This window comes from Panthera leo, chromosome D2 (assembly GCF_018350215.1).
Source record: "Panthera leo isolate Ple1 chromosome D2, P.leo_Ple1_pat1.1, whole genome shotgun sequence".
NCBI classification, from domain to species: domain Eukaryota; kingdom Metazoa; phylum Chordata; class Mammalia; order Carnivora; family Felidae; genus Panthera; species Panthera leo.
This window is the reverse complement of record NC_056689.1, coordinates 16150588-16727303: the sequence shown is the minus strand read 5'-3', so window position 1 is coordinate 16727303 and position 576716 is coordinate 16150588. Positions and strand designations below refer to the sequence as shown.

At 43.1% G+C, this 576716-nt stretch overlaps 2 protein-coding genes, 2 long non-coding RNA genes and 1 pseudogene across 6 annotated transcripts; 2 read left to right on the top strand and 3 right to left on the bottom strand.

Moving 5' to 3' along the window:
- Window positions 1-57799: 57799 nt before the first annotated feature.
- Window positions 57800-60387, bottom strand: LOC122202273. The gene is made up of 3 exons (XR_006194561.1): window positions 60302-60387; window positions 59957-60208; window positions 57800-58374 (listed from the first exon to the last, which is right to left on the bottom strand). It is a non-coding gene; the product is annotated as an uncharacterized LOC122202273 (long non-coding RNA).
- A 77-nt stretch (window positions 60388-60464) lies between these two features.
- TSNAX (translin associated factor X) lies at window positions 60465-92588 on the top strand. Of its 2 annotated transcripts, XM_042907766.1 has the most exons (7): window positions 60465-60633; window positions 60840-60899; window positions 61082-61186; window positions 64552-64666; window positions 67895-68025; window positions 87567-87694; window positions 90734-92588. In XM_042907766.1, exons 3-7 carry the CDS (start codon window positions 61171-61173, stop codon window positions 91109-91111), a joined length of 768 nt encoding a protein of 255 aa, XP_042763700.1. In that variant the 5' UTR covers window positions 60465-60633; window positions 60840-60899; window positions 61082-61170; the 3' UTR covers window positions 91112-92588. The 2 variants fall into 2 exon arrangements, with proteins under 2 accessions (XP_042763700.1, XP_042763699.1); XM_042907765.1 differs by lacking the exon at window positions 60840-60899.
- Window positions 92589-151737: 59149 nt separating this feature from the next.
- Window positions 151738-509856, top strand: DISC1 (DISC1 scaffold protein). Of its 2 annotated transcripts, XM_042907612.1 has the most exons (13): window positions 151738-152097; window positions 200278-201269; window positions 208343-208412; window positions 247649-247799; window positions 263676-263805; window positions 268684-268919; window positions 289302-289356; window positions 294063-294165; window positions 307257-307445; window positions 432221-432281; window positions 481398-481674; window positions 498996-499113; window positions 508395-509856. In XM_042907612.1, exons 1-13 carry the CDS (start codon window positions 152040-152042, stop codon window positions 508532-508534), a joined length of 2580 nt encoding a protein of 859 aa, XP_042763546.1. In that variant the 5' UTR covers window positions 151738-152039; the 3' UTR covers window positions 508535-509856. The 2 variants fall into 2 exon arrangements, with proteins under 2 accessions (XP_042763546.1, XP_042763547.1); XM_042907613.1 differs by lacking the exons at window positions 208343-208412; window positions 289302-289356; window positions 294063-294165; ... (3 more) ...; window positions 498996-499113; window positions 508395-509856 and having other exon boundaries at window positions 268684-268824.
- LOC122201713 lies at window positions 190280-192567 on the bottom strand. Its single transcript, XR_006194312.1, has 3 exons — window positions 192405-192567; window positions 192025-192200; window positions 190280-190486 (listed from the first exon to the last, which is right to left on the bottom strand). It is a non-coding gene; the product is annotated as an uncharacterized LOC122201713 (long non-coding RNA).
- Window positions 375372-375934, bottom strand: LOC122202636 (annotated as a pseudogene).
- Window positions 509857-576716: the final 66860 nt, after the last annotated feature.

The window sequence follows — 576716 nt, the reverse complement described above, 5'->3', positions numbered from 1 at the left end:
TGGGGCTTTGCCAAATCTGGTTCCTGAAATAGCTCTTGGAAGGTGATGATGGAGTCATGAGTATAAATTAACATCCTGGGGATTTCCAGTGAAGTTGTTAGGAGACACTGTTTATATGTGATGACTAAACATTAACTTTCTGAATTTTAAACATTGTAGACATGCTGATGTGAGGATTAACTAAAATTTTAAATATCCATTTTCTCTGATTACACTAAAGAATGTACTCAAAGACAAGCCAAAGTAAAAGAAAGAAATCCAGTTGTAAATGATGGAACCAGTGGCTGCCCCCATCTGCTGCGATCTGTCTTTTTCTGAATGATCATTTAACTCTCCCTGGAGCTCACAAATTTCTAGAGGGCAGCCCAAGCATAGGACTGTGCCAGGCAGCCTGGCTTCCTGGAGGAGAGGCAGTGGGAGAGGAAGTTCTGAACATCTATCTGGCTTTGTTTCCCCAGTGGTGCATTCCTGAGTCAGCAGAGGTGCTGTAACAAAATGCTGAATTTTTAAAAAAAAATTTTTCTTGACATTTATTTATTATTGAGAGACAGAGAGAGACAGAGCATGAGCATGGGAGGGGCAGAGAGAGGAGGAGACCCAGAATCTGAAGCAGGCTCCAGGCTCTGAGCTGTCAGCACAGAGCCGGTGCCGGGCTCGAACTCACGAACCGCGAGATCATGATCTGAGCCGAAATTGGACACTCAGACTGAGCCACCCAGGTGCCCCAAAATGCTGAATTTTTAAGTAATATAACATTGTCCTGCATTTTATTCTTCACTGTCTTGCAAACTGAGGCATATAGGTAAGGGGAAGTGGGAAATGTGGGTGACAATTCCCAACAGTTTGCTATTAACTTTCTTTTCCACCCAGAAAAGCAGTGGTTACACAACCATTTAAGGCGATGTAAGGTCAAGGCCCTTCCTTTGAATATAGACCTCACTGATGGGTGGTTCCTGTCACCTTTCTTGCACAAACTACATACTTTTTGTTTCCAGTTTTAGTTCTTGAAACTACAGCAAGAGACAAACAAACACTGTGAAGCATTTTGAACAGAATTTATCCAGATTTTCATTTTTTCCAAATCTCTTATAGTTATCCTACTTATACTTAGTTCTACAGAATTAAAATTTTTTATTAAAATATTTTTAGGGGCACCTGGCTGGCTCAGCCTGTAGAGCATGCAACTCTTGATCTCGGTGTTGTGAGTTTGAGCCCCATGTTAGGCATAAAGATTACTTAAAAAATTAAATCTTAATTTTTTTTTGGCATTTGTCATTGTTGAAGATATCTAAAACTTTCAAAGAAATGGGTCTTACTTTAAATGAGTATTAATCAGTTTTTCTAATGTTCACTTGAATGTTAGAATTATGGAACTGACATAATAAGTTTGGGAATAAATTCAGCTAAGTGATTTACAAGTCTTGGTATATTTACAAAACTCACAATATTTCCAAGAATATCTCTGCTCTGGTGGGAGGAGAAATTTGTGGCTATACCAAAGTTGCCTGCTAGCCCAGCAGCAAGTAGCCAGCCCACCCATTTCTTCTGTACCTGCACTCGTTGCCTAGATGACCTCTTCTCCTCTCATGGCTTTAAATGCCATCTACATACACTGATGCCTTCCAGAAATGTATCTTTAGCCTTGGTCTCTCCCTTGAACTTCAGTCTCCTGTAGCCAATGCTCCACTCTACATCTCTACTTAGAGACCCATTTAGTAGGCATTTCTTCTTGAATGTGTTCAAAGTGAAACTCTTCATTCCACATCCCTCAGGCTTGCCCCTTTCCCCTTCTTTCCCGTCTTATAAAAGGTTATTCCATTCTAGTTACTTAGGCTAATAACCTGGCTGTCACACCATACCCTCAACCTGCAAATATATTCTGTCAATTTTACTTTGGAATTATATCTCAAAGCTAACACTTCTCTCCACTGCTGAGAGATTAGTGCAAAGCATCTTTACCTCTTGCTGAGACCATTGCAATAGCATCCTAATTGGTCTTCCTGCTTCTGCCCTCACCCCCTGTTGTGTATTCTCCCTAGAGCAGCCGGAAAGATCCATTCTAAAATGTTGTTAGATCTTGCTGCTCCTTTACTTGAAAGCTTTCCATGAACTCCTTGTCATTACAAAAAAAAGAAAAAATCCAAACAACTTATTGTGGTCTCTAAGGCTCACTGTGGTTTACCTCCCAACTCCCTTGTCTAGACTGCATTTCCTAATGCTTTACTCTCCTTAGTATCACTGGGCCACACAGACTTCTTGCTGGCCCTTGAATGCACTAAGCATATCCTCCCAACTCCAAACTGCATCCCACCCCCTTGGTCCCAGGATATTTTTACTTTAGGATCTTTCCAGAATGGTCTTCCCTAGATATCCCCATGGCTCCCTCGTTCATCTCCTTTAGGTCTTTGCTCAAACATCACCCTCTCATCAGCCTGTGGATTTGTCTGAGATGATAATGATAATGATATTAATATCCACATATGCTGATTCATTAGCTCCCTACTTCTAGAGGCTGAGTCCCCAGGTATGTCCGAGTGTGTTCAAGGGCAAGCCTAATTGTTCCTCTCCACTCCAGTTGCCTCTTGGAGGTTTAATTTCAGCAATGCCCTTGAGAATACTGCTCAGCCCTGCCACAAGTCTACTCTACTCTCAAGGTACCCGAGCCACACTCTCCCGTACCCTGTCTTGGCTTCGTGTTTCCACCTAGGAGCCTAAGCACAAAAAATACTTGCTACCTCCATCATTCCAAAAGGAAAAACCCATCTCTGGAGCACCTTTCAAAAACATCAGGCATGGAGGCTGGGGAGTGTGGCTGAACACTGCCCACAAATTATTTTCAATGTAAGAGAGCCACAGAATGATTGAATTTGGGGCTGGAAAAGAATGTAAGGACCATCTAAAAATAGACTAAAACCATCATTGTGAATATTTTCAATGAAGTTGTATCAGATTGTCAATGAACTTACTCTAAAATATCAACTCACTTGCATGCACAATAAATGCCAATGTCTCCCTGTTGTATCTGGGACAGATGGAAAATCCTCAGCTAATCAGTAAAGCCATCCGTCAAGTGACTCTCTCTATGTGTGCCTGTACCAACCACTATCTCCTTCTCTCATCTTCTCTTTCTTTGCTCATCTTTCAGGTGTTTCTTCTGCATTCCACAGCCTTGGGTGAAGTTTAAGCTCATTCATTTTTGAAGAATGCCTTGCGCATTGTCTTATTTTACTTAGCTAGCATGTTTTTAAGAGTGTAGACCATGCTTATTTCTTCTGTTGGCTCCCCTAACAGTTCTATGTTCACAGTAGATTGTTAATATATATATATATATATATATTTTTTTAAGTATGCTTCATGCCCAGCATGGAGCCCAACACAGGGCTTGAACTCACAACCCCAAGATCAAGACCTGAGCGGAGATCGAGTTGGCTACTTCACCGACTGAGCCACCCAGGCACCCCTAAATAAATTTTTTACATGAATAAATTATCAAAAAGTTCACATCATATTTCACCATTAAACCCACCTATGAAGTGTGTTCCTTTGCAATAAATCATGCATTAGTTCATTTCATTCCTTCATCAGCAAATGTTTGCTGTTGTGGGAGATGGAATAAGGGAGTGAAAAGAAAACTTAAGAATACTCTCTTGGCTTCTGTGTGAGCAACTGTGTGGACTCTTGCACCATGTCTTGAGAGGGGATGACTAGGAGAGGGAGAAGCTTGAGGGTGTTTAGGAATTCAGATTCCTTAGAGATAATTCAAGCATCCCAAGACGCTAAGTTGCCAGGTCTTCCTTTGGACCTTCATACATGTATGGTGCTCAGAGGGCACGTTCAATCCAGACAATTTTGAGAAACAGCAGGAGATAGATGACTTCCAAGAAAATTCATGCGAGGGATGCAGTCTTTAGACTGTTGGTGTTAGGGAACAAAGATAAAAGAGGGATTTATAAGAGGGGAGGAAAAGAAAATGATTTTTTTTTAATGTACACAGTCTGAATACAGTGAAACTTGTTTGCACATTTTTTTTTTTTTTTTTGGTAAAATGATTATGTGGCAGCTAGAAAAGAGTTGGTCTGAGCATTCTGTTGTAGAGCATCCTATGGAGTATCAGAGAAAACAATTTCAGTTGTTTATGGATTCTCTAGAATCCCCTGAGAGCTTTGCTATGGAGCAGAGCTGGCTTGCTGTCCCAGTAACATCCACAAATATCCTTCCATTTTCCCATCACATCCATACCATTTCCCTCTCAGGACTTCTCAGTGGAACTCAAAGCCACGGAATGGATGCAGTCATCTAGGGAGGGAGTACATACAGAGAGGAACAGAAGCCCATGGTGGAGTCTAAATTTACCAGAAATGTTAGAGATTAAGTAGAGGAGGAAGACCAGCAAAGATAAAAAATAATTGTCACTAAAGTAGAAGGAAAAGCAAAATACTGTCAGAGCTTGGAAATTGAGAGTGGAGCGTTTTTCCGGAAGAGTGATCAACTGTGACTAAAGTTGCTAAGATGTCTGGGATTTAATTAATTCTCTTGTGCAGTGTATTTAGTAGAACTGAGAGTTTCAACCCAAGGCCACAATACACAGAAGGAAGAAATAGGTTTATTTTCAAAAGGGTTTGGATTAATTAGATGCGGAGTTCATTGCAGTTAACATTCATGAACTGGTATGCATTATATATTATATACTATATATATCATATATTCCTTTATTTTTTTAATCGTGGTAAAATAACATTACCATCTTAACCATTTTTAAGTATACAATTCAGTGGTATTAGGTACATTCCCATTGTTGTGCAACCATTATCACTATCCATCTCCAGAACTCTTTATATTTGGCCAAATTGGAACTCTGGCCCATTAACCAATAACTCTCTCATTCCCTCTCCCCTACTTCCAGCTTCACTCTAGGTACCTTTTTACAAGTGGAGCCATACAATATTTGTCATTTTGTGACTGGCATATTTCACTTCGCATGATGCCCTCAAGGTTCATCTATGTTGCAGCACGTCTGACTTTCTTTTTTAAGGCTGAATAATTTTCCATTTTATGTGTAAAACATGTATTTTTGAATTTTTTTTAACGTTTATTTATTTTTGAGACAGAGACAGAGCATGAACGGAGGAGGGTCAGAGAGAGAGGGAGACACAGAATCTGAAACAGGCTCCAGGCTCTGAGCAGTCAGCACAGAGCCTGATGCGGGGCTCGAACTCACGGACTGCGAGATCGTGACCTGAGCCGAAGTCGGACGCCCAAGCGACTGAGCCACCCAGGCGCCCCAAAACATGTATTTTTGAATCCATTCATCAGTCAACAGAATTTGGGTTCCTTCCACCTTTTGTGAGTAATGGTGTCATGGACATGAATGTACAAATATTTCTTTGAGATTTTGCTTTTATTTCTTTTGGGTATATGCCCAGGAGTGGATTGCTGGATCATATATTCTACTTTTTTATTTTTTTGAGCAACTGACATACTGTTTTCTACAGTGGCTGCCCAATTTTACATTTCTACCAACAGTACACAAAGTTTTAAATTTCCCCACATCCTTGCCAATACTTATTGTTTTCCACTTTTTTACAAAAAAAATTTTAATGTTTATTTATTTTTGAGAAGGAGGCAGAGCATGAGTGGAGGAGGGGCAGAGAGAGAGGGAGACACAGAATCCAAAGCAGGCTCCAAGCTCTGAGCTGTCAGCACAGAGCCCTATGTGCAGCTTGAACCCATGAACTGTGACATCATGACCTGAGCCAAAGTCAGATGCTTAACCAACTGAGCCACCCAGGTTGGTGGCTCATTTTTTTTTGATAGTAGCCATCCTAATGTCTATGAAGGATATCTCATTGTGGTTTTGATTTGCACATCCCCAATGATTAGTGATATTAAGCATCTTTTAATGTACTTATTGGTCATTTTTATATCTTATTTGGAGAAATGTCTATTCAAATCTTTTGCCTACTTTTTAATTGGCTGGTTGTTTTTTTATTGGTGAGTTATAGAAGTTTGTATATATTTTTGATATTAACCCCTTATTAGTTATAGGATTTGCAAATATTTCCTCCTATGTCACAGGTTGCCTTTTCACTCTGTTGGTTATGTCATTTGATACACAGAAGTTTTTTGGGTTTTTTTTAACCTGTATGAGGTGGAACTCTCCATTCCCCCTAACCAGTTTTATTGAGAAATAATGTAGAAGTTTTTAAATTTTGATATAGAGAAGTCATATATTCTTATAATTGATTAATTCCATCTCAGTTCAGTGTGGCTTATGAATTATGAATCAAACATCCAAAAAAAGAATATTGGTTTCTTTTCATGTTTTACTCAGAACAAATTTGACAATAACTTTGAACATATTGTTGACCACCCCGTGATTCTTTTCCTACCAGTAAAATTTATGATGTTTCTATGGAAAATAAATCATACAACCTTTTCAGTACATTTTAGGAGAAAAGAACTTCAGAATAAAGTTTACCTTATTTTCCTCTGTTTTCTAAGCAGGTTGATTTCACACTTAGAAAAGTGGTCAGGTAGTAAAAAATCTAACGTTCTGAATGTATTTTCAAAACTGTCTTTTTAAAAAAATTTTTTTTCTAAGTTTATTTATTTTGAGAGAGAGAGAGAGAGAGAGAGAGCAAGCAGAGGAGAGGGAGAGGAGAGAGAGAGAGGATCTTAAGCAGGCTCTGCACAGTGCAGAGCCTGACACAGGGCTCGAACTCACAAACCTTGAGATCATAACCTGAGCTGAAACCAAGAGTTGGACGCTTAACTGACTGAGCCACCCAGATACCCCTAGTTTCAAAACTTTCTGAAGGTGGTAATGAGGACTGTGAATCACATGCTACCTTATCATATAAGAGATGGATTCACTTTGATAGCTGAAAGAGATATCAAAGTGTCAATACTGTCCACACTGTTTTGATAAGAAAAGCTATTAACAACATCTCTCCCCCAAACCTGCAACCCCCTATGAGAATTTACTGGCTTGCGGATGACTACAATGTCAGGTTTTCCATGAAAACTAGTCCTACACAGGACTTCTGGGGAAGATGGCAGAGTAGGAGGATTGTAAATTCACCTCGTCTCCCAGAGACACCTAGATTAACATCCACATAAGTGTAAATAACCAAGAAAATTACCCAACGACTGGCAGAACAGACTCTCCATAGCTAAACATTGATAAGAGGCCACACTGAAAATAGAAGGAGGCGTGGAGATATGGATAGAAACAAAACTGACCTACAAGACTGTCTGTGGGAGGGAGGGACACTACAAACAGGGAGAAGGGAGAGGAGCGGACCCCACACGGGGCACCTGAGGCACAGGAGACCCGCACTGGGAAGATAAATCCCCATAACACTTGGCTTTGAAAAGCAGAGGAGCTTAGCATCATGAGTTTTTGCAGATCAATGGGGTTTAACACCTGGAAATTTAAAAATCAGTGGCTGGGCTTTAGGATAGGTGGAGGGTGATGGAAATGGGGTCCCTGCCCTTAAAGAGACAGCACAACAAACAGCCCCGCTGAGATACAGCATAGAAGCAGCAGTTAGAAAAATGCCTGGGGTATACAGGAAGGAGATTTATCTACTAATCTCAGAACATGTGCTGGAGGGTTAGAGATTTTTAAGAGATTTCTTCAAGAACAAAGAGCTGGGGAGCGCCATTTCCCTCCACTTCCCCTGAGGCTAGATACAGACAAGCATCAACACTCTCCACTTAGCTTGCTAACACCGTGCACCCAGCCCCCTCCAGCCTTCCCTTAGCAGGAATCCACCCCAGGCTGGCACTGTGCAAGCAGCCCTGACAGGGGCAAGCACCATCCCAAAGTCACTCCTGCCCTGAGGAAGGAAGTTCCACTGTGGCCCAAGCAGTGGGCTGGGGGCAGACATCTGGTCTGACTGCAGGCCTTATGCACCAACAAAGCTCCTCAGGGGACAACACAGGGATAGCACCCTGCATTTTGGTACTACCATAGCTCCAGCAAAACCTAGTCTGACTCAACTCAAGCCCAAGGCAGCCCCAGACTGGCCTACTAGCAACACAAGGACAAAACCCTGCCCACAACAGGCAAAGAGAGCCTCTGCAAACAACTGGACTGAAGGCACATGCAGCTCAGGCACTATGGTGGGACATGCAACACACATAGGAGATACCCTTGAAGTGCCAGGTTCTGTTGAACAGGGGACACTGCATTGCATGGTACCACAGGACCTCTATTCATAAAGCTTTTCTTTCTTTCTTTCTTTCTTTCTTTCTTTCTTTCTTTCTTGCTTTCTTCCTTTCTTTCTTTTTTTCAGGCCACTACTTTCGAGATCAGGAGATGTAGCTGACTTTCCTAACACATAGGAACAGAGAGTTAGACAAAATGAGGAGACAGAGGAATATGTCACAAATGAAAGAACAGGATAAAATCACAGCAAGAGAGCTCAATGAAATGGAGATAACTAATGTCTGATAGAGAATTTATAGTAATGATCATATACAAAACAGATGAACATAAGGGAAGGGAAGCAAAAATAATATAAAAACAGGGAGGGGGACAAAAACATAAGAGACTCTTAAATATGGAGAACAAATAGAGGGTTACTGGAGGAGTTGTGGGAGAGGGGATGGGCTAAATGGGTAAGGGGCATGAAGGAATCTACCCCTGAAATCATTGTTGCACTATATGCTAACTAAGTTGGATGTAAATTAAAAAAATAAATTAAATTAAAAAAAATAAAGTAATGATCATAAAGTTACTTACTGGACTTGAGGAAAGAGTGGAAGATCTCAGTAAGTCCCTCAACAAAGAGAGAAAACCTAACAAAGAACCAATCAGAGATGAGGAACTCAATAACTGATATTAACAATACACTAGAGGGAATAAATAGTAAACTAGATAAAGCAGAAGAATGGATCAGTGACGATAGAAAGCAGTGGCTAATAGAAAGCAATGACGTGGAACAGAAGAAAGAAAAAAGATTAATAAAAAATGAGAATAGATTAAGGGAACTCAGTGACGCCATTAAGCATAACAACATTCACATTATAGAGATCCCAGAAGAAGGGAGAGAAAACGGGGCAGAAAACTTACTTAAAGAAATAATAGCTGAAAATTTCCCTAATCTGAGGAAAGAAACAGAAATTGAGATCTACACCAAGTAGGTCCACACCAAGACACATCGTAATTAAAATGGCAGAAAGTAGTGATAAAGAGGGAATTTTAAAAGCAGCAAGAGAAAATAAAGGAGTTACATATAAGGGAAACCCCATAAGGTTATCAGCTAATCTTTCAGCAGAATCTTTGCAGGCCAGAAGGGAATGTCATGATATATTCAAAGTGCTGTAAGAACAAAAGCCTGCAGGCAAGAATATTCTATCCAGGAAGGCTATCATTCAGAATAGAAGGAGAGATAAAGAGTTTCCCACACAAACAAAAGTTACAGGAATTCATCACTGCTAAACCAGACTTACAAGAAATGTGAAAGGAGATTCTTTGAGTGGAAAGGAAAGAACATAAGCAGGAGTACAAAAAGTAGGAAGCACAAAAGCAGTAAAATTAAGTGTATCTATACAAATCAGTCAACGGAGTCACAAAATAAAAGGATGTAAAGTATGACAATATACCTAAAACATGATGGGGTTGCAGAGAAAAGTAAAAATCTAGTGTTTTTAGGATGGGTTCAAACTTAAGCAAACATCAATTTAATATAGACTGTTATATGCATAAGATATTATAGAGACACCTAATGGTAACTGCAAATCAAAACACTGGTAATAGATATGCAAAACATAAAGAAAAGGAATCCAAGACATCACTAAAGAAAACCAGAAAACCACAAGACAGTAAGAGAAGAAACGAACAGAGAAGAACTACAAAAAGAGCCATAAAACAAGTAATTAAAATGGCAATATGCACATTCCTATCAGTACTTTGAATGTAAACCGATAAAAGCTGCAATCAAAAGACATAGGCTGACAGAATGGATTAAAAAGCAAGACCCATCTTGCTGCCTACAAGAGACTCATTTCAAACCTAAAGACAAATGCAGATTGAAAATGAAGGGATAGAAAAACAAATGGAAATGTAAAAGAAGCTGGGGTAGCAATATTTATGTTAGAGAAAACAGACTTGAAAACAAAGACCATAACAAGAGACAAAGAAGAACACTACATAATCATAAACGGAACAATCCAACAAGAAGATACAACAATTTTAAATATTTATGCATCCAACATGAAAGCACCCAAATACATAAGCAATTAATAACAAACATAAGTAATCAATACTAATACAATAATAGTAGGGGATTTTAACACCCCAGTTACAAAAAAGGATAGATCATCCAAACAGAAAATCAACAAAGAAACAGTGGCTTTGAGTGACACATTGGATCATATGGATCATATGGATCAGTTTCAAATCAGAAACTTCCATCCTAAAACGGCAGAATACACATTCTTTTAAAGTGAACATGAAACAGTCTCCAAAATAGATCACATATCAGGTCACATAATAAGTCTCAACAGATTAAAAAAGACTGAAATCATACCACACATCTTTTCTGATCACAATGCTATGAAACTAGAAATCGACCACAAGAAAAAATCTGAAAAGGCCACAAATACATGGAAGTTAAATAACATGCTACTAAACAATGAATGAGTCAACCAAGAAATCAAAGAGAAAATGAAAACTACATGGGGACAATTGAAAATGAAAACAATGGTCTAAAATCTTTGGGATGCAGCAAAAGTGGTCCTAAGAGGTAAGTTTATAGCAATACAGACCTACCCCAAACAAGAAAAATCTCAAATGAACAACCTAACCTTATACCTAAAGGATCTAGAAAATTAAGGTCAAAACCCTAAACCAGTAAAAAGAAGGAATTAAAGAGTAGAAATAAACAAAACAAAATAGAAACTAAAAAATATATATATAGAGAGAAAGATTAATGGAACCATAAGCTGCTTCTTTGAAAAGATCAACAAAATTGATAAACCTTAGGCAAAACTCATAAAAAAGGGGAGAGAGGGAGAGACAGAAAGAGAGAGAGAGAGAGAGAGAGAGGAGATACATTAAAGTCAGAAATGAAAGAGGGGAAATAACAACAAACACCACAGAAATACAAACAATTTTTAAGAGAATATTATGAAAAATTATATGCCAACAAATTGGACAACCTAGAAGAAATGGATAAATTCCTAGAAATATATAAACTACCAAAACTGAAGAAGGAAGTAACAGATAATTTGAACAGACCTATTATCAGCAAAGAAATGGAATCAGTAATTTAAAAAACTCCCAACAAACAAAACTCTAGGACCAGATGTTTTCACAGGTGAATTCTACCAAACATTTAAAGAAGAGTTAATACCTATTCTTCTCAATATTCCAAAAAATAGAAAAAGAAGGAAAATTTCCTAATTCATTTTATGAGGTCAGCATTACCCTGTATACCGAAAACAGATAAAGACAGTACAAAGAAGGAAAACTACAGGTCAATATCTCTAATGAAATAGATGCAAAAAAACCTCAACAAAATATCATCAAACCAGATCCAACAATACATTAAAAATATCATTCAGCAAGATCAAGTGGGATTTATTCCTGGGATTCAAGGGTGATTCAATATTTGCAAATCAATACATAATACATCACATAAGTGAGAGAAATGATAAAAACCACATGATCTTTTCCTTTCAATGGATGCAGAAAAAGCATCTGACAAAGTACAACATCTGTTCGTGGTAAAAACTCTCAATGAAGTAGGTTTAGAGGGAACATACCTCAACATAATAAAGGCCTAATGTGAAAAACCCACAGCTAACATCATACCCAAAGATCAGGCGCAAGACAAGAATGTCCACTCACACTACTTTTATTTAACATAGTACTGGAAGTATTGGCCACAGTAATCAGATAAGAAAAAGAAATAAAAGACACTCAAATTGATAAGGAAGAAGTAAAATGTTCACTATTTGCAGATCACCTGATACTCTATATGGATAACCTTAAAGACTCCACCAAAAAGCTACTGGAACTCATAAATGAATTCAGTAAGGACACAAGATTCAAAATCAATGTACAGAAATCTCTTGCATTTTTATACACCAATAATGAAGCAGCAGAAAGAGAAATTAAGAAAACAATCAATGTATAGAAATCTCTTGCATTTCTATACATCAATAATGAAGCAGCAGAAAGAGAAATTAAGAAAACAATCCCATTTACAATTGCACCCAAAATACTAATATACCCAGGAATAAACTTAACCAAGGAGGTGAAAGACCTGTACTTTGAAAACTATTAAAGCATTGATGAAAGAAATTGAAGACAAACAACCAAATGGGAAGACATTCCCTGCTTATTAATTGGGAGAACAAATATTGTTAAAATGTCTGTATTATGCAAAGAAATCTAGAGATTTAATGCAATCCCAATGGAAATACCAACAGCATTTTTCACAGAACTAGGACAAATGATCCTAAAATTTATATGCAACCACAAAAGACCCCAAATCGACAAAGCATGTTCTTTTTCTTGAAAAAAAACAGAACTGGAAGTGTTACAATTCTAGACCTCAGGTTATATTACAAAGCTGTAGTAATCAAAACAGTACGGTAGTGGCACAAAAATAGACACATACATCAATGGAATTGAATAGAAAGCCCAGAAATAAACCTATGATTATATGGTCAATTAATCTTTGACAAAGGAGGCAAGAATATGTAATGGGGGGGGGGGTGCCTGGGTGGCTCAGTCGGTTGAGCATCCGACTTCGGCTCAGGTCATGATCTCATAGCTCAAGCTGTGAGTTCGAGCCCTGCGTCGGGCTCTGTGCTGACAGCTTGGAGCCTGGAGCCTGCTTCAGATTCTGTGTCTCCCTCTCTCTCTGCCCCTAACCCACTCACATTCTGTCTCTGTCTCTCTCAAAAATAAATAAACATTAAAAAATATTTTAAAAAAAGAGTATGTAATGGGAAAAAGTTTCTTCAACAAATGATGTTGGGAAAAATGGACAGCTACATGCAAACGAATGAAACCAGACCACTTTCTTACACCATACATAAAAATAAATTCAAAATGCATTAAAGACCAAGGGTGAGGCCTAAAACCCTAAAGCTCCTGAGAGCAAAGGTGGTAATTTTTCTGACATTGGCTGCAGCAACATTTTTCTGAGAAAAGGGAAACAAAGGCAAAGATAAACAATTGGGACTACATCAAAATAAAATCTTCTGGGGCGCCTGGGTGGCTCAGTCGGTTGAGCGTCTGACTTCAGCTCAGGTCACGATCTCGCGGTCCGTGAGTTCGAGCCCCGCATCAGGCTCTGGGCTGATGGCTCAGAGCCTGGAGCCTGCTTCCGATTCTGTGTCTCCCTCTCTCTCTGCCCCTCCCCCATTCATGCTCTGTCTCTCTCTGTCTCAAAAATAAATAAATGTTAAATAAAAATAAAAATAAATAAAATAAAATCTTCTGCACAACAAAAGAGACAATCAACAAAACAAAATGACAATCTACTGAATGTGAGAAAATATTTGCAAATGATACATCTAATAGGGAGTTAGTATCCAAAACATATAAAGAACTCATACAACTCAACACCAAAACCAACAAATAATCTAATTAAAAAATGGACAGAAGTCACAAACACACATTTCTCCAGAGAAGACATCAGGATGGCCAACAGACAGATGAAAAGATGCTCAACATCGTTAATCATCAGGAAAATGCAAATCAAAACCACAATGAGATACCACCTCACACCTGTCAGAACGGCTAAAATCAAAAACACAAGAAACAAGTGTTGGCACGGATGTGCAAAAAAAGGAATCCTCGCGCACTGTTGGCCCGAATGCAAACTGAAGCAGCTACTGTGGAAAACAGATGGAGCTTCCTCAAAAAATTAAAAATAAAATGTTGTATTATCCAGTAATTCTGGATTTACCCAAAGAATATGAAAACACGAATTCAAAAAGCTGTGTGCACCCCTATGTTTATTGCAGCATTATCTCCAATAGCCAAATTATGGAAACAGCTCAAGTGTCCATCTATAGATGAATGGATAAGGAAGTGGCATATGCATAAAATGCACTATTACTCAGCCATAAAAAAGAATGAGATCCTGCCATTTGCAGTAACATGGATGGGTCTAGAGAGTATACCGCTAAGCAAAGTTAAGTCAGTCAGAGAAAGACAATACAGTATGATTTCACTCATGTGGAATTTAAGAAAGGAAACAAACAGGGACAACAAAGAGACAAAACAAAAAACCCAGACTTCTTTAACTATAGAGAACAAACTGGTGGTCACCAGAGGGGAGGTGGGTGGGGGGATGGGTGAAATAGGTGAAAGGCATTAACAGTACCCTTATCACGATGAGCACCAAATAATGTACAGAATTGCTGAATCACTATACCATACAGCTAAAACTAGTATAACACTGTACGTTAACTATACTGGAATTAAGAAAAAAAAATTTTTTTTTTGAAAAGCAGTACAACACAAAATAAAGTTAGAACTAATTTTAAAATCCTGTCAAATTTTATCAGACTGGTAAAACCAAGAATAGACACATACTGATATTCTAATTATAAAACTAGTGAAGGGCGCCTGGGTGACTCAGATCAGTTCAGGTCATGATCTCACGGTTTGTGGGTTTGAGCCCCTCGACGGGCTTTGCACTGGCAGCACGGAGTCTGCTCTGGTTTCTTGGTCTTCCTCTCTCTCTGCCCTTCCCTCACTCATGCTCTCTCTCTCTCTCAAAAATAAATAAACATTAAAAAAAAAACCACTAAAGGGTGCCTGGGTGGCTTAGATGGTTAAGCCTCCGACTCTTGATTTCGGCTCAGGTCATGATCCAATGGTTTGTGAGTCTAAGCCCCACATTGGGCTCTGTACTGACAGCGTGGAGCCTGCTTGGGATTCTGTGTCTCCCTCTCTCTTTGCTCCTCCCCTGCTCTCTCTCTCTCTTTCTCTCTCTCAAAAGTAAATAAATAAACATTTAAGGGGTACCTAGGTGGCTTAGTTGGTTAAGCGTCTGACTTCTTTCTGCTCAGGTCATGATCTTCCGGTCCTTTGGTTCGAGGCCCTGAGCCCAGCTCTGTGCTGACAGCTCAGAGCCTGGAGCCTGTTTCAGATTCTGCATCTCCCTCTCTCTTTCTGCCCCTCCCCCACTCGCGCTCTGTCTCTCTCTCTCTCAAAAAAAAAAAAAAACCAAAAATTAAAGAAACACTAAAGATTTAAAACATAAATAACAAAACTGGTGAGAAGTGTCACAGCAGAATTCAAACTTTATAAATATCATGTAGCTATTATTATGCTAGACTGGTAATTTCATGGACAAGCTATGAGAGCTGCAATATCTGTTACAGGGTCAGAGAAGTTTCCAGAACATGAACTCTATAAATAAAGGGGAAACAGATCTTTTCCAATGGAAAATTCCACCGGGATCGTGACTTACACACATTGTGCTGCCCCTTGCCAAAACTGATTTGATTCTTCATCAAGGTGGCTAGTTTAAAATGGTTAAATATTTGTATCAAATAGATTCAATTACTCCAACAATTGAGCTCTTCAAACAAGAACAAGTAATAAGTGTCCTTTCTTTATTTTTTAAACGTTTATTTTTTGAGAGAGAGCGAGAGAGAGAGAGAGAGAGAGAGAGCCCATGTGCGAGGAGGAGGGGAGGGGCAGAGAGAGGGAGACCGAATCCCAAGCGGGCTCTGTGCTTACTACACCAAGCCTGACCAGGGGCTCGATCTCATGAACTGTGAGATCATGATGTGAGCCGAAATCAAGTCAGACGCTTAACCGACTCAGCTACCCAGGTGCCCCAAGCGTTCTTTATTTTTTTAACCACGTTCCAAAATTAGTACCTACATTCCATGTCTGCTGATAGTCTGATGGAACTAAATGTGGTGGAGGTGGGAAAGAGACAGGCTACAAACTGGACGTATCTCCATGCCCTAAACTACGCTTTTGCTACTGCTCAACAAGCCCCCAGCCTGGAAAAGCATATAGCCTACGTTTGGGAGGCTGTATCGTAGAGTAGAAAGATTTTAAACCCTGAGATATCCAAATTCAAATCCTGGCTTGACCAATGACTTGGTATGTGAACTCAGGCAAGTTACTGAACCTTTCTAAACTTAGTTTCCTCATAAATAAAATGAGGATTCATTGTTTACTTAACTACTATGGGCGAGGGTTTACCGTGAACGGGAAGATCTTGGGGGAAGTCACTTTTCCTCAGGCAAACTGAAGTGTCTAGAGTCCCACTTCCAGGATGGATCCCTGGTCAACCTGCACTTTAAGTCTTCCTGGGACAGTATATTTGAATTAAATGTGAAACCCATTGCTGTACAATCTTGTTTAAGTGATAAACATAAAAACCTTTTACTGCAGGTTTTTAATGTTGGAGAGAGTATATAGCATATTAATTTAGAGAATGGACTTCTGAGTCCATCTGGCACAGCTTCAAGTACCAACACTATGTGTTAAAGTAAAGTGAGTTTCCTTTACCTTACTTGAGGTCAAACTCAGTTTTCCATGGTCCAACACAGTAAAAGGACCAGCATCTTTGCTAGGCCCTGGGTACATATTAGTACACAAGATACATATGGTTCCTAGTCTCCAGTGGAATAATAATAACACCTATCTCATAGGGCTCGGTATAAAAATAAAAATAATGGTAATAATTCTTACCAGGAATTCAGTGCTCTCTGAGTGCCAATTTTAATCATTTTATGAAAATAATTTATTTAACCTCCCAATAACTTTATGAGATGGGTATTCTAATTATATTCCATTTTATTTCAAGTTTTTAAATTTTAAAAAATTCTAGTTAGTTAACCTATATGGTAAAAGTGGCTTCAGGTATAGAATTTAGTGATTCATCACTTACATACAACACCCAGTGCTCATCACAAGTGCCCTCCATAATACCCATTACCCACTTGACCCATCCTCTGCCCTCCTCCCTCGATCAACCCTCAGTCTGTCCTCTATGGTTAAGAGTTTCTTATGGTTTGCTTCCCTCTCTCTCTAATTTTAAAGTTTTCCCTTCCCTATGTTCATTTGTTTTGTTTCTTAAATTCCACATATAAAAGTGAAATCTTATGGTATTTGTCTTTCTCTGAATGACTTATTTTGCTTAGCATAACACACTCTAGCTCATACATGTCCTTGCAAATGGCAAGATTTCATTGTTTTGCTTTTTGATAGCTGAGTAATATTCAAACCCCCCTCCCCCCATCTTCTTTATCCATTCATCAGTTGATGGATATTTTGTGTTCCTTCCATAGTTTGGCTATTGTTGATAATGCTGTTATAAACATTGGGGTGCCTGTGCCCCTCCAAAATCAGTAATTTTGTATCCTTTGGGTAAATAGGGCAACTGCTGGGTCATAGGGTAGTTCTATTTTTAATTTTTGAGGAATCTCCATTCTGTTTTCCAGAGTGGCTGCACCAGTTTGCATTCCCACCAATAGTGCAAGAGGGTTCCCTTTTCTCCACATCCTCGCCAACACCTGTTGTTTCCTGTGTTGTTAATTTTAGCCATTCAGACAGGTGTGAAGTGGTATCACATTGTGGTTTTGACTTGTATTTCCCTGATTAAGAGTGATGTTGAGCATCTTTTCATGTGTCTGTTAGCCATCTGTATGTCTTCTTTGTAAAATGCCTATTCATGTTTTCTGCCCATTTCTTAATTGAATTATTTATTTTTTGGGTGTTAAGTTTTTTACAGATTTTGGATACTGATCTTTTATCAGATATGTCATTTGCAAATATCTTCACCCATTCCATAGGTTGTCTTTTAGGGTTTTTTGTTGTTGTTGTTGTTGTTGTTGTCTTTTAGTTTTGTTGATTGTTTCCTTCACTATGCATAAGTTTTTAATGAAGCTTCCAATGATGAAGTCCCAATAGTTCATTTTTGCTTTTGTTTCCCTTGTCTCCGGAGACATGTCTAGTAAGAAGTTGCTGTGGCTGAGGTTAAAGAGGTTACTTCCTGTTTCCTCCTCTAGGGTTTTGATGGTTTCTTGTCTCACATTTAGATCTTTCATCTATTTTGAATTTATTTTGGTGAAAAAATAAATGGTGTAAAAAAGTGGTCCAGTTTCATTCTTCTGCATGTTACTGTCCAGTTTTCCCAACACCATTTGTTGAAGAGATTTTTTCCATTGGATATTCTTTCTTGCTTTGTCAAATATTAGTTGACCATATAGTTGTGGGTCCGATTTTGGGTTTCCTTCCTTCTTCTTTCCTTCCTTCCTTCCTTCCTTCCTTCCTTCCTTCCTTCCTTCCTTCCTTCCTTCCTCTCTATCGGCTTCATGCCCAGCATGGAGCCCAATGCAGGGCTTAAATTCACAACCCTGAAATCAAGACCTAAGCTGAGATCAAAAGTCGGATGCTTAACCAACTGAGCCAGCCAGCCACCCCCCACCCCATTTCTGGGTTTTCTATTCTGTTCTATTGATCTATATGTTGATTTCTGTGCCAGTACCATACTGTCTTGATCACTACAGCTTTGTAATATAATATAAAGTCCAAAACTGTGATCCAGCTTTGCTTTTCTTTTTAAATATTGCTTTGGCTATTTTGGGTCTTTTCTGGTTCCATACAAATTTTAGGATTGCTTGTTCTAGCTCTGTGAAAAATGCGTTGGTATTTTGATGGGGATTACATTAAATGTGTAGATTGCTTAGAGTAATACAGACATTTTAACAATATTTGTTCTTCTAATTGATGAGCATGGAATGTGTTTCCATTTCTTTATGTCATCTTCAATTTCTCTCATCAGTGTTTTATAGCTTTCAGAGTACAGAACTTTTACCCCTTTGGTTAGGTTTATTCCTAGGCATCTTATGGTTTTTGGTGTGATTGTAAATGGGATTGATTCCTTGATTTCTCTTTCTACTGTTCATTATTGGTATATAAAAAAATGCAACATATTTCTGCACGTTGATTTTGTATCCTGCGACTTTACAGAATTCATGTATCAGTTCTAGCAATTGTTTTTTGGGGAACGTTTTGGGTTTTCTATATAGAGTATAATGTCATCTGCAAATAGTCAAAGATGGACTTCTTCTTCGCCAATTTGGATGCCTTTTTTTTTTCTGTTTTGTCTGATTGTTGAGGCTAGGACTTCCAGTACTATGTTAAATAAGAGTGGTGAAAGTAGACATCGCTGTCATGTTCCTTATTGTAGAGGAAAAGCTCTCAGTTTTTCCCTATTGAGGATGATATTAGCTGTGGTTTTTTCATATGGCCCTTATTTATGCCGAGGTATGTTTCCTTTAACCCTACTTTGTTGAGGGTTTTAATCATGAATGAATGTACTTTGTCAAATGCTTTTTCTGCATCTATTGAAAGGATTATATGGTTCTTATCCTTTCCTTTATTAATGTGGTGTATAACATTGATTGATTTATGAATATTGAACCACCCTTTCAGACCAGGAATAAATTCCACTTGATCATGGTGAATGCTCTTTTAATGTACTGTAGGTTTCGATTTGCTAGTATTTTATTGAGAATTTTTGCATGGATGTTCATCAGGAATATTGGCCTGTAGGTCTCTTTTTTAGTGGAGTCTTTGTCTGGTCTAGGTATCAGGGTAATGCTGACCTCATAGAATGAATTTGGAAGTTTTCCTTCCATTTATATTTTTTGGAATAGTTTGAGAAAACTAGGCATTAACTCTTGTTTAAATATATTGTAGAATTCATCTGTGAAGTCATCTGGCCCTGGACTTTTGTTTGTTGGGAGATTGTTGATTATCAATTCAATTTCTTTGCTGGTTATCAGTCTGTTCAAATGTTCTACTTCTTCCTGTTTCAGATTTGGTCTTTTATATGTTTCTAGGAATTTATCCATTTCTTCTAGGTTCTCCAATTTGTTGGCATATAATTTTTCATAATATTCTCTTATAATTGTTTGTATTTCTGTGGTATTGGTTATTCCTCCTCTCTCACTTGATTTTATTTATTTGGGTCCTTTCTCATTTCTTCTTGGTAAATCTGGCTAGGGGTTTCAATTTTATCAATTTTTTCAAAGAACCAGCTTGTGGTTTCATTGATTTGTTCTATTTTTTTGTTTTAATTTTTATATCATTTATTTCTGCTCTAATCTTTATTATGTTCCTTCTGCTGACTTTGGGTTTTGTTTGTTGTTCTTTTTCTAGCTTCTTTAGGTATAAATTTAGGTTGTTTATTTGAGATTTTTCTTGCTTCTTGAGGTAGGCCTGCATTGCTATACACCTCTCTTTTATGAGTGCTTTTGCTGAATCTCAAAGGTTTTGAACTGTTGTGTTTTGATTTTCATTTGTTTCCATATATTTTAAAATATCTTCTATGATTTCCTGGTTAACCCATTTATTGTTTAGTTGCATGTTCTTTAACCTCCAGGTATTTGTGGTCCTTCCAATTTTTTTTCAAATTTCATAGCATTGTGGTCTGAAAATATGCATGGCAAGATCTCATTCTTTTTGTACTTTTTGACGGCTGATTTGTGACCCAAAATGTGATCTATTCTGGAGAATGTCCCATATGCACTTGAAAAGAATGTGTATTCTGCTGCTTTAGGATGAACTGTTCTGAATATATTTATTAAATCCATCTGATCCAGTGTGTAATTCAAAGCCATTGTTTCCTTGTCGATTTTCTGCTTAGATGATCCATCCAGTGCTGTAAGTGCAGTATTAAAGTCCCCTACCAATATTCTATTATTTCCTATTAGTTCCTTTATGTTTGTTATTGTTTTATATATTTGGGTTTTCCATGTTGGGGGCATAAATATTTATAATTGTTATATCTTCTTGTTGGATAGTCTCCTTTAGTATGATATAATGCCTTTCTTCATCTCTCATATACAGTCTTTGGTTTAAAATCTAGTTTGTCTGATATAAGTATTGCTACTCTAGCTTCTGTTGATGTCCATTTGCATGATAAATATTTCTCCATTGTCTCACATTCAATCTGCAGGTGTCTTTACATTTAAAATTAGTCTGCAAGTGTCTTTACATTTAAAATTAGTTTAAAATTAGTCTCTTGTAATGGGCGATGGGCATTGAGGAGGGTACTTGTTGGGATGAGCACTGGGTGTTGTATGTAAGCGATGAATCATGGGAATCTATTCCCGAGACCAAGAGCACACTGTATACACTGATGTTAGCTAACTTGACAATAAATTATATTCTAAAAAAATAAAATAAATGAAGTCTCTTATCTCTTATAGAGATGGGTCTTGTTTTTTTAACCCATTCTGACATAATTTTTCTTTTGATTGGAGCATTTAGTTCATTTACATTCAGAATAATTATTCATAGATATGTAGTTAGTGCCATTTTATTACCTGTTTTGTCATTGTTTCTGGAGATTTTCTCTCTTCCTTTCTTGTCTTTGTCACTTTTGGTCTTTTCTTTCCACTTAAAGAGTCCCCTTTAATATTTCTTGCAGGGCTGGTATATAGTGGTCACAAACTCCTTTAGTTTTTATCTGGGCTACTCTTTCTCTCTCCTTCTATTCTGAATTACACAGCCTTGCTGGATAGAGTATTACTGGCTGCAGATTTTCCCCATTCAGCACATTGAATATATATCATGCCATTCCCTTTTAGCCTGCCAAGTTTCTGTGGAGAGAACTGCAGCTAGCTTTATGGGTCTTCCCTTGTAAGTCAGGGACTTCTTTTGTCTTGCTGCTTTTAAGATTTTTTCTTTATCACTATATTTTTCAAATTTAATTACGATATGTCTTGGTGTTGGCCTGCTTTTGTTGATTTTGATGGGAGTTCTCTGTACCTCCTGAATCTGAATATCTGTTTCCTTCACCAGATTAGGGAAGTTTTCAGCTATTATTTACTTAAATAATTTTTTTTTTTTTTGGCCCACTTTTCCCTCCCTTCGTCTGGGACTCCTATAATACGAATGGTATTATGTCTCATGGAGTCACTGATTTCCCTAAGTCTATATACTTAAGACACACTTCTTAGATACAAGAAGTCTTGTATACTTCTTTCTCTCTTTTGTTCAGTTTCATTATTTTCTATTACTTTGTCTTCTAGGTCACTGATTTGTTCCTCTGCTTCTTCCAGCCTGCTGTTATTGCATCAAGCCTGTTTCCAATCTCAGTTATTGTATTTTGCATTTCTGACTGATTCTGACTTTTATCCCTGTGTCTTCCATTCAGGGCCTCCCTGAAGTCTTCCATTCTTTTCTCAAGCCCAATGAGTATCCTTATGATTGTTACTTTAAAGTCTCCATCAGGCATAATATGTATATCTATTTTGATTATGATACTGAATCTAAAGTTCTTATTCAAATTCAACAAATTGTCTCAGTCATATCCTTTAGAGCAAAGGGGAAAAAACAGGTTTTCCTGGTTCAGGATCATGTGTTTCAGTTTGCTGCCATGTCTTTTCTTTCTTTTTTTTTTTAATAGGCTTTATTTTTTTAGAGCAGTTTTAGGTTTAGTGGGAGGTGCACAGTTCCCATAGATCTTGTCTTTCCTCCTCTTGTCCAGATTCCCCTATTATTAGCATCTTGGGTTGATGTGGTACTTTTGCTACAATTGATGACCCAATGTTGTTGACATGTTATTATTAATTAAAATCCATAGTTTCCATTAAGGTTTACTCTTTGTGTTGTACATTCTATGGGTTTTGACAAATGTACAATGATAGGTATCTTCAACTACAGTATCATATAGGAGAGTTCCACTCCCAAAAAATCCTCTGTTCTCCACTATTCATCACTTTCTCCCACAGAGCATATAGCCTTTGCAGACTGGTTTATACCTAGCATATGCATTAAAGGTTCACCCACTTCTTTTGTTATTTCTTTTATCATGTCTTTTTTGTCTCCCTTAATCTGAATCAGTTCCTCAGCCTTCCTTTGTCTTCTATTACCCAGGTATTTTTGAAGACTAGAAGCCAGTGATTTCATAAAATGTCACTATCTCCCTATCTTCACTCTCTTTGTTTAAGATAATGCCCATGTTTATTGTATTATTTATTTTTAGGAACTTAAAATGTTTTTTAAATTGTGCTAATATTTTTATTACATTTTTTTACAGTTGTTAGTCTTCTAGTTGATAAAGTTGCATTGGTTTCAAGTGATTTTACTTAATCCAATTTTCCTGTAAATCTATTATTTTTAGTGTGCAATTTTGCCAAAGGCAAATTTTTCTGTAAAAAAAAATCAAAGGAAAATAGAGAACTAGAACTGGAAGACAGGCAGAAAAGTAATAATATCCTGTTAGCACAGTCCCTGAAGAAGAAACAAAATAATGGAAAAGAGCTAGTACTTAATTCCATTAATTCAAGAAAACTTTCTGGAAATGCAAGCAGGACTGGCTCTATACACTGAAAGGGCTCACTGGGCTCTTGAGAAAATGAACCCAGAATCATCGACTCTAAGATGTATCCTAATAAAGTCATTAGATTCAAAGATAAAGTAAAATTCTCACTGTCTCTAGGTAAAACTGTAATATGAAAAGGCAAAGGAATCAGACTAGCATCAGATTTTTCAAAACCAAATACAAAGTATGATAACAATTGAGGAGAAATTTCAAAGCATTTAGTCAAAGAAAGTGTGAATCAAGGATTTTATATTCAGCCAAGTTACCCAAATATCAAAGCTATAGAAAATGAGTTTCAACACACAAAAAAGTATGGAATTCTACATCAATAAGCCCTTAGTGAGAAATTTACTAGAGAATGAACTTCATCCAACCAAGTGATGACCAGAATAACCATGGCAAAAGGGCTGAGGGTAAGCATTTAATAATCTATAAATATACATGCAAGACAAAAACAAAGTAGGGTATGAGGGTGGACCACTAACATGCAAGTATTATATATTATGACACAGTAGAAATAATGCATTTTAAAAATGGGGAAGATAGGAGAAGGGAAAAAGGAAAATAGAAAAAGTTCATTGTTAGATAGGTATTAAGTGGGTATTAAAAGATACTGAGAAATTTGGGGTGCTTGGCTGGCTTAGTAGATGGAGCATGTGAGTCTTAACCTTGGGGTTGTGAGTTTGAGCCCCACGTTGGGTGTAGAGATTCCTTAAAAATAAAATCAAAAAATAAATAAATAAGGGGTGCCTGGGTGGCTCAGTTGGTTAAGCGTCTGACTTTGGCTCAGGTCATGATCTCTTAGTTCCTGAGTTTGAGCCCCCCGTCAGGTTCTGTGATGATAGCTCAGAGCCTGGCGCCTGCTTCAGATTCTGTGTCTCCCTCTCTCTCTGCCCCTCCCCCTCTAATGCTCTGTCTCTCTCTGTCTCTGGAAAGTAAATAAACATTAAGAAAAGTTTCTTAAATAAATAAATAAAAGATAGTAAAAAAATTAAAAACTGTGGTAAACCAGATAATAAAAGGTTAATTAACAAAACAGGGGACCGAGAGCATTAAAAAAGGCATAAGTACAAGAGTAACCACTAAAACAAAAATATAAACCTTTCTAAAAATTATAAATAAAAGAGCAAAGAATGCACAGCTCATAAATTAAGAAACAGAAAATAAAACAAAACATAATAAAATGTTTTGATAGAATTAATATCAAATATTTCAGCCATAATAATAAATGTGAATGGGCTTAATTTATTTATTAATACAAAGAGATTTTCAATTTGGCTCACAAAACTAAACTCAACTATATGCTGTATACAGAGATAATACCTAAAACAAAGAGATTCAGAGAGGTTAAATATAAAGGGATGAACAAAAGTGTATCAGGCAAATGGAAACAAAAAGAAAACAGAGGTAGCAATCCTGATATCAGACAAAGTAGACCTGAAAATATAAAAACAAAACCTCATATTAACTCTTGGCTAAAAGGGGAATTCAAGCTCAAAGTATATCATTTTTTTTTATTTTTTATTTTTTTTAAGATTTTATTTACTTATTTCAAGAGAGAGAGAGAGAGAGAGCACATGTGAGTGAGCTGGGGAGGGGCAGAGAAAGAGGGAGAGAGAGAATTCCAAGTAGGCTCTGCACTGTCAGCACAGAGCCGGACTCAGGGCTCCATCCCACTGAACCACAAGATCATGAGCTGAGCAGAAATCAAGAGTCAGACGTATAACTGACTGAGCCACCCAGGTGCCCCTGTAAGCATATCATTTTAGACAAACAATAGACAGTGAAAACACTACATATCAGAATCTATGAAATGCATTTAAAGCAATGATTAGAGAAAATTAATAGCACTGGATACTTTTTCAATAAAAATGAAAGACCAAAAATAACAAGTTAATTTGTAGTTTAAACACCTAGAGAAAGAACAGTATAAAGCAAAAGAAAGCACTAGGAAGAAAATATTAAAAGATAAAAGCAGAAATTAATGAAGTAGAGAATAAAAAAACAGTACCTCTAATTAATATATCAAAATCTTGTTGGCTTTTTTTTTTTTAACATTTATTTGTTTTGAGCGGGGGGAGGGACAGAGAGAGAGGGAGAGAGAGAATCCCAAACAGGCTCTGTCTTGTCAGCTCAGAGCTTGAGGCAGGGCTCTAACCTTCGAACCGTGAGATCATGACCTGAGCTGAAATCAAGAGTCCGATGCTTAACCAGAATGAGCCACCCAGGCGCCTTCCCGTTCACTTTTCTTGTGGAAAAATTAACGAAACAGGCAAATCACTAGCTAGGTTGGTCAAGAAAAAAGAATGTACAAATATATAGAATGAGAAATGATGAGGCAAAAGCCTTTCGAACAAATATTTTTAGAAGTCTTAAGATACTACTTTCCTGACCTCTATGTAAATAGATTGCAAAATCTAGATGAAATGCACAACTTCTTGGGGAAATATATCTTACCTAAGCTGACCCCTTTAGAGTTAGAAGACCTAATCAGATTCCACAGAAGAAAATGGAGACAATTATTAAGAAACCATCCAACAAAAATGCACAAAGCCCAGATGGTTCCAGAGATGAATTCTACCAATTCTACTATTCTTCCCGTTATAGTACTTCTCATGCTGTATTGTGATTGACTATTTGTTTGTCTTAATCCTCCTGTACAATGTAAGTTCCAGAGGGTCCATCCAAATCATGTCCAACTTGCTCACCACATTATTCTAATAGCTTTGTTGATATAAACTTTGTAAAATGGTCCTTACGATCTACATAACAAATATTTCCCTACAATCAAGAGGTCAATTATTCATTCGTTTATTCATTATGCTACAGGAAGTCCTCACTCTGTACAAAGACTCTTCAGGTACAGACTCTAAAGCTTGTAGTTGTGTTGCCTCCTGTCTCCCAGTGATTCAACCCACATGATCCATTAGAAAAATGGATAATTGAAAGAGGAATTGGCCAACAAAGGTAAAAGTGGAACAAAGGAAGCAAAGTGATAACCAGGAGTGTAATGCAGATCACATGTAAACGGGATTAATAAGAAATAGCTCATCATGGGAATGTTAGCACTACTGCCATTTGAGGAACTCTAAATATGCAGCTGTAGCTAATCAGTGAAGGCAATCTTAACAACATAAATGAAGAAAGGGATTGTGACTGAAAAAGATGAAGATGCCCAGAGGAATTGAGGCTGGCAAAAAAATTCATGTTAAAGGAACTCTCAGCGGTATTTCCCCACATTGAATGTTCAAAGAATAAAATGTAGAAAGTTGATCCAAACTTTGACAATGTGCCAAGGCATAGAGAAGATACCCATTCCAGGTGAAAAGTTGCACAGTGAGAAGGCAAGCACTGTGCAACCTGAGAAATAAAACATTTTATTTTTCCATGTTTCTCATTTTTATTTATTTTTTTATTTAAAAATATTTGTTGTAAGTTTATTTGTTTTGAGAGACAGCGATCACAGGAGGGGCAGAGAGAGAGGGAGAGAGAGAATCCCAAGCAGGCTTCACACTGTCATAGTGTGGAGCCCAATGTGGGGCTCGAACTCACGAACCATGAGATCATGACCTGAGCCGAAATCAAGAGCTAGTTGCTTAACTGACTGAGCCATCTAGGCACCCCCATGTTTCTAATTTTTAAGGTACGGTAAATTAAATATTAGTTTTACTGCCTTTTCACTTTATCATGCACTTGTAACTGACATTAGAGCATTTTTAATGTTTTGACAAAAAACTTGATGGTCACAGAACAACTGTAACTTTTTCTATTGCTTATTAAGAATGCTTTGCCAGGGCTAATGTGTAACTAAATATGGAAGCATCCAGGTTTTTGCTTGCTTTTGGTAATTATCTGCAATGTATTCATATTTTCAACCATCTACTTGCATATCATAAATCTAACTTAGGATTTTGAGTTTTATAGCATTTGATTGAAGAAAAGCTATGAATCACATTAAAAACCATCTTCGTAAATATTCCTGGATGAATTTAAGATAAGATTTCTGTGTTTTCAACATTGACCCATCGATGCTTCCTGAAAAATAGTTGTTATTTACCAGGAAAGACTCAAGAATCAGATTGCCTGAATTCAAATCTCAACTTAATTTCTTGCTGTTCTGCCACCTTGGGCAAGTTACTTAACTTCTCCCAGCCTCACTCTCCTCATCAGAAAACTTAGGGAAAATAAAAGTACCAACCTCATGGATTGTTATAACTTATACATATTAAATGAGATAGCAGGACACTTGGAACATAGTAAATTCTCCATAAACTAGAATTGATATTGGAGTGGTCATGAATATCACATCCTCCTGGAGATTAATTTTCACATGTGTGTTGTCCTGATTTGTAGAAGCAAGATCCATTGAATTCTGCTATAATTTGAAAATGAGACTGTTGGGCCTTTGTACAAAATCATAAATGATTTCTTTTTTTGTTTTTGTTTTATTTTCAAAGAAAATAAATGATTGTTAGAAAAAAAAAAAAAGATGCTGGGGCGCCTGGGTGGCTCAGTCGGTTGAGCGTCTGACTTCGGCTCAGGTCATGATCTCGCGGTCCGTGAGTTCGAGCCCCGCGTCAGGCTCTGTGCTGACTGCTCAGAGCCTGGAGCCTGTTTCAGATTTTGTGTCTCCCTCTCTCTCTGACCCTCTCCCATTCATGCTCTGTCTCTCTCTGTCTCAAAAATAAATAAACGTTAAAAAAATTAAAAAAAAAAAAGATGTTTTGCCCGTTTACTATAGCCAAGATATGGAAGCAACCCAAGTGTCCATTGATAGATGAACACACATATATATACACATATATATATGTGTATTTTTTATGGCTGAGTAGTATTTCATTAAATGTAATTATACATATATATTATAGATTTTCCATATATATAATGGAATATTATTCACTATAAAAAAGAATGAGATATTGGGGCACCTGGGTGGCTCAGTCGGTTGGGCATCCAGCTCTTGATTTCAGCTTGGGTCATGATCTCATAGTCATGGGATTGAGCCCTGCATCAGGCTCCACACCCAGTTTGGGATTCTCTCTCTCCCTCTCTCTCTGCCCCTCCCCTGCTCCTGCTCTCTCCCAAAGAAAAGGAAAAAAGAAAGAAAAAAAGAAAGAAAAAGAAAGAAGAAAGAAAAATAGACAAAGAAAGAAATCTTCCTATTTGCAACACAGAGGAACCTAAAATGTCATGCTAAGTGAAATAAGTCAGAGAAACACAAATACCATATGATTTCATTCATGTGGAATCTCAAAAACATATGAACAAAAACAAATACTCTTAAGTAAAGGGAACTGGTGGTTGCCAGAGGGGAGGTGGGTTGGAGGGGGTGAGAAAAATTGATAAAAGGGGTGGGTTGAAGGGGGTGAGCAAAACTGATAAAAAGGATTAGGAGGAACAAACTTCCAGCTATAAAATAGGTCATGAAGATGAAAAGTACAGCCTAAAAAATATAGTCATAATACTGTAATAACACGGTATGGTGACAGATGGTGACTATGCTTCTCATGGTGAGCACTGAGTAATATATAGAGTTGCTGAATCATGATCTTATACAACTGAAACTAATATAACATTATGTGTCAGTTATACTTCAATTACAATTTTTTCAAAAAGATATTTAAAAAAGAATGCTTTGCTTAGTTTCATCACATTTTATGGCCCCACACTACTGTGCAAAGCAAGGACTGCCTATAATGTATTGCCTGGCATTAATATATATGCTTGGTACTATTCTAGGCCCTGGGTTCCAGTGGTGAATAAAACAAACAAAGCCTCTGCTCTCATTTACCTTATTCCAGTGGGTGTAACATAATAAAAAAATGTGCACCATATATACAAATATGTAAGGATTCAAAGAACATAATTAATGGGGAGATAAGGAAATCATTTGGACTCATTTGTACTGAACCAAGGGGGTAACACAGCACACAGACTTAGAATACTCCCATGATGACTTTATAGCAATTATGTATTGAATTATGTATTGAATGCATATATAAAATATGAATGATGAAAGCACAGAATATGACAAGAAGGGAGCCATCAAAGAAAGGCCAACTGAAGTCCCATAATGGTGATGTGACTGGTGAAATCATTATATTATGTGCTGTAGTTTGTCCTCAGAAATGCAGGCACAGGCACTTGATTTTGTTAATACATCAAGAATGGCTCAGTCCTCACTTTCTGGCACCATACACAAAAATAAATTCAAAATGGATTAAAGACCTAAATGTGAGGCCTGAAAACATAAAAATCCTAGAAGAGGCAGTAATTTCTTTGACATCAACTGTAACAACATTTTTCTAGATGAGTCTTCTAGGCAAGGGAAACAAAGGCAAATATAAACTATTGGGACTACATCAAAACAAAAAGCTTCTGCACAGCAAAGGAAACAATCAACAAAACTGAAAGACCACCTGCTGAATGGGAGAAGATATTTGCAACTGGTATATCTGATAAGGGGTTAGTATCCAAAATATATATATATATATATATATATATATATATATATATATATATATATATATATTTTATACAACTCAACTCCCAAAAAACAAAAAATCCAATTAAAAAATGGGCTGAAGAGAGGACCAGATATTACTTCAAAGAAGACAAACAGATGGCCAACAGACATGTGAAAAGCAGCTCCACATTATTAGTCATCAGGGAAATGCAAATCAAAACCACAATGAGATATCACCCACACCTGTCAGAATGGCTAAAATTAAAAACACAAGAAACAACAAATGTTGGCAAGAATGTGGAGAAAGTGGAATCCTTGTGCATTGTTGGTGGGAATGCAAACTGGTACAGCCACTATGGAAAACAGTATGGAGGCTCCTCAAAAAATAAAAAATGGAATTGCCATATGATCCAATAATTCCACTACTGGTATTTACCCAAAGAATACAAAAACACTAATTCAAAAAGATATGTACACCTCTATGTTTATTGCAGTGCTATTATAATAGCCAAATTATGGAAGCAACCCAGTGTCCACTGATAGATAAGTGGATAAAGAAGAAATGGTATGTGAACACACACACACACACACACACACACACACACACACACACTGGAATATTACTTAGCCTTAAAAAAGAATGAAATCTTGCCATTTGCAGCAACATAGATGGATCTAGAGAGTATAATGCTAAGCAAAACAAGTTAGAGAAAGATAAATGCCACATGATTTCACTCATACGTGGAATTTAAGAAACAAAACAAAGAAAAAAAGAGGGAACGCAGAAAAACAGACTCCCAGACAGAGAACAAATTGGTGGTCACTGGAGCGGAGCTGGGTGGGGGAAGGGATGAAACAGGTGAAGGGGATTAAGGACACACTTATCTTGATGAGCACTGAGGAATGTATAGAATTGCTGAATGACTATATTGTGCACCTGAAACTAGAATAACACTGTTTTCATTATACTGGAATTCAAAAAAAAAAAAATTATAAAACTTAAAAAAAAAAGAATGGTTCAGTTTTACAGAGATCTTGAGAGATAAAAGTATAAACCCAGATACCAATACCAATATATTAACTTGTGGAAAGTATGATTGGCAAAGTGATCAGACCTTGTGCCCTATAGACAGTGAATTTTTAAATTTTGATTTCTGGTTAGAAGGTTGCTTAAGAAGTATAAGAAGCATAATCTACTAGCCATGTACCTGGCATCTCTTCTCCACTAGACCCTATCATATCCTTCCTAACAGAGTGCCAATTTTGTTCATTTGCAGCTTGTGTGATCACAGGGAATCTGACTCCATCCTCAAACTGGGAGAAAGGTTCTATCTGGTCTAAGCCTGTAACATTAATTTTATCCTCTGGTCAAATAATTGACTGAGGGATGAAGTAAGCTAGTCAGTGCATGACATTTCCATATTTTTAAAAATTTATTCATTAAGAGAGAGAGGGAGAGAGGGAGAGAGGCGGGGAGAGAGAGAGAAAGCAGGGGAGGGGCAGAGAGAGAGAGAGAGAGAGAGAGAGAGAGAATCTCAAGCAGGCTCCACACTGCCAGCATGGAGCCTGATGCAGAGCTTGAACCCATGAACCATGAGATCATGACCTGAGTCAAGACCAAGAATCAGATGCTTAACCAACTGAGCCACCCAGGTAACCCTGACATTTCCTTATTAATAAGTGATGCAATAGTGGGCACCTGACCTCTACCAGCCTAATCAGACTGATGAGAAAGTTCTCTCTCCACTCCCCCTCTTCTCTTCTCTCTCCTTCTTCCCCCTCCGTCCCCCTCCTCTTATAGTAACAGTGGAAGATAGCCTGAGGACAAAGCAAATTCACAAGAAGCAGAACAGTAAAAATAAATAGAGCCAGAGCCTTTCTTATGAGGCAGCTGGAGTCTGTCCCACACTTAGACTTCCTGTTTGGTGAAATAATACCTTTCCTTCACACATTTAGGACAGTTTGAGAGTTCTGTTACTTGCAGCCAAGAGCATCTTCCAGAGAGAGCATACAGTCAGTACAGAAGATGTTTGTGGTTCTTCAATTTACTCTAGACAGTGCTGGATGTGCCCCTGCCTCACGCCTCATTCTCTGATGCTCACCATCTCCTTCTGACTCATGCCTTCTCCATTTAGATATATTAATACCAATTTTTCCAGAGCAGATTATGTTCTATTAACTCAGCAATAATTAACTTTCTCTTTAGGCCTGAGGCCTAGAAGATGTTCTATAGTTAAGATGACTTCATACAATTAGCACAATACACGTGTCTATAACTTAGCTCTCACTGACCCCTGTAATAGGACAAATCACATATCAGTTGACATGAGCACATTCCAGAGTAAACGTCACTTCGTGTTCAACCACTTGGTTCAAATTAAGGTCTTTATACAGTCCATTCAAATCTCTACTCTTGGGTGCCTGGGTGGGTCAGTCGGTTGAGCGGCTGACTGCAGCTCAGCTCATGATCTTACAATTTGTGAGTTCGAGCCCCCCATCAGGCTTACTGCTTTTAGTGCAGAGCCAGCTTCCGATTCTCGGTCTCCCCTTCTCTGCCCCGCCCCTGCTTGTGCAGTCTCTCTCTCAAAAATAAACAAACAGGGGCGCCTGGGTGGCTCAGTCGGTTAAGCAGCCGACTTCAGCTCAGGTCATGATCTCGCAGTCCGTGAGTTCGAGCCCCGCGTTGGGCTCTGTGCTGACAGCTCAGAGCCTGGAGCCTGTTTCAGATTCTGTGTCTCCCTCTCTCTGACCCTCCCCCGTTCATGTTCTGTCTCTCTCTGTCTCAAAAATAAATAAACGTTAAAAAAAAATTTTTTTTTAAAAATAAACAAACAAACATTAAAAAAAATCTCTACTCTTTATACCAGGCTTTAGTATGTCAGATTCTCTTATTTCAAAGCAAGATACAACTATATTGTGAATCAATAAAAAACTTCACTGATTTTGACCTGGAGTTTTTTCAGTTCCAAAAAATAGTAAGTGGCTTTTTCTCAGATAATCTCCCAAACACAAATGTAATGTCACCCATGGGACTGCTATGAATAGATGCTACTAGAGTTCCAACTACAGATTTCAACACCAGCACATTGCAACATTCTTTGGGATTAGCTGTCCCTTGTGTTCACTTGGCTTCTACAAAGATGTTGAACCATCATGAAATGCAGGACAGTTTTGTATATGGCTGTACTGACCTAACGTCATCGTAGAGCAAGAGAGGCCAGGAACAGTACTTGCGTGTTGACTAAAGATATGAGGTGAGAACTTTATGGCAAACCTAACACAAAAGCAACGAACAACAAATTGTCACATGGTGACAATAAGAAAGGCATTACAGATGAATTACTGAATTCAAATAGCTTCATTTTATCCAGGATCCTACAAAATTAAGCACAAGAAGAACACAAAATTATTGTGAGCTAATAATACTATTTATTGAGAACATACTATGTATCAGGTGACATCACAGAAGGCTTAGATAGGTTATCTCATTCTGACCTCACCACAACTCTGTGAAGTATTGTTCTACCTATTTTCCAATCTTTTTAAAAAAAATGGTGTTTTGTTTTTTTTTTTTACTTCTTTATAACTTTGTTTATTTTGAGAGAGAGAGAGAGAGAGTGCAAGCAGGGGAGTGGCAGAGAGAGAGAATCCCAAGTAGGCTCTGCACTGTCAGCACAGAGCCCGATGCAGGGCTTGATCTCAATCATGATCTGAGCAGAAATCAAGAGTTGGATGCTTAACTGACTGAGCCACCCAGGAGCCCCTAAATATTTATTTATTCCTGAGAGAGAGACAGAGACAGAGACAGAGAGAGGGAGACAGAGGATCCAAAGCAGGCTCCGTACTGACAGCAGAGAGCCCGACGCGGGGCTCGAGCCCACAAACTGCAAAATCATGACCTGAGCCAAAGTTGGATGCTTAACCAACTGAGCCCTCTATTTTCCAAATCTTAATGAAAATGTCTTACCCAAGTCCCAAAGCAAGTAAGTGCTAGAAATGAGAGGCACTGCGGTGCTTGGGTGGCTCAGTCGGTTAAGCGGCCGACTTCGGCTCAGGTCATGATCTCACGGTCAGCGAGCTCAAGCCCCGCATCGGGCTCTGTGCTGACAGCTCAGAGCCTGGAGCCTGTTTCGGATTCTGTGTCTCCCTCTCTCTGACCCTCCCCTGTTCATGCTCTGTCTCTCTCTGTCTCAAAAATAAATAAACGTTAAAAAAAAAATTAAAAAAAAAAAAAAGAAATGAGAGGCACTGACAGGTCTGCCTGGCTCCAAGCTCTGTGGTATCTCCACATTTCCAAGCAGCATTTACAGGCATTTTGTTTTCTCATAACTGTACAAAACCATCTATGTAAGTACTTACATGGAGTTATGAAAGGATATTAAAAAACTATGACATATATAGATTTATGGTTACCTGCAGCCCCAGCTTTTTAACTTCTCTACAACAAATCCCAAGGCCTAGAGTTTGTCTAGATTAATTTCATTACAGAAACACAATTGACAAATTTGAATTCAAATGCTCTATTATTGAGGACTTTATAAATCATCGCCATCAGTTAATTTCTGTAAGGTTGGGAACACATTTTAAAATTTGATTTACCATAACATGGAGCACCCAGTTGGCTCAGTTGGTTGAGTGTCCAACTTCAGCTCAGGTCATGGCCTCACAGTTGTGAGTTTAAGCCCTGCATTGGGCTCTGTGTGGACAGTGTGGAGCCTGCTTGGGATTCTCTCTCTCCCTCTCTCTGCCCTTCCCTCGTTTGTGCTCTCCCTCTCAAACACAAACATTAAAAAAAATAAATAAAAATAAAATAAAATTTAATATACCATTACAATTCGTCTCAAAAAGGATGTGCCATTTATAATTCCACCAATAATAATGTATGAATATGTTTGTTTTCCCCTTACTTTTAGCTATCCTGGATGTTATTACACTTTAAAATTTTTGTCAATCTGGTAAGTGTAAATAGTATTTTCTTTTAATTTGCATTTCTATTTACATTTATTTATTTTTGAGAGACAGAATGAGACAGAGCATGAGTGGAGGAGGGGCAGAGAGAGGAGACACAGAATCTGAAGCAGGCTCCAGACTCTGAGCAAGCATTCAGCACAGAGGTCAATGCGGGGCTCGAACCCACAAACCCACAAACCGGGAGATCATGACCTGAGCCGAAGTCGGACACTTAACCGACTGAGCCACCCAGGTGCCCCTAATTTGCATTTCTATAATTAAGGGTGAAGTTGAGCACATTGTCACTGATTTATTGTCCATTTATATCTGTTTTGCAGAGATCTGTCTGTTGTCTTTTGCTCATTTTCCTAAGTATTGAACATTTTCTTGTTAATTATATGAACTCTTTTTTCTAAAGTTTATTTATTTACTTTGAGAAAGAGAGAGAGAGAGAGAGAACATGAGCAAGCAGGGGAGGGACAGGAAGAGAGAGAGAATCCAGTCAGCACAGAACCCAATACAGGGCTTGATGCAGGGCTTGAACTCATGAACCCTGAGATGATGACCTGAGCTGAAACCAAGAGTCAGACACTTAACTGATTGAACCACCTAGGGGCCTCTACATGAATTATTTTTATAGTAAAGTAATGGACCCTTTTTAATGTTTTCCCTTTTGTCATGTTTTAAAAACAAATGTTCTAAAAAAAAAAACTGTTCTAAATTGTCATTTGTCTTACATTGTATATTTTTGTCAAAGAGAAATGTTTTAGCACTATAAAATATATTAATTGTAATGAATAATCCCATCTTTCCCTCAACAATTTGAAATGTCATATGTGATATTTCATTATTTATTAGATGCACATCTTTTTGACATTTTAAAACCTTTTAAATCAGAATATGTTTTGGAATCGGTAACCTTTCATTCCTGTTGCCGCTCAGGCGAAGGAGTCGTCATTGTGTATGCACGAATTGTTCATGGTTGTTAATATTTCCATAACATCAACTGACTTATTCTTTAATTTTTTTAAGTTTATTGATTTATTTTGAGAGAGAGACAGAGCATGAGCGAGGGAGGGGCAGAGAGAGAGGGAGACAGGGAATCCCAAATAAGCTCTACTCTATCAGTGCAGAGCCGGACAAGGGGCTCGATCTCCCACGCTGTGAGATCATGACCTGAGCTGAAATCAAGAGTTGGGCGCTTAACCGACTGAGCCAGCCAGGCGCCCCTCATCTGACTTATTCTATAATTAAGGAAAGAGAATTCAGTGGTGCTCCGGTCAGCCTAGCCAAGTCGACACATTAACAAAGCCACCACAAGATTGTACATTGTTTTTCACACATTAATACAGTGAGCTACATGTATAGAATTAATATTGTGCCGTTTTTATGTTCCTAGAATAAGTGCTACCTGATTTTTATGTATTATTTGACTGGGTCCCGTTGAACATAATTTTCTTTACAATTTTTGCAGTGATATGTATTAGCGAGATTGGGCTATAAGATTTTTTTTCTTTTTGGTGTTATCTTTATAAAGTTCTGATGTAATAATATTGTGCTAATTTTATGAAATACTGGAAGTATTCCTTCTTATGCAAAGATTTAAAAACCTGGTCTAAAATAATTTATTTGATATATCTCTAAAATTTGAAATAAAAAGTGCTAAAACTCAGATCATGAATAAAAGTGATGGAATGTTACAGCATTCACTGCATTTCCAAACAAGTGAGTGTGATAAATCAGGAGCTATATAATACTTCCATTAAATTTTTTTAAATAAAGTGATTATTTTATTCTTTTTTTAATTTTTATTAAAAATTTTTTTTAATGTTTATTTTTGAGAGGGAGAGACAGAACGTGAGTGGGGGAGGAGCAGAGAGAGGGGGAGACAGTGAATCTGAAGCAGGCTCCAGGCTCTGAGCTGTCAGCACAGAGACTGACGCAGGGCTTGAACTCACAAGCCATGAGATTACAACCTGAGCTGAAGTCAGATGCTTAACTGACTGAGCCACCCAGGCGCTCCTTTATTATTTATTTTATGTTTATTTTATTTTTGAGGGGGTGGAGGGGCAGAGAGAGAGGGAGATACAGAATCCGAAGCTGGATCCAGGCTCTGAGCTGCCTAGTACAGTGCCTGATGCGGGGCTTAAACTCACAAACCGTGAGACCATGACCTGAGCCAAGGTCAGATGCTTAACCTACTGAGCCACCCAGGTGCCCTTATATATAATACTTCATTTTATATTCAGTTGGTATTATGGTTATTTCAAAGATCTGGGACAATTTAAACTCTGATAAAAAGAAGTGGAAATTCTCCAATTTCTAATTTTCAGAGTTATATGGAAGATATGCAACATTTATTTATATGTATGAAGCTAATATGCATATATGTAACAAACGTTCTATATATTGTGAAATCCACGTTTGAAAAACAAAGAACATCTGTGTTTTATCTTTTCCTGGCAATCAGCTCACGATATTAATAAATAAGTGAAGGTTGTAACTGTAGTGGCTCCTTAATGCTTGAGTATCTCTTATGTATCACTTTCTATACATCATCTCACTTAATTACCGTCATATACAGATGAGGAAACTGAGGCTCAGAGAGATGAAGTTACAAGCCTGAAAGTGTGAAGCTTTAGCCTGGTGAGAGAGCCGATACTCAAACCAACATTCACCTAGTACTTCAAATTATGTTCTTTTTCTCCACTGTGCTGCTTCTCCATAGGAGACCTACTGCAATCCAAGAACATACTTAGCCCGCCAGTTCTTATCTCGAATATCTATAAACGAGTAGGGAATTTCTATGTGTGAACTGTCAAGGGCCACAAATTTTCTTGTTCTACAGGTACCTACTCATCACTGAGAACTGAGATAATCCATTAGGAAATACCAAGTGTGAGAAACTATATTTTTAGTAGACTTGAAAGCAACATGCATATGGCAGAAAGTTCTACTTGCATGGGCTCGTTCATGCACTTGAAAGGGTGCTGTAAAAAAATGGAATGTACACGGTTCATTTCTCTCTCACATGCCAGATAAGAGAGCATTTCTGCTTTCTTTCTCAGAGCTCTGAACAGCCTCACCAAAACCAGAGGCAGATTTGAGATTAAGATTGGATACTCTCCAGGTGACATTAATCTGTCCATCACTGAGTTCTGAGTCAAAGCAACAGCATGACCCGCACTCGTAAACTTGTGTAAACCTCGACGTGCTCTGAGGCAGGTACGGCTCGGCTTCCTGCAGTGGTGGGTGAAACCTTAGGCACCAAACATGTGTCATATTCATAGGAAAATTGCAGGGGAAGTTTCTGCTTGGCTCATGTCATAATAGATTTGCTTCTTTTGCCCAAACAAGTTGATTTATTTAGGGATTTACTAATTTACTCTTGCTAAACATGTTGATCAAACTTGATCTGAGCCAGGCAGAAGTAGGCCAAGCAGTTTACCAGTAATACAGACAAAAATAAAACTTGTTTGAAGTCAGGTAGCTTGACTAATCACATAAGGAACTTGTTTTACACTTGTACACACCCTTCACCAGAATTTTCAGCTACTCAGACTTAAGAACGAAAGGCAGATGCATTCCATTGTACATGGCTTAATTCATTTGAAAACATCTCATGGCAAGAGTTGGATATCGATCCAAATCAAGTCAACATATCTTTATTAAGTGGCCATGGTATGCAAGGTCCTGTGCTTGAAGAAGAAGAAGAGGAGGAGGAGGGGTGAAGGAAAGCGAAGGAGGAGAAAAAGAAAAAAAGCAAAAAAGGAGGGCAAAAAAGTATCTCCTTTGGTGTTGGGAGTGGGGAGTGTTTGATCTTTCCTTGAAGCTCCGTTTCAAAGAGCCCAAGTCAGTGGTGTCCTTCTAAGAGTGAGTAAAGTCAGACCGAGCTTCCGAATGACTGCATCTTTCAAAGTACCGTTCATCCAAGAAACTCACAATGTTGACCATCAGGTTTTAGCTTTGAAGAGGAAAAGGCCTAGACGTTTTCTGGGAAGAGGAGGCTCCTGGCTCCTGATAAGAAGGCCATCAGCATAGGCTTCTGGCTCCGTCTCCCCAAAGCAGACCTGAGAGTAAAGCAAGACTCTGAGGACCCAACCTAAAAATTGCGGACAAACGCTGGTAGAGATGGGAGGATTCCTAAACCGGCGAGAGTGAGGGCATGGCGAGCGGGAGCCTCAGCCTGGGGGAGGAGGATGGCCTGGCCCCAGAGAGCCAGGCCAGAACTTTTCCATTCTCCGCTAGCTTCTCCCCTACACTGCCTTGGGAGAATCACATGGAAGTGATAGCCGGGCCAGCTGGTGTCTCAGGTTTCCAACAGGGCGGCCCAGAAGCCTGCTGGGGTTAGGTGAGGCACTGATGAAGACGGGTGCCGACCCACCAGGCTCTCCTAAGCACCCACACCTGCACCCACTCCTACCCTAGACACCGGGACTGGTACGACACATTCCAAGAAAGTTGTTCCTTACCAGCACAGCAGCATGTTGCCGTGACTGAAGAGCAAATCCCTGACCCAACCATGAGTTTCCAAGTGTGGTGGCAGGAAACAGGGTTGTAGACTGTCGCTTTGTGGTACCTGGGGGTTCTCTGCCCTGAGGCTCATCTCCTCTATTATCTTAAAGTCACCGAGGCGAAGACAGACTGGGCCTGGGCATTGGCTCTTCGCTAACACGTAGAGTTAGCCAGAAACATGACAAAACTGAATAGCGTACATCACATGAATTCAGAGAGCAGAATTATTCGTACAGATGGATCATGAATTTCAAATAAGCAACAAATATTCTCACAGAAGTTATTAGTAATATGAAGCTGGTACAGGAGATAAAAAAAAGAACGAGTGGAAATAAGTTATGAAAAATATAATACAGCACACAATAATGATAATAATGATAGTAACGGCTAGAAAGTATATATTATTTACTTTGTACCAGGCAGTGCTCTGCGTGCATTTCTTACAGTTACAGATTCAACAACAACTCTATGAGGTGGGTACTACTATTATTTCTACTTTACAGGTGGAGAAACTGAGGCACAAAGAGGTTAAAAGAATTGTTCAGGTTGGGACTAGGATTCAAACACAGATCTTCTGGCTCCAGAAAACAAACAGCAAATGGATACGGCCAAAGCAAGAATTAGTGAACAAGATCAAAGTGAAGGGAGGAGAACAGGATAAACGTAAGTGAAATGAAGGACGGAAGTACCAATATCTGGCTAAAAGAGTCTGAGGAAAAAAAACAAAGGGAAGGGAGGAAATATTTGGAGTGAATGGTGGTAAGACGTCTAGATTTAAAGCGCTCAGAGAGTGCCAAAGAGGACGGATAAGGAAAAACCCACACTTAAACCCACTATAATGGCATTTAAGACTAGCAAAGACAGTAATATTAGAAAGCTGACACAAAGAGCCAATCCTTCTCAAAGAGGCAAGACTTAGAATCCATGTTACAGACCACAGAATTAAAGTTGTGTGACCAAGTAAGAGAGCCTGATCAGGTGCAGATCAAAGTCTTTCACTTCTGGGAGTTACATTTTCTGGATGTGGTAAAGTTTCCTTCTTGCTCCGACAAAATTTAAAAGTGGAGAATGAGGGGCGCCTGGGTGGCTCCGTCGGTTAAGCATCCGACTTCGTCTCAGGTCATGATCTCACCGTTCGCAAGTTCGAGCCCCATGTCAGGCTCTGTGCTGACAGCTCGGAGCCTGGAGCCTGCTTCAGGTGCTGTGTCTCCTTCTCTCTGCCCCTCCCCCCATTCGCACTCCGTCTCTCTCTCTCTAAATAAAATGAAGACACACAAAAATGTTTTTTAAAGAATGGAGAATGAGGGGTGCCTGGGTGTCTCAGTGGGTTGAGCATCCGACTCCTGATTTCAGCCTGTGGGATTGAGCTCCGCATTGGGCTCTGTGCTCAGCGTGGAGCTCGCTTGGGATTCTCTTTCTCCCTCTCACTGAGCCCCTCCCCAACTCTGCGCATGCTCTCTCTCTCAAAAACAAGCATTAAAAAGAAAAGAGTGGAGAATGAGAGGGATGCGTGGCTCGAATGATAGAAAGGCCGCTGTGCCGTGCGGTGCCTCCCATCTGTGCTGTTTTCCTCTGCGCAGACACTCTTCTAGCGAGGAGTGCACTCCACTAGCCACTGCTGAGATCCCACATAAAAGTTCTAGGAGACATGTGAGACGAGGAGAAATAAAATTAAAGTTAGGCTGAAGTTAATCCAAGGCTAGTGGAAAACTGTTTTAGGACTAAGAAAAGAACAGAACGTGAAGAGAGAGCTATACAAGGCAAAGTTGGGACAATTTGAGAACTCAGATGACTGGAAGAGATTGAAACACATTGAATATATTTAAATCCACAAGTTCATAGTTACACTCTCCTCTCCCCCAAATAAGTTCCTCATAGGTCACTGTTAGAGGACGCCAGTAAAGCAATTCATCATTTAGAAAACTAGTAAATAAAGGGAAAGAATCAGGCATTTATTCTGCCTTTTCTATACTCACTACTGAGTAAACTTAATGGATTAGAGGAAGCTGTTTTTCTGAGAAGTATAATAAAGAGGAAATAATCGAATTGAATATTATTCATTTGCCATAAATTAATGGAACTTACCAATGCTCACCATACCTGCTGACATTACACAAAAAGAAACAAACATGATGTGCTCCCTCACGGAAGAACATAGCAGCACGTTTGAAGCAGCTTTGCCAAAAACTTTAACCTGAATCTGAGAAACTACCAACACTGCATATGAAGAAAGAGGAACATGTTAAGCCACACCATGGAAGTGCCATCGGCAAAATACAGACCATAGAAAACTCAGTCGCATATGTAATCCAGTTTTCCAACAGATAAAGAATCCTACAGTGTATTTTGTGGTTAAAAAATAATGAAGATGCACAAATAAAGAAAACCTCTTAGATCTCTTCAAATATGACCAGGAGAGACATTTCTGCTTGACTAGTTTTATTGATTGTATGTAATTTGAAGATGATTTCCAGTAACAAGAAATAAGCAGTAGATTAAAAAACCAGCTCTTAACATTAAAAAAAATGTGTTTTCCTTGCCTCCTTTTCTAAAAGCCTATTATTTGCACTGACCAGTGGCTTACATAGGGACTGGTAAATAAATAATCATTTTTCTTCTATTTTTCTACCATCTGTTCCAAAAGAACAAAACAAAAATAAAAGACTCTAGAAATATTTATTAATAAAAATAATAAAGAGCCACAATTTGATTGACACCTAGCCTGAAACCAATGCAAGTCAGAATACAATGCGATGCCATTTTATTTTTTTATTTTTTATTTTTTTAAAAAAATTTTTTAACATTTATTTATTTTTGAGACAGAGAGAGACATAGCATGAACGGGGGAGGGTCAGAGAGAGGGAGACACAGAATCCGAAACAGACTCCAGGCTCTGAGCTGTCAGCACAGAGCCCGACGCGGGGCTTGAACTCACGGACCGCGAGATCATGACCTGAGCTGAAGTCGGCCGCTTAACCGACTGAGCCACCCAGGCGCCCCTGTGCGATGCCATTTTAAATAGCTGAAAGAAAATAACTACTGGCTTATAATTCTATGCCCAGGGAAAGAGCAAGTAAAGAGCAAATATATATATGTATATGTATATGTATATGTATATGTATATGTATATGTATATACATTTACATTTTTTAAAAAGGAATTTTAAAAAATGAAGTAAATCCATGTATATGTATATACAAATATATATATGTATATGTATATATGTATATGTATATGTATATATGTATACATATATATGTATATATACACACATATATATATACATATATATGTATACATATGTATATATGTGTATACACACACACACACACATATATATATAAACATATATATATGTTTTTAGACCAACAAAAATTCATAGACTTGGCCATTGAACAGATCTGCACTCAACACCAAAAAATAAATAATCTGATTAAAAGATGGGCAGAGGACCTGAATAGACACTTCTCCAAAGAAGACATATAGGTGGCCAAGAAACACATGAAAAGATGCTCAATAGCATCCATCATCAGGGAAATGTAAATGAAAACCACAATATCATTTTACAAATGTCAAAATGGCTAGAATCAAAAAGACAAAATACAGCAAGTGTTGGCAAAGATGTAGACCCACACTAAAGGAAATTCTAAATGGTTTCATTCAGGCAAGAGAAAATAGAATCCCAGATGTAAGACTGGAAATGCAAGAAGAAACAAGAGCAATGAAAATGGTAAAAATGTGAGCTAATCCAGTCAACACATTACCTAAACTAATAATAATAATGATGATGGCTTGTAGAATTTAAAATATATAAAATACTTTATTTAATTTTTATTTATTTATTTTGAGAGAGAAAGTGCTCTGGATTGCCAGCCCCGGGCCTGGCATGGGGCTGGAACCATGAGACCATGACCTGAGCCAAAATCAAGAGTCAGTCACCCAACCAACTAAGCCACCCAGGCACACCTAAAACATTTTAAAACATGACAACAATAGCATATAAATTAAAACAAGGGAAGTGGTACTTGCGCTGTTCAAGAGGAGGGTAAAAGAAATAAATAACAATAGGTTTTTTAAAATAAGTCTTGGGTATATGCTGCAATCTTTAAGGAACCACTAACAAATAGTAAAACATATAAGTACAAGACTAAGAAATGGAAGGGGGGGAAAGGAATTTAAAAAAATGAAGTAAATCCAAAAGAAAGCAAGTAAGGAGTAAAGTGACACAGAGCAGGTGAAACAAATCAAAAGCAAATGGGGGTAGATTAAAAGTGAATATGTCAGAGATGCACAGCTGGCTCAGTGGGTAGAGCATGCAACTCTTGATCTTGGGGTCATGAACTTGAACCCCACGTTGGGCACAAAGATTATTCTTAAAAAAATGAAATTCAAAGTGAATATGTCTGTAATTACAGTAAATGTAATTCTATTAATTGGTCTAATTAAAATACAAGGACAGGGCACCTGGCTGGCTCAGCTGGAAGAGCATGTGACTCTTGATTTCTGGGTCATGAGTTCAAGCCCCACTTTTGGCTGTAGAGATTACTTTAAATAAATAAAATTTTAAAAATAAAACAAAATACAAGGATAGGTGCATTAAATAAAAGAAGAAAACCCAGCTATATGCTGTTTAGAAGTAACATATCTAACATATTAGGATACAGAAGAGCTAAAAGATGAAAAACAATTGTGCAAACCTGATCTGAAGAAAGCTGGTCACTGCCATATTAATATATAAAAAGTTGATCTTAAAGCAAATACTGCTACTGAATTAAAGAAGTTCACTTCTTAATGAAAAATAGTTCAATTTAACAGGAATATAATCTGCATATAAATATATATACTTTGTATGGAGCTAACTTGAATATATATGTGTATACACATATAGATATACATATATAGATATACATACACATATATACATATGCTTACTGCTCACTGGGTAACCAGGCTGTGCCTCAATAACCAATCCAAGGAATGCAAGAGGAGACATCACTAAATATCCTTAAAAAAGATAATCATGAAGAATTTTGTGCTACGTGGTTGGAAATTTGGATAAATGGGCAAGCTCCTGGCAAAATACAAGTTACAAAAACAGACACAAGATGAAGCACAGATATAAACAGTCTTATAATTATTAAAGAAATTCATAATATAAAAACTGTCACATACACATATACAAACACACAACTCATGGACTAATTATTTCAGTGATAAATTCCAACAACATTAAAGGAATAAATAATGCCAATATTACAAAACTTCTTCCAGAGAAATGGAATAAAAGAACCACTTCCCCATTTTGTTTTAGGAGGACAACATCATTTTGATACCAAAATCTGATCAGGAAGATTAAGGGACAGTAAGGACAACCTGTCTCAGAAAGATAGATGCAAAAATCCTAAACAAAACAATAGCAATGCTAATTCAGCTTCTCTAAAAGGATAATGGATCTCAACAAATTTGTGTTTATTTATTGTGCTTATTCCTGTAGTGAAAGCTTGGTTCAACATTTGCTACACTGAATACCAAGATTTACTACAAAATTATGGTAAGTTTGACAGTGTAGTATATGGACACATAATTTAGGACAAAGGTGACACTACAGAGCAGTGGGTAAAGAATGGATTTGTAATAAATTATGCATAATTGGACATCTAAGTTGGAAGAAAATGAAGTTTGGCTCTTAAACTGCATACAATAATCAATTCCAAGTGGATTGGAGCTTTGGGTGTGAAAGGCAAAATAACAAAGCTTCTAGGAATTGATATAGGAAAGTATCTTCATTACTTTGGCATAGGGAAACACTTTTTGAAAGAGAAGCAAAAAACCCTAGCCATAAAGGTAATATATTGTTAAATTTAACTGGAATAAAAATAAAGACTTCTATCCTTCAAAAGACACCATTGAAAGAGTAAAACTGTAATTCAAAGATTGAAGAAGATACTTTCAATACATATAAATGGCAAAGAACTTGTGTGCAGAATATACCCCCAAAAATCTACAGAGCAATTTTTAAAAACATCAAAAATATGATTTATTTATTTATTTATTTTTTTTTTAGTATTTTATTTTATTTATTTATTTTTATTTTTTTTATTTTATTTTTTTTATTTTTTTATTTTTTAATATATGAAATTTACTGTCAAATTGGTTTCCATACAACACCCAGTGCTCATCCCAAAAGGTGCCCTCCTCAATACCCATCACCCACCCTGTCCTCCCTCCCACCCTGCCCTCCCTCCCACCCCCCATAAAAATATGATTTAAAAATGGGCAAGAGACTTCAAGAGGCCCTTCACATGAGAAAATATCCAAATGACCACTGAACATAGGAACACATATTTCATCAGTAGTCCTCAGAAAAATGTAGATTAAAATCACAAGGAGGTGGAATATGTATGAAATTTAAAATGAATCTCAATAAATTTTAGAATTGGTCTCATGAAGACCACCTTTTCTAATCGGAATGTGATTAAATATATAACATAATAATAAAAGATAGGCAAAACAAAAAAATAGCACATGTTTGGAAATTTAAAGCCACATTTAAAATAACTAACAGGTCAAAGAAGAAATTATATTGGAAAGTTGAAAATGCTTGAACAGAAAGAAATGAAAAAAATACAGTACCTGAAAATCTGGTGGAACACAACTAAAATGGTGCTAAGTAAGATATTTGTGTCATTGACTTCAAACATTACAAGAGAAGGGAGGTTGAATTTTTGGGAGCTAAGCAGGTGGGTTCTTTAAAGAAAAAAAGTCACTTGCTAAAAGAGGTTTGATCTTGTTTCAAAATCTTCGGGCTCTATACTGTGATTTTCCTGTTGTGACTTGCAACACGCTTCTCAGAGCATCCAAATTAGTGCAGGTTCTTTGAGAAGCATTGGATCTGCTGAGGCACAAGGACCAGAGCTGTTTGTACTGCAGTCTGAACTGGCTAGACACAAATCAAATCTGGCAGCTTTCTCAGTCACTTGGCAAATGTATTGGAGCAGGAAAATAGGAAATTAAAAATGCTGCCTCCAGAATTCAAACACCCAGCAAGTATTGTATCACCTTTTCTGGGGTTGTGGACAAAAGATGAAAGATCTTTTCTGTGATATGGGTGAAAATATCTCGACAGTGTCTAACCCACTAAAGGCATAACTTCTGGAATGTGGCAGGATCTTATATTTTCACAGATTCCCCCCCACCAAGAGATGCTGTAAATATATGGCATACCTAGCATCTGGGGCCTATTTCCAGCTCTCTGGATCCTACTGGCATGCTATCATCAATGGAGCAAATTAGGGTGTTGCCCTAAAGTATAACAAGCCAGTCCATCATGTGTGGTGGCAAAGAACAAGAGTTAACTATCCTGAGCCAGGAGAGTAAATGTGTACTGCTGTCCCTATCAAATGCAAGCAAATGCTTCTACTATTTCTTAAATTATTTAAATCTATTAAAAACAACCACATTACCCTTCACAATTCACATTTTCTATGTTTCCTTTAAAATGGTTTGTGTAGGGTGCCTGGCTGGCTCAGTTGGTAGAGTATGCCACTCTTGATCTTGGGGTCATGAGTCTGAGCCCCACGTTGGGTGTAGAAATTATTTAGAAAATAAAAAATAAAGTGGCTTGTTGCACTACCTCCTTGTTCCCCTAGAACAACTCTGAACGCTCATGGTTCCAGGTGGCCACAAGTAAGAACATTTTGCCATTATGTACTATGAGCTACTACCTTCCCATTCTGGAGTATAAAATGATTCTCTTTTGCTTCTTATTCTTATAACCAACACTACGTTCTCGACAAATCCTTCAATCCGCTCTGGTTATGATTTCTGAGTCAAAGATGTTATGTGGCAAGCAATAGAAACGAATTTAAGCAATATTAAAGAATTTGTGGGGTGCCTGGGTGGCTCAGTCGGTTGAGTGTCCGACGTCAGCTCAGGTCATGATCTCACAGCTCGTGAGTTCGAGCCCCACGTCGGGTTCTGTGTTGACAGCTCAGAGCCTGGAGCCTGCTTCTGCTTCTGTATCTCCCTCTCTCTCTCTGCCCTTAACCCACTCACATTCTGTCTCTGTCTCTCTCAAAAATAAATAAAAACATTAAAAAAAAAAAAAAGAATTTGCATGAGATTCTGGAGAGCAGCCAGCATCAAAATAAAAGATGAACAATGGGGTGCCTGGCTGGCTCAGTCAGTAGAGCATGTGATCCTTGATCTGGCAGTCGAGAGTTTGAGCCCCATGTTGGGCATAGAGTTTAAATAAAATAAATAAAGGATGAACAATGAATCCTTGGGGAGGATAGGAACCAGTGTGGTTTCAGGGAAGTCATGGACCTGCAAATGACTCATCGAAAACCACCTTTCCTCCCAGGGCGTGTCTGTTTCAGAGTTAAATTCTAGGAGACAGAATAGATTGATTTAGGATTAATATAGCACAAGAAGAACAAGAGATTAAAGGAAGTGATAGTAGGCAGGGCAAAACAATATATTACATAACACAATAATACCATACACTCAAATATGAGCCCATTTTTGGAAATGAAAAAATTAGGAAATGGAGGAATGGGAACATACCAGGATCCACTAAACAAACATATTCACTGTTATTAGTTTTCTAAGTAATATTTTCCTTGATAGATTAGGAAAAATACCACAGATATTCGGAATGATTCAAATGTGTATCACTCATAAAAATTGCCAATAAATATGCAAGCAGACACAAACAACTTTACATTTTGGTGGTATTCGTGCTTTCATTAAAACTTTTAAAGTTGAAAGTTTTTCCTCATAACAAACATAGGCATGCGGGTTACACTGCAGAAATATATGCAACATAAAGCAAAGTGTTTCCTATAATTCTGACTAGCATCTGAGTATGGATATTCGAGGGAAGCTTCTATTTGCTAGTAATTTAGTGGGCAGTTTGGTGCTGGGGTCTACAGGATCTTGAACCATTCTGATTATTACTCCTATCGTACTATTATAATAATGACTATAATATTTTGTTTTTTAGGTGTATCTTCTGGCTATTGCCTAGGATGCTATTAACCTCATTGAAACATGGAGCCCATTTCATTGGTACCTACCTTCATCCCCTGACTACTGAAAACAGTCACTACAGCACTTTGAAAATTTGGATCCCTCTCTAACCATTGTACTTTTCAACGTCATAATGGGGAAAATGTATTTAGAGTTCTCCTATTAAAGGATGAGTGAGTAGATGGATTTGATAAATCCAATCTAGCATTCCTAGCTCCCTTTCTTTATTTGATAAAAAGGAATTATTGCAACTTCATTCCATTTAGTGTTGGTCACCACCGAGGCCAGGTTTCAGATAACTGAGTAAGCAAACTATTAAAATCACTCTCATCTGCCTGAGCAACTATCAGCAAATTTGGTTCTATCTGAAATTCTTCCTCATTCCCTAGCCTGACACTCTCACAATGCTTTCCATGGCTGTTCTTTTGGGTTCTGGCATGAACAGAAGTCTTTTGTTGTGTGAGCTTTCTCCTGTAGGGAGCCTTCTCCCATTTAGGGTTTCACTTTGTAACTGACTCCAGGTGCCTGCTGGGATGTGGCCTCACCGTAGACACAGAAGCAAATGAGAAGTGATGGAAATGAGGCATGAGGCAATTTGGCTACCTCTTACCTGGCAACCATTCGAGGCGAGGTCATTCATTATAAGATCTCTAGGCAGAGCGGGAACATCTTCATCAGATGCGTGGAGTGAGACATTCCACTTCTGCCTGTGAGGAATGCTCAGTGGAATGTGAAGTGGTCTACATCATTCAAATTCTCCTCTATTTCAATTCTTGGGATCTTCCACTCTATTCCAATTGGTGTCCTAATTTTGCATGAGGTCTGGTGATGCTGTCAAAAGCAACTTAACCTTGCAATTTTGCAACCCACAGGATGGAAATTTGAGTTTGATTTTCTGTGACATCAGTATTGAGGCGAGTAACCTAAAAGGTCCTTAGCACAGTTCAAGGCAGCTCTTAATTCTCTATGCTGAGCCAAGAACTTTGATCTTAAGTCTGTTATTAGCTTTCTTTAAAGTTCTTCAGCACACGAAGACACTTGTCGCCCAGTCTTCCTTCAGCAGGCACTTCATTACAGTTGGCCTAGGTAATAATGGAAGCAACTCTTGACTCTGCGTGCCGTAGTCCATCCAAGAGACACTCTCACTAATCCCCAGGCCCTCAGAACCAACTACGCTCAATAACCATTTCCTTGAGGATCTGTGCCCTGTAACTGTTCCCCACAACAATTCCTGTATCAATCAGAGTTCTTTGTAACTATATAATCCATTCCAACTAGTTATCAGAAAAGGAATTTGGTAAGGGATTTTGGACTGATCTCCAAATTGAAGGAGTAGTTTAAATATGAGGAAGATACCTTTTTAAATCAAAATATATATTTTTTTCAGGAATAGAATTTAGTGATTCATCACTTACATATAACACCCAGTGCTCATCCCAACCAGTGTCCTCCTTAATGCCTTAATGCCCGTCACCCCTGTAGCCATTCCCCCCACCCAACACCCCACCAGCAACCCTCAGTTTGTTCTCTGTATTTAAGAGACTCTTATGGCTTGTCTCCCTCTGTTTTTATATTATTTTTGTTCCCCTTCCCTTATGTTCATCCGTTTTGTATCTTAAATTCCACATGTGTGAAATCATATGATATTTGTTGTTCTCTGACTTGTTTTGCTTAGCATAATACACTCTAGTTCCATCCATGTTTTGCAAATAGCAAGACTTCATTCTTTTTCATTGCCAAATAATATTCCATTATATATAATATATAATATATTATTATCATATATTATATTATTAGTATATAATATATAATACACACACACACCACATCTTCTTTATCCATTCATCAGTTGATGGACATTTGGGTTCTTTCCATACTTTGGCTATTGTCAATGGTGCTGCTATAAACATTGGGGTGCACATCCCCTTAAAATCAGCATTTTTGTATCCTTTGGATAAATACTTAGTAGTGCAATTGCTGGGCCATAGGGTAGTTCTATTTTTAATTTTTTGAGGAACCTGCGTACTGTTTTCAAGAGTGGCTGTACCAGTTTGCATTCCCAAGAGGAATATACTTTTAACTCAAGCACAACCCTTGAAGTCTATTCATATGATTTCGTACTTAGAGATTATCCTGAAAATGCAACTGTTAGTTCCTCCCCACTTCCTCAAACACTGACAAACATGTCTAAGAAATAAACTCTGATCTGGGGCGCCTGGGTGGCTCAGTCGGTTAAGTGTCCGACTTTGGCTCAGGTCATGTTCTCACGGTTAGTGAGTTCAGGCCCCACATTGGGCTCTGTGCTGATAGCTCGGAGCCTGGAGCCTGCTTCAGATTCTGTGTCTCTTCTCTCTGCCCCTTTCCTACTGGTGCTCTCTCTCTCTCTCTCTCAAAAAGTAAATACACACTAAAAAAAAATTAAATAAGTAAATAAACTCTGATATTCACTGATAATTTCCTGAAAGGGTAGCATACTCCCACCTGACTTAGATTACATTCACATTTGTATATATATGCATACACACACACACACACGTATGCATATATGTGTATATACACACTTATTTGAGTACAGTTGACTTACAATGTTACATAAGTTTCAAGTGTACAACATAGTGATTCAACAAGTTTATACATTATGTTGTGCTCACCATAGGTGTAGCTACCATCTATCACCATACAAGACTATTACAATATCACTGACTATATTCCTTATGCTGTGCCTTTTATTCCCATGATTTATTCATTCCATAAGTGGAAGTCTGTATCACCCACTCCCCTTCACCCATTTTGGTTACCTTAACATTAAAACATTTTTTTCAGGGCGCTTGGGTGGTTAAGCATCCAACTCTTGATTTTGGCTCAGGTCATGATCTCAGCTCAAGTCATAATCCCAAGGTTGTGGGATCGAGATCAGGACTCTATGCTAAGAATAGAGCCTGCTTGGGATAGTCTCTCTCTCTCCCCCTCTCCCCTGCTCTCTCTCTCTCTAAAATAAAAAAAAAAAATTGCCTATGATAGCCATCAGTGAGATTCTTAATTTTCTGTGTCTATTAGTTATCTACATGCAGATACATTTTTTTGGAGACTTCTGTGCTATCCAAAGTTTGTGATTTCTATTCTTAGGCATTCAGAGAGGTTCAGTTTTTCAGGAAATTCTTATTTTGAATTTAATCTTTGTGCTGCCTGATGGAATTGGAAGACAAATATTCCAAGGGATATTTTGCGCCACTGTTCCCTGAGTTCAAGATCCTCTTAGTTCATTTCTATCCTAGTTTATGGTCCATACCATCACCATACAAACAATAAATGTAACAATTATTATTACACCATAGGTTGATACAATAGCATGGGTAAAGAAAAGGAAAGAAAGAAATTTTATGTAAGATACACCAGCAAGGAAACGGAGGTAGAGCCTACGTTCTTGTTTCTATAGATGCTCTTGAGGCTATAACTTGCATTATCCTCCCCTACGATGTATTCCATATTTTGCATATCTTTGGCTAACACTGTGGCTGGTTGAAGTTTTTTGCTTAATGGGGCAACCTACATCTTTCTTTCTGTGGGGCGTAAATCCTTAAATCCTTAGCGGTGCTACTTGTAAAGGACTACAATAATCTGCTGATAATTTTGATCACTGCACACAGTGTACAACAAAGGACTGCTGGGGATCACTGTTCTAGCTGGACTTCTCCCAGCATCTACTGTGAAGCAGCAATCCTATTTCCTTCTGATGGTCAAGGGTGATTAGTAGATTTGCTCCTACCCAGTACCTCCTACCCTCTACCGGTTTAGTGCTAGATTGCTCAATCTCTGTGCTATTGACATTTTGGATAATTCTTCGAAGAGCCCCAAAGGGACAGGTGAGAGTCTCTGTCCAGTTTTCCCCAGTGAATGTTCTTTTCTTGTTACTATCACTTTTTTATTAAGTTTATTTATTTTGAGAGAGAGAGAGAGCATGAACCAGCAGGGGAGGGGCAGAGAGAGAGGAAAAGAGAGAGGAAAACCTCCAGCAGGCTCTGCACCAGCAGCACAAAGCCTGACTTGGGGCTTGAACTCACAAACTGGGAGTCGGGTTTGGCTCAAGTCATAATCGACTCAGCCACCCAGGTGCCCCATCATTACTATCAATGCTTGACTAGTAAAACCTATGCTTGGAATATTGAACATCCTCCAAATAGCAGCCACATCAGAAATGTTGAAAGGCAATTTAAAACTAGAGTGTGAAGGGGTAATTTATGCAAAGAGGGAATGCGGGGCAGAACAAAGGAATAAAAGTTCACTCCATCCATTTTGGAGTAAGCAATAAACTTGTGATAGCAACTTTGAATTATACAGAGAGAAGAGGAAAAAAAGTCCCCATATCCAGACATTCAAAGACAAACACTGTTAATATTTTTCCAAATGACATTTTCTCCCTTGTTATAAATATAATGCACACTTAAAAACAATTTGGGAAATGAAAATAAAACTTCCCATAATTGCATCATTTAGAAAAAAACACTTTTAACACTGAGACATATTTGCTTTCATCTTTACAACAAAATTTAAAACCTGTATTTTCTTTTATAAAAGGAATACGTGGGGGTGCCTGGGTGGCTCAGTCAGTTGAGCTTCCGACTCTTGATTTCAGCTCAGATTACGATACCGGGAATCACATACACATGTGTCCTAAATTACATTTTTAAAAATTTATGAAATAAAATATCACTCTAAATACTGGTTTGCAACTTGCCTTTTTCTTCTGATGATGTATCTTGGGTATCTTTTAACATAAATGCATTAATCTATCTTATTCTTTTAAAAGTCAACATAGTATTTCATTCTATGAGTACATCCAAATTTAACTAAATATGGCAGACATTACAATAATTTAAGTAATTTCCAATTAAAAAATTTTTTTAATGTTCATTTATTTTTGAGAGAGAGAGACAGAGACAGAGCACGAGCGGGAAACGGCAAAGAGAAAGGGAGACACAGAATTTGAAGCAGGCTCCAGGCTCTGAGCAGTCAGCACAGAGCCCGATGTGGGGCTTGAACTCACGGACCGCGAGATCGTGACCTGAGCCGAAGTCGGACGCTTAACCGACTGAGCCACCCAGGCGCCCCAATTTTTAAGTTTTATAACAATGATCACAGGCATATAGTGTTTGCATATACATACATTTGCACAAATCCGGTATATAAATCATTCATTCATTCATTCAACAAGTATGCATTTAATGTGCATTATGTGTCCGACGCTATACTAAACAATGTGGATGTTGCAAAGCACAAAACAGATATAAATCCCTATCCACATGGATGTTACATTTTTAGTGAAAGAGATCAGACAATAAATAATAAAATGTATTATATATTTGTATATATATACATATAAATGTATGCATGCATACATACATATAAATGTATATAGAAGGGATAGAGGAAGGGATATAGGGACATAAAGGGGACATTTCACATGGATTACTAGGAATCTATGTCTGTAGATAGATTCTATTGCTGCCATAACAAATGATCACAAACTCGTGGCTTCAAGCAACACAAATTTATTATCTCATAGTTCTAGAGGTCAGAAGTCAGAAATGGGTCAAAATTTTATTGGGTTAAAATCTAGAGTTGGTAATGCTGTATTCTTTCCTACAGCTCTAGGGAAGAATCTGCTTCCTTGTGATTTCCAGCTTCTTGAAGCTTTTTGCATTCCTTGGCTCATGGCCTCCAGCCAGTAACCTCATCATTGTACTTCTTTCATGGTCTTATCTCCTTTTCTGACTCTCCTGCTTCCCCCATTCACTTATAAGTATGCTTGTGATTACACTGGGCCCACTCAGATAATCCGGGATAACTTTCCTATCTCAAGATCCTTCATTTAATTACATTTGCAAAATCACTTTTGCCATTAAGGTAACGTATTTACAAGTTCTGGTGATTAGGATCTGGACATCTTTGGAAGGCCATTATTTGGTCTACCACAGAAGGCATCCTCTATTTTCAGTGAGAATATGTAGGAGGAAAAGAACAAGTCTTGGAGAAATCCGTGGAAAGAGCAATCCATGCCAAAAGAACAGTAGGTGCTAAGCTTTGAGGCAGGACTATGTCTACCCTGTTTGAAACAGAAGGCCAAAGAGGATGGAGTAGAGTTAGCGAACAGTGGATAAGAACAAGGTACTGAGGTGGTGGTTGGTGCCAATTATGTAGGGTCTTGTAATAACTTTGACTTTTACTCTGAGGGACGTGAGTATCCTTGCAGTTTTAAGTAGAGGAGTAACACCATTTATGTATATTTTAACAGAATCACTAAGTGCTGTGTGGAAAAATGACTGAAAGTTGGCAAAATTGAAAACGGGACACCAGTGTGTATCAGTTATCTATTGCTGCATAACAAATTACCCTAAAACTTAAAGACTTTAACATGACTTATTATTTTTCATGATTCTTGTGGGTTAGTTGGATGGTTCTTTTGCTCCATGGTGGTGATTGCTGGTGTTCTCATTCTGTTGCATTGAGAAGGGAGTTCAGCTGGGACTAGAATGTCCAAGATGGCTTCACTCACATGTCTGGCACCTCAGCTGGTTTGGTTTTAAGGAAGGGGGGCTGCTCAGGCCTCTCTCATAGAATAGTCAGACATCTTACGTGGCTTAAGGTTCCAAGAGAGCTAAAAGGGAAGCTGTTGGGTCTCTTAAGGTCTAGGCTTAGGTACTGACCCGGTACCACTTCCCCCACATTGTATTAGTCAAAACAAATCAAAAGGCCAACTCAGTTTTAGGGGGTGAGAAAACTGACTCCACCTCTTGATGAGGAGGATTGACATGTACATTCAGTTAGGAGGGTACTACAGTATTTGAGGTAAGAGATAATGGTAGCTTGGGGAAGGGGATAATAGTAGAATTGGTTCTACTATTGTATAATAGAATAGGAGACTGGTTGTAAGCTGAATATATGTTGAAGGTAGAGCCAATAGGATTTAGTAATGAATAGTGGCTTAGTCTGCTTGGGCTGCTGTAACGAAATACCATCAACTGGGCTGCTTAAACAATGGATAAACAAGTGTTTATTTTCTCACACTCGGAGGCTGGAAGTCTGAGATCAGGGTTCCAGGATGGTCAGGTTCTGGTGAGATCTCTCTTCCTGGCTTGCGGACGGCCACCTTCTTGCTGTGTCCTCAAATGGCCTTTCCTTGGTGTATGCTCGTGGAGAGAGATCTCCCCCACCCCGTCTTGGTGTAAGGCCATCAGTCCTATCAGATTAGGACCCCACCCCATGACCTTATTTAACCTTAATTACCTCCTTTTAAAAGCCCTATCTCCAAAGATAGTCACATTGAGGGTTAGGGCTTCCACATAGCAATTTTGGGGAATGCAATTCAGTCCATAGCAAACATGATGTAGAATGTGAAAGAAAGAGGAGTCAAGGATGACTATAGTTTTTTAGTCTGGTCAATTGGAAAAAGAGATTCACATTAACTGAAATAGGGAATAATGCTGAAGAGCTGGGTTTTGGGGGATTGATATGTTCAGATATGTGAATAAGGTACTGGGATATGGGTTTGAGCTGGATATGAATTTTCTGCCGTAGGGACATAAAGTGGGGTTATTAGGTTATAGGTGGCATTTAAAATCATCAGAATGAGAGCAATACGAAAACAAGTGTATCAGAAAGGAAGTCTTTTGAACAATTGATTGTTCAGTTTGGGGAGATGAGAAGGAACGACAAAGGACTGAGAACTGGCTAATTAAACTGGCTAACCAGATTTATCAATGTGGAAGTCCTTAGTGATATTGGCAACAGCAATTTCTGAGCAGTGACAGCCTGATTACGGACAGACCCAGGAAGAATGGGAATAGAGGTATTGTAGAGGTTTTACTGCAAAGAGGAGAGAAATGGCGGGTAAGTTGGAGATAGAAGTGAGGTCAGCAGACTCTTTTAAGATGGATGATAGGGCAGCAAGTTTGTACGGTGATGGGAATGACGCTGTAGAGGACAGGAGAAAGAAGAATAATATAGGAGAGAAAGGGAAGAATTACTAGCACACAAGGAAGGAAAAATACTCCAGCTCTTTGCAAGGCATGGCCCCTTCTCAGTGAGGTACTTCCCAACTACCCTCTGTCAATTGCAACTCTCACCCTCACCGCTGGCAACCCTATCCTTCATCTCTTTTTCTTGCCTTCACTTTATTTTTCTTTATAGCAACGATCACTTTCTGATACTATATGCTTAATGTGTCCTCATCTGTCTCATCTCATTAGAAAATAAACTTCATGTGCCTCGGAATCAGCAATCCTTAGAACAGTACCTGTGCATGGTTCTGTTCATGCAAAGATTTGTTGAAGGAGTTGAAAATGGTTGTGCCCTCTATGGCACAAATCACATTGCCAGGCACAAATTAGGCATGGAAATGTCGGTTGAACATTATCAAATCTGTAAGGTTAAAGTACTTTGCATCTTCTTCATTATAGATTTAAAAAAAAATTTTTTTTTAATGTTTATTTATTTTTGAGAGAGACAGAGACAGAATGCGAGTGGGTTGGGGCAGAGAGAGAGGGAGACACAGAATCGGAAGCAGGCTCCAGGCTCTGAGCTGTCAGCACAGAGCCCGACGCAGGGCTTGAACTCACGAGCTGTGAGATCATGACCTGAGCCGAAGTCAGACGCTCAACCGGCTGAGCCACCCAGGCGTCCCAATTATAGATTTTTAAAAATAAATTGAAGCTGTACTGTTTAAGGCTCTTCCTCAGCAACACTGAAGTATGTCTATATATCTACCAGGATATAGTTACAGGATTTGAAATGAATGTTTCCTATCATTCTTTCAAAAAAATTTTTTTTCATAGCTTTATTGATATAATTCATTTATCTACAATTCCATTGATTTAAAGTGACAAATACAAGTTTTCAATATATCCATAGATATGTGCAACCATCGTCACAATTTTAGAACATCTTTATCACCTCAGAAAGAAACCCCATACACTTTAGCGATCCTTCTCCTATCCCCGTCTCCCAAGCCTCTCAACCCCAATCTGCTTTGTATAGATTTGCATATTCTAAACATTTCAAAGAAATGGAATCCTATACTACGTGCTCTTTTTGGAATGGGATTATTTCACTTAGCATGTTTTTAAGGTTCACTCATATTATAGCATGGATAGTATTTCATTCTTTTTCGTTGCTAAATATTACTCTATTACAAAGATGTTCCATATTTTGTTCATCTATCCGTTTGTTGCTGGCCATTGGCTGGTTTCCATCTTTTCATTGCTGTGAATAGTGCTGCTATGAACATCCGTGTCCAAGGCATACATTTGGCAGTGGAATTATTAGGTCATGTGATAATTCTGTGCTTAACTTTTTGAGACTATCAGTCTTCTTACAACTGCTGCACCATTTTACATTCCTACCAGCAATGATGAGAGTTCCAATTTCTTTGTATCTCCACTAACACTTGTGTTTATTTATTTTTATTATAGCCATCCTTGTGGTTGTGAAGTGGTATCTCATTGTGGTTTTGCCCATCCCTTTTTATTCCCTCCAATACCAGCTTCCCTCTCCAGTAAAGAACTAGAAGGAAAATCCTTTTCTCCTACCATGTCCTACCATTGCTTGAAAAATAAATCTGTGAACTGGTATGTATACACTTCACAATACCCCTTCAGACCCTATAGGTATCTTTTAGATATTATGGTTATTGCTTTAAAACTGGTCCCTGAAGGTTCTGGCAATTTCCCATGATCCCCCCCGCCTCCACTGGAATTTACTTAATAACTACATAACCAGGCAAAAGCTAAAACAGAAAATATCCTGAGAGCCTGCATTTCTCCTCTTAGTTGATTATGTGATTTTTTTTTTAATACCTCAAACCAATTTTGATATCAGATGTTTTTCCTTACAAAGGTGACAAATGTGAAGATTTATAAACACAGGTGTGCTAGAGGTCTAGAGCTTTACTCGGAGTCAAATGTGGGCAAATGGAATGCAACAGTAAGAGGGGGACGGAAATCCGTTCCGAAAACCACACCAACATTTCTTGCTGAAAATGTTTTACCTTCTGCTTCCCAACTTGGGGTGGTAGTTCTTCTTTAAACGCAAACAAAAATATGTTTTGCCAAATACCCAAACTGTGTGCACGCATCTGAAGCAACAGAGCAAGGAGACAAGGTGGAGTTACCTTCTGCAGGTTACCCAAGGTTGAGAAGTATTTCCTCCCCAAAGGGCAGCTACAGATGGGATACCTGGAGCAATGCCTATGCAAATAAGTGCTGGCAAAGAGTCCCTGAAGTACTTTGAGAAGTCATCGCGGGTCATGAAACTTTGTGTTCTAATCGCTATGGGAAGCAGTGAAAAGCAGTTTGAGTAACACAGCTGTCAACAGCTGAACAGTAGTGGTGGCTGGAGAAAGAGAATGAATATGGCTGATCTATGTTTTTTGGACAGTTGAGGTCTTCAGAGGGGCCAGTCCAGCAGAATTAGGAAAAAAAAAAAAACCCTTTCTCAGACTGTGGTATAATAAATACTGACTTTAAAAGTGTTTGTAAGTTATGGGCTTCTCTGGATCTAGAGGGAGACATATTAAAATGATTATATTTCTATCAGAGGGGTTTCCCCTCCCCCCCCCCCATGGTCAAGTCATCTCTAATCAGGGAAGGAGGATATTGGTGGATGTTAGCAGGGTCAGACCTCCCACAAACTCAGAATTATTCGTCCCAAATCTACAAAGCAAGAGTCTTCAGAGCCTATTTAATCCACAAGGAATTTGGTTAATCAATTCACATATTCAGAGAGCAGTAGGTATGCAGAAAGGTATGGATGGATGGTCGTTACTTTCTAGCTTCGGAGTTGGGAGAGGCCCTAAAGCTTACCCAGGGCAGAAAACCTTCCTATGACACACTCCGGCCTGCGGCTCGAAAATACCGCCATGTTCTAGCCAAATTGTTTCATTTACTGTTTCTTTGCTCCTAAATTAACGAGGAAAGACCGTGTGTACAACACGTGCCCACAAGCATCACCAAATATACTTGTGTTTTCCCCACTAGGCCTAGGCCATCCAATTTACCAAGTCTTACCCTGAGTTTTATCTAGAAGATGCTGGATTGCCACTCAGTTACCCATCTTGATGACACGAACCTCATTCTTCAAAAAACACTTACAGAGACTTACAAGCGCTATGGGTTCTGGGTGGTGGTACCTCATAGTAGTAAGTCTAGTAAGATATGGCAGTACCTGTCCCAAATAAAAAGCTCACAACTTAGTGGTGCACACCTATTATTATTATTATCAACCTTTCTCTCTCCCCCTTTTTGGAGGGCGACGTTGGGAGAAGGGTATCAAAGCTAACATTTAATTGAGCACTTACTATGCGAAAAGATACTCTTCTAAGAGCCTTAGCATGAACTCACTTTGTCCTCAAATAACCCTAGGACGCAGGTACCATTCTATCCCTATTTTACAGATAAAGAAGCTGAAGAACAGAAGTTAACTACCCTCAGGGTCGCACAGCCACTCAGTGGCGGAGCCAGCAGGCCGTCTAGCTATAGAGACACAAGGAAAAAGGAGTAAAGCGAGACCGGGCGGAGGAGGGGGCAGAAACTGGGAGACAGGCGGGGAGCAAGGGGGAGGAGCGCAGAAGGCGGGTTTTGCCCTCGTCAGACAGAACGCTTACTGATTTTCATATCTCCATCATTTGACCTCCAGGTGTCACGCCCAGGAATGGAAAGTGTAAACTCCCAACTCCCCAAGGTTCGGCCTCGAGGCTGAAAAGACCTTCCCATTGGTGATCGAGGGCTCGCTCTTCCGCATAGCCTGGTCGGGAGAGCCGCAGGGCCAGCAGCTGCGGGCGAACTACAATTCCCACTACTCATCGCGCGGAAGGCTGGGTCCACACGGAGGAAACGCGGGGGTGTTCCAAGGCAGCCTGGAGGAAAAAAAAAAAAAAAATCACGTACATATTCCGCCTCTTTCCACTTTCACACACGCCTCGCTTCCGTCGTCTCTTTTATTAACGGACCATGCAGTGAAGTGTGTGAAGGCGTTCTGTCTCCAGGCACAGCAGAGGGCAGGCACAACAACAGAGCGCGGGCGCGAGGTCCCCGGGCCGTGCGCGGGGCGGAGCCAGGGGCGGGGGGAGGGGGCCGGCGTGCAGGCCGGAAGTGTGCGAGGGCGGAGGGAGAGGCGTGAGTGGTTGCAGCCGCGCGCTTCCGGCCAGTGCGTAGACGTCGGCCGGCTGCAAAGGGCTCCTCGGCAGGTCTCCGGCCGGCACCTGGCGCACTCGTCTCGCTCCAAGGCCCTCAGTCTCCGCTCATCTCGCCGTAGGCCGTGACGACATGAGCAGCAAAGAAGGTGGCGTCCTCGGCGGCACTGGGCGTTATTTATTCAAAGGGGGAGGATCTCCATCCTTTTTGTCGGATTTTCCACCTCTCTTCACCCTTGAGGGATGCCCTCTCCCCTTGCAGTCTCGGGGAGGCGGCGGCCCCGGTGATTTCCCGGCCACATTGGTCCTGTTGACACCTCTCGTTTTCTTAAAGACCTGTTATTTTTAATCTTAGTTCGGTAATTGCTCCACCTTGTGCCAGATCAGGGAAGCCATTGGTGGAAGCCTGAGTGAGGTGAGCTGAAGGTTTGGGGAGAAAAGGCAAGGCTGCTTTTCTGCGAGTCCGCTGGGAAAGCCTGTAAGGCGAGAGCCCCGTGGACGCTGGTTTAAGAGGAAGGAAGGGGTTAGCTAACGTTACGTTGTAAGTCTTGTTGGTGGAAGAGCCCTGTCCAACTTTTTTCTCCTTCTCTACATAAGGATCAGGAGGGTTCAGGAAAAGGAAGCATGACAATTTCCCACATAACCAGAGAAGAGAAGGGAAGGATGTTAATTCATCTTCACCTGTGATGTTGGCCTTCAAATGTAAGTTCTCTGTAATGTAAGTTGACGAAGGGAAGAGAACTAAAGAGGTTGTAACAAGGATAATTTAGACATGTTGTGCACGCAAAAAAAAAAAAAACCAAAAAACAAAAAACCAGCCCATCAGAATTTAAGATGTGGGTGTGTGAATCTTTTACTGTTCCTGGAGGTTGGCTATGGTGCTATGTCTGCCATTAAAGTCGAGATTACTGAAGTCTTCACTTTTTTTTTTTTTTTTCATTACAGGTAAACAGTTAACATCAGACATGCCATAGAACTAAAAATTATTGTGTACTTGATATATAAATAAACGTCAGATGTGTATATATATGTATATATGTGTGTGTATGTGTATATGTGTGTATATATGTTTATATATATATATGTAGTTAATAACTTTTAAGCATGTGATGGTTTTGTTTTCTCAGCCAGACTTTTTTTTTTTTTTTTTAATTTTTTTTTCAACGTTTTTTATTTATTTTTGGGACAGAGAGAGACAGAGCATGAACGGGGGAGGGGCAGAGAGAGAGGGAGACACAGAATCGGAAACAGGCTCCAGGCTCCGAGCCATCAGCCCAGAGCCTGACGCGGGGCTCGAACTCAGGGACCGCGAGATCGTGACCTGGCTGAAGTCGGACGCTTAACCGACTGCGCCACCCAGGCGCCCCATCTCAGCCAGACTTTTGAAGACGGGGACCACACTTTTGTTTTGACTCTTAACATTTTGCACAGAGTGGGAACTCTGTTAGTAAATCATATATATACGTGTTATGTATATACTATTCGTATATATAATGTTTATGTGTATGTATGTACTTTTCCACAGTTGTCCTTTTAACTGGGTCAGGTTGCTCTTTGTTTCAAAACAAGCCCTAAAACAAAATTCTCCTTCCCTGTATCCTCCAGCCACCCTCCTATACCTTACAGTTTTTGTGGCTCAGGAACCTGAGAGGGCTTGAGCTGTCCATTCCAACTTGCAGTCATCTGAAGGCTAGATTGGGGCTGCAGGATCCACAGCAATTGGCAAGTTAGGCCTTCTGCCAACAGCCAGCTCTCACTTCCTCACATGGTCTCCTCCATGGGACTACTTGAGTGTCCTGATGTTACGGCATCTAGCTTCCCCCAGTCAGAGCAAGGAGGAAGCCATAGTGTCCTTATGCCCTGATCTCAGACATGATACATAGTCACTTTTGCTACCCTCTCTTAGAGATGAAGCAGCTTAAAAACTTCATATTTAAAGGGAAGGGAATTAGTTTCCCCCTACTGAAGGTGGAATAATTTGTGGGCATATTTTATTTTATTCATTCATTCGTTCTCGAGTTAGTTAATGTACAGTATAGTCTTAGGTTTAGGAGTAGAACCCAATAATTTCATCTCTTATATATGACACCCAGTGCTCATCCCAAAAAGTGCCCTTTGTTATTAATGCCCATCACCCATTTAACCTTACACTGTCCCCCCATCAACCCTCAGTTTGTTCTCTGTATTTAAGAGTCTCTTACGGTTTGCCTTCCTTTCTCTTTTTATCTTATTTTTCCTTTCCTTCCCCTATGTTCATCTGTTAAGTTTCTCAAATTCTGCATATGAGTGAAATCATATGATATGTCTTTCTGTGACTAATTTCACTTATCATAATGCCCTCCAATTCCATCCACATTGTTGCACACGGCACGATTTCATTACTTTTCATCGCTGAGTAGTATTCCATTGAGAGAGAGAGAGAGAGAGAGAGAGAGAGAGTGTGTGTGTGTATACATACACCACATCTTTATTATTATTATTATTATTTATTTATTTATTTTTTATTCTCAAAAAATACACTGTCTTGGCTTCAGGACTAGAACCCAGTGATTGATCACTTATATATAACACCCAGTGCTCATCCCAACAAGTGCCCTCCTTAATGTGCAGGCATGTTTTAAAACCACCACAGCACTTACAGTGATCTTCAGAGGTATAAGACCGCTGTGATTGATTAGAGAGTGTATTGATATGACTGTATACACAGTGGAAAAACTGCAATGGGCCACCTGTTCCCCAGCCTGATACTCTGTGGCACATCTGACACAGAGCTGCTTGTTTCCAAGCACATGTTGCTGTTGTATGTTTCTGTGCCTTTTCACATGTAATTCTTTAAGCTCGGGGTTGCTTCTCATTTGGTACCCCCATTGTCCATCTGGTGAACTGTGGTTTTCCTCAAGACCCTGCTCAAGTAGCTTCTTCCTTTGAAGCCTTTGTGATTTTTCTCTCAAGCAAATTTATTGACAGATATTGCATTTATTAATGATCCATTCATCCATTCAGTCATGAAATACTGATCATCTATCATGTTCTAGTATGTGTTAGGAGTGAACAAGAAGAATGTGGACCCTGCTTTCCCAAACCTTTACATAGATTTATTGTGTATTTTATTTACTTATTTACAATTCTGTCTTATACTGGACTAAGCTCGAGGATAGGAGCTATGTGTTCATAGTATTTAATTCACAGTAGTCATTAATGTTCATAATAAGTAAAAACTTTTGATTGTCTTGAAATAGTAGACAAAATCCGAACTTAATTATTATCTCAATAATAAAAGGGCAGATGTCTTTGGTTCTTGTCAGCCTGTTATTTGGTTAATAGTTTATTCAAGTTTTGGGTTTTTTAAATTCATGCAAAATACATCTGGGTGCTCCCTATAGGGCAGGCAGTTTGCTGGGTCTTTGGGGTAACAATGCTTCTGAAATAAAGTGGTTATTAATTAAGAGTTAAGTGGTTTGTGGGTATTTTAGTGACTAGGGCTTGGAAATTCAGAAAATTGATGTCATTAAAAGTTATAAACTTTAATTTTTTATTTTTTTATTTTTTAATATATGAAATTTACTGTCAAATTGGTTTTAAACTTTAATTTTTTAATGAAATCAATTTTTTTGAAGGGGAGATAATATTGCATATGATTAAAATAAGGTGATTAAAAATGTTATGTAACTTAGGTAGTTGGAAGGAATTTTTTAAAGTCCTGTGTGATAGTTCTGTGATAACAATCTCATGTTTACTAGATGGGGTATTTTTTTTACAGTATATACATCTTATTGTGAGGCTGTGAGTGGCAAAACCCAGTTAAAGCATACCTGTGTTCAAAGAACACAGTCGGTAATTTCCAAATACTTTAAAAGTAAATGAGATGATTTGCTCTTTATTTTTATATTTTATATCTTATATATAGAGTAAATAATAGTTAAATAAGAGTAAATAAATAGTTTAAGAGTAAATAGATAAGAGTTAAATAGAGTAAATAATAGTTGCTCTGTTGTGCCTATCAACAATGTTTGATAGGCTCAAAGTATAGAATATGCATGCTTATGGTTGTAATAATGTGTTCTTAGCATTTCAGCAGGAACTTGATGCAAGACATGACAAATACGAGAGACTTGTGAAACTTAGTCGGGATATAACTGTGGAAAGTAAAAGGACAATTTTTCTCCTCCATAGAATTACAAGGTGAGTAAATATCTCTAAAATTTGTTCCAGTGGCATACCCTTTGATATATGTTATATACGTACTTTGTAATGCTTTATACTTCAGTGGACAGTACCTAGCTGTTAGAAGATTCTGTGATTTATTCTATGAATACTGGGATTGGAGGATGTTAGCAGCAAGAAGATTTTAAGAATAAATATTTTAATCAGAATAGGGAGGAAAGTTTTTTTTTAAGTATTAGTTTTGAGAGTCAGTGAGTGTGAGTGGGGGAGGAGCAGAGAGAGAGAATCTTTTTTTTTTTTTTTTTGGGTTTTCTGATTTTTAAGGAAATAGGTATTTCTTTTTTCTTTTTGTTAAATTTACATCCAAGTTAGTTAGCATATAGTGCAACAATATGCTAAAAGAATTTCAGGGGTAGATTCCTTAATGGCCCTTACCTGTTTAGCCCATCCCCCCCGCCCCCCACAACCTCTCCAGTAACCCTTTGTCTGTTCTCCATATTTAAGATTCTCTTATGTTTTGTCCCCCTCCCTGTTTTTATATTATTTTTGCTTGAGAGAGAATCCTAAGTAGGCTCTACACTGTCAATACAGAGCCCAATGTGGGGCTCAAACCCACAAACCATGAGATCATGACCTGACCCAAAGTTGGACACTTAACTGACTAAGCCACCCAGGCTCCCCAAAAGGGAAAGTTCTTATTTTCAGAGCAACTAGGAATTTTGTGTTGTTAAGAGCACTCAGTGATACAGGTATTGTTTGTGAAAATATTAAATTTCTAGTGATTTACCAGAGCTTATTACGTTAAAGCTTTACTTAGGTGATATATGCAAAATTTCAGTATTAGATAAATGTGGAAATCTGCTTTATTTATGTTCCCATTCGTTTTCCAACTCATTGCAATCCGCTTTTCTGCCTCACAACTATTGAGATTGCCCTTGTTACCCTCATATTGCTAAATCTAGTACATACTCTTAGTTTACATTTTTGCAGCATATGATACTACTGACTAATTTTTTGAAAGTTCCTTTTCCTACAGCTCTGAGACATCTTTTCTTTGAAATTCCTTTCTGTAGGATTTTGTTATTTTTCTACGTAGGCTCTGTATCTATCCTAGATTCCTTGGTTGTATGTATGTAAAAGAAAACAGCTTAAACTAGCCTAAGCAGAGGAGGAAAATAAATTTTAAAGATTCAGGAATTTCTTATGAATGCAGCTGAGTATCATCGTCTTTCATCTTTGCTTCTTTGTTTGCATCCTTTTTCATTTAATCAGCTTTCTTTGCTTCTCTGTTTTACGTGAGGTTAGAAAGTGCCCACCCTGGGGCACCTGGGTGGCTCAGTCAGTGTAGCATCCATGCTTTCAGGCCCTGTGTCGGGCTCTGTGCTGACATCAGGCTCTATGCTGACAGTTCAGAGCCTGGAGCCTGCTTTGGATTCTGTGTCTCCCTGTCTCTCTCCCTCTCCCAGCTTGTGCTCTGTCTTTCTCTCAAAAATAAAATAAGACATTAAAAAAAATAAAAAAAATAAAAAAAAAAGAAATTGCCTTTCCTACCAACGCCCAGGGAGAGATTGTTACAAATTACAAATGCCCCTAGAAGGATTTGCACTATGTATCTTATAAAGCATTTAGGGAAATCCAAATATAATTCACCATTTTTTATTATTAAAAATATTACTGAAGTGTTCTATTCACTCATTTGCAACTTTTAAGATAACTCTCTAATAGTTTAGTTTTTATTCTATTAAGTGGATGTGAATTTGCCATACATAGATTTCTTGGAATTAGGCACTGTTAACCTTTTCTTCATCTTAACCTGACTAAAATTTTTGCTTGTTTTTTTTAATGAGTTCTCAGTTTATATTATGAAAGGAAATTAAACTGTTTTTGAACTTGAGCTTATGGAAAGAAGCAACACTGTTTTGATTAATTATGAACAGTTTTTCAATACATATTGCAATTTAAAAACAATTGACATCAATATTCATCGGTTTAAAGAAATAATAGAACTGTGGCAGAGTGTCTTAATATTTTAGAAAAAGCCATGTTATTTTGTAAAGTCATCTTGTAAGGATTTCTCTACCAAAAATAATAAATTCTTATTATAGTAAACTTAGAAAATAGTAATCTTCAGAATAAATTGTAGAAAAATAAAGATACCGAATGAAAGCAGTCATAATACCAAAGATAGCTACTGTCAGTGAGCAGATTTCATATTTTATGCACTTTTTTTTTAAAGTTCTGTGCCTAATGTGGGGCTTGAACTCATGACCCTGAGATCAAGAGTCGTATGCTCTACTGACTGAGCCAGCCAGACACCCCTGATTTTACTTTTTTTTTTTATTTTACATATTTTGATTTGATTTTTTTAATTTTTTTTCTTTTTTTAAATTTAAATTTTAGTTAACAAACAGTGGAATATTGGTTTTAGGAATAGAATTCAATGATTCATCACTTACATAAGCAGCCAGTGCTCATCACAAGTGCCCTCCTTAGTACCCACCACCCATTTAGTCCCATCTCCCACCCACCTCCTTCCATCAACCCATAGTTTGTTCTCTATCATTAAGTCTCTTGTTTATTTCCCTCTCTTCTCTCCCCCTCCCTCCACTTCCCACATGTTCATCTGTTTTGTTTCTTAAATTGATTTTACATATGTTTTTTTTTAATGTTTATTTAATTTTGAGAGACAGACGGAGCATGATCAGGGGAGGGGCAGAGAGAGGGGGAGACACAGAATCCAAAGCAGGCTCTAGGCTCTGAGCTGTCAGCACAGAGCCCAACACGGGGCTCGAATCCAGGAACCATGAGATCATGACCTGAGCTGAAGTCAGACACTTAACTAACTGAGGCACCGAGGTGCCCCTGATTTTACGTATTTTTAATAAATATAATAAATAAAATAAAATTATGGTTTTGAGTTAGAAGCATCCAGATACAATATTAATTCAGTCCTATGTTTGTTGATACTTATTATTTTTATAGATTTTTTTAAATGTTTATTTATTTTTGAGAGAGAGAGGGAGGGAGGAACAGAGAGAGGGAGACACAGAATCCGAAGCAGGCTCTGGGCTCCGAGCTGTCGGCACAGAGCCCGACGCAGGCCTGGAACTCACAAGCTGTAAGATCATGACCTGAGCCGAAGTCGGATGCTTAACCGACTGGGCCATCCAGGTGCCCCTGTTTATTGATATTTAGATGATTTCAGTTTTTCACTAACAAAGCATCTGGCTGGTATATTGATTATAGTGCTCCTGATATGGAAGAGATTTTGACAGAATCAGAAGTGAAATTGGATGGTGTTAGACAAAAGATCTTGCAAGTAGCCCAGGAGCTCTCAGGAGAAGACATGCATCAATTTCATAGAGCCATTACCACAGGTAAGTCCAGGTTCACGTCAATGGTAACTTTTTTTTTTTTTTTTAAACCAGTGTGTTACATGATTTCTGTGTGGGTTGCATTAATTTTAATTGACACTTGGTGAAATATTAGCTTTGAAAAATTGGGACTTCTGCATAATAATGTAAAGGTAATCCAAAAACATTAAATTGGCTTTATTTTTCTGAGTAGAATAGTCATCGATAGCTCTTAATAAAGTAATTGAAAAAAGACCCAACAGAGTGAACTTTAGCCTTGAGGACATAGGGTGTATTCAGACAAGGCATGTCGCATTTCCCACTATGGGGATATCTTACTGGTGGCTCTAAGTTTCAGTTTCAGGGAATGTATCACCTAGCCAGATGGACCCAAACATCTCGCAGGGCGACTCCATAGTAGAATTTTAAGATAGTACTGGGTTTTATATAAACACAAATCACTTCAAATATATACAGATGAATCGCATAAATAGTGAAGTGCTTGGTTCTTTTCTCTTCAACCTTTTTTTTAATGTGAGTTCACTGACAGGAGAGGTACTGTATAATTAAGAAAGACAAATTCAAAGGTTGATTTATAGAAGTATGTGAAATTATATGTTCTTTCTATCAAATAGCAGATTCCACTGAACTCCAGGCATTTCATCATGAGAAATGAGTTTATGTGGTATCTGCTCAGTGTATGTCCAATTTTAGGGTGAACATTTATAATTTCACTTGTTTTCAGAAATGTCAATCTGTATTATGTTCAGATGTCTTTTGTTGTTGTTGCCCAATGATTACATGTACAGTTGACCCTTGAACAATGCTGGGATTAGGGGCGCTGACCCCTTGCACTGCCAGAAATCTACATAAAACTTTTGACACTCCCCAAACTTAACTACCAATAGCCAACCATTGACTGGAAGCTGTACCAATAATGTAAACGGTTTATTAACATGCATTTTGTATATTATGTGTATTTATTGTGTTCTTACAATAAAGTAGGAGAAAAGAAAATGTTATTAAGAAAAACACAAGGAAAATACATTTATAGTTCTGTACTAATTTATTGAGAAATCCACATATGTATGGACTATTGCAGTTGAAACCCATGTGTTCAAGGGTCACCTGTTGTGTGTGTGTGTGTGTGTGTGTGTGTGTGTGTGTGTGTGTGTGTGTATTTTCTATTGAGGTATAACTGACATATAACATTATATTAGTTTTAGGTGTACATTGTATATATTATGAAATGACCACCAAAATGAGTTAACATCCATCACTGTACATACGTAATTATTTTTCCTTATGATGAACTTTCAGGATCTATTAGCACATTTTAAGTAGGCAATACAATATTATTAGCTACAGTTGCCATGCTGTGCATTGCATCCCTAGGACTTTAGACGTTTGTACCTCTTGAGTCCCTTCACCCATTTTGCCCATCTCCCGCCTCTGGCAACCACTTGAAATGTCTTTTGATATTAGTGAAAGAAAGTACCTGCTCACCTCAGTTAAAGCTGGGGTGTATTACTAGAAACTGAAGTGATAACTCAAACAGTTAATGAAGAGTCATTATAGTACATTTCTGTCATTGTTATTTACTACCAGGGATTTGTTTTTTTTAAGTAATAGTGCATATAATGGAAAAGGTTTAATGAACTCAGTCTGTACTGTCATGTGGCACGACCTTGACCATGACAGATTCGTCAGGGCTGGGAGAGAAGATCTGAGTATCGGTGAGATGGGTGAAGCAAAAGCTGAGACAATCCTCGTGAAGAAAACGTGATAATATCTTCATGATCTTGTAGCAGAAAAGATGTTTTAAAAATGACACAATCATTGCAGTGCCTGGGTGGCTCAGTCACTGGTTAAGCATCCTACTCTTGGTTTTGGCTCAGGTTATGATCTCACAGTTTGTGAGTTTGAGCCCTGTACCGGGCTCTGTGCTGACAGTGCAGAGCCTGCTTGGGGTTCTCTCTCTCTCTTTCTGCCCCTCTCTCACTTGCCCATGGGTGCACACGTACGCTCTCTCTGTTTCTCAAAATAAATTTTTTTTTTTTAATGTTTATTTATTTTTGAGACAGAGAGACAGAGCATGAACGAGGGAGGGTCAGAGAGAGAGGGAGACACAGAATCTGAAGCAGGCTCCAGGCTCTGAGCTATCAGCACAGAGCCCGACACGGGGCTCGAACTCATGGAGATCATGACCTGATCTGAAGTCAGTCGCTTAACCGACTGATCCACCCAGGCACCCCATCTCTTTCTCAAAATAAATAAATAAACTTTAAAAAAAATTGGGGCACCATGGTGGCTTAGCCCATTGAGTATCTGGTCTTGGTCTTGGCTCAGGTCATGGTCTCACAGTTTGCGGATCGAGCCGCGTCGAGCCCGTGTCAAGCCCTGTGTCGGGCTCTACACTGACCGTGCAGAGCCTCCTTGGGATTCTCTCCCTCCTTCTCTGTCTCTGCCCCTCCCAGGCTCATGCTCTCTCTCTCAAAATAAATTGTAAAGAATGACACAAGCATTAACTGCTGAAGGAAAAATGGATCAATTGAATTTCATCAAAATTAAGACATCATTTATCAGACCTCCTTTTCTTAAGTTGAAAAGGCAAGCTGAAGTCTGAGAGAAGACATTTACATTTATGTGTTGGGTAAAAGACACATATACAGAATTCCTACAAATCAATGAAAAGACAAGCAATTTTAAAAATGGACAGGGGCTCCTGGCTGGCTAGTTGGTGGAGCTTGTGATTCTTAATCTCTGGGTTATGAGTTTGAGTCCCATGTTAGGTGTAGAGATTCCATTTTAAAAAAATGGACAAAAAACTTGAACAGGGGCCTTATAAAAGTGAATATTCATATGGCTAAGAAGCCTATGAAAAGGTGCTGAGCATTATTGCCTAGAGTGATGCAAAGTAAAGTCAAATGAGATACTGTTCACTCACCGGCATGATTAATTATAAAGACTGATGATGCCACTTTTTTTTTTAAGTTTATTTTTATTTAGTTTGAAAGAAATAGCAGGCGGGGAGGGGCAGAGAGAACAGGAGATAGAATCCCAGGCAGACTCTGCAGTGTCAGTGCAAAGCCAGATGTAGGGCTCGAACTTAAGAATTGTGAGATCATGACCTGAGCCAAAGTCAAGAGTCAGATGCTTAACTGACTGAGCCCCCTGGGCGCCCCTGATGATACCATTTTATTATTATTATTAGAGAGAGAGAGCATGAGTGGGGGAGAGAGGCAAAGGGCGGGGGGGGGGGGGGGAGAGAGAGAGAGAGAGAGAGAGAGAGAATGAAAGAGAATGAATATATCCCAAGCAGGCTTGATCCCATCACCCTGGGATCATGACCTAGGCTGAAATCAAGAGTCAGGTGTTCAACCGACTGAACCACCCAGATGCACTAAGACTGACAATATACTTTAAAAAACTTTGGCAGTATCTAGCTAAAAACATGCTCCTACTGTATGATTCCTTTTGGATATGTACCCTTAATAAAAGTGAGGCTTGTGTCACCAAAAGACAAAGGCAAGAAAGCTTGTAACAGCTGTAGTCATAATATTCTAAAACTGAAAAATGACCCAGACAGGAGTGTCGATAAGTACATGATGGTATATTTGTACAGTGTAATACTACATAGCAATAAAGAATGATAAACATGCATCCCAGCAAGTATGAATCTCACATACATTCTGTTGGGCAAAATAAACAAACACAAAGGAGTATCTATACTGTATAATTCCACTTATGTGAAGTTCAAAACGGCAACATTAATCTAGGGAGTTAGAAGTCAGGATAGTGGTTATCTAGGGGTAGAGGTTAGGGGCAGGCGTTTCTGACTGGAGGCATGAGGGAACCTTCTGGAGTGATAGAAATGTTTTCTGTTTCTAGCTGGGTGGTGTTACATAGTTGTACACGTATGTAAAAATTCATTAAGTTAAACATTTGAGATTTATATTTAAGATTTATGCAGCTTATATATAAATTATAACTCTTTTTCTTTCTTTTTTTTTTTTTTTTTTTTTTTTTTTTTTTTACAAAGTCACTGTTGACATTTTCTTAGTTCTTTTTCCAGAGCCTATCTTTGTATTGGGAAATCACATCAATAATCTCTTCACGGCAGGGGCACCTGGCTGGCTTAGTCAAGAGTGTGTGACTCTTGATGTCAGGGTTGTGAGTTCGAGCCCCACTTTGGGTGTAGAGATTACTTAAATAAATAAAACTTTAAAAAAAACCCTTCATGGGAGTCTTGTGGTGAAAATATGTGCCGTGTTTAGTGAAACAGCCATACCATTCATATTAATGATGTCCTTTGTCAGAATCCCTTTGGTGAGGTTTCTCTTGGGCACCCTGACATTTCTAGTTGTTAGGCTGGGCAGATAATGTTTGCGGCAACGTTTGCCTTGTTCTCTTTGATCTCCTGAAATTTTTATCTGCCTCTTCCAGTGGAAGTGGATTGGGGAGGAGGTAAGCTTAAACATCCAGCACGTTGACCTTTGTCAGTTCTCAGGGTTGACTGGAATCCAAAAGTGGCATTTCCAGGCCACAGACATGTTGTAGGTCTTTTCGTGGCTAGAGATCGGGAGGAGTGGTATTTATCATTTGTTGATACGTGAGTAGTATGCTGCCGTGAGGAGTGCCAGTGACTTAGCGCTCTTGTTCCCTCCCCTAGAGCTGGAGTAGTAGCTTTGACCACACTAGAAAGATCCATGGCAGGCAGATTTCAGTCACGGTGGTCCTGCTGTGTGTAAGTAGGTATGCGTGTATAATCTCAAGGACTGTACTAGGTGGTGGAGTTGGTACTGGGGAGCAAGTTGGATCTCTCTCAGTTTCTAGAAAGTCCTTGATCTGAGGAAGCAGTATGGTCTAATGTCTTACTGCATCAGAGTAACCAAATCCCATTCTACACCTTCTAAACATTCGATTAACTTGGGTAACTAGAGGCAAGAGTTGGAATAACTTCCATAAGCTTGATCATTTTTCTGTCACATCGTGCAGTAAGCCTATCTCATAAAATTTCATGGCAACATAATACATACACTAAAAGCTAACTACAGTGGTCTTCACTTTGATTTCAATCCGTGCTTAAAACTTTTACACTTCGGTAAAAACTTGCATATTTTCCTCACAGTGTTGGTGCGTTGTCATGTGATGATGTATTTACATCTGAATTTCAAGTTAGTTCGAGGTTAAGCCCTACGAACCCAGGCAACTTAAAGTTCTGGCGGGACATTGTAGATCTGCTTGATTTGGCCCAGTAATGTGTTTGGTATGTTCTTCATTCATCACTGAGTAAAGTGTAAGGAGAGACTTTAAACCAGGGCGAGGACCATATGGATAGTGATATGAAAAGAAACTAGAAAGTCGCACTTGGCTCATAGAACAAAACAGAAATGCAGAAAAAAAGGCCAGAGGAGTATTAGTCGTGTTTCTTAGGAAGGAAACACTGCACTCTTGGAAAGAGCTTAGGTAGGGCATTAATAAAATGGGAGCGATCTTTAGATTTTCCCACTTCAGTGTATCATCGAGGATTATTTTAAGCACCATATTTCATTTTAGGTCCCTGTCTTTTCTTTGTCAGTTTATTTAAAAAATTTTTTTAATGTTTTTTTTTTTTTTTTTTCTTTTTTTTTTTTTTTTGAGAGAGGGCGAGCGGTGCAAGTGCAGAGTGAGGGGGGAACAGAGGATCTGAAACCGGCTTGGGGCCGATGGCAGAAAACCCTATGCGGGGCTTGAACTCAAAAACTGTGAGATCATGACCTGAGCTGAAGTCAGACACCCAACCGACCCAGGGGCCCCTTTGTCATTTTTTTGGAAGATTAGCTACGTATGGATTAAAATTTTAAGGGTTCCCTGCATCTCACTTTTCTGTAGTAAGTCCTTAAAATGAGGTTCTTTAAGTGGAAACAAAGGTGTTTTTTTTTTTTTTTTCTTTTAAAGTTAAGGAATAAAGCAGTTCAATAAAAAGGTATCTGGGACTTAAATTTTTGCTGACAGATATTTTATTTGATACCATAAGGTTATTTACAACTAGAGAAGCATTAACAATATGATGCTTCTGAATAGCTTGCTGCTTGTAATTGTTAAATGCTTGTTTTGGTGTTACTCCAAATAGTTGTTCTTTTGACTCGAAGATAAAACAATTCTGGCATTGAACTAAAGGAGTTCTGTGCTTTTCCTCATTAAGAATAGTGCTAATGGCACGCAGAGCATTTCCCTGAGGGATACTTGTGTGAGCTCAAATGTCGAGTATCCTCCTAATAATTGAACAACAACAAAAAGTTAGGTCTGTTTTCTACACATTTCTTATCAGAGGAGATTACAGATTGTCCCAAGGGATGGTTAAACAAATGAACAAATAATTAGTTGCTTGAAATAAGTCACTTAAAAAAATGTTGGGCTCTGTCATGTTTTTGTTTTGTGTTTTTCTCCTGTGGAGGAATTAACAGTTGGGGGAAAATGTTCTCCATCTCAAAGAAAAAAATTGTTTATACCACTCTGATAATAATGAAATTATTTAATTTTGAGACATTTTGGTGCACATAACTAAGTTCAGACCCTAACTAATATTTTAATTCTCTTATTCAGGAATGTGAATGATGTGTTAAGTGGATGTTTTGTGTCAGAGATTTTTTTTAAGCCATTGTTCTTTGTGACCTTTGCAGTATTCCTAAGTTAGAGATATTATGTTGTGACCTTTGCAATATTCCTAAATTACAGATATTATATTTACTGCTAAGTAAGTGGGGAGTCTCACAGTGTTTAAGCAACTTGCCCAAGATAAGTTACTATAAGATATGGTTGGTTTCTTACCACATGGATTTAATTTACCTGTTGACTTTAATTTTTTTATGTTTATTTTTGAAAGAGAGAGAGAGAGAGAGAGAGAGAGAGAGAGACAGAGTGAGAGCGGGGGAGGGGCAGAGAGGGAGGCACAGAATCCGAAGCAGGATCCAGGCTCTGAGCTGTCAGCACAGAGCCCGACGTGGGGCTTGAACTCACCAGCTGCAAGGTCGTGACCTGAGCCAAAGTCTGATGTTTAATTGACTGAGCCACCCAGGTGCGCTGAGATTTATTATGTCTTAAAAAAAAATTTTTTTTTAATGTTTATTTAGTTTTGAGAGAGAGAGAGAGAGAGAGTATGAACAGAGGAGGGACAGAGAGAGAGGGAGACACAGAATCCAAAGCAGGCTCCAGGCTCGGAGCTGTCAGCACAGAGCCCGATGTGGGGCTCGAACTCATGAACCGTGAGATCATGACCTGAGCCACAGTCGGATGCTTAACCAACTGAGCCACCCAGGTGCCACTGTTATTTCTTAAAATAAGTCCAGAGGTGGGGAGAATTTCAGGAAGGACATCTCTTCACGCTTCAACATACTTTCTGATTTTGTGCAGTGCAGCTAGGGGGCAAGCTGCAAAATTATGTTATTTGAGGGGTGGGGAGACTGGGGAGTTGCTTTAAGTCCAGAGATGCAGCTGTGAGGATTTGTGTTGTGCAGCTGAGTTGTGGCCCCCATCTGTGAACCTCCAAAGAAATGTGCTAAGGGGACAAGCAGATAGCATTTGGGAGGTTTGTCAGGAACCAGTGATATAAACAGGTGTTTCATGCAAAGCATATGTGCTCAGATTGCGTAATAGTCTTTGAGGTTGGTTCAGCAGAGCTTTTCTTTGTTTGAGACATACCCCATGATGGTGAGGGTAGCAACTGTCTTTGCACATAGGGGATAGGTCTGGGGGAAGGCAATCTGTCCTGGGCACACCCTTCCCCCCAGCCTCCCCAAAAAGTGACGTCCAAACTTTTCTTCTCTTCCACTCCCTTTATATATATCCCAGGGGTTAGAGAGAGGATGATGAGAGAGGAACAGAGATTTGATGAGTGTGGAGAGAGTTGGAAGCTGAGATGGAGGCAGGCTCCCCACACAGTCAGGGTCCCTGGTCACCAAATGACTGTCATTTTAATGGAGACAGTCACGGGAAGAGTTTGATGATGTTCCCGATATCAAATCATGCCTCTGACAGTGGCTTCATTTAGATAAAGAAGGACAAATGCAGCAAACGATCTTTCCGTCAGCATCTAAAAATCAAGATATAATTTGAGAGTTATCAGAATGATTTGCTAAATAACTTATGCTGTATCTTATAGCACTTGATAAGCAGTTTTATAATAAACGGAGTTTAGCATAGTACGATAGTACAAGAATGTATTTGAAATTTGCGGTTTATATTGCCTTACGTAACAATTATGTTGCTGTTAAAAGAGTTGGAATATTACTGCAAGGGACAAGGGAGTTGACGATGCTGACCGCAGACGTTTAAGGGATTGCTATCACGAGTAAGTGAGATAGGAAGAGAATGTGATCCTCTGGTATTAGCAGAGTCATCTTGGAAGGATTTAAAAGATCCCCAGATCACTATTAACTTTTCTACTCATTCATGTTTGCTTTTTGAACAGGTAAAATCAACTGACGGAGGTGAAGTAGAACGAGAGCTTTTGCTGTCAGACAGGCTTGGGCTTACGTGTTTTCTCTGATGTTCCTTAGATCCGTAACCTTGGAGCCCAGTATGCAACTTGTTTAAATTTCAGCTTTCTCACCTGTTATGGGAGAACAATAGTAGCTGCCTCACAGGTTGTTTTGAAAACTAAATGAAACATGTGTATGGGAGGCATTTCTTACTTTGTTTGGCACATCACTGTTAATGTGTTTGTGTTCCCTTCTGGAATTTAGCAGAATTAATCTGTAATAGTGTGCTAAATTAAATTTATTTTCATTTTGGATTAAAAACTCAGTAATACTTATTTTCTGAACACATACTCTTCAGTGCTGAAGAAAAAGCCCTGTTCAAATAGACAGTATCCAATTAGGCAAAATCCAAATTAGTGAACTTGTGTTTAAGTTTTACTGTTGATAGTATAATTGGATATACTCTACAAAGCTAAGGCTTATGGATATATTTTCGGTGTATAATTTATATATTTGAGAGTAGATTTTTTTTTTTTAGCAGAGTGGCATGTGAATCAAACCTACATCTGATTTTACTTAAACATTTCAGGGATCTGAAAAAGATAACTTTTGAAAAAAAATCTGATGGTATTCTTAAAAATAGCTGGGTGGCTCAGTCAGTTAAGCATCTGACTTTGGCTTGGGTCATGATGTTGTGGTTCGTGGGTTCTGTGCTGACAGAGCCTGGAGCCTGCTTTGGATTCTGTGTCTCCCTCTCTCTGCCCCTCCCCTGCTCACGCTCGGTCTTTCTTGCTCTCAAAAAATGAATAAACAGTAAAAAAATAGTTATAAATGTAATTTTTAAAAATTGAGATACAATTTATACACCATAAAATTAACCCCTTTAAATTATGTAATTCATTGGGTTTTTTTTGGTTTTTTTTTTTTTTGGTTTTTTTTTTTTTAGTGTTTATTTATTTTTGAAGGAGAGAGATAGAGTGTGAGCAGGGAGGGGCAGAGAGAGAGGGAGACACAGAATCGGAAGCAGGCTCCAGGCTCCGAGCTGTCAGCACAGAGCCCAACGCGGGGCTCGAACCCACAAACCATGAGATCATGACCTGAGCTGATGTTGGACACTTAACCAACTGAGCCACCCAGGCGCCCCTGTAATTCGTTGCTTTTTACTGTGATTATAAGGTTGTGTAGCTTTCACCACTGATTCCAGAATGTTTTCATCACCCTGTAAGGACACCCCCTACCCATTAGCAGCCACTCCCCATCTTCCTTCCCCCATGCCAAGCCTAGGCAGTCACTATTTGACTTTACATCTCCATGGATTTGCCTATTCTGGATATTTCATATAAATAGAATAATACAGAATGTGGCCTTTTGTGTCTGGCTTTTGTCACTTACGATAATGTTTTCAAGACTCTCGTATATGTCCTAGCACATGTCAGAACTTTATTCCTTTTTAAGGCTGAATAATATTCTCTTGTACATATATACCACATTCTGTTTATCCATCAGTCGATGGACATTTGGGTTGTTTCTGCTCCTTGGTTTTTGTGAACGATACTGCTATAAACATGTGTCCACAAGCCTTTGTGAACCTGTGCTTTCAGGTTCTTGGGTATATATATACCTAGGAGTGGAATTGCTGGGTCATATGGCAGGCAATTTTTTTAAAACACTGAAACCCTAGGGGTGCCTGAGTGGCTCAGTCGGTTAAGCGTCTGATATCAGCTCGGGTCATGATCTCGCGGTCTGTGAGTTCGAGCCCCGTGTTGGGCTCTGATCTGCCAGCTCAGAGCCTGGAGCCTGCTTCGGATTCTGTGTCTCCCTCTCTATCTGCCCCTCCTCCACTTACACTTTCTCTCTTTCTCTCCCTCTCTCTCTACCTCTCTCTCTCTCAAAAATAAATAAACATTAAAAAAAAAATTTTAAAACACCGAAAGCCTGGAAAAAAAAGGCTAGTTTAGAATGAAACCTCTGCCTGGTCTGTTTGCCTTTCTTTATATATGTTTTTTTTTTTTTTTTTTTAATTTTTTTTAATCTTTATTTTTGAGAGAGAGAGAGACAGTGTGAGCGGGGGAGGGGGCAGAGAGAGAGAGAGAGAGAGAGAGAGACAAAGAATCCGAAGCAGGTTCCAGGCTCTGAGCTGTCAGCACGGAGCCCGACACGGGGCTTGAACCCATGGACCACAAGATCATGACCTGAGCCGAAGTCGGGCGCTTAACTGACTGAGCCACCCAGGCGCCCCCTTTATATATGGTTTTTGATGGAGATTTGGACTGGGTATATACTGCTTAAATATTATAAGAATAAGTGAAAATAATCAGAAGCGTTTAATTGGGTTTCCTTGTATATGTTCTAATAGGAGAACATGGAGAAAAATAACAAATTACATAAAAACAACCTACAGACTTCTCTCTTACTGGCAGCTGATTCTGTAAATAATTCTAATTGGATTTCATCCAAGGCAAAAGCAGAAGGGGAAGGCATTGTTTGATGGAATATGGCAGTAGGTTGAGATTTTTCACCTTGGGGATTATTCACTGAAAATAGCGGATGTCCTTTTTATCAAGTTGAAACATAACTTGTTTAAACATCCTTTTACCTAGATGTGCCCAAAAATGCTTTTCAGTGTTTGGGGCCAGATGTCCTTGAACTCTCTGTGTGGTATATCATGAAACCTAATAACCATGGAGCAAAAATGGCCACCTCATCCATGAAGTAACTTTAAACAAACACATCCCAGGGACAACTTAGATGGTGACTTTAGATACACTTGAAAATGTAATGTTTGACAGCCATGCACATTAATATAGACTGACACCACAGATGGATTTTGAGGGCTGTTGTTCTGTATCTCTGCCCCCATGAGAAATAAATCCGATACCTTGAAGACCTCGAATTCTGAACTTTATCAGTTTGAACTTTATCTTATAAGAATATTTCTTTCTTAGTGGACTTAAATCCAAAGTACTATATATTAAGTAAAATTGGAGAATTCTGAACATTTGAATAGCAGATCTTAAAATAGTTTTGCCAGAGCACTTAAAGTTTCCTAAAACCAGTAAGAGTAGGGAGAGATTATTTTGAAGAATTTACTAAACATTTGAGTCTCTTTCTCAAGGTGCTTTGGGGTGGGGAGAGGAGAAAGTTGTGAAGACATCATTCATTCCCTCAAAACTCTGGGGTGCAAAAAAACAGGCATTCATAACTTGGAGCTGGCTGGCTAAGTTTTATGTAGTGGGTATGAAGAAATGCCTTGACTGGGTGTATCAGAACATGTCAACTTTTTTTTACAGGTAGAAGAAGATTTGAGAGAAGGCAACATAGGCACAGAATAGCACAGAATCATGAAAGTATATGGTGTGAGAGCCTAGAGAATAAAGTTAAGGCCTGGAGAAGAGCTGAACTGGGGATTTAGTGGGGGAAAAGTTTGAGAAAAAGTGAAAATGTTTTCTATGGACTTGAATGTAAGGAGGCAGGTAAAGCGGGAAGGGCACGAGCTTCTGGGTTGTAGGAATGTTTTTTTACTATGTGACCTGGGTGAATTTCTGAATTTCTTCTGAGCCTCGGTTCATCTATAAAGGAAGGATAGTGATACAGTCATGTAAGGTTATAATGAACATTAAAAAGATGGATGTAAAGTACCAGATACATTATCTTCTGTATAACTGACACTCAAGACTTAGTAAGCCGCTACTAATATTTTATTTATATTTTTAAAAAGTTTTGTTGGAGGCTTCAGGGACTGGGAGATGTTTGTATACTTCTGTTCATAGCAGCATTATTCACAATACCCAAAAGGTGGAGGCACCCTCAGTACCCATTGATGGATGAATGGATAAACAAAATTTCACATGTCCATACAATGCAGTATTATTCAGCCCTAAAAAGGAAGAGAATTCTGACACAGGCTAGAGCGTGGATGAACCCTGAGGACCTTGTGCTAAGTGAGATAAGCCGGCCACAAAAGGATAAGTTCCATACCATTCCACTTCCACGAGGTAAGTAGAATAGTCAGATTCAGAGATGGAGAAAAGAATGCTGGTTGTTAGGGGCTTGAGGGAAAGGAGAAGGAGGAGTTATCTAACAGGTACAGAGTTTTAGTTTTGTAAGATCAAATAGATGGTGGTGATGGTTGCACCACAGTGTGAATGAATGCCACGAAACTACACACTTAAAAATAGTTAAAATGGTTAGTTTTATGTCGTCTGCTCTATTTGGTGAGTTTAATACTACTGCATATGCATTCATTTGTAAGAATGCAAACATTTTAGCAACAGCTTACTACTGATTTTTACGTCATTCGACAGTGCTTTGTTGCAGAAGCAAATGACGTTTCTGTGTTGTTGCCATATAATCTAGTTTCACTAAATGGATTTTTTTTTTTTTGACATGTCATTAGGAAGATTAGTTCCTACCATTCTGAATTTGAAAAGTACCGTAGAGATCATTGTATCTAGTACTTCTGTTTTACAAATGAGGGACAGGCCTGGGAGTTGGTTGGACTTAGTTGATTTTATTAACTACAAATCATTTTAAGAATGTATTCGTTGGAACGGTTTTCCATGCTTTGAGTGGGCTCATGTGGATAAAACAACTGTACAACTGACGAATTTTGCCAAATATATTTTTCCAGTCACAGAGGAGTGTGGTTTTACCACTATAGATAGCATCTTGGTTAAAGAAAGTCCATTAAGAATCAGGAATAGTTTTTTCTGTTAAATTTTTTTCTGTTTCTTATTTATTATTGAGAGAGAGAGAGAGAGAGACAGAGCACAAGCAGGGGAGGGTTAGAGAGAGAGGGAGACGGAGAATATGAAGCAGATTCCAGGCTCTGAGCTGTCAGCATAGAGCCCGATGTGGGGCTCGAACTCACGAACTGTGAGATCATGACCCAAGCCGAAGTTGGATGCTTAACTGACTGAGCCACCCAGGTGCCCCAGGAATAGTTTTTAAAATACTGGTTTGCTATTTCACTGCTTGTCCCCCCCTCCCATTGTTGAGCGATAAAACTTAAAATTATTTCTCTTTGACTATTCAAGGCATTTCATCTGTATGGTCCCTGTACTAAATTTAGCTCCATTTCTACCCTTTCCATTTCATTTCCCACCACTCCTTAAAGGACTTCTAAACAAAGGGACATCTACTCTGGGATGCTATCCTTAAGCATCATGAAGAAGGTCCTAGAATTTCAGTTTTGAACAGGATCAAGTTCTTTCACATGATTTGACATGATTTGCCCTTGCTGATCTTTGTAAGCAAATAATATAGTGGTATTTGTTCTAGAATCACTAGAATGATTTAAGCCACCTTGTTTAGAGAGCTGAGGTGGTCAGAATCCTTCTGATGTTGTTTTAACTTTAAATATTTTTGTTTTTGAGAGAGAGGGAGAGTGTGAGCCGGGGGTGGGGGGGGGGGTGTGGGGGAAGAGAGAGAGAGAGAGAGAGAGAGAGAGAGGGAAAATATCTTAAGTAGCTCCATGTTGAATGGGGCTTAATCCCACACAGCTGGGATCATGACCTGAGCCCAAATCAGGAATTGGATGCTCAACCAACTGAGCCACCTAAGTGCCCCCAGATGTTGTTTTATTTACTTATTTTATTTATTTTAATTTTTTTAATATTTATTTTTGAGGGAGAGAGAGACAGAGCATGAGCTGGGGGAGGGGGCAGAGAGGGAGGGAGACACAGAATCTGAAGCAGGCTCCAAGCTCTGAGCTGTCAGCACAGAGCCTGATGCGGGGCTCGAACTCATGAACTTGGTCTCAAGTGAGACCATGACTTGAGCCAAAGTCAGACGCTTAACCGACTAAGCCACCCAGGTGCCACCCCTCCAGATGTTGTTTCAAGTAGCAGGTTTCCTGTTTCCCACTGTTTGTAATCACTGCATGTGTATTACATTTTAATTTTTTATTTATTTCTCTATGATTTTATGGGGTTTTCCCCCAGAATGGGCACTTCCTTGTTAATTGAATGTTCTTATAAAACATAATCAAAAATTATTAAATAGTTTTTCAGAAATGGATCTACCTCATTTAATCATGTTTTTTGGTGTCTGTTTGTGCAAGACGGGCTAAGCACTAGGGATAGAACTGTGCTCAAGGTAGTTGTGGTATTGCCCTCCTAGCAGGGGATACTGCTAGGTATTAGATAAGGAATTTTACATTATTGAAATACAACTTTGATTAGTGCTAGAAGGGAAAGGCACACGGTACTAGGAGAACATCTAATAGGGGTTTGGCTTAGAATGGGGGTTGTCTGAGGCAGTTTCTTCAGAAGTTGATACTTCCTGGAACCCTACAGAATTAGTAACAGTTTATTAGGTGAAAGAGTGAGAAGACCGTGTTATGATGCTGAGGGAAGAGCATATAAAATCCCTTGAGGCAAGGGAGGGCACAGGATAGGTGAGGAACTGAAAACCGTAGGCACAGAAAGTGAAGGAGGTTACAAAAGTTTTGCATTATAGACACATTCATGTTCTCTGAATTCAGCTTAAGCATTTTGCCTACTAGCATTTCACAGTCAGGATTCTCCAGAGAAGCTGGAGAGAGAGCAAGTGAGGGATTGATAACATGTGTTTAAAAAAATTGACTCGTGATTGTGGGGGCTAGCAGGTATGAAATTTGCAGACTAGACTGGAAGGCTGGAATTTTAATACAGAGTTGATGCTGCAGTCTGGAGTCTGAAATCCACAGACTGGAAATGCAGGCAAGTTTTCTCTGTTGCAGTTTTGGGAAACCGTGTTCTTTGTTCATAAGGCCTTCAGCTGACTAGATGAACAACCTCCGCCCACCCCCATTATGGAGGGTAATCTGCTCTACTCGGGAGTTCTACTGATTTAAATATTAATCACATCTAAAAGTAGCCGTTGCACACAGTATTGCTGTAAGAGAATAGAAAATAGGCTGGTTTAGTTTAAGCGATAACCTCACTTCTGGTATCTTCTACCTTGACTTGCACATTGGAACTCGTACCTTGACCATCAGATCAGCTTGAGATTATAGGTGTATAGATGTGATTATCCTCCTTCAGGCTTACACTATTAAGCTGAGACAATGACTGCTTAGTGGTGTCACTGAGCCATAGCTTGAAGGTTCAGAGAAATTTATGTTACCACCTTCAGCTGGTACATGACATAGTCCTGGTTCCTGTGCTCTCCCATCCCTGTCGATTAACATGTGTAGAACAAGAGCCTTGCTACTTGTGTTTGATTCTAACATTTAAAGCACTGCTATTTTTGTGTAACCTGGCCCTGAAATGTAAGCCAGCTGCAAGAATTTGGGGACAGGGTTATGCCTAGAAATACTGAAGTAGTGAATTCTATTAACTGTAGGGAGAATTTGTATTGTAGAATATATACAAGTCTTACTGATTTTAAGGATTTTAAGAACAATTCTGACATTATACAAATATGGGCTTATGTACCCATCTTTGAAATTTAACCTTTTGTGTGTTATAACTTGACTGTAGTATAAGTTGAGGCTGATGTAGGTGGAGGGTGAAATTAAGCAGGGTCTCACAAGCCATGTTAATGATTTTGCTGTCTATTCTGAGAACCATGGAGAGCTATTTGGGCTTTAAGCAGGAGAGTGATGTGATAATTCTTTATTAAAAAGGCAAATATTCAGTAGTGTGAGAATGGATGAGAAAAGGTCAGAAGTGGATGGGGTGGGGAGATCAGGAGACTCTTAGAATTGGCAAAACAAAGAGGAGGACTGCATGTGGAAGGAAGATTGTGAATTCATTGTTGGGCGTATTGATTTTAAGGTCCTTCTGATGGAATTGTCAAGTATGTATTTAGATATATGTGACTCTGAACCAGAGATGTGAAGTTGGGGGATGGCAGGGTTCACTGAAGCCAAGTGTAAGTGAATTTGAGAGAGCCTGGGGCTGATAGAGGCAGAGACTAAGAAGACCTGGCCAGAGAAGTAGAAAAAAAGGGAAATCGGAAGATGATGCATTCAAAGGGACCAAATGAAAACTTGTTTAAAGAATTCCTCCTTTCAAGTGGTCAGACTACTGACTGCTGCTAAGATTGAAACTGAAAACGTGTCCATTCAGCTTACGAAATAGTATAATCTTAGTGAGAGCTGTTGTGGTCTAGAGATGGGCTCAAACTAGGATGAAGTAGGTTGAGAAGTATGAGGTGCGGTTATCGAGGAATGTGGCAGAAAGTAGCTCTGAAGAGGAGAAGAGAGATAGGACCAATAGATGGAGAGATCTGAGCATGTTTTACTGACCATTAACATCCGACAGAGAACATAAATAATGTGGAGCATCGAAGGGAGAATCTGCCTTCAGCTTCCCACTGGGACCGCATCTTTATCCTGATCCTGGGGACAGTACAGCCTCAAAAGATAAAGTACTTCCTCTATTATGATAGGGGTAAAGGGGAAATAATACCATTTTTTATTTTCCTAATTCCCTATTATATTCATCAGGGTCTGAACAGGAAACGAGCCGCACAGTAATTTGAACAGGGCAAGTTTAACACAAAGAATTAACTGTGTATGAGGGGAAAAAAAGAATTAACTGTGTTGGAGATTATCTGATGAGAGGAAAATTGTACTCTAAAGAGTATAGGAATATCAGAGGGACAGCCACTACCCCAGGGCTAAGGCCAGGGCATCCAAGAGAGGAACAAATCTGGAAGAGTGTACCCCTCAGCCCCTTGAGGGCGTGGCCCATTGGGTGGCAGGGGAGTTTGCTGAGGTGTGGAGCAGATAACATTCTCTGGGAAGCTGTCTATGGGGAGGTGCTGTGCCATCAGGCTCCTTGCGCACAGTGGTGGCTCCCTGGGGAAGCTGCTCCCGAGGAAATGCCACGTGCTACTGGCCACCTCAAGCACCAGGTTGCCCCACTGGGGCTGCTGGGGGGGGGACACACTAGAACGAGGAAGAGCGCCTTCTCCTCCTCTGCTTTCCTTCCAGTGCTGTCTACCAACAAAGTTCAATATCGTGCCAGCTGGCAAAGGAGAAACGTTTTAGAGTCCGCCTCCATTATCCGAAATAGTGGAGCTGAGAGACGGTAAATTGGCAAGTGATGTCTATTATTGATCTTTAAAACTTTTTCCACTGTTTTGCTATAATGATTATAATGATGAATATCCTTGCGCACGTGTCTTCTGTGTGGCTCATTCATAAGAGCTGACCGAAGGAGAGCCTATTGACAGATACAGCGAGTGGTCCTTAGGTTTTGCTTTTTCTTTTTGTGTGCACGAAGTTCTTTCTAGAAGGAAATGTGAAGTACAGATTGTCTTTGGGAAAGAGAAGTGGGTGGTCACCTATTCTTAAAACTAAAATTTTACAAAAATATTTTTTATTGTAAACGTAGAAGATGTTATCTGTTCTGTCAACCTGAAGTTTATTGTTTCATTTCTCAGCATGTTATAGTTTATTAAACAGTGACCTATTCTATCATGTCCTGTTCTGTCAGCTAAAGGCACCGATTTCTGACCTTGCTTCAACATCACTCGTGGCCCCAAATGAGTCAGGATATTTTCATTCAGTTGTTTCCTCTTACTGCTATCAGAACCAAGTCATCCACTTCCTTTTGTGTCTTTGACCCTGCTGCGGCATTTGATGCGACGATACCACAGTGGGGTGAGCCTCAGCGCTGCGGCCGCCACGCCTGACTGTCGGTGTCAGGGCTGGGAGTGTTCTTCCCAGGTGCCAGGGAGACAGCTTGGGCTCTGGGGATTCCACTCAGTCCTGAGTTTTCTTTCTGGAGTCAGAATTCCTTCTTCTCTTGTTTCTGCAATAAAGCCTTTACAAAGAATACTGTTTCTTAACCCAGCAGTAATGATAATCATCTTAAGAAATACTTTTTCCCTGAATCATCTTATAGATTATGCCAGAATAAACTAATATTGAAAATTGTGGCCATAGAACTTTGGTTTTTATACATGTATATATTTTTAATGTTTGTTTTTTTATTTTTATTGTTGAGAGAGAGAGAGAGAAAGCGCGTGCAGGCAGGGGAGGGGCAGAGAGAGAGGGAGACTAAGGATCCGAAGCAGGCTCCATGCTGACTGCCAGCAGAGAGCCAGATGTGGGGCTCGAACTCATGAACCATGAGATCATGACCTGAGCTGAAGTCGGATGCTTACCTGACTGAGCCACCCAGGTGTCCTAGAACTTAGTTGTTTTAAAACACTTGAAAAAGTATAGTACTACTTTCGACCTTTACCAAAATTTGTTTTAATTCAGTGTTAATTTTGTAGAACTTACATCTGATACAAGATTGTATTGCTCATTTGTTTTTGTTTTTTTTTTTTAATGTTTTTATTTTGAGAGAGAGAGAGAGAGAGCGAGAGAGAGAACGCACACGGGGGAGGGGCAGAGAGAGAGATTTCCAGGCAGGCTCTGTGCTGTCAGTGAGTCCGTGCAGAGCACTACACGGGCTTAATCTCGTGAACCATGAGATCATAACCTGAGCCCACATCAAGGTCGGACGCTTAACTGACTGAGCCACCTAGGCTCCCTGTTTCTTTTTTTTAATTTAAATTATCAAAGTGGAAAGGAGTTATCTGTTCTTAGATCCATTTTGGAGTAGGAGGAGAAAAATAGTATTTTGTATTTTGACACTTTATTCTGCATTATTTAAAGTGTTTTCTACCTATTAAAATTTCAAGAAAGATCCAAATGGTGTTTAATTTTATGCTTCATTTGATTAAGTCATTATCTGTTTTGTTGCTTCAGAGAGCAAAAATTAATTGTATAGTTTCTGTTAAAGCCTTAATAATTTTTATAATAGGCTTTCCTTAAATCAATTTTTTTTCTAAAAATCTTTGACATTTCCCCATAGCAGAGAGAGTAGATTTCTAAGACTAATGCCGCATGAAGTAGAAAGAAGAACTTGAATCCATTTGTATTTGAGCTGTTCATAAAGTTCAGTGACAGAAATGTTTGCTGTGTTCAGTACTGATCCCCACCATCTATCCCCAGGTAATTCTTAGTAGTCTAAGTATTGAATCCAGTGCCACCATTATAGTTAGGCATCCATTAAGCTTTTTGATGAGCTAGGTGTGCAATTTGAAGTTTTTTTTATTAATGACAGTCTGACTAATGTAATGGTTGTTCCTTAGCAATTTTCTTGGTTGGTATTTCAGGACTGCAGGAGTATGTGGAGGCAGTCTCTTTTCAACACTTCATCAAAACACGATCACTTATCAGTATGGATGAAATTAATAAACAATTGATATTTACAACAGAAGAATATGGAAAAGAAAATAAGACCGTAAGAATTTAAAATCACTTCACATTTTTATATAATTTATGTAACCGTATAATGGTTATAGGAGGTTTGCTGGCTTATAATGCTAAGAATATTGAGACGGTAGTGTTCTTTTCTAGAGTGTGGTTTCCAAGATTCCCAACTAAGGAAACGGTCTTTTAAAATAGTTTTGTTAGTGGATGGAACAAGAACAGCTATGGGTATGTTGGGGGGAAAACAATGCTGTTCACCTAAAGCACTGTTAAGTGATTCCTGTTAAGTCCACTTTTGATTTTATTGTGCATTTACAGTGGGCCTTTCGTAAGCACTATCTCATTTAATTCTTTTATTAACTGTATGAGGTAAGAATTTTTACTCTCATTTTGCAAAGAAGTGGGCGTTAGAGAATTTAAATAACTTCTCAAAAGCCACACAACTAATTAAGTGTGGCAGAGCTAAACTTTGAAACCAGGTGTTTTGAAATGTAAGCCAGGTGCCCTTGTCCACCCTGCCACTGTTTCTCAGAGTGTGCTGCAGGAACCCTTGCACCAAGTATCTACCTCAAAGGAGTGTTTTACAGGATTTGATTGAAAGGTTTTCAATTAGGCAGTGTATATAGCATATGACCCATACGTGCTCAATAGTCAGTTAATATAAAATTGTTATTATATTAAGTGAGAGCTCTTAATCGCTTACTAAGTCCCTAAAACTTGTATCTGAAAATTCTATAGCTATTCCGAATTAAGAAAAGAGAAACTTTTGCAGTTTGACTTTCAAGTGAATACTATTTTTACGCTGGGTTTCAATATATAGTGTTCAGGCAATGAAAGAGGAGATTTTGAATATTTGGTACTTCCTGAGATACCAATACACTTAAGGATAAAATTAGTTTTTTCCTGTCTTTATTTTTCATAATTTTTTCTTTATTGTTTTTTTGTTTTTTTTTTTTAACATTACTCAGAGCCGGAATGGGCAGGCAGAAGATGGAGGAAGCTGTAGAAATACTGTTTTCTTGAATATTAACTAAAATGTTAGCATCAAAAGGTCAGAGTTAATTTGGCATGACAGATACAACTTACTTTAAGGAAGCCACGTATATATTTTCTCAGTTTTTAAAATTATAGGAAGTTTATGAAGGAGGATATTCATTTTTGAGAAGTAAAATTCCTGTATGTCTTTTATGTGTTTAGTGAGGATTGCATTGCAGAAAGAAGTAAAGAGCCTATTTGATCCTGTATCCGAAGTTACCACACCCTTCTTTCAAGTTCTTTCTAATCGAGAATGAAAATATCAGGGCAAGAGTGTCAAGAGAAACTGAGAGTAAATGCGCTGTTTTCAGGATTTAGGTAGTAAGTTATTTGAAGATTATGGTGTCATCATATTCACATATGCTTTTCAAAACCAGACCACATTCATAAATAGTTTTTCCTTTTAGTGCTAAAGATTCTTGGCGCTAAAACTTCTGGGATTTGATAGGGGAAGGTATTTTGTTCTGACTTGCCTGTTGAGAATATTGTCAAAACCATTTAAATTTCTCAGTGATTAAAGTTCACGTTCCTTAATGTGACTTTCTACCCCTGACTGTCCTTTTGGAGTCATCCTGTACCATTTCTTACTTTAAACTTGACTCAAGGAGATACCTCACTGGTTCCTCAAACATACGACACAGTTCTCACCTGCATGCCTTTGCGGTTCTCTCTGCCTAAAATGGCCTCCAGTATAATTGCAACTTCACCTAGCTGAGTCTCATATGGACTTCGAATAACAATTTAGGCATCTCCTCTTCCAGAAAGGCTCCAGTAGAGCAAGGAAAAAATTGTTGTGGAAAGAGGAGATTGACATGATGGTAATGGTGATAGCAGCTAACATTTATTGAGTATTTACTTTGTGTTGGGCATTATGCCAAGAACTTGGTAAATGTTATCTCATCCTTAAAATAAACCTCTGAGGTAGGTACTGTTATCCCATTTTACAGATGAGGAAACTGAGGTTTAGAGAGATGAAATAACTTGCCCAAGGGCATACACCTTATGAAGCAAGGTCCTGGAAGAGGTGGGAGGAGATGGGTCAAGGTCATTTGGAAGAGTTAACCTCAAACAAGAGGAGGGACAACTCATCATCTGAGACTGGAGGATAGAAGGTAAAGATGGATATGGACGTAAATAAGTTTTTTTTGGTTTTGTTTTGTTTTGTAGGAATAAGGTAATTGAGAGAGCTTGTGCCAGGTGATCTGGCACATGGCCAGCTCAGTGACAGTAGACAAGATTGTCTACTCAGAGTGGAGAGGTTTGGGATTGAGTAGGGGGCTAAGGAGAGTTCTGGTAAAGGTTTGGAACAGTGTCTGAAGAGTCAGGAGAGAGAACTAGAGGAATAAGTAAAAAGGATTGGTGAGTAATTTGTATAAATTCTGTATAGCTGTGACTATCATTACTGTTTTTTGGGGTTTTTTTTTTAGCTCTGTGGTACTCAGCCACTTGAATAAAGCACTAGTGCGAGTAGATTTTAATATTGATGCAGGGTTGTGTTTTTGTTGGGCAGGTGCAGTAAAAAAACAAACCCACAAAGGAATCTAAGGGCACTGAGGAGGACGTAACAAGAGAGTAATGAATCATGATGGTCAGTGCTGAGTGGGGATGGAAGAGAGGCCAGAAAGGGACTGTAAGGGACTTAGGAAAATGTGAGTGTATCACCAACCTAGAGGGCTTTATGACTTGTCATTTAGATAACTAAGTGACCGTCATGCAGTAAAGTCATCAGACTTTGTTTTCAGAATGTTTTAATTTTATTTTGTATGTCAAGTGACGTTGGGAATAGTTGATTTTAAAGTGCTACAGTATTAGATTATGAAATTATCTTGAAGTCATTTAGTTCAGCTTTCTACCCAGGGCATGAGTTCTTCTTGTAGCGTCCCAAATGGTCATTAAGCAAAAAAGATCATTTTATTTAGAGATTAGCATGACTGATCTGCTCTTGATTTTATACTTTATAATGAATGTGATACATGCATATTCACTCTTTTTCACGTTGTATTTTCTTTGTGTGTGTGTGTGTTTTCTTTACCAGCCCTGCTCTGATGCACAGGATAAGCAGTTTGGTACTTGGAGACTGAAAATCACACCTGTTGATTACCTTCTGGGAGTGGCTGATTTAACTGGAGAGTTGATGCGGATGTGTATTAACAGTGTGGGGAATGGGGACATTGACACCCCCTTTGAAGTGAGCCAGTTTTTACGTCAGGTTTATGATGGGTTTTCATTCATTGGCAATACTGGACCTTACGAGGTTTCTAAGAAGTTGTATACTTTGAAACAAAGTCTGGCCAAAGTGGAGAATGCTTGTTACGCCTTGAGAGTCAGAGGCTCAGAAATTCCAAAACATATGCTGGCAGATGTCTTTTCGGTTAAAACAGAAATGATCGATCAAGAAGAGGGCATTTCTTAGAATACCGTCCTCAGTTGTTATTCTCTTGAGAGACCAGTTTGTAAGACTGTTATTTAGTATCTCGTGGGGCTTTATTGTGGCTTTTAAATAGAAATGTTTTCAGTCGTACTTGTTTTAAATTGTAAACAAGCTGTACATAAAATTATCGAAACGAATCATTTCTTACATCTTACTCATGAAAGTTTGCATACAAAGGTTTGCATATATGCCTATCTGTATTTTTGCTGGCTGTAGTTGATCGTTTATCTTTGTAACGTGAACATGCTTCGGAGCGCACTTTTTGCCATACCTATTTTAATTTACGTTGTGTGAAGTGTGGAGTGGTAGTATTTAGCGGAAGCCATTTATAATTTAAGTTGGTGATTTTGTTATATATAGAAAAGATTTCCTAGCTACACATCTGGACTTGAGCTTCCTGTTAAAATTTCTTGGTAATATTTTGTGAAGCCTCCAAAATAGGCTTATTCCGTAGAATAAGAATTAAAAATTATTAAGTTATCAATATACTTAATTTTATGAAGTATTATAGTGAGAATTCATACTATATTCTGGCCAGTTTTTAGGCCATTTTGAACCCATTTGAAAGAGCCTTCCAGAAAAATTAACAGGTAACCTAGATTTTAGTTTCTACATTTAATTTTTTTATCCTTTAGCACATAAAGTCTGGTAGTGAATTGGAGCTAACATCGTAATATTTTCCCTGGTGTTTGAGTTCAATTATATACTTGTACATACATCTGAAAAGCTTTGAGGAGTGATTATTTAGCAGTTCTTTTGTTGTCGTTCTATTACATTAGGCATGTTTCTTATAGATGCATCTATAAGAAATTACATTTAAATAATTACAGTGAAGTTTGAAATTTTTGAAATACTGAGTTAATTCAAGCCTTTATAGTTGTCCAGTTGTGTTACTTAATAGTATAAAAAGTTGCCAAAGAAAATTTACAATGTACAATTCAGCAATAAGACAATTGTCAACACAGTTGGGAATAACAGTGGTAGTCTTTAGTAATATTTAGAATTGGAACTTGCCTACTGAAATTAGTTCTAGATTATTCCCTGTGATGTGAAACTGATGTGAGCATGACACTATTGGCTGACAACCAGACATTTCCATTTGGTTTTGTGAGTTCTGAGAATCTAGATACTGGATTTTATTTTTGGAAAGATTAGCTGCTCTGTTTGCAAGGCCTGGTTCTTTGAAAGTGAAATTTTCCAAAAAAAATAATCATGTAAAGGAAAATAAAACATAGACATGCCTAATAAATTAGGTTGGTTGGTTTGTTTTGGTGGTAGCATTTCTTTTGGTTTCCCTATTTGAAGACACACTGCTAAAATATAGTCTCATTACGTATTTCTGTTTCTTCTGCCACTTGAAGTTAAATTTATAATGTTAAAGGTAACATAAATAAATGGATTGATGAATGTCTTAAAGATGTTTAAAACTGAAGTCTTTAAATAAAATATTAAAAGAAAAGTTAAAGCTTATTTTTTGATCATATTGAGAAATATTTAATCAAAAGGTTGTAGAATTTTGGGCCTAAATAGGAAGCCTAGTATAGACTAACTTAATATGGAGATTTATTACTTAAAAAAAAAAATTTTTTTTTAATGTTTATTTTTGAGAGAAATAGAGTATAAGTTGGGGGGAGGGGGGGTGTCAGAGAGAGAGAGAGAGACAGAGACAGAATCTGGAGCAGGCTCCAGGTTCTGAGCTGTCAGCACAGAGCTGAACATGGGGCTCGAACTCACAAGCCGTGAGATCATGACCTGAGCTGAAGTTGGACACTTAACCGACTGAGCCACCCAGGTCCCCAAGATTTATTATTTCTCAAAATAAGTCCAGAGGTAGGGAGGGCTTCAGGAAGGACATCTCTGTACATCCCATTGACCCAAACTGGGTGACATTCTTATCTTTCTAAATTATTTAGTGGAGAGGAGAACGATATCACCTAATAGACCAAAATACCGTTTTTCTGAGAGGAGAAGGGCAAATAAAAGAAACTGAATTAGGGCATTATCATCATACGAGAAGGGGAAAATAGCCTTGGGGTAGGCAGTCAACAGTATTTACTACCCATGGATTGGTGCCATCGCTGTTGGCGGTGCATATTGCATATTAATATGCAATATTAATTGCATATTATAATTACATATTGCATATTAATAGAGTAGGTGTTAGGATAGTAGAGGATCTCTAAATATATCCTGAATGTTTTTCAGTTTTAAAATAGTTGCTCTGATAGCATCAAATGTCATGTTTTTCATTTTTCATCTTTATTATATATTTTTTTTTCAACGTTTTTTATTTATTTTTGGGACAGAGAGAGACAGAGCATGAACGGGGGAGGGGCAGAGAGAGACCGGGAGACACAGAATCGGAAACAGGCTCCAGGCTCCGAGCCATCAGCCCAGAGCCTGACGCGGGGCTCGAACTCAACGGACCGCGAGATCGTGACCTGGCTGAAGTCGGACGCTTAACCGACTGCGCCACCCAGGCGCCCCTCATCTTTATTATAAAAAGAAAGTGGTTCTAGGTTACATGGCAAGTTACTGACAATTCTGGAATAAAATTGGGTTATTTCCTTCATAAGTAATTCCTGCATGTATTAAATCAGTGGTTTTCAGAATCCACATTGCATAGCCATAGGGCTTTTTGAGGGTGCCTCAAAGAAAGGTGCTACGTAAATGGGTGATTGGCAGAATGGATTTAAAAACTTGATTCAAAGTCTTTGCTCTCTATAAGGATTCACCTTAGATTCAGACACAAATAGATTAAAAGAATAGAAAGAGATATTCCATGCAAAGAGTAACCAAGAGAGAACCACACACACCATAGACTTTAAGGCTAATATTTTTGTTTTTGTTGGAGACAAGAACAATATGTAATGGTAAATGGCTCATTCCATTGAGAATATATGGCGATTATACACACACACACACACACACACACACACACACACACACACACACGTTAACCACAGATCCTCAAAATACACGAAGCCCGATCTGACAGAACTGAAAGGAGAAATAGACAATTCAACAATAACAGTTGGCAACTTCCATTCCTCACTTTGAATAATGGATAGAAGAACAAGACATGAGTAAGGGACTCGAGGAGTTGCACAACGTGATAGGCCTGAGAGACCTACACAGAGCACTCCACCCACCAACAACAGCAGATACGGTTTTTCTCAAGTGCGTGTGGAACAGAATCCATAAAATGTCAGGTTACAAAACAAGTCTCAATACTTTTAAAAAGCTAGAAATACAAAGCATGTTCTATGACCACAAATGGAACGGAATTAGAAATTAATAACGGGCGCCTGGGTGGCTCAGTCGGTTGAGCGTCCGACTTCGGCTCAGGTCATGATCTCGCGGTCTGTGAGTTCGAGCCCCGTGTCGGGCTCTGTGCTAACATCTCAGAGACTGGAGCCTGCTTCAGATTCTGTGTCTCCCTCTCTCTGTGCCACTCCCCTGCTCATGCTCTGTCTTTCTCTCTGTCAAAACTAAATAAACATTAAAAAAAAAATTAAAAAAATTAATAACAATTAAATTGGGAAAATTCACGAATCTGTGGAAATCAAGCAACATATTCCTGAATAACCAGTGGGTCAAAGATGAAATCACAGGGAAATTAGAAAATCTTTCAAGAGGGATGAAAACCACAAAACACAATGTATGGGATGCAACGAAAGCAGGATTCAGAGGGAATTTCTTTATATCTTTAAATCCCTACATTTAAAAAGAATGGGGTCAAGTCACTAACCTAAACATCTATCTGCCTTTAAGAAACTGGAGAAAGATGGGGCGCCTGGGTGGCGCAGTTGGTTGAGCGTCCGACTTCAGCCAGGTCACGATCTCGCGGTCCGTGAGTTCGAGCCCCACGTCGGGCTCTGGGCTGATGGCTCGGAGCCTGGAGCCTGTTTCCGATTCTGTGTCTCCCTCTCTCTCTGCCCCTCCCCCATTCATGCTCTGTCTCTCTCTGTCCCAAAAATAAATAAAAAACGTTGAAAAAAAAAATCTAAAAAAAAAAAAAAAGAAACTGGAGAAAGAATAGCAAACTACAAAACAATTAAAAGAAAGGAAATGGTAAATATTAGAGTGGAAATAAATGAAACAGAAAATAGCATCAGACCAAAAGATGGTTTAGAAACAATCAACCAAATTTACAGAATGGGCGTGGGGATTGCAGGTGACTGCTAACAAGCACGGGGTTTATTGCTGAGATGATAGAAATGTTCTAGAATTAGTGGGAATGGTTGCACAACTGTGAATATACTAATACCCACTGAATTGTACACTTTGAGATGGTGAAATTAATGTTTTGTGAATTGTATCTTTGTAATCATTTTTAAATGCTTTTTAAAAAGTGGATTGATTGCTTCGTTGAAATTTTGCTAGTATTGCCTGTGAAACTGGGTGTGATATTTTGCTTGTGGGAAGATTTTAAGAAAAAAACTATTTGTTCAGTTTCTTTTATTGTTTAGGACCATTCGAGCTTTTCATCATTTCTTAATGGTAAGTTTCAATGAGTTATATTTTTCTCAGGTTTTTTGATACAAAGTGTTATTAGTATTACTGCATTTTTATATCTTGGCTATATCTGTAGCCATAATATCTATTTGTGTTATCTCTCTGTATATACTTTTTTTCCTTCTACTCAGTTTTGCCAGACGTATTTCCATTATGTTAGTCTTCAAAGAGTTACCTTTTGCTTTATTTGGCTTTTTTCTTTTAATTTTTCTTTTTCTTTCTTCTTCTTTTTTATAAATTCCAGTATGGTTAGCATACAGTGTTATATTAGTTTCAGGTATACTGAATTCAACAGTTCTATACATTACTCACTGCTCATCATGATAAGCGTACTCTTTTTTTTGTTTGTTTGAGAGAGAGAGAGAGAGGGGGAGGGGCAGAGAGAGAGCGGGAGAGAGAGAATCTCAAGCAGGCTCTGCACTGTCAGCGCAGAGCCTGCTGTGGGGCTCCAGCTGACGAACCAGGAGATCATGACCTGAGCTGAAGCCAGATGCTTAATTGACAGAGCCTCCACGTGCCCCAGTTAAGTGTACTCTTAATCCCCTTCACCTATTTCACCCATCCCCTCCACCCATCTCCCCTCTGGTAGCCATCAATTTGTTGTCTATAGGTGAGAGTCTGTGTTTTTTTGGTTTGTCTCTTTTTTCTTTGTTCATTCGTTTCTTAAATTCCATATATGAGTAAAATCATACGGTATTCTTCTTTGACTTATTTGACTTCGCATTATACTCTAAGTCCATCCATGTTATTGCAAATGGTAAGATTTCATTCTTTTTAGTGGCTGAATAATATTCCATCGTGAGTGTGTGTGTGTGTGTGTGTGTGTGTGTGTGTGTACATATATACACCACTTCTTTATTCATTCACCTATATTGCTAGACATTTGGGCTGCTTCCATACTTTGGCTGTTGTAAATAATGCTGCAATGAGCATAGGGGTGCATAAAACTTCTCAAATTAGTGTTTTCGTATGCTTTTGGCAATACCCAGTAGTGGAATTACTGGATCGTCTGGTAATTCTATTTTTAATTTTTTGAGGAACCTCCATGCTGTTTTCCACAGTGGCTGTTAACAGTTTGTATTTCCACCAACAGTGCATGAGGATTCTTTCTTCTGCACATCCTTGTCAACAACGTGTTGTTTCTTGTGGTTTTGATTTTAAGCCATTCTGACAGGTGTGAGGTGATATCTCATTGTGGTTTTGATTTGCATTTCCCTGATGATGAGTGATGTTAAGCATCTTTTCATGTGTCTGTTGGCCGTCTGGATGTCTTAGGAGAAGTGTTTGTTCATGCCTTCTGCCCATTTTTTAACTGGGATGTTTTTTGGGATTGAGTTGTATGAATTCTTTGTATATTTTTGGATACTAATCCTTTAGCAGATCCGTCATTAGCAAATATCTTCTCCCATTCAGTAGGTTGTCTTTTAGTTTTGTTGATTGTTTCCTTTGCTGTGCATTAGCTTTTTATTTTGCTATAGTCCCAATAATGTATTTTTGCCTTGTTTCCCTTGCCTTAGAGAAATCATTGCCTTTGCTCTCTTCTAGGGTTGTTACAGTTTCAGGCTTCATATTTTGGCCCTTAATCAATTTTGAGTTTATTTATGTGTATGGTGTAAGAAAGTGGTCCAGTTTCATTCTTCTGCATGTGGCTGTCCAGTTGTCTCAGCACTGTTTGTTGAAGACCGGCTTTATTTTTGGTAGTCTGTTTTCTGTTTCATTGATTTATACTTTTATTCTTTACTTTCTTCTACTTTTCTTTGGGTTGTGTTCTAGTATCTTTAATGATTATATTTTTTACATTTTTAAAAAGTGTTTATTTTTGAGAGAGAGAGAGAGAGAACACGAGAGCAAGCGAGGGCGGAGAGAGTGGGAGAGACAATCCCAAGCACGCTCCGCACTGTCAGCGCAGAGCCCAACGTGGGGCTCAAACCCACGAACCGTGAAATCATGACCTCAGCCAAATTTGGAAGCTCAACTGAAAATCATGACCTCAGCCAAATTTGGAAGCTCAACTGACTGAGCCACCCAGGTGCCCCAATATTTTTTACATTTCTAATTTTTTTTGAGATTTTTTTTTTTCTCCAGGTCTTGAACACTGATTTTATGATTTGTTTCAATAAATGCTTCTGGAATACATAGTAGTAAGGTATGGTGCTGACTAGTCTCCTTTCTGTATAGCCCTGGATTGACCCACCCTGATTTCCTGTTTTTAGAGGTCTAAGGGTTCCCCCCCCCTCCCCAGTTGGGGAATTAGTGCGTGCCTGATTAGCTTCTATTGGCTAACTTTTATTGTTTTCCTCCCCATTCAGCCCTTAACTCTGTGGCTTCTCTTAGTATCCTCTATCTTGTCTGTTCAGAAAAAGTACCTTTGGATTGTTACGGAAGTTACAATTGTTAGTTTGTTTTTGAAGAAGTGCTTTGGTTCTCTCTTCAAGTGCAGTTTGTTGCATCCAGAATTACAAAGGTGTTTTTGGCAACTGTTGCTGCCCAGGGCAGTATTCATTGCTGCTAAGCCAGAGATCAGTTGGTCTTCCAGATGGTTCAGTAAGCCTCTGTCAGTTCCCAATTTGGGATGGCTCTCCAAACAATGAACAGGGTCCTGATTTCATTGGCATTCGTGAGGTTTTCAGTATCACTGTTCAGCACCCTCTTATTCTGTGCTCTGGGGATCCCAGAGGGATTATGGACAGGATCAGTGTCCTTGGACCCATTGTACTTAGAGCCACCCAGAAGTCTAGGAAGTATCTCATGGTCAACAATTTGTTCAGTATGATAAGTGTCACATTTGCAACTCATAGCTTTTTATTTATTTATTTATTTATTTACTTATTTATTTATTTTAGGCAAGACTTGAAAAGTTTTTAGGTGATTTGTACATCAAATTCTAACCCACAGGTTAATAGCAGCATTGCTGTTTGTCTAAAAGTGCATTTATACAAATTCAGTTGATTCTTACAGCTCTGAGGTAGGCAGGGAATGATCATATCCCCTCCCCATGCGTATGCTTTCCTTCAGATCCTTTTGTAAATAATGTAACTAAGACCTAGAGAGGTTGGTTAAGTAACTTGCTGAACGTTATCTACCACATGTTAGACAAAAATTTGGGTTAGAAGCCACATCTAATGAAGTTTAGATTACAGCTTTTCTGCATAGCACACTACTTTTTGTGGTTCTAATATTACATGTGACCTTGAGCGGGTTTACCTTCTGCCTTAATCTTTCTGAAACTTCATTTTCTCATGTGTTGAATAATACCTACCTTACTTTTCTCAGATGTTTTTTATGAGTGGACAATATAATCTGGGTGAAAATGCATTACAGAGTATGAAGAACCCAGGAATATAACTTACTGACTAGACTATACCTGCAAAATTTTGCATGTAATTTTAAGGAGATTCATCAACCCTCAGAAATCTCTATGAATGCTCTCAAACTAACTCCCTGAATCCCAGATTTAAAACATTTTTCATAAGAACAGTCTGAAAATGTCTTTTACCCCCACACCCTTGTATAAACATGTTTCCTCCATTGTGATCTGTTGACAAGGGCAAAACTCGATTTTGTTCTGTAAGTGAAATTCTGATGTTACGTTAGAATGTTTTTCTAGTGAGAAATGTCCCTGACTTTCATGTCCTTCTCAAATGGGTCTTCAACCTTAAAAAGCTAAGAATCACTTGTCTAGATGGTGTTTCAAGGTCCCATGCATCCTCAAAGGCTTGTAAGTCAATGGATCCTAAGTGGATGAAGCAATTCTTAGGGTTTATGAAGTAGTAGGATTTTCTTTTGGTCATTTGTTTTTTAATAATAAATGAATTTTTGTTGAATGGATGTCCCAAAGTTGTGCCCTAATAAAAGTTTTAATTTGTAGAATCACACTGATATTTTAATTCAGACATTCACCTATCATGACTGTTCTTATGTTTATATAATTTGTGTGTCTCAAGAGAAAGGTTTTTGCTTTTGTGGAATAAAGTATACATAATTTTCAGTCATGCCATTTTCAAATTTAGGGTTCCTTTTTTTAACCTTTATGATCATTTGATTCCCCCCCCCCCCCCCCCCCCCCCCCCCCCGCTTGAGATATACTTGACAGGCAACACTGTACCTTTAAGGTATGCAAAGTTGATTCGATACATTTATAAATTGCAAAATTATTACCACAATAGTATTAACACACCGCCTCCATCCCATCACAGTTACTTTTTTTTTTTTTTACACCCATTACCATACATAGTTACCCACCATTTCTTTTTTGTGGCAACAAACATTTAAGATCTCTTTTAGAGACATCTAAGTATATGAAACAATACTATTACCTATGTACATTAGATCCCCAAACTTGTTAGTCTTTGTGTACTCTTTGAGCAATACCTCCCTGTTTCCCCACTTCCCAAACCCTGGCAATCACCACTTTTTGTTTTTTTTATAGACTCTGTGTAAAGGTGATATCATATAGTATTTGTCTTTCTCTGTCTGACTTACTTTACTTAGCATAATGCCCCTCAAGGTCTTTCCAACTTGTCGCAAATGGCAGGATTTCCTTTTTTCTCATGGCTGAATAATACTACATTGTGTGTGTGTGTGTGTGTGTGTGTGTGTGTGTGTGTGTGTGTGTATTGCATCTATATCCATATACCCATGGACGGACACTTAGGTTGTTTCCATATTTTGGCTATTGTGAGTGCTGCAGTCAACATGAGAGTGCATATATCTTCAGTATCCAGTTTTCACTTCCTTTGGATATATACCTTGAAGTGGGATTGCTAGATCATACGGCAGCTCTTTGTTTAATACTGTTAAGGACGCTCCACATTGTTTTTGATAGTGGCTGCACCAATTTATATTCCCACCAGTAATGCACTGGGAGTCCCGTTTCTCCACACCCCTGTTAACACTGATTATCTCATGTCTTTTTGGTGGTAGCCACTCTAACAGGTGTGAGGTGATCTCTCATTGTGGTTTTGATTTGTACATCCCTGATGATAAGTGATGCTGAGCGCCTTTCCACGTACCTGTTGGCCATTCATATGTCTTCTTTAGAAAACAGTTCCTCTGCCCATCTTAAAAGTTGTTAGTGTTTTTGCTTTTGAGTTGTATGAGTCCTTTATATATTTTGGATATTAATCCCTTATCGGATGTGTGATTTGCAAATATTTTCTCCCATTTGGTAGGTTGCCTTTTCATTTTGTTGATTGTTCCTTTTCCTGTACAGAAGCACTTTAGTTTGATGTCATCCCACTTATTTATTTTTGCTTTTGTTGCTTGTGCTTTTGCTGCCAAAGTGTTTATTTCTTACTGGTCTGCTTTTCCTGGAAAAATCCTATTTGTAACCCCTCTCAATGATCTTTTGAATAGTATATGCAGTTGGATATGCCAAATCACAAGTGTTGCTTTAAGAACCATGACCGAACAGAATCCAGGCAACAGAAGAACACAGGACTCAAAGTCCAGAACTTATTTCCCCATTCATAATGCAAATAAAAGCCTCCCAAACTTCCTGTCTGATAGAATGCACACACGCTAACATGTTCCCATAGCCGTTCCTAGAACACTTCTTAGTACTTGTATGTGGAGGTAAAATGGATAGAAGGCTACAGCAACATCAAGTGGGCAGAACCCTAATGCCACTGATTCTTTAGGAGTGAAGATTTGGGTCATCCACCAGGTAGAGAATCTCAATTAACTGAGGTTTTGGCTAAAGACAAAGGGAACAGAGGATGAGTAGTACAAGAAAGTTGTAAGTATCAATGATCCCGTCAAGAGCAGTTGCAGAAACAAGGACTTGAGTGACGATGCCTATTTTCTCCTTGCTTTTCAAAATGTGGGTTTTATATATTAATCAGTTGTGTCCCTTTTTCTTCCTCTCCTTTTACTTTGTTATTTTATATAGAGCGTGTCATCGGTGGCCACCCTTTTTAGTTTAGCGTTCAAGCTACAGGATGGCCAAGGCAGGTGGTATTAAACTAGAAGAGGCATAAGCCTCAGAGATGGAGAGTGAGTGATAGAACTTCACTGGGGAGATGAAGGAATGTGGGGGAGACGCCTTGATGGCATGGAGGATGGTTGCTGCACTTTAGGTGGAGGCATGATGTTTGGAAGTTTCAACCCTGCTGGCGGGATGTGTGTGAGCTCCGGGTACAATGTGGTGGAGTCTGCCGGGCATTACCTGTTGGTTCTAAACCTGCCTTCTAAACTCTCCCTCTGTGTCTAGGGGCTGGAGGCCTGGAAACCACATTTCCTTGATCCTCTTGCTAAGAGGATTTTACTTTCAGTCTACCAATGAGAGGCACACGTACCGCTTGAAAAACAAAAGAGAAATAGAAGCCGTTATCGTTCCCTCAGCATCAGAGGGCAGGCCTCGCGGCTCGTTCCGAAGGCATACGTGAGGTTTCGCAGGGGCTTTTGCATTCTGTTAATCATCTGCTTCTGTGCGACAGGCAGCTGAGATCATCCGCTGTGGTTTCCTGTAATTCCTGTGACTTGTGGATTTCCTGAATTTGCTGGCAGCTTTCCCTGACCTCCCTTTCACCCAGCTCTTCCAAGGTTTTGGAAGCACCTGTATTAAATCCTTTCCTGAGTGTAATACCTAGAGTGCTTTCTGTTCTCCTGGCCAGAACGCTGACTAATAGAGACAGTTTTCGGATACGAAATACAGATGGTTCTTAATCATAGGAAGAGATGCCTAATCTCTCTCATAAGAGAAATGCAAATTAAAATGAGTTTATCACATTTCATTTCTCAGATGGGCTAAGATTTGAGATTGAGAACACCGTTGGTATGGGGAAAATAGGCACTCATGCTGCTGTGAAAAATGGAAATTGATATTGGCCTATGAAATTGATACTGTTCTCCATGGGGATGTTGAGCAGTGTCTATCAAGTTCATTCATACATTTATGAAATTACACGTTCAAAAAATACTCATACAGCATTGTTTAGAATACAAAAATGTTTGAAATATGAGTGTTGTCTTATAGAGGACAAATTAAATAAATTATGGTACAACCAAGGGCGCCTAGGTGGCTCAGTCGGTTGAACGTCTGACTTCGGTTCAGGTCGTGATCTCTCGGGTTGGAAGTTCGAGCCCAACATCGGGCTTGCTGCTGTCAGCCTGCCAGTGCAGAACCCGCTTCAGATCCTCTCTCACTGTCTCCCTCTCTCCCTCTGTCTCTCTCTCAAAAAAGAAGTCATTAAAAAAAAATTATGGTACAACCATACGATTAAATGCTATAAAGCCGTTAAGAATGAGACAGTTTTGGGGCGCCTGGGTGGCTCAGTCGGTGAAGTGTCTGACTCTTGATTTCGGTTCAGGTCGTGATCTCACAGTTTCGTGGGTTCGAGCTCCGTGTCAGGCTCCGTGCCAACAGTGCAGAGCCTGCTTGGGATTCTCTGCCTGCCTCTCCGTGCCTCCCCGATTCGTGCTGTCTCTGTCTCTCTCAGAATAAATAAATAACCTTAAAAAAATTTAAAAATAAGAATGAGACAGTTTTCGCATGTACTGTTATGGGAAGACTTCCAAGTTATTTTAGCTGATAATAGCAAAATGTAAATATGCTAGTATTGTGGGAAAAAGTTAAAAGAATATGTGTATATGTTTTTGTTAATGCACAGGATACCTCTTATTCAGGCATGAATCCGTACACAGGGCAGAAAAAGCCAGGTGACACATTTATAGGCTTTCTATCATGTAAAGAGCTCAAAACCAAGGACAATATTGGTGGTATTATTTTTATCAGTTTTGGTTCAGTCTTGTCCAAGGAAGATTTGAGATGTAAAACGATGTGCGTTTGTGGAAGGTAGACCAGAGAAGACAGAAGCTTTTGTTTGTAGTAAACTGAGAACAGCTGCTAAAATCACATTTTGATCCTGAGTTTGATAGAATACACGCGAAGCCTTGTTTCCTTAGTGTCTGCAGCTAAGTTGGGGTACACTTTTTAAAGTGTACATATCATTTTGTGTACATATCATTTTGCAAAACAGTGTACACAAAACAGTGTACATATCATTTTGCAACTAGTTTTTTTTCACTTAATATTAGGGTTTTGAAAGTCACCTTCAGCAATATGAGTAATTCTAGTTAATTCATTGTAGCTGCTACCTGGTGTTTTACTTTTCAGGATAAACCAGTTCTCCATTTCCCTTCTGCTGTTAAGCTGCTGTACCCCAGACCACTCCTTCTCATTTCTTAATGAGCTTAGCTCCTGATTTACTCTCATTCTCTCCAACAGTTAGGCCCATTTTAATCCAATGGCAGGTTCAAGATACATGAAGATAGGTGCACCTGGGTGGCTCAGTTGGTTGAGCTTCCGAGGTCGGCTCAGGTCACGATCTCACGGTTCTTGAGTTCAAGCCCCACGTCAGGCTCTGTCCTGACAGCTCGGAGCCTGGAGCCTGCTTTGGATTCTGTGTCTCCCTCTCTCTCTCTCTGCCCCTCCCCCACTCACACTGTCTCTCAAAAATGAATGAATGTTAAAAATAAATGAAAAAAAAAAGATGCATGAAGAGAACTCTTTTAATATACTGGCTTCTCACATATTTAAGCCTCTTTCTTCCAGTTGTATTTCCTCCACTGTACCTCTGCTGTCCACTCCCATGGTTATGCCCAGGACCTTACCATCACTCTATACTTATTAACTCGTGTTCTCAATTGTCTGCATCCCATTCTCTGCTTCACGCCTTTTTTTTTTTTTTTAATTGGTTTATCGGTTTCTAGTGTCCCAACTTCAACAATTCTTAGAACCCTGCCCTGGGACCTTCAACCTGTCAATCCAGTTAACTTTCCACTGCTCATTAACCCCTTTGTAGCCTCTTTTCCTTTATCTCCCACCTTCAATTTCATTGCTATTTATTACTGCTCCCTTGCATACGATGTCAACTCTCTGGCTCCTCTCTTACTTCATCATACTTGTTGGCAAGACTAAAGTCCAGATCGAATCCATCTCTAACTACTTCACACCTGCCTTTATGACACGGAGCTAGGACAGGAAAAATAGCCACACCCACGGGGCTCATCTCAAGCTTAAGACCATGAATTTCATGTGGGTCTGTCTGATTATTGCCTGGCAATCCTACTGTGTTTCCTTATTCCATTTCTTCTTCCTCTCTCATAGATGACTGTTTCGCCTTGCCCCCTCTTTTAGTTACCTCCCATATCACCTCCCTATCCTTCCACTTGGCCAATGGCTATGAAAATTGAAGTAAACAAAGGCGCCTGGCTGGCTCAATTGGTAGAGCGTGCATGCGACTCTTGATCTCAGGGTCATGAGTTCAAGCCCGACGTTGTGCGTGGGGCCTGCTTAAAAAAAAAAAAAAAATGTTGATAGTGTTAAAAAAAAGTTTTGAAGTAAACAGAGGAGAATTTTCACAAGCTCATCACATTTCACAGCCGGCACACGCAGTCACACACTCGATACCTTCCTGCCTCCTGCTACTTGTGCTTTTCTCTAGGGTCAACCTCTCCACTCGTGCACTGGCTCCTCTCTCGTCTATTCAAGGACTAGTCCAGCAGTTCTCATCTCTATCCTGAAAGACTGATTTTTGTCTTCCTACTGGAACGTCCCATCAGCATACAAATGTACTTTTATTGTGCATATCTTTGCTTTTTTTTGAGAGAGAGAGAGAGAGTGCACGAGATCCGGAGAGGGACAGAGGAAGAAGGAGAGAGGCAGGCTCCACGCTGAGTGTGGGGCTCCGTCTCATGACCGTGAGATCAAGACGTGAGCCAAAATCAAGAGTCAGGTGCTTAACCAATTGAGCCACCCAGGTGCCCCTTATTGTGCATATCTTAAAAAAAAAGAACAAAAAAAACCCCAACTCTTTATTGCCACTTTCTGAAAGACACGTGTATACTTTCTGAATCCAAATCCTCTCTTCCCATCCTCTCTTGAACCTACTTAGACTTTTATCCCTAACATTTTTTTCCAGAACTGCTCTTCTCCAGGTGTCCGTTATGTTATTTAGTTCAGTATCTAACCTTCTGTCCTTATCTGACTCCACCTGTCAGCACTATTTGACAGAAGTGATCATTCTCTCCTCCTTGATACACTTTTCTCCACTCGCTTCCAGCCATCACACTCTTGTCTTCTTCCTGTTTCCCTAGCTGCTCCTCAGTCTCCTTCGCTGGGTCCTTCCCATCTCCTTCACCTTCTAACATTGGACTCACTGCCTAAAGCTTAGTCTTGAACCTCTTCTCTAACTACATCCATCCCCTTAGGTGTCTTATGCAATCTCCTGGATTTAAATAAATACCATGTATATGCTGACAATGGCAGCCCAGACCTCTCTTCTGAACTCCCGATGCATATGTCCAATTCCTAATTCAACATTTCCCTATGAATGTCTGATACACAGGCGCAAGTTAACATGTCCAGAGCTCAGCTGGTCTTCTCCGTTCACACCTGCTCTACATGTTACCTGCTGCTTCTCAGTTGGTGATGATTTTATCCGTCTGGTTGTTGAGGCATACTGTGATAATTAATAGTCATCCTTGACTCCTCGCTCTGACTCACATTCCACATCCAATCTGTCAGAAATTCTGTAGGCTCTATGTTTAAAATACAGCCAGAATCCCAACATTTTTTATTGTCCTGGTCCAAGCCATCACCATCTCTTACTTGGGAGTGTGCAATAGCTTTTGGCTTCTGCCCTTTGCTGCCGAGAAGCCAAAGTGATTTTTTTAGCAGGCAGTCAGATCACTTTGCTTCTCTAAGTCCCAGCAGGGGCTACGGATTCATCCAGACTAAAACAGGCAAACCCTTGCAATGGCCGACAAGACTCTACACGAAATCTGCCCGCACCGCCCCCTCCCCGCCCCCGCCATCCCTTCATTTTAATCTAATATTCTCCCTTTGACTCACCGGCTTCCAGTTTATGGATGTTTACAAGGTCTGTTTCTTCTGCCTGGTTGCTCATTTTCCCCAGGCATCTGCTTGTTAATTCCCTCCTCACTTTTAAGTTTGTGCTAAGATGCCACCTTCCCAACGACGCTTACCTTGACCTAATAATTTCACTTGCCATGTGCCACTTAACTCCCAACTCAATCCTGCTGCTTTATACATTTTCAGAGGGTGGCATTTCATAAACTATACCATGAATGGAGTCTTATTTGGTATTCCAGCATATGGTGTGTGATGTGTAGTATGGAGAAGAGAAGTTATCGTAGTTTTTCATATGGATTGAAAACCCTATCTTTCCCCATGATTTACCATGCCATCTATTATCTCAAGTTCTCATAAGAAACATGGGTTTCTTTTCTAGGCTCCCTTTTTTCTGTATCATTGGTCTATTGCTTATCCCTATACTGTGAAGACATTTGTTAGTTGCTGTAAATTTATAATGAGTTTTGAGAAATTACAATGACGCCCACCTTGTTTTTCTTCCAAATTGTCTTGATATTCTTGTATTATTTCTTCTTTCAATATTTGATAGAATTCCACATTGTGTTTTAATCTGCTAGTGACTGTTTTCACTTGAAATATGTCTTTTCATAAGGAGAAGAATATCTGTAGCTTTGTTCCTCTTATGCATGGTTGAGTTGTCAGGGTGAGCTATGTGGAATCATAGTGAATTAATAATCGCTGAAGTTGGCAGGGAAACACCAACCGTCCATGCAAGTAAAGATTGCAACTTTAAGTGATCCACTTTGTATAGCAGACATTGTGACTTTCCTACAACTAGCATGTTCCAGTAACAGACTTATAAATCAACAGTTTCTGAAACAATTAAAATAAATGTTAATATTACAGGAAAACTCAGGATGACTTTATGATAGATTTAACTTAAATTTTACAATCACAGGCCTGTAAGTTTTTATTAACCTTTTCTTTATCTACTTAACAAGAAGTCAGAGCTAATTAAGAGCCTGTTTTCTCAAAACACCTTTGTCAACAGACTTCCCGACTCCTTTATGCCCACTCTGCCCAAGATCATCATTAACAATTGCAAACAATTGCAGGGCTGACTTGACTTTGATTCAAGTACCCTTTGCTATCCAAGGGTAGAACAATGAATTTAGGACACAAACATTTTTTTTCTTCATATCTTTTATTTTTCTTGTTCTGGATAGGACCTCCCTGACAGAAGCATAATGCATAAGGATCTTATTTATGATTGAGTGGAACACTTCTATAATTGTACATTTACTGTGATGTTTGCTGTAGGGTTTTTGAATTTTTTTAGGATTTTACTTTTAAGTAATCTCTACACCAAACATGGGCTCGAACTCACAACCCTGAGATCAAGAGTCACATGTCCCACCAACTGAGCCACTAAGGCACCCCTGCTGTAGGTTTTTGATACACACTTTGAAGAAGTTCTCAGGTTGCCTGGCTGGCTCAGTTGGTGGAGCATGCGACTCTTGATCTCAGGGTCGTGAGTTCAAGCCCCACATTGGGCATAGAGACTACTTTGAAAAAAATGTAAAAATAAAATAAAGAAGCTTTTGTCCTAGTTTGCTAAGGCTTTTTCTTTTTAAATTTATGATTATGCTAATTCTATCAAATATTTTTTCTTGCATCTATTAAAAATATCAGATAGTTTCTGTACCTTAATCTGTTTATATGGTGAATTACATGAATAGATTTTTCTTGTTAACTAATAGATTCTTGTATTCTTGTAATAATGCAGGATTTTTTTTTCTTATTTAAAAATCTTCACTCAGGTTTGGTTTTGCCAATATTTTATTTAGTATTTTTCATCCTGTTTACAAATGAGATTGGCCTATACTTTTTCATTTTTGTGTTGTTATTCTCTGGTTTTATTATTAGCATTAAGTGAGATCTACTCAGTGGGATGGGAAGCTTTTCCATTATTATTTATAATAATTTTGGGGGCGGGGTTGTGCCTATGAGTCTTCTTTGTCTGGAATTAATTTATCTATGATACTGTATTGTGTTTGCTGTTAGATTTTGGATTTTTCCCTCTTCTTACTTTAGGTTTTCTATTAACCAAGTCTTCTCCTGTAGTTGTTTTTCTCATTGCTTCTTTCCTGTCTTCTATTGGGATAATGAAGTTTTCTTTATCTTCCTTTTCCTTCTACTGGGTTAGAAGTTCTATATTACTTTTTTGGTAACTCTTGTATTTACCATGCATCCTTGACTTAAAATCTAAGGTTAATCTGTGTTTCTGTCCTCCTCCTGAATTATGTAAGACCCTAGAATTGCTTTGACTCTAATAATCCCTCGTCTGATATGTTGTTATTGTTGTCCAGTCTTTTAGGTGCACTTTGTTCCTTCCCACCCTTGCCATCTCCTCTGTGTTGTTGTCTTAGTTTTAGTTAGAGCTTATTTAGATCTACACACAGGCAACCAGATTCTCTGAGTACCATTGTCCTTGCTCCTGTTTCTTTCTTCTAGGATCAGTTTGTTTCTTACCAAGTTCTGGAGATGCTAAGCTGTTTCAGTCTCTTTGTCTTGAAATGCTTTGATTTTGTTCTTACTCTTGAATGACAGCTTCCCTGGGTAGAGAACTTTAACCTGACAGTAATTTTCCTGAAGCACTTTGAGAATAATATTCCATTATCTCCTGGTGTCAACTGTGCTATTTTTGTTTTTCCTTTGTAGAAATTCTCCACCCCCCCGCCCCCTCCCAAGCTGTTTTTAAGATTTTTTTTTTTCCTTAGTGTCCACAGTGTCATTACAATGGGTTTAGAAATACGTGTGTGGGAGGTGTGTATGTGTATGTGTACAGTACTGTCTGGAACTCACTGAGATTCATTGGATATGTGGATTCATGTCTGTCATCAATTCAGGAAACCCTTGAGCATATTCTCTTTAAATACTGCTTTTACCTCATCATCTATATTCTTTTCTTTCCCTTTTTGTATGTCTCTTGGACATTTTCCTTTTATCCAACATATCTCTTAGCCTCTTTTTCACATTTTTTCATACACTTCTTTATCTTTTTGGACTCTATCTGGCTAATTTTCCAGTGCTATTTTGCAGATTTCTAACAATCTCTTCATTGCAAGTTAATTTATTTAATTCATTGACTTAACTTTTTTTGAGGAAAGAATCTATCTATGGAGGTTTTTGTTTCAGTAACTTTAAATTTCTGTATATTTTATTTTTCAAATCCTCCTATTCTTTTTTCATAATGTTCTATTCTTTCCTTTTAGAAATCTCTTTAATAATTTTAAACATACTTGTTTCAAAATCTCTTTCAGACTCTTCCAAAAGAACAAGTTCTTGAGGGGCCAATCCTGTTGCGTGAATGGGGTTCATTTGCTCAAGTATATTATATTTTCTTTATTTTGAATTTACCACCTAACCTGAACTTTCATCTCCTGTCCTTGTGTGGTATTAAAAATCCAAGCTTCTGGTGTTTAGTACCTGTTGCTAGGTCCTATTTCTACTGTGCTCACAACCTTGAGCATCATCAATTCATGTACGACCCAGTCAGGATTTTGGATCCCTCTGTGTTTCTGAAGGATTTGCTTTCCCTTCGCCTATTTTCCTTTCATGTGTTATTTCTCTGGATGGCATGGCATTTTACTGTAGGTCATTTTTCCATGTTGCCAGATCAATAGTCAAATTTTTAAAAGAAAAAAAAACTTTTTTACACAATTTTATGTCTCTAGAAAAATCTAGAGACAAAACATTTTTGTGTTCTACTTAAAGAAATAATTACTATTAGCATTATGTTAACCCTCTGTCTAATCTTGTTTCTCTGAGTGTGTGTGTATGTATGTGAGTACATATACACATATCCAATTATAATTAAAGAGAAATTCCACTCGTTTTTCTATTTTTTTTAAACATTTTTTAAAAGTTGACTTATTTTGAGAGACAGAATGCATGAGCAGGGGAGGGGCAGAGAGAGAGAGGGAGAGAGAGAACTGCAAGCAGGCTCCACATGGTAAGCACAGAGCCCGATGCAGGGCCTGAACTCATGAACCATGAGATCATGACCTTAGCCCAAGTCAGGCACTTAACTGACTGAGCCACCCAGGCACCCCTAAAAGATTTTTTAATTTTAAGTAATCTTTACACCCAAAGCAGGGCTCGAACTCACAACCCTGAGATCACGAGTCACATGCTCCACGGACTGAGCCAGCCAGGTGCCCTGGTACTGTTTTATAACATTTTGCACTAAAGATAATGTCAAAACATTAACATGTCAGTCCATGTATTCCTACCAGGGACTTGTAAATGCTACGAAGTATATCATGATGGTGCTATAATGGAAGTCAGTCAACCAGTTTATTGTTGAATATTTAAAGGTTATTTTAAAATGCTTGTCATTACAAACAATACCAATACAAATGACCTTATAAACGCATCTTTGCCTATATCTATGTTTCTTCCTTTAGGATAAATTGCTGAAAGCAGAATAGGTGGGTAATATGAATGTTTTTGCTATTTACTGACAACTTGAATTTTTTTTTTTTTTTCTGGAATAATTATCAATCAACCCGACTCCCTCTTCTAAATCCTTGTTCCCCAGAAATCTAAGATCTAAATGACATGGACATGTATTTATATGTCTCTTCCCAGAGCCGTAGGCATCTTCCCAGGGTTACTTAGAGGTAGTTTCTGGCATGACTTTCCTACCTAAGTCCACCCTATCCTGCTTAATAGGATTTCCATGTGTCACACGTGCTCTGAAGTATCAGTACGTGCGCCGAAGGAGACAAGGTTCTCTGTGATTACTTTTCAACATTGAAAAAAAAAAAGTGTATATGCCTCACATTTATTTATCTGCTCCATTTACCAGCACCCAGCCTCATCCTGCCTCAATGGACTTAATGAGATTAACAGATGCTATTTCTTTAATCTTCAGCAGAGCCCTTTCAGGTAACAGCATCGTTCTGGGGTTATGGGAACTGAAGCATAGAACAGTGTTGAGATGGAATAAAATCCATGGGAAGACAGTCCTCAGGCCTTCCAACTTCTAATTGCAATGTATACTTTTCTAAAGCCATTTTTATAGCAATGCTATATCAGAAACCTCTGGTTTATTATTCAAGTATCATTTCTTGTTAAATTGTAAGTTATGTAAAATATTGCCATTATTCTTGCTTCAAAACATTGAAAAGAGACATGATCTGACTCCCAAGAAATTAATTTTAAGTTTCATAATGGCATTCTGATTATGTAAGAATAAGCATATATTTTTTAGATGGGTACATCTAAGTGTAAGGAGTGAAACTACACGATGTCTGGGGTTTGCTTTAAAATTCATTGGAAAGGGAGACAGGAAGAGAGAAAGATGGGGGGATGGTTGAAGGAAGTATGAAAAATCTTGCTGAACTTGTGTGTGATGGGTTTGTGAACATTTGACATATTCCATAATTTAATGAAAAGGTGGTCTTTAAGTTAGGGGAGAGGGAGAGAGGGAGATTGAGAACCCTGTGGAGACTACGTTAAAAAGAAAAAGTCAGGGGCACCAGGGTGGCTCAGTCAGCTAAGCATCTGACCCTTGATTTCGGCTCAGGTCACAATCTTACGGTTTGTGGGTTTAAAGCCCACATTGGGCTCTGTGCTGATGGTGTGGAGCCTGCTCGGGATTCTCTCTCTCTCTCTCTCTCTCTCTCTCTCTCTGCCCCTCCCACTCTCTCTCTCTCTCCAAATAAATAAATAAACATTAAAAAAAGAAAAAGAAAAAGCCAAGGGAAATTTTTCTGACAGCAGAAACAGCTGAAGACAACTTTGCTATGACTTAGCTTCCTGCTGCCATCTAATGGCACAAATATAGATATGGACGTGTATGTGTATATACATACCCCCTCCCTCCCCCAACACACACACACACACCATTTCTACTGCTGTAAGCTTGTGTCTGGGTTTCAATTCTTCACTTTTGCTGGTTAGGATGTTAATACTGGAAGGGATATTAGAGATTATATAGTCTATCCTTTTCATTCTACTGCAAGGAAATTGAGCAAAACGTATATATATCCCTGTTTGAACATCTCTTTATGTCATCTCATTTTTGAGAGGTAAAAAAAAAAAATGGAAATGTTGCTCTATTTTTAGAAATGAAATGGAGGCACTGGGGGAAGTGGCTTTGCCACTTTTAAAAAGCTAGATTGAAATGATCTCTTTCCTTGAATCCGGGCCCTTTGACATCCATCCCAGAACTGATCCTAGTGTTGTGTTTCCAAGTGTTAACCCTTAAAATGGAATTAGAAGCTGTAAATATCATTGATATGTGAGTAGGGAAACTGTTCTGAAATTATCTCCTTTTTACACGTAAGGCCTAAATTTTAATTCTGATACCACAACTTCCATTCAGTGGCTGTAAATTGTGAATGTTCAAGTCTGAAATTCAGTAGTAAAATGTTTAAAGCTGGGTTCAGCAACTATATTCTATTCTGTATAAGAAATAAGATTTTATTTACAGGGCATACATAGCTGGGAACCTTATATATAGAATTACAGGAAAATTTTTCATAATTCAATATATATCTTTTCAAACTTTGTATACTCATATCGACAAATGGCTCTCCTCCTCTTTCTCTAATGTTCTCTGCCTGTTCTCCTTGACCCTCTGTAGGTTCTAAGCTAATCTCAAGTTCCCAAGTACGCTCAATGTTTTTCTACCTTCTATTTTTCTGAATGCTCTTTCCTTCTCTTTGAATGCCCTTTCTTTGAGGCTGAGCTTAAATTTTATCATCTTCATTAAAAAAAAAAAAAACTTTCTAGAGAGAGAGAGTGCAAGCAGGGAAGAGGGCAGAAGGAGAGAGAGACAGAAAGCGAGAGAGAAGGAATCTGATTTGGGGCTTGATCCCACGACCCTAAGATCATGACCTGAGCCAAAGTCAAGAGTCTGATGCTTAACTGACTGAGCCACCCAGGTGCCCCTTATCATCTTCATTTCTAATGAAATCTTCCTTAATAGCCTGTGACAAGAAATCTTGTTTCCTTGGTTTGCCATCAAGTACCAGAAGACAAGAAGCTTCAACAACTGGAATTCATTGTCTTCCAGATCTGGAGGCTACAAACCCAAGATCAAGCTGTCAGCAGTGTTGATTCTTTCTGAGGGCTGTGAGGAAGAATCTGTTCCATGCCTTTCTCCTGGCCCTGATGGCATCCTGGCAAGCTTTGGTGTTTCTTGGGAAGTAGAAGCATCATCCCCAATCTCTGTCTTCATCTTCTCATGGCCTTCTTCTTCCATGCATGTCTGTCTTCAAATTTCCCCCTTTCTAAGGATACTAGTCATATTGGATAGAGTCCAGCTTACTCCAGTAGGACCTCGTCTTAACTAATTACATCTGCAAAGACCCTATTTCTAAATAAGATGACACTCTTCGGTATTAGGGTGTAGAATTTCAACATATCAATCTTGTTGGGGATGGAGTTGGGGAGGAACCACAATTCCATCCGTAAAATTTCTTCTTTTGAATTTTTTTCACTGCCTGGTTTGTATTTTGTTCATGGAATGTATCGCATTCTTTGTGGTTATCTGTCTTGCCTCTCCTTCTAAATTATAAGGTCTTTGAAGGCTGGTTTATTCTTTATATAACCTGTAGCGTCAAGCACGGAGGATGCGGTGTTGCGTAGTTTTCACTCTAGCTACCTCTGGCACCCAGAGGTACCTCCAAGTGGCAAGAGGCAGAATTTTATTAAAATGGAGGGAAATCCAGACTTTTCTAGGTAATTGCATGTGGTTAAGTTTGTGTACATTGTAGGAATCAGGACAAAGTGATTGGGATTTGAAAGTCAGGCTGAGAACCACGTCTGTGTTAGTCTGTCTCCTGGAGTCAGCTAGGAGTGAGGAATGGATGGGAGTGGGGGTGGGGAGTGAGAGAGAGCTAGAGAGAGACAGAGAGAGAGAGAGAGAGAGAGAGAGAGTGAGAATGAATGAATGAATGAATGAATGAATGAGGATGAACAAATACAGCTATCAGAAAGCCAGGGAAAATTCTGAGTTAATGACCGAATATGTGGCATGATGTCAGAACATGAGAAAGATGCCACAAAAGACGTGAATACAAGGGTTAGGATTACAAGAACATTCCAAAAGCTAACGCCAGTGTTCAGAGGACAGAGATCCTGCAGGAGCTCAAGGGAGGAAGTAAGTAGAAGAGCAAGCACGAGGGTCCAGGATATATGGCAAAGGCGCAAAATACCTGTGCAAGGGTCTGGGCAACACAGATACAGGTGTCCAAAGCAAGAAACTAATTTGATGGTGGACCAGGCTGTTGCCTTTTCCCAGGGAGCTCGCATCACTGTGAAGGCCAGGAATAGATGCATGAATCCAGCCAATCGAGGCCCCGGTTGGAGAGAGAAGGGGGCAGTTGTCTGCAGCAGGGGGTTATGGACTCACACAGCCCCTGACAACCACTACAGACAGCCTCAGTGCCCAAGTGCGTGTCTCACAGGAGGCCAACCTTCATTTGTGGTTCGTGGTCAACAATACTGGACTAGTCAATACTGAACAATAGCCAAAATACTGAACTAGACAACTAGAAAAAAAAAGAACAAGTCATTGTTCCTTCTGCCAAGATCCTTACGGATTCGTGGGGAAATAAAACACATTCGAGAAAAAGTCGACTACCATCCGGGGCCTGGTAAGTATTTAAAAATTCCAAGGCGAGTGGGAAAGGAGGCCTTTCTGCAGAGGGAGATTCTATCTCTAAGGCCATGCTCCTCAAAGTGAGGTCGTTGGGCAGGCAGTATCAGTGTCACCTGGGAGCTTGTTAGAAGTGCAACTTACTAAATCAGAGTGTCTGGATGTGGGGCCAAGGAATCTGTATTTAACAAGGGGGGATTCTCACGCATACTGGAGTTTAAGACTAACTGCATTGTGGGGTGGAGGGGAGGATGGGGAGTCATACTGGGAGGCAGGAAGGGAAAGGGGGAAATGCAGGCGGGGACGAGTGATGTAGGAAAGACCATGGGGACTGATTATAGAATTTACAATTTTCCAAGCCTTTAGTTAGGAGCTGGGAGCCTGGAGGAGTGGAGAACAGGACAAGCAGGAAAGCAGCACACACACCTGGAATGCCAGAACGTGACTTTATCGCGTGGGCCAACGTTTCTAAAAATGTGTTCCTCTGAGATGTTCCATGAAAACAAGATTCCAAGAGCAAATTTGTTTGGGAAACACTAGATTCTGTGTACTCCTCTTGGGAATTTACAGGTCATGTGAACACATTAGAGACATTAAAGTTCTTAAAAAAGCACTTGTGTGGAACTCTCTTCGGAAATGCTGCTTTAGGCAATGGGAAGCCAATGATTTTGAGCAAGAAAGCACCATAATGAAAGTAGACTTCTCCTGGTTTCCCTCAGTACACAAAGCCTTCGCTCAGAAACCCCAGGAAAGAATCTTTTCCTGACTCTTCCTCGTACTTACTCCCAGGGAAAACTTCCAGTCGTTCTCTTCCACCGCAGGAGATCTCGGTCAGGACGGTCAGCACACTACTCTGCTCAGAGCCACTGTGGCAACCTGTCAACCACTGCCCCGCTGGTTCTTTGGTCTCGTAGAAACTTAAATACCTGTTCATTAACATGGAGGGCGGCCATCATTCATATTGATGGTCACATTCGAGCGCTTCATCCAAGTGATCGTGGCATCTTTGGAGCCCTGTTAACTGAAGACCCAATCAGTTAATGGTCTATATCTCTGGGCAGTTTTTAGCTAAGATATACCACAGTAGTCTTTTCAAACATGGTTGTTTAATTACAACTTATCATATATATATGACACATATCTAGAAAATGATATATATGGGCAAATATATCACATATCTTATATATGTATATTTTATACATGTATATTTTAAAATATACATTATCATATATGTACATCTTATATATGTATATTTAAAATATACATGTATATTTTAGCATTTCTTTGAAGGAATCGTTCTTTTTTTTAATGTTCTTTTAATGTTCTTTTTTAATGTTCTTTTTTTTAATTTGAGAGAGAGAGTGAGAGTGAGCATGAGTGGGGGAGGGGCAGAGAAAGGGGGACAGAGGATCTGAAGCGGGCTCTGTGCTGACAGCAGAGAGCCCGACGTGGGGCTTGAACTCAACTAACCATGAGACCATGACCTGAGCCGAAATCAGACGCTTAACTGGACCACCCAGGTGCCCCCATGCTTGTCTTTTTGAAAGCTAGTCTTGTTCTGAATTCCCCAACAGGAACATAGGGGTTTACTGACTAACAGCAGATGGTGGGATCTCCTGGAGCCATTATGATGTCGAGAGTTGGTGGGGACACTCAAAAGAAGCCCGATTGTTTCAATTATTATGTCCCAAAGGTGGTGTGATGTTCAAGGGGGTTAACTGAAATGGTGACAGTTGAACTGTCAAAAGATTCTGTGGGAACAGTCATGGTGGGCACCAGTAGCCCACGGGACAGTCTCTGGAAGATGACTGAGGAGGAGGCATGACCAAGACCGGGGACACTGCAGTGAGGGACCCACATCAGAGAAGAGCAAGCATCGGGTCAAAAGACGAGCACAGGAGGTCGTTGGACAAATCCTGATAAAGGCTTGGAGAGTTCATCCTGGAACCAGGAAGTGAAAGGCCTCAGTACGGACCCTCCAACGTCTGCCAGCACTGCCTGCCTTTGTGTTAAAAGGAGGCCGGAACGGGGAGCAAGCTAAAGAATGGGGACCAGCTTCCTCTCTTTGTGCCCCAGTTTCCCCCCTCCTCCTTTGTATACAGCCTCCATCCTGAATAAACTCTGGTTCTCAGAGCTGAAATGGAGAGAATTCATCCTGTACAGAGGCAAATACTGCTCAGAAGCACACAGCCAAACCAAGAGAGTCACGAGGCGAGACCCCCGCCCTGGACAACACCTGGGGGAATCCAGTGGATCTCAAAGAACCCGTGCATTAGTCGTCCAATGAGGCCCAAATGGAAATTAACAAAGAGTGTATGTGTGTCTGTGTGTGTGTTTCCTTCCTATCCTGAGTCAGCACTTCAGTAGAAGAGCAACTGGGTGATAGGGTTTGAGACACTTAAGCCACAGGGGCCACACTCATGTGGACGTTTCCCTCCGTTGGCAGTTTGCGAAGTGAGGCTGTGACTGCAAAGATTTCCTGCCAACTTCTGCCATCTAGTGCCTGGCACGAGAGGTAGTGTCACCGCACCTATTCTGGCTTCCTGTGTGAATGTACGCATATTGATACAGTGTGAGAAAATTCTAAAATCAGCAGGATGGAGAGGACAGCTGATACATGGCAAATTCTATAAAGATTAAAGGCAAGACTGGGAGAATATAGTTTAGACCTCAAAGCATGCACACAGCAGCTGTTCTCCTTTGTTGCCTTCCCTTCCCCGAAGCTGCCTGCTGCCCCTCCTTTCTGTCCCTCTGCCCCAACCCTGCCACCCAAGAAAGGTGGGGCCAGGCCTTCAAGAGTCCCTCACCTGTCACCGCTTTGTGTTTCCCCCCTTCTCTGTTCCGTGCACGGAGAGAAGGTCAGTTACCCTGACGGGAAATTCTCTAGAATCCAGTAGACATCATGCCTTCACACAGGCCTATATCCGTGGTTTATCGATCGTTTTCAACAGATTTTTATGATCACAAAAGTGACACGTGCTCATTTGGAGACACAGACAAAATAAAAAGGCCCCATCATCTCCGCACCTGTTTATTATATTAGGGGCGTATCCGTTGGGGAGTGGGTGTAGGTAGGTAAGGCATTCTGGCGTGGGAAGGGAAATCCCTGGAAGAATGGCTAAAGAAGCTTCTATTTTTTTTTTTAATTTTTTTTTTAATGTTTATTTATTTTTGAGACAGAGAGAGACACAGCATGAGCAGGGAGGGGGCAGAGAGAGGGAGACACAGAATGTGAAGCAGGCTCCAGGCTCCGGGCTGTCGGCACAGAGCCCGATGCGGGGCTCGGACTCACGGACTGTGAGATCATGACCCCTGCTGAAGTCGGACGCTTAACCGACTGAGCCACCCAAGCGCCCCTAAAGAAGCTTCTAAATGAGCTTGGTGAGGGAATCGCTAGCGGCCTCGCGGGCTCCTCCAACGCGGTGCTCCCCTGCCATCGGGGGTCCCAGGCGGGTCCCCCCCACCTCCCCGCCGCCGCGCGCCCCTCCCTCGCGCGTGCGCACAGCCTGTCCACGTCCGACCTCGGGCGGGGGAGGTTAGTGGCTGGGGACCCGGGGGCGGCAGAAGGGACACTCAGGACGGCTCCCACGTACGTGCTGCGGCTGCACCCTGGCTGCATCTGGTATCCTCTTTGATTGCATCTGGCACGTCTGCGACGGGAGGTGCAGCCGGAAATAATAACCTGTTCAAATAACAAAAGCCCTTAAAGTTATTTGTAATATGGAAAAGTAAAAAAGAAAGCAAAAATGGCTCATAACCCCATCGTCTAGCTAACCTCTCTGGGCATTAAAAAAAAAAATGCAGGCACAGATTTGAAATACGCAAAACAACATGGAAAGTTAGAAATGAAAAGTACATAGCCTTCCTTCCCAGCAGTACCTTCGTCCCTCTTTTCCAAAGATAAGCATTTTTATGTTCCCCCAAATATATATGTGTGTGTGTTTTAACATTTACACAATATGTATTTTTACTCTTCTCTTTTTCACCTCATCTTCCTTAGGGATATTTCCCTACTGGCACATCTAGGTCTCATACTTTATTTATTTATTTTTTAATGTTTATTTTTTGAGAGACAGAGAGAGACAGAGCATGAGTGGGGGAGGACCAGAGAGAGAGAGAGAGAGAGGGAGACACAGAATCTGAAGTAGGCTCCAGGCTCCAAGCTGTCAGTATAGAGCCCAATGCAGGGCTTGAACCCACCAACTGCAAGATCATGACCTGAGTTGAAGTCGGATGCTTAACCAACTGAGCCACCCAGGCGCCCCTGAACATCTTTTTATATAAAGAAATGGCAGTTATTTGTTTTTCTGTGAATTGCTTGTTCATATTCTTTGCTTATTTTTCCACTGGGTTCAACTTTTTTATTATTAATTTGGCTAGGCTTTGTAAATAAAGGAAATTATCTTTTGTCAGTCATTGTATTTGCAAATGCTTTCCACAATTTGTCCTCTGTGTTTTAACTTTGTGTTTAGTTATTGGTTTTGTTTGGGTTTGGTTTTTGTGACACAGAAAAATGTTAACATTTTATATGGCAAATTTGGTAGAGTGCCTTTAGTGTTGTGGGTTTTTGTCTAATTTGAAAAGCACCCCCCCCCCACTGCAATAAGTAAAAAAGTAAATAAATTCACCCATGCTCTTAATGAGTTAATAAATTATTAATTTAAAGTTTACTTATTTATTTAGAGAGAGACACAGAGACAGTGAAAAAGGAGAAGGGGCAGAGAGAGAGAATTCCACGCAGGCTCTGCACTGCCAGCACAGAGCCTGACGTGGGGCTCGACCCCACAAAGAAACCGAGAGATGATGACCTGAGCCGAAACCAAGAGTTGGACGCTTAACTGACTGAGCCACCCAGGTGCCCCACCCCTGCTTTTAATTTAAAACAGACACACAGCTTTTGTTGTTAGGAAAGTCATATGGTCAATGAAGAACGTTTATAAAATACACATAAGCAAAAGCAAAGAATCCTATAGTCTAAATGTCAGAGAGCCACTATGAGCAACTTGCCATAGAAATTTTCAGCCATTAATTCTGTGCAATAATTAAGATTGTGTTTTAATTATGTCAGGAACTATACTTGTTAAATATTTGCATTCTATTTTTAAGAAAGAGCTTCATTGAGGTGTAATTGATATATCACAAAATTCACCCATTTTAAGTAAATGATTTTTAGTGACATTACAGAGTTGTGCAATCATCACCACAATCTAATTTTAGAACATTTTCATCACACCAGAAAGAAGCCTTCTGTCTCATTTGTGGTCACTCCCTGTTGCTACTGCCAAGCCCTGGCAACCACTAATTTACTTTCTGTCTCCATCGATTTGCCGTTTCTAGACATTTTGTATAAATGGAATCCTAGAATATGTCAGCATTTTCATTTGTCTTCTTTCACTTAGTATAATGTTTTGGATGCCTGTCTGTGTCATAGCTTAGATCACTACTTCATCGTTTTTATTGCTGAGTAATATTTCATTGACTGGATATACCACATTTTGTCCATCTACCGATCAGTTAGTTGGTGGACATTTGGGTTGTTTCCAATTTTCGACTATTCTGAATACTGCTATGAACATTTGTCTACAAGTTTTTGTGTGGACACATTTTCTTTTCTCTCAGGTATATACTTAAGAGTAGAATCGTGGAGTCACATGTTCACATTTGGATTACATTTTGAAGTGCTTACTGAGACCAGTCTGTATCCAAACCTTCACTAGAAAATGAAATCAGGAGCATCTGAGGGAAAACCACCACTGAGAGACAAGACCTGTCTGGTAAAATTAAAGTTACAGGAATTTCAATAGCGGCTAAGATTACCGTTGGGTCTCATGCTAGCAGAATGTTAAAATGGGTTTCTTCCTGTCTCAATTTTGACTGAGGCACTGATGTAATGGACATCAAATACCAAAATAAATGTGAGACTGAATCGACATGGGCAAAATTTAGAAAAGATCAAGGATATAAAAGGAGAATCAGAAGAAATATCTATATACCTACGTTCATCGCAACATTATTCGTAACAGACAAAAGGGGGGAAGCAACCCAAGTGTCCATCAATATTCGAATGGATAAAAAAATGTGGTATGCCGGTACAATGAAGTATTATTCAGCCTTAAAAAGGAAGGAAATTCTGACACATGTTACAACATGGATGAACCTGAAGGCATTATGCTAAGTGAAATAAGCCAGTGACCAAGGACAGATATTGTATGACACCACTTATAAGTGGTATCTAGAGTTGTCAAATTGATAGAAAATAGAATGGTGGTTGCTAGGGGTTGAGGGGCAAGGGGGTAGGGAGTTATCGTTTCATGGGTACAGAGTTTCAGTTTGGGAAGATAAAACAGTTCTGGAGATGGACGGTGGTGACGATTGTACAACAATGTGAATGTAATTTAACTGTATGCCTAAAAATGGCATATTTTATATTATATATATATTACAGTAATTTTAAAAAAACCCGCAGAAAAGGGGTATGAGTGTAGGGAGAAGAGGGGAATTCACACCATTGCCCTTTCTCCACATCTGCCCCTCGCCTGCCCAAAGTTAGAGAAAGGAGCTTCAATGTGGTCACTCTGAGAGCTCAGGTGTCTGCTGAAGTTGGGGAGTATTTGGAATGGGGTCTGAACCTTCCTGGGAAATGCAGAGGGTGAGAAGTAGGTTCACTAACCAGGAGTCAGGCACCTGCTGCTGCCTTGGGAACCTCAAGGCCAAGGATTCCTGAATATTTCCTGTTGATCACAGGGGGCCGACACAGGCATGGCGCCATCTGGAGCCTTATATAAGTCCTGCCCAAGAGAGCCACCTGGGAAAGCAGGAGGCTGCAACAAGAAGATTATGTGGATTGGATGGTGATGAGGGTGGGGGGTGGGGTGCCTCAGGAGGGCGCGTGGGAGAAAGAAGGTCATCAAGGTCATCGTGCGCTGGATTGACTCTAAAGGAACGCCCGCTACTTAGCTGCTTGGAACTGAGGCTCCAGGAAAAGCATTCCACCAACCCCCTATACGTGATCTTTGTGAATAAACTTCAGTAACAGCAAAAGCAGTCCAAAAGAAAGGTATTACAATTTCTCCCTCCTGCCTCTGAGTTTAGAACAATAGGCTAGAATAGCGGCCTCCCTCTACCTGCAGTTTCGCTTCTGCGGTTTCGGTATGGCGCGGTCAACGGCCCCTTGAAGCAGCCCATCCTCCTTCTGTCGAATCTGCCGGAAGCCAATAGCAGCAGAAATCTGCATCACATGCTACGTCAGGATGCACGTCACTGGCCTCACTCCAGCGCCTCAGGAGGCATTTCGTCATCGCACGTCACCTCCAGAGGGGTGAGTACGAAGCAACACGGTGTTTTGAGAGCGAGAGAGACACTACGTTCACAGAACTTTTGTTACAGTGTATTGTTTTAATTGTTCGATTTGTTCGGAGTTATTGCTGTTTAATCTCTTACTGCGCCTAATTAAAAAAAAATTTTTTTTTTAATGTTTATTTTTGAGAGAGAGAGAGATTGAGCACAAGCAGGGGAGGGACAGGGAGAGAGGGAGACGCAGAATCCGAAGCAGGCTCCAGGCTCTGAGCTGTCAGCCCAGAACCCAAGGCTGGGCGCGAACCCAGGAACCGTGAGATCATGACCTGAGCCACCCAGGGGCCCCTATACTGCGCCAAATTTCTAAGTTAGACTTTATCATACATTTGTATAGGAGTGAACTTAGTATACACAGGGTTGGGTACTACCCCGGGCTTCAGGCATCCGCTGGGGGTTTTGGAACGCATCCTCCGTGGATAAGGGGAACGACTGTAGGGGGGGTGAGTTACAGTCCAAAGCCTTATATGTACGCTCACGAATGCATTCCAGCCGGTGCTCTGCAACATGCAGAGAAACTACAGAAGGAAATCAGAGATGCTTCTCTCCTAAAGACCAGAGGAGAATGGATGCCAGCCGAGCAGACCAAATTTAAATTTGACCGACCTTGTAAATTTTGGAACTCTAGATAGATTCCTATGAGAAGACAGAGAACTGGACAAGAAAATAAAAGTTACGGACATTTCTCTGTTCTAGAACGACTCCATGACGTGCAGGTCAAATTCTGTGGGGATCCCATGTTTTCCTCAGAAACACCCAGAAGCCTGATTGTTTTTTGTTTTTGTTTTTTTGGTTTTTGTATGTATGCATGTGTGTATTTATTTACTTATTTTTGAGCGAGGGAGGGAGGGGCAGAGGGACAGAGAGAGAATCTTAAGCCCAACGAGGGGCTTGATCTCACGACCTGAGCCTAAATCAAGAGGCAGAGGCTTATCCAGTTAACCGATTGAGCCACCCGAGCCCCGCACCCCAACAGATTTTAAAGGGAAGAACTCTTTATATATAAACTTGGTGTACAAATTTAGTTGCACCTCATTTAAAATTTTGAGTAAGGGCAGTTCTAGACCCTATAATGAATATCTTTATTCAAATGCAAATTCATTTATTCAGGTACGTTTTATCTAGAAATACTCTATTTCTGTCCTTTCCTTCCAGTCCCCAACTCCTCAAGGACCTCTCGTATTTTGAAATCTTACAACCAGCTACTGACCAGGGCTCTTAGTTGCACAGAGACCTTATATTTTCATACATTTTGTTTGTTGTCACGGAGTATAAACTTTACGATTTAGCAACCAAAGGTAAAAATGCGGGTTCAGGATCCTAAAGAAATTGTACAGAGGTCCCTAAAAAACTTAGGTGTATTCTGCTTATCTTTTTATTTCTGGTTTGGCTCGGTTTTCTCTGATATCTGTGTCGGGAAATTACCGCTGCATTGTCGTCTTCCGGTATTCTCGAAGCCGGGTATTGAGGAACCAAAATTTATGATTTGACAAGAAGGAGATGGTGTTGATGAATGTGGGTAGGCCCAACACCAATGTAAGAGACGGTGAGTTGTCCGGTCCCTGTGATTTTTGGAAATCTGTACACGACACTCAAAGGCAGCTGCAGTAAGGAACATCGAACACAGAAGGGAAACGTATCTCAGCCCAGGTAGAGTCCAGCCATGCGAGGCTGTGGCATCTTGCACACGGAGTAAGATCCATACTGTCCATGTCACCTAATACATTTGGACCTTGGCCAAACTACAGCTCTCACAGTGGCGTGTAAATATATAATGTACACGGACAAATGACCAGTAAACTTCAACATCTGTTTTTTATCTTGAGTGTGTTTCTTTGTCTTGTCTCTGTGGAAAAAAATCCCGGAAAAGTCTTGAAAGCTAATTAGCTCCAAATTTACTTTAGGGAAGAAGGGCCAAAGAGTTTTGATGACAAATTTGTCTTTGTTCCAGCTGCCAAGCTGGTCTTTGACCCCTTGATTTAGCATGGGTGATTATTTATTTATTTGCACATAGTTCCTTTGTTTTTGTTTTTTTTTTTTTTTTTTGTTTTTTTGTTCTTATTTTCAATACAGAAATCTCTTTCCTGGAATAGGCACCTGGCTTCTGATTCCCATTGCAAAGTATTTGCCATCTCAAATAAGCTTTAAAGTACTGTACTAAGTATCTCTTTTATAGTAAATTTGTAGGTATTACAAGAGGAAATGTGTTATGTGTTCTGTTTTGAACTTAACTTTCTCCAAATTAATGCATTTTCTTTAAAAACTCTGATTTTCTACCCAGTTTACATATTTTTACTATACCTATGCATACTTTTCTATACTCTTGTCTTTTTCATTGTATTTTGAAATATCTTCTTTTGAAACAGGTGGAGATGAAAAATTAATACTTTAAAATGAGTTTTTAAGATGATCAGTGATGGTGTATTATCTTGGAAGACCAAAATTTGACCAATTCCATCTCATTCTATTGTCACAAAGCTTCTGATGGGCAATCTCATTAAAATAATAGCTTTTTACAAATACATACACACATATTTGAGAAGTGTATATTTACATATATATATATAACATATGATATATATATGAAGGAATCCACTGATCCACACACATTAATATCTCTTTCTCTGCATTTAAAAAATTTTTTTAATGTGTATTCATTTTTGAGAGAGAGAGAGAGAGAGAGCACGCAAGCAGGGGAGGGGCAGAGAGAGGGAGATGCAGAATTTGAAGCAGGCTCCACGCTCTGAGCTGTCAGCACAGAGCCCAACGCAGGGCTTGAACTCGTCAGCGCGAGATCATGACCTGAGTCAAAACCAAGAATGGGACGCTTAACCAATCAAGCCACCCAGGCACCCCTCTTTCTCTATGTTTTAGAGCAAAACGTTTTTAGGGTGAAATGAACAGACCCTAGTGAAAGATTTGCCCTTTTCAGTTCCTGATCTAATGATGATCCACGGGAAAGGCACAGAGGACCCCTTAAGGTTGTTGGCTCATTTCTTGTAAACTGCAAAACTTATCTACTCCTCCCACTCTGAACACTGTGAAAGTTTGTAGCGTCAGAAACTGTGTCTGTGCGCCAGCCAGGAAATAGTTCTTTCTGTTGGGGTCAATCAACCTCTGCTGCCCTTTGGTCTTTGTGGAGGTCCTGGGATTGCAGGTTCTGGACCCAGTCCAAGGAAGCTCAGTTTCCTTGCCAAAATCCATGCAACTAACTAGAAGAGTATCGTTTTCCCCTTTTTTTAAAGTATGAATTTGAGGGTCACTCATTGTCTCATCTAAGCATTGGCATAAATAGCTTATTTTGTCCTTGGGGAGCATGCTCTATCCTACGACTGCCAAGAGAACCTGGAACCTTCCGTGGGTAGAGCAGCTCCTTATCTTGCATGGGAAGGACATTTATATGTTTATAGGCATTTTGTTAACAGACTGAAAATTTGAAGCAAAATGTGAACATGGTGGTAACGTAGTTGAGAGTAAATTTATATCACTATGGTTTCAAAATGAATAAAATATACTTTAATTAGTAAAGGAAAGTTTAATAATTTTATTAAAATAAATTTTACCGCTATGACAACTCTAAAACACAAAGGCAATAAATAGATAACCGCAGTGTGACATTACATCACATTTGTAGGTGACATGAGATTGGGATTGAGGAATCGAATTCTTGGTAATTGTTAGGAAAACAGAGTGCTTTGGTCAACTTCTGGGTCTTACTATTGGTATATTGTTATGGAAAAACATTTTCTTGCTTAGTCTGCTTTGCCTTTAATAGTCTCCATTTCATCTCCATGTCTAAAAAAACCTGTAAACCTATAATGCATGACTTTATCATTTTTCATTGTCTTCAAAATGATTTTCATTATAGATAATGATCTAGTAAATTAATATGTTATAATTAATTATTATGCAAACATTGGATATATAAGTTTGTATTTCCACTTTTTCCTTTTCTTTTTGTAGGGTTTTTTTTTTTTTTTTGCCTCTTTTGAAATATTTTCTTAGAATAAAATTCTGGGAGTAAAATTTTTGGATTAAAGCATTGTTCATATTTATTTATTTTTCTTTTTTAAACATTTTTTTTCTCCTTTTACTTACTCGACTACTTTTGTTCTCAGTTTCTTAGCATCCTGAAATATTTTGGTCATGAAGAAAAGTATAAAGAATGTTCTCAAATCTGTAAGACCTGTTCTGCTGCTGCTTAAGCACTTGTGTTGACTTAAGGAACAGCTAATGAATGGGAAGTTACTCCTTCAGTGCTTTAGGAGGGTGGTTTTGAGATCAAGTCAAAACAATAGGTCTTTATTGAGCATTTACTGTGTGTAGTGAACCCAGACCAAAGCACAAAAAAGATTCGGGGAAATTTTAACATGAGCCAACTCACTCTTTCTACTAGTCCAGGAAGGTTCAGAGGTTTCCCCGTTCCTGGGCCACAGGTGGGCCTGCACCAAGAGATAATCTTTCACCGGTGGCACTTTTACCTCGGTAGGATCGGAGGGTGGAATGTGGTATCGGAAGCAGAGTGGAAGGCCGCCATTTGTACAGGGGCACAGAGACATCTGGACATGCTGCATGTGACAGAGTGTGCCTGTCTTGTGCTTTCGCTTTGAAAGAACTGCCTTTAGAGACTTGTCCTGCTCTCAGGGGAGGTGAGATGTTGGTCCTCACATCTCCTCTCACTCACAGTCCGAAATGGCCCCAGGCAGCGGAAGCAAGAGGTATGGGGGAGCTGATGTTGGATATATGAGGCTGGGACCTTGGAAGAATCCCGTCTTTCTTACATGAACTTCTTTCTAAAGGGAGAAAAGTTACCCAGATCAAGTGAGATGGCGGTCCTTCATGTTTGCATGTTTTAGTTGACTTCTACCACCTAGTGGCCATTTTTGAGAAGCTCTTTTCCCCTTTATTTTTAAGAGTATTTTGATACATGGAGACATTTGTATCTGTCAATCCATGTTTTCTTTAAAAATATTAAGAGCAGGGGCGCCTGGGTGGCTCAGTGGGTTGAGCGTCTGACTGCAGCTCGGGTCATGAACTTGTGGTTAGTGGGTTCAGGCCCCTCGTCTGGAGCCCCACGATGGGCTCTGTGCTGACAGCTTGGAGCCTGGAACCTGCTTCGGATTCTGTGTGTGTGTGTCTCTCTCTCTCTGCCCCTCCCCTGTTTACACACCATCTCTAATATGAAAAAACAAAAAGGCTACTAAGAGCAAGATACTATAGTGTGACAAAGGGAAGTAACCGCTGCAGGTGCCAAAAATGAGAGATGCTCATTTCTTTTTTTTTTTTTTTTTATTTTTTTTTAATTTTTTATTTTTTTATTTTTATTTTTTTTTTATTTTTTAATATATGAAATTTACTGTCAAATTGGTTTCCATACAACACCCAGTGCTCATCCCAAAAGGTGCCCTCCTCAATACCCATCACCCACCCTGCCCTCCCTCCCACCCTGCCCTCCCTCCCACCCCCCATCAACCCTCAGTTTGTTCTCAGTTTTTAACAGTCTCTAATGCTTTGGCTCTCTCCCACTCTAACCTCTTTTTTTTTTTTTTTTTCCTTCCCCTCCCCCATGGGTTTCTGTTATGTTTCTCAGGATCCACATAAGAGTGAAACCATATGGTATCTGTCTTTCTCTGTATGGCTTATTTCACTTAGCATCACACTCTCCAGTTCCATCCATGTTGCTACAAAAGGCCATATTTCATTTTTTCTCATTGCCACGTAGTATTCCATTGTGTATATAAACCACAATTTCTTTATCCATTCATCAGTTGATGGACATTTAGGCTCTTTCCATAATTTGGCTATTGTTGAGAGTGCCGCTATAAACATTGGGGTACAGGTGCCCCTATGGAGATGCTCATTTCTATTTCAGTTTGTTCTCTTCCATACTGTTCGGATTTTTATGGTCATGTGTAAGATACTTTTATAATATGCGTTTTAAGTCTTTAAATAGAAAAAAAGTCTTATTAAAAATACAAATGGGAAAACTTAACAATAAAAAAAAAAAACGATTAAAAAATAGACCAAAGACCTTAAAAGACACCTACCAAAGAAGATATTCATATGCAAACAAGCATTTGAAAGATGCTTTAAGTAATATGTCACCAGGGAAATGCAAAGTAAAACAACAAGAGACCACTACAACATCTATCTGAATGGTCAAAATTCAAAATTTCCACCACATGGCAGAGGGGCTCCTGGGTGCCTCAGTCGTTTAAACGCCTGACTCTCTTTTTCCGCTCAGGTCCCGATCTCATGGTTCGTACACGGGAGCCCTGCGTGGGGCTTTGCCCTGAGGGCTCAGAGCCTACTTGTGATTCTCTGCCTCCCTTTCTCTCTCTCTCCCCCCCTCCCCGACTTGTTCTCTCTCTCTCAAAATAAACATTAAAAAAAAAAAAAAACAACCCAAATTCTAGCAGAGATGTGGAGCTATGAGAACTCTTCATTGCTTGAGGGAATGCAAAATGGTACAGCCATTTTGGAATATAGTTTGGTGGTTTTTTACAAAACCACTTCTGTATACTTTTACCACATGATGCAGCAGTTGTATTCCTTCGTATTTACCCAAAGTAGGTGAAAACTGTGTTCACACAAAAACGGCACATGGCTGTTTATAGCAGCTTTATTCATAATTGCCTAAACTCGGAAGGAACCAAGATATCTTTCAGTAGAAGAATAGGTTAACAGACTGTGGGACATCCAGACAGCGGAATACCAAAAAAAACAAAAAACAAAAAACAAAAAAAACTAAAAAACAAGAAAAGAGCTACAAGTCATGAAAAGACATGGAAGAAACTTCAACGCATATTACTAAATGAAAGAAATGAATCTGAAAATGCTACATACTGAACGATTCCAACTGTATGACCTTCTGGAAAAGGCAAACTCTGGAGATAGTAAAAAGACCAGTGGTTGCCAGGGGTTGGGTGCAGGGGGAGGTGTGATGAATAGGCGGAGGATTTTGAAGGCAATCAAACTGGGGCGCCTGGGTGGCGCAGTCGGTTAAGCGTCCGACTTCAGCCAGGTCACGATCTCACGGTCCGTGAGTTCGAGCCCCGCGTCAGGCTCTGGGCTGATGGCTCAGAGCCTGGAGCCTGTTTCCGATTCTGTGTCTCCCTCTCTCTCTGTCCCTCCCCCGTTCATGCTCTGTCTCTCTCTGTCCCAAAAATAAAATAAACGTTGAAAAAAAAAAATTTGAAGGCAATCAAACTATTCTGTATGATGTTGTAATGATGGATACACATCATTACGTATTTGTCCAAACTGATAGCAGGTACAGCACCAAGAGTGAACCCTGATGTAAACTGTGGACCCTGCATGATTATGGTGCACCACTGTCGGTTCATCCATTGTAACAAATGTTGATAATGGGGGAGGCTGTGCATATGTGGGGGCAGAGGGCCTATGGGAATCTCTGTACCTTTATCTTAATTTTTTGTGAACCTAAAACTGCTCTGTGGCATTTAAGAAAAAAAACCAGATGAACATAGGAGGGAAAAAAAAGAGAGGCAACCAAGAAACAGACTCTTGGTGAAAGAGAACAAACTGAGGGTTGATGGAGGAAGGTGGGTGGGGGATGGTCTAGATGGGAGATGGGTATTGAGGAGGGCTCTTGTGATGAGCACCGGGTGTTGTATGTAATTCATGAGTCACTAAATTCTACACCTGAAATTAATATTACACTATGTTAACTATCTGGAATTTAAATAAAAACTTGAAAAAAAATAAAACTGCTCTAATAAAAAAAGTTAAAAAATATAATATACATATAATATATAATGATCTTTACATTAATATATAATATTAAAAAATATATAGGAGACATTTTGAGGGGGAATAATTTCTTTTTCTTTCTTTCTTTTTTTTTAGAATGGCTGCTTTTATTTTAAATGTATTTCTCAAATTCCGGCATCTTTTTTTTTTTAATTTAATTTTTAATTTTTAAAAATTCACATCCAAATTAGTTAGCATATAGTGAAACAGTGATTTCAGGAGTAGATTCCTTAATGCCCCTTACCCATTTAGCCCATTCCCTCTCCCACAACCCCTCCATCAACCCTCAGTTTGTTCTCCATATTTATGAGTCTCTTCTGTTTTGTCACCCTCCCTGTTTTTATATTATTTTTGTTTCCCTTCCCTTATGTTCATCTGTTTTGTCTCTTAAAGTCCTCATATGAGTGAAGTCATATGATTTTTGTCTTTCTCTGACTGACTAATTTCACTTAGCATAATACCCTCCAGTTCCATCCACGTAGTTGCAAATGGCAAGATTTCATTCTTTCTGATTGCCGACTAATACTCCACTGTATATGTATACCACATTTTCTTTATCCATTCATCCATCGATAGACATTTAGGCTCTTTCCATACTTTAGCTATTGTTGATAGTGCTGCTATAGACATGGGGGTGCACGTGTCCCTTCAAAACAGTACACCTGTATCCTGTGGATAAATGCCTAGTTTTGCAATTGCTGGGCCGTAGGGTAGTTCTATTTTTAGTTTTTGAGGAACCTCCATACTGTTTTCCAGAGTGGCTGCCCCAGTTTGCATTGCCACCAACAATGCAAAAGAGATCCTCTTTCTCCGCATCCTCGCCAACATCTGTTGTTGCCTGAGTTGTGAATGTTAGCCATTCTGACAGGTGTAAGGTGGTATCTCACTGTGGTTTTGATTTGTATTTCCCAGATGATGAGTGATGTTGAGCATTTTTTCATGTGTCGGTTGGTCATCTGGATGTCTTCCTTGGAGAAGTGTCTGTTCATGTCTTTTGCCCATTTCTTCACTGGATTATTTGTTTTTTGGGTGTTGGGTTTGATAAGATCTTTATAGATTGTGGATACTAACCCTTTATCTGATATGTCATTTGCAAATATCTTCTCCCATTCTGTCAGTTGCCTTTTAGTTTTGCTGATTGTTTCCTTCGCTGTGCAGAAGATTTTTATTTTGATGAGGTCCCAGTAGTTCATTTTTGCTTTTGTTTCCCTTGCCTCCAGAGACGTGTTGAGTAAGAAGTTGCTGTAGCCAAGATCAAAGAGGTTTTTGCCTGCTTTCCCCTCGAGGATTTTGATGGCTTCCTGTCTTACATTTAGGTCTTCCATCCATTTTGAGTTTATTTTTGTGTAGGGTGTAAGAAAGTGGTCCAGGTTCATTCTTCTGCATGTCGCTGTCCAGTTTTCCCAGCACCACTTGCTGAAGAGACTGTCTTTATTCCATTGGATATTCTTTCCTGCTTTGTCAAAGGTCAGTTGGCCATACGTTTGTGGGTCCATTTCTGGGTTCTCTATTCTGTTCCATTGATCTGAGTGTCTGTTCTTGTACAACTTTCTGTGTTGATGATTACAGCTTTGTAGTATAGCTTGAAGTCTGGGATTGTGATGCCTCCTGCTTTGGTTTTCTTTTTCAAGATCGCTTTGGCTATTTGGAGTCTTTTCTGGTTCCATACAAATTTTAGGATTATTTGTTCTAGCTCTGTGAAGAATGCTGGTGTTACTTTGATAGGAATTGCATTGAATGCGTAGATTGCTTTAGGTAATATTGACATTTTAACAATATTGTTCTTCCTATCCAGGAGCATGGAATCTTTTTCCATTTTTTTGTGTCTTCTTCAATTTCTTTCGTAAGCTTTCTATAGTTTTCAGTGTATAGATATTTCACCTCTTTGGTTATATTTATTCCTAGGTATTTTATGGTTTTTTGTGCAACTGTAAATGGGATCACTTCCTTGATTATTCTTTCTATTGCTTCATTGTTGGTGTATAGGAATGCAACCGATTTCTGTGCATTGATTTTATATCCTGCAACTTTGCTGAATTCATGAATCAATTCTAGCAGTTTTTTGGTGGAATCTTTTAGGTTTTCCGAGGGGGAATAATTTCTGGCAGTTAGGGCAAAAGGAGTATTAAATATGAATGTGAAAAAAGGTTAAGAAGGAAAATATTTAAAATGATTATTTTTCAAATGACCTATATAGCATGGAAAATAGACATTACTTTAAAATTCAATTCACTTCCCCCACTTCGGTAAATCAAATTAGTTTACATTTTCCATCCATTTTCAGTAGTTTATCCATATGCACAGATGAATGTGGATATTCAGAATTGCCCAACTAATTATGGAAACATCACCATCTACAAAGGAACACGAACAAAATCAGTAGAATTTTCTTTGCTTGAAATACTAGTTGCCAGAAGGGCAATTTGCTTTTGTAAAATGAATTGTATTGTAATTAGCGTAGCTGACACTCAGAGGCCTGGAGCAAACCTTACTGTACAAGGGCCTTTCTGTTGCATAGGTTCTTGTGTCTCATTGGCTGAGCTCTCATCTCAGCTCTCACTAGATTTGTGATCATGGACAAGAGCTAGGCTCCCCAGCTTGACTCCCTGGTGGAGGTCTGTCAGTGCTGTCATAAGTACCACTGAGTGGCGTATTTCTACTTACAGGTTTATTTCCTCATGGTTGTGGAGTCTGGAGATGCAATATCAGGGTGTGGGCAGGTTTGGTTTCTTCTGAGGGCATCTCTCCTTATCTTGTAGATGGCCATCTTCCTTCTGTGTGTGTCCCTGTCCTGATCTCCTCTTCTTACAAGGACACCAGTCATATTGGATTAGGGCCCACCCTAATGAGCTCATTTTACCTTAATTACCTCCTTAAAGGCCCTGTCTCCAATTACAGTCACATGTCCTGAGGACTTCAACATACAAATGTTGGGGGGACACATTTCACCTGTGATGCCTGACTTGGGAGCATGGCTAATAACCTCTGCCGTGAGAAATTGTGTGGTTTTGAGGTCATGTTTTGAAAGCTCCTGGTGCAAAGCAGGCACACAGTTAGGCACTCACTGGGCAAGTGATTATCTCTACTTGTTAAGTTTGGATTTTGAATGTCAGATTTTCTTAGAGTGTGAGGCACTTACAACAGAATCTAGGGGTTTTCTGTATTGGATCAAAGTGCCATCCAGCCAGTAAGGGGCTTGCATGCTCATATTGTGTCACCTCCAGCCTCAACACCATTGTACATAACTCCCCTTTAATGAGATACCCTGTCTCTTCACTGAAATCCATCCTTCTTCTCCTTTTGAACGGAAACACTGCATGTACTAAACACACCACTTTCAGGAATGCTTCCAGACTGACTTGTCTGGTTCCAATCTCTCCAGTCACTGCAGCTCACCTGGGAGGCAGTAAGCCATCTCAAGCATAGCAGGTAGGATCATGGTTCTGGAGTCCCATGGTGTCCAGCTCCATTGCCCATGTCCTGTGCATGGGCACGGTATTTATTTATACCCTGTTTCCCCATTCATAAAACCCACAGCAGTATTGTAAGGACCGAATAAATTGGCCAAAGTAAAGCCCTTAGTATAATGGCGGTAAACTATCAGTAAATTCTTCACTTCTGTCAGCTTTTCTTGCTCTTTTTTATATGCTCCCCAGTACCTGTTGCTTTCCGGGTATCTAATTATAAGAGGAGTATCTTTTCAGTGTGCCTGTCCAGACCACTGCAGTTAACTGGGTTACCCCTGTGGTATTCCTGAGAAAGGATAGCCCAGTGACTACTGTCACCTACCTCACCCCTGCCCAGTGAGGGAGGAGCCTGGCAGGGGGTGGGCATCTCCCTGCCTGCAGAGCTTTGCTGGGCCTGCCGGTCTCTCTTGCTTCCCCACTCCCTGTGCATCACCTCAGTCTTTCCCAGCATCTTCCCGGTTCCTCTCTTCAATCGCTCTGTTTTCTCTCTTTCCTCTCTGTGTGGTGATGAGCATGTTCACCCTATTCTGAAAGAACCTTCTCTTTTCCCCACATGCCATTGATGATTCCTCCCCTGACCTTTCCCTTCCTTCTCTGTACGACTTCTTGAAGAGGAGGCTGTGTGCTGGGATTTTGTTTCTGTGCCATCCACACCTTCCTGAGCCCCTCCACATTTTGGTCCTGCCCCTGAAGGTCTCCAGGAAACTGCCCGTTCTTCTCTTTGTTTTCAGGCTTGTTAATGTTAATGTCTCTGTGGGTTTCCTCATTGTCTGTGTCCTCCTTTCTGAAATCCTCATTTTCTGGTTTTCCCCGACCTTGCTCTGGACTGTCACAGGTGTGGTCAGTATCCCCAGTTTGGTCAGAGGGTCTCCCAGTTCTGGCTCTGCGCCTGGGGGCCTCTGCCCAGCTTAGGGGTGTGTGCGGGCAAGCCCATGTGAGGAGAGGACCTGGCGCCTTTGGAGCCAGGGGCCTGATTGGGAGGGCTTCCTGGAAGTGACGCCTTCCCTCTGTTCTGTTCCTCTTCCCATTGCTGACACCTGTTTTCTTGCTCTGATTCCCAGTTGCACTCCTTAACAGTGGTAGAACCCATTTCAGTGTTCCGTTCTCATTCTTTCCTTCTCTTCTCTCCTAAGAGCTCAGTTGTCATATTTGCCCAGATAACTCTCCCTTACCTTTCTCCTGAGCATCTGCCCTACATCCCTTATCACTTGCTAGGGGTTTCCAGCCAGGTCCATCTCCATCTGCAACTTAACGTCATGCCACCATTATTTCTTCATCCATCTGAGCACTTGCATCCTTTCTTTTCAGTGTCTTCCATCCCCACCACCTCTGTGACTTTGGCCCCCCCACCTCCTACCTGTGCTTCTCTCTCTGCTACCTCTCTTGAATCTCATGTCCATCTTTCTCCAAAAATCTGCTTTGTGCATATCACTCTCCGCTCTAAAGTCTTTAATGCCTTCTTGCTGACAGGAAAAAAAAATGTTCCTGGCCTGGCATTCAAGACCCTTTATCACATGGCCTTAACCTCCATTTCTCTCAGGACCTTCAGATTATGAGACTAACACGCTGCTTACTGCACTAAGGAGGCGCTTTTTAACCTCTATTTCTAAAGATACTGCCTCCAAATCCTCACCTACATGAGCTCTTAGCTTTAGGTTGGTGGTTCGTTTTGGCAAGCAAGCTGCCCATCTTTGCTCCCACTCTTCCCTGTGCCTGGAAAGCCCTCCTTCCCCTTTCTCCTCTTTTAGGAAGACTTCCCAGCCATCTGAGCCCACAGTGCTTTTCTGCCTCTCTTGAACATCTTTATTTTATTATTATTATTTTTAACGTTTTATTTTTGAGACAGGGAGAGACAGAGCATGAACAGGGGAGGGTCAGAGAGAGGGAGACACAGAATCTGAAACAGGCTCCAGGCTCTGAGCTGTCAGCACAGAGCCCGACGCGGGGCTCGAATTCACGGACTGCGAGATCGTGACCTGAGCCGAAGTCGGCCGCTTAACCGACTGAGCCACCCAGGCGCCCCAACCTCTCCTGAACTTCTAACTCATCTTTCTTTAGTTGTCCCTGTATAATTCCCAAAGAGCTAAGACCCCTGCAGGCAGAACCTGGATCTTAACCCAGCTGCAGAAAGTGCTTTAGGCAACCCAGGACTCATAGATATACTGCTGTTTACTAACCACAGTTGTGGGCAGCTCTCTGCTTGGCAGTTTCTGTTTCTTCTTCCCTTTTAAAAAATAAAATTGGAATGATTCCTTCCTGCTTTCTCATATGGTTGTTGTAATAATTGAGAAATAATAATAATAATAATAATAATAATAATTATAATAATTGACAAAATGCTTTGAAGCCCCAGGGATATAGACAGTGTCAACTGTTGTTGATTATCATTTCAGGTCACTCCACAGTCTCTTACTTGTCAGTCTATCTGTGTCTCTTTCTTGCTATAAACAGGTCTAAACCAGACTGCCCAGCTTTAAGCTTTGTTTGGAAAGAACAGTTGCAAAGGGCTATCACTCCTTAAGCCCCAGGACATAAGAAGATTACCAGCTGGGCACAGGGAGCCCGGCTCCTTCTGCCACGCTGCTCAGATGACTGGGTGCCCGGGAAGAGCAGTTTCTTGCCATCTGTCAAGGCGTCTGGCTTATGCTCAAGGATGCAGCTCGGTTTCTCAGCTAACAACGTGCACTGGACCCAGAGCGTGAACCTCAGGTTCTTGGACACGCGTGATACAGGATGGTTCTCTTCGCTGTGTGGCCCCATGGAGCAGTCTACGCCGCACACGTTTTCTCTCACAATCGGAGCGTCGGTGGGATGCAGATATTCAGTCTCTGCTCACTCCATTTGCCACTGCCGCCAAATGGTCACTATTGTTGCGGGCTTTGCTCAAACTGGTGGGCTTTTTGCCTCCTTGCCTCGCCTCATTTCTCCTCTCCATTTCCTCCAAGTTGGGATTAAAAATGACATACTGATTTAACCTTCTTTAGATATATACAGTGTTTGACAGTTCTTGAGCCAATTTTGTAGGCTTATTCTTAGTTGGTCCTGGCTGCTGCTGGAAAGCTCATAGTCCCAGAATTTAAAGTGCAAAGAATTACAAAGAATTGCAAGTGAAAGAAACGTTACACTCGGTGCCTGGACCTTGTCACTGCACACCTGCTTACTTAAGCCTTGTTTTGCTTGTCTTTTCAAGCAGCCTGTTAACATTTTTTAACTTAATGGACTTCACCTTTTAGAGTTTTAGGTTTGCAGAAAAATTGAATAGAAGGTACAGAATTTCCATATACCCCACCCCCCCACCCCCCACACCGAGCAGTTTCCCTGTTATCAGCATCTTGTACTGGTGTGTTGTAATTGGTGAGCCAATATTGATACACTATTATTAGCCGAAGTCCTTAGACTTCATAGTCCCTATTAGGGTTCTCTCTTTGTGCTGTATATTCTGTGAGGTTTGCCGAGTGCATAATGACATGTATCCATCATTACAGTGTCACACAGAGTACTTTCACCGCCCTAAAATTCTCCTGTGTTCCACCGATCTGTCCCTATTGTCCCTGGGGGCAATTGCCCTGGGGGAAGGGAAATGGAGTTCATTTCCTCGGAGGTTTCAGGCCAGAAACTCGGAGATGCCAACCCACTGAGAAGAGAGGGTTGGATGACAAAAATCCTCAAAACCCTACCAGGGTGATCAAAGCTAAAGTTCCTTAACCACCCTCATCCAACCCTGCTCACGAGCGAGCTGAGCCTCAGACGCCTGAAGGAGAACAGTCTGGAACCCAGGTGGTTCCTCATGCTCCGTTTCCCACATCACGGGCGTCAAGCTCCAGTTGTTTATCCACTAGTGAAAAGAAGACATCTCCTTAATAAATCCATATTTCTTTTAAAATAAGTTATATACATTACTTTTAAATAATAAAAATCCTAAAAACAAATGTAAAAAATGAGATACACGTCATTTTTCAAATAACTTTTATTTTATTTTATTAAATTTTTTGAAAATGTTTATTTTTGAGAGGAGAGTGAGTGTGAATGGGGGAGGGCCAGAGAGAGAGGGAGACAGAGAATCCGAAGCAGGCTTGGCTCTGTCAGTGCAAAGCCTGACGTGAGGCTCAAACCCACAAACTGTGAGCTTATGACCCGAGCCAAAGTCGGAACCTCAACCGACTGAGCACCTCAAATAATTTTTAAAAGTATGGTATATAATAGGGGCGCCTGGGTGGCTCAGTCGGTTGAGCGTCCGACTTTGGCTAGGTCATGATCTCACGGTCCGTAAGTTCGAGCCCCGCGTCGGCCTCTGTGCTGACAGCTCGGAGCCTGGTGCCTGTTTTCGGATTCTGTGTCTCCCTCTCTCTCTGCCCCTCACCCGCTCATGCTCTGTCTCTCTCTGTCTCAAAAAGAAATGTAAAAAAAAATTTAAAAATATGGTATATAATAGATTTAGCTTTGTATAAGAAAAAAAATCAAGCCGACAGCAGCATAAACATATCACGTAAAAGAAATCTGAAGGAAGGCAACCCAGGGGTGATATGCCAACCCCACAAAGCTGTCAGGGAGCCAGACTACTTTTATGTCTCTGCTTTGCTATTCCCAGGCTCCAGCCGTCACATTCATAATTAAGGATGTGGAATGAATTAAAGAAAGAAGGGTCTTCCCTTTCATTTTTAGGACATTTGCCCAAAGTCCCATGAAACACTGAAATACCAGATTCTTCTAACCTCTTCATTCCAACCCAGAGCAAGGAGGTCCTCCGTGGGAGGCTCTACTCTGTGCACCTGCCTCCTCCCAGTGCTGTCACGGGACCATTCTTGTGTGCTCTTGCTATTGCCAAGACTTACCTTTCATTCCTGGAGGAACGCCTTGCTAAATACTAGAATAAGTTTAGTTAGAACTTGGGGGAAATCCACATAATTGAAGAATATGAGTATTGTTGGTGACAGTTTGAAGGTAGCTACCAGTTCCAAAACACACGATCTGAGACATTGTGTTGCCATCCAGGTAGTAAGGCTTTCAGAATGGGGAGTGCTTTGGTGTACTAGTCAGAATGAGCTAAGCTGTCCTTTGACATCCAAATTTCAACAGCTTACTTCAATGTAAGGTTTTTTTCCTTGTTCCTGCTGCATGTTCAATGAGGGTTTACATAGAACTCCGGGGGTGGGGGTGGGGGGATCTCTAGTAATAGAATCACTTAGGGCCCAAGGCTGACAGAGGCTCCATCTCAAGACACACTTTCACTATCTCAGCGTGGTATCACAGAAAAGAGCCATGAGTCAAGCTTTGGCTGCTAAAGCTTCCACCAGATATGACACATACCACCTGTGCTCACACCCCAGTGACCAGAGCAAGTCATGGGGCCATAGCCAGCTTCGAAGGAGTTGGGAAGGGTATTCCCACCGTGGGTCTGGAAGATAGCAACTCAGAAGAATTTGGTGAAGGTACTACGACTAGTAGTAATTTAGCTCTAATCCCCAACCATGTGCCAATTTTGTCCTTGGAAAGCCCATTTCCAAAGTTAAACCTTATGAACAGGCAAACAGTTTCATAACATAAAGCCTGATTATATTCATGGCTTTGTTGTGAAACTGTGCATCACACATCAGAGAGAGGCTCTCTAGGTTCCTGGGCTCAGAGGCTGTCTTGTTAGGTGGAGACGGGTCTTACTGACCATGGAAGGTTCACTGGATCAAGGCAAAATGAGAGAAAGGGGAAAAGAAACCCTTAGGATAAACTAATGAATTTTCCAAAAAGCAAAAATTTATTCCATTTTAGCCAATGCCCTTTATTCTGATATCATGTCTTTATTATTTGAGTTTACAAAGGCTTTTCTTTATGAAATAGTGGTAATGGAAGTTGGTAGAAAAATTTTTAAATAAACTTCCTTGGCAAAATAAAATATTAGTAATATTCTATATCTGACTCTGTCACTTAAAGCTTTTTTTAATCAATCATCTGAGAAATCTGATAGTCTAAAAGCCACTCATCTTGTTTTCCTCTTATTTTCAAAGAAGAAAACTAGGAAATAAAACAGTTCACCCTCCAAACATATGCACCTAATTGGAAAAAGAATCCTCAATCGATTTTTGGACGCGAGTTTCCAATTGGCTAACTGATGTGAATTTTCTTGCCCAGAAGCATCCTTATAGAGACCGGGCCGTTAAGGGTGTTCGCCAGAGAAGATGAAAGAACACGTTTGCTTTACTCACCGTGAAACACATGGAAAGAAAGGGCTAATTGGGGAAACGTTTTGTGGGCTTAACTTCAGGCACTTTTGTAATAAGACTGTCTCACGACTTTGTGGACGGTTGTCCACATAAGCCACATGAGTGGTCCGTGTTGGACCCACCTGCATGGCCTCCTAAAACTTGCCAAGCCGTGTTCTGTATGAATGTGACTTTGTTGAACTGGGGCATTCACAAGCTCACAAGGGTTGCGGACGCCATCACTTGAGGGGGTCGCCTTTCTCCCGCTAGGAAAAGGTGAGCCAGGAATGTATGCAGATCACAAATCAACTGTGAGAGAACTGGAGCAGGAATGCAATAAAGAGGGTTGGCCAAAGTTCTCCTCATCACAGAGAGGGAAGATTGAAAATCAGAACAGAAGCCTTGAGGTCACTGAGCTGTTTGATGACAGTAAGGATGCCGTGTAATATTGTGGTGATTCATGCTGTCCCCTGTGAATGAGCACTGTGAGAGCAACCACGTGTCATCTGTCAGATGGAAAGAGGGTGGAGGAGGTGGTAGGGAAATGGCCCAGGGGTTAAACCGAAGAATGAATGAGAGTCAGTGTGAGGGAGACAGTGTCTCTTGGGGGATGTTGGAATAAGTGTAGATCCTGGATTTCTAATAGAGAACAAAGTCTATTTATTCAAAGCAGAGAGCGGCAAGGAGGAGGAGCACCCTTTGGCTCTCACACAATGAATTATGTAATAATGAATAAATATCTGGAGAGATTATTATCAGCGGGATTAGCTGTCCCTGCATTGCATGTGGTAAACCAAGGCAAGAGCAGGTAGAAAACGTTGAGTGGTAGATCTTAATATGGAACAAAATGAAGGCACCCTTCCTTTATGGCATTGGCCGTTTGACCATACAAGCCCATTGTCAATGCCAGATCTCTAGCAGAGACTAATCACTGGGAGATAAAGATATGCCACCAGTTAGGGATGTCCCAGGATCACATGTCTAGAAAGAGAGCCCACACTTTCCCATGTATCATCTCGCTATTATAGCTGTTAGACAAAATGCACTGCAAAGAAAGGTTCTTTATAGTATATATTTAGCCTAAAGCTATGATAACATCCTTTGGCATGGCCATTATCTGCTGGTATTTGAAACTGAACCAACTTCCTATTTCCAGGCATTAACAAATGAGTCTTCATGTTGTCATAATGTTATTTCCTGAGTTTAAGACAGATTTCTTTTCTCCAATTCATTCAAGTTTATTTTTTTTTTTTTAAAGAAAAGATCTCCTTTAGACAATTAAATTTCCCAGAATTGTTTAAGCATTGTTATTGTTCTCAATGAGAATTGTTCCTCTTTAGCTATGTAACTGGATGGGAATTCTCGTGCTCATCTATCATTGTGGTACTCAGAAAATTTGTAGGTGACCTGGGAAATAAGTCAACTAGCCTGTCAAGTAGCAGAATCCCAATTTAGAACATTTGTTCTAGTAAGTCTTTGCCCAGAGGATACAAGGATGAATTAGGCATGACATTGCCCTCACAGAACTTACAGTTTAGAAGGGGAGATAAAAAGATATGTTACTTATATAGAAGGCATGATTGTTATGTCTTACCTTTTCTCCTCTCATTGACTGCTGAGAAGGAACCTGAGGGAAAGTGTGTGTGTGTGTGTGTGTGTGTGTGTGTACGTGTTGGGGGGAGGAAATTATGCGTGAAAATGCTGTGGAATGAATGAATGATTACTTAAATAGAAGTCTTGTTGTGTGAAGGGAGAGTGATAATTTGTGCTCAGGCATTACAGAATGCCATTATTGTCTAGCAACAGACAGTGTATCATGTGGTTAGGAGTGTGGCCTCTCCAGCTGGAGTGCAGATTCAAATCCCTCCTCTGCCACTTACTATGTTTATGATCTTGGGTAAGCTTTAATTTCTTTGTGCCTCCGTTCTCCGGTCTCAAAATGGGTGTAATAATTGGGTTGTTGCAGAGGTGAAGTGAGTTGAACAAGCTTAAATTGTGCACAACAGTGTCTGGCAATAAGTGCCCAACAAACATTAGCTATTACTAATAAACTCCTAAGAGATTCCTGTATCTTTAAACACAATTTTTGAAATTCACTGCCCTGGCAAAAGAGTTACACATTTCCCCCAACCTGAGCTCCTGGCTTCTTGCTGCAAGTTTTCACCTATAGTATTTAATGTCCACTGGCTATGTCAGTGTTACCTGTAGATATGCATAATTTTAACACAGCAGAACGATTGCCTCAGCAGGAAGGATGGAGGGAGTCCAGGCTGCAACCTCAGATTGTACTGGCATCTATGACGTTGCTCCATTTCTGCTCTTAGGAAGATTTTGGTAGTGTTCATGAAGGAAAGCTTTCCAAAATTTTATTTTATTTTTTTTAAGTTTATTGATTTTTGAGAGAGAGAGAGAATCCCAAGCAGACTCTGTGCTGACACTGCAGAGCCTGATGTGGGGCTCGATCCTATGATCTGTGAGATCATGACCTGAGCTGAAATCAAGAGGTGGACCTCCAAAGCCATGATGGAAATTATATTAAAAGCAGAGAGAAACTAAAGGTTTCATCTGTTTGTTCGTAAGCTACAGAATTCTTGGTGCCTGACCCTCACCGTGACTCTTAAAGTACACACAGTTTGGCTTGGTTGTCCAGCTCAGTGGTCCCCTGCCTGCCCCTCATCCGAATGTCCAGGGGTGGTTTCAGGGGGCCTATCCTATATACCTATATGGTCCCACTTCCTTGGCTATACTTGATGGTGTGAGAAATGGGCTCCTGACCTGCTCTGGACCAATCAGGATCTCATTCCTAGAAATTTCGAACCGGTTCCATGAGGGTCAGGCTTTGCATGGGGCTGACTCAGAAACATGTGAACTTGGGAGCGATGGGAAACAGATGTGCAGAGAGAAGCATGGAGGCGTGAGAGGGCCAAGGTCCTGCTGGCTTCCCAGAAATTGGCTGTCAGCTTTTCAGGGGACCACCTTCATTATGCCTTTGGACTGTGTGAAATGCCCCTGTACCCTCATGACAATTCTTATTACTAAAGTTAGAGTATATTGGTTTTGGATAGTTGTGATTAAAAGTCTTACTTAATTAATACAATGGTGTGTTGGAATGGGAAAGCTGTCATTGTGAGTAAAGGGAGACTTCTGCAATGTCCATGCCAGAGATTTTGAATCAGATCTGGGTTACAAGTGAGGGTTCAGTTGGGGAAGCAGAACCTCTGTGCGTCTTGTGGAGTAGGGAATATACTATAGAAATTAGACCTTACACAACTGTGGTTGTTGCTGGTGAAGCAGAAGTCTAAAAAGGGGAACTTGGGAGCCTGAGAAGAGTCTTTAAGCAGCCCTGGCAGGGGTTAATGAGTTGGAGCTCACAGGGAACCTAGAAGCTGTGCATGTCCAGCTGTAGGGTTGGCATGGTGGAGGGGGCTGATACGGAAATCTGTGGAAGGTTGATGTATCTGTACGTATACTTCCTCTGTGAGAGTGTAGAGAAGCATCTGGTGCTGAGCCTGGGATTGCTGTTGGTTAGCATGAGTAGTAGTTGAGAAAGATGCCTGGGCATTGAACAGGGAAGAGAAAGGATAAGCTGGAACCCACCAACACCTTTGTGTTTATCTCCATTGCCTCTGACCAACAATGACCTTTCAAACAAAATAGCTACTGCTTCACTGCCACTTCCCAAATGGCATGCTTTTGGCTACATGCAACTGGTAACTGTCCAGGGAAAAGGATTCTGCAAAACATAATCCCTAGAATAATCAAGTTGACAATAGAACAGCAACATTCAGTTGCCAAGTTTTATATAATTTTGCTTCTCAAAGTATCTCTTGAACCTGGACCCCTCTTCTCTAGCCTCATTACAAATGCTTATAACCTCTTACCTGGACTGTTGCCTCTTTCCTAAATGGTCTTTCTGCATCTACCACAAACCCATCCATACTACCAGTAAACCAGTGGCCTTAACCCTGACTACACTTTTGAATCACCTAGGGGACCTTTAAAAAACCCAGTTTTGGGTGCCGGGGTGACTCAGTCAGTTAAGCGTCCAACTGTTGGTTTTGACTCCGGTCGTGATCTCACAGTTTGTGAGTTCAAGCCCTGCATTGGACTCCATGTTGACACCATGGAGCCTGCTTGGGATCCTCTCTCTCTCCTTCTCTCTGCCTCTCCTGCTCTCTCTCTTAAAATAAGCAAATACACTAAATGAGATAAGATAAGATAAGATAAGATAAGATAACATAACATAACATAACATAACATAACATAACATAACATAAAAATTCCAGTGTGCATGCTCCACCTCAGAGCCTCTCACAACAACCTCATGTGGTATCTACTATTATTAATACGTTTATGAAGATGAACAAATTGAAGGTTAACAAGGTTAAATGACTTCCCAAGTTCACAGCTGAGAAGTAGTGGAGCTTAGAGATATGCATGCAGTTAGGTGAGGGCAGAGCCTGTGATCCTAACCATATGGTAGGATGCCTTCCAAACTGTGCTGCAGAGTTGATTAGATGGATAGCAGCACCAACAGGTGATACAGGACACACAGTTGGAAGTACAGGATTGAGGGAGAATTGATGGTAATGGCTTTGAACTTGGTTGGTTTGAATGGCTTCTTAGACAACTAGGTAGTGATGTTCAGGTAGCAGCTGAGTATACGATGAGGCCCAGTAAAATTCAGGGGTAGTAGTGGATATAGAGAGGAGGGCATAGACACAAAAGAAAATTCTGAAGTCGGACAGGATTTTGTGATTGAATGCCAAAGGATGAAGTGAAGGAGTATATGGCATTGTCTCTCAGGGTTCCAGCTTGAGGGAAGGGAGAAAGGGGGCGAGTAAACCTATCTGAGAAAAATGGTTAACACAGGAATATGGGAGAAGACAGTGAGAATCCTTTTGGAGGTATTAAATTTGAGAGACCAGTGGAGTTTATAGGTTGGAAATAGGAATCTGGAATTGGAGAGAAAATCTGTAGTCAGACGCACCGATTGATGTGGGATCAGGATAGTCGAACCCTTGGAAGTGGATGGGATAGGTCAAGTGTGAGGTATGCCTAAAAAGAGAAGGCGGCCCAGGACACAATTCTGGGGAAGATTAACATAAGGGATGGGGAGCCAGTGAAGGAGACCCAAAGGAAGGAGTTAGCAAGCAGGAGGAGTACAGGAATAGATAGATTATCAACTGATCAGTCATTGGATGATAAATAGATAGATAGAGAGAGAGAGAGAAAGATAGAAAAAAAAAGTTTAAGGAATTGGGTCAAGCAATTGTCAGGACTGACAAGTCTGAAATCTGTAGGGCAGGTTGGCAGGCTGGAAACTCAGGCAGGATTTGAGGCTTTAATCTTGAGGCAGAATTTTTTCTTCTTAGTTTTTACTCTTAAGGACTTCAACTGATTGGATGAGACACACTTATATTATCTAGGGTAATCCTCTTTACTTAAGGTCAGCTGACTATAGATGTTAACCACATCAACAAAAATACCTTCACAGAAACACCTAGATCAGTGTTTGATTAGATGGTTAACACATAGGAGGTACATCACAATCCACATTTTAACAACCTAACACCCATACATGTCTCCTTAAACCATTATTAATTTCCAAATAAAGACACTAATATAGCACTTCCACTTAACCTGATAGAACTGTCCTGAGTACAACCAAAAATACACTATCCTTTCCCTGAAAGAAGATGCAAAGTCCTGGGGTGATGCTCACTCTTCTTCATATATAACTTACGTATAACTTACGTGTTGTACTGTAAATTCGATTATTATTAATGCATCTTATGTTATAGGATAAGGGGATAAGGGAGGGGAGAAAACAAAGGTAAAGTATAAAATAATATATCAAATATCTTTGTTTTCTTTCCTTACTTAATCCATGTTAAACATGGTCATTGCAGCACCCTCTTAAAATCTTTAATTGGTTGCATCTAAAGAAAAATTATATATATGTCTCTCTCTCTCTCTAGATATAGATATGGATATAGATACAGATACACACACACACACACACACACACACACACACGCACACACACACACATCTGGCCTCCCTGATGGAAAACTATATCTCTAAAACCATAGACTGAAAAGCTTACGGAAATACATTAGGGTATCAAAAAACTAAATATTTAAACTTTGCTTTATGAGAAATATCTATTACATGTTAAATAAAGTAGCTTAAATAGCTTAACTCCTTTGGAGTTCTTTTTAGGTTTTAACGAACTGTTTGACAGTTCTAGGTGATACAATGTTGATTATATATTGTACATCATTAGATATAGGTATCACAGACAGATTATTTATGCTAATTGAACCCATAAACGATAATTTACTTTTTGAGGCAGTGCAGAGCTCATCAAAAAAAACTAAAATTAAGAAATGTTATGAAGGCCAGGGGTGCCTGGGTGGCCCAGTCACTTAAGTGTCCGACTCTTGATTTCGGCTCAGGTCATGATCTCACAGTTGTGAGATCAAGCCCCACTTCAGGCTCTGCCCTGACAGTGCACAGCCTACTTGGGATTCTCTCTCTCCGCCCTTCTCCTGCTCATGCTTGCTCTCTCTAAAAATAAACAAACGAAAAGAAATGTTAAGAAGGCCAAAGCTTTGGCAGAACTTAAGAAATTGGGGTATGTGGGGCACCTGGGTGGCTCAGTTGGTTAAGCATCTGACTTCAGCTCAGGTCACGATCTCTCAGTTCCTGAGTTCGAGCCCCGCATTGGGCTTGCTGCTGTCAGCGTGGAGCCTGCTTCAGATCCTCTGTCTCTCTCTCTCTCTGGCCCTCCCCCCCAAATAATTAAACATTAAAAAAAATAAATTTGTGTATGAATTATGCTTATGTAGATTAAATTGATTATTTCCCAACAAATAACAAAAAAATAGTCATTACAAAATAAGGAAGAAATTCTCATGATAATTACAGGCCTTGGTTCTGCAACTGGTCATAGCTGGTGTTTGTTAACTACCTTCTTAAACTACCCTGTCTCTTTGCCTTTAGAAAACATCTCAGCTGGTCATGGTTCTTTGCCTGGTGGGGTCACTTAAACTTTCATTCTTAGGAGAGTCTTGGCCATTAGCAGCCTTGCCTGAATTGGGTTGTTACAGTTTTGCATTGACCTTAATCACAGGGCATGGTAATATTAAAAGATGCCCTAAGGGATCTCCTGTATTCCAGACATAGCCTACCTTACCTCCACTGTGGAGTAACAGTCCAGTGTCCCCTTGGTAATCAGGATCAATTAGCCTAGCCAGCACTGTACCTCCCTTCTTTGCCTATTGATTCAGAGACATGAGGAGCCCAAAGTTTCCAGGTGGCAGTCTTAACTTCCAGTTAAATGGAATTGTTGTGTCTCTTGGTGGAAGCATTCCTTCCTTTGGAATGCCTCTAGGCCAGCAGAGCTTAATGTTGTAGGAACAGGAAACAAAACTTTTTCTAGTGGATCGTTAGAGCTAAAAATGAGAAGTTCCATTCCCATATCCATCTCTTGATTCCTGGACCCATGAATCCTGGCTGTGGGAGAAACAGTACCATAAATTGGACATTGAATCAGCGTACATACAGAGAGGCTCATGCAGAACCTTGCCCCGGTCCTGCAAGTTATTGCCACTGAGCTGGCACTGTAACTGTCTTCGAAAAGCTATTCCATTATCTATCAAGCCAGCTACTTCAGGATGATAAGGAAAATGGTAAGACTAGTGAATTTTGTGAGCATGGGTCCATTACTATGCTTCATTTGCTGTGAAGTGAGCTCCTTGGTCAGAAGTAATGCTGTGTGGATAAGGTATTCTGATAGTAGTTCTGGCAGAAGCAGGAAAGGGAAATCTGCATTCAGTGTAAGTGTCTGTTCCAGTAAGAATGAAATGCTGCCCCTTCCATGGTGGAAGAGGTCCAATGTAATCAATTGCCACCACGTAGCAAACTGGCTGATCACCCTGGGGAATGGTGCCATATCGTTTGTCTCTGGCTGATTGGGCACTCAGCGGTGGCCACAGTGAGCTTGGCCTTGATGAGTGGAAGTCTATATTGCTGAGCCCATGCATAACTTCCATCCCTGCTACCATGGGCATTTTATTCATGAGCACAATGGGCAATGTGAAGAGTGTCTGGGGAAAGAGGCTGACTGGTATCCACAGAATGGGTCATTCTGTCTGCTTGATGATTGAAATCCTACTCTGCTGAGATCATCCTTTGGTGAACATTCACATGGGACACAAATACCTTCAAGTTTTTTTGCCCACTGAGAGAGTTCTGTCCACATACCTCTTCCTTAGATCTTCTTGTCACCAACTTTCCAGTCATGTCCCTTTCAAATCTCTGGCCATCGAAACCATTGGCCACAGTCCATGAATTGGCATACACTTATACCTCTGGCCATTTCTCCTTTCAAGCAAACTGAACAGCAAGGTTCATTGCTCAAAGTTCTGCCCACTGGAAAGATTTTCCTTTACTGCTGTCTTTCAGGGATGTTCCAGAAAGGAGCTGTAGTGTTGTAGCTGTCTACTTTTGGGTAGCGCCTGAATAATGTGCAGGACCATCTGTAAACCAGGTCTGAGCTTTCCCTTTCTCAATCCACTGATCACGGGGAACTCTCCATGAGGCCACAGGTACAGGGTGGGAGAGAGAGGGTTATGTAGCAGGAGTGGGCCCCATGGGCATTTGGGCCACTTCCTCATGTACTCACTTGTGCCTTCAGTGTCTGCTTGAGCCCAGTGTCGTAGATACCCCTTCCATTTGATGATGGAGTGTTACTGTGCATGGCCAACTTATGGCTTGTAGGTCAGACCACACTTAGCTCACGATGGGTAGCTCAGGTTGCATGGTAATGTGGTGGCCCATGGTTAAATGCTAAGTCTCTATTAAGGCCCAGGAGTGAGTCAGAAGCTGTTTCTCAAAATGAAAATAGTTATCCAGGTGGATGGCAGAGCTCTCCTCCAAAATCTTAAAGGTCTGTGATGTTATTCACGGATGGGGCCTGACAAATCCTCCATGAGCTTCTCTTATCACCACTGACACTTCAGGCATCATTGAATCTGCTGGATCATTTGGCCCAAGAGGCAAAGCAGCTTGCATGTCAGCCTGGACCTGTTGCGGAGCCTTCTTCTGTTCTGAGCTCCACTCAAAAGTAGCAACATTTCAGGTCACTTGGCAAATGGGCTTGAGGAGCACACTCAAATGAGTAGGTTGCTTCCAAAACCCAAAGAGGGCCGTTAGGTGTTGTGCCTTTTTGTTGTTGATGTTGTTGTTGTAGGAAGGGCCAAATACACATATCCTTAGAAGGGATGCCCCATGCCAGTGGACCTCTAGAAAATCCACAGAGATGGAAGGCCCCTAAATTTTTGTCAGATTTTTTTCCCCACTGTCTGACGTGCAAATGTCTCACCAATAAGTCTAAAGTTATTACTTCCCATTCACAAGGCCCAGTCGGCATAATGTCATCCACGTAATGGACCAGCATGAAGTCTTGTGGAAGGGAAAGGCGATAGGTCCCTGCTTGACTAAAGTATGACGTAGGGCTGGAGAGTTGACATACCCCTGAGATGGGACAAGGAGGTGTATGGCCAATCTTGCCAGCTGAGAGAAAGCTGCTTCTGGTGGTCTTTAATCACAGATATGGAGAAAAAATACCTGCCAGATCAACAGCTGCATACCAGGTACTAGGGGATGTGTTAATTTGCTCAGACAATGAGACTACATCTGGCACAGCAGCTGCAGTTGGAATCACCATCTGGTTAATTTATGATAATCCACGGTCGTTCTCTGAGATCCATCTGTCTTCTGCCCAGGCCACATGGGCAAGTTGAATGGGGTGTGGTGGGAATGACCACCATGCCTCCTTCCAGTCCTTGATGGCGGCACTAATTTCTGCAGTCCCTCTTGCAATGCAGTATTGCTTTGGTTGACTTTTCCTAGACAGAGGCAGTTGTAGCAGCTTCCGCTTGGAAGCTTTCCTACCGCTAGAGCCCTCACTGCACAGGCCAGGGAACCAGAGCAGGGACTCTGTCCACTGCTGAGTATGTCTATTCCAATTACGCATTCTGGAACTGGATACCCACTGTGAGAGGACCTGAGCTAAAACTGGTCACCTGGCCTCCATAAACCTTGTGGAGCTGGTGGAACACAGTGATGTTTTGGGCTTCCTCGAATCAGTGTCAGGGCAGAGCCAGTGTCCAGTCACTCGTGAAAGGTCTGATGATTTCCTTTCCCCCAGTGCAGAATCACTCTGGTGAAAGGCCATGTGTCCCTTTGGGGGAAGGCCAGAGGAAAGATGAACAGGACAGATTTTGGGCAGTTTGGCAGGTCTTCCTCCTTCATTCGAGGAGTTCTGGGTCAGTACACTGACTCAAGTCTGGGAACTGACGGAAGCCCTCAGTCTCTGTGTTTTAACTTGAAACCAAGTTAAGCATTCGTTCACTTGACCTAGAACTTTTCCGCTTATACAGATCAAGGAATCATTTAATAGACCTGCCATCTATTTGACCTCTAGGAACACCATGACTGACCACATCCACCTTACCTTTGGTGATCCATTGCCACCAGTGGCCCCTGCTGCCCCGGGATCCAGTTATCCCCATTGCATTGAAGGATCCCAGTACAGTGGCTGCAGCTGCCACCATAATTTCTGGCCTACAGAGAAGGATGCTGGGTCACAAAGCTATTTATCAGAGCCCTAGTGAAAGGTGTGATCTCAGGACCCTCCCAGAGTGAGCAAACAGGTCTTACATGATAATTTCACTCTAATATTCCAGTCTCCCTGAGCTGATGGGTGCTTCCTTTACCGTGTACCAAGACAAATCTGGCATTGCCGCCTTTAGCATTTAGTGTAGGTCGTCTCTTGGTCCATGTTTCAGCCAACGAACCAAACAAACTGTGAGAGCTCTTTTCTAATCTCTCATACTAAATCATTGAATCTAGATCTCTGCTTAGTGGTCTGTATCATTAAATTCAGCCTGATCCACTTTATGTTCCTTTCACCATTTCCCCACATCCTTAATATCCATGCTTGTATTCATTCTGTCCCCAGACACACCGACTTTCAAAGCACGTCTATGTGTTTGCACCCACAAGGGTCTTATCTTTTGAAACACCTTGGCCCTAAAATTCTGCTGAGATCTTCCCTTTCCACTAGAAATTCTTCCTGACACTTCTTCACACTTTCTTACCCCCCAAATTCTGCAACAGTTGTTTTTTTTTTTTTTTTTTTTTTTTTTTTTTTTTTTTATGTCAAGCCTCTGGCTCTTGGCATATGTATGTTATTTAGTTTTACATGCACGTGTTTATGTTCCCAACTGGAGGTCAGCTCCTTAAGGATAAGAACCATTTCTGGCAGGTGCTAGACGGGGTAGGGGTGGGGAAGGTGCCCCAGCAGCCTCCTTTAATGAACCAAACAGAAGGGGTGAAGGTCCGTCAGGGGGCCTAGAAGCTCCACATGGACCACAGCCTTCCTCCTGCGCCGGCTGCCCAATCTGGGGAGGGGCTCTGGGACCGGTCCACCGCTGCCAGAAGATTCAGAAAGTTGGATTCACATTTCATTTTTGAGCAACTGCTCTCGCATCTCTTTGCCGGTGTGACCTGACCTCTTCCCACTTTCTCCCCACCCTCACATCCCCTCTATGCCTTCCATCAACCCTTTGGTCACTTCCCTAATCGCGCGTCTGGGAGGCAGACTCCCCCCTCCCCCACCCAGAGGGCTGCCAGTCTCCTTTCTAGTACACCCGTTCCCCTCCCCGCACTTCCCCTCTCGGGTTCTCCCAGAAATGGGCGAGAGAGCGAGCGGCAAACTTTCAGAGGTCCCGGAGACAGGCTGTGCGCCGCCCGCCCCAGGCGCGCGGGAGTGAGTGAGTGTGTGTGTGTGTGTGTGTGTGTGTGTGTGTGTGTGCCTGCGCGCGCGAGCGCGCGTCTGAGTGTGTAAGGGGCCGAGGCTGGAAAGGAAAGCGGCCGCCTCGCGTAGAAGGAAGGAGCCTCCCCCTTCCTCGTCGCCCCCCTCCCCACTTCCCGTCCAGCTTGCTGTCGCTTCCCCCTCCGCGGGCCTCGGGGCACACGGAGACTTCCCACGGCCGAGAAGCTGGAGGAGCCTGTGGGGCTCATGCTGGGCGGGGGACCCCAAGGCGCCCCGGCCGGTGGCGGCGGGGGCCACTGCGCAGGTAGGGGCGCTGTCACCGCAGCCCGGGGGTTCCGAGGGATGGGGGTGGATGGGAGAAATCCAGGCGCGGAGGGCGCGTTCTGCCCCCTAGAAATCGTGTAGGTCTGGGGGTGTGCCTGTAACCATCTTGTGTGAAGTGCATCCCTTTCGAAGTGAGGGAAACCGAGGGCGCGTGGCGTGCCGGGGTAAGAGAGACGTGGGTCTGGGGCTTCCAGGTCCCTCCCCAAGGACTGTGTTGAGATCCCGGCCAGCGGCAGTTTTTGAAACTGCGCTTGTAGGACCCGCCCCGCTAGGCGGGTCCCGGTGGCAGGGGAAGGAGTCAAGGGCTTGGGGTTGGGATCAATGCGGAGACCCTCACACTCGCCCTAGTCCTGAGGCTCAGCTGAATCTCGGGTTCCACCCCATCGGAGACCTGGGAGGAGGAGATTGGGGGTGGGATATGGAACACAGTGCTGGCACTTCCCCAAGGGTCTGCTCTGCAAACAGTTTCACCTCCCACTTCCGACTTGGTGACGGGAACGCCCAAAGCCCGGCTCTGGAGACACCAATGCATTTTCAGCGGCCGGAGCACGGGTCACGCTGTCGATTCTCATTGTTGACACTGAGGCCCTTAAGTGGATTGTTGCTTTCCAAGAATGACAGGACTTCTCCCACAACCCCACTCTTAACATGTATGCAAAGGAATCTGAGACTTTCGGAGGGGAATAGGTTCGGAGTCAGGGAGCGCTGGGTTGTGCCCTTGCTGCACCAGAAGAGGGCCCAGTAACTTTAGACACATCCCTTAACATCTTGGAGCCTTGGTTTTCTCCTATGTAAAAGGGAACGTTACAAACCTTCAAAATGTGTGCTCAGTTAGATGAGATTTGGGTAATATCAGAGTCCTAAGAGCAGGAGGTTGGAGACAATCTGCCTCCATCTGAATCCTGGACTTAGTCATACCTCAGTTTCCCCATTTATAAAGTGGGGGCATTGTCAGTGCCTACCTCATAGGGTTGTCATGGGGTTTAATTGTGGCGGTGGGTGTGAAGCACCTAGTCCAGAGCCTGAGATACACAGTAAGGTCCAAATAACCCTGAGTTCCTATTTTTACCTAAAGCCTAAAATAATTTGGCGTGGTGTGGAAATACCAGTTGGATTTGATTCAGGTATAAATAGCAGAGTGTTTTAAAAGACACTTAATTTTATTATATTCAGGCATGGCACCTGAAGTCTTTTGAAGTTTAGTTGTGAATCTGTGTCACTGATCACGAAGAGCCTGGATCTGGTGTCTGAGCTCGGTAACCTTGGGCCTCAGTTTCCTCATCTGTTTACAAAAAAGACCAAAGAAAAGAAACATGGGGACAGTAATTACCGCTTTTTGTACTGATAGAGCTTCCTGAAGATCAAATGAGGTAAAAGATCTGGAAGTGCCTTGAAGAGTATGAGTCACTAAGCAAATCCAAGACGTCACTGCTACCAGCAGGGATTAATAACATCTGCAATTTTTTAGAGCCCCCAATGTGTCAGGCGACTCTCTTAGGAATTCCTTTGATGAAATCTGCCCTAAACCTTTGTGAGGTGGGTATTTATAATCTTCATTTCCCCTGCATAAAGCTGAGGTCAGGGTTATCCTGCTTCTTTCGCAAGGTCACATAGCAGGTAAGGGTAAAGGCAGGATTAGAATCTTAGTGTGGGTGCTTCTCACACATGTGTTCTGAACCACTGGCCAAACTGAAGTTGTCGATATAAGCTGTGGTTCAGAGTAGAGCTATGTTACATTAGAGGAGATAATATATCCTAACATATTTATAGATTCTAAAATATGAGTGAGGGTGCTTGGCTGGCTCAGTCAGTAGAGCATATGACTCTTGATCTCAGGGTTGTGAGTTTGAGCCCCAGGTTGGGCATAGAGATTACTACATACACACATACATGTATATACATATGTACATACATACATACATATATATGTGAATTGTTAATTCTGGTAGATGAGACTTTGAAATAATCTTAATTCTTCTTGCACAAATAATGAAAATCTGCAGAGAAGAAAGGTATTACAATCTTGAAAGGACATATCTCAAGAATTTATTGCAAATATTAGACTAAATGACCTTTGAATTAATGTTTTATTTTAACCTTTAAATTTGCCAGAATTTGTAAGGTGGTATCATGGTTACCTTGCAAGGCTGGGACCTAGGATATTTCTGCAGGGACTTTGCTACTCACCTGAGATGCTCCCCCTGGAGGGAAATGGACCTTTATTATTAATATTATTGTTATTATTTATTTTTTAAATATAATTTATTGTCAGATTGGTTTCTATACAACACCCAGTGCTCATCCCAACAAGTGCCCTCTTCCATGCCCATCACCCACTTCCCCCTCTCCCCCACCAAAATGGACCTTTAGAGAAAGTCTGCATCCCTGAGGGAGAGTGAATGCCAGGCCTCTATGCTGCAGAAACAATTCCAAATTCATTTATTTCCTAAATGAAGTTTCTCTTATTCTTCCCTCCCCCTCCCCCAAAGCAACACATGCTCATTACAGGAAGCACAGAAAACTACAAATAAGAGAAAGAACATTACAAATCACTATAGTCCCGGGGCACCGGGGTGGCTCAGTTGGTTAAGCATCCAGCTTCACCTCAGGCCATGATCTCACAGTTTGTGGGTTTGAGCCCCACATCAGGCTTCACGCTGATAGTGTGGAGTCTGCTTGGGATTCTCTCTCCCTCTCTCTCTGCCCCTCCTCCACTCATGCTTTCTCTCTCTCTTAAAAATAAATAAACTTAAAAAAAAAATCACTATAATCCTATCAATGCAGGCAAATAGCTTGACATCTCTGTTCTTGTAATCCATTTCTGTGCTATGTTCATCAATTTATGTCTTTAAAAAATGGGATGCAAACTATTATTGTTTTGTTGAATGACAAAAATAATGTTTGCTCATTGCTTAAATATCAAGATATTAATTTGGGAAACCAGCCAACATTTGTGATGTGCATTGTAACTTTTTCTTTAAAAAAAATCTTAACATTTTGATTGGAAAAGGATTAGAGATGGAGTTGTTGATGTTTGAGTTTTATTGTGGTTTTGGTCAAAGTTTGATGAAAGACCTTCAGAGCAAAAAGAGGGTACAGTGGTGATCTTTAAATAATAACATCTAAAGCCCAGCATAGAACAAAGTTTTTGAGTATTAAAATAGCTAACATTTTAGATTAGGGTGATTGGAATTAGTATCATTGCTTTGATAACGATGATAATAATTCAGTTTATATGCTGGGTTCTTCTGCAGAGCAAACAAAGAGCACTGCTTCCAGAGATGTCTTTGGCAGCCACTCTGGGGGTAGGGATGGTCCCCTTGGCACAGCCTGGGCCACTTGCGGCCAGTCATTTTTCAACCAGCACCATTTAGTAATGTAAGACTTTTAGCCTTTGGGAGTCTTTATGCTGTTTGTTCTTGACGTTAATGACTTTGTGGTAAAAATTCCTTAGTGAATGCCTTCTGTGCAACAATCATGCAATTTAATGGTCAGATGCTTTGACCATCCTGAATCCATTTTTTCTGTTGAAATCAGTTTACCAGCTGCATATTTGAGCACAGACTTTGCAATCAGTTTAATTTTTCACAGCAAGTGGAAGGGGGAAAGAATTGTGGCTGACCAATGGATATTATTTCTATTTGGCTTTGGAAGGCAGTCAGGAGCCCCCATGCTGTGCTCAGCGGCTGACTTGACCACCGGTTTGGCCCCACCCTTCTTCCTTTTGGCCACTTGCCTACTGTCATGGCTCAGAAATGGATGGTAGAGATTGTGGGGCTTCCTGTAATCATTACGGGCATTGGTCATCAAGTGTTATAAACAGAATCACAGAACTTATTGCTGGATGGAACTTCAAAAGATCATTTGGTTAAGCCTCTTGAGTTCTGGCAGGTGAGGCATTGAGAAGTGCATTTACCAATTGTGGGTGCTGAGAACAATGTATTTGGTCAATATAATGTAGTTGTAAGTGCAGGAGACCTGTTCACAAATGAAGTAATTGAAATAAATAGGCCTAGATCATCTCTCCCTTGTCAAATTCAGGTTCGTTTCCCAGCCACATCGCCTTGTGTTCATCCATTTAAAATACATGGAAATATTCTACTTGCTCAACTCCAACATTTACCTGTCATGGTAGGACTTTTTCCCTTTACTTGCAGATCGGGTTAAACTCTCAGAGAAATGCAATGAAAACAGTAAACTCCTTGAGGTGCGGGATAGCAGTCTCTGAGGATAAGTCAGTCTGAGAGTACTGACAGTCTGAGTGACAGTAGAGGTCAGAGTCTGACCTGCTTAGTTTATAGGCAGAAAAGGTGAGAAATGGGAGATGAGTGAGTATTAGAATCTAGGGCCTCTCATCGTACTCAGAGCTGTTTTCATTAAGCCTTGCTTCACTCCATAGTTGCTTATTTATTTAGGAATAGGCTGCCTTGGAAAGCAGTGAGTTGGTTTTTTTTTTTTTCTTTTTGCCACCAGTAGCCTTTAAGTTGGTGTTGGCTGATTCTGTGGTTGACTATAGTGGGCGAGTCTGCATGGAGGGAGGAAGGTTGGATTGGGTGAGACTTGTAGGAATCCTTATAGCTCTAGGATTCTGTGGTTTTCGTCCTAGAGAATTTGAGCTACTATGTGAATTTCCTATTCCTTTCTCATTGGGGTTTTACATTTTGAACCACCAACCCTCACTGGCCCCCACCCCCGCCCCCACTCCCTCCCAGATGGCCCTATATGGAGACAAATTGCTTTCATGGACTGAAAGGTAATATATCTCAAGTTTAATGAGTGAATTGTGTCCTGAATATGGAACCTGAGTTTAAATTTAATTTTGTGGCGTGCACACCAACTTAACTTTTTCATACCTGTTGTCTTCTAATTTGTGAGTGGATTGATAAGATGATTTGGCATAATTATTAGGCTTGATTTTTGACACAGGAGAATGTATGTGTTTTGCATTTACAAAAGAAGGCATGCCTCATCTTACTCAAGCACTGATAGAAAAAGGTGGGCTATTTTACAGGGGTCAAATGAGAAAAGAAGTAAACATAGAGATAAGTTGGGGTTCTCCTATTTCTAATACACTGGACAGTTAGAACTGCAAAAGCTGTTTTGGGATTGCAAATCCTCTGATAAAAAAAAAGTTTATTTCAGCACAGTTCTTAATATTTCCCCAATGCTTTTCTTGATAGCCACAGGCCAGGCACAGTGAAATATGAGACAGCTGTCCTTGGGTGTAGATAATCTGCATCCGATTCAAACAGTAGACTTGGAGGCCTTAAATTACCTGGACTTTTTAAACTGAGATATAATTGACATACATTATGTTAGTTTCAGACGTACAACATAATGATTTGATATTTGTGTATATTGTGAAATGATTGCCACAATAAGTCTAGTTAACATCCTTCACCACACATAGCTACAAAAAGTTTTTTCTTGTGATGAGAACTTTTGAGATCTGCTTTGAAGATCGTGTAAGATCTACCTTGACTGTCAATCCTTTTGTTTCCCTTGGACTGCTTATAGAATTCTAGAGACATTAATTTATGCATTTATTCATTCCATTGTATTTATTTGTCCATTCAAGAATGTTTGTTTGGCACGTACTCTACACATAGCACTGTGGCATGCACAGCAGGCTGTTTAAAGATGTATTAGGTTATCCTCACCGACCACCCAGTCTAGAGGAAAGATGTAGCAAAGCCTGCTGTTTTTTCCAAGTGTTGTAAGGTGACCCTTATTGGTTAGCAACACTCCTAAGATGCTTCTTTGGAAGGTGTCTCCGGGCTTCCCTATGTCTTCCTGGTCTTGACACTTGATTGTATTGGGATTTCTTTGCTCCGTTAAGTCCTTCCAGCCCCACGCTGCTGCCACGATAATCTTCCCAAAGCACAGATCTGATTAGGTTACTGTTACTCTGTGCAAAGACTCATTGTCCCACAAGCAAATTCTTACCGTTCTTCACATTCCTTGCGAGGCCTTCCATAAACTGACCCCTAAATCCCTAAAACTGATACTCTGGCTCTTTTATTGCACACGTTATTCTGCCCAGCAAGAATATTATGGAATCTGTCCGCTCCCCCCCCCCCACCCCCCAATCTCTACACATCAAAATGTTATCACTCATTTAAGATCTAGCCAGTAAAACTTCTCAGCCTTCCCTGGTCCTCCAGAGTCATCCACTCCTTCCCTCTTTTTCTGTTATAGTTTGTTATGTATTTAAGCTGCTTTTCTGACTTTAGTGTAAACTCCTTTAGCTCAAGGGGGCAGTCTGGTTTATTGGTTTACTTCCTTACCCCCTCATCTGTGTACCACTCTCACTGAATTGAATTAAACTCTTTATTATAGTTTACATGCACTAATCCAGTGTGTAGATTAACCACACCTGTTATTTTTATATCTTTCAAAAGCAATCAAGAGTTTTAAAAGTTCAGTTCAAATGTTTATTGAGATACACAAACTACATTGCCAGGAGCCATTATAGCAGTTTAAGGTAAGAAAAAAATGTAGAGTCTGCCCATGCCCTTGAGGAGCTTACAGTTCAGTGGAGAAAAGAGAATTCGTTCTTAGGAAATTTCTGGATGTTGTTTTATCAGAATGATTGGGCACATTGGGATACACCAAAATCATTAAGAAGTAACGAGCACCCAGTAGATACCCAGGAAATGTTGTCCAGGGTGGATAGATGGATGGATGGAGGGAGGAATATAGGAGGAATCCTTTAATTTATAATTTATCAATTGCAGTCTTTATTCCTAGATATACTAATTTTTTAAATGTTTTAAAAAATGTTAATTTATTTTTGAGAGAGAGACAGAGAGCAGGGGAGGGGCAGGGAGAGAAAGAGAGAGACAGAGAATCCAAAGCAGGGTCTGAACCATCAATGCAGAGCCCAATGTGGGGCTCGAACCCACGAACTGTGAGATCATGAGCTGAGCTGAAGTCAGATGCTTAACTGATTGAGCCACCCAGGCGCCCCACTCCTAGGTATAATAATTTTGAAGATAATTTACTCAAGTATTGATTCTCATGCTTGTATATAAAATGTGCTACTCTTCATCTAGGAAGAGGTATCCTAGTTCTCCATCTGTAGAAACTGCATTAACCCCCTGGCTGTGGTGTTGTGTTTGCCTAATTTCATTGACTTTCTCCTCTCAGGCAGCTCTGTCATGAGACACATGTTTTCCAGGCTGGGGGAGGCCTCCAGCTGTCTGGGGACCATGATGAAGGGGAGTGTCTCACACTGATGCAACACTCATGATCTCATCCTCTACCCAGACAGCCAGTTGGCCTTGGGGTTGTGGAATGAGTTCTGAACTATTTCCCAATCATGCGGCTTTTGTGTGTCTTTCTTTACTTGACTTAAATAGTACTTTGATTGGAAAAATGGACAAATTCTATCATTTTAATCCAACTGTTGTATTTTCCTAACTCTTTGATTTGGGATTATCTAACACATTCATTCAAATATTGTTTTAGAATTTTTTTTTGAAAAGCATAAGGGATATATATGAAAAGTATTGATATTGTATATGAAAAAGTATTGATATTGTCTCGTTTTTCCCATTTGGCTGAGGTAGACTAGGGCTCAGTGGAAATAAAGTGAGATATTCCAAGGGAGTTGCTTTACCTTAGGCTAATCTTGGGATGAATTCATATTGACACTGCCTTTAAATTTTTATTCTGCTTTTTAATGAGGAAAAGATCCCCTCCCTCATTTTTAAACAATATTCAACTCAAATTTGGAGACTGCCTTTTCCAATAAAATGAATAATTATTAATCATTACAGAGCTGGGGAAGGGGTGAGTCAGCCACAAATTTAGTATAGAGAAACACACTCTTTTGGACATGCCTTTGCATTAGTCTGGGCTGAATTTGTTGAGGGCAGGCCAGGCCAGGCCAAGTCGTATTTATCTTCTTACCATTTCTATTCGACCTGAAGTAGGAATAAAGGTTTATTGAGTGGCGTTGGTTTAAAGTAACCTGTGTAATACAGCCCCCAGGGTTGCAGGAGAATTGTTTCTTAACCAGTGGTGGCTCCTGCCATGCTACACGGAGAGGCTTAGGCAGTGGCTGCATTAGAAAGGAGAGGGTAGTGTACTTGTTTTAAAGTTGTTTTATGTGCAAGCCCACTCTTTAGACAGACTGCGTGTTCTAGATCAATAGAAGTGGGGACAATTTCTAAAGGTGCTTTCATTCACACATTTCATAAGAGAAGAATGTCAGTTGCCCATACCAAAGCATATTGCCATGACTTTAATTTGGAGTGGCTGTAAAAGACTGTGAAGCATGTGGGGGGCTGCAGCAACCCCAAGCCAACTCTTGGTTCTCCCACTTCTCCCAGCACCACCTACGTTCTGTTGCTCATGACGTTCATCACTTACTGTGATATATTGTGAATTCCTGAAGCATCGGACAAATGCATCTCCTCACGGAAAGGGCAGAGATGCATTGCCAAGACAAATTTCATTTAAATTGTGATGAAAATACTTCAAGTTACTCGTTGTATAGTGGAAAAGTGATGGTTAGCTATGTTTGGTCAGGAGGCCAGATGGGAGTCGGACCCTGGGCAAGTCCCTTAATCTCTCTGGATCTCAGTGTCCTCCCTTGTGGAAACGAGGGGAATGAGATCAGCCCTCAGTGTAGAACTGTGGTAAAATCCTTCGTATAAAAGCTCATCACAATCTATAATATTTTTGTGTAAAGAATTGCTTTTATTATAAACTTGCTGATACTGTCCCTAAGGTCAGTTCTTCCTTTAATCTCAGTTTGCCTTATAGCTTGTCCCTCACATCCCAGTCTGGGTCCCCGATCCCTTAACTAAATCACATTAGTGTTTCTGTGGCAAACTAGCTGCTCGTTCCCAGAACTCAGTGGAATAAATAAAGGCCCTTGATCGCTTTGCATCTGTGCGCACGAGGTTTGCCACCCTACGAGATCGAGCTCGGTGAAGTCAGATGTCTGCAAGGCAAAGGAGAGGAAGCCTGTGGTTCTCAGACGGACACTTCTGGGTTCTGGAATTCTAGATGATGCATCACGAACTTGTACTTAATAGTTGTCGTTTTGCTTCCTCCCTCCTGGCCCCCCGCCTCTCTTTTCTTCCTCCTCCATTTTCAATTCTTAGCTTCAGCTACTGTTGGGTTGTCTCTACTGAGCCAGGCTGCTGATAAGCCGTGACCAAGCCCAGCACTGTACAAGGGGTGAGCAGAGGGCCACGGGAAGTGGTGCAGGGAGGGTGGGAACGAGACTTTATGGAGGGTGTGTTGTCCAGTCTAGCTTCAGCACACTTCCGGAACAGGTGTGCACATGGTCCCTCTGCAAGGCGGCACGGGTGGTCTGCTCTGGGTGGTGGGGAGGTTCCTGGACTCAGCTTCCAAGACTGTGTGCTCACTAGGCCTCCCTGGTTTTTGATTCTTGGCCTGACACTTGGATTCTTTGTGCTTTGCCTAAGCCACTAGGGAGGGCCACATTGTGTGGACTGCCTTGCATGAGTTTTGATTCTTCTCTTGAGGCTGCCTCTTGGATTAATCCTGTATGGCCACGTTTTGCAACCTGAGGGCAAATGATACCTTATGCTGTATGCTTCCCAGGCCCCTGAGACTGCTCGTCTTGGAGGGAGCACGGGACAACTGCTGTCATTGACAGGCCTGCAGGGGACAGGGTTGCAACAGTCAAGGTGCCCCCTTACATGCCCACCACCTGCAGTCAAGGTGAGCGAGTCCTTTGGCATATGTGATGCTGTCTTGGGCTCTGAGCATTCTAGAGTTCCTTGTGATAAGGCTTCGTGTCGGTGATTAATACCAAATGTATCACGGAGAGTGATGGTTGCATGACAGAGTATGTTGCATTGGCTCTGCAAAGGGAATTCTGGTCTAGACCCAGACAATCTTTGCTTTTTTCAAGGTGCAATTTAATTTTGGTTTTCTCTTTATAAAACGTTCATCTGTATGAAACGTAAGCTTTGTAAGAGTCTCCATTAGGACACTGTCTGTGTTTTGGTTTCTTCTCTGATGGGTTGCCTCTCCCGTCGCAGAAAATTCGCCGCTCCTGCTGATATCACTTCATACCCAAAGAGGGCATTCTAACCTTAAAAGAAGTTCAGCTCAGCAGCATGCCTGCCATTGCCTTTCTCTCTAAACTCGGAGTTTGCTCACTCCCTTGGTTTCTCAGGTGTTTTGGCTCCGGGGAAGAAACAGTCATGGTTCATGTGTATTTAATAAAACCATTATGAAAACGAACCCAACCCCAGCGCACACTGGGGTGGAGCAGGACCTGGCTGCTTGCTTTGCCACCGAACCTCACCGGCTCCCTGTAACTTTGGGGAGCTGTTTTCACTGAGGGAGAACTTCTGTGAGCTTGGGGACTTGGCAGGCCAGTTGGCTGATCCTTTGGGTGTTCTTTCAGCATTGTCTGCAGCGACTGTGGGAGTCAAAGGCCCTTCAGTGCAAAGATAATGCCAGCTTGTTCCCTGGAACCCCAAAGGAGTCAGAGTCAAAGGGACTTTTTGTTTCGCCAACAGAAAACCCACAGGAAATCCCAGCTTCAGCTACTCCTGTGCGGTCTCATTGTGCCGTCAGGTCCGACTGTGCTCAGGCCTCCTTTGAGAGAGGCAGTAACTCGTACAAAAAAATAAATGAAAGGATGCCGTTCGCAGTGGCCGGGGATCAAGTGCACACGCCATGTGCACTAACGTGCAGGTTGGGCACTTGCCTTAGACCCCAGTGCCCAGGCTCTTTCAGCAGTGAGCTCTTGGCGAGCGGACTGAAGGGGATGATAGCCACATCCTACTGTTAGGAGACTCGACTGTGGTCATATGAGTAAAGATCTGAGTAACAGTGTCTTTCTCATTGTGGGCACTTGTATTATTATTATGATTATTATTATTGATGGGTTATAATTAGATTTCAAATCTCTAATAGCAGTTCTGTCACTTGCCCTTTGTAAGCTGGGCAGTAGTTATGCTTATTTTGTTGGACTGTTGTGAGCATTACAGGAGGTAATACACACGAAGGACTTAGAAAACAGTAGCAAACTAAAACAGGGGAGGCTGCAGCCCTCCACGTGCGGGTGATGTCCTGCCCAGCATCCCAGTTGAGGGGTGAGTGGGGCTGACACTCAGGCTGGGCTGCTGTGCTGAGGAAGGCCTGCCTTTTCCTAATTCATCAGCTTGGAGACGCTACTTTTTTCTAACATAGTTTCCTAGAGGGGATGTCTTTTCATAGTCCGTCACCCCCGAGGAGGTGCCCGTTGAAAAATGTGCCCGGTGGTACCATTTGTGCCAGCAGTGGCTCTGTCGACAAGAGAAAGATGCTGTTGTCAGGGTAGCGAGCGGGGTCGTCTGGAGGAGGGTGTGGCGTGCTTCAGCCGGCTCTGTCTTGCTCACTTCACTGTGATTTCAGTGATGGGATTACCATAGTCGGAGGAACAATTTTGCCATTTCCTCAATTCTGAATTTTCTCTAGGATTCTCCTTGAAGCCAAGGGCTATAGTCCTTTTCCTTCCAAGGCCCCCTTCCCCACCACTGCCCTGCTCGTGTCCACAGCGTGGACAGTTAACACAGGCCGGAAAAGAATGGACAAGGGTGTAGGCCGGGTGCTGGTTGTTGACTCTTGGCCCCTCACCCGCCCTTCTGTGCTTTGCTCTTTACTGCTGGGGCTGGGAGTCTGAAAGTGGCACATCCCTAACTCCCTTGCCAGCTCCCTTCCTGTTAAATTCTGCCAGTAAGAGGCACTTGTGGGGCACCAGAGGCAGGAGGAAGAGAAAAGCTTGTGAATTCTGGGTTTTTCAGTGGGGCACCTGCAGACATGCACTGTAGCAGTGGCAAGGCTGTGTGATTTGGGGACTGCAGCAGCCCTGGCAGGTGGCCTTTGTTTCCCAGGCCCGAGAGCCAATGCCCACCACCTCTTGCCCTGCAGCACATGCGCAGGCTCTGGGACACACAGCCCAGGAGCACCAGCCCCTGATTTTTAGCTACTATCCTTTCCTCCTCTTGGCTCCACCTTTCCTTCTCCTTTGTTCTCTTCCAGTTCTTTCCACACCTCTGTGACCAACTCCCTGGATTAAATGTCCTCTGTTTGGTGTACCTGGAGTGGTCCCAGGTTTCCTGTACTCTGTGTACAGCTTGTGTGGACTCTAAATCTGTTGGGTGCTTAGGGGCTGGTACACTCCCTAGGATCTCATAGCACATGGACCCTTCCTCCGTGTTTCATCTTCATCACATGTGTTAGGATTACTGCCATAGCCTTTAAAGTAGGCTTTCAGCCTTTAGCCTCTTCCTAATCACAGTGGACATTCTGGTCTGATTAATTTCCCCAAAACTCTACTTCACCTGGCTCACACCTCTGCTTAAAATCTTACAGTTCTTATGACAGCCACCCTGATGGTGAGAATCATAACTATGGACACCTCTTCTGCGATCCTAGTAACGGAGAGGTCTGTGCAGTCAGAGAGCCATTCCTTCACCCTGGCTGGGAGGAAGGTGGTTAACTCAGCGGTAAATACACCAGCAGTCACGTGAATGTGAGGAAGATTTTGTACTGGGCTGTGGCTGCCTCCTCCTTCTTCCTTCCCCTCTCTGGTTCCTTGTTCAAGTCAAACTGCACTGCTCTGGCTGCTCCTCCTCTCCTGGAGGGCAAGTTCAGCTTATAAGCCCCGCCCAATATCCTGGGAAGTTTAAATCATGTCAGTTCTTATAAACTGATGGAAATACATGTACTGTGAGAAGTGCAGATGGTTGTAAGCCTAGATAAGATTGTTATTGTCTTGGGAGGGGGGTTTCTCACCCACAGGTTTTCTGACTTCCTTGAAGTAGTGTTTATAGGGAATCCCATATTGAAGAAGATGGGAAGACTTAAGGGAAATGAATGGGACATTGTAGGGTCGCCTGGAAGAAAAATAATACAGTTAATGTACAAACATAACTTTATTGATTCTATATAAAAAACAGAACATAGTCATTATAAAAAAAAACAAGCCTGAAAAATACATCATGGAAGAAGAAATGATCCCTCATGTCCCACCTTTCTCACTCTTAATTTTTTACCAAACATCCTTCTAGAAGGTTCTCAGAGCCTGTGTTATGTGCACTACAATATTATAGAAATGGGATCATGCTGCATCTTGTTTTTTTTTTTTAACTTAATTTTATTCCCACTTGTTAGTATAGCACAGAAATGTTTTCATGTCAACAAATACTGCTTTACATCATTATTGTGAATGGCTACACAGTACTCCATGTTTGTACCATAATTTACTCATCCAGTCACATTAAATTGGAATGTTTACAGTTGTCATTCCATTATTTGCCTTAATTTTTATTAAGTTCTTGTATTTAAGGTGATGCTAGTGCCATAACAGATATTCAGAGATATCGATGGCTTAAAACATTGGAAGTATATTTTTCTTGAAGGTAAAGTTCAGACTCTCCCTCCCTATTGAGAGACCAGGCTTGGCTGGAGGGGCTGCTCCGCCTTGCATGACCATTCAGGGTTTCAGGCTGACAAAGGCCCCACTACTTTCAGCATGTGGCTTCCAAAGTTGCCCAGGACTTTGCCACCCAGCTAGCTGGTAGTGAAAGGAAGAGCAGAAGACTTCATGGGAGGTTTTTATGCATTAGAACCAGAAGTGGGGGATACTGCTTCTGCCAACATTCCATTGGTCAGTCAGTCACGTGGCCATATAAAGCCATGAGGAACGCTGGGAAATGTAGTTTAGCTGTGCATGCAGGAGGAGAAAGCAATAGGTTTGGGGAACAGTGGCCATTCTCTGCCACAGCTTTCCCTACTGGTCACCAAAACTCCTTTCACTTCCCCCTGCCTCACATTTCCACTCACACTTCCCAGAAGGAGACACTGGAGGTCCTATGCAGTCATTGCGTCTTGATCACTTTTCAGGATCTCTGGCTGATGTGCAGTCTTCTCTTTCACATCTAAATGAGGATCCTCATGTTTCTGTGACTTCTGACTTAAAAAGGAAAACCATTATTTGCCTTCTCCCAGCCTCTCTCAATTTTCAGTGGTGGAGCAGAGACGTCATAAAGCACAAAAAACTCCCACTTGGAAGAGGGTAAGATAGGATGTGCACAGCAGTCCCGTGTGCAAAGCAATCACCAAAGCCATTGGGTAGGCAAGGTGGGGTCCCCCTAACAGGCGGTGGGAGAACTTTCTCCATTAGACCTCGGTTCTGCTTTCTTAGAGGAAATCTCTAACTGATTGGTCTCCATGGTCTGTCCTGCCAAGTCCCTCTTTGTCTTTTATTCTCCCTGGCAACATTTGAAGTGGTTGCTGGGGAGTCTGCCATCTTCATGAGGGTGTGCATAGCTTTTGCTGCTCTCTGTTTGGTGGCCTGAGGTTTTTGAAGGCTCTTACAGACTTTTTAATTTTTTTAAATTCAAGCTCATGGTTTCTTAGGCCATACATTTCTGTCAAAAATGTAGTAGGGTTCTCTTCTGTTTTTTTTTTTCCACTAAGTTCTTTATACCAACAGATAATCCCAAAGTTTTTTCCCAGATATTATTATCAAGCTCGATTTATTACATTACTTTATCATCCCATGCCCTTCTTTCTCAACCAAATGGTGATTATTTTGAGGCCCGTAAGCTCAGATGGGAACGCAAACTCTTAATCAGTTCCTTGTTACAGGGCTGAGTCTTTGGGCCTTTGTCACTCAAGGTTTTTCAATCTTATTTCTGACCGTTTGAGATTTAGAAGCAGCCAGCTTTCAACCCTTTCCAACTCTTACAGTACACACGTTTCTTCATTTTAACCCCTTTCATTTATGCTTGCAAACCAACAAATTCTTTTTTTTTGAATTTTTTTTAACGTTTTATTTATTTTTGAGACAGAGAGAGACAGAGCATGAACGGGGGAGGGGTGGAGAGAGAGGGAGACACAGAATCGGAAGCAGGCTCCAGGCTCCGAGCCGTCAGCCCAGAGCCCGACGCGGGGCTCGAACTCACGGACTGCGAGATCGTGACCTGAGCCGAAGTCGGACGCCCAACCGACTGAGCCACCCAGGCGCCCCAGCAAACCAACCAATTCTTGAGTGAGCATATCTCTTTTTTTAATATTACTTTAATATTTACTATTTCTTTCATTTTGTTACTACTAACGTTCTACTTTCCAACTCTTTCCCTGGAGCTACAAGCATGTAGCTTGTATGCTCTTTAGTTATTGCAGGTGATGATTTTATTAAATATTTTGCCACTGCATAACTTGGGCCTCCACCTTTCCAACCTCTAAGATCAGTTTCCTTGTTGTCTCCTGCCTCATTACTAAACCAGTGCTCCTTGTTTTAGGTAGGGCCTTACTTTAAGGCACTAATCATGTATCAGTTCACCTGCTGTTGTAATGTAAAAACCCAAATTCTCAGCGGCATGTCACTTTCAAAGTTTGTTATCTTGCTCATATATATAAATTACATTTTTTTAAATGAAAAATTTTTTTTAATGTTTATTTTTGAGAGAGAGAGGGAGAGAGAGAGACAGGAGCAGAGAGAGAGAGAGGAAGACACAGAATCCCAAGCAGGCTCCAGGCTCTGAGCTGCCGGCACAGAGCCTGAGCATGGGGCTTGAACCCACAGACTGTGAGATCATGACCTGAGCCTAAGTTGACCACTTAATCAACTGACCCACCCAGGCGCCCCTGTAAATTACATTTTGTTTTTTTTTTCTTGTTTTTTTTTTTTTTTAAATTTTTTTTTTCAACGTTTTTTTTTTATTTTATTTTTGGGACAGAGAGAGACAGAGCATGAACGGGGGAGGGTCAGAGAGAGAGGGAGACACAGAATCGGAAACAGGCTCCAGGCCCCGAGCCATCAGCCCAGAGCCTGACGCGGGGCTCGAACTCACGGACCGCGAGATCGTGACCTGGCTGAAGTCGGATGCTTAACCGACTGCGCCACCCAGGCGCCCCTGTAAATTACATTTTGAAGCAGGGTTGTTGTTGGTGGTGGTAGGGGGTAGGGGTTCTATCCTAGTTAGTCATTCAGGGATTCAGATAGACCAGTTCTCCTCTGTTTGCAACAAATGGCTTCCAGAGTCACCCAGTGAGTCAACATCTAATCAGTAGATAGAAGACAGAGCGTGGGACAACTGCAAAGGGGGCCAGGCTTAGAAGTGGAGGATATCACTTTTGTTCACAATTTCATTGACTAGGACTCAGACTCATGGCTATACATAATTTCAGGGGTAGCTGGGAAATGTAGTCCAACCATGTGTCCAAGAGAAAAGGGAAATGGGCTAGTGAGCCTCTATCTGTTCCTGCCTAGGTGGCCATGTAGCAGAGACTCTTCTAAGAGCCTTGCATATATGAACTCCTTCAATTCTATGTGATGGAAACTGTTGATTCCTCATTTAAAAATAGGAAACTGAGATACTGGGAGGTTAAATAGCTCACCAGAGTTCACATAGCTACTAGTGGTGGAGACAGGAGGCCCTCACCTGCTGGCCTGCTGCCTTATTTACCACTCTATACTGATAAAATAGAATACAGTTGAAACATAAAAGTGAAATATAGAAACGATAAAAGTGGTGATCACAGATTCAAAGATTAAAAAGTGAGATTTAGAAGTGATAAATTTTAAAACTACATAAAATAAAGAGAAATAATCATAATTTAGAAGCAGAGATACAAACTTGAGAGAATGATACACAAACTTCAATGTCGCTTAAGGATAAGATGTGATAAATGAACCATAATGGAGAAAAATTAAAGAAAGTAGAAATTAAGAAAAAAGTGTTTATATGTTGGTGGGAGTGCAACCTGGTGCAACCACTCTGGAAAACAGTATGGAGTTTCCTCAAAAAGTTAAAAATAGAACTACCCCATGATGTAGCAGTTGCACTACTAGGTATTTACCCAAAGGATACAAAAATACTGATTTAAAGGGATACATGCACCCCAATGTCTATGACACCATTATCAGCAATAGCTAAACTATGGAAAGAGCCCAAATGTCCATTGACTGATGAATGGATAGAGAAGATGTGGTGTGTATATATATACAATGGGATATAACTTATCCATCAAAAAGAATGAAATCTTGCCATTTGCAATGATGTGGATGGAGCTAGAAAGTATTATGCTAAGTGAAATAAGTCAGTTGGAGAAAGACAGATACCATATGATTTCACTCATATGTGGAATTTAAGAAACAAAAGTGAATATAGGGGGAGGAAATAGACAAATCAAGGAATAGATTCTTAACTATAGAGAACAAACTGATGGTTACTAGAAGGGAAGAGGGTGCGGGGGATGGGTGAAATAGGTGATGGGAATTAAAGAATGCACTTGTCATGATGAGCACCAGGTCATGTAGGGAAGTGTTGAATCACTGTATTGTACATCTGAAACTAATATTACACTGTATGTTGACTAACTGGAATTTAAATAAAAATTTGGAGGAAAAAAAACCAAAAAAGTGTTTATAAAAATACATGTAAATTGAAATAAAACATCCAGATGAAGTGAAAAAGTAGTAAAATATAACAAAGGAAGAAAAATGTTAAATAAATGAAGTAAGAATTAATTAAGTGAAAATAAAAATGTTAAGAAAGGCAAAGCAAATTCAGGACTCAATATTTAGTAAAACAGAAAAGTATATCTCAAAACAAAGGAAATATAGTCATACCTTTTTTTTTTTTTTTGAGAGAACACACGTGACCAAGTGAGCAGGGGGAAGGGTAGAGGGAAAGAGACAGAATCTTAAGCAGGCTCCGCACTCAGTGCAGAGCCTGACGCGGGGCTCAATCTCCTAACCCTGACATCATGACCTGAGCCAAAATCAAGAGTCAGACGGTTAACTGATCGAGCCACCCAGGTGCCCCTCGTCACACCTCATTTTATTGTGCTTGCAGATATTGCATTTTTTTTTGAAATAAATTGAAGGTTTGTGGCAACGTTGCAGTAGGTGAGTCTGTGGGTGCCATTTTCCCAACAGCGTTTGCTGTCTTCATGTCTCTTTATCACATTTTGGTAATTCTTACAGTATTTCCAACTTTCTCATTATTTCGTTATGGAGGTTTGTGATCAGTGATTACGACTTGCTGGAAACTCAGATAATGCTTAGCATTTTTTAGCAATAAAGTGCTTTTAAATTAAGGTATGTACATGCTGTTTTAAGCATAAGGCACACTTAAGAGACTACAGTACTGTGTGAATATAACTTTTGTAAGCACTGGGAAATCCAAAAATTGGCCTCCCTTTATTGTGATACTTGCTTTATTGTGGTGGTATGCTTGTACAAGCTTCCTCAATGCCAAATGAGAACAAAATTGAACTAAAAATACAAAATAATAAGTGAAACCAAAACAATATAAAATTACAAATCCTTTAGAGGACTATGGGATTTTAGAAATTAATGGGAAACCAGGAAAAATTAGTGGCAACATAAATTCTGCCCTCACAGTGCTCCAGTCCGAATTTATGCCTGTGATTGGGGGTTCCAGGTAGGCATTTTCAGAGCAGAGAAATGGGAGATGGGGGAGCACCACTAGGTCCCCTCCTCCTTTATAGGCCCTAAAATGCCTGAGTGGAATGATGTCCACAGGATGGCAGAATAGGAAGCTCCAGGCCCTTGTTCTCCCATGGAGATGTTTAAAAAGACAAACACAAACGATCAATTAGAGACTGGCTGAAATAACTTCACAGGAGCTCTGGAAAATAGTCAAAGGTCTACAGTAACTAAGTGAATGCCCAATTAAGAAAAAGTCACTTTCAGAATGGTAGGTTCTACAGAGTTTAAACAGCAAGTGAATAAAAAATAATTATAAATCTATGCTAATAGTATAAAGATGTCATTTGTGACATCAGTAACAAAAAGAGTGGGTGGAGCTGGGCAGAAGTAGAGTTTTTGTATGCTATTGACATTTAGTTGGTGTTGCCTCAAATTAGATTATTATAACTTTCGGATATTATATGTAATCCTCCCGGTGGCCACAAAGAAAGCATCTACAGAATACACACAAAAGGAAACGAGAAAGAAATCAAAATGTGCCACTATAAAAAATCAACTAGACACAAAGGAAGGCAATAAAGGAGGAAATGAGGGACAAAAAAGCTGCAGAAAACATACAGAAAACAAATGGCAAAATGGCAGAAGTGAGTCTTTTATTATGAGTAATCGCTTTCAATGTGAACAGATTAAACTCACCACAAGGCATAGATTGGCAGAATGGATAAAAAAACCGCGATCCAAGTGCATGCTGTCTACAGAGACTTACTTTAGCTCTAAGGACACATACAGGTTGAAAGTAGAAAGATGGAAAAAGACGCTCCATGCAAATCAAAAGAGAGTAATCAAAAGAGAGCTGAGGTATCTGTACTGATGTTAGGCGAAATGGACTGTAAGTAAAAAACTGTTATAGGAAACAGAGAAGGACATTGTATATTGATAAAAGGCTCAATTCACCAAGAAGAATGGACAGTTATATATGTACCAGATATCAGAGCTCCGAAATATGGGAAGCAAACACTGACGGAAGTGAAGGGAGAGAGAGCCCTGGGATGGAACGTCTGTGTAATGCAGCAAGCAGGCTGGCGCAGCCCCTGTCGTGAGTCACTTGATGCGGACATCTGTAATCTGTCAGCCCCTGTACTTGTGAATTCTGACTTCAGCTGTGCTGCCCCTGCAACTTGGTGATGAGCCTCCCCACCTTCCCACTCTCCTGTCCGAGGGCTTCTCTTTCCTCCAAACCCTGTCCCCTCCAGCAAGGCTTTTTGTATGTGTCCAGATTAATGACGTGGATCACTTGCCCTTGGCCTCTTGCACACATTGTCTCTACCACCCATTTAGCACCTCTGACAATTGATGCTTTTATTTTTTACTTATATTTTGTCTACTTGTTGGTATCCTTGAACAGATCTTCAGTTCCTTGGGGGCCAATGCTTTTTTAAGTCACTGGCACTTAGCACTGTAACCTGGGCGCACAATCTTATTTTTTTGTTGAATTAATAGATGTCTCTTTAAATTGGGCCCAAACACTGATCTTAACCTTAAGCATTAGCTACTGGAAGCATCATAGATATTACATTGGGCAGCATAGCTAAGCTACTGAATTTTGTGAGCCTTGGTTTCCTAATTTTTAGGTCTGAGGTCTCTTTTTTGTGCCTCTACTATATGTGTTAGGCCAAGTGCTAATGCTCTCACTTAACCATCACAACAGCCTAAAATGGAGGGGGTACTATTCTTATCCCCATTTTTCAGATGAGAAAATAGAGGCCCAGAGACATTAAGTAACTTGCAAAAGTTATGCAATTTATAAATGGAAGACTGGAATTTGAACCCACCTCTCCCTCTTTGCTTATTATTATTATTTTTAAAAATTATTTATTTATTTATTTATTTATTTATTTAGAGAATCCCAAGCAGGCTCCATGCTCAGCCTGATGCTCCCTCTTTGCTTATTATTATTATTTTTAAAAATTATTTATTTATTTATTTATTTATTTATTTATTTATTTAGAGAATCCCAAGCAGGCTCCATGCTCAGCCTGATGCGGGGCTCAATCCCACAACCATGAGATCATGACCTGAGCTGAAATCAAGAGTCAGGCGCTCAACTGACTGAGCTATCCAGGTGCCCCTGCTTATTATTTTAAAGATCTGCATATACTTACCGTTCAGTCCTTGAAGTTCTTCATCATGCTTGTGATCTAAGTTCAAATGCTTTGTTACTTCTTCCCCTCCCCTGGTGCTAGGGAGGCAGGCAGAATAATGGCCCCCCAAAGATCTCTGTATACTAATCCCTGGAACCTGTGAATATGTTACCTTACATGGCAAAAGAGACTTTGCTGATGCAATGAAGTTAAGGATCTCGAGATCAGGATACTATTTCAGACTTTCCAAGGGAGCCCAATGTAATCACAATATAAGTGAAAGAGACAGGAAGGAGATCTGAAGATGCTAAGCTGCTGGTTTTGAAGATGGAGGAAGAGGCCATAAACCAAGAAATTCGGGCAGCTTCTAGAAGCTGGAAAAGTCAAGAAAACAGATTCTTCCCTAGAGCCTCCATAAGGAAAGTAACAATGCTGACACCTAGATTTTAGCCCAGTGACTCTTATGTTGGACTTCTAACCTTCAGAACGGTAAGATAACACATTTATAAGTCTTCCATTTATAAATTGCATTACTTGAAGCAAGTAAATTTGCAGTAACTTGTTACAGCAGCAATAGGACACTGATACAATAGTTTTTCTGCTTTTCTTGCTCTCTGGGAGATTACTGAACTAGTTCTAAAACTCCCTCTTTCCCTTCACATCTCTCCCCCGCCCATCACCATTCCAAGTCACATTACAGAGCTCTCTGTCTCCACTGGATTATCACTCTCTGTGGGAGTGGAAAGGTTCTCACTTCTACTTAAGGCCATCCAGACTAGTGGCCTTCCTGGCTGTTTTCTCTTTATAATTTGTTTTAATGTTTATTGATTTTGAGAGAGAGAGAGAGAGAGAGAGAGAGAGAGAACTCAAGTGTGGGCAGGTGGTGGTGGTAGGGGAAGAGAGAAAGAGGGAGAGAGAGAAAGAATGCCAAGCAGGCTCTGTGCTGTCAACACGGAGAGCAGGGCTTGAGCTCATGAACTATGAGATCATGACCTGAGCCAAAATCAAGAGTTGGCCCCTTAACCGACTGAGCCACCAAGGTGCCCCTTTGCTGTTTTCTCTTAAAAGGTGGTGCCCAGAAAGGAAAAGAATAGGCCATATGTGTTCCTAGTAGAACAAAGAACAGTAGGTCTCCTGCCTCCTTAAGTTGAACATTAGGTCCTTTTCGGTGCAAGCCAAGATAATGCTTAATTTTGATGCCCACGTCACATCACATTAGCCAATCAGGTTGAGTTTACTGTTCACTACAACTCCTAAGCTTTTCATATCATATTAAAGCAGAATGCCTGATGAATTGTTCTTGTATCTTTTAGAATGTCTGCCATCTTGACTCATGTAGCTTTTGGCTCAAAGAGGGAAAAAAAGTGTACTGAATTAATCTCTCCAGGGAAAGATTTAAAGACCGGGCTAATAAGGAGAGACAGATGGAATTCTGAAAGAAAGATGGTGAATTCTAGAGCTAATTTAATTAAAAGGCTATGGGAACATTGCATTGGTGCATAAATAAAATATGACAATCAGTGTCATCTGAGAAGCCCTCAGCAAAAATCTAATCTCATTTTTAAAATATTACATAGAAATGTTATTTAAAAAATTTTTTTTAATGTTTATTCATTTTTGAGAGAGAGAGAGAGAGAGAGAGAGAGAGAGCGTGAAGAGGGCAGGAGCAGAGAGAGAGGGAGACACAGAATCTGAAACACGCTTCAGGCTCTGAGCTGTTAGCACAGAGCCCAATGTGAGGCTGGAACCCACGAACCGTGAGATCATGACCTGGGCAGAAGTTTAATCAACTGAGCCACGCAAGCGCCCCACATAGAAATGTTATTTTTAAGCAAATGGTGTTATGACATAAAAGAAGCTGAGAGAAGCAGAGAGGCCAGGATGGACCCAGCCAGACAGGACCTGGCCATCCTCTGCCCATCCCCTCCCCACATGCTCTTTAGAGGGCATAGGATCCCCCAACCATTTCACTCAGTGAAACATCTGTGACATTGACAGCTTGAAGGGTAAAGGGAAATGCTCTTAGGGAAAAGAGAAGGCTTTCATCCTTGCCCAGCCATCATGGGCTCCAAGGATGACTGGGAACTTGAGAATCTAGAGAGGGGGAGTTCAGGATTAGCTTTAGCAAAGGAGGGTGCTGAGGTTATTGAGAATTTCAGAAATGGAACAGTTCTTCCCTTTACAATTCAGAACAGCTGTGCCCAAGCCCTCTGGGCTTCCTAGAATTTGTGTTTAAATGTTTATGTATTCCTATGCAAATCTTTCAAACAATGTAGCTAAAATGCAGTACCTCAAAGTAGGTAAACCAGTTGGCTCCCCTGCATGGTCACCTTGCATAGCCTGGTTGAGTGAAGACAGGAGCCCATATCCTGAAGGATGTCCTTACAGAACAAGTGGGATTTAGTGCCTCCTAAAAGAAGGAGGAAAGCAATTGGCAAGATTATTTCCATTAACTTTAAGGTACCCAAGAGGACCACGGAGGTGTCATTCTCTCTGATTTGGATAAATCTGGGGCAGCCCAAAGGTTGCCAAGGGATGTAGGGAGAGAATTTTAATTTGCACACTTGAGCTTTGCAGTCTGGCTGACCCTTTTGGAGTTTACCTGTCTTTAAATGGCAGAATCAGAACTTTGATGCTTCCTTACCTTCAGTGACCTTTCCTCAGCCCTCCTCTCCCTGATAAGCTACAGGAATGTTATTCTGCTTGTATGATCTGTTGTGGTAGTAACACACACAGAATAATTGCCATTCAAACTTCTTTTGGATGTGCTTCCCCCTTGTTGAATTAAGATCAAATTGCTTTCTACTTCGGTAAATCCAATTCAGATTTCTAACTGACCATAGGTTCCAGTTTTAATTTAAAATTCCGTTTCTTTTAAAAATTAGCAATTCAAATTGCAAGGTTGGTAGGGCAGCCCAGAGTCTGAGTCTGTTGGTGTTGGCATGTGCCTTAGCTGTCATCTGTCCTGAGGGATGCTTTGTTGAACTCTTCTGGGGACAGAATAGTCACTACTTTAAATAGATTATGTGTAATAATGTAAGAGAAAGTGCTTTGTACACCATAGAACATTCAACAAATAGTAACTATTATTAGCATTTGTAAAGGTGCTTTTTCCATCGTTGCTAGCTTTACTTATTATAACACATGCTTCCATATTGGATTCCTAGTTTGCTTTATGTGAATATAAGTCAGAATAACTTTGTAAGTCATTTAGGAACACTTTTTACTGCATGCGCTCATTCCTGTACAGGTGGGGGATGTGTCACCCAGTGGTACCAGAGACGATTTTCAGAGTCACAGGACTTGACAAGGAATAGCACTAACTCACAGTCTAACGTTTTCCTTTTGCCAAGGAGAAAGTCTGTTTGCTGCTAGTGTGTCTTTAACTTTCTCTAAAACTAATTTCCCTTGTAATAAAGATGGAGCCAAGCGGGCTTCTGTCCCTAGAATCTTTGGCCAACAACAAAAAATGCTGTTTTTCATGGTCTTTATTTGTACAGTTATCTTCTAATTATGGCAAGTGATCGTCATATCCCATTTACGGTAGTAGTACCAAAAAATTGTTCTTCAAAATAGATTTATTTAAGCAAAAGAAATGAGTCAGTTTATGCAAAAGTATAAAGAAAATATTGTTACAGGTGATGATCTGCCATAACAGGCACTTGAAGTGGTGTTAGACTGGGTGATTTTGGGGACACATGGCTCTCCGTGTTCTTGAGAGTCAGGCCATTGATCAGAGTGCTGACCTTTATAACAGACAACATGTGCTTTACTCTGTGTCACATGGCAGTCTCTTAAGGATTTGAAGACAGTACTCATGTTTCCTTCACGTAGGAAAGCATTCCCTCATTCTTCCAGTTCTTTCCATGTTCTTTGTATGTTGCCCCCTTGGCCCTAGGTATGCGTGAGTCTGTTTCTCTGTTGGGGAAGCTTCCTGTTCATCGTGTATATAAAAGCAGTCTTTGTTCTGAATGCAGGGATCAGTTCCTAAAATGAGATGAGAAAGGGAAACTGGGGCTCAAAGGAGACTAATAATGATGACATAGAAAGAAGAATCACAGTGAGGGAGATGCCTGGGAATGGTTAGGAGGAACAACTGGGTACAGATTCAGGAGTGATGTCTCTGTCCTCAGATGTCTTTATATCAGTGTACTAAGTACGGTTTGTAAGCAAAATGAAATTGAAATATTCATATCAGGTAGTGAACATGGACAGACTTGTGTTGGAAAGTCTGCAGGGGTGTGTTTGCAGCTTGCTTCTCTGAGCTCAAAAGTTTCTTATCTCTAAGATCGTCTGGTTGATTAAATAAGGGGTTACATGGGAAAGGCTTTGATAATTCCAGAAGTGCTTTGCAAATATCAGAAATGGTTTAGTTTTCATTAGATCTATTATTACTTTATACTGTCACCATTTTAACATTTATATTCTATTCTATATTAATACTTCTCATAGTCGTCTAGCCTAGTGCTTTATTTAAAAGGCTCTGGGGCCCACTGCCCCCCCCCCCCACCATCCCCGTAGTCTTTCATAGAAGGGTCTTACCCTTCCTGTGTCCTGTACCTTGATTTATTGCTTGATTGTCTGGATTTCACCAACTGGAGGTTTTTATCAAGAAGGCCCATGGTTGTATCCGAATCCACGCATATTGAACAATGACTTTTTATTGTCTTTATAGTGTTTGACAACTTGGCTGGCTATAAAATTCTTGAGTGCCTCCACCCCTATCCCCAAACTGTATCAGCGGTGTCACTCAGCCTTGAGGGTTGTTTTGGAAGCCAGCTTGAATTTTGCCCTTTGTGTATGTGACTTGAGTTTTCGGAGATTCACATAGGATTTATTCTTTTTCTTTGGAATTCAGTGATTTTACCAAGATATCTTGGTGTTGGTCATAATATTTCAACTGTTTTCCCTGAGTGCTGTGTATACCTTTTTTTGTACAGTTAGGTTTTTTTTTTTTTTTTTTTTTTTTTTTTTTTTTGTTAGGTTTTGTTTACTTCATTAATGTTTTCTTTGATTGTATCTTTGGTACCCTATTTGTTTTGTCTTCTTGAGGGATACCTGTCATCCACATGCTTGTTGTCCTGTATGTATATTATTTTCTCTTTAATAATTTTTTTCTTTCCCTTGCATTTTGTCATTTTCTCAAACTGATATTCCAAGTTATTGACTCAGTTTTCAATTGGAACGGTACTTCTTGTTGCTTCTGAAATGGCCTTGTTTTATGAATGAACTGAACAAAACACTTGGGCAGGCATCAGCTAGCCAGTGGGAAATCTTCTTAGATTATTGTTTTCTAAAAATGTTAATGTTTTTCAAATTAACAGTTGGACAGCAGCTGCTTTCTTCCAAACTCATTCTTGCACTCTTCTTTTTTTCTGAGTGGAGTATCTTGGAAAAATACTTCGCTTCTCAAGAACTGGAGAGGAATGTATTAATCTTGGTGTCTGCTATTAATTTCAGCCAAATTTTACAGTATTTGGCAGATATCCCTCATAGGATGGAGATGCAACTTAGTGTAAAAACCATGGCCCTGGAGCACTGTGTTGGTTTTAATTTCTGCTCTGTCAGTCGCCAGCCATGTGAGCTTGGGCAAGTTACTTAACCTCTTGGTTGCCCGCTTTTCCTCGTCTGTAGAAAAAGGCTACTCATAGGGCTGGTATGAGAATGAAATGAATTAATATTTGTAAAATGTTGATAGCAGTGCCTGGCACAAGTGATAAATGGGCATTTTATAAGGGCATATTAAATGAATGTGGCATGTGATCATGCATTGTCAATAAAGTTTTTTCCCCAACTTCTCATGCTTTGTCCATTTTAGTGGGCTTCACAGAAGTGCAGTTAACTTGCCTTTATTCCATTCCTTGCTCCAGAGGTTGCCTGATTTGTTTTGGTCATAACATGTTTGTTTGAACATTCATTTGGAATTGTATGCAGGATATGTGTCTGGCTGACTAATCAATAGCTCTTAGATTCTACTTTTTCCCTTTGTGAAGCCAGATCACTTGTCAATCTTTGGTACTCAGTAGGGCCATGATTTCTTAAAACCCACTGAATATATTTCTGGGATCATGTCCGTGAGTTCCTTTAGTACTGGATCATAATTTATCCGCCCTCACTTGGGGACATGAACTCATTTGAAGTGGCTAGGTGTTCTCTTTCCATCTTTTTGCCTCTCTTGGGCTTCAGTTCCTCCTAAATTATGCTACCACTATCCTTTCCAATCTGAAGATCATTTTCTTTAATAGAGGTTAAGGCTGAACATCTGAGCTATGTAATTCTGCCCTGTCTTCTCTTTTATCTATTACCGTTGTGCCCTAACTTGGGGGCCTGTCTCCACCTGCTTAACTTTCTTGCCCAGGTTTTGTTTGTTTGAAACACACATATTTTGCTGTTCTGTGGCATGGATTTTTTACTCTGCGCTTCTTGGTTCTTTGGCTGTTCTAATAATCAAATTAACATAGGGCAGATTAATAGGAGAAAAGCAAATTTAATTGTGTACGTATGGGGGCCCCAGCAGAATATGAGACCCATAGGCAACCAGGCAGTTAGGCTTATATGCCATTCTGAGCTAAGGAGAAGGGGGTGGGGGTCTGGGACCACAAAGTGGAGGGAGGCAATTTACAGGTTGCCATGCAGAGACAATGGGACCCAGAGAGGTGTATTTGATCGCTAGGCCCTGCTCACTTTCCCACCTGCTTACCACACCTGCTTACCTTACCTAGCCCTGATTCCTGGTGGTTGCGTCTGGTGATAGTTCTCTTCCTGGATCAGACCCTCTACCTAAATTCTTTTAGGCAGTTAAGGAAGAGGTAAAAGTTTTTCTTGATTCAGTTGGGTCTTGATTGCCTTCAGCTCAAAATAATCCATGTGCTAAAGTAGCATATTTTGGGGAGATTTGTTCTGAACCTCTTCACTGTCCTTAGCATATCTACAGAAGGTGTAACTCATTCTGGCCTTTAGTATTTTTGACTTTTTCTCATTTCTTTGTGACCCATTTGTCCTTATTCCTTGTTATTTTCTTTCTGTTGATCTTTTTTTTTTTTAATTAGGTTTTCATTCCAGTACAGTTAACATACAGTATTGTTTGGTTTCAGGTGTACAATATAGTGATTCAACAATTCGATACTTCACTTAGTGCTCATTATGATAAAAGTACTCTTTAGTCCCCATCACCTATTTCACCCATTCCCCCACCCGCCTTCCCTCTGGTAATTATCAGTTTGTTCTCTAGAGTTAAGGGTCTATTTCTTGGTTTGCCTGTCTCTCTCTCTTTTTCTCTTTGCTCACTCATTTTATTTCTTAAATTCCACATTTGAGTGAAATCATATGGTATTTGTCTTTCTCTGTTTCACTTATTTCACTTAGCTTTATACTCTCTAGCTCCATCCACGTAGCAAATGCCAAGATTTCATTCTCTTTTATGGCTGAATAATATTCCATTATCTTCTTTATCCAGCCATCTATCAACGGACACTTGAGCTGCTTCTGTAATTTGGCTATTGTAAATAATGCTGTGATGAACATAGGGGTGCATGTATCCCTTGGAATTAGTGTTTTTGTATTTTGGGGGTAAATACCCAGTAGTGTGATTACTGAATTGCGGGGTAGTTCTATTTTGTAAGAATGTTTATTTATTTATTTTGGGGGCGGAGGGAGTGAGTGGGAGAGGGGCAGAGAGAGGGAGAGGGAAAATCCCAGTAGGCTCCAGCATGTCAGCACCGAACCCAAGGTGGGGCTTGATCTCATGAACTGTGAGATCATGACCTGAGCTGAAGTCAAAAGTTGGTTGCTTAACTAACTGAGCCACCCAGGTGCCCCTAGGGTACTTCTATTTTTAACTTTTTGAGGCAACTCCATTCTGTTTTCCACAGTGGCTGCACCAGTTTGCATTCCCACCAAGTGCACAAGGGCTCTTTTTTCTCCTTGTGAATAATTGTTTCTTGTGTTTTTGATTTTAGCCATTCTGACAGGAGTGAGGTGAATCTCATTTTGGTTTTGGTTTGCATTTCCCTGATGATGAGTGATGTTGAACCTCTTTTGTTGTGTCTGTTGACCATCTGTGTGTCTTTGGAGAAATGTCTGTCCGTGTCTTCCCATTTTTTTTTTTTACATACTTATTTATTTATTTACGTATTTAATTTAAATTCAAGTTAGTTAACATATAGTGTAGTATTGGTTTCAGGAGCAGTATTTAGTGACTCATCACGTCTATATAACACTCAGTATTCATCCCAACAAGTGCCCTCCTTAATGCCCATCACCCATTTAGCCCATCCCCCCTACCTACCTCCCCTCCAGCAATGCTCAGTTTGTTCTCTGTATTTAAGAGTTTCTTATGGTTTGCTTCCCTCTGTGTTTTTCTCTTATTTTCTTGTTCCTTCCCTTCCCCTACGTTCATCTGTTTTGTTTCTTAAATTACACATTTGAGTGAAATCATATGATATTTGTCTTTCTCTGACTGACTTATTTCACTTTTCTGCTCATTTAAAAACTGTTTATTTTTTTGAAATAGAGAGAGAGAGCAAGATGGGGAGAGGCAGAGAGAGAGGGAAAGAGAAACCCCAAGTAGCTTCCATGTTCAGTGCAGAGCCTGACGTGGGGCTCATACTCACAGACTGTGAAGTCGTGACCTGGGCTGAAACCAAGAGATGACGCTTAACCGACTGAGTCACCCTGGCACCCCCTGCTCATTTTTAATTGGATTTTTTTTTTTTTTTTTTGGTGTGGAGTTGTGTTAGTTCTTTATGTATGTAGGATACTAACCCTTTATCGGATATGTCGTTTGCAAATATCTTCTCCAATTCCATAAGTTGCCTTTTAGTTTTGTTGGTTGTTTCCTTTGCTGTGCAGAAGCTTTTTATTTTGATGTGGTCCCACTTGTCTATTTCTGCTTTTGTTTCCCTTGTCTCAGGAGACATATCTAGAAAATATCTAGAAAAATGTTGCTATGACTCGTGTCAGGGAAATTACTGCCTGTGCTCTCTTCTAGGATTTTTATGGTTTCAGGTCTCCCATTGGGACCCTTAATCCATTTTAAGTTTATTTTTGTGTATGGTGTAAGAAAGTGGTCCACTATCATTCTTTTGCAGGTAGTAGTCCATTTTTCTCAACACCATTTGTTGACAAGACTGTCTTTTTCTCATTGGATAGTCTTATCTCCTTTGTCGAAGACTAAATGGCCATATAATCATAGGTTTATTTCTGGGTTTTTTATTCTGTTCTGTTGATCTGTGTGTCTATTTTTGTGCTGGTACCATGCTGTTTTGATTACTACAGCTTTGTAATATAACTTGAAGTCCAGAATTGGGATACCTCCAGTTTTGTTCTTTTTCAAGATTTCTTTGGCTATTCGGGATCTTTTGTGGTTCCATACAAATTTTGAATTATTTTTTATAGCTCTGTGAAAAATGCTGTTGGTATTTTGATAGGGATTGCATTAAATCTATAGATTTCTTTGGTGAGTATAGACATTTCAATAATTTTTGTTTTTCCAATCCATGAACATAGAATGTCTTTCTATTACTTTGTGTCATCTTCAACTTCTTTCATCAGTGTTTTACAGTTTTTAGAGTATAGGTCTTTCACATCTTTGGTTAAGTTTATTCCTAGGTATTTTATTATTATTTTTGGTGCAATTGTAAATGGGATTGTTTTTTTAATTTCTCTTTCTGTTGCTTCATTATTGGTGTGTAGAAATGCAAGAGATTTCTGTACATTGATTTTGAATCCTATGACCTTACTGAATTCATTTATGAGTTTTAGTTCTTCTTCTTCTTCTTCTTCTTCTTCTTCTTCTTCTTCTTCTTCGCATAGTCTTTAGGGTTTTCTATACATTGTATCATGTGCTCTGCAAACAGTGAAAGTTTTAGTTCTTCCTTACCAATTTGGATGCCTTTTATTTCTTTTTCTTGTCTGATTACTGTGACTAGGACTTCCAGTACTATGTTGCATAAAAGTGGTGAGACAGGACATCCTTGTCTTGTTCCTGATCTTAGGGGAAAAGCCTCAGTTTTTCACCAGTAAGTATGGTACTAGCTGTGGGTTGTTCATATAAGGCCTTAATTATGTTCAGGTATATTCCTTCTAAACCTACTTTGTTGAGGGTTTTTATCATGAATGGATGTTGTACTTTGTTGGCTGTATTCTCTGTATCTATTGAAAGGATCATATGGTTTTTACCGTCTTTTCAGTTGACGTGATGTATCACATTTATTGATTTGCAAATATTGAGCAATACTTGCATTCCAGGAATAAATCCCACCTGATTGTGGTGAATGATATTTTTAATGTATTGTTGGATTTGGTTTGCTAATATTTTGTTGAGGATTTTTGCATCTGTGGTTCATCAGAGATATTGGCCTGTAGTCTTCTTTTTTTGTAGTGTCTTTTCTGGTTTTGGTGTCAGAATAATGCTGGCCTCATAGAATAAATTTGGAAGTTTTCCTTCCTTTTCTATTTGTTGGAATAGTTTGAGAAGAATAGATATTAATTTAACTCCAACTTGACCTGGTCACTTTTTCCAGAGGTTTCCTTCCTTTGCATGTGATGGATACATTTTGTGTGGCTGTCAGATTAAATTTGATGCCATCCGCTGTAGAGAATCTTTAATAAGCAGCCTCTGTTTGAGACCAAACCGGCTTCAGCACATTTTCAGCTTGGAAAGCTTTTGTATAAAGAGCGTTGTAAGCCATGCAAGGTCGTTAAGTTTGGACATTATTGCTGTGCAGGTTTCGTCTTAGAGTTTTTAGTAATCTACTTTTTCTGGAATATTTTATAGACAATCACTAAATACCATTGAACAGTTATCCTTTGGGGGATTACATCTGAGAGTTAGGTCCTGTAGACTCCTTAGGAGTTAAATCCCAAGCTCTTAGAGACCTGTACTTATCCAAGATTCTCATACAGAAAGTCAGTGTTTGTTGCCTATAGGGAAGGGTTGAGGCTGAGAGGGAGGCCAGACTTCCTGGGCTCTGGTCTCGGCTCCAGCACTGGCCAACTGTCTGACTTTGGACAAATCACTTCTCTGCTGTAAGTCTCAGCAATCTTATTCTGGAAACAGAGTCATGATAATCCTTACCTTATTACGTTTTGGTGAGGATTAAATGACATAAAAATATGTTAAATCCTTAGAATGTGCCTGGCACCTTGTAGATACTCAGTGAATGTTGGATGAGTTAATGGACACCAGTTATGTCAAATGCATCAAGCTAGTTTTGATGTTTATTTTCAAATCCTTGCATTCTGAGTTGTCTTCTAGATCACATTTGTTATGTGTATCATAAAGCCTTATAATTTGGGGGTAGGTGATAGTGTGGACTGAATATCGTGGGCAGTAACTAGGCTGTTACAATAACTATATTGGATCCATAAACTATTGGGATAAGACTGGGCTATCAATCTTAGAAATAGCATTAGTAAGACTCTTCATTTCTGAAGCACTTTCTGGTTTACAATGTATTTTCTCATGTCCTATCTCATTTAAACATGTAGAAAAAATGCAGTGTAAAGAAACAACTTTCTTTTTTTATAAGGTTCATTTATTTATTTTGAGAGAGAGAGTGCATGCATGTACACGCATGAGGGTGGAGGGGTAGAGAGAGAGAGAGAGAGAGAGAGAGAGAGAATCCCAAGAAGGCTCTGTGCTGTCAGTGTGGAGCCCACTGTGGGGCTTGATCCCATGAACTGTGAAATCATGACCTGAGCCAAAATCAAGAGTTGGATGCTTAACTGACTGAGCCACCCAGGCACCCCATAACTGCCTTTCTTTATGTTTCAGCATCAGGCTGGGTCTGACCCTGGTATGCAGAATCAGATCAGTGGTCTGGGATGCCATCAGACAGCTCTTTGTGGCATATTGGAGCATTTGTTGGGTACATAGAGTATCCAGCACTATGCTAAGCTCTAAAGGTGGTTATAAGAAAAAGAGCTTTTTTTAAAAAAAATGTTTATTTATTTATTTTGAGAGAGAGATAGATAGAAACAGGCACAGAGAGAGAGAGAGAGAGGAAGAGAGAGAGAGAATCCCAAGGCTCCACGCTCAGCACAGAGTCTGATCTCATGTCTGTGAGATCATGACCTGAGCGGATATCAAGAGTCAGATGCTTGACCAACTGAGTCACCCAGGAGCCCCAAGAAAAAGAACTTTGAACTTCTGTGGCCATGTATATTTAGTTATGCTTAAGAACATAGTTAAATGAATTTGTAGTCAATGTAATTATAAAGCCTGATGGCCTCAAACATTCCACAAATAACCTTGAAACTCAACTTCTAGAGGGTGAGGATTTGTGTGGTGTCCCCGATGCCCCTTTGTTTCTACCCTGCCCCGACCTCCATCCAGACTTACCCCTCATTGTAATTCTGTCTGGCTCTCCCCCAAGATTATTGTATAATTGAAAATATGCCCACAGACATAATCTCTGGATGAGCAGATTTAAAACAAAGCTGATCAGAGAGTTCCAATTGTAAGCATGTGAAAAGAATCTCTCTAAGAGATGTTCTTGATAACGAAAAGCTGAGAACCGTGATGCTCTGCACACAGCTTGTGGAGATTTATATGGAATCATGTGTGCATCTTGCTGTTGGGCTACTCCTGACCCTAAAGTGGTGTATCTTGCCAAAATGACGTGCCTGTTTTCCCTTGGATGATGGCTGGGCTCTGAGGTTCCTCTCCCTGCCCCTTACCCCTGCCCTGACCAAACACACTTCTAGTGTGGCCTTGCTCTAGTGCGTCTCTGGTTGTTAATGCTCATTCTCAGAGTCAGGGAACTAGGTGAGAAGAGGATTTTATGTGAAAACAGTGGTAGGTTGATTTTTTGACCTCAGAAAAAGAGTTCACTTTATAATCAGACGTATATGCTCTTTATAGATATTCCCTTCACACGCACATTTGCTCTCAGAATTTCCTCAGCCAGGATGTCCCCCCAGGTGACTGCATATCCTTAATGGCTCTGCCATGAAGGAGAACTGCAGAGAGGTCCATGCACGCCATTGGCTGCCTCCGTCAGAGGCTCGCTGGTTGAGGATTTACTCTTTGTCTTGTTTTCCATCCTTAAGGACTCTTCTTTGGTCCCTTACCCCCCTTGTGACATCCTTCCCCCCTGAGCTGGAATTCCTGGTCCTGGTAACTGTGGGTGTTCTGCAGGTGTGCCATAGTTCTCTTCTCCCCTTTTCTCTGATTGTTTAGTTGAATTACTTCTCCTTTGTCATCATTGATAACAGTTGTATGTGAGTCACCCTTTTAGGGACATTTTCAGGTCTAGATGCTACTATCATCCATTATATTGGAGAGGATAGTGCCAAGGGGACAGGAAAGGGCCCTGCATCAGAGATCTGGGACTCCCCCTGTGGTCAGTCATCCATTCAAAGTCCAGGACCCTTTGTCCTGGAACTGTCCTTCGCTAGCTACGAATCCACCTGCTTGTCCTGCCTTCAGCCTCTACGTGTACACAGGGCAGCTGGGAGAGGCCTTCTCAGATCCTTCGGGTCAAGTGCAGATATTTATGTCTACGCTTTTCTTCTGACTTATGATTCCTGACGTATAGTAGAGTTCTCACTAAATGCTAGGGTCTTTTCCCCTTTCTTATTTCCCGTTGAGATAAAATACAGTCAGTTTGGCATGATTTATTTTCAGTAAGCCCATGTAGGCCCTTTTCATTTGTAAGCACTCACAAAATACCTTATTATGAATCTTCGGAAACTTACCAGGTGTCTGTGTCATGCTCACTGGTTTGCCATCACTGGACTTCAGTTTGCAGGAATGACCTGTTTCCCCTTTTGGAACACGGGAGGGTGTTTGTGTGTCTCCAGTTTGTTGACATGTCCCCTATCCTCCCGGGTTCGTCCAAGACGACCACAGCAATTTCCCAATCTCGTTTTCACCTTCCTTCGGTATCAGTGAATTAAAGCCAATTTATTACCCAGAATTGCCTCATTTATTTCAAAATAGGCTGTGTGCAAAGGAAGCTCTATTCCCTTAGCGGGAGCGAACTCAAGTTTTAAAGCCCATTCTAGAGAAAAACAGACGTATCTAGTTTGTGTTAGCTATTAAAAACCTTTTTTTTAAAAAAAGAAATAGGCCTTTGGATGTTGCTTCAGGGTGACAAAAATAGCCCAAAGACTGAAAAGGTAAATGAAGAGAGAGAAGGGAAAAAACCCTGATTTTGAGTGTTTAGAGTGTGTGAAATGTCACTCTTTGCCTTAACTGCTCCCCTAAGGAAAATGAGGAGGTTTTTAAAGCAGTTCTTGGTCAAGGAATGTACATGCAGAGGATTTCTGTAGCTCTAGGGGAAAATATAGATCTACTAAAATTTTACTAAGTTTCTTTTATTTGTCAGAGATTGCTTAAAGGTTGTCTGATATTTTTCTGATAGTTTGGACCTTTTTTCCGTGGACTTTTATGCCTTAACGCTCACCCACTTATTTTCTCTTTCTACCCTCTTAAGAAGGTGAGACAAAAAAATACCCCAAACAAAACTAACTCTGAAGCAGACTGTTGAATAACAGATTCCACTCCCCACCTCCACCCCCCAAAACCTCATGTACACGAAGGAAGACAAGGGAGAAAATGAACAGTTCTTTTAAAGACTGTCCACGAAAATTCTGAGATGTTATAAGCATTCAGCAGTGACTTTAGATGCTGGGAAGAACTTGGGGAAAGAGACTAAAATTTATTGAGCACGTGTTGCCACTTGCCACAAGCTATGATGGCTTTTGCCAATTCACGTTAGTGATTTTATTGTGTCCTCAGAGCGGTCCTTCAAGGTGTGCAGGTTATGCCCGTTTTACACCCGAGTGCACTGAGGCTCCACATGCTAAGTGACTTGCTCAGCATCACTCAGATGGGAACTGACAGAGGCAAGATCCAGTCCTTCCTTGTGCTATCAGACCCTCTCTCTGAATATTAAACCGGTAAACCTCATGCATAACGGATGAAATTAGTCATTTACAGAGGTAACTCAGAGCTTGTCTGTAAATGTCCTACGCTCCCAGGTGACTTTGCTGAGATCTCCAGGCAGGGCTGCAGTGAGATTGTAAATAGGAAAACTGACATCTGAACCATGGTACCGGTCTTATCTGAAGAAAGAGCACTACCAGAGAGGGCTGATCGGGATGGAGCCGTAAACAGGAGGGCAGAGAGGAAGAACTTGTTGTTTCTGCCCTGCTTTGCCTGGGAAGGGTGGCGAGAACCAGTGAGGAAGGGTGCCTCACTGTCCTGTGTGGCAGGCAGGCAGCTTCGTGACGTGAAGATGTTTGCTCCACTGTCCTGGTCGATGCCAGCAGGTGTGAGATTGCGGCTATGCTGAGGGAAGGTGGTGTGGACACGTGGCTCAGAGCGCAGGCTCTCAAGGGCCTGCACCTTGCAAGGAAGGGTCGAGTAACATTTCCAGATGAGAAAGCTGAGACTCGTGGAAGGTGACCTTGGACGAGCCAAAGAGGGGCAGTCTAACTTCAGAACGCTCTTGAGAACATCATTCATGTCACCTCGGGGATGTTCGGCAGTAGCTTGTCTTCTGGTGGATAGTTGATGGTGGACACCAGGTCGCATGGGTGACTTGAGCTCACAGAGCTGGGCACTGTCGCAGCTTACCGGTGAGTGTGTGCCCAGTGGGGCAACCATCCCTCACCGACGCACACCCACCTGCCGGGGAGCACGGCCTCGGATTGCGGGCGTGACTTCCCCTGCTTGCTGTCTGGCGGTGTGCCCGGCTGTGCTACCCGCGGCTGTGTCCTCACCACAGGCGAATCCTAGCCCTCAGGGGAGCGGCCAGCGCCTCGGGCTCTTTGCCTCCTCTGGCAGATGGCCCTGATCTGAGTGCACATGTGGTATCTATCTGAGAGGAGTGACTGGTGGAGACGGGAGCATCTCATTTTAATAATTTAAAAATCATAAAATATGCCACTTTGGGAACAAAAGCTTTCAAAAGGAGTTTAGTGAGGGTGATTAGTCGCTTTCCACAGTGTGGAAACATATTGCTGTAACCAAAGCGTGCTTCAGACACTTGAGCATCAAAGCATCTGCGGGGGCTTATTCTTAGTGGTAAAATGTATTGCTTTGTTCGAGATCATTCCACAGTAACGAGACACTCTAAAGGCAAGAAGAGACAGGAATTCTTTATAATTAATTTGCACTGCATGAATGTAAATGGATACTTGGAAAAAGTTTGTTCTCTTAAATATCCTAAGTATTCCCCAGTGTTATCTTCCGAATTAGTGTTAAAGTATTACTGTTTAGACAAACCCTTCATTGGTGGGTAGCATGAAGGTTACCTCCAGTCCACCCCTGCCTCGTTATCATCAACTCCAAATGTCTTTGGATTTGAATGAGTCAGAGAGATTTGAGCTTTCTGGATGTAGTCATGGCCTCTTAAAACCTGGATGCTATATATAGCATCTCAATATGAAGTGAGACTAGAAAAGTTTTATAAAAGAGGAATCCTCAAGTGTAGACAAAAGGCAATCATATTCTATTAAAATATATTTCCTTACATCTCAGACCCAGGTTGAGATACAGGTCCCCCTCAGCACCTAGCCGCGTGCATATGGAGTCCAGATCTTTATGCCACAGGAGTTGTATAATGCTGATCTCTCTTTTATTCCCTCGGACCAGTGCACCAGATTTCCATAGTGAAGTGTGGGGAAAAAAATACCGAATTTCCTCCTGTTTTCTAATAGGGCCATTGAGCAGTACATTTGCAATGCTATAATTGTATCATTTTTAAGGTCAGGCATTTAGAGTGGCACAAACCTTTGATGTGGGCTTAAATTCTGAGTATTATAAAAATTTAGTGCCAAGTAGGGACTTCCCTGAAAGACGCTCCAGTCTCCAGGGCACTACTTATGTGCAAAGTGCTGACAATTTGGGATCATTTTTTAATAAACATATCGCAAATTTGGCACACAAAGCGGGGCATTTAGAAACCCATGAAAATAAGCCCCATGCATAAAATACGGCATTAAAAAGGTAACTGTAAACTTTGCAGATGGACTAGCATGAAAAAAAGCGATCTTTTGCTAGGGTGCATGTGAGAGCTTGCAACTCTTTGCTGCACGACTAAGAGCAGGAACTTAAGTTGTTTGGTTGTTTTGAAATAACAGCTACAAAGAGGGCTCCTTCTGGTTCATCCATATTTTATTAGGGCAGCAGTTAAAAAATTCATTAGAGACACCCATCTGTAGCTAGCAGCACTCTTGAGGGGGGTTCAGATGGCGATCAGAGTTTTGAGTAGCACTTTACATGAAAAGAAAAAGACAATCGTTTATAAGAATTAATAGCACTGCGGAGAGAGGTTGTTCAGTGACTTCAGAGCAAATGCTTTCACGTGGTCTGTGAATCTCTTGCTGCTAAATTCCTCAACTACTTGCTTCAGCTGGAGGAAGTAAATCCAGGCATAGAAAGAAAAGAAAACAGAACACAGAAAAGTGGATCAGACAGGTAGGAAGGTATTGGTCGGCAAGAGAGTATAGGTTGTGACTTTGTGCTGGATGGTGTGTGTGTGTGTGTGTGTGTGTGCACATGTGCATGAGAGAGGGAGAGAGACAGAGAGACAGAGAGAGAAGAGAAAGAGAAAGACAGAGAGACAGGGAAGGACAGAGAGAGAGACACACACACAGAAAGAGACAGAGAAAGAACAGATCGCTATTGGCCTCTAGGAGTCTACTAACAGTACAGAAAAAGGCTTAGAGTCAGGCCTGAGGCTGCTTTGCTTTAGATTTGCCTTGAACTCTGCCTCCAGGTGCCCATGTCCAGGTGTCTTTGCTTCAGGATGATCTTCTTGCCTTTATTCCTGAATTGAAAATAAAAACAGCTTTTGAATGGTTACTCTGTGCCAGGCGTGGTATAGGGCAGTGAAGTTCATAATCTTATCTATCTCTCCAGCAATTCCATGAACTAGAGCCCCCTTTAGCGAACAAGACAATGCAAGCAGAGAGGCTGGTGAACAGCATTCACCGAGAACTGGGAGAGCTACATTCTAAACTCCAGCAGTCTGTCTCCAGAGTCCATAACCTTTCCTAGTGCAAGGTACAGGTCCATAAACTGTGTGTGCACACATGTGTACCTGTTTTTTAAATAAGTTTTTTTTTTTATTTTGGAATACTTACAGATTTATAGAAGAGTTGCAAAGACATGACAGGGTTCTTTGTCCTCAGTTTCCCCTAATGCTAACAGCTTGTATAATCATGGCACAGTTATTACATCTCAGAAGTGGACACTGGTACAGCGAACTAAACTACAGATCTAAATCAGATTTTCCACCAATATCCTTTCTTTGTTGCAGGATCTAGTCCAGAATCCACACTGCATGTTGCATGCGTGGGTTTTGGCCCTTACACTCCAGAGTGGGCTGAATGTTGACCTGCTGTTTGGCCCCCCGTTCCCCTCCCTGCGCCTTAGGGAAGTGAGACCGCTCACAGAAGCTGCCTGCCTCCTGGCCCCTTCCTCGTGGGAGGGCATGTTCCCTCGTGGGAGGGAGCCCAGGACTCCCACTGTTTGACTGAAAGTGGGAGCCTTATCCAGGCTAGAAGATTTAGAACAGATGTATGGGGACATATTTTAACTTCAAGCCACACTTTGTCCACGTGTAGAGGCTCACAGCTAACAGCCACATTTCAAGAAACAAAAAAGTTGAAGGGAAAGAGAAGATTCTGCAAAGCAACATTCTCTGTGGTGTGGCGAACGTTGTTTATGACGCACTTGGATTCTGAGCACACCAGGATGTTAAACAGGACTTTCTCCTAGAGCAGAGGTTCCCAGGCCTGGTTTCCCACTGGAATCCCACTGGGGGCACTGAGTCTCATGCCTCAACATTATGATTTCATCAGCTTGGGACTTTGGAATTTTGGAAGGATACCCCAGTGACTCTGCTGGGCAGCCAAGTTTGGGGACCATTCAGTGTTTCCACTGGAGAGCTGAAACTGAGGACAAGAGGTGACTAGTGTCCACACACCAAGAATGGTGCCAGACACATCGGGCTGCACGTGGCAAGACCGATATCCCACAGCCCACGCGTCCTGGAGCCCACATGGTTACCCTCAGTCATTTCCAGTCACTTCTTTCCCCCAGCTTCCTCTTTTTCCAGAATTCTTCCTTAGGTGGCATCACGGGCTCTTATGGATTTCCACCAGCCAACTGTGCTTCCCCGTCTCTTCTCTCCAGCACAGGGCCCTGCCTTGGGCCCCAGCCCCACCTGTCTGCCACCTGGGCTCCTCACAGCCTGCTGTCTGCCTCCTTCTCCACAGGGGCCACGCCTGCCTGGGCCCCAGACATTTTGAACTTCTTTGAGCTGTTACCTCCATTCCTTCCCTCCACTGACAGTGACCTCACCTCCTTTATGGCCTCCGCAGCCTCAGTCTTTCAGTTCAGCTGCAGGGTCAGCTCCTCCACGAGGCCCTTCCCTCCCTCCTGTGGTAGGATTGCTTCTGGCCCATTCTGCATCTGCTTGTTGACGTTTCTGCCTTGTCCACCGAGCTGTGAGCCCCTTGAGGGCAGGGACTGTGGCACTGAAAACGCATTACAGACTACCTCACAGTTATAAAAATTCTGTTATTCATAGGTTGCATATATTGTCAGCGCCCACATAACTGCCACCTGCTTGAGCGATGGAACGTTACCCTTGAAGTCCCTCGCGAATCTTGTCCCCTCCCCCAGCCAGCTTGTGCTGTGTCTATCATTCTTTTGCTCATTTTCGTACTTTTAGCACATACCTGTCTCCTGTGTTCCAGGCAGTGCCATCTTGTCAGTTTCCTTGGCTCAGTCAGGGCTGACATTCTTGCCAGTTACGCCACAATTCTGGGTGGAACCTGTCCCTTTTGACTGTGAGGCTATTATAGGAAGTGATGTCTGCAGCTTGGGAGTCCAAACGCTGGCATCTGGGTGACCACGAGGCTGATAGGAAACCAGACAGAGCTTTGCTGTCACAAACTCCCAGCGGCTGGCTGCGAGGGCCGTGCCCTGCAGACCTGTCTGTACCCACAGTGCGCGTGGCTTTGAAGATTATGGAAATGCTAGATCACGGTGAAGTGGCTGTGCTCACCACGAGCAGCTGGTGAACAATCCCATCTAGGAAGACAATCTGTCTTTCAAAGGGATGGAGAGTGTCAGCTTGTGAAGAACAACATGTCAGCAAGCCTGTGGTGATAACTTTGCTGGGAGAATTCATTGACAAGAGCACTCTCTCGGCCCCCGATCGTTTGTGTGTCTACACACTGCTTGGGGAAGGGTGGTGGAGGGTGGGAGACTGTGCTGACAGCACAGAGCCTGACTTGGGGCTCGAACTCACAAACCTCAAGGTCATGACCTGAGCCCAAACCAAGATTTGGTTGCTTAACTGACTCAGCCACCCAGGCATTCCTGTGTGGTGTCCTCTAACTGTTCTCCTGGTGGCCTCTCTCGCTTCCGTGTGGTCCCTTCTCCACAGAGTGATCTGTCAAAATGTGCAGATCTGATCATGCCCCTCCCCTGCTTCAGGTCGTTCAAAGACTATCCATCCCTCTCCAGGCAAAGGCCCAGGCTGGATGCGGCCAGGACACACGGCGGCGTCCAGCTCCGTCCCGCCCCTGCCCATCAGCAGCGTCCTCCACACCACGCCACCAGCTGGCCTTGTTCCTTCCTCTCTGGCTCTTCCCCGCAGCGTCCCCTGTGACCTCTACACCTCTTGCTCATCTGTCAAGCTCAGCCAGATGTCACTCGGAGACCCTGCCAGACGAAGCCAGGTGCCCCATTCAGCACCATGGCTCAGCACCATGGACCTGTCCATCCCCCCGCCGCCAGACCTACCTGTGTGCATGTTTGATTCCTCTCTCTGCTCCCCCAAAGATGGCAAACCACAAGCAGACAGGGCCATGTGCACCTGCGTGCTGTGCTTTCTCTAGGGTGGGGTTTGGGTTCTCTGAGAGGCGGACATCAAGACAGAGTGAGACATGCAGGAGGTTGGGTGAGGGAGCTGCCCGTCTGTGCAGGGTAAAGGAGGGGAGGAGCGCCTGGGTAGCCCAGTTGGCTAAGCGTCTGACTCTTTAAAAAAATTTTTTTGTTTTAAATGTTTACTTATTTTTGAGAGATAGAGAGAAACAGAGCATGAGTGGGGAGGGGCGGAGAGAGAAGGAGACACAGAATCCAAAGCAGGCTCCAGGCTCTGAGCTGTCAGCACAGAGCTGGACATGGGACTTGAACTCACAGACCCCAAGATCGTGACCTGAGCTGAAGTCTGACGCTTAACCCACTGAGCCACCCAGGTGCCCCAAGTGTCTGACTCTTGATTTCCACTCGGGTCATGATCTCACGGTTTGTAGGTTCGAGCCCCACGTTGGGCTCTGCACTGACAGTGCTAGCCTGCTTGGGATTCTCTCCTCCTCTCTCTCTGCCCCTGCTCTGCTCATGCGCTCTCTCAAAATAAACAAACTTTTTTTTTTTTTTTTTTTAAAGGAGGGGAGCAGGAGCAGGCAGGGGAGCTGCAAGGGAGGTAGGAGGAAGAAGGTTCTCAGACCACAGCACAGACCTGCTCCTTAGAGTTGCCCTGTGTCCCAGAGGCCTCTAAATCACCCTTCTTCTAGCCAGTCCCAAGAGATGTTTGGGGTGACACGAATTCAGGAGTGTTCTGGAGTTCATAGAGTCTCTGCTTTGCTGAAGGGCAAAGAACTGTGAGGTAAACCAACAAAGCCAACTAGATTACCCCATTCATCTAATGTCAGATTGAGTTCTCCCTCTTCCGTGATGGAAGCATAACATCCCATCCTGGGACATGGCTTACATCCCTTGCAAGCTGTCAGGTGGGGGTGGGGGTGCCGTCTTGCTCACGTCCGCACCCCACATAGAATCCAGTGTTCAATAAGGAATTGTCGTATTAAAACGGATTGCACAGTTAAAATGGAAGCGCCATAAATGTTGATTTATTCCACACTAGGACTCTCCCTGCTTGCTAGAAGCTTCTCACAACAACCCGAAGCCACTTCTGAATCCTCAGGTGCTCTCTGAACTATCGAAGAAAGATGAACTCGTGCTCAGCAGAGTGTTTGTGTTTTAGTGTGTATGTGATTGGATTCTGATTCTTTGAAAACAAGCTAATCCACAGGGATGTGTGGTTTCTTTACGATTCAGAATCTTTGGTTAACCTGAATGTTTTAGAAAAGACTTCGGCCTCAACCATGACAAATAGGATTAAAATTCTTTCCACGAGAAGAATACATTCATTTATGCTTCCACACCGTACATTTCTATCCAAGTCGTGTTTTGTAAAGTCTTATGTGTCTATTCTTCTCTGACTATTCTCTGTGTTCTCAGCAGTGGCCCTGAGTGCCCGTATTTCTTCTTCAGGAGACAGACATGCTTTCCCCACAAGGCCCTGGGATCATCAAATCATTGGTGACTCACCCAAGCCCACATGGGCACTTCATGTAGATTTGAACTTTGGGTCTTGGTTTTAAGTTCTTCCAAGTAAATTCACATGTATTGTGTTTTCTTAAATTACATATTTTAGATTTCCTGTTTAAAAATAAATATTATCTGGCCAATGTGTATTGGAATGCCTTCTCTGTATACTAGGATTTTTAGGGAATTGTAAGGGTATCAGGAAGCTTATATAGAGCATAAGAGGGGAACGGTTTATATACACCGAAGAAAATAGCAAGCAGTGCTGGGTGTTAGTTAGTAGAGGGGCAGGAGTGATGTGGACCGTTGTTGAAGCCCTGTGAACTGGGTGATCAGAACAAGGGAGCTGATGGGGAAGGGCGTTGGAAGCTGAAGGGTGGGAAGGATTTGTCCGGAAGAAGGAAAGCACTAGAGACAGGTAGATAGGATTCTCTCTGATCTGACTGGTTGACTAACCTAGGTTTCCCCCAGTTTTCCCTGTAAGTTAGATAAGCTCATGTTTCCAGACACCTTATTTGGACTGTGTGTAGAGGCCTTCTGACACCTGGGTCTATTCTAAGCTCTTCTCTTTCACTTGCTTCCAATCCCAGAGCTCACGGGGCTGGAGAGGGGTTGGAGTTGGGGGTTCTGCACAACCAGGGACCGGCAGGTCTGCGTTCCTCCCCCCAGCATCTACTATGGAGTGGGAGGCTGTGAGGGACAGAGAAGGCCACGTGAGGCACCTCTCCCTCCTCAGCCTGTCCAGGGCCAGATGGGCAGAATGCAGCCATCTCTGGGTGAAAGAACAGAAGGCACAGCTGGTTTCCCTGGCCAGCTCTCAAAGCCTATGTGCACTTCGGGCCTCCCTGCACCTTACCATGTTTTACTTCCTGCCCGCTCCACCCTGAAGTTAGGTGTTGGGAACGAATGTTGTCCTCCAAGGTCTGAATGTGTCACAACCCTTCCTTAACTGCAGGCAGGGCATGATGGAGGGCTTGGGTTTGAACAAATCTGAGATGTAGTATCTCAGCCTGGATATATGGTAATCATTGATTTCTCGCCAGAGGGGACATCATACATTTCTTCAAAAAATAAAAATTGAAAAAAAAAAAGTGAAAAAAGGGGACTTCGCATACAGGGAACTGGGGGTCTTTTCTAGAAGTTTCAGAGCTGCCATCTGCCCAAGGTGGGTTTCTTGTAATCCTTCTAGCTCATTCCAGAAGTGCCCTCCAGATCCGGCTCTCCTGAGGGTTAGGGTTCATAGAATGTGGTGGTCCCTGCCTCTTGGGCTGCCCTCTGAGAAGGCCCACGCTGGGAGATGGGATGTATGAGTGGTCAGGTGGGTGCAGGAGCTGGGCCATCCACACACCAGGCCCTCCTCTCATCCCCACATTTGGTGAGCATTTTTCTCACGTCTGGTCTTCTTGGCTTGTTGTTCATGCGGCACGGTGGCCCTCTGACATCTCACCAGAACCCAGTAGGAATATGGGTTCCCATCCGGTAGCTGCTTTGTGCAGCATCTGTAACCTGGCTTAGGGGGATTTCAGAACCCTCGGTTGAGTAGCTTTAGAAAAGGCTCATCTAGCTGTAAAAGAAATGACATTTCAAAGAAATTATTTTCCCCTTGGCATCGCTGTTTCGACTTTAGAAGGGTTATCTGGGAGACAATTACCTTGCATTAAAAAAAATAGTTAAAAGTCTTTTTAAACCAGAAGACAATATAGGTATCACAGGACTCCTTTCTCAAGGTAGGAAATTGCTGAGTTGTTTTCTGTTTTTAGCCAACCCCTGCTCCCTCCTGAGCTCCCACGGCCCCGTGAATCCTCTTCTTCTTGTGATTGGGGCCCTAACATGCAGGGGACATCCTCAGATGGTGACACCCCTGAGGGAGAGAATGGGAGGCCCTTTGGGCCACATAGCATGGTGATCCAATTTGACCTCTTTAAACATTTAAAAAAATTGTAATTGGGATAAATACATAGAACATAAAATTTACCCTCTTAGCCATTTTTTAAAAATGTTTATGTTTGAGAGAGAGAGAGAGAGAGAGAGAGAGAGAGAGAGAGAGAAAGAGCATGAGCTGGGGAGCATGAGCAGAGAGAGAAGGGGACAGAGGATCTGAAGTAGGCTCCACCTTGACAGCAGAGAGCCTGACATGGGGCTTGAACTCACAAACCATGAGATCATGACCTGAGCTGAAGTCAGAGACTTAACCAACTGAGCCACCCAGGCGCCCCTACCCTCTTAGCCATTTCTATTAAGTGTATAATTCAATGGCATTCACATTGTTGGGCAGCTATAGCCCCATCTGCCACTAGAACTTTTTGTCTTCCAGACTGAAACTCTGTCCCCAGGAAACACCAACTCCCTCTTCCCCAGCCCCTGGCCACCACCATTCTACTCTCTATCTCTGTGAATTTGACTGCTCTAGACACCGTATATAAATGTATATATGTATGTAAATACAGTATTTAGTATTTGTCCTTTTGTGACTGGCTTATTTCATTTAGCATGATGGCCTCAAGGTTCATCCAAGCTGTATAGCCTGTGTCAGAACTTCTTCCCTTTTTAAGGCTGAATACTATTCCATTGTATGAATTGACCACATTTTGTTTATGCATTCCTCAATACTTAGGTTGCTTCTACCTTTGGCTGTTGTGAATCCTGCTGCTACGAACATGGCTGTACAGATATCTCTTTGCGACTCTGCTTTCAATTCTTGTGGACAGATAACGAGAAGTGGAATTTCTGGACCATGTAGTGATTCTATTTTTAACTTTTTGAGGAACTACCATGCTATTTTCAGCTGCACTGAAAACATTTTACATTCCCACCAACAGCACACGCTAGGTGCAGTTTTTCTACCTTCTAATCAACATTTGTTATTTTCTGATTTTTAAAAATTATTTTCAAAGTCGTAATTTTTTTTAAGTTTTAATTTAAATTCCAGTTAGTTAACCTACAGTGTAATATTAGTCTCAGGTATGCAATATAGTGATTTAATACTTCCATACATGACGCAGTGCTCATCACAAGTGCCCTCCTTAATCCCTGTTGGTGTTCTTTCTTTTTCTTTTTCTTTTTTCTTTCTTTCTTTCTTTTTTTTTTTTTTTTTTTTTGATAGTAACCATCAGAATGGGTGGTCCAATTTGGCCTATTAACGATTCCTTCTATACATTTTCTGTACATTTTCATCATGTCCATTTCTACTGATTCCAACTTTGCATGCCCTCTGTCAAGAAAAAGAAAGTCAATCTTTCTTCTGACTTCCTGTCATTTCAAGTTCTCATCCTAAGTGATATACTTGGAGGCAAAGGGTATAGGAAGAGCATGTGTTTTAGAACCAGATAGGCCTTCGTTCATGCATCCCTCCCTCCCTTCATCCATGCCTCCATTAATTCATTCACCTTTTATCAAGCAACTTAAATGCAGGGCATTGTGCTGGTTTATTGTCTCGTAAGGAGCAAAACAGGCTTTGGTAAGCTATGATCTGGGAGTTCTGGGGCAAATTAAAATTCTGAGCTTTAATTTTATTATTTATAAAATGAAAATGGTATCACGCTCCTAGGGTTGTATGTTACATACTTCCTTCCTTTACCCTGACTTCCTCTCCCACCCTCATAGCCCTTACATTCCTCCCTTCACTGCCAGCTTCCAGAATCCTATGGACACGGGTGGTATTAGCCCTTCCCCCGGACCAGGCAGTTGGCACGCCCGGTTGGCAAGAGAAGACACTGGCTGAACACGTCTTGGGCTCTCTTGTCCTTTGATGCTCAAATTCAAGGAACAGGTGGCCCATGGGTCATTGCGCTCATGTCCCCAGGGATTATCACTGACACCCATTCCAAAGACTGGTGTGTGCCACGATCATAACACAGGGAGAGCCTAAATGCCTAGCACTTTCCGTTTACCATGACAAAGATCCTGGACCTGTCCATGCTCTGGGGGCAGAGCAGGATGCGTGGGCCTGGTGTGAAGCTGTGTTTCACTCCTCACCACAGACTGTAGTATACCTACAACTGTGCTCAAGTACTGCCTGGTGTTACCTGTATGCTTTGCATCTCATCTGATTCATGCTGTGGCAGAGAGCCCGATGACAGCACCGTGTGGGCCTGGAGAATCGGGAGACTTTGACATTGGCCACTCAGTCACTTGAAGGAGTTTCTGGAATATCCATTTCTCCGTGTGTCAGTGTGCTTAACTGTAAAAAGAAAGTTATAATTCCTGGTTTGGTTGATTCACAGGATTTTGGTAGGGAGCAAGTGAAATGAATGTGGATGATGTACTTATTATGAGTAACAACATCCTATGCAATGTAAAAATAATAAGCAGCCCTTTATCATACTTACTACCAGTGGCAAGCGCTGTTCTAGGCTGTCTCGACATAGTAACTCATTTAGTTAAATGCTCACAAACCACCCTGTGATGAGACAGGTACTATTAATATCTCCATTTTCCTGATAAGCCAACTGAGGCACAGAGAGGTTAAGTAACTTGTGGAAGGTCACAGCCAGCAAAGGCACAGCCGGGTTTTGAGCCAGGCAGTGAGGTGCCTGAGTCTATGTTCTCATCTGCTCTATGATCCCGCCTGTGAGGTGTTAGCGTTTTTTACCGTTTCTGTTCCTTTTGCAGAGCTGGTTTGTAGAGCATGTCAGGCAGGGCCTCCTGTGATCCACTGTGTGAGAGGAACTGATGGGGATAAGCTGTGTCCCAGCTGGCTCTCCATGGTCCAGAGGCACGGGGGACATGGACAGCTCAGATAGTGAAAACTCACATACTATTCAATAAGTAGCTAGAATAAGTGATCGCATCTCACTTTGAGGAGCGTGCTGGCATTTGCTTTCCAATCGCTTGCTTTCCAGGCCCACTCTGGGATAAAAGTGCTGATGTGCCTAAAAGCCCAACAGGCGAGATGCCGGAGGGGTTCTGAAGGAGCCGCCGAGGTTGTGTCTCCACTGGGCCTGCTGACGTGCTGGCATAACTCAAAGCAACGCCAGCTGCTCTGCTAAACAGAAGAGCTGAGATGCTGTGTTGCTTCTGCACGTTCGAAGCAAGCACTTGGAGGGAATCATCAGAATTTTCGTCCCGGGTTGGCCCCGTGACCACTGAGCCAGCATCTTCTTTGACAGATGCACAGAGCGGTGACCTCTAAACCCAGGATGCTCTCCAAATGCAGTTCCAGCTGAGCCAGTGAGATCTGCATGTTTATGGTGCTGTTTTCTCTCTTCCTCCCAGGCAGCCGGGATTGCTTACCACCTGCAGCGTCTTTTCGGAGGAGGCGGCTGGCACGGAGGCCGGGCTACATGAGAGGCACAGCTGGGCCCCGGATTGGGTTCCTCTACCCAGCAGTGGCCACTCCGTTACGGGCCCAGGGAGCGGCGTGCGGGGAGGAATCCCTCCAGTCTGAGTCCAGGGCCAGACACTGTGGCCTTGAACTTGGAGGCCAGTGGCGAGGCCCCTCTGTTGGGAGCCCAGCAGCCTCGTCTCTGACCATTGTGGGCCACCCAGGCCTGGCTCTAACCGCTGTGAGGGGACCCTCGGGGCTCTTTGGGATTCAGCTCAGAGCTGACACCAAACTACCTGCCAGGCTTACCAGGTCGTGTGGCCCTGGGGACACTGGGTGGCAGGGGGCGCTCCCACCCATGGACAGTTCTGAGGCCCCAGGCCCTGGCCGGGAAGCTGCCGGCGGTGAAAGAGCAAAGGGCACCTGGACAAAAGGCTGTCTGTCCTCAGAGGAGGGGAATGGCAGCAGGTACAACCTTGAAAGTGGCCCCAGGGTCCCCTCTGCCCCAGCCGCCTCTCAGGATGGCTTCACCTCCAGCTTTAGCTTCATACGGCTCTCGCTCAGCTCTGCTGGGGAACGTGGGGAAGCGGAAGGCTGCCCGCCGTCCAGAGATGCTGAGGCCCCTTGTCAGAGCCCCGTGGAGACGGAAGCCAAGGACGCCAGCTTGGACAGGCCCCACGCACACCCTCGACTTCTCTCTCCCCACTTCAACGTCAAGGCTGCTCAGAGCCTGGCCGACCCTGCCCAGATGGCAGCAGGCAGCCCCCGGCTGGAGTGTGAGACGCGTTCTTTACCGGACGTGGACACTGCCTCCTCCTGCCCCCTGGTCCCCTCGTGGTCAGAGGGCAGCGGCGTGGGGGATGCTCCCCGTTGGGAAACACTACTCAGGAGGTGCGAGCCTGTGCTGCTGGACTGCCTGCTGAGTGACCAGAGGCAGCTGGAGGTTGGTGTCTTCTGGCCGCTGGGGCCTGTGATTGTCACAAGCCTGGACCCCTTTGGTAACTGGCTGCAAAAAGATGTTGCTGCACTCCTGTTTCTTCTCTTTCAGTTTGACACAAATCTGTTCTCGTTCTCATCTTCTCTGTCAGGCGGATGCTCAGATTCACTCTCTCTTGGGCTGTACGTTCCTCTGCACTTCCTGGCCTGACGGATGTGTGGTTAGCTCTGCCCAGCTCTGCTTTGAAACAGGGGCCCCAGGGGGCTGGAGAGCTGGAACTGGCTGGTGTGTGGGGGGGGGAGCGGCATAAAGACAGCGATGCCCCATGTTGGGGAAGATGCCGGGCTTCGTTTGCATTTACTGTACTCACTGTATTCCATCCTGCCCCGGTGGGAACCGCCTGCCACAGTCAGGAGACCTCGCTCCTGGTCATTACATCTCTTGGGCTCTCAGTTTCCTTATTTAGAGATGGTGACGCTGCACAGGAGTGTTCTGTGGCTGCGGTGAGAATGTCAGGGCTTTGGAAACTAGGACGGGCTGTATGCCCGTGAGCCCTGGCGGTAGGACGGTTCTGTTCACCCAGTTGTCCTACAAGTGTGTACAGAGGGTTGTTCTACTCCCAAAAGTTCCTGGAGAGACCCAGGCTGACTCACTGGGCTGTGCGGCTCCTCCTGCTGAAAGGCTGTGTTTTCCTCCTGGGGTGTGTGTGCGTGTGATGTGTGCACATGTGTGCATATGTACATGTGCATTCATTTGTACATGTATGTAAGGAAGTGAAGGCCCACTCCTCAGGCATTTTGTAGAAATACCTGAAAGTGTGAAGGTCATGCTCATTTCTGGCAATCGCACCTCATTTACTTTCCTTTTTCTTTTTCTTTTAAATGTTTATGTATTTATTTTTGAGAGAGAGAGAGAGAGCAGGGGAGGGGCAGAGAGAGAGAGGGAGAGAGAGAATCCGAAGCAGGCTCCGTGCTGGCAGCAGAGAGTCTGACGTGGAGCTTGAACTCGAGAACTGTGAGATCGTGACCTGAGCAGAAATTGGACCGTTAACCGACTAAGCCACCCAGGTGCCCTGCACCTCATTTACTTTCAGTTCTTTACCTATGACCTGATGTTCCTGGCCCTGTCCCTGTTTGCCCCGTTGTAGCCCTCAAGGACCTCAGCCTAGCCATCTGATTTATAACTCCGGTGGACCGCGAAGCCAGGCCAGATATGTACACAGGTCTCCTTTTCCAGCTGACGCACAGAATCCCAAGTTAGATGTGTTCAATACTGATGCCATCGTCTTCCCCACCAAACCTGTTCTAAAGGGCCCCAGTCTTTTTTTTTTTTTTTTTTTTAAATTTTTTTTTAACGTTTATTCATTTTTGAGACAGACAGAGTATGAACAGGGGAGGAGCAGAGACAGAGGGAGACACAGAATCTGAAACAGGCTCCAGGCTCTGAGCTGTCAGCACAGAGCCCGACGCGGGGCTCGAGCTCACGGACGGTGAGATCATGACCTGAGCTGAAGTCGGACGCTTAACCGACCAAGCCACCCAGGCGCCCCTAAAGGGCCCCAGTCTTGATACCTACTTGCTGATTAAAAAAATTTTTTTAACGTTTATTTATTTTTGAGACAGAGACAGAGCATGAATGGGGGAGGGTCAGAGAGAGAGGGAGACACAGAATCCGAAACAGGCTCCAGGCTCTGAGCCATCAGCACAGAGCCTGACGCAGGGCTCGAACTCACGAACTGCGAGATCGTGACCTGAGCTGAAGTTGGATGCTTAACCGACTGAGCCACCCAGGCGCCCCTTGCTGATTTTAATTAATAGACTCCATCCAGTTCCTGAGAGAAACTGCAAGCATTTTCACCACCCCCCTCCTCCTCGCTCTGCACATCTGGTCAGCCCTCATAGTCCTACAGCTAACCTGCCTCTCACGGCCATGGCCTCTGCCCTGGTTCAAATCCTTGTTAGTTTTAACCTGGGTTTTGTAAGAGATTTGCCTTCCTCCTGTGTCTCTCTTCTCCAGGTCATCCTCCGAATGGCCAGCAGAGTTATCTTCTGGAACACTGGTGGGAAAGTGTTATTCCTTGGCTTGAAACCTTTGGTAGCTCATTGCTCTTCTGGGGATGGTAGCCAAGTCCCGTATCCTGATAATTGAGACCTTTCCCGACCTGCTCCAGCCTGCCCCCATGCCTCACCCCTGCTGGCTCAGCCATCTGGTGCTGCTTCCTGTTCCTGAAGACACCAGGGAAAGCTGTGCCTCAGGTCTTTGCTTACAGTTTGCTCTCTGCCTGGAATGACCTTCCTGCACTTTTCCATCTGCCAAGCTCCTGTAATCTCCTTGGTGTGGGTTTAAAGCCACTTCCTTGTGAGACATTTCCTACCCCCTTTGGACCAAATGAATCCCTCCTTCCATTTTGCCCCCGTAGCAATCTGGACGTGCCCCTTATAGCACTCATCACATTTGATAATCATTTGCCTGAGGGTCCAAGTTCTGCACTCGGCCATGAGCTCTATAACCACAGGTCATGTCTCTTAGAGTTTTGGGTGCCTGAAGCCTGGCATACTTTCCGGCCCTTAGAGGTTGCTTGGGTCATTTTTGTTTTTAGTGAAATAATTAATCTTGTTAAGAGGGCCACAGATACTTAATTGACACCTTTTTTGGATTGACTGGCTAAGGCGTAAGAAGACCAATTCCAGCCTTGGAGGGGTGTTGGCCCCTACCAACAATTTTCCAACACCAGCTGGGTGTCCTGTAACTCAACGCAATTCTGACCTCACCTATCCAGAGATAGTATCAGATCCCACAGCTTAAGGGCTCAGTCTCACAAGACCACCTGCCTCTTCTTCAGATGCCCATTTAAGTTCAGAGCATCACCCGTGCTTCTGCCCCACTGGCCATGGATAGGAGACTCCAGCAACCACGCTCTCCTTGGGTTCGATTAATTTGTAGAGTGGCTTGCAGAACTCAGAGAAGCAGTTTACTTAATAGATCATATCTTTATTATAGGAGGATATAACTCAGTAACAACCCGAAGGAAGGCAAGGTGTGAGGAAAGGACATGGGGTTTCATGCCCTCTCCAGGCACACCACTCTCCCTGAATGTCCACCTGTTTACCAACCTGGAATTTCTCCCAACTCGGTCCTTCGGATTTTTAGGGAGGCTTCACTACACAGGCAGCACTGATTAAATCATTGGCCATTTGGGACTGATTCAACCTCCAGCCCCTCTCTCCTCCCAGGAGGTTGGGGGATGGGGGCTGTAAGTTCCCCTCCTCTCCAGTCATGTGGTTGGTTCCCCTGGCAACCAGCCCTCAGCCTTCGGTGTCTTCCTGGAGTCACCTGATTAACATAACAAAAGACAACTTTATTGCCCTCCTCACAGGAAATTTCTAGGGTTTTAGGCGTTCTGTGTCAGAAGTGAACAAAGACCAAATATGTATTTCCTTTTACGAATCACAAGGTCACAGGCACTAAGAAGAGGTTTGTATCATCATTCCAACTCTAAAGGTCAGTTTTCAGTATTTCATTGCCAAGATCTCTTTTAACAAATCTTGACAACATATCTGTATTTCTCCATCTCAAAAAGGCAAGCTTTGACTCAAGTGAAGCAAAAGTAGAATGCCGTTATAATGACCAGCTTCTCCCCCTCCCAAATAGCCAAACAAACAGAACCTCCCCTTGGTAGGGACTCTGCAGTCCACACGATTCAGCTCTCTGCTTTTTGGTGAAACTGATAGTTTTTCCCTTTTGTTTTAAACTCCTCTTACCTGCAGGTAAATCACATCCTCCTGAAAATCTTTTTTTTAAATTTTTTAATGTTTTATTATTTATTTTTGAGAGAGAGAAAGACAGACTGTGAGTGGGGGAAGGGCAGAGAGAGAAGGAGACACAGAATCTGAAGCAGGCTCCAGGCTCTGAGCTGTCAGCACAGAGCCCAGTGTGGGGCTCGAACCCACAAACAGCAAGATTATGACCTGAGCTGAAGTCGGACGCTTAACCAACTGAGCCACCCAGGCACCCTGACGATTTCCCTGTTTAAAATGGTCCACCAGCTTTGGGCTCCCATGCTGACCAGCGTTCCCAGGTGCAAGGAGGCTGCAATGTGCCTTACCGAGGAAACATGTGTTGAATGAGCTTTGTTCCAGCATGAGCTGTAGCGCTGGTGGCCATGAGTTCTGTGTTAATGAACCAGCCATATATATTAAAGAAGGCATCTTTAAACGGAAGCGCACATAAAACAAGGTTACATCTTGATCAGTTGACAAAGATGTTGTGATCAGAGGCTCTCAGAAGCCCAACACTTGTTTCCCCTGGAAGCAATGGTTTAGTATTTGCTAACTGAGCATTTCCCGTGACTTTATAGAACACGACGACCACGAATGAGGATTGACAGAATGTGTGTTTTATGCTGTTTAGAAATAGCCACCCAGGGACACTGCCAGGGATTGCACGGGGCTGAGAAAATTGTGATCAAAGGAAATGCTAACTGGGTGTGCAGAGTAGGGAAGAGAGAACCTTGCAAGTGAGCCCCGCCTCAGCTTGTGGAAGCTGGAGGAAATGGAGAGAAATCACCTGTCTTACATGGTTGTGTCACTGGATGAGACATGACCATCAGTGCCTCTGCTTCCAGCAAAGATGGACATTCAGACATCTCCCGGGGCATCAGTTCGGTGTCCTACAGGGATCATTGATTGAAGGGGACAAAGTGAAGTGGATGTTGGCTATAAATGAAGTTTTCTTTGACTTTCTTTCCTGTAGTTCTTCTGCTTCAGCTCCAGTAACCGTTCAACAGTACCACCCCATGGGTGTGGTGATGGCAATGGTACGCTTTATATGGCAGCTGAACCACCCATACAGACTTTCTTCTATCTCTAATATGTACGACTGAGTTATTGGTACAATTTGCACTTGTAATATGGAGCAAATCAAGGATAAAGGGGTTAATGTAATCATTCACTCATTCAGAAAGTATTTACTGACTTACTTGTGTCTGGCTTTGGATTGTATTAGAGTTGGTTAGAAACAGACAGCAACACAGTATCAGTGTCTTCACGGGACAAAGTAGTGTTTCTTGCTTAAAAGTCGCGTTTCACAGAGGTGATTGGGGGATCCTCTCCGCAGAGTCACTCAGGAAGCCCGCCTGTACTACCTGAACGTATGAGTCAGTCACTGGGACAAGGAGGAAAGCAGTAAGGATCCTACAAGAGCAATTAAATGCCCAACGCCGAAGTAACGTCTAACACTTGCAGCTACACCCCATTACCCACAGCAAGGTGGGGAAGGAAGTGTAATCCTTCCATGTGCTCAGAGCAGTGGAGAACCAAACAAGGGTGAGCACTGCCATTTTCTACATGATTAGAAAGTAGTTCTTGCCCTCAAGACGCCCAAGGGTGAATGGAGCGCACAGACAAAACAAAACAATGGCTGTACTGTGGTGTCCTGAGTACTATGGTAATTTCTTGCAACTCCATTTGTCCCGCAAGCTCAGACCAAACACCCAGCCTTATTTTGACTTTCGCATCTCCTACCTGCGATCTGTCAACAAATCCCATTTTTTCTGTCTTCCAACAGCCATTTTCTGAATATGTCCAGGATCAGATCCCTTTTCATTGTCTTCACTGTTCCCACTATCATTCAGGCTATCGTCATCTCCTTCCTGGGCTGTTTCCATGGCCTCCCCTGGCCATCCGACTTCTTCCTTTGCCCACTGCAGTCAGAGTGAGGCTATTCAAACCTCAAACAGGTCATGGACTTTGTGCTCAGAACCCCCCAAGTGCCCTCCCATCACCCTCAGCATCAGAACTTTTCAGGGGTCTTCGTGTCTCTTCATGATGCATTCCCCATCGCCTCTCTGACTTCATCATCTACAGCCGCCCTTAATCAGGCCATCCCAGACTCAGCGATCTACTTTGCAAGGCCAGCAACACTTTGCCAAGAGCCTCTGCTCTGACTCTTCTCTTTGTTGAAATGTTTTCTCCAGGAGCCCCAGGGTTTCCCCTCTTACCACTTTTAAGTCTTTGCCCAAATGTCAGTGAGATCTTATTTAAAACTGCAGCCCCACCGCCTGCCAGCATTCTTGATGCCCCTTATTGGGTTCTACGGTTTTTCTTCTTTCCCGACACTCATCACTTTCTAAGGCTCCATAAACCGTACTTATTATGTTAATTTTTGTCTTCCTGCACAAGAATGCATGTCGAGAGATGGTTTAGAATTTTGTGCTGTACCCTCAACACCTCAAACTGGTGGCTGACACCCCGAGGAGACACTCAGTGAATATTTGTTAAGTGGGTCATATGACTAGGTCCAAGGACAGGTCACTATGGCAATATAGAGGAAGGACATTTAACACAGGCTGGAGAGGGTGACACCTGAGTTGGGTGTTGAAGGACATATAGGTGTGAGGCAAGCAAGGGTGGGAGGAAGGTGTGTTTTAGGGAGCAAGGCCAAATCCATTCGCTGATAGGCCAAGAATCCATCTTCAGAAAATACCTGGGCTTCCTGTCGAGAAGAAAAATACTTAAAAATGAATGTATTGTTAACTCTCCGACAAATGATGGGATCACTGTGTCTACATGTGGGTTAAATAAGACGATACTGTTTTCTGGAAGGGTTTTGTGAAGTCCTTCCTGTCATTGTCACCCAGCCGGCGGGACAACCTGCTGAGTGGAAGCTCATGTTCTTCTCTTGGCTTCTCTTTCAGTCTCAGAGTGTTTATCTTCATAATTTTAATGTGATTTTGAGAACAGTGAGCATTCAGTCAGGTCAGGAAATTTGCGTTCCTTTTTATTATGCATTTTTTCATGCAGATAAGGGTACAATGTGATGTTTTTGTTTAAAATAACTTTCTAACTCTTTCTGTGGACTTTATACTCAAATTACACTTTCTCTTTATATAACTTTTTTTTTGAGAAGCTAATGCATCTGGCATGGGAAAAATGTACATTTGCGGTTCTTTTTTTAAAGGAGAATAAAGAATTTCAGTTTTGAAATAGTTTCTAAGTGTTCTTGGCTTAAAAAAAATAAGTTTGCTTGAGTGCTATTGTAATTTGGCTTTCATTTTTCCCCCCTCCTTCAAACCAACATAGGTAAAGTCCTTAAGATTAAAGCTTCAGAAACTTCAAGAAAAAGCAGTTGAGGAAGATGATTATGATAAGGGTGAGTTTTATTTTATTTTTTATTAATTATTTCTCATTTTCTCTGGAATGTACCATTTCTCTTTTATCCTCATTCATACCTGCCTTCTACACCTCAGTGAATTGTGTGGTCTGTTCCTCTGATCACCTCCACTCAATAGCAATTGACTGTTTTACCGCACTGTTATTTTGTGGATTTCAAAGCACTTTATGAGCATTAATCATTGGGCTATAAATTTGTTGATAATCCAGAAATACTCAGAGTACTTGCACAATGGAAGTTATATTAACTCATCATCTGCCTGCTTAGAGTGTGATATATCTATAATTTATTCATCCATCGAAAAAATATTTGTTGTACACCTATTGTGTGCTGCACAATGTGGCAGGAATAGAAAAGTAAGGTGGACGCATTATCTGATCTTGGGATGCCTGTAAATATAAGTCCCCAAGAAGCTTTTTGACTTCATACTCTCCGGGACCAGAGAGAGAAAATGGGATGAGTCTGAGAAATGCCAGGCTGTGCCAAAGGGGTCAAATGTATCAAATTCCCATGTAGATGCCCCCAAATATCCATACTAGAAAGGAAAAGTAACATGAGACCAGACGATGTAGGAGTTGGTCAGATGCCACAAAAAAACAGTTAACATGACCGTCCCAAAGTAGGATCTGCAGCAGAAACAGCTGACGTGGCAGCTGAATGGACACAGAGCAGACTGGGTCAAAGGAAGGATTTCAGGAATGGTTGGCCTGGGAAGAATCTTCAAGATTTCGGATGCCGATTGCGAGATGCCACAGCCATTTCTGCTGCATCTGGGGAAGAGAGAGGACTTAACATGCAGGTTCCCCCAGACACTTAGGAACTTGGTAGATAGTCCTGGTGATAACCAGGTTCAGCACACTCAGGATTGGTCTGGAAATAGAATACAGACTTAAGGATTCTTAGCCTAGAGGCTTGAACCTTCAACCTTCTTGACCCGTTTTCTCGTGTTCCCAGTGAATACGTCACAGACCACTGGCACCGGGGCACTACAGGAGTGGGATGAGTGATCTCCAACAGGAGGCGGCAGATCCTATTCTGGAAACACCCGGAGCTGGTGCTGTGTCGTGTTGTCAGTACATTTACCATGGAGGTGGGGGGTTAGAGTGCGCCGGGGTGGGAGGAGGGGGAGGAATTGGGGAATGCAGGTGGAGGTCTAAACTCTCCTGCTCTTTCTACAGGCGGCCTTGATTTTGTGAGGGTGCTAGGTGGGAGAGAGGAGCGAGTCTGAGACAAGGGCCCCCATGAACCCCGCACAGCTGTGGGCAGAGAGCACATGAGCGGTGCCTGCACCAGGGTGCCCCCTGCTGAGTTTTGTCTGTGAAGGGAGCCTAGGTTTGCAGCTCCCAACTGCTGCCCAAATTAACTTTCTCTGGCGTGGGCCTTTAGCACACAGCTCTGCTCTAACACACAAAACTGAAGACACAAGTGGAAAACCAAGCCCTCTTTTTCTGATCGAGGCCTGGTGAACTTTTCCGGACTTGGTTTTCTCAGCGGGCTTCATTAAACAAAGGCCTCGCTTCTTTAGTCTTTTCTCCAGATAGCTCTGAAACACCCGAGGGAACAAGGTTGGATAAGATACGCCTCATCAGGGAAGCCAAAGGAACAAAGACACCTTTATTTGGTGTTTCCGTCTGATTTTTTTTTCTTGTTTCTATGTCAAGAATGAGAATGTCTCCTCAATGAGAACTGGGAGGGCAGGCCGGGCCGTCCGCGTTCCACAAGCCTTCTGGGTGGTTGGGAGGTGCACTGGTGTGTGAGAAAACTCCGGTGCAGGGCTCTGCTTGCTGGAGGACCAGGCCGCGGTGCAGCAAGCCGCCAGCTGAGTTCTGGAGGCGGGGGCTGCTCAGGGGCTCTGTCCCTCCTGATCCACCTGGAGTCTGTGAGCAAGCACCCTGGGAGGCACTTAACACAGCGAGTCACATACCTCCCTCCTCCTGTTTAAACTCCCAAACCTTGCAAGCCTGGTTCAGGGTGTTGAGAGGTGAATGTTCTGATGAAATGTGCAGAGGGCCTGGCACGTAGTGGGTCGGGAGTCAGTCAGTGTTTTGTGATGAACAAGTGAGTTGCTTGCTGCTGAATGCATATGCAACCCCCCCCCCCCCCCCCCCGCCCCCAGATGTCAGTCTAGAGTGAGCCCAAGGGCCGAGAACTCTCACCACCTCAAGATGGCTTACGCAGCTCATCCGCAGTCTGCTGGGGCGGGATGCATGTAGGGAAGATGTTTGTGTGGAGCGTGGCTTATTACTTAAAAAAATTCCTACTGAGCATCTATCGTATATAACAGGGCTTCTCAAACTTTAACGTGCATGTGAATCGCCTGCGTAATGTGTAAAATGCACATTCTGACCAAGGAGGGCTGGGCTGCGGTGGAGACACTGTTTCTAGTAAGTTTCCAAAGGATGCTGCGCAGCGGTCCAGAGAACCGCACCTGGAGTAGGGATGGGCTACAAGGACGACATGAGGCCATTTTTAAAGACCCACTGAGCACTGTCCTCAGGATTTTCATCTCAGGTGTTTTATGGCCCGGGAGGGGAAATAGCACAGTACACAATAAGGGTAGTGAAGTTACACATAACATGTCCCTTAAAATATAAACAGAGGGAGTTCCAAAAGGGGAAAAATTACTGCTGGTGGTGGGGTGGGTGTGGATCCAGCCCTGTGGAGATGGTGATAGTGTAGACGCGCCTCAGAGGGTGTGGGGGATGCCATCTGAAAGAGCATTTTAGAGAACGCAGAGGGGTGTAAAAGCCACCGTCCAGCAGTTTGTCTGGACGTGACAGGTGAAGTCGGCTGTTGTTGGAAATGGATCACTGCAGGGCCCAGTTGGAACAGTGCATAAACTGGCACATAGTAGGTGATCACTAAATTCTCATAAACCAATGGCCAAGTCATTAGGGAAGTTGGATTGATATTGAGGTGGAGAATTTGTTGTAATGAGATTTGTTGAAGTAGGATTTGAATGAGATTTCCTTTCTCACATGGCTTATCCAGGGGTTTAAGAATTGTGACTTTTCTTTATACTCAGCCTTTGCAGTCTGTGAGCGGACTCACTTCTGCCTCAGTGTTCGTGGCAGCTGTGGGGCTGTGCTCTGTCTCAGGGGAAGGGGGCTGCTGGAGTCTGAGAGGTTTGCCGGGAGAACCTGGAGGGCTCTCCTCTGGTTTTGTTGCCTTTCTCTCTTTCTTTCTAGTTTCACTCATAAAAATGACTTTGAATTCCAGAGAAAGGAGCACTTGGCACAGAATAGAAAGTTTCATGCTTTATCTCCTCAAAGTGCCAGCAAATTGACCCGCTGACGCCTTGTGGGGAAACCTCCAGGGCTCTAATTACATCTCTACTTCGCCTGGGAAGTAAAGTCAATAATTCCTTCTATTCTTGAATGGGGCCGGGAGGGCTTGGCAGGAAAAGAATAATACTATTTGGTACTTGCTTAGAGTTTTTCTCCAGAGGCTTGAAATGCTTTACTGGTTTCATCCCGTCAGTGCTTATCTGTGGTCAGCTGAGGGGTGAGTGTGGGACCTCAGAGCCCTTCAGAAGGAGTGACTGCAGCCTGGAAATGGGAGATGGGGTTCAGGGTCTGTGACGTGCTGGGAGGGGAAAAAGGAGAGCATGAGCAATGACGTCCACTGTGGTTGATGTTCTAACTGTCCCTGCACCGACGTGACGTGTGGTCTAGAACGTCCCCCCTGCCTGTGACCATGTTCACTGCTCATTTCTGAAGCAAATGGGGTGAGGTCGTGGGGAAGAAGGAGAAAAATTTTGGGAATTCGCCATTTCAGTGACTCACATAACTGTGATCTGTAGCACAGCTGGCTTTACCCTGCTTGTGTAGGATTTCTTTCTTGGTGCGAAAAGCAGCCAGCACTGAATTGGTTCCTCTGTCCTTTGTCTCCACCAATGTCATTAGGACAAAACGAGAGTATGATGTGAGGCATGGAAAGAGGAATGATGACTGCAGAGGCCAAGCATAAAACCAGTCTAGACAGTGCCCAGCTCTTGCCTCAATTGTCATAAACTTGGCTTTGCTTTCTTTAGCAAGATTGGTTTGTCCACAATTGCTCTTTGGTGACGGTGTGCAAATCATCCAAGCTGACAGCCCTGTCTGTTGGGGGGATCCCACTCTCTATCTCCTTTAGGGTTTGGCATCTGAGTGGCTTCCTGGAGGTTTGTGCTTAGAACCAGAAGCCCTGCTTCGTCTTCTCTTAGCTGTAGAGGTGCCAGAGCCCTTTCAAAATGGCAGCTGGATGCCACTCGGGGGTCCCCAGAACGGGAAGGGCTACTCTTGGCACCCTGTGTTGTTCTGTGTCCCTGCTGAAAAGGTAGCCTGCATTTGGGGTCTGCTCAGAGACACGATTGGTGCTTGAAGATGTTTCCAGAGAAAAGAGCCACACTGAGCACACATGGGAATGAGAGTGCAGTTTCTGTCAGCGGTCCCCCTGCACATGCACTTCCTTTTCTCCCTGCACCCCAGGGTTTGGAAACGCCCTCACTTGGCCTGCTATCTACCGGAGTCTGTCTCCATTGCTCTGGGGGGTGCTTGCAGGAAGTATCAGGAAAAGAAGCTAGGACAATGCAACCAAGTGAAATAAATGACATTTGGTACACATTCCTTTTCTGGGGTGTGTTTGTATGTGGTGTGTAATATTAATGTGCAGCTGTCCCACATCCTCTCCCAGCTGGACACTTTCCCACATGCCACTGATCACATCCCAGCATCACTGTGGGAGGAATCGGCACTGCCCCTGAGTCTCCAGCCAGGCCATGGAAGCTGCTCGGAAGGGACTAGCCATGTGTTCCAGACACCCATCCCCTTTGCCACCTGTCCTCGCTGGCTCTCCGAGCATTGTGTAATCCAGCACGGAAAACCGAGCTCTTGAGGAGTTGTGGGGACCGATCCCAGCCAGGAGGTTTCTGGGTTCTGGAATCTCTTATTTACATGACAACTAGGGAACAGAGGAGGGTTCCACGCTGGGAAAAGGGGGGCGGGGGGGAAGACTTTCCATGATTTTATCTTAAAACATTAGGCTGTTAGGAAATTTGCACTTGAATTATTTCAATTTTAGTCTTCAACATTATCCTCACCAAAGCAGAACTTGTGTGTCTGCTTCCTCTTATTTTAAGTAGAAACTTAAAAATTGAAGGATGCCTGGGTGGCTCAGTTGGTTAAGCGTCCCACTCTTGATTTCAGCTCAGGTCATGATCTCATGGTTTGAGTTCGAGCCCCATGTCGGGCTCTGTGATGATGGTGAGGAGTCTGCTTGGGATTCTCTCTCTCTCCCTCTCTCTCGGCCCCTCCCCTGCACTCTCTCTTGAAAATAAATGAATTTTAAGAATTTTAATTCAAGAAAACTTAAAAATTGAGAGATAAGCTAGACATTAAAACGCGTTGTAAACGAGAATGCGGACAAACGCCATTTACTTCACCTAGTTGCATTGTCTTAACCTCTTTTTCTGTTGACAGAAGAGTTTATGACTCTGTAAATTAAGGGCCACAATCTCTGCCGGTATTGGCTTTCAGGTCACCGTTGGTATTTGCCGTTTGTGTGTTGGCATTTTTCATGAGTGCTAGGAGCGTAGTACATGGTGTAACACCTACTTCAGATGTGGTGAGCTTTGTGCACAGACCCGGATGGTCTACCTGTGTATGATAAGCTTCCCTCTCGTATGTAGCACAGGATGTGATTTCAGTGTGGCGCCTTTTCTCCGCGGTGTTCCAGCTGGAAGTACACTCAGCCGCCTCCACCCCTGCGGTGCTATGTATGGGGTTTATTAGACCTCCTGGGACTTTGGAGGTGGAAACACAGAGGAGTGGCTGTCCTGTCTTGATGGCCACATCACAGTACATTCCCTATATTGGTGGGCCTCTGCCTTCCTTCCCTGGCTGTGAGGAAGTCGGTCTGTCCTTCAAGGATCACCTGGGGTGTTGTCACATTCATACATTATTCACGATGACACCTGATAACCAAGGTTAGGCATGACGCCGAACACAAACACCAAGACAAACAAAAAAATCTTTTTTTCTCCACCTCCTTCCCCTAATTAGGTACTTGGACACGCTTTCCTGCTGGCTGAACCATAGCATGTTTTTAATGAGGGTTAGCAGGTGAATGTACACATAGTGGACACACCATCTTACTGTCTTTCTAGGAGATTCTGCAAGTGACCCACAGTTCCCAAGCTGTAGAGTCTGGTTGATGGAGCAGGAAGGGGGGCAGAAGGCCCTCTTGTTTTTAGACGACTGACTTTGAAGCTCCTCCCACAGGTTTTCCACGTTGCTGCTATCCTCCCAGAGTTGCTGAGAGGCTGGCTGGGATCCCAGGAGAGCAAGCTCCCCTGAGGGAATGTTCCATCTGGGCCCGAGGAACTCAGCTGCTCTGCAGGTGCCAGACAGGACCAAGCAGTGACTTAGATTGTCTGGGGCCAGCTCACTGGGATAGAGTGATCATCTTGTCTGTGAGGGCACTTAGGGCTTCAGAAATGTCAACAACTTCACTTGATTTATCGCATGTTCAAGGAGTGCTTCACCTCTTTCTACAGATTGAGAAATGGGTAACAGGACTGGAAGGGGTGTCCCTTCCTATACAGACATTTGATAGAAAAGTTAAAAAAAAAAGGCAGACTTTAGGTGACTGAAGTGGGCTGATTATCCCTTTCCCTGTCTGCAAAGGAACCTGGCTATTATTGGTATCTTTTTTTGGTCTAAAATCCTGCAGATAGTTAAGAGCAGAGCCTGACTTTTAAGCCAGTATATCACAGTAGCTTTTCACATGAACAATTTTTTACTGAGTTTTTTCCAGGTTCACCGTGCCATGGTGGACCAAAAGAAATGTGTACAGGATGTTAGCTTTTTTCTAGAAGAATGTTAGCTTATTTGGGATAAAATATAAATAATATGAATGTGTGAAATTTCAGTTAACATTAAAATTGATTGACTGTGTGTGTGTGTGTGTGTGTGTGTGTGTGTGTGAGGGCTCTCTACTTTCAAGAGGAAGAGACCCAAGAAGCAGAGGAAGAGAGGACTTACAGTTTGGTGTGATGGTGCTGGGGAGGTGAGTGGGGTCAGGAGATCCAAAGTGCCAGGACCCTCACTTTTCTCTCTGCAGTTTGATTTAATCTCTCAAAACACTTGTTTCACTTACCTGTTGTTGCATATAGTAGGCTGAAAAATGGCCTCCAAAAGATATCCACACCGTAATTGCTGGAATTTGTAGATGTTACCTTATTTGGAAAAGGCTCTTTGCATGCATGATTAAATCAATGATCTTGGGATGAGATTATCCTGGATTATTGAGGTAGGCCCTAAGTGCTATCACATGTGTCCTGAAGAGAGAGGCAGAGGGGGGACTAGACTAGTAGAAGAAGAGGAGGTGATATGATCACAGAAGCAGACATTGGAGTGATGTGCCCACGAGACATAGAATGCTGGCAGCCAACTGAAATTGGAAGAGGCAAGGAAAAGATTCTCCATGAGAGTCTGTAGAGGGAGTATGGCCTGGCAGACAACTTGGTTTCAGCCTAATAAAAGTGATTGCAGACTTATGGCCTCTATGAAACTATGAAAGAATGTGAAAGAATAAATTTGTCGTTTTAAGCCTCTAAGTTTGCGGTTATTTTTTACATAGGAAACTAATATAGTGCATAACAAACCACCATAAAATTTAGTACTTAAAACAATGTCAGGGAGTGACATCAAGAAAATGGCAGAATAAGCAACTCCAAGCACTCATTTCCCTCATAGAAACATCAAAAGAGAAGTAGAAAGTGTGAGAACCAACATTTTCAGAACTCTGGAAAATACGCCAAGGTTTAGAGCAACCAAGCAAACACTGAACCAAGGAAAAGGCAACTTGAAAATGATGGGAGAGCTTTGTGGCTTTTGCTCTTGTCCCACCCCTTCTCAGGACAGCAGTGACCTTGGAGATAACAGCTCACATTCCTGGTGTGGGACTCTGGTCCTTGATTCCCCAGGGAGCAAAGCAGACATTACTTGAAAATTATTGCATGAGTCTGTTCTAACCTGTCTAGGGTTCCCTAAAGGACTGACATTCAGTGCTTGTCTCTGTTTTGACTAACTCAGGGCAGAGGCTGGAAAAATGGCAGACATTGCTTGAAAACACTGGCAGGTTAACTAACAAACTTCAAACACCTGGGAGAAAGGTCACTGGTTGTCTAAAGGCCAGGAGCAATAGCTGGGGCACATCTTTGGGAAATTCAGAAGTACCTGTGTATATAGGGAAATTTAGAAAACCACTTGCTTGCTCAGGGCAAGATACATGCTCGGAGAAGAGCATAGAAGACACTAAGCTTTCATCTAAGGATGATCCTGGGGCTCAGGGCAAGCCTGCTCAGGTGCTGAAAGAGTACTCCAGCACAGAACCAATCTGCAAAGACTGGAAGAGGAATTTGTTTTGGTGTCTCTGTGTGTGTTTCTTCTTTTTTGCTTTTTTCCCCCTTGGCTTTCTTTTCTGTTTTTTCTTTTTCTCCTGGCATTTGAAGAAATCGTTGTCTAAACACTGGCTGAACACTAGCTATAAGAACAGAGACTGCAGTGACCACACTCCTCAAGGAATAGTCTTTGCAAAAATAGTTTGGAAAAGTATCTAAACAGATGGACTACTTCAGCCTTCAAAAATGTTGATGACAACAAAACAAAAACAACAGAAAGCCCCACAAACTGGGGAGTTTGGAGAATCTGATTTCCAGAGTCACCACATTATAATATTCAAGTGTCCAGTTTTTAACAAAGCATCACAAGGCATACAAAGAAGCAGAAACACATGGCCCACTGAAAGAGGCAAAATAAATGGACATAAACCATCCCTGAAGAAGCCCAGACCTCAGACTTATTGAAGACCTTAAAAAAACTGTCTTAAAGATGTCCAAAGAGTTAAAGAAACATGCATGAAGAACTAAAGGAGATCAGAAAAACAATGTATGAACAAAATGAGAATACCAATAAGGAAATAGAAATTGTAACAAGGAATCAAATCTGGAGCTGAAAAGTATAACTAAAATAAAATACTCACTAGAAGGGTTCAACAATAGATCTGAGCAGGCAGAAAAACAATCAGCAAACTCAAGACACAACAATTGAAATAATTTAGTCTGAAGAGAAAAAAGAGAAAAGAATGAAGAAAATTAAAGATGGTCTCAGAGGCCACTGGGAGATTATCAAGCAGACCAACATATACCTATGGGAGTTCCAGGAGAAGAGAGAGAGGAGCAGGAGAATATTTGAAGAAATATTGGCTGAATTTGGTGAGAGACATGAAACTACAAATTCAAGAGCTCAATGAACAACAAGTGAGGTAAACTGAGACAGGGAAACACATAATCAAATTGTCAAAAGTAAAAGATAATCTTGAAAGTAGCAAGAGAGAAGCAACTCATCACATACAAGGGATCCTCAGTAAGACTGACAGCTATTTTCTCATTACCATAGAGACCAGAAGGTGGAGGGAAGATATATTTAAAGTGTGGAAAGAAAAAAATTGGCAATCAAGAATTCTATACCCAGAAAAAGTGTCATTCAAAAAAATGAGGGGGAGGGGAGCCTGGGTGGTTCAGTTGGGTAAGCATCCAACTTTGGCTCAGATCATATCTTGAGGTTTGTGAGTTTAAGCCCCGCACCAGGCTCTGTGCTGACAGCTCAGAGCCTGGAGCCTGCTTCAGATTCTGTGTCTCCCTCTCTTTCTGCCCCTCCCCCACTCTCACTCCATCTCTCTTTCTCTCAAAAATAAATAAACATTTAAAAAATGAGGGAAATAGTAAGAAATTTCCAGAAAACAAAAGCTAGAGGGGCTCATTACCACTAGACCTGCTCTGTAAGAAATGCTAATGGGTGTCCTTCAGGTTGAAATAAAAGGACATTAGAGAGTAAGTTGAAGCCATATGAGGAAATAAATAAATCAGTAATGGTAAATAGATGAGCAAATATAAAAGCCAGTATTACTGTATTTTTTGTTTGCAATGCCACTTTTCATTTTCTACATGATTTAAAAAAACAAATGCATAAAATTTATAATTTATAAATTATAAACCTATGATACTGAGTGCACAGGGTAAAAAGATGTAATTTGTGACAGCAATAACAAAGGAGCTGTATAGGAGCAGAGTTTTTATATTCTATTGAAGGTAAGTTGATATCAATTCAAATCAGGTTGTTATAACTTTAGAGTGGTAAATATAATCCCCATGGCAACCACAAAGAAAATATCAAAAAAATATACACAAGAGGAATCAAAACAGTTTGGTACAAAAAAATCAATTAAACCCCAAAGAAGACAGTAATGGAGGCAACGAAGGACCAAAAAAAAAAAAAAAAAAAAAAGACTTACAGAAAATGAATAAGAAAATGGCAGAACTATGTCCCTCTCTCTTTTTTTTTAAAGTTTATTTATTTATTTTGTGAGAGAGAGGGTGCATGCTCCAGCATTGTAGGGGCAGAGAGAGAGGGAGAGAGACAAAGAGAAAGAGAGAGAGGGAGAGAGAGAGAGAGAGAATCCCAAGCAAGCTCTGCACCATCAGTGCAGAGCCTGATGTGGGGCTCGAACTCATGAACTGTGAGATCATGACCTGAACTGAAGTCGGATGCTTCACTGACTGAGCCACCCAGGTGCCCTAGAACTATCTCCTTCTTTATCCGTAATTACTTTAAATGTAAATGGATTAAACTTTGTAATCAAGGGGTGCCTGGATGGCTCAGTCGGTTAAGCATCTGATTTCAGCTTAGGTCATGATCTTACAGTTTGTGAGTTTGAGCCCTACATTGGGCTCTGCTGTCAGCTCAGAGCTCACTTTGGATCCTCTGTCTCCCTCTCTTTGACACCTCTTCTGCCCAAAAATTAAATAAATATTTAAAAAATTGTAATCAAAAGGTAGAGACTGACGGATAAAAAAAAATGATCCAACTATATACCATTTACAAAAGACTCACTTTAGACCCAATGACACAAATAGATTGATAGTCCATGCAAATGGTAACCAGAAGAGAGCTGGGGTATCTATACTATTAAACAAAATAGACTTCAAGTAAAAAACTGTTATGAGACCAAAGAGGCACTATATTTTGATAAAAGCATCAATTCATCAAGAAGATACAATAATTTTAAACATATATGCACCAAACAACACAGCCCCCAAATATATGAAACAAATATTAACAGAATATGATTCTCCATTATAGTTGGATACTTCAGTACACTACTTTTAATAATGCTGAGAACATCTGGACAATTGATAAGGGTATAGAGACTTGACTAACACTGTAAACCTTCTAGACTTAACAGACGTGTATAGAACACTCCAGCCAACAGCAGAATGCATTTTTCTCAAGTGCACATGGAACATTCTCCAAGATAGACCACATGTTGGGCCACAAAGAAATCTCAATAAATTTAAAAAATTGTAATCATACAAAGTATCATTTCCAACCACAATGCAATGAAACTAGAACTGAAAACTGAAGGACAATTGGGAAACGTACAAAATATGTAGAAACTAAGCAACACACTTTTAGAGAACCAGTGGGTAAAAAAGACATCTCAAAAGAAATTAGAAAACATTTAGAGGTGAATGAAAAGGAAAACCCAACATCTCAGAACTCATGTGATACAACCAAGACAGTGCTCAGAGAAAAATTTATAGTTGTAAATACCTATATTAAAAAAGGAGAAAGATCTCAAAATCAATAACCCAACTTTACACACTGATGAGCTAGAAAAGAAAAGCAAACCAAACCCAAAGCTAGCAGTAAGAAGTAAAGATTAGAGCTGAGGTAAGTAAAATAGAAAATAGAAAACCAATAGAATCAATAAAACCAAAATTTAGTGCTTTAAAAATATCAACAAAATTGACAAAGAAAAAAAGAGAGAAAATGGGAACAACTAAAATTATAAATGAAAATGAGAACATGACTCCCAAATGTATGAAATAAAAATGAAAATTAGAGAATACTATGAATAATTGTATGTCAGCAAATTGGATAACCTGGATGAAATGGTCCAATTCTTAGAAAAGCACAAATTACCTACATTGACTGAAGAACGAGTCAAGAGACGGAATTAGTAATCAAAAACCTTCCAACAGAGAAAGGTCCAGGACCAGATGGCTTTACTGGTTAATACCATCAACGATTTAAGAGGAATTTAACACTAATCCTTCTTTAACTGTTATGAAGAATAGTAGAGGAGAGAACACTTCCTAACTGATTCTATGAGGCCAGCATTATCCTGATTCCAAAGATGAAGTCATCACAAGAAAGAAAATTACAGATCAATATCACTTATAAATATGGATGCAAACATCCTTCACAATGTTGAGGTATAGATGCAAATCAAAACCATACCCACTAGGGTGGCTACTATAAAAAAATGGTCAGTAACAAGTCTTGGTGAGAATGTGGAGAAATTGGAACTCTCATACACTGCTGTGGGAATGTAAAATGATGCAGTACTATTGAAACCAGTTCGGCGGTTCCTCAAGGAACTAAACATGTGCAAGCAATTCTACTCCTAAGTATTTTCCCAAAGCAATTGAAAGCAGGGACTCAAACAGATATTTGTATGCAAATGTTCATGCAGCATTACTCGCATTAGCCAAGAGGTAGCAACAAACCCAAATGTCCATCAGTAGATGAATGGATAAACAAATTGTGGTATGTCCACTACAAAGGAATATTATTCAACCGTAAAAAGGAATGAGGTCCTGATACATGCTACAACATAGATGAATTTTTTTTTTTCTGGCATTGATGAATCTTAAAAGCATTACATTCATAGGGTGCCTGGATCGCCCAGTTGGTTCAGCAGCCGACTCTTGATTTCAGCTCAAGTCATGATGTCACCATTTGTGAGTTCGAGCTCTGTGTTGGGCTCTGCACTGACAGTGTGGAGTCCGCTTGGGATTCTCTCTCTCCCCCTCTCTCTCTGTCTCTACCCCACTTATGTTCTCTCTTTCTCTCAAAAATAAACAAACATTAAAAAACCATTATGTTCAGTGAAATAACCCAGACACAAAAGGACAAAATATTGTGTGATTCCACTTACACGAAATACCTGGAATAGGCAAGTTCAGAAACAAAGTAGAATGGAAGTTAACAGGGATGGGGGAGGGGAATGGGTAGTTACTGCTTAATGGATGCACAGTTTCTGTTTGGGATTATAAAAGGTTTTAGACATGTTAAGTGGTGATGGTCACACAACATTGTGAATGTACTTAATGCCACTGAATTGTATATTTAAAAATGGTTAAATGGCAAATTTTGTATTATACATATTTTACCACAATTAAGAAAATTAATGCAATGTGCCCAAACCCATTGAGTTGTATACTCTAAATGGGTGATTTGTATGGCATGTGAATTATACTCGACAAAACTGTGTAAGAAAAACAAGGACGATATTTATTTTGCTCATGAATCTGCATTTTGGGCAGGGCTGAGTGAGTGTAGCTTATCTCTACTCCAGGCGTCAACTGGGGTGGCTTGAAGGCTGGGGCCTGGAGTCACCTGCAGTGTTGGTCACTCAAGTGTCTGGTGGTTGATGCTGACTGTCTTGTGGGTACTTGGCTGGGTCTGGGACACCTGTAGCCTTTCCATGTGGCTGTTTGGCTTCCTCATTGTATGGTGATGACATCCTGAGGGACAGTTGGGCAAAAACTATTACTTCTTGTGGACTGACCTCGGAAGTCAGGCAGTGTTACTACTGCTGCATTTTACTCATTAGAAATAAGTCACTAAGGGTGATGTGACCCATGCTTGAGGGCGGAGTAATTCCCCATCTTTTGATGGGAGGAGTGGCAAAAGAACTTGTCGGCATCTTTTTGAAACCACCACAGACTGCCCTTTATTCTTGTGTGTTTTTGCATTCTTTCCACATCCAAAATATCCTCATCCACTCTCAAAGCCCCTCAACAGCCACATATGATGGCATCAGGTTCAGGGTGGATGTCCAGGAGCTCCATGTGTAATTCACGTGGAGCTGCAGGTGAGGCTCCCAGGGTGGGATTCTCCAGCACAGCTTCTTGGGTACAGTTTCTCTCGATGATCGCTCGGAACACTTATGTTCTGAAGCTACAGCTTGTCAACCCCCACAGTCCCAACACAGGATGGTGGGACAGGTGTGGGATCACCGCTATAGATACGTGTTCAGAAAGGGGGGATGTGGGGGCCACACGGCAGCCACGGGTCCACGGCGATTCTGAAATCCAGCTGGGCTCCTGTTGCCAGTTTCTTGTTTAGGGTTTATCCCTACTGCCTGGGAGTGATTGTCCGTGGTTTCCCTCGGCTCTGACCCGTGGGTTCCTGGTTCTACATCCTGAGTCACCCTTCCTTGTCCATAAGCAACAGCCTGAATTTGGAGCCAAGTAATTTTCTCAGCCTGCTTTCCACCCATACAAGTTTGGGGGCCTAAATGCCTTTTTTCATCTCGTACTTTCCTTGTTCTCTCCAACTTGCCATGATCCTTTGAAAAACGTTTTGGATTTCATATGAATCAATTTATAATCCACTCTATCAGACAAAAGCTATGCCCACAGATCTCTTCAAGAATAGCCTCTTTTTCAGGCTCCCTGTAAGGTTTGCAGGAGGTGAGGCAGCGGGAACAATGCTCCTAAGATTCTTACAGGGCTGTTTGACTGAAAGGGTCTGTGATCTTTCTGAGATCTTAGAAAGGGTTTTACAGTTTACGTCCTTGGCCTCATGTCTTAACCATATTTTCCGGCAGCACTCGGGGGTTGATCTTTGCCTGGGAGCTGTTTTTAGCCTTGTTTGTCATCTGATGAAGCTGGGGATCAGGACCAGTGTTAATTTCAAGCCCAGCAAGTCCTGACTTCTTTATAGGAAGTCGTTTCCTTTGCTTGTTTCTCTGTTCTCACACGTACTGTGGGTAGTAAGGAGAAGCCAGGTGGTCGCTTCAGCCCCCTGCCTGGAAATCTCCCTAGCCAGACTACCCAGCTCAATGGATACACTTTCTATTTTCTGTGTCAGTGTCACTTTCCGGCGACAGTGTTTTCAAACTTACGTTCGGGCGACAGTGTTTTCAAACTTACGTTCTTTGTTCCAGCTTCTGATAACATTTTCTCCTGTCTCCTTGATGTCCTCACCCCCAGCCTCCTCAAGATCAATCTAACTCTTCTCCTGTGTCGTTAGGGCCCTTCCAGCTTCCCAAACCTATGGCCCAGTCCCAAATCCGTGGCCACGTGTTTTGGGTTTTGTCATGGCAGAACCCCACTAAGGCACCAAAATCTGTTCCTGTTATCTGTGGCTTTGTAGCAAATGACCCCTATCAGGCTTAGGGGCTTATCAAAATGACAACATTTATTGTGCTCAGAAGAATCTATAATTTGGGGAAATCTCAGCAGAGATAGCTCTTTTTTTGCTCCATTCGGCCTTAGCCAGGCAGCTCACAGAATGAGTGAGGCCTGGGGTCATCTGAAGGCCCGCTCTCATGTCGGGCAGTTGATGCCTGTCAGCTGGGTTGTGGCTGGACTGCCCATTTGTGGCCTTCCCGTGGGGCTGCTTGTCTTCCTTACAGCGTGATGGTGAGTGTCCTGGGGGTGGGGAACAGGGGAGGGAGGCGGAGGAAAGTCTGTTGTCTTTTATGACTTCATGTAGAAAATTGTGTGGTGTTAATTCCACCACATCCTGTTCACTTGAAGCAAGTCACCAAAGTTAGCCCATCTTCAAGCACAGAAGAGTTAGGCCAATGTTTTGTTTTTGTTTTTTTTTTTTTAAATATATGTATATTTAACATTTATTTTTGAGAGAGAGAAAGAGACAGAGTGCTAGTGATGGAGGGGAAGAGAGAAGGAGACACAGAATCTGAAACAGGCTCCAGGCTCTAGCTGTCAGCACAGAGCCCAACGTGGGGCTCGAACTCACAAACAGTGAGGTCATGACCTGAGCCAGAGTCGGACGCTCAACTGCCTGAGCCACCCAGGCGCCCCTGGACAGAGGAATGTTTTAAGACGATCATACCAGTTTACTCCACCTGGCAGTTCAAGACTTGTGTTCTAACAGCACCATGACTTGAGAAGAAAGGAGACTTCCCTCCGTGGCTCCAGTTTGAAAACTTTCAGGGCGGGCTTGGGACAGGTGCCAACTCCTTGGACCAGTTGCTGTAGCTAAAGGGGTGAGGTGGTACAATTAGCCAAGTTGTGTTTACCTGTCTGTCTCTGTGATGAGGTGGGTACATCTGTTATGAGAAGGTGAGGGAGCTGGGGCCAAGCAGATAAAAATAGTAGCCTAGTGAAGCACACACACGCATGAAGTAATTAAGAATGGTTGAGAACAACGTATGAATTTCAAAATGAGGGATGCTAAAAATATACAAGAAGACTAACATGGAAACACTCTGTACAGAGTTTATTCATTTAGTCAGGAAACACTTATTGAATGCCTGCTGTTTCTAAGCACTCTGCTGGATGATGGGAAGCCGTGGTGAATTAATACAGTCCTTCCCCTCCCAAAACCTGCTCTCACGTATTAGTTTGAAGTTGCCTTTTATTTAGAGACTTTCCAGAGACTTTTGTCCTAATCCTCCCTAGGGAGCAAAGTAACCTTTGATGTGTCTCTGACTGTGGTGACATTTAGGGGGGCTTTGTGTGTTAGATTAAGAAAAAGTTCAATCCATCACTTGGTTATTATGGGGCTGATTGGCCCAAAGTCCTGTCAGTGAATTGACCGATTGATGAATTCAATTGGCGGGATTAACCCTTCTATTTCAACATGAAGTGACAATTAGAAATAATTAACTCCTGTTCAAACTGGGATAGTCAGTGCTTAAAAATACCTTTAAGCAAGCTGTGAAAGATTTAACAGGTGTTTATTTACATATTCAGTTCTGATTTTCCGTATGTTTTTAGTTGAGGTACAATTTACATACAGTGAACTGTGAGATGTTTAATAACCCCCTGTGTACCTCTGGGTGAGGTCAGCTCAGCAGGCAGAGCAGAGAGTCCCAGGACTAGATAAGGAGACTCAGTGCCAGTGTGGCAGGGCCTCTTTGTCCTGTAACATGTCCTTGAACACCAGTTTGCTCCTGGATAAGCGAGGAGTGAGAATACCTATCCTTCTGTGTGGGTGGAAGGTTAAATGGGGTCATGGTGTATGTGAGGTGCTTCGTGCACAGGTGTGAAAATGCTGAGGTGTGGCTTCTTCTGAACAATGTCTACCAGCAGTTAGCATCTGTACCATGCAAAGAAGATAGAATGATTTGGCTTCTTATTTTGTTTGTCAATAAGAAGCTTATTGGCACATAGCCTGATTTCTTTCCAGCTGCAAAAAATTCGGAAATGAGGTAAAGCAATATATATTAAAACATGCAAATTATAATGAGGCATTTAAGGCTTGACTACTCTTCACATCTTCCTGTGACAAAGTATTTTTCTTCTCGGTGGTAAATCTCATGACCTTGAATCTCATTCTCTGCCTCATTCTCTGTTGCATGACATTGGATGACATTGAGGAAATGAGTTTGAAACTCTGCTTGGGCTTTGGAAAATTGGGTATCCTGGTTTTGAGGGTGGATGGAAAAAAAATAGAAGAGGAGGAAATGGAGACATAAATGGAGGGTGAAGACAAGAGGAATTGAAGAGAGGTTGATTTTGTGCTCTGGTCATTTTTTCTGTGGGTCTCTGCTGCTTTGTGACCTGTACCTTCTTGAGCAGAGAGGGTTAAGGCTCAATTCCCAGACTATTTTTTATCCATCCATTTAAAACGGTCATTTACAAATGTGGTGTCCATTTCCTCTGCGTAATGGCCATGATATGGTGCCCCTGCCCCTACTTGGGGCTCCTTGCACTGGTGATTTATCATGGGACAGCTAATCTGTTTTTATAAACTGCCCAGGCACTTAATTAAATCTGGCATCCTGTCTCATGTGAAACTGACAGCAAATTTCCTACCCGCACATCCTGGATGACAGAGGGTTGCACCAGAAGAGAACCTTGAGTGGCCGTTCCCTCCAGATTTAACAAGCACTGCAGCCTGTCCTCTGCTGCTCCTGCTTCCAAATCAACGAGGGCTGAAAGCATGGCGTGAATATATCAGCTGCTCTGGAGGCCCTGCTTTTGGAGATGAATCGTGACCCACTCTGAACAAAAGTTACATAGGGAAATTTGAGTACGTTTCCTATGAGATGTGGAAACAAAAATCTTTGTTTAGCAAGGTCTTCAGTTGGAAGGGGGCAGACACTGTGCCGAACCAAAGAGTATCCCATGGGTTCTGAGTAGAAAGCTTTAGGGACAATGTTGACCTTTACTTTGGGGCTGGTGGCTGGGGGTCATGACCAGGAGCCTTGACACAGTTTTGAATCAGCTCTGCCTGGTGCGTCTGCCTCCTCGAGCCATTAGTGTGAGATCGTGCATTGGCCTTTTGGTCTTGTTTCAGTGAGGAAAGACAGACCAAGTGGGACAAAGTGGCAAGGCACTTATTCAGTGTGGGGACTGAGTGGCATTGTAAAATAAAGTGGTGAAGGGAGAGAGTATCTCGGCAACCTCCTGAGACGATCTCAGCCAAGGTCTCTGAACCCCACAACCTGAACACCTCTCAGTTCTGCGTGTTCTGTGAGCACATTGACCTGACAGTTCTGTGCACCGCCTCCCCCCGCCCCCCATACTTTGTTTGCCTGCTCATTCTAGCCTGAAAGTGGTTTTCAGTATACCTTTGTTTCCTGACAGTCAAATCTCTCCATTAATAAGAGAAAGGGGGGGCATCTGAGTGGCTCAGTTGGTTAAGCGTCCAACTCTAGATTTTGGCTCAGGTCATGATCTCGTGGTCCGTGAGTTAGAGCCCTGCATCAGGCTCCATGCTGGCAGTGTGGAGCCTGCTTGGGATTCTCTCTCTCTCCCTCTCTCTCCCTCTCTCTCCCTCTCTCTCCCTCTCTCTCTCTCTTCCCTTCTTTCCCCCTCGCCAGCTCGCACGCTCTCTCTCTGTCTCAAAGTAAATAAACTTTAAAGAAAAAATAAGGGAAAGGACTTGGAGATGTGACATCACTTTCCCCTCAATACTTAGGTGTAGAATGTAAGATCCATCCCTTCCTCTATAAGTTCTTGATCTCTGGCACAGCCCAACTCCTCTTGTTCTGGTTCCTGCTGCAGTGAATGGGGCCAAGCAAGAAAAACTGGGAGTCATGCTGGACACTCCCCCCTGGACTTTGAGCCACTGTATCTTTTAGATTTCATCCCCTAAATATCTCCTCCTTCTGTCCTCAGATCTCACCAGTTGTTGCCTGGACTGTAGTCTCTTAAAGGGTCCCTGCTTCCATTCTCGCCCTGCTCCGATCCATATTTCACCTTGTAACCAGTCTTCCTTGTCAAAAGCATATAGGGTCACGTTTCCATTTCACGTCTCTCCATGATGGACATTTTCAGGATAACTGGTAAACTTAGCCCGCAGTAACCCTGTCTCACCCTGGCCCTTGCGTAGCTCATTAATTTCTTTTCTTGCCACTCCTTTCCCTTTCTTTCTAATGCTTCAGTAGTTCCTGAAGGCAGAATGTCTGTTCCCGATCAGTTTACACCTCTTCCCACATTGCCTCCCTCCTTCTCCTTCTTAGATCTTATTAGACCATCAAGACTTGATTTCAGTGCTCCTTCTTTTGGGTTCTCTGCATGTTTCCCTAGCCTCATCCATATTATGTTCTAATATAGTTGTTGTCTGTCCTCTTGGCTGAACCGTAAGCTGTCTGAGGGAGAGAATGAAACCTTGTCTGACTTTATCTCCGGCATCTAGCATAGTGCCTGGTCAAAGTTGACTTTTTTTTTTTCTTGTAATGTTTATTTATTTTTGAGAGAGAGAGAGACAGAGTGCAAGTGGGGGAGAGGCAGAGAGAGAGGGAGATACAGAATCCAAAGCAGGCTCCAGGCTCTGAGCTATCAGCACAGAGCCTGATATAGGACTCAAACTCACGAACCATGAGATCATGACCTGAGCCGAAGTTGGCCACTTAACCGACTGAGCCACCCAGGTGCCCCTCAAGGTCGACTCTTAAGAAATGGTTGTTGGATGAACAAAGGAAAGATCAAACTACATCCCATCTACAAATAACAATTGTAATCTTTATCTTGTTATTAATAGTCAGTAAGTCTACTAACATAAAGTCACAGAGTAACCTAGTCATAAAGTATTAGTGCCTTTCAGGTCAACATAGTTAAAAACCTGACAACGAAGTTAGGTTCTTCCATTTACTAGCTGTTTAAGCTTGGAAAATTACATAATCTTTCAAAGCTTTGATTTTTCCCACCTGTACAATGGGTATCAGAGTTGTTTTGAGAATTAAATGAGGTGGTGTATGCTAAGTATTAGTGTTATATAAAATGCTGAATGAATGTCAGTTACTACAATTACAATCAGCAGTAAACTATTTAGATATTTAGGTATTATGAGTCTATACAGATAGTGTTTTAGACCTGCCATCTTTGTGTTTTTCTGTTCTAATTTGTTTGTAAGCAAATTATTGTCAGAGCAGCAGCTGGAAATACCCTGGATTGCCTAGTTTAATACATTTTGAGAGCAGAGAGAAATCAGAAAGCCCATACACAGCAGAGGGACTTTTTAATATTTCACAGTAGACAAACAAAGTTATTTTCCGTCATGGCAATGTATTGGGTGGAATGACCTTTATCAGTTGATGACAGTGATGGAGCAGAAGGGACAGTTTTCCACTTGACCTTTATACAATGTGCCAGCTTGTCTCCCAACACAAAATAAGTTACAATTGACAGGCTTGATAGAACAGTAACCTGACAGAAGCTTATTGTTTGGAAGGAGACAGTCACTCTCACAGCCCCCGTTTGCTATAGAACGTGGTGACTTTCATATCCCCAGGGGTGGCTTAGAAATGAGTACTACCTAAGTCAGTGCCAGAACATTTAGTGTAATTAGTTCCTCTGGGAGTTTGTTTTTAAATGAGATTTGTTCATAATGAATGTTTATTGCCATGGACTTGATTACTCTGCACGGACCAGACTATATTCTTTCAACTTTTCTTTGTTAGCTCTCTTTCTCTCCTCTTTGCCAAAACATCACAGAATGTTTTCTGCACATCTTTCTTCTATTGCTTCATTATTGCCTTTCCATAAACTTTACTATTCCCTTTAGTTTTTTGCGGCGGGGCATTTTCCCTTGAGGCTTTCCTCCATGAGGGCTAACATGTGAACTTTGCAAGTTTACTACTTTTCCTAGGTACTGGTGGTGCAGAAGTGGCCTTGAGAAGCAGGGAGGGAATGTGTTGCAGTTCAGCCTTGCAGGCCAGGTGGGGGAAATGGCTGCGGAGGGTCAGTTGATCTGGATTGTAGCCTTACTTCTGACACTAAGTGCATGGACAGTCACAGGTAATGTACTTCTCTTTAGGATGTCAGAGGAGGGATTACATTTTTATTTGGAGGAGATGGAAAACTGGTAGCCCCATCATGAACGTTACAAGTAGAAAATGGGCATGTCATTCTGGGACTTTTCCCAGAGCCAGATCTGTGATGTGACAGATCCTGGCTTCATCTGCTAAATGGGTACGGTAACATCTGCCCTATCCACCTTGCTGTGTTCATGTGAGAAACAAAGGAAATATTAAATATGGAAGGTGTCCTGGTTGGAAGAACTCTGGCTAGGCCTGTCTCTGGCTGGAGAGTAGTGGATTATGCTTTCTGCCCTTTAGACTTTTCCATACTACACATTAAAAAAGAAAAAGAAAAAGATAAAAAACATAGGAAAAATCAGAAAGAAATATACAAAAAAAAAAAAAAAAAAAAAGCTTTCCGAAAATGAGAAATCTAATAAAGCCCTCAGTACCATAGCTGAGGATTTGGCCTCATGTTCCGAGTAAGTAAATCTCACTGAGATGAATATTTTATGCATTTCTGTGGAATCAGCAATTCACTCGCATGTATGAAACCGGAGTCTGTCCCTAGCAAAACAGAGGGTGAAGATGCACATCTTCTCTTTTTCTTGAAGACCTTATAGGACGAGCTGTTCCCTTTCGTCACGTGGACTCGGGACAATAACACAAAGTTGGCAGCTTGCGGTTGGCAGTGTTTATAGCTCCTCGACGCTTTGAATCTATGTATTTTTTCCGAATGCCGGCGGACTGATGGTCACACTGTGTTCTGGGGGGTCACGGGGATCCTTAGGGGAGCTGGAAGGGAACACCATCCCCAGTCTCAGAGGATCTTGGCTTTTATTGGTTGTTAGTACCCGGTGAGACTGCGTCTCCAGAGGGTTCCGTTGCTAAGCAAAACAGCAGCAACAGCAACGACAAAGTACTCGCAAAGTTTGCCACAAGGCTTAAAAATGATACCTGAGAAACTCTGAAACTGTATTGAGAGGAAGAGAATCCTTCCAAACCCAGGTTTCTTCTTCATATTGAATGGAGGCTTGACGTTTGAGTGGCCACAACCACAGCACGCTAGACGTGGATAGCCTACGAGGACGACGGCATTGACCTCTGCTCAGGTCCTGAACCGCGAGGACAGGATTGCCCAACGCGCTTAACTATGAAACAGAACCTCCCAGTCATCCCCACGGGGGCGGGTGCTTCTGATGAGCTCACGTGAGGGTGGTTTTCCAGCAGGAAGAGCAGTGTGCTTCAAACACTGTTAGTCCCAGTCAGGGGTGTTATTCTGTGTCCATTCCACTTAGTGGTGTTCATTTTCTTCTCGGCAGCTGGAACCAATTGCTTTGGATCCACCATGGAAACCTCAACATCCTGAACAAAACTCCTATTAATGAAACTCCCTGGGTTTAAATAAAACAAAACGAATAGATACTGACACAGAGCCAGCTAATTCGTCTTTAGACATAATGAAAAGAAAAAGAGGAGTCAGGTGGAAGAATGTGCCCATTTAAGATAGGGTGACATCTCCTCTCTCTCTCTCTCTCTCTTTCAGGATACCAGTTGTTTGGATGCTGGCCGCGGGCTTGAGGAAAGTCAGCTGGGCACTGTCAGGCCTGTCCCAGTAATGTCCCCATCCTCTATCATGGCATGAAAAAAACACTATTGTTTGACATCTGTGTTCGAACAGTTAGATTTTGGTAGGAAAAAAACCCCACCCAAAAGTGACTGCAAAAATATGCTACGATTAGTGTCAGTCGTGAGAATTCAACTTTTGGGGCCTTGAGGACCATAACTAAGCACGCATCTCCCCCCGCCCCTGCCTCAGTGACAGTACGTACTAATTGCAGGTACAACATCTGGGCAAGAATTTGCTTGCCCTGCAAACCCAGGTCCGTAACATGATGACAGTCCTCGTCCCTCCCTTCCAGAATTGTTGCTGAGAAGTCGGACGCACTGGCTGTGGACTTTCTCTTGTCACGCAGCTTCTTTCTGTCCTGGCTTAAGTGACAGGCATTGCTTTTGTGCAGTCCACCACCTCCATCAAAGGTTAAATTTCTTTCTTTCTTTTTTTAATATTTAATTATTTTTGAGAGACAGAGAGAGAGAGACAAGCCAGGGAAGCGCAGAGGAGAGAGAGAGAGAGAAAGAGAGAGAGAGAGAGAAAGAGAGATGGAATCCACAGCAGGCTCCAGCCAGGTCCTGTAGGTTGATGGCATCCCTCCAACATGCATTCAGGCCAAAACAATTCTGTAAGTAGCCAGCATGATGTGGTCACAAGTCGTGTCACTCTGCTGCTTTGTCCTCATTCAGGAGGTGGCTTTAGAATACCAGGAGAACGGAAACGGATGGACTGCATAATCCTTCTGGAAATATCACAGACCTATCCTTCCCTCGCCTTTGATAGATAAGGGTGAACAGTGAGATCTCACCCTCCTTGCAAGAATTTTGTGTGCACCTGTTCAGGATTGCTAATTAAGGGAGGACTTTCAACCTTAATAGAATCAACCAAGGAGTAGAGTTGGCATTATAATGCAGTCACTACTTAGTAGTTAATGTTATCTTATAATTTCTTTTCATGAAAACACCAGTGCATTGGTGCCTGTTACCACTTGCTTGCTGCTGCCTGCAAAATAATAAAGTGGGTGAGCACATAGCACAAGATTATCATGGGAAACTCAGAAACTCTTCATTACACCCAAGTCTGAAAGGTTTTTTTGTTTGTTTGTCTCTTTTCTTCATGGACACCAGTGTTCTCACTGTAATATGTATGTATGTATGTATGATGTATGTATGTATGTATGTATGTATATATTTATTTATTTATTTTAGAGAGAGAGATAGAGCATGAGGAAGGGAGAGGGGCAGGGGAAGAGAGAGAGAGAGAGAGAGAGAGAGAATCTTAAGCAGGAGAGCCTGACTCGGGGCTCGATCCCACGACCTGCGATCATGACCTGAGCTGAGACCAAGGTTCAGACGCTCAACCAACCGAGCCACCCAGGTGCCCCCCTCCCCCCACGGTAATTTTATATAATTAAAATTATACATAAATATATAAATAAATTTATATTATATTATAGGTATGTCTGTCGCTGATATTGTTGCTAACACTTATGATGGAATTTAGCGTATCCGTGTGTCATGGCATTCCTCAAAAGGTTCTGTGACTTCTGGGTGGTTCAGAGCCACTGGTACGGGGAAGCTAAAGGTAGCCTGCGCTGTCTGTATGTGTGGGTGGAGGACTCGGGGTGAGCCAGGAGGAGGGACAGGAATCTGCTGTACATTGTACATTATGAAAAAAGAAGTTCGGAGCAAGACTGGCTATCAACGCCTCTGAATCTGACAGCCCTCCAGGTTGGGTCACCCTAAATGCATGCTGAGTAGTTATTTACTTATTTATATTTACAGAGTGAGAGCACGTGAGATGGGGAGGGGCAGAGGGCGAGGGAGAGAATCCTAAGTAGGCTCCACGTTCAGCTCAGCATGGAGCCCCGTGCAGGGCTCGATGCCGCCACCTGAGCTAAAATCAAGAGTCAGACGCTCAACCTACTGAGGCTCCCAGGCACCCCCGACTGCTGAGTTTTAAAGAGATTTAGTCTGAATTGAATTAAATCTGAATCCACAAGGTAGTGCTGTCAGAGTCGCTTTCACTTTTGCAACAAGTCTGCCACTTGTATTTTTCACAACTGTTCACAGGCATTTTTCACTTTCACCACAATTTGGTGGCAGAAATTGGACTAGTATTCTCATTCCTAAGATAAGGAAACTGAGTCGTAAGGAGGCTACATAGTCTCAAGGTTACAAAGTTGTCCCCAGTGCATCCAGGACTAAAATCTGGATCTCTAGATCCTTTAAGCAAAGAAATCAATTTAAAATGTTGATTTTCTTCCTGTACCAGAGGCTCATACATGCAGAGAGAAGAATCACATCACTTCCCTCTCCATTGTTTATGTGATTTTTTTAATACATACTTAGATATTTATTTTCAGGATAACATCTTATACAATCTATGATGTTTATCTTTAAGATTCTAGTTTTAACAATTATAAAGCCAAGATTTATTTTGGCCGCATGCATATATCACTCCTCACTCGTTCCATAAATCCTGGTTAAGTGCCTTTTATAGCACACGCTACATTAGGTACTGGGGAGACAGTCATCGACAAGGCAACATTGTCTTCTGCCTTCAGAAGCCTCTGGCACAGTCTTCCTGCTGTGGGATAGCACTTTCTGTGAGTGCCCATCTGGGCCCAGAAGTTAAACTTTTCCACCAAGTGTCTGTTACTCTTATTGTTATTATTAAAAAAAATTTTTTTTGTAGCTCAGGGGTTTGGAGCTCTGTCTTTGGAGTTATGCTTAATCATCGAGAGTCCTAAATGCCGTCTGAAACCACATGGGGAATTCAGTTAGTTCTGTAAAGGACCTGAGGTGTTTCTTGTGTCTGCTTTCTGTTACTATTACATTCCTGCTCTGGGAAAGTGTTCCCAGTAACTCCAGTTTTGTTTCTAATACCTGCACGGTATCTTAGGACTCTGGGAAGATACTCTTACAACTAGTCCTGCAGAGATTTCTAATTTCTTTAGCTTCTTACTATTTTATAGAGGCGTTGCTTGAAACTGGTACATATGCAGCTTCCCAGCATGCTAAAAGCATTGCTCTTTATTAGTCATTCTTATCATTGGCTGCTGTTTTGTGATTTCTCTCTATTAACATCGCCTTTGAATTGAAGGTCACTGTTTTATTTGCATTGTGGTGCTTCTGCCAAAAGAAAACAGCTTAATTCTACTTTGGTCTAAGGAACGAGTATCCTAGTATGCTTTATTCCTTCTGATTGGATTTCATCCTAATGGGAATGGCTCAGGCTAGTGGAAATAATTTATTCAATCTTCTTAGGTTTTTTTTTTTTTTTTTTTTTTTTTTTTTAGACTATGCCGTTTTACCTAGATCCCTTTATGCCACTCAAAGAATTTAAGCTGTTCGTGTTGCCGTGTTGTTAGAGATCAATTTAGTACGATCCTCTTGGCACTGAGCATTACACTGGTGTGTTCTATTTGTCTGTTGCAGAAAGGGTATGCACATCAATGTGGTTTGCATTATCTTTTTAAAAATAATGATGGTAGCGGTTGCTCGACAGTGAACTCCTAATGTCCTGAATTCCATTAGAGACAAATGTGTTAAAAGATCTTCTACAAAAAACAATTAAGTCTTAAAAGACTGCAGGCTGTGGTGGTTGCCATTACAACAGAAGAGAGCCTGTGGTTTTTGAGCACTGACAAACAGATGTGTCCGGCTGATTTTTTATGAAAACACCAGCAGAGCAAATTACTCATGAAAAGTCCATTCATGGGAACTAATTGAATGCCACGTCCAGTTTAATAATGAAAACTGAGTGCAACCAAAACCAGGAGAGAGAAATAATGAATAGGCATTTGAATTCTTCCATTTGTATGACTTCTAAAAATAGCCTCAGGGCCAATAGTATGTTCTCATGTCTGAGAGGCACATCAATCTATTAAATAGCCCAAAGCTCTTTAGCATACATGGAGAAAGATAAAGCAGCCCTTGAAGGAGAAACTCAACAGTGACCATTTGGATTTTCAGTGGTGTCGTTTTGCAAGGTTACAAGTGATGTGGAAAAGGTCCGAGAATCATTGGCCAGATCTTTAAGTTGTTTTCTATCTTGCCAGAAATTTTCCTTGGCCAGTCAGTGTGCTGTAAGAATTACTCTTTTTAATTTCTGTCTTAACTAGACTATACCTAATAAGCTTCAATATTCAGTACGGAGCTGGTTCATTTATCAGCCATGCATCTAGATTGCTAAGTGACTTAGTAATTGCCTAAGTGATTAACCCATTTCAGTAATGACTGATCATATATCCAAATTCAATTAAAATAATGAACATTACATAAAAAATAGTTTCTTGTGGGAGGATCTGCCATTACATGTTCAACAAGAGTTTCTCTTTCAGAGTTTACACAGTTTGAAGTGGCTGAAAAAAAAAATCACACTCAAGTATTTGACTTCATAGTCCATGCTGGTTGACCCCATGTAGGAAACCTACTTGCTATTGCCTGAATGTACTAGCTGATGATTGCCTTTTATTTCTAAAAGTGGATTTTCTTTCGCTAGTTATTAAAGCAACACATGATCATTGTAAAAACATGTAGAAAGTTCAGAAATATAAATAAAAGAAAAAATCATCTTTATTTGCGTGGCACAGATAGGGCCACTGTTAATGTTACGTCCTTTCTGGCTTTTCTTCATTGTGCTGTTGAGTGGCTTTTCGTCTCTTGTCCTTTCTCTTGGGTTCTCTGCATTGTAACTATTTGGAAATGATCTAAAGAATGTTTCTCCTTCTTGGGTAAGTGCTTTCAGTTCCCATCTCCTAATAAGCAGCAGGTGATGGCAGTGGTGGTAGGAGTTGGTGGGGTGCTGGTGGAGAAAGTGGGGGTGCTGGTAGAGGCGGTGGGGGGATGGGGGGAAGGAGACGGTGGGAGTAATGCTGGGGGATGGTGGGTGCCTTCTCTGGCACTTACCAAGAAGCAGACAGCTGACAATTGCCAGTAGGGAGGGTCAGCCAGCCCAGATTCTGAGCCATGAAAATGGACCACATGTATACCGTGATCTGGTTTTCCACAGCACCGGTGAAAACATACTTTAGGGAAGGTTTTTAATAGTTCTAAAAATATGAAGCCTCTATAAAAGGTAACTGGCCAACTTTGGTTGGTCAGTTACTTTCCTCTAAGACATTCGGTGATTGACATTTGATGAAAGAAACATTTTCCTATATTTTTAGTTTTAGGAGTTGAGGCAGAGAGTATTCCAGAGTGATCCATACCCAACCACCCTTTCAGAAACTCATGATTCTAAGGAATTTTGTATGTTTTCTGATGTGTCTGAATACTGCAACTTTAAGCATTATTTGTTTACAACCTTAAACACACTCTTCTACACACACACACACACACACACACACACACACACACACACACACAGCTTGCTGGTCATATGACCCACCCAAAACCTGGGGAAGTCCCTGGACTTTTCATTACTTTTGTTATTTTGATCCCTCACAATTTATTTTGCTTGGTAAATTCCTGCTGAAAAAGAACAGATGTTTCAAACCAAACTGTCTACTGAAATATTTCAGGGCCAGTCAACAAATGTGTATGAAGAACAAGGCGATAGTCTAAGTGCTGAGCAGGTAAGTATCGTGGCAGAGTATTGCTTGTCTTGCAACATTTTTCTGTCTCCCCCAAAGGTTTGTTTTTCCTTTTATCCCACAACCAAAGTGATTTCTCAGTCTTCTTTCCTCACGCCGGCCGGCTTAAAATATAACATTTCTAGAAATCCTCTTTGGCATACCCTGAAAAGATTGGTGGCCCAGGGAAACGAAGCTTACCCTAAGCAGTTTAGCCTTAAGAATCTGAGGAACCAAATCTCTATTTTTATGCAGAAATCAAAGGGTAGCACAAGGAATCAGTAGGCTATTTTTAAAAATATACTACTTTTCTAAATAATAAATGACCCAAGATTTTATGGCTGATTTTGTAAGAAAAGAAATTGAAAGAAAGTCACTGACAGTCTCACTGACAAAACTCTTAGTTCTGCCCCTTTCTCTCTCTCTCTCTCTCTCTCTTTCTTTCTTTCTTTCTTAACATACTGGCAATCATAAAAGTACAGGTAACATCTACATATAATTTTGTATCTTGCTTTTCTCTTGTAATGTTCAAATATTTCCCCTTAGTTTTTCTAACCGGGTTTTGATTCGCCACATACGCCTGAGTGGATATGCCCTTATTTATCTAACCATTTCCCTTACATTGGATCTGAGGCTGTTTCCGCTTTTTGCCAGTTTGTTACTTTGTGTCGGCTACTGACTGGTTTCTGTGAGAAGGAGGGGACGAAATGGCAAGCGAGTTGCTGGAAGAGTTTGTACCTGTGTGATGCATTCAGGTGTGTGTTTCAGGGGGTTGTGGTCGCTGGGGGATGTGATCTGGCCGGTGGAACACAGCAGTTCAGAACACAGGTTTCGGAGCAGCAGATACTGGCTTTATTTCTGAATCTACGTAGCCATGTGACTGATCTAGGAGAAGTTTGTCAACTTCCCATGAGCCTCAGTCTTTTGATCTGCAAAGAGGGAACAGCCCTGTCTGCCTCATGACATCATCGCGAGGGTAAAATGTTCGGCGCTTGGTGTAATGGCAGGGGTCGTAAGGGGGTTGCTGCTGTTCAGTGTCTCCACTCTTCCTCATCCAAGTACAAACAGTCATTCGTTTATTTACTCAGCTTTCACCCAGCCCTGTTGTGTGCCTAGCACTGAACGAGATGTTGGCATGGCAGAGAGGGATGAGGCTCAGGGCCTGCTCTGTGGGTCCCACAGTCTCCGGGGACCCAGACAAACGAGTAGACAGACAAGGTCCCTGTGTGACTAGGGAAAGTCTGGGAGCAGGTACTGCTTCAGGGATGGCTCCCGGGAAGCATAACAGGAAAAGCCCGGAGTTTTTATGGAAAAAGTATGGAAAAGATCAGTGTTCACATTCTGGCTTTGCTGCTAACTCATTCTGAGGTCCTGGGCACGTTATTTTATCTCTGCAACTTTGGGTCTGCGTGTGTATTCCTGCTCTACACGTTGTTGCAAAGCTTGGAAACAGTGTATACATAGTGCAGCCGCCTTGGATGCTCCGGAATGACGTCTTCGGTGCCCCGATAGCGGTCGGTTTTTATGATAATGAATCTGACAAAGTCCAGCATTTGAAATGTCAAAGAGTGGCTCAGTTGTGCTCAGGTTATTCTGAAATACGTTTTATTACAGTGCAGTTCTTTGTAAACTGGCCATCTACACATGATGTGTATGGTAATGTGGACATATTAGAATATTCAGCTCGCGATGAATAGCGTGTCTTGGCCATTATGTAAAAACCAAGGAAAAATGACTTATGAAGACACTGATTGCTTCTTAGCTTTAAAGAGCCTCCTCAGAATGTAGAATGGCTGTACAGCCAAGAATACGGCTTATTCCATATTTTCTGTCATCCCATAGACAGAGCGAGGCAGCAGAAATTGAATCTGTTTAGCAGAATGTCTTTATGTGTGAAGATTTCTTGCTGCTCTGTAAATGCTTATTTGCTTATTTATTCATAGATGTAGAAAGTACTTTTCTTTCATTCTGTTCCCGAATTATAGCCCCAAAGTAGCAGGCACTTAGTACTGATGTGCTAAGGAATACAGATGAGCCCTGACCCTCAATTAAACATTAATAAATATGTTGTAGTGGCATCAAAAAACGCATTTACTTGGCCCAAAATGGAATGAGATGATGCTTAGCATTTTTTATTCTGGAGGTCCTACAAGTAAAACATGTTAGATCCATAAATTGAATATATTGTATCAATTAAAACATATTATTCAATGTATCATTTTGCTTAACCCTTGATAATGTCTTCTGTAGTTAACTTTGAGGTTTTTTTTTACCATTCAGCTATATTTACAAAATGCAACCAAAATTTCTAATATTATTGCTGTCCTGTCACTCAGGCGGTCAGTGGACCACATTTATTCAGCACCTGCTGTGTGCATCACTCTTTACAATTCTGGCTTTAAATCTTGAGCTTCAAACTGAAATCAGATTAACAATGTCTACAGAAAGCTTGCAGAAGTTTTAAAGGAAGAAAAGATGGAGAAAGTGAGTTATTATTCCTCAACCACTGGGCCAAATAGAATGATAGGAGAGATTTTCTTTTTTCTTTTCAACGTTTTTTTATTTTTGAAGGAGAGAGACAGAGCATGAGTGGAGGAGGGGCAGGGAGAGAGGGAGACACAGAATCTGAAGCAGGCTCCAGGCTCTGAGCTGTCAGTACAGAGCCCAATGCAGGGCTCGAACTCACAAGCTGTGAGATCGTGACCTGAGCCGAAGTCGGACACTTAACCAACTGCACCTAGGTGCCCTGATAGGAGAGATTTTCTTAAACACATAGCAGGATTCATATGAATAAATGGACATAATAGTCACAAATACAGCATTTAAAAGTGCTGTGGTTATCTATTTTTTTTAAATAATAATTTAAAAATGAATATTTAAAAAAATTATGAAAATACAAGTTTGAGAGGCACCTGGATGGCTCAGTGTGTTGAGTGTCTAACTCTTGATTTCTGCTCAGGTCATGGTCCTGGTGTTGTGGGATCGAGCCCTGGGTCGGGCTTCATGCTGGGTGTGGAGCCTGCTTGGAATTCTCTCTCTCTCTGTGTCTCTCTTTGCCCCCCACCCCTAAAAAATAAAATAAAATACAAATTTCAAAAATAATAATTTTCCACTCACAGAAAAGTTGTAAGTATAGTACAAAGAACTCGCAAATCTCCCTCACTCTGATTCTCCAACTGGTGCACGTATGCATCATCACTATCCTTTTTCTGACCACAGGGAGTGAGCTGCAGACATGATGCCCTTTCAGCCCTATGTACCCCCTTCGCTATTTCCCCAAACAAGGACAATTATAGGCCAGCAAGTGGCAATGCTCCAGGACAAGAAATCAACACTGATACATTCCTCCTATCCTGTCTACAGACCCCATGTGCATTTCACCAACAAGGCCACCATTGTTCCTTCCTATTCTGATTCAGGAAAGGTTCACACACTGCATGCAGTTGTGTCTCTTCAGTCTCTTATTTGGAACAATTCTGCAATACTCAGTCTTTTACATCCTTGGAAGTTCTAAGGGGTGCAGACCTTACATTTTGTCAGATGACCTTCAATCTGGGTCCACTGATGTTTCTTTTTTTTTTTTTTATTTTTTTTTTTATCGTTTATTTATTTTTGAGACAGAGAGAGACAGAGCATGAACAGGGGAGGGTCAGAGAGAGAGGGAGACACAGAATCTGAAACAGGCTCCAGGCTCTGAGCTGTCAGCACAGAGCCCGATGCGGGGCTCGAACTCACAGACCGCGAGATCATGACCTGAGCCGAAGTCGGATGCTTAACCAACTGAGCCACCCAGGCGCCCCTCCACTGATGTTTCCACATGACTAGATTCAGGTCATGAGGACCTTGACAGGAATACTGTGGAAATGAAACTGTGTACTTCTTGGTGTCTCTCATCAGGTGTCACACAAGGTGGACCCCGTCATCACCACTGCCGAGGGCAGCTGTGGCCATCTGGATGTGCTGGTGGTTTCTAAGTCTTTCCACCACAAAGTTACCATTTGTCCTTTGGACACTTATTAGTATATTGTGGGGAGATATTTTAAGAATACACTGGTACCCTGCACCTTACCAAACCTCCATTCCTTTTTTTTTTTTTTTTCAAAAATTTATTTATTTAGTTAGTGATGGGGCACCTCGATGGCTCAGTTGGTTAACGATCCAACTTTGGCTCAGGTCATGATCTCATGGTTCGTGGGTTCGAGCCCCACATCGGGCTCTGGGCTGACAGTGCAGAGCCTGGAGCCTGCTTCAGATTCTGTGTCTTCCTCTCTCTGTGTCCCTCACTCGCTCACACTCTGTCTCTCTCTGTCTCTGAAAAATAAATGAAAATGTTTAAAAATTAAAAAAAAATCTAGTTAGTTAACATACAGTGTAATATTGGTTTCAGGAGTAGAATTTAGTTATTCATCACTCATATATGACATCCAGTGTTCAACACATGTGCCCTCCTTAATGCCCACCACCCATCTAGCCCACCCCCCCTGCCCCCCACCTCCCTCTGTTCCTTTTTATTAGTTGGCATTCTGATAGCATGGATGTATGGGTTCCTATTCTATTCAATGGATTGTACTTCATTGATAGTATTATTTATTTGATTCTCAAATGACACCCGATTTGGCCTATGGGAGCTCCTTGTAATTTATTGACTCTTGTGTATTCTATGGACATGTCTCCATCAGTCCTTGAGCACGTCCTAATTTTTTGCTGCAACAAGGTATTCAGATTCTGGCCCTGCCTCAGGCCTATAATCAACCATTTCTCCAAAGGGCTCTGATTCCTTTCACAGAGGATGGTGTTTGGAAATCAGGATCTGTGTGCTTGGTTTACTCGTTGCTCCTGGGGTTATCGTTGCTTCTAGGCTTTCTTGGTGGGTAAAGACAGAAAATATACGTAACTGCAAATACACACATCTGTAACTCTTTCCATCTCTATGTGTATTGATATTAAAAACCATCAGATCACACTAGTACTTCCAAATTTCAATGCAACATGCCTAAGTGCTTTCTACCCTTACCCCTTTCCATAATTGTAAGTATATGCTCCAAATACTAAGGAACCTGGCTCTCTCTGTCCTCCATATAGTTACTTACTTGTGCCATTACTTTATTTATTTCTCAGTGTATCCTATCTCCTAGCCTTCTGGCTGTCTCTTCCACCTGCTCTCCCTGTCTCCTCACGTCCCTCATTCACAGGTGCTACTGGGCACACCACCTCCATGCCACTGCCTGCCTCTGTGTGGCTTCCGGAGGCCCCTTGGCCCCCTGTACCCTTGGTGCTGGTGGGAACACCACCCTTGTGTTCCTTTATGGCCCCCCTATACCAGTGGGGCAGGTTGCTGGCCACCTTTTCTGCACAGGAAGATAAGAAACTATTTGTAATTTTGACCCCTGTCCCCAGTCACTGAGTTCCTTAAGAACCAAGGAATTGTCTTGTTCATCTTTTTAGCCCCTACAGCCTAGCAACACTGAGTTATCGGAAGTATTTGTTAACTGAGTGAATACATGAAATAATAAGCATGGCATTTACGAGGTAAAAGATGCTATTTGCAAACATTTCTGAAACCTCCTTTCTCCCAGAGGAACCATTTTTCTTCTGGCTGAAGGTTCTTCCTTCACGGGAGTTCTCCATTCACGGGCTGAATGTTTGTGTCCCTCCAAATCCACGTGTTGAGACTGAATCCCACTGGGATGGTGTTAGGAGGTGGGGCCTTTGGCACGTGAATTAGGTCATGAGGGTGGAGTTCCCAAGAGTGGGATTAGTGCCCTTATGAGAAGAGACCAGCGTACTCTCTATTGGTCACGTGAGGACATAGCAGGAAGCTGGCCATCTGCCACCTCACGGTGGGCTCTCCCCAGAACCGGGCCGTACTGGTGCTGTGATCTCAGACTTCTAATCCCCGGACTATGAGAAATAAATGTTTGTTGGTTCAGCCGCCCCGCCTGCGGTGCTGAGCTGACGAAGACAGGGTGGTGTCCAATATACCTCTTTGCTGTTGGATGACACCCATGATTTCATTAAACACCTTGTGGAGATGTTATTCCCACCTGGTGGATGAGGCTCTGAGACGTGAACGGAGGAAGTGATTTGTCAAAAAAGCATGCTCGCTGCTGAAGCCGGTGATAGAATTCAGGTGCCCTGATTCTTAGTGCTGTGAGCCCGTGTCCTTACCGCGTCACTCAAGGAGCAGAGTGTCGGTGTGGGAGAAGAGAGCGAGGCTGATCAAACCTGCTGATGCCCTTGCTGGTGCCACAGACGTCGGGCCTTTGTTCTGGAGGCCGGGCGGAGTCCTCCAGGATTCCAAGAACATTCTGTGATGTGCGTATGAATGTGCTTGGCACGGTGCGGGGACGTAGCTGATGTCTCTGCATTCCTTGGTCTGGTCACTCATTTGTTGGCTTGTGCACATCTGAGCGCTGGGAAGGGCGGTCTGCTGAGCATGTGCAGGAACACTGGAGGAACATGGGTTTTTAGGCAGAGAGGTGACTCATCCCGCGGAAGTGAGGGAGATGTGGCCTGCCTGGAAATGGGGAAGCGGGCCTGAGTGACGTGGACAGCCCCGAGGTGTGGAAGCCTGGGATGGTGACAAGTCCAGGAGCCCAAAGCCTGGGCCCGGCTGGCAGCGGCCCCGTGAGGGCCTGTGGCAGAAAGAGTAAAATCTTGCAAGGTAGTCGGTGGCTTTCCTTTTAGACTTGAAGAGTTTCATGTTTTTATGTTCATTTACTCGCTAATGAAAACGATATAAAGTGGCTTAAGAAAACTTACCAAGCAAGAAACCCCATGAGGGAACCTAACTTGAGTGTAACAGGACACTTCTGTGCTCACTCTGAGCCAGGCAGCCTCCCCGTGTGGGTCTTTAAACAGTGACAAGCATGGTGACACGGTCCCTCTCTCACGGACACAGGAGGTCTTGAATAAGTGGAGACAAGTGTGAGGCCCTTGTGTGGGCAGAAGCCTGGGTGTGCTGAGGGGGCATAGAGCCTGGGGAACCCACTTGAGGGGCCGGAGGTCTAGAGGGGGAGGATGGCTTGCCTGGGCCGCTGTGGGGAAGGGTGTTTCTGACAGAGGGAACGGCAGATGACCCCGGCTCAGCTCACAGTAACCTTGTCCTGGTGGTTTGGGCCACAAATACTGGGGTCACTGTCTTCCTCCATTCCCAACATCCCATCTGTCAGAGAATATCCCAAATCCCGGCACTTTCCACCACCCCTGTTTCACTTGCAGGTCCTGGGCACCATTGTGCCTTGTCCAGGGAACCTCGATACCCATGTGACTGGTTTCCGAGATTCTGCCCCGTATGGTCTCTTCCCAGGGGAGCAGCCGGCTTATCCTGTTCAACAAGAGTCAGTCACGTCATATCACTGCTCAAAATTCTCCGGGGGTTCCCCGTCCCTCCAGATAAACAGTCCTTACAGTGGCCTCTGCAGCCCTGATGACCAAGTCCACCCCAACACTCTCTCCCCTTTGTTCACTGCCTCAGGGCCTTTGCCCTGGCTGGGAGCTCCCTCTGTCTGCAATAGCAAATTAGTGAATAGGGGTGTACTTTGGGGGAGCCAGCAGAATGCACCCTAATGCCAAGCAGAGCTGATGCCAGCCTGTGAGGTGGAACCCGCAGTAGCCGACAGCCACTTGAGAAGTTCGGGGAGTAGGTCATTTAGAGACTGGGGACAATAAGCTATAGAATCAGTGGTGACTGTCCTGGGACACCTTTCTAATCGTAACGCAGATATAACTTTAGATGTCACAGTTTCGAAGGTGAGGGGCAACGCAGAGCACAGCTAATCACAGGTATTTCCTGGGATAATTCATATTTGTCTTTGAAATTCATGGCGAATGTGATTTTTGGCAGCGAATTTACTGTTTTATTTGGCTGGGTCAGTTTGCAGTCTCTGAGCACTTTTCACCAGGCAGTGGGAGGGGACAGTTTAGAACACAGCTGGTGGCAGAGGGAGGCCAGGCTGGGGGTCGAACATCCGTGCAAACACTCCAAGGCTACTACCTAACGGCACTACTAAAGATAGCCTTTGGACACGTGCTAGGTGCTGGGCTGCTGGGCATATGCTAAATGCTTTGCGTAGATGATCTCAGTTAATTCTCAGGAAACTTCAGGATGTACATGTTATTAGCCCCAATTCCACAGATTAGGAAGCTGATGTGTAGACAGGTAAAGTAAAATAACAGAGGTGGATATATGGTCATCTGTAACATAGAATTGGAACATGGCTTCAGTGACTTTAGTGATTGTAACTGGTTCTGTCTTGATGGGAAGTTTGTAAGGGAACATTCTTAAAATGGAGGTGGGACAGCTAGGAACGGCAGAGCCAAGGTGCAAACACAGGCTTTGTCCTAATCCCTGTGTAACACACCTCTATACACATCGACAGCAGGAAGACGGGATTTGAAACCACGTGTAAGGCATTTATTGCTTTTCATGGCAGTTTTGATTTTATATAGCACGAATGAAGTAAACAACTAAGTAATAAAATTAATTAAAAATTTTAAAATTAACTAAAATAAAATTCATTTCGGGGCGCCTGGGTGGCTCAGTCAGTTGAGCGTCTGACTTCGGCTCAAGTCATGATCTCGCAGTTGACGAGTTTGAGCCCCGCGTCGGGCTCTGTGCTGACAGCTCGGACCCTGGAGCCTGCTTTGGATCCTGTGTCTCCCTCTCTCTTTGCTCCTCTCCAGCTTGTGCTCTGTGTCTCTATCAAAAATAAACATAAAAAAAAAATTTAAAAAAAATAAAATTCAGTTTTTAAAAAGGTTGAAGCTTTTGGTGATAGGGAATAGGTGTATCTTGCTGTTATCCTGAGACAGCTGCCAGGCCAGAGTCCACTCTGTGTTGTTGGTGTGGTGTCTTGTCACCTTGAACAAGGTGGCACCAACTGAGAACCCTTGTCAGTTCCCTGTGACTTGGTCTTGAAGCAAGTAAATGACCCTTTCTGGTATTGTTAGAATGAATCCTTGGCAAATAAATTCTCTTAGCAAGTTCCTGGCCCTTGGTCCCAATGTATATGGCTGGGGGAGGTTGTCTGCTGCCCACAACACCTGAGGCCTGCTTTTCCTCTGCCCAAGTGTGCACCTTGGGAGTAGGGCAGGAAGAGAGAGGCGTCATGTCGAGGGTACACCATGCTTAGCGTTGACCTCTGCTGGTATACGGCAAAAAGTTTTGTCCAAAGAGTTTTATAAATAAAACTGGGTGTTCTAGAAACGGCCTAGTTGGAAAATGCCCTGAGGGCCATGGATATGTAAAGAAGCATGATCTAGGGTTGGGCCTCCCAAACATCTTCCCATCATGGCACACACAGAAGACGCTAATGTTTCCACTGCACGTCAGGGTAAGCAGTAGGCGCTCATGGCCAGAAGTGGCTTCCTGGGGTCCTGGGTGGCCCCAGAGCCCACCTACTACCCAAGGGTGGAGGCCATCAAATTTCAAATTTCTGCCGACGCGCCTGGCAAGGAGCAGCAGGAGGGAAGATCTGATGGATGATATTTTTAAAGATTAATTTTTTTAAAAGCTTATTTATTTATTTTGGGGGAGGTGGGCAGGTGGGGGAGTGGCAGAGAGAGAGAAAGAGAGAGAGAGAGAGAGAGAGAGAGAGAGAGAGAGAGGACCCGAAGCCGGCTCCACGCTGTCAGTACAAAACCTGCCTCGGGGCTCAATCTCATGATCTCAGATCATGACCTGAGCCGCAACCAAGAGTCGGACGCTTAACTGACTAAGCCACCCAGGCACCCCTGATGGATGGTATTTTTGAACCCAGTCTTAATATTTCTGCAAAAATGGCTTTAGGGGAGACTTTCCAATTCTTCAGGTGTTTGGTTATAAAAGTTCTCATTGGAGGGGATTCCAATTTCTCAAGCTTACTTTTCTAGAGAAAAACTGTTTTACAGTGATTCTGCATCTGCACCTTGTCCTAGGGAAACTTAAGGTCATTAAAAAGGAATAGGACCCCCTACCTGATAACGGAGGTGGACATATGGTCATCTATAACATAGAACTGAAACATCGCTTCAATGACCTTAGTGATTGTAATTGGTTCTGTCTTGATGGGCAGTTTGTAAGGAAACATTGTTAAAGTCCAAGCTTGGGCACTGACATTTTTCAATTGAAGACCCCAAACTCATCAAAATGAGCAGGTTTTCTCCCGAGTGAAAACCATGGTTTTAAAAATAATATTGGGGTGCCTGGGTGGCTCAGTTGGTTAAGCGTCCGACTTCAGCTCAGGTCATGATCTCACAGTTTGTGGGTTCAAGCCCCGCGTTGGGCTCTGTGCTGACAGACAGCTCAGAGCCTGGAACCTGCTTTGGATCCTGTGTCTCCCTCTCTCTCTGCCCCTCCCCTGCTCATGCTCTGTCTCTGTCTGTCTCAAAAATAAATAAACATTAAAAAATTAAAAAAAGTTAATATCAAGTGTCCTCCTATAGGATGATCATAATTATGACCATGATATATATATACCTACAGTGTACATTCTGATATTTGGAAGCACAAAAAGTAGGGGGGCTGTGCAGTCAGTGAAAAGAAGATTCTCAGAAGCACCCACTGAGAGGTGGAGTTGAGGGCCCCAGACACGGTTGTGTTGCATCATTAAGCTGAACGTTGGCTGGGAGTGGGGCTCTGGGACGCTGCATTACCTATTTTGAGTTTCATGGTTCTTTATTCCTCTCTCTCCTGTTTTGGGTTGTCAGCCGAGGCGTTCAGACACAGATTGGAAGAGCTGGAGAAGGAGAAAGGCAGCCCACACTTCCAGCTTCCTTCGAGGCAGCCGGCCCTCTGCAGCCTCCTGGGCCACCTGGACGCACAGGCCCAGGCAGCCTTGCGCCACAGGGCCTCCCAGCTGTGAGTATTTGGATCGCCCCCACTTTCCTCTCCTGCTCCCACGTGGTGGATACCTAGGGAGACCCTCAGCTGCTTTTTCCTGGGAAGCACCCTTTTGTTGGCTGGGCAGGTGGGGGTGGTTCCTTCCAGAGGGAGTGACCGGTGTGGATCACACTCCCCTAAGAAGCCGCTTCTGCTGAGCGACGGGGAGAGACCCTTGGTAGGGTCTCCCAAGCTTCCCCTGGGAAGCCAGCCTTCTCAGAAGGAGGGATGGGTTTCCTCTTGTCAGGACCCCCTCGGTCAAGCCTGTGAGATCCACAGGTGGTCGTCTCTGACTGAAGGGGAAAACACATCCTCCTGACGGCGACTTCCAGCTGCCAATCAACCTCTGCTGTTTCTGCTACCCGAGGGGCCCCTGGGATCCCTGCTATACAGGGAGCAATCGCTCTTTGTGATGCAGGGGCTCTCAATCCCGGCTGCGTGTTTGAATCACCTGGAGACTTGAAATGCCCAGCTTCCACACAGACGGACTGCGTCAGGCTCTCTGGGGGTGGGTCCCAGGCGCTGGCATGTCTGAAAAGTCTGAGAACCACTGCTCTCCTCTACCTGCTTGTTGCCTCTCTTCTGGGGAAGGGCTTGCGAGGGAACAGGTTTGCGATGGGTGCTGTCAGCCTAATCACAGCTCAGGCCGGCTTCTCCTTAGCGGTAAACATGGCCTCAGCAACCACACTGTATTTCCGACTGCCGGGTGGCCCCGGCAATCACAAGATGGTCTGGCTCATTCCTATGAAGTGTACGTGCCATTGTACGTTTCATCTGTCTTGGTGTCTCCCTACAGCCTGTCTTGAGAGCTATGCCAATCATTTTCTCATGTTCTTGGCCTACAATTTTGCTGGTAGCATGTGCCAGAGTGCCTGGCACCTGGGAGGTGCTTCCTTGTAAATATTTGTTGAGTGAACTTTCACTGGGCTTCTTAAAGAGCAGGTGGATTCCACCTCCTTTATCGATGCAGTTTTTCATCGACACTGAGGTATCGCCTCATTTCCCCTCCCTTTCTCACTCATGTGGGGTCCTTCCCAACTTGACTTTCTACTGAATTCTTTCTTTCTTCTGTGCTTTGGGGTCATTTCTGGTCTTGGGTCATGCGACATCTGCCAACGCATTGTGTTTCTATTTATTTAACAACATTTGCGTAACAGTGACTGAGTGATTTAGGAATTCACTACTTTTTTTCCATTTTTATTGCGATAAAGTGTATGTGACACGAAATTTGCCATTTCAACCATTTTTAAGTGTACCGCTCAGAGACGTAAAGTGCATCCACATTGTTGCGTTACCATCACCGCCAGCCATCTTTAGAACTCTTTCCATCTTCCTAAACTGAGACTGTGTCCTTGTTAAGCACGGACTCCCGCCTCCCCATTCTGCCCCCAGCTTCTGGCTCTGAATTTGACTCCCCTCGGAACCTCATTTCACTCAGCAGAATGTCCTCAGGGTTCATCCATGTTGTGTCATGTATCAGGATTTCCTTCCTCTGTAAGGCTGAGTAGTAGTTCGTGGCGTGGATGTGCCACATTTTGCTTGTCTATTCTTCCTTCAGTGGATGGGAAGTAGTTCATATTTAGTCCTCTAGACAATTCTAGGAGGTAGAACTATTTTATAAACTGCATCGCTATGGAGATTGATGTCATCATCATCGTCATCATCTGTCTTTATATTTATACAAAGTCCAGGAGAGGTTAAGGAGCTTGTGCAGACCCCCCAGCAGGTGGGTGCTGAGCCCGGGCACGGTGCTGGCTGCCTGCTGCGAGTCTTGGCTTGGAACTAGCTCGCTGAGCTGCCTAAGTCTGGCCAAGGCTTGTCCATTATTGTCTCTTTAGCCTCCATGTGATTTGAGTGGAGAGCGATGCGCTGATCTTGGCGGAGTTTCTCGCAGAACATGAGGAACGACGATACAGTCGGTATCACCCATTCTCACTCAGTTGGGTGGCAACATCTGACATTCCTCACATCTGACTGTGACTTATAAATATGGCAGTTTCATAGGGTCCAGCTTAATATTCTCCTCATAAAAGTGGAGGCCTTTATTAACCACTTATTGAGCCAGTAGAAACTGTTGGCTTGCTTTGCTGTTATCCTCTGTCCTTCCCCGCCCAGGGGTTACCTGCACGCTGTGCTTTTAGTTCATGTTCACTTTTGGAGTGAATGGGACCTGACCTCCATGGTCTGATATCTGACCTGATTTTTATCTCTGATCTGATTTCTGTCTCTATCACTGCAGCAGTCAGCAATGATTTTCTGTTAAACCCAAAAGGCATTTTCCACTCTTATTCTGCTCTGTATCACCGTGAGGTCTGTAACATTTCGTCAATCAAATTCATTCTTAAACTCTCTCTCCCCTAGACTATCACGATTCACCCTTTTCCTGGTCCTCTTGCTACCCAGCTGGCCATTCTTCTCAACCTCTTGAGAACTCCAGTTTCTCTCCCCATTTCCTTAATACTGATGTTCCTCTGTCTTCTGCTCTAGGCTATCCTGTCTTCTCACTTTATATATTCTCCTTCTGGGTGACCTCAAATACCCCTGTGTTTCGGCTACCCTTAACATACTAATTTTCCTCTAATTTATATCCTTAGCCCTGATCCCTCTCCAGAGTTGCAACCTACCATTTGGCCTTTATTGAACATCTCACTGACCTTTACTAAGTTTGCTGTCTGTTTATTTTATCCTAAAAAGTTTAGTATCTTTTTATCCTTGCCTTTAGGAAATTCATCTTAAAACTATCTATTTATTAGATTCGCTATTCTTCTCCCCCATCAGCCCCTTCTCCGACATCCCCACTCTCAGTTACTGACTCAGTCATCTACCCAGTTACCCAAGGAAGAACTCTGAGACATACTTGGCTCCTCCTTTTTCCTCACTTCCAATTTCATGGTTGACTCCACTGTCTAACCTCAGCTCACCACCCACTTTGCTCATTCATGTCAAACTGCCTTGGTTGTGCTTTAGAGTTTCTAGTCTGGATTATTGCCATGGTTTCCTTGCTGGTGTTTCTGACTCCAACATTATTCCCTCTCACTCACTCTCCACAGTGCCACAGATGGGAATATCATGTGACGCCCAGTCGCCCTCAGTGTTTTCAGGATAAAATCTGGGCTGCTTCCTTAGCATGGCATTCAGTGCTTTTCCAATCTCGCTCTTCACCATCAGGAGCCCAGAATATAACTAGCCATCACCAACACCTACAGTCCACACCTACTGAAGTATTAGAAGTTACCTAAATGCTGTGAATGTTTCTGAATTCTATGATCTTGCACCTGCCCCACCATTATCACCTCTCAAGAGCTCATTGTTCGAGACTCAGCTCAGCTACCATCCTTGTGAAGCCTTGTCCAGAAATCACACCGTCTCCCCTTGAATTACCTTGAATTACTTCACCCCTGTCTTGGGTCTTAAGTAAATAAACCTGTTTCCTTGAGTATCTGTCTACTCTTCAGGCTGTGAGCTCCTTGTGGACAAGACTGTGTTATATTTATCTTTCTACCCCTGGAGGCTAGAACAGTGGCTGACCCCAAATAGGTATTCCGTAAATGTTCACTGAATGAGTGAATGTGATCATATGTGGATGTATCTATGTAGGGGTTCACAAAGATATATGTGAATATTTATTGAAAGAGAAAGAGAGAGAACTTTCACCCTAATGTGGTTCAGTTGCCCTAGAGAAAATGCTCCTTCAGCCTTTGTTCTGACACCTCCAGTCGGAAGAACTTTTATAGAATCTTAGAGAACCCTGGATTATAGGTCAGGAAACCTGAGTTCTGATCCCGTGTCTTCTGCTAACCTGGCATCGTTTCCTAACTTCTTCACACTTCACTTCCTCACCAGAAAACGAGAGGATTGAATTAGATCACTATTTTCCAAACTTCAGTTACGTACGTACTATTGTGGTTTTTCTTTTGCCAAATCCACCTGTCCTATTATTAACACAATTAGAACATGATTACTCAAAATCAACTTCTTAAATTTTTCTAATGCATATTACTAGAATTACATAGTTATTAATAATTTTTGGGAAATTGTCTTTCAGTGGACCAGCTGCCCATCTAGCCCTGTAATATATATCACCCAACAAACAGGGGTGTCTGGACTCAACGGGTTTCCCCTAAACCAGGGACTGTGGCTGCAGTTCTCACCGCGGCCACCAGGAGGCCACGGTGCAGGGCTGGAGCTCACACAGCCTTGGAGTCAGGAAGGAGCGGGGACAGAAATATTTCTTACAGGCGGGGGGCTCTCTCTGAGTCAAGAAGGAAACGGAATACTTTTTGATGAACTGTACTTTTCCTGTAGAAACGAAATAGTTGCATTGACATGGGAAATTTTCAGTACTGATGAACGGCACAAATAAGTGATGCCTACCCTTTTGGGGATCGAGTATTTCTTTGAGAATCTGATGAGAGCTAGAGGCTCCTTCCATCATCACCAAACCACATATGTACAACCACGCAAACGATTGATTGCCTGCAGTTTCCACAGGCTCACAGATCTTCTGAGGCTTAGCCATTCACTCTGCAGGGGAGGAGGGGTCTTTGCATCTCAGGTTAAGCAAATTTGTTTTAGAATAAGATTGAAGGAAATGTATATAACACCCAGTGCTCAACACAGGTGCCTTCCTTAATACTCATCACCCATTTAGCCCATTCCCCTGCCCACCTCCCCTCCATCAACCCCCAGTTTGTTCTCTATAGTTAAGGGTCTCTAACAGTTTTTTTTCCCCTCTCTTTTTTCCCCTTCCCCTGTGTTCATCTTCTGAAGACGAAAATTGACATTAACATTTCATCTTCACAATGAGGCTTTTAATAGGGGGTTACCCCCTTTTCTATCATGTGACCCTTGAGTTTTTAGACAATGATTTATGAACAGAATGTACCAGGAACAGGCATTGCAAAATTTTTATTCAACTCTTCAGTTAGGTTTCCAAAGCAGCCACTGAGTACTGCAATGCTTTTGTGATATGAGCAAATGGCAAATCCTTTGTCATTTTTCACTAAGATTTGGACACTTGACCCAATGTGTATGTAAATTTATTCCTGTAAATTACTATTCTGCCTGAAATATCTAGAACATTTTTCTCGTCCTTAAGTATAATAAAAGAAAAGAACTCTGAATAAACTCTGTAAAATACAAAAAAAAAAAAATTGAAGGAAATGTAAACACCCAAGTACATCAGTCACTGTATTTCATTTTTTATTTTTACTGTCACTTTGTTGTTAATAATCTGGTCCATTCCACTTCAAAATTTTTCTTTTAGTGTTTATTTATTTAAAAAAATTTTTGTTTAAGGTTTATTCATTTTTGAGAGACAGAGACAAAACGTGAGTGGGGAAGAGGCAGAGAGAGAGAGGGAGACACAGAATCCGAAGCGGGCTCCAGGCTCTGAGCTGCCAGCACAGAGACCGACGCGGGGCTCGAACTCATGAACCGTGAGGTCATGACCTGAGCTGAAGCCGGACTCTCAACGGATTGAGCCACACAATCCATATTGAGCCATACAATGGGCGCCACTGGTCCATTCAGCTTTTTAAAAACCACTGTGGAATTCTCTGGGTCTCGAGTAGAATACCGTGTCGAATCACTCTCCATTCGTTCAGGTTCCTTCCACAGCCCAGGCAGCTTCACCGTCCCTTCGCGGATTAACCTGACTCCACCAGTGGCAGGTACTGGCACTCACGTGGTTGGGAGCCTGCCCTGTTTTTGGTCCCGCTTTGCTCAGTAAGATGACCGGTTCACTGTGGCGTCTCTGTTCAGGGGAGGTACAAACACACCATGGTCTTCCTGTTCTCCGGTCTCTGTCGTGTTCTGCTGGATACATCTTCCCATTGCCCATGATAGCCTGGGCAGGTACCATGGACGTCTGGCTCATTTTCAGTTACTGATGTTCAGCCCCCCAGGTCCAGTTTGAAACTTTAATCTCCCATATCCATTTCGAATCTCTCCCTGTCCATTGTCTGTAACCCTCTCCTTGTTGGTCATCGCTGCCTCCCTGGCTAACAGACTGGAGCACCCCGTGTGCAGGCGTTGGCACGCTCACTGTCCAGGGGCACCCACACGTGGGTTCTCCAGAGGACACCACAGGCCCCCCCCCCCCCCCCTGCCCAGACCCTGATGTGAATTCAACCTTTCCCAGCCCACCTGGGCAACCACCCCTTTTCACATATTAGTCAGCCTCTTTCTGTGGGTCCCCTTGCCCAACGGGCACACTTTTGGGGAGGATAATGTTTGTGACATCTACTCGATTCATGGGAAGTTCACCTATCTTTGCTACACCGAACGGTAGGCATTCAGGCTGTCCCATTGCAGACCTCTCTGCCTTGCCGTGGCTCTCCAATTTCTTCTTCTTTTTAAGTTTATTTGCTTATTTTGAGAGAGACAGAGAGAGTGAGAGGGGGAGGGGCAGAGAGAGAGGGAGAGAGAGGATCCCAAGCAGGCTCTGCACTGTCCGCTCAGAGCCCAGCGTGGGGCTCGAACTCACCAGCCATGAGCTCGTGACCTGAGCCAAAACCGAGAGTCGGACGCTTAACTAAGCCACGCAGGCGCCCCTCCAACTTCTTTATCCCTGCTTGAGGGGGTAGTGATACATCAGAAAGTCAGTTGTGTGAGAGCACACATTGCTGCAGACATTTGATGTCCTGTATCTGAATCTCTTGGCCTCCCACCGATTTCCGTTCCAGCTCTGGACAGTTCTCTCCACCTGCGGCTTCCAACAGGTTTGCGTGCCACACGACGTGCTCTGAAGCTTGTGAGGACGGGGAGTGGGTAATGAATGCCCCTGAGGGCAGCTGGCAAGCACTAGGGTGGGAGTTGGTGGATAGGTGTGCCACCCTCCCCAGCTTCTGGGGCAACAGTTCTGAAGCACATTCCACACGTTTTTCCAGGCGGTTCCTGGTAGGATTGGGCCCCAGTTGTTCCTGTGGTGATCAGCTCAGTAACATACCGTTGGTTGACTTATCCTGCTTCTCGCTTCCTCACTCTTAGTTTCTTGGGAATCACTTCTCCAGAAAATAGCCCAAACTCAGATCCTTGTCTCAGACTTTCTGTTAAGAGAACCCCAACTTAGACAGATGTCCATGTCGGAGAATCAGGTGTTCCTGCTTACAGGGCACCCCCGGTCTTTGTGAGTGGGTCTGGTGGATGTTCTTGTCTTTGTTTGGATTCAGTGGGAGCGTTTCTTCCCTCCTCACCTCCCCCCCCCCCACCCCCCCCGTGGGGCTGTGGAAAGGAGAAGGAGAAGCATGTCTCATGAAAGCTCCATTTCCTACATGGCCAGCGGGTGTGTGTGTTGAGTGGTGGTTGGCTGTGGTAGTATTGCTTGTGCAGTGCCTGGCGTGGGGCACTGTACCCCGCTGTTAGAGCAGTTTAGAATGGAGAGCGTTTGGGCCTGCGTTTTAGCTCTAGCTTCTGATTCTGGAGCAATCAGAAAATTACATTTCAATATCCTGTGACAGCAGCGATCAGAAGGGGACAGAGGGGCATCTATTCCTACTGTATCTGTCCTCTAGTCAAAAGAGTTATTTTTTACTTTCTGTTAAAAAGGGCTTTGGTTGACTATCACACCTGCAACTGATAATTTTCTCATTAACGTCCTGTATTTCTTGGACTGTATGCCTCCTGTGTATTTTCCCCTTGGACCTTCAGCAATATGTACTTTAAAATTGGTCATATTTACAGTCTAAATTGTGTGCGTGTGTGCAAAATGTCCTTTATCAAAGACTGTTTCCCGACGGATAACTTAAAACACAAGTGGATAAAATACAACCAAGTTTAAAAACAGAGATATACAATGGTTTTCCGATGGGGCTTATCAAGGCGGAGCTCCTCCGGTTAGCCTGTCCAAATATTTCCTGCTCACATACTTCCTTTCAGGTGGGGAACAGGAGAGATGAGTATCGTGTAGTCCGTGATGATTCTGGGCTGAGTCATTTTTCCGCCGACCAGTTCTTCCTCTAGTCCCTTTGAAACGTGTGATTCTTTATTTTCATTTAATTGTCATGTTGGGACCATCCCACCATGGAAATCCATGACAGTGGGCTCCGTAAGATGAGAAAATGACTGTTACAGACACGTTTTACCAGAGGTACAAAATGGGATGGCTACATTACGGTACCACGTAACAATGGCCATCATTATCCAGACACACCAGGGCATGTTTCTGAAGCCTGAATCGGGGCTCAAGGTGAGGCACCAGACTGGCATCAGTATGGCTAATGGAGACCCACCGCCGACCCCTTGTCATCGCCTGGAGATGGGAGGGAAGGAAAAGTGGAGAAGAGTACGTGCGGTGTGCCGCAGAGGACTCCTCAGAGTTTGTTTTCGAATTAGTGGATTCTAAATAAAATCTTCCAAATAAACGTCTCCCATGCCATCCTCTTTGCTCCCATTCAACTGAAGTCTGTCCTGGAGCCATTTGTATCGGGCGTAGCTGTCACAAACCCACATAAATATCCTTGTGCCCCCTTGCAGTGTAGTCATTTCTCTGAGTGGGATAGGACTATAGAAGACAATGATGTTTCGTTTCCTATTCTTACTCTTCATTTATTTAAAAACTTTAAAAAAATATTTAGTTTTGAGAGAGAGAGAAAGAGAGACAGAGAGAGAGAGAGCACGCGCGCGCGCACAAGTGGGGGAGGGGCAGAGAGAGAGAGACACACACACACACACACACACACACACACACACACACAGAATCTGAAGCAGGCTCCAGGCTCCGAGCTGTCAGCACAGAGCCCGACGGTGGGGCTTGAACCCACGAACCGTGAGATCATGACCTGAGCTGAAGTCAGACGCTTAACTGACTGAGCCACCCAGGTACCCCTATTCTGTTTACTTTTTAGATACAAATCAGATTCATATCTATATGTAGATCTATCTACCATAGATAGATAGAACTACATATATATAAAGGCAGAACTGTAAAGTTATCTGCATTTCTATGGTATTTGTGCTTTCACAGTGGCCTTGATAATTTACAATATTTCATTGGATGAGGAAGCGATGTCTAGATTTTTTATTTTTATTTTTAATTTTTAATGTTTATTTTTGAGAGAGAGAGTACAAGTGGAGGTGGGGGGGCAGAGAGAGAGAGGGGGGGACACAGAATCCAAAGCAGGCTCCAGGCTCTGAGCTGTCAGCACAGAGCCTGACACGGGGCTCAAACCCACAAACCGTGAAATCATGACCCCAGCTAAAGTCGGATGCTTAACTGACTGAGCCACCCAGGCACCCCAGCGATGTCTAGATTTAAACCACACTTCAGTGATTATATGGCTGGCGCAAACCACTTCTTTCTCACCATCTTCCCAAAGAGGGAGGGATGGAAACACGGAAGTCACATGATATGAATTTGTTAGAATGGTCATCCATGGGGGACAGCAATGAGCAAAGGTATTCCGAGGGGCTGTAAGAAATAGTCATCTGAACTGAGGTTTTCCCAACTGTAATAATGAGAGCACGGGCCTTGGTAAATGTTGGTTTTTTCCTTGACTAAAATTCTTTGATTACAGAAGTGGCACAAAACAGCAATATTTTTAGCACCATGAAGGCACATTTCTGTCTGGGAAAGGGACCTTCTGTGTTATATACACAACTCTGTAAACCATAGCCATTGCCGTGAGCCCTTCTGGCATGGGATGTCCTAGCAGGTGCATCGTCTGGCCTCTCTCCTGCCCTGTAACATTCTCACTCTACATACTTCTGAAGGCAACCATCAGAGCAAAAGGAGGGTGCGGGAGAGCTCTGGGGCCTCGGGTGCTGGCTAGGGAGGAGGTAGTGATGTGTGTTCATCTCAGGCACACACTTAACCACATGATTCCAGAGGCGTCAACCCCCAGAGGGTTCATTCCTTCCTCAGTATTGTTGAACTACACACTCACAAAAGCCACATGGTGTGTGGGGTCGCTGGGAAGAGAAATGTTCTTACTGCTTTCAGTGGCGTAGGACCTTATTTTCCAAATGGGTTTATCCTTTAACTGGCTAGTGGAAAAGACACAAGGAGAAAGGCCAGGATTTTTCCAGCACTGGGCAGCCCCAGATGGGGGCCTGTTTGAAACCCGGCGGCGGAGGGTAGGGTCTTAGAGACCCCGAGTCCCTGTTGGCACCCAGGGCTGTTCTAACATTCCAACCCTCGTGTTTTTAATTCTTGCCCCTCAGGGACTTGCTCATTTTACATACTGATTAGTTTATGGCAGCAATGCTAATTTGCACTGACATTAGGGATTACACATTGAGAATTATTAAATATAAAGGGAACAACATGGTAGAAGGAAGAGGGAGCCTGGCTCAGAGGACTGAACATCTGAACAACAGACACCTGTCCCTGGCTTCATTACTGAGCCACAGCGTGTCCTGGGGCCGCCACTCAGCCATCTATGGATGGCTTTCTATACTCAGAGTCAAAGAGTGCGAGACAGGGAGATGAGTTTTGGTTAATCACAGGGGCTTTTCTTATGGCTTTAGTAATGAATGTGATTAACAATAATATGGAGAATTCCCAGTTACCCACCTGTAGCGCCTCTGTAGCTAATTTTCAATTCTATGTTGATTTCCTTCAATAACTCCCAGCCCGACCCAGATGGTATCTATTTAGGAAATTCAGGAAACTCTTAATATTTGCATAAGCAGAGCAAATTGGGAAATAAATTAGTGCAAAGAAATGATCCAATGAAATAGAAAGCTGAATATAAACGACTTCTGGATTTCCTAAGGCCACGGACTCATGAGATCATTGAACAAATATTTGCTAAGCCCCTACTCAGTGCAGAGCACAAGATGAGGTGAGTTCTTTCCCCTCCTGAGGCTGTCAGTCTGGAGCACGTGGCTGCGAGACAGGCCAAGACTCTGGAGCCCAGAGGGGGAAGCACGTCCCATTCCCACGGACGTCAGTAGTTGGTGATGATTTTGTTCCAGAGACTTCCTCTTCTGATACGTGTAAAGATCCTCGGGGACATTTCATCTGTAATCTTCACTGTGTAGGACCGTGTGCCCACTGGACATGCATCCAGAGGTCATTTTCCCGATGCAAACACGACACACGAGGGACGGCAAACAGCAAAGCTCTCTGAGGGCAGAGAGGTTCTGCCTCCTTCCTACCTGGCGCGAGGGTGGGGCCTGTGCCCAGTAGGTGCACGGCGTTCATTTGTTGAATAAACTGATTAGGACCCTTGTAATCAGCCATATAAGGAAGGCATCATCATCCTCACCACCTTCCTCATTTCAAAAACGAGGAAGATGAGGTTCAGAGAGCTTTAATGAATCCAAGGACTCGCAGCTAGAAAAAGGCAGAACTAGGGCTCAAAGCTCACCTCCCTCCCCGTGCTGAACCCTCCCTTTCATTCTCAGCTGGGCCTTCTGGGGAGCAAGCAAGGGGACTTAATCTGTGGGTGTGGGTGGCGTGTGATTAGAAGCCAGGAGGAAACAGAAGTTTATAATCTTGCCGAGAGCCTAAACGGCATCAGGTTGTCCAGGAAAGGACTGGGAAGGGGGGGGATCAGCCGGATGCACCCCTGACCCCTGGACTCCGCTGTTTGTTCTCATTGTGACCGAGAGTAAGTCACTGAATGTCCCTGACACCTGCTTCCTCAGTGGCAAAACTCTAATAATAATACTTCCTCTTAGGTCTGTAAGGAGAAGTGAGTGTGACAAAAATGATAGCGTCTGGTGCACAGAAAATTCTCAACTCATACTAGTTTGTTTTATTATGATCAGCCTAAGCATTTTTATTACAACGACTCCTGTAATTTGCCTTCAAGCACATGAATCAGAGAGTAACAGGTCTTAAAATAAATTTCTAAATTGCGTGGTCTGTTACAATAAGCAGTTTTCAAGATTATTCAGAGAATGTGAATCTGTGTCAGGCCCAGGAATACGAGGAGGGTTCCCTTTTCTGTAGCTTCTGTTTCACAACTTAGAAAAGCTGAGGTGACTTATTTTCTACCATTGTTTCCAGAAATATCAGGGCTGCAGTGCTTGGTTGGCTCCCTCATTTGTAAATGCCACGTTAAGATTGAGGAAGTGGGAGACTCACTTCCACCTTTCAACTCCTAGAGTAATAGGTTGAGACCTGGGTTGAGCATTTGTCCGTTGCCTTATATTTTCCTTTCGGTGTGTGTCTCCCCTGCTCTGGGCAGGAACCAAGTCTTCTTTACTGCTGGGTCCCTAGCACCCAGCACAGTCCATGGCACATAGTGGGTGAGCTTGATGGCGTTTGCTTTTTCAGAATGTTTGAACGAAATGGGGTAAGAGTGAAAGGAGATGAACAAAGAACAAACACATGTTAGGATCAGTTACTCATTTTCTTCTACCTCCCTGCCTTCCTTTTGTCCTTCCTTCCTTCCTCCCCCCCTCCCTCCTTCCTTCCTTCCTTCCTTCCTTCCTTCCTTCCTTCCTCCCCCCTTCCTTCCTTCCTTTCTTTCTTCCTTCCTCTTCCTTCCTTCCTTCCTCCCTCCCCCCTTCCTCTTCCTTTCTTCCTCCCCCCTTCCTTCCTTTCTTCCTTCCCCTTCCTTCCTTCCTTCCTTCCTTCCTTCCTTCCTTCCTTCCTCCCTCCCCCCCTTCCTCTTCCTTCCTTCCTCCCTTCCTTCCTTCCTTCCTTCCTTCCTTCCTTCCTTCCTTCCTCCCTCCCTCCCCCCCTTCCTCTTCCTTCCTTCCTTCCTTCCTTCCTTCCTTCCTTCCTTCCTTCCTTTTTGAATATAGCTGACACACACTGTTACATTAGTTCAGGTATACAACTTAGTGATTTGACAAGTTTATACTGTATGCTGTGTTCACCACAAGCGTAGCTACCATGTGTCTTGTTCCATGGCTGTGACAATATCATTGACTCTGTTCCTTGGGCTGTGCCTTTTATTCCGGTGACTTACTCATTCTGGAACTGGAAGCCTGTATCTCCTTATCACCCATTTCACCCAACCCCCCACTCCCAACGTTCTGGCAACCATCAGTTTGTTCTCTGTATTCATAGGTCGTATTCTGGTTTTTGTCTATTCATTGAATATTTACCCAGAGAAGATGAAAATACTAATTTAAAAAGATACATGCATCCCTCTGTTTATTGCAGCATTATTTACAGTGGCTAAGACATGGAAGCAACCTCAGAGTCCGTCAGGAGACAAATGGATAAGGAAAACGTGGCACATGTGCATGTGCATATACATGGTGGAATATTATACACCCATAAAAAAGAATGACACTGTGCCATTTGGGACAATGGATGGACCTAGAGGGTATTATGCTAAGTGAAATAAGGGAAATAAACTAGACTAAGAAAGACAAATACCATGTAATTCCACTCATAAATGGAATCTAAAAACAATGAGTTGTTTTCTTTCCAAGAAACGTGGAGGGACTGAGACCCTGTGTGCATGCACAGATGAGAACATGCAGCTTTGTGCTCCTACTTGCTGAATCCTGAAGTCGGTATGCATGTGCAGGCTAGGTACAGCTCTCTGGAAGGAGATCCCGAGGGAGGGGACGGGTGTACTTTATGCCTTCGACTGTCTGAAGGTATCGATACCTGCTTTCCCACAGGGGATGACACCCTTGATCATTAATGTATGAAATGTGATTGATTTCAAACACAGACATGTCTGTTTTGTCCAAGGGCTACAACAGACAGGTTGGCTATGTTAAAATATTTAAGTAAACAGTGTAGCTACTTAGTGTATGTGGTAGAAAACATTTCCGTTATGGTGTTAAAAATAACATACGCTTACTAGAGAAAACTTAGAAAATCAAAGATTGGCCAAAAGAAGAAATTCCACCACTCAGAGGTGAGAGCTGATAACATTTTGGTGGGTATTTTCCTTATCTTTTATATACATGAGTTTTTTTTTTTTCCTTACAATAGTTGTTTCATAGTATACATATTACCATAATAGCTGCTTTGAAAAAAGTGATCATTTTCCATGGGGTTACATCTTCTTTGGTGACCTAATTTTAGTGGCTGCGCAGAGTGACTGCCGTTGTTGACTGCTCTGGTCCTCGTTTGGGGTACAATTGTGTGTGTTCAGTTTTGGGCTATTAAAAAATGTATTTTTTTTTTAAACGTTTATTTATTTTTGAGACAGAGAGAGACAGAGCATGAACGGGGGAGGGGCAGAGAGAGAGGGAGACACAGAATCGGAAGCAGACTCCAGGCTCTGAGCCCTCAACCCAGAGCCCGACGTGGGTCTCGAACTCACGGACCGCGAGATCGTGACCTGAGCTGAAGTCGGACGCCTAACCGACTGAGCCACCCAGGCGCCCCTAAAAAATGTATTTTTGCAGCCAATCTTTGTGCACATCTGTGATCATTTACATATGATGAATTCTTAGGAGTGGGAATATAGGATCCAAGTTATATTATATTTTATGCTAAATTCTTATTCCCTTCCCTCACCAAACAATCATGGTTCCCGGAAACCTTTGCCAGTTAGGTGAAAAATGATATTTTATGTTGTGTGAATTTGCACTGAAAAGTATTTTTGATGGTAAACATTTTCCTTGACTCTTTGTAATTCCTTTGTTTGAATTTCTGATCGACGTGTTCGTCTTTATTCTTCTTGGTTTGATAGAACTCTTGAAATTAGCAATATTTTTCCCTTTTCTGATTCCTGACTGGCAATATTTTCCCCAGCTTGTTGTTTGCCTTTTAATTGTAGTTGGTGGTGTTTTCCTAGACTGTAGCCTCCTTGAATGGTTGACATGGGTTTTCACTTAGGGTATATATATTTTTTTCTGTCCAACTGCATTGAGCCAGAAATTGAATACTTTAAGGACGAATTTGTCATCCTTTAAGGACAAATGCCTGCAAGACCCTTACAAAGGCAACTCACCAGCATGAGCTCAAGCCTATGCTGCATTTCCCCCAGCTTTGACCAAATGTGTCAACTCCTGTAGGAAAAAGACACAGAGCCAGATTTTAAGTGGGTTTTGACAGTCTTTTAGCAAAGCTTTTCTGAGAAGCTCTGACCCAGGCATCTGCAAGCCAGTCATACCTCTTCTTAATCTCCACAGCCTGGAATTTGGCTCTGGACGATCAAGTCAGTGCTGTCCAATAAAACATAATGCAAACCACAGGCACGATTTCAGATTATCCAGTAGCCGCACTAAATAGAAGAAGAAACAGGTGAAATTAATTTTACAAAATATTTAATGCAACCCAATACATTGAAAATATTAGCATTCCAACCTGTAACGCACAAAAAATATTGAGATATTTTTGCCCTCTTTAAGTCTTTAAAATCTGGCATGGGGGTGCCTGTCTGGTTCAGTCGGTAGAGCCTGCAACTCTTGATTTTGTCAAGGTCTTGAGTTTGAGCCCCATGTTGGACATGGAGCCTAATTAAAAAACAAAAATATCTGGGGGCGTATTTTACAATTTCAGCACATAGCACACGGGACTAGGGGCCATGGTACTGGACGATGCAGGTGTAAAACAGTCTGGCTATGGGTGAAAAAGCAAAAGCCCCAACAGATTGTAATTAAAACAGAAACTTACATTAGGGACCTCATCCCTATGACCTGCCTAAGTGTGAGAACAGCTGGTGGCCACTTGGTGAAATTTCTCTCTCTCTCTTTTTTTTAAGTTTTAGAATGAGAGAAAGAGAGAGCATGAGCAGGGGAGGTGGGGTGGGGAGAGAGAGAGCGAGAGAGAGAGAGAATCCTAAGCAGGCTACACCCTGAGTGCAGAGCCCGACGCAGGGCTCGATCCCACGACCCTGGGATCATGAGCTGAGCTGAAATCAAGAGTTGGACGCTCAACTGACTGAGCCACCCGGGTGCCCCTGAAATTTCTTTCTCTCAACATTTTGTAGATCTGGGGATTTCAGCTTCTCTACCTCTGTACCAATATGCATGTTTTACTTTAAGGGCCAGCAGTGACGGCGCCCAAGCCCTGCTCAGAATGGAGCCAAAGCAGTTCGAACCCACTGCCCAGGACGCCCTGCATGTGTCCATCACCAGACGAGACTGGCTTCTTCAAGAAAAGCAGCAGCTGCAGGTAAGCAGGTGAAGAAGAATCTTCAGGAAATGGGCCAGCATTTTTCTTACCCATTTAAGCCACATGGGGCAGGGCGGATCTTTGCTTTGCTTGAATGTAGCAATTAGAGCTTTGGCCGTCCACCCGTGAAGTACAAAAGGGAGAGATGGGTGGAGATGGCTGGAGGGCTTGTAGGAATCTCATTACCTACTAGGGGTTTGAAAGCTCAGTGGTGTTTGTGCCTGTTTTCGATATTCCTCATTACCTTTTGAATACGCTTTCCTTGTCTGCCAGGCCAATTTGTCACCTCTTATCATTTTGACCTTTACGAGGTTCTTTTGAAAAGCAGGAAGAAATCCGTGCTATGAAAATCCTTTATGGAAAATCGTATCTAGTTAGGACTGTAAGGAGCAACTGTTAGAGGGCAGAGTTGTAAGTAGGGACTGGGCAGGCTGGCATGTCTGGGAAAAGCTGGCGGGCATTGCATGTCCAGGTTGGCCCAGAGCAGTTGGCCAGGGGCTAGAAGTCTTGGAGCAGCACTGACTTAAAGGCAAGAGGCAATCAGGAGGTTGAAAGCTCCTCTACCCCCACCTTAAAGCTGGGTCCACACCTGCTGGAACCTGGAGGCTTTGAGGCAGGAATGGGGAATAAGAAGGAAGCATCCATTGAAGGTATCTGGACTTCCAGAAAGAGCATGGGTCTTTAATACCCGAGAGTTAATCTTGGTTTAGGCTCTAAATAACAGAATGAATTTAGATCAGTTTATGGGGCTTGGGCAAGTTACTGGACCGCCCTCCTCTCATCCCCACTCCCTCATGCAGGGTATTCTTGTTATCTGAGTTTGCCCACCCAGATCCCCAAAATAGCAAGGTGGCAAAGGGAAGCAAAAGTCATCACAATTTGAAAATATTCTCCAATAAACTGAATGGTTATATATTCAATGAGCATTACCACAAAATTTCAGGTGAAAATGTGAAATCTTGTTTTTGTTTTGAAGAATATGTATCAGTTAACAGTCTACATAATTCCTGCTGATGTCAGAGTGCACAGAAAATAATTTTAGCTCAGGATACTTAGTGTTTGAAGGGAATGTTCTTGGCAGAACTCTGGGGGAGAGGTGGATATTCATTCAGCAGGTATTTGAATGCCTCCTCTGTGCCAGATACTGTTTGAAATGCTTAGGATTGAATGCTTAGGATGAAGTTGATGTTCTAGTGGGGGGGGGGGGCGTGGGGAGATACATAAGAAATGGCAAACATAATAAATACCTAAATTATCTACTTACCCTGTTGTAGGGTGGTAAGAGCTATCATGCGTAGGCTAAGGTCAACTCATTGAACAGTGAGAGTAAAGCAGAGGGAACAGCCACGTGAAGCCTGCAGTGTGGATGTGCCTCCTGTATGCAAAGGGCAGCCAGGAGGCCAGGCTAGGATAGAATGGTGGAGGAGAAGGTCAGGGAGAAAAGGGATCTTGCAGGGCCTTGCACACCTTTGTAATCACTTGAGCTTCTCTCTGACTGGAATGTGGAGCCATTAGAGGGTTCTAAGCAGTGAAGTGACATAATCTGATCCCATTTTAAAGAATCACTTTGACTTCTGTGTTAAGAATAGGGTGTGGGCCGTTTGCACTGCTGGTGGGAATGCAAACTGGTGAAGCCATTCTGGAAAACAGTATGGGGGTCCCTCAAAAAATTAAAGATAGAACTACCCTACAACCCAGCAACTGCTCTACTAGGTACTTACCCAAGGGATACAGGTGTGCTGTTTCTAAGGGGCACATGCACCCCAATGGTTATAGCAGCACCATCAACAGTAACCCAAGTATGGAAAGAGCCTATGTGTCAATCGATGGATGAATGGATAAAGAAGATGTGGGGTGTGTGTGTGTGTGTATGTGTACACACACACAATGGAGTATTACTCGGCAGTCAAAAAAAATGAAGTCTTGCCATTTTCAACAGCATGGATGGAACTGGAGTGTATTAGGCTAAGTGAAATTAGTCAAAGACAAATATCATATGACTTCACTCATGGAATTTAAGATACAAACCAGATGAAGATAGGGGAAGGGAGGGAAAAATAATACAAAAACAGGGAGGGGGCGAAACATAAGAGACTCCTAAATGCAGAGAACTGAGGGTTGCTGGAGGGGTTTTGGATACGGAGATGGGCCAAATGGGTGATGGGCATTAAGGAGGACACTTGCTGGGGTGAGCACTGGGTGTTATACGTAGGGGATGAATCACCGGATTCTACTCCTGAAATCATTATTGCACTATATGCTAACTAACTTGGATGCAAATTTTAAAAAGTAAATTAAAAAACAAAGAATAGGGGCGCCTGGGTGGCGCAGTCGGTTAAGCGTCCGACTTCAGCCAGGTCACGATCTCGCGGCCCGTGAGTTCGAGCCCCGCGTCAGGCTCTGGGCTGATGGCTCGGAGCCTGGAGCCTGTTTCCGATTCTGTGTCTCCCTCTCTCTCTGCCCCTCCCCCGTTCATGCTCTGTCTCTCTCTGTCCCAAAAATAAATAAAAAACGTTGAAAAAAAAAAAAAAAATTTAAAAAAAAAAAAAAAATAATAAAAAACAAAGAATAGGGCATAGGGCCACTGTGAAAAAGCACAGTGAGTCTTCAGAGCATTAAAAACAGAATTACTGTGGCACCTGGATGGCTCAGTCTTTTGAGTGTTTGACTCTTGATATCTGCTCAGGTCGTGATGCTGTGGTCAGGGGATCGAGCCCCACATAGGACTCCACACTGAGCCTGGAGCCTGCTTGGGATCCTCTCCGCCCCCCCCCACCCCCCCTTTGTGTGCCTCTTCTCTGCTGGTGCTCTTTCTCAAAATAAACAAATAAACATCAAAAAAAAAATAGAATTACCACACAATGAAGCAATTCTACTTCTTGGTAGATGCCCAAAGGAATTGAAATCAGGGCCTCAAAGAGATGTCCATAGCAGCGTTATTCACGATAGCCAAAAGGTGTCCCTCTGTAGGTGAGTGGATAAATCAAATGTGGTACATCCACACAATGGACTATTGTACAGACTTAAGAAGGAAGGCAATTCTGACACATGGTGCAACTTGGATGAACCTTGAGGACATGATGCTAAGTGAAATAAGCAAAAGGACAAATACTCTGATTCTACTTCTATGAGGTTTCTAGAGATTGATTCATAGACACAGAAAGTAGAAGGGTGGTTGCCAAGGGTTGGGGGAAGGCAGGGTAATGGGGAGCTGGAGTTTAATGGGGACAGAGTTCTGGTTTATAAGATGAAACGAGTTCTTGGACAGACAGCGGCAGTCGTCGCAGAGCAGTGTGAATGTACTCAGTACCACGGAACTGGCATTAAAAGTGGTTAAGATGGGGAGCCTGGAATTTTGGCTCAGGTCATGATCTCACGGTTTTGTGGGTTCGAGCCCTGCATTGGGCTCCATGTGGACAGTGCAGAGCCTGCTTGAGATTCTCTTTCTCCCTCTCTCTCTGCCCCTCCCCTACTCACCCTGTCTCTCCCCCACTCTCCCCCTCAAAATAAATAAATAAACTTCAAAAAAAATCTTAACGAGATGATTAAGGTGGTGAATTTTATGTTACATGTATTTACCACAGTTTAAAAAGAAGAAAGAAAGAAAGGAACAGGGTTTGGGCAGAGGCGGAGTTGGGGAGTTTAACTGGGAAACAATGGCAATAATACTGTAGTGTGGGACCAATGGAGACACACATTGTCTTCTTCTTCGCGTGTCTTAGGGGTGGATCTTCAGCTCTGCCTCAGAGTCTATCCCCCACCCGCTACTGGAAGTGGGGTCAGGAGGTTGCAGTTGTAGGTGATCTGTAGCTTGGGTTTAAGACAATGTGGATAAGAGCTGGGGAGGCGCCCAGGATTAGCGCTCTGCTCTTATCAGCCAGAAACCCATGCACACATCATGGGAGGGTGGTGACGGAAAGAGCCTCACTTTAAATTCAGAACACCGTGCGCTGTGAGATGATTATGTGCCCTAACACTGTGCACACAATGTGTGTTCAGCTGCCTGCTGCTTGTTTTCTTCTTTGACCTCAAGAGTGGATGATACTCTATAGATTCTTTGGATTTTGGTTTGCTATATTAGTGGAAATTAAATTTACTTAATATTTTTTATGAACCTTAGACTGCATCAAACTATCTGCAGCATCCCTTTGCTCTTTCAATCTTGTAGACTTAGGAAATTGTGATTTAAAAAAAAAAATTTTTTTTTAACATTTATTCATTTTTGAGAAACAGAGAGAGACAGAGCGTGAGTGGGGGAGGGACAGAGAGAGAGGGAGACACAGAATCCAAAGCAGGCTTCAGGCTCTGAGCTGTCAGCACAGAGCCCAACGCGGGGCTTGAACTCACGGACCGCGAGATCACGACCTGAGCTGAAGTCGGAAGCTCAACCGACTGGGCCACCCTGGCGCCCCAGGAAATTGTGATTTTTAATCTTTCTCTACACACTAACTTTTCATGGTTGGGGACAGACCGACCAAGGACTGTCTGCTTTTCTTTTTCGGTCTGTGACCTGTGTTACCTGTTAGCTTGTACCTCAAGCACATGACATTTGCTGCTCTGTGTTGTAGCTCTTCTGCCCGAAAGGAAGTAAGTCATTTATGTATCTGCTTGGTTCTTCCAAGTCAAATTCCTGGCTCACCCCCCATAGTTATTTAGTACTTGGGAGAGAATGTTTTTCCTTATGCCAACTAATCAGAAATACAAAGCTGGCGTGATTTTTCCGCTTCAGCAAACCTCCAAAAATCTGCCCGGCTCAGAAGGGGAGCTTCATGGCTCTCATGCATATGGCTGAATTTCATTTGACGGACTCATTACCAGCAGAGCGGTTTGCCACGAGCAGGGTTAACTTATAAAATCTGGTTTCTCCGCTTTCTACAGAAAGAAATCGAAGCTCTCCAAGCAAGAATGTCTGTGCTGGAAGCAAAAGATGAGCAACTGAGAAGGGAAATAGAAGAACAAGAGCGGCTGCTCCCGTGGCAGGGCTGCGACCTGGCCGCCCTGGTGGGCAGGCTGTCCCTGGGCGAGCTGCAGGAGGTCAGCAAGGCCTTGCACGACACCCTGGCCTTAGCCAACCAGATTCCCCTCCATGCAGAACCACCTGACGCCGTAAGGAGGTATTGATTTCCTAACTGACTTCGGATCACTCGCCTCCTTGACCTGTTTATGGGATTGATGTTGCCTGCTGTCCCTCATACACAAGAATTTTCTGAGCAGGGCTGTAGTTTTTCAGCAGAAGCACTATCATGATTTTGAACAGGAGAATTCTTCATTGTGTGGGGCAGACCTGAGTATTTCGAGGTATTTTACAACCTGGCCAACAACCCAACCTACTAAATGCCCATATTCCTTCCCATTCTACTGTGTACTAAGTTATCCCCAGGGGCATCTTCTCTCCCTTTGAGGTCTGTTGGAGATTCTGATGCCAGTCTTGGCTGAGGACAATCATCTGAAGAGAGGTGAACTATACTCTCCCTGAGGGCGGGGGGTGAGCCGTCAAGAGGGGGAAGCTCAGTCAATGACAGTGTTTCCGTCAGGAAGAATGCATGGTTGTTAATAATAGCTAGCATTTATTGAGCGCTTAGTCTTTACCAGGCATCGTGCTAAGCTTTATGAGTTGCTTCTATTATCATATTTACTTTATAGATGAGGAAAACAAAGTTCAAGGTTAGCAATTTGCCGGAAGTCGCAATGAGAGGCAAAATTGATACTTAAGCTGCTGTCTGTTCCTTCTCAGCCGAGTTTCCTATCTGTTTCCTGTGGAGTGAGAATCTTGCCTGTATTCTGTATTGTGCAGTGCCCACAAGAGGCACTTCACTGTCTTATACTTCAATGTCATGTTCCTATTTTGGTGAAAGACAGAACTCGCACATCCATGTGCTTTAGATAAAAAGCCGAGGAGTGCCCGGATGAGTATGCAGCTGGGTAGTGAGGTCTGCAAGTGCTGTGGGTGTCGAGCAAGGGGGGCGATTCGTGTTCTGCTTCGTTGGTTCGCCAAAGACAGTGCTTCATAAAACTAACCGCCTGTCGTGGCTGAGAACATGGACTCCGCCATCTGATTATCCTCACTCAGCCACGTGGCAGCTAGAATCCTTTGTTATTTGGGGGAGGGGATGATAATAATAACACTTACGTTACAGGGCTGTTATGTGGACCAGCTGCTAACACATATAAAGCTTTTATAGCAGTTTACTATGGTTACCACTTGTCGGTTTTTTTTCCTAAATATTTTAAACATTTTTCATTTTTTTTATATATAGAGAGAAAGTGCAACTGGGGAGGGGGGCAGAGGGAGAGAGAGAGAGAGAGAGAGGGAGAGAGAGAGAGAGAGAGAGAATCTTAAGCAGGCTCCAGGCTCAGCACAGAGCCTGGCACGGGGCTTGATCCCACGACCCTGGGATCATGACCTGAGCTGAAATCAAGAGTCAGACACTCAACTGGCTGAGCCACCCAGGCATTTGTCATTTTTTAAAACTTATTTTTTAAATATTTATTTAATTTTGAGAGAGAAGGAGAGAGAGCATGAGCGGGGGAGGGGCAGAGAGAGAGGGGAAACAGAGGATTCCAAGCACACTCTGTGCTGACAGCAGCGAGCCCGATGTGGGGCTTGAACTCATGAACTGTGAGATCATGACCTGAGCCAAAGTCGGAAGCTCAACTGACTGGGCCACCCAGGTGCCCCTCCACTTGTCATTTTTATTATGGGATTTCAGGCTCCTGAAGGCCTTCAAACTTCCTGTCCCAATGTGTCTTAGACTATTCAGTGAATAACGGTCCCCTCTTATACACATATCACATCCTATCCAGCCAAGAAAAGCCAGCTCCGGATGCTGTTCTAGGGAGGTGCTCAGGACCCCTTCCAGCCCTAATACTTCCCTTCAGAAATCTAACTCATGCCCACGGAGAAGGAGAAGAGATTTGGATTGTTGCCAAATTTCAACTAAAGGAAACTGACCACTGACTATGCCATGTGCTCTCTCTCTGCACCTTCATATGTATCCTTATACTATTGCCTCAGCCTGTAAGGATCTTTCCCACTCCTGCTTCCTGTGGAAGTCATTCTACATCTTTATGTGTCCACACACACACACACACACACACACACGTACATACACATACGTAGGTGCAAGTCTATATAATATGTATAGTATATACTTTGTATGTCACATATCATCCATATGCCCATAGTAACACGTGCATTGTATTATACATTATATGCATGTATCATGTGTAATGCATAAGATGAAATATCCATGCGAATTTATTATTCTCTTTACACATGCATATATTTACATGTGAGACTTAAAATGATCCCTTTTTGGTCCTACCATCCAGATGTGTCCTACTTATTTCTCCTTTTGCTTTTAACAGCACAGAGGTTTCTTATATGCCTCTCCTCTCTCCCACAAGCTGATGACTCTTTGCGGGACGGAGCTGGGGCGTGCTTAACTTAGAATCTGCTGCAGTGTGGCACAAAGCCTCTGTGTTTTGAGCTGAATTCATGGGCAGCACCCTTGCGGGTGTGTCCTGGGCCTGTACAGAGATGCAGAGGGCGTGCTTTCTCACACACTAACTCGTGGCGATCAGAGTAGCCCGGTTTGGCAGGCGGGCCACCCTCCTTGTTGGCATTTTACAGACGAAGATGCAAAAACTCCAGAAGTTTTCCTGGTGATGCAGCTGCTAAGAGACCTTGTATACATCCACAGCAGCCGTGGCATCCGAACCAATAAAAGACAGTCTCTTTCCAGAGCTCCAAGGAAGTTATTTCTCTTCGTGTAAAACGAGGATCCCCATGGTACAGTAGGCTGATAGAGGGGGGCCCCTAGCTTGGATCTTCTCATTTCTAGTCTGTTATTCTGCCCAAGTTCTCAGCCTGGGATGTTCATCAGGAGCTCAGAGCACTGCCGGCACTGAGCGGAATTTTGTGTTGCTGGAGGGTGACCACCCTGGGGCATCACATTATCTGGATGACCCTTGGCATCTCGTTTATTTACTCAGAGGTACAGGCAGGCTCCTCCCTGCCTTAGGGCAGTTTGGTGTGTGTAGGTACAGGTTTTGACCCATCAGCTTCCTTTCTTCCACACTAGGGAGGTGAGGCTTCACGCTGTTCCTGGCCAAAAATATTAACTGGAAAAATCATTGTTATTATGTGGGCTTTCCATTTAAGAAGGAAGACACACCTTTTCCAAGCTGATGGGCTGCAGCATGGACTCCCAGAAATGGAGAAGTTGAAAGGAGCCAGTGTGCAGTCATATGGCTTCATAGATCAGAGAGTGCTTGGTCTAGTATTTTTAACTAATTTTGCATGATCCTGTTAACTTAGTTTTTCCTATGAGATACTGGTTTTCTTTTAGAAGATGTTGACTTGGGTGGGGTTGGGGGGGTGGGCATATCTCATAGGAACCCCAGCCAGAAGAATGGATCTTCCGTGCATCAGTAGCTTTGTTGACAAACATTTTTGTTTTTTATGAGAAGAGTTTCTTCTTAGGCCAGATGGGGAGATGCTGACAAAGTGTGAAATAGGCCAATCTTGAAGTCTTACGAAGACAAGGTGTAGCGACTGGTATTGTTACAAATATCTGGAGAAACAGACCACTCAACATCACAGCTGTTATCATCACCGGTGAAGATTTTTCATAGAGACCAGCTCAGAACGCAGGGTGCTGTCTGGGAAGAAGCTGTTTCTGATTTACTCAACTCAGTAATGTGCAAGTTCAAAGGGAAGGATATGCTTCTTTCCTGGATAAACTACACATTCAGCTTGAAAAGGAACTAGGATAGCAATCGGCATTTCTGAGAAAATCACTGGTGGAGACTGCGTGCTTGCATGGCGCCATTGTTTCTGAGCGTTGCTTGTTGGGAATCATCTGGAGGATGTCAGGGAAGGACTGGAAGTAGAAGGTTGTATGCTGGGGACCAGAGACCCAGTGGCTTTTATTTGGACATTCTAATAGAAATCAAAGCGGACCTCTGAATTTTCTGTCTGCGTTTTGGATCAAATATCTTAGGATGGAATGAAGAGCTGCTTTCTCAGAGGTATCCTAGCTGCCTTTCGATAGAGCCAACAAAAATGGTTTTCCTTCAGTGGTCAAGGAACATTTTTAAGGCCCTGGGAATCAGAGACTCCACAGTGTGGAAGCTGACAGAGCAGGGATGTATACAGGACAGGGGCCACCGGAAAGATATGTTCATCCGAAATTCCTTTATTCCCGGGATTCCAACCCTTAAAACATACTCCTTGTCTTCCCTTGTAAATTTCCTTTACTGGGAGAGGTCTATATGGATGTCTTTTATCCAGTGAGCTTGATTCTCTGTCCACATTAACCATCCCTTCTCATTCCATCCCATACAGACTCCACTCCCATTATCGCTAATGGGATTGGATGTGAGGGGTGTGGGTGGGGAGAAGGATGGGGACACAGAGAGGAAGGATGTGACAGGTTCTGGGGTTTTCCTTGAGCCACATCCCTGCATGTGGGGTGTGAGTTTCCATCTGTTTGTTTGGCATAAAGTGAGGAAGGTCACGACTTACAGCTCATCTCTCTCCAGTGCCATTAGCTCAGCCCCCCGGCCTTTGTAGTTCTGTGTGCCTTGCACACCAGGGAAGAGTCGGGCTGTGACCCTGGCCAGCAGCATGTGGCCAACTATAAAGCAACGTAGGAATAATCACAAGTGATAACAATAGAGATCAGGGCTGCGTACGGTACTTCCTAACATTCTTTAGATCCTCGTGGCTGGCTCCTATTAGCCTGTGGTCGAGTTCTTCATTCCTCAGCTCCTGGAATTTTTCATGCTTCACGTGAAATGTGTCCTGGAAGCTCATGGATGAATTGTTTCTCGCGCATTTGGAAGAAATGTGTCACATCGTTTTACAAACCATTGGCACAAACTGTGAAACGAACTCAACCCCTGGTTGCAGGGCGGCTGGCTGGACCTTGGTGCACCCGGGACCTCAGTCAGCGTGACTGGGCAGCACGGGCCGTGGGTGGCAAGCCGGGGCTGCTCCCTCCTCCCTGCCGTGTAGCGCTCTGGGCTTTCCAGTGAGGGTGGCAGACGGTTCAGGAGCTCGGGCATCCGGGTTACATCCCTGTTGCCCAGTCCACGGTGAGCAGCCCAGGCCGATATCACGGTTCCTTTCAAGACAGACTTGACATAGTGAAATTCAGCGGTTCACAATCGACTGGGAAAAAAAAAAAATCAATAGTCCCACTTTCCCCTCAGATACATTTCTTACCAGAGTGAGGAGACACAGTGAACAGCAAGGCCTGGATTGGAAAACAGCCTCCCACACCCTTCCAGGAGGAGCATGATGGATCCCTAGAGTGTGTACAGGGAGGCGGCTGTGCGTCCCTGTGTGCTGGGGCGGTTGCGTGAGGTGGCCCCAAAGTGGGGCAGCGCGGACGCTTCAGGAGAGCCCCTCAGGTCTCCCAGCCTCTCTCCGTTTGAGTGGCTGCGTTCTTCAGTCTCTCCGTCTGGTCTTTGTTTTTCTTCCTTCTCTGCCTCTGTCTGTCGTCACCTGATAGGTCTGTCAAAAGCAGTGGCTGTATGGAACTAATCCATTAGAAATCATTCGGCAGGGGCACCTGGGTGACTCAGTCAGTTGAGCTTCTGACTCTTGATTTCAGCTCAGGTCATGATCCCAGGGTCATGGGATCGAGCCCCATGTAGGGCTCTGCACTGAGCACGGAGCCTGCTTAAGATTCGGTCTCTCTGCCCCCCTCTGCCCTTCTCTTCCATTCTCTCTCTAAAAAAAGAAAGCGAGAAAGAAAGAAAGAAAGAAAGAAAGAAAGAAAGAAAGAAAGAAAGAAAAAAGAAGTCCTCTGGCAATGGTGGCTCTGTTGTTGCTAGAACTGCTGTTCAGGAGATTCTGACTTTTCTTTCTTTATTGTAAGGCATACGCCTTGCTTTCCCCAGGAATTGCTGAGACACGGAATATTTTTCCAGACAGTTGGTGCATTGAGTTGGTGGCACAGTAGCAAATCAAGATTGATGTGTCCTTGTAGCAGTGTGTCTAAAGCAGTGTCATCACTGTTTGGGACTGCTCTGTAGGTGTGCCTTTCAAATCTCATATTTATCATGTCTTTATTTCTTACTTAGACCTGTAATCATCATCACACATTAATTTTAACATTGCTGGTGTTTACAGAATGCTAATCTTGTTCACTGTGACTCTGTAAGACATATTGGACAATATATTCGTTTTATGCGCATTTTGCATATGAGGCTGCTGAGGGTCCCAATTCACACAGCAGCAGTGTTCTGACATCTTTGGCCAACCTTAGATATAGTGGGACTGGGAGAGAGATGGTTAACACTGACAGCCCAGGAGAGACTGGGGCTTTGAGCCCAGTGCCCAGGCAGGCAATGGAGAGAAGTCTGGCTAGCCAGGGCATGGGTCCGTGGGTCCAAGTAAAAAAAGAATGGATGTCATTCCAGACTGGTGATGGTTGTCTCTCTGCCCCACAGATCACCTGGTGTCACCTGAGAGGGATCAGAGCAAACAGCTCTCTGCACATAGGCAACCAACTGCTTCAGGTCAGAGAGGGCAAGGAGCCAGTCCTGGCCCTCCAGGCGCTGGAAGTCTTGTTTATAAAATGAAGATTTGAACCAGCCAATGTTGAAGGTTCCTTGTGGATCTAGAACACTTTTGCACTTTAAGATTTTGTGAAATCAGCTAAGACAGCTAAGACTGATTAAGTTTGAAAACACAGTCATTCTGTTCCTAATGGCCCCCAGATGAGTTCCCCTGCCAGGTTCCCTGCAGACTGTGACCATCTGTGGGGCACGGTGTTCAAGTTCTGTCTTTTCTCAGCAAGTCAGTGCTAATGACCAGCATGTCACTAGACGCGGGCTAGAACCCAAACCCACATTGTAGCTACTGCTCAGAGTTTGGAATGCAACTCACCGCCGTCAACCCCTGTGTCCTTTGGAAGGTCATCATTACATGCAATGAGAAAAGTATACCCATCACAACTTGGAAGAGAAGGAAAGGGTTGGAAAAGAAGGAAAGGGTTTGAAGGAAACTACCACCTCTCTGGGTGGGTGCAGTGGCCACTCACTCCAAGAAGACAAAAAACTCTGTGTTTGTTGAGTGTATTTGAGAAGTTCAGGGGAGGAATCTCCCCTTATGTACAGATATTTTTAAAAAAACTTCATTTTGTGCTAGATTAAGTTTAGTATGATTTTCTATCTCTGTGCTTTGTTTCCTTCAAGGAATTTACAATGTCGGTCGTCACTTAGGTGGCTCTTCTTGGGAGGCTTGTAATTTGTAGACTTACCCATTCCTCTTCTGTAATTTAGCGATCAGAGTAACTATTTTCAGCTAGAACCCCAGGGATTCTTAACGATGGGAGATAATCATTTTAAAGTGATTGCAGCCAGTTCTCCTATTATTGCGATTGTGAGCCATCTCTCGCATACCTGAATGCATGTGGCCTATTTTAAAAGTTTCTCTTCTGGTCAGTTTCAATGTTTTATTTTCCGTGATGATCACCTTGAGAACTGTTGTGTACTTAACTTCTTTGTAACTTGAGTGTCTCCTACAATCTTCTATTCCTTTCCACTGATTTTCTTATTCCTGACATATCCCAAGAGTGTTTCCCTGTTTGTAGGTTACACGTTACTGTTCCCCATTCTGACCCTTTGATGTTAATTTAACACACCCCTAGACCGTTCTTCAGACCTTGAGCTGAAGGTTGAAAGCACTTCCAGTGAAAGGTAATTCAGTTCTGCTCAGATACAACCTTTTCAAGTGACTGTAGGGAATAGTCCCAGGTTGGAAATGCCAGCTCATTGGTCGGTGGCAGTTTAGTTAGTTAAGAGCACTTCTTAACTACTAATTTAATTACTAATTTAATTAACCCATTCTGTGCTGATTCCTAGGCTGCTGGGACAACCTGAAACAGTACCTCTAGGTTTCTGTAGAAACCTTGCACTTTATATATTAAGGTCATTTTTCTTAAGCTCTTCGTCTTGGCTGCCATTATCGTGACTACTTTGTAGATCCTTTTGGGCAAATTTCTTCAGTTTTCTCTGAGTTGTATTGATATTGGTGTTTGATTTTTTTATTCAGTCGCTTGTTTAGGCAGCTGGATTTTTTTCCTGATGTTCATTCATTTCGTTCATCAACAATCTATTTTTGAAGTCTTTAGTAAAATGTGTGTATCTTTAGTTTACCCATTGAAACATTTTAGGAAATAAAATATATAATATTTTCTAGTTTCAGGCATCTGACAGATCTGTTGCTTGGTCAGCAGGTTTTGAAAGAGCCTGAGAGAAATGTAAGGTTTACACTGTTTTGCAGGCTTTACTGTGCGAATGCTTGTTCTTCGACAGACAGCAGGTAATTAAAGATGACTCAGAAAAGCGTCATAAAGCCAAAGCAGAAAGTACAACCTTTTGGGCAAGCTTCATCATTATGGAAAGTATACATGTTTATAAATTTAGGAAAACAGCACACATTTTGCAATGTTAATATTAAATGGAAATGCAAGCAGTTCAGGGTAGTTCTTTAAAAAAGCAATGAGACATCACTTATTAAGTAGTTGGAATTAGGGGGACGGTGATTGAAATGGAAATCTGAAGTTGCCTTTGAATCCCTTAACAGAGTAAACCCAGAGGCAACCTCATTTCCCCCTTGAACCACATTGTAGTGTTTTTAAGGATTAGACTCACAGGAATTTGGTGGAGAAAAGCTCTATAGCCCAGAATTGAAATTTTTTCGAATGTTTAAATACCTTTGGGTTATGATAAAAGTTGAAAATGTGGAGCCCACTAGGTTACCAGTCTTCGAAAGGCTGGTAATTTATTTTCTCCTTGTGTGTAAGAGGAAGGGGTAAAGAGCAGAGTATTTAAGATCTGAATGTAAGGCTTTTCATATTTTTGACTCCCGCTCTCATTTCTTCTTCATTAGACAGCTTAAAATCCCTTGCAGATAGACAAATAGCTGCAAATCTAAATGCTTCTGGCCTATGAATTACACTTTTGATTTGGAGTAAGATGGTTTGAGAAGCACTGAACGATCTGCTTGAATTAACACTAGGAGTATTTGGGTAAGCCAAATACCAGGTTAATCAGTTGGAAATAAACATGTGATTGTTAACGGACCTGGCCTCAGAGGCAAGCTGTGACTCTTGTGGTGTCATGCACTCTCCCAGTGGGGGCGGGAACTGGCAAGGGTGGGGGCGAGGAGCGCATGCGCACGCGCGTGCGCACATCCGCTCCGTCTTATTCCTATCAGTAAATTCGCTAGGCTCTGCAAATCCAGTGAATTCAGCGCTAGCCCTGGTTCTCTCTGCTGCCTGTCTTCGCATCAGCTCCCCACTGACCACGGGAGGTCTTTTCGAGAAGATGGAAATCCTTGCTCGTTCTCTCTCTGCTGTCCCCTTTTGGAGTACTTACATAAGCTACGTAGATACATTTTATTAAGAATTTAGAGTCTTACAAAATACGACATCTCCGTCTCAGTTTGCTGAGTTAGTTGGGGAAGTCGGACTTTACCACAATAACTCTCGAGAGTGTAGTGTTTCAGTTAGAGCTGAGACACAGGATCCCCGGAATTCAGAGAAAGACTCAGTAAGGGGACGAGTCACTAATGAGATCCATCCATATCCAGAGAACGAATCAAAGGACTGAATATTGGAGTGTTTCTGTGGCTTGTTTTTCTTCATTTCTTTCACTTAATCTCTTTTGCTTGGGGCAGAGAGGGAAATATCACACATATTTACTTTACCCTGGTTTAAAAACCATTTGCTTGATTTCTGTCAGATTACTCAAGCTGTTTTCTTACGCTGATACAGTCATGGTTGTTTGTATGAACGTTTATTAAAAAATCTTTCTGGACTTCATTCTTCCCAAGGTCCCCAGGACGAATATGGGTGTCTGTCACGTGAGCAGGCACTGCTGTCATGCTCCTGTCCTTGCCACTGAGCATGCCCGAAATTATGTGCTGTGCCAGAGGTGGTAAGGGTGGCCACAGGTTGCCAGAGCTTCGGCCCCTGGGCACAAACCCTCTCCACTGCACCATGAGGGCTTCCCCAAGGGTAAATGTTCCAGGTAACCAGCTCCATAGCTTTTACAGACTTAAAGAATGGCTTGTTCCTGATGAGTACATGTGCCCTATCGTGCCTTCCCGAGATCATCTGAAGTCTGGAGGAATTCTTGGCATTTTTTTTTTTTTTTTGTCTGTGCCCTGGGTATGTCCCACTGATGACATGTGACATTATCAACCGTGAGGCAAGAAGGGTCCAAAGAAGGAAAAGGCCAAGGAGATAAAATCTTGCATTTCCTAAAGCTGTTTTTGCTGTCATTTCCTTAACCACTTGCCCCCGACAGAAGGTTAGAGGACAGAGCAGTAATTGGCAAGGTTGTTAATGTCAACGGATTCCTGCACTTTTTTTTTTTTTTTTAATTCAAGACCCAAGTAATGCCTTTGCGAGGGTGGCTGTCATTTTGCCCTTTATGTCATTTCTAACTTGCCTTAGTAGCAATCTCTCATTCTTTAACTTATTTTTATTAAACAAGACACAAGGGATAGAACTGCGAACGGGGAGAGAGAAAGGAGGTCAGGGAGAAGGCTGTTCGGAGATGAAATTGATAATCCTCCTTTCCCAGAGCTTTTTGCTAAAATGGAACTTCAGCATCAGGCCACGTATACCCAGGCAAAGAGATGGACAGGTGACTGCCAATAGGCGGCAGATTTTCTGCACAACTCTGTTCTAAGGGCTGAAAAACTGTGCCTTGCTTTGAAAAATGACAGATGTCTGGCCTCTATTTCTGCCTCTGTCACTAACATCCTCTGGCACTTTATATAACCTCTGTGTCTTTTAGACTCTCTGGCTGTCTGCAGACAAAATAATGTTGGTAAGAGAATCTTGAACGGCAGAACAGTAAAAGAATCTCAGATCGTAGGATTGAAAGTTTCTCAGAAATAACTTGGCTCAACTTTCTCGCTTTGCAGGTAAGGAAATAGAGCTCCAGGAAAAAGTGACTCGTGCAAAGTCTCGCAGAGAGTTAGGGGGGTGGTGGAATTCTCGGAGCATCATTAGTATTCTTGTAGTCAGCAAGGGTCAGATAAGAGTAGGGATGGGGTTTGTGGTTGAAAGGCTCATGTTTGGGGCCGGTATGTGCTTGGCATCCTGAGTGTGAGTCTAACATGTAGGGCCACGGCTGGTGCCAGGGGTGGTGACGACAGGAGGAAGCAGAAAGAATAAAGGAATATCACATAAAGTGAGAGGTAGTTTCTCTAAGACACGAACACACAGGAGTTCATCCAGGCCTGCCTGACGTTTGTGGACCAGAGGAAGAGGGACCAAGGGAACGCCCCCCTGACCCTATCTTTCCACCCTGGGATTCTGATGGGTTTTACATGTGGATACTCGGCCTGCATGTCCAAGAAATATCCATACCTTCGAAGTAGCCACCGCATGACCACTGCTTGGGCCTATGGGTGTGTCCCCTGTGCCGTGCTCCACCTTGAGAAGACACCCTGGCAGGAAGCAGGCTCAAGGCTCTTCTGGAAGGAACTTCTGGTCTTGGCTGCCTGGCCCAGTTCTGGATGGGCAAGTACCTTTGGCCTTGTGGATGCTTCACTCCAGGAGTAGAGAGGATCAGGGCAGGGCCCTCTGATGTCTGGATCTACGGGAAGTATTGAAAGTATTACTAAGAGAGGGTGCAGCTTCAAGTTTCTTTAAAAGGCTTTTGAGATATGCCTCCCTAAGTCTGGAGAAATAGCGAGTGAACTGCTATTTGCTGCTCTTTGACTATGGGGTGGGATTCTTTAAGCAAATAGATACCTAATGTGGCGATAGGCCTTCTGAATAAGATGAGCAAGATGCTGTCTGCACTGTCACTCCGAGCTTTACAGAGTGAACCTCTGGCCTTGGCAGCTCGGCCGCAGAGAGGACTTATTTGCATTGGCTGGAGACAGGCTCCAGGCTGAGACCTCTGGGTGCCCTTTGCACAGCCCTGGTCCGTCCTTCCAGCCTTCTGGCTCTCCACACGTCCCCCTCCCCATGCCAGTGTGCATGAGTGTGTTAGGGCTGCCGTAACAAAGGACCGCAGGTGGGTGGCCTAATCAGAGACGTTTATGTGCTTAGGTGTCCAAGATCAAGGTATGGGCAGGGCTGGCCCTATTGAGGGCCTTGAGGGGAGGATCTGTTCCAAGTCTCTCTCCTTGGCTTGTAGGTGATGTTCTTCTCCTGTGTCTCTCCCTACTGTCCTCCTGTATGTGTTTTTGAGTCCAAATTTCCCCTTTTTATAAGGATACCAGTTATAGTGGAGCAGGGCCCCCCTTAACAGGCTCCTCTTAACTAAGTACATTTGCAATGATCCTATTTGCAAATAAGGTCACATTCTGAGATGTGTGTGTGTGGGGGGGTGGGGGTTAGGACTTCAAGATATGAATTTTTGTGGAAAACTGTACAGCCCATACATAGTCGATGAAAAGAAACTATCCAAAAGATACAAGTCAAACAGAGCAAGAGTTCTAAGAGATGGAATTTAGGAAAAGTTCTAAGAGATGGAGATCTTAACGAAAAGACACTGGGTTTAAAATTTTTTTTTTTACATTTATTTTTGATAGAGAGAGACAGAGCACAAGTGGGGAAGGGGCAGAGAGAGAGAGAGCGGGAGACACAGAATCCAAAGCAGGTTCCAGGCTCTGAGCTGTCAGCACAGAGCCCAACATGGGGCTTGAACCCACGAGCCGGGAGATCATGACCTGAGCCAAAGTCAGACGTTCAACCGACTGAGCTACCCAGGCGCCCCATTTTTTTTAATGTTTATTTATTTTTGAGAGAGAGAGGGAGAGAGAGAGAGAATGAGCATGAGCGGGGGAGGGACAGAGAGAGAGGGAGACACAGAATCCGAAGCAGGCTCCAGGCTCTGTGCTGACAGCTCAGAGCCCGACATGGGGCCCGAACCCATGAACTGTGAAATCATGACCTGAGCTGAAGTTGGACGTTCAACCGACTGAGCCACCCAGGCGCCCCATTTTTTTTTTTTTTTGATGTTTATTTATTTTTGAGAGAGAGAGAGAGAGAATGAGCATGAGTGGGGGAGGGACAGAGAGAGAGGGAGACACAGAATCCGAAGCAGGCTCCAGGCTCTGAGCTGTCAGCATAGAGCCCGACGCGGGGCTCGAACTCACAAACCGCGAGATCATGACCTGAGCTGAAGTCAGACACCCAACCGACTGAGCCACCCAGGTGCCCCTAGACGCTGGGTTTTAAACCTCTTCTTCCTCATATAAAGCTCCACCTACAGCAGGACAGTCAAGATCAGTCATGGCCTTTAATCTTCACTGATGCTGGGACTGTAGTGGAAGTGAGGACAGAGGTGGAACCTCCCACCGTCCTGCTTTGACGGTGCCTCTGAGAGAGGTGAGGGTTCCCACGAGGCCTCACCTACCACGGCCCCCCTTATCCATGGGGATGCGTCCCAAGACACCCAGTGGATGCCTGAGACCGTGGGTATCACTGAGCCCCACATATATTGTGTTTTTTCCTCTACATACATACCTATGATAAAGTTTAAGTTATAAATTAACAACAATAACTAATAATGAACAACAATAACTAATAATAAAATGGAACAATTATACCATGTGTTGTGATAAAAGTTATGTGTGCGTGGTCTCTCGCTCAGAATATCTTCTTGTACTATACTCACCCCTTCTTGTGATGACGTGACATGAAAACGTGCCTCCGTGATGGGATGGAGTGAGGCGGGTGATGGAGGTGTTGTGACATAGCGGTTAGTGTACTATTGACCTTCTGACGAGACCTCGGAAGGAGCGTCGCCTGCTTCCAGACTGGTTGACCACCGGTGACTAGAACCGTGGAAGGTGGACCACAAACAAGGCAGGGACTACTGTATTCCTTAGGAAGAAGACAAGAAGGTGATTAGCACCCAGGGAGCAAATATCGAGCACCCACTATGTGCCATCCACAGAAGATCATTGCGCCTGTGCAGCTTTCTTTCTAGCGGGAGAAGGCAGAAACAATAAACATAATAACTAAGTAGACCGCACAGTGGGTTAGGAGGTAGTGAATGCTGTTGTTGAGGAAACAGGAGAGGATGTGAATTTGCAATCTGACATGGAGTAGTCAGGCTGGGCTCACTGAGGGGGTAAGATGGAAGGGGGCAGCGGGAGCGTCCAGACAGAGGGGCCTGCACCCTACCCCCGCCAGGGCGGACTGGAGGAGCTGTCAGGCCTCTGTGGTGGGGCAGAGCCAGCGAAGTGGACCTTGTGGGAGAGGCGGTCAGAGATTTGGTGGCAGGCGGCTGCGTTGGTCCTCGGCTTTCCCTGGGTGTACGGGAGCAGGATCTGAGCTGATCAGTGGTGAGGGCGGAGCGGGGACCAGTTCACAGGCCTTTGCGGCATTTCACAGGCGGTGTCCACGGGCCAGAGTGGCAGCGGCACAGGTGGTTCTTCCTTAGAACTGTTCCTCACCCTGAGTCATCGAACCCAGATTACTGGGCTGAGGGTCTCCCGCACACGCCTCCTTCTGGCCCTTGACCAGTCTTGGCTTGTACTGTTTAGATTAGTCACCACGATTGACTCCCATTCCCTTTCCCCTTCTAGTTATTGCTGAAAAGCAATCTGTCTCTCCCCAAACTGAATGTTTTATTACTGATATTTTTTGACACCAGCAGTAGCATTCCCGTGATATTGCAGGAGTGTTTCAGGGAGCCCCTTTTCATCCCTAACCTGAAGCTCAGGCATTTATTTGTGAGCTCCTGTACTAACCCAGTGGTTTCCTAATCTTTTTTTTTTTTTTTTTTTTAAATCAAAGGCATTCTTATGTGAAATTTTCTTACAGCTGCCCCTCAACCCCGTAGTTACCACGCTACCAATGAGAACATTCACATCCTGCATATGTCTGTTGCTGTAACCTCTCTCGGTCTGCCACTTGGGTGGGTTGAAAATGAAACCGTCTTGGGGAGCCTGGGTGGCTCAGTCGGTTAAGCGTCCGACTTTGGCTCCGGTTATGATATTGCAGTTCCTGGGTTCGAGCCCCACGTCGGGCTCTGTGCGGACAGTTGGGAGCCTGGAGCCTGCTTCGGATTCTGTGTCTCCCTCTCTCTCTGCCCCTTCCCCACTCTCTTTCTCTCTCTTGTTGTCTCTTTCAAAAATAAATAAATACTGGAGCACCCTGGGTGGTTCAGTCGGTTGAGCGTCCGACTTTGGCTCAGGTCATGATCTCGCGGTTCCTGGGTTCGAGCCCCACATCGGGCTCTGTGCTGACAGCTCAGAGCCTGGAGCCTGCTTCACATTCTGTGTCTCCCTCTCTCTCTCTCTCTCTCTCTCTTCCTCCCCCACTCACACTCTGTCTCTCAAAAATAAATAATATTAAAATAAATAAATAAACATTAAAAAATTAAAAAAATAAACATTAAATTTTTTTTTAAACTTCTTAAAAAAAGAGCATGAAGCCATTTGTTAATCTGAAGCAAACAAAAGAGATATCATGTTGTCTGCTGTCTGCCTGCTGCTACATAAGGAAGTGACTTTTTTCATGTTGGACCCAGTATGTATGATCTTAATAATACATATGATTCATTGTGTGTTAGTTTCAGTTGAAAATTGAAAATCCCGCCTGTGTTAGGTTTCTTGGGCGACTTTAACAAGGTATGACACACACTGGGCAGCTTAAATAACCGAAATCCACTGTCTCACTATTCTGGAAGCTAGAAGTCTAAGATCAAGGTGTCGGCAGTCTTAGTTTCTTGTGAGACCTCTCTCCTTGACTTTTTGATGGCTGTCTTCTCCCTGTGTCTTCACATGGTCACCTCTCTGTGTGTGTCTGTCTGTATCTGAATTCTCCCTTTTCATAAGGACACCAGGCATGCTGGATTAGGGCCCACCCTAATGACCTTGCTTTAACTTGATCGCCTCTGTAAAGACCATGTCTCTAAATAAAGTCCGTGATGAGGACACCAACTAATGAATTGGGGTGCGGGGAACACAGTCCACTCACAACTGACCCTCCTTGCCCTCGATTTCCCTTTGCCACCACTAGCTCCGGACCCATCTGCCCCTGATCTGCTTTCTCTGCAGCACATTCTTGCCAGCAGTCTTGATTTTTCTGAGGCTTCATGTGTTGAAGGTGAATTTTGGTCATTTGATTTAAACACCAGTTTGTGAGTGAAGAATAATGTGCATTCACAAATCATGATATTGATTGTATTGTCAATTTAACGTAATTCTGAAATAGGATTCTAGGGGCTCAGTGCGTTAAGCACCCGACTTCGGTTCAGGTCATGATCTCATAGTTTGTCGGTTCGAGCCCAGTGTCAGGCTCTGTGCTGACAGCTCAGAGCCTGGAGCCTGCTTCAGATTCTGTGTCTCCCTCTCTCTCTGCCCCTTCCCCACTCGTGCTCTGTCTCCCTCTCAAAAATAAACATTAAAAAAATAAAAAAATAATAAAGTAGGATTCTAAACGCCAGTCTGGACAATGAGAGCATGTTTGAATAAGTACAACGGCTTCCAGGAGAGGTGGTACGGGTTAAGTTAGCTAGCGGTCAGGAGAATAGACAGCGGAACTGCTTGGGTCATCATTGACCCATTTACCAGCTGGTTAACCCTGGGAAAGGTACTTACATCTCTCTTTGAGTTTTCTTGTCTGAAAATGTAGATGTTATAGTACCTACTTCACGGAGTTGTGAGAATTTAAAATGCTAATGTGTGTGAGGAATATGGAGAAGTGCCTGGTACGTAGTAAGCGCTCAATAAATGTTTGGCGCTCCTATTCCTAGCGTAGCTGCTTTGAACAAAAGATACATTTGAGTAAGTGAGGTCTCGTGTGTTTGTTAAAACGTTGTTTGTGGAGACGGTATATGTGCTTCTAGGATACAGTGTAATTGGAGCTGAGAAGACAGTTCTTAATGTCATTAACAGTATACAAGCTTGAAACAAACATGGGGATGAGTTTTAATCATTGAGGTACATGTAACTCTTGTTTGCAAACATTTAACTTCTCTAATTTGGTGGTTTTCAATTTGAATTCCCGCTCCTGGAATCCTGGCTCAGGGGCCACAGTGTGATGGTAGAACACTAAGTGTGTGGGGTCATTGTGACATCGTTTGTACCCCAGGCCAGACACCCACCCTCAATCAGAACGGATCTCCTGTTGCGTGTTTTATATATTATGGTTCTATGTAACATTTGTTGGAAAGAGTTCTGCTACTAAAAATAGCTTGAAAACCACTAGCCTGGAGTGTAGATTATTCATATTCTTCTGTCCCCCCCATTGCTTTCATTTCATTGCGTTCATCCCCAGGGATGCAACCAATGTTAATATTAGCCTGAGCAAAACATAATTAGGGAGGTAAATCTACTGCAAAAAGCAATACAGCATAAATTAAATAAATTAAATATAAATCAAATCAAATATGAAACAATGCATTCAATTATCCGCATCACTGCCTCCCTGCTCTAACATGGATATTTGAGAGGAGACTCATCTTCTTTCTGGGATAGGACCAGAGCTGAGCCAAGACCAACGAACTGTGTCAACCCCTGGAAGGCTAGTGCTTGACCTATTGAGCAGTAGCTAAAGGCACTGCCTCTTGGTCAGCTACATTTTCAGGGTCAGCAGGTGGACCCGATACCTATCTGTCTTCATTGTTAATGCATGAACTGGTCTGTGTGTGTGGCTGGGAACACCTCCTTATAAAATACTATTAAATGCTCACACAGCATCAATTTCGTGGTGAACCGTTTGCTGAAAAGTTATTAGTTGAATGGGCTCCCATGAGCCTGGAGAGGGAAAGTGCATCTCCGCCCTCGGCAAGTTTGAAGTTCGGACAGCGACATTAGCAGCAGGAAGCTGGTGCTGCCTCTGGAATCAGGCAGAATCGGTCCAGGCACATCTTTGGCACCCTCTGCCCTTCTCTCCCCAGCATCTCAAGGGGCATCTTCTCCCTGCCCTCTGTGTTAGCATGCCACCCAAACTTACCTCCCTTCAGAAGAGCCAGTCTGCATCCAGTCGGCTAGAATTCTCCAGGGAGGATTCCACATGCGCCTTCCCACCGTTCCCACACCGATTTTTGTCACATCGTGACTCCTGGATTCAGAAAACTCTGCTGCCTGGTGCCCTGCTGTTTGTCAGCTCTCCTCCGACCCCGGGTGGCCTGGGCGCCCCTCCTCTGCTGGATGGAGGTCTAAAGTGGGGACCACTTGTTTAGAATGGGCCTGCCCCACTTCTAGGGCATTTGCAGTGGGCACTAACTTGCTTGTACTCAGAAGTCACAGATGGTGGAGGCGACAACTTTCAAAACCAGTTCTTACAGCCGAAGAACAGCAGCAGGCAGGCAGACTGGCAACCTGCCTGTCATCGTTTGCGACCCCTGCTGCAGCAGCTGTTTCGAACGCCAACCCCCCACCCCCCCACACACCCCAGGAAACCTGACCTTCTCACTTTTGCAGCTCACCATTTTGCTCTTCTAGTACCTGTAACTTTTTTTTCTTTAATTTTTTTCTTTTTCTTTTTCTTTTTTGGCTACTGTTGAGAAGCAGTGAGCTGTTGAGGGCAGGAACCATGTCTTTATGCTCCAAGTTCCTAACTTGCTAGGAGCCCAGTAGATATTGAAAGAATTAATGAGTATGTGAATGAATGAATGAATGAATGATGAGCAAAAAGCTCCAGAGCTTATGCTTTTCAGCATCAACGTAATGAAAGGGTCCAGGCCTTCCTTTCCTTCCTGACTTCCATGCTCTGTGCCCGCCCTTCGGCTTCACAGCTGGGTTTCTGCTGAAGGTGCCTGCCTGGTTTGTCCCGTTCAGTGTTCCCTCCAAACCCCCTCTCACAGTGCTGCCCAATTAATTTTCCTGAAAAGCCCCATTTCTTTCTTATTGCTCTCCTGCTCAAAACTGGAGTAATTTCCCACTGCCTGTGGAATAAAGCTCAGAACTTCTTCGCCCGGCCTTCAGTATTGACTAGAGCCAGTCCCTGATATTCCTTTAAGGATTGTTTTGACTGTAAATATTCTAAATACATTGGAAAATGTAACATACACTCATTTACCCACCACTGAGATTAAACAAACATTAGCGTTTCCCCCACTTATTTTCCTAAACGAGTAAGCACACATTTCAGATGCAGGCAGACTTCTCCCCTTCTGTCCTTGCCCCTCCTCCCTCCCTTTAGAAACAGTCTTTCCCCTTCTCATCCATCACAGTTCACCTCTGTGAACCGTATGGTCCAGCTGGCCTCATCCTTTCCCTGGAGTTTCATCCTTCCCTTTTCCCCCTGAGGCCCAGTTCACTTTCTGCCTCTTCCAGGAAGCTTTCCACCTAATCACTTATTTTCCTAAATCGCTACCTAACTTACTGTCTCCACTGTGCCCTTGGAGACGGTATCTGCCTGTGACAGTCTTTACGTAACAGTTTGATCCTACTGGATTTCTTTCTTTCTTTCTTTCTTTCTTTCTTTCTTTCTTTCTTAATTTCTTTCTTTTTTTCTTAGTTTATTTTTGAGAGAGAGAGAGAGACAGAGTGTGAGCAGGGAGGGGCAAAGAGAGAGGGAGACACAGAATCTGAAACAGGCTTCAGACTCTGAGCTGTCAGCACAGAGCCGGATGTAGGGTTTGAATTCAGAATGGCAAGATCATGATCTGACCTGAAGTCGGATGCTTAACCGACAGCCACCCAGGCGCCCCCTAACACTGGATTTCTATTTTCAATAGTAATTTTTCATCTTGTTTTATATTGGAGTTGATTGTCTGGGTGTACTTCCTCTCTTTTGGTAACGACATTGGAAATAAGGTCTGATACTTAGTTTCATTCATTCCTTCGTTCATTTATTCATTCTGCATGTCTCAAATGAATGCCTGCTTATACGCTGCAGGAATTGTTTTAAGCATTGAGGATACGGGTGTGAACCCAACTGACAGTTGCTGCGGTGGTGGAATTTATATTCCCGTGGGGGTAGAGAGAAATTACCTGAATAACAGAAGTGTCAAGGTGGATAGTGCTTAGGAGAAAAAAGAAGAAGGGATAAGCCTAAAGAGAGTGAGGATAATTTATGTCAGATGTCCTTTAAATACAAGTATCTCCTATATGTTCCACCTCACTGCTAAACACAGTGCTCTGTGCATAGTTGTTGGATTGCACAGTGTAGCTGAATAGATCATATTTGATTACTGCCTGTGAAATGCTACCCTGTGTAGACCATCCTGTGTACATTTTCATTCTTTCCTGCTAGGAGGAGCACATCTGGGTTGTTCCTTCACCCTATCTATGCAGTATGGAGATGTGCACTATGGAAATAACAGATTTTAGTACTAGCCAAAGTAGAGCGTAATTAGGGAGGAGAAATCTGCTTCCTAGCAACATGTTAATTCCACAGTCAAATGGAACCAATCTGGCATCATGTTTCCCACTGTTGTTGAGTCTTTGGGCTGATGGAAGGCTCACTGTTTCACCGTGTTCCTATATTTGGTGGTATTGAACTATGATCCCAAGAAGACCAATGTCTTCTTTCTAATTCTTCCAGCCTCCGGGAACGGATAAAAACCCTCAACTTGTCACTGAAGGAACTCACCGCTAAGGTAAGTACCTTTCTGTGCCCACTTTCTAAAGAAGTCTCTGAAGTTATCTTTCAACTTATGTGATATCAAGCTCACATGAAGTTCTGTGTCTAGCTGATGGCTCCACAAGAAGTGTAGACTTTACAAAGCCATCCTACAGGCCAGGTGATGAGGCCAAACAGCCGGGAGCGAGGGCTGCTCCGTGGTGGGGGTCCTGGCTTGTGGTCCCCCAGTGATTGATTGGTTTGGCCTTTGCTTCACCAGGAACTGTCAGTGTTAGGGGACAGAAATGAGTGCTTCTGGGTACCCTCAAATGCTTTTGCATGAAGAGGCTTTGGGGATGGGAGTAATCCAAGAAATCAATTGCTTTTCTTCCAGGAGGACAGGGTTCAGGGATCTGCACAAACAAGTTTGGAAAAGGCGTAGTAGGTGTTTATGTTCTAAATTTTTAAGTTGAGTTCAGAGTCATTTTGCCCATTTTCACTGCCACGTGTACTTCATATCAGGCCTTCAGTTGGTGTGGAGAGAGCATACTCCTGCATTATTCCCTGGGAGCACACAGTCAATTAAATAGTCAATGTCGTGGTTAGTTAGGGTAACCACAGTTTACAAAACAGAATCCTTCCCTGCAGAGATAGTTATATGTGACCGAGAAGGATCAATTACTCTGTGAACTACTACACGTGTGGCACAGAACTGGGTAGGAATTGTTAATTATTTGTGTTAAGTCTGGGAGCCAGGGGTGGTTATGAGATGACCAGGATGTAAAAAGAATGGGTTTCAGAGCAAAGAGCAAAGCAGATGAGAATCCACTGTCCTGGAAGAAATGGTTTTTTTTTCATTTTCAGTGCTCAGGGGAGGTCAGGAAGACCTGCCAAGGGGCTCACAGATCACCACAGCTGAGCTGAGACTGGGGCTGTGTTGTCGGCAGAAGTGTCCACAATTATTCTGGCTCTCTTTTTTTCAGTTTTTGTGTCTGTTTCCAGAAACAAACAAACAAACAAACAAACAAACAAACAAACCAAACAAACAAACAAAAATACAACAAAAAAAATCCAAAACTAAAGCCAAACCAAAAACCATGAAATGGTTTTGCTACAAAATCACACCCCAGTGGTTTGATGGGTGGTTATGTCCTGCCAGAAGGTTTGCCTGGAGAAGAGCAAGATGAAATTTGAGGCACTGCTTTATTGGGAGCCACGCCAGGAGCTGAATCCCCCTGGTAGGACTCTGGTAAAGGGCTTTTATCATGTGTTCTCATACTGTATGTGCTGAGAGACCTTCTTTCCTGATCAAGGGAGACTGGCTCGGTTTACCCATGTTGTCACGTGAAGCAGCAGGGAAAGTGCTAGAGGGCGTACCTTGTATGTTTCGGTGATGTTGCCGACTAGTGTTCATGTTCTATGGATGTTTGCCAGGTGACCTCCAGGGGGAGCCACTGGGGAGGTGAGGAGAGGCCCCAGCTTCCTGCACGGGGCAGGGGGTAGGAGGATTCCTTCTCCTGGATTTTCTGATGTAAATATGTGCCATTTATCAGGTGCATCCTAATTTCTTTTAATTAATTAATTAATTAGAGAGCGAGAGAGCAAGCACTAGTGGGGGGAAGGGGCAGAGGGGCAGAGAGAGAGAAAGAAAGAGAGAGAGAGGATCTTCAGCAGGCTCCACACTCCGTGTGGAGCTCAGTTCAGGACTCGATCCCATGATGCTGGGATCTTGACCTGAGCCGAAATCAAGAGTTAGACGCTCAACCGACTGAGCCACCTAGGCGCCCCAGGTGCATCCTAATTTTTGCCCAGAATTAAAAGGTGGAATCACTCCAGTGTTTGGGCTTATTGAGTATTGGAACATGCTGTGTGTAATCTGAACGAGTCCCTGCCCCAGCAGTGAGCATGCAGGTGTGCCAATGACAAAATACACATGGTGTTTATGTATGAGTGTGTTTTACGGGACATTTTATACTGTGCACACACATATTGACATATGCACATGATAGTAGGATTTGTTGATAATCTCCAGCTACTGTGAAAGCTCTTGGATTTGCCCAAATGCTGAAAGTGATTGGCTTTGTTTGCATACTTGCTCTCACGCACTGACAAAAAAACTTATAATTCCCTTGCTTTTCCATAAGATTAAGGAATTCATATCTAAGATTTTAAAGTGTAAATCTGAAAGCTCTATTTGGTAATGAGTTCCTCAGGGTCCAATTTTATCTGGAAATTAAAAGGAGATGCAGATTTTCCGGGGCGTGTATGTGTGTATAGGTGGGTGTGTACGTGCACACAGCCATGATTGTGTGTGTGTGGGGGGGCATAGATGAGTCCACACGGAATTGAAACAAAACTGCTCAGTCACAAAAAAACAACTTTGCACTCTGGACTCGACTGACTCAAGACCTTGAGGTAAAAATTGCAGCTTGGCCCAGTTTTCTTCCTTCAGTATGTTAGACACATAGACCTGATATTGTTTTGATTCCTCCCCCAAAGAGAGATGGGGCCTTCCTTCATTCATTACATTCCTTTGACTCTAACGGTTACCCACACCAGGTAATTAAAGGATAAATGAGATGGAAGAAATAGTTGGAAATAAATGGAATAGCTGGAGATTGGTAGATATTCGATTACATCCAGCAGTGCCTGAAAGAAGGTACATTGCAATTTAATAAGATTTAGAGAAGCTGTTTCATATTAATAGTGACAGCTTGAAGAATAGGTTTGCTCAACAAAGGAGAAACTGGCCCAATTATGATTAGCAGAAACTGCTACCAAAATCAGAAAGACTGGACGGACTTTGGATGAGACATAAGAATTACGGCACGTGTTACGGACTTAGCAGCAGTATTCTCGGACCTCCGATGACATTCTTAGATGGATGGAAAGGGATGAGCCATTGTCGGGCACTGGGCCAACCTGAGACTGGGTGCTGGGAGGAGGAATCCAGAGCATCTTCTTTTTAAGAACCAGTTCTGACTTCCTGACAAATGTCAGGACCACCGTGAGGGTCTAGGAATTAATCACTTGGGACATGGGGACGCTCATCCCCGCTGATTCCAGCTTTGGTGTGGAGGCCACCACGCTGTCGCCTTCATCAGAGAATGAGTTTTATAAAGAGATCTGGGAAATTACAGCTGCTTATGGAAAAGAACATATTTAAGGCCATGAAAGAAATAGTATAATGTTTTAGGCAGGATGGGTGAGGTCTGCTTTGATTCCAAAAATAATTTCAATTTAAGTCTAAGATAAGCACAACAATTAAAGTCGATGGTATCTAGCAAGATCTAGATTCTTCTGGGGAAATTAAATTTTGTATTTTCTCTGGGCTCTGTGAACCCAAGTGGGTTAATTTTAGTCTTTGAATGGAATCAGATTTTTAGCAAGAAGAGGGGGACGTTTCTAGGTAACATCCTTTGTGGAACACCCAAAATGTCTCTGTACACATGTTCATTGTTATTCAACTGAGCTGTGTGCTTTTGTTGAACTGGATGTTTTTCTAGGTAGCTCACTTATCTGAGTGTAGATATCAATTGAATATGGAGTTTTTGCTTTTTATTTTTTTAATGTTTATTTATTTTGAGAGAGAGGGAGAGACAGAGTGTGAGCAGGGGAGGGGCAGAGAGAGAGGGAGACACAGAATCTGAAGAAGTCTCCAGGCTCTGAGCTATCAGCACAGAGCCTGACACGGGGCTCAAACTCATGAACCATGAGATCACGACCTGAGCCGAAGTCAGATGCTTAACCGACTCAGCCACCCCGGCGTCCTGGGGTTTCGCTTTAAATAAAAGAAAAGAAATGTGATGTTTCAGTTTCAAAGAAAGTAAAAGATAACCTAAGACATTTGGAAAAGGAATGTGAGATTTAACATTTTTGCTGTTTTTGAAAGAGCAAAGAAAGAACATAGGAAGTGTTTGGAGCATCCTGGAAAAATACATAATAAAACTTATAGAGCTCATTGAGGTCTCCTTGTCTATTTTTCAAATATGACTTGCCAGCAACTATCTGCCCTTCAAGTTTCATTAGACAACATCTACTAGTAATTAGCCTGCCACTCTGCCCTTGATCTCAATTGCTGTGCACCTTTACTTACTGTTTACTGTGTACCAGACACAGAGCAAAGTCCCTGCTCACAGAGAGCTTGCATCCTAGGGGACAGAGATTCTAGAAAAACTGAGGCACAGAAACAAATAGTGTCAGCTGGAGAAGTCACTATGGAAAACCATCATGTAGGGTGAAGACGGGAGGCTTGAGGGGGTTGCCATCGTACATGGCTCATCAGCCGGGCCTTTCTTCCCAGGCAGTGTGTGAGCAGAGGCCGGAAAGGTGTGAGTGGGCTAAGTCACTTGGGTCAAGAGTATTTCAGGCGGGAGTAACCCTGAGGAGGGAGTGGGCAGAGTGGTGAGGTTATTGTGGTTTGTGGTTGCTCTTTGGTGTGTTAACTCTTGTCATTTTTGCGTTTAGATGTGGTGAAGGTATGGGACCTAATGCTTGAAGTGTGGCCCCGATGCCCACTTCATTTAGTCCTCCCCTCTCCCTTCCTTCCGTCTTCCCTCCTCCCTTCTTTCCTCTTTTACTTCTTTCTGTTTACGTTGCTTGCTTTTAAAGAACTCTCCTTCAGTCACTCTTTACCACCCCTCTTAATTACTTGCAGACGCAGAAGCTTCTGGCCGGCTGCTCCATTGCTTTCTGAGTTTTACCTGAGTAAATGATGGTTCATGGCCATTTCTCTCCTTCTAGGTGTGTATGAGCGAGAGAATCTGCAGCACTCTCAGGAAGAGAGTAAATGATATTGAAATCCAACTGCCGGCGCTGCTTGAAGCCAAAATGCTAGCCGTATCAGGTAACTGAACTCGGTGCAGACACTGAAGCAGCTGGACGGAGTAGTGACGGCTGCCACCACACCCGGGCTCCGTCCTCGAGTAACCTCCTCCCCATAACCCATATCAGACTTGGACATTTCAGAGCTTTTGTGGGAAGTTTCACTAAAACTCATGGAGTAAATGGGCACCACGCCCATCTTGTAAAGGGATGGATAAGACTCTTAAAACTGCATATACACAGGGGCACCGGGGTGGCTCAGTCGGTTAAGCATCCGACCTTGATTTCGGCTCAGGTCATGATCTCACGGGTTCATGAGTTCGAGCCCCACACGGGGCTCTGTGCTGACATTGTGGACAGAACCTGCTTGGGATTCTCTCTCTCCCCCCTCTCTCTGCCCCTCCCCCACTCATGCTGTCTCTTTTTCTCTCAAAATAAATAAACTTAAAAAAATAAAACTACATAGGCACATATAATAAAAGATAAGTTATCAGTGTAGGTACCATGTTTTGGACTCCCCAGTTTCTGTTTCTTTATGAGTTGAGAGACTAGAGTTAATCCTCATGCCATATAATTCTAGCAGATGTTTGTACAGCATTATGTAGCTGCAGAGGCTCCATGAAGCTTGTTGGATGTGGTCAGCCCCTTCCTATAGGAAGAGAAAACGATGACATGAGACAAGGTGATGTAATCATTCAACATACTAGTCAGAGATATTAGATTTCTGGAGGATTCTCAGTGGATCATAATCCCTCCTTAATCTGGTGGTTATTAGGAATATATTTTCCCATTAATTAGTAGGTCAAAAACACAAGTCTCTGAAAATAGTATCTTACCCTGTCATTTGAAGAATGCTTTTAAATGTTCCTCTATATATTTTTTAAGTTTATTTATTTATTTTGACAGAGACAGAGATAGCATGAGTGGGGGAGGGACAGAGAGAGAGGGAGACAGGGAATCCCACTCAGGCTCCATGCTGTCAGCTCAGAGCCTGACTTGGGGCTCACACTCATGAAACTGTGAGATCATGACCTGAGCTGAAACCAAGAGTCAGACCCGTAACTGACTGAGCCACCCAGGTACCCCTCCTGTGTGCTGTTATTTTATTCTATGTTCACAACAGCTGTATGAGGTAGGTGGGAGAGATACTGAGGTCCCAGTGAACAGATCAGGAGGTTGAGGGTATATCTGTTGGTTAAGTTCACTCAGTCAGCTCAGTGGTGGCAGAGCAGGGACTCAAGTCCAGGTGTGACAAATGGAGGTTTTTTTTTTTTATTAATTTTTTTATGTTTACTTACTTTTGAGAGAGAGAGACAGAGACAGAGCATGAGCAGGGGAGGGGTAGAGAGAGAGGGAGACAGAATCTGAAGCAGGCTCCAGGCTCTGAGCTGTCAGCGCAGAGCCTGACGCGGGGCTTGAACTCGTGAAACGCAAGATCATGACCTGAGCCGAAGTCAGATGCTTAACTGACAGAGCCACCCAGGTGCCCCGACAAATGGAGTTTTAATCTAGTTACGTAATGGCATCCTTCAAGTATTCTCTGAGTTTTATAGGTTGAGTGAGCCTCCAGCTCAGCAGATTCAGAAGAATCATAAAAATTTAACGAAAAGGTATAATAATTACATGTATGGGTTTTAAATGGCATTTTAAGAAGGAATACAATAATTGGCATCTTCTGGTATTCAGATCATTAAACAACTAATGTTGGCAGTTAATGAGCAATTTGGTTCCTGATGCAGTCAGGCGTATTATTTACAACCAGCGCAACATCGAAATGTGAATGTGGGGCTTGGCTCTTAACAGCTTCACATGCCATTTACTTGGAATTATGGCCCCATTTGCTAAGAGAAAAAAAAGAAGATTGAACACAATCTTGCTTCTGAGTTAGTGTTTTTGCCTTTCTTAATCCATATATCTTCCTGAGGAATACAGGTGGATGTGTCTCTATTAAGCCCAAGGGAGGAGATGTATCATTCAGGCGGCAGAGATATCCCTCTTTCAAATGTGAGTAATCTCTTTTTAGAATCCCGAGGAAAATTCTTGAAATGGTATATTGCATATGGGGCCTGGGTTTTGTGCTTAGTTCTTTGATCAGCTGAGAAAATCGGTGAGGCCTGATCGGAGACTTAGCTGGGATGGGAGCTTACCTTCTTACCTCTCTGTTTCCGGATGACAGTGCAGGCCCTTGGCGAACAGTCTTTCCAGCCAATGGGGTCTCCTCACCGGCCGTGCCAGGGCCAGGGTGGTCATCATTCTTTTGCGTCTTCTGCACACAATGTGGTTTCTGTTTCCTTTCGAGCTATACTCCACAGCGGGGGTGGGGGTGGGGGAACCTGAGCAGGGAAAAGGCACTTCCCTCAGGATCCTGACAGGACACTTCCAGTCCATTCAGAATGGCAAATCCTCACTCCTTTAGACAAAAGCCATGACGTACCTCTCCAAGAGAAGCCTTCCTCCATTTTGGGCCATCTGTGAGAAGGCTGAGGGGCAAAGCCCTTGGGATTCTTGGACGCACTCTTGAATGAAGAGGGTCTTGGGAGTGTGTTTAAGATTACCAGGGGGCCTTGTGTCTGTCTGAAAGTTTCTATGATTCACCATGTTAGATCTCCCACCCTTGATTTGATCTATAGACTGAGACCTTCTCTTCCTTCGAGAATCATTTGCTATCTCCAGAGACTAGGAATAAGAAAGTAGTTTTATTTTCAGATTCAGCAAATCCTAGCACCTTCATATTGAACGATGTATTCTTTAACTCGCTTCTCTTTTCTTGCACTGTATCCTAGGCAGTGACAGGAAGCCAGTGGGCACGTCTGCATTCTGCCTGGAGTCTCCTTGGCCATATGACTAAATTTATTAGGAAGTTTTTCTTTATATTTATTTATTTATTAATTTTAATTTTTTTTAAACGTTTATTCATTTTTGAGAGACAGAGAAAGACAGAGCATGAGCGGGGAAGGGGCAGAGAGAGGGAGACACAGAATCCAAAGCAGGCTCCAGACCCTGCGCTGTCAGCACAGAGCCTGACACAGGGCTCAATCCGACGAACTGTGAGATCATGACCTGAGCCAAAGTCGGATGCTTAACCGATTGAGCCACCCAGGCGCCCCATTATTTATTTATTTTTATTTAGACAGAGTGTGTGTGTGCAAGAGGGGGGCGAGGGGCAGGGAGAAAAGGAGAGAGAGAATCCCAAGCAGGCTCTGTGCTGCCAATGCAAGCCTGCCTTGGGGCTTGATCTCACAAACCATGAGATCATGACCTGAGTCGAAATCAAGAGTCAGACGCCTAACCCACTGAGGCTCCCAGGCACCCCAGGAAGTTTTTCTATACTCCTTCAGTTGGTAATGTTACCAAACTTTCCATCACTACGTGGCAAGGATCCCCTTTCTTCCAGCTTCCAATTATATTTTTCTTGCTTCCGTTTTAGCCTGCACCGAGGCCTGTCGAGGCTTCTGCCTGCCACCTGGTGCAAGCATCAGGGCCTCAGATTTTAGGGTCTGTTCCAGCAGCGTTCAGATGCCAAACTCTGTTCTCTGTTCTCAATTATCAATTGTTGTGTAATAAATCAACCTCAGGATTTAGTGACTTAAAGCATCACTGACCTTTCATTTTGCCCAGGAATCTGCAATTTGGGTAGGCCTTGGCAAGGACAGCTAGAGTGACTCAACTGGGGCTGGAGAATCCACTTTCAGACAAGGGAGCCGAAACAGATGAACATATGGGAAGGAAAAAAAAGAGAGGGAAACAAACCACAAGAGACTGTTAGTGATAGAGAACAAACTGGGGATTGACAAAGGGAGGTGGGTGGGGGACGGGTACTAAGGAGGGCACTTGTGATGAGCACTGGGTGTTGTATGTAGTGATGAACCACTTGAAACCAGTGTTGAACTGTAAACTAACTGGAATTTGAAAATTTTTTAAAATGTTTATTTATTTTTGAAAGAGAGACAGAATGTAAGTGGGGAGAGGCAGAGAGAGAGAGGGAGAATATGAAGCAGGCTCCAGGCTTCGAGCTGTCAGTACAGAGCCCGATGCGGGGTTCGAACCCATGAGCTGTGAGATCATGACCTGAGCCAAAGTCAGATGCTTAACTGACTGAGCCACCCAGGTGCCCCTTAACGAACTGGAATTTAAATAAAAATTTGAACTAAAAAAAAGGGTGGGGGGGGGAGTAGCCCAGCCTGGACAAGGGCTTCTTAACCTCTTTGTGACCCTCACTGAAAACTCTGTCCTCTGCCCCACAGATTGATTGCTTTGGCCCCTTGCTAGGCTGCTGCTGCTTGGGAGGCAAGGTGAGGGGATGGCCCTCACCTTGTGTGGTGGGTACGGCTGATCTGGGCTCTGTGGTTAAGATGTCAACATCAGAAGTTCGGGCCTATCTCCTTTAACACCACGCTGGACCCCTGCCCGGCTGCTGGCTTCTAGGGATGAGCCCTGTGCCTTAACTCAGTCCAGTCCCACCCTCTGCACGCATGCCTCCCTTCTTGTAGCTGTGGCCTCCTCAATGCTCCTTCAATTCCCAGGACTTTTCAGGCCCAGACACAGAAGGTATTTAAGTAGTGTGGTACTCATGTGTAAGTCTCAGCAGCAAGCATCCTTCCTGCATGTTGGCCTCTGGGTCTGCACCACTGCTGGGACCCAGTCCTTGGATGGGTCCCCAGGTCCTGTAACTGGGCTCTGTCTCTATCTGTGCTCTGTAACCTGATTAGCATCCCAGTCTTCCTCTGGCACGGGGCCTGCCATGCTGTGACCATTTCCCCTCCGCTAGGATCAAAGCCTGGCTCTCTGATGCCCCCCTTCTGATACTGCTCTGATGTTGACATTTTGTGCGAGTTTCTGGCTCCAGCCTTTCTCTCCTTGCATCATCCACTGTTATTGATGGCGTCCATCTGTTGAGTCACTCTCCTCTGTTTTTCTTGGGCTTTGCCTCATGCCTGGCCCTTGGGAGACAGTCGGTGAGACTCATTATGTTAAGAAAAAATGGACCTCATTTGTTGATTGCTGATCCTCAGAATCTGTCATTTTCACACCTCCCTTGGGTCTTCCCTCAGTTTGTGGTATGTTTTCTTTCCCACCTGCCTCCCATTATTTGTTTCCAAGGAACAAATAGTTCAGATAATCATTTATTCTTAAGTAGCATGTCAAGATGTCTATGGTACTCCAAGCCAGTTTTTTTAGACGATGGTTCTATCCAATTCAACTTTTCCTTTACAGAGAATAAAAATTAGCTGCACTAATGGTGTCTAAATGGAAGGCTATCTAGATATCAACTAGATTTTCCAGATAAGCGTAAAATATTTCGCTGTCTCTAAAAAAATTAGATCAGTGACTGGAGGGGATGATAGGCCCAGCAGAGATTTTTCAAAGATGGTATCTATCCAGTGTGGAAATAAACAAGACTCACCGAATGAGAAGTGAAAGCTCTTTCAGCGGTTACTACAACAAGGGAGTCGGCCACCATCACCTGTGTTTTGGTAGAGACTCAAAGGCAGGCGGAGGAGTGGGAAAGCTTTGTAGTGGGGAAAAGGGAAGGCTTCAGGTGTGCTCTGACTGGAGGCTGGGGGTACTGGAGGCAGGCTACTTACAGCAGCCTGTGTGATTGGTTAGGGGGCATGTTTGGCTCTCTCTGGCTAGTCCTAAGTTGGAGGCAGGGACAAAAATTAGGAAAGCTGTCAGTTATTAATACAATCCTGCCATCTTGGACCAATTGTTACGGAAGTGACTTTTTTGTTTTCTGGATTGTTACTAGAAACAGCAACCTGGCTTCCTACAAGCCTGCCTTATAGCAGCCTGGGTCCTGGACTGGTTGTTGTAGATATGGGGGTTCGTTTCCTGGACAGGTTCTGCAGGCTGTGGGTCAGAGTGCTCTTTCTAGAAATGATCTGGCCATTATCTGTTTGTATATTCAGCCTCTCACCAGGTACTACGCTTTCTCAAGCTGTTACAATCATGTGTACTTGAGCTTGGCATTCCCCAAAAGATATGGCGTTGTGCCAGAAAAAAGATGCAGGACTCTATTACTTTTGGAGTTTGATGATTTTCAGCACTGGCTTTCTTTCTTTCTTTTTTTCCAGTAAAGAAGGATAGGTGAAATTTGAGTACATAAACATGAATAATTTTAGGAGGATCGTTACAGATGGAAATGTCTGTGGGCCTATGCAAGTGCTGTGTGTGTGTGTGTGTGTGTGTGTGTGTGTGTGTGGCTTCCCCCTAAAGTCACGTGAGGCCTAGAGACTGGGTGACACAGCCTACAGGATTCATTCTCCAGCTGCCTTTGTACTCCCTCCCTTTATGGATGATTTGTGGCCACATTTTTACGTTTTGACCAAGTGACTTACTGAGCTGTATTAGCAACCAGTGTGACCTTGGAAGAACCCAGTTCAAATTCAGTAACCTCCTGTGGAATCTTAGAACTCCAAAACTTTGTGACCTTGGGAAGGTCACTCTTTGGGTCTTAGTTTCTTCAACTGGAAATCAGGGACAGTCATTATAAGGTCCCCATCCTGGCTTGTTGAGAAGGCTAAATGAGACTATTCCTATAACAAGATTCCTGTAATCTATAAAATCAGACTCTCAAAAAATGACCTAAAAAAAAAAACCCAGAGATACTGTGAAGTAGAAGAGGGAGATATTTAAGTTTAGGATACAGCATAAAATTAGAAGGAACAGAGTGGGTAAAATCAGTTTTGGCTTTGGCATTAACCTGGGTTTTGTTTTTTTTTTAATTTTAAATATTTATTTATTTATGTTGAGAGAGAGAGAAGAGGGGCAGAGAGAGAGGGAGATAGAGAATCCCAAGCAGGCTCTGCTCTGTCAGTGCAGAGCCCGATGAGGGGCTTGATCTCACGAAACTGAAATCATGACCTGAGCCAAAATCAAGAGTCAGACTCTTAACTGACTGAGCCACCCAGGTGCCCCTCACCTGGAGGTTTTTAATTATGGCATTTGTAGAAGAAAAGACTTTGACAGGTTCTCTAAAAAATCTCTGTGAAGGCCCAAGTACTGTTCTCTTCCTGAAGAGCAGCCTGGTGTATGTGTGGGATGATGGCAAAGGCAGGACATGCACAAATCCTCCTGTGGCATTTAGGAAAGGGCCCATTAGAGTCACAGAGATTGGGGTCATGGGGTCACTGATGGGACTCCCTTCAGGGATCAGCGTTTACTTTTCTGTATTTTCATCACAGAGCTCTTGGCCAGTTTCAGTAATGAAGGAGGGCTAAATCAAGCAGGATTTACCTCATGGACTTGGATCTGAGACCAAAATGCTTATAAAATATTCACCGGGGGCAGTGTAGCATTTTCTCATGGCTTCGGTTGCGATATTAACTGTCTCTCTGGGAATTCACACTCTTTCTGCATATATAAAATTTACATGTCTGTCACTATGCATTTTCCCTCAGGATCAAGGAAGGGACCCAGGTTTTAATTAATGATCTCTTTCATGTTTTATTAAGGCGCTCGGTCTCTAGAGCTTTCTGTGAGTTGCAGGGGTATCTGAGGATGTATTTCCTATAAATCCAGCAAAGCTTCTATGCAGGCACTTGCCCTGTGTAGTCTTTTCTGGTTTGTTTTTAGACGTCTTTTCTCCCTGAACTGTTTGTAAGAGGAGATTACACACTGGGGTATATTTTGCTTGGTGTCTCTGGGGACACAGGTGGTGCCCACTTCACTTTTCATCACCTCTCTTGCTTGAAAATATGCCCCAGCAGAAAGGTTGGGGCTCCCTGAGCCCAGCCATGGAAGGGACATTTGAAAGCATCACCCTGTGCTCGTGGCTGCCCTGTCTAGAGGCAGTCACACCTCTGGGCTGGTCTTCCCAAAACCACCCATGGAACATGGCATGTCCCTTGAGGTTCTTTTTGTTTTTTTGGTTTTTTTTAAAGGATACCTTTTTATTATGATAAGATAAATATACACATAAAATTTGCCCTTTTAACCATTTTTAAGTTACAGTTTAGTGGCATTAGGTGCATTGACATCATTGTGCAAACATTACCACCATCCAGGGCCAGAACTTTTTTCATCTTCCCGAATGGATACTCCGTACTTACCAAACTCGGGGTTCTTTGTGGAAGTCCACAGGGGCTCCATCCCACAGCGGCCCTGACTTGGTCACTGTTTGGGAAAGAAATCACGGGTCCAGGAAATGGTTTAGTTGTGTTGCTATTTCCAGCTCAAAGCTCATGGAAGTCCAGTCTGTGCTCCTTATCCGGACTTTGTTTTTCCTGAACGGGTCAAGCCCATCAGCTTGGCATCTTGGACCCTCTACCATTTGAATCCAGCTTTTTTGTGGGTCTGGTCTCCATCTTGGCCACATGCCTCATACCACCCTCTGAAGGCAAGCCCTTTCCTCTCTAACCACGTTTCCGTTTTTTCTTTTGGAAACCTTAACATTCTTTCCTCATGAAACCTGCCTCTGTTTCACCTTCTGGAACAGCCATTTTTCTCTGAACTCTCCTAGTGCATATTTGTCCACTTCCTAGAATACGGCTTCTCTTCTTTATTTACTGGTACTTCCCGGAGAGCGGGTGGTGCCTTGTTGTCTCCTGCATTTGCCCGCTATAGGGGCAGCCAATAAATAGCATCTCAAAAGATATTTATCCAGTCATGGAATTGGGCACTATGGATTACAGTGACAGAAATGTATGTGCTAGGTGTCCAGAATGCCTTTATTTATTTTTTTATGTTTATTTATTTTTGAGAGAGAGAGAGACAGAGACAGAGACAGAGCATGAGTGGGTGAGGGGCAGAGAGAGACACACACAGAATCAGAAGCAGGCTCCAGGCTCTGAGCTGTCAGCACAGAGCCTGACGTGGGGCTCGAACCCATGGACCGGAGATCATGACCTGAGCCAAAGTCGGACGCTCAACCACCCGAGTCACCCAGGTGTCCCTCAGAATGCCTTTAAAGTGGGACAATATTTTGTCACATTTCTCCCATTTATATCGGGTTGAAATCTGCCTATTAATAATAAAGAAGTAAACAGCATAGTTTATAGTACCGAAGAAGGGTTCTGGAGCTATGTTTGAGTTGGAAACCTGCCCTCCATTTGATTGCTAGGTAACCTCAGCAAGGTATTTTTTTTCGTTCGACTTCAGCTTTCCTGATTGTTAAGCAGAGATAACAACTTGTATTTCAGTGAACATAAAATGCACTGTTATTTTATACACTACTAAGAAAGAAAAATCGCTGTCAACTAAACAATGATATGCTTTCTATAGCTTCGAATTTTTATTTTATACATATTAAAATAGTTCTTCTCGATGTATTTAGGCTTTTGAAAAGTCACGCATCACTCTTCCAAGAGGAAAATTAATCACTTAAGGTGTTCCTAAAACGTCTTCATGTTCAGAGTCTGAGTGTTCTGAACCACATTTCAATTCCAAGTGGTCGGAGCTCAGGTTATTTCACACGTTCTCATCCTCTGCAGCAGTGAAACTATTGGTGATGGAAGTCTTTATCCTCTAAGAATAAACTACCGTTTCTATGGGGTTCTATAGGTTTCTGCCAAGCTGCAACACCATTCTTGAAGTTTTAAGTGTCGGTGCTTTCCTGATCTTACAGATCCATTACAATAAATGGCAACAGCCAGGTCCCAAATGATCCTTAAATGGTTTGTACTTTGAGACACCAGGGGATTGCAGATGGTCCTCTAGGCCACCAAGAAAGACAGTCACCCAGTAACAGCTTCATCCAGACTACCTCCTGCCTGATAGCAACTGTAAGAGGCATCACCACTTCAGAGATGTTAACATGTGAAAACCAAAGCGTGCATTTCAGAATAGATAACATAGGACCTAACTTCCTTCATAGGGATGTGGTAAGAGATTGAGGAGAAAAGGCTTGTAGCTTTTATTGTGGGAGCATCACGGAACCCTCTGGTAGCAATAACTATTATTTACAGAGGGCTCGTTAATGGGATATGCTTCTTAATTGATAGTGTAAGTTTCATGTTAAAATTTTCCCTAATATATTTTTCCTTTTTTGTTGAGGTATGATTTATATTCAGTGAAATGCACAGATCTTCAGTGCCCCATTATAGGAATTTTGACACCTGTTATCTGCAGCCCTATGCAGATATTTTTATCACTCCAGAAAAGCCACCTTTGTGTTCCTTCCCCAGACAGCCTCTGTTCTGATACCTTTCACCATGGATCAGCTTTGCCTGTGCTAGAACTTAATGGAATCATGTGATATGCAGTCTTTTGCGCCTTTTTTCTTTCTTTCTTTCTTTCTTTCTTTCTTTCTTTCTTTCTTTCTTTCTTTCTTTCTCTTTCTTCTTTTTTGAGAGATTCCTACATCACCGTGTGTATGAGGCCCTGTGCCTTTTTGTGGTGGAGTTGTCTTCCGTTGTGTAGATGTGCCTCTGCATCTGCTTTTCTCCCCTCGATGGGCATTTAGTTTGTTTCATTTGGGCTACCACAGGAGAAGCCACGATGAGCTTTTGAGTGCAACTATTTTTGATTACATGTTTTCGTTTCTCCTGGGTAAATACCTGGAAGTAGAATGTTTGGGTCCAGGGGTAGGTGTGTGTTTAACTTTATGAGACATGGACAGAAGTCTCCACAAGGTGGTTGTGCCATTGACCCTCCCATTATGCACAGGAGTCCATAACCTTGGGCTTTGGTGTCATTCACTTGAGCCATTGGAATGGTTTTGCAGTGGCATGAATTTGTATTTTTCTGGTGACTAAGAGACACCGACATGTTGTCATAGGATCACCAGCCCTTTGCATATCTCACCCTGTAAAGTCAGTTGCCTGTTTTTCCATGGGGCCATTTGTGTTTTAATTACTGAGTTGTAGGATTCCACTCCTTCATCAGATAGACGTATTGCAAATATATTCTCCCCGTCTGTGGCTTGCCTATTCATTTTCTTAATGGTATTTTTTATGAGTAAAGGTTTTATCATTGTGATGAAGTCCACTTATCTATTTTTTTTATAGGTAGTGTTTTCTGGGTCCTAACCAAAGTTTTGCTTATTCCAAGGTCAGAAAGGTATTCTGTATTTTCTTCTAGAAGCTTTATAGTTTTTGCTGCTACAGGTAGCTCTGTGATCTGTCTCTAATGAAATTTTGTGTATGATTTGAACTATGGATCAAGGTTCATATTTCTCCATCTCGCTAGCTAGTTGTTCTATTGCTATTTGTTGACAATACAGTTGACCCTTGAACGATGTGGAGGTTAGGGGTGCCGGCCCCCCACGCAGTCAGAGTATAACTTTTGACCCCCCAAAAATGTAACTGCTGGTAGCCTACTGTTGACCGGAAGCCTTACCAATAAACATAAACAGTTGATTAACACATATTTTTTATGCAATAGGTATTACATACTGTATTCTTATAATCAAGTAAACTAAAGAAAATGTTATGTAAAAAAATTTTTTGGGGGGCGCCTGGGTGGCTCGGTCAGTTAAGCGTCCGACTTCGGCTCAGGTCACGATCTCGCGGTCCGTGAGTTCGAGCCCCGCGTCGGGCTCTGTGCTGACAGCTCAGAGCCTGGAGCCTATTTCAGATTCTGTGTCTCCCTCTCTCTCTGCCCCTCCCCTGTTCATGCTCTGTCTCTCTCTGTCTCAAAAATAAATAAACGTTAAAAAAAAAATTAAAAAAAAAATTTTTTTAATGTTCATTTATTTTTGAGAGAGGGACAGAACATGAGCAGGGGAGGGGCAGAGAGAGAGAGGGAGACACAGAATCTGAAACAGTTTCCAGGCTCTGAGCTGTCAGCACAGAGCCTGATGCGGGGCTCAAACCTACAAGCTGCAAGATCATGACTTGAGCCACCCAGGTGCCCCGAGAAAAGAAAATGTTAAATGTTATTAAGAAAATCACAGGAAAGAGAAAATATATTTGCAGTACTCTACTGTATTTATAAAAAAAATCCATGTGTATATGGATCTACATGTTTTAAACCTGTGTTGTTCAGGGGTCCATTGTACTGTTTTTTCCTCATTGACTTACTCTGGCGCTTTGTTGAAAGTCAGTTGACTGTGTGAGGTCTACTTATGGACTATTCTATTCCATTGATCTGTTTGTCTATTTATCTATATGCCAATGTCATACGTTCGTGAGCTGTAGCTTCAGCATTATTTTGAAATCAAGTAATATATCTCCTCTTCGTTCTACTTCAAGGATTTTTTTTGGCTGATCCGGGCCTTTGCATTTTCCTTTATGTTTTAGAATAAGCTTGTCACTTTCTACAAAAGACCGTTATGAGATTTTGACTGGAATTGTATCGAATGAATAGATGAATTTAAGGAAAGTAGAAATGTTAAAAATACTCAATTTTCCAATATATGTATATATAGTTTCTATTTTTCTGATTCCTTTAAGTCTTCTTTAATTATTCTTTCAGGAGTTTTAAAAATGGTTTTCTGTGTGGAGGTCTTCCACATGTTTCTTTAAATTTATCCCTAAGTATTTTGAGTGTTAAAATCTTGTAAATGGCATTCTAAAAAAATTCATATACCACTTGCTGTTGATGTTTAGAAATGCAATTGCTTTTGTATATTGCCCTTGTATCCCGCAATCTTGCTAAATTCAGTGTGTGATATATTTTACTTAGTGCTTTACAGAATTTCATGTTTATTCTTGAAGGCACCTGTGATGCAGGTGTTGGTACAATCAGATTTTATAAGAAGTTTGCCCTGAAATTGCACATGCCTCTTTCTTTGCTCAAGGTCATGCAGGTTGGGTGACAGGAGGAATAGGATTTGAATTGAGGTCTAGTCTGACTCCAATGGCTTGTCCCTTTCCATTTCTCTTTGACATTTGGATATTTGAATGGCGTGATAGCATGTGGCTTCCCTGGATTTCAGTCAGACACTTTTGTGTCATTGTGTTTCACAGGGACACGAATTGGTCAATGGAACGTTTACAGCAGACGAAACGAGAATAAGGCGATAAAGAGACTGGGGGTTTTCCTAGCAGAAGGAGGATAGTCAGTGTTTTCCCGGACTCCTCCACGGAAGACCATTCATGCAGTTGGATGTAGTTGCAAAGCTCAGCCCTCTTTCTCGGTACCGTTGGTGCGCATTAGCTGTTGCTGAATCTTCCACGTGTGGGGATGCTGTAAAACTTGTTTTCCCTCCTTCTCTCTTGCAATTTGCTGCAGGAAACCATTTCTGTACAGCCAAGGAGCTCACGGAGGAGATGAGATCACTAACATCCGAGAGGGAAGGGCTGGAGGGACTCCTCGACAAACTGCTGCTGCTGAGCTCCAGGAATGTCCAGAAGCTGGGAAGTGTGAAGGAAGACTACAGCAGACTGAGAAAGGAGCTGGACCAGGGGGAAACTGCCCACGGTAAGTAGTCACTGCTGCCTGGTGAAATATCTACGGTACCAATTGTATTGTGTGGTGGTAGTGTGACCGTCACCGTGAAGGGGGTCCTGGAGCACAGGACACTTTTCCTGGAGGATCTATTTGGCAGGAGCCTTGGCGAATGGGATAGAATTACTTCTCAGCTTTTGTTTTGCTATTAGCAGGCTTTTCTGTCTCCCCCCCCCCCCCCCCCCCCCCGAATTTGCTAATGGCCTTGTGATTATTTAGAGCAATCCCTCCCTTGGCACAGGTCTTGAGAATTTTCTCTGTTTGACAATTATGTTCCTTTTGTTCCTTGGCTCAGTCTTCTGGCTTGCACAATCAGAGACAAAAGCAGGCTGACTCAGAAAACCGAATAAAGACCATGAAGTGGCTCTTCTATGTGTGAGGTTTTCTGAGAGCTTCTTTCCTCAGGAAGAATGATGTAGAAGAGGCCAGTGCTGCCCTAGCTGAAGTGTCTGCCTGTCAGGGGAGTTACTGTGTTCTTTGCTTGTGTTCTTTTCCTGTTCCGGTTGTTAAGAGCAACTGAGGTCACCTTGAGGTTGGTTCCCTGAGGGATGGTCTCAGAAGATGCTGGTTCAGTCCAAATTGATGAAGTGAAAACTTATTTCTTTAAAAACATGTAAAGAATTTACAGTGGTTCAGTTTCTAATCAGAAGAATGAAATCACGAAAAATAAATTCAGATTTAAAATATGTTAGACGCTAGAACCTGTTTTTTCACTGGCAAAATGAGAATAATATCTAGTTCATAGGCTGATGAAGTCATGCAGATTAAATGAGGCAACTTCTAAAGATTTTGAGGGTGTGTGTGTGTGTGTGTGTGTGTGTGTGTGTATGTGTATGTGTGAGACTGCCCTTGCATTTCTTCTAGGGAGTAAAGGTTGCTGGAGGCCAGAGGTCATACATAGTATATCATGGTCCCTAAATAAATGTTGTTCACTAGAAAAATGAAAGACCTATCTACTAATAAATAGCTATATTTACAAAGTATGCTTATTTAAAAAGAAATAAGAAAAGAATGGGGATGTTAGGTAGCCACATTTGAAATATGGCTATTTGAAAATACTCCACAGATGGAAGTAAATGAAGACTTGTGCTTAAGACTGAATAAAGGGGCCTCCTGAGTGGCTCAGTCAGTAGTTAAGCTTCCAACTTTGGCTCAGGTCATGATCTCCTGGTTCATGCCTTTAAGCCCTTCATTGGGCTCAGTTACCATTACTATTACTGTTACTTGTTTCTGTTACTGTTGTGAAGGTGTTCTTTATGTTTTAGGGTTGGATTTTGCTGGATCAGCTATCCTTTTCCCTGTGCTTTAAGACTGAAGCTAAATTTTAACCAATCTGAGGTGACCTGGCACTGGGTCAACCAAATTAATAATCTTGGGTCAGTGAGAGTAATGGGAGACAGATAAATAAATAAATCATAAATTCCATAGTAGATTGAAGCTTTTATCCATTGAAATGCAATAAAACTAGGCCAAAGTCCATATTCTGTCTTTTGTTGGCTTTTGAGAGTTAAAATTTAGAGGGAGCTCTAAAAGTAGAGCTTTAAATATAGAGCAAATACAGAGGGCCAGTATGCACATGTGTGTATGTACCATGAGCTGACTTTTTTATCCTTAGATAAAATATTTTAAAATAAGACTATTTAAGAAATGAGCAATATGTAGAATTCTTAAAGCAGATTTTGATTTCTAGCTATAGTTGCACCCGGGAAAAAGTCAATTCGGATACCGATGAGCAACTCCATGATGGTCAGGGACCCAGGCTCTTCTATTCTGTTCATCCACACCCGGGACGTGTGGTCCAAGATGGCTGACACACACACATGTCCTAGGCCAGCCAGGGGTTCTGTTTCTATAGCAAATGGAGAGTTTTGTTTGGTTTCGTGTTTTGTTTCGTTTTGTTTTGTTTTAAGGGAAAGAGAGAGGGAGAGTGAAGCAGGGGAGGGGGAGAGAGGGAGAGGGGGAGAGGGAGAGAGAAAATCTCAAGCAGTCTCCATGCCCAGAGCAGAGCCCGCCCGACATGGGACTGGATTTCGTGACCGTGAGATCATGACCTGAGCCCAAATCAAGAGTTGGATGCTTAACTGACTGAGCCACCCAGGCACCCTGAGATTTGCAGTTTTAGGGAACAATTAGTAGTCTGTCTCATACAGAGAACTCTTTTGATGGAAAGTGCTGATATTATTACATCTATGTCTCTGACTAGACTGAGATCAAAGAAAAGCACTGTGATTAGTTTCATTTGTATTGTCTCAGTATCCAGGGTGGTGTCTTTGAAAATAGTAAATGTGCCATAAATTTTGGTCATTTACACGGGCCAGATGTTAAAATGAAACATACCTTTATTTCTTTTATTCCTTTACTCCTTTACTTTGAATTACAGACCCAGACCTTGGGTCTTCTTTTTTTTTTTTTTTTTTTTTTTTTTAATTCTTAAAATTCATTCTAATTTAGTGAGCACAGAGGTAAGTTTGTCTTTCATGGAAGATGCTTGAGTTGTCTGAGTGGGATTTTCAGATGGGGGTGTCAGCAGACAGAACAAGATGATGAAAAAGTACTGAAATGTGCCAGAGTCCTCAAAGGCAAAGAGAGACAGAAATCATCACTGAATCCATTGACTTCTTCTCAGTGACACATAGTCTCTGTGAAGAGATGCAAAGGCTGTGTGTTTTAACCTCTATCAGCCGTTCTTAAGACTTCGGAAGAACACGTTTGAATTCTGAGCAACTTTACAGTGAAATAGAATGGAAAGCTAAATCTATCTTTCAACACCTGAATACTTATGGAGATTAGCTATAAACCTTTAATTTTTATGGATTTTAATGTTTTGTTTTTTTTAAGGAGGGTAGGACAAAAAAATCAGTAACGTCTTTAGTTTGCTACACCTGCTTTTCAGAAAAAAGACGACCATGAGATTTATATAACTTTTTCCATCCCTTGTGTATAACTTGGTAATCTGTATTGTACTTTATTAATATTGTTGATTTCACACTATAACTCAGATATAAAGGAAGCAGACGTCAAGGGGAGAGATTTAATCACAGAATAATCAGGGCTAGAATTTTAAATAGGACATCATTAGCATGTTAATGAATTTTCCCATTTTATGCCAGCTGCCTGAATGGAAAAGATGTAGCTCAAAAATCTGGCAGGATCTGTGGCCCACTGAGCTGTCAGGAATTCGTGTAGAGGGTCCGTAAAGTACGTAAAGGAGTTTTCTGTGCAAGTATCAAATGGCAGGATTTCGTTTTTACTGGCAGTGATGGCTGGCTCTGTTCAGCTTTAACTCATTTGCCTTTCAATGAGTAAGCACAAATGGAGGGCGGAGAAGGAGCAGTTTTTTAAGTGTAATAAAGTTGGAGTGGAGTCAATTTTTCAGTTATGGTTTGGGGCTGCCACCGGAGATCCCCCTTATCTGCAGTTTTCGTTTTCCAGTGTTTCAGTTACCCACAGTCGACCCCAGTCAGGACAAAGATGATCCTTCTTCTGACGAATCATCAAAAGATCAGTAGTAGCCTAACCCTACATCACCACACCTACATCACTCCCCGACTTTTTCTTATCACCTCGGCATTTTATCATTTCACATCATCACAAGAAGGGTGAGTGCAGGATAACAAGATGTTTTGAAAGAAAGAGTGAGACCACATTCACAAAACTTTTATTATAGTATATCATTATAATTGATCTATTTTATTATTAGTTATTGTTGTTCATTACTTACATGCCTAATTTGTTTTTTTTTTTAATGTTTATTTATTTGTTTTGAGAGAGAGAGAGAGAGTGTGCATGCGAACTAGGGAGGGGCAAAGAGAGGAGAAGAGAGAATCCCAAGCTGAAAGCAAGGAGACTGACACGGGGCTTGATCCCACAAACTGTGAGATCATGACCTGAGCCAAGGCCAAGAATTGGACGCTCAACTGACTGAGCCACCCAGGCGCCCCTTAATGTACCTAATTTGTAAATTAAAGTTTATTATAGGCATGTAAGTATACTAAAAAACATAGTGTACATAGGGTTCAGTACTCTCCATGGTTTCAGGCATCCCCTGGGGGTCTTGGAATGCATCTTCTGTGGATAAGGGAAGACCACTGTACCTACCTTTTGCATTAGATTAGAAAGGTCCTGTGTCCATGCTGACATGATCCTGCCCTGATTTTCGGACTGCCTCATGATTTTTGACCTTCAAATAGCTGATGAAAGGAAGTGTGACATTCCCTAGTGAGATAACTTGTTCCTTAAACTTTGAAGTCCACAAGTGAAGCTTCTTTTAGAAGTCACCTCACACATAGTAAGAAAAGACTTTCAGTTTAGAGATCCTGTGCTTTACAAGTTCTGCATAAATAGGCAGTAATTCTCTCTCCACGTTTATCCCATGTATTTAGAAGAAACTTTCAAGAGAAAATAGAACGGAAGAATCGAATTTGCATGCCTTTTGGGTGTGTGTCTGTATGGGGAGGAAATGGAGAATTGGAAAACGTACAAATAATGGAAGTATAAACAACACAACAACAAAAAAATAGAATTCGAAAGTTGAGATGGAAGAAAATCCAATGACAAGTGTTAATTATTCTGGTTGAGAATATGATGTGATAAAGAGCTTCCTAGGAACCAGAGCAAAAAAGACAATTGAAGAGTCATCCGTCTATCTTCCTCAAAAGCAGCTTAAATCACAAGGTTTTCAGGAATGCGGAGTGGTGTTAAATTCTTAAAGGCTATTTTTTGGAGAGGAAACTGAAAAGTCCTCATGAACAGATTCATAACAAATGCAAAAGCATTCTTCGTGTAGCTGTTATCAGCCACTCCTGGAAAAAAACCACAGGGGATGCCTTCAAAGGAAGACCTCACGGATAGATTGAAATATACACATATCTTAGATCTGTGGGTGTGTACATGTTTCTCCACAAAAATTTTGATCCAGTGTTTCAGCAAATCCTTAAAGGAACCATTCTAAGATCTCCCAAATTTTAATAAACATGTTAAATTATAATAATTCCATGGGGGTGAATTAGGAAGGGCTCAGGCTAATTATGTTTAAGTATGGAAACTTTCAGTGATCTGACATGATTCAAACATGAGACTTCGAACCTAGAAGAGTGGCCAGAGATCATATTCTGTAAACTCACCAAATGTCACTTCTTCCCTCTGAGCTTTGACGAAGGTCTGCATGGTAGACAACTTTACTCTCTTGAGGCCGGGACAGTGATCAAGCTCTTAATAACTGAGGACCAAGCTGTTTGTCTTGGAATCAGATGTGGGCTGCAGGGTCTGTATGTGGAGGAACTGAGATTGTTATATGGGGAACATTCTATTTGTGTTTGCATTTGTAAATCAGAAATCTTTGTTTGTTTAGGTTTTAAAACATAGAGAATATGAACTTAGGGAGAAAAGCTTCTTTTAAAAAATTTCATCATCTTTTTTTTTCTGTTTTTTTTCCACAGGATGAAATTTTACATTTTTAATTGTTTATTGTTGATTAATCTTATTAATAAAATTATTATTTTATCAGGATCGCTGTTAAATACGTATTTGCATTTTAAATTTCTCTGCATTTTTTTTTCCTTATCTACTTCTATCATTGCATATCTGTTGGTATTCCACTTTTGCCTGTGAATTTCTCTGGTTGAAATTTGCAATGAACTTCTTTCCTCTTCTATCAAAAAATTGTGATAATTCTTTTGGGAGGCCTCTCCACCACAGTGTAAAAAGCCTGTGTTAGGATGAAGGAGGCCTCAGTTTAATCTCGCTTCTGTTGTTGGCTAATCATCTGTGCAACACTTGGCATAGAGAGGCATCACAACATGAGGTTTGATGAATGACTGATTTTTGGCTGATCTCTGCCTCTCAGTTCCTTCACGTATGCCAGTGTTTTCATCTATCCATGCGTCGTTTCAGTAAGCATTTATTGAGCACTTACGTATGCCAGGCACTGTGGTAGGCCGTTGTGGTCCAGAGTGAATCCTACAGTCCCTGAGGCCACTAAAGTCCCCATGTACTCTAGTCCCTTCTGATCTAGCATTCCCATGATCGCATCCATACTTTGTTCATTTTTTCCCTTGCTCTCGACTCTTTCTGATCTTCTCCTATTTCTATGTAATTTTTTAGAAGTCCTCACTTGTTACTTTCTTTTCCACCTGCGTCCCTGTTTGTTATCTACACTCCCTTCCCAATACTTCGGTCACATATCCCCTGGGTGGGAATGCAGTGATGATTTTAATTGTATTTCACACCCAATTGCAAGAGGCAGTTTTTTGATTTGCTACTTTGTTTGGAGTGGGAACGGGATTCTCTGTAATAGGGTGGGTGTGCATGACGCTGAAGCATCTGGTGGATCGCTCTTGGCAATAGTGTCTTTCCTCGTCTTTCTCGATTTCATGTGGACTCTGGGCTTTTGATGACATTGGTGTGTGTGCACATGCTCCTACACTCCTGCTCCTACACTCCCTCCTGAAGATGAAGCTCAGAATGGGGAGTAGGTGGAGCGCCACGATTCCTAGAGGAGAGTCCGTTGGCTGCGGTTTGGGTGTGGTGTGGTGTGGTTGAGGGGTGATCTGTTGCATGAGACCTGTCATGTCCTGCAGAGTGCTTCCTGCTTCCTGTCTGGTGTCTTCTGTGCAAATTCTTCCCCCTACTCTCGCTTTTAAATGTCCGCAGGTGGGAGTGGTACCACCCTCAGTTAACTGAACAACTTCAGCATTAGGTTACGATTTGAAAACAGATTGTTATTATGATACTAGAACTTAGTTAGAATTAGTAGGACTCCGTTCTAAGGGATTCATAAAGGGATTCATATTACCTTTTATATAGATGCTTACAGGTGTAAAATTGAGTTCTCTTAAGATTTCTTCTTCCTTGGCTCTTTGTTGTCTATCTTCAGCATGTATTTATTGGACCCCTTGCTGTGTGCACAGATTAACTATAGCTATTATGGATTTACTGTGTTCTTTCAAAGGAAGGAGTGGTCCCCTGGATGTTGTCAGTTTCTCTTCAGTAATAAGTGTGGATTACTTTTCACTTTGTTCTTTAAGCTCTTACTCTGTGCCAGGTACTGAGCCAAGTCTTGACACATATTTAGCTGCCTAATTCTCTGGACAGTGTGTGGCCGGCCTCAGTCTAGTCTCCATTTTATAGTTGAAGATGCTGAGGCTTAGGGTGGGTCAGAGCCTTGTCCAGAGGCACAGGAACATGAAGGGTAGGGGCCAGGATTTGAATTTTTTGTCTGCAGTTTTATGTTTGTTTGTTTGTTTGTTTGTGTGTGCGTGTTTGTTTTTTATGTTGGTTTATATTCTTCATGAACTTGATTTCTAACACGAGCTTCTCTATGCATCCCTCAAACTCACTGCTCTACCTAAATGCTACACTCACAGTCATAACTATTAAGAACAAAGTCTAAAAGTCATCTCTTGATAATGTTGAGTGCCCTGAAAAGATTTTTTTCCCCACTTTTGAAATTTCTATGTATGTTCTCTGTATTTCATTCCTGAAATGATGATATCTTATCTGCAACTTCCCCGACACCAGATGGATCATTTCACTTGATAGGAGGTTCTGTAGCTTATCATCGTCATGAAAACAACATATTTTGTATTACAACCAAAGCCTTTGTTGTCGAAGGGTGGCTAAGAGGAACCTGGCATACCACAGCTGATTGGAAAATAAGTTGAACTGTAACAATTTAATTGGATGCATATTTGTTAACTTCAAACCGCTGTTTGATATTTTTTCAAAGACCTGTGGATAGTTATGTTTCCTGTTCTAAACTCCTTAGATGTCAGTGTTTTCCTTTGTGTTCTTATAAGTACGGGCATTAACAAGTAGGTCGGCATACTCTCCAGAGTTTCTGGTACCACAAGCCCAGCTTGTCTACGAATTGACGAATGGGTCATCCTACTGACTACACGGAATTCAACTTGCAGAATGTGATAGTCCTCTTTTTAAGCTTCTTGGAGTGAGTTTCTAAACTTTAAATAAAACACTTAAAATATTCTACAATTCAGGGCTTTGAGGAACTAAGACTGGTTGTTTTCACTGAGTCCAATTTTGTGAGGTTTCCCAGAATTCAGTGCTGTTGGTGCTGTGACATCTTTTGTGCTGTCACAGTTTTTTTCAGTTATTAATTTTGTACGAAATATCTTGTTTTCCTCGTGGATGTTGCCCTGAGTTAGGGCCTCCTGCCATTTCCCTTGGGTGCTTCCTTTTCTTTGAAACTGCCACATATTTAGCAACCCAAGAGAGACAATACTTGAGAGGCCATTCTTTGTTGTCACTTTGATTTTTCAGGTTTTCTTAGCTCTCGTAAAGGAGAAAAGATGTGCCGATAAATGTTTTCCTTCCCTGTTTTGCTGCACCAATTTTTGCGGCCCTGGGCCCACCACACTTTTGCATTTGGGGGGTAGCCATCCTGTCCCATCCACTTTCCCTCCAGATTTTTACACAACTGGGGAGAGTTGGATCACCATAGGGGTGGGCAATCCTAAACTGATGCACTGCAATTTAATATTTATAGAGTGACAGAAACCATCAAGAGTTGCTTAAAGACATACTGACTTGGCATCATCAAAAATTTATAAACCAGATATGCTTGTATTTTGCACGCTCACATAGTTATAATGTGATGGTATTTTTGTCTTGATGTTATACTTTCCAAAGTCTTGATAACTCATTAGCAACTGGTTGCATACTTTGCTTTTAGATTTAATTACAACCGAGCTTTGTAATTCTCCTTTTATTTACCAAAATGATGTTAAACTTTGGGTTATTTTAGCCTATTTTGAATGTCTCTCTTTTTTTGTATGTGTTACTGTGGCTGCTTTATACTTCATAGATCCCCAAATATTCTACTACCTTTCCCTAAGAAAGAACCGAATGCAAATATGCTGTGATTTCAGGGTGTGCTTAATGAAAGGAAGCCTGGTCTTGCTCAGACAAGGTGACTGTAGTGTTGAGGCTTCTTTTTAACTCTGTGTGGCCCAGCATTTGACTTTGGTCCACACGTCCCAGTTGTATTAGCAAGACAGAGCACTACAATTTGGCAAAAGTCTGCCTTTCGCCCAACCCCATTTTTTCCCCCCAGAGACTGAGGAACAGCAGGGGCTGAATACCAAACTCCATGTCTGCCCTGAGAAGGTCACCAAATACTGAAATTCCCTAGTGGTCTGCAGTTTCCTAGGAACACCTCAACCTTTGGAGGCAAAGTCATTTCCTCTATGCATTATACAAGAATCCTCTGAAGTTCAAGCTTATCAGAGTCCTGGGGTTACTCTAGTGGCTTAAATTTTTTAAAAAAATTTATGCCACAAAATAGCATAAATAAAGCACATTTTCAAAGCTGAACAAAAAATGTCCATTATACATACAACTTCTGTAACAGAGCTCCTGGTGTCATTTTTAGTGTCTCCCCCCCCCCCCCCCCCCCCACCTCCCAACTGCCACCCCCCCCAGTGCCTAGGGCACATGCAGACTTTTTGCACTGTGTGTCCTCTCCCTGCCCTTAGCCTTACATGGCAATAATGAAAGCGTTACATCACTCAAGCCTCGCACCTGTATGTTGCGATAAATTTGTCATTCCCATTCTGCAGACGTGGACACTGAGGCTCAGTGAGCTCAGGGAGTTGTAGATGGGAAGCAAAGAGCTAGAATGGGACTCAGACCTTCTGGCCCCAGAGCCATCCTCCTCATCACACACTTACATTTCCCTGTTGTTACGTAGCATTCCAGTTTATTATTTGTGATCTCTATAGCATTCCAAGACTCAGTATACCGTGATTTGCTTAACCATCCCTTATTTTGATGTGTTTCATGATCATTTTTATGAGTTCTTTTCTAAAGATAAAGTGCCAGATCGGCGTTACTGGACCAACGAGCATAATCATCCTCATGGTATGTGTTACATGCTGCAAATTGACTTTCAGAAGAATTACACCAGTGTAATCGATGTTCCCATCCATTCCCAGCCTGGGTGTTATTTCTTAAAGGTTATTAGTGTAACAATAATTAGATAGTATTTAGTTCATGCCTTCTTTTTGCATTTATTTGACCAGCTGCAAGGCTGAACTCACTTCTTTCTGTGCCTTTGTAATTTTTCTTTATAGTTTATTGTCCATGTGTTTGCCTGTTTGGGGGGATGGGGAGGGGAAGGGAACTTGATGATTTCCTCATCTTTATAGAATATGGTTATTCTAATTTTTTTTCCTTTGTGTGTGTGCATGTGTGTGAAATTAAGCCCTTACCATAATTAGTAACAGACCAAGAAAAGACATTTTTGTAAACAATGATAACAAGCGGAGATGGCAGCTTAGAATAAATTCTGAAACTTCTTAAGGCATCAGGGTGCAAATAACGTAACAAACAGTGGCATAGACAGGTCTTCCCCAGGAAAAGCGTGCTGTCTCCACTCTGTGCATTAATATTCATTGGGCCTGGCCTTTCAAACAAATGTGACATCTTGGGAAGTCCCGCATTTGGGGGCCATAATTAACTGGCTTCACTGTTTACAATAAATCTAGGGAAGGAATTGTTTTTCGTGTGCACATCCATGAAAATGCACCAGCCGAGAGAGGTGTGCGGCTTTCTACCCGCTGCCTACCTCCTTCTGCATGACGCAGCCTGTGTTTAGTGCCTCGCTGTCTTTGGCTTTTTTTTTTTTAATTTTCTCATTTTCTTGAATAGATCCATTAGAAAAATAGCTCCTGCCTGTCGGAATTTTTTCTTCGAAAGCATGCTGTTATTTCATAGACGGAAGGAGGGTGTCTATTTATAATGTGTGTGTGTGTGTGTGTGTGTGTGTGTGGCCTCTGAAGCAGCAGTTTGAGGGAGAGTGCTAAAGAATATGGTAGGAAAAGGACATCCCTGTCTTGGAAGAATGCCAGAAGGGGTGACCTTTTAAATTGTCACCAGCTTTTCGTAGAGGGCTGTTGGGTTTGCCACGGCTCCCTCTCCTTCTCTCCATGAGGAGCAGCGCTGGGCGCTAAGTCGAAGATCCCTTTCCGTGCATGATGTGGAATCATCATAAATTACTATGATTCGGGCTTCATGAAGGCACCTTCTTGCCTGTTGCAGCTGTTGGGCATCAGACTTCTCCCACGACTCAGACTGCCGCGTCTTCCCGCGGCTTTCTGCTGCCCCGCCTCGGCTTTCACATGCTTCTCTGGTTTCCTTCCAACACCTCCAGAATGCCCGTATCCACCATGCACCCACTCCCTACATTCCTTCTAAGCTACACCCTGCCAGCTCCCTCGGACCCTCCAAAATGCCCACGATCTCTGTGTGCTCGGAGTGAAGTATATACAGCCTCCCCACCATCTCCCTAGGAGTGGGTCCCTATGACATCTGTGTTGGGATGCCCTCTCACCGCCGAATGCACTGACTCTCCCATATGTACATTCCGTGTCCTCCTTAAGCCCATGTTTAAAGTCAAAGCCCTCTTGTTCTCACCCTGCTTGGATCTTGGCCTAAAACTGTGAAGGTGATGGTTATCCCTCTCTTAATGTTCTGTGATTATTCATTTGGTTTTGCCATGTTTAATGGAATATTTAATAGCATCTATGCAGAAACCTAAAGACTATAAATAAATACCATCTTTGGTCTTGAAAGGGTTTTATACAATATAAAATTTAGAGCACATTTTTTCTCAGGAGCCCTGACATTAATATTCATCATGAGCCCCAAAGTAGAAGCTATTCTATTTTAGCATAATGAAGTTTACCATATGTTTCAAAGTTACTTGCAATTGTGCTTCTCATAATGACAATTAGAAAGGTCATCTTGTCTTGCCAGGTTCTGTTAGATCTATAAAGCAGCTCATGGCTGTCAGAGTGAGACGTATGAGGACACTTGTGTGCAAATACAAGGGGAAGACATGATTCTTCTTATCCCAAAGTGTAGCTGTTTGCATCTAAGTACCAAACGTGGAACATGCTAGTCTTTGGCTGGACATAGAAATTGAGACTTCCAAAGCAAATTCTCTGTGTTCTCGATGACTAAATTATATGAGGCTTCCCCCCGCCCTCCCTGCCACTTCCATTAAGCACGATGTGATGGGGCCTCTAAAACATTAGAGAAATTTGACATTAAGATACTGGCTTGTTTCTGATCTTTTTTCTGCCTTATTAAAAAAAAATTATTTATCTGCATTAAAGTATGGGAGCAGTATTGTATTTAATTCTCCACATCTGAACTTTGATGACAGAATAGGGAGAAGGTGAGGAGGTGGCCATGAATCAGGGTAATAGGTTTCCTATGGAGCTTATAGAGGGATAAATCTATGTTAGCATTGAAACAGGTGATTCATGGAGGGGAGGGTCTCAGGAGTTGATGCCAGAGGAAAATGGTTCTTATTCTGGTTTGAGAATAGCAAATTAGGTTGCCATAGTTGAAATATTAATATATCTCTATCTATAAATTCCCCTTCACTTCCTTTCTTCCTTCCCTCGCTCTTTCTTCCTTTCTTCCCTCCCTCCTTCTTCCCTTCTTCCCTTCCTTCCCTCCCCCTACCTCCCTTCCTTCCCTCCCTTCTTCCTGTTCTTTCCTCCTAACTCCTTCTCTCTTTTCTTTTTCCTTCCTCCCCTCCTTCCTTCCTCCCTCCCCTCCCCCTCCCCCTCCCATCTCCCTCTCCCTCTCCTTGCCCCTCCCTCCCTTCACTTTCCTTCCCTCCCTTTGTCTCCAAGTTTCTTTGCCTGAATATGACAGGCCAAACTTCTGTATTCAAGTCTTTAGAATTACAAACATTTATCGATAGATAGGAAAGACAGGTAAGGACATGTTGGATTCATTAACACAAGCACATGGTCTCCATTGTTTTAAAATTCCTTACTTGGGAGAATACTGGAGAAGATTCCACAGCCCATGAAACATCTGATTGTTGCCATTTGATACTATTAAATGCCTCAGTGTGAAAAATGAACCTGTTTATTGCACATATATTCAAGAATGCACAGTGCGGAGAGCTGCCCCCTCCAAGCCTTTGGGGTTGAGCTGCACTCTGGTGTCTGTACACCATCTTTCTGGAATGTTTTTTGTGGTCAGATTTGCCAGAGACACAGAATTAGTCCACATCCCCCGAGGTGCTTTCCAGGCTAATGAATTGATTTTAATTATTTTTACTGTTAAAAATGATTGTTAAAAAAAAGTTTTATTCTTTTTTTTCTCTTTTTCGAGAGAGAGAGAGAGGGAGACAGAGTTCGAGCAGAGGAGGGGTGGAGAGAAAGGGAGACACAGAATCCGAAGCAGGCTCCAGGCTCTGAGCTGTCAGCACAGAGCCTGACGTGGGGCTCGAACTCATGAACTGCGAACTGTGAGATCATGACCTAGGCAGATGTCAGATGCTTGACTGACTGAGCCACCCAAGCATCCCTAAAAATGATCATTCTTAATTGAGAGTGCTAGAAAGGAATAAACAGTTTTAATTGTCCTCTTCCACATAAATGAAAAAAAAAATCACAATGCTTATGTAAATAAGGAAGAAGGTGGTAGCATGAATATGAAAAGGGCTTCTGTCTCCTTCCATCTTTTTTTCCTGTTTGACCTAAAGCTGTTAACCTTGGGTGAGTGTCCCCGTTGTCATCTTGTATTATATCTTAAATGCTGTATATGCTGATAGGGGTGGATGTCTGAGTCTGTCTCAGGACATGTAAGATTGTGTAGTGGCCTTTTTTTTTATTGTACATTTGACTCCTATATAATGCCCTTATGTGGCTGGATTTTGCAGGACTACCACCTCCTGGTTTTTTAATTTTTTTTTATTTTTGAGAGACAGAGAGACAGAGAGGGCCAGCATGAGTGGGGGAGGGCAGAGAGAGGGGGAGACACAGAATCCGAAGCAGGCTCCAGGCTCTGAGCTGTCAGCACAGAGCCCGACGCGGAGCTCGAACTCAGGAACTGCGGGATCATGACCTGAGCTGAAGTGGACACTTAACCCCCTGAGCCACCCACGTGTCCCAGTCAGCTCTTGCTTAAAGGTCCTGGCAGTACTGATTCTTGCAGGACCTGGCCGGTGTCTCTCACTCCGAAGCCTTAGCTGGCACTCGACACCACAAGGGGTTTGAGCACCTTCTAGGTACCAGGCACAGGGAAAGAAGGCTGGAAAGGTCTGGATCCTCGCTTGTAGTCATTGACTGGCGAGGGAGGCATACACAGCAAACAGGATGCTGTGTGGGGAGGGTGAAATAAACAAAGGTGAAGACAGCAGGGAGGAGGACAGCTGAGTGTGCCCTGAAAAGGCCCTGGGCAGCCTCACTGAGAAGGCAGAGTGGGGCTGTGGCTTGTAGGTGGACGAGGGTGGAGGTGCCAGAGGCCTCTAGGCTGGAGGACGGCCCGGCTTAGAGGTCAGGGGTGCATGGCACATTTGGGGCATGATGGGACCAAGGACCTGGCCCCAGCCCTGCCACATAGCTGCTGTGTGACTTTGGGTAAGTTTCCCGATCTCTCTGAGCACCGGTTTCCTCCTCTGTAACAGAAATGTGACTACCTTTCTGTGATTACACAGAGCTGTCAGAGGATGAAATGAGGTAACACACGGGACAGACTTAGCTTGGACCCCTGGCTTATAATAAGGACTCAGTTAAACTCACTTAGCACTATTATCGATCCGGTCTGATAATGGGTCCAATGATAAGGGTCCCAGAGTGGGAAGGATAGAGGGTGAGGCTGAAGAAGTGGGGAAGAGCCAGACCCTGAGATGTCTTTTTGCCATGCTGGAGTTGTCAAGGTTTTCTGAAGGTGGTGGTTAGTCATTGAAGAAACTTGGTGCTTGTGACCTTAACTTCCCCTGAACATTCTTATCTTATAAAATAGATGACTACGTACAATCTTATACAAATGTGTCTCTCTTAAAAATGTAACATTACACGCCTATTATGGCTAGATTAAAACAATACTGATAATGTGGGGTGCCTGGGTGGCTCAGTTGGTTGAGCATCTGACTTGATTTCAGCTCAGGTCATGATCCAAGTGATGAGGGAGCATAAGGGAGGCAGAGGGCAAAATACAAGCTAGCACACCCTCCCCATACCGGGTGGGATGTGTGTGATAATCCTCAGGCACTCCTGGCTGCCTGAGGACAAAGGAAAGGAAAGAAAAGAAAACAAATGGCTAACTGATAGAGATCACAGTCCTGCAGGATGAGTGTCTTCATCAGTTTGTAAATATCTTAGTAAATTACAAGAAAAAGGCAGTCTTATCAATAGCCTAATCTCCCGAAACCTGTGGACTCCGTTTCCTGTAACCCCAAATCACCCCTCCATAGTGATACGGGGAACAAAGGCAAGAAGGAAATGGTAGGTAAAATTCAATTTCCTTATAACCTGTAGCCTGTTAACAGATATTTGAGGCAGACAGAGTAAAACTTTCTCTGGGAACTCCCTACTGTCTTAATGTTTTGCTAGAGGGAAAAACAACCTCAGCTTGAAGACAGCAGGCCTCAGATAACTTAGCAGTCCTCTTTAGCATATCAAAGTCCCTCTGGAGGCCTCTCTTTTGACTTTATGTCCCCAACTCCATAGTATAAATCCAACCATTCTTCACAAGCCCTGTGCAGCTCTTTCTGCCCAAGGGTCCTGTCCCAGTGCTTTAATAAAGTCACCTTTTTGCACCAAAGACATCTTCAAGAATTCATTCTTGGCCGTCGGTTCCGGACACCCCCCCCCCCCACCATTACCCGAAAACCCCATCACAAGGGAGGTAGAATAGAGCCCCGCATCGGACTTCATGCTGGTGTGGAGCCTGCTTGGTATTCTCTCTCTCTCTCTCTCTCTCTCTCTCTCGCTCTCTCTCTCCCTGTGCCCCTCTCCCCTGCTCACGTTCTCTCTCTCAAAAAAAAAAAAAAATACTGATAATGTCTAGTGTTGATGTGAAGGTGAAACAGCTAGGTTTCTCATAGCTTGCTGGTGGGATATAAATGTAGAGTCATTCTGGCAGAACAGTTTGACAGTTTCTTATAAACTTAAACATTGCACTTGCCATGGTGACCCAGCAATTCCATGTCTGGATATTTACTTATCCTATAGAAATAGTTATGTCTGCACAAAAATGTGTCGTGAGTGTTTATGGCACCATGATTAATAATCACCCATAACTGGAAAAGCCCAGTGTCCTTCAATGGCTGAATAAGTAGCAAGCTGTTGTGCATCCACATGGTAGAATACTACTCAGCAATAAAAAGGATCAATTATTTAATACCATGCACAACTTGGATGCATCTCAAATGCATTATGCTGAGTCAAAGAAGACAGATACAAAACTTTATCCTGCATGACTCAATTTATTTAACACTGTACAAAAGGCAGACCCCTAGGGATGGGGTTGCAGAGTTGGGGGAGAGTCTGACTACAAAAGGCAGCTTGAAGGAATTCCTCGGGAGTATTGGGGTTTCTGTATCCTGTTTGTGGTGCTGGTTACAAAATCCATCCATGGTATTAAAACCCATACAGCTATATACCAGGGGGAAAAAAAAAGTAGGGGCATGTGAGTGGCTCAGTTGGTTAAGCGCCCAACTCTTGGTTTTGGCTCAGGTCATGATTGCATGCTTCCTGAGACCCAACCCGGCATCAGGCTCTGCTCTGACAGTGCAGAGCCTGCTTGGGATTCTCTCTTTGCCCCTCTGCCCCTCCCCTGCTCATGTTCACTATCTCTCTCAAAATAAATAAATAAACTTTTTTAAAAAAGTAAATTTTACTGCATTACATGAAAAAATTTTAAAAAACTCTTAAATTTATAGCTCATTTCTTGCATGCATTAGCTGTTTGATCTCATTTAAGCCTCCAACAGCCCTAAAGGTTGATGTTACTATTTTATCTATTATATTATCCACTGTTGTTATTATTGACTACATTGATGGTTTTCAGGGTTCAGCCCAAGGTCACATACCTTCCAGAAGGCAAAGCCAAGTTTGTGTCTGTCTTTAAAGCCCCCAGGATTCCACACCATGCCTCCAGGAGTTGGAGAGAGGGGGTGGGAGTCACTTCTCTTGGGCTCTGGTCCAGGCTGCTCCCCAGTGACCCAGTTACCCAGCTGAATGGTCAGTGTCCATGGCTCTGCCTATCATGTGGTTCAAATTTTACAAATGGGCGAAGGTTTTGAATGACTTTCCTAAATGCTTAGTCTCAGAAAGGGAGTTGGCTATTGAATATTTTATCTCTAACTTCTTAACTTGTACTGTTGGCTAAGTTAAATTTGGCTTCTTTTCAAGAAACTACTATCTCCCCAGAGGGCTTTTTAATGGTGAAAATATTACTGAAAATCATGTTCAATTTTTGTTCACTTCACAGCTTCAACTTAGTCTCCTTAAGTATGGGTCAGGTTGTAACCCAAGGCAGCTCTGTGGCTGAGTAGAGCTGTTAATTAACTAATATACTCAACCTTAGACCAGAGGGTAGGAGATATCTCCTTAGAGAAGAAAAGAGCAAGATATTAAACAAAGAGAAACAGTAAAAAAGATGAAGAAATTTAAGTCTTTTTACATATTTTATACTTATTTGTTTAAATATCTATTTCCCCAACATCTGTGACAGCTTTTTGAGATCATTAATCTTTTGTACCCCCCCGCCCCAACCCCTGTCTGTGCTTTGCATATAGAGTAGGGGCTTAGTTAAAGTTTGGCTGAATTAGATGGATCCTGAATTGGAGAGCTGAATGGAATTTGTGATGTGCAGTATTTCAAAGTATTATTCTTCCAACTGTCCTCTATTCAGAATCATCTGTGTGTCAAGTACTATGTAGGTGCTTTTAGAGATATAATGTGAATTATTCCTCATGAAATCCTATGAAGCATATATCCTCCTTCAGGAAGGAGGAAACTGAAGCCAGGAGGGATGAGCTGACCTTCTCAGTACACACACCAGACAAGAGTGTGAACTGTGTGGTCAGATGCATGCAAATTCAGAGCTAGATAGTCATGTCATGAAGTGGGACATGGGATGGGGTAGTTGTTTAACTTCTGTGAGCCTCATTTTCTGACTGATTTACTCACGTAACCAGCAGTGGATCTGTGGTTTGTAGGCCCTGAAGCTTTTATAATTTGGAGGTAGGTCTTATTTAAGATAAAGCACATAAAATTATGAATCAGAATTGGTTATATGGCTTGGAAGGGACCCATAAAGTTAAGTTGCCTTGACATGTATGTCTCATTAAATTTATGGTAAATCTGTTCTTTCTTTCTTTCTTTCTTTCTTTCTTTCTTTCTTTCTTTCTTTCTTTCCTTCTCTTATGTTTATTTATATTTATTTTTGAGAGAGAGAGAGAGAGCAGGGGAATGGCAGAAGGAGAGAGGGAGACACAGAATCTGAAGCAGGCTCCAGGCTGTGTGCTGTCAGCACAGAGCCTGACGCGGGCTTGTACCCACGAACCACAAAATCATGACCTGAGCCAAAGTCGGATGCTCAACTGACTGAGCCACCCAGGCACTCTGTCCTTGCTTTCAACTGGTTTTTACTGTGGGCTACTCTGTGTCCAGCCCCAGAGATGTAAGAGCTGCTGGGAGGCACCAGCAGAAAACAGACAGCTGCACTGCAGTGTGACAAGTGCTGTGGCAGGGGTGCTTGCATTGCCAGGGCAAGGTGGCTGGAATAAATGTTATCTGAGCTGTGACTTAGGGCACGGAAAGGTTAAAACAGAGAAAAATATGGAAAGCACATTTGAGGCAGAAGAAAGAGCAAGGCTTGGCGGTAAGAAAAAATGTACTTCCTTTAGGGACTGTAGGAAGTTCAGTGTGGCTGGTTATTTAATAAGATGGAAGAGTGGGGAGGGCTTAAGTTTCAGAATGAGGGAGGGCCAGGTGGGCTCCTGTGCCGTTTAAGCTTGGAAATGACCAGAAGAGCAAGATAGAGCATTGAACAGATTTAAGCAGGGGGTGATTTCATCAGAGCTGCATTGAAACAAAAGCAACAAAAAACAAAGCCTACAGTGGGTGTGGCTGCAGACTGGCACCCCTCACTGGGCATGAGGGCCCTCCTCTTCAGGGAGACAAGTGGGGGGCTTTAACATGGAGAGGGGTTGAGGGGAGGTGGCTGGAAACAAGACAATGGCCGTGAGGGCCGTGAGGAGTAGATAGAGGGTAGAGATGTTTAGCAGTTAGAACTAACAGGGCTTGCTATTGGGTATTTAGAGATGAGAGTGGCAGGGTGACGACAAGGGGGTTTGGCCTTGAAGGTCAGGTTCCTGGCCTGTCTCCTGGGTGGGCTGTATTCATTGGAATCAAGACTATAAGAACAATAGATTGGGAAGAGCTCATACATTTCCTTTTAGCCAGTTGACTTTGCAGTTCCTATGTGACATCCAGGTGGAAATGGGCAGCAGACAGCTGGTTGTGAAGAGCTGGGCTGACCATGTGGGTTTGGGCTGTTATCGGCATGTGCCTGATACAGCCGCGGGGATGAGGAGAGGGCACAGGAGAAGCAAGTGCAGAGAAGAAGAAGCACACGGGAGGACGCTAAAGAGCACTAACATTTAAGGGACAGGCAGAGGAAGGGGAGCACGAGGAAGCATGAAGGACTGTGGCCAGAGAAGAGACAGGAGAGGCAAGAGTGGGAAGTCCCAGAAGCTGTGAGGAGCACAGGTTGCTTTTATTTGTCTGGCTCCCTCCCATTAAGGATTCACTCCTCCCATTTCCTGCAGTCACTGTGAACGTGACCTTAGTGATCAACCCTGTGGCCATTGATGTGGCGGTCGCCCAGCATGGGCGATCATAGAACACTTACAAGCAGCAAGGATTGTTCTAGTGGTGGAAATGTGACCTGAGCAGGGTCCATGAGAACCTAGCCTCCCTCCCCCAGCCAGGGAAAGGAAAACTCGGAGGATGAGAAACCGGGGCTGATAGGGGGTCATTTTCCTGCCACATGGAAAGGTCACCTGCAAAATGAAGCCATGAAGGGAGAAGCAGGGACGAGAGATGGATGGAGAGGGGAGGTGGAGAGGCCTTGCAGCTGCAAATCTCTGGCTCCTTTTATCCAAGAATCTGGGCCCCTAACCTTTTCCTGCCTCTGGTCCTGGACTGACCCAATTATCCTTCCCAGTACAAAATGCCAGTAGATCCATTTTTGCTTCAGCAGGTTTGAGCTGGGCTGTGATATTTCCTTTTCAGCCTTCCACATGGCAACGAGAGCATTCTGACTAGTAGAGAAGGGATGATATTATCTCAGAAAAGGAGAGGGTGGTGGTGGCAGATGCCACAGAGAAAGGAGGTGCAGGGGGCCTGGGTGTGTCCGCTGGCTGCAGGAGCACACAGGTCCAGGGAGACCCACAGGATAGAATCCTGTCCACTGGCGGGGTGCGTGGGGACAAAAGGCAGAAGAGGCAGTGAGTGGAGAGCTCATTTGATGAGTTAATTGTGAAGGGAAAGCAAAAGGGAATGGGGAAGAGGAAATGAGTTAAGGAATTTCTTCTGTTTCCCTCGCTCCCTTCATCCCTTCCTTCTCTGTCTATCTCTCTGCCTCTCTTTCTCTTTCTCTCTTTCTGTCAGTCATTGTAGATGGGGAACTTTCAAATGCTAGTGATGGAGAGCCAGTGGAGAGGATGGGGAGAAGGCAGAGAAAGGAGATAGCTGGCTGGGCTCAGCATCCATTCTCCATGGACATTTTGGAATAAATACGCGAACCAGTGAATGAATGAGGAGGAGGGCCATGGGGTGGAGGGTCGAGATGAGTGGAGAATGACTCCACGAGAATGAGTGGAGAATGAGTGGAGATGACCCAATGACTTCTAGTGGCACCTGCCTCTGGGATTGTGTCATCTTGTCCATGCTCAGCAGCCTGGCTTTAGGGAGTGAGTATGTCCCCAGTAGACAGCCAGGCTTGGGTTTTCCCAGATAAGCAGAGGAGAAGGGCAGCTGGATTTGGGAGAGGAAGATGGTAGCAGGAAGGTGGGGAAAGTGACGGATGGTGGAGCCTAGGTTGGAGTCTGATGAAAAAGGGAAAGTGAAGGGGTCAAGGGACAGATGGCCTAATGTGGCCACAGAATGGGGACAGAATAACAGGTGGAGAGGGAGGGGCAGGAAGGATTAGGCTCATGAGTGGCAGAGTCCCCAGAGTGGCTGGGGGCTGGGTAGCTCATTTTGGGTGAAGGCCAAGGTCACTGCAGGTGAGGCCAGGGAACTGAGAAGCCAGGGTGCTGACCTGTTTATTGGTGGATGACATCAGGGCTTTGGTAGGGCAGAAGGGGACCATCGAGGATGACAGCAAGGAGAAGGAGAGCAGAAGGTCACTGTTTGGACAAAGAGGGAGAGGCAGCCTCAGGAAGACGCTGAGGATGCAAAATTCGGTAACCAAGGACTGAAGGTTCCAGACAGCATCGCAGAGTACAGGAGACAGGGGTCCATGTGACAGGAAGGCCGCGGGAACACCACCCAGCCCCCCTGTAGTGTCTGCCCCGGCCTTCTGAATTGAAATCTGCCCCTTTGCCATGATCCCTGCTGCTCCGTTGCTCCTGGAGCTCAGAAAGGAAAAGGGCCCCTGTCCTGGCTTTTCACTGACCTTTGCGAGAGCAATAGAACGTCAGCGCATTCTCTCCTGTCTACGATGCCGGCAGTTGTAAGATGCCTCGCGCGGATTTGATGGTGGCTTTCAGGCGGACAGACATAGAGGCTGAAGTCCACTTTCATACTAGATTGCCTCTTGGGTTTTTGGGAAAAAAAAAAGTGTATAACAGAAGTTAGGATTTAGGCAATGGTAACTAAAACGAAGAGACAATTTTAACGGAGTCTGTGGGGGTTTTTTGTTTTTGTTTTTGTTGTTTTGTGTTTTGTTTTTGTTTGGCTCGGAGAAACTGAGGTAGGAAAACCTGAGAAGAAAATTCACGCCCTCCCTGTGATTAGTTCAGGAGCTGCTGGAAAAGGGCCCTGGGAATTAGCACCAGGCGTTTAGATCAATGGTCTGAGGACTTTGAGGCCAACTTGAGAGTCACGGAGTTTGGCGGGAGCACTCATGGAGGGAGCACTTTACGATGACTCGTGTCATTGTAAAGATGGCTGTTCTTCTGTTTACACTGGGTACGTGTTGGTCTGCTGGGGCTGCTGGAGGAGAGTACCGTGGACCCGGCGGCTTAAACCACAGAAGTTTATTTTCTCACAGTTCTGGAGGCTGGAGGTCTGAGATCAAGGTGTGGGCAGAGGTCGCTCCTGAGCAGATGCTGTGCAGATGGCCGTCTTCTCTGTGTGTTGTGTCTCCATATACTCATCCTTCTGCGAGTGCGTCTTCCTCTTGTCATACGGACGGTAGTCCTATTGGGCCAGGGCCCACCCAATGACCTTATTTAATCATTACGACCGCTCTAAAGACCCTGTCTCCAGATCCAGTCTCATTCTGAAGTATGGGAGGTTCGGACTTCAACATATGAACTTGAGGAAAGGAGCTGCACGATTCAGGCGATAGCAGGTTACTCCGTATTACATTTCAGAGTAAGAGAATTTAAAATCAGACCACAGCCCACACTCGCAGGAAATAATTCTACTCCTTACCTTGGCCGCCCAGCCTCGTGCAGCCGGGGGGCCCTCCCTGGCCGATGGGCCGCACCCCAGATTTCGCCCTCCTCTGCCCTCCGCTCCCAGAACCTTGTTAATCTTACAGGCCCGGATGCACCCAGCCTGTGCACAGCTTCAGGATTTGTTCCGTTGTCCTGGAACGGTTTCCCCCTCGGTTGTACACAGGTCTGTGTTTTTGCCACTTTGGGTCTCTGGTTAAATCCTGCGCCTCCAAGAGACCTCCCTGACCACCTGGGACCAGCCACCCAGCAGCAGCACAGGATCTCGTTACCTGTTTCCATTCTTGCCACCGCACTTACCGTTGGCTTATAGGACCTTTACCTTGTCACCAATGTGTTCCCAGCACCCACGCTGTCCCCAGAAGATACTACAGGCCCCAGACTATAATCTGTGATGCAGGGAATATGGTGTTTTCATACCCCGCAGTGTCTTGCACACAGAGGGCTCACTGCAAATGTTTGCAGAGTGAAATGATGAATAAATGAGTGAATATTTAAATGTTAAGAGCAGACGGTCTTTTGAAGGTCCCCTAGGGCAGTGCTCCTCAAACTTTAATGTGTGTCACTCACCTAGGGAGCTTGTTAAAATGCTGATTCTGATTCAGGAGGGTGTAGGAGGCTTGACCGGCTGCATTTTGAGAAGCTTTCAGTGATCCTGCTGTTGTGGTCCTTGTACCTTTCCTTCTCTAGCAGGGCTCTGGTAGGTGTGCGAGGTGGTCTGCCTGCAGGTTGAGAGATAATCTTGCGAACTGCCCTGTTGTCAATAACCCGCGTTTATATCCTAGTTTGTCCCCAAATGACGTATGCCGCTTCCAACAGCTTACTTAACCTCTCTTGATCTTTCGTGACCACTTCTGAGGAATCTAGTCTAGATATCAATAGATGCAACTTACTGAGTGCGTACAGCTTGCCGGGCTCTTGATACGTGTTGTACCTCCTTCTCACAACAACCTGCAAGATGGAGTCATGTCCCCCTTTTGCAGGAGAGGAAACATGCTCAGAGAAGTTAGCCAGGCCCTGGCTCTGTCAGCATCCTGCAGGGCTCTGATGATGATGATGATGACGATGATGACGATGATGGTGGTGGTCGTAGTGATGCTGTGTGTGTGCATGTCCCTCATGGCACTTTGCTTGTCAAACAATCACTGAAGTCCTTTCCAGGAGTACCCTTTTATTTTTATTTATCTTTAAAAAATTTTTTTTGATGTTTCTTTATTTTTGAGAGAGACGGAAACAGAGTGTGAGCAGGGGAGGGGCAGAGGGAAAGGGAGACAGAATCCGGAGCAGCCTCCTGGCTCTGAGCTGTCAGCACAGAGCCCGACGCGGGGCTCAAACCCACAAACTGTGAGATCATGACTTGAGCCGGAGTCAGATGCTTAACTGACTGAGCCACCTAGGCGCCCCTCCAGGAGCACCCTTTTAAAGACCAGGTATGTAACTAACTACTAGCCTGCACAAGGCTCCAGATCTTTCTTTGATCCTTAATATAATGTTACCTTTTAACCACTGCAGCCCATCCATCTTCTCTCCAGGTACTAAGTTCACATTCTCATAGGCTCCTATGCAGTTTTCTCCTAATAGGCTGTAGGCTATTTAAGAGTAAGACCTGGGTTTTATTTTCCATTTTATTCCCTGCGGCGCTCACTCATTCTTGCTTTGGTGCGGTTTGAATGATATAGAATTTGGGAAGCATGGGAGCAGTCTCTATGCCAAAAGGCCTTCCCCAGTGCTCTAGGTCACTGAAACTCCGGACGCTGGAGGTTTCTCTATCTTGATTAATTTTGATTTATGGTATTTTCTATGATAGAACAAAAGTCCGCGGGAGGGCCAGGCCCCACACAGACAGGACTCTGGCAGTTTGCTAAGAGCAAGAGTCAGCTAGAGCCAGAATGGTGCTTGCTGTGTGCTCCAGGCAAGGCACAGAAGGAAGTGGAAGAATCCAGGGGTAACCGTCAGGTGCTCAAGGCAGTGGAGGGCCTTCCCTGCCGCTGTGTTTATTCTGTCCCCACTGGCATCACTGATGGCTAAATCAAGGGACAGACGGAGGCATTCGGTATGATCCTGTGGCAGACAGACCTTAGGGAGTCAGGCATGATGCCAGACTTTGCCATCAAATAAATCTGTTGCCTTTTGACCAACGGAATGGGAAAAGATATTTGCAAATGACACATCGGACAAAGGGCTAGTATCCAAAATCTATAAAGAGCTCATCAAACTCCACACCCGAAAAACAAATAACCCAGTGAAGAAATGGGCAGAAAACGTGAATAGACACTTCTCTAAAGAAGACATCCGGATGGCCAACAGGCACATGAAAAGATGTTCAACGTCGCTCCTTATCAGGGAAATACAAATCAAAACCACACTCAGATACCACCTCACGCCAGTCAGAGTGGCCAAAATGAAGAAATCAGGAGACTATAGATGCTGGAGAGGATGTGGAGAAACAGGAACCCTCTTGCACTGTTGGTGGGAATGCAAATTGGTGCAGCCGCTCTGGAAAGCAGTGTGGAGGTTCCTCAGAAAATTAAAAATAGACCTACCCTATGACCCAGCAATAGCACTGCTAGGAGTTTATCCAAGGGATACAGGAGTACTGATGCATAGGGGCACCTGTACCCCAATGTTTATAGCGGCACTCTCAACAATAGCCAAATTATGGAAAGAGCCTAAATGTCCATCAACTGATGAAAGGATAAAGAAATTGTGGTTTATATACACAATGGAATACTACGTGGCAATGAGAAAAAATGAAATATGGCCTTTTGTAGCAACATGGATGGAACTGGAGAGTGTGATGCTAAGTGAAATAAGCCATACAGAGAAAGACAGATACCATATGGTTTCACTCTTATGTGGATCCTGAGAAACATAACAGAAACCCATGGGGGAGGGGAAGGAAAAAAAAAAAAAAAAAAGAGGTTAGAGTGGGAGAGAGCCAAAGCATAAGAGACTGTTAAAAACTGAGAACAAACTGAGGGTTGATGGGGGGTGGGAGGGAGGGCAGGGTGGGTGATGGGTATTGAGGAGGGCACCTTTTGGGATGAGCACTGGGTGTTGTATGGAAACCAATTTGACAGTAAATTTCATATATTAAAAAATAAAAAAAAATAAAAAAAAAAATAAATAAATCTGTTGCCTTTTGAAAAACTTGCTTGTCTGTGAAATAAATGCATGTCCCAAACAAGTTTGGACTTGAGTCGTTGAAAATGCCAGTAAACCATACGTTTCTCTCCTGTGTCTTTGGGGTGATGAAAATCTTCCAGAGTTGTGCAAAAACAAAATAGAAATCCCTGCTTTGGCCCTAGCAGGGAATATGCTGACATAACTGTGTGGGTCGCGATAGGTGGAAAAAAATTAAGTGGTAGAGATATCAGTACTATACAAAGTACATTGGCACTCATTTAAAAAAGAAAAAAAAATAAAGAAAAAAAGGGAGCTTTCTCTGTTTTTGTTTTTTGTTTTAATGAAGTTGTAAAAGAGGAATATACCAGAATTGTTCTAAACACGGTAAAAGTAGGGAAGCCTCTGTGTAAAGGGAGCATGTTTGGTTTATTTTTTATTCTGAACTGTTCTGATGTCCTTTTCCTTTTGTGAAAACCTGAGGCCCTGGCCTTTTGCTCCATTTCAGTCAGTCATTAGTAGAAGGGAGAACCACAAATTGCTTATTGTTTTAATTTTAGATTTCCTCAGGCTCTTGCTGTCGCCGCATCATCTCAGACACCCTTTCAGGGGAACCAGCATGCGTGGTGTGCGAAGGTCACAGCAAGGGCAAAAAAAAATGCTTCCCAAGGGAACGTGTCTGGTGAGGTCTGCGTGTCCCCCGACTCTCCAAGGGAGCCCTGCTTTTTCTGATTTTTCACTCTCTGTGTAGTTTGGAATATACATTTTGTAGTTGTTACTTAAACATTCTACATCTCTTAGGTATTTCGGATTACAAGAGCCTCTGAGTATATTTCTGAATAGTGTTTTTCTTTTTTTTTTTTTTAATTTTTTTTAAATCTTTATTTTTGAGAGAGACAGAGCGTGAGTGGAGGGAGGGGCAGAAAGAGAGGGAGACACAGAATCCGAAGCAGGCTCCAGGCTCCGAGCTGTCAGCACAGAACCCAATGTGGGGCTCAAACTCACGAACCACGAGATCATGATCTGAGCAGACGTCAGAAGCTTAACCGACCGAGTCACCAGGTGCCAAGAGGGGCTAATTCTAAGTCCTCAGGCTTCAGACTTGAACCAGTCACATGTGTTTTTCAACATAGGTTGCTTTGGGCCCAATTTGGCATTAGCATTTCACCTGTTAGCTCAGTAGTAATGAAGACACCTTCTGCTTCTGGCATCTCCCATCCGGGATGGTCAGGAGGAGCAAGGAGCCTGCATTTGTCAGACTACAGATGACCATGAGTGAAAAGAAGTCAGAGACTTTTTTTTTTTAATGTGAAAGGGAAATTGAATTGTAACTAAATTTAAGTTTCTCCACTGTGCAAATCCCATCTTAAATGACAAGGGATTATACCAGATAGGTTTGGATTTGGGCCCAATATTTGACCTTATAGCAACTCTGAGAGATCAGACTGTAGTTTGCTGGAGAATACCCTCTAGATTTGATCTTTAAACAGAGCCAAATTAATTCCACTCTTTTCTGCTTTTAAGAGTAATGCTGTTTGGGGATGCATGGAGGCTGTGTTAGACATCTTTGCTGATATTTGCCTTCAGCATTCTTTCTGGAGGCATTTAGACTTCTCTAATAAGATGCTACCGTCCTTGGAAAAAGGACGGGTGCGAAAAATATTTGTCAGAGACAAAGTAGTCAAACAGTGTTATTGAAAGGCTTCTGAACTGAGAGGGTGGAGAGATAACAGACACAAACTTCTTATTTTAAAAATGGTTGAGGGGCGCCTGGGTGGCTCGGTTGGTTAAGCAGCAGACTCTTGCTTTTGGCTCAGGCCGTGATCTCACGGTTTGTGGGTTGGAGCCCCACATCGGGCTCTGTGCTGAAGGTGCAGGGCCTGCCTGGGATTCTCTCTCTCTCCCTCTCTCTCTGCTCCTCCCCCGCTTGTGCTGTCTCTGTCTCTCTCAAAATAAATAAATAAACTTAAAAAAAATTGCTTAAAAAAAAAGGTGGTTGAATGATGAGGCCCGGGTCGTAAAGAGCCGTTGGGCTAAAGGGGCTGCATGCGGGGCGGGTGCAGCAGCTGTCCTGTCCTGGCTCGGTGATGGCTGTTGTCTCCTTGCCTGGGTCCCTGATTTCATGGTAGAGCTTGAGGTTTGGGGAACCTAGTACCCTGATGAAACTAGAGAGGCCCTCCCTTCACAACCCCCTTTACAGCGAAGTTGACAATAATAACATGCTGTCTATTGCAAAGGGTTGGGAGGAGTGTGGCCACACCCCAGAGAAGGAGCCAAGCCACCCAGCCACGTGTCCGGGGTGTCAAGCCTCGTGGTGGTGATGCTCGACGTCAAGTCCCAAAAGCCTCCAGGAGGTAGTTTCCCCGGGCTGACAACCAGCCCATGAATCAAGAAAGAAAGACACTGAATGAGGGGCACAGTCAGTAAAGTGTCTGACTTCAGCTCAGGTCACGATCTTGTGGTTCGTGGGTTTGAACCCTGTGTTGGGCTGCATGCTGCCAGTGCGGGGCCTGCTTGGGATTCTCACTCTCCCCTCTCTCTCTTTCTCTCCCCACTTGTGCATGCTCTAGCTCTCAAAACAAATAAATGAACTTAAAAAAGAAAAAAAAGAAAGGCACTAAATGAGGCCAGCCTCCGCGTGAGCTTTGTTGCTTGGTGGGCCCCAGCAAGTTTTGATCCTGGCTGGCCTCCCATTGGTTGGTCGATGGTATGTCAATCAGCTAACTTCTCTCTGAGCGTCAGATTCCTCACCTGTAAAATGAGAACGAGTCTTGTTATAATAATTGAGAGGGACACTTGAGCTAATGTATGTGATAATATAGAATATAATAGATGTGATAACATAAACTATGTAACAGTTTTGGGAAATTGACTGTCAGATTGTGAAATACGTGTATATATACCCTACCTAGTATATATACCTGCCATATATATATATAAATATATATTTATTATATATATTTATATATATATGACCCTATATATTTATTTATATTATTTATATTTATTATATAATATATATATTTATTTATAATATATAAATATATATTTATATATATATGACCCTATATATATCCTATATACCTATATATTTATTTATAATACATAAATATATATTTATATTTATATATGACCCTATATATATCCTATATACCTAGTATATATGCCCGCTAATAACTCCTATTGCATATACTACTACATACACGTGTTGTAAATATTACATATCCTACTACATATAAATCTCTTATGTTATATGCAGACTAGTAACATATCTGGCTGTAATTATGAATTTTCATGAACCTGTCCTGCTCTCAGCTTTTTATCCTTCTGAGAAACTTTGCAGGAGTGTCTTATATTTTCCTGTGTTCAGCTTTGCATCCTAGACTTCCAAAGTTGTTTCCATAATTCCATGTGCTGTGAGGTATATATCGCCATATACTTGGTGTATGAGATATAAGACTCTAAGGAAATTTTCTAGGTAAGGAAAAGGCGTTTCCTGAGTGTTTTTTTTTTTTTTTCTTAAAATGTTGGGGATAATTATGGTGTTCAGTGTCAAGGCAGTTTCCTTCACAAATTCTTAAATTGGTGAATGACACTTCTGAAAACTTACACCTTATTCTAGGCTTCTTCATTAATTTGGTACTATAGGGTAAAGAATCATAGAAGAAATGTCTCATATTTAAATAGTACCTTTCTATAAAGGATTTGTTTCACATAGTGATAAATGTTCCTAATTTGATACAAGCAATTAAACTTAATTTCCATCAAAACACTCTTCCCTCCCAACCTTTTAGTTCCACCTGAGTTTTTGCTCTCTTTCATTAAGCAGTCCCTCTTGTATTCACAGTGTAAAACTTAAGCCACATGGACTAGAGGTGGCTAGTTAGGGGTTAGGGATATGAGTAAAATCGAGGTGTTACTCCTACCCTTAAACCAAAACTCTTGTATGCGCCCTATTTCCTAACTAGGATTCATTTTGCTAACTGTGAAATTATTTTATGGATGATTGTATCCAAAGGGAAAAGTGCCCTTTTCCTTCTTTTTCTTTTATGGATCCATTTCACAGCCCACAAAACTGAGACTACTAATTTGGAACGTGATTCAAAGTCTGAAAAGCCTTGGATACATCTGATTATGTTCACATGCACATTCTTTTTTGTTTTTTTTAAATTATTTATTATTTAAAATTTTATTTTATTTTGGGGGGGGGGAGGGGGCAGAGAGAGGGGGGAGCAGAGAGTCCAAAGCAGGCTCCATACTGAAAGCAGCTAGCCTGATGTGGGGCTTGAACCCATGAACTATGAGATCATGACCTGATCTGAAGTCGGATGCTCAACTGACTGAGCCACCCAGGTGCCTCTTATTTTTTTATTTTTTAAATATCTATTTATTGAGAGAGAGAGTGTGTATGAGCAAGTGGGGGAGGGGCAGGGAGGGAGAGAGAGAGGGGGGGAGAGAGAGAGAGAGAGAGAGAGAGAGAGAGAGAATTCCAAGCAGGCTCCGTGCTGTCAGTGCAGAGCCCTCCATAGGGCTCGATCCCATAAACCGTGAGACATGACCTGAGCTGAAACCAAGAGCCTGACGCCCAACTGACTGAGCCACCCAGGCACCCCCATATGCACATTCTTAGAAAAGATTCTCCTTGCAAGGTCAGCCATTAGTTTGATGTAATATCCAAATTAAACAGCCACCCTACTGTTTAAATTCAAATCCTAAAATTGCCTTTAGCACGTGGGTGTCATGAACCAAGGCTGTTACTCTCCTTGTGATTATCCAACTAATGTACTTAAAGCTTCATTTTTTTTGGCTTGATGTGCACGTTGAAGGCTCCGCAGAACATAAATCCACGCAAATGTTTGTGGAGCTGTGTGGGCCTAAACGGTTCACTGGCTGCTAGAATTATTGCATGGGAGATGGGTCGCTCAGTTTGGATGGTGACCTTTCTGCGCTCTTAGCTGGATCGCATATTTTTGTGTTCGTAGTGTATTGAAATGCGGCGAGTCCTGTCATGTGGGAGGGTAGAAGGCAGGAGGGACACTCAGGGCAATGAAGAGAGAGGAAGACGGTGGCAAGACTGAGAGCATGGGAACAATTCAACATCCCTTTCCTTCTGTGCCTTCCCCTCTGCTGCTCCGGGTTACCGATTCAAGCGTGGATGATAAAGCAGATCCTGTTTCCAAATCAATTTTTCAAACAACTTTGTGGGAATCTGTCTTCATTATTTTAACAATGAATTTACTTACATGTTCTTTGAGCTAGTGCAAGCCCAGTTAGTTCCTCCCGCATCGATTTTCTCCCGTGTTCCTGCTGCGGGCTCATTCTCTCGTGCTCAGAGGCATGACCTTCTGGTTGGAAACCTGCCCACAAAGGCGGCAGGGTCTTTAAGTAGATGTGACCCCCAGTGGTCTCCCAACCCTGCTGAGTAGATTATGGGGAAGATTCCCAGTTCTGCTCGGTGGGGAGCTGAAGACAGGGTGTTCCCCTTCATGTGTCTGCTCTGAGCTGTGTGCCGTGACCCAGGGACTCAGTCCACTGTCAGCCCCCAGCTTTTCAAGTGCAGCCCACCTCAGAAATGAAAATGCTGTACTTACTGTGTTACAGTTTTCAAACAGTCCTTTGCTGAATAAATGAGTCATGCTAGACTCATGGCCGGTCTCGCTCGGGAAAAACTATGATTTATTTAATTGATTTTAAAATTTTATATTTGATGACCCGGATTATTGTCATCGAATTCACTATTGGGGAATGTTCAATGTTCCAACTGAACGCATGCTGTCAATTCCCCCGAGGTGGGGAGAGGCCACCTGTGGGGCAATCATGACATGTGGGTTTTGTGCCAGGACTCTAACCAGCTGAATAGCTTTGGCCCTGTAGGTTAAACCTCTGAGCTTGGGTCTTCTCACAGCAAAAGTAATGATTTGTACTGGATCTTCCGCATGGACCTTGGCGGTGGTCTTCGGTGATGCTGTGGATTTATGGCTACTGTGGGCGAACAGTAACCTAGAATTGTTAGCTAGAAGCTTGAAGCGAGCTGCAGTCTGTTTACTTTCTTCTGGAATGGACACAGCCCAAAACGCAGCAGTGATCTCCCGTTGTCAGAGAGCTAGCACGCCACACCGAGGCAGACACGGGGCTGCTTGGCAGGCGGCCCTCACGTCCAAGAACGCTGCTTAGTTTCTGGGCTTGCCAAGCACTCTTTAGAAGGTGGACGGAGAGGAGCCTCAGTGCCCTGCCCTTGCCACCACCCACCTTGATGTCAGATTCCTCCTACCACAGTCGAGCAGAGAGAGAATGTCAGCTGCTCGCTCAGCTGCGTGCCCAGGTCAGTTCCCGGGGGAGAAACTCACTCCCGTGGTGGCCTCCCGTGGCGCACGGCAATTTTAGATCGAGCCTGCCGAACATCAAAACAAACGACCGTTTGTGCCATTCAGTTGTTTCAACAGGAAAGTAAAATAAGATGTTTTACTCACAATCAATTATTCAGTTGCCCGGGAACAGCAAGCCTAACTGACATTCCCGTCTTGTTCTGGGGGACATCAGGGCAGTATGCTCTGTAACGGTGGCTCTCGCCTGGCTGCACGTCAGAACTGCCTTCTGGGCTGTAGGTCCGGGGTGGTGGTGAGACTCAGCACATTTTTTCAGAGCTCTCCAGGAGACTCTGATGTCTAGCTGGTTCGTAATTAATTTATGGCTGGTTAATTTCCTTAGGGCTCTTCTTGAATATTAAGCCTTGGTAAGAGGGCAGAGGATGGATTTCAGCGTGGGTGGTGGCCTCTGGTGATGGCCAGCGTCCTGTCCTGTCCTTCCCAGCCTGGCTACTTACTCTCCCACTCACTCGCCGTTTCAGGTGGCTTTTTTGTTGTTGTTCAACTGTAGGTTATAATTTGGGGCCGATTCCTGTCGCTTCCTTTTTTCTATTTATTTTCAAAAAAGTGCTTCAAAGGCCAAGTTTCCTCCTCATGCTCAATTTGTCTGGGGAATAATGCAGGTGCTACCTTACTCAGGCTCCTGGCCTTATTGGTATTTTAATGTCTCCTGCGTGGTTCCTCGGATGTTCTTGTGCTGGACATCTGGGGAAAGTAGAAATGTCAGTAAGGGAGTCCTGGACATAAGACATCGATGGGCTGCAGGGTGACCTTGACAAATGGCATTGATCGGTCAGTGGTTTTCAGGAAAAGCCTTCAAAGTCCAGAAGTCACTTTCTATTTTAAAACCCATCCTATAATCGTGAACGCTCACCCACCACTGAGTGGCCCCAGGGAATGATGTCTGAACTCACTGTCTCATCTATGGAAGCCATTATCTCTTTACCAGACACATTTTGGAAACCAGCATTCTTCAGAGATTTCAACTTGAAAACAACCTTCTGTTTACAGTTCTTTCGTCTAAGGCTTTTGCACAGTTCCCTGTGTCTCTCACGTATTTTCACTTGTTTCTTCTTCAGTTACCTAAGTCTGTCTATTATTTCTTTTCAGTTTTTCTCCATTTTATGCCGACTTCAAAATCTTGTTCTAAAAGCAGATCTCTGTGTGCCTCTGATTTCTCTTTCCTTTTGCATTTTGTTGGAGTTTTTGTTTTGTTTTGTTCTAAGAAAACAAAAGCACCATCAGATGGTGGGGCCCTCTGAGTACCCAGAAGTCAGGAAGTAGGGGCTCTCCTGCCCATTATGAGCTAGTCAAGCCTGGGGATCCAGAGGGACCATGAGCTGAGATCCCCGTGGGGACTCCCCCATCCTTCTGTCCATCTAGTACCCCAACAGTAAGTGGTATTTCTGTCAGAGCGCATGTGGGATCATAACGGCAAGCTGACCTCCTACTTTTATCACCTGTAAAAGCCTTGGTGATGAAGGAAATTCTGTTAAGTGCCTTCACCTGGATTTAGTAGACATCTTATATCTGTGCCACAGAAATTTGGAAATCAAGAGTGAAACGCACTGGTGTCTTTAAGAAATTATCAAAAACGATGACAGAAAAGATTCTTAGAGAACCCAAATATAAGTGCTTACATTAAGAAAGGTAGTGGATTCCCCCCCCCTTCCAGAATAATTCATGTTTACAAACTAAACTGGTTTTAAATAGTTTAAGATTTTATTACAAATTAATCCATAAGGCTACTAAAGCTTTAAGGACTCTGCATCTGATTGATTTTTCTATAATGAAAAATGGATAGTACTCAAAGCCAAAGACACACTCAACATAATAATATATCAAAGATTTTTTTGGAGGGAGTAATGTCTCTATGGTGTGTGTGTGTGTGTGTGTGTGTGTGTGTGTGAGAGAGAGAGAGAGGGAGAGAGAGAGAGAGAGAGAGGTAAGGGCATCTTTAGAACCTCCTCAGAGTCAAGCAGATATGAAAAGTTCACATTCTCAGGACAAAAATTAAGAGAAAAGGGCCAACATTCTTCCTGTCTTTGCTCCAAAGTCATTACATTGTTGCCCACCAAGGACAGTAAACTCAGATTTAACACTACCAGGAATTTTCTATCCCTCTCATTGATCATTGTTGTTGTCTTCATGTGTTCTTATGGAAACTGAAATTTTGACTTGAATGAGAGTCATTTCTCTACCCCTTATCTTCCATGCATTCATTCCTTGATTTGGGCAAATCTTTCCAGTCACAGACAGTTTCCTTCCATATGACATAGATGCTGGAGTCTCCTGTGCTTGGTGCAGGGTTGGTGGGACCAAAGTCCGGCTCCTGTGACAGGGCAGACGGCAGGATTCAGGATGAGTCTGGCAGAAATCCAGATGGCATTCTTGGACTGAGCATCTGAAAATGGTCTGTACCTCATCAACATTTTCCGAAGGGCATTTTTACCTTTGAATGATATTAGTGAAAACAATCGTTTTCCTGCATTTCTTCTGTTCCTATTCATGTCAGCACATGTAAATGCTAAACCCCAGCATCGGCAACAGGGATTTTATTCAGGCTCTCTGGGGAGGCCCCCGTTTGAATCGAGATCCTTCAGGGTGCAGACTGGTTATGCACGATGAGATTGTCCTTCAGGTAGAATGCTTCTTACATTTTTGGGTTCTTTAAGAGCCCTTCCTGACATTATTTTTGGCAAGTTTTTTGTTGTTGCTTTGGAAGCTTCTTTCCCAGAGAAGGCATCCCTACTGAGTTGTTATCAGAGCCCTACTATTCTTTGTATTTCTCCCCTCTGGTTTCACAACAACAGCTTTTATATCTTGTGTAGCATTTACTTATTTTTTTTTTAACTTTTCTTACATTATGGTAGATCTTTAATGATTATGTAGCCTAATGACGCCACTCAAAATCAGCTTCAAACCAGGGCTCCTGGTGGGCTCAGTGTGTAAAGCATGTGACCCTTGACCTTGGAGTCATAGATTCAAGCCCCATGTTGGTTGTAGAGATTACTTAAAAAAATAAAATCTTAAAAGAAATCAAATTCAGAGCACAGAAGGTACAAAAGATCACAGTAGCTTGTGTTATTTTCCCATTTTTTGTCTTGTAACATGTTCTCATATTACTTGCACTGGTCATAAAGTGGATGTTCTCTCACCTTTTGATTTAGCATGTCTGAATGTGTGCTACCCTGTGTCATTCTCTCTGAAGACAATGCTTCTTTAAGAATCTGATTGACATTTACCACCTCACAATAGATTCCTTTTCCCTGAACTTTTGTTCACTCATCTGTAGGCTTAGAAAACTTCATATGTTTATAACATTAACCCAAACCAGTGGCGTGTTGGTAAATGTTTAATAACCAGCTCTCCCCCCAAAAATGAAAAGACCACCGGTTTGCAATATCTGCCAATTTCCATGGTGTAAATACTCTCATCATAGTTGATTACAGGCTACCCGTGGTTTAACAACTAGCTTTAAATTTTTTCAAATGTTTCTTTATTTTTGAGAGAGAGAGAGAGAGAGCAAGCACAAGCAGGGGAGGGGCAGAGAGAGAGGGAGACACAGAATCGGAAGCAGGCTCCACGCTCCAGCTGTCAACACAGAGCCCGACGTAGGGCTTGAACCCATGAACCGTGAGATCATGACCTGAGCCGAAGTCAGACACTTAACCGACGGAGCCACCCAGGCGCCCCAACCGTGATTTCATTCTGATTCACATCTGATACCTTACAAGATGAGCCTGTAGTGTAAATATAGTATGTGGGACGATTCTGACAGCCGGAGAACTGGAAGGAGAGCTCTACCAGTGGTTAGTAGACAGAGCAGGGATGGAGTTCTGCCTTTGAACCAAGCATCCTTGGTGCTTTTGTCACTCATGGCAACTGCTTCCCACTGTGAAGACTCCTTCATGGTCTCGTACTTGAACACTAGAGAGGCCTCCTCAAGAAATGACTATTAGTGTTCCATTGTTTTAGGAGATTATTCATTTTTGTTATTTGAGAATATCTTTCAAGGATAATAGCCTGCCGGGACGCCTGGCTGGCTCAGTCGGTGGAACATGTGACCCTTGATCCTGGGGTTGTGGGTTTGTGCCCCACATTGGGAGTACAGATTACTTTAAAAGATAAAATCTTAAAAAAAAAATTAGCCTGCTTATAAAAAAGCTTGGTGAATTTTTTTCCTCTCTGATCTTTGGACATCATTTTTGTCTTCAAATCAAGTATTTTGGGTGTGATTGCTTGGTAACATTTTATTACTCAAGGGCAGTATTCAGGCAACCCTTAGTTAATGTTATAGTAGCAGAGCCAGAGGGACTCTTTCATTCCTGTTTTCTTACAGAGGATCTAATAAATGTGTCTGAACCACTTCAAGTGACCCAGGAAACATTTGGACGTTTTTGTTGCATTTGGAAAAGCATTTAGTTTGGCAATATTGTCATAACACGAATGTGATCATCTCAAAATGACTCGGAATGTGGAACAGTGATGGCAGCAAAAGCCACTTACTTACTGGAGACTTCTTGTGTGCCAAGCCCAGTTGGGAGTACTTTATACACATTACTTTCTTTGCTCCTCCTTGAAGATAGACACTAATGTATTCAGTTTGCTGAGACCGTGTAGGTAAAATGTGCCCACGTTCCCACAGCAAATAGTGACAAAGCCAGCATTTGAACCAGTATTGCTCGACTCCAAAGGACACTTATGGTTTCCATACAACAGAGCTGGTCACCCCATCTTGATAAGGGATAATAAATGACAAACACATCTTCATCAGCTTGTAGATAAGCGTCAAGTAATGGCACATACGGAGTTGATAACGATGTCTCCTCGGAGCCTGCTGCTTCATTGACACAAAAATATTGGACTAATAAAAATTCAGTTAGAATAAAATTCAGTTATGATTGACATAGTTTATAAAACGTTCTTTTTGCAAAAGTATAGCTTCCTGTCGAATTCAGATAAATTTGAACCATTACGTTTAATAAGACAATATGGTTTCTTTCAGACACTTTGTGTAGATTAAACTCATAAAGCTGTCAAGATGCGGATCACAACTTCTTTCTAACACCGGAATCCTTAGACTCGTTCGTTTGTTTCTTTGTCCTGAACTTTTTAAGAAAGTAGGGTAATGAGTCCCTTGTTTCTACTCTCTGTGAGAGTAGAAGGAGGCTGCCGCCAATGACTAGCGTACTTCCAATCCCCGGAGGCTCGGTGGGGAGGGAAGGACGTGCTCTGGAGCAGAAGTCCACGGGAGGAAACTCAGAATCAAAGAGGGGATTCAGTTCTTCCTTTCCTTGAGGAAATCACTGCACCCCCAAAGAGAAAGCCACACCCCTTGCTCTTGCATAGGGGAAATCTGCTTTTGTGCCCGTTCGTGCCAAAGGGCTGCAATGTCTTGTACTGTAGATATTAAAAAAAATTTTTTTAATGTTTATTTTTGAGCGAGACAGATTGAGAGAGAGAGAGAGAGAGAGAGAGATAACACAAGTGGAGGAGGGGCAGAGAGAGAGGGAGACACAGAATCCGAAGCAGGCTCCAGGCTCTGAGCTGTCAGCACAGAGCCCGATGTGGGGCTGGAACCCATGAGGTGTGAGATCATGACCTGAGCCTAAGTCAGACCTTCAACTGACCGAGCGACCCAGGTGCCCTGCTTTCTTTTTGTTTGGATATGTGCAATCCTATATTCAGTCTTCCACTCTGCAGATTATTCCATAAAGGGAAGAAAGATTTTTTGTTTTTTGTTTTTGTTTTGTTTTGTTTTTTTGGTGCACGATACTGGAACTTTAGGACAGTGGGATCTTTTTCAGCAGTTTTCCAGTTATGTAGCTGTGGATAGTACCCTGCGCCATGGCCATGGTAGACTCAAGACCAGTTTTTGGCCTGAAAGCCTTTAGACCTCACCTAGCAAGGAGCTTGGTGAGCAAGCCGAGGAGCAAGCCAAGGCCCCGGAAGTCATGCTCTTTGCCAAGTCCCTACAGCTAGTGAGGGGGTGAGCTATGTCAACAACCCGGTCTTCTCACCTGGATTCTGGTCTTTTCATACACACATGCCGGCTGGGTGCATCTGGTGATTGCCATATGCTGATATTTGAAATCTGAAGTTTCACACAACTTTTGCTTTGGAAGAAAGTTTTCTAGTACCTTTCATTAATGGTCACCCTTCATGTTTGCCAAAAACTGCAAAAGACATTGACCCGTAACTGTGTTTGCACCTGTTTGTTTCCACATTGGCATTAGGTGCTCTTAGGAAATCCAAAGGGGGTTAAGAAATCCCAGAGGTTCACTCAAGGGGAGGTTGTGTTACTTCATTAGGTCTTTGTTGTATTATGAGTCTTAATCCAAGACACGGTAATCTTTACTCCAATAAGATAAACATTAAAAGTGTAAGAACTAAGCAGTCGGCACGATTGGCATGATCTCCTCGGCAATATTCGCCATGCATGTTAAACATCAGCTCCCCATTCCCCTGTCCCCAACCTCTGGCAACCTCTGTCCCGTTCTCTGTCTCTGTGAAGTTACCTACTCTGGGCACCCCATATAAATGAAATCATACATTTATCCTTTCGTGGTATAGTATCTTTACGAACAAAATGAGCAGAAGTTAGTTCCAGAGCCAACATACCTCTTCGTTCCTCATTTGTGCCAGGCTCTCTGGAACCCTGGCCACTGGAGTCAGATATGATCTTAGCAGACGTGGGGGTTGGGAATCTAATACTCTGGAAACAGATTTACCAGCATCAGACTTTAATTTTTGTGTGTGTGGTCATGTTAGGCTTCCTGAAAATACGTGAAGACAGTACTTCGAGGTGGACCGTAGTGCACATCGCCCTGTTCTCTCTCCATCTTGGATTATAGGTCTCGTCACCCGGACACTATCCTCATAAAAGGTGGGCAGAGATTACCCGTTCCTCTGGTGCCCAGACTTCTAACTGGTATTTGAATGAGGCTCGGTACTGATCCTCCAGCGTCCCCTGTGCCCCCAGGGCCCTGCTCCAGCAAAACACACCCTGCACACTCAGAGCCAAAGGAGCACTTTTTAAGGAGCCATTCTGCAGGGAGGCCAAGGGCTCAGACCTTCTAGAGTCAGAAGACTGAGTTCTTATTGCAGTTCTCCCATAAAATGGGTAGGCAACTGGGGCAGGTCACTTTGCTCCTGTGAACTGGAGGTTTCTCGCCTGTAAACTGACATCGGACTTCATTATCTCCAAAGTTACTTCAAGCACAAATGTGACAATTCGCGGATTTATTTATAAATAATGACAACAATAACCAAGAGCTGACAGTTTCTCTAAGGTTCCAGGCACTTTCAAAGTCCTTTTTAAAAGTAATTAATTATTTTATTTTATTTTTTTAGAGATTGAGCGTGACTGGGAGAGGGGGCAGAGGGAGGGAGGGGGGAAATCTCAAGCAGGCGCCACACTCGGCACAGAACTCGGGGTGGAGCTCAATCCCACGACCCTGGGACCAAGACCTGAGTCGAAATCAGGAGTCAAACGCTCAACCAACTGAGGCACCCAGGCACCCCTCAAAGTGCTTTGCTTTTACTTGTTACAGCACCTTAGGAGGTAGGTACTGGACACAGAGGCATTGGTAACTCGCTCCAGGACAGACTGCAAAGCCAGAGAAAGGGGACTTCAACGTTGAGTGTCTGATTCCAGAGCCCGGTTCTCAACCACTAAATTGAAAGAGCATTGAAAAGAAATGATGTCACAATAAGAAGAAAAGAGCACAAAGCATGTCTTCTACTCTCTAGCCGTCATGCTTTGTATGGAATCTTCTCCTAACCTTGATGAAAGGGTGTAATTAATCTGTAATTAAAGTAATAATAGGGTTTCTTAGGGAGGGGGTTAGGGAAGAGTGTCATTGTGCTTCTGTGGACACAAGAGGGCGCTGTGGCAAAGCTTACTGTCTGCGCATCCTCTGTGCCTGAGGAGGGCACAGCTTCCTGCGACAAACTTGAGAAGAAATATGGCATTTCCAAGACATCATTTATCAACTTGAGTTAACCGGTCATTATTCCTGTAAAACTCAGAATGAAAATAACAGATAAATCAACACAATCACGCTCCTCTTTGATAATATCACCAGTCTCCCGGCCTGCCTTCAAATCTTGGGCCCTGCATTAAATTATGGAGTACGTGTGCCTTCTCCAAACCCACCTTGCTATAATGCTCCAGATGGCTGTCTTCTTAGCAGTGGATAGAATTCAGCACGGTAATGAAGGATATTTTATTTAAATCCGCTTTTTCATCTTTCATTACTTATTCATATGTACGGTCAGCTATCACACTGCCATTCCGTGTGATGGGGAGTGAGACAGGCTTAAAGAAAGTAATTGTCTAATGTTCGACTGATATACCTATTTTGCTTCAGATAAGATTAGGCAGCACAGAATAGCTGGGGCTGCTTTGTATAAGGCTCCCGCAGCTCGATGCTGGAACTGTGTTTAAAAAAATAATAATAGAGGGAATAGCAAGGTAGGCAGGAGAAGCAGCGAGCGCCTGTTCTAGCCGTGGGAGAGTCCCCGTCAGATAGAGAGATTCTTTCGATTAGTTAGGCTGCTAGCAAACCCTCTGGAGTGTGCAAGACAGGAGGAATCATTTTCAAGCCTTAAGACAAGAAGAGAATCCATCACAGAGCCCCATGGCCCGTATGGGACTGCGTGTTTCCTGTCGGTCAGCAGCTTTTGGCTCCTGCTGGGCCAATACAGAGGACGGATCTTTCCATACACTTCTATTTGTTTAGGAAAAAAAAATGTGACGTCCTTGTAAATGATTATAAACTGATGAACTGGCAACCCTGGTCGGGAAACACTCAGAACACTGTGTTTGGCTTAATACAAGGACACACTCTTTTTAATCCACTGAGCCTTGAGTCATTTCTGGGGTGAGGGCCATCTCTAGAAAGTGAGATGAACACTGGAAGCCCCGCTACGGGGAAGGGAGGGAGGAAAGCCCCCACCTGCTCCTTAGCGTGCTGGTGCTCATAATGTTAATATTCCATTTGTTCTGCAGTGAGCATGTCTTGCTACTGAGTGAACTTTAAAGCTCCTGCTTACTGGCTGGCAGACAGGGGAAAAAACCCTCAGAGGATGCTCATCTCCAGAGGAATAAAAAACAGTTACTTTTGCTTTTGAAAAAAGCCATGTATACATAGCCTGGGACTCGGGCGAGCATAGAGGAGCCCTGATTAACATCTGGCACCCGAACGAACGTCACTCTCCTCTCTGCTCCTCTCCTCCCTCACTCTCCTCTCTGCTACTCCGCTTCCCTGCCCTGTTTCCTTCATTTTCCCTCTTTTCTCCTCCTTTTCCTCTCCTTTTTTTTTTTTTTTTTTTTTCAACGTTTTTTATTTATTTTTCAGACAGAGGGAGACAGAGCATGAACGGGGGAGGGGCAGAGAGAGAGGGAGACACAGAGTCGGAAACAGGCTCCAGGCTCCGAGCCATCAGCCCAGAGCCTGACGCGGGGCTCGAACTCACGGACCGCGAGATCGTGACCTGGCTGAAGTCGGACGCTTAACCGACTGCGCCACCCAGGCGCCCCAATCCTTTTCCTCTCCTTTTATTCCTCTTTCCCTCTTTTCTCTTTTCTCCTCCTTTTATTTTCTCCTCCTCATCTCTTTTCTCCTCCTTTTATTTTCCTTTCCATCCCTCTCTTCCTTCTCTGGGGTGCCGTGGTCACATGGGGCAGCACCGAGCTCCAAGGCCCGCGCTCCTGGATGTCCCCGGCCCCTCAGCTGGGCTTAGGTCAGCCTCTTGCCAAGCATCCTCACAGCAGCTATTAGCCTAATCAGATTTTCATTTTGTTGTTGTTGTTCCCTTTGCAAGAGCGGGGAAGAAGATAATAATGGGAAATCAAATCCGGGGCCTTTAGAAAGGGCCAGCAGTTGTATATTTTCGAAGCCAGTCATGGGAGATATTAGAATGGGGCCGGTAATAATTAGGGCAAGGGCTGAGGTATGTACTGCCTCCCCCCAACCCCTTCCCTGAACGGAAGGAGGAAGGGATAGTGTTGGATTCCTGACAGGAAGTTCTTGAAGACATAGTCTGGGATGTTCACAGACTACTCACAGGTATCAGTTTGGTGGAATGAATGAATGGGGGAGGGAGGGAGTGATTGACAAGGAAGCAGATGGTTGGACCTGAGAGGAGCATCTGTCTGCAAGGTATGTGGGCACGAGCGAATATCTCGTCTTCATGGACACTTTTTAACCCAGAAGCAGAATTTCTAGGGTTTCCAGCATGGAATGAAAAAGGTCCAGGTGCCCCTGACAAGAACGATGTAAACCACAGGCCTGGACATTTTCAGTGTTAAGAGTCTCTTCATAAATATCTCGAGATGAAATGGTGTGGCCTTCGTTCCTGAGGACGGTCTTGCCTTGCTCAGCCATCACCATTTTTTCCTGGGTAAAAGCTCTCTCGTCCTTGGTTTCTGGAGGAGAACTGACCTCTCCCAAGCTGAACACAAGGCTGACTTTGACATAGGAAAAAGTTAGAAAAGGAACCACCTCTAGGGGGCACTACACAAGCTGTAAACAGTGGGTGTAGGAGGCCCAAAGATTCTGGGAGTCTGGGTCGCGTGTGTTTCTGCGAGGGGGTGGGAAGAAGAGAAGGAATGTGGGGAAGGCACAGAAGATGAGCTTTGAGCATCTGGCCACCATTTTGCTGTGGAAACGTCGTTCCCAGGGTGGGACTCCAAGGTGTTTTCCCTAAAGGGGCAGGACCATCCTTCCTCCTCCCAGTGGCAAGAGCCAGTCTGAAATATACATGGGGCTCCATAGACATCCAATGTCATGGTCGGAATAAAACATTGATACACTATTGCAATTTGAAAGTCCTTTCTGGGGTGCCTGGGTGGCTCAGTCCGTTGAGTCAGTCCGTTGAGTATCTGACTTCAGCTCAGGTCGTGATCTCACAGTTTATGAGTTCGACCCCACATCGGGCTCTGTGCTGACAGCTTGGATCCTGGAGCCTGCTTCGGATTCTGTATCTCCCTTTCTCTCTACCCCTCCTCTGCACGAACTCTGTTTCCCTCTCTCAAAAATAAATAAACATTAAAAAAATTAAAAAAAAAAAGGAGAAAGTCCTTTCTTAGACCAGCTAGGCAGAAAATTCTAATTATAGACACCCATCTTTCCTTCTTTTCCCCATAATGCACCTGATGATCTCCCAGGCAATGGTGCTGCCCTGTATCTAACTGATCTAACTGGCTTGTGCTCAGCAGTTGGCCAACCTGTGCTGGTCTTCTGCGACCTGCCACTCTGAAGGCCCGAGCCATCTGTTGATGTTACCCTGAACCCATGGTTCGAACACTGCTGGACCAGGGGGGTGTTGGCCAGCTGTGGCTCCCTCAGTCCCCACAAAGCTCCAGCTTGCTCAGTGGGTGCATGGACTCATTGCATGTTAGAAGCTGGGGAAATTGGCATCAACCAAAAGGGCTACCAAAAAAGAGGAAAAACAAGAATGGTGGACATGTTTTCACTTTTGCTATCGTACTCGTTTAGGACAAACTCTGATTTTAAAGACTGGCAATTAATGCCCCCCCCCCCCAGCTTAATATGCCATTGTCTTTCCTCCATAAACCAAGATATGCCTGGTGGGTCTTTATGATCAGTAAAAATTGATTTGGATTATATTTCAAAGAATAAATGTTTTTCTCAGTTATGTTATTTTTAGCATACTGTGGATTTAATTTTGCTCCAGTAATCCAGTTTCTGAGAATAAACCTGAATCTCACGTTTTGTGATGTGTATCCAGAATTTTTCTCCTTATTGCTATTAGGGGGGCAGGCTGTTGGGGGTGAGGCGAGGGCTGGGTCTGCCTCCTCAGGGGGAGCTTCAGAACTGACTTCTCCCATTGATGCAGTGAGCCCAGAGCCTTGCTGTCTTCCTTCAGAGTCTAGAGTCATGGGCTCCCTTTGGATTGGGCTGTAATTGCTTTGTAGAGTGTTGCTGATCAGTTGCCATTTTCTCCTCAGAGTTCTTTTATTTTAATGTTTATTTTTGAGAGAGAGAGAGAGAGAGAGCGCACTTGAGTGGTGGAGGGGCAGAGAAAGAGGGAGATACAGAAGTAGGCTCCGACTCTGAGCTGTTAGCACAGATCCCCATGTGGGGCTTGAACTCACGAACCTTGAGATCATGACCTGAGTTGAAGTTGGACACTTAACCGACTGAGCCACCCAGATGGCTTATGATTTTCTTAATATTTTATATAGCTTTATTATAAGAATACAGTATGGAATACATATAACACACAAAACATGTGTTAGTTGACTGTGTTATTGGTAAGGCTTCTGGTCAACAGTAGAAGTTTTTGGAAAGTCAAAAGTTACATGTGGATTTTCAACTGCACGGGGGCTTGATGCCCCTCTGCCTTGTGTTGTTCAAGGGTCAACTGTTGTTGAATCTAGATGATTTGTGGCTGGTGGTCCCTTCCTGTTGGGGGGTTGTCTACCATGGTTAGCCAACGGTGCTTTAATCTCCCCTCTTTGCCTGATGAACTGCCTGATGGTCCACCCCAAACTGAAGCCTTTGTAGGTTTACCTGCCTGCCGCGGGGGTCAATTCCATAGTCTCGGGGTCTGTCATAAGGTTTGAGTTTGGTTTCAGTGTGTCCTTCACATCTTTTTCATGTCCAGCATAAGCCTCACCTTCAGGCTTCGTTTTGATTTCTGGTGGTTGATGGTCTCTTTCTCTTGCCAGGTTGTGCTTAACAGGCTCCTGCTCCTGGGTGGTGGGGCTGACTGTATTTCAAGACCTACGTGATTGCAGTTCATCTCTTACATTTTTTTCTTTCTTCCTTTTATTTTTTTTTTATGAATCAGGTTTTTTTTTTTTGAAGTTTATCTATTTATTTTGAGAGAGAGAGCGAGAGAGCGTGTGGGAGAGCAGAGAAGGAGGGAGAGAGAATCCCAAGCTGGCTCCACACTGTCAGCATACGGTCTGACTCAAGGCTTGAAGTCATGAACCGTGAGGTCACGACCTGAGCCGAAATGAAGAGTCGGATGCTAAACCGTCTAAGCCGCCAGGTGCCCCATCTTTCTTCTTTTTAACGATAAGGTTTGTTTTTAGGTAACATGGGCACAGCATCCTGCATCCAGACTGAATGTCTGTAGCCAACATTTGTACAGCAGTTGAATGATAGCACATGTGGTTGGCTCACCAGGGCCGCCCCTTCCTCCTCCTGGTGGTCTCCTTACTGATGCTCCGGCTTTCTTGTTTCATTTCTGAATGCTTTGTTCTTGGAGTTGAAGACTCACTTGGCAACTGATGAAGCTGGTGTTCCCTTGGTGATGAGTTGGTCCCCACCTGCCCACATCTGCCTACCTCTTGCACTTTTGTGCTGGCCCAACCTCTGAGGCAATGAGAAGTGGCCTGGCACTTTTTCTTCCCTGTTTTTGGGTAACATTTGAGATGGGCTTATTTCTGGGGTCATGTGCTTGCACTAACCCCCCGTGCCTACACCAGCCATCTTTTGCTGTGTCTGATAGAATGTGTCTGATAGAATGGTTTTTCTATCAACTTCTCTTGCTTTGGGGGTCCAACTGTGTGTCTACAGGGAGCGGGCAAGACTTCCAACTATGGCTGCGTCTCCTGAACAAGGAATGTCACCTACCGTGGTGCTGGCTGGGTCCCATTGAGTGAGGACTAAAGGCAGCCTGCGTTCTGCCTCAGGGCTGCCTCTGCTCAACTTTGCCATGGGCTCTGTAAGTCTCCACCCTCAGGGCGGCATCCAGGCTCAAGATGGGGAACCTGAGTCCTAATTTGTCCTGCCCTGAACGCAGTTCCTCACACGGTTCATGCCAGACCCTTTCTCCAGGGACTCACTCCCCGCAGTTCCCAGCCTCTTCTGTATCAGTTGCCTGGACCTATTTGACCTGTGACCTCTTTACCCTAAGCAACATATCTGGAACGCATCTGTGCCACCGTGGCCAGCCCTGCTCTTGTGTGGTCAAATACCATCCAGGTTGATAACCGGCTTTGCTGGCTCTGAATAATCAAGTCAGTGTGGCTTCCTGGACTTGAAATCTGAATCTGCACCTGCCGTCAGCCTTCGCGCCCCCCCACCCCCGGCCTCAAGTACAGCGTTCAGTCGAGAAGTACCAATTATGACATAGTCACGAAGACTTTTGGTATTAATAGCTAGTGGGGTTGGACAAGATGTCCCTCCTACGCCACCTTCTCCCTAAAAGGCAGCTTTTAAAAATATCAACTCTATGAACAAAGAACATTTGAAAAATTCTTTACAAGATCTCTGTATCATTCATGACCACCTTCCATGTATCCTAACAACCAGCCTGGTCTTAATGAATCTTTACTTCATAGCTAATTTAAATTTCATCTTATTAATGTAGCCGGATTGACCCTGGGGAGTTTTGTCTTCCCACAGAGCAGGGCGTCTGGACACTGCACAGGGGAGGGGACCCTGGCATGTCATTTGTCATGGCGGCAGTGGTGTCTCGAGGGGCCCAACCTTGATGTTCGCCGGGCTCTGTCTCCTCTGCCCACACCGGCTTTCTCCAGACCCACTCCAGTGTACTGAGAGTAGGACTCCGTTCATTTTCAAACCTGAGTGACGGCCGCAGGCCCGCCTGGTGCCTGTGAGGTAGCCCACGGGTGCAGGTCCACGCGGGCTAGGTGTGGACAAGAGGTGGCAACAAGACAGAGACAGTAGAGGCAGTGAGAAGACAGGGCTGGAAGAGGAGGTGAAGTGTGTGGTGCATGCATGCATACGTGTGTGGTGGGCACATGTGTGGTGTGCATGCGTGTGGTGTGCACGTGTGTCATATACACGTGTGTCGTATACGTGTGTGGTGCGCATGTGGGGTGGTGGTCGCATGTGCGGTGTGCACGTGTGTGGTGTGTGTACGTGTGTGTGCACATGTGTGGTGCACATGTGTCTGTGTGTGGCATGTGCATGTGATCTGTATACATGCATGCGTGCGGCATGCACACACGCAGGTGTGGGGTACGTGCGTGCGATGCGTGTGCATGCGCACACGTGTAGCGTGTATGCGGTATCTGCATGCGATGCGTGTGCATGCGTGTGGGACGTGTGGTGCGTATGTGGCATGTGCACATGATGTGTATGTATATATGTGTATGTGGGTGGTGCGTGTGTAGTGTGTGTGTAAACACGGGTGCATGCGCGTGGTGTGTGCACGTGTGCAACACGTGAAGTGTATGCGTGTGCGTGTGCGTTTGTGTGTGTGCCGTGGGCATGTGTGTGTGTGTGTGGTGTGGTGTGTGCACGCATGCGTGTGTGTGCGGGTATGTGTGTGCCGTGTGTATGGTGTGCGCGTGCAGTATGTGGCACGTGTGGCACACGTGTGTATGTGGGTGGTGTGGGCGTGTGTGATGTGCGTGTGCCTGGTGCACGTGTCTGGTGCGTGAGCGATCCTGAATCTCCTCGGGGGCCCTCGGGGGCACCTCTGCCCACACAGTGCCTGCTGGATGCTCTTTGCTGCCTTCCTCTTCTCCTGCCACACCAAAGGAGAGCCACTGATTGTTTGAAATAGATGCACTGCGACAGGGGAAACCCAGGCTTCCTCTGGTTTTCCTATGGGATCGTGCCATGCGAGCACCGCCCCCCCCCGCACCCCCCTCCCCCAGATAGTGGGGCAGCTCTGCGGGTGGCGTGTGGGAAGCCTTCTCCGGACCCCAGATCAGCACTGTGAAGACAGCCTGATTGATGCCATACATGCAGATGTTATTGTCTGGGCAGATCAATCCTGATGTCTCAAAAATGAGAATTTCGCTTTGGTAGTTGATCATCTACTCTATTGAGTTATGTAGGCATTTCACTCCCTTTAACATTGGCTTGCTTTTGTTCTTTAAAAACAATTTCTCATCCCCCTAATGAAAAAAAATGTACATGTCATAAGGGTTCTTGTTGTAAGGTTATTTCTCTCCATTTGCTTGAAAACACTTCCTTATTACTCTCAGCTCCCTTTATTGATTTAACTATATGAAAAGCTCCTGAAAGTCTGGCTCTGGTCTCGTGGTTCCATGTGTCGGGCCCTGAGGACCCTGGCTCCTGACAGGCCCACGGTCTGATGCGTCGACTGGAGACGGAATGATGGAGATTGTTCATCTTGAAAGCGTCTACGTAATAGGTCAGAAAACACCTTCCTAGGACTGAAGTTATAGCTGTTTCCTAGACTTGTGTTTATTTGCCATTTCTTTACCCACTACTGTTTGAAATTCTGCTGTTGTTTGCATACTGTTCGCCTTTGTGTCCCTCTTTCCATCTGTTCTTGAAAAAAAAAACCCAACAGAGTTTTATTTTAAACCAATCCAGATGACAGGAGCACAATCTTGACGATGCTTTGGAAACCAGTAGAAGAAAATTCTTGTTAAATTACTCATCTACTCAACTCGTTTTCCATATACAATCTATTGTTGGGGTTGCTGCATATTTCAAGATAAGTGCACATTTCTGAGGCAGGGTCCTTGTACCCCAGATAAGCAATTACTGGAGAAATTGGTTTTGACATGTGCTTTCGGTTTTAATATTTCCTTTTACATTCTAAAATAATCTCTTGTTACATGTAATTTCCCACTACCACATATACAGATGCATTCCAGGCTGTCCCTCAAGAGCTCCCGTTTATTTCGTGTAGAGATGGTTAAGGAAGAAGATTGGTAGAGGGGCCCTGACATCCTTCACGTGTGGCTGTGGAAGGGACTTCATACCCAGAGCCCAATCCCACAGGTACCCTCTCTACTCCAGATCCTGAACAGATCTCTTGCCATAAATTGCCATTTTAAGAAGCCCCTAGGAGCAAAAGCTCATTATCTAATATCAAGTCACCAGGAAAGATTTGGGATTTGGGTGTCCTTTCTCATCAGGGCCTGAAGAGAGAGAGCAGGAAGAATGATCCGCTATGGCTACTGATTAGGATTTTTAAAAAATATTTGTTCTTGAGAGAGAGAGAAAGAGAGCAGAGGAGGGGCAGAGAGAGAGGGAGAGAGAGAATCTCAAGCAGGCTCCACACTGTCAGCATAGAGCCTGACACGGGGCTCAATCTCATAAACTGTGAGATCATGGCCTGAGCCAAAATCAAGATTTGGACACTTAACCGACCGAGCCATCTGGGCACCCCTGATTATGATTTTAAATCCAAGAACAGGTTAGTAGCTTACAATAGGGCTACAGATTGGAAGCAAAGCTGAACTTTGCCTGATGAGCCCGTCCAAGGGCTGGTGTCTCAGCACCTTCCTGTGGTGTCCTTGCCCAGTGTCCCACCCTGGTCTCTCTGCAGCCCCTTAGGTCAGGTCTTATGCAACAGTCCATTAGCGGTTTGAAAACTAAAGGGGGTAGAGACTCATGGAATTCAGTGGAGCGCCCATGTAAGGAACAGAACTGAAAGTGTTTGGAATTATAAGGACAAGTTTTACCAAAGTATGTTAGGAAACCCATTAAGGAAAATTCAAATAATAAAATTCAAGCTGTCAGGGAAAATTGGTTCAACCTCACAATCAGATCTTTCCTGCAGAGCCAGATTGGAAAAGGCATACGTCCTCTCTAAATGGGATATGGACTCCTGGAAAAGAATGTCACAGGAGGGCTCTGTGGGGAAACTGTAATTGAAATGCCCAAATTCCAATTTCTACAACTGGAAGAGGGCATCTTAAATGATGCTTTGAGTATCATTTTCTAGGGCCCCACCAAAGACTTAGTGAATAACTCACTTAGTAAATAACTCACTTGGTTTTCTCTCTCCCACTCCAAACCTTTTTTTCCCATAGCCCTCCAATTCAGAAAAACCACAGTTCATCCCTTTAGTAACCATCTGAATTGTTAAGAACACAGTTTTAGGTATTTTTTTATTTTCTTACTTTTAATTTTTAAGTAAACTCTACACCCAACGCAGGGCTTGAACTCATGACCCTGAGCTCAAGAGTCACGTGTTCCACCGACTGAGCCAGCCAGGTGCCCCTAAGGATATTGTTTTAAATTATATACTAATGAAGGCCCTAAAATGGTTTCTATCAGAATCTAAGGTGCCAGCACTCCCAGGGCCCATTCAGAGCAACCTCTGCTGTGACCACAGGAGACTGGCTCTCTCTGGCCTCGCTTTGACCTCAGACTTGTCTAATATCTGGGTATAAACACCGATAGAGAAATCAATCTGCCCTGTCTGGTGGCAAGCTGAATTTTCATTAAGGCTGTGACACAGCCATATGGCAATAATGTTTGGAGGAGGTGGTGTAGGATGCTGTTAGTGGTAATGAGAGAAGTCGCTGCAGCTGAGTCTGTGCGGAAGCAAGCCACCAGGCAGATGTGGGTCTTGGTGACTGAAGGCCACCTGCCATCGATTGTTGGCCACCCTGAGACTCCCGTACTGGAGCCTGGGGGCGCTGGCTGAATGTCTGTGTGTTTGGTGACAGCCAGTGCCTGCCTACCAAGGTGACAGCTTCCTACCAAGACTGCAACGGAACTGACCACTTGAGGGGTCTTAGGCAATTTCATGGTCTTGACCTTACTGTTTTCTCGTTGGTAATAAGCAGAATAGCTGAGATAACCCATTAATTCTTCTCTAGCTCCTCTGGGTCTGTCATCTAAGCATATTCTTTGGATGTAACTAAACTGTTTTCACTCCAGTCACAAAGGTGAGGACTTCATGCTCATTTTTTCTCACTTCTTTGCAAATAGTAAGTGCTGCTTGGCTTTGCCTTCCTCTTAAGGTCTGTGATGGAGGGCTTAGACAGTTCATGAGTATCCAATAAAGTCTGGCTTTGGAGGTGGGACCACAAATAAAGAGAACCAAAGGGGAGAAAGAATAGAGCAAAGAACACTGGAAGATATGTAAATGGCTGGGTCACTGGTTTCCAGCTGCCCTGAGAGCACTACCCCCCCCCCCCCCCCCCGCCCGGTGTGTTGCAGGATGCCCTGAAAGACCTCTTTTCACTTCGTAAATCTTTTAGCATCTTAGGTTCCTAACTATATGTAGCAATAGATGTGACACTTAACTGTCCTAGCAGTCATGAAAAGCAACCATGTTTTTTGCAGAAATGGTATGAGTGTCATTGACCCAGAGCAGCTGTTGTCTGGGTTTGAAAGCTTTGTGTCTGAACATCTGTACTGGTTTCAGCATTCTAGAATCCAGAATTATGTGCAGCAAATGAGTGTTTAGAGGGCTTATGGTTTTCAGGGGGCCTAACAGGTTGTTTCTGAAGCCAGACAGAAATACACAGGTAGCTTGTTGGTGAGTCATGACTCTGGAATTCTTTTCTGACTGATGTTACCTCAGGAGCTAGGGTGTGGACTTCTTTTATCTCTCTCACCTGCCTTTGTTTCCCACCCCCTCCCCCACCATTGTTAATGGTGAAGTGTGAAGCCTTGGAGGATTGGGGCCAGTGTACTTGTACCCACAGCTTAGGGAGTCCTATCTGGATGGAGAATAGTGCCAGTGGGGGCCATGGAACAGGTACTAATTTTATACCCAGCTAAAGGGCCACTCTGGAGGGAGAGCAGACTAGGGGCTACACGATCAAAGGGAAAGTCAACAGTCACAAGGAAATCTCCCCTATGGGTGAAGAACTAAAAATGAGAAGGGGAGCATTTAGTTTACTATGAGAGTGCCCTTCCTCATCAAGAGATCTGTGACACTCACCTTGATGAGTACTGAGTAATGTATGGAATTGATGAATCACTATATTCTACATCTCAAACTTATATACCACTGTGTTGGAATTAAAATCAAAATCAAAAGAGATCTATAACATCTGCCATTCTGGTGGATGACTAAAACAGGTTTGATGGCAGAGGAGGATTCATTGGGTGGTGCCAGATGTCTTTTTTCATTTACAGTATTCCTGATCCAGCTTATGGACAAGCTATGTTATGGCTCGGAGCACTAAGGGGATAAGATCATGTTCTACTTCGTGGGTCATCATGAATTTAATGGCTAAATTTGATGTCCTCTGGGACTACAACTTACCTCCATTACTGTTTAAAGAAAAGTCAAGATACAGTGATCCAAAGTGTTGTATTTATATAGCTCGTTTACTAGTGGATGGGGAAATAGTAAGCATTACTGTATTCTCACTGAGTAAAGGTTAAGACGCTCAAGCTAGGCTGATTGTTTTCTAGTCCTACCTCCGGATCTCTGTAGCTGGGTCACTTGCCATGCATTACTTGAGTGCTCTGAGTCTCATCTTCATCCACTTGGTGTTCAATGGATGATAGGTATTAATATTATTTTAGGTACGCTGTATGAGCTCGTGTGATGCAAATGTCCTCTATCCTTGGTGAAACATATATGTTCAGATCTGTTTTTCCCTCCATGTAAGTTTGCCCGGCTGAGTTTACAGTCAAGCAAAAGCTGTGTTAGAGAATAGGAACCCGTAATCTGCATGGATCAGCTTATTTTGACTGAACAGATGAAAATCCAAAGTGACTTCACAGCTAACTTCAAAGATGTCAGAAAACGTGTATGGAGAATGGAGATTCAGTGGTAAGTATCTCAATTTATATTCGCTGAGGGCAAGATGAACATAAATGAGCTCAAATTGCAGCAGAAAGGAATTAGACATGAGGAAGGAAACTTCAGAAGTTGGAAGGGCTAGTTTTTGAGATGTCTGATGCCAAGAAATGACACTGCCATCTTGGGCCTTAGGCTGGCTCACTCTTTCAGCCCATAAATATTTATTGAGCATATACTGCCAGGTGGGTGCTGGGCTTGGTGCTGCAGATACAGAATGAACAGACAGATACACATCCTGACTGCACGGACCTTAAGTCTAGTCGGGGAGACAGACAGTGATCAAAGGCACAAATATGTAGCTATAAACCGGGACAAGTGCCATGAAGGAATGTACAAGAGTGCAACATGTGCACCATGGTTTGGGGGCCAGGGGAGATCTCTTTAAGAAAGGGAGGTTTGAGTTGAGATTTGAAGGATATGTAGAAAGTTACAGGTGAGGGGAGGGGCTGAGCAAGCAGCCTATGCAAAGACCCCAAAGCCGGAGGGAGCTGGTGGCCTCACGGGACAGAGAGATCCATGAGGCCAGTACAGCTGCAGCCCAGAGACAGGGAGAAAGGAGTGGGTGTCCTGGGTTCAAAATGTAGGCAGGAACCAAAGCAAGGAGGTTCTTGAAGCAAGTTAGGACTCTGATCTTTATGTAAGGAAGGGTCAAAAGTTGTCAGTGTTGTTTAGTTTTACATGCTGCCTTAGTGCATTCAGGCTACTGTAACGAAAAGCTGCAGACTGGGTGGCTTATAAGCAACAGAAATGTATTCTTCACAGTCCTTGAGGCTGGAAGTACAAGATCAGGGTGACAGCATGGTTGAGTTCTGATGAGAGCCCTTTTCCTGTTTGTAGATGACCGACTTCCTGTCAAGTCCTCGCGTGTCTTCAGCAAGTGCTCTCTCGACTCTTACGAGGACACTAGTTCCATTCCCGAGGCTACAGTCTCATGCTCTCATCTAATCTTAATGTCCCGACCTCCTAATGCCATCATATCGGGGGGTAGAATTTCAGCGTAAGCATTTGGAAGGGAAACAAGCACTTAGTTCAAGCAGGTGCATACAGAACAGTGCCCGGGTGGGTCAGCTTATGACTTTTCACAGCAAACTCATCATGTGACCAGCACCCAGCTCAATAGACAGAACATCATTAACACTCCAGAAGCTTCTCTGGATCCCTTCCCAGCCACCAGTATGCTCCCAAAGGAACCCCCTTTTATAACTTGTAAGACCATTGATCAGTTTTGACCACTTCTGAACTTTACATAAATGTAAAGTTTACAATTGTATTTTTTGTTCGACTTCCTTCACTCAACAACATGAGACCCCTCCATTTGCTGCTTGTAGCAATAGTGTACTGTGTGAACATAACATAATTTATTTATCAGTTGTGATGTTGACAGACATTTGGATAGTTTCCTGTGTTTTGCTGTTTAGAATATCCTACTGTGAACTACTTGGTGATTCTGTTTACCCTTTCCATTGGGTGTTTTCCTAACATTGGGATTTCTGGGACCTCAGATACATATACGAATGTCTAGCTTTAATGGATTGTGCTGAGCAGTTCTCTAATGTGGCCATTCTGATTCGCACCCCCACAAGGAGTGCCTGAAGGTTCTCACTGATTTTCTGTAGACGGTGACATGACCAGATCTGTGCTTTTCAAAGACCACAGGGGCTGCCATGAGGAGACTGGAGAGGCAGGGGTTCCTGGGAAGACCTGTGGTGGGGGGCTGTTAGTGGTGGGTCAGGGGGCAGTTGGGGAGAGGGTGAAGTCAGCTGGGATGGAGAGAAATAATGTGGATTCTGGAGAGACTAGTGGGGGAAACGTTGATGGTTCCAGGAGTTGTACAGTAGTCTACCCCTTATCCACGGTTAGCTTTCCATGGTTTCCAGTTACCTGTGGTCAACCAGAAGCAGAAGATCCTCTTCCTGGCTTATCATCAGAAGGTCAGGGGGTGCCTGAGTGGCTCAGTTGGTTAAGCGTCTGACTTCAGCTCAGGTCATGATCTCCTGGTTCGGGAGTTCGAGCCCCATGTCAGGCTCTGTGCTGACATGTCAGAGCCTGGAGCCTGCTCACACTCTGTCTCTCTCTCTCAAAAATAAATAAACATTAAAAAAAAAGATCAGTAGTAGCCTAATGCTGTGTCACAATGCTACGTCATTCACCTCACTTCATCCCATCACGTAGGCATTTTATCTCCTCACATCATCACAAGAAGGGTGAGTGCAGAACAATAAGGTATTTTGATAGTGAGACCACATTCACGAAACTTTTATTACAGTATATTGTTATAGTTCTTATTTTATTATTAGTTATTGTTCACCTGTTACTGTACCTCATTTATAAGTAAACTTTATCATACACGTATGTATGTATTGGGTTCGGGACCATCTGTGGTTTCAGGCATCCAGCGGGGGTCTAGGAACCCCCGTGGATAAGGGGGCATCTCTTGCGTTGGGCGAAGGAGTAAGGAGAGGCACCAAGAAGGACCTGAACTTGTTGCCTTGTGTAACTGGTTAGATGGCCAGTGTTTTCTGAACAAAGGACCAGGGATAGGCAGGTGTGGGTCTTAGTTCTGGTTTGGGACATGTTGATTTGAGGTGCATTAGGGGCATCCGAGTGGGAATCAAGGAGGCAATTAGACATGGAGGCCCGGACTCAGGAGTCCAGTGGACAGGTAATACTGTGTCCTGACAGCAGCATCGGGGAGGAAAGGTGCCTGGGATGAGAATAGTGAGAAGAGCCAATTCAATTCTATGATATCTTAGTTTCAGGGCAGTTTTTCAAATGAGGTCTCATTGAGATCATGAGGAAGCTGGAGGTCACATGCTAGGCCAGTGGAGACTCAGCGCCTGCCCCCCACACCCGTGGCTCCTTCTTCTCCTTCCCACTGCCAGCTTGGGCCACAGCAGACACAGGAGACTTTGCTCTTCTCTCAGGTTCTACAAATACAATTCAGCGGGACAGAGCAAATATTGGCACAGGGATTTGTAATTGTTGCCTTTTGGGTGAATGTACTATTCCCGCTGACTTATTTGCAGAGCTCGTAGGTTAGGGTCCCGACAGCTGGGAAAGAGACGGTCTCTAAATACTCCTGGGGCCATGAGAAAGGACCAGATAAATAAGCACATGGTGATGGTCCCACCCTCTCAAACTGAGCGATCCCCAGAATCCCCCCATTTGTCCACGAAACGGAGAGAGGTGGACTCGACTGGAACCGGATTTGGATCTTACAGAGAAAATGTGTTTGATTTTCCTGGAGCAGCTGTTTCCCCTTGCCCTCAGCGGTCAGTCTGTCTCTCTTCTGGCACAAACCGTTCAGACGTCACTCGAACAAACAAACACGTTGAATGGGAAATGTAGTCTGTCATGTCCTATCTCATTATAGTGTCCGCATATTGTAAGTTGTACTTATTTGTCGTCTACACAGTGAGGTGATTTTATGTTTCTGGGAGAGGAAGCCAGAGTCCTCGTCCCCCATCAGATTTCCACCATGGAACTGAACGGATGGGGTGCGTCTGCGCATGTCCTTGGTAACGCCGGGCCCGTGGGTTAGCCAGGAAAAATGATTCCTTATCTCGGTGTGGGTGTGAAACGGCCTAAAATGTATGGCTAGCTTATTATGTATTTGTCACTGAGCCCAACGATGGGCCTGCCTTCTGAGATGCTCATAACACACGGGGTACAGGGCCCGCCACCTGGTTGCTTGTATCAGATGTGCAGTTGAAGAGAGAACCAGGTAAGGGGGAGAAAGAGAGGGGGAGAGAGGGAGAGGGAGAGACAGAGAGAGAACACAAGAGCAAACATAAGACAGTTCTTCTCTCACGAGGCCTCTAACCTAGTGCTCAGCATATGCAGCGAACTGGGCAATCAGAGCTGAGCGGCAGATGCTGTAAGACAGGTGTCTGCAGGACAACAGGGCAGAAAGAGACACTCAAATGAAGGATTACACATTTGGTTGTTGCGATTAAGAAGAGGAACCAAGAGATGCTCCCAAGACAAGAGGCTGCTTACTCGGAGTCTCGAGTGACCATTCATGCATTCTTTCAAGTGTTCATTAGGGTTCTGCTCTAGACACCGTGCTAGGTTCAGGAACAGAACAACGAACAACAACAAAAAACCCCCACATCCCCGCTGTACCCCCTGCCCCTGGGGAGCTCACATCGTTGTAGGTCAGTGGTAGCATGGGCCATCACGCAGAGCCCATGGTGAGCATGGTGTGAGTAGATACGGGGTGGGTCAGAGGGGAGGCATGCGGGGGCCGGGGGCCCGGGGGCCAGGTCCCGAAAGAGGAGTGCCAAGCCAAAGAGCTGGAACTTTCTGCTGGAGGCCATGCAGGGCCACTACTGATTTTAAGGGGGTCACGTCCTCGGACTTAGAGCACTCGGCAGCCGTGTGCAGGGTAGAGCGGCCAAGGGTGCAGGCAGAGAGCGCCCTCTGGACGCAAGTCTTAGGGCAGGAGAGAGGCGAGTGTGGACACCAGGGAAGGACAATCAGCAGGCTGTATGATGGATTCCTGGGAGCGGACAGGGTAAGGACTGCACGATGAGTCCCACTTTCTAGCCTTCCAGTCAGTGATGGTGCCACTGACTGAGGGGAAGGATAGAGGAAGATCGCCAGTTCGCAGGAAATGTGACAAGTTCAAGTTTGGTGACTTTGCTTGTGAATTGCAGAATTCCACAGGCTTCACCTGAGAGCACCAGAAATAGGAGGGTGTTCTTACTACAGAGGAAATATGAACCCAAACCAGAGGGCGTCGGGTGTTTGGGGAAGCTTGCTCTCAAAGTGTCTAGTCAAAAACATCAGATGCCTTCAGCAGACAAGATGCTCACTATTAACACCTGCACTGTAAGGAGAGGAAAGCAAGGCTCACACTTGTTAAAAAAAAAAGGGTGTGTGGTGGGGCACCTGCGTGGCTCAGTTGGCTAAGCATCCAACTCTTGATTTCAGCTTAGATCATGATCTCACAGTTCATGGGTATGAACCCCACATCGGGCTCTGCACTGACAGCACGGAGCCTGCTTGGGATTCTGTGTCCCCCTCTCTCTGCTGCTGCTGCCTGGCTCCTGCTGTGTCTCTCTCTCAAAATAAATAAATATGCATTAAAAGAAAAAGTGTACGGAAAGCCAGAACATGGATCTGAGGTTAATGGCTCTGGATCTAATGCTCTTCCATTAAGATCTATCTGGTCTTTACCATGCTGTCCGAGCCCAGGGACTGAAACTGTTGCTGATACCAGCTCCTGGCCCTCCTGTCATGAAACAGCTTCAGGAATGCCAAAGGCGGAGGGTTGGACCAATAAATGACAACACTAGGCGACCTAACGTGTAACATTCTGAGGGTCCCTGGTCTAGGGCGGGTGGCAGGGGAAGGACAGCCCTGGGCTCAGCATCTGAGCTTCGACAGGTGAGGAATACACTGCCCTCTGGGGTTGGGGAGCTGCGTCTCACACCCACCGTTCCCCCTCCCGCCACCCACTGAGCACGCTGATGTCTGGCTTGATGGGTTCTCTGGGTCCGATGGTCTGGCTGGTGTGCAAATACCCTCCCGGTGTGGAGAACCTGAGTCTTTTCTGGGGCGTTTTTGTCTGACACGTACGTTGTTGGTGTTTGATAGCATATGTTATGCTAATGTCACAAATATGATATCAGGAAAACCGCAATGTGATTCTGGGATGTGTCTTTGCGTGATCCAGTTTTACAAAAGCAACCAGTGCAGGATGGGGGAAAGAGTGCACTTAAGACTCAAATTTGTGACTGGAGAGGGAAGTGAAAGGGAGGCTCCCCCCCCATCTTTCTGCGAATCGCCCGCCTCCTGTGGTTCACCTGGCCCATGGCAGACCAGCTTTAGGGGTGGCATTAATAGTTTGAAGCTCTCGTCTTCATCAAACAGACAGAATTGCAGGCTCTTCCATTGATGCCTAGTTAGCAAACCAACGGTTTGACACCAGCTGGCTGTAACAGGCATTTTTAATAAAACTTACCTCCGAGTTAAAGTAAAAACGCTGCCTCAGAGATTTTGTGCTGAATCAAACGAAAAACTGACAGGTGGGATCTTTCATGCAAAACTTCTGCTGGGGCTGAAGGAAAATGTCTGATAAGGTTGTTTGCCCACGGGGGTAGGATTAATTGGATTTTCTCTCTTGCCCCCTCACGTCTGGCCCGCCGTTATTATGACAGGAGCACAGAAGTTTTAAAAGCTGAATCATAGTTTATATTTTTAACTCTTTGAACTTTTGAGACAAAACCGAGGGAAGGAGAGTACATGTCTGCAGTCTCCTGGTATAATTTTTGTTTGTCTGAAAATGGAGGCCAAATACCCAAGCCTGATACAGCCTGTCCAGAGCAAGCTGGCGGGGAAGAGAAACAGCTGAAGACAGGATTTTTCTAGGCTCCCTTCTTTCAAAACCTGAACGAGTGCCTTCTCATGCTACTGCATGTGGCTGGTCTGGTATGTGGGCTGTTTCACCATTTTCTGGATCTTTCTTGAGTAAGTTGATATACAAATGAATGAGTCTCTGAGGACTTCTCTTTCTGACCCAGTCTGAGGCGGCGGTGTGTAAGGTGGAGGAAAGAGCAGGGGCGGGAACTGTAGGGATCTTGTGTGAAATCAGAGGAAGCAAGACAGTAATGTCAAGGGACTAGTACTCCCTCAGCGCAATGAGCAATCCCCTCACGGTGATTTTTCTCATCAAACAACACTGGCAAGACTCCCTCTTTATAGCTGACTTGTGGTTAGCCTTCAAAATCCTTGGGTGGGTTCTGTGAGCTTAAGGTTCCAGGTGACATTAGTTGTCACGGAAAGAACCTTCGTAAAGGAAAGGTGTGTCTGAGTTTTCAAGAAAAGAATACAAACACGAAGACAACCAAAATGTCCTTTTCTTTCTCTTTCTTCTCCAGGCGCTAAATATGGCAGTTGGGTCCGTCCAAGTTTGCGTGTATTATTTCCAGACATGTGTCTTATGGAATACAAATAATATAGATTTCTCAAGTTTTTTTTTTTTTTTTTTTTTTTTGGCAATTTATTCCTCTCAGCTAAATTTTGCAAAATGATCTAAAATACCCAGCACTCAGCCCGAGAAGCCAATAAAACAGGATGAAGACTTCGGTCGTGATTTGGAAACAAGCAAAACAGAACAGACCTGTCTGCTTTCGAATACGATTTTATTTTAAATGCAAGTTCTCATTCGACTTTCCCCAGACTCAGACAGCTGGTTCCTTCTTGAAGCAACTCTTGAAGACAGATGGACCAACCGTTTCTTCAAAGTGTTGGCTTCTCCCGTGGCTGCCATTTTCCCCATTTTTCTTAGTACCTCCTTTTCGTCACTTGCCAACCCAAGTTCTCTCTGGCACCGAGGAGATTATCTAGGGTTCACTGTTTCTTTTCCATTTGATGATGGAAAGATGAACATAAGGTGCCAGACTCAGTTATTGCATTCATTGACAGATGGATTTGCTCCATTCATGTAAAGAGTTCTGTAGACTATCTGAGTCCTGGTGCATCTTTAGCTGGATATGTAATCCTTCTCACCAAGCTTCTCTCTCAAATGTGTCTGTTAGGAGTTATGCCATTAAATCTACAGGATCAGCTAGTTGGGACCTGGCCATTACTCTGGTGTTTCTGTGTGGTAATAGAAATACCTATTGCTATTATTTAAAACATGGGATTATGTGGAAGTAATCTCTCTAGAAATGAACATAATGGAATTTCGTCAGCATTTAAATTAATCATGGATATCAAATCAACGTGAAGGAGTAGGGAAAACAAATCAGGGCTTGACAACTGTCATCTGTTCCATTTTCATTTGGGGATCCGTTATATGTAAAGGTGGACTACTTCTTCCTCTCTAGTTGGAGTATTTCTTTCATGAATAAGTGACTTACATACATGACCAAATGCTAGACAGCGGTGAAAGTGAGTGGGCTATAGCTATGCATATCAATGTGGACAGATCTCATATACATAATCTCGGTGAGACAAGCAAGTTCCAGAAGAATGCATATAGTACAATACCAACTATTTATTTGAAAACATGGAAAACAACATTCTATGTTTTAAGGATACATACATAGCAAGGGAAAGGATAAATCCATGCATGGGAACGATAAACACTTAAAAATCATCACCTCTGGAGCAGGCAGTGTGTACAATGTAATTTGAGGGTCTTTAACAGTTTTGGTAAAATTTCCCTTTATAAACTGGGTGATTGGCCCGTGGTGGTGATTTTACAGTCTTCATCCTTTGTATATTGTCAGGATAGGAGAGTATATTGCCAAAAGGAGAGGAACTGTGGCAACGGATGAGGTCTGAGAGTGGACGGGGATGGGTCTAGGAGCACCTAGAGAAAAGCATCTGCAGAGGCTAGATGTGCCGGTCCTCGGCTCCCAGGCACGTGGGAGGTGGCAATGGATGGGGAAGGCGTGGATGCTCGAACAGGTGAGGCAAGTGGCAGCAAGAGCAGATCCCCAGCGGAAGAAGGAGATGAGAGAAACCCAGAAGTCTCTCTCATGGGGACGTGACGGTCCACACAGAGGCAGCCTTGCCTTGGCCCAGGGAGCCTGGAGAAGAGTGTCCTCCCGACTCCCCCAACTCTACTGGGCTGCTGTGCACCCTGACCCTGGGCGGCTCACTCCAGGGCCTTGAGATTGTTCTCTTCTTCCCTGGTCTGCCTGTGTGATGAGTTGTGGTTTGGAAAACAGAACTCCAGCCAGGACCAGCTTGCTGCAACCCTGTAGCCTTGCATCCTGGTATGGAATCCTCTGGGGAGGCCGGGCAGCCCCATATTTCTGGACATGAGAGCCGTCTTCACCCTGGCTCTCAGAGTCCCAGGGCCATGTTCCTGGTATCCTGAGTACTCTCCCTGCAGAAGTAGGAACTGTCAGCTGGCAGATTTTGTGGACTTCAGTAAGTAGAGGCCTCCAGGCTCCAGCTGGAAAGCACCTGAGTTGTCTGCAAGGGTTCAGAGTTCTGGATCTGCCCGTGGTGGCTGTTTTGCCTTTCTCAGGCTCTGTGTCCTCATGTGCCAGGTGGGACGGCATGGGTGCCTGGGCAGGACAAGCCATCCTTGTTTGGAGTGTGGGGTACCTGCCATCAAGAGTGGGGCGGAAACCTGGGCAACGCTTGGGAATATTTGTAAGTACAGAGAATCATACCAAATTGAGGGGAAGAAAGAGGCAGATGAGAACCCAAAGCCAGAGAGCAAAACCATTTTGTATGTAGGGTACCATTTGCAAATCGTTGTTTGTGTGGTAAAACGTCACAAGTCCCTGCTTGTTAGAGAATGGTAGGCAATGTGTTGGTGCAGGAGTGATGAGTTTTCCTTTTAGGTAGAAAGGTCACCAGTCTCTGAAATCTTAGGGGCACCCTTCCCTGCTTTACAGGTGAGGGTATGGAGGCCCTTCAAGGTGAAGGGCGTGGCTGAGCACACGGGGGAGGTGACAGAGCTACAACACTGGATTTCTAGTACTCTGCCTGGAGATTCTGTCACCACACACAAACCTGTTTCATTCTGTGTCGTTTTACCTCTTTCGTCCGTCTTTCTTCCCGTCTACTGCCCTTAGTAAGTCTGTAAAGCAAATAGGGGTTATACTAGAAGATGTTACTGGGAGCGCCTTCTGAAAATTACCTCCCTGAAACCTTTTTAGAAGAGTGTATTACACATCGTCCATAATTCAGGTTGTGTTCACAAGACTGAAATTGGCTAATGCTAAAGGGAGCTGTGGCTTGTTCCATATTTATCATTCTAGTGCTTTTGGTTTTCGGAACTGTTGTTATGAGAAATTGTTTCTCCTAGACTCCAGAATTTGCTTAGGGACTGCTTTGCTAAAAATTTGATTTCCTCTCATAGAATTTTTAAGGAGTACCATTACGTTGTATGGGTTGCTCTTAACGGTACAGAGCTTTAATACAAACCATTTTAACTCTGTACACGGGGTGATAGCTGTACCTCTGATGGCTCTGATCTTGGGCGAGCTGCAACATAGCAAGGGCAAGTTCTTTTTCCACAAAGTCCCTATGAAATTCGGTACAAAGGGTACACAGAATAGGGCATTGTCTATACAGCGTTCATCAGGCACACATCAGTCCACTTTCACAAAGCAAAAGCCAAGGAGAGAAGAAGCCACATCAATTGTGCTTTTTTTAATTTTTTAAACAATAACATGGAGTATGTGGAACTCCTTAAAAATGACACTCTGTACAATTCCACTTTTATGACATAACTAGAATAGTCAAATTCATACAGACAGGAGGTAGAATGGCAGTTCCCAGGGGCTGGAGAGGGGGCAATAAGGAGTTCGTGTTTAATGGGGCAGGATTTCGATTTGGGAAGACGAAAAGTTTGGGGACAGATGGGGGTGATGGTTGCACAACATCGTAAATGTACTTAATGCCACTGAACTGTACACTTGGAAATGGGCAAAATGGTCCATTTTATGCTACATGCTTTACCATAATAAAAAAAAAGTTTAAAAACGACACTATTTCTGGTGATTTCAGACGAATCTCCTATTTACTGATAATTCCACCTGCGAGCACGTTCTCTCTCCACACTGAATGTGTTTTTTATTCTTTTCCTTTGGGTGTTGTGTTCAGCATTCTTAATTTTTTTTAATAGCTGAAGCTATGTCACATTTCCTCCCGTGACAAAGAGAGGGATTAAGTGTGGTGCATTCAGCCCCCACCATCTGTTTGACAGCTCCTCTGAAGCCTTCTGGAAGCTGAAGGGCGGGGACGCTCACATGGCATCTCTCAGCTGCCTTTCCCTGTCCACTGGCTCGGGGAAACCTGTCCTTCCACAGTCTTAAAATAGAGTGCATTAATAGAAAAGTTGAGGTGGGGTCAGGGCAACAGATTTGGGAGGCAACTGCCATGGAAAAGGTAGTTTGTGACTCACGGATCTGGAGGCCATGACATGGCTTGGGGTCCCCCAGGGAGGCTCCAGGGTCAGTCAGGATGCAGAGGGAGAATGGGAAACTGTGAACCTCTGTCTCGTCCATAGAGATTTCACACGTGTAGCGGGCACCCATTTGTGTCAAAATGTTACCGCCTTTGGTTCACATCAACCTCTGTTTTAATTTTTTCAGTTTTTTTAAATGAAGGAAAAATGACAAATACACTAATGTCCCGTATCCTACATTGTGGATGGTCTGTTTTGTTTTGTTTTTGTCCCCCTCTGTGTCTTTGTCATACAGAGTTTTAAATTTTAAATTAGGTGACTCTAACTTTTCCTTTATCGTTCGTTCTTCCTATTTCTTTTTTTTTTATTTTTTAAAAATGTTTATTTATTTTTGAGAGAGAGAGAGACAGAGAGACACAGTGTGAACAAGGAAGGGGCAGAGAGAGAGGGAGACACACAGTCTGAAGCAGGCTCTAGGCTCTGAGATGTCAGCACAGAGCCTGACGAGGGGCTTAAACTCACGAACCGTGAGATCATGACCTGAGCCGAAATCAGACTGTTAACCGACTGAGCCACCCAGGCGCCCCATCCCATTTCTTGTTTAAGAAGTTCTTGCCAGTTTGTGTCAGATCTTCCCTATTTTCTTCCGATTTGTAAAGTTTTGCTCTATACCTTTACTTTTTTTTAAATATAGTTTTTTATTTACATGTGGGATTTATTGTTGTGTTTGGCATGAAGTAGGGACCTAATCTTGCCTTTTTACGTTTGAATACTCAGTGGCATCATGATCTCCATTGATGTGTGTGCCGCCTGTGTGTGCCTGCGTCTACTTATAAGTCATTATACTATTCGATCTGTTTGTCCTTCCCTTCACTAACCACACTGTTTAATTGCTATGGCTTTATGATTTATTGTACGTTTTGGTATGTGGTAGGACATAACTCCCTCCACCTCTCGGCCCCCTCCATCTCTGCCCATATAGGACTAATCGTCCTTTGTGTTCAAAGTTGTCATTGTTATTCATGGCCCTTTAGGATCAACTTGTCAGATTTTAATTGGATTGCATTGAACTTGTATATTAAGTGTTTGAGAGGAGGGCCAGATGTATATTATTGACCTTCCCATTCATGAACATTTCACGACGACAATTATAGTGTTCCTTATTTATACAGTTTGGTTGTTGTTATTAAATTTATCCTATGTACAGTTCAGATTTTTTTTTTCTATCAGAAATGCTAACTAAAACGAAACAAAACAAAACCAGGGGTATTTGGCTGACTCAGTTAGTAGAGCGTGCGACTCTTTCAGGTCATGAGTTCAAGCCCCACATTGGGTGTGGAGCCTACTTAAAATTTTTTTTTTTAATTAAAAAACAAAAAAAACCCTCTCTCATCAGTTTTTGTTGTTTTACACTGTGTTTCATATGATCTTGTTTCCAGCAACTTTGCTGGAATTGTTTTGGTTTTTTATAGATTCTCTTTGATTTTCTATGGAGGAATCATATCCTTTGTAGGTAATAGCATTTTGTTCTTTTCTTTCCATTCTTTATTCTTTTCACTGATTCCCTCACTTGTCTTATTTTGTATAGATGCAGTGATACCTAATGTCCTTGTGTTTTATCTGATATTAGAAGCTAGAATTCTAAGGTTAGACTATTACGTATGATGTTTGTAATTATGATAGAGACGCTATTAGATTAAGGCTGTTGAGGTGCCTGGGTGGCTCAGTCGGTTGAGCGTCTGACTCAGGTCATGATCTCCCAGTTTGTGAGTTCAAGCCCTGCGTCAGACTCTGTGCTGACAGCTCAGAGCCTGGAGCCTGCTTTGAATTCTGTGTCTCCCTTTCTCTCTGTCTTTTCCCCACTCATGCTCTGTCTGTCTGTCTCTCTGTCTCTCAAAAAATAAATAAACATTAAAAAAATGATTAAGGGGGCGCCTGGGTGGCTCAGTCGCTTGGGAAGCCGACTTCGGCTCAGGTCATGATCTCGCGGTCCGTGAGTTCGAGCCCCGCATCAGGCTCTGTGCTGACAGCTCGGAGCCTGGAGCCTGTTTCAGATTCTGTGTCTCCCTCTCTCTGACCCTCCCCCGTTCATGCTCTGTCTCTCTCTGTCTCAAAAATAAACATTAAAAAAAATTTAAAAAAAATGATTAAGGCTATTTTCTTTAATTCCTTTATATATGTATTTCATTTAACATATTGAAATGGTGAATTAAAGCCATAATTAAAATTTTGCTTTATATAAGCAAATTATTAACATATATATTATATAATATGTATATATAATTATAAATATATATTATGTGTAATTTTGCTTTATATATAATCTACACGCAGTGAAATGCACAAATCTGAAGTGTGCGGTTTGATGAGTTTTGAGAAATACATATATCCATATAATTTACACCCTGTAAAGCTATAGAGTCTCCCCCACCCAAAGTATCCTTTGTAGTTAACGCCTCCCAGTCTCTGGTCAGACAAATATCAGTCTCATTTCTGTCACTTTAGGTGAATATTGCCTATTCTAGAAACTCTAGAAAAATGGAATGATACTGTATACATTCTTTTCTGTCTGTCACCTTTTATTCAGCATGTGGTTGACATTCATCCGTGGTGTTGTGGTGTCAGTAGTTTATTTCATTTTTATTACTAAGTAGTATTTCATTATATAAATGCACTACAATTTGTTTATTCCCTTTCCTGCTAATGGACATTGGGTTATTTCTAGTTTTTGACTAATATGACTTAAGCTTCTATGAATATTCTTGTCATAAGTCTTTCTGTGTTTTCATTTTACTTTGGGTTATTACTGAAAGTGTAATTACTGGGTTGTAGTGTAAGCATGCATTCAACTTTACGAGAAACTTCCAAAATTTTACCATTTTATATCTCTTCGAACACTGTTGTAGAGTGTCCTATATCATTATCAACATTAAATGTTGTCTGTCCTGTTTGTTTTAGCCATTTTAGTGGCTATGTACTGGTAACTAATGGTTAAGGATTTTTTTCATGTGTGTATTAACCATTCACATATTTTTTTTTTTAAACTTTTTTTAATGTTTATTCATTTTTGAGAGAAAGACAAAGAGCATGAGCAGGTGAGGGGCAGAGAGAGAGAGGGAGACACAGAATCCTGAGCAGGCTCCAGGCTCTGAGCCGACAGCACAGAGCCTGACGTGGGGCTCAAACCCACAGACCGTGAAGATCATGATCTCGGCTGAAGTCAAATGCGTAACCGACTGAGCCACCCAGGTGCCCCATCCATTCACATATTTTTCTTTGTGAAGTTCCTGTTCAAATATTTTGGCCAGTTTGTTGTTGGGTTCTCTTGCAGCTATTAAGTTGTAGAGGACCTATTAAGTATTTTGCAATCAAGTCTTTTGCCAGGTATATTTACTACGGATATTTTCTCCTATTTGGAGAGCTTTCTTGTTCATTGCTTTTTTTAAAAAAAATCTGTATTTTCATAATTTCTCCGGTTTATTTTGAAAACAATCTTTTCTGACATGTATCTATGTGAGTTTTAGATTAATTATCTCACAGTGCACAGAAATGACCTATATTTGCCTGTAAATTAAGCACTGATGAATGCTCATTAACATGTCAATATTTAAGTATTCCAACATAAAAGAGCTTTTTCTAACTTTGTAATTACTTTCTTCCCTCCTAAGCTAATTTATTTTTGACATTTGGGTTACACATGCACATAAGAAAATGACACGTTTTGCACACTGACCGTGAGATAAACCAGCGTATAAGTGTCTTTCTGGATCAGATTAAATTTCCAGGGACAAAGTGGTTCAAATGGGAGCAAATAAGCCTACTTCCTTATAAAATAAACTAAATAAACAAAACCTAGGAAGTATTAAAGGTGCTTAAGATTAATTCCACAAATATTTTTCTGTTTTCTTTAAAAAATTTTTTAATGTTTATTTTTGAGAGAGAGAGAAACAGAGTGTGAGCGGGGGAGGGGTAGAGACGGAGAGGGAGACATAGAATCTGAAGCAGGCCCCAGGCTCTGAGCTGTTAGCACAGAGCCTGACATGGGGCCCGAACTCCCTAAACACGAGATTGTGACCTCAGCCGAAGTCTGACGTTTAACTGACTGAGCCACCCAGGCGCCCTTCTTTTCTTTTAAGTACACAAGTGTGTATGATGAGCGTGTGTAAATTAACACTTTTCATCTAGGTTGTGCGCTCCTGTGGATGGTGAAGGGCTCTGGTATAAGGAGGCAGTGTGGGAGAACAGGGGGTTTTCATCCTCATCAAGCCGTCCACACTTAGGGAAGAGGTAGGGCAGATGACTTACAAGCCTCAGTGGGCTCGGATTTTGATCTGGGTCTGAAAGTAATGCTTATTTCATCCTGCTCTATTTTGTTTGTTCCATAATTTTTGTAACTGGAGGAAAGTGGTAGGTTTAACTAACCTAAGGACACTTTACCCCATAAACCACGTGAATCAAAACTCTTCATTCATTCTTCTGCCAAACACAACAATTGATTTTCGTCTATAATTATTTTTTAAGTTAAGAAGGAGCAAGTCAACCAAAGAAACAGCGGTGGCCTCGAGCTATGGAATGTTACCGCACTTTGACACATTGACTGAGAGATGCCAAGGCTGTGGGGACTAGCCCCGCTGGCTGCAGCCAGGAATGGATGCAGTGTCTTTGAACCTCCTCTAAGCAGGCCCTGCAGCACCTTCCACGCTGCTGGGAGATATCCTGAAGCCGGAGTCACTCCCATAATAGGGATTTCCAATAATAAGTTGCTTTCTTGGATAATAGCTCCCAAGTGGTTCAATTTTAGCTTTGCAGGTTTTAGTTTGTTTACTTTTTCTAGTCAAATCTCTCAGATTGCTTTCATCCGTACATAGTGTATAATCTAATGTGGCAAAGTCTTCTTGGTAACCCACCTGGACAATGTGATTCGTGGGAGTACCATGCTCCTTCATGCAATTCTGCCCTTGATAATCGGGAGGGTTTTCTGTTTCATGCGTGGATGTTGTTGCGCTGTCTACCCTCCAATTATTTTAAATGTTTTGATCAGTTACAAGTTTTCTCAAAACTGCTCTTGTGATGAGTGATTGACAGATGTTACCCAGACACAGGAACAGCACTGACTTGGGCACCTGCTCAGCCATCTTCCCTTGCACACAGAGGCACCCGCTGACTGCATCAGGAATTTTCTCCTGCTCATTTTCATAATGTGTCTTTTGATGAGTTAAAGTTTCTAATTTTGATGAAGTCCATTTCATCTGTTTTCTTCCTTTATTATGTTAATGTGGTTAATTACACTGATGATTTTCAAATGTTTAAATAACACTTTTTTCCTGCCTAAACCATAGTTGATCATGAAATATTATACTTTTTACAAATTGCTGGATGTGGTTTGCTTACTATTTGACTACATTAATAATGAGTGTTAGATCAGTGTTATGCTGCCCTCATAAAATTATTTGAGATGCATTCTTTTCTCCTGAAATTTTCTTAAAGTATGTGTGAAAGTGGTATTTTTTTCTTCCTTAAATGTTTGATAATATTTAAGAGTAAAGTCACTTGACTTTGGAGTTCTTGAAAGAATGCTTTAAATTATAAATTCACTTTCTTTAATAGATATATGTGTATATATAATTTTGATAATTTGCACCTTTGAGGAACTTTTCTATTTCATCTAAACTGTTGAATTTGTTGGCATAAAAAGATGTTCATAATATATCCTTATTATTCTTTTAATATCTCTAGGATCTATAGTAATGTGTCTACTCTTTTTTTTTCTTGATGGCATACCTGGTAACTTGTGTTTGCTTTAATTTATGCTCTATCAGTCTAGAGTTTTAACAGTTTTACTGATCTTATAAAAAACCAATTTTTGGGGGGCGCCCGGGTGGCTCAGTTGGTTAAGCGTCTGACTTCGGCTCAGGTCATGATCTCGCAGTTGGTGAGTTCGAGCCCTGCGTCGGGCTCTATGCTGACAGCTCAGAGCCTGAAGCCTGCTTCAGATTTTGTGTCTCCCTCTCTCTCTGCCCCTCCCCTGCTCATGCTCTGTCTCTCTCTGTGTCTCAATAATAAATAAACATTAAAAAAATAAAAAAAAACCAATTTTTTGCTTTTATTAATTTTCTCTACTGTTTCTCCATTTTATATCTCATTGATTTCCATTCCTAGCTTTATTATTCCTTATTTCTAGTTACTTTGGGTTTTATTTGCCCTTCTTTTTTACCTTCATAAGGTTGACACTTACATCAATGGTTTTAAATCTTCTATTCTAAAACTATAAATTTCCCTCTAAGCATGACTTCAGTCAGGCCCGCAAATTTATTAAGTCTTCATTATCATTCAAATTTCTAATTTTCCTTGTAATTTATTCTTGCTCTGTGAGTTACTTGGACATAGATTGCTTACTTTCCAAGTGTTTGAGTATTTCCCAGATATCTTTATGTTACTGCTTTCTAATTTAATTTTGTTGTGTTTCAAAAACATTCCTGGTATGATTTAATCTTCTTTGAAATTTTTGAGTCTTACTTTATGGACCAACCTATAGTTTATCTATAGTTCTATGTGCACATGAGAAGAATGTAAATTTTGCAATTATTGGGTATAGTGTTCTATAAATGTTGATTAAGTGACTCTGGTTGATAGTGTTCAAAATCATTATCCTTACTGATTTAATGTCTACTTGACCTATCAGTTATTGAGAGAAGTTTGTTGGAATCTCTAACGAGTATGTTGGCTTTGTCTGTTTCTCTTCTCAGTTCTATCAAATTATATATTTCAGTGCTTCATTGTTTAAGTACTTTGATACTTCAAGTATTTTCATCCTCCATCAGAAGCATATACATTTAGGATTGTTTATGTACCCACTTTATTATTATGAACTATTCCTCTTTACTTATAATACTTTTTTTTTTCCTGAGGTCTGTCTGGCAGGAATATAGTTACTTCGGTTTTTTTTATGACTAGTGTTAGCATGATGTATCTTTTTTCATTAATTTTAACCTATGTCTTTAGGTTTCAAGTGGGTCTCCTGGAAACATACTAGTGTTTGATCTTGCTTCTTTATCCAGACTGATAATTTCCTCCTTTAACGGGAATCTTTAATTCATTTATATTTAGTAGAGTTATTAATATGTTTGAGCATAAGTCTACTGTCATGCTATTGTTTTCTATTTTTCCAATGTGTATTTTTTTCTTTTTTATTCTTTTTCTGTTTTCCATTAAAATTGAGTATTTTTCAGTATTCCATTTGATCTCTTCCCTTAGATTATTACTATCACACTTTGTTTTGTTTCCTCCATGGGTTGCTCTAGGGTTTACACTCTGCAACTTTAACACTCTTAATTCAAACAATATTATACAACATGATATATATATATTTATTTATTATTTATACCGCATATTGCTATTACTATTCTTTTACTTCTATATATGTTATAAACCCAAATTAATAAGGTTTTTTTTTTTTTTTTTTAATTTTTTTTTTAACGTTTATTTATTTTTGAGACAGAGAGAGCATGAACAGGGGAGGGGCAGAGAGAGAGGGAGACACAGAATCTGAAACAGGCTCCAGGCTCTGAGCTGTCAGCCCAGAGCCCGACGCGGGGCTCGAACTCACAGACTGCGAGATCATGACCTGAGCCGAAGTCGGCCGCTTAACCGACTGAGCCACCCAGGCGCCCCAACCCAAATTAATAAGGTTTTTAAAATTAAATTTTTGTTGGGGCGCCTGGGTGGCGCAGTCGGTTAAGCGTCCGACTTCAGCCAGGTCACGATCTCGCGGTCTGTGAGTTCGAGCCCCGCGTCAGGCTCTGGGCTGATGGCTCGGAGCCTGGAGCCTGTTTCCGATTCTGTGTCTCCCTCTCTCTCTGCCCCTCCCCCGTTCATGCTCTGTCTCTCTCTGTCCCAAAAATAAATAAAAAAAAACCGTTGAAAAAAAAAAATTAAATTTTTGTTAACTTTCCTGGGATAAACTCTTACTTTTTATACTGTGTTGGGGTCTTACTAATTTTTTTGTATTATTATTATTATTATTATTATTATTGTTTTCAGTAATCTCCACCCCTAGCATGGGGGCTCGAACTCACAGCCCCAAGAACAAGAGTCATATGTTCCACCAACTGAGCCAGCCAGGCACTCCTGGAGTTTTGCTAATTTTTAAAGCATTTTTGCATTATGTTAATAAGTGAAATTAACTGTGATTTTATATCCTCATACTAAGTTTTTCCAAACTTGGTATCAAGATTATACCAGTCTCATAACACGACTGGGAAGATGTCCGTCTTTTATATTCTCTGAGCACCATCCTCCTGTGCCTAGACGGTTGCAGTAGCCTGAGAGCCGTTCTTTACCCATTCAGTCGTGTCTTATATACCTCTGCCTCCAAGTCCATTTGGCACAATGTGGTGATTCTGCTAAAATACACGTCCCTTGCCTAAAACATGAAATGGTTCGTGGCTCATCTTAGCAACTCAGTAATTATTTGTTTTCTGGAGTTCCTCTGGCATCATGCATGCTGAAGTGTTGTCATGTGACCACTGGTATCATCCGGTACAGGCTCACGGCAGCTTTTCTACCTAACATATTCCCACTTCCTATGGTGTTTCGATTTTCACAACAGTGCCTGTTAACAGCTGTCATTTTTCATGCGGTTACCTGTGTGGTGTGATCTGGGGTCTAGTTAGATGGGAAACATTTAGGGAATGGTCATGAGCATGACATTGTAGATGCAGTGACCAAGAATTCTCTGCATTTTCCTCGGTGTGGGGGCTGGGGCAGACTTTTACAAGAGTGATACAGTGTTTAAAAAATTGGCGTCAAAATCTGCCCATTTGAAAGCTGTGTCTTCTTAGAGGCAGCTCTACGTCTAAGGTGTAGCTTCTTTTGGGAGCTGTCCCTTCAGGAGAGGCACATTAGGTGCCGTTTCTGAAACATTTAGTAAAAAAATATGCTCAGTGCACATTTTTTCCATTTTAGGTTATCTTCTTTACTGTTCTCCCTTCTTCAATACGTAGTGGGATTTCATTTGTTTTCCCGATGCCCTTGTAGAAAGTAGGCCAAAGCACTAAAATATAATCATCCCAGTTTCGTAGAGGAGGACTTCAAGGCTCACTTAGAGGTTATGGCACTGATCCAGGACACATGTACCATGCAATAGAACAGGGGTGCAAAATAAGACTTGGTTGGGATCTCGGTGTCCTGGTTTCCTTATCCCCCTGAGCACTGCTTTCCTCATAGGATTGATGCGAGGGATTGAAGACTGTGGTATGGGAAGTACCAGCATAGTGTCCTGTCCTGGGTCGTCTGGTACATATCATACCTGCAAGACACATCAAATAAAGTTCCCACCGCAGGGAACTGAAGTACTGTTTATTATTCCTTCGCACAACTCAGTAGATTTTTAGAGCACTGCCTTGCGAGGTGCCAGGCCTTCTGTTAGGTCCTGTGGGTGAAACGGAGGGGATTGAGCAGTGCTCTGCACCCTTCTGGCATCACCGACTGGGGCGGGGGGGAGGGGGGGACTCAGAACCACGGCGCTACCCCGGGAGAGCAGTGGGAGCAGGGAGGCAGGGAGGTGACTGATTTTACCGGGCAGCATTTTGCAAGAGACTTCAGAGAGGAAGTGACACTGGAGGTAAATCTTGAAGGCTGAGTGGACTTTCCTCAGACAGAGGATGTGGGGCAGAGCACTTGCGATGGAGTCAAGGAGCTATTGCAGCCAAACCTCGGTGAACTGACTCGGGCATGCTTCCGCCAGACTAGCGAGAGATCTCAGATCAATAGTCAACCCTGCTATGGTTTCTTTGTCACTCTGCTTTTTCTTTGGAATGAATGGAGCTTTCTTGTCTTTTGTCCTTATTTTTCTCCTCTCTGGGGTACAGTGGCAGGTTGTTTTATTGTCCCCTGATAAGTGACTGGTCCAAATAGTATTTCAGTTACCATTTATGGAACAAGGCCAGTATATTTCTTTCATTTATACAGTGCTGACTACATTGTCCCTTCCTTTCCTCTTTCTGCGACAACCTTCAGCCTATTTGTAACATTTGAAAAACTTCCTTGCGGTGACATGTTTGCAGTCATTTGTTGTAGAGTCTGCTGCCTGTTGGGCTGCTGTCAGTGTTTGGAAGCAAAGCTATGTGGCTGATTGGAAGCTCGTCACCATGTCCTGGTGTAACCAGGCCCCTGGTGCATCGTGACACCCCATGTACCTCACACCTGATCTTGGGAATGGATAGAGCTTTATCTTTAAGTTACTTCTTTAGGGTTACGTTAAGCCAGGGGTGTTTTGTTTATTGCTTTGCGTTTTTCCTAAAATCAGAGACGATTTGGTTTCAAGGGGTAAACCACCAAAGTAGAATTTTAGCAGCTTGTTCCTGGGACAAGGGGCAGAGGGGACACTCTATTAAATACATACAGCGAATATCTTTTGAATCTCTGTACAACAGTTTTCTACTTCATGAGAAGTAGGAGGTGTGGTTGTTGCCCTCCAGGAACTTATAATAGAATCATGGAGAAATACACATACACATTAGATAAAATAGCAAGATGCCATCGAGTGAATTAAAGCAGTATGGAATATATGCAGAAGCATGAGCAGAGAAAAGGTTGAAGCTATATATACTCAATTTAGGTCAGTCATGACTTCGACCTGCAGCAAATGAAATAATGGTAATAATAAAAATTGCTTACAATCACATGTCATAATCTAACCATGTACCTGTCTATGTTCTTAGGATCTAAAAACACACACACACACACACACACACACACACACACACAACACGCATACACACTGACTTTAAAGAAAGAAAGATTTGCATTTTCTTGTTTTTCTGATGTTTTCGTGTTAAGGGGGAATTTCAGTCTCCCAGCTGGACAGATTGTCCAGAAGACAAGGCATGGTTGGCCAGGAAGGGTCGGCGTCTATGCTGGGCAGGGTAAAGGACATTTTGACCGAACACAGATTTTCTTTAATGCAATTGTGAGGAAAGAAAAAGGGAGAAAAACCTGGCCTTTTACTCCTTCACCATGGAAAGTTTTGGAGTAAATGGAACATGGCAAAACAAAATGTAATTTGGAACTGATGTTGAAAGTCAACAAGTTGGAAATAGTTGCTGACTGTTCCATATCAATAAATAACTAGACCAGATGGAAGAACCAGGTGACAAATATTACCAGAAAATTCTCCTAACACTGGCTAAGCAGTGGGAATTTTCCCCACTGTTCAGCCACAAACTGCTTGCGTCCTGTGGATTTTCAGACTCGTTCCAAGGAGTCAGGAAAAGGATAGAATTTTACTTTATGCCTTTGGCAGTGGTTCTGACTGTAGTGTGTGTTAGAATCACCTGGTGGGCTTGTTAGACACAGATTGTTGGGCCCTTAGTGCTTCGGATTCCATAAGTGTAGGGCCTGAGAATGTGTGTCTCTAAGAAATTCCCAGGAGATGATGTTGCTGGTCTGGGGGCCACATTTGGAGAACCACTGCTTTGGGGAGACGTGGCCTATGACCTACTTCCGGGTTTCTTGCATTGACCTCCTTGACTCTCATAAGTAATGATATAACTTTGGAAAAATTGAACCCTATATGAGGATCTTGTCTACCACTTGGTCTATGCCTTTCCTTTTGTTATTCGGCGTGGCTGTTAGTTTTACCTAATTAAAATGCTGCATCTGGTTTTGGACGGTCTGATTAATTTTGAGGATGGAATTACCCTGAACAGCAATATGTATTTGTTTAGAGCTTCGCTCCCTTCCCTATCAAAGCCTGAGGTTTGATTTCTTTACACATGTATTTTAATAATCATCATCATTAGTGCTGAAATTAGAGATAAAAAATCACAATCACCCCAGTGTATTTTTAGCATCTAAGCATGAACATTTGATTATTGTTTTCTGTTGAGTTTGTCATATGTTCCAGTAATTTCCAATACAGAAGTACTTTTTGTACCAAATAGGTTTGCCTACAGTGGCCAAATGTAGAGACTTCCCATTCTGTGTTATTTTATACTTCCTACTCCTCTCCTGCTTCCCCAAATAGACACAGTCTATATAAGACTAGATTTATTGGATCTTCATGATTTATACAAGGAATGTATAAGTGATTTTAGTTGTCTCCAGAATAAAGATCTCGTTCCCAGAGTAAAAGCTTCTGAAGCCATGTATTGAGAGTAAAATGATTTTATTCATTACGGCATTAACTTAAGATGCATTCTTTCAAAAAGTCCAGCCTGTGTCTGGGATTTAACTTTCTCTTGCCCCTGCTGCCTTTCGTGTCTGTTTTCATCAGGGACTATGGCTTAATCTTCTTCCTTGCCCTGCAGCAGGAGATGGTTATTAGCAGCTAACACCGAAGCTCCGAAAAATGCTAGCTCGCGTTTATTTTGTCCACAGGCAGGCCGGCACACATTCCCCAATCAGGGAAAAATAATGCTGCTGGTCTACTGGAGACGAGTCTTATCTCAAGCACCGGTGGGATGCAGTCAGATAAGTGAGAGAGAGCTACAAATAATACATGTAATTGACCTACGTGCTTCCGTATTAGAAGGCCTTGCATTTATGTCCTCCTGAAATAAGACGAGGGGGGTTCCTGGGAGGCAGTAGTTTGCTAAATAACTTGCCCAAGGTCACCCGGTAAAATGACTGGGTAAAGAATTATGGCTTTGTGATCCGTTCTTTTCCTCTGCAGCCACATCCTTCTGTTCCTTTCTGAAGAACAGAGTCCATGGCTTATACACAGACACTTGCAGAGAGGCACTTCCGAAAAAGTGGAAGATCGTGTGTGCCAGATGAGTTTATTCTGTTCATTTGAAAAGAGTTCTTGGAAGGAAAAATAAGATAAAAACAGAGAGGGAAGCAAACCATAAGAGACTCTTGAATACAGAGAACAAACAGGGTTGCTGGAGGGGAGGTGGGCGAGGGGTGGGCTAAATGAGTGAAGGGCATTAAGGAAGGCACTTGTTGCGGTGAGCACCGGGTATTATATGTAAGCGATGAATCACTAAATTCTACTCCTGAAACCATTATTACGCTATATGTTAACTAACTTGGATTTAAATTAAAAAAAAAAAATTTTTTTTAACGTTTATTTATCTTTGAGACAGAGAGAGACGCATGAACAGGGGAGGGGCAGAGAGAGAGGGAAACACAGAATCTGAAACAGGCTCCAGGCTCCGAGCTGTCAGCACAGAGCCCGACGCGGGGCTCGAACTCACAGACTGTGAGATCATGACCTGAGCCGAAGTCGGACGCTTAACCGACCAAGCCACCCAGGCGCCCCGGATTTAAATTTTAAAAATTAAAAAAAAAAAAAAAAGCTCTTGGATTTTATTGCTGGTCTCTTGGAGTAAGAGTTGGAGGGCATGGAGGTGGTGACTCCAGACAAGGAGATGCTGATTTTCTTCTTTTTTTTTGAATTTTATGTATTTATTTTGAGAGAGACAGAGAGCGTGCAGGCAGGGGAGGGGCAGAGAGAGAGAGGGAGAATCTCAAGCAGGCTCTGCGCTGTCAGCCCAGAGCCCAACACCAGGCTCGAACCCAAACTGTGAGATCAGAACCTGAGCGGAAATCAAGGGTCGGATACTCAACCAACCGAACCACCCAGGCACCCTGGGCACAGTAGTTTTCTATGCCTACAGTAATTCCTGACTACATCCAGAGCTATTCTCTCTTCATTTATCCAAGAATGTAAGTGGAAGGATTTTAAATATAGGTACATTTTCTTAGATGCAGGCAACACAGTGTTCTCCAGCTCATTAAGAAAGATTGCTTGGACGATGTTAATTTGCTGTAAAATTTCTATGAGGTCCAGAGAACCAAACGTGGATGCTTTACACCCAGAAATGAAATAGCCAGGAGAAATGTCCTACCTCACCATGCAACTGGGGCAGTGGAAGGTGCAACTGCCCTCCACTGCTTGAACCTTGCAGAACTAGGCACTGGACAGAGGATGTTATGCCCAAGCAGCTTCAGAAACACTAGACGCCTCTGACCATGCTTCTGGAAGAGCTCCTGGCTGCTGCTTCAGGATACCCATCATGGCTTCCTGGTCTCACGTGGGTGTGACAGCAGGGCAGGTCAACCACAGACAGAACCTTAATGACAAGGGGATGTGGGAGTTATCGTCTTTCACTTTAACTCTCTACTGTGGAGGAAAATGTGTTTGGCAGGACCAGAGTGGTTTTGAACGAACCAACTGGCAGAAAATGCCACAACTTGTTCTCAAATTTTATTACTTACCATGGTGTGTATGAAGTCATGCTGTGAACCCATTCCCCTTGCAAATGACTGGCCTGGCTTTACACTGGCTATCAGATGAAAACTAATTTCCGAATTTACGTATAGTATATGAAGACGATTAGTACACAGAAAAGCCTAGGCATGTGCTATGATTCTTATTGAGAACTGAAACTTGTGTATACCTAATTTGGAGAAACTCCCATTTCACTGAATTTGCATGCCTATAATTTCCTTTAAACTTGCTCAAAGATGGCAGCGTGATGCATGACAAGGGCAGGCATTGTAGCCAGGGGGATCCAGATTCATATCTCAGTGTTGCTACTTACTTAGCTACGTGATTTGGGGCAAGTTGCTAAGCCTTCCCGCTTTTCGCTGGCGAGAACACTGGTGCCGGTGTTAGAAGCCTTTAGCCCGTTGAGCTCTGTGTAACTTAAGTGGGGTCAGGTTTGTCTGGCACATGGCAGACACTGATGAATAGTAGTTTTTCCTTCTTCTGACCATGGTGCAATGATGCCATCATCTGATCCTTTCATTCTGGTCTACCTGTGTATTTATTTTCCAATATGTATCATGTATTTAGTCACACAGTTTATTGCTTTAATATTGTTCTCAGGTTATCCCATGTTTATGTTGTCTCCCGGTTAGTGACTGGAGAAGAGAGGGTGTGGCTTCTTGTTATTTTGCCCTATATCTTCTCTCTGAATCCTACTTCCTCCCTAAGTAACTGAAAGAAGTGTGATTGACTAGATCAGAGCCGCTGTGAATGGCTGCACAGGCTGTACACTGAGCAAGAGCCCCCCATCTCATAGAATACCAGTCACACTGAGTATTCATTACCCTCATCATGTATATTTTAATAATTAATCATATTACACTTACGTGTAGTAGGTCTTGTCCTGATAACGTCAAGATGATATGGAAATTTTTCAACAAAAAGAAGTGGCATGTCTTGAAGAAGGGCATCTCCTTCTGTTTTGCACAAATGGAAGATGTAGGCACCACATAGGCTTGCAGTGGTCCTGGATAAGTTAAAAAAATTATTTTTTTAATGTTTATTTACTTGTGAGAGAGAGAGACAGACAGCCAGACAGTGTGAGTGGGGGAAGGGCAGAGAGAGAGGGAGACACAGAATCTGAAGCAGGCTCCAGGCTCTGAGACGTCAGCACAGAGCCCCACGCGAGGCTCGAACTCACGAATGGTGAGATCATGACCTGAGCCAAAGTCAGACGCTTAACCAACTGAGCCACCCAGGTGTCCCAGCCCTGGATAAGTTAATGATATCAACCAATGACAGAGCGTTTTGGAAGCAGTTCACCTCTTCATGCAGTGATCATTTTTTTGGTGCCTCGTATGTACCAGGCACTATTTGCAGCAGTTAGAGATACCATGGTGATAACATACAGTTACACTAGTTTCCTAGAGTTGCCTTAAATCAGCACAAACAGAAATGTGCTCTCTCACAGTTGTGGAGGCTGGAAATCTGAAATCAAGGTGTCAGGATGGCCGTGCTCTCTCTGAAGGCTCCGGGTAGAACTTCTCCCTGCCTTGTCCTAGTTCCTGGTGGTTGCAGACAATCCTTGGCATTCTTTCTTTGCCTTGTAGACACCACTTTAATCTCTGTCTCTGTTTCCACATGGCCTTCTTCCCTGTGTATCTGCGTGTCTTTGTGTATCCTTTCCTCTTCTTATCAGGATGCCAATCATTGGATTTAGGGCCCGCCCTGATCTAGTAAGTAACTTAACTAATTACATGTGCAAAGACCTTGTTTCTACGTGAGGTCATCCTCACAGATCCCGGGGTTAGGACTTCAGCATATCTTTTTGAGGGATTCAGCCAGTTACAGTCATGGAGCCTGTATGATTATACCTTGAGATGGAGGACGGCAGACAAATAAAGGAACAATAATTATATAATATGTGAGTGATATTAAGTGCTAAGAAGAAAACCCAGCCTCAGGGCACAGGAGTGGCGTGTGTGCGTGTGTGTGTGTGTGTGTGTGTGTGTGTATTTCTATTTTAGATTGTTGGGTTAGGGAAGGCTTTACTGATAAGGTGACAGTTGAGCAGAGACCTGAATTAAAGGAGTAGGCCAGCAGTCTGGATTCTGGGGAGGGATTTTCCAGGCAGAGGAAACAGCCAGCATGCTGAGCATCTGAGAAGCTGCCAGGAGGCCTGTGTGGGAGAGACTCGGGGGGAGGGCAGTAGGAGGTGAGGACAGGGAGGAAAGCGGGGACAGATCATATAGGACGGTGTATAATAGGATGTTATGACCTTTCTGATTAAGATGGGAAGCCATCTCAGGGTTTTCAGCAGAAGAGGACATAATCTGATTCACATTTTAAAGGATAGCTCTGTTGCCATAGTGAATAGACTATAGCGAGTCAGGCTGGACACAGAAGGGCTCTACTCACACTTAGTGCAGTGGTGTAGACAAGAGCTACTGGGTGTGCAGGCTGTGTGGAGTGAGAACTCTGACCCTGCAGGAATCACAGGCCCAGGCTAACCAATCCAGAAGCCCAGCCCTCTCTTCTCCTCAACCCTGAGTTCTTCCCTGGTCCTTTATCATCTATGGCATCTTTGAGGTAGGTATTGGATTGGAGGCTTTGCTCATCCTGTGGGTACAAATTTGGGGGCCCAAAAATCATTTTAGGAATTAATAGTCACAAGCTGCCGCAGGCCAGGCTTTCTTTAACATTACATCTTCCTCAAAAATTCATTGGAAGTCTTTCTCCTGTTTCTTTTCCCATCCCTTCCCTTCTTGAACAACTTAGACATTAGGTGAGTGAGGTAGGTAGGCATCCATGATGGGGGAGCTGCAGTGTCTCTTCTGTGGTGTCCCTCCTAACAAGCTCAGTTTCTTACTGTCGAGGATGGGGGTTACCGTTGAGGAAAGGGAGAAAACTGGAAGGGACCCTGTGGTATCAGAGTAAAACCAGAGGTACTACCGTGAACTCCAAGTTTTCAATATGTAGAAATAGAGAAATACCAATGTACAAGTGTGTGTGTACATATGCATTCATACGTGTATCTTCCAGCTCTGCTACTGAGAGACCCTGGGAACAGTGACACCCCAGCAGCGGTAAACACACCCAGAGTCCAGTTCTTGGCTTCTAAATACTACTTTATACTGAGAGGAACCAGGGCTGTTGGGAACCACTGATGAATGCAAGCAGAAACAGTACAAGATGGGGCTAGAACAAGTTGGGCCTGGAAAGCAAGGATGTGTTCACAGAATTGTGGGACAAAATGACCCAGAATTCACCTTGAATGCTCTCCACCCCCATGCCCTCTGGCCAAACTGGACATAATTTGAGCATCAAAATAAATGAAGATGATACTAGGGGATTATAACCCAAGAATAAAATGGAAAATAACGAGTCCACGTATATACAAATAAATACCCTGAAGAGATTCTTGAGGAATGGGACATTTAGATAGTTTCGATTACATTCCCTCTGAATACTTATTAAATACGAAGATGAGGGGTGCCTGGGTGGCTCAATCGGTTAAGTGTCTGACTTTGGCTCATGTCATGATCTCACGGTTCATGAGTTTGAGCCCCGTATTGGGCTCAGAGCCTGGGGCAGCTTCGGATTCTGTGTCCCACCCCCCGCCCCCCGCCCCTCCCCTGCTTGTGCTCTGTCTCTCTCTCTTTCAAAAATAAATAAACATTAAAAAAAATACAAAGATGAAAAGAGTAGCTCTATAGTGGAAAAGTCTGGCAGGCCCCATCTTGATCAAGTGATCACAGTTAATATGACCAGTAAGTCCCACCAAAAATGCAAACCTGACTCTACTCATGAGCAAACACCAGACAAACTCAAACAGAGTGACATTCTGCAGAATAACCGGCCTGTAGTCCTCAGAAGTGCCAAGGTCATGAAAAGTCAAGGGGAGACTGAAGAACCATTTCATACAGAAGGAGGCTGAAGAAACATCAGAACTCTGTGCAGTGTGTGGTTTTTGAGGTTTTGAGGGGGTCGGGGAAAGCTTTTGTCACAAGAAAACATTACTGGGACACTTGGAAAAATTTTGTTGGAGCCTAAGGATGGATGATCCTCATCTATCAGTATTAATTTCCTAGTTTTGGTAGTTGTCTTGTGGTTATGTAGGTTATGTCCTTGTTTGGAGGAAAATACCGCTAAAGTAGCCAGGAATCTAGGGGCATCTGGTTAACAACTCTCAGATGGTTCAGTTAAAAAAAAAAAAAAAAATCATACTATATTTGCAACTTCCCTGAAACTTGTGTTTGTTTAAAATAAATTGCGTGAGGGCATGAATTTTGGACCATGCATCAATAAAGGAGATGCCGGTATAAGATGCCCAAATTATTTGGTCTGTTCTTGAGGTTAGCATCCTCACCACTACTAAATTCTCTCCTGTGTGTGTGAGTGTGGAAATCTCCAGGGTCCCCAAGGGTCCCGGTGCTTCCTCTACATGGGATACGGCGTGAGCTCTGGATGGATGCAGGCCCTTCCTAGCGACAGTGCAGCGGTATGTGAAAACGAGGGCTAAGACAAAGCAAAACGAAATAAGCACTGACTCTGGGCCATAGCTGAGCGGCTCTGACAGCGGTGTGCTTCCTCAAGCTTTCCGACGGATGAAGCGGATTCTCTAAAGCTCGCCAGGTTAGACATCGCCCTGATATGATTTGGCAGATATTGTGGTCGTGTTTATTAACTCTATTTGGCTCCCTGAAGGCAAAACATGAGCTGCATATGTATTAAGGAAGAGAACAGAAAGCACCAATAGAAAAAAAAAGGGGTGGGCTTCTGTTTTATTTCCTTCCAGAGTCCCATGAGTGAACAACTGTATTTAAACATTTTGTCTGGATGTGGTTTTGTAAGCCTGAAGAATCTTGTCTCTTACATCTGTGCTTTGTCACCCCCTCCCACCCCCCACTCCCAAGGTGATACCTATAATCCCATTTTTTCCCAACAAGCTTGCCCCTTATGGCTGGTGGGGCACCAGTTTTATCCCTGGCTAAGGCTGTCATTCTATGGCTAATGTTTAGTAATGCTTTGCTTTGGGATAGAGAAGAAATCAGCCTTTTCAGCCATGAATTATGGGACTCCTGATCATCTTGTCTTGGCAGAGGACTTTTTTTTTTTTTTTTTTTTTTTTTTTTTTTTAATGTTTATTTATTTTTGAGACAGAGAGAGACAGAGCATGAACGGGGGAGGGTCAGAGAGAGAGGGAGACACAGAATCGGAAGCAGGCTCCAGGCTCTGAGCCATCAGCCCAGAGCCCGACACAGGGCTTGAACTCACAGACGCGAGATCGTGACCTGAGCTGAAGTCGGACGCTTAACCGACTGAGCCACCCAGGCGCCCCGCAGAGGACTTTTTATAGAAGAGCCGCCTTTCCTTCCTTTCTCCTCTGCTTGCAGCAGGGCGGGGCTGGGACTAGTGTGAGGCCTGGAGGCCCCTAGCACGTAGAATTTAAGGGGGCATCACTCTCAGGGTTGTGCAGGTGCAGGGTCAGCGCCTGAGGGTCGTCACCTTCTTAAATGAGTTGTAGGCACCTGCAGTCATGTGAGCGTTTCTCCCTTCTGTGTGTCACGAAGGACCCAGCAGATGCCAGTGCTCTGAATTTTTCCTCTATGTTCCCCAGCATCACTTCTTTTGGCAAGTAGCATTTCCAAGGGACGGTAGATGATGGTTTCACCATGTTGCTGCCACTCCTCAAGACACAAGATTTCCAGCCATGTACCAGGGCGTCATCTTTTCTTCTCCACCAATTTCCCATTTGGGTCCTGTTTCTTGTACCATTTTACTCCCGGGTAATAAATTCTGTATCAGAAAGTTCAAACAGCCGTAAGCTACAACAGCCTCCACGTGGTGGCTTAAATCAATTGGAGGACTTGCTTTTCTCTTGCAACAAGAAGCCTGGAGACAGGTAGCCCAGAGTCAGCAGGGAGATGTCCCGAGAGCCTGGATCCTTCCACGTTTCCACTCAGCCATCCTTAGCATTGCTTGTCTCCCAGTGTTCACAATATGGCTGCCCCTCTTCTAGCATCACATTTATGTTCTAGGCAGAGACAAGACCATGGGCAAGAGGTGCATAACTGATAAGTCCACTTCTCTAGTAAATAGCTTTCTCACAAGCCCAACCAGTGGCTCATGCTTATGTCCCATTGGTCACTACTGTGTCCTTCAGCCGCCCAGTCTGCAAGACAACCCGAAATCCAGTTGTTGTGTTGTGGTTTTTTTGTTTGTTTGTTTTGAGTTTATTTACTTTTAGCTAAGGATGTTGCCATCCCCAATAAGAGGTTGGTTATGTTGGGAGAATAGCTCTTGGGTAGGAAACTGGTGGTCTTGTCACGGCTCTGGAAACAGCAGGTGACAAGGAAAATGGCTGCCAGGTGGCCTTTGGCTGCTGCCAGCTTGCATCCCCCCCTTGTCATCCCCACCACAGAAAGGAACCTCTTTTCTTTCAATTCCTGAACGTCAGTCTCGGGAAGACTCTGGTTGTCTTGGGTGGCACATCCATCCCTGTGATGACAGGGGACAGGAGCCATTCTTGTCATCTCCACCTTACCACCCGGGGCAGGGGTGGCTTCCTGAGGATGGGACAACAGATAAAAGCAGGTTGCTGCTACAGGCACGCTACATTTCTATCCCAGATATTAAAAGGAAGTGATCAGTATATGTGGGCAAAGACAAAAAGAGAGGCCTGTCCAAGGGGAGAGAAAACAACATTCATGGCGGGTGTGTGAGAATTGTGTATGCGGTTCTGGTGGTGGTCGGGAACCTAGCTTGGCTGCAAAAGAAGGGAAATGAAGAATGAAGTAGGTAGGGCACCAAGGGTTGGTAGTTAAAAAAACATTTATGTTCTGTCTAATAAGATTCTGTAGAATCTTCTCTCTGAAGAAGGAACGTTGTTACCTTGACAAAATACCCACCTCAAGCTGTCTCTTCTATCCTGTATGTTTTTGACCTTATGTTAGTTAGCATTAGGCTCAGCTATGACAGAAAATCCCAAATAATTCTTAATTATAGCTGCTTACAATAGACATGATTTGTTGTTGTTCTCACACTAATGTGCAGGTAGGCAGTCCAGGGCTGTCACGGTGCCTTCACGGTCTCAGGGACCCAAGCTGCTGCCATGTTGCTTCTTCACATGTGACTTCAACCTCATGGCCTATAGAAATGTGGTGGTTGAGGAAGAAGGTTGGATGCGGAGACCATGCCTAGGCATTCTGTCCCTTGGGGAGGGTTCCCAGAAGTTGCCCAATGACACTTCCAGTTATGGCCCTTAGCGTAGGTCTTAGTCCCATGGCCACATCTGGCTGCAAGGGAGGCCCAGCCCCAGGCCCTATTCTGTGGATGGAGAGGAGAATGGAAACTGGGGGGCACTTAGCAGTCTCTGTCTGGGCACAGCCCTCTATCTGAAGGTCACTTCAGGGATTGCCAAGCCACGAACCTGTGCTTGCCCCTCTCAGCAGCCCATGGGCACTTCCTTCACAGGGTGGACTATGCCTCTGAAGGCGGCCTGAGGGAGCTTTAACAGCAGCTTTTGTGAGCCTATAAAGAATAGCCCTTGTCCACAGCACAATTTTGAATCTCTGCAGTGATAGGAAGTTACACTAATTTTTAGCTGAGGTAGAAAAGAGAAGTAGACAGTTTTTGAATGGAAGTTACCTAACTGGATTCTCCAAGGGGGCATTGTAGCACCAACAGGTTGCAATTTCTTAGAAGGATGCTGAATTGGGGTGTCTGGGTGGCTCAGTCAGTCAAGCTTGATCTCAGCTCAGGTCATGATCTGATGGTTCATGGGTTCAAGCCCCGTGATGATCTCTGTGCTGACAGCTCAGAGCCTGCTTAGGATTCTCTCTCTCTCTCTCTCTCTCTGCCCTCCGCTTCCCATTCTGTCTCCCTTACTCTCTCTCTCTCTTTCTTTCAAAAATAAGTAAATATTAAAAAAAGAAGGATGCTGAGTTCTTAGACCTCAAATCTCTGCCATTTCTCCTGTATAGTATTTACACAGCTCAGCATGCCTCCTGTGACTTACAGAAGGTCATTGCGTCTAAACTGAGACCTCTCATATGATGCTACAGTTTTCTTTCCTTCGGATATCCACAGTCTTTACCCATGTTTAGAAAAGTTCCCAGAGCTTTGTTTCATCCATGGGTCTTGTTAATGATGTAAATACCGTGGCCATTGAATTTATTCTCCTTGAGAAGATGAATTCACTTTGGCTGTAAAAAATTACAGTGTTCGTGTTCCACACACAGACAGCAATTTGACCTCTTCTTGATGACTTAGGATGAATATTATGTATACTAATTATACTAATTAAATAATATTCTTCAATTGTATACATAATCACACTTTAATTCTGAGGCTGTGTTCCTGCTGAACACAAAGATCAGGAAGGTCAAGGTGATTATCTTCATTTTATGATTCAAAGAGGCTAAAGTATTTGTGCTCATACTTGTAGCAAAATTAGAATTAGAACTGGAACATGTGACCCCAAGTTCATGACTGTGCGCATAGCGATAGCCTCAGGGTCTGTGGAGTGGTGCATGGCCGCAGGCCCCTTCGTCAAATGGCCGTGGGGACTGCTGTGTTTTGAGTCCTGTGTTCTCCTCATTTTCCTTTTTCTCCCCTCTCTCCCCCATACAGGCTACGAGCTATATTTGTGCTAGCAACGTTCCTATTTCAGCTCTTTCCCATTTTAATCTGTTTGTTTTCATCTGTTAGGACCTTAGCAATGAGGAGCAAGATGGTTTACGTCTTTATGCAAGGCAAGAGAGGAGGGACTGGGCTGAGTGGGGGCCTGCCAATAACATTCACGGGATCTCTGACCTCCCTTGTTGGTTCCTAAGTGACTGTTCAGATTCGGTTCCTGGTTCTGGGTTGCGTTCCACGTCCTGGGAGCTTGCTGATGGCTGCATTCCAATCAAGTGAGATCACAGCCGTCACCTGCCTCTGTGCACGCCTGTCTGTGTTATACGTGTATTCGTAAGTGACTGGTCCAGAGCCAGTATTATCTTGGAATACAATATTTGCAAAATCCAAGGACAGTTTTCCATTTTGTATGTCACCTACAATTATCCTGTGGGACCCTTGGTTTGGAGACATCTGTCTCTTTTGCTCTCAGGGTTCCTTGGTATATATTCTTAAATGCACTTCGAATGCTTACAAGGTCTGTGAGACCCTAGGTCAGCAGGAAGGAAGAGACGTTTGGGGAGGGAAGGAAAGAGGAATGGCAAGAAGGAGACAAATGCCTAGTTCCTTACCCAGGAGGCAGCCTGCACCAACTCCCTACTCCGGAAACCTCAGTAGCAGCTGTCCCATTGTGACCTAATTTTGGTTATAGCTTTCCTTTATTATTTATATGTTTTCTACATTCCATTCCCTGGGCAGAGTTGTTTTTGTTTTTTGTGTTTTTTTTCTTGGTCTAACTTTCCATAAAGCCCCTCAATTTTAAAGAATTTGTCATCTTCCACTCTAGTGCCTACTTTGTTTGACATTTATTTTCCTTTAGATTTTACCCTTTGTGTTGCACTAAGTCTTTGTTGATGGATGAATCTTGATGGTTTTTAAGAAGCAGGAAATACTTTTTTTTCCCCCTCCTCACTGATTGATTTTCTTGATGCAACATGAGTGTAATTTATATAATTTATACACATCTCAGCGGTACCAATCTTGTTTTGTTGTTGTTCTCAAGACAGCTTTGACAATGAGCTGCTACTTTCTCTTTGATTCTTAATTCAGCATTAATAAAACACCATGCATTCGTGTTATCCTCGATAATAGTGAAAAATGTGCTTAAGACTTCGCCGTAGTTGTTTTCAAGTTCTTGGTAGATATCCTTTTCTTTTTACTCTTAAAAGGTTTAGCAAGTAAATTTAAGGTCAAATGGGGAGAGCTAAGCTCCTCCCTGGCACAAAGGCTTTCTGGTTGGGTGTTTTTGTCGCAATGGGCTAAGTGTATGCCTTCTGGCTAGTGTATGGAACTTTGCTATGGGGGTTTGCTCTAAGTTCATCCTTGGCTAATTTTATTCCTAATAAAATCTCCTAATTTTATTTTGTGGCTAAAGTCCTCACCAAACATATTGATGCTGAGACTGGACAGAAAGACCTTTTCTGGTAAACTCTTTCTTCTTTAAAAATTTTTTAAATGTTTATTTTTGAGAGAGAGACAGAGTGTGGAGCAGGGGAGGGGCAGAGAGAGAGAGAGAGAGAGAGACAGAATCTGAAGCAGGCTCCAGGCTGTGATCTGTCAGCACAGAGCCTGACGTGGGACTCGAACTCATGAACTGTGAGATCATGACCTGAACTGAAGTTAGACGCTTAACTGACTGAGCCACCCAGGTGCCCCTACCTTTTCTGATAAACTCTTAATCTTCATCAGAATGAGTCAAGATGAATTCTGTAAGGGCTTCTATTTTGGAAAATGTATAATGGCAATTGTGGTTTCTCTCACAAACAGACGTTTGTGTATAAAAACAATGTGCACAGTGGTTACAAATAATTTTTAGGTGTGCCTGACTACAGATAGGATTTGTGTGCTTTGATTTATTTCCCTGTGGGAATCTGTTGTTTGTGATTGCGGCTGAAGTTTACATTGCCAGGCACCGGGGCCAAAGCAGTGAGGGTTTCCCTGCTGGCTCCCTCAGGGGCAGAGGCTCTCCCCCTGGGCACTTTTGACCTTCCGGACCAGATCGTTCTTGGTGTTTGAGCCTGTCTAGTGCACTGCAGGATGTCGGGCAGTGTCGCTGGCCTCTACCTAGTAAATGCCAGCAGCATCCCCTTCTCAGTCATGATGGATCAAAGATGTTTCCAGACCTCGCCAAATGTCCCCTGGGGACGGGGCTGCCAGAGTCAGCAAACAAAATCAGGGGATACCCAGTTAAATTTGAATTTCAAGTCAGCTGCAATTTTTTTTTTTATTGTGGTTAAATACACATAACATACAATTTGCTATTTTATCCATTTTCAGGGGTACAGCTTGGTAGCATTGAGTACATTCACTTGTCGGGCAACCATCACCTCCATCTGTCTCCGGACATTTTCATCTCCTTAGACTGAAAGTCTGTCCCCATGGAACAGCAAATTCCCATTCCTTCCCATCCCTCCCTCCGTAGCCCTTGGTAACCACCAGCCCACTTTCTGTCTCCATAGATTTGACTATCCTAGGTACCTCATGTAAGTGAAATTGTACAGTATTTGTCCTTCTGTGACGGGCTTATTTCACTTAGCATCATGTCCTCAAGGTTCATCCAGGCTGTAGCCTGTGTCAGAACTTACTTTTTTTTTTTTTTTTAACACTGAATAATATTCCATTGTGTGGATAGACCATCGTTCGTTTATCCATTTATCCACTGATGGCCATTTGGGTTGTTTGTACCTTTTGCCTATTGTGTATAATGCTGCTATGAACATGGTTGCTGCTGCTGATTTTTTAAGGATAAGTATATCCCATGTAGTTTTGGGATATACTTATATTAAAAATTGTTCATTGTTCATCTGCTATTCAAATGAACTGGGCATCCTGTATTTTATCGTGTAATCTTACCTGGTTAAGAACCATGACCCTAGGCACTACCTTCCTTCCTCAGGCCCTGGCTTGGGGCTGCATGGACAGCAGTTGAATTTAGGATTGCCATATACAACTTACATGTTAAATCCTGGGTATTCCCAGACTTTGAGCACCGTGCAGCACATGCAGAGCAAGGTGGGCACGGTAGCATTTGCTTTCTTCAACTTTGTGAGTCAACAACTGGGGAAAGGTGACGCAGCTGCTGACCTTTCACTTTGATTTGCTTCTCACCCACTTTATCTGGTAAATTAATGTTTATTAAGGTGTTTATCGAGAGAATAATATCGCGATCGAATTCTTCAAAGAGTCAAGCTAAAGAAACAAGTTGGGGTCCTCACTGTCCACTGGTCTCCATTAAAATGATCCCTTTCTTCCCGTTTTGCATTGCCTACCACCCAGAGAAAGCCACTTAATAGATTACTCTTACCTGATTGAGGACAGTTGAGTGTGGCCACCTAGAACTTTGCCTCTGAGGCACAGGGACTTGGTTGGACCCTGGCTGTGCCACCCACTTTGGGCAAGGGGCTTATTCAGCTTCAGTTTCCTATCTGTAATAAACAGATGACACAAATGCCTTCTCCAGTGGGGTCACCCTAAGAGATGACAGAAATAATACAGATAATGCTCCCTCTGTGGGAATATCTGGCCGGTGGCAGGTGCTCAGCTAAGCTTAGCTGTGGAGCTGGGGTGAGGTTTCGATGACACAAAGATAGCGATAATTACTAGCATTTATTAAGTGCTTGCTGTGTTCTGTGCACAAGCCTAAAGGTCTTAGGTGCATTGTTGCACTGAATCCTTACACTGAGCCCCGGAGGCTTGTGTCATCATCATGATTCCTTTTCCCAGGTGAAGAATGTGAAGCACAGAGAAGTTTAGCTTCCCTGAGGGTGAGTCTACTGAGTGGTAGAACTGGAATTTGTGTCAAAGCATCCTGATTCCAGAGTGAATAGCCATCCTGACACTCAGCCACACGTTAGCCGGGGGGACGATGCTTCTGGAAGGATGTAGAAGTGACACATGTGGGGGAAACTGAGGCAGGAGGTGATGTGAGGTCAGCCCTGGAGGTAACCTTCCTTCAGAATTTCTGGAGAGGTGCTTTAGAGCCCCTTGAGCCCAGCCCTCAGGAAGGATGCTTTTTTCCAGAACGCCTTCCGTGCTTCCAACCTACTCAGAAAAATCCAACTTACAAAACATCATTTGAGCAGCACCAAGGACTCCAGCCACCAACCCCCAACTTGAGGAAATGCAATATTTATTTTTCACAAAAGCCAAAATGGTTTTAATCTACCTACACTGGCTCAGAGGAAAAGTCAGCTGGTGCCCACGTGGCTCTCCTGCACCGCAGGAGCCCTGGGGCCCTCCCCCCACATCTGCTCTCCTGGGGGCTCCCTCCTCCATCTCACCCCTGCCACCAGGTGTTCGGAGGTGTCGGCAGTTAAACTTTTGATTGAAAATTTTGCCTCATCTTTCTTTCCTTCGGCGATGTTTTGCTTTGGGGCCTCGAAAGGAGCCTTTGGTCCCTGGGCTGCTGTAGACAGACATCACCTCACCTGGTATGTTTTTCTCCACTGAAAAAAACTTTGCACCAATTCCTGCACCCTTTCAGACTCACCCCGTGGAGTGCACGTTCAGGCTGTTTCTTGGGGCTTCTTCCCGAGACAGCATCTCTCAGGGGGGTATGGATTCGGTCAGCATGAGTTTCCAGTGTTGCATCATTGCTGAAAGGATGTCAGCCGTCAGCTCTGGCTTACAAGATCTTCCTGTTACGACTTTATATAGGGTGTCAGATGGTGAAAACCAGAGCAGCCTGGGAATGAGAAACGAGAATTCTGCTTCTGTGCGGCTTTGTCTTTCACCAAGCGCCCTGTTCCCACAAGAGGAGGCCCGATGGGAGCTTAGGGGATATGTGTCTGGCTTCCAAAGTCACAGATGGGAGCGTTCTTTTGTATTCACTTGACAAGTCCTGCGTGTGCCCCTTTACCTGTTCTCTCCTGTATTATGAGCCTAAGGGTCGCTTATTTCAACATCTTTGTATTTTTTCTGGAAGCTCAATGGGAATTTAATCACAGAATTTAGGGAGCTTGTCATATAAATACATGTAAAGTGAAAAAGATGAACTTTTCCCCCGGGTGAGTAAGGGCAACAATCAATCAAAGGAAAGCACCAGGAGAAGGAACGGAGGGGACGCCTCCCTCCCTCCTGGGACCACCTGTCCCGGGGAGGACAGCCCACACGTGGTGTGGCAGAGCAGACACAGCTGAACATACAAGCGAGGCTGCGTGCTTATTCACATGTTGGAGCTGGAAGGGTAAGGAGCATTCTTGTCGAAGAAGGCGCGTGTGAGCACCAGAGTTTTGGGACAAAAATATTTCTCCTGGAACATCTGTCGAAACATTTGTGTGATGTGCAGCAGAGTGTGTGTGGGGTGGGTGTGAATATATCTGCGTAGGTAAAATGAGGATAATGTGAACAATCCGGGGGAAGAAGGGAAGGGGTGATATTGGGAATCCTAATTTTCGTTGGAGAGACGCGCGTGAAGGTGCTCACAGCCAAGCAGAAGGAAAAAAGGCAACGTTTCTGTCAATACAACATTTGCACCAGGGTTTTTGTTTTTTTTTTTTTTTTTTTAATGATTCTTTTGCTCCGATTGTTGGGCTGGCACCAGTCAGTTCAACATTTGTCTTACGGGTAAGGCGAGGTTGGGATGGCATTATATATGGCCAGGTCATTGGACTTGGAGGTTCATCTTTACGGTGAGCTCATCTGGAAGCTTTGCCTCTTCCTCTGTAGTCCTTCTGCAGAATCAGAATGGTGTGCAGTTAAGAATGTGTGGGGCCTAGATCCCAGCTCGCTATTTGCAGGACCTTCACTAGTTCACATACTGCTCTGGCCTCGGTTTCTTGTCTAACAGACAGTAATGATAGAATTACCAACTCTACGGTGAGGCTACACACCTAGCACGATCTTCCGAGCACTAGAACGGTCTGAAGCTGGCATGGCTTCCATCAGGGAGTTGAGAGCTCCCTTGCTCGGGAGCTGGTCAAGCTGCTACTGAATGGTCGGTGTTGGGGATGTTGCAGAGAAAGTTCGCAGGTGGAGGGACAAGACGACCTCAGAGGTGTCCTCCATCAGTGAGATAACACACGAAGAGTGCCTCCTCTTATACCTGTAATGGGGTACATCGTTCCCCACCCCCACTCCCACCCAAAGATATGTCCAAGTGTTAACCCCTGGTACCTGTGAATGTGAACCTATATGGAAATAGGGTCTTTGAAGAGATAATGAATTTAAGTATCTCAAGATGAGAGCATCCTGGATTTGGGGCAGACCCTGAGTCCAGTGACTGGTGTTCTTTTACAAAAAAGGAGAGGGAGACTTGAGGCACTGAGACCTCCAGAGGGGAAGGCAGAGATGGGAGAGATGCGTCTGCAGGCCCAGGAACACCAACGGTTGCTGGCGACCACCAGCAGGCAGGTGAGAGGCGTGGAACAGATTCTCCCTCAGAGCCTCCAATGGGAACCAACCCTACCACACCATGATTTTGAACTTCCGGCTGCCGGAACTGCGGGACGATACATTCCTGTTGTTTTGAGTGACCACTGAGGTATGATGTTATAGCAGCCTCAGGAAGCGGATGCAATACCTGACCCCTAAGAAGTGCTCCATGATGACAAGCTCTTCCAGGTACCACTGCTGTGACTAACAGCAGTAGGTCTGTGTGTTCCTGCAGAGATCAGTTATTCCACTTCCAAGAACATTCCCAACCCTGGATTGTTGTTGTCGGTTAACTTCCTGGAAGTAAAAGCTCTTCGACAAACCCTGCTTGTCGATAAACTTAAGAGGACAGGACTCACTTATTTAGGAGTAGCAAATTAAGACCTTTAGGATTAGTGGCATGTCTCGACAGTCCAGACCTATGTGAGAAGTAGGTTTACGTAAAAAGCACTAGTGTGTTATCTACTTGAAGTGTGGAACATAAAATTCAGGAGAGTTCTGTTCAGAATGCCAGGCCAGGTATCACAACGTCTGTTATGGCAGGGGCAAGGGCTCTTACCGGAAATCTGTCCTCACTACACATTTCTTCTGTGCTCATGGCTCAGGACAGCTGGATCTGGAGGTTTAGCTGTTGCAATCACAATTTTTATAAACTTGGTGATGAGTCTCAGGCTCACCTATCTGTACCTGACCCAGTTTCAGTGGCTACCTTTGAGTCTGCATGTTGAGAGATCAGGCCGAACAGAGAACTGAGGGAGTAACAGCACTTTTACGCACAGTAGGAGAAAAGCCAAGGGGAACAAAAGAGAAAGGAAGCTCTTTGGATGTAAAGGCAGGGGCAGAGATTTATCCTTCACTAAATCTAAGGACTGAAAGCCTGATGGAGGGAGGGTTCAAATGTGAATTCAATTCTCATGCTCCTTTTGTGACCTCCTTTAAGGAAGGCCAGCTTTGAGGAATGAGGCTTTCCCAAGGGGATGATACATTGTCTTCATCACTTTATGTACTTTTCTCAGAAGTCCATTGGTTTCCTGGAATTTTTACTTAGAATTCCAGATAGTCCAACAATAAGTTTTCAAGGGCCATGGTTTTTACCAATAAAATGAATGGCAGATGTTTTCGTTGCAGTGTGTTCCTGTAACCTGAGTGATTACACAGCCTTTGGGGGATGGTGATAGCGTACTGATTGTCTTTCCAACTCGATGTTCTCCCGTTACGAAGGAGAATCTCCTTTGCTTTGAGACAGATAGGATGGAGAAGGTCAGCATTCTTATTCCCTGCCTGAATTTCCCCCCGCTGTAGCTGGGGCCGCGTGATCTCCATGGGTAGCCCTTTACTGGCCTATAATTCCGAGACCAATACTTGATCCAAAGCATAAGGCCTATGTGTACACTTGTAGGTTAGGAACATTAAAGGTCATGCTAATCAGGTCATTTTCTGCTACTGACATATGTCTGCATAATCTGGTGCTTCAGCTTCCTAAGACCTACTTTCTACCCCTGGTAGTTGAGGTAGTTGGGAGCCTGTCATGTGCTGGCTAACACATCCTGTCTTGGTAACATGTCCGGTGTCCCAAGAATTCGGAAAGTTGGATCGTTCTTGCTGTACCGCTCTCCCCTGTCTTACCGCTCTGGCTGTTTGTGGGAACCAGGCTTCCTGGAAACTCCCCACCCACTTGCATGCATTGCCAACGTTCCCTGCCCCCAGCTTGCCCTTCCTGGTGCCCCACTCATGGGGAAGCATTCTGTGCCAAGAACTGTGCCAAATGTTTAGGACACAAAGGAGGTAAGTGATGGAGAGGACATACAAAATAAGTGGATAGCTCTCATAAAATGTGATGACAACTCTGTAGGTGGATTTTTGTGGGAACAGAGAAGATGGGCAAGTGGTCCAGGAGCTGGTTTCCAAATGCCGGACTCCTTTGGTAATGGGCTCTGTCGAGCAGACTCAAGTTCCTTCAATGCCTGCAGCTGGGGGGATCCCCCATCGTGGTCTCGCTGAAACCCCAAAGTGTGGTTCCGGATTCCTTCCCCTTCCAGGCTGCTCCATCCTTTACAACCCCATGCTGGGACCCGCATGGCCGATTCGGACCTGGGTGGTGCTCTCGTGGGTCTGTATCTAAGCCCACCTGCCCAGCAGCATGGGCTGTGGCTTAGGGAACTTGTTTTTACGAGAGGAAATTTATTCTACTACCTGTCTAACATTGCATTCTCGTGGTTATTCAGTTAAGTCAGGGAAGGCGACTGCTAAGTGAAGATGTCCACTCTTAGGATATTAAAACTGGAGAGGCAGGCACAAGCCAAGGTAGGGATGATGTGGGTACACAAAGCTTCTTAGAATACAGGTGAAGTCAGTATCAGGGGACGCATAAAGGACGGTGGCATTCGGAGATGACTCTGTTTCCTCTGCATGGAAGGCTGTGCCCTCCTGTTTGCGACAGGCTAGTCTTTCACAGAGCCAGCCTCGAGTAACCTTATTGTTCTCTTCATCCTTCCTCTCTTGCTCGCCTCCCCCACTCCTGACAAAGTATGGAAATCCTGTCCCCAAGTAGTCTTGATCACAATACACGATCTCACAGCCAACAGAATGTATTTTTAACCCCGAGACTTCGAAAATGGCTTAAATCATTCATGCTGTCGTCTGTTAGTCTGCCGCTGTGTTGTTATTTTTCCCAGGCTTAATGAACCCCCGCGGCACCGCGCTATCAGGGGCACACCACCGGCTTCAAGCAAAGGCAAGCCGGCTCTCCAAATGTGCAGGTCGTCAGCCTTCCTCAGAGTGCGCCGCAGGGAGGCTGCTTGGGACAAGCCAACAGACCCTTCTGGAGCCCATCTGGTTCATGAAGCCCAGTGTGGCTCCAGGAGTTCAGGGGGCAGAAAAGGGACTTGCAGTGGCTCAAAACCCAGATGGGAAGAAAGAAAACAATGAAGGGTAAGGCTAGTTTTCTCTGGAGACAGCCAAGAGAAAGTTGTTTTAAATGAACGCCACCTTTTTATTTTCTTGAGGAACTACTTCTGATTTCCCCCTGGTCTTGTAATTTAAGGGGCATTTGAGGAGTGGGTGGGACGCAACGGCTACTCACACCTGACTGCTAATATGGTGCCAGAGTCTGGGTGACAAAGGGGCCCGTGGGCCAGCTGTGGGCTCTGGCTATCAAGCCGGGGGGAGAGGTTTCCTGGAAGCCTCTGGGACTCGTTACAAGCCAGGGAATTTGAGATCAACCAGGCTCTCACTATCAACATCACTGGAAAAGAAAAAAAAAAAGTTTGTTTTTTTTTTTTTTAAATAGGGAATTTTAGAAAACACATTGCCAAATTTCCCCAACATTATTTTTCCTTGGTTTTTGAATTGGGAGGACCTCCGAGATCATGTAATTTAAATTCTGATTTACAGATAAGAGATGTGAGGTCAGAGAAGTTCAGTGGCAGCTTAAGGTTCAAGTTTACGGGAAGTGCACGGCCAACCATTTACTTCTGGCTGCTCCTGCAGTGTTTTCTCTCTAACATTGAGTGCTGGGTGTGCCAGGCATGGTTCTAAGTGATTTACACACGTTAAACACATTTGATCTTTGCCGTAATGATGTGAGGTTGCTGTTGTTACTTTGATCCACAATGAACCCGAGGCAAGGTGAGGTTCAGTCTGCTGCCCAGAGCCAGGAAGTGACAGCCGGGGTCCCGCCAGACAGTAAGCTTCCGGAGCGATGCTCTGAGCCACTGCCACCTGTAACCTGCTCAGCCTTAAACAGGTTTTGGTGGCTAGTCTGAGATGCTAACCACTGTTTAGAACATTGTATCCCTAACGGAAGGTGTGTTCGAAGGTACTGAAAGAGAAGACACCCATGAACACAGGCGGGCACCAAGGGGACATGAGGATTCACTTGTAGCTGTTTGGCAGAAGGAGAACAGAATGATGTCATATGTACAAAATAAGTAGATAGCTGATGACTTGGGAACTAAATGTAGGAGATCGCTAGCCAGATACACGTCTGGTTCCAGGGGTCCACTCACTGGTGAGCAGAAGTCTGGGTAGAGGTCCAGAAACCTGGCCGCCACTCAGATTTACTAGTAGATTTACTACATGTTGCTTGAGCAGCCAGCCATCACCCTTCTGCCTCTCACTTGATAGATCAAGGCTGGGCAAGTTGCTTCCCTGTTAGTTATCTGCTCTGGGTCCACTTCTGAATATCGGTTCCCCCTCTGAATATCAGAGACTTACTTTTGCTGAGTGCTGGGCTCATGTTTTGTCCTGGGAGGATCCCTAGGTTAAGGTAGTTCTCCATCGCCCAGAGTAGAGCCAGACATCTCCTGCATGCTTGGAGGTGGTCTTGATTTCCTGGTTGTCCCTCACACGAGAGAAGCCAGAACCAGCCTGGACTCCTCACGATGTTCAGAACCCTTGTTATGATTCTTGTAGTGTCGGGTTGGAGGAGTGAGTGAGTCCGAACAGCTCCTCCCTATTCTGATGCGTTTGTGTTGGTGTGAAGATGTATAGCAGATGCCTTAGGGACTTGCTTATGATGTAGCGACCAGGAGAAAGTTTACTTACAAAACTTTAACTTGACTCAGCAGTTCCCGGGAAGGTTAGTAAATATCTGTTGATTCACTAAGTGAAAGAATGAGTGACTGAGGGAACCAAATCTGCTAAGAAGTGTTTCCAGAGCAATAGGATGTATGTGCTATACTGACACACGATTAATCTACCTGCTGTATGGCTGAGTTTCAGCATTGACTTGTATATCTATTACTGCTCCTGGCTGTGGGAATCTAGATTGTTTGTACCCTGTGGTTATTGCTCAGCACTGACACCTGGTGGCAGTGTCTTAAATTGCAAGCACAGTACCTATTAAATCAGTGGTAGTGCCATGGCCTGGCTTTCCATGAGAATGGTGCCCTCAGAGCGGTGCAGAATCGTAGCCTGACCTGGGAGTATAACCTTGCAAAATAACTACCGAATGACATTGAGCCTCTTGTCTTCTCTTAGGGCTGCACATTCAGGCAGTACCATCTGATTAAATGGTAAGAGGAAAGATGCTTACAGAAAATACCATTATTTAAAAATACTTGGAAATGACTGATCTAGATGAAGACTAATGTTTGTCCCACATTGAATATTAGGACTAAGAGGATGATAGAAGTAATTTTATGGTAATATCGATAGCTCCTTCTGCATTGAGCACCTGTTGAACTATGCCCTACATAAGTTATTATTCCTAATTCTTACAGTAACCTAACATATAGGAATAGTTTTTCTCACTGTGCATATTAGGAAGTGCATCTGAGGCTCAGTAGCATGCCTGTGTTCATATCTGGAGCTGGGCTTGAATCCCAGTTTATCCGACCTCAAAGACTATGCTTTTTCTCTGGCTTCAATGGCACCACCAAGTCCAGGGACACCATTCACATTATAGTTCATGTGCACAGTGCTTTTGGAATTGTGAAACAAGCAGCTCTCTCCTTTCTACTGTGCCTCACTGCCTCTCCAGGAGCCAGTCTCATGTCTGTTCAGTATTCTAAACTCAGTGGGTGACTGAGGCTATGAAATAATTCTAAAATGAATAATAATTTATCTCTGCTGGATACTTTGAACATTTATCTGGTATTAATACACTACAATTCAAAGTTTCTGTTATTCTCACAACTTGTGAAAAATCCTAATATGCCTCTGATTCTCAACCTTGGAGAGCACCGATCAAGTTGTAAAGCTTCTTTATAAGTTAAGCTCAATTTATACTCATATTAGAAAAAGCCTTCTCAACAAAATGCTAGCAAGCCAAATTCAGCAGCATATTAAAAGATTCATTCACCACAGTCAAGTGGGATTTATCTCTGGGATGCAAAGATAGTTCAATATATGCAAATCAATTAATGTGTTCCATCATATTAATAGAATAAAAGAATCATATCATCTCAGTAGGCACAGACAAAGCAATCAACAAAATTTAACAACCATTCACCATAAAAACTCTTAATAAATTAGGCACAGAAGAAACGTATTTTAACATAACAAAGGCCACAGATGACAATCCCATAGCCAACATCATACTCAATGGTGAAAGACTGAAAGCTTTGGGGCACCCGGGTGGCTCAGTCGGTTGAGCATCCAACTTTGGCTCAGGTCATGACCTTGAAGTTCGTGCATTCAAGCTCTACATCAGGCTCACTGCTGTCAATGCAGAACCCACTTTGGGTCCTCTGTCTTCCTCCCTCTCTGCCCCTTCCCTGCTTGTGCTCTCTCTCTCTCTGTCTCTCTCAAAAATAAATAAACATTAAAAAAAAAGATTGAAAACTCTTTTTCTGTAAGATCAAGAATAAGACAAGGATGTCCATTCTCACCACTCCTGTTGACAATAGTACTTGAAGTCCTAGCTAGAGCATTCAGGCAAGAAAAAAATTAAAAGCATCAAAATTGGGAAGGAAGAAGTAAAATTGTCTCTATTTGCAGATGACATGATTGCATATACAAAATATTTTAAAGGCTCAACCAAAAAACTGTTGGAACTAATCAGTGAATTCAGGCAAGTTGTAGAATACAAAATTAACATATAAAAAACAATAGCATTTCTATACACTGGTAATGAATTTTCTGAAAAAGAAATAAACAATTGATCTCATTTACAATAGCTTCAAAACAATAAAATACTTAGGTAAGCAAGGGGTAAAAGATCTCTACTTTGAGAACTATGAAACATTGATGAAAGAAATAGAGAAGACATAAATAAATGGAGAGATACCCTGTGTTCATGGATTGAAGAATTAATATTGTTAAAATGTCAATACTACTAAAAGCCACCTATAAATTCAATGCAATCCTATCATCATCCAATGGCATTTTTTATATAAGTAGAAAAAAGATTCCTAAAATTTATGTGGAACCTCAAAAGACCCTGAATAGCCAAAGAAATCCTAAGAAAGACCAAAGCAGGAGACATCACAATACCTGATTTCAAGTTATACTGTAAAATTCCAGTAATTAAAACAGTATGGTACAGGCACAAAAACAGATAAATAGACAATGGAGCAGATTAGAGGGCCTGGAAATAAAACCAAGCTTATATTTCAACTAATCTGTGACAAGGCAGCCAAGAATACTCTGTGGGGAAAGAATGAAACTTGACCTCTGTCTTATACTCCTCCTCCAAATTAACTCAAAATGAATTAAAGACTTAAATGGAAGACCTAAAACATGAAACTTCTAGAAGAAAATTTAGGAATAAATCTCCTTGACATGGGTCTTGGTAATGATTTTTAGGAAACCATGCTTAAAGCACAAGCAACAAAATTAAAAATAAGCAAATGGAACTACATCAAACCAAAAGGCTTCTGCACAGAAAAAAAATCAACAAAGGGAAAAGACACTCTACAGAATGGGGAAAAAGTATTTGTAAACTATATATCTGATAAGGTTTTAATATCTAAAATATATGAAGAAGTCATAAAATTCAATAGCAAAAAAAAACAATCCAACTTGAAAGTGGACAAAGGTCTAAGTAGACATTTTTCCAGAGACGTATGACTGGCCAACAGCTACATGAAAAGATGCTCAACAATACTAGTCATTAGGGAAACGCACATTAAAACTACAATGAGATATCACCTTATGCCTTGTTAGAATGGCCACATCAGAAAGACAAGAGATCACAAATGTTAGTGTGGATGTGGAGAAAAGGGAGCCCTCGTGCACTGTTGGTGGGAATGTGAGTTGGTGCAGCCACTGTGGAAAACAGTATGGAGGTTTCTCAAAAAATTAAAAACAGATGCACCTTATGATTCATTCATTCCACTTCTGGGAATATATCCAATAGAACTGAAAACACTAACTTGAAAAGATATTTGCACCCCCTACCCCCATGTTTCACTGCAGCCTTATTTACAGCAGCCAAGAAATGGAAACAACCTAAGTGTCTATCAATGGATGAATAAATAAAGAAGCTATTTCATTTCACACATGGAAATGTTATTCAGCCATAAAAAATGAGGAAGTTCTACCATTTATGACAACATGGATGGACCTTGAGGGCATTATGCTAAGTGAAATAAGTGAAAGGTAAATACTGTATAATCTCATTTGTATGTGGACTCTAATACAAAAACAACCTTAAACTCATAGAAAAAGAGATGATGTTTGTGGTTACCAGATGAGGGCTGGAGAAACTGGAGGAAGGGGGGGTCAAACTTCCATTTATCAGATAAATAAACACCAGGGCTGTCACATACACCGTGATGACAGCGGTTCACACTGCTGTGTGATACACAGGAAACTTGCAAAGAGAGTAGATCTTAAGGGTTCTCATCCCTTGGAGAATTTTTTTTTTCCTTTTAAGAAAATTGTATCTATAGGAGATGATGGTTGTTAAGTAAACCTATTGTGGTCATCATTTCACAACATATGTTAATCAAACCATCATGCTGTTCGCCTTTCACTTTTATAAAGTGATATATGTCAGTTACATCTCAATAAAACTGGAAAAGAAGAGAAATCAAAAGTAATAATATGTGAAATGGAAGGCCATGTCCCTGTGCTGCCCCAACACCAGCATTGCGCTGTTGATGGTGAAACTGATGATGATAACAAAAGCAGGAAAAGGTAAAAGTTAACGATTATTGAGTGCCCATTATTTCCTTCATTCCTTACAGCCACCTTAGGAGGGAAGTACAAGTAATATCCCAATTGTCAGATAAGGAAATGCTGTGTAGAGACAGTAATTAGCTTGCAAGTTGGCTGAGCTCCTAAGTTTCAGAGCTAACCCAGATTAGCCTGAATCCATGGGCTTGCTCTTAACCACTCATATTCTACTGTCTTTCAATTATAAGAAGAGCTTGGGTTCATGCTTTGCAAGCAAAAGCAAATAAATAGCTATAGTTACGATCCTAAAGATGATCCTGCACAAAACATCATCCAACCATTTATTGCCTCCTCTCACACAATTCTGGGTCTTTTGGATTATGACACACCAGCTACATCTCCTCAAAACATTCTTTCCTATACCTAGGTTTGTGACATTTTGTGGCATCTCTGATTTTCATACAGTAATTCATGAATGTCCAGAAAAAATTCTCTAATCTCATTTTAACCCAGCTTCCTTTAAAACTGAATATTCTTTATCAAGCAAATTATTGGTGGGTGCTATAGACTGAATGTTTGTGTTCCTCCCAATCTCACATGTTAAATCCTAATGCTCAATGTGATGGTATTTATTGGGAGGGGATTAGGTCATGAGTGTGGAGCCTTCATGACTGGTATTAGTGACTTTATTCTCTTGCCCCTTCCATCATGTGAAGACACAGTGAAAAGAACAGGAAGCAAATTCTCACCAGACACAGAACTTGGAAGTACCTCATTCTTTGATTTCCCAGCCTCCAGAACCATAAGAAACAAGTATCTGTTGTTTATGAACCACCCAAGCTACTGTATTTTTGTTACAGCAGCCCAAACAGACTAGGACAGTGGGGAAGACTTCGTGTCGTAAATTAAGTAGGGATATACTTACAACCCAAAACTTTGGGACAAAATCAAGTCGTTCCCTCAATGGTCAGCCTCCTTGGCCCAGCCTGCCATCCTCTCCAAATCTGAGTGTACGTGGGTCACCTAGACATACGCCTGTGGGACATACGCCCCTTGGAAGAGCCACCCCTCATTCCCCTACAGGATCTGCTGCCCAGACCCCACAAACTCCGTGGTTGGAAATGACACTGGATGAGGAAGCAGGAAGCCAAGGTCAACCTGCCCTTTCAACCTTTAACAAGCCTGAGGTTTATCCCGTGATATCTCTGGAAGGAAAGTTGGAGGAAAGAGGCAGCAAAGCAAACAGGAGAAGGAGAGAGAGGGGAGGAGCAGTGATGTGTAGCAGTAGCCGCGAGGGCCACCAGCATCAATCAGGCACGCTCTGTGATCTAGGGACATCATTTCTGTCTCTGTCCTCTGCCTCTCCTTGACCCAGCCTCTAAGTCTTCTTTGCTTGCTTAAAGAGTAAAACAAACTACTTTATAAACGTGGTGGAAATCTAGCCAATCAGCATTACGCATATACATCCATCACCTGCCTGCAGGCCACGCCCTCGGAGACAGGGTCTTCCTATCTTTGCAGTCAGGCACAGGTACCCTTAGCATGTCTGTGCTGAGTTTTAATGGGCCCCACATAGCACAGATAAAGGAAAGAAAGAGGGAATGATTTTTTTTTGAAGTAACACAAATCCCAGTAGAAATATTAAACTTACAAGTTGAAATCTTTTTAGCGTTAATTCTTTCTTAAATGTACAATAAAAGCTTGGATTGCGAGGAACTTGTTCTGCGAGCGTTCTGCAAGACGAGCAAACATTTCTAATACATTTTCACTTGATAAACCAGCGATGTCTCGCAATACGAGTAGCACGGGTCGCCAAATGTCACGTGATCACAACTGAGCCAATGGTTCTTGAAATTCGCTTTGATATACCAGTGCTTTGGATGACAAGCATGTTTCCGGAACAACTTATGCTCACAAACCAAGGTTTTACTGTATGCTGCTCTGTAGCTGTAAGATGTGCATTTCCTACATTGTGACCAATTGGATGAATAGCGGCTAAACCCATCATTATGATGAAATTACAGAAAATGTGTAGTTCCTTATTTTGATCAGATGGGAAATTGTTTCATTTCATAATTGAAGTTTGACCTCCGCTTCCGAGGAAGTGATCTCCTTTCTGGCAATGAAGGGGGTACACAGCCCCCCAGCCCAATTTGAAGGGCAAGCTTGCTCCGAGATGCGCAGCTTTCACTGGAGTTGATTCAGAGAGAGGTTTGGTGAAACCGGAGGAAAGGGTTTATCTTAGAGGCTCCTGTTCTTGTTTGAACAGCCTGCAGGGATTAACTTGTGGTTGGGTCTGAGCCAGAGAGATAAATGACACAGCCCTTGTGTGCTCGCATTCAGAGGGAACTCTTGCCAAAATGGGACAAGGAAGGACTGTGTTCAAGAGAGTTCAGGACATCTTAATACAGCAGGATGATCCAGTCTGTGCTCAGGACTTTATGGAGAGCTATGAGCCAACCCTCCGGGGACACTAGCTCATCCTGAGTGTTTAATATCCAAGTGGCATCTACCAGGGGAAGCCATGCCCCTTGGGAACAATGCTGGGTGGGTCCCCCACCTCTTTTCTAACACAGATTTTTTTAACAACCTCATGAACACAAAGGAAAGAAATCCACAAAAGGAAGGGGGAAGCACTAAATTTTATTAAAGTGGTTCTCAAAATTCAGATCCTGAATTTTCTAAAGCAGGAAAGTTTAGATGAAGGTTGAGCATGTCTCACAAATGTGCATATTGTTCTTCACACGCAATATAGGATTGCTCAACAATATCCGATTTCAGAGAACATAGTTAGCATAAAGCCTTTTATGAGGAAAGTTATGAAAACACCTTTCAAACAACTTGCATCCCTGTATAATCCTGGTGTTCACTGGGCAGCCGGAGAGAGCCAGTTCAGAAAGTCGAGGGGCTTTTACCTTATGCAGGGGTTGGGTTATAAAGGTAAAGTTTAAGGGAGCAATTAAGCATATTTAAAATTGTCCTTGAAAATCTCTTAAATTGAGCATAAAATACAGTATGCAAGGTTATATATATATATATACATATACATATATACATATATATATACATATACATATACATATATACATATATATATACATATACATATATACATATATGTCTTTTCACTAATTTGAGTATGTAAGTGTACAATGCACAACACTAAATGGAATAATATAATAATATAATACATAATGAGGTGTGGTTTTCCAGTATTTTTATTGCATAAACAGTCACATGGAACACCCCTAGTCGCATGTATGGAGTTTACGAGTGTCACCTTGGGTTCCCAGCCCAGCCACCCTCTGCTCTACTTCCTCCATGCAGACTAGCCGCGTTCACCCTTGACTGTGTTCTCCCGGAGTCCAGCCCTGCCCCAACCCAATTCTGAGTGCTCGGGGCGGACACTTACGTGCTCTCGTCCCTCCCCAGCTGAGAGTGAGTAGAGGTGGGGTTACCACCAAAGGGAGAGCTGGTCGCTCTGTCCAGGAATCCAGCAACATGTTTCTGGGCACCATGGGGCCAAATGAGACCACGTGGGTTTGATATGGTCCCTCTTCACCCCCTCCCACCATGCATGGACCACAGTGAGTGACAGCATTGCCATTCTTCATTTTCAAGGAGTTATCTCCTCTTTTTGTTGGCAGAAGGTAGATGGCAGACAGAATTGTACAATGCATGTGGTGGAGGTCAGAAAACCCACAGGTCTGGGTTCACACAAAGGCAGACAATACCAGTCTCCAGAGATTCGGCAACTGTGTCTGTACCAGGGACCGAGGCCGCTCACCTTCGTGTCTCTGGATCTCCACACCTGTCGCTGAGAACAAGCCAACAGGGGTTGCACCCACGTTATCTTCTGGTATTTAAACAAAAAAAATCTAGGGGCTCCTGGGATGGCTCAGTTGGTTAGCCGTCCGACTCTTGATTTTGGCTTAGGTGTGATCTCAGGGTTCATGGAATCAAGCCCCGAGTCAGGCTCTGAGCTGACAGTGCAGATTCTCTCTCTTGGGATTCTCTCTCCTCCTCTCTCTCTGCCCTTCCCCTGCTCCCTCCCTCTCTCTCAAATAAGCATTAAAAAAAAAATAAAATAAACAAAATGAGTCTATTTTAATAATGCCTTAAAACCAACTCCCTGCTAAAACCTTAATAGGATTCTGAGGTGGTAACAGGGCCTTCCTAATGTTATCTGTAAAATCAAAAATAAGGCTAGACTTCCCATTTTTTTCTTTTTCATTGTGGTCAGAAGGGTCACCATTCAACTCCCATATTTATGACGTGGCCTGTGATAAGGAGAGACTGCTCACTTATCTCTGAGGCGGATGACAGAAAAAGTATCGGGAAAAAGATACTGCGATCCCTCAACTGCCCAGCAGCATGAGATGAAAATTACCCTTTAATCTGCAGCCTAGCAGGTCCTTCTTTCCATTAAACCTGAATCCCCATTTTATTATAGACTTGGGCCAGTTATGTATGACTCACTGGGAAAGTGCATTTTATGATCTTGTCAGAAGAAATGGTTTCACTGGGATCATTTTAAGCCAATAATTTTATACCTACCTCCACCTAAATATCTAGGACATTAACTTATTAACCATTTTAGTGTCAAGCCTAATGCATTTTAAATACTTAAGACAAATACCAGGAAACTACGCGGATCAGAGAATAGATTTTCTGTCAGCATTTAGTGCTTCTGCATATCAGGGGGATCAGTCTCCACGGATTTGCTGGGAAGGGGCTCCATTCTCTACCTTCTCCACGCATGGAGCTCTCCTTTTGTTCTACGGGAGGGAGAATGTGCACATGGGATGAAAGCCGGGCTGATTATTTCAGACCCAGGCTCATGTCTGTGTGACTGATGAGGTGCTGGCCCTCGGCCTGTGTGACAACATTGAAACCTTGTCCCCTCCTTGCAGCTCTGCTGGCGGGTCCTGAGATGTCCAGGCTGTGGTCGGTGTGTGTGTGTGTGTGTGTGTGTGTGTGTGTGTGTGTAGGCACTTATAGATCACTAATAATAATTCTTTCATTACAAAACCCACTGATCTTTTCCAGCCCTTCTGGCAGTGTCTACTCCTGCTGACTCCTTTGGAAACATTGTACGTTTAATTCGCTTCCGTAGACCCTACCCTTCTGGGGTCCTGCTACTTCTCCAATGACTCCACTCTTACCTTTGCCGGCTCCTCTTTCTCTGCCCATCTAGGTTTTATCCCTTGGAACTCTGTCCCCAGCCACCTTTCCTTTTCATGCTACATGGCTAGTGTGTTAGGTAGAGTGATGGCCCTCAAGATGATCACCCCTAACCCCCAGAACCTGTGAATATGTGATGCTACTGGACAGAGGGACTTTGCAGAGGTGACTAAGAGAAAGGGAGATCTCTTGGATTATAAAGGAGGGCCAAATCTAATCATAAGAGCCTTTAAAAGCACACTGATGGCTGGTTTTGAGGAGGGAGGGAGAGGGCCAACAGCCGGGGAATGTGGACAACCAATAGGAGCTGAGCATTGCTTCTGGCTGACAGCTATCAGGGAAGGGGGGCACATCAGTCCCACAGACCTGGTTTCTACTGATAACCTTGATTTCATCCTGTGAGGCTCTGAGCGGAGAACCAGCTGAGCCACCACCAGCTAGAGACTCTCTAGCTACAGAACTGTCAGGTAATACGTTTGTGTTGTCTTCAGCTGCTAAGGTCGTAGCAACTTGCTTTAGCAGCCATAGCAAATGGAAACATTCATCCTGAAAGCTCTTTTACACTGTCACAGCTTCAACTAACCACGTAAAGGACAGCGAATCCCCGTTTTGCACCTCGCGGAATTCCTTACGCTCACAACCACCTTCTGCTGGACAACTCTACTTGGATATCTTAAAGACGTGTCCAACTCTACCTGTTAGAAAGTGAACTAATTTTCTTTCCTCCCAAATCTTTTTCTGTCTCTGGTGTTCGCCAAGCCAGAGAGCGGGCTGTAGGCTAGATTCTTCCCTTCACAAGCTTTACTGCTTGTGTGGTCTCACCTCCATCGGGTCTTTGTGGAGCTGTGACCGTCTCAAGGAGGGGCGCCTTGATCACCCTGTTTCAGGTGGTGGCCCTCCCCCTGTTACACACGTTGTCTTCTTTTCACATCAGCCTCTGGTGTATCAAACTCACTTCTTTGCTTTTCCCTCCCCTCACTTGGAATGTAGGCTCCATGTCTGATTTATTTTATTCATTCTATGTAACAAGCAGTAACACACTAGTTCCCGAACATCAGGCATCTCTCTACGCAGTTGTACAAATATCCACTTATTTAATACACATTTTTTCCCCACTGCTGTATTTCTAGGTTCTAGACTAGTGCCCAGCATGTAGTAGTTGTTGAGTGAACAAACGAATGAATGAATTCAGCCGAAAGCTAAATCCTGTTCATTTTATTTCCCTACTGTCTTTTAGATCAGCCCACTTTGTCCATCCCACGAGTGCATCCTGAGTCCAGTCCTTCTGCATTATAGCAGCAATATTCAAGAGCTCCCCTTACGTGCCTTCCTTTCCCCTAGAACCCACTCTGCAGTGGAGCTGCAGGGAAATTGCCACACGCCTCTCACCCGCTCCCTCCTTCCTCACTCGCTAACCTTCAGCCAGCCTGAACGTTCAGTTTCCCAAATATGCCCTTTCTCCCTTTACTTCCAAGACTGTGCAGTGATTCCTCGCCCTGGGATGTGCCTCCTTGCCACCTGCCCCGTTCGCCATATTTCAGCTTAGTTGTTCTCCTGTGTGACACCTTCCTGACCTCCACCCATCTCCCTCACGGGAAGTGCTTGTCTCTGTGCTCACAAGCTATTCTGTCTTGGCGTCTCTCCTTCTCTCCCCCTTCCCCACATATTCCTCACCCCCCTTCCAGCCCCGTGTGTAAAGACCTCGTTACCCCTGCCGTTCCTCGCTAGTTCACAAGGTCCTGGAGGCCATGGGCTGGGGCTCACGATCTACTTCAGCACCTAGTGCACCAGCTGGCACCTAGCTGGGACTCAGGACATACCCACCAACCCAGTGAATTGGCTTCCTGGGGCTTGGTGAGCCCAGGCCAGGCGACCTCACCGGCCAGAAGGGCACCTGTTCTGCCAGTGTTGATTTCCAGGCACAATTATATGTGTAAATGCATTTTCACTGTTCTGCCTTAGGACCCAATTTTTGAAAATTAGATTTTAAATGTCCCATCCTCCTCACTTACATCCCATGCTTCTAGACATTTAGCGCATAATTTAAAATGAAAGGCATAGAAAATTGGACTCATTTAGTTTACTCTACTTGAAATCCATGTTAGGCTATTTTTAAATTCTCATGGATCTTGTGCTCTTTAGGGTGTGTGTAAGAGGGAGGGAGGGAAGGGGAGAGGAAAGGAGGGAGGGAGGGAGGAGGGAAGGAAAGAAGGAGGGGAGGGAGGGAGGAGGGAAGGAAGACACTTGCCATAAGCAGTTAGAGATGCACCATGTTATTATTATTGCGCGGTTTTTTCTAAATATAATTTATTGTCAAGTTGGCTAACATACGGTGTGTACAATGTGCTCTTGGTTTTAGGGGTAGATTCCCGTGATTCATCGCTTACGTACAACACCCAGTGTCATCCCAACAAGTGCCCTTCCTCAATGCCCATCACCCATTTTCCCCTCTTCCCTGCTCCCCATCAACCCTCAGTTTGTTCTCTGTATTTAAGAGTCTTTTATGGTTTGCCTCCCTCTCTATTGCACTTTGTTTTAATACGGTTTCTCATTAGCATTGCCCCAAATACAGTTTCCAAAGTCAAACGCTGAAGTTAGGACTCAGCCTCAACCTTGGCCGCACTGTGTTCTCAATTGTGATGAGGTGCCAGCTTTCACTGTGGGTCACAAGTGGGGAGTCTCACATTCTTTCCCCTGCTTTCCACACGTTCCCCTGTCTCAGCCACGCCCACTGCAGACGGCGGGCAGGAGCCGATGAAGATGCCGGCATTGGCCGTGGGTACAGACCCCCTGACTTCCAGACCCTGCTCTCCTAGGCACCACGCGCACAGGTGGGCTCAGGCACCCCCTTCATCCCCGGTCCTGAATCCCCATCCTCACATTAGGAGTGGGCGCAGAACCTTCCGCTCTCACACGTATTCCTCTACCAAGCTCTCTGTACCCCTTGGGCGTGTGGTGGAGACGCCATGCCACTGGTGGTGCTGAATGTTCACGCCGAAGTTGAGCCCGTAAGGCACCAGTGACCCCTCCTGTCTTCTAACGCGTGGCCCACAGCTGCCCCTCGCTTTCCCCAGAGAGGCCCAAATGCCCACCGCCTGTGCCCATTGTTTCCCCACGTGCCATTCTCTGCTTTCTGGAGCCGTCTCGAGACTCAGCGGCATCGCCAGGAAAGCGAAATCAAACACACGTTGTAATAGAGCTAATAGACAATGTAACAAATGCCAAGGGGAGCCCACTGTGGGGTGCCCTTCTCCTTCCTGAGCGTTGAAATCTAACGGGAGGGACAGAAAAATAAAACCAGAAAAAAACCCACCACCAACACCAACAACAGGTAAATGAACCCGTAAAGAAAATAACGACAGGATTTTGTGAGGCCTACGAAGGCAACAATCAAGAATCAGAGAGAAGATAATCAGGGTGGGAAGCAGCCAATGCCTGTGGGGAAGGAGCTCTCCCACATGTAAGCTGAAGCTTAAGGATAGCAAAATCACCTCTACACAGGCGGCAGGGGAGTGCCAGGCACAGGGTGGGACGAAAGCCCGTATGGAGAGGACGAGGCCAGGTCAGGGGGTGCCGGATGTGAGGGGTGGATGGGGAGACTGGGGCAGGGACCATGCAGCCCCCCTGCGTGTTTTGTGGAGAGCTTTAGATTTGTTTCCCAGGGCAAAAGGAAGCCAGCGCGGGGTGTTCAGCAAGGTTTTGTGGCCTCTCTCTCACGAGAAGGGCCATCGTAGAAAGGTTGGGAATCTCAGGCTCCTTCCCTGTTGGGGGCCTGGCGGAGCGGCCCTGGAGAAGACAGGACTAATAGTTTCTACAGAATTCTGCAAGCCGGCCCCCTCTGCTGAGTGGAAATAGAAAACACAATGGCCAGATGTGCCAAACCTCTGCCCCTTTGAAGCGCAGCCAGGGTGGGCACCCTTGCCCCTCCCCTCCCACCCCCCTGATAAGCACCCAGTATTGCCTGCCTCCCTGATGCCTCTCCCGGCAAGGTGCCGCCCGGGAGCCTCCTACCACGAGGTGCTGCCTGGGCTGTGGAAGATCTAGGATTATGTTCCCTGGCGGCTGTTTTGATAAGGCTGAAACTCAGCTCTTTCATAATGTCGTGTTCATTGCTGATAAGGCTTGTCTTTTTCTTTTCCCTTGTCCATTACGGAATTAACGGCACATGTTGGTGAGAGCAGGCTCATCACTAATACATGTGGGGCTGGGGCAAAGATACAGCACGAGGCACACATACCGTGTATCTGAATGTTCAGAGCTCTAAATCTGCCTGGTAAATGGCCGAGTATTGCAGGTTCTATTGTCCTAAGTTGCGGCTTTGAAGTATAAGTTTTATTATTATTCAGGTACGGTAAGGCCACCAGGTCAGGAGATGACTGTCCTTGAAAAGAGAGTTTGTAACTCATAGGTTCCCAGGGGAGGGACACGCCACACCCTGGGGGCCCCATGGGAAAGCACGGGGCTCAGTTAGGAGGCAGAAGGACGGAGGGGAAATGTGGGCAAGAGACTTTATTTTGAGGGGCAAGGAACAGGTGCATCAGGGCACACAGGCTGAGGACTAGTTAGTTCGAATAATTCCAGGACTCCAGAGCATCGGGCTGTCCTCAGTTGTCTGGTACCTGGCCCTGGGTGACAAGGGCCAGGGGATGGTGGCCCTGAGTGAGAGCTGGATGAAGGAGGTGGCTCTGGATTGGTTGGTTTTCAAACGAAAGTCTTCGTCTCAGGCGATGTGTTCTCTATCTCGGGTGGTCCTTCCAGGATCAGCAAAGCTCATAACATATGGAATTATTGACTCACGGTGTTGTATATCTGAAACTTCTATAACATTGCATATCAATTAGACTTTCATTTAAAGATTAATTAATAAATTAAATAAATAAGTAGCCATGAACTGTAAGAAAATAAAAATATGATTAATGCCCTTGGCAAATATAACTTCTTAATGGTTGGAAACCAGGTATGGATTTAGAATTCTTGGATCCCTTGGATTCTGTGCCAGAAAGCTGACTGCAGGACGGTTGGCCATGGCCCCCAGCCCCCCGCTTGAGGGCTGGCTCCTTTCTTTGTCATCTCTGTCATCCGTCAACCATAAGCACCGCACACACAAGACTATAGACACACTAGCTTGCATGTCCAAGCTCTGTCCACCCCTTTGTGGTGAGGCTTGAGTGTACTACCAGATCCCCTTCTGGAAGGAGGGATGGGCTTCCTCTGGATGCTGAATGTGCTGGAGGGAGACAGCCCTCAGCTCTCAGTCTCTTTGGGGATTGCTGGGGATGCCAAGGTTCATGCCTGGACCCAGCACCCAGTCAATGAAGGGGCATAAAGGCCTGGTCCCTCATTACAGCCTGGAACAACTCTGGAGGACTGCCTGGCTCCAGAGCCCCCATAGGTTGGGCTGAGCCATTTGTCAGGGCTGTGCTGCAGCCCAGCAGTCCTGCTACTCTCTGAACTCCCACAGGCTCTGAGCTGAAGAGCACTCCTCCATAAACATCTAGCTCACTTAGCACTCCCTCTCGCAGCCAATCTCCTTACACCCTCCCCTGCTGACCACCAGCCTCCCAGCCTCCCAGGGCCCCTTGGGCTTAGGGATCCCTGGGCCGCCGGTGCTGATACCCTGAGGACACTAAGTTGGGGAAGAGGCTTGCCTGAGTTTAAGAAGTGGGCCCAGGGACATTTGGGTGGGGAAATTCCAGCGTCCTGGGTCCCAAGAGCACAGATAGGAACTGCAAGGGTTGTGGCCCCCTGGCCCTGTGGGGAGGGGCTGTGTGGAGAGGCCCAGAATGGGGTCTCTCGGCTCTAGGCCCCTCCTGCGTAGGTCGTAGGGCAATCCTGGACTGAAGAGTTTCAGAAGATGAATGGCTTTGGGCAGAAGCAAGAGGCTTCACTCAGGTATTTTCCTGGGAGATTTTATACTGTGTGATCTCTCCCACCTGGCACGCGTTTGTCATGTTTTCTCTCTGTTAATTTTCTCAACGGCCTGGCTTCGCCGCCATGCGTGGGCTGGGTGTTGAAGGAAAGGAGAGGCACACGGGCTTGCATCTGGCCGTCTGTGAACACTCGGTCCACGAGCAGCAGATGCATGGTTCTGCGTGGCTGGTCGCGGGGCCACGTGGGGGTGACAGGAAGTATCTGGATGTGGGTACCGCGTGTACGTGTATGTGTGGGGAGGGTTGTCCCTAGGAGGAAGGAACCTCAGAGTCAGCTAAACGCATACTTTTGTGAAACTGTCCCCAAATGGAAAATGTTCCCATCTCACCAGGTGGCTCAGTGTGACCCATATGGCCTTCCCCCCCCCCCACCCTCGTTCCGGAAAAGGTTTGAGACAATGTGTCAACAACAAAACTGTAGGTAGGAACTTAGATTTTTAATTCGCAGATATATTTGAAACATTTTTACACGTTTATTTACTTCTGAGAGAGAGAGAGAGAGGGCGAGCGCACGAGCGAGGGAGGGGCAGAGAGAGAGGGAGACAGAGGATCCAAAGCAGGCTCCACGCTGTTAGTGCAGAGCCTGGGTCGGGGGCTCCAGCTCACAAACCGCACCTCATGCCCTGAGCAGGAATCAAAAGGCAGATGCGTGATGGACTGAGCCACCCCAGCGCCCCAAATTCACAGGTATTTTATCTCCTTGGGGATGTCTCATTGAGACGCCTGAGTCTGCCTGCTCCTTCCGGCATCTGGGCACGGGGGGGAGAGGCTGGAGGTGCTGCGAGCTGGCTCCTCCGGGCTGAGCGTGCCTCGGACGTGGGTACTGTCTACTGGTTGGTAAAAGGCGTGGCCTCCATTCGGAGCCTTGAATGGAACCACACCCAGGGGAGGCATCACCGGGCCGTGGTGGCTGCTAGCTGGCCCTTACGTAGACAAAAAAGCCGGTTCGCTTTTGGCCGCCCTCACAGCCTGCAGGAGGTGGTTGTCCCCACGTAACCCAGGTTCATCCGGATTTGTGCTGTTCCAGCGCCCGCCAGCTAGGACGGACGAGGCACAGGAAGGGCAGGGAGTTGGTGCCTCTGTGTTGCAGGAGGCATTGTTGATGTCTTGGTGTTTATTGTATTTTATTGTTTTTATAGGTATGAATCACCTTAATCTCTATAATAACACAATGAGATAGGCATGTTAAGGTCCCATCAAAACGGCAAAAGCCTGGGGGTGCCTGGGGGGCTCAGTCGGTTAAGTGTCTGACTTCAGCTCAGGTCATGATCTCATGGTTCCTGGGTTTGAGCCCCGCATCGGGCTCTGGGCTGATAGCTCGGAGCCTGGAGTCTGCTTTGGATTCTGTGTCTCCCTCTTTCTCTGCCCCTTCCCTGCTCATGCCCTCTCTTTCTCTCTCTCTCTCTCTCAAAAATAAATAAACATTAAAAACTTTTTTTTAATTAAAAAAAAGAAAGATGAAAATCTGAAGCACAGAGTGGTTAAGTGTCTTGACCAAGGACACACAGCTAATAGGTGGCTTAGCTAACGTTCACCTTGGCAGTCTGAATCCAGAATCTATGCCATCAACCACTGTATATCATGGAGTCATGGAAATATGGATGTCTTAATTTTCTCTCACGGTGCAGCCAACCTGTGCAATCAAATCCTATGCTTGAAATTACCTTCCTGGTTTTCCACCAGAAATTTTCTTTTTCTTTTTCTTTTCTTTTTTTTTATTTCACGAGTAGAACCCAGTGATTCATCACTTACATATAACACCCAGTGCTCGTCCCAATAAAGGGCTCTCCTTAATGTCCATCCCCCATTTAACCCATCCCTCCCCGCCAACACCTCTCCAGCAACCCTCAGTTTGTTCTCTGTCTTTAAGAACCTCTTACAGCTTGCCTGATGACTTGGTATTTAAACACAGGAGTTTTGCCATCTTCTCTGTTTATTTCATTCCTCTGGCACCTGCCCCTCTCGTCCCCATGTGCTCTGTTTTGTTTGTAATAGAAACTGAAGTGTGTCTGTAGATTCATTTCTTTCTCAGCTCATAGGTCCTCTTTTCCAGGGAGCCTGTGCGGCCCTCTCTCTCCTCCTCAGCCTGGATTGCATCTGTCTCTCTCCTGCACCCTTGCCTGAGTCGTTCTTTGATGACCTCAGGTGCTTGGCGTCCTGATAATCTGTTCTGATTTCTGTCTCCTTATCAGGTTGAGAACATAAACGGCATCATCTTCATTGTGCTTCCCCAGCGTCTGGCACAGTACCCGGCCTGTGCTGGTGTTGCAAGACATAATGGGCACCTTCTCTGAGCTCAGGACTGCGCTAGGCACTAAGGGTTCAAAGAAAAGAAAACCCTGAAGCGCCTGGGTGGCTCAGTCAGTTGAGCATCTGACTCTTGATTTCGGCTTAGGTCATGATTCTAGGGTTGTGGGATTGAGCCCCGCATCAGGCTCTGCGCTGAGCGTGGAACCTGCTTAAGATTCTCTCTCACTAGGGGCGCCTGGGTGGCTCAGTCGGTTAAGTGTCCGACTTCAGCTCAGGTCATGATCTCACAGTTGGTGAGTTCAAGCCCCCATGTCAGGCTCTGTGCCGACAGCTCAGAGCCTGGAGCCTGCTTCGGATTCTGTGTCTCCCTCTCCCTCTCCCTCTGCCCTCTCCCCTGCTGTCTCGCTCACTCTCTCAAATATAATAAAAAAAGAAGATAGAATCCCATGAGGATCAGCCATGTCCCACATGAACTTGATGGCTATAGGAAGGTCTGAAAGGTCTGGAAGCCTGCAAGAGGCAAGAGCACCATGGGAAAGAGGGGGTTCAGGGCAAGCAATCAGAGTCTTGTAGCCCAGAGAGCATCTTGGTGGGCGGAAAGGCAGAAAACATTTGAGGAGAGTGTTCCAGGCAGAGGAAACAGAGCCAAGATGTAAGTCTAGGAGTCAGACAAAGCAGCGCATTGGGTCAAGACACCACCGTGGAGACGGGGTGGGAGGGCACCCGGATGCCGGACCCGGGGGCTCTGAAGCTGCGGGACTCTGTCCTTCCCCCTTCCCTGTTAGCCCGTGTCGGCTTTGTCCTGTCACTGTGCCTAAACTGTGGCTGCAGGCAGCATCCAGCCCTCGTGTTTCAGCTTTGGCCATGGAGAGGGCGGGTCCTCTTCAGCCAGTGCACGTTTGAAAACTCGGGAGCGAGGAGCCACTTGGTTCATACGAACGTGTCTTCCACCCGGGACGGACGCAGCTAAGACGGTGGCTATGCCGGCAAGGGGCCGAGTTGAGGATGGTGAGCACCCCGGAAGGGAAGGGTGCCGGGCAATCCCTCTGCTAGAGGTGGCGAACGTTGGCTGATATGCTATGGGACTGGGGAGCAGAGCAGTTGGTGTTAAAAGCGTTCCCTCTGTATCCCCACGCCTCCCTGCCAAGATCTGCTGGGTGCAAGGGGCGGGCCATAAGTGGGGTGGCTGCTTAGTTACTTCTCAAGACGGCTGAGGGGGGCACAGCCAACATGGAGACCCATGTAGCTGGGGGTCAGATCGGCTTCCAAGGGTTGCCATTCCTTGCCCTTGAGCACAATCTGAGTTCTGCTGCCCACGTTCCAGGATCTCTCTTCCAAGGGCGATAACCCAGGTCAGACCTAGGGTAGAGCACCTAGGGTTTCAAACAGAGAGATGCCAGGTTCAAATATTTAACAGTTATGTATGCAACTATGTAGCCTCTGTGTTAGAGGGAAAAGTAAATTCTGTGAAATGTAGAAAGCCTGGGGGGGGGGGAATTCGTCAATTATATTTCATGACAATTGGGCAGTAGGATTATGTATTTGAGAACATATAGACTTTGTCATAAAACTGAAGTGGGTTGGGGCGCCTGGGTAGCTCACTCAGTTGAGCATCTGTCTTCAGCTCAGGTCATGATCTCATGGTATGTGGGTTCGAGCCCCACGTCGGGCTCTGTGCTGACAGCTCAGAGACTGGAGCCTGCTTCAGATTCTGTGTCTCCTTCTCTCTCTGTCCTTCCCACCCCCCAACTTGTGCTCTCTCTCTCTCAAAAATAAACATTAAAAAAAAACCCAACAAATGAACTGGATCTGAATTTTTTATTTACTCCTTGAATTAACTTCCCTCAGCCTCAGTCTCCCTATCCTCAAAAGGGATTTATTTAGAGAGTTATTGTAAATGAGATCACGCACACACATGGCCATCATGCCAGCACCTTGTGTGAACTCACTTTCCTTAGCTCAAGAAGATAAAATGTGGATTTGGGCTTTTTTTTTTTAAATGTTTTTATTTATTTTTGAGACAGAGAGAGATAGAGCATGAACAGGGGAGGGGCAGAGAGAGGGGGAGACACAGAATCCGAAGCAGGCCCCAGGCTCTGAGCTGTCAGCACAGAGCCCGACGCGGGGCTCGAACTCACGGACCACGAGATCATGACCTGATGAAGTCGGACGCTTCACTGACTGAGCCACCCACGTGCCCCTGGGCTTTTTCTTCAAACACAGATTAAGAAAATAGTATTCCGTTTTGAAAACCAAGCCCCACATTCTATTCCTTGTTCTGTCAAAAAGAGGGGAAGTAAATCATGTGTGCATGTGGTACGTGCATGCGTGTGTGCATGTTTGAGGGAAGTGAGGAGAAGGAAAAAGAAGAGTGTATGTTCTCAAATGTACACTACTAGGCAATGCAAATAAATAGACATTTTAAACAGTTTTTAAAATATCACAGGGGCCCCCGGGTGGCTCAGTAGCTTAAGAGTTCGACTCTTGATTTTGGCTCAGGTTATGATCTCGTGGTTTGAGTTTGAGCCCAAGTCAGGCTCTGTGCTGACAGCCTGGAGCCTGCTTGGGATTCTGTCTCCCTCTCTCTGCCCCTCCCCTGCTCATTCTCTCTCTCTCTCAAAATAAACAAATAATACTTAATTTTTTTTTTTTAAATATTGCAAATGGATGTCCAGGTCAGAACTCTTTCAATTACATGTGCTAGAAAGCTAAAGGCAAACCACAGCCCACAAAGGTCGGTCTGCAGGGAGAGCTGGGGAGAGTGGAATTGTCTTTTCATTTGGTAGAAACATTTGGCTGGCGAGGACATGTGCATGGGGGCTGTGGCTCGAGGTGATGGGAGCTGATACTGTTACCTTTTTTTCCTGACCTGCTTCCCATACCACGCCTACTTGGTTTTCCTTCTTGCCATTGCATTGTGCTGATTTATTAGGCTGTGTGCTTCTAGGGCACTGGCAGATTGCATGCAGGAGCAGGTCTGAACTGGGAAAGTGAGAATTACTGTATCAGATGATACCCAATTAACTCATGACAAGCACAGCAGGTGAACCTGGAACTTGGGCTTTATCTTTTATGTAGCAGAATCAGTCACTGTATATTAAAACATTTTTTAAACCTCATGGAGCTTAGCTACTCATTTCTCCTTTCTTCCCACCTGCCCGCCATCTCTTCCCATATACGCAGGGGTGGTTTTTACAGACTTGAGTGTCAAAACGGACAAGTCCCTGAGATGCGCTCTGAGTTCAAGGGCAGTGGGTCGGGGCTCCCTGAGGCAGCCATGGGGCACCTGGGCAGCCAAAGCCACACGCCATCAGGCAGAGCTAAACAGTGCAAGCGGCAGCATAAACAAAACTTCAGAATAATTAGTTTTACTTTCTTTGTGGGCACCTGAGTCCCATCATGATGCTCTAGCTCTGAAAAAGCTTTTCCACCCCCTGACCTTTGGTGCCTCTGCCAGTGAGGTTATTATAACACAACATTCTCACTCAGATTCCCCCAAGGGGGACGTCTGGATGAAGGAGTTCATCTCTGCATCCACTTCCAGGTGTGGCTGTGACATTGGCAGTGGAAGGTCGGATCCTGCGCCCTTGGACCTGCCCATGTCCTGCAGACACCCTGTCTTCCTTTGGCGTGGGATCATGTACCCCATCGACTAATCTTAATGTAAGCTCAGGGAAAAAATGATTCGGAAATTAATGGGAAAGTAAAATAATATGACTTTAAATGCCCGATGTTCCAAAACACAAATCTTATTTTCTGTGCAACTGCTGTTTCGGATTATCCATGCCTCCCCTGGCTTCAGCCAGCATGGAAAATCCTTCAAGATCTCTACTTCATTCACTTCCGCAGGGAGTCATTTTTTAACCCCCTCAAGCGGGGTGGCATCTCTTCCGTAATTCTCCCAGAATGAGTGCTGCTTTAAGTTTCCGCCACTGAACTGAACAACCTGCTTTTATTCATCATGCATTTATGTCACGGAACCTGGTGTTCTTCAGGCAAAGGGCAGAGTCAGATTCAACTCTGCAGCCATAGTGACCAATGCACAGCCGGGCACATTTAAGAAACTCTGGATGGATATAAGAATGAGAGTCAGGCACACCCCCAAAGAGAAGTCTGCTTTCTGGTACCATTTATTAATTCTGTCAGATCCATATCTGGTCATTTTTCTTCTCCCTGCAAATCTCTTATGGACATCAGAGGAAAAGAGAAAGAGAGGGAAATTAACAACAGCACTGAATAATGACCTGCCAATGAGAAGTGAATCCATTGCTAATTTAGTGATGGTGTATTTATTTGGTTCCAAACCTAGAGAATTGACCATAACCACTCTAAGACCCAGGCGGGATTGTATCCTGTTTAACTCAGGAACCCTCTCTTGATACTCAGTTTAAATGACTACCACACATCGTGGTAACAGAAAAATCCTGTAAATAAACAAACTTATACATGCAAATAAAAATCTGTTTGTGAAACCACATGAAGTTGTTATCTTATTATTAGGAGTGAAGCAACATGAATATAATAACAGAGAACTGTTAATCATTTTTCTCATCTCAACCTACTATGAAATCACCTATATATGAATATATATTTATATTACAAAATGGTAATTTATTTTAAGCAAATATGTTATCAGCCTTCTTCCATACAGTTTATATGCAATCAGGTTTCCGTTTGTTGATGGCTGTTTTCTGCAATTGCCTGTGCTCTTTGTAACTCTGGCTTCTTACAGCATCTTTGTACTGTCCTTAATTTACTCTGTGAACACCTGCTCCATTTTGTTGGTGGCTAAAATTTCGCATGCATTTATTCAATGTGCATTTTCTGAGCCCTTGTGTTATTTAAAATAGAAGTCATGGGTTCCCTAACAATGGGCTCTGGGACATTCCCTCACTGGCTGTGTGACTTTGGTCCTACTGCCCCTCTGTTACCTATATAAAATAAGGATAACGATAGAGCTGCTTTGTAGGTACCATCATCATTTAATATTTAGAACAAGGTGTTTAGAACAGTACCTGCCACCCAAGAAGTTCTCAAGGATATCATTATATCATTGATATCATTACCTTGGTATCATGTTTTCTGCACAGTGAGTTTCCAATGTGACAAGATCACTCTGGTATCAGCAGGGACTCATGGCTGGTGTTTCCGTCTTGCCCTCCAGTGTAAAACTTGACTTGCACTTCATATCATGGATTCTGCCATCTTTCAAGGTCCTAGACAATACTGTTCCATCCCGCGTATCAAGACAATCAAGCTGCAAGTCCATTTTTCTGTGCCGTTGACTTCCCTGGGTCTTTGTTAGCTCGATGTTACCACTTCATCTCCGTGCATGGTTTCATTACTCAAATAAACATGTTCTTCATTCACTCAAGTAGAATAATACTTTAGATATTTCACAATTTCTCAGAATTCAGCAATTTCTCTTTTGTCTTTCACTTCTTCCTTTTGGGGGATTTTACTCATGGGAGCTGATTGTGTCTACATTGATCCTTGAATAATGATCTTCGAAATCTGATGACTTCTTTCTGTAAACCAAGGCCAAGCCTTGTGTTACTAGAATTATTATGTTAATTGAAAATTCCAAGAAAATGGCAAATGTTAGACAAAATTTGTGATTAATGCTAAACTGATGGGGTCCCTTCGGCTTCCATTTTCAAATTTGAGGTCATACTGTGCTGATCTCATGATGCTGTCTTTATTGATTGAGGGTGGTGGGGCTGAAGTTCTTTGTAGTCAAATGCTTCACTCAATCTGATAGCAAGTCATTTCCTGTACTACTATTGTGACAAATATTGCTGTCCCTTTATTATGCAAAGAAAAGATATAATGCACAGAAAACCTCATTAGATTTGTTTTCCACTTAACATTCTCTTACCTTCCTTGTTTACACTGTAAAGGATATTGCAGGATAACGCGGTAATATTTTTTCATCAGACTCATCGGGACATTTTTGGATCATCAGTTATCATGAAGATTTATGGAAAATGTTGCTGTGCTCTCCAGGGGGAAATCAACGTTAGAGTCTGGCCCCCAGCTCTCTCGGTGTCCCTTGATGGCATGTCTCTTCTAGATTTAAATAGTGCCTGGCATGAAGTAGGACCCGGGTTAAATTCCTGAAACGTTGATTTGTGTTTGTACCGTGCGCTCTGCTAAATGTTTTCACAGATTTACCGCATTTAATTATCAATCAGTTTTTGTTTAATTGGATTCATGAAATTAATTATATGAATCCCATTCTGATAATATTGCCTGAACCTGGAAACCAGATCCCCTCAGCAAATGGAGCAGAGGGGAGGCATTTGTACATTTTCCCAATTAGGAGGCCTGCTGACCTGTAGTGGTCAGCCTCCTTCAGCCATCCTTGGTTCCTGGAAGCTTGCCTCAAAACCACTACCAACCAGGCTCTAAGACCCGGTTAGAAAAGGAAGGGAAAAAAGAAGGGAAGAAAAGATGAGCTCTATTCTCAATGCATCTGGGGCATATTATTTAGGAAGTTAAAAACTTAAACTCCCTGTCTACAGTCCTGGCTTCTCTGGAAGGTTACTAGTCAACCTAGCGAAAATGTGTGCAAGGCATTTTAGGCTGGCTGACTGGGAGATGGGTCAGGATCCAGTATTTCAATGCAACATCCTTTGCGGGTGGTGGCCTCCAGGCAAGTGGAAAGGCTCATCAAACTGCCTGGGTGTTCCTGTGTGGGTCCTAACTACCATAGTTATTTCTGAACAGAAGCATGAATGTGGTAGATACCCGGATTACTTTTAAACATAAGAATATGGCTTTCTTGTCCTCAAGGGAGGTGCTGTGAATTTTTGTCCTTTAGAGGAAAGGTGGCATCGCAATGTAATTGTAGTTACATATGATCACCGCGGGCTTCTTAAGTTACTCTCACTCTGTCAGTGACATCATCTAGTCTCGTGGCTTCACACACCAGTGCCTTGCAAATGTCCATCGGCACGCCAGACCTTTTCTCGACTCACATAGCCAACTTCATACTTGACATCGCCACCGGATGGCTCATAAACTCAACTTTATCAGATCCAAAATCGGACTCTTTTTAAGCTTCTCAATTGCTTTTATCGCTTCCAGCTTATTGAGGTATAATCGACAAATAAAATTGTGTAAGATATTTAAAGTATACAACGTGATGATTTGATACATGTATGCGTTGTGAAAGAAGCCCTCCCCCACCTCCATCTGGTTAATTAACACATCCACACATATTTGACTTTTTTTTTTTTTTTTTTGGTGAGAACATTTAAGTTCTACTCTCAGCAAATTTCAGTCTGAGATTGAACTCTTGCTCATCTCCCCAAACTGGTTTCACCTGCATTCCTTCTCCCTTGCTTCATGGCAACTCTGTCTTCCAGTGGTTCAAGGGCAAGAACCTTGTAGTCATTCGCGATGGGTCTCTTTTTCACACTCCTGAATTCAATGTATCAGGCACTCCTGCTGCCTCTGTCCTTAAAATATATCTAAAACCTACCTCTTATCACCAACTCCTGAGACACCATGGCCTCAGTCCCGCCCCGTCCCCTTGTCCCGGATGATCGCTCTAACCTCCCTGTGTCTCTCTGCTTCTCTCGTGTCTTCCTAGAGTCTATTCTCAACAGAGAAGTCATGAGCCAGTTTGTGGCCTTTCTTCTCCAGTGTTTTCCCATTTCGTTCAGGGCACGCAAAATCCTGACATAGCTTTCCAGTAACTACCGCTATGTAACGAATCATCCACAGACCTAATCACTCAGAGCCATTTATTGTGTGTACAAATTCTGAGAGTCAGGCATTTAGACCTAGAGCAGCAGAAATGGCTGGTCTCTGTTTCCTGATGTCTGGGTCCCTCAGACTCTATGGCTGAAATTATCTGAAAGCTTGCTCACTCACATATCTGGCTGTAAGTTGAGACCTTCACCTGGGCTGTCAGCCAGAACACCTGTGAATGGCCTCTCCATGTAGCTTGGGCTTCCTCACAACATGGTTGGCTGGGTTCCCAGTAGGGAGAACCAGGCAGAAGCTGGACCCTAGCCTCAGAAGTTAAAGAGCATCCTTCCTGCCATTCTCCATTGGTTGTAATGTCATAACCTGTTCAGATTCAAGAGGAGGGAGACAGATTTCACTGCTTGATGGGGAGTGGCCAAATTCTGGACTAGTGTGTGGGACCAGGAATATGACTGGGGCCATGTGCTGGAAATGTGATCTGCCACAGTGGCCTACATGATCAGAGTTGGCCTATTTCTCTGCCTTACTCTTTTTCCCAGAGAACATCTCCAGATTTTGCTGGAGGACTCATGTATGTTCCTGCCCTAGAATCTTTAGACTGGCTGTTCCTTCCCTTTACTGTGCTCCTCCCAGTATGGCTGCTTATGTGCTCCTCTCCACCCTCTTCATGCTTTAATTCAAATGTCACCTTCCCAGTGGTGCCTGACCACTCTGCTGCCCGTTCTGATCCCCTTCTCTTGCTTCGTAGTACTTACTACCTTCTAAGTATTCTATGGAACTTTTATGTTAATTATTACCTGCCCCTACCAGAATTAAGCATTACATAAGCAGGAATCTTTATTGCTTCTGTTCACTAGTTTACCCCCTGGGCTTAGAACAGCGCATGGCACAAAATAAGCATAGAATGTGAAACAAAGCATTTCTGGTTGGGACATTCTGAGTTTTTGCAGTACTTGCTCCAGAAGAACCAGTGAGCAGATCTCAGCTACATGGAACCATATCACCACAACTTATTCCCCATGCTAGCATAGTACCTGCCACATAGTAGGTGCTGAAAATAAATATTTAGCTAATTTATTTGGAGAAAAAAACTCAACACAGCTTAACTTGTAAATGAGACCGACATAAATCAACACGACAGGACATCAACTTAAATAGTTGCTTTCATTGCATACATTTCTGTTTTTATCTCTTATGAACTGATGAACCAGAACTTTTGTTTTAATTTCTGTATAAATATTTGGTTTCTTTTTGAGGAATTTCAGGGTACGTTTTCCAGTTCCAAATATACCCTCTGTCCCCCACCCTTGCACATACATGTTGGCAAAAATAAGATCCCGAGAGCCCTCTAGGCAGAGGCTCAGGCAATAGGACTTCTGCTTTCCACATCCCCCAACTTTAGAGTGTCATGCATGAATTACCTTTGAGAATAAAGGGTGAAATGAAAATAATAATAGGGGTGCCTGGGTGGCTCAGTCGGTGGAGCATCCGACTTCAGCTCAGGTCACGATCTCACAGTCTGTGAGTTTGAGCCCCACGTCGGGCTCTGTTGTGACAGCTCAGAGCCTGGAGCCTGCTTCGGATTCTGTGTCTCCCTCTCTCTCTGCCCCTCCCTTGCTCATGCTCTGTCTCTCTCTCTCTCTCAAAAATAAATAAAAACGTTAAAAAAAATTAAAAAAAAAATAAAGTCCACCTTAGCAATAATAACAGGGATGATAGAAATGGCAATAACATCAATGACAGCTGCCATCTGTTGGGGGCCTCTCTGCTGCCACCTGCTCTTCTGGGCACTTCATATTCTCATCTCCGTCAGCGGTCACCTTCAGAGGAAGGCACGTTCATTCCCCAGAGGAGGAAACAGGCCATCAGGGCTTGCCCCAAAATGTACCAAGTTTCTTTTTATTGGTAAAGTGCCTCTTTGATCCACGGAAGGAATAACAATCATCTGTTCCTTCAACATTTGGTGATTACGAGGCTCTGAGTTTCTCTCGAGGAGCCCGCTGATCTCCCAGCTTTGGAAGCCAAGCCTCTGATGTCAGCTACTGTCAGGATCACGTTTCCATGCGTTCCTCAGTTAAAGGGGCCGCAATCCCATGCTACTACTGGTGAGGTTTTTTTGCTTCGTCCATAGGACGGGACTTGTTCCTCTTTCTGGTCTTTTTTTCATACTCTGCAACCAAGCTCTTGGCCACCAGGTGGGAAAGGGGAAAACGCACAGAACACAGTGGCTTCCATTCCAGACACCGAATGAGCTGTCTTGCCAGATACCACGCGCGGCCTGGTGACCTTGCCCCCTGGCTTCATCTCCGGCAGAGATGCTGAAGGCCTCAGAGCATTTCCAGCACCTCGCTCCAGGCAGCCGCCTCAGTGCATTCGAGTGTTTTCCAAACCTAGGATGTGATCATCGCTATCGGCCTGACGGCGATCCTTTGGGTTTTTGGCTTTTAGTCGAGCATTTTTGGGTTGTGTTCAATCTTTGCGTACAATTGCATCAACTTCGGGTTTTTGTGTTGCAGAAACGAGTGTGAAGGAGAATACTACGAAGTACATGGAAATCCTTGAGGATAAACTGCGTAGGTAAGGAGAAGAATTTCTACGTTACAGACTCCATGGTTCATCTGGATTCTTAATTGTAAGGGAATTTAGTGAGAGCAGAGAAAAAGGCTAGCCCATTTGGGGAATGAGTTGACAAAGAAAAAACACACCTAAAGGAGCCCTTGGAATCCTCTAAGAGGATTGAAGCAGGTGCCATATAAACATCTCCTAGCCCTTTTCTCCTCTTTATAAAGAGTAAATAGATTAAGATGTTTTAAAAGTGGGGGAGAACACAAGTTAGTTTCCATGTTCCATAAGAAGAATGTTCTTTGCCATGTTAAATTCCAAATTCATGCCTTGGGTTTTTTTGTTTTTTTTTTTAAATTCTTTTCTTTTTAATGTCTGAAGTGGGTCTTAACGGATTTCGACCCAGCTTATACACGTTTTGGAACAATGTAAGAAATACATATCTGAGGTTCTGTTTTGAATCCCGAATCAAAACCAGCGTGAAAATTTGTGGCCGCTTTTTTTTTTTTTTTAAACCCAATTAGGAATTGAGATTTGAGAAACATTATGGATGTTGCAGCGTGTCAAGATGTTTCTCATTTTTGTGGATGTGTGCTCATGAAAATAAATCCCAGCCACCAGGATCTGTTCCTAATTAAGGAAACAAGTATGAGAATGTAATGTGTACTTTCTTCCCTGGGAGTCACTTAGCTTTATGGAGACCGTTTTGCTACTATTTTGGAAATTGGTAAATAACTCTTTAAACACACTATGCCTTAAAACTTTGTCAGCTGAGATAATGCCATTGGCAAAATACTTCTCCCTTAAGGGATTCTGGGAGGGGCTGCCTTGCTGAGTTCAGTTCTGCAGGGCAAGGAAGGTACTATGGGATTTGTTCTAAAGCTTGCAAAACAAGTTCTTCCAACCACTGACTGATAGCTCCCTGCCTCCAGACATGGAGAGGCTAGACCAAGGTAGTAAGTAGTGTGGGGTTAAGGAGGGCATGCAGGTATGGGCATCCTCGAAGGAAATGTCTCCCCTCCTTGGAAAGGAGGATATTCATCTGGGTCAGGTGCACTGCTCTGAGTCCGGCCTCCCCTCCCCCGCACGTTCCAAGGCACGTTTCAGCACATGCCTTCTTGATCTTATCCTACCATGTTTAGCCATAACCACCACACATACCGTTCGTTCCGCTAGGTTACTGGGCAGCAGGTTGGAATTGTAGGAGCTTGGGCATTGGTAGAGAGATGCCCATTTAAAATGCAGCTTTACAGGGGCACCTGGGTGGCTCAGCTGGTTAAGCGTCCCACTTTGGCTCAGCTCACGATCTCACGGTTTGTCAGATCGAGCCCCAAGTCCGGTTCTGTGCTGACAGCTCAGAGCCTGCAGCCTGCTTCACATTCTGTGTCTCCTTCTCTCTCTGCCCTTGCCCTGATTGTGCATTCTCTCTCTCTCTCTCTCTCTCTCTCTCTCTCTCAAAAAGAAAGAAATAAACATTAAAAAAAATAAATAAATAAAATGCAGCTCTGCAGTTTATCCAATTCCCTCACCTCCAGTCAACATTCACCGTCAGCCTCTGTAGCTGTAAAGCTAAAGGAAGGTACCTGTCCTCTGGAGTTAAGGTGTGGGTTTTACCGAACAGCAGGGAAAAAGCCCTCACCTAGGTGGCAGTCAGAAAATTTTAGTTCCCCTCCTCCTTCTGCTGCTCCTGACTTTCTCTCGCCTCTTCACTGGAACTGAGTGAACAGACATGCCCAGAACTCATCCTTTTCCCTCCAAGCCAGCTCCCCTGCTTTGTATCCGGCCCAGAGAATGGCCCATCACCCACCTGGACCAGTCCTGGGACCTGAACCTGGCTGCCTGTGGGGCATCACCAACTCAAGCTCACTCCCCGGGCCCTCACCTGCCCCTCGGAGTCACAGAGTCCCCTGAGTCCTGCCAGGGGGGCCCCTTTTGTGTCCTCAAGCCCACCTCCCCCTTCCCCTGCTAGTATGGGTCTGTCTTCTCCCACTGAAGGACCATAGTAGCCACTTTTTGATTTTCTGTTTTGTGTTGCCCTTCCCACTCCATTCTCCAAGTGGTCTTGAGTGAGCATCTTAAAATACAAATTTGGTCATTGCACATCCCTCTCATCTTAAGGATGAAGCCTGAGGATAAAGTGTGGCTCCTCACTCTTCCAAGTGGCCTCTGTGTGTCCTTCAGCAGCAGCATCTGTCATCACCCTGCCACTGTCCTACTCGTACTGATTCTCTTGTGTTTCTCAATGCTACTGTGCGTTTTTTCCGGTGGAGACACTAATTTAGACAGGGAAATGGTCAAGGGAAGTTATCCGGGGAAGTATTAGGTTCAGCCGTGTGAAATTACTGGTATTAGATCACATTGACCTAAGGAGTCTCAACCCAATATGTAGGCATTTGAAGTCATCTTCAGAAGGGTCAGAAGCTCTGGCCTGAGACTGGCCAGTGTCCTTGCCATGGCACGCTGGTATATTGGGCACACTTGCTCTCACCGACCCCCCCCCCCCCCCCGCAGGTGCACCAGTGGCTGCCCCCCCTCCCCACCCACCCCAGCCTCCACACCAACTCTGCCTCCAGCTCCACTCCAGCTTTGCCCTTGCTCTACCCGACCCCCCACCCTCCCTGCTCTGCCCCGCCCCTCCTCTACTCTGCCTCTGCTCCGCCCCCTGCTCCGCCCCTCTCTGCCTCTGCTCCGCCCCTTGCTCCGCCCCCTCTCTGCCTCTGCTCCGCCCCCACTCTGTCCCACCCTCCCTTCATTTGTCTACATCTTTTCATCCTTCACGTTTTAGGTGTCTCCTCTTTGAAGACTTCCATGACTCCCAAAGACTCCCAAAATGTGCTTTTGCCCTGAACTCTTTGCTTTCAAAGTGCTTAACAACAGGTAGTGCAGATGTCTGCCTTGTGCAGAATGTGTCCACCGTGATCTGACGGCGCTGAACGGTGTTAAGGGTACCCAACAAATACTTGGTGAGTTAATGGTTGAGTGAATGCAACGAGTTTATAGGCACCGCAGTCCCATCTTCCGTCATCTTCTGCCTCTCTCCCTGCCTCTCCGGCCATGTGGACACGGGACTCACATACATTCGTCACTTAGGCTCCTTCAGCAGCCTCAAATGACCAGAGTGGTAGCTGCCCCATCCTAACAGCCTGCTTCTTGAGGGCCCTTTCCTTTGCTCTTTTAAGCTGTCAGGAGGCCTGGCGCAGATCTGTTTGAACTGGCGTCACAGCAACACTGGACCGGGAGGGAAAGCGGCAAGCGGCAGGCAGAGTAGCAGGCAGAGAGGCTGGGTGCATCTGCAGGTGTGCGCAGGTGCCTCAGAGCAGGAGGCCAGACTGGGTGCTGGGGAAGTGTGGTCACGTCAAGCTCTCTCCCTCCTGCAACGGAACCGTCCTCCCCACCGGGCCTGAGGAGTGATCCTGTACAGTCCCGGTTCTTTCCCCAGAGAACCGACGTCTTGAAACACAAAAGCAGTTGTCGGGGTCCGAAGCGGTTTGCGTCTTGGTGGCCGCTCAGTGAATACTGCAGGATGTTGACCAAAGCAAGGCAATAGTTGCTGACAGAAGTCTTTGTTACTTACTCCAACCATCTGTAGCATCTCTTGGTCTTACCGGGATTTCAAAGTGAAAGTGGCCGAGAACTGAATAGATCGCTCATTTCCCAGTAGAACGTATAGAATTTGTGACCAGTGCAACAGCGAGATTTGGATCTGGCCAGTCATGATCCGGGAGACAAGTCTAAATGACAGTATCTTTGTTACCATCTGAGTTTACGCTGAGACGAAAGAGGTTGGGCTCAAGGTCCCACTCTCTATCAAGAAAGTCAAGTGAATAAGGAAGTTAGGAAGTATCCGATTCTTATCTGCAATTCAAAGGGATACCTGCATAGGACAAAACACAAAACAGGCAAATGTTAAATGGGGGCTTTTAGTATATATTCAAACAAAGATTTGCCTTTTAATGATCTGAGTTAAAGAAAAAAGAAAAGAAATTCCCTTCTAAATTTGAGTGCTTATAAAAATTCAGAAGGTTTTTCTTCAAAATGTGGTTTTAACCATGGTTTTGTGTGCTATCAAACAGTTTTTTAAAATTTTTTAATTAAAAAAATTTTTTAATGTTTATTTTTGAGAGAGAGAGACAGAGTGCAAGTGGGGGAGGGATAGAGAGACAGAGACAGACAGACAGACAGACAGGCAGAATCTGAAGCAGGCTCCAGGCTCTGAGCTGTCAGCACAGAGCCTGACACAGGGCTCGAACTCACCCCACCAACCACGAGATCATGACCTGAGCAGAAACCGAGAGTCAGACACCTAACCAACTGAGCTACCCATGCACCCCATTATCAAACTATGTTAAAGCTGCAAAATATTTAGGGGCACCTGGATACCTCAGTCAGTTAAGCGTCCAACTTCAGCTCAGGTCACGATCTTGTGGTTTGTGGGTTTGAGCCCCGAGTAGGGCTCTGTGCTGACAGCTCAGAGCCTGGAGCCTGCTTTGTATTCTGTGTCTTTCTCTCTCTCTGCCCCTCCCCTGCTCATACTTTGTTTCTCTCTCTCTCTCAAAAATAAACAAACAAACAAACAAAAAAAAGCTGCAAAATATTTGATGCACTTTAAAGTATATCAATTATGCTATTTTACATCCTCAGGATACCTATTTAGTCAAGTATAATTATAAATAGATAGTGAAGTTATGTATTTGTAAATTATATCCATAGGCTCTATTTCATATAATGTATGTGAGAATAAATATAGACATATATAAATATACATGGATATGTACACATACACATATAAACACACAAACTTGCAATTGAGAAATAAACATATTTCATAATTATTCTACTTATTTTGAAAATTCTCTTTTAGTAACAAAAATTGACTGGAAGTCTATGGATCAGAAAGAGGTAACATTCTCTCCTTTAATATCTAACCTTACTTTCAGGGAGTGACTTAGGCACTGGGGAGAATACGGCTTACCATTTCTGTATGTCGGCAAAAGGCAGAGACCCCCAACATTCCTCTGGCAAATACACCTCGTTCTCCACAAGAAAATGAACTGATGAAAAAAATAATCTGAGTTATAAGTTAGATGCAGGTACATTCCTATTTCCCCTTGTACAAAGGAGAGATACTATTTGAGGATTTTTCCTTGCTCACGTGTTTCACGGATGTTCCTCCTTCCCTTGTCTTAGCTGGATAGGCAGGAGGATGGGGGCAACCAGACTGACATGGCCATGTGACAGACCCGGTCCCCTGGTGCTTTCCTCTCTATTCTCACTGTTACATCTATTCATCCTTAATGATCAGCACAATATTCCTTCTCTATAAAGCCTTTATGGCCTTCTCCTGCTTCCTTCTTGGTACCGACAATGGCAGCCACTACCGACAATTTGTTGCAATGATTTGTGTCTGAGTCTATTAGGCTGTGAGATCCTTGAGAATGGGTTCCATGCCTGACTTGCTCTGTATTCCAAGTGGCCGGCTTGCTGTTTGGCATGTGATAAACGTTCAATAAGATTATATTTAGTGCAAGAATGAATGGCTAAATAGCAATTGGATCTGGAGACTTTATTTTTAACTATTAGATTTAAAAAGTTAAGGCGGCCTAAGAAGATATAATGCCCCAGAAATCCATTCGTCTTGCCATCAAATCTTAATGGCATGTAATAGAATAGAACAACAACAACAACAACAACATCAACAATCTACTCTTAAAGAGTTTTCCCCTCTTAAAGAGTAAGAATAATCTTACTCCCTCAGATTTATTGTTTCCAGAGGTTCAGAGTTAAGTGTGATATTTTGGCCTGGCTGATTTTCCCTTGTGGCTAAACCTTGCTTTAATTTCCATTGTCTCAATGATTACATATTCTCTGTTAGCGGTCTTTCCCAAAGACTCAAAAGAAATAGTCAAAAGTTGTATGGATGGGTTACCTTTTTTACTGACCATGTGTTATATCTCTAAGCATGGTGCAGGAGAAATTAATTGTTGTCCAATGGCAAACTTGTGTCTCTGGCTAGTGTGAACCAAACCCTCCACCCTATGGCTATGAGTAGTGGTTCCGTTTAACCTTGTGGAATCTCTTATATGCGTGACTAATGGGAAACGGTCCCTTCTTTTAGCATCTCTTGGTTCTATTGCTATCTTTTTTTTCTGCAGTTGAATATGAAACTTTGTAAGTACAGTTCACTGGATTATAGGTTATTTTTGTTTTCTTGTGCTCTTGTGTGTTTCTCGAGTGTTTTTTCCCCTTTGAGTACGTATCATATTTTTGTAATCAGAAAAGAGAAAAATCATTAAAATTTGTTTTGAATATACAAGTAGTTAGATACCTTCTTAGAGGCCCTTCTTAGCTTTAGAAAGAACTATCAAACACTCATCATTTGCATCTGAATTTACTTTCAATTTTGGAGACTGATATATTTTTCTAAAGCGGATTTGGTTCTTTTTTTTTTTTTTTTTTTTTTTGAGAGAGAAATACAGAGAGAGTGTGGGCAGGAGAGGGGCAGAGAGAGAAGGAGACAGAGAATCCTAAGCAGAGAATCCCGACACAGGGTTTGAACTCACAAACTCATGAAACCGTGAGATCATGACCTGAGCAGAAATCAAGAGTCAGATGCTTAAACAACTGAGCCATCCAGACACACCCTTAAAGGTGATTTCCTTCTTTTTAAAACATTAATGATTAGTTTCTAATTATCTTGAAGTTTTCGTATGGACAACTTGGTGGGAAATGGTAGTGGGGTGAACTCACTCTGCTAATGAACACCTAGTGGGAGTGAGCAGAGAGGGAGAGTGCTGGTGGCTTCCTACCTGGACCCCCTACTAGCTCTCAGCTTGCCTGTGTGGATAGCTCTGCCTTCTCGCCAGAAGTCAGCGGAAACTGAGAGTCAGACAGCTTACCGGAGTTCGAGAGTACCTATCTGGCGAAATTGTATTGACCTTCTATGTAAGCCAGCACAGCGTTAAGACAAGAAGGATACGCAGAAGACTAAGGCAGTGTCCCTGCACTCAAAGGGCATGCCATCTGGAGGGGAAGCAGCATTGTACACAGAACTGTGTCTGGTATGGGGACAATCTCAGACATGCCTCAGAGACCAAGGTCTGTTCCCCCTCGCAAGGCTCTCAGAGCCTGTCAGTCATGACCAAGAGCAAGTGTTGATGACCGATTGCCCACGATGTAACGAAGATGGGAATCACAGCTGAGGATGTGCTCTCTAAGGCGCTTGTTTCTGAAGCAGCTACTACCCACACTTGGGTGTGGGAAGAACATTCTAGAATTATATTTTACTTTTTCATTTTACCCATTTACATTTTGTCCTTGAAAACGGTCTCATTCTTGAAATGTTTTAGATGTAGTTAGTATTACAGGTACACAAGTTGTGAAACAAATACTAGGGTGCAGGCTCATGATTTTCATTACCGATGAGTTCAGACATAATAAAAAATACCCGAGATAGTGCCGAAGACAGTATTCCTTTACTTATTTTCTAAAACTGAACCAGATATCACATTTAGGATCCACCCACCCCATCCAGCAGCTGTCTTTGTCTCCGCATCCACAAAGGAAAAAGGGAGTTAATTCTACGAGGGAGGGGGCAACACTGAGACTGCACAAAGACGATGAAAGAGGCAGGGCATGGAGACTGAGGGGGCAGGGTGAGAAAATGCAGAGGAGAGGGGGTTGAAAATGTGGTAGCAGCTATTGGTGACTTGGGGGCAGAATTCAGGAGCCTTATTCAGGTGTATGGCCCTTGGCGGCATAATGGCTGAAAGCCTAAGAGCCTGCATATCCTAGGAGTGTATTCCAAACTTGACCAAGCAGTGCTAGCTTTCATGGCAGGCTTGGAGGCTTGCTCACCCCGAACAATGAATGGAATTCTTTGAGATCCGGCACATAATGCCCTTTATGCCAAATTATGCAAGGTAATTTTGAAGTTCCTGTGCACCTGGAACAATCCATTTTCAACCCATATTGAACTTATTTCAAAAGCTGTTGAGGGAAATGAATGAAAGAAATGGCAGCCGGTGGATAAGCAACTGGCTGCCATGGGAACCCCCTCCCCTCTCTTGGCACAAAGAAAAGGGAGGCAGACACACGTGGACACCTCCGTTTGTTTTTTCATACTTTCTGTTTCATTGCTGACATCTGCCTTCCTCCTCGCTTTCTTAACGGGCACACGTCAAACATGTTACTTCTCACCCCCAGACCTCGCTCCTTCACAGCGGGCTCGGTGCCTTTCTCGCGGCTTCTGCGCGGCCTTGACCCCTTTTTGCTTTGCCTCTGCTGTTCTCGGAAAGACGGAGATTCTCAGCTTCTTTCTTTCCCCTCCCTGATTTGGCGTGATCCTCCTACATCCACCTCCATTCCTCGCTGGGGGCTGTTTCTATCAGCTGTGTCTCTCTCATTAGCAGGCGACTTTTCATCCCTGCCTGAGAAGCAGGCTGTCTATTGAGTTGAACCCTGTCTGTCCTTTCAGATTTTATTTAAGTAGACGTGGCCCCCAGTGATTTCTCTGTCTTCTGGCTCCTCTCTTGTCTTCTGGCTACCGCATGCTTGCTGTTTGTTCACACTGCCTTTTAACTGTCCGTGTCCCGCCTTCTCACCTCAATTGCCCACTCAGAGTTAGTTCTCCAACACAGGAAATACTTGTAACTTCATCGGTTGGTTGATACCTTTGTTAGCAAGCCCACAGTTCCCTTCTAAAACCAGACAAATTGATCCTACGTATCTATGCAGCCGACCTTTACGTTTTCTTTTTTAACGTTTATTTGTTTTTGAGACAGAGAGAGACAGAGCATGAATGGGGGAGGGTCAGAGAGAGGGAGACACAGAATCTGAAACAGGCTCCAGGCTCTGAGCTGTCAGCACAGAGCCCGACGCGGGGCTCGAACTCACGGACCGTGAGATCATGACCTGAGCCGGAGTCGGCCGCTTAACTGACTGAGCCACCCAGGCACCGACCTTTACATAACACCGTTTGAACTGCGCTGGTCCACTGTGCTGGGTTTTGTTTTGTTTTTGTTTTTTGTTTTTGTTTTTTATAAATCCAGTACAGTACTGTAAGTGTATTTTCTCGTCCTTCGTTTTTTTTTTAATGTTTATTTATTTGAGAGAGAGAGAGAGAGAGAGTGCGCGCACAAGTGAGGGAGGGGCAGAGAGAGAGAGGGAGACACAGAATCCAAAGCAGGCTCCAGGCTCTGAGCTGTCAGCACAGAGCCCAATGCAGGGCTCGAACTCACAAACCATGAGATCATGACCTGAGCTGAAGTCAGACACTTAACCAACTGAGCCACCCAGGCACCCCTCTTCCTTACGATTTTCTTAATGACACTTTCTTTTCTCTAGCTTACTATAGAGTAAGAATTTGGTATAGAGTACATAAAACATACAAAATATGTGTTTATTGACTGCTTTTGTTATCAGAAAGGGTTTCAGGTAACAGTAGGCTATTAGTAGTTAAGTTTTGGGGGAGTCAGAAGTTCCATGTGGATTTTCAGCTGTCCATTGTTCAAGGACCAACTGTACATAGAAAGCCTTTATGAAAATATTCATGATTGGATTTTCCCACTTTTGAATTTGGGGGCAATATGGCCATGTTGTCTAATTTTCCAAGAGAAGCAATGATCAGTGATCAATATAATATGTCATCGTTGATTGTTTACATTTAATTTTTAACTTCATTTCCTCTTATACCAGAAAAACCTTAAGCATACTTAAAATAATAATGCTTAAATACATAAAGGCAAACATGCAGAAAAAATAATACATAAAATATAACAAGACAGCATGAAGTTTTAAAAAGTAGGGGGAAAACAGAAGGAAGAACAAAGATAGGGAAAGTATTGGTCACATTTATATGGAATTGAGTCTGCATGTAGTAGTTTACTAGAAATGGAATTGAGGATGACTGATTATTCTATAAAACTAAGTTACATTTTTTATGTGCATGTAGATGGTGTCATTTATAATAAGCCTTGTGGATCTACATTTGCCTTACAATTCACTATAATACTTTCCAGTTTCCAAGAACTCTAGTAATCAGTTTTTGCTCAGAAATAACTTTTTCCCCTGAAAGGTTCAGTTATGATGAATTCAGTTTCCAGAGTACTCAGATCAGTTGAAAAAGGCCTCCACACAGCTCTTCAGAAAGAGGAAGAGTTCCTGCCTCTAGAAACCCAACTCCTCCAATGAGGCATCTTTCCTTCAGGGCTGCCTCCACCTGAGTTCCATCTGGCCTCTACCCCTGGTCCACAAAGTGGGGCCAGAACCCACTCTTTCCTTCTGGGTGCACCTGCCAGCAACGCCCAGAAGCAGGAGTTAATATAATGGGTCTCCCTCCCCCAGAGTTATTACCATAAAAACAATCCTTAAACTCTCTCTCTGTCTTAACAATGATAACGAACCCGAGACATTTCAATTTTTTTCAAGTTTTTGTTTCAATTCCAGTTAGTTAATATACAGTGTTATATTAGTTTCAGGCATGCAATATAGTGATTCCACACTTCCATACATCACCTAGTGCTCATCACAAGTGCCGTCCTTAATCCCTACCACCTGTTTCTCCCATCTCCTCCCCCTCCCCCCTCCCCCCCCCCCCCCCCCCCACCCCTCTGGTAACCATCAGTTTGTTCTCTATAGTTAAGGGTCTGTTTCTTGATCTGTCTCCTCTCTCTCATATTTCGTTGCTTTTTTTTTTTTAAATTTATTTATTTATTTTGAGAGAGAGAGATAGAGAGTGTGAGTGAGGGAGGGACACAGAGAAAAAGAGAGAATCCCAAGCAGTTCTGCACTCTCAGTGCAGAGCCCAAGGCAGGGCTCGATCCCACTAACCATGAGATCATGACCTAGGTCAATATCAAGAGTCAGCCGTTCAACTGACTGAGCCACCCAGGAGCCCCTTGTTTTGTTTCTTAAATTCCACATGTCAGTGAAATTATATGGTATTTGTCTTCCCCTGGCTGACTTATTTCACTTAGCATTATACTCTCTAGCTCCATCCATGTTGTTGCCCGTGGCAAGATTTCTTTCTTTTTTATGGCTGAATAATATTCCATTGTACATGTATACCACATCTTCTTATCCATTCATCAATCAGTGGACACTTGGGCTGCTTCCATATCTTGGCTACTGTACAGAATGCTGCTATAAACATAGAGGTGCATGTATCCTTTTGAATTCGTGTTTTTGTATTCTTTGGGTAAATACCCAGTAGTGCTGTTACAGAACCAGGCTGGATCGCTGGTGGAGAAACCAAGCGGCACTCAGAGATCTTGGTGGATCGGAGTTTTATTTCATACCAGCAGGCTCAGAGGAGACAACTTCTCCAAAGGTCTGAGTCCCCAGCACAAGCATGGGGGACGATTTATCGTCTGTTACTTACGCATTCCACATTAGTAGTAATTTGGCCCACGAGGCAAGTGGGGCAGGAAGAAGAACCCGGAAGGGGAGTCTTCGGTCGGGGACTGGAATTTCCCTATCAGTCCTGTTGACCATCTTGTAACAGATTTTTCCCTATCAGTGCAATTGCTGGGTCATAGGGTTGTGCAGAGTCTGCAACCAGATTGCCTCGGTTTGAGTGAGGCCGCTTTTGAGCCGTGGGCTGCCATTAGGTCAATAAATCCCTTCAAGATCCAATTTTCTGTTATGAAAACGGATCAATAATAGAGTAAGATAAAGAATGTTTCTCACATACATTAAGGGCGTAATAAATGCTAGTTATTATTACCTTAGTAGCAGCTATGACACCATAAAAATTAGGAAACCCAAATTTTACATTTAGAAAAAACCCTAATTTTATTAAGCCAGAAGAGAGCCCCTTGTCTTCCTGGTGAAATTATGGGGAGAAGAGAGATGTTTGCTTGTAGTTAATGGCCTCCACTAAGAGTCTGCCAACCCTTGTCGATTACCCAAACACCACTCTGTCTGCTGCCTGCCTTTAGCCAGCTGTTAGCACCTCCTGTAGCGGGTGGAGAGGGAAAGAAAAGAGGTAATTGAGTTGTTAATGGCTATGACAAAGGTTTAGAGCCTCCTGTGGTTTCGGGACCAAAACGTTAAAATCCTGGAGCAAACTTCTGTCTTTAGAACCAGTCTGGCCAGTTCTGGAGTTTTTGAGACAGAGAAAACCCAGAGTTCAGGCTGGAAAGAATGTACCATTTCTTCTCTGATTCATAGAACTCCAAGGCACCTCATCTTGACCCTCTGTGGAGCTCAGGCCACAGTCGTCTCACTCTCAGGGATAGCATTTTTTGAGGAAAGTGGCTCCAATACACTTGCTCCTCTCCTCTGATATTTTCCTTTGAGGAAGCAAAAATGTTGCGTGGGAGAAGGCGGTGACAGAAGGGAAGAAGAGAAAGGAAAACAGAAGCCCTCTGGGCTCGTCTGGTGACGGGCTTCAAAGAGGGAGGTCTTAGTAGGGAGAATCTGGGGAGCAGAGTGACAGGGTACAGGGAGAAAACAGGTTTTGATTGCCAGGTCAGAACTGAAAGGTGGGAATACCTGTGAGGAGGTCGTAGTCACCTGTCATCCCTGTCTTTGTCATTGATACGTTAAGGCTTAATTGGGAGTGGGGCTGTTTTTAAGTAGCCTGAAAAGCAAATAGGAAAAAAAGGATGACCGTGATTTTGACTAAGAGAATAGAAAACAGACAAGAGATTGATTATAATTCAAAACAGAAGGCTCTGCTGGCAGATTCTACTGTGGTTTGTGCAGCTCAGCCCAAAGTTTCTCTGCTTTAAACCTGTGATATGATCACTCTGTCCACTGAGATCAATTAAGAAACCAACCAATTTCCAAGGCGGCTCAAGACTTGGCCAGATGCCCAGTGATTCCTGTTTCTTTATCCTGTTTCATTTAGGTGACTGAGAGACAGACATTCAGTTGTGATCACTAGGTGAGACTGGCCAGAGGTGATGTCCACCACTATCCGTGAGCCTATGCGGCCATTGGCCCGCCAGATGAGCCAGTGTGCTTCAGAGTGTGTGCATTTCAAGGTGCCTGTCACATTTTTTAAAAAGCAATTATAATTAATCAATAGGGAATGTCCAAGCTAAGGGGAATTTTGCAAACTCAAAAGAAACCATGATAGCTTGAGTGTTTTTGGTGCCTTTTGGCAGAGAGTTGAGAAATCTTAAAGAAAAATTAATTGCTGTATCAATGGAAACCCCAGTAGGTAGATATCCAATTTGTCATTAATTAAAATGAGAACACTTTTTAAGAATTCAGGGAAGCATTGTCAAGATTGCATGATAGTTTAATTTGCTAACATGGTATGAACCTGTTAGCTTCAGACACATGATTAATACAAGCGAAACTCCTCACGGAATGTTTCTGATGCTCACTTCCAGCATGCTGTCATTTTTAAGACTTCGCTCAATGCCCTTATCTCACTTTATGTGAGACGCCAGTTCTGCAGCAGCCTTGGAAAATGTACGTTAGACAAAATATCACATACAACATTTTCTGTGACTCATTTTGCTCCTTTTTCCTCCCCACCCGGCCACCCCCCAGCCAGCCTGAGTCATAGAACAGCTGTGTGAACATTAGCTAGGAAGCAAGCAGCGAGCTGCAGACACTTTCTGTGCTGGGTTGCATCTCATTATATCTGGGAGCTCACACCAGGATGGGCTCTAAATCCCTTATCACAACTGCCTCAGGCGGAAAGCAGTTTTTTTCCCCCTGTTGTTGCTGATGTAAAGATGACATTTCTTGAGCTGGGAGAATTTTATGTGACCGCATTGTATGCTAAGCCTCAAAAGATAATTCTGTAGCTCCCTTTCATCACAAAAACAGGGTCTTTTAGTTGTGTTTCTTTAAAAAAAAAAAATACCCTAAAGAAATTGTGAAATTATTTAGTGGCCTAAGGAGGAGAAGAGAGTCACCAAGATGATGACTTACGACAATTACACAAAGCAATTTGAGTTATTATTCTATAAATGAGTTATTATTCCATAAATGGGAAAATAAGCGAATGCCCTGGTTAGTTAGATGTGTTTCACTGGTGCAGATTGGTCACGGCGCCATATACCTTCCTATTCTGTAAGTGAACTCAAGCCCGCCTCTTTTAATTGATGCTCTGTCTCTAGAATGTTCTTGATCTATTGCCATTCAGTGGAGTTTCCTTTTGTTTTGATAATGGTGTTTGTCCACTCTTGCAGTTACGGGATGGAAATTGTTCTAGAGTATCGCTTTGGTGCCAGGGCCCTCGTTAGGGGCTCGTTCTTGTGGTTTACTGGAGCGTGAAGGCGGAATGTATTTCTGTAAGTCGCATTGCCCTCCTGCTTGCCAAAGGGGCAAGGTCTCACCTGGAGTTATGTTTCATCTGCTTCTGTAAGTGTCTATGAATCCTTTGCGCTACAAGGGTTTAGTCAAGACTAAACAAGTTAGTCTTGACTAACAGTTCAACTGTACAGCTTCGGAGAGAATTTGGTCCCATGTTTGTTTTCCAGGTTGTCGGCATTTAGACCCTTCTAGAGCAGCTGTGACGATGGGAGCTTAGCTGAGTCTCAAGCTACTCTAGTCTTAATCTAGGAGGAAAGAGTCTTCTCGGGGACAGACACGCTGAGAGATAGTCTCGTGAAAGCAAACTGGCCAGGGTCTCTGTGCCTCGCTGTCCAAGTCTGACTCCTGATAACGCCCCCAGTACCTCGTGACGTGAGGAATTTGGAAGTAGACAAAGAAAATGGTGAATGCTGTGCCAACCTGTTGCGGTCGTAGTCTACGCTGAGGTATCAGCACTGTGTGAACCCAAGAGGAAGAAGAAAGAAGGAAAGCGGCTAGAAGGTTTGGGAAAAGCAGACAGGCTGCCCCAGGGCGCTGTGGCGATACGCCCCTTGGAGGGCACGTGGGCCCTAGTTCCAAGAGAGCCCTGTCGGCCCCCCTCGGCAACCCACCCTCAAGTCCCTCACAATCATTCGGTGGATCCTGATCAACTGTAACTGGAGACAGTGAGGAAAACCAAGTCAGTGTCTTGCGCTTTCGGGGAAAACTAAGTAAATATTTGGGAGACATCCACTTCTTTACTCAAAGGTCTAAAAGCAGGAACTCCTGGGGCAGGGATTGGCGGTCTGGGAGTGATTTCAGTCAGGGTAGGGTTTTCCAGTGCCTTCAAATCCACCACATTGATGAGGCTTTTCGGGGGGTGACAGTGGGGTTCGTGGGGTCCAGAGCCGATGGTCGAGAAAGAATTCTTGAAGATGTTCTTGGTGCAAAAAGTTGATTTTATCAAAGCACGGGGACAGGACCCGTGGGCAGAAAGAGCCGCCCCTGGGACCACGAGGAGATGCTGGTTATACGCTATGGAGTTGGGGGAAGTTAAGTCCAGGGGAAGTTTCCAGTGAGATTTTCCTATGCTAAAGACTCACAGGATATTGGAGGCCTAGCTGTTGTCAAGCTAAGGTTGTTTTTCCCTCCAGCAAAGCATTAACATTAAGACAGTGGGGAGTTCCTGGGGAAACTTTAACTCTGCCAGCCTCGAGTATCTGTCAGTGGGCTGCAGGTTATAAGGAAATTTAGTTCTGTCTGCCATTTCCTTCTGCCTCTGTTTCCCACATCACCATGGAGGGGTGATGGAGACTTAAGTCCTGCGGGACTATGAGCTCTATCAGTTAACCATTCGTTTCCCCCCTTTCCTTTGTTCTTGGGCAGCCAGGAGTGCCCGAGGAACCTCACACACATCCCACCTGGTGGGGGTAGAGGGTGTTTGCCCCTGTCAGCTTGCCTCATGCTCCCTCATCAACATCACACGGATCGTGGTCACTGCTGGCCTGGTTTCCACATATGAGAATGGGCGGCTTTGGGGATGTGATTTATAATCACCGTCAACAGCCCCCTCCCCCCCCCCAGGCCCCCCTCCCCACCCAAAGCATCAGTCGATTTCTCTTGCCCGTTGAGGTCCTGTGCGTCTTGCCCGTCCTACAGCTGCCCTCCTCCACACCCCAAGCAAGGGAGTTAGCATCTCCTTACCAACAGAGACTGCGAGATTCTGGTTGGGAGCCAAGCATCTGTTTGACAAAATAGTTGCGTTAATAACAATAACAAGGAGACACTCTAGACAGCACTCAGTATTTTCAGGGCTCAACGGGTCAAAAGCTAGAAAAGCCGGCTGCTTAATCATTGGCAGGCAGGTTCCAACATGGAGGATCTTCCTCACCCCCACCCCAAACTAGCCCTTTTAATGGCTGTTTCGGTCGTTCTGATTTAGTAGTGGGTTTTTTCATTCCCTTACAGATTTAGGTGTCAATGTCTGAATAATGGTATTTCCTGCAGCTGTAGCCCTCCAGCTGCCGTCTTCATGGCCCACAAGCCAAGCAGAGTCAAGTGGATGACAGCAGGAGAGAAGCGTGATTCAGGGTCTGTAGGGCGCGCGTTCGTGTGCGCGAGGCCGACCTGCCTGTGGTCTCAGGGTGGCCCAAGCTGTCCTCTCTCCCTGCATGTTCAGCTTCTGTATCTCCTCAGAGTTTTGGTTTGATTGAACAACAACAAAACGGACCCTAAAACCACACCACGTAAAATGAAGCAGACAACCTTTAAAATCAACATTATCGGTCCTTTTCCTATTAGACTATTTTATTGGTCTTTTTAAAAATTTTCTATTTTTTATTTTTGCAAGAGAGAGAGAGAAACACGAGAGGGGAAGGGGCAGGGGGTGGGGGGAAGGCACTGAGGATCTGAAGCAGGCTCTGTGCTGACAGCAGAGAGCCCCATGTGGGGCTTGAACTCATGAATGGTGAAATCATGACCTGAGCCAAAGTTGGACACTTAACTGACTGAGCCTCCCAGGTGCCCCTATTGGTTTTTTTTTCTTAAGTCAGGATGTTATAGAGCCTGGTCTGGATCACCCAGTAGAAGAACCAAGCGGCACTCGGAGATCTTGGGAGACAGGAGGTGTATTTTACATTTTACAGGGCTCAAAGGAGATCAGTCTCCAGAGATCTGAGCCCTGAGCGTAAGCGGAGGGAACAATTTATCGTCTGTTGCTTCTGCATTCCAAATTGGTAGTAATTTGGTGCCCTGGCAAACGGGGTAGGAAGAACCGGAAGGGGAACCTTCAGTCGGGGACTAGAATTTCTCTATCAGTCTTGTTGGCCATCTTATAACAGACGTTTCCCTATCAGGGAAAATAAATATCATCCCTTATGTTCAGGTCCTCGGAAAATGTGAAAAATGAGCCGAATGAAAACCTGGTGACACACGTTGCTTTACCAACCCCCTCATATCCACGTGGATTTTAAGGGAGAAACTTGGGTCCCCACTTAGGCGGATGCTTCTCTCTTCTTAACTCCCGTGATAAGAAGCCCAAGAAAAACCTGGGCATATTAGAAGGGAGGCAGCACGATTAAACTCGTGTAGCCACATTGTCTTGTCAACCGATGTGTGGTTTTTTCTTTTTTTTTTTTGCCAGCTTTTAAAAGCCCAGTCTAGCATTATAATAAAATGAACTGGTAATGCCAGTCAATCTATGTTATCATTTTCTTTAAGAAATTCATTGAGTTATTTGAAAAATACTGCAGCCTTAGCTGATCAGTGTACTTATTACGTGTCTGCACAGCCCTCTTTGGCTCACCGCGGGTCCCTCTGAAGTGCCGTGACCTTTTTTGTTTAGTTTATTTATTTTGAGAGAGAGAGAGAGAGAGAGGGCAAGCAGGTGAGGGGCAGAGAGAGAAGGAGACAGAATCCCAAGCAGGCTCTGCACCATCAGCACAGAGCCCGATGTGGGGCTCGAACTCATGACCTGTGATATCATGACCTGAGCAGAGATCAAGATGCTTAGGAGCCACCCAGGTGCCCCTGAGGTGCTGTGACTTCTGTGACAGGAGAGGCCAGGCCAGCAGGCGCTTCTCAGTCCCCTCCCTCCACTGCTTCCCTGGGAAGCCAGCGTCCCAACTGTTTTGATGCAAAGGGTTTAATAGGCTTGCAGGTCCCAGTTCCAACTACATGGGAGACTCCAGGGCCTCAAATGGACTGGAGACATTTCAGTGCACAGAGAAAAGGAGCGTTTTTTTTCTTTCTTTCTTTTTATTTTTTTTAAAGTGCCGATTATTTCGTAGCCTCTGGGCGTCAGCCCGGACTCCAGCTTTAAGCCCCACGAGGAGCCTGTTGCCACCAGTTAGCAGAAAACACAGTGCTTCTGAAAAGGAGCCTGGCACAGAGTAGCACGTACAAATTTGTTCGTAAAAGAGTGAGTCTGACCTTCCTTGCGGCTGCTTCAGAGGAGGAGGTAACTTTGGGGCAGGAAAAGGAAGTTCTCCCTTCAGTTTACATAGGATAATGAGAGTTCTGATTCTTCCATGTTGCAGAATAAGCCGGGAACAGAGGCATTCATCCTGCGGGAAAGGACTAGAGAAGATTTGGAATCTGAGAGGCCAGCCATTATTCTCCCAGGACAGAGATTTCTTTATAGCCTCCCGGTTGGGCTTCACAAGATCGCTCTGGCTCTGAGTTGCTCATTATCTGGGGGAGACCATCAGAACAAAACAGTCAAACAAAGACAAGAGCTTTTTAAAGTGGAATATGGGTGATTCAAATAGGTTCTAAATACTAGTGTCACAAATGCATTTTAGAGGGTTGCGGTAATGAGGATAGAGACAGATTGAGACATTTTTCAAATGTTTGTTGGAAAGCTGGAAAGGACATGCAATGATAATATCGAGCTAACCTTTATTAAGAGATACTATGTGTCAGATAATCCACTAAATGCTTGAAATGGATTATTTTACTTAAGCCTCCTAGTAACCCAATGAGATGTAAGCTCCGTTATTAACCCAAATATATAAGGCAGCTGGGGCTCAGAGAGAAGCAGCATGTTGCCCAGATCCCACAGGGAGTACTCTTTGGGTATCATGGTCTGTTTCAACCTCCCTCAGAGCCTCTATTCTCCAAGACCAATGTTGGTACAACATTCTGGAGTTCGGTATGAGCCACATGTGTGAAACTTGAAAACTGCATCTTAAAAATAGACTTTTTGGGGGGGACGCCTGGGTGGCTCAGTCGGTTAAGCGTCCGACTTCGGCTCAGGTCACGATCTCGCGGTTTGTGAGTTCGAGCCCCGCGTCGGTTCTGTGCTGACAGCTCAGAGCCTGGAGCCTACTGCGGATTCTGTGTCTCCCTCACTCTCTGCCCCTCCCCTGCTCATGCTCTGTCTCTCTCTGTCTCAAAAATAAATAAAACATTAAAAAAATTTTTTTAAAAATAGACTTTTTGGTTTAAATCCCCTCAGTAAGACTTAGAAAAAACCTGATTACTATGAAAAATTTCACACATGTACAAAACCAGAGAAATTATATAATGAATGAGGATAATGAGTCCCCATGTACACATCACACACATTCAACAATTTTCAACACGTGGCAATACTGATTTCAGCTATACCCCCATCCACCCTGCCACTGTAGTAGTTTCTTATTGCTGCTGAAATGAATGACCACAAACCTAGTACCTTGACCCAATGCACATTTATTCTCTTCCAGGTCTGGTGTTCTGAAGTCCGTAATCACTTTCGCTGGGCTAAAGTCAAGGTGTTGGCTGGGCTCCTCCCTTCTGGAGGCTCCAAGGGGAGAATCTGTTTCATTATCTGTTTCAGCTGCTAGTGGCCCCCAGTATCCTTGGCTTGTGGCCCCTTCGTCCATCTTCAGAGCACATCACTCCAGTCTCTGCTCCTGTCATTACACCTCCTTCTCCTCCGACTCTGATCCTTCTGCCTCTCTCTTTTGAGGCCCTTTGTGGTGACATCATCGGGCCCGCCAGATAATCCAGGATCATCTCCCCATCCTAAAGCATTTAATTTAATCACATCTGCAAAGTCCCCTTTACCATATAAGGTAACGTTCACAGGTTCTGAAGCTTAGGACACGGATATCTTTGGGAAGCCATTATTCAGCCTACCACACCCACCCCACCCCCAACAGGAAGATTTGGAAGCAAATCTGACATTTTATTTCATCCATAAATATGTCAGCTCTATCTTCAAAAAGAAAAAAAGACTTTTAAAAAGTAATACCCTTATCACGCCTAAAAACATTGACAAGACGTTCTTGCTATTAACAGGTACCCAGTCAGTGTTCAATTTCCCCTAATTTCCTCATGATTTTATTTTAACAGGTGGTCTATTCAAATTTAGAAATGTGTTTTAGGTTTCTTTTAGCCACCAGGTTCTCTCTTCTTTTACTTTAGTTGTCTGTTTTTATTGTTGAAGAAACCAAGTTTTTTATCTGACAGATTTGGTCTGATCGAGTCCTTGTGGTCATTGTCATGTTTCTCTTTTCCACATATTTCCCACAAACTGCTAGTTAGATCTAGAGATTTGATTATACTGAGGTTTGATTTTTGTGGTCAAGAGGGCTTCAGTGTTGTAACTTTCTACTGAATCACATAAGGAAGCAAAGAATAGCTGTTGTCTCTCTCGTGTGGCGTTGAGCTTGATTGTTGGATTCAGGTGTCTAAAGTCCTCCCCTTTTGTACCAAGTTCCCTATCAGCTTTTTTTTACCTACATTGGTGATTACTGACTGGCTTTGTTATTTCACTAGTGAGTTTCAGAACAGTCATATTCGAATTCCATCACTGTCCTCATTATTTTTTTTAGCTAGAATTCTTCTACAAAAAAAAAAAAGAAGAAGATTCCTTAGGTCATTTTAATGGGGGCTTGTGGTCTGTGCAACCTGGGGCTCTAGCAGGTCTTTGTGACCAAAGACCAAAGTTCTGTGCAGGATGGCACAGAATTCAACAGTGTTGTTTTTCCAAGGAGATGTGTGGTGCCATCATTCAGTTTGCTCACAGTGACCCATGACTGGTGATGAGGGAAAGTAAATACGTGTCTTAAAGTTAAAAAAAAAATTTTTTTTTTGTTTCAACGTCTATTTGATTGTCCTGAGCTACAATTATGAAGGACAAGATAAATGTTTGATTCTTTCTCTTTGTGCGCCAGTTTTCAGAATAATAATTGGTTTTCTAGTATGCTCCAAAGGCGAATAAAAAGTGTGGTGTGTGTATCATTATGAGGTCAGAGATTTTGAACATATGTGTTTTCAGTTCTTTGCAGAAATTATTCTTTTTCAAATTCACCCATCTTTGGCTGAGAGCCCTTTCCAGTTGGCTTCTGAATATTTCAACATCAGCCTAGAAGCTTCCTTGTTTTCTGATGTAACAAGAGGTTTCAGGCTCATCTTGTACATTTCCTGCTCCAGATCTGGAGTCAGAATTTTCTGCAAGGAGTCCTTGCTACTTTTAGAAGGAAATGATATTTAGAGGCCACAATCTGGGCCCTGGGAGCATTCATAACTACTGGGTTGGTTATTATTTCCTGACTTTCTCAATAGACACAGCTAGGATATTTTTAGACAAATTATATCACGGATTCATACTGTTATTTCCAGTCCAAATTAGGATTACATGGCTTCACTTAACTTTTTTAGTTTTATGTTTGTACATCTTTTCTTGTACACTGAACATTTTGATTTTTAATATTACTAATGTATTTTATCTACCATTTATCTATATTTATATATGAAATAGCATATTTGACTACATATACATGTATACTGTATGTATATAGTATGTTTATATATAATAGCATATTTGGTATATCCATATTTTATATATATAGTTTCAGAATAATCATATTGATAGTATTAATAATGCAATAACTAAAAGCAACTTAAAACTTGTTTGCAGTTCTTTCTGATCATTGGGATGCAAAGTGAAATTCCAGAGATTTAAAATCACTTTAATTTCCCTAGGTGTAGTTCGACTATCCACTCAACGCACAATTAGCTCAGTGCACGGTGGGCTTATCTATTTCCTTTTGCCTTCTATTTTAGTGGTTGCTGTTTCTAGGAATATGTAACACAATATTTTTGGTTCAAAATCACATGTGCAAAGCAAGGTACATTCGGAGAAGTATGGCTGTCATTCTCTCTCTCCAACCTGTTCCTTACTTCCCCCTGCAGGAAACCATTTTTTATTCAAGTTTGGCTTCTCCTCCTGCTTTTTAATAATGTAGCCATATATATTCACAGTCTCCACTTAGATGAAAGGTGCAGCCCTGCAGACAGTGTTCCGCACCCGGCAACATGACTTTAAATGTAAAACTTTCTAGGCATAGGAAACAGAACCCATCATATCATTAGTCACCTTCTCATTGTAAGCCCATCAGTGTCACATCCTAAGGAGCTGGGAGCCAGAATCCACTTGAGATTCCTATTTGGAAGAGCTCTGTTTGTGACCCATTCTGTGCTGACATTTATAGTTTACTCCTCGTACTTGGAATATACCACCCTGAGATCTCTCAGGACTGACAACAGTTATAATTAGTTGTAAGTACTGATTTTGGAAATTCTGCTTTTTTTCTACCAGGTGGTTTGTCAAAAAGTATTTTTCCTATGTTACTATGTGATATCTATAACCATAATTTTAGTAGTAGTTCATGTCCCAGTGAGTGCACATACTACAATTTGCTTCATTGTAAAGAAAGTCTTTTTTTTCCTTAACAATTTCAAGAGAAGGCAAATATGGGAAATGCAAGGGATGGTGGTAGACAGGAAGAGGCCCCTTTAAAAAAACAAAAACCCCGGGGCACCTGGGTGGCTCAGTCAGTTGAGTGACTGACTTTGGCTCAGGTCATGATCTCATGTTTCACGGGTTCGAGCCCCGCATCAGGCTTGTGCTGACAGCTCAGAGCCTGGAGCCCGCTTCAGGTTCTGTGTCTCCCTCTCTCTCTGCCCCTCCCCCACTCGTTCTCTCTCTCTCTCTCTCTCTCTCTCTCCCTCTCTCTCTTTCAAAAATATATTAACAAAAACAAAAACAAAATCCTTTGTGAAAAATTCTCATTTCTCATTTTTTTCCGAAAGTGAAATTTCCATACAAGTTATATGCAAAATGTGTCATATCAGATTTAGTATATGAATAATGAGAAAGACTGTGATTTGGGTCAGATGATGGTCTTAGAGCATTCTGGTGGAACAGGATCTTAGAATGCAGCAAGGCAGGTCCTCCAGGAACCAGAACGCCTATCGATCCTCAACCAGGAGGCTGTGACTTCTTTATCACATCGTCTCCCACTGCTTGTTCAACACCCAGCCTGAAGCCACAGAAATCTAGGGAGCATCACACTTCTTTTGATAAGATGAGAAAAAGGCAACATACATTTATAAAAGAAATCCAGCTATTTTCTGGAGTAGAGGATTTGAGAGAAGAAGCTGATCCATCAGTGACCCTGGGGTTGCTAGTGAAGACTTTGTGGGAGCTGCCCCCTTTCAGGATATCAGGAGGGAGAGAGCCCCCGTGAGGAAAAGCCCTTGGATGGGGATGGCTTGGCTCATGCATGGGTTCTTATGGTGAATGGGCATGGAGCAGGCAGTCAGTGTAGGAAGGAAGGCCTTAGAAGGCAGACAAGTACATTTAGGCTGATGAAACAGGTGACAAGAGTCTGTAAAGAAGTGGAGAAGGGCTTGATGCAAAAGCAGTGTTTTAGAAAAATTGGTTGGTAACACTATTCAAAGCAGATTAAAAAGGCGAAAGAACATGGAATTAGAGAGGCCAGTAGGGAGGCAGTTGAGGTAATAAAGTCAAGATTCCACGGAGACATGACTGATGTCTGTGGAGAATGATGGAGCTATTGGAGAAGAGGGAGCGAAAATAAGGACAAATTTAGGGAAAACTCTGTGGGTCTTAGTGATGAGTGTGGAGAGTAACAGAGAATGGGGAGTTAGGGATTTGGGATCTGAAAAGTGATTAGGACATTACTTTCATTAAAGTAACTGTTACATCAGGGGCACTAGGACTGGGGACTAGATTAGAATGAGGGGCACCTGGGTGGCTCAGTTGGTTAAGTGTCTGTCTCTTGATTTCGGCTCAGGTCATGATCTCACAGTTTTGTGAGTTCGAGCCTTGCATCTGGCTCTGTGCTGACAGCGTCGAGGCTGCTTGGGATTCTGTCTTTCCCTCTCTCTGCCTGTCTGTCCCCAACTCGTGCACCTGGACGCACATGATCTCTCTCTCTCCCTCTCAAATAAATAAGCTTAAAAAAAAAGGAGAATGAGAGGGGATGGTATGATGGGTTCCCTCCTCTGACTCTCCTTATTACCTTTCTTCTTTTACCTTCTCATCTTCTTTATACAACTATCTATCAAGTACTTTCACATTTGGCTAGGATTCTCAGTAGCTGCAGTAGCAGATGTTACAGGCACAGTCTTTGCGGTCATAGAAGCCGCATTTAATTAGGGAGGGAAGCAGGTGAAGGACCAAGATAATTCATGCAGTGGTAAGTGCTATGAAGAAAGCAAAACAGGCCTCGATGGTGATTGAGGTCACGGGCACTGGATAGGACTGCTTCAGATTGGAAATTTGGGAGAGCGACTCAGAGGAAGTGCCCAAGAAACCAGCCATGAGGAGATCTGCTGGTATTTCAGGACATTCAGGGTAGAAAAAGCAAATACCCTAAGACAAGAATTGACTTGGAGTGTTTCAAGAGCACAGAGAAGGCGGAGGGTCCTGGAGGGTTCTCTGGAGGGTTCCTAACAAGGGCAGAGAGTGCTTCGGTCAAGGTCTGATCAGGAGACAGAACCCAAACAGTAAGTTGACCAGAGACAGTGTAATACAGAGGATTATTCATGATAACAGAGGATTGGAATGAGGAGGAGTCCACCAGTAGGAAGGGAAGAGTGGCAGACATAAGCCGTGGCCACCACCCACAAGGCTGAGATAGGGTGCCCCCAGCTGCAGGCTAGAGTGCAGACCTTCTTAGGGAGGCATGACCGTTGGCCAGCCAAGAAGTAGCTACGGTGCTACACCGTGTACCTCGCTGGAAGTCCTCTCTCTGGAACCTTCTGGAATCTACTTTCCAGGGTGCCAAACAAGACGGTTCATAAGGAGCTGTCTCACCAGAGGCAGTCTGCTAAAAGACTTTTGAGGGGGTCTTCGGGGAAAGCGTTGGCTTCTGGGAGCTGCTGATGCCCCTGGAGCAGGTAGGCCCGCCGCAGCGCCTTGGTGCTGGAGAAGCTGCCTGTATAGCAGGAGCAGACACGGGGGGCTCTGTGTGTCTGACGGAGCCCAGTGCTGCAGAGGCTGCAGAGGCTGAGCCCTGGAGCAACCGTCTCCACTGCAGGAGTTGGGACCTGGGGGACCCACGTGTGCGTCAGGAGCTGGGTGAAGCCGTGCATACCGCAGAAGCAGGGTCTAGAGAAGCCATCCACTTTTCAGGAGGCGGCTGAGAGCGCTCTGGACCTGGGAAGGCACCCCGCCCCCCCACCTCCAGCCATGTCTCTCCAGCTTCCTCTACTGACAACACTTAGTATTGTGCCAGCTGGCAAAGAAAGAATATTTAAAGGGACCAAGCTAAATTTTTGTAGGGCAGGCGACGAGGGATACATTTGGAGCCGAGAGGCAGTAAACTCATAACTGGCATGTGGAGGTAATCAGGGCCCTGATCGCGGTGGTAGGAATGGTGGCGGTGGGGTCTGTCAGGGACAGGTACTGTTCTTGGTGCTTTATGTATCCTAACTCCGTTTTTATCCACAACCCAATGAGGTAGACACTGTGATTATGAGGTACCTGAGACACAGAGAGGCTAAGTCACTTGCCCACAGTCACATGCTAGTAAGGAGTGGAGCCAGGGTTCAAACAAGAGCAGTCTGACTCCAGATCTGCCACTCAGACTCTCAAATCACTACTCGTCCTTAACAGACAGATAATTACATCAGGAAAGACAAGTACTTGAAAGGGCTTTGCAGGCAGCCCTTCTGTGATTAAACCAGCTTCCTCTATTTTCTTTTTGTTTAAATTTTTTTAAGGTTTATTTATTTTTGAGAGAGAGGAGGGGGGGAGATGCGGAGAGAGAGGGAGACATAGAACTCGAAGCAGGCTCCAGGCTCTGAGCTGTCAGCACAGAGCCCAGTGCGGGGCTCGAACTCACGGACTCATGGACCGTGAGATCATCACCTGAGCCGAAGTCGGCTGCCCAACCGACTGAGCCACCCAGGTGCCTCTTCCCCTATTGTCCATATTTGTAAGTTCAGAAATTTTAATTACTTTGAAAACAAAGTACAAATGTACCAGTAAACATTAATTAGAGTAGGGGAAGGTGAAAAAAAATGGTGTGATGAGAATCCTAGAAAATAATATTTTGAGTATAGTTTGATGGACTTGGGGCTCCTTCAGCTGAACAAAAACCGAGGAGGGGGAAGTTCAAAACTCATTGCTATGGGTATGAGAGGATGCCATTTGGAAGATGTTGATAAAATGTTCCTCACAGCTGGTGGATGGGAAGGGGGAACAAAAAACATGGACCCAGTGGATGGGCTTGTAGGCAATTCTACATGGAGCATTGACCAGGCACCAGACGCTGCGCTTGGTAGTACGGTCTTCCTTCAAGGAGCCTCTGCCTCGTGGCTGAGACGTGGCTTCTTTATGCTAAGTAGCAACTAGTTCTGCCCACCGAGGTGGTCGAGGGACAGTGCCAAGGAAAGGAGGCATTGAGGGCAGATGAAGAGCTGGTCAGGATGGCTGGAGAAAGGAGGACCTTGTAGGTTCAGGGCCAGCACCAGCAAAGGCCAGTGCCTGAGGGATCCGTTCCAATAGGAAACGCTGAGGAAAAAGGATAACACGACACCAAAATTAATGGGTTCTGGGGTCAGATTATCTAATCCTTGGCCTCCTCTATACTTTCTAGTTTTGCGACCTTGGGCAAATTATTTAACAAAGTCTCAGTATTCCTGTCTATAAAAGGAAATGAAATCGTACCCTTGTTACAGGGCTATGAGGCAGATTAAATGAGATACATAAAGCATGTTCTCACCAATAAGGGCACAGGCTCAATAAATGTTTGCTGCCATCATCATCATTATTATTTATAATAATATAACATTTTATTAATATAATACTATAATATATAATAATAATATTTACTATTTATGTATTATTGGAAGAGGCTGAAGAACAGAGTCTTGGGAAGAATAATCAGGATTAGACATCAAATGTGTCATGATATGTATGCGCATATGTATGTGCATATGTGTGTGCCTGTGCGTGTATGTGTATGTAGAATTTTGACATCGTTTTCAGTCAAAACCTTTGTTTTTGTAACAGGCAGTGTAAGGAAATGTTCAATATTGCACATAGTAATGAATGCCTATTTTGTCCATTACCATTTACAACAACTACTGTTGTTTTTGCAATCACAAGAGAAACGTTCCTATATTTGCACAATAATGGATGAGGTCTACCACAAAAAAATCTATCAGGTAAGGACAGTTTTGTGGGTCTCAGGCTGTGCATCTGATATTAGTCACATAATCTCCTAAGTGTTTTTGTTTGTTTTCAGTATACATTAGGAAATTGTATTTCCAGGTGGAGAAAGAGATTAAATATATTTCTCATAAAGTGAGTGAAAATCTGGTGCCATCAGAGCATAGGTTTTGTCATCGGGATGGGATTCAATCTGAGCTCCACCAGTTAGCTAGCTAGGCAAGTGAGCACACGTCAGAATCTCTCGAGCTGTGTCCTGATCTTTAAAGTTGAGATCACCATTCCCCTTAAAGTGAAATTGTACACTAGAAAGAAATAGTGCATGAAAAGTGCCTGGAACCCTGCCAGGCACAGAAAAGGTGATTCACATCACTTACCTCACCCAGCATCTTCTAATTCAGCCCTCGATGTTGCCCGCATTCCCCCTTTGGGGATCTTGAGTTGCCAGGGGCCAACTTTAATGAAACTATTGTGTTTATGTGGACCTTGAGGCAGACAGTAATTGGAAATTCAATGAATAGGTAAGGCAATATAGGGGAGCTAGTTTTCAGGGTCTGATATAAAGACAGAGAAATTGCACACTCCCCTCTTTACCTACATCCCTCAAGGTCCCTTTGGTTCTTTAAACATTTTATTTTTATTTTTAATGGTAGTTGATATATAATACTGAATTCGTTCCAGGTGTAGAACACAGCGATTCAACAGTTATGTACATTACAAAATGCTCACCACAGGAAGTGTATTACCGTACCATTGACTATATTCCCTGTGCTACTTTTCATCCCCACGACTTACTTATTTTATCAGTGGAAGTTTGTACCGCTCAATCCCCTTCACCGATTTCACCCATCCCCTCATCCCTCTCCTCTCTGGCAACCACCTGTTTGTTCTCTGTATTTATGAGTCTGTTTCTCTCCTTGTTGTTGCTGTTCTTTGTTTGTTTCTTTTATTCTTTCTTGACAAATGTACTTCACGCTGCAATAGCGTTTCCACCAGGGGCTGAAGGAATTGATGGCATTGTTTCCTTTAGAATGAGCCATAACATCCCTTTGTTCACAGCGATTGTAAATCCAGCATCCTCCAGATTAGATAATGTACGTTCAATATCAGTAGGAAAGAAACAGAGAAGTAAATATTTGCTACAAAATGTCTTTCTGATGTCTTGAAAATTAGTTAATTTCCTGTATCTGACAAGTCAGTTCCCCCGCTACATATCCGCCTCACATTTAGAGGCTAAGAGAAAACAATCCCCCACAGCAAGGAGCCTGTCACTTGGGGATCCAGGGGAGATAATGTGGCCATAGTGCAGTGGCATTGAATATGGATAAGGATGTGACAGGCCATGCTTAAAGTTTGGTGTCACATTCAAATGACTGGGTGAGAGGTGAAAAGGAAACAAAAAATTAATTCCCCCTCTTGGCATCTCACGCAGATTCACTTAGTGGTTGGTCTCTGCTCAGCGGTCTGTCTCCTTTTCTCCCCATTAATAATCATAATCAAATATCCATTATTGGTTTTCGGCAACAGTGTAATAATTGCTTTCCCTCCCTTATTTTCTGGGGCAGTCGGTCTGCTGGTGAGAAAGGGCAGTTGTGTAATCGTTCCTTCCACGTAAACGCCAAGCAGTCTGTTGTGCCCCGCAGATATTGATGTCAGCCGGTTTGCTCTCTGGTGGAGCGAAAGAAGCAAATAATTTTATTGTGCTATTTTTAGACTTCAATTTGGACTTCAGCCTTTATGATACTTTGTGTACCAGGGATAGAGCTGTGGATGCACAATTCAGCGGCAAGACACTCCTCTTTCTACCAGCCCCGATAGACTTCCTTTCTCGGACCTGACCTCAGCACCGCTCAGTCACGTCATCCCCCTTGGTGGCTGCAAGCGCAGCCAGGCCCCGAGGGCTGCGATGTGCTCCGTATCCACAGCGTTTGCCAGTGGAACCAGCAGCCACCAAGACTTCAATTTGCCCGTGAAGGTTTCATCTGATCTTTCATATGCAGAAAATATTCAGTGCCACACAGATTCTCTGTAAACACAGTGAGTTCTCCTGCCCACCTTTGCTTTGCCAGCCAGTTTCTCAGAGGTGGTAGGTGAAAGCCAGAATGAGGGAAAACTCTTTGCTGGATTTCCTTCTGAACAAAAAAGAAGGGCTCAGCCACGTTATGTTTTCTTGCAGCGTTGATGTCGGGCAGCCTCGTAGCTCTTCTGTATTGTAATGAGCTCGTCCACAACTCCAAAGGGATCTTAAAAAGTGCCAGGAATACCTGCCTGAGCTTGTCTTGCGTCTTGCGTATCTTGTCACGTGTGCTATAATTCAGATCATTTTGTGGCACACTGAATTCTGTGGGTGCACACGACTTGCTGATGCAACTGGTCCTGGCAACTGAGGGTGCGGGCTGTGGACCAGCAGCATTGACATCACCCGGCTGTGGTTAAAGCACAGCGCCTCATGTCCTGCCCTGGCTTAGGACCCAGAACCTGCATTGTCACAAGATGTTTTCTTTTCTTTCTTTGAAATCACAAACCTTTTTTAGAATCACACGATATCTGTAGAACCGATTCTCCTAAAAGTGCACCCAAATACAAGATCTTGCATCTAATTTCAACAATATAAGTGCACCCAAATATAAGATCTTGCATCTAATTTCAACAATATAAGTGCACCCAAATATAAGATCTTGCATCTAATTTCTTCACTCAGCAGACTCTGAGGGCATGCCCGGTGGAGACCCCGAATGCCGTGGCCCCCTGCTCTGCCGACCTTGTTGCTATCTGGCCGTGATATGGAGTCAGCCTTCACTTTGATGCCTGGATCTTGTACATCTAAGGAGCAGCAGCCTCAGGGACAGTCACCTGTTGGCCTCTCCGGTCCCTAGCTTCCCTGGGCTCTCATTTTTCAGTCCTTGCTTTCGTGTTCTTGCTTGGTTACTTTGCTCTTTCTCCTCCCTCAACTTAGGGACGGGGACTGAGTGTTTTAGGATGACTGTGTGGTGAGAACTGCCAGTGGAATGCTGTCACTACCAAGGTTCTGCCCCACTCACCTCAGGCTCTGGAGAGTTCCTGAAGGGACCAGGTTCTCCGGCTCTTTCTGCCCACGGCAAATCCAGCTCATACTGGAAGCTCATCCCCAGTTCTACCATGTGCTTTGATTTCCCCCGATGGTGGCCGAAGGAAACGCAAGACAGACCGAAGCAGACCCTGGGAGTAAATCTGTTCACCCACTGATTCCTTTGTCAAGGCTGTGCCCCGACCTTGAACAGTCTTGCCTTGGGAGGGAGTGAATACACGTGGATGGTTACAATATATGATACGTGTCAAAATAGAGGTGTGGACAGAAGGTGGACAGAAGTTAATCCCAAGGGAGGAGTAACTAGCTTTGTCCAAGAGGAGTGAGGGAGAACTCCAAGGAGATGAATTGGGGTTCATGGGATGAGGAGGACAGTGCCTGAGACCAGGGCTGTGGGATTGATGACGGTCAGAAGAGAGTTGGGAAGAGCAAGTTGAGGAAGTCACATGATCGGAAGTGAGAAAGCAGGTGGCCATAACAGTTCACTCATAGCTGCTGCGCCCTGTGGGACAGACCCAGCCTGTTATCCTCTCCATCCCACAGTCCTACCTTGATGGATGAGGAAGCATGCACAGCGAGGTTAAGGAACTTGCCTAAAGATGCACAGTTGCATGGGGTAAAGCTGGGCTTCGAACCTGCCCAGGGGCTCCTGCACTGGTCCCCCTGCAGAGAGCACCCCTTTACCTGGAGGAGAGGGCCTGCAGCACCCCCCCCTCCCCTGCCCCGGGACTCAGGATGGGCTGGCTTCCCCCCTCCCTGGGTGTCTCATTCTTTCCACCCGTTCTCACTGCATCAGTGAGCAGCAGCCATTCCCAGTCACCATGTGAGCTATGGGGGAGAGAGAAATGGGTATTTCTCTGGGTTGCCTAGTGGTTCTGTTGTGTGGGAATCTGATCACACCGCACACGAGGCATTCCCCTTCTATCTCGGAGTAGCCTGCCATTCCACTGCAAGGGGAGGGAGCCCTGGTCACCTCAACAGATGACACCAGAGAGCAAACTCACAGGCAGCCTGACAGCATCTCCTTCCCAGCCAAGGCGCACTGCGTCCCGTGCAGGAATCCTGGGGAGGGGCGGGGTGGGAATTGGGGGCAAGACTGCTTGGGAGGAAGGCAGACGTGGTCGCTGGGCACCTCTCCTTACCGTTGTCACATTCCTCTTCCTGCCCTGCCACCTGTGTGCCCGAGCTGTCAGCTGGAGTCCTAGTTTCTCCCTCCTGCCCTTTGCTTGTCGCACCTGTGGCCTGTGTGTCACTTGTGCAGAAGCCACCCTTAAGCTCCCTGAGCCAGAGGTAGACGTTGGTCGGTCCCGTCTTTGGTTTCGGGCGCGAGCTAAGCCTGCAGACACACACCCCATGAAGCTGAAGATCACTGGCGTGGATCCTTTTTCAAAGTCGGAAACTAGGCTCTGCCCCTCGTAGGCAGGCTCTTCACGGTCTCCTGAGCCACGACTATTGTCTGTTTAGAGGAACGTTGCCACCTTCTCACCCGTTGATAGGGAATACCAGACGCCAGGGAAAGCCCATCTAAGATGCTCCACATAACTGGACTCCACGGTGGCATCGGCCTGGCTCCAGACCCTGCCGTCCGCACTGTGCTGTCCCATCGCACCCATGTAGCGGCATTGCGTGTGCCTAAGCAGCTTTTACTGTTCTGCCTAGGACCCCAAATAGTCTGGGGACATTTCTGTATCTGCTTTTCCCCACAGCCAGATACACGTGTCTGCCCAGCTGTGTGGAATCCTCCTGCCCCGATTAACACTTTGGGCCGCACATTTGTCAGATAAAATTCTTGGGGCGTGAGCTCTTCCCCGGGTCCATCCTCCGTCCGCTCTGCTGACGTTTATTCCCGAGATCTCTGGAAAGTGGCGTGTTCTGGGAGGTTGGCAGGATCATATATTTCACCTACGGTGCCGGCTCTGGTCTGACCAGTCCCTTTTCATTCCGAGTTGAGCTACTGGAATGGACCCAGGAGATAAGCCGAGGGGTGATTTACAAGCCGCGCGCTTTCTTGTCTTGCTCCTGTTTCCCTTTAAAATTCCTTGGCCGCCCTCCCTGTGGGCATGTGCTTCCATTTATCCTGTAGCTCTCGGGACTGAATGCAGCCTTGTATTTCTGAGGAGCTCTGATTAGGAAGCCACTTCCCCGACTTCCAGCTTGCACTGATCAAAACGTGGTCCCCCAAACCACGACAAGGATTCTGCAAAGCGGGGGTGGGGGTGGGGAGATGTTTAGCATCGAGGTTAAGGACTGTGCAAAATTTGACAAAACGACAAAAGGGAAAGAAGTGGATACTTTTTTAAAAATTTAAAATTTATTTCTTGTTATAAAAGTAAAGGATGCTTGTGGTTTCTTTGAAAGGAAAAAAAAAAAAGAAATACAACTGAAAGGGGTAAAATATAGAGTCAAAACCCCTCATCCCTCCCCCCAATCACGAGGAAACAAGTACACCGCTCTGGAAATATCTCACTCCCACATAGGCCTGTGTGGATATATATGCTTGCCCGTTTGCTCTTTTAAAAAATTCAAATGAGGGGCACCTGGCTGGCTCAGTTGGTTAAGTGTCTGACTTTGGCTCAGGTATGATCTCATGGTTCGTGGGTTCAAGCCCCGTGTCGGGCTCTGTGCTGACAGCTCAGAGCCTGGAACCTGCTTCGGCTTCTGTGTCTCCCTCTCTGCCCCTCCTCCCCCACTCGCACTTTGTCTCTCTCGCTCTCAAAGATAAACGTGTAAAAAAAACCCTGAAAACGCAAGAATTCGAACGCGATCACAACAGAGTAGTATTTGTTCCGTGCTTTATCTCTTTCCACTTAATTTCCCTTGGAAATATTTCCATTTTAAAAGATGCAGTCTAGCCTCCTGTTGTGAATGGTTGCATGGTATGTAACAATCAGTGTGGTTGCTTCCAGTTTTCTCCATTTGGTTTCCAGTTATTTCTCCTGATGCGTTTACTGTTATCTTTCTTTTGTTTGTCCAGAGACATTTGTAAGGTAAATGCTTAGAGGCGAATCAGCTATCTCGAAGTCCAGGTGCCCTTCTAATTTTGTCAGATATTGCCAAATTATATTCCTTACAAAAGGGTGCTGATTCGTCCCCCTCCCCCTGAAAGAGTGAACGATACCACCTTGAGACTTTCATTTCCCAGACGGCACGTCTCTGCCTTGAACGTGGCCAGTCATCTGTTCATATATTTATTGGCTGCTTGCATTTCTCTTCTGCTTCTTCTTCCTGTTTTCTCTTGGGATGTTTGCTTTTTCTCGTACTGGTTTTCAAAGCTCTTTGAAGGTTAAAGAATTTGACTCTTGTTTTGTTTTTTAAAGCTTATTTATTTATTTAGACAGAGATAGCATGCATGAGCTGGGGAGAGGCAGAGAGAGAGAGAGGGAGAGAGAGAATCCCAAGCAGGCTCTGTGCTGTTAGTGCAGAGCCCAATGTGGGGTTCGAACTCACGAACTGTGAGGCCGTGATCTGAGCTGAAATGAAGAGTCAGACGCTTTAACAGACTGAGCCACCCAGGTGCCCCACGAAATTGACTCTTGGTCTATGTGCCACAGGTTAGAAATATTTTTTCCTAATAGGCCATTTGTATTTTAACTTTCACCTATGGCATTTTTGCCATGTAGAAGCTGAAATATATGATTCCAGATTTAGCACATTATTTTTTCTTTTTCCTTTCTGACTTCCAGGTTTTGTTTCTTGCTTAGAAAGTCTTTCTCCGCTTCAAAATTATAGTCAAATAATCTAAACTTTCCATTTAGTCATTGCACACAGTAGAAGCCAATACTGCTCTGGCAAAGTTGAGTGGCATATTGAGACCCTACCCTGAGACTTTAATTTTTAATGTGGTCAATCCACTGGGATCTCTTATCAGGAAAGCTTTTCTTCTATTAACCTTTATTAGGATGGATTTTTTTAAACTCAATTATTTTCTTTGCTTCAAATTGGAGGAGTCCTTTAAATGCAACTTTCCTGAAAGTTCATTCAGTCAATTAAGTACTTACTGAGTTCCTGTTATGGTTAATACCTTGCTAGGCTATATGCTTCATAGGATTAAAAAAAATAAGTCTGAAATAGTCTCAAACCTCATCAAGTATATACAGTAGAAAAAGTATCTGCACACACAACCCAGACATCAAGGCACAGTGTAGTAACAGTCTGAAGGGTACTGTAAGATGCCATGCGGGTTCAGAGAAAGGAGATATGACATGAGGTGCAGGGATCGGGGCAGAGTTCTTTATTAAAGTGACATTTGAGATGGGTCTTGATGAATTGGTTGGCTTTTAATGGGTGAAGATTTTGAAGAGAGGCATGAGAAATAGTCGTCTGTAATTTGAAACTTGGGCATTTGTCCTGGGAAGAGCAAGTGGACCACTTTGCTGCCATCTGTGAAGGCACAGAGGGACAACAGGAGAGGAGTCCAGGGCAACCTGAGGCCATCTTGGGAAAGAGCTCGAAGGACTTTACTTTCCATTTATAGCAGGCAACGGGAGCCACTAACGTTTGTGGAGCAGTGGTGGAGAGGACAGATCGAAAGAATGAAATATGGGAAGGCAGAAAAGCTCATCATTAATTGTAGCTTTGCTGGGGGTGAGGAAATGAAATGCTTAATTCGGGGTAGCAGTCATAAAGGGGAAAGATGGATCCGAACAATATTCTCAACATACAGTGTATGGTTGGATTTGGGAGTTGAAGGAAAGAAGCACATCACAAGTGACCATGATTGCTGGCCTTTATTCAGTTGACTCTTCTAACATGTAAGTGCCCAGTATGTGTTACACTCTGTGAGCCACGAGGAGCAGAGGATTCGCCGTGACAGACAAGATTCCCACTCTCAAGGGATAGAATTCCAACGAGGTGGGAACACCAAACGATCCAGGATGAGGCAAGAAGAGAGACTGTGGATAGAAACAGAGAAACTAAGAGGAGAGGTGGTTTGATGGGGCTCCTGATGACTTTGATTTCAGGTCTTAAAACTGAGTGTTCAGTGCTTGTTCCAGATAATTATCTACCTGATTATTGCTGGGGGTATTCTCTTTCCTTCTTCACCTGGTGTGTACCACGGAGTGATGCAGGGGGGTAAAAAGTAACTCATTACTTAGAGTTTTAAATAGACGGCAAAGGTGGAAGGACTTCTGGGATCCGTGGCTGTCTGGCTCATCCACCATAGGAAAAGGAGGCTGATCATGCTGGTGATCAGAACATCTCTTTGATTTCTGAAGATGCCTTAATTTTCTCACCTGGTGAAACAGAGGTCTGCCCCAGCACATGTTTACTTTGTTCACTGTTTTGTGGGGCATAGCCCGGCTAGGGCTCGGGTAGGCAGTTCTCCCTTGGGATTGTGACATGAGGTGGAGATTCTGGTTCCATCAGCTCAGCTGGGCCGGACAGGCAAGATGGCTCACTCACGTGGCTGGCAGCTGACAGTGGGCATCAGCCGAGATTGCACCTGATGCCATTGACCTAGTCTCTCCCACGTGACGATTTCAGAATGGATAGACTTCTGGCATGGCGTTGGGCTGCCCTCAGAGCAAGGGTCCCAAAACATCTGGTGAAGGCTGCAGGGCATTTTCTGACCTAGCCTTAGAAGCTGTGTGGCATTACTCCCGCTATGACCCGTTGATTACGAGAAAGTAAGGCCAGACCAGATTCTAAAGGAGAGGATGTAGACTCTACCTCTCGACTATAGCAGTGTCAGAGAATTTGAATTATGTTTTAGAACTCACACAATGTAGCAGCAATATCTACTTCTTAAGGTTGTTTTGAAGATTAACAATTCTCAGGACAACTCCTGACCAATAACTGTTAACAACAGCGATGGCAGTAGTGATAGTGATGGGGATGATGATGATGGTGATGAGTAAACTGCATCACCCTTCTGCAAAATACCTTTTCTTATTGCTGGCCGGTTGACTCTTGGGTGGAGTTAATCATTGGTCTCAACCAGTCTCTATTTTTAACATTGTAATCATAAACTAATACGGACCTCAATGGTCACATCTTGGCCATCATGTACCGTGTACGTTTTCAAGTGATTTTCATTTTGTTAGTGCCTCCTACAATTCAAGATTTGAGAACTTATGTACTTTTTACTGTTATATATTGTATGTATCATTTGTAGCTTCCTTTTTATAATCTATCCTGTGAGATAGACATAAAAGATGTTATTATATTACAAATGTTGAAGTTCAAATTGAGATAAAGTGTTTCCCAAAGGTCACCAAACCTTTGTAGCGGAGGCTAAACTCCAGCCAAAGTCATTTGACTTTGGTTGAATCAGCTTTGTGTTTGGTCACAATTAGTAGGAACGCCAGGTCTAAGTGGCTTCAACAAGAGTAGGATGGGCAGCTGGGTTGATTGATTCAGCAACTCAGACTTGTCATCAAAAACCAGATTTTTTCCGTTTCTCTTCTTAGCCATTTCCTCTCATAATTCATAGGCTTTGTCTACAGGCTGATTCCATTAGGGTCAATAGACAGATAAGGGTGGTTTTTTGCTCATTGCTACTGGGAGAGAGAGTAAAAACTACTCCCCACCTGCCAACATCCCAGCATGGACCACAAGACATGGTTCAGCTCTCTGTGTGGCCAACCTCTGGACTATAAAGGCTTGTCTGGTAGAATATTATAGGTTGGTTGCTCTCAACTAATCACAGTCTACCTGAAGAGCTAGGGAGGAGTCACTATCCAAAATGTCCTGAAGGCAGGGGGGAGGGGAGTTGCTTACCTGAATACTACCTAAGTTCTCTTAGGAGAGACCAAAAGAGGAAGACATGTTGGCTCAGCAAACAACTGTGTCTACAACAGTTTCCTAGACAAACACTCTTTCGTATACTACATGTCCTTTTGTCATATTTTCAGATGGCATTGTGGGAAGTAAGCTAAAATGTTTAAAGTTCTTTGTTCAGTGAAGAATTGTGTTAATTTTTCTTTTTTGGAAAATAGAAGACAAAGGAGTACAATGTAAATATTTCTGGTAACAACAGTTTTGTTTAAAATTAGAGATTAAGTCATTGTTTCCCAGGGAATGAAGAGGTTTCAGAAGTATGGGGACTGTCGGTGTTTACACAATTTGCAGTGAAAGTATAGTACCATTGGCCATTCATGTATTGGTTTGATGTTTTATTCCATTTTGGTTCTGTAAGAAAACCTGGTTATCTTTAAAGTGTCCAAAGAATTTGGTAAGACGCTAATGCCTTTGAAGTAAAAACATGAATAAGTCAAGAAAGAAAGTCTGGTACCAAGAACTGAAACTCTTGATGTCTGTGTTAGAGTTCAGTATTTCCATTCTGAAAAGGGGTGGAAGCTTACCTGCAAACTTCTTGCTCCTTCCCTTACCATCGTTCCCCATAAATAACACACACAGGTCTCAGTTCCATAAGGATTCAAGCCATGATCAGATGACCTGTGAGGCCTCATTTTACTTCCAACTGGCAGGAGTAAGAGAAATAATGAATTTCAATTCTCTATTCAAGAACTTTCCCCCCAATACTGAAATTGTGTCTTTAAATTGCCTCATTACTGGTTGTAAAACATCACCAAAGATCTCACATAGCTCAAGTAGCTGTGAGTCATTCATTTAAGGGATTATTATTAATGACTTAATTACTCTCCTTTGCAGGAATAGCAAAACATCTCAATACTTTGAAATCAACCATTACTCTCTTTAGCACAAATGAATTCAGTAAAAGGGTATTTTAAAAATCTAAAGCTTGATGAAATTATTACATGGGCTATAATAAAACACTGCAATTTTATATCTACAAGATTTACTTACCATTCAGCATGAGTCTCTAAAATTGGCTTTGTAGACTTTGAGACTTTGATGTGTGTCTTCCGGGAGATATTTCAGGACAAACCCACTTTCACTCAAAACTACACAAAATGTATTTTTCAAATAACAAAGTGACATGAACTTACAGTATTCAGATTGCTGTAATGTAGAAAGTTGCTGATGGAAGCAGCAAACATTTTTCCTTAGTTATGAGAGCTGGGCTGCTGGATCTTTCCCTTGAATCCAGCCCTGCCCTCACCATTAGAAGCCAGACAGGCAGATGGATCTGTCAAGTTAATAATAGAAATAACTGAGGATCGCTCAGGCAGATGGAGGTGATTTGGTCCCCATAGAGGGAAGGAACAGATAAAGTGGAGGAGAGGTTTTTAGGCATGCCCTTTCCTTTCTCTCACATTGCCTGGGAAGGCCCGTGCCTACCCCATTGCTTCTGGAAGCAGACAAGCACCTGCCAACTGGTGAGGCAGGGAGAAAGAACTAGAACACTAGCCTCGGAGAAGCACTGCTATGGGGGGGCATCAAACAGAGAGCTTGGATCTTGAACATTCCCCGAGCCCTCCCTGTTTCCTGAGGGGTGGGTAATTACAATCGAGGGACCCCATGTATTCCTGCAAGTGCAGGAGCACAGATTGTTACACCCGAGACACTTCTCCCTGAGATGGTGCCCCACCCACGACATACCCCTATTAGGATGGGCACCAATTAGGGCTTTGACATTATCTCCTCCACAAGGACTCATTACCAACCAACACAGTTAATATGCCTAAGGAAATCTGAACACATATGGAAAAGAAATGAGACTTATTAGGAGGGTAACTGTTTTAAAAGAACAAGTGGAAGGACTTATACCTGACAAAACATAATTAGACACTACAGATGATCAATAAACATATTAAGTATTTCCCAAAGAGAAGGGAGGATATAGGAGACATGAAGTAAAAGACGAAGTCATAAAGAAACCCAAATGGAAATTTGGGGAACGTAAAATATAAAAGTTTAAAAGAAAAAATCTCAGTATGTGGGATGAACAGCCTAATGAATTCAGCTGAAGAACCAATTAGTGAGCCAGAAGCTATCAGAAGGTATTTGGAGGGCATTAGGAACAGAAAGGAAGAAGGAAAATAGAAAAGTTAAGCAATACGCAATAGAGTTATTTGATCAGCGTTCATCTAAAAAGAATCCCAGAAGGAAAGAAAACAATAGAGGGGAGGGAGGAAATATTTGAGAGACCAGTGACTGAAAGTTCCCCAGAAGAAGGAAAGGATACAAGATTTTAGGCAGATGGGCTTGATCGAGTACAGAACAGGACAGAAAAGGGTGAGGGGTGGAACATCAATGGGTTGTAGTTAAAATTTATATATAACAGACAAGGAGAAGACTCTAAGAGAAGATCATCAGACATTCCAATAGCAACACAGTCTGCAAGAAGGCTGTGGAATAATATTTTCAGAGTGTTGAATCCAAAATATTAAGCTATATTATTATTTAGTGTTTAAGTATGAAATAAAGATGTTCTCAGACCTGGAAGTCCTTAAAATGTTTGCCATACCTGGTATTCTTTGACACATTCTTGGATGAAGTATATTAACAAGATGAAAAATGAGTCCAGTATGAGCTATGTGAAAGAGGGCATGAAAAATACTTAGTAAATTTTACTGTTGATGAAATAGAAAACTTATGAGAAAACAGAAATGTGTCTTAGTAAAAACCTAGAACTAAGAAAGCCTCAATATATATACAAATATGTCATCTTGGAGGTGGGATGGTGGCAGCATGGAAGGGAATTGATGGTAGGTGAAGGTGTGGCCCAGGTGTGCTCATTCTACTCCATCTAATGGGATTCCCTCAGACAACATAGGTGAGAATGCATCAGTAGCACAGGGGGTAACCTGCTAATGATAAGCACACGGGGCGGGGTGGGGGGTGCTCTCCTTTCCTGCTGGCCGGAGACTCCCCTTCCCTCCTAGAGACATTCAGTGGCCAGGCCTGGGGAATCTCCTTTGCGCCTCAGGCAGTTCAGCTGGGACCAGTGGAAGCCCTAATGGGAACAGATATTTTAAGCAGATAAAACCAAACCCAAACAGCTCTCCCTAAGAAGATCACAAATTCACTGCAAAGTCTCTTAAAATTAAAACGTAATTGGAACCATCACCCATAAAAGCAGAACAGCACCTGTGTGATAAACCTACCACGATTATTGCCTTCTAAAATAAAACATTTAAATAGGACTCAGAATATCATAACATAATGGCCAAATTTTTCAGGATGCAATCGAGAATTCTTAGTAATAATAAAAACAGAGGAAATCACAGCTTGAATGTGAATAAAACAATTACTTGATGTCAACATGGAGATGAATCAGATGTTGGGATCACATGACAAGGATTTTAAAGCAGCCATCAAAAATGTTTCCATAAGGAGCTGCAAATTCTAAAGAAGAAAATGTTGGCAAAGAGGAAGAGTTATATAAAAGGAATTGAGTGGAAATTATAGAACTGAAAATACAAAAACAGAAATAAAAATCTCACTGGAAAGATTCAGTAGTTGAGTGGAGATGACAGAGGACAGAATCAGTGAACTTGAGAATTAACCCAATGTGAACAAAAGAGAATAGACAAAAAAAATAATGACCAGAGCCTAAGAGACCTGGGGGACAAATAACAAAAAGTCCAATGCCTATCATTGGGTCAAAGAAGGAGAAGAGTAGGCTAAAAGATTATTTGAAGAAATAATGGCTAAATACTTCCAAAATTTGGTGAAAGACACAAATCTACAGATTCAAGAACTAAGAAAATCTCCCCTCCCATAGAATAAATTCAAAAATATCCATACCAAAACACATCAGAGTTAAATCTCTGAAAGCTTATAAGACTAAGAAATAACCTTAAAGCAGCTGGACAGAAATTGTATATTACCTGTAGGAGAACATCAATTTGAATAATGGTGGATTTCTCACCTGAAACCATAAAAGCCAGAAAGAAGTGGCATATTTTTCAAAGGATGAAAGAAAACAACCCCCAATTCTATATGCACAGGCCAAAAAAAAAAAAATGAACTTCAACCTAAATCTCATACTTTATATAAACATTAACTTAGAATGGATCATGGACTTAAATGTAAAATATAAAGGTATAAAACTTTTACGAAAATATAGGAGTAAGTGTTGGGCTAAATTTCTAACACTTGACACTAAAAGCATGATTCATTAAAAGGAAACATTGATAAATTGGACTTCTTTCAAATCCCATGTGAAGAGGATGAAAAAGCAAGCTACAGACGGAGGAAATATTTGCAAACCACGTATCTGACAAAAGACTAGTGTCTAGAATAAAGGAAGAACATATTCTTAAAATTGAATGGTAAAAAAAATCAATACAGGTAGGAAATAGGCAAAAGACATGAACAGACACCTCACTGAAGAGGGTGTATGGGTGGCAGATAAGTACTTGAAAAGATACTCAACATCCCTATACATGAGAAAGATGCCACTTAAAACCACAGTGAGCTACCACTATATAACTATCGGGAAAAAAACAGCAATAGCCCCAAATATTACTGAGGGTACCAAGAAACTAGATCACTTACACATTGCAGGTAGAATTGTAAACTGGTATGGTCCCTCTGGGAAATAATTTGGCAGCTCTTTAAATCTAAATACGTAACTACCATACAACCCAGCAATTGGACTCTCAGATGTTTCAGAGAAATAAAAATGAATTTCATGCAAAAACCCATATGTAAATATTCATAGAATCTTTATTCATAATATCCCCAAGCTGGGAGCATCATAGATGTCCTTCAGCAGGTGAAAAGGTAAACAAACTGTGGTATAAGCATAGCATGGAACACTACTCAGCAATAAAAAGCAGTGCATGAATCTGCAAAGACATAAGCTGAATGGAAAATCCAGTCCCCAAGGCTGCATACTTTATGATTCCATTTATGTAGCATTTTTGTAGTGAGAAAAATTTCAGGAATGGAGCACAGATAGTGGTTTCCAGAGTCTGTAGGTGGGGGACAGCGTGGAACAGGTGAGGATGGTTATAAAATGTGACCAGGGATCCTTGTGGCTGTGGAATTGTTCTATATCTTGGATGTGGTAGTGGGTACATGAACTTGCACAAGTGATAAAATTGTATAGAACTATAGACACACTCACTGCCCACCACACACACACACACACACACACACACACACACACACACACATGAGAGGAAGTCTGAGCAAGAGCAGTGGATTGTACCAATGTCTGCTCCCTGGTTGTGATAATTGCACTACAATTTTGCAAGATGTTACCATTTGCAGGAAACTTGGTGAAGAGTCCCTGGGATCCGTCCGTATTCTTTCTCACAATTGTATGTGAATTAAATAGAAAGAAAAAAGAAGGTAGGAAAAAAGAAACAAAGACATAAAACTTGTTAAAAAGTAATAATCTTGGCTTCATAAATAAGAAAAATAGCAACAATTACACAATAATTACAGTACTTGTGAATGCGTGGTTTAAAGGTGCTGATCCCAAAGATAAAATCCCAGAATGGATTTTTAGAAAATTCAACAAAATGTTTTGTGCTGGATTCATTTTCAAAAAAAAAAAAAACAAAAACATAAAAGTTGAAAATAAAGGATGGTATGTATCTAATCCAGGAAAAATTGAACTAAAAGTATGTTTGAGTAACAATTATAATGTCAGACAAAATCGATTCTAAGGCCAAAATATCATACTAACACATACTAACACTAACAAAGTATCATATGAACAAATATCATACGAACACAGAAGATCATCATAAACTGAAAAGAAGCAGTAGAAAATTTAGTGATTGGAAAATGTGTCCAACATCATAATCTAAAAATACATAAACCAAGGCTCCTGGGTGGCTCAGTCCGTTAAGCGTCTGACTTCTGCTCACAGTTTGTGAATTCGAGGCCCACATCGGGCTCTGTGCTGACAGCTCAGGGCCTGGAGCCTGCTTTGGATTCCGTGTCTCCCTCTCTCTCTCTGCCCCACCCCCACTTGCTGTTTGTCTCTGAAAAACGAATAAACATTAAAAAAAATTAAAAACAAACAAGGGGCACCTGGGTGGCTCAGTCTGTTAAGCATCCAACTTCGGCTTAGGTCACGATCTCACTGTCTGTGAGTTCGAGCCCTGCGTCCGGCTCTGGATCCTACTTCAGATTCTATATCTCCCTCTCTCTCTCTGCCCCTCCTCTGCTCATGCTCTGTCTCTCTGTCTCTCTCAAAAATAAATAAACATTAAAAAAAGTTAAATAAAAAAAATAAAAAAACCAAACAACGCCCCCCCCCCCCAAATACATAAACCAGTCAATAGAACTATGGGAAGAAATAAATGAATCAAGAATTATAGGAAAAATTTAATTGTAGGAAATGTAAAACACTCATCTTAGAAACTGGTAGATGAAGCAGGTAAAAAAGAGCAAATGAACAAAAAATTTTAATAATGTAATATGCCTCAGCTTTAAATTTTTTTTTTTTTTAACGTTTATTTATTTTTGAGACAGAGAGAGACAGAGCATGAATGGGGGAGGGTCAGAGAGAGGGAGACACAGAATCGGAAACAGGCTCCAGGCTCCGAGCTGTCAGCACAGAGCCTGACTCGGGGCTCAAACTCACAGACCGCGAGATCGTGACCTGAGCCGAAGTCGGCCGCTCAACCGACTGAGCCACCCAGGTGCCCCGCCTCAGCTTTAGATGCAATAAACAGAGCACTGATTTCTTTTGGCTACATGTGGGACAGTTACAAAGAACTATCAAGTACTAGGTGGTAGAGGGAGCCTCAATTAATTTTATAAAGTTTATTCTTGACCATTATGCAATACAATTAGATATTAACCTAACAAAAAGGGATCTGAAAAAAACTCTTCTATCTAGAAATTGAAAAGTGTACTATTAAATGGTCATTGAGTTAAAAGGTAATCATGAGGAAAGACAACGAAAGCACTAAATATAAGGTTTGTGGTCAAATAATGTTGTCAATTCTGGAATTAGATCTGATGCAGTTACAGGAAAATATTAAAAATCAATAAGTTTGACAGTAGATATAAAGATGTCTGTGAAATTATTTCCCATATTGCTCTGTATATTTAAAATATTCAATAATTTTCAAACTTAAGCATGTATTAGACATGGTTAAATTATAACTCAGACAAAAATTTAGAGCTTTAAATATAATTCTCAGAAAATTAAAATGGCAAGAGAGGAAAATAAAAAATAAAAGGAAACCAACAAGTTAAGCTTTAACAAAGGAAGCTAATAAAAAGATAATAAATCCAAAGAAATGAGAAAAAGGAAATAGAAAGATAAGATCAGAAATCAAGGAAATAGAGAACAAAAATCAATAACAAAGATTAACAAAGCAAGGGTGTTTCTTTGAAAAGATTAATAAGATAGCAAACCTCTGATAAGACTAAACAAGATAAATCAGAAGAGTAAATAAATAATGAAAAGGAGAATTGTCTTTATACAGGAACACAAGTTGTTCTAAAAATAATTTTTGGAATTAGGAGCAAACATTATAATACATACGAAATCCATTAGAAAATGGATTGATTTCTATAAAGGAGATAGATAATGGGTCAAATTGGACCCAAGAAGAAATAAAAAATTTAAGCAAGGCTATAAAAATAAAGGTATTGAAGTGGCAATAAAATATCTCCTTGAATAAAAACCGTAGAAAAGGCACGGGGAACCTGAGAAAGGAATAAATAGGAAATGGATATGAAAGGAAAATTCATAGGAGAAAACCTGAGTGGCTATGAACCAATCTTAGTGGCGAGATGAAACCTTAAACAAGATGCCACTTTGCACCTGTCAGCCTGGCTCCGCTTAGGAAGCTAGAGGGTGAATCTAGCATGCCGAACGGAGGACCGTCGCTTCTCACGTGAGACTCTAATTCTGGCTCTTGCTCTTTGCTCTTTGTGCCTCTCATTGTCATCATTCCCCTCCTCCCCTAAGTAGCCGCCGTCCTCATTTCTAACACCATGGATTAGTTTGGCATAGTTTCAAGTACAAAATAAATGCAATCATTGTGCCTCCTGTTTTACCTTTTTGTTTTCTCCCAGCCTTGTGTTAATGAGATCACTATACTGTTGCCGACTGTGGTAAATTATTCATCTTCTTTGCAGTGTGATATTCCAACAAATGGATATACCACACCATTTGTCCATTCTTCCATTGACGATGTTTGTTTTCTCTCCCAGGTTTTGGCTGTTACAGTCAATGTCGTATGATCAATGTATACGTTGATCTTCATTGTTCATAGATTCTGTGAATTTGCCTGCTCACTAAAATTTATTTGTAACCCTGAACTCAATACCTGCAGCGCTTTCACTGTCATTCATAGACATGCACAGAGTGGTGAAAAATTCGAGTCACCTGACGTGCATGTTCTCAACTGAGGTCAAACAAGGCAATGCTCTGTCTTCTTACAGTTCTCATATTACATACCAGTGTCATTCTCAGGGTCTACTTAGTGTCATGTTTTTTAAATTTTTGCACTTTTTCATGGTGATTTCACTATTTAAAATGGTGCCTGGGACAACTGGGTGGCTCAGTTGGTTGAGCCTCTGACTGTTGATTTTGGCTCAGGTCATGATCCCAGGGTTGTGGGATTGAGCTGCACATCAGGCTAGGTGCTGAGCACGGAGCCTGCTTGAGATTCTCTGTCTCTCCCTCAGCCCCTCTCCTCTGCTTGCATTCTCTCTCTCTCTCTCTCTTTAAAATAGAAAAAAAAAAAACAACGAAATGAAATGAAATGAAATGATGCCCAATCTGAATGCTGAGGTGTTGTCTAGTTCTCCTAAGGGCAAGAAGGCTGTGATGTGCTGCATGGAGAAAATAATGTATGTCCAGGCATGAGTTATAGTGCTGTTGTCCATGAGTTCAGTGTTAGTGAATCAACAGTATATTCTAAATACCGTGTCTTCAAACAGAAACACATATAACAAAGTGTTATATATTGATTGGTCGATGAAAATGCTGTGACCAGAGGCTGGCAGGAGCTTCACCCTGCATTTCTCTGGGGAGCACCTGTTCAGTACTGGCTAGGTCAGCGGTCGTGGTGACTTTATGGAACGTAATCACCATGAATATGAGAATTGACAATATATGCATTTCATTGAGTACATACTTAGGAGTTGCATTGCTAGGTCTTAATGATTGACATGATTTCAACATCAGTACATCCATCAAAGAGATTTTAAAGACACTGCATTCATGTTCACTCCCACCATCAGTATGTGAGAATACTAATAGCTCTGTACCTTTTCTGACACTTGGTATTGTCAGACTTTCAAATTTTAGCCACGTTGTTGATGTGTAGTCCATCATGTTGTGGTGTAACATGCATTTTCCTGATGATTAATAGTGTTGAGCATCCTTTCATCAGTTACTTACTGGCCATTTAGAAGTCCTCTTTTGTGAAGTACCTGTTTCGGTCTTTGCCTTTTTTAAAAAGTGGGTTGTCGGGGCACCTGGCTCAGTCAGTCAAGCGTCCAACTTCAGCTCAGGTCATGATCTCACGGTCTGTGGGTTTGAGCCCTGCATCGGGCTCTGTGCTGATGGCTCAGAGCCTGGAGTCTGCTTTGGATTCTGTGTCTCCCTCTCTCTCTCCACCCCTCCCCTGCTTGTGCTTCCTCTCTCTCTCTCTGAAAAATAAACATTAAAAATAAATAATTAAAAATAATAAATAAAAAGTGGGTTGTCTGTCTCTTTCTTATTGACTTGTAGGAGTCCTGCTATGTTTTCAAATCAGTCCTTTGTTGGTTACATGTGTTACAAATAATTTCTCCTACTCTGTGGCTTATAATTTCATTCTTTCAGTGGTGTTTTTTTGTTGAGTATATAAGTTCATGATATAAATGAAATCAAACGTATCATTTTTTTCTTTATGGCTAGTCCTTTTTATATCTCATTTAAGAGATCTTTGCTTACTATGAAGTCATAAAGATGTTATCCTACATTACCTTCTAGGAGTTTTGATGTTTTAGCTTTCACATTTTGATATACAATCTACTTGTTTGTATGAAGTGAGCCAGTAATCATGATTTGATTTTTTTCCTATAGTAATATTCAATCAACATACGTATAATACATTGAAAAACTGTCCTTTTCCCACTGAAGAGTAATGCTTTCATAATGTATCATTCCTACCCTTTTACTTGTCATCTCTTTGTATCCTTATTTTTAAAGCATATCTTTTGTAAGCAACATATAGATTTTGATTTTTTTTATTCTAGTCTAAAACCTTTGCCTTTTAAATACAATCCTTATTGTTTATATTTAATGTAAATCTAATATATTTGATTTTCCCCTTACTGCTTTCATTATAGCAAAACAACAATAAAGGAGGTTTAATTTTTAAAATGTTCTCTCGTATTAGCCTGTCAGTTATATACTCTTTTAACCTGTTTTACAATTACCATAGAAGGTTGCATATGATTTTTTGACTTTTTAAAGTGTGATATAAATGAGCACTCTTTTGCTTTCTGGACAACACAAGGACCCTCCTTCCCTTTGTGCTGGTTGTCATGTGTTTTAATACGACACATATTCTAGATCACAAAAAAACTATTGCTGTTTTTTACATCCACATTTACTTAGACTTACCTACATATTTATTCTTCCCATTGTTTTTCATTTCTTTATTCATGTCCTTGTTTTCAACCGGGATCCTTTCCTTTTTTCTGTATGTGTTGCCAAAGAATTATTTCAGTTCTTATGTATCTGAAATATCCTCATTTTACTTTTGTTTTTGAAGGAAATTGAAAATGATTGTATAATTTATAGATTGACAGTTATTTTCTTACAGCATTTTAAAGATACTGTTTTATCATCTCTTGGCTTCTACCATTTCTGTCACTCGTATTATTATTACTTTGAAGTTAATGCCTTTTTTTTTAATCTGGCTGCTTTTAAGAATTTTATTCTGGCTTTGGTGCCTAGCAGTTTCACTGGGATGAACCCAGGAGCATTTTTTTTTTCCTTTGATTTTTCCTGTTTTAGGATTGTAGTGTTTCCTGAACGTGTAATTTGATATCCTTGTCAGTATTTTGACATTCTTAGCTAATATTTTAATAATGTTGCTTCTGTCTCATTCTTTTTCCATCAGAATTCATCATTTATAAATGTAGGCTTTAAAATAATGATGATTAATATGCCTAAGAAGCTGGAGGGCATGATAGATCATTTAAACAGAGCACCGAAATGTAGAAAAGAAAGTGAAATAAAAATTGTAGAACTGAAAAGTAATTGAAATTGAGAGCACAATAGATACATTGCATAGCAGATTAGTAGACATAGTAGAAGGAGGGGTTGTTAAAGGGAAGACAGATGTCTAGAAAATATCCAGCCTGAAGCTGAAGGGAGAGGTGAAACATGTTTGTTTTCCTATAAAATTCCAGATTTTTGCTTTTTCATGAAAAATCAGAGTTTTTGTGAACATCGAGCCCATATATTCCTTCGGTTGGAATTGAAACTTTAGTTGGCCTGGGCTGATGGAGGGCTGTCTGTAGTTGGATATACTCTTCCCATTAGCCGGAGTCCACTCTTCCTTATTTCTTTTTGCCACTGAAGCTGCATAGCTGTTGCCATGGTTTATACTACCTATGCACTGCTTCATTCATTTACGTTGGCTGAGTGGGTGTTGGTAGGGGAGTGTGCGGGAGGGGAGGGACAGTCTAGGCATATGAAATAGCACATGAAAACGCACTTAGCTGGGTGAGTTGGACAAGCCTGGGGACTCAAAGGAAGCCAGCAGGGCTAGAGCACAGACACGAGCAGAGGCCGTGTTGTATTACACCAGATCCAAAACAAGTAGCTACGAAGGACCAAGGGTTATTTCACTGTTAACTCGACGGTACACATATTTGGCCCCTCTCTACCTTCTGGTGGAAACAGTCCATCACTATATAAAATTCAGTTGTTAACAGTAAGAAGACTCGCTAACTTTTAGCCAGGTAGACAGGCTATTGAGTTGGTAGGATGAAATGTCACTGAATACATTTTCATGCCTTCGTTTCCCCTGGGTCTTAGCTGCAAGTGTCCACTGCTTGGAAAAGTGTGGGAAGCTGACTTGGAAGCTTGTCGGTTGCTCATCCAGAGCCTGCAGCTCCGGGAGGCCAGGAGCGCCCTGTCCACAGAAGAGGAGAGGCTTATAGAAGACTCAGGGGGAGCTACCTGTACAGCCTCTCCTGCCATCCCCTCCAGGCTCCACTCTGAAGACGAGAGGAGGATCCCTTGGCAGGCCTTCGAAGAGTGGCAGGTTCACCTGACCGCATCTCTGCACTGCGCTGGCAGCGAACAGAAGGAGGTCTGTCCATCCCCATAGCCCCAGCAGGGAGCCTACCCTGAGGGGTACTCTGGATCCCCCCTCCAAATGGGAACAGTAAATATTGGGAGGGCGCCCCTTGAACCATGCAAACTTTTGAAGGTTTTAATAACCCTGGAATATGATTACAAAATAATGTAGAATCTTTGCGGAAGTTTAAAATACAGAAGAACAAAAAAAAATCACTTTTGGCATATTTAGTTCTATGTTCTAATTTAATGGCTAGAGTTAGAATATAAACCTGGTATATAATTACCATATATAGCATATGCCATATATGTCACATATAACATATAATTATTGCATATACTATTACATATGTCACCTGTGATTTTAATTATATATTTAGAATCTATATATCATTATTTATTAGAATCACATTTTCAAATATACGCACATATCCCTTTGTTTTGGCCCAAACAAGGTGGTAATGGGCCTTTATGCTCTTTGTAATATGCTCTTTCCATTGCTTTAAATTTTTTTCCCAGTTTCTTTATTTATTTTGAAAGAGAGAGCGAGCGCCAGTGGGGGAGGGGCAGAGGGAGACAGAGAGAATCCCAAGCAGGCTCCACACTGTCAGTGCAGAGCCTGATGCGGGGCTTGAACTCCTGAACCACGAGATCATGACCTAAGTCGAAGTCAGATGCTTAAGTGACTGAGCCATCCAGGCGTCCCATGCTCTTTTCATTTTTTTAGAAAACCTAATACTTGGCTTATGATATATATATATATATATATATATATATATATATATATATATGAGATATATATATGTATATATCTCATATATATAATGAAAATGTGGATTTATATAACATTTTACTCCAAGGCTGACCTAGATTAACAGAGAAGAGCTCCCCTCCCCTCTCCTCTCTCCCCTTTCCCCCCTCCCCTTCCCTTCTCTCACCAGTCCATCTCTCCCCCCGCAACCTCTCCAACCCTAGGAAGACACCTTACGATAAAAGGACTCTAGGAAACTTCTTTTCCCATTTTAGAACCACAACAGGGGTCTTTGGAGCTTTTTCTGGCCAGGTACCCAGGTGTTCTGAATATTAAAAGGAAGCAAAAGCCTGGTGAGGCTGGAGGAACATGTCATTTCATGTTCACGGCTCACATTTGACATTAGAGGTCCCCCCCTCCCTGGGCCTTTGCTACCACGTCCCCCGCCCCCAGGTAGGCCTGCCTGTCCTATCTGTAGGCCCTTGGTCTTCCCAGAGAGCAGACACTTGCTGACAACACATGCTACAGTCACCGCCTTCTGCTTGGGAAATTGATACTTGATCCTATATTTGAATTGAATAACCTTCTGAGAAGGAAGGCTATTGTCAGTCTCTGGAATCCTGCTGGCCTCATAAATTAGGCTCTAAATTAGGCTATAGATGATCTCAACTCCTTTGTTAGCTGAAACACTGCAGGTGGAATCCTCCCCAAAGCCTGGCCACCAGCCCTGTTGGTAGAGTGACTGAAAACTCGCTGCCTGTTGCAGTTGGCCGGCTGGAAAGAAAATTCTGGTGTGGAGGGAAGTGGCGCGCAAGCAAGCGAATGGGAGCCCCGAGCTGAAGAAACAGTGGGCTCAGGGTCCTAGGCTTTGAAGGTAGAGTTGGCTGCCCACGGTGGGCTCCCAGGAGCTCAGTGCCAGGACAGGCAGGGGTCAAGCCAGGTGTGTGAGGGGGGTCAGGCTGGGACATGGGCCTTCCCTGGAGCTCAGGGCTGGTTCAGCAAATTCCACCTGTTGCGGAGTCTGTCTCCCTGCCTCCCTTCCTTTGTTGCTGTGCTCATCTGTTCTTCCAGGCTCTCTGGGGGATGACTTTCCCAGGTATAGGATTCTTCTTCCTCCATAAGATTATAAAGCACCTACCGGGGGGCACAAGATTGTAAGCACCTCCCAGTCTGACTGTGGGAAAACAGCTCTGTTTGCCTAGAAGTAGGAGCTTCAGAGCCAAGGAAGAATAGTGTAGAGCCTTACCATGGAATGATACTTAAGGTTTCTGGTGAGGAGGAGGCCCAGACTGTACCCCAGGGAGCAGAACTACAGTGGCTGCTTCTCTGAGCTCTGGGGCCCACCCCCAGCTCCCCACCACCCACTGAAATTCTGAGGGTTTCCCACAGGTTTTTGGGGGGTTTTTTTGCTGCTATCATGGTAGGGGTGGGGGAGACAGAGGGTATTTTAAAGCTTTGCTAAACTTTCAGTGATGTCTTCGTGTCCTGCGCCAGGCCTCATCCAATTTACCGCTTTTCTGGGTTTACATTCACATCGAAGGGTGGTCGGTGAATTCGTGAGTGGCAGATGTGTTAAGATGGGTAGATATTTTCTAGAAAGGGCAAAACTAATGAGCTGTTGCCAAGAATTGGGGGAAGAGAATGATTCACAAAGTGCAACAGAGAGGAATTTGGGGGTGTGTGTAACAGAACCATTCTGTCCCTTGATTGTGGTGGTAGTTACCTGACCGTGTGCCTATGTCTGTAACTTGACAACAGAGTGAATTTTATCGTCTATAACTTTACAAGGGTGACCAAAGTTTTAAAAATAACATCCACCTGTTTAAGAGCGAGGCTATAGGTGTTGGGATCGGGGCACCCGGCTCGGGGCTCTCGTTAAGACAGTAGAGCGAGGCAGACAGCCTGAGCCTCAGAGTCTCTGCTCTGATTGAGTTAGACCATCCACAGGCTGCATTTACACTAAACACCCTGCCCCCCCCCCCCCCCCCAAAAGAGGACAATAAAAACTATCTTGTGAGGTTGTAAGGATTTCAATAAAATAATGCATCTAGCAGTGAGGAGAGGCTTAAAAAAAATGGGTTTGTTGTTTTGGGGGGGTGTTATCTCTCCTTTTTGGCAACCACAAGTTTCCCTAAGACCTTTTAAAAATAATATACCTGGCTTTCTTTATCAAGAAGCAGAAGCAGGCAACGAATTAGTGGGAGATAATCCAAGAAAGGAAAAGTTTAATAAAGGAAGAATCTTGTTTGTATTTAGATGGGATTTTAGATAGCAGCAGGCTCAGTTAGAAAGGTGTTCCCGTTTTCCCGCCTGGGTTTTCCAGGGAACCAGTGAAGTCTGGGTACTTGTGGGCTTACCCAGTGGCTAAAGCGTGTACTCGCTTTGCAGCTGGGAGTTGGTTTTGCTCTGGAACTCCCTGCTGGGGCTGGCCATCCCGCACAGGGTTTCTCTACTGAAGCATGACCGCCTGAAGGCAGTCAGTTTCTTTATAACCCAAATCCTCCATGAAAAATTGCTGGCTTCTTAGGGAGGCCCACCGGGGCACGGATTCTCAGAGCCTTCACCGTGTGCTTCAAGTGGCCCACGTGGGTACGTGCATTTCCGCTATACGTTGTTGTAACGAGTGGGAGTGTTTCTCGTTAATTAAAGCTTTCACCCCGTGTGCATCTCCGTACGGGTTCCCCCATTTTACAGCTGGGCCCATTAAGGCAAAGTCATTTGCTTGGGGCTTCGCTGCAGAGGAATTCGGCCACAGGGCCAAGGGCCAATTTTAGCATGCACTTCCTCCGATTGGAAGAACACTTCTTTTTCTGTTTCATTACTGCTGGCCCGCAAGCCTTTCCGCGGACTCTGGAAACAATCAGCTGCTGTTGGCCCCGGTTTACAGACGTGCAGAAATTGCACCGGGGCCAGACAGGAGCTGGGGAAATCAGTGAGCCAGCTTCCTCCACTGTGAAGTCGCTCTTTTGTACTCGCTGTTCTGGCCATAATACCTGCGTAATTCTCTCTTTCCTGTCTGCAGACTGTCCTGCTGGGGTGCTTTCTGGTTTTACTACAAAGTGGGCTCCCCTCCCGCGGAGTTCCCTGGACAGTATCACTCTCCCCTAACCCCAGCTGCTTCCTTTCCAAGCCAGTAAACTGCCACCAAAGAGGCTTAAAAAGGCCAACAAAGGACCAGAGCTTTCTCCCGCAGTATTGGAATAGCCAGCGTGCTGTCCGTGACGAAAGAAATTCGCAATAAGACACAGCCAGACGGTGTAGCTTTTATTATAGGACACAGGTCTCTCAAACCACCTCCTAGTTCCTCTTCTCGTGGCCCGTCTTGCAGAAACCGCAACAATAATGCATCGCTGACACTTTCCAGTTTGGGTTTCCCTGGAGATGGACAGAGCACTTGCAAAACAGTCGTCAGCCTCCTCTTTTTTCTCTCTCAAACATGACTGAATTTTCCCAAGGTTTTGAACCTTGGCGTATGTAGAGACAAGAAGTCTCCTTCACGTGAATGTTTCATTGCTCTACATAGTGTTTGTTTAAATCGTGTAATTAGAATTTCAGGTACAGCTGGCATACCTAGAATTAGAAACAAACACAGCTCATCCGATAGGAGCAGGATCGCGCAGGCTCCCCGGGGCCCCGCCCTGGCCCCGGCCTTGGCCCCCGAGTTGTTGAGAGGCCACAGAGCCGCAGGGCAAGCTGGGAGGTGGGGGTGGGGGGCAGGGGCTTCCACTGTCATCATTTAGCGGCTCCTGCTGCTTCTCTCAGTTAATTAATGTTGTCAGCAACTCAGCCTCCTTCACCTGCCCAAGGAAAGGAAGTGGGCTCTTCTGATCAGCCTGCTTTGCCTCCTTTTTTTAAAACCACAGAACCACGTTTCTGTGCTCCAGGGCCTAACTGTGGCATTTCTTTCACTAATTAAAAGTAGGTCAGTGCTTCTGAGGAAACCAGCCTTGGGGGGCTCTTGGAGACTCTTTCACCTTGGAAATTCCTTGTCATTCCCTGACTAACGAAGGCTGAGGGATCGATAGAAAATTGTCACCTCCTAGATGGCAAGGACTAACGGCATTTGTAATGCTGGAGGCTTATCTGAGGACCGTGCGGTGGTTTCTTTGGAGTTGCTGAGAGATTTTTAAAATGCAGGGTTGCACATTTCTGCAAAATGAATTCACCCTCTGCCCCTCTTGTCATGCCTAGGCTCTGTCTGATTCTCTCACCTCTCCGGGGCCGGAGCTGCTAAAATCAGGAACTTCCTGTACCCCACAAGCTGGCTGTCACAACTTCCCGCCCCTTTGAGCCTGAGCAGGTGGGAGACCTGGGTCTGCATAGAGCGGAAGACGAGCTCTCCTCCTACTGGGTGACATCCAGAACCAGAATTAAACATTGGCATTTGTTTATTTATTAATTTTTTTAATGTTTATTTATTTTGGGGAGAGAGAAAGAGAGAGACAGAGACAGAGTGCAAGGTGGAGAGAGGCAGAGAGAGAGAGAGAGAGAGGGAGATACAGAATCCAAAGCAGGTTCCAGGCTCTGAGCTGTCAGCCCAGAGCCCGATGTAGGGCTCGAACTCAGGAACGGTGGGATAATGATCTGAGCCGAAGTCGGATGCTTAACGGACTGAGCCACCCAGGCCACTTAGTTTGTTTATTTTATTTTATTTTATTATTTTATTTTATTTTATTAATTAATTTAAAGAGAAATAAAGCAGGGAAGGGGCAGAGAAAGAGGGAGACAGAGAATCCCAAGCAGGCTCTGCGCTGTTAGCGCAAAGCCCAGCGTGGGGCTTGAACTCACAAACCATGAAATCCTGACCTGAGCTGAAATCAAGAGAGGCTTAATTGACCGAGCCACCCTGAAGCCCCCATTGGCACTTAAAAACAGTAATTCTGGTAGTTTCATATTTGCATCGTTTACAAAAAATATTCAGAGAGGCGGGGATACTTACCACTATACTAACGAGGAAAAAAATATTTAGAAATGCAAAAATTTTTAATCTGAAATGAACGCAGGTGAAAGTTGTCATTTGATTCTGTTCTCATAATTCCTCTTTATCAGTATTGGCAAGAGGCAGTTTGCAGAGCACATTCTCCTCACGTGGAATCCCTCCAACTGTGTTCTGTTTTCATTTTCTTATACAAAAGGGTTTTAGGATTTGACATCACTACCCCCAAGTCTGAATGCTTATGTTGCATAGAAATTATCTAAGTACTTGCTGATGGCATGACTATTATTTACAAACAGATTTTTCCTCGAAGTTTCTGGTAGAGTCTGGCCTTATTGGACTTTGATGTTCAACGGATGTATGCTAAAAGGAAAACAGTGTAAATTCTCTTGAGTGATCATGTGATATAAAATATAGCCTTTCAAACGTTGTCCTTCCTGTAATCTGGAAACCGTAGGCTAATTAACATATGCAAATTAACAGCCCATTCTTTCTTTTACTGAAACAACTTTTGTTGTTGTTCTGTTAAATGGTCCTATTTAGAACCTGTTTCTCGGCACCTTCTCTGTGATAAGTGTGCAGATACGTGAAGACAATTTATTGCTCAGTTTGACCGAAAGACATCTAAATATTTCAAATGCTTTCCTTACCACTCACAACATCTGGATGCTTTTAAAAGAAATACCCACTTACTCCGGGTGTAGCCATATAACTTGGGTATTTGGATGAATACTTGTATTACATGGAGTAGTAAAGATATGCCTTCAATTTCTTAATTTGTGCCTCTCTGCTTGCTGGCATTAATGACTGTAGAATGGTTCATGTGTAAAGACAAATACTCATGGAGTCTATTTCAAATAGATGTACAAGATATTATTTGTAGTACGGACAGGAGTTTTTCTTAGGTAAATATTCTTTATATGGACAATAAAAAGAAAAGAAAAAGAAAACCATATAGCATTCCTGGAATGTATTTGCCAAGCAAATATTTTGGAAAACAGCCCAAAGGAACATATTTAAGGCTGTGATTTTAATACCGAGCTAAGGAAATGCTTTAATGCATCAGCTAAGCTCACGGATGGTGGTAATCACATCTGGTTTACCTCAAGCTATAGAAGAGGGAATGAATCTTAACAGCAGAACAAACATCATGAGGCTCAAGTCACATTTTTTTTTTTTTTTGCAGGTATGTATATGTGCAGTGCGGGGTTTTTTTTTTTTAAACTTAACTACTGCCGTGGCTCAAGTGATCCATTAATGCAAGTGGCTTGCCAATCATAAGGGAATATTGCTCTGTCACCTGTCCTTTATTGTGTAGCCTGTGGGTTTTAGTGCAGGAAGTAAATACGTTTATGGATATGCAACTACTGCTGATGCCTTAGCACGTGGCCAAGGAAAACGGGGGTCGAAGTCAGCTGTTGAGTTACAGCAAAGAGTAGGGTATCCAAGGTAGGGACTTCTTGCCTTCACTGACCTCATTCCCTAGCAAGGAGGGGGGAGGGTATTTGATGACTTTGAAGGGTAGCACCCAACTCAGTGCATTTCCCACATGACATGTAGACCTAAAAGTTCCTTGTTGATTTTATCAGGTGAATTTTGAAATCATAGCAATAATTCTTACTTTGGTTATAAGGTTTTCCCATTTCAGACATCACACTGCCTCTCCCTTTGGAAGTACTTCTGACAGCATTAAAAAAAAAAAAAATCAACAGTTTAAACTTCTCGGTCCACTGACTCAACGCAAGGTGTAGCCCATCTGCTGAGATTTGTGGCGGATCACCAGTGATGGACAACATTTCTGGAAATGTGTGCTCTGTTAGGGGCGGGAGCCTTTCATAAATAAAGTTGGCAGCTACGGCGTTATCTGCCTAACTAGCAAAGTAAAGTACACGGCTTCCTGTTCACACGCATTTTCTACTCAGAATGAAAATAATCGATATGATTTCCTTACCGCTCTAGGTGCAGCCTGAGGAGATATTGTTACCAGATACTTACCAGATACTTGTTCATTTCGAAACAATTACTATTACGTAATATATTCCCTATCCTTTGCGTCTGTTTTAAATGAAAACGTTCAATGTTGGTATGTTCGAAATGTCTTAGGCAAGGATTGGGAAATACGGCTAAGTAAAAAAGTTCTCGGAGCCCCGGGCCACGGAGTGTGTGACTGGTTTTCACCAGAGTGTGAGATGTTGACATCTGTTCAGACTAGCACCTGAATGCAGTTTGGGATCTGAGGGTAAACTTTTGTCAATCAATGTTGTAGAAAGTCATTTTGATGGGAAAATCCTGCCCGGCAAAGGAAATCCTCTTTTCTGTTTTAAATCACGCTTCCCGGGTTTGGTGAGTAGGATAGCTATTTGGCATCATCGCTGATTCAACACAGCTGAACATTTCTGCCCACACATTCAAGTCTATAGGTTTTGGTCATGAGGTGAGTTAGGCAAATTATATCTGAAATGCCGCCCGGCCGAGTTGGTGCTCCCGAATCGCACCCATGTGGGACAGAAGGGGAGATGTACGGCTTTTTTTCTGAGGCACCTGCAAGATGCATTTGTATACAAGGGACTCGCCAGTGACCCTGGAAAGCAGGGAAGGATCCCAGGCAAGCCTGTTCCTGTCTGCACTGAGGGAAAGGGACTGCGTTCAGAGAGGTGTCCTCACCGGCCTCCCGCCTGGCTCTTCGCACTCTGGCAAGAGGATGCCACGGGCATTGCAATGAGAAACAGCCTAGCTTCCTCTAGACGTGGTGTAAAGAAGGATCCCCATTTGTTTCTTCCACAAATATTTACTGAGCACCTCTGGAGTGCTAGGCAGGGCATTAGTCACTGGGTTCAGGGATGGCAAGACACCCTGTGCTACCTTCTGAAGTAGCAGGAGGGTATGTACCCATTAAAAAAAGTAACATGCTTGAGTCCTAACTGGGTTGAGGTGGTATAGGAGATCGAGGGATCCAGAAGCCTTCCTAGAAGAAGTGGGGAAGAAATGGAACCTTTAGGGTTAATATATATTATATATATGAATATTATATTATATATAATATATATCATATCATATCATATCATATTATATTATATATAGGGGCATCTGGGTGGCTTAGTTTGTTAAGTGTCTGGCTTCAGCTCAGGTCATGATCTCGTGGTTCATGAGTTTGAGCCCCGCGTTGGGCTCTATGCTGACAGCTGGGAGCCTAGAGCCTGCTTCAGATTCTGTGTCTCCCTCTCTCTTTGCCCTTCCCCTGCTTGCACTCTGTCTCTCTCTCTCTCAAAAATAAATAAAATATTAACATATATATATATATATATATATATATATATTTTTTTTTTTTTTTTTTTTTTTTTTTAGAGAGAGAGAATGAGTGGGGGAGAGGCAGAGAGAGGGAGACAGAGGATCTGAAGTAGGCTGCACACTAACAGCACAGAGCCCGCTTCAGGGCTCGATTTCACAAGCTGCAAGATCATGACATGAGCCAAAGTCGGACACTCAACCGACTGAACCACTCAGGTGCCCCTACAGGGTTTGTTTGTTTGTTTTTTTTTTTAATGTTTTTATTTATTTTTGAGACAGAGAGAGACAGAGCATGAGCAGCGGAGGGGCAGAGAGAGGGAGACACAGAATCTGAAGCAGGCCCCAGGCTCTGAGCCATCAGCACAGAGCCTGATGCGGGGCTCAAACTCATAGACTGTGAGATTATGACCTGAGCTGAAGTTGGACGCTTAACCGACTGAGCCACCCAGGCGCCCCTTTTTTTTTTTCTTAATGTCTTTATTTTTATTTAAGAGAGAGAGAGCGTGAGAGCAAGGGTAGAGGTCCAGAGAGAGAGAGAAAGAGAGAAGGAGAGAGAGAGAGAGAGAGAGAGAGAGAGAGAATCCCAAGCAGGCTCCACTCTCAATGCAGAGTGTGACATGAGGCTTGATCCCACAACCCTGGGATTGTGTCCTGAGCTGAAATCCAGAGTCAGACGCTTAACTGACTGAGCCACCCAGGCACCCTGAATCTGCAGGGGGTTGAAGAGAGAGATGGTATTAGCCAGGCAGAGAAGGGGAAATGCTGAACAGTGTGGCCATTTACCTGGTGATGTTTCTTTCATTCTGACCCATAGGGAAAAATCCTCCTAGGGCTAAGTGAGGGGATAGAGGTACAGAAAGGAAAAAAAAAAGCCATACTTTGGATTGCTGAAAAGATGGCCTGATGGGGCAAATTACTGGAGAGTTTTCAAAGCCAGTTGGAAATGCCAAACAACCTGTAATTCATCCATTCCGAATTGCAAATCTGACAAAATTCCATTTCAGCTAGGAACACCAGTGACTTTGTAGTGGGTGATGTGTTTATTTATCAAGGATCGGTCATGTGGGGTTTTTGGTTTTGGGTTTTTTTTTTTTTTTGCCACATTTAATTTAATAATGCAAATGGAAACGAGTGTTACAAACCAGCCTCATGTTTTATGGGCATGTGGACAAAAGGTTCCTGGCTCACCCCTGCAGCCAGCTTGTCCTGTGGCCATTATCACCACCTCCAGCTGATACGTGTCTGAATCCTGGAGGATGCACCCCCTTAATGACACAGAGCCCTCCAGGAATCAGAGCAGACTTCGCAGAGTTCTGACGGTGGAAGAGAGGAGAGGTCACATCTTCAGGCACTGTTTACTTCTCTGATTTCTATCCATCATCATTTTGTGCCCTCCCCTCCCCCCCCCAACTCCCACCCTGGGCCAGCCCAACAAGAATCCCTTTCTGTGTTTCCCCTCTGCACGGCTAAGTCAGACCCTGAGGGAAGAACCTGCTAGATAGGGGAGATCTGTATCTTAGACCCCAACCTGCCCCTTTCTCAGTGTATGACCTTCAGGCTCTTTGAGATGCTTTCCGTGTGTACAAAAGGAAGAATTGAACTAGATCATTTCTAAGTCCCCCCCTGCCAGCTCCAATTCTCTCTGCTCCTAGGTATCAAGATCCTCCGGGAAGGGCTCATGACATCCTTAGTGGCCCTGACTGAGGTGGCCCTTTATAAATGCTTGCATTTGATGTCCTGGAAAACAAGGTGGGTGTTCAGATGAGGGGTTTCATTGTCACGCAGTTCTATCCCAAGCTGTCGACTCCCGAACAGTATGGCTGACTTACAGTTCCCTTTAACAGAAATGCCAGAGATTTCTGTTAAAGATTTCATGGAAGAACAACTTCTTTGAAAGACAAACAAGCAAACAAAACCCCGTTAATAGCTCCTGTTTCCTTTGCTTGTCTTAACTCTCCATCGGGGTGTAGACAAATAAAGCGGATAAAATCGGAAACTGGGGTATGGTTGATGGCAAAGCCCCCCCTGCTCTCCTGCCACGTCATCTCTGCGGCGTAAAGCCTTAAAACCCACTGGCTTAAAAGAACACACTCAGGAAAGGCGTTCTCAAGGCAAGAGAGAAAGCATGCTTGATGCTTCCCATAGAGGCTGCCGTCTTGCGTGACTGTAGAATGTGCACACTCACGTTCTGAGGAGGACATAGCCATTCCATGCAGAGAGTGTGCCCCCCGGGGTGAATGTGAGACACCAAGGCAGAAATCCACTGGCCTGTTCCTTCTACCTCTTGTGCTGGAAGCCCCTTCCTGTGCGGAGACGTCTGCTACAGGAAGAGTCAATTCTCCCAAAGGCAGAAGGGAGTGAGGCCCTGTTGGTGTTATCGCAAGCAGATATGTTGCTGAGGGTGTGTGCCTGCGCTGGTTCGTAGCCCTGCCTGCACATCTGACCGGGAGCCAGGGATCTGGGGACCAGGCACCAGTGGTAGTGGTGGCTCATCAAGATCTCCTTCTTGAACATCTCAGCTCATTGCTGCAGTTCTGAGCACGGCTGGGACCTCCCCACCTGGGCCCGGCGTGGGCATTAGCATGTGGTTGCGTTTCAAGAGCTAGTCAGTGTTGGGTGTGGCTCTTTAGCTGGGACCGGTGGGAGTGTACTTCCGGCTGGCATTCTTCAACAGTCCCCCCCACCCACGCGGGATCCTGTGCGGTAAAACCTGCATAGCCTGCTGTGCTGGCTACGACAGCTGCATAACAGATCACCCCAACTTAGTGATTTAGAACATCCGTTTGCTGTACGCATAGGTCTGTGGGTCAGCAATTTGGATGGGGCCTCGTGGGGAGGGCCGTCTCTGCCCCACACTGTTTGAGCGTTAGCTGGATGACTGGATCGTGGAGCTTGGAAGCATTTGAAGACTTACTCCCACCCACGTCTGGCTGATGGGGCGAATTAGTGGAGAGTTTTCAAAGCCACTTTGAAATGCCAAACAACCTGTAATTCATCCATTCCGAATCGCAAATCCTACAAAATTCCATTACAGCTAGGAACACCAGTGACTTTGTAGCGGGTGCTGTGTTTATTATCAAGTCATATGGTCATGCGAGGTTTTCATTTTTTGGCTTTTTTTTTTTTTTGCCACATTTAATTTAAAAAAAAATTTTTTTTCTTAACGTTTTATTTTACTTTTGAGACAGAGAGACAGAGCATGAACGGGGGAGGGGCAGAGAGAGAGGGAGACACAGAATCGGAGGCAGGCTCCAGGCTCCGAGCTGTTAGCACAGAGCACGACTCGGGGCTCGAACTCACGGACTGTGAGGTCATGACCTGAGCTGAAGTTGGACACATAATCGACTGAGCCACCCAGGCGCCCCTTGCCACATTTAATTTAAAAATAAAAATGGAAGCAAACGTTACAAAGTTCAAGCCAAGAGGAGCCTAGTGCATGAAGAGCACTGGGAGTCTCAACCAGACACCCACACATGGCTTGACCACGGACCCTGGGCTTCCTCACTGCATGGAGACCGCGTTCCAGGGCATGTGATCTGAGAAAACGTCATCTATTATGAGCTGGCTTTGGATGTCAGGACAGTCACCTTTGCCATGTTCTGTCCATTGAAAGATTCTCAGCGGCCCAGCCAGGCTCAAGGTGGAGTTGGGGAGGGAATAGTAAACTGTCTCTTGACAATAAAGAGGCAAGGTTCTGGAAAGCTGTATTGCTGTGGCCACACAGGCACTCTGCTCTACCTGGGCATAGCATGGAAAATACAAGGAAGTTCTGACCAGTCCCTCGAGTTTAAGGTTAACAGGCAGGACCTCTGCAGCTGTGCTCAGCTTGTATTAATGGCTCTGGTCCCACTTTAGCCTCTACAGACAACTAGGATTCCTCTGGAGAGAGCAGAATTTTTCACCAGCTTGGTAGAAATATGTAAGTCTGCCCATCATTGGCTGTCACTGCTCGGGTGGGGTCTTAACCTAGATTCCCAAGGTTCCAAGTGAGAGCATGAGAGTAGAGCCATAAACTCCTCAAATAACACGCATCTGAGGCCACACGCAGGACCAGGAGTTCAGGAGCAGAGTCGGCCGGGCCACCGAGTAGTGGTTTGTGCAGGAACCTTGTAGAGATTCTGTAACTTAGGGAAACAGCCAGTGTCAGGATGCCAGGCAGATCTTCTGTTAGTGGTCATAGAACCTTGAGCTCTTTGAATCTGATTATTTTTGCCTCTTTGTGTCCTTTTATTTAATATGTAGAGATATTTATTTATTTATTTACACATTTATTTGTTTATTTATTTATTTATTTATTTATTTATTCATTCATTCATTGCCTGAGCAGGGGAGGGACAGAGAGAGGGAGAGAGAGAATCCCAAGCAGCTCTAGGCTGACAGCGGGGCTCAATCTCACTAACTGTGAGATCAAGACCTGAGCCAAAATCCAGAGTCGTATGCTTAACTGACTGAGCCACCCAGGCGCCCCTCTTTGTGTCTTATTAATCTGTAAAATTGTTCTATAAAATATTCACATGTATTCCTTCCATACTTTTCCATTATGGTTTGAACTAGTGTTCTTGGTCACGTTTTTCTTTCTTCTATTTTAGAGATACGGAAAATACAGCAAAGTACAGAGAAGAATAAAAACTTTCTATAACACCACCCCTTGAAATAATAATTGTTAACATTTTCATGCTTTATCTATTATGTATTGCCTCATCATTAAATATTTTGTTAATAGCTAAATATGAATCGAATATACCAGAATTTATTTTAACCATCTTTTATTGTTCAGCATTTATTTCCTCTTTCCCATACTTCTCATGCAATTACTTTTGCATTATTGAAATGCATTTTTCTTTAACATATATGATAACATTTTCCACACTTATTTAAAAGGCTTAATAAAAAGTATTTAAATATAAATAAAAGTTTTTCCATTGTGATCGATTCTAGGAAACAGAATTATTAGATTAGAGACAATGAACAATTTAAAGTGTTTGTTATATGTCTGAATTTGGTTTCCCAAATGCACACAATCACTATCAGTCTGTACATAATTTTAAAAGGCAAACAGGTGGGAGTTGCCTGTTTGTGAGGGGATGTGGGGTGTCAAGCCAGGTTTTAAAGGAATTTAATTCAGCTTTGATTTATATTTGTTTCAGCCTGAAGATGAGGATTTTTTAAAATTTGTTAAATCTTTATTTATTTTTGAGAGAGAGATGGAGTGTGAGCAGGGGAGAAGCAGAGAGAGAGGGAGACACAGAATCTGAAGCAGGCCCCAGGCTCTGAGCTGTCAGCACAGAGCCCGACGTGGGGCTCGAACTCATGAACCGCAAGACCATGACCTGAGCCAAAGTCGGACGCTCAGCTGACCTGGTGGCCCTGAGCCTGAAGATGAGGATTAAGTCATTTGGCTGCATCTTATGTACTTTCTGTTCCTCGGGTCCATGTTCCGAGCCTATACTTTTCCCTCTCTTCAAGTGTATTTTCAGTCGTATATATTTTCCCCCGAAACACTATGCTTTTCTGGGGCACCTGGATGGCACAGTTGGTTAAGCATCCGACTTCAGCTCAGGCCATGACCTCATGGTTGGTGAGCTCGAGCCCCGTGTCTGCTCTGTGCTGACAGCATGGAGCCTGCTTCACATTCCGTGTCTCCCTCTCCTTGCCCCTCCCCTGTTCACACTCTGTGTGTGTGTCTCTCTCTCTCTGTCTCAAAAATAAAGATTAAAAACAAAAGCGCTATGCTTTTCTCCGCATAGGACTTGTGGTTTCACCTCTGTCCATCGTTTTCCTCCAGATGCTCTTTTTCAGCACGTCTCCTTTATTTCATGCATGACTGTGGCGTCGCTCAGTGCCCAAGGCCTCTGCTTCCATGCAATTTGTCTGCCTTGTAATTCTGCATCTTTGAATGATAATGTTATTACTTTTAGGATCAGTAAAATATGGACGTATATGTGATTGTTACATATTTGCTGTCTTCCCGTCATCCCAGCTGTGGTCAATTATGGGCAGACCTTCATGCACACTTCACGTGCCTTTTTGTCTAATTGTGTCCATTTGTCCTTGAAAATTGTATGAGGTTGTCACTAGATTTTTTTTCCCTTCTGTATATACATTTACTTGCAGTATAAAGGACTTCTCCAATATTTGCAATAGTTATTTGTCGTTCCCCTTAGCCCTGTTCTATTCTAAGATAGTTGACCAATTGGGATATAAACTCAAAAGCATTGTGGAGTTAATATAATGAATATTAAATTACATATCTGGACTTAATGATTATTCATGGACTCCAATTATAATATTACATAACTCAGGATCTCTAAGGCCTTTTTAACAGTAAATATCACCACACCTGGGCATTTTGTTGTTGTTGTTGGGTATTAATTGTAGCTTTGGTCGTAACCCTGCAGTTTAATCTAAATATATATCTTAATTCTTTTCCTTGTGCAAAATTCTTTTTTAGTATACTTTTTAAGACTTTCACTCTGGGTTGGGAAAATATGACTTTTACATTTGGTTAGATTTTAATTCTGAGTCTACTTTTTGCTGCTTATTTATCTATTTATTTATGTATTGTTATTAGTGTTTTTTTTTTTTTTACTGAAATATAATTGACATAGAACAGGGTGTAAGTGTAAGGTATGCAACATGTTGCCTTGGGATGTTTATGTATCACAATATGATTATCACCCTAGCTTTACCTAACGCTTCTATCATGTCACATAATTATCATTTCTTGGTTGTGGTGAGAATGTTTAACATCTAGTCTGTTAGCATTGTTGAAGTTTATAGTATAGTATTGTTGACTGTAATCACTGGACCGTGCATTAGATCTGTAGGACTTATTCATCTTCTAGAGACACGTTTGCCCCTTTGAACAACATCTCCCACCCCCACCCTCCAGGCCCTGCTAACCACTATTCGACGCTCTGTTTCTACTAAGTTGCCTTTTCGGATTCCACAAAGAAGTGATATCATGCAATATTTGTCTTTTTCTGTCTGGCCTCTCTCACTAAGCATTATGCTGCTTTTTCCCCTTTTCCCTTATTCTAAGATTCCCTATTTCCTCTCTTTTTTTTTTTTTTTTTTGACCTTGTTCATTCTTTTCTTTTAAAACTCTGTGGGCTTCTCTAAGCCAGGTCATGTGCTTGAGGGTCTGGGATGAGTGGATAGCCCATGCCTGTGAGAACCTAACGCGGATCAGAATGGCAGGCGGAATGGTGTGCCAGAAGGCAACGGGGCCATCCAGTCCGCCAAAATGCGGCTGTGTGTAAGGGTATGAGGGGACACAACTGGGGTGGGCCTAGTGGCAGGTTGTGAGAGGGGAGAGTGTGGCCTCTGCTCTGGGGTGGTTTTGTGGTGGCAAGTGGGATAAAGAGGGCACTTCGGGGTTCGTGTGTGGGACAGAAGTTTGAAGGGGGAGCACTGGGATGGAAGGAGCTCCAAGACTTGGATATTCATTCCCGGAACCAATGGATACCTTGTGCCCACTATGCGTCAGAAGCTCTGGAGCCCACAGTGAGCAAGACACCATCCACCTTGCTCTTATGGGGCTTGTGCTCGGGTAAAAGAGAGCAAATTAGCACCCGTGGTCGTGGCAGCAGCAGCTGCATATACAACAAACATCTAAAGTCGCCCTAATTGGGCACCTGGGTGGCTCAGTCGGTTAAAGCATCCGGCTCTTGGTTTCAGCTCAGGTCATGATCTCACAGTTCATGAGTTCGAGCCCCCCATCGGGCTCTGTTCTGACAGTGCACAGCCTGCTCGGGACTCCCTGTCTTCCTCTCTCTCTGCCCCTCCCCTGCTGGCTCTCTATCTCTGCCTCTCTCACAATAAATAAATAAACGTTTAAACAAATAAAAAATAAAATAGAGTCTCTTTAACTGTCTAACTTTCAGGGGTTGTGACTGGTGTATAAACAAATACCCAGTGCTCTGTTAGATCCCTATGCTCTTAAAGGAGTAGCTTCACAGGTCAACCTGGTTGTTCCTGTGGCTCACCCCAGCCTCCCTTGGATTAGAATTCCTATTATAATGTGAGTTTGCCTACGGATGCTGCTGGAAAACTCATGCTTCCCCTTTGATAATTCGACATGAGGAGTTGACATACTGGAAATAACCTTTGAAATGACCACAGAAGGGAGGTCACCTGTGGAGCTCGTCATTCGGTAACAAACTGAAATCGGCCCATGTCGTCTCAAGAATGACCTCCAGGGAAGACAGAGGTTCTGGCATGATTCTCCTGGGTTGCAAATCCGGGAGAGCTCTGTTGGGAGGTCTTTCCTCTGGGTACCACCGGGTACTACAGATGGGTTCATGGTTCCGAAAAAGTCTATAGCTTACGAGTGATCTTGCTCTTTTTCTCTGGCCAGGAGTCTTGGGTCCTTTCTGCCGAACTTGGAGAAAAATGTGAAGCCATCGACAAGAAGCTATTGTACTTGGAAGATCAGCTGCACGCGGCAATTCACAGTCATGATGAAGATCTCATTCATATCCTTTTCATCTTGCAGATGAAGCACCTGCTAGGTTCTTTTGTAAAAGCAAGTCTTAAAAAAAGACTCAGTGTTTCCATGCCCTAGCACATGGAAACAGATATTTATAGCACGGCACACCTTAGATCTCTGAGATAATCCTGTGTGCGACGTTTGCTCTCTAGCTTTTGGTAATTCAGCATTTTCGATGATTAAGCCTGACCGTTAAAAATTAGCCATGAAGTTCAGACCTACACACAAGGCCAAAACAAAATGCAGTTTTCAGCAGGTGGGAAGCTGGGTTTGTGGGGCTCAGATGGTGGTGACACGGACTGGCTCAGTTTTCTAGGGGCTTCTCTGTACCAAGAAACCCAAATCCATCTTTGGTTTTCTTTACCGTACAATCCTGCTCTGTAATGAGCAGTAGAGTGTCATAACTGACAGGACTTTGGATCATTCCCTTTCAGTTTCTTCTTGCACAACACTCCACATACTTGGTGTCCCATCCGCGGATGCCTTCACCGACACTAGCTGCCACTGAGCAAGGTGGCATGAGAACATTCTGAAGCATCGTTATGTGTCCGTATGGAGCCCTACATCCCGGGCTGATGGGTGGACGTCGTCAGTTCTGGTTAGTTATTTTGAGGGCAAATGGAGGGGTGAGTGGATGGATGAAGGGGTATGAAGCCCCATCCTGTCATTTTTGAATGATTCAATCAGAAGTGGGCATGTCTCTAGACAAAAACCCTTCTCCGTTCACTCATACTTTCTATTCAGTAGTGCGACTCTAATTACGTGTGTTTGCGGGAAATGTAGCTATAATGTGGGAAATGTAGTCTTCTCACTGCTGATTTACTTTTCAGAATTCCAGCTCTTTTTATACTTTATCTTGAGTGACTCTCTGTGTGTGTGTGTGTGTGTGTGTGTGTGTGTGTGTGTGTGTGTGTAAGTAGCTTTGAATGGTCAAGGACTAATCGTAATCACAAATATTCAGATCCACAGTTTAATGACGGAGTCAACGCTGTTTCCTTCTTCATTATAACCTTAAATCTTAGACCTAGGTTATTAAACTTAGCAGGAAATTTCTTCAACTTAATCAGTGGTTACTTTCACATTGCTCAAGGTAGATTTTTAAACGCAGACATTCTGTTCTTCATAACCTCCTGCCTCTTACAAAACTGGTGTTTAAGTCATTGTTAGAAAGTTGGCCAAAGAAACAGCAGAAGAATTTTTTGCATTTTTGCTTATTCCATGTTCATGGGTCACCTAAATTTGAGTACTTTAAGGGGACATGGGCTCCAGCAAATGGACAAATGAGTCTCTGTGCCTGGGAGCAAAGCACTGCAGAGAGTCAATGTGTATAGAGGGGTGCCTGGCCCCAGCCCGGCAGGTGGGGGCTTCCCCAGTGGGGCTTACAGTGATGTCAGGTAGCAATTCTGAGGGCAGCAGGCAGGGTCTGTGTTGATCTAGAGACTTAAATTTTCTAAAATTAATAGTCGAGTTTGTTTGTAGGGAATTAGGTTTTCTCCCTAATAGGGTCAAGTGGCAGGGACAGAGGCTGGGAGGGTAAAGAGCTGTGTATAAATAAGTTGTCCTCCAGCCAATCCAAGATTCAGAGGCAGTAAGACCGTGGACAATTGATAAAGCCTTGTTATGAGTCAGCTTTCTCGTCTGCAACAGTGTGACATGTGCCCAGCAGGTTCATGAGGCTAGATTCAGGAAAAATCTTGAACTTGTTTGGACATGACAAGTGCTAGGTTTTCGGTAGAAAATGACATTCTACAAGTCCATTTGCCTCAACATTTTCAGTGTTTGTGTCAAAAGCCTCAGCCACATCCCATTTATATGTAAGACCTTTCAAGGTAGGCGTACTCCATTATTTCGTCATGATGCTTGAATGACTCCACTGGTCACCACACAGTGGCCTGTATGAAAAGTTATTTAAGTTTAAAAAAACAGCTGTAGACGCCTAGGGTTCATTATTCCTACTTGAAAGTTGAGAAAACCAAGGCTTAGCAATTCCGTGACTCATCCGGGGTCATTTCTAATGAGTGGCAAGCTCCATGGTCCTCGGTCCATTTGGGAGGTAGCTCAACCTCTAAGGAAGTGGTCAGGCCTGTTCTGTGGACACAGAGATAGTCTAAAGTTTTTAAGGTATAATAAAAGTATTTCATTGACGTTAGAGTTTTTGAGAATTTTGCCGATCCTTGCGGAGATAAGCGGAGACGTAGTGGGGGGCATGTCAATCCAGGGCTGGGAAACACTGTTTTAGGTACTGAAGACACTCCCCTCCCCACCCCTCAAAGCAAATCTGTACTACCATATGGATTTCAATCCAAACTTTCCTCTGAAGCCCAAACTTTGTTCCGTGTCACTGACTGAAAGCAAATACACAGAAGGTATCTTTGAACTCATACAACACAGCCCTTAGACTGGAGTGGAGTATGGCACCCTAAAATAGAAAGACATATTTACAAGGCTCTGCATAGGCTCCCTGCACAAACCAAAGCCCTTGTTTCAAATTAGACCTTATCTACAGGTTCAAAGAGGCTGCTGAATCCGCCAGCCAAACTCTGACTGGTTTGTGTTTCCTTTCTTGATCAAAGATACAAAGCTGAGTACAGTTGAAAGAAACAGCTTGCCACCAACAACACGGAAGAATTACACAGTGAGTGTAATGTTTTTGTTTGATTCCATTAAGCACTCTGCCAGAGCCTAGCGCGCAGGTGATATGGCGCGAACGTGATTAACGTGAGTCCACAGTGAATGTCCACGTCCAGAAGATTCCAGCCCTGGATGCTACGAATGCTCTTTTGGCGTGTGGAGGGCACTGGGCTTCCACATAAGCCCATGCGTGTGAGAAAGCATTGTTAGTAAGGTGTCAACAGAGGGCTGGGCCACTCATCGACAGTGGGGATGCGTTTCCAAACAGATCCCCTGGGCATCCTGACTGGATATCGGGGCTGCGGGCAGCCTACTGGGAGTGTCCTGCTTTTATGAAGAAGACATTGGATTGACAGCTCCAAGAAGGGAAAGAAAATAGACCCCGTGTCTTCATCATCCTGACGGACTCACTAAATTACACGTAGCATGACCAGACGGTGACACAGACCCGTGACTGCTACTGTACCGGCAAGTGTCTGAAAAAAGTCTCCACCATTAATTGGAAGAGCCGGCATCACGGAGGTGACTCATGCCTGGTGCCTGAGGAGAGGACAGGAGGTGTGACTCCCCTGCCAGTCAAGTCGGGATTTCCAAGAGCATTAGTCTGAGTCTCTAGTGCAATTTCACAGTCCTTTGGGGTCCTAATTAGCAGTTCTGTTTTGAAAACCATTTTGAACGGTTCCTCCATGCTCAGAATGCTTTAACTGAAAATTATCCAAGTGAGGTGGATTTTTTTAAGCAGATTTCTTCTTGTTTTTTTTTTTTTTTCCTCCTTCAACTTTTACAACACACTTCCAGAGGGGAAAGAAAGAGTGCATCTCAGATTGGGACACTTTTGGCATTTTTCAAAGCCCCCCAGGCAGTTCTGCCCACCTCTGAATCACAGATGAGGTGGGACAGGCTGCTTCTCTTTTGGTTCTATTTGTGTCCATGTCCGGGAGACCATCATGGAATTCTGTTCTCTGCTTATTTGGAATGCATGGTGCCCAATCGATTCGTTTTGGTGGTGCCTGATGGCATGCAAATGCTCTAGTACAGCCAGGCGCGTGCACAAACATCACATCCCCCTACGATCCCTTGTCTGGCTCAACTTTCCAATGTGTAGCTTAAACAAAAGCAACAGGAGTCTGGGGAGATTTGCTGTGCCTTCTTGGAAATGTTTTCCCCTGAAGAGCTAAAAGGCTGGAAGAGACACCATGAGGATCACAGAACTAACTCTACTTGGGAATCTTACGGATAAGAAAACAGACCTTAAGAGGTTGTCCCTGAAAGCATCGTGTGCGCTGGACGGATGCAGATATGGTGGCCAGGATTTTTTTTTTCTTCCAGGGGCTTCCACCAAAGGGAGCCGGGTGGGGAGAGGAAGCCTAGGAGGTGGTGTGGGCACCGGGCTGTCCTCCTGCTGGCTTGGCACACTGCGAACTGGGCACTTGGTGGGCACCATGAAGAGTTTCTCCTGTAAGAGCATCAACCCCACTGAGGCAGGACACGTGTATGGGTGAGGCTTTCCTCTTAGCTCTTCAGCAACGGTGTTCCTTGCCTTCCTTTTTCCTGAAGGTAAATCCTCTCACTGTCAGCCACAGTGGCTGGGAAGGCATCACTGCTGATCCCGGAGAAACACTTTAGCAAATGAGAGGCTGTTTCAAAGGAATACTGTTGTCTCTTTTTGAATTGAACCAGACCAGATGAACTGACCTACTTTTGACCAAGCTACTAAAAGATTGCTTGGAAACCCAATTGACAGTCAAACCCTCAACGTAAACAAAAGGCCTCTTTGAAAGAATTTGAGGGTCTTTGCAAATGGCTGCCCCAACTGGCAATATCGTCTTACCACTGTATTCCTGGATGACATCTGTGAAAGTTGACTTAACTGGCTTACTTCTTTGCTCATTGCAAACATATTTTGCCATATTTTATTAGCAAGGGTATAAGAACTTAGACCCTTGTTTAATATGTGTATAGTCTATCCCAAAGTGGTAAAGAATGGTTTTGGGTTCCCAAGGTGTTTTTAAAGATGTTGACATATTAATCCTTGTGCCATTATTGTAATTAATGTGCTACTTTTCTTAGATGCCACAGATACCTAGTGACATATCTGTTACAGGGGAAATTTCTATTTAGCTATATAGAGGTCTCAATGGCACAGGTGTCACAAGAATCATTCAGCTCTTCGAGACTTTCTCTTATACTTACATGTAGTGAGCACCTCTATCTTATATACCTAAAATTCCTGTAATTTTTACGGGAGGTGTACTTTATTTGCTCAGCACTTGGATAAAAAGGAAGGCCAAATATGTCAGTGGGCTTCCACTTTGAGTTTATTGGACTGGCAATCAGACACTCTGACTCTAGATTCAATCACTTAGTAACCTCAAGATCTTGGTTAGCTGTATCAAATGGAATACAATGAGAAAGTATGAAAATATTTTTTAAAATCTGCTTTTCAGTATAACCTCCAAGTACATGTGTGCAGGCTGGATCTCACCCCAAACCTCAGACTCATGTCCCCTTCCTATTCGACCTCTCCCCTTGACTGACAAGTAGGATTTTCCAACAATTCCTCCCCACCCTCAAAAAAGTCCAACACGTACTCAGTCTCCTCCTTGATAAATTATAAGTTCATTACTTAGATAAAAAAAAAAATCCGGGAGTCATCCTCAATGCCTTTTCCTTCTTTCGCCTTCCACATCTGGTCCATCACCGTATGCCGTTGGCTCTACCTTCCGAACATATGCAGGATCTGGTCACCTCTCACCTCCATGGCCACTACCCAGGTTCAGTATGTGACCTTTTCCTGCCTTTTATTGCAACCACCTCCTCTCATCTCCATGCTTCTGCCATTGCCCCCTTTAGCCTATTAGGGATGAAAGCGGCCACAGCGATCAGCCACTGCCCTGCTCCAACCCTCCGTGGCCCCCACCTCACAGTCTACATACCTGCCCATACGGGTTTACTTTCTGCTCCACTCACTGGCACTACACTCATCTGCTTCTTATAACCGAACCTTTCTTAGTACACAGCAGGAGCTCAGGAGATGTTTGAATATTCGAATGAGTTAAGGCAAGAGCAAGGATCTTTTTCTGTTTTATTTCCCCAACTGCTTAATGGCGGAACCGTTCAAGTGATTTCTTTTATAAACACATTGATTTAAATATAAAAGGATGTGTGTCCATTTGAAGATTACAGAAGTATGGGGGAGAAAGGCTACATATTCCTCCCAGGACCAATACCTAGAAGCTTACCACTGTGTCCTTCTAAGGCACTTTTTTAGGTAGAAATCACTTCTGTCTAGAGTTTTTTGGTTTTTTGGTTGTTTTGTTTTTTTTTTTTGTAAAATGAGGATAATTCCATATAAATTGTTCTGTAACTTGCTCCCCACCCCACCCCCCACTCCACATTTTATCCTGGATTCTCTTCCATTTTAGCACATTCAAAATGTTTTGGAGCTTATATTTAATAAGGCATCACACAGGCAGGTTGGTTAGAAAGAGGTATTTTATAAATAAGAACATGATTCATTTTTAGTTTTTTTTTTTTTTTTTTTTAGTTCCAGTATAGTTAACATACAGTGCTATATTAGTACAACATAGTGATTCAACACTTCCATACCTCACCCGGTGCTCATCACAACAGGTGCACTCCTTCATCCCCATCACCTATTTCCCCCTTCCCCCCACCCACCTCCCCTCTGGTGACCATCAGTTTGTTCTCTATAGTTAAGAGTCTGTTTTGGGGGTTTGTTTTGTTTCTTAAATTCCACACATGAATGACATCATATGATATTTGTCTTTCGCTGACTGACTTATTTCACGTAGCACAATACTCTAGATCCATCCATGTTGTTGCAAATGTCAGAATTCCCTTCTTTGTTATGGCTGAGTCATATTCCATTATACCATTATACACACACACACACACACACACACACACCACTTTTTCTTTATCCATTCATCTATCGGTGGACACTTGGGCTGCTTCCATAATTTGGCTCTTGTACATAATGCTGCAATAAACATAGGATGCATACATATTTTCAAATTAGTGTTTTTGTATTCTTTAGTAAATACCTAAGAGTGGAATTACTGGATCACATGGTAATTCTATTTTTAATTTTTTTGAGGAACCTCCATACCATTTTCCACAGTGGCTGCACCAGTTTGCATTCCCACCAACAGTGCATGAAGGTTCCTTTCTTCGCCACGTCCTCACCAACACTTACTGTAATAAAAACATGATTTTAATCATTCTGATGATCATTACTCCATAGGCTCACTAAATGAGGCATCCAGGATCTCGATATCCAGTCCTGCTTTGACAGAGCCTGAGGTATTTGCTGTATCTACTACATTAGTGCATAAACCTTAAGTCTAATAGTGCCTCACAAAAGGCACGATACGCTCACAAGAAAAAAGAATATTTCTTTTAACTCTAGCCTTGTGAGGAAGGTATAAGCCTATGTGTTTTATTTTTATTTTTTATTTTTATTTTATTTTTTGAAGATCGAATGGTGAATTTATTTCATTCACGAAGATCATGAACTATTTAATAAGGTGCTTATTGAATAGTTCATGAATCGAGCAGCATCTCTTCTAGAAGGTAGAGGAGAGATTCCCGAGCATATGCAGTTTCTGAGTGAGACAGTGAAAACATCAAGTGATTTGCCAGCTTTCTGTTGCTGGTGATCATTTGCTCCAGCCTCTATCCTCTGGCTTCTCTGTGTCAGTGCAGTTTGTCGTGTGAAGGGCTGACGTGCTAGTTTAATTCTGTAACTTAGCCTTCTTCCTTTGTGGCTTCTCCCTCGGTCTCTTTTAAGAGACCTTTCAGTGTGTTCTGCGAGGGCTTAGAAATTGTACAAGTTCTTTAAGAAGCATCTCATTTTGGGTCGGTTCTCTCAAAAACCTGTGTCATTTCTCTCAAAAACCTGTGTCTCTCAAAAACCCTATTACCAATAGGGGCGTGTAGTCCCAGGCTGAGTATCAAAGGTAATTACATCTCAGGAATTTGTCAGGATTCATACACTGCTTAAGCTCTGTGCTTAGTCTTTATAAATGTGACATAATTTTGTGATTAAATTGCAGCTTGGTAGTTAGTCTGGGACCACTTATGCTTTTACTCGTACAAAGTCATATATGTTTTCACTAAAGATTAGCAGAGCTGTCCAGAGAAATGGAGGAAAATGAAGCCTTTTAAAAAAGAAAAAAAATACATATAAATATTGGATTATTTCTTTCCTTGCACCCGCTTATCCCCACCCTCATTCCCCTCAAGCTCAAGTGCAAGGAGTGAACCTTCATAGTCAATGAATGTAAATTACACGAAAGATGAAGTCTGGAGGGGAGCTTCAGGAAGAAAAGCTGCCAGAAGCTTTTCAGGGTGGTTCAGCATTTTTGCTTAGGAGAAGTTCATTTGCATAACTCCCAGGATCCTCCGGAGTTCTTTATTTAAAAAAGAAAGAGAAAGCTTTCTACAGTCATAACCTGGGGGGCTCTTTTTCTCTTGACATCGCACTGACATTGTACTTAAATAAAACAACATTGTAGCCTTGACAGGCTGTGAATGGTAAGATCTCTACAATCTACTTTTCCCAAAGCTTTGTTTTCTTCATATCTGGTCTGGTAATGTTTAAGTCGTCTGACCTCATGTGATGACTTAACAGTATTGAAGTGATGTTTAACTGACATATTTCCATATCCCCCTTCATTCCTCTTGGATGAAGTTAAATTAATTTGCTTATGAATCGAAAAGGATGTCATCTGTCTCTCATCCTGTTCATCTTTGAGTTGTTCTGACTCCTGGTACAAGAGGAAACAGGGACCTGACCATGGAGAGAAAAACCACCATTTGTTAAATGTAGTCCCAGGAAAGGGCTCATTTCTTAAGAGAATGACAGCCTCGTTTATTATTTGCTAAGTTATCTGTGATGGTTTTCTCTATGGGAGAAGCAACTTTTCAGGTCAGGAAACTAACAACCCAACAGTTGATGGAAAACCCAACCAGCCCACCCAGAAAAGGCAAGCTCCCCACACTCTGTCAAATCTTGAGTGGGCTGAACGGCTATTTCACAAGTAGCTGGGGGTTATAAATGACACGCGATGGCACAGTGGAATCGACAGGGGCTTAGAAATCATTGTTTCACGATAAAACTGAGGTTCCAAGTGATTTGCACAAGGTGACCTACGGCCCACATAAGTCCAGACCCACGGTGGCCCCCAAATCCTAGATTTCTTGAGGAAGCTCTCGTTTCCAGCCTTCTGCCCTTTTTGGCTGTCTGAGCACCGGGAACAGTTGCCCTGCCCCAGCCTGGGCCTTAGCAGGAGTCAGTCAGGCTGACCCAACATCATGGAGCATCCCAGTTGGCCATCTGTTTCGGTCTAAGAGCTGAGTCTCCCTTTTCCGTTTTGAAACCTTCCTTGAGAGAGTTAATAACCTCAGGCCTCATAGAGATTGCAATCGCTCTTGCACGAAGTGTAAAATTTGTATTAATATTTAATTCCTACAATTTGGGAGAACTCGACACCGCAATTAGATGGCAGTGCCCATCTGCTTCCGGCAGGCACACGTGCTGTTATGAGATCCCTGGGAGGCTGCGGAGGGCCGCCCGTCACCTTCGCGTGTGTTCCTTAACAACGTTCGCACAGTCTCTCAAGAGGGAGCTCCAGATGGTGAAGGAAACTCTGCAGGCCATGATCCTGCAGCTCCAGCCAGCAAAGGAGGCGGGAGAAAGAGAGGCCTCAGCTTCCTGTGTGACAGCTGGTGTCCGGGAAGCCCAGGCCTGAAGCAGGACAGCATGGGGGGCGGAGGGGGAGCGGCCACGCCATCAATATAGATGCGTGGGAGGCCTCGCTCACCTCCCCTGCGTGACCCATGTGCCTGAATCCACTGCGGAGATAGGGCCTGGAGGGCTCCGTGCAGGGAGGTGGTCCCTGTTGGCTCTCCTGGGGCCGAGATCCTGGAGACCGCATATGGGAATACAGGAGGGGACCGATCTGAATTTCCTTCCGAACGTCAGCCTGAGGCACCTGCCTCGTGTCCCTACCGCGAGTCTTCTGCGCAAGACTTGAACGTCTTCTCGTCTCAGCCCCCATTAGACAGAAGTCGGGGGTGAATCCTGCTAGAAAAATGTCTCTTTCCCTGTGCCGTCTTGCTTTCTGCTGCAATTAAAATATCTCCTGATTTAAGAACCCGTTAAAAGGAAACTAAACGTAAGTCTCTCTCTCGCCACACCTGTTATACTTTCCTACAGGCACATGATATAAGAAGGCTAATTAACCCCAGAATCTGGAATTAACAGCTTTTCACCTTCTCCTGTGAGTCACTAAAATCTCAGAAGAATTAATATGAAGAATTCCAAAAGATATTCCTTTAAAGTAACAGCCTGTCAGTGAGGTACAGTCATTCGGTTTTCCTATCGTGGCAACACCTGTTTGTGCGGCAAGGGTGTTTCACCGGGACATCCCGAAGTTCACCCGCAATGACAGCAGGAAGGGGAGCAGGGGCATGAAGGGATCGGGTGACATGTTTAAACATCTGGGCCTCTCCTGTTTTCCTCGCAAACCTGTTTGGCTCAGTGCCAGGCAGGGCATGGATGTGGAAACCTTCAGTGCAGTATAGTATTCTGCACTGAGTCAGTGCCTGTTCAGTGGGGCAGTGCATACTCAGGAAGGCAGTGCATACTCAGGAAGGCAATACAGTACTCAGGAAGGCAGCACAGGCCTCTGTAAGGTAGTAAATACTCAGTAATGTGGGGCATTGCAGGCCCCTCCCTGCGGAGGCAGCTGTAAACCAGGCTACGTTCAATTAGCCAGCATTTCCCAAGGTGCAGGGAGCACAGCAGCCTCTAAGAGATGCTCCACAAATGAACGGGTCTCCCTCGGTCAGATCCGTTTGGGAAATACGCCATGCCATCATTTCCGGTTGGAGAGCCACAGTGCACATTAGCATATCAGACTGGGACAGAGCTCAGTAAAGAAACCCGCTTGATTTTTATTTTTTTTTTTGGTCTAACCTACACTTTAATGGATCATAGATTTTATTAAAGTCCTATTAAGCCCCTGCCAATCTATGTTGTGCAGCACCGCGTTCTCTGGGGGAAGTCATGGTCCAAACAAATACTGATTTCCATCATGTACACGGCTGTGACAGCAGCCAGACTCAAGCTTTTGCACAGTGTTGAGCTTAGGAACTGCTTGCCACAGTTTGATAAGTCTAATTGATTTGTTGAGGGTTTTTTTTTTTTTTTTTGCTTCTGTTCTCATTTATACTTACAAGAAAGTGATGGCCCTCCTTTCGTTAGGATCCGTGGGCGCTGGACAGTTCTTGTCATTTCCTGAAGTCTCACTGTCATTTCCGGAAGCCAGCTGGTGCTTTGCGAAGCCTCCCGTGCTGGGCAGCACTTGTGTCCTCAAAGAGATGCCCTGCTTCAGCCAGCACCTGGCCAGGGTCCAGAGAACAAAGCGAAAGCACAACATGTGAATTTGCTGATTGTGGTTCCTCAATTTTATCTTGAGCGTTTAAAAAAATACACTGTACACATTTCAATAATAAGTATAATTAATTTGCTCTAGGAATTCTTGTTTTTTTTAACGATGGACCAAATTAGTGAATTATTTATGATCATGTCAGGAAGGTGTGATGTCCTTGTGACATGCTGCTTGGAATCCTTGAATCCTTGAATTAATTCCAGTGAAGCCAAACGTGGGAAGAGTCAGGATTGACCATATCACCAGTAACAAATGTCTACTTTGACATGCATCATTTTGGGAAGGCTCCCAGACACAAGACATCATAACAGGCACTAAGCCAAGTGTTTCAGATACGATCATGAGTGTTTCTGTGACGTCATGACATATTTGAAAATTCTGGAAGCTAATAACAGCTGTCACTGTGCCCCAGATAAGAGTTCTCTAGGACCTCCAAGTGAACAGTGTGTTTGTTTCTTTGTCAAGACACCTGAGTAAGTATCAGGGCAGGTGAGTGATGCTCTAACCACGTGCTGCCACCCATCTGTACTTTATGCTGCTGTCAGAGTCAACCAGGAAGCCTGCTAAAGGCCAGCACGTTTCCTCTGGCCACATGACCTCCTCAGGACAAGTCCCTTCTTCAGCCACTGTGACCTTCGAGGACCTGGGACCTTGTGTTCCAAACCATAATATAGGACAGTTTTTGTCAGGGCCTGAATTTAAAATCACCAAAACCACAATGCAAATTGAAGCTTTTACGGAGATAGTCAAGACCACAAGCCAAAGTGCAGATTGAAAATGGTGACCTGGAGTCTGATTTCCCTGTGACGTGGTATGAGAGAATGAGTCACAGGTTACTCTGCCCACCAGGCTGAGATGCTGGCATTCAAATGGCCGCCCGTTTATCTTTGACCAGCCTGAGTTAGGGCATGATCTCATTTGGTAACAATTCTGTTCCTTCCAACTTCCTGAAATTTCAAGATCGAAATGATGTTCCCCCAAATCTAACATTGGAAACCTTTCTTCCTCTGTAGTAAGGCTGGATTCCCCACTCCAGGAATGTGGAAAGGCTCAACTGTGTGCACTGGGACTGTCCTAAGACCTCTATAATCATTATCTCATTAAATTCTCGTATCAGACTTATAGATGTCTGTAGATGACGAAACAGAGCCTTCGAAGACCAGTGAGCTTTCCCCAAGGCACAGAGCTGGGGACCTGTGGAGTGGCAGTAGGGGTCAGAGACGGGTAGAATGCACTTCCTAATATGCTTCAATGTCTTTTCGAGGCTTCGAGCCATGGGGCTTTTTTGTTCACTTAAGAACGCGTGATCACCTTGGGAACCCTGCTAGGGAACCCTCAGCTTCCCACACCTTGGTAAGCCCCGGAAGTCTGGCTCAGCTCAGACAGGCTTCAACAGACCTACCCACCCTGCTGTCCTAACCAACCATTCAGTCCCAATCCACCACAAAAACCATACCAGGAACAACCACTTACTGCTTGGCAATGGAGAGATTTTCTTGGAAATCTGAAAAGAAATCATTCAGAAAAGGAAGAAACCCTTCCTGAAAGCATTCGAGAAAACAACATTGTACCCTTTGGTTAATGCCTCCTTGTATAAGTGATTCAGTACTGTTATTTTTAATATCCTCACCTTATCTAATCTGTGAATTTTGTCATATAATTTATTGCTTCATAAATTTTACTCTTGTTACATGAAATTAAAGCCGATATCCAAACCGTGGTGCACCTTTAAGATTTTTTTTTTTTTTTTTTTTTTGGTCTTCTGGAGTATGGATGATAGAAAAATGTATCAGGTTTATCCATTTCATCTTTTTGTTGCCGGATGATTGATTGTACAGTTACATTGCACAAAACGTTTCTAATAAAGCAATGCTTTAAAATGTGTGTGTGTTTACTTTCCATTTCAATGAATCAGAAAACAATGGAATTTTCTATTCCAGGCTCCTTGATTGAGGATAATGAAAATGATATTACTACTATAGTTGGGAACAAGACAAGGGTATCCACTTGAAATATTTTACTCGAGATACTGGCTAATTCATTTAGGAGAGAAAAACAATTGAGGGTTACAATCTGGGAAGGAGGAGATACAGCATTAGTTTTTACAGGTGTTGTAATTGTAAGCTAGAAAACCTAAGAGAGGGGCGACTGGGTCGCTCATTCAGTTAAGCATCCAAATCTTGGTTTCTGCTTCAGGTCATGATCTCACGGTTCGTGAGTTTAAGCTCCACGCTGGGTTTCGCTCTGACAGTACAGAGCCTGCTTGAGATTCTCTCTCTCCGCACCCCGCCCCCCCCCCCCAAAATAAATAAACTTAAAAAAAAAAAAAAAGAAAACCTAAGAGAACTAACAGAAATTTGTTTTTTTTTACACAATTAACACATCAAAGTCGATGGGCTTTGCATATACAAACAACAATCAGAAGAGAAAGTCTAAAGAAAAGACCACATTATTTAATAGCAACAAGAATGGAAAACAGCTAGGAATAAAATTAAGTCAGAAATGAGGAAGTCTTAGATGAAGGAAGCTTTAAGATGAAGGACACAAGAGAACTGAATAAATAGAAACACTCATCAAGCTTTTGGATACGAAGTCATCAGAAATTGTCCAATCTCTGTAAATTAATTTATAAGTTTTATCTGGTCTCAGCTGAGTCATAGATGTCTAGATATCCCCAGTATCCATTCTTTGTCCCATTCCTTCTAGCAATTCCTCATCGAGGCACAGTGTGCTACAGACATGCTTACACGTGCACACAATTGATTCGATTGCCAATCTGATCAAGCAAGGGGCCATTAGACGGATGTGGCAGACGTAAACAGACCAAACTCTAGGCCTGAAAATGCCTCAAGGTCACGAAATGGAAACCCAAGGGCAGCCAGTCAAAACAGCCAACTAGCCTTCAAGCTACAGCCAGTCAGCATTTTCCATGCTTGGTTTCTGCCTTTTCTCTACACAAGTCTCTGCCAGTGGAGTGCTCCTTGCCTCGTCCAGCCTGCGGCTGCCTGATTTGAATTGTTGTTTCCCCAAACTCCTAAAATGTCTTCATACACCTCAGTTTCTTTTTTACCAGTACCCCTGGGTGCAAGAGCAACCATGGGAAGCAACCTCATTTGTAATCAATAGGAAACTGTTTAAACAAATTAAGTATATCCACACTATGGAATGCTTTGAAGTTGCTTTTAGAATCTTTCTATGTGCATATACGTATCTGCAGAGATATCACTGGAAAGGGACGCAGGTGACTTAGGGAAAAGGGGTAGCAAGGAGACTTACTTTCCTGTGTACTGCTATTCTTTCAAAATTGTTATGCCACGTGGTTATATTTACTTATTTGAAAAATCAAATAGGGGTGCCTGGGTGGGTCAGCTGGTTGAGTGTCCGAATTTGGCTCATGTCATGATCTCTCAATTCATGGGTTCGAGCCCCGTGTCGGGCTCTGCACTGACAGCTCCGAGCCTGGAGCCTGCTTTGGATTCTGTGTCTCCCTCTCTCTCTCTGCCCCTCTTGGGCTTGTGCTCTCTTTCTCTCTCTCTCTTTCTCTCTCTCTCATAAATTAATAAATAAACCTTTAAAAAAATAAAAAATAAAATAATTTCTTGCAGAAAAAAAACATAAATCATGGAGATATAGGAACAGGCCCTAAGGTAGAGCAGGGCACACAGGCCCAGGTTTCCCTGATGTTGATGCAAGACTCACTCCCTCTTCAGCACCCACCATGTGCCCAGCATGGTGCTGGAGGGACAGTGTGCCACATATTGGTGACAAAAAGACAACTATGACATATTATGATTGAATGACTTGAAGGAAAGTAATTGCCGGGATCATTGTAATTATTATCATCCTTAAAAAATTTTTTTTAATGTTTATTTTTGAGAGACAGAGAGAGAGAGAGTGCACATGCACGCTCGTGCGAGCAAGTGGGGGAGCGGCAGAGAGAGAGGGAGACACAGAATCCGAAGCAGGCTCCAGGCTCCCAGCTGTCAGAACAGAGCCGGGCGCGGGGCTCACACCCACGAGCAGTGAGATCATGACCTGAGCCAAAGTCTGCTGCTTAACCGACTGAGCCACCCAGGTGCCACTGTGATATTATCACCTGAAAGAGATGGATGTGTTTTGGCACTTTCTTGAGTACCTATCGACATTCAGTAATTTAGTATCAAAACTTCGGTCCCGTTTGGGACCTCAGTTCTCATCCTAGGTGAGGGAATTCGGTAAAGCCTCTTCCTCGGAATAGTAGACCAAAGAGCCCTGTAGGCTGGTTGTGCGGGCAGAGTGGGGAGTGGGGAAACACAGTCACATCTGTCCCCTCTTGTCCCTTAGGGGGACCTACTCATTCCATTAGTGTTTTGTTTCAACAGGTATGCTTTTGAGTATACCTATCACACACACTTTCCTACCATAGAAAGGAAGTTCTGACAGACACCGGAATGAAGGACAGTTCGGAGAATACCTTTTCTTCCCTTCCTATTCCAGTAACACGAAAGACGTTCTTGACACTATAGCACCCTTTCTCAAGAGTTTGAAAAGCATCTACTAGAAACAAAGCTCATGTCTGTCACGGGAGTTTGACCTCTTCCCAGTGCCCATGAAACACTTACTGAACTCCTCCTATAAAAATTGTTCTTCCTATAAACAGATGAATTTACAACTAGAGGTGTTAAAAAGGTTAGTGAAAATCATCCAGCAAGTAATGAAAATGGGTTGAGTGTTGATTCCTAGGACCCTGGTTTTAAATCTACTAAATATATGATTAGACCGTACACACACATGCAGACACACATGTACACGTATACACATCTGTGCAGACACACACACACACACACATGCAGACACACGCATGGAGACACAATAATAGTTCAGCTAATATTGAGCAAACAAGTATTTATTATTTTCTGTTTCCTGTATGATTTTTATTGGTGAAAACAACATTAAATTTTTTTTAGTGCTTATTTATTATTTTGAGAAAGAGACACAGTGCAAGCAGGGGAGAGGCAGAGAGAGAGGGAGACACAGAATCCAAAGCAGCTACTTACCGGACTGAGCCACCCAGGCGGCCCTGTAAAAACAACATTTAAAAGACATTATTTAAAAAAATTCATGCGTAGCCCACTATCTTTATTTTTCCAGTCTCTATGTATATACAAAAAAAAAAAAAAACTATAGCCAGCATATTTTTATTCCACTTCTTATGTTTAATATGGCATTTCCCATTTTGCTACATAATCGTTATCGTCATTGTATTTATTGCTATATAATAGTCTCTCAAATCGATCTACTGTAACTTAGATATTCCTGTGTAACGGGGTATTAAATCTTTCTAATATTTTGCCATTCTAGAGACAGCTGCAATGACATCTTCATGCGGGTAGCTTTTTCTTGCCCTTGAATTATGCCCGTAGGAACAATTCCCAGGAGTGAGGGGACAAGAAAAGGTAAGAAAGTGTGCCACAGTTGAAATGACGTTTGCGCTGGGGAGTGAACCGAAAGTAACAGGCAACGCTACGTGCAGCCCGGCATTGATCGGCGTAATGGATTTTGTGGCGTTCCCTGCCAGCCAGAATGTGTCCACGGTAACCGCATCAGGCAAGCCACTGTTGGGCAATCCGTGCCATTTAAAATGAGCAGTGTGGACTCTGTCTGCAGCTATATGGCACTGAGCTTTTCCGAAGCCGCTCCAGCTGGTCTACCCAAAGATTTTTCAAAAGCAAAGCCACATATACAGGCATTTAAAAGTGAGGAGCATTTTCTCCAATGGGGAGTGAACAGAATCAGCCAAAGAGGGAGCACAACCCAGGCCAGACCACTGTGCCCGTCCTGAAGTACATTCTGGGATGTACTTGGCGTGGGGTATGGGGTGGGGGGAGTTGTTAGTATAAAAAAGAAGGTTTCCAGGGCGCCCAGGGGGCTCAGTAGGTTAAGCCTCCAGGTGGGAAACAGAAGCAGAAGGAAATGCAGGTAAAATGAAAGGTTTTTATAACCTGCAAATAAACTGTTGACAAATAGTTGAGGCAGGTGCAGTATAGCGTTTCTCCAGGAACTCGCTACTGTCTTAATGCTTTGCTAGAGGGAAAACCAACCTTAGCCTGACAATAGCTAGGCCTCCAGTATCCTGGGAGTCTTCTTTAGCATATGAAAATCCTTTGGAAACTTCTCCTTGACTTTACCTCCCCCCCCCCCACCCCACCCCTGACTCCCAAGTATATATAACAAGTCAGTCCCCACAATCCCAGTCCAGGGGCAGCTCTTCCTACCCACGGGTCCTGTCCCCATACTTTAATAAAGTCACCTTTTTGCCCCCAAGATATCTCAAGAATTCTTCCTTGGTTGTGGGCTTCAGACTCCTAACACCACTCCAAAACCCTATCATTTGGCCACCAGACTCTTGATTTCAGATCAAGTCATGATCTCAGGGCTCATGGGTTCGAGCATTGCAGCCTCCTGGCGGGCTTTATGCGGTCAGCACAGAGTCTGTTTGGGATTCTCTCTCTCCCTCTCTGCCCCTCTCCCAAACCGAGTGTTTGTTCTCTCTCTCTCTCTCTCTCTCTCTCTCTCTCTCTCTCTCTCTGTGTGTGTCTCAAAATAAATAAATAAACTTTAAAAAAAGAGGGTCTCCAATTTGTGGCTCTGGCCACCCTCCCCCACCAGACCCCGTGGTGCTCTCACTAAGAAGAATATGAAAGTTTGAACTAGAAAGTGCTCTGGCTTACTTTGACTTCATCTACTCAGCCTAGCAAGGGTCTTTTTCTAAAACATCGTCTTGCAATATGCAGAATTGCACGTCAACCTGAGCTTGGCTTTGGATGACCTTAGCCAGAGCTCTTCCTCCCCAGCCTGGCCCCCACCCATCTTATGTCCTCAGCCCCTGAGTGACGTGAGAATGAAGATTCGAGACCCCTGTAGGTTACCACAGAATCTGATCTCCTTCCCAAAGATGCATTCTTTTTTTTTTTTTTTTAAGTTTACTTATTTATTTTGAGAGAGAAAACATGAGCAGGGGAGGTGCAGAGAGAGAGGGAGGGGGGAGAGAGCATCCCAAGCAGGCTCTGTGCTGTGAGCACAGAGCCTGGTGCGGGGCTGGATCCCACAAACCACGAGATCATGACTTGATCATGAAATCAAACGTCAGACACTTAACCGACTGAGCCACGCAGGCTTGATTCACAGTGTCTTTTTACCTGCACCCAACTTTGATGGCCCTTTGTCCTCACTTTTACCAATCCTTCTCACTGGGTGCTTTTGTTGTTTCAATCTCTTTTCCTCACCTCATTTATTTGCGTTTCCTCTTTAGGGGAGAAAGGAAAAGTGGCAGTTTCTGATTACTTGAGAGCTCCCGGGTGAACTCCCCGTGATTCTAAAGCACCCTCTTCATTTACCAACATTGAAGCCGGCATTCATCTCTGCCTTCGCCTTCGGTGGGGGCACCAGCTCTCAGCAGGACCGTAACATCTGTGACAACCACACAGCTGGGGACGCTGGGAACGGAGACGTCGTCGCTTGGCTTTCCTGGGAGGCTTCAGTCAATAAAAACCCCACGCCTCTCTTCACCCGGATGGTAGCTTCTGATGCTTTGTGTCGGCCCAGAGAGTTCCCTCCTTTACAAGTAGCATGAGTAAGAACCGCTTTATAGAGGAACCAGAGAACCGGAGGGAAATTGATGATGCACGACCCTGTGGGCAAAAGCGCTTGTCGCGTGAGGAAGGTGTGGAAGATGCGAAGGGGACAGTGAAACAAGGCGCTCTTGCAGAATCCGGGAAGAGACAGAAAGTGTGCACGAGGCCAGCGGAAGGCAAATGACAGGTCGCAGCCTCGGAGGAAAAAGGAAAATGAAGCAGACCGCTGTGCGGTGGCGGGGACCACACGATGCACAGAAAACGATCGCTGAAGGATTCCTTTCCAGACGAATTCAGAAACGCAGAGGGCATGTGCCAAGTGGTGCCTCGTTAAGCGCGGGTTTTGAGTTTTAAGGACAACTGTACAAGGGCGCCTCATCCTGGCCCCAGAAGCAGGCAATTACCTGGGAGCTGCTTAACTCTGAGAGGTTTGAACTAAGGGCATCTGGTTGTGTTCTGCTGGGAGGATTCTGCGTCCTCTCACATAATGAGACAGGTGCACCGCGGGCCTGTCTCAGCTGTGAGGAGGAGTTTCCTGCCAGTCCACACAAAATCGCAGTGAAATCGTTGGTTTGGTGTTCCGGTGCACTTTTATGTTTGTGCCCCGCTGGCAAGCAGTGAGCGGGGCGGGGGGCAGCCAGAGCAAGTGTGGAGGCATCAGGCCTGGCTGGTCCCCCCTGCTCAGGGTCTAGGCTATGCCAGGAGTCCAGGGAAGAAGTCCAAAGGCACACAGGGACAGGCCGGTGGAAGGATCGACCTAAAGCAGGTGTCCCTAGGGTGAAATTGGGGTCGCCTCATAGAGAATTGCAAATGTCTCAGCTGGGCAGGATAGGAGCCAACAAAGAAACCTTTCCCGGCTCTCCCCCCCACCCCACCCCTATCCCCACTCTCCCTTTCCCTGTGGTTAAACCTCTTTCTTGTTAAATCATCTTTTCATTTACGATGGTTCTGGCAAATCTGAAATCGTAGCCTCTAAGAAGATTACTAGAATCTCTCTCAACCTGCTTAGTTCTTATTTTTTGCTTTGTTATCAAGAGACGACGACTCACTTTACCGTGATGTTTTTTTCCCTCAATCATAAAGAGATCCCTCTCTCCCCTAGAGGACGTAAAGAATTTTCTTGAGCTACCGAAAGACTTTCTAAATTAGGAGCAACGTTTATAAAGGCACACAGGGTGGAAGCTTTTATTCCATCCTGCCCCAGACGTTTCTTGGGGCAGATACATGATTCCCCTGGGACAGCCACACAGTGTTGTTGGGGTAAAATTTACGCTTTGGTTTGGAACCCTGATGGAAAGCTGAATAGAACTGTCACAACTGGCATATTTCACATGCTCATAACAAATGATTATATGCATGGACAGAAGGACTGAAAGATTTATTAATGCCCATGTAACTACCAGAGAACTATAAAGCTGCACCGGGGAGATATCTAAGATATTTTCCAGGACTCAGCACTACAGGATATCTCTGTATCACTGTGATCTCATGTCATACACTCACTTCTTAGCCCCTGTGCTGTGGCTCCTGGTCCCATCACTCCATTGAAGATCTTGAACATGACCTGCCAAATCCAACGGCATTCTCTCTGGGCTTGTTCTCCTCTGCATTTTGGCAACAGTGTCCAGTGTTGAAGCAAATCTCCTTCTCGTTGAACCTCCCTTCCCTCTGGGGTTCCATGACACTACATTCCCCTGTGGTCTCATCCTAACATCAGTCTTCTTGCATGATTGTTCTCTCTCTCGGGCTTAGAAGAGGGATACCTCAAGACCCTGTCCTCCAATCTCCTTTCCTCCTGGGCATGTTCATCCGCTCCAACAATTTCAACATCATCTTTATAGTGATTGTTCCCAAAGGCATAAGATTCGATTACAATATTTATCGAGCACCTAGCACCTTAGGTACTAGGTGAGGCCCCAAATTCAAAGTTGTTTATGGGACAGTACACTCAGATCATTCTCTGGTTTTGCCCTCTTTTCTGAGCTTTGAATTCTGCTGGACATTTCTATCACTACATTTTAGGCATCTCAAACTAAAAAAACCAACTTCATTTTTTTTTCCTTCTAAAAATCTACCTACCATTCAGCTGTTCTTTACCCTGGAATCTGGCACTTTGGTCTTCTTTTAATTTTTTTTTTAACGTTTATTTATTTTTGAGACAGAGAGAGACAGAGCATGAACAGGAGAGGGTCAGAGAGAAGGAGACCCAGAATCCGAAACGGGCTCCAGGCTCTGAGCTGTCAGCACAGAGCCCGACGCGGGGCTCGAACCCACGGACCGCAAGATCATGACCTGAGCCGAAGCCGGACGCTCAACTGACTGAGCCACCCAGGCACCCCCTCACTTTCATCTTCTAAGAGACACTGACTGGAAGGTTCACAATTGCTTTATGTTCCTACTCCTTCCTCATTCCATGTCCCATCAGAAAAGTCTTTCTGCTTTTAGCATTGAGAGTTTTTATATCTCTTTCATTCTCTGTCTAGTTCAGATTCTGGCCACACTTGAACTATTGCTACAGGTTTCTGTTTTTTCTTTCTCCAATTTCTCACAATTTAAATCCACGGTCAAAGCTATTTTCCTATACCAACGCAGAACAGGCTCAAAATCCCTCAATGATTTGCGGTTGCCCGAAGTTTTTTTTTTTCTTCCAAATTTTTATTTAAATTCTAACTAGTTAACATTCAGTGCAATGTTGGTTTCAGAAGTAGAATTCAGTGACTCACCAATTACTTACACAAATTACTTACAACATCCAGTGCTCATCATAACAGATGCCTTCCTTAATACCAATCACCCATCTAACCCATCTGCCATCCACCTCTCTCCATCAACCCTCACTTTACTCTCTTTCAGTCGCTCATGATTTGCTTCCCTCTCTTTCCCCACTTCACATGTTCATCTGTTTTGTTTCTTAAATTCCACATATGAGTGAAATCATATGGTATCTCTCTTTCTCTTCCTGACTTATTTTGCTTAGCATAATACACTCTAGCCCCATCCACATTGTTGCAAATGGCACAATGCCATTCTTTTTGATGGCTGAGTAATATTCCATTATATATGTTTACACATACCAACCACATCTTTATCCATTCGTCAGTGAATGGACATTTGGGCTCTCTAAATAGCTTGGCTGCTGTCGATAGTGCTGTTATAAACATCGGGGTGCATGTACCCCTTCAAATCTGTATTTTTGTTTCCTTTGGGTAAATACCTAGTAGGGCAATTGCTGGGTCCTAGGGTAGTTCTATTTTTAGCTTTTTGAGGAACCTCCATACTGTTCTCCAGAGTGGCTGCACCAGTTTGCATTTCCACCAACAGTGCAAGAGGGTTCCCCTTTCTCGGCATCCTCGCCAACACCTCTTATTTCTTGTGTTGTTAATGTTAGTCATTCTGACAGGTGTGAGGTGGTATCTCATCACGGTTTTGATTTGTATTCTCTGATGAGGAGTGATGTTGAGAATCTTTTCATGTGTCTGTTGGCCATCTGGACGTCTTCTTTGTCTTCTGCCCATTTCTTAACCGGATTATTTGGTTTTGGGGTGTTGCGATGGCTAAGTTTTTACAGATTTTGGATACTAACCCTTTATCAGATCTGTCGTTTGCAAATATCTTCTCCCAGTCTGTAGACTGCCTTTCCGTTTTGCTGATTGTTTTCTTCGCTGTACAGAAGATTTTAATTTTGATGAGGTCCCAACAGTTCATTTTTGCTTTGTTTCCCTTGCCTCTGGTGATGTGTATAGTGAGAAGTTGCTAGGGCTGAGGTCGAAGAGGTTGCTGCCTGCGTTCTCCTCTAGGATTTTGATGGTTTCTTGTCTCACATTTAGGTTTTTCATCCATTTTGAATTTTTTTAATTTTGAATTTATTTATTTATATGCTGTAAGAAAGTGGTCCAGTTTCATTTTTCTACATGTTGCTATCTAGTTTTCCCAACATCGTTTGTTAAAGAGACTGTCTTTTTTCCATTGGATATTTTTTCCTCCTTTGTCAAAGATCAGTTACAATATAGTTGTGGGTGCATTTCTGGGTTTTCTATTCTATGCCATTGACCCGTGTGTCCTTTTTTGTGCGAGTACCATACTGTCTTGATGACTACAGTTTTATAATATAGCTTGAAATCCAGAATCGTGATGCCTCCAGTTTTGTGTTTCTTTTTCAGGATTTCTTTGGCTATTTGTTATCTTTCATGGTTCCATACAAATTTTAGGATTGTTTGTTCTAGCTCTGTGAAAAATGCTGGTGGTATTTTGATGGGGATTGTCTTAAGTGTGTACATTTCTTCGGATAGTATAGACGTTTTAACAATGTCGTCCTTCTGATCCATGAGCGTGGAATTCTTTTCCATTTCTCTGTGTCATCTTCCATTTCTTTTATAAATGTCCTATAGTTTTAAGCATACAGATCTTTACCTCTTTGGTTAGGTTTATGCCTAAGTACCTAATTGGTTTTGGTGCAATTGCAAATGGGATTTATTCCATGATTTGTTTTTCTGCTGCTTTGCCACTGGTGTATAGAAATGCAACTGATTTCTGTACATTGATTTTATATCCTGAAACTGCTGAGTTCATGTATTGGTTCCAGCAATTTTTTGGCGGAGTCTTGCAGGTTTTCTACATAGAGTGTCATTGGTCTGCAAATAGGGAAAGTCTGACTTCTTCCTTACTGATTTGGATGCTTTTTATTTCTTTTTGTTGTCTGACTGCTGAAGCTAAGACTTAAGTACTATATTAAATAACCATAGTGAGAGGGGACATCCCTGTCTTGTTCCTGACCATAGGGAAAAAAGGCTCTCAGTTTTTCCACATTGAGGATGGTTTTAGCTGTGGGTCAACAATAAAGTTTTTATTCAAAGATGATCATTGTCTGTGACCAAACCATCCTTCCAGACTCATCTTGAAATACTTCCTTCCACCCGCTCTAGGTTATTCACCATTTCTCAGCTTTCCATCTATTTTTGCATAGCTTTTCTCATGGCTGTGCTCTTAACCTTGAATGCTGGTATTCACTTATCTAACTTAGGCTTACTTGTCAAGAGTGCAAGAGAAGGAAAGCAATCAAATATGAGCCCCAGGTTTTGGACCTGAGCAAGTGGTAATGTCATTTATTCATATAGTGAAAGCTTTGGCAAAGAGAGGATAATGGTGTGTGTGTGTGTGTGTGTGTGTGTGTGTGTGTGTGTGTTGGGAAGGGGAGAGGCTACCAGTAATTTGTCCACGTTGAGTTGAAATTATTTTTATTAGACATGCCAATGGAGATTCCAGGCAGAGAGTATGAGTTTGAATTGGACTGGAGAGTCATGTCACATGGGTGTTATTTAAAGCCATGGAAATAGGTAAAACTAAGTAGCAATAGAGAAATATTTAAAGGAAAGAGAAATCCAAGAGGAGAAAAGGAGAAGTCATGGGAGTCTGCAATAATCACCATCCCTTGGGGAGGAGTTTTGATGTGATGAACAGCAGATACCTTGTAGTAGATGGTAGGGAACTTAAGGTCAGGGACCTTTCATGCAATTCATATAAATCATCTTAATCCTGGTAGCCCTGCAAGGTGGTTACTATTATCCGTCTTCTGCAGATGAGGAAACTTGACCTTATGGGTCACTCCATATAAAGAAATATATTGGATTCCCTCTATCCAGATATCCAAAAAGAATAATGTTAGCAGAAAAGGAAAACACCCTTCTTCCCTTTTCATGTTGTCTTATGATTAAAATAATGTAGCCTTAAGCCAACGCACAGGCAAATCCTGTTCTCTTCTAACTGTTAATGACACTGTAGGTAGACGCAGAGCTAATACATCCACAGCTTGTCATTTTCATGACCAAATTACGTCAGGCGATCCTTGAGACAGTAGGAGCCGATGAGCGCCCCACTGTTGATAAATAGTTGAATGGGTACTTCACAGCAGAGCCCATCTTCAAAAAGATCACAGCTTTCTCAAAGCTTCTATTTTGGGTCCGCCTTCCTCCACATTTATAGATACATATATGATAGCCTAATCTGCCCTTAATGACGCCGACTTTGTTCCCGAAACCCTTTCTTTGCTGTCTAAGGAGGCTGAGTACCCACATCAAATATGAATAAGGTAAACCCCTTCCCAAGGTGTGAATGATGGTTGGAGTTTTGTCTGGTGCTGTTGAGTCTAAAGGCAATAATCACAGAAAATATAAGAAGATGCTGGTCGGTTCAGTCCATCCCGGTGCCCGGGCTTTGCGGAGGAGGAGGAAGAAAAGTGGTAACTGGGGCACCTGGGTGGCTCAGTCGGTTAAGTGTCTGACTTCGGCTCAGGTCATGATCTTGCGGTCCGTGAGTTCGAGCCCCGCGTCAGGCTCTGTGCAGACGGCTCAGAGCCTGGAGCCTGTTTCAGTTTCTGTGTCTCCCTCTCTCTCTGCCCCTCCCCTGCTCATGCTCTGTCTCTCTCTCTGTCTCAGAAATAAATAAACGTTAAAAAAAATTTTTTTTAAAAAGAAAAGTGGTAACAATGGTGATGGCAGGAAACACTTTTCTTCCCTTAGTTCACAGCCTGTATATTCCCCAGCATAGAAGGGACCTCTGAGCATAATACTTCAAAGCATGATTAAAAATTAATGGCTTATGTAACAACCAATATTGAAAAACTCATCCATACAAGTGGCTATTATTCTTTAAAAGAAGGATTTCTAGGAGATGACAGTCTTACTTTAGTGAGCTTAATTCCACTTTGGTAATTGTCTTCGGATCCCATTTCTACACCATGCGTGAATACCAATTTCACCCAGATAGCCACTTTTTTTTCGACTTACGGTGTTTTTCCCATTTTGATCGCCGCCTTCTTTTTCTTGTCTTTTCTCTATTTTTTTTTTTTAGCCTCCAGCACTGTAAGAAACAAATATTTATTGTTTAAGCTGTCCAGTCTACAGTTTCTGAACGAAGTAAGACAGGCACCTACAGTTTGTTTGACAGGGCAGATCAATGCAGGTGGGATAGTCGATGGCAACACAGAATCGTATTGACCATATGGTTACACAGAAGAGATTGTGAGCTGACGTGTGAACATCACAGAGGAGTCTGGAGCAAAGGGCATTTCTAGAATAGTGTGGACAGTGACAGGGAAAGATTTCATCAGCTGCTTCTTTTTTTAAAATTTGTAATATTTTTAAAAGTTTTTTTGTATTTATTTAAGTAATCTCTGCACCCAACGTGGGGCTCGCGCTCATAGCCCCGAGGTCAAGAGTCACATGCTCTTCCCACTGAGCCAGCCAGGGGCCCCTCGGTCATCTTCTTTCTTTTTAATGTTTTTTTTTTAATGCTTAATTTGAAAGAGAGAAAGCACACAAGAGCAAAGGGAGGGGCAGAGAGAGAGGGAGAGAGAGAGAGCCCCGAATGGGCTCCACGCTGACAGTGTGGAGCCTGATGCAGGGCTCAATCCCATGAACCGCGAGATCATGACCTGAGCCGAAGTCAAGAGTTGGACGCTTAACCAGCTGAACCACCCAGGAGCCCCCCTTCGGTCACCTTCTTAACAATGGTAATACCTATGGAATATTTGGGGGCAACATCTTAAGCATATTAAATACATCATTTCATTTAATATATTCAGCAATCCCATGACAGATCAGTTGTTCAATCAGAAGAACAGAACCCTCCGAAGGTTTCTAAGCAGTTTGGGGTTTAGAAGGGCTAGCGGAAGAAAAGTTAAGGAAGGTCACCACCGGCTCTCAGCTTCACCACTACAGTTCAGAGAATCAGGCAATGGTTGCTATAGTCCATATTAAGATACTACAAGAGATTTCCACTAATGTCATGGTCAACCATCAGCACAAAGGTGGGTGAGGGCAGAGGGGGGCCTGGGGACCCCTGCAGAGGCTCACAGAGCCTGACACACATCTGTGTACCCACAACCAGAGAAATATCAGATATCCTGGGAAATATCGTTCTTTCCTGTGATCTAGTAAAGGGAGCAGAAGGGAGTAGGAATGGATACCAGTTACCAAAAATATTCAGCACTATTATTGTTTCCATTCACAGAGCATCTCCCTGAGTCAACTGCCGCAGAAACAAAAGGGCAGAGCTGTGATTCGAATACAGGTGTGCCTTGATCTAAACTCATGCTCTTCCCCATTGCAATGTCCTTGGCTGTGATAGGCTTTAGGTTGTTCTCAAAGAGTAAATGTGCCGTCAGAAAGATGAAGCTCTGCCTCTCTTAAAGATTTTCAAAAGGGACTCTGGAGGTAATTCCAAAAGAGAAGTTTCAAAAATGCTTTGCATTAAAGAAGCATCACTAGGAAAAATAAAAAGCTTTCCCATGGAGGCAGTATCACTTTGGTAGCTGTATACGTTATGAAACTTGCAACAACTCTTAAAATTTCTGTTCGAACATGGAATATGTCACTTCTGCTTACATGCCATTGACCCAAGAGCATCACATGGCCAAGTCCAACCGAAGTTGGGTGAGATGGACACCCTTCTCATGGGAGGCACACTAGTCTTATAGCAGTAGGCAGTACAGCAAAGGGGGAAATAAATATTTGGAAAAAAATAACATAATCTCCTGTAATAGCTTATAAGAAAGGAAGGAGAGAAGGGGAAAGAAAGAAACTAGCCAAAGACCCAACATAAATAACAACAAAATTGAAAACTAAAATGCATTTTCCAAGAGATATAAAATAAAATAGAAATACATAAGGTTATGCTTTAGACTCATGAAAAGATTAAAAGGAAAGACTTTTTTTTAACTAAAAAGGAAAAAAAAAAATAGTTGGGGAGCTGAAAATACAGAAGTATTCCAAAGAACCCCTTGGATATCAGTAACCTAAGTAGTACCACAAACAACTGTATTCCTTCCATAGACTGAATCAGGATCAGGAAAGGATAGTGTTTAAAATTGCTCAGATTTATTATGATCAAATCTGCAAGACCCAATAATTCATATCCTAGGTTGCTCAAGAGGCTGGCTGAAATTATCTGCTAAAGAGCCACTAGAAGTAATCTTCAGGAAAATTATAAAGGCCTACTATATAAAAGGAGAAAAATATTGTGTATTATCATTTAATTCTTTTTTTTCTTTTTACTTATTTTAGTGTTATGGTTAAGTTCACATAGTAAAACCCTTCTTTATGTTTGGTCCCAGAAAAATATATGAATAGTTCTAAGAATACATTATGACCAGGTAGGGCTTATTTCAGGATTGAAAGGATGGTTAAATATCTTTAAATCCATTAATTAAATTCTACATATTATTAGAACTGAGGGGAGAAAAAAATCAAATGACCTTTTCCATAGACGCTGAAAAAGGAGTTTGACAAAATTCACACACAAAATTTATAATTAAAAACCCTGAAATAGGGGTGCCTGGGTGGCTCAGTCGGTTAAGTGTCGACTCTTGGTTTCTGCTCAGGTCGTGATCTTGCGTCTTCGTGAGTTTGGGCCCCACATCAGGCCCTGTGCTGGCAGCCTGGGGCCTGCTTGGAATTCCCTCTCTCCCTCTCTCTCTGCCCCTCCCCTACTCGTGCTGTCTCTCAAAATAAACAAACTTAAAAAAAAAAAACCTGAAATAAATAGAAGTCAGATACTCCTTAAACATAAAAAGTATACGAGTACTTCAATATCTCAGCCCCCAAACTGGCGTGTTTATTTGATGAGGAAAACACTGGCATTGCTGCTAAAACCAGGAGCACTAAAGTCACTGTTATTTCACATAGTGTTTGGGGGTATTAGCCAACAATTTAACAGTCTTTATCCATGGAAACAGGATACACAGAAATTACAGAATAGAATAGAATAAATAGAATAAGATAGAATAGGAGTAGGACACTAATTAGAAGATAGAAATTAAAAACTTCATCTACAATAATTAGACATATGAAATACTTAGGTGTATTTTAACGAGAAGTGTCTCATACCTGTGTCAGGAAAACCTGAAGGCATTCCTGAAAGACCTGAGATAGAACTGAACATTTGGAAAAGCCTACCCTGTTCTCAGACGTAAAGACATCACCAGAACTCAGAGTAGAGATCGACTCTGCTCGGTGGTGATGAGGGAGGACACATTTCCCTTTACTGCCCTTCATCAAGCCCTGTCATGTCGCCTGCGCAAGTCTGTGCATTTGTGAGCATGGAGTTATGGAAATCGAATGGTGGTGAGAGCTAAAAGTTATCCTGGATGCTAAGTACAACTATTCCTGGGGTCCAAGAGAGAAGATAAAGAAGTAGCGTTTTGAGGGGGTGCCTCCTGTCTTGAAATCTGCTCTGTTTCCTCAGAAATAGGGCCACTCCGCTCTACCCTAAGCAATACAAATTATATCCTTATTTTGGAAAAATCCCACTCCCTTCTTTTTTTTTTTTTAATTTTTTTTAACGCTTATTTATTTTTGAGACAGAGAGAGACAGAGCATGAACGGGGGAGGGGCAGAGAGAGAGGGAGACACAGAATCGGAAGCAGGCTCCAGGCTCTGGGCCATCAGCACAGAGCCTGACGCGGGGCTTGAACTCACGAACCGCAAGATCATGACCTGAGCCGAAGTCGGACGCTTAACCGACTGAGCCACCCAGGCGCCCCAAATCCCACTCCCTTCTTATAGGATTAGGATTCTGCTGCGTTCTACCACCAGGGCAATAACGTGAGCTACTCCCCAACTCTGAACAAGTATCTTCAGTGAAGATACTACCATGGGAGGTGAGTAGAAAAGGCGTGGAATTTGTTCAAGTTCAGCCCTGCCTCCCGATGAGGTCTCTCCTCCGCTCTGAGGTGTGCGCATGTCTCGTTCTTCCTGTGACCCTCCAGCGGCCATCTGTCGGACAAAATGTGCAGGTTTGCGTCTTCATACTTCACCATATCTCCTTAGTTATGAGTTAACGGTGTACAAGATGGCTGAGGCAATGTTCAGGGCTGGTGTGTCCAGACTTCTGTAGGCTCAGGCACTCTGAATCAAAATAGACTTCACCCACACCATTCAGCAATTACACCCCACATCGAATGCTGTTTTATGTTTGCAAGAATTTCTTCATGGAGGCAAGGAGTTTGTCTTTTTTTTTTTTGTTCAAGGTTGAATCTCTCGCACCTAAAATGACACCTGCTGGGCAGACCATCAATCAATGCTTGTTGACTTGAAGAATGACTGGCTGGTAAGAATGCCTTTCCGTTTAGGGTTAGCTGTGTTTTATCCAGCAAATGAATTGGGCTTACTCAGGAACTTGTTAACTTAGGAATTCTAACCTGCAAATTGGTTTTCAAATATGGCATATTTTTATGAGAAATGCAAGTAGAGTGGAATCGACATAACATTAGGTGAATAACCTTGGTTAATTTTGATGTTGTTGGGAGTATTGTGCGTGTGATCTGAAGCTATTCATTTATTTTTCAGATTTTAGATGTTTTTAGAAAGCAGTAGTTTGTTGTGTGTGTGTACTCTCTCTAGAGAGTCTGGATGCGATGGCCCTGTTGCAGTGCCGGGGCGGGGCCGGGGCAATGAAGGCAGACCGCATGTTGGATAAGGAAGGGAGGTGACTTCTTGTTGATGGTACAGCCAGTCTGAGCTGCCCAGTCCGGACGGGCTGGGTCTCACGCTGGGGGGGACCGCCCGACACCGGTTTTGGTCAAGCCCACCGCCCAAGTTGTTCATGAACCTTTTGTTCACAACTAGATCAGTGAAGAAAGGAAGTTGTCTTTCAGCCCTTCTCCCAGAGCCCCGTGGGTGGCTTCCCTCTACCATATGTTCCCCTGGAACTGGGCTGCCGAGCTTCCTGCCTGGGGCTCCTTGCAAACACATCTCTGAGGCGGTGTGCTGGGGAGGACGGAAGTGCTGTTTCCAGATGGCACCAAATTAGCCTCTTGAGATTAGTGTTTGCAAGAAATATGCTTATAAGGAAGGAAAACAAAGAGTCCCTGGGGATTTTAAACAAACCACGGCCTTGGAAGGGAAGTCGGGGTGAGAGCTGGCAGAAGGGGCTGGAGGAAGGTAGTGCGATATTAGAGTTTAAAGTATAAAGATATTAAGGTTTAGAGGAGTTTACACAAATTTTAAAAACTTATCTAAGATCACACAGATGGTAGGGAGCAGAGCCGACCTGTGCACGAAGAACTGTGAAGTCAAAGCCAGTGTTGAAAACCTCAGTGCTAAACAACCTCCATGTCATTAAAGATCTGCCCTCCCTGTTTTCCAAACTCATCACTCCTTTCTGTCTGAGCCCTGCCTTACTGGAGGAAACACAAGACCCTCCACAATCCCGGTCTCAGGCCTTAGGTTGTTCCCTGGTCTCTCAGTGATCTGGTATTCCACACTCTACTCTGTAGGATCACTGGACTGGGGTTGGGATGGATGTTATTTCCTTTGTTCCATCTGGATGGCAACTATGTAGCTGTCTGGGAGGTCAGCTCCCCAGAAGCAGATCCTGAGATAAGGATTTGAGTGCACATGGTTCATCTGGGACATGCTTTCAGGAAGCACCTGCAGGGGATGGGGAGGTGGGATAGTTAAGAAAGGAAGCTGGTCAAAGGTAAAGCCAGGTTACCGCCATGTGCAACTGAGACTTGATCCTGCTGGCCAACTCTGGGACACACTATAGAGAACCCCTCGGAATATTCCCCGCACTGGGCACAGAAGTGAAGATACTTATCCTGAAGCTCTCGTCTATCAGAGCGGACTCACTCCACAGCACTCCAGCCTGGCCCAGGGCAGACGAGGAGAAATTTCCAGGCAGAGATAGCAGGTGCTGTATAGGAGCCAATGCAGAACACTCTGGAATGGATAGGCTCCATGGGGCTGAAGAGGTGGGGCCCAGCATTGTCTGCATCAGTGACTCTTAGGCTCCCGCTCCAAACTATGGTAGAATCACCCAACCGTCACAGCCCTTCTTTCTGCTGATTCTAGAGAAGGATTCAGAATTCTCAAAATCAATTTTCCAGACAGTGAATTGCCATTGGTTAGCATTGGTACCCAAGATGGAACCCGTCTTCTACCCATTCTGTTTACTCTTCTGTATAACCTCTGAAGGCTTCAGTCCCATAAGGTAATGAAGGTGGGTCAGATGACCTTTAATGTCACCTTCAGTAATAATTTTCTTTAACTGCATGACTGTATATGTCCATGAACATGTCTTTAGTTGCATTAGCTTTCATGGAAGTTTTTCCATAAACATTTGAGTCAACTGAACACTTGAGATCCTTTCCACAGAGATCGTTATTATTGGTTTCCTATGCCATGTAGCAGTGATGTTGACATTCTGAACCCAAGCTTAGGATTTTGCATTAATTCCCTTAAAATTTTATCGTTATTTTTGGGACCCATCGTTCCAGCTTTTAAAAAGCTTGTTTTGTGATATAATTCTGTCATCCAAGGAATGAACCACGTCCCCAAATCTTTGGCAGCTGCAAATCTGATAACCAAGTTGGTTTGTGTTTACAAAAATTGTTACAAATGATAAGCGATGGGGCGGCAGACAAAGCCTTGGACTAGAGACCGCCCCTTCCTGTGGCATGTGATTCATTCTTAATGGAAGGGAAAGTTTCTGCAGCCCGGGGTCCCATGGGGTGTCCAGGGCAGGAATGCTGGGATGGCAGTGTGCAGGCCAGATTCCCAGGCATTTGAACTAATCCAATGGAGAAGGCTCAGAGCAAGGACCCTGGGTGCCTTCCCCATCATGCTTACTCATTGCCCCTGGCCAAATGGATTCAGTTCTTCTCCCTAATGCATCCCCCCCCCCCCCCCCCAGCCAAAATGGAAGTGACAGCCCCTCTCCAATGATGCTGGTAAAGCCCTCTGGCAGAAAGCTGACACATAACCCCAATCCAGGTACCACTTCATGATTGCTCCTGCAGTTTTGGAAGCACTTTCCTCCCCCCTCTCTGGCTGGGCATGTCCTTCTGTGTTTCTCCTTCCACATTTCCCTGTGGCTAGCATCTGTTCTGTTCTATTCTGACTCTCCCTCCTGAGAGCCAGCCAGCTGTCCACACTGGGTGAGTCTTTGGGAGGACACCGGGGCTGACAGTGTTTGCATGTGTGTGTGTCTGTGAGTGTGTCCATGTGTGTGGGGGCGTGTTTGTGGAAGGGGTGAAGTGAGGAAGCGGGTGCAAGGTGGTTCTGGCTGGCCTGGTGTGCAGGAAGCGTCCTTTTATACAGTAGGCACATTTCCAACAAGCTGTTCACGTCAGTTCTTGCGAGAGGTGACGCTGGCCCCGGCCACCTGCACCTGCACTCTGGGCAGTTGCTTGATGTGACATTCTTTGCGCCTCTTCTGATGTCGCCCCTCCTCCAGACTGCCCTGGTCCGACTTGCAGCCTCTGAGATGCTGCCCTGTCCTCAGCGGCCCTTCTCGGAGCACGGTGCCCATGGCTTCACGGGGAAGGTGCCAGGCTACAAAGGTTTGCTGGGAGAAGCGGAACAAGAAAGGGTCCTTGGGGCTGATGGCCATTTCAGGAAAGGCTCAACTCCATTAGCTCGTGCTTGTGACCTGGGACCTCAGAACACCCACGTGACCCCTTGTCCCACCCCACAGACTCACAATGTTCATCCAAACGCATAATGTATGAAAGAACACACAAGAACGTGCTTTGAAATTTTTAAAGCTTTGTAAAGCATGTGAAGTATTCTTGGTGTGACTTGTGAAGCTTTTAGGGGCCCCCGTACATATTTTTGGCACATTCTCACACACACACACATGCACACGCACATACACACAGTCACATTTTCGCACTTCACATCTGTTGAGCTGGTCCTGAAGGGCACAATCTAATTACCTGTTAGCATGAATAAATAATGTTAGCAGAACAACAAAGAAGAACAGGAAAGCACAAAGTGTCTGTGCATCTGATACTTGGAATCTCTTTTCGTCGCCTCTTTGGCTCTATTCTGTTCGCCTGAGTGAGCCCCAGAGGGCTAAGCGGTGGCTACGAGGCCACGTCTCTGTGCCTGTGGGTTCCACCCTAAAGGGACCCGCTCCGGGTAGCGGATCTTCCTAAGTGCGATAAGCACACTGCATACGGTTGCATTCTCATCTGCAAAGTTTGATGCTGCTACGGGTAACTATTTTTTTCTTCCTGGGTAATGCAGCCTGCGGTCTGTGTCTATTCATGCACAATTCCTTCAAAGCCACCTGACGTGGAAGGGGACTGTCCTTTTCCTGCCCGGCTACATGGGCTGGCGGCGCTCGCTGTGACAAGCGGTGATTTTAAACATGAAGAAAATAAGCGTGGCTCTAGCCAGTGACGAGGTCTGCAGCCAGGACAGGAAAGCATCCACCAGCCATTCTCCTTGCCCTCTTTTCTTCCACCGGGTACCGACCAAATTTCGTGCGGTGTGTTTACGTACTGAGAACTCTTAAGCACCTCTTACCGCGTTTGACCCTCAAGGCAACCTTGTAACATCTGTAAGGCAAGGACTTTATTATTCCCGTTTTAGAGATAATGATGCCAGCGGCCTCGGGCTCCTCAAACATACACAACTAGGTCTACTCTGCCTTTTGTGACAGGATGAGTTACTGAAAAATTAATAGTGCTATTGTTTATGCTGTGTTGATTCAGTGGCAAAAAAAAAAAAAAAAAAGAGAGACCATGGAATTGATTACTTTGTCCTCATAGAAAGGATGGCTGGGCGGTTGTGATCTGAGTCCTAGATTCTGAACTCAGCCCCCGGCGCAAGTCGATGACTGCAGTGCATGTAAAAAGTTGAATTTGTTACCAACCTCAAACAGTGGGGAGATTTTCCCATATATTAGAGATTTCCAGTTTCTCTTTTCTTGCTCTGGAGATGGCAGAGCTTCAGGGAGGGTGGTTGCCTTGGCGCTAGGCGACAGCAGCCATCCAGGGGCGGAGTCTGGTGGTGGGAGGGTGGAAGGCAGGGTGGAGGGGAGAGGCCCCAGCAGGTGTCAACTGTCCCTCTTCACACCCCCAGCCAGCCTGAGCCCTGAAAACCAGGAAGCCTTTTTCCATGTCCTGGGCTGTGTCAGCCATGAAGCTCTTCTAAAACCCCAAGGAGCCCAGAAGCTGGCAGGGGTCCTTGAAAAATGGTGGAGATTGAATCTTTTACTAAAGTTTACGAATGGGACGCTTACAGCCAGCTAGAACTTGATCAAAAATGACCAAAAAAATTAAATAACGTACCAACATGGAGCTATTGGTATTTTGTGATAGCCAAGCCTTTCAGTGTAGAAACTTTTTCCTTCAGAGACTCCTCTGGGGTCTCTATCAAAACAAACAGCCTCCCTCTGTAAAAATACAATAGTTCCTGAAGATACACTTTTCTAGTCAATTTTTTCTTTTCTTTTATTTACTTTTTAATTTTTTAATGTTTATTTTTGAGAGAGACAGAGACTGAGTATAAGCAGGGGAGGGGCAGAGAGAGAGGAGACACAAAATCTGAAGCAGGATCCAGGCTCTGAGCTGTCAGCACCGAGCCCAACATGGGGCTCGAACTCAAGTGCCGTGGGATCATGACCTGAGCCAAAGTTGGACACATAACTGACTAAGCCACCCAGGCGCCCCCCTCCTCTAGTCAATAATTTTATAATTCAATTTTTCTGCCTTCTGCATATTAAAGTAATACTCATTGTACATAATCTAGAAAATTCAGAGTGGAAAAAAAGGAGAAAAAAACCCCACTTTTTGTTTTTTTAGGGAGTGAGCGAGAGCATGTGTGTGAGCTGGGGAGAGGGGTGGGGAGGGGAGAGAGAGAGAGAGAAAGAGAGAGAGAGACAGAGAGAGAGAGAGAGAATCTTAAGATTCAGAGCCTGATGTAGGGCTTGATCCCAGGACTCTGGGATCACAATTTGAGCCAAAATCAAGAGGCAGACACCCAACCAACTGAGCCATCCAGGTGCCCCAACCCACATGTATTTCTATTATCCAGGGCTACTATTTAACATTTTGGCACATAGACTTAGAAAGAAGCTACGGAGAAACTAAATAGTTTCTTTTTCTTTGTTTTATATGTGTGTGTGTGTGTGTGTGCTGTATACATATACATTTTATACATATATAATATATATTTATACATAATTATATTATGTTGTATATCCATAATTATATTCATATGTACATGTATCTATGTACAACTATTATGTACAACTATGAAGACAGTTTATATTTGTATATACACACACATGTATATATATATATACACATAAATACACACGCATAATAAATTCATGTCTTCATATATCCATGTACAACTATATAGACACAGTTTACCAAAATCTTCCCTCCTTTTAAATTATAGCTAAAGGTCTCCTTCCTCTAGGGAATCTTAGAATCCATTTACTGGCACATTCTTTGCCCTACCTCTTCACCTCAAGATATTCTTTTCTACTAATTACTTCTTTTTTAACCTGCGCTGACGTATCAGCTTCCCATGCCTCTCGTATTTGTCTAACTTCAAATGAAGATGGTAATATTAAGAGGCAGCCTGTAATTACAAGGAAACTTGAAAATTGCAGAGTCATCTCCCAAGAAATCTCAAAAGCAGTGCCCTTGACCGTCTTAGGTCACATCAGCAGAAAATGGGGCCCCTCAAGGCATGGTTTTGTGAGTGCGATATCTGCCAGCCAGTGGTTCTAGTTGGGCAACTTTGCTGTCTTTGCTTATTGGTCTTGGCCCATGCAATTATTATTATTATTATTATTATTATTATTATTATTATCATTTTGCATTTTGCCATTTTAAAATTTATAAAGTAGAAACAGAAAGATAGCTAGAAGTTCTAGTGAGAAGACTAATTGAATTGACACAAAGATAGAGCATTCAGATGGGCCCAAAGTAGCAAACCTTTAGTCTCAGCAAAATATTTATTGGACTTTCACTAGTCAGTAGCATGGTCATTTGGGAAGGGAAGGAACAAAAGTGATCATGTTAGATACTAAAGTACCAATGACTGGATCTCAAACATGTGGTCTGAAGAGGGATTTGCAAATGTTTTTTCAGCTGTCTGGATATGAAACATTTATTGGCACCTGCTGTACATACTGGGCATAAAAAGTCACTTCTAATTCTGAAATACCTAAAAATTCAAAGTTACACTTCTGTTTCGTGTTCTGACTGTACCTGGAGGTTTCTGATTCTCCCATTCTGGATTATTCTCCACTTCCCCACCCATCATTTCATTTCCCCCACCAAAAAAAGTATTTCTTTTTCAGTGACTTTTTTCAGACTCGGTGCTAAATATGTATTTCAGGGAAATAGAAACAATGAACAATGTAGACCTTTAGAACTCTCAACCTTTGACAGAATTTTTATTCAAATGCAAGCAGAAATAGGGACTAATGTGAGCAAATGACATCCAATAATAATTTAGTAAACTCAGTTTTGGTGGTTTCTAACCGCCTCACCGGTTACATCTTCAAGTCTAAATAGATAAGTTGGGTCTATTTCAACACAGCTGTGCGTACATGGACCCTTGATTTATGACAAAGATGTTTCTGCAGTGGAAGGAGAAAGAATGGTCTTTTCAAATGTGGACATGTGGGTGGGGAGGTGTTAAATAAACATCTGCAAACACACACACATGCACACCCACACAAACCTGAACCCTACTTGATACTATACACAAAGCAGAATTCCAGGTGGATTGTGGATCTAAATGTGCAAAAAACAACACATTTCTAGAAAATAACAAAGGAGAATCACTTCATGACCTCGAGGAAAGCAAAAATTTTAAAGGACATACATACAAAAATAGCATAAGAGACTGATAAGTTGGTCTTCATTGACATTTAGAACCCACCCTGTTGATCAGAAGTTAACATGAGAGTGAAAGGGAAATCCACTGAGCAAGAGAAAGACATTTGCAATATATATAACTGACAAAGAACTCACATCCAGAATATTTAAAAAAAAATTTTTATCTTTTATTTTTGAGAAAGAGAGAGAGACATAGCATGAGTGAGGGAGAGGCAGAGAGAGAGGGAGACACAGAATCAGAAGCAGGCTCCAGGCTCTGAGCTGTCAGCACAGAGCCTGATGAGGGGCTTGAACTCGTCAACTGAGAGATTATGACCCGAGCAGAAGTCGGACACTCAACCGACTGAGCCACCAAGGCGCCCCCCCCCCCGAATATTTTTTAAAACGTGTACAAATCATTAAGAAAAAGGCAGACAACCAACTAAAAAATGTCTCCCCCCCCAAAAAAAATGGGCCCAAAACTTCAATGGACACTTTACGAAGGATGATACCAAGCATCTCTAGGTCATTATTGACTGAAGAGATAAAAAATAAAACCACAAGATATTATACCATCGCGGACTCCCCATCCCAATTCTTGAATGGCAAGAGTACCAAGTGTAGAGTATGGAACAATGGAGACTCTCATGCCCTGTTTGGTGCATATACCTGAGTAGATATCATATATTCCCTGTAAACCAGCAACTGTAGCCTTGATATATACCAGCAGAAATGAAGGCATATGTGCACAAAATGCATGCTCAACACCGTTTACAGCAGCATCATTCTTAATACATAAAAATTGCAAATAGAATGAATATTACCCAGCCACATACATGAATGAATTACTACTATCCATGACAACATGGAAGATTTCCATAAACATGATGTTGGATTAAATAAGTCATTCATACAATAACATATACTATATAATTCCATGTGTATAAAGTTAAAAAACAGTCCAACCCAATCTGTGGTATTAGAACTTGGAGTAGCAGTTACTTTTCAGCAGAGGCTAATGACTACACACTTCTGGTCTGCTCGCCTTTCTGTATAAACGTTACCTCTCAATTAAAGTTAAAAATTTTTTTAAAAACAAGCTTTTCCATGGTAAAACCTGCCTCTTCTTCCCATCTTTGAATTTATGAGCCATCAGCAAAAGCTCATCATAGTCTCACAAATCAAGAATGCGACTTCTACCTCTTCAGTGGAAATTTTTTTTCCAATTGCTTCTGTGCCTAGAATGTTACCTGCCCCCCCACCCCCCCAATTTTACTTTTATTTGATACTATTTTCTCCCGGTTTTCTACACTTTAAAATATTTATATCAAACTTTTACACCAGCATATAGTGTGGTGAGAATCTAAATTGATTTTGTCCCCAAATTACGTACTTGTTATCCAAATGCAACTTATTCACTAATAGTCTCTTTCCTTTTTATAATTCTGTATACATGGAAAACTTGGGTGGGTCAGTCTGTTGGGCATCTGACTCTTGATTTCAGCTCAGGTCATGATAGGAGGGTCATGGGACGGAGCCCCGTGTTGGGCTCTGTGCTGAGCAGGGAGCCTACTGAGGAGTCTCTCTTTCTCTCCCCCTCTGTGCCTCTCCCCTGCTCATGCTCTCTCTCTCTCAAATACAAAAAAAATTTTTTTTTTAAATTTTGAATACAAAGGAGGTATATATTCTATCCCAACAACTTGCTGGTAATTTTTGTACCAGGACACTTTCATTATAATTGCATTGTGATGTATTTGTAACTTATTGTCCTCTGTGGATTCTTACCATTTTCTCCTTGAAGTTTCTCCATATTCTTTCATGTTGATTGTTTGGATCAAGTTCAGAATTTCTTGTTTGTGCTGCAAGAAGAGAAGAAAATTCTACTGAGATCAATCACATAACCATGTGATTCATTTGGACAGAATGGTTACTATTATCGTATTCGTCCTCTCCTGCCCCTCTCAACAATGGCCGACCCCAATCACCATTCTGCGGGTATAATAGAAAAGGAGTCAGGAGATCTCAATTTTATTACTTGTTCTTCCACTAAATACTTGTGTGACTTTGACATAGTCATGTACCATAGGGATATTGTATTTCCCTGTGTGCACATTGATTTTTCATATTTTTTCATATTTACTCATTTTTCATATTTTCATATTTTTCATATTTTTTCATATTTACTCCTTTCTTCTTTGAAAGAGTTTGCTTTTATGGGTTTATAATATCTATTTACGTGGAAAGGATATGACTTCTTTATCTCTCTTACATGCTTGCCAATAATTTTCTTAATTTGTAATTTTTTTAACTTTGATATATCATTATTTTGTTGTTGGCTTTTTTTTGTAGAGAGTGTTGCATTTCTTTTTTTGTGGGTTTATTATTTTACTGGGGTTTAATTACATGTAATGACACATACAGTGATTTCTGACAAAGTATGCGTTCGTCTGTATTTCACACCCCATCAAGATATAGTATATTCCCATCATCCCCAAAAGATCCTTCCTGACGCTTCCTAGGCCATCTCTGGTCCCCATCCTGACAGGAACAACCACTGTCTGTGTATCTCATCAGAGTTAGCTTTGCCTGTCCCAGAACATTATATATCTAGAATCATATATAGGCTATTCTCGTTTTTTTATGTGTGATTTTGCTGTTTGCAATAGCCCCAAGAGCCACGCTGCTATGCTGTCTAGTGTCCCTAAGTACAAGAAGGTGGGCATGTACCTTATGGAGAAAATATATGTATTAGAAAAGCTTCTTTCATGAGTTGGAATGCTGTTGACCATGAACTTAATGTTAATGAACCAGAAGTATATATTAAATAAGCTGTCTTTTTTTTTTTAATTTTTTTTTAACGTTTATTTATTTTTCAGACAGAGAGAGACACAGCATGAACAGGGGAGGGGCAGAGAGAGAGGGAAACACAGAATCGGAAGCAGGCTCCAGGCTCTGAGCCATCAGCCCAGAGCCTGACGCGGGGCTCGAACCCGCGGACCGCGAGATCGTGACCTGAGCCGAAGTCGGACGTTTAACCGACGGAGCCACCCAGGCGCCCCTCAGCAGTATATATTAAATAAGCTGTCTTTAAACAGAAATACACAGAAAACAAGGTTATGTGTTGAGAGAGAGACAAAAGTCTCGGGGATCTAACCTTAAATTTTCCCTAGAGTTGGTTTCTGATTTTGCTAATTCAGTGTGCACGGCAATTTCATAGAACATAACTACAGCAAATAACAAGAACTGACTTTGGTAAGGCTCATCCCAGTTGTGTATCTGTACTGTGTTTTTGTTTAGAGCTAAGTAGCGTTAGATTGTAGAGAGATGTATTACAAATTATGTTTTCATTCCTTTGTTAGCAGAATTTTGCACTGTTTCCAGTTTGGGGCAATTCTGAATAAAGTTTCCAGGAACGTTCTTGTACAAGTCTTTTTGTGAACATATGTTTTCATTTATCTTGGGTAGATACTAAAAAGTGGAATTGCCCCATCATAGGGCAAACTTAATTTTAGGAGGAACTACGAGAACAGTTTCCAGAGTGGTCAAAGGACTTGTCCCACCAGCAAACTATAAACATTCTAGCTTTCCCGCGTTTTGGGCAACATGCAGTGGTTGGTTAGCAAATCTAATGGGTGTGCAGTGGTATTTCATCACGGTTTTAATTTGTTATTTTCCTGGTGAAAGATGACGTTTCACCAGTGCATAGGAGCCTTTTGTATATCTTTCTCCAGTGCATAGGAGCCTTTTGTATATCTCTGTGAAGTGCCCTTTTAAGACTTCTGACAATTTTTGAAAATTGGGTATTTGACTTTTTATTATTGAGTTATAGGAATTGTAAATATACTTTGGATATGAGTCCTGTGTCAGATAAATGGGAACATTATCTGCTTTTCTGCGGCTTGCCTACCTCAGTATTGTTTTTTCATGAGTAAAAATATTTTATTTGAGGGGCGCCTGGGTGGCTCAGTCGGTTAAGCGTCCGACTTCAGCTCAGGTCACGATCTTGCGGTCCGTGAGTTCGAGCCCCGCGTCGGGCTCTGGGCTGATGGCTCAGAGCCTGGAGCTTGCTTCCGATTCTGTGTCTCCCTCTCTCTCTGCCCCTCCCCGTTCATGCTGTGTCTCTCTCTGTCTCAAAAATAAATAAACGTTAAAAAAAAATTAAAAAAAAATTTTATTTGATAAACTCCATTGTTACGAGTTTCTTCTTTCTGAGTTCTAAGAAATCTTTGCTTACCTTCATGTTGTGAAGATATTCTAATATGTATATTTTTTTGAGAGAGAGAGCATGTGGGCAAGTGGGGGAGGGGCAGAGAGAGAAGAGAGAGAATCCTAAGCTGAGAGAATCCACTCTGAGCTGAGTGTGGAGCCTGACATGGGGCTCGATCCCACGACCCTGGGATCACGACCTGAGCGGAAATCAAGAGTCAGACATTCAACAGACTGAGCCACCCAGGCTACCCTCTAATTTGTAATTTTTTAAAGCTTTATAGTTTTACCTTTTACCTTTAAGCCTATGATCCATTTTAAATTAACTCTTACAGGGAGTGAGGCATGAGTTGAGTTTTTTGTTTTTTGTTTTTTTCTCCCAGAGAGATGATCTGTTGTTTCTCAATTATTTGTTAAAAAAATCCTTTCCCCATTGAATTGTTTTGGTAGGTTGACCTAAAATCAATCGACTGTACATGCGTGTCTATTTCAAGTTTTCTTCTGTTATTTCATTTGTTCAGTTTTATGCCAATAAGACATTTACTTCATTACCATATATTTATATGCCTTGAAAATAGGTCATGTAAGTACTTCAACTTTGTTCTTTCTTTGGCCTTTTCATGTACATGTAAATTTCACAAGTAACTTGTCAATTTCTGTGAGATAGCCTGCTGGGATTTGACTAAAAATAGTTTGATATACAGATTGATTTGGTAATGATTTGAAAAATTGCTTGGTATTATTCTCTCCCTTAAATGATCAGTAGAATTCATTAGTGAGGCCATCGGGCCCTAAAATCTTCTTGATGGAAGATTTTTTTCAATTGTCAATTTAGTTGTTTAAAGAAGTATAGGGCTAATCAGATTTTCTGTTTTTTCTTAAATCAGTTTTGTTGTGTTGTATTTTCTGAGAAATCTATCTTGTATAAGTTATTAAATTTGTCATTACAGAGTGATTATAATGTCTGTGATATCTGTAGTAATGTCCTGTCTTTTATCCTGATATTTGTAATTTTGTTTTCTTTCTCTTTTTTTCTTGTCCATTCTAGCTAGGAGGTTATCAGTAATGTCATTAATAATTTCAGAGAACAAACTATGGCTTTGTTATTTTCTCTCTGTTGGTTTTGTGTTTTTTATCTCATCGATTTCTTCTTTTTAAAATTTCCTTTTTTTTTTTGAATTTGCTCCTCTTGCCTCTAAAGATGGATTTAGATCTTCAATTTTAAACCTTCCTTCTTTTCTAATACCAGCACTTAGAGCTATAAATTTCCCTCTAGCAAATTTAGATATGTGATATTTTATGAAGTTCAAAATATTTTCTAGTTCCCTAATAATTTTTTCTTTGACAGTAGTTATTTAGAAGTATGTTGTTTGGGGTGCCTGGGTGGCTCAGTCAGTTAAGCGTCTGACTTCGGCTCAGGTCATGATCTTGCAGTTCTTGAGTTTGAGGCCCACATGGGTCTCTCTGCTGTCAGTGCAGAGCCTGCTTCAGATCTTCTGTCTCTCTCTCTCTCTGTCCCTTCCCCATTCACACTCTCTCTAGTTCAAAAATAAATAAACATTTAAAAAGTGTGTTGTTTTTCATTTTAAAAAAGTGTGTGTATAATTTCCAAATATCTGAGGATGTTCTGAGTTTATTTTTTTATTTTTAACAATTTCTTATTTAATTTCCTTGTGGTTGAAAAATATACTCTGCCTAATTTCAATCCCTTTAGGCTTGTACAGACTGGTTTTATGACCCAAGATGTGATCCATCTTGGTGTATGTTCTGTGTGTACTTTAAAAAGACTGTGCTTTCGGGCTCCTGGGTGGCTCAGTGGGTTAAGCGTCGACTTCGGCTCAGGTCACGATCTCACGGTCCGTGAGTTCGAGCCCCGCGTCGGGCTCTGTGCTGACAGTTCAGAGCCTGGAGCCCGTTTCAGATTCTGTGTCTCCCTCTCTCTCTGCCCCTCCCCTGTTCATGCTCTGTCTCTCTCTGTCTTAAAAATAAATAAACGTTAAAAAAAATTAAAAAAAAAAAAGAATGTGTTTTCTACAGTCACTGGATATAATGTCTCTTAAATATCAATTAGGTAAATTCGGTTGTTCAGTGATTGTTCTGGATGGTGGTAAAAGGTGTGGCTTCTCATTTGGTCTTCTCTGACACTACACCAGGCAGGGATGGTGAGAGAGGAGCACTTTATTACTACTAATGAGAGTCCAGGGTCCCCATATGAGCTCTGCTGATACCAGGTATGAGGGTGTCTCATTACTGTATCATTACTATCATGATTGGGCAGGAATGAAATGACCAACTCCCCATTCAGTCTGCTTTCAGTCTACCCCAGTGTGGGTAGGAGAATAGAGTAAGGAGGGTTTTGCTTTTTTTAAGTTTATTTATTTATTTTGAGAGAAACAGAGTGAGAGTGGGGGAGAGGCAGAGAGAGAGAGAGAGAGAGAGAGAGAGAGAGAGAGAGAGAGAATCCCAAGCAGGCTCCATGCCGTCTGTCAGTGCAGACCCCACCATGGGACTTGAACTCACGAAACTGTGAGATCATGACCTGAACTGAAATCAAGCATTGGACGCTTCACTTACTGAGCCACCCAGGAGCCCTTAGAGTAAGGAGGTTATGTCTAAAATGTTTTGTCTCTTTCTTGATCATTTCTCCCTTTCCTGATCCTTTGAGAAAATAGGCTTTTCTTGGGACTCCATTTGTCTTTTCTTGTTTATCATTGCCATGGTGCCTATTTCCTCAACACCCAGTCTGGGATGTGAAAGGCAAAAAGAAAACACAAGAACTCACCACATGTCAATTCCTTAGGTCCTCAGATCTCTAGCTGGTCTGTTTTCTTCTACCTTTTATATGCTTACATTTGTTTTATTTATAATATTGAGGGTTATTTTTTTTTTAAATTTTTTTTTAACGTTTATTTATTTTTGAGACAGAGAGAGACAGAGCATGAATGGGGGAGGGTCAGAGAGAGGGAGACACAGAATCTGAAACAGGCTCCAGGCTCTGAGCTGTCAGCACAGAGCCCGATGCGGGGCTTGAACTCACGGACCACGAGATCATGACCTGAGCCGAAGTCGGCCGCTTAACCGACTGAGCCACCCAGGCACCCCGAGGGTTATTTTTTTAATCATAATTTAGCGGGAGAAGTAGAAAGAAATGCATCTGTTACGTTTTGGCCTGGTGACTTATATCCTTCAAAATTGAAGTCCAAATTTGAAGGATAGGAAGGAAATTCTTGCTAGATTTCTGGATTGAGTTTTTTTTTTACAATGGAAAGATCTCATTCTATTGTCTTCTGACTTATTTCTTGATGATAAGTCAGCAGTAATTTTTATTTTATGTCAAATGTGGGCAAAGCATTTTTTCCATATGGTTGCTTTTAACATTTGTTTGTTTATTATTTATTTGTTTATTTATAGTAGGTTCCCCCCAAGTTGTTAAATATTTTTTTAATTTTTTTAATGTTTATTTATTTTTGAGAGACCGTGAGAGACAGAGTGCAAGCAGGGGAGGAGCAGAGAGAGAGGGAGACGCAGAATCCGAAGCCGGCCCCAGGCTCCGAACTGTCAGCACAGAGCTGGACGCGGGGCTCGACCTCACCAACTGTGAGATCATGACCTGAGCTGAAGTCAGACACTCAACTGACTGAGCCACCCAGGTGCCACCCAAGTTTTTATTTAAATTCCAGTCAGTTAACATTCAGTGTAATATTCGTTTCAGGTGTAGAATTTAGTGATTCAACACTTAAAAATGTGGCATGAATTTGCACACCATCTTGTGCGGGGTCTATGCTAGTCTTTTCTGTATCATTCCGATTTTAGTATAACACTTTATTTTTATTATTGGTTTTCAGCACTTGGATTCTGATGTGCTTTAGTGTGGTTTTATTTATGTTTATGTTGCTTTGGCTATTTTTTTTTTTTTTTATCTTCTTGAACCTTTTGTCAAAATTGGAAAATAGGAGTCCGAACTTCAAAAACATGAGTTCGAGCCCTACATCGGGCTCTGTGCTGACAGCTTGGAGCCTGGAGCCTACTTCAGGTTCTGTGTCTCCCTCTCTCTCTGCCCCTCCCCACCCCTGCATGCTCTCTCTCAAAAATGAATAAACATTAAAAAAAAATTAAAAAAACAACCAAACAACTTAGGAGTCGTTGAGCGGGATAAATGCCAGAGGCCAGGCATATCCCTGAATGTGAATTCACCAGGGACTAGTCAAACTTACCTACAGAGCTATTTTGTGGTTGTGCTTATTCATTTGTTTTTCTTTTTATTCCGAATTCAAAATGCGGAAGTAGGGGAGAAGGAAACACATCCAAGGGAAGCTACGGAGCTTTAAAGAATATATTAGGAGTTCAAAGCAGCCAGAGACTGAGATGAGAAACGTAGCTGCAGACGCCTCAACGGAAGTCGGGCTAGAAAGAATCCATTTGTAGAGCTTCTTCATCCACAGAAAAAGTATGAGCAAGATTTGTTTGGACCAGGGCTCAAAAAAATTCCTGTTTCCACACCCACGTATTGCTCTATGATTAACTTCCCACGCGAGCACACAGGATCTATGTATTTTCTTATCCATTTGTGTGGTAGTTTAGTATCCTGTCGGAATTATTTAATCGGTCTCCTACTACTATTTCCAATAATGGCTCAGCAGAGCACTGCCTTTAACAAAGGTTGTCATGTTAACAGAGTTCCAGGAAGAAAAGTGGTCCTGGAGCAAACAAGTCGAATTATCAATGTGCGGTCCAGCATTAACACACCGAATCAGATTTTCTAGAGCATAAGGCAAACAGCTTTGCCATTTAGAGAGCAATACAGACTGTGGAGACAAGTTTATAAAGTTGTATTAATTGTGGATTGAAGTACCCTGTGCTTACATGGAGTAGCTCATTGTAGCGATTTGAGAAGTGGCTTTTTGTCTACCTGTTGCGATTAGCTCGACTCAGAATCACGGGCCAAGATTTTCCTGCCAAAGTAGGTGATGGAAGACGTCTTGCCCACTGTTGGGTCTCTCAGTCTCCTCTCAGCGATCTTTATTCTTGACGCTTGAGATTTTTATTTCCACCAGAATATGCCAATCCAGGATCCAATTCCCTTTTAAGTGTCTATTAGTAAAACAATTCTTATGAAGCGTCTTCTAAGTGACTTATAAGTAATGACAAACGGATGGCTTGCATTTTAAATATTTTAAGTCCACTTTAATATTTTAAAGTGCGAAATCAATCTCTTGGTTGAAAACTTGGAAAGTTTGAGAAGCAAAAGAAAATCTAGAATTCAAGAGTGAATTTGTAGGAAGCGTGCAGTGAAATCTGCTTAATTCGAGAACTCTCTCTAAGCCAAAATGGGGTCGTGCTTCCATAATTCTTTTTTTTTTTTTTTTAAACAATCTATCCTGACTGTTTTTCCATGTCAGCAAGTAAAGATGTCCGTTGTCATCGTCTTCGGTGCTTTCATGGTAGGTCACCGAATGGATCCACTCTATGTGGCCAACATGCCATTATGAGTCATTAAGTAGCCCCTCTTTTATCCTCTATATGAACAACTTGATCTTGATGCATGGCTCTTTAGCAAACCTTCTTCCTAAGTAACGGCAAACCTTCTTCCTAAGTGACGGCAAAACTTTAATGCAAAAAGTGAATCCATGATTCTGGGATTTTGGATACAGTGTCGGTGGGAAAACCACCATTTCCGTGAGAGTTTTTTCAAGCACTTTAATCTCGCTTCCCAGTTGCCTTTGAAAACCAGATCCCCCACCGGCCTGGATCTCTTCTGCGGGTGGTTCTAACAGAGCCTCACACTGCCCACAAAGGGCAAGTGACCTGTTAGCAGGCTTGTCCATACTCAGGTCATTGCCCCGGTTCTCCTCCTGCATTACTCTGCCTTCTTCCACAATGCCCCCACCCCACGCTGTTCTTTCTAAAGCACAGCAATGATTGCCTTCCCTGAAGTGTTGCTAAATAGGTTTAAAACTGTGAGTCTTCCAATTTTTGGAGGGGCACTGCTTAGAAGGAACCTCTAAGAAATGCACTGAAAGGTCGGCTCTTGCCTTCTTTACTCTGGGTTTTCCATAGAAAAGGGTAACAAAACTTACCTGCTGAGTCACTGAAAAGACTTGAGGCTTTGAGCTGACTTGAATGTAAAGTATAAAGTAATGAAGGAACCAAAGCGGTGATCTACTTGCTTTCCAGAAATTAGGTTCCAGCTTTCCAGGGAGACAGAAGGAAAAGAGAGAGAGGGTGGAGGGCTGAGAGGGGCATGACCCGGAAGCAGGGTCCCTTTCTCTTGAAAGGGATGGACCAGCCCACCCACGCTCACGCACATGCTGGCCTGACATCAGCAAGTTTGTGAGCACGGGTTAAATTTCATATTAACCTGAGATCTGTTCAAGGGGCTGTGGAGGAACACTTAAATCCAGATCCTGTGACTACAGCTCTTGTCCAGCATCCCGACCTATGCAATGGGGGTCCCATCCCCACCCTGCAGAGCTGTTGAAGGGCGTCAACACTAGCAATAACCAGTATAGATGGGAGCCACAGCGTTCCTGGCTCCAGCCATGTACTTCACATGCATGACCTCGTTAGAACTCACTGCAATCCCACCTGCAGCAGGTACTGTGTCCAGGCCCTTGAACGAAAGAGAAGACTGGGCCAAGAGAGGCCATCTGACTTACTGAAAGTCACACGGCTGGAAAGAGAGGCAGCTGGGATTTTGCCCCAGGCTGCCTGACTTCCAAGTCCCCTTCACTTGGCCTTCCCACTCGGGGAGATAAGGTACCTCATACTGGGCTACGTGAATACTAGGCACTAATAGGTTGAGGCCCCCTTTCTCTTCTAGTGCATTCACTGTTCAAATCCAAGGCACCAGCTTCCGACATCGGGGCCATTTCCCACCCAATTCACCAGCAGCGCATGACCGCCCTATCTCAAATCCAGCCTCTTCGCATCTCCTGGCGGCCGTCTTGGTCCAAACCAATAATAACTCCCCTAGACTTGTACCTCCTGCCTTCTCCCTTTGCTTCAGGTTCAAAGCCCTGACCTTGGCCCTTGTAATACAGCCCCTGAGCCCCTCCCCAACCTCATCTCCTGCCTTTCTTCTTCTCTTTCAGAACTTTCTTGTAGCACAATTTATGATAAATGGTTCAAACAGAGGAACGTAAGTGCTTCCCGGAAAATCAAAGTGCCTAGCCTCCAGAATTGGCAACGGAGCCCTGGGCAGCCCCAGATTTGTTGTCATGTGCTCCCGGGTGAGTAGAAATAAAACGGTGGAAGAGATTTTAAATGTATCTGCAGGATTTGGGGCTGAATTACAATTTGTACTATTCCTAAGATTTGACTAAGCTCATTTCCCCCTCCAAATCTCTAGAGATGGCCACTCCATAGCCACTTTTAATGTCTTCTGACCTTTCAACCAGGAAATTATTTCTAATTCTAACTCGAGTCCATTCAGCTCTAGGTTCGGCCTCGGCAGAAGCTAAGGTCACATGAAGCCTTGCTGACTTTGTCTCTCTCTGACCCCCACCTCACTGGCCCTGACCCATCTTCAGGCTAGTTCTGGGGTACCTGCTCATCCCCAGGAGGAATCCCGTATCTGGGCAGGTGCTACACCAAAGCAAGAGGACCACATTAGGGGCAGGTAAGTCAGAGGCTTCTTGGTTTCTTCCTCCGGGCAGGAGGCTCTCAGTAGGCCGGGGTTTCCAAGGGGGTCATTGCTCAGCTGGGACAGAAGACTCGGGACCACCAACTCTCCCACCAAAGCAAGGCTTGTGGTGCCCCACATCGACTCAGGGACCCTCCAGACCCATATGGGACATCTCCTGAGAGACACAGAATGAAGGGGACAGGGGACAGACAGAGCCCAAAGACTGTCTGGTGCAGACATGCCTTTCCCTCTCTCCCCAGGGCAAGTGGCTCTACGGCCGTTTTGCAGGAATGATCTCTGACATCTGCGTGCAGTCGCCAAGAATTTACCCTACTCATCTTTTCCCATAAAAGAGAAAAATAGAAGTATTAGAATAGATGTGTGTGCGTGCAGGTGTATGTAGGTTCAGGGAAAGGTGGGTACATGACTCCATCTGCATGGATTTCGTTTGAATACTGCCCTTCACCTTGTGCATAGAAATAATGGGCAAATTCAGATAAATTGGCGATACTTTTTCCTCAATAAATAAGAGAGTGTTCGTAATATTTAGAATGTTTGTGCCTGGGGAAAATACAAGAATTTTTGTGCCTAGGGAAAATCGAGGCTCAGTAGATCTTACTGAGCCAAGGGACATTACAAAATAAAATAAATAAGTAAAAGCAACTCCTTCTTCCTGTTCTCCTGCCGCGAGGAGTATGTCTCACTCCAGCCGCGTATGTGTGGGGTTCAGAATGGGTGTTTGCCGGCTCGAGTCTGGGCCCGGTGCCACCCTTGGTAACATTTATAAACTTGGGAGATTCTCGTTTCACTCACAGAGTTTCCGTTTCCTCGAATTTTGCAGAAAACTGTGGGCATTTTTATTGTCACGGGGAACCCGCTCTAGTTCCCCGTTAGCGGTACTGAGAACAAAGGACTACTGACATCCACATTTTCTTCAAACTACCACATGGACGAAGATCTGCCGATGCATCTGGAAAAATCAGATTAGCAGCTTGGATACACTACTTCCTCCTGGAGATTCCACTGTGCTCAAAGAATGGAGGGTGATTTTAGTTTTGCACAGACCAAAAGAAACGTTTCAAGGTCACGGCAGGTGCCTTGTCAGGCAACCCCCCGTGAGGAGGTTAATGGTATAAAAATTTGAGGAGAGGACTTAAAGAGAACCTTTAGGCTTGGGGTGTGTTTCAGAGAGAGGAAGGGTGGGACGGTGGTAAAGAGGACTGGGTTTGAGGGACAGACATTATTATTTGAGTTTTCTTTCCTTTGAAGTTTGAGTTTTGAACATGGGTTGTGGATGGAATTATAGACTTACTCTGAATGCATTTAAAAAATGAGAATTGTTGGGGTGCCTGGGTGGCTCATTCGGTTGAGCATCGGACTCTTACTTCCGCTCAGGTCATGATCTCGTGGTCCGTGAGATCGAGCCCCACGTCGGGCTCTGTGCTGGCAGTTTGGAGCCTGCCTGGGATTCTGTCTCTCCCTCTCTCTCTCTGCCTCTCCTCTGCTTGTGCGTGTGCTCTCTCTCAAATAAATAAATAAACATTTTTTTTTAAAGAATAAGAATTATTTAAGAAGTGGAAACCAAAGTAAGACCTCATGGTAATCATTCAATTCATAAGAAGATCCAGAAAGGTCAAATAATGTACCGTGCCCTTTTGCATTCTCCCTATCCAACTCCAAATTCATGTCAGCAAACAGCCGAGATGGAATCACAGAAGGGTCGGGGTTCACCGAAGGGTGGTTTTGTATCTGTGAACCAGCACCCCCTGCCCCCACCATATGACCTTCCCGGAGGTAAGTTGCAGGAAGCTGCCTCCATCTGGCTGACCGAGTTTCCATTTTGCCGTCTGCAGAAAGGTGCCCACTTTTCCTAGGGATGACATTATATGCTTATAAATTCCCACTAATCAACAAAGTCAGTTGGAGGTTTATATTTCCCCACTGCAGGGTAGAAGCTTCATGCCGAAGACAAAATTTAAAAGACCGTTTTGATGTCTTATTACTTCCACTCTTTTTCAAAAATAACAATTGCCCAGAAATGTGCTGGTTTCCCACTGTTCGCTTTCAGCCTCGTTCACACAGCACACTGCATTGAACATTCAGGTTCGAGAAAGATGGCTTCACAGCATTGTCCTGTCTCATATTTTAACAAGGATAAAATACGAAGTTTGAGCTGGGAGCAACATTACAATTTTGATATCAGCTACTCTGCACATGTGGTTTTACCTCCCACATCCTTCCTTTCCTCCAGAGGAAGTTTTCTTAAAGATCTTTCAGCAGGCAGATTTATTACTTGTCACGATTTGGGGATTATCTGTTGGACAGTCTTGCTATTTTTTCTGATACCAGCAACTAAAAAGAGCGGATCGTTTGGCTTTAAGGGACATATACAGCATTATAATCACTTCCATACGGGGAACACTGTCCACGGTCACACAAACGTAATTCCTGTCGCTAATTGAAAGACTCTCTTTCCATGGAGCTAATGTAGAAATATCAGATTGTTGACCGTCTTTTGAGGCTGTTTTTCACCAGATGCTTTGTGGATGGGAGGGGATTAGTGGGGTTCTCTAGTCCAATAAACCGTTATCTCAGAAGTATTTCTGAAGGGACATCACAGGAACGTGCGGCATGTTTTCATTTTCACACAGAGGCCATTCTGAAAAGTGAATTTTTTTTTTTTTAATTTCACAGAGAGAATGAGCAGGAGAGAGAGTGAGACCCCCAAGCAGGCTCCACACCCAGGATGGGCCCAATGTGGGCTTTGATCCCATGACCTTGGGATCATGACCTGAGCTAAAATCAAGAGTCAGACGTTCATCTGACTGAGCCACCTAGGCGCCCCTGAAAAGTGAATTCCTGTCTATTGCCAGAGACACTTTGACACCTTTATCATCATTTTTCAATGACTTACTTCTCCCTCCCTCCTTATCTCCTTTTCCCTTCTCATTTTCTCCATTCTTTTCTTTTATTCGGTTCCTTTCCAATTCTTTCCCTCCATTTTTTCATTTAAACCTATTTCCAATCCTTTTCATATTTTCCATTCTTTTTTCTAGCCTCCATTAAAGACTTAACCTGCCAACAAGAACTTGCATTGGGTTTGAAATAATGGACGATTGTGTGCATTTTAATAATCATCTTTATTTCTTTTTTTAATTAAAAAAATTTTTGTGTTAGAGAGAGAGTGCGTGTGTAAGCAGGGGAGCGGGGCAGAGGGAGAAAGAATCTTTTTAAAAATTTTTTTTAACGTTTATTTATTTATTTATTTATTTATTTATTATTATTTTTTCAATATATGAAGTTTATTGTCAAATTGGTTTCCATACTAATTTATTTTTGAGAAGAGAGAGAGAGAGCATGAGCGGGGGAAGAGAGAGAAAGAGGGAGACACAGAATTTGAAACAGGCTCCAGGCTCTGAGCTGTCAGCACAGAGCCCGACGCTGGGCTCGAACTCATGGACCGCGAGATCATTACCTGAGCTGAAGTCGGAAGCTTAACTGACTGAGCCACCCAGGCGCCCCAAGAGACAGAGGATCTTAAGTAGGCTCCAGTCTCAATCTGACAGAGGGCTTGATCCCACGACCCTGGGATCATGACCAGAGTCGAAATCAAGAGTCAGATGCTCAACTGACTGAGCAACCCAGGTACCCCTTATCATCTTTATTTCTCTTGGAGGGATTTGCATTGTAGTGGTTCCCCCCCACTTGTTATTTCTGGATATGAAACAATTCTGGCAAGATCCTAGTTAAAACCCTAAGGATAGCAAAAGCAAAAGTTCATTAAGCACATGATATTTACACATTTAAGAAAAACAAGACTTACCCATCAGGAAAACAAGCTTTTTAAAAACCCTATACAAACCAGAAATGGGCCAATTACTTTGTATTCTCATGTTTCATTCATGCAAAGTTCTCGAAGTTCACAACATTTTATAGCATTATGATCTGAAAAACCTTCAGTGAATTCAACCGTGCAAAATTCTTTACAATCTAGTATGTTAACTGTATTATATTTCCCCTAAAATAGTGCACGTTTTGGGGATTTTGCTGTGTTAGTTTGCTGCTTTGCGATCTCATCCCTAAGGTAACAAATAGTGAGATCGTGATCCAGAAAAACCAAATGGTTACAGATAAACTTACCGTCACTTACCGCCCAAGGAAAAAGCATCTGAGATATCTTAATCTCAGGTTTCAATGCAGCAAATATTTATTGAGAATCTACTGTGGGTCCAGTGTGCGTGAGGCCCAAGAATACATGGGTGAACTGCATTCCCTCTTAACCGCCAGTAAGTACTCCAGAACGCGACCAGATTTGGAGAGTCTTTAAAGAGGTGATTAAATGAGGGGCACCTGGGTGGCTCAGTCGGTTGAGCGTCCGACTTCAGCTCAGGTCAGGATCTCGCGGTCCGTGAGTTCGAGCCCCGCGTCGGGCTCTGGGCTGATGGCTTGGAGCCTGCTTCCGATTCTGTGTCTCCCTCTCTCTCTGCCCCTCCCCCGTTCATGCTCTGTCTCTCTCTGTCTCAAAAATAAATAAAAAAACGTTAAAAAAATTAAAAAAAAAAAGAGGTGATTAAATGAAAACGATGGCCCTAATGCACCCCGATGTCCTTCTAAGAAGAGGAGATTAGGACACAGACACACACAGAGGGACGACCATGTGAACACATAGGGAGAAGATGGCCATTGACAAGCCAAGGAGAGAAGCCTCCAGAGATATTAACCGTGCCGACTTACTCTCAGACTTCTGGCCTCCAGAACTGTGAGGGAATAAATCTCCGTTGCTTAAGCCACCCGGTCTGTGGCATTCTGTTACGGTGGCACGGGAATCCCATGAAAGTGGGATCTAGAACCAGAGGTTAAGAGATGATACGGGGTGATGATGAGTAGTTTGCTCCGGGGTTGAAGTTTTCCATGGTTTTCCTGATCATGAGCGCTTTGAGACATTGGAGGTAGATGTCAAGTGCAATTACAGATTTCTATTTCTAGAAATTTGGAAGTAAACGTATAATCAGTAACCTAGGCTGGCAGCAGTTGCACACGCAGGGTCTTGTGTGATTTCTGGCTTCTCCGTGAGGTCAGTGGTAGTTTAGATTTGGCAGACTTTGCTACCTTTTCTAATCTGGACGATCCCTTTTTTGCTCTGAATGGCCCATCAAGCAATCAAATCCCACCCTTTGGTCTACACAGCCTGTTGAGGATGGCATGAATGAGTCAGGGCTCACCAGAATCCTGTGTCTCTGCCTGGGGAGATCCAGTGGGTTTTCTGGCCAGCATGCGTCCTGGAGTCTGGGTCAAAGAGAAGAGCATCTCTTGCCTCAAGCTGCCATGTCAGGAACAGCAGAAAACTACCAAATCATGTCCATCAGGCAGTGTCCAGGGTCACAGCCAGAGACCTTCAGAGCAAGGTGCGTATGGGAACGGGATATGTATTTAATCAAGGGACTCGGACTCAGTAGGAGGGGACAACACAGCAGTAGACCTGAGTGAAGGAATGGAAGGTGGTGTGGAAAAATCTCTGAGGCTAGATGATGAGTCTTTTCCATGTTCTGGTTGCACGCTGTGGGCACGTTGTTTCCAAGAGTCAGCCGCTTAACTGACGGAGCCACCCAGGCACCCCTGTAATTTGCTTTTTACACTCAACTTCGTCTTCTGGGGTTATCCATGCTTACATCTTTAGCCCTTGTTTATTCATTTTTATGGTTAAATAGGATTCTGTTGTTTGCCTGTAAGATGTGATATCTACGGAAGATGGCCACTTAGTTTGTTGTTTGCTTATAAGATGTGATATCTACGGAAGATGGCCACTTAGTTTGCTTCTAGCATTTTTCTATTAGAAGCAATGCAGCAATAAGCAGTTTTGTGCGTGTCTCCTTGCACAGATGTCCAGACGTTTACCGTACCCATATATGTAGAAGTGGGACAGCTGGCTTATTTTCTATTACGAGCATGTTTGTGTGTATGTGTTATATATCATAACATGTAATATTATATATGTAATATATATTGTCTTTGTTTTCTTCCCTCCCCTATTCTTTTATCGTGTAACATAAGATATATTAACTTCATATATCACAGTATTTAAGTTATGGGAAAAGTATTACGGAAAAGAGCAAACACCACGCAAGGACTTTGTTTCCCCTTCTGGGAACAGGGTTGGCGTATTCCAGTTGTGTCTAGAGTGGTATCACGTGGGGTGGAATTATGACTCTGTCACTGTATTTATTTGGAGATTAAGTATGGTACCAAATAGACAAGGGGTTGACTTGTGATGGTTAATTTTGTGAGTGTCAACTTGATTGTGCCACAGGGTGCTCAGATGTTTGGTGATACGTTATTCTGGGTATGTCTGTGAGGATGTTTCTGGATGAGACTACCATTTAAATTACTAGACCGAGTGAAGCAGTTTGTCCTCTTCAGTGTGGGTGGATCTCACCCAATCAATCCACTGAAGGCCTTGCGAGAACAAAAGGCTGGCTAAGGAAGAAATCTCTCTGTATCCTCAAGCTGAGATATGGATCGTCTACCTTCTGATGGAAACTTACACCATCAGTTTTCCTGATTTGAAGGCCTTCAGACTTGAACTGGCACGTTACCATTGCTCTCCTGGGTCCCCACCTTGTCAACTGCTGATCTGGGCCTCTCAGCCTCCATAATCACATGAGCCAATTCTTTATGATAAGTCTCTGTCTCTCTCCCTCTCTCTCCCTCTCCCTCTCTCTCTTTCTCTCACTCTCCCTCTCCCTCTCTCCATATATATATATATGTATCCTATTGGTTCTGTTTCTCTGGAGAATCCAGAATAACACACTAGATATATGCACTAGAGTAATGCCAAATTACTCTCCAAAGGAGCATCGTACCAATTTATTGGTCTATGTGCATGAGAATTCTTATTTTTCTCCATCCTCATTGGCATTCAGGCTCCCTCCTCTGGGAAGTATTTGTTTTATACTTTTTTAAAAAAAAATAGTTTGTTCATTTCTTATTATGCATACAAATTTATGCATGAATCTTAAACTAATTTTATAGGTCTTAAATACTTACGTACTTTATATAGCTTGAATTTTATGTGTGTGTGTGTGTGTATATATATATATATATATCTTAAGTTATATATGTGTGTATATATATACCTACATGTATATGTCTTAACTACTAATTCTTTGCGATATCTTCTAACACTTTTATTTATTTATTTATTTATTTTTGAGAGAGAGAGAGAGAGAGCTGCGAGATGGGCAGAGGGAGAGGGAGAGAGACAGCAGGTTCCACACCCAGCATGGGACCCAGTGCAGGGGCTCCATCTGACGACCCTGAGATCATGGCTTGAGCTGAAATCAAGAGTTGGACGCCTAACCGACTGAGCCACCGAGGTGCTCCTTGGCTTACATTTTTATTTTAATGATGAGAGTGTTTAATATTCATAAATTTAAACTCTTTAAGGTGATCAAATATCTATCTCATTTTTTTAAAAATTTGCTTTAAGACACATTTCCTTACTCAGAAGTGACAAAAATGTTCCTTTATGTTTTCTTCAACATGTTAAAGTTATATATTTTATACTTAGTCTTTAAGATCTGAGATAAGAACTCTAAATTCATTTTAGTCCGCATCGTATTGGTCACAGCACCTTTTTTGAAAAACTCATTCTTTGCCTAAAAGTTGCAGTGTTACCTTTCTCTTACGTCAGTTTCAGTGTATGTATAGATCAATTTCTGGGCTCCCCACTGTGTGACTTAGGACTATTTGTATCTAGTCATGTTACTGGACTGTCATATTAACTCCCATAAATTGTCTCCTGTTTCTTTAGGTTACATATGCAGACATTGCACCTGAAAATAAGGAGCGTATTTTTCTCTTTATTTCTAATTCTTACCTCCTATTTCACTTCGTTTTCTTTTTAATTTTTTTAAATATTTTATTTATTTTTGAGAGCAAGAGAGACAGAGCATGAGTAAGGGAGGGACAGAGAGAGGGGGAGACACAGAATCTGAAACAGGCTCCAGGCTCTGAGCTGTCAGCACAGAGCCCGACGCTGGGCTTGAACTCACAGACCGCAAGATCACGACCTGAGCCAAAGCCGGACACTTAACCGACTGAGCCACCCAGGCGCCCCTCACTTCCTTTTCTAATTGTAGCAGTCAGATCTCCAAAGGTAAGTTAGAAGTGGTGAGAAAGGGGTAAAGTCCAAATGTTCCCCATGAAGTTTTCTGGGCTTTTGATAGACATCACTTACCAGGCTAAGTCAGCTCTCTTCTCCTTTTAGTTTGCAGACTCTTCAAGGTACTCCCCACAGAGTCACTGTCAATGGCACCCTGAGGGATGGGAGGGGAGGCATAAAATTCCCAGGCACTTCCAGGTCTCTGAAGGGCAAGGCTGCCTGGTGCCAACAGGACCCTCCGAAGGGATGGGTGTTACTGGTGACAGTAACACAGGCAGGAGCAGGGGGTTGGAGGCACGCAGCTGTGAAAAGGATCCGAGGGCATCTGGGCAGAGAGAACACCCAGAGTGTCTGTGCCAACCCCGCACGATGTGTAATCTACCCTCTAGTTGTGATGGCTTTTCCTCAAGCTCTCTGAGTTTCCTAATGGATAAGTAGGGCATAAGGAACCTACTATAAGGATTAGTTTACTTTATCTGTGAACCAGTGAGACAAGAGACCTGAATGACCCAACTTGAGCATCCACTGTGGGGTAGAGAGCGTTTTTTTCAAGAGCACTCATTGCAAATCCCACATGAGGTGGGCAGGGGGTGGATTTGACCCTGAGGACACCTATGTCAGTGGGCTCCAGACCACCAGAGGGCAAAGGATGGGGGCTGTGCATAGGAAAGGGGGGAATTACTTGATATTTTTCTACTAATAAGGAACTGAATAACAAAGGTGTTTAAAGCAGCTTTGGTTCGCAGTTGACAAAGCCTGGAGGTTCTGAAAGGGACAAAGATGCCCCTCAGTAGGTGCATGGATAAATAAACTGCGGTACAGCCACACGATGGAATATTATTCAGGGTTGAAACAAAATGAGCTATCAAGCCGTGAAAAGACAAGGAGGAAACTTAAATGCCTATGACTAAGTAAAAGAAACCAGTCTGAAAACGCTCCACACTGTAGGATTCCAACTCCATGACACTGGGAAAAAGACTATGGAGACAGTAAGAAGATCAGTGGTTGCCACGGGTTTGGGGGGAGGGAGGGATGAACAGACAGGACACAGAGGATGTTTAGGGCAGTGGAACCGTTTTGTAGGAGGGACCACAGTGGTGGATACACGCCCTTATTTATTTGTCAAACCCCTTAGAAGACACCACTGAGAGTGAAACCTAATGGAAAATCTGGACTTCGGATGAGAAAGATGTGTCAGTGTAGGTTCATCCATTGAAGGTGTAGGTTCATCCAGTGTAGGTTCATCCATTGTAAGAAATGTACCCTCTGGTGGGGGTGTTAATAGTGGGGGAGGCTGTGCAAGTGTGGCGGACAGGGGGTATAGGGTAACTGTGTACTTTCTGCTGAATTTTACTATGAACCTAAAACTGCCCTAAAAACCCCTCTTTTATACACACATACACATACACATATATAGACACACACATGCACACATACATACATACACACACACAATAAACACGTAACATACACACAATACACACGTATACACACACATAAACACAATAATACATACATAACACACACATACACACGCACACACACATACATACATACACACAATACATACATACACATACACACATACCTACACACACATACACACATAAATGAAACTGAATGGAGGAGAAAAGGAGACATAGAAAGAGCAGCTTGCAAGATGGATGGGGTTGGAGACAGGGTGAGCGGGGGTGAATCTGTGCAGTGATGGGTGGCCCAGGGCACAGAGAACTTTTCCCTCTGAAGTGTTGGTGCTGAGGCCAACTTCCCTTTTCTCCAAACCTCAGCTACTCTAGTCAACATCTGGCTTCCCTGGGTGTGTCAGAGAGAAGGCTGGCTGGTAGAAACTGAGCAGGAGCTTGGGGTCCGGATCTGGGTTGAAAAGGTGCCTCGCGGAGGCCGTGTGCTAGGCAACAGAGTCTAACGTAGCCACGAGAGCAAAGCCTCTGGAGAACGTGAGGAATGTCTGATGAGGGCTGGAGGGTTTCAAGCCACTGTTACCAGCATCTCAAGGGGCATTGAGGTCCCCCATTGATTTCTATGTTTTAGACCTAAGAACACATTGAAAACCAGGTTTGCAAAAACCCCCATCAGCGTGAGGAACTTTGCGATGTGGCAGTGATCTTGTACCCCAAAAGGATGACTACTACAAGGGAATCAATCCACCCTCACTGATTCCTCCAAACTTCAAGGAAACAAGGTCAAGAGGGGCCCCAGTAAATTCAGCCCTTAGCAGAAACGTCTACAGCTTTCCTTGAGGCAGCCGGTTAGGCGGCCTGGCATCATTCTCTGGGTATCGTCCTTTCCAGAATCTGCGCCACCACGCCTGGAAAAGAACAAAAAAGCCATTGACAGAATATCTCACTTCTGTAACCCAGTCTCTTTTCTTCAGAGGTTGCAATTATATATTTCATATTTGGCCTTGACTATGTCTAGAATTGCATGGTGTGAGTTAGGAATTCTAAATCTATTTTGGTCCATATGGATAATCAATCGTCACAGCACCTTTACTGAAAAGTTCATTCTTCACCTATTAATTATAATGCTATCTTTATCCTACATCATGTTTCAACGTATATTTAGATCAGTTACTAGGTCCCCTACTGTGTGACATTAGACGATACACTGAACCACGCCTCCTTCTATGTCCCCTCAATAAAGCTCGTTAGGGGATGCCTGGCAGGTGAGAGAAGATTACTAACAGGTGGGCAGAAAGGATTTTGGAAAGAGCATGGATCCTTGTCCCCACATGCCCTACCTTGTGACCTTGAACAAGTTTGGCAGCTTCCCCCAGTTCCACGCAAACTAAAGAATGGACTGGCCCAGGAGGAGGTATTTCCATAATCGAGAGGCATCAGTTATCAGTTGTTCTAGTTAACACAGTACTGTTTGGGCAGGGGACATTTCTAAAGGGCACATAGTCTTCCTGCCCGGGACCTTGTAGTGAAGGCTTCGCTCCAGGAGAGGGTCCACGCCTTGGTCGGACTGCTGCTACAAATGCCAAGTGCATCATACAGATGGTGGGCACGTACGTGTTTACGTCCTAGGACTTGTGATTTGTCTCATTTCACCAGTTCCTTCACTTGATATTTTGCCATGACACATCCACAATTATTCCAAATGGAGCTGTGACTCAGGCAGGACCCGGAGGAAAGGCAGCTGTCAGAGTATGGAGCTGCGGGGGCGGGGGATGGGTGGTAGCAGGCTTTTGATCTGTCTTGGAAAGCAGAGGCCAATTGAATTCTTTCAGTGAGCTGGAAAATTCAAAGAGCTCTTTTCTAAATTACCAGGATGTAACAAGAGCATTTTCCATAGTAAGTCTAGGAAGTTGGGAGAAGGCGCTTTCTTCTTAGCTATTATGTTCATCTGTGTGTGTAGGATAGGCTTCGTAAGATGGACCTAAGACAGGATGAAAAATGCCTACCCTTCTACGTCCCTTCTGGAACCTAGAAACCAGTGAGGAAGGGCAGATCAAACACACGAAACATTATTAAATGACGTGGCGTGATATCTAAGTTCTAATTTACCAGATTATTCACCACGAGCACTGCAAGGGCACTGTGTTGTTACCAGCTCCCAACACCGTCTTCGTCCCTGCCCGTGTTGGCCGTGTGCCACGCATGGTGCGTGTGTTTTTGAAACAATCAGAAACAGCACATGACGTACTTCTGGAATCAAGAAGGTAATCGTGCCCTCCTACCAACAGATGTATACGTATGAAATAGGTAACTAGGCAGTGGTTGAAGACAGAGCATTCAGTTTGGAGAGAGGAAGCAAAGACAGCAGGCCCAGAAGGCCCGTGCTTTTATTGCAACTGAAAGAGCCTACATGTTTCGTGAAAGGCATTTTGAGACAAGCGGTGGCAAGCAAGACGAGTGTGCGTAAGACAAGCACGACTGTTGTAGCTTCACTTCATTTCAGTTAACTTCTTAAATAATCATAAAAGGCGAGCCAACATTTACTGAGCGCTCTTTCTGTGAGTTCTTCCCCTCTGTGGGGACTCCCTGGCTAGTCTGACAAATGTAGGTAGGTGGGGTAACTTTTCCCCAAGGTTAAATATCAAGGCAGAAGAGGGTTGGCATAAATTTCTGTCTTTTGGGTACAAGACACCAGAAATGTTTATTTATTTATTGAGAGAGAGAGAGAGAGAGAGAGAGGGAAAGCATGTGCATGAGTAAGGGGAGGGGCAGGAGAGAGGAAGAGAGAGAATCTCAAGCAGGCACTGTGCTGTCAGCCCAAAGCCCGACTTGGGGCTCAATCTCATGAACTATGACATCATGACTTGAGCCGAAATCAAGAGTCGGACGTTTAACCGGTTGAGCCATCCAGGCACCTCAGAGGCTATATTTTAAAGGAATGAAGATTTACCAATCTTCACCATAATCTTTTATATGAATAAAAGCCCATGAGAGGGAGAATGTTCTTCTGGAGAATGGTTTCAGATCAGCTGTCTTGATGGAGGAGGGATTGGGACACCCAGGTCCCCTGAGTCACTGCTTGACAAGGACAGAAGTGCTTGAGAAACTCAGTTGTGGGTCTGTGTCTTCAAGCGTTCTTCTGTTTTCTAGACCTGAACCCATAAGGAAGTTGTCACTGGAAATATTTCAGCGTCATTCCCATATCTCCAACAGCAGGTGTTAAGAGATGTCTGGGAGTAGTTCCTAAGGTTAGGTCCATTCTGTTCCCTTTTGATGTTTTGGTGGAATCCAAATTCCAACGAAGCGGCCTCTGTCTGAAGTTAAGATGGTTCACTGATTCCAGAAGAAATTTTTTTCCATGTAGTCCTCTAGAATATGGCTCTTCATTTAGCCAGGCGAGTATCAGCAATCTTTCTTTCTTGAAGGAAGCATACAGGAGTCAAAATGAATTGGGGTCCCCTACTTTGTAAGTTGAAAATTTATCTGACTTCCACCTGTCCCCCTGACCCCCACCAAACCTTGTTCAACAACAAAGAAGAAAACCAAGCCTCGGAGAGATGGACAGACTTGCCCAGAGTTACATGGATAATGGCACGTTCCCGGATAAAGCCTGGGCGACATGACCTCTAGGTGTCCTGGACATCAAAAAGTGTGCGTGCCACCTACCAGCACTCAAGTCCCCAGAATGCAAATAAAATGCAATGCAAAACCAGAAAACAAGCATGAAGAAGTGAGACAAAATTCTTATTTTTTTCCCTGTGATAAGTGATTCTTTGTTGTTGTTGTTGTTGTTGTTGTTGTTGTTGTTGTTTTGAGATTTCAACTATCAAACTTGTAACATTCTTTGATTTTGCTTTGCAAATGCATTTAGCTAACACAGGAACTGCAGGGCACCAACTAAAATCCAAGTCTTTTGTCTCCTAGTCTATGACTTTTCCTACTGCGACCCACTGTCTTCTCACCCTCCGCAGCTGGCACACCCTTCACTATTCTTGGTCACGGTGCTGGTGCTGACGGCAAGGGTTATCCCACTGCATTTCCGGCAAAGGTGGCTGGGCTGCCTTTCCCTCCAAAACTGCCGTACAGAAAAGCAGGCTTCCTCCAGGCAGTCCTCCCAGATTTCAGGGGACTGTCCCTTTAAAAAAAAATGTTTAAGTTTATTTATTTATTTTGAGAGAGAGCACACAGGAGCAGAAGAGAGAGAGAGAGAGAGAGAGAGAGAGAGAGAGAGAGAGAATTCCAGTCAGGCTACACACTGTGACAGTGCAGACCCTGATGTGGGGTTTGAACTCACAAACCACAAGATCATGACATGAGCTGAAATCGAGAGTCAGTCACTTAACTGACCGAGCTACTCAGGCACCCCTAAATGTTTTGAAAATTCAACACCACTTTTCTCTCCTGCTAAAGCCAACTAGACATGGGGACAGTTTGACCAGGGGCAGGTGCTAGGACCCTCCGGGTCTGCAAGAGAGGCTGGGCCACAGTCTGTGGGGGCAGAGAAAAGATGATCCACCCAAACCCTCAATGTTGTTAAGCAACTGCAGAAAGCAGGCAAAAGGAAGCTTGAAGTCCAGACTTCTGAGAGGATGTCACCCTTTGAAGATCCTTTCAAGTACAAAGTACAGGGGCTCAAATGATTCTGACACAGGCGAGGAAATAACTATCTACAAACACCCACATCAGGCAGAGCCGTGCACGAGGCGTCCAGCAGATGAGTATTTCAAGGCTTAAGGTCTTCTATCCCCCACCTCCAACCTCAAAGCACTGAACCATGAAAATCCAAATAAATAAAGCCACTGTAGCTTGTGTGCGACTTCCAGAATACTCTTGTCACTAGGTCACGCAAGAAAACCCTATGCCAGCCCCGCAAATGTGGTCTAACGAAGTCATCGCTGACTGTTTGTCACTAGAGAACCCAGTGAAGGTTTTGACTCCTTCTCTGCCCTTTACCTGGAGGGCTGGTGGGGCATGGGACCCCAAGTGCTGGGATCTGCAGTGCTTTCCAAGCAATTAGTGATAGCCGTTGAGTCTGACAGTTACACACAAGGCTCAAAGTTGGGCAGGTCACTAACCTGGATGACCTTGGGCAAGATGCATAACTTTTCTTAAACTCGGTTTCCTCATGTGGGATATGGGGACAGTAAGAGTGCCCACCTCGCAGGGTGGAGGTCAGAAGGGAATCTAAGGCAGGAGGGCACACACATGAGACCTCGAATGCTTCCTGCTTAAATGTTGGCTGCTATTCTCTGCCTTCTTCCCTCCAACTCAAAGGATATTGATTCAATCAGTGTCAACACGATGACTTAACAACCTATCGATCCCGTCAAGTCAGTAAAAACAATCAGTCAGGCTGGTTGCTTGACATCTCGTGGATGAAAATTGACCTTGTCCCGCTCACATTTCGAGTTATGATGTCATCTAGCCACGTTTTTCACATCTATGGTTTTGGCTGACATCAGATGGAATAATTCATCTGACGGCACTTTGTGGGTGGTCCGGGAGGTTGGACAGGGGAGTGTGCAGGTGCAGTGCCTAGGGAGGACCCACGGAAGAAGCGGTCCAGCTGAGCCGGTGTGTTTGGTAAGACCCCCCCATCCCCACCCGATTCTACATGCATCTTCCCAGACTGCAGGGTCAAGGCCTCAGAGGCCAGGCTGCTAATGAAGTCAGAGTGTATTTTCCTTGTAAATAGAGCGTCGAATGCTTGGTTTCTGCTGCAGATGGCCAGACTGCACTACTTTTAGACAAGTCTCTGTGCAGCACGTGAAAATGTGGGGAGAACGGAAGGAAATCTGTGATTTTAATAGAGCCTTGGTACACCAAAACCCCCTCTCAGGGAGGTTTAGGAGAGCTATGCCCTAGGCCGGTCACCAGAGGGCAAGACGCAAAGGAGGGCAAGATACAAAAGGTCTGAATCTTTACATACTTAGGAAGAACTTTGGGATGAGAATGGATTATATGATGAGAAATAATTTTCCGGGGTTCAGAATTTCATGAGTGTTCATGCAAAATGTTAACCCAGTGGGCTGGGCTTGAGCATCATACATATGCTGACTTAGAATCTGGCTTGGTCATTTGCAGCTCTGTGGCTCTGAGCAAGAGAATTATTCGCTGAGCCTTAGTTTCCACATCCATTAAGTGAGATCGTGGTACCTGCCTCAAGGAATTATTGTCAAGTTTCCAAATGAGTTGAGGCTACCTCAGACCTCTCTCCAATATAGTTATAGCCCAAACAATAAATACAGGTAGAAATGTTTAAGACGACCATAACATACCTTAATATGATTTGGGGCACCTGTTGAATATATTAGGGACACCGGAGGATGGAAAATAGTGCAGTCATTAAGGGTCAGAATGGGGTTTATCTGTGTAGAGGGACACGAAAAGGATGCTCATAATATAGAAACTGAAAGAAAAGCAGGTTACAAAAGAATGTGACCTCTTTGCTCTGACCACTAGGCTCAAGACCTTTACGTACAATGAACCACATATTACAGTAGTGTTCCATCGTTGTCCCCGCCCCCCCACGTTGTTATCCCCGCATTTTACAGATGAGAAAACTCAGAACAGTCAAGATTAAGTAATAACCCCCAACGCACGCGAGTAGCAAGTGACGAAGTGGAGCTCTGTACCACGGTCCCTCTGATTCTCAGCCCTTGCCTTCTGTGCCTTTCCACGAGCCCTGAGGTGAAGATGGGGAACAGAAGATGGTAAGTGAGACTGCAGATGAAAGTCTACAGAAACAAGAAGACAGGACCGCCTGAAAGTAGGAGTTCTAGGAAAATGTAAGGCTTTTCTCTCTTACGTTTCTGTTGCAGCCATTGTCCACGGAGAAGCCGATGGATGGCTATGCAGATGGAGTGATGGCGTTCTCTCAAGTCAAGAGGATATTTTTCTTCCCGTCTTCCCTTTGAGCAGATTATACAAACAGGTGACCAAACCAAGGGCCTAACCAAATTCAGCCCTCGGTTCTTTCCTACTTCTCTTTGTCTACCCTCCGTCAGGCCCTTGCAATTTTTGTCAGTGTGTCTCTGTGACTTGAATCAGCTCCTTTCCAGACTCCACTTGCAAATCCCAGGGCACCTGTCACATGGTCATGGAGTGCTAAAGAGTGCATGTAAATAACACACCGGAATCTGCAGCAGTTTTCGATCCCCCCAGAGTCTCTAGAAAGAAAAAATTCCTTTGACCATGTACATCTGGACCCCACGGGGGCCGAAGGAATGATGCCCATAGTTCAGACCTATCCGGTGTGAAATGCAACTAAAGAAATAATGTAGCCCCAGGACTGAACTGGACTCGGTCCTTAGCTTGCCCCAGTTTAGCTTGAGTAAGGGGACCGGGCCCACAGCAGTGATTGTTCCCCTTGGGGGTGGGGGTCAGTGCCACACCCTCCCCCTCCTAAGGGGAGAACGCCAATACTCGTCAGCATCGCCATCCAACTGCCCCTCTCACAACGGCACCTCTGGCGGTGGCCCAGTGTGGTCACCCGTTTGCAGCGACGCTGACTGCGGTCTGCTGCAATCACCAGAGGAATCTGGTGCTGGCGAGAGATCCTAGAGGGGTGGAACAGGAGGAGTAGAGTGGAAAGCGGGGCATCTGGGAACCCTGCTCTGTTACCTCATGGCCATCCGAGCAGTTTTCAACCCCAGGTCCTAGCTGAGAATCACCCTGGCCTGCTGCAGAAAGCTGTGGATAAAGAGCCTGGGACCCAGCAGGGGGGTGAGAAAGGAAAGACACTTTAACAACGCCACGCAGGCTGTGCCTGTGTCTACGCAACGGGGAATATGCGGGGTCACCTAATGATTTGGGTAGTGGGGCTTCAGAAGGGGCTGCAGTTCTGCCCCACGCCTTTCACTGACTCAGTACAAGAAAGTTCACCCAAGAGAAATGTTGCAGATTAGGTCAGTTGTCAATAAGGAGATGGGGGCGCCTCGGTGGCTCAGTCAGTGGAGCGTCCAGCTTCAGTTCGGGTCACGATCTCACAGTCCGTGGGTTGGAGCCCTGTGGTGGGCTCTGTGCTGACAGCTCGGAGCCTGGAGCCTGCTTCGGATTTTGTGTCTCCCTGTCTTGTGCCTTCCCCGCTTGTTCTATCTCTGTCTCAAAAATAAATAAAAAAAACATTAACAATAAAAAAAAAAAGGAGAGATAAAGATGATCAGATAAATGAGCTGTGCTGCTAGGAGGTCAGGCCAGGATGGGTGATTATCCGGGAGTGCTTACAGGCTCATTTGCTTTCCTTTCATGTTTCGGGGGTTGGGGGAGGGGGGAGGCGTTTAGCCCAGTAGACTATACAGAAAGTGACAAGCATCACAGAGACTCTCTGAGGTGAACAGAGAAAGTGACTTCAATTCCAAGGGGGGGAAAGCTGAGAGACTGGCTGTCTTCCTGTCTTAACTCTTTGATGTAAACCTATATCCGATTAGAACTCAAACTCTTTCTTCTTCCAGGCAGGTGGGAGGGAAAGGACCTTTAATTGTTAACAAACTGAGGAGACCGACGGAGGCCCGCGGTGTATAAACCCTTGAATTTAATGATGGATATTCGCTGTCATGGGAAGACGCTTCTGAGTTTTTCCTTGGGCATTTTTGTTTTCAGGTCGAATTTGTTTCCCACCACCTTAAGAAAAGAAACCTTAAAACCACGCAGGCTCCTAGTTTGAGACATCCTCAATTGCTAATTTAACTTACAGAGTTGGAAACTAACCCAGCAAAAGCCTGGGGTTCTCTACTAATCCTAATTGTTGATAGAGAACCAGTAAGCAGCAACGAGGCAGGAAGCTGTGGATGGGCTGTGACATCCCAGGGGGATATCACCTCCTCTGCCAAATATTTAGAGCAAAAACCAGCCATCGATTGCAGTGTGATGTAACCACGTTCGAAGAGCTTTGGACAGATGGCCGAGATGTCTCTGTGTACGTCGTAACCCTCACCCTGCCAAATATATTTATTCGCTATCAGACTAAACATATTGAGGAAAATATTCATTTTCTTCTTTCTCTCCAAGACGCTTCTTTTTTTACCCCTGTTTGTCCTGAGTTTTAGTGACAAGAACCGCAACGATGAAAAGTCCTCAAAAGTAGCTTTTAAACCTACCACTACACCCTATAAGCCAACCAATATGAAGCAAGAGGGCACCAGAGCATTGTGAACCATGACAAGATAATCTCAGAAACAGATCCTGCTCAAGCTCAAAGTCAATACAGATGGAGATTTTAAAAATAAAGTGGTCTGGGAAGTAGAATGATCTTAGTTACCCAACTCCAAAGCAAAAGGCATGCTCTGGCCCAAATTTTAAAAATAGAGAACGGTCCAAGAATAATAACAATCTCTTGCTGGGAAAGACTTTTTGTCTTGCCTCGGTCAGAAAAAAATAGAATGTAAAGCTTTTCTCAGTCTCTCCAGCCCCACAGTGGGGTCCCTGGGTCTTTACCAGTCCATCCCTGAACCATGATTGGGTGTGAATGGTTGTGAGTAAATTATGCCAGGAGGGGACTCTGGGTAGGTGGACACCCTGATGCAGTAGAGGGTAGATCAAAGTCAAGGGCACAGGGATGGGTTAAAACCATGTGAATAGGATCCTTTCCAGAACTACTTACTTGAACAACCTGCTGTGTTTTGGCGATCCATCTTTCCATTCCCGCCGAGGGCCATTGTCTCCTTATCCATCCATGAGGTCTGACTTATCCTACAAAACTCAGCTCAGTGAGGGCTTTCTCTGGGATTCCCTCCTTTTTTCCTGGTTGAATCAACAACCACTCTTTCCTTTGTGCATCCCGCCTCTGTGTCAGCCTCTGTCTCCTGGGGTGGAATTCATGTAGACTCATTGTCTTGCACCCTCGCCTGTGAGTTCTTTGAGTGCAGAGACCTTTTCCTTATTGTGTGTGTGTCCCACAGAATGTCAAACACAGTGAGTGTTTACTGAATTGGATTGGATTAGAATGGAGTTGAATTGAGGACTAATCCCCCTTTTCAGTGGCTTCCATAAAAGAAATGCTACAGTGGGATGTTGATGATGAAGTCGTTTACCTGAGTTGGGTCAGGGAGTGAGATGTCTTCTGGCTACGTGTAAAACCTTAAACTAAAGTGACCTCTCTCCTTTCAACCAACTGAGACATCATATGACCATATATCCCAAACTGGCAGGTGATGGTTCAAAAGTGACTGGAAATAAGGCCCATGGACATTTCAAGGTCAAACCCTTGATAAATGTGAGATTCAATTAATAGTATGTTAAAGATTTTGTTTTTAACTTTATCCATACCTCGTAAGGAGCTTGGTGAGGAATCTCAGAGGTATTTTAAAAGTTCTAGCTAGTTGCACAAAGTACCCTTTTCCTTCCTAATGATCTTTCCTTCAATGAAATTGAAATTGGTTAAAGAGAAGATCTCATTCTATTTCATGCCTGACCTCTCTGGGGGCTGTTGGAAATGTTATGGTTTGAAAGGCTGTGGAACATGGGGACAGTTCAGTATTCAGACAATGGAGCCAGGCTGACCTGGGTTCAAATACTGGATCTGCCACAAAAAAGTAAAGAATTTAACCTTTCTGTTTCTTTCTTCATAAGATGCAAGTATATGGAATAAATCGTTTAGCCCAGGGCCCAGCATGTTGTAAGACTTTAATACTCGGTCATTATTGTGACTACTATCTACTATGACATATTCCAATCCAAGCTGATGAGCTCAGGTAATTTGCTGAGCATTTTTATTCATCACCACCTCCTGAGTAAACTCTTATCCTTTTGACTCCTGATGTAATACTTGCATTCCATAAATAATGCAATTTGGACTTAGCATCTTCTTTACTGGGCCAGGGATTTTCTTCACCATCTTAAATTTGATGATGACATTTAATAGGGAGACAATCAGAGAAGACCAGTTGTTTCACAAAGGGATTGAAGAGTTATCATTTGAAAAGATTTAATTTATGCCTTGCCTCGCCATGGCATTAACTCAACACTCAATACACACAGCAAAGCAGGTTCAGAATGAGGTGACCAGATGCCAAAGACACAAGAATCCTTCTACCTGTCAAGGTCTCCCCACATAGGTCATTCTGCCTTGTGTTAAGCCAGTTACAATAAAGTTAGGGAATCTCTCTGTGGATAATATGTAGCAAACATATATTTTTATACAATAAAGTCTAGAGAGAACATTCAAGAAGATGGAAACAAATAGCTAAATTCCAGAAAGACTTCACCAGAAATGAAAAGGTGCGTGGTTAGTGCAAGTGCCTGGTTTTGGGTAATTATTTTAAAAAGTAGATTATGCTTACTCTGTGCCTGACCCAGACGTGACACAATATGAGGTAAACGGGAGACGTGATGGGGCAGCTGCTGTCTAAATAACACCATGAAATCACTGTAAATATCCGCAAAACCCAGTACATATGGGAATGCTTGATTACTGACAAGATTTAGCTACCATCAAGGTTATCTAGTGAATCAAAATTATTAACTAGTGTCCCAAATAACATCAGGAAAAATATATTCTCCAAATAACCAGATAATGTCCTCATCGGCTAAATAGATAATGCCAATACAAATACTGTACTTGTTTGAGTATCTAGTTTCATTTCTTTTGGGTGTATACGCAGGAGTGGAATAGTGGGGTCAGATGGTAACTGGATGTTTAACTTTTGGAGAAACCACCAAACTGTTCCCATTAGCCAGGTAAATACACAATTTTGTTGTGTAAAATTTGTTGTTTCCTGCCTATGCCCTAATTTCTCCTTCATTTCTGAAAGGTAGTTTTGCTGTATATAAAATTATTGATTGACAGGGTTATTTGTTTCTTTCAGCACTTTAAGTATATCTTATGACCTCCAGGGCTTCTGATGAGAAATCAGCTGTCAATAAGCTGACCTTATTGAGGGTCCCTTGTAAATGGTGATTCCCTTCTCTCTTGCCTCGAAATTCTCTCTTTGTGTATAGGTTCCAGTATGATCATAACATATATTGATAGAGTTCTCTTTGAGTTTATTCATCTGAGAATTTCTTGAGCTTCTTGTATTTGTACATAGATTCAGTCTATTATCAAATTTGGCAAGGTTTCAGTCATTATTTCTTCAAATATTCTTTCTGCTCCTTTTCTCTCTTTTCTTTTTGAGACTCTTATAATGCGTCGATGGTGTCCTATCGATCCTTATGTTCTTTTCACTTTTCCTTATCCATTTTTTTTTTCTTTCTATTGCTACCCTGGATAATTTCAATTGTCTTGGCTTTAAGTTCACTGAAATCTTTCTTCTGTCTGCTCTAATTTGTTCTTGAAATCTGTGGTCATTAATTTTATGTGTCATCTTGACTGGGCCAAGATATGCCCACATATCCACTCAGACATTATTTCTGGGTCTATCTGTGAGAGTGTTTCTGGAAGACATTAGCATTTGAATTGATGAGCTGAATAAAGCAGATGATTCTTCCCAGTGTGGGTTGGCATCATCTAATCTATTAAAAGTCTGAATAGAACAAAAAGGCGGGAAATTTGAATTGCTCTTTCCTTGACTGTTGAGCTGGTACAGCAATATTTCTTCTCCCTTTGGTGCCCCTAATTCTCAATCCTGGAATCTATACTCTCTGTTCTCTAGCTCTCAGGCCTTGAACTGTACCACCAGCTTTTCTCGTTCTCCAACTTGTACACTGGAGATTGTGAGACTTCTCAGCCTCTCTCCTTTTCTAGAGAATGCTGACTAATTAAAAAAAAAAACCTCTAGTTTATTTTACTTGTCAGTTCCCTTTTAAAATTTCTATGCCTTTATTGATATCCTCATTTTGTTTGTATATTGTTTTTCTGATTTCCTTTAGTTCTTAGTCCATGATTTTCTATAGCTCCTTGAAAATAATTAAGACACTTGACTTAAAGTCTTTGTATAGTAAGTCCAATGATTGTGCTTCCCCAAAGATTGTTTCTGTCAATTTGTTTTTCATTTTTTTTTTAAGTTTACTTATTTATTTTGAGGGAGAGAGAGCATGAATGTGGGAAGAGCAGAGAGAGAGAGAGGGAGAGAGAGAGAGAATCCCAAGTAGGCTCCCTGCTCAGTGTGCAGTCTGACATGGGCTTGATCCCAAGACCATGAGATCATGACCTGAACTGAAACTAAGAGTTAGACACTTAACTGGCCAAGCCACCCAGACACCCCAATTTTTTTTCTTGTGAATGCGCTAGGTTTTTCTGTTTCTTTGTATGCTTTATAATTTTTTGCTGAAACCTGAACATTTGAGTATATGATATTGTAACCCTTGAATCCAGAACCTCTCCCTTCCTCGGGATTTGCTCTTTTTGATTATTGGAGGCTATAGCCATTTGTTTCTTTAGTGATTCTTTCAAGCTGTTTTTACAAAGGCTATATTCTCTGTTATGTGCGGTCCCAGAAAATTCTGTTCCTTTAGCTAGAGTTCAGCTAGGGTTTTTATGGAGATTTTCCTGAATACCAGGAGCTAAAGCAAAACCAACCCCCCAAATCAAAACTTTAACAAAACAAAAATTAAATTAAGACAAAACTCCCATTCCACCTCTCCTGGTCTTGCAGATGGATGGCTGTGTGCTGATACACCCTTTTGACACTTACCCATATGCTTTTAGAACTCTGCCTCAGTCTTCATTTTCTGTGTTCACTGAGCAGAGATATCAACTAAAGTGGAAAGCTTAGGTTTGCTTTATGTCTTTTCCGAGCGTACATCCTATCTTAAGCTTGAAACATTTACTGAGCTGGAGAGAGGGTAGAGCAAGGACCAAAAAAATACCACAAAGCTTTCCTACCATTTAAACTTGCCTTTTTGTTATTCAGCATTCACTTAGTTCAATAAAAACTTTGACTATTTTCCAGAGTTCTGTCCAAGTTCGTTCTGGCAGCTATGCTTGCTTTCCACTGTTTCTGTGGAGGGATGCACGCTTGGAACCACCTACTCTCCCATTTTGCTGACATCACTCTGTGATGTTTTCCTTGATAAAATTTTTCTCTGTTCTATGTGTCGATACTGATGGGCTCATATTGCCAAGTATATTTTATATTATCTATGGTAACTTACCCATGCGATTGCCTTAATGCTTGAAAAGAATTCTACCAACAAACTAAAAGAGTGAACTGTGAAATAATTTGCTTTATTTATATGTTCAACTTTGCTCTACAAACAAACAAGCAAACAAACAAACAAACAAACAAAACCAAACACAAATGAAACCAGGAGAATAAAAGAATTTGAACAAGAACACAGCTTCTGATAGCTGTTTTGATATGGAAGACTATGAAAAACTCAAGCAATGATAAATACTTGCTAATGAACTTAGAATCCAGAGCCACAGGACTTCATGCCAATTCTTCCTGTACTCAGCTGGGCAATCTGAGGCATATCCCAGTGACTTCTCTCCGGCTATTTCCTCATTTGGCAAATGAATGGAATGGAACTCATTGGTGGTTTCCAAACTGACTTCCAAGGAGTTTGGAAGAAGTTTATGGGAAGAAGGGAGAACTGGAGGAAGTTTCAGGCACTCTATGCCAATCTGAGATACTTCTACTTTAAAAGTCTTACATATTTGAGTCCCATATAAGATTTTATTTGACAATATGATGCTGCAAGTTTAAATGTTTGAAACCATCAAATTAGATATTAGACATAAAAAAATATTTCCCGTACCTTCTACCAGGAGCACAGCCCAATTTAGGAGAGCATGAGGAATTAGGAGACGAAGATTCTAGGCTGAGTTTGCATCCCTGAGTTTTGGATAATGTTTATCATCATCTGTGTCTTCTTTTTGTCCATCTACAAAAAAAGAGCTACTTCCTGGAGCTAGAGAGCAAATACTGGAAGAAAATAGATGTAAAGCACCTTGAGAAGTTAAAAGTGTTAGGCAAATGTAAGATATTACCAATTGTTGGTAAAGTCCTCGATTGTCCTAACCTCAATATGTCCGAGATCTTGAAAAACTGGAAACAAGAAATAAGTTCTCATAGTCCGAGAATGAATCAGTACAATACAGCACATCAACCTAGCTTTGCTGTATCATTGCCCAGCAAAGCAATCTTCCTTTTTTTTTTTTTCCCCTTTTGAAGTTTTTCTTTAAATTCTAGGTACTTAACAAGGAGTGTGAGATTAGCTTCACGTGTATAATTTAGCGATTCGTTACTTATATGTAACACCCAGTGCTCATCACAAGTGCCCTCCTTAATGCCCATCACCCATTTAACCCATTTCCTTGCCCATCTCCCTTGCCCAGCAGTCTTCCTTTACCATGTTGGCCCACGTGGTTTACCCATTTCGGTTGTTTGAGAGCATGTCCATAGGCAAGGGAAGAAAGAAAGAAGAAAGAGCAAAATAGAAACCTTGATGTGGATGTATATTATGCCATCTTTCATGCTGGGACTCTTGCTGATATCTTGGGCCAAGCTGGCTCATGTCTGGTCTTGACTCTCATTCCCTTTCCATCTTGACTAATCATTCCCTGAGCTTTCTGATCTTACTTTAGACCTTACAGCCAGACTGCTGACCACTGCTGATCATCAGCTAAGCATCCCCACGAGAGCCTTAAAACCACCTACTCTCTCCCATCCTCCCCTGGTTGAGCTATCTTGGGGCTTGGTAGCACACTTTGTTTTTTTTTTTTTAATTTTTTTTTTTAATGTTCAATTATTGTCGAGAGAGAGACAGGCAGAGACAGAGGGTGAGTGGGGGAGGGGCAGAGAGAGAGGGAGTACGCAGAATCCGAAGCAGGCTCTGGGCTCCGAGCTGTCAGCACGGAGCCCGACACGGGGCTCGAACTCACAAACCGCGAGGTTATGACCTGGGCCGAAGTCGGATGTTTAAACAGACTGAGCCACCCGGGCGCCCCTTGGGAGCACACTTTCTAATTGCATTTACAATCATATAAATAGAGTAATCAACTCATTCTGATTTGCCTGAAACTTTCACAGTTTTAAAACTGGAAATCCTGTGCCCTAGGAACCTCTGCAGTCCCAGGAAAAACAGGGAAGTTGGTCACCTCCCCCTACTTGTAAAGATATTAAAAGAAAACTATTTTTAAAATTTTTTTAAATGTTTATTTATTTTTGAGAGAGAGAGAGAGAGAGAGGCAGAGAGAGAGAGAGAGACAAAGAGCAAGCTGGGGAGAGACAGAGAGAGAGAAGGAGACACAGAATCTGAAGCAGGCTCCGGGCTCTGAGCTGTCAGCACGGAGCCCAATGTGGGGCTCGAACCCATGAACTGTGAGATCATGACCGGAGCTGAAGTCAGAGGCTCAACAAACTGAGCCACCTAGGTGCCCCCTCCCCCCTAAACAAAAACCTATTAAAAAGAGAGATAGAGATCCATAGATCAAAAGCTTCTGGCCCTTGTTATGAAGATGCTCTTTAATATAAGCCCTCTGGCTGGATCTAATTCATGTAGACATATATGCCAAAAAAGTTATCAATTCACTCCAGATATTATTATGCCCACTTCACTGAGTGGCCAGGAGTTAAAATAGTCCCTGCTGTATATAGTTGCAAGAACTAGGTCATGCAAATGTTACAGGGGACATAGAGAATGGAAAAGAAAGGATTTTTCCTGAAAGGAGAAAGGATGGAAAGACAGACATTAGCGACAGGGTTGTGGATAAGTCGGAGGCAATGCCGTGGGCGCCAAACGTTTGTAGAACTACAAACCCTATGGGCACTGCATCCGGGCATAAGTTTCTGTAAGAAACAGTACTATTAGTAACTTGTTCGTGGTTTGTGCCACTCTTTCATGAAACTTCGGAGTTTAACAAACTCATTTGTTTTTCTCTCTCGCTTTTCTACAAACTTCGGAGGCCTAACAGCCTGCTCCCAGTAGACAGAATCTTGCCGAGATTCCGTGGGCGAAGACATGACCCGGACCACGCCTTTGGAGAGAAATTCGACAGGCTTTCCGTCAATTTCACAGCGTGCATCATTTCTGACCCAGCACACTCGAGGTCTGTGAATATGCCAGAGTTACCCCGGCATATCTGCCTGTGAGACACACGGAAAGATGTTCCTTGCAGAATCAGTGGAGGACTGTCTGAATAAATGTGGCAATTCATCTGCTGGAATACAGTATCATCATCAAAAGCTGCGGAAAGAGATGAGATAGACGGGTAGATCTTTAACAACTAAACAAGCTGCAGAATACTGCCAGCAGCATGAGACCATTTATGTGAAAGCTTAAAGCACAACGCTCATCTTGTTCAAGGAATCATGTGTATGCGATGCAAAGGAATAAAAACTGGGCTAGAAAGACACCAAACAGTGGTTAGCTTTAGGAAGAAGGGAGGTGACCGGCCTGGAAGAGGAGACAGAAGAATCTGTAGTTTTACTTGCCAATGTTTTATTTCTTCTGTTTTTGTTTTTTTAACGAAAACCAAACATGGGACCTAATAACAACTACTCTAGGAAGGGGCCACTTCTCTGTGTGTTTCAGGATTTTCTGCACTTTCCCCCAATTTTGGGGGTTTTCGAAATGTGAGAAATGTGAGGAAGAAAGCACAGCAAAAGCAGGGGGAGGAAGAAGGGAAGGAGGCACCTCTGTAGCGCGTCTGGTGCGTTTGAAAATCGAACTAAGAGCCATGGCGACTATCACAAGGGCGTCCAAATGGACTGAAAAACGTCCAAAGCAGCAATGGGGAACCAAACAACGAATTCATCTAAACATATTTGAAAATAATGATATACCTTTTTAGTATTAAAAATAAAAGCCTTTGGGGCACCTGGGTGGTTTAGTCGGTTAAGCGTCAGACTCTTGGTTTCAGTTCAGGTCATGAGCTCGTGGTTCGTGAGTTCCAGCCCCACATCAGGCTCAGCGCTGACATTGTGGAGCCTGCTGGGGATTCTGTCTCCCTCTCCCTCTGCCCCTCGTACTGTCTCTCTCTAAATAAATAAGTCAACTAAAAAAAAAAAAAAGTTGGAATATTTTGCTTAGGAGCCCAGGACCATTAAGGGAAGGCTGCACGCCATCAGTAAAAGGGTTCCTGCAGCAGAGACAGAACCCCCCTCACAGGGTTGGACGTTGATGTGCCCTGGGCCCCTTTTGGGTGCTGGGCCTTGATTACCGGCCCTGGTTTTGTTGTTGTTGTTTGTTTGTTTGTTTTTGTTGTTTGTCTTGTTTTGGTTTTGGATTTTTGCCCTTGTTGGCTGTGTGGAAGCCCAGATTTTAAACCTAAGGTACATCGAGACTACGCTCGACTCTTGTGGAAACACTCAGGGACATATTTTGGCTGATATTTATTCTAAAATATAGTGTATTAATTAAAAAATGAGGTACAGCAAGGCCAATGAATCAGGAAATAATTGCCATTGAAAAGATTGTTTGGGGACATCCGGGTGGCTCAGTCGGTTAAGCGTCCAACTCTTGATTTCAGCTCAGGTCACGAGCTCCTGGTTCGTGAGATCGAGCCCCGCATCTGGCTCTGGGCTGAGGGTGGTGCTTGCTTAAAATTCTTTCTCTCTCTCTCCCTTTCTCTCTGCCCCTCCCTCGCTCACTCAGGCTCTCTCTCTCCCAAGAAACACACTTTAAAAAAGTAAAAAAGAAAAGATAGTTTGTTACGGTTCCTAGGTGGACGGGGCAAGCGACACCAGGCCCTCGGGGCACACAGGGAGGCGCCAGGGGCAGACAGCAGGCAGCGGGAGCCGGAGTAAAATGTGGGCAAGGGCCCACATTGTGGTTTCCATGGGAAGGAACAAGGAAGACAGGTGTACAGGCTCAAAATTGGTTGTGTTGGATAATTTCTGCAGACTCTGGGTGTAAGGCCACCGCTTGATTGCCTGGAGCCTGGCTCTGGGCGATTAGGGTAGGGGAGTTATGGCCCGGAGTGAGAGCCCCATAGCGAATGGAGGTGGG

Coding starts and splice junctions, on each gene's coding strand:
- TSNAX (XM_042907765.1), top strand. Junction 61,187..64,551: donor TGTGATGTTGGCCTTCAAAT/GTAAGTTCTCTG, acceptor ATGTGTTCTTAG/CATTTCAGCAGGAACTTGAT. Junction 87,695..90,733: donor ATGGAAAAGAAAATAAGACC/GTAAGAATTTAA, acceptor TTTCTTTACCAG/CCCTGCTCTGATGCACAGGA.
- DISC1 (XM_042907612.1), top strand. CDS start 152,040: ATGCTGGGCGGGGGACCCCAAGGCGCCCCGGCCGGTGGCGGCGGGGGC. Junction 208,413..247,648: donor GGAAGATGATTATGATAAGG/GTGAGTTTTATT, acceptor TTGGGTTGTCAG/CCGAGGCGTTCAGACACAGA. Junction 294,166..307,256: donor CAAAATGCTAGCCGTATCAG/GTAACTGAACTC, acceptor AATTTGCTGCAG/GAAACCATTTCTGTACAGCC.